Source organism: Gallinula chloropus (genome assembly GCF_964237585.1).
Source record: "Gallinula chloropus genome assembly, chromosome: 12".
NCBI classification, from domain to species: Eukaryota; Metazoa; Chordata; class Aves; order Gruiformes; family Rallidae; genus Gallinula; species Gallinula chloropus.
This window is the reverse complement of record NC_140097.1, coordinates 20,596,235-21,031,926: the sequence shown is the minus strand read 5'-3', so window position 1 is coordinate 21,031,926 and position 435,692 is coordinate 20,596,235. Positions and strand designations below refer to the sequence as shown.

The following is a 435,692-nucleotide window of genomic DNA, read 5'->3' as shown; positions in this document are numbered from 1 at the left end:
CTGTCTCCTGCTGGAGGGACTCCATGCTGGAACAAGGGAGGAGTGTGAGGAGTCACAACAACAGAGACAGGGTGTGATGGACTGACCCCAACCTCCATTTCCCATCCTCCTGTGCTGCTGGGGGAGGAGGTGAGAGAGAAATCAGGGGTGGAGTTGAACCTGGAAAGAAGGGAGAGATAAGGGGAGGTGTGTTAAGGTCTGGGTTTATTTCCCATTACTGTTTTGCTTGGTAATAAACTACATTAATTTCTCTAAGTTGGGTCAGTTTTGCCCATGATGGCAATTGCTGAATGATCTCTCCCTACCCTTATCTTGACCCCTGAGCCCTTCATTGTATTTTCTCTCCCCTGCCCAGCTGAGGAAGGTAGTGAGAGAGCAGATCTGAGGGGCACCTGGCCTCCTAAGTAAAGGCAAAGGATGCAGCTACAGACCCTTCCAGCCTCCCTGCCTGTGTCACACACTGCATTTTATAGTGCTGGGTGATCATCCCTCCTCTGTGAAGTGCACGCAGCCCTGGCCAGCTTGGCCAATTTCCTGTGATTGAAATCTTTTGTTTAAGCAATCACTGCAGAAATTACAGAACTAAGAAAAAGTATTTCCAATCCAGTCCACCATGCCACACAGCTTCTGTGGGAGCTGACCACTTACATCCACAGTGAGAAACAGGCTCTTGTTCCTCTCTTCTGGGAAAGACCATAAAGTCTTTTTGTTCTGGATCCTAAGTGTATTAGAGGGTGTGGGCCTAGCAAGGGGTTCAACAGAATGAGCCAGAGTGCTCATGCGTAGGATGAGGCCCTGCTGTACCATATTTGCTGAACACAAGCCTGAGGCTGTTGGTTGTAAGACTAGGTCACAATCCGAGTTCTTTGTTGGGTTTTGGGTTGTTTTTTTATTCTCTCTTGGCAAGTGGGAAGGAACAGGAATTGTAAAGTTTGCTGATAAAAGCAAAAAAATACTGAAAGGTCACATAACAAGTGGAAGACCATTTATCTCTCTCACACATGTGCAATGGTCCAAGTCCAAACAGACAGGTAGAGCTGCCTGAGCACAATGTTGTCACGTGGTTCAGAAAGAAACTACCACGGCTGCTCACATCCTGTTAGTGCAAAACCTCAAAGGGCAGCAATACAAATGTCAGTGCATAAATGCTGTAAGTCATGGCCTTTGTATTGTTATTGACTGCTGGTTCCTTTACACATATCCCTGCAGTAAGAGCCAGGAGCCAGCTACATATTCCTATTAGTTGGGTTTAGTTCTGTACCTCTCTGTCACAGTTTTGCTTTGCTGTGCTGCCGAGAGATTCTGCAAGCAGCAGCCAGAAGCTCTCTGCAGGCCCCAGTCAGTAAACATCAGCCAATTCAAGGCCAAGGTTGCTGCTGACCAAGGCCAAGCCAATCAGCAATGGTCACAGCACCTCTGGGAATCACATATAGGAGAAAAAACCCTGCAGGCAGCTGCATTTCGCCACCAGAGAAGGGAGTGAGAAGATGTAATAAGCTGCACAGAGACCAAGGCCAGGGAAGAAGGAGCAGGGGGGAAGAATAAGGCCCTTTGAGTGCCAGAAAGAGATTCCCCTGCAGCTCGCAGAGAAGTCCATGGTGGAGCGGGTGTCCCCTCGCAGCCCATGGATAAGGATGGGGAGCAGAGACATCTACAGCCTGTGAAGAGATTGATCCGCACCTCAGCAGGCTTGCCAAGGGCCTTGTGACTCTTGGGGGGACCAGACTGGGGGAGTCTGGGCCTGCACGTCAGCACCCATGGAAGGGAGCCCTGCTGAGAGGCCTGTGGTGAGGAGATGACTCCCCATTGAGAGGCCTCATGCTGCAGAAGTTTGTGGATACGGCTCTGGCGTGGGTGGGACCCCACGGTGCCAGCAGCACAGCTATGCAAGAGTGCCACACCCTCCCATCTATTAAATAGTGCCCCGGGATTGTACTGGAGAGCCAGGCACTAAATGCCCCACAGACACTCAAGATGCATTACAAGTCTGAGTAAAACTGTGGGAAAAAAAAGAGACTGAGAAATTGAAGCTCAGGCCCTGCTCGTGTAAGGATGACCAAAGAGGCAATGTGTTTTGCCACAGTGGTGCTGCTTATCCTTCAGGGACAGCAGGGATGGATAAGGGATAAAAAGGGCCCGTAACATACTTGACTAAAGCTATAGCAGGGAGTTTGTGAAGGATTGCACTGATGGACCTGCCTGAGAACAGCAGGACAGAGATGAGGGTTGGGATCCCACCACCTCAGCATTTTCAGCAAAGGGTAGAGGTGCTGGGACTTTTTGTCATCCCCTCTCAGAGACTTCCAGGCCTAAAGCATGGGGGGCTCAGTGCCCAGCTTACTGACTTGGGCTATTACATTTTAGGTATCTATTCAGTTGGGTTTTTTTTTCCAGGGTTGGCCACAGCCTTTCCTTAGCACCTCCTTGGTCTAGAAAGTTTAATATCCCCCCCCATTTTCCACATCAATTTGCAGTTTTTCCAACTTCCCTTAGTTACTGGGTAGACAGGAGGAAACAGAAGTTTGTAGTCTGTCTGCTCTGAAACACATCTTCGTGCTTTTCCTCCGGTTGCTGCTCCTCTGCCTAAGACTTGGTATGTCTGATGATTAATACTGCAGAAGTACACTTTTTGATCAGACACATTCAAACACAAAGCAGCAGTATTGTGTGTTACTTATTTTGTTTGTTTGTCTGTTTGTTTGTTTTTTTAAAGAGAAACTCCTTATCTAAGCTGACAAGAACAGGAAGACAGGTCAAAGGGCCAGATGTCAATCCATCACTCTTCAATACATCTACAGCCAGGCAGATCACGGAGTGCTGTAAAAGCAGCATAAGAAGGGGCACAGGACAGACAGGATGCAGGTCAAGCTGTCATCTCGTCTTGCAAAGAAAACAGTTTAGCTCAGGTCAGCATCTCACTTATTTTTCCTTCCTACTGAGATTAATTTACAATTTTTCAATTGTCTTACAAGAGAAGTTTTAAAAACATTGGCCAGGTCCTCAGCAGATGACACTAAATATGATTACATGGGTCTTCCTATCTGCAACCACTGCAAAGCCATACTGTGGAAGTCTAAGATGGTTTAGTAGATACTTTCCTGAAAAAGGTCTCCCCATCTTCCTACACATGTATCTGGTCATAACTTTAGCTATTCACATACTGTTTAAAAGTTGAACAAGGGTTGGAAGCAGTTAAAGGTGTTAAGCACTCCATGATTCTGTGATCCATGAGATTTCAGGTAACAGACTATTTCTCAAGTACAGGAAGATTTCATTTTCCTCAAGAGTACACAGGTCCTACCTGAATTGTTCAGCTCAGTCTAAGCTCAAGAGGAGCTAGGTTTCCTCTATTGAACTGTAAACAGTGCAGCACACAAGTAATACCCCTTACCTCTGGTGGCTTAGGGAACTCCAGAGCAATGTTATTTCACTTTGGCTGCCTGCGTCTGCCATCCTTGCACTGACTGCAACACTCCTGGACTCTGGAGCTGAGGGGTACGGCCATCAGCATGGAAAAATACCAGATTACCAGTGCCATTGTTTGCAGCTTGCCCTATTTTGAGCCTGACTATTAGACCTCCAGCAGTCTCCTCCAATTGCAATTTTTTCTGTTCAGGAAGCATAATTTTTAAGCGCCATCAGGTGGTGTGTGCATGTAAGAACTGTCCCTCAATCCCTGTGGACACACAACGGTTTTTTCCACATCTCAGTATTTGATTTCAGAATAATGAGTAGGGATTCTGCTGTCAGGAGGGGAGGCTAGAACTTGTTGGTCATGCTAATACTCAAGTTAAAGAGAACAGCTTGGAAAGGAAATCCCTAACATCTGATGGAGAAGCAGAAGCACTTCACATAAATCCTCCTTGAATTGTGCTTAGAAGCTGCAGATCCTTGGTTTCCACGAGTTATCTCTTTCTGGACCAGCACAAACTTGCTAGAGCAGAACAAGTTATTTTCTCCTTTCATGTCACTGTGTATTTCATACTCTACAGTATACTAAGAACGTATTATCTGCAGCTGAGCTGCCATACAGTATCCTGTGAACACAAGATCAGCTGGAATAAAGACCTGGCTAGAAAAAAACTGTCAAGTTACACTTTATTTATATTGACAAGATAGGAGAAAGAAAGACTTGTGTTCAGAGATCCAAATTCATTCTTTGCTGACAAAATGCTCCCATGCCCATGTTGAACTCAATTTACAAGGTGTTGCAAGACAACATTATCAGACTACTGATAAGGGCATATACGTAACTTTCTAAGAGAAAGTAACAAAATAAACTCTTCCATCTCCCTAACAAAATAGAGACAGGGATCCATCTAAGACCAGATTAAACAGGCAAAATACAACCTCCCCAGGTAGCCCACTAGCAGTTGCAGTGACCTTGGGGCTCAGAGTGTTCCTAGCCAAGTGGTGTAGTTTTGCATGGCTGGGTTCTGGTGGAGAAGTTGGGGGGGCGGGTGGGTGAGCAGGAGGGGCTGCAGGGGTGGCTGCTGGCAGGTTTTTTCTCTCCTAAATGTGATTCCCAGAGGTGCTGTGACCATTGCTGATGGTCCAGCCAATGGCTCCGGCCTTGAGTCGGCTGGTGTTTGCTGACTTGGGCCTGCAGAAAGCTTCTGGCTGCTTCTTGCATGTGCAGTTTCTGTGTTTTCTTCTTACATCCAGGATGGAACCAAAATATCGTCCATAAATCAGGACTTCTGGATAATTTCAGCGCACAGGGACCAATGCTTGAGCAGCAAACCATTAATAGATGGTAAGGCACGTTCCACATGGCAAGAAAGTCTAATGATGTCTTTGATGTGATTCCGCTTCATTTTCCAATGGAACAGAAAACTCAAACCATGGTGCATCCAAGGCGTTTAAAAGTATGGTAAAAAACCAGCCCTTTAAGTTGATTAGATATTAGAAAACATTTTTTTACTGAAAGAGTTGTCAGGGCCTGGAACAGGCTGCCCAGGGAGAGCCTGAGTCACTGACCCTGGATGTCTTTAAAAAAGGGTAGAAGAGGAGCTCAGGGATATGGTTTAGCTTAGGATGGGAATGGTTGGACTGGGTGATCTTAAAGGCCTTTTCCAACCTTGTGATTCTGTGATTCCTGTCATCTGCCATCGTTGAGGAAACATGGGAGGGGAAGGTAGCCCAGGCTGCAAGGCTCCCATGGGCTTGATGACAGCGTTGATTTGTCTGAGATCCTGCAGCAAATGCCTCTTCCTGCTCCTTTTCAGGATGACAACTTGATTATTCCATGAGCTGTTGGATGGAACAATCCAACCAGCATGTAGCTGTTCTGCTACGAAAATCCTGTTGTAGCTTCTCGAGTGCTGGGTCTAGTTCTGGGCTCCTCACCATCAGAAGGACATTGAGGTCCTGGAGCGAGTGCAGAGAAGGGCAGCCAGGCTGGGGAAGGGGCTGGAGGGCAAATCCTCTGAGGAGCAGCTGAGGGACCTGGGGGTGTTCAGCCTGGAGAAGAGGAGGCTGAGGGGAGACCTTCTCCCCACCTCCACTGCCCTGCCAGGAGGGTGCAGAGAGGTGGGCGATGGTCTCTTCAGCCAGGGGACAGGAGATGGGACAAGGGGCAGGGGAGCTGCAGAAGCCCTTCTACCGGCGTGTCTGCCTGACTGGCGCTGAACCCGGGCTCTCCCAGGAGTGCAGCCGTGCCCGCCCGCCCGCCTCAGCGCGGCGCCTTGCGGCTGCCCCGGGCTGTCAGGGGCCTGCACGGTGGCCGGCCCCCGCCACCCAGCGCTAAAGATCGTGTATTGCATCGGCGTTAACAACACGCGAGTGATTAGTTCCCAAAAGTCATGGGGGTGTAACGCAGTGCATGTCAGCAATGCCTTCTGACAGAGCTGTTGTAAAGGGGGCGGCCAGGCCATGGCTTGTCACGGGCTTCCGAAGCCGTAGTTCAAAGGCCTCCATCGGGGGCCATGCTGACAGCTGGGAATGCAGTCAGGATCTCAACGTTCCCCTCCCCGCCCTCCGAAAGACTTCACTCCAACGATCTAGGGGGGGTTCAGGCGGAAACAAGCCCGGCTTTTCCTCAGGTTTCCCGGCTCCTGGTTCAGGGGGATCTGTGGAAGATCATCTAGAGGCCCGTCAGGAAGTTTCCCGCCTGTCTCTCCCTCAGTGCTGTAGGTGGCAGCATCAGCATCTCCACGCGCTAGTGAGCAGACCCTTCAGAGCCAACACAACGCTTTTCAAGCTTCATAAAGAGTTTGTCATAAAGACTGGCTGCAGCCTTATCACTCCTGGTGGTCTTGTCCCATGGTAGGACTCCTATTTCATCCCACAGCTTTGGGTTATAGACAGTGTGGGTTTTCAGTCAGGGCTCATGCACCCGAGCCCATGTTAACATGCTTTTCAAACCAGCCTCATCCAGGGCCCATCTCTCTTTATCCAAAATATGTTTCAGTACTTCAATGATAATTTTTTGCTCTATTGTGATGGAATTCCCCATCACATTCTCAGCTGCTTACCTCCCATAGAGCAGTGCAGCAGTTATCAGTGCTCCTGGTTTTCCTTGCAGCCCCTCAGTCAGCCAAGCTACCCACCAGTACAGTGCTTAATCTTCTTGTCTTCTTGGGCCCCATGTTGGGCACCATTTGTGGCAAATTTGGGGTTGGCTCGATGATCTCTTGACGTCCCTTCCAACCCCTGTAATTCTGTGATTCTGTGATACATGGACTCAGAGCAGGATGGATATATATATATATTTATATATATATACACAGTATATATATACACACACACACACAAGTGTGTGCTTGTGTGTGTGTGTGACTGTATGTGTGTATATATATATATATATATGTATGTTACACACACACACAAGCACACACCCTAGTCCCCTTGGGGATTTCCACAACTCCTCTTTGTACTTTCTCGTGGGCTTTCATCAGCTGTCCTGTTTGCTACTCCTGCAGTCATTATTCCCACAGTTTGCTCATTAAGGTCTCACATCTTCCCCAAGGCCTAGGCAGCACCTTTAAGACTTCCCTCTTGAGATGTGTCCAGCCATCATGAACCCCTTTGTCCTTCAGGACTGCCCCTCAAGGGACCCTCCCTACCAGTGTCCAGAACAATTTGAAGTCTGCCCTCTGGAAGTCCAAGGTAGCAGTTTTACCAACCCATTCCTGACTTCACCAAGAGTATAGAACTCTACCATTTCATGGTCACTCTGCCCAAGACAGACCCTGACCACCACATCTCCTATCATTCCTTCTCTGTTTGCAAACAGAACGTCTAGCAGGGCACCTGCCCTTGTAGTCTCACTAACCAGCTGAGTCAGGAAGTTATCCCACACATTCCAAAAACCTCCTAGACTGCTTCCACTAGGCTATATTATATTTCCAACAAAGGTCTAGGAAGATGAAGCCCCCTATGAGAACAAGTCCTGGTGATTGGGCGACTTCCACCTGTAGAAATCTTCATCGGTCCCTTCATCCTGGTTTGAGGGACTGTAACAGTCAAGGGAACAGTCCTAAGAATGCCATACATAATTTTATATCTCTACCAGCGTCCACCTTCAAAAATGATAAACATCCAGCAGTAACTCCCAAGCCAAAGGTGCGAGGATTGAAAGATGTTCCTGCCCAGAAACCTCCCCAGGTAGCCCACTAGCAGTTGCAGTGACCTTGGGGCTCAGAGTGTTCCTAGGCTAGGGTTGTAGTTTTGCATGGCTGGGTTCTGGTGGAGAAGGTGGGGGGGGGGCGGGGGGGGGGGGAGGGGCAGGGGTGGCTTCTGCAAGAAGCAGCCAGAAGCTTTCTGCAGGCCCAAGTCAGCAAACACCAGCCAACTCAAGGCCGGAGGCATTGGCTGGGCCATCAGCAATGGTCACAGCACCTCTGGGAATCACATTTAGGAGAGAAAAAACCTGCCAGCAGCCACTTTTTGCCCCCAGAGAAGGGAGTGAGAAAGTGTGAGGAGCTGTGCAGGCACCAACACCAGTGAAGCGAGGGAAAGAGGTGCCCCAGGTGCCAGAGAGAAAGATGCCCCTGCAGCCCCTGGAGAAACCCATGGTGGAGCAGTGACCCTCCACAGCCCATGGGAAAGGGGAGACCCCACCTGCAGCCTGTGGAGAGGCCCCACGCTGGGGCAGGGGGAGACAGACAGGGGATGCTGTGACCCACGTTGGAGCAAGTGCTGCCAGCACTTGCAGCCCATGGAGAGAGACAGAAACACAGAGATGAGTGAAAGAGAGAGAGATCTCCACGCTGGAGCAGGTTTGTTGTGGGGGGAGGCTGGTGACCCCATGGAGGACCAGGCTGGAGCAGTCTGGGCCTGAGAGACTGAGAGACATTCTGTGATTGATGACTGCACCCATAGCAGTGACCCACGCTGGGGCAGCTGGGGAAGAGCTGAAGCGACAACAGGCTGAAGCAGCACTTGGCCTCCTTGACATAGCCCACCCCTCTGCACCAGTAGCCACCCACACCCTTCCAAAGCAGTAGAGAGCAGCAGTAAGTGAGATCCTCAGCCCTCTGACCCTCTTCCTCCTGCCAGCACCCAGCAGCCAAACCCCGGGTGGCCTCCAGCACCCTGCTTGTCCTTCCCCGCGGGTGGCAATGCCCCTCCTGGCAGCAGCCTCCTCTCTGCTGGGCCCTAGGCCTCACCATGGCCAAAGCCTCAGAGTCCCCCACCTACACCTGCTGCCCCAGCCCTGAAGACGGATGCTTCTTCCAGAGGGAGACACAGAGTTCAGTTCTGTTGTTAATAAACCACTGGTTCTATGTACCGCTCCTTGCATGTCTAGGGATTAGAGGGTGCGAGCCCTGCACACGGCTGGCCACAGACATGTATTCTCACCCTATCACCTCCACTCACCAGCCAGTCCCCATCACTCCCCCTTTCCTCATCCTCTTCCCCATTATCCCCTTTCCTATGTTTTTTCCCATTGTTTCCTCTTTTTCTCTGGCTTTCTCTGGCTTCTCTGACCCCCAACCTAATGCACAGCCCTCAGCAGCACTGCGAGGCACCGATGGTGCTCCAGAATGTGCCACAGGTGAACACAAGGAGACTCACATGTGTGCCTGACTGTTTTATTAGCAGCCCCACGGTCGGGTTCCCAAGCCCATGGCGTGGGGTACTGTCATCCTGCCCACCCCTGTGTCCCCAGCAGGGTGCAGAAGCTTACTCGGCGAAGCCCTGGGTGTCACAGTGGGGTCCCTCCCACTTGTCATAGCACTGGCAGACGAACTCTTCAGCCAGCCGGGAGACGTCATCAGCAGGCTCTAGGCTCTGGGCCACCAGCCAGGGCTTGCCAATGTGCAGGTCAATGGCAAAGCGGAAGGGGTCGAGGTGGAGGAAGCCCTGCTTGTTCTCCTGGCGCACGCAGCGGCCCTGGCCAGAGCACAGGCTCCGGCTGCACATATCAGCGCTGGCTGTCACGTTGACGATGTAGTGGCCCAGGGGCCCCTCCACATAGTCCTTCAGCCTCAGGCACATCTCCTGCAACAGCACAAGCGTGTCAGAGCCCATGTGGCCAGGAAAGGGGGGGTTCCTGGGGGTGAGTGGTGTGGTGCCACCCACTTGCACTCACCTTGGAGGTGCTGTAGTTGAGGCTGCCCCAGAGGACAATACCAGCAGCGCCCTGAGCTGCACTCTCCCCGATGGTGTTCATCAGGTCCTCCTGTACCCAAGGAGAGAGAAGAAGTCAAGGGTGTTCAAAGCTCCCTGTGCCACCCCCCAGCAGAGCTAAAGGCTCCCTGCACCAAGCCATCAGCCTGAGAGGTTCCCACATCCCCATCACCTGGGAGAGGAAGTCGACAGTGTTGGCCAAAGCAATCTGGGAGTAGGGCAGGACTGGGAGGCCGCTTATGTTGATGCCGCGCTGGACAGCAAAGGCTTCAGCAACACGGTGACGGACGTAGGCGAGAGCCTTGTTGGTGCCTTTGAGACAGGTGGGCAGGTAGATGCTTGGGTAGAGTGCCCGGCTGCTCTCCCAGAGCCACTTCAGCTCCTTATTCCTCTGCTGCTCCACCACCGGGCACATCCCAGTGTAGGGAAGGCTGTCAAAGTCATTGTTGTAGCAGTTGGGGAAGCCATAGAAACCCCAGTAGCCGTGAGGACGCAGGGTCTCACCCAGCTGCAGGGTCTTCTCCATGAAGTTGTGGGCACTCTGCTCAAACTGCTTCTTGGCCGTCTCCTCAACCTCCTTGGGGGGCCACTGTGGGTGCTGCTGCTGCACCAGCTCCTCCGACTTCTGCCGGTAGATGTCCATGGAGGCCCAGTTGCGGACCCACAGCGGGCGCCACTTCTCCCAGTCAATGACAGCCAGCCCACCATAGGCAGGGCTGGGCAGGGTGACCTTGATGTCCTGGATGGCTTGTTGGAGGTGGGCCTGCAGGCTGGCATTCTGGGGGAGCCCCCCGTTTACTGGCACCCCCGTGGGTGTGTAGTAGGGGAGGAGCCCCAGCTTCTCACTGTAGAAGAGGGTGACATCCTCCCCCATGAAGGACTGCTGATTGTTCACCAAAACATCGAAGACCTCCAGGTTGAGGGTGACATTGTACTTCTTGGCACAGCGCTCGGTGGGGATGTTCCAGATGGTGATGAAGGGGCGGTTGACAAGGACAGGGCCGGGCCCCGTGGCCCAGGCTGTGATGGGCAGGAGCAGCAGAAAGACCCAGCAAGACCACCCTGAGTCCATGGTGCCAGCAGATGCAGGACAGGTCCTACAGCTGTCTTGGAAGGTCCAAGACTGGCTGAGACCTGGACTTCGCCACTTTTATCCCCAGCCTGACCTTGGGCTGGGCTGCCCACACCCCGTCCCCGGGCAGTGCCAGTCACCCGGGGTCACCTCTCCACCTCCTCATCTGAAGTCCCCGAAGTTATCAGCAGTCGGAGCCCAGCACGGCAGCCCCAGCGTGGGGACAGCAGCCTGCCAGCCCCAAGTAGTGACTGGCGGCGGCGGGCCCGGCGGAGAGGAATGCAGAGAGTCAACACCCGGTGACGGGCCGGCAATGAGCTGGCCTGGAAAGACAAACAGACACAGACGGGGCGGGGGGGTGTCAAGGTCACGATGACGGCCGTGGGCTGCGCCGGGCAGGCACCGCTGAGGAGGCGCCGAGCATCAGCCATGAAATGGCGGGCGGGGGGAAGGACAGGGCTGCCGGGAGGCAGCTCGCAGGATGGGGCAGGACGCGGGGAACGGCGGCGGCACAGGAAGGCACCGCCTGGGGACAGGCGTGGCACAGGACAGGAGCCACGGGAAGGCACGCGTGGCACAGGACACTGAGGCCTGGGCAGAGCAGGCACAGGGGGCACCCGCGCGGGGCCGCGCACCGCGCCGGAGGGGCGCTGCAGGGAGGCCGGGCCGAGCCGTGCCCGGGCAGAGGCAGAGCCGGGCCGGGGAGCGGGGACAGGACCCAGGCGAGAGCTCAGCGCGGGGCCGCTCGCAGGACAGGGCGGCCAGGGCCACTCACGGCCGGGCTGTCCCGCTGCAGCCGCCCCCGGACGGTGCGGACAGGACGGCGGCCCCGGTACGGGGGAGCCGGCGGGAGGCGGCGCTCGAAGCCCGCGGCTGGGCGGGTGGGAGGGTGGCGCGCGTGCCTCCGCGGGGGCGCGGCCAGCCCGGGGGCGGGGCCAGCCCGGGGGCGGGGCGCGGGGAGCCGCGCCGGTCCCGCCGCGGCCTCCACGTGGGTGGCCGGGACGCGGCCGTATCCCCTCGGTCCCACGCGGCTCCCTGTGAGCGCTGCAGCGCCTTGGCCTACCTGCCCCGCTGCCCCGGGAAGCCATGCCGCTAGGCAGCGGGGATAGGCAACAGTAGGGTGACCTGTACGACCCCTACACCCCCCCTCCCCGAAAATCACCCCACACCCGATTTACACTCCGCCCAGCTTTATTCGAGGTAAAGCACTTCGGTGTGGGGCAGCACACAGGGGCTCAGCACCACACAGCACCCACTCCCTGCCCCCATGACCCCTTGCCCCCATCCCTCTCCTTACAACAGGAGAGGCACCCCCACACACCCCCACCCCACCCCACCCCCCACTTCATCCCCGGGGCAGGGACACCCACCCTGCAGCAGGGAGGGCACCCACACAGCTCTCCCCCACCCCAACCCACCCAGAGAGGGGCAGCCCCCACAAACCAGCTACCTTACAGGCAGGATAGGGATGTCAGAAGTAGGTCCCCTACACTGCCACAGAAACAGGGTCCTGGGGCAGGGGGGAGAAGCTCAGTCCATGGGGAGTTTTAGCACCAGCTTACAAGCAGCAACAGCAGCCCAAGTGCCAGCGATGCCAGGTGGGCAGGAGCATCACTGCTGGGGCCAGCAGGCACCTGGCAGCCGCTGCCCTGCCAGCCCTGGTAGCAGTGGCAGCGGAAGTGGGTCCGTAGGAAGAGGATGTCAGCTGAAGACAGCTGGCCCTCGGCCCAGAAGAGGGGGTGCTGGGGGTGCTCTGCATCACGGTGCCGCAGCTGGAAGTTGGTGGAGTTGAGGTGGAGGAAGACATCGGCGGTGCTGTCCTGGCGCAGGCAGCGGCCCCGGCCCTGGCACAGCGCCGTGCTGCAGAGCTGTGCTGCCGTCGTGACATTCACGATATAGCGGCCCAGGTCTCCCTCCAGGTAGTTCTTGATGATCTGGCATGAGTCCTGGGGGGGAAGGAAGACATCAGGACATGTTGGGGTAACCAAAGAGAAGCACCCCAGATGGAGAGATCACCCCAGACTCAAACTGCTGGTCTCCCTCTGGGGAGAAGTAACTCTTCCCCCATCTCCCTGGGAGCCCCAGGGGCACAGAATCACAGAATTGTTGGGGTTGGAAGTGACGTCCAGAGATCATCAAGTCCAACCCCTCTGCCAAAGCAGGGTCCCTAGGACAGGTTGCACAGGTCGGCGTCCAGATGGATCTGGAATATCTCCAGAGGAGACTCCACACCCTCCTTGGGCAGCCTGTCCCAGGGCTCTGTTACGCTCACTATGAAGAAGTTATTCTGCATATTGATGTGGAACTTCCTGTGCTCCAACTTGAAACCACTGCCCGTTGTCCCATCCCCACAGACCACTGAAAAGAGGGTGGCCATTTCCCCCTGTGTCTCACACATTTGAGATAGTGATAAACATTAATAAGGTCCTCCCTTAGTCTTCTCCAGGCTGAACAGCCCCAGCTCCCTCAGCCTTTCCTCACAGGGGAGATGCTCCAGGCCCTTCATCATCTCTGTAGCCTCCTCTGGACTCTCTCCAGGAGATCCCTGTCTTTTTTTTATCCCAGGGAGCCCAGAACTGGGCACAACACTCCAGGTGGGGCCTGACCAGGGCAGAGTAGAGGGGGAGGAACACCTCCTTTGACCTGCTGGCCACACTCCTTTTAATGCACCCCAGGATCCCACTGGCCTTCCTGGCACACTGATCCCAAACGTACCCGGTTTTTAGTGTCGTCTGCATCACCCCAGAAAATGGCCCCAGCTGCTCCCAGTGCTGCACTCTCTCCAATGGTAGAGATCAGGTCTGACTGCAGGGAGAGAGACTGGTTAGTGCCCACAGATTGCATGTAGCTCCCACACACCACCCCCATCTCAGTACAGCCTGCCCAAAAGTACCTGCTGTGGCACTGGGGAGGCAAGACCCTGCTCCAGGCTATGGGGAGAAGGGACTGTCCCAGTTCCTTGGGGGACAAGGCTTACCATCACCACTTCCTCAGGGGCTAAGCCAACACAGCACAGGGCTTGTGGGCTCATGTACCCCAAGGTACTGGCTGCAGCACCTCCCAAGCACTTCCCCTGCGATGGTGACTATTGGTACCACTCCTGCTGCTGCCCATCTTGTTCAGTCTGTGGTAGCCCATCATCCACCCACCGAGGACATGAACTGGGGAACCCAACACCATGACCCCCACCCTCCCCTGGGGGAGGCAGGGCCAGCCCCCTGCCAAAGGATGCCTCTCCCCACCCCATGCAGGGAGAGCCAAACCGCAGGGGTGCTGGTTACACCACAAGAGCAACCACCAGCCTCCAGAGCCATCCCACTCTGTGGACAGGGATCGGCACAGGGACCACCTCAACTGACTCCAGAGGCCAGGCGCCCAGGGCTTGGGACAAGCAGTGGAGCAGCCCTACCTGGCTGAGCACATACAGCTTGCGGATGTAGGTGGGACGGGTGTAGATGAAGACAGGCAGGGAGTAGCCATCGTGGTGCTGCTGCGAGATGCGCATGGCCTCCATCACCCGCGCACGCACGAACTTGCGGCTGTTGGGGGTGGAGGCCAGGAGCAGGTCAAGGTAGATGGAGGGGTAGAGGGCCATACTCTCCCTCCAGAGCCATGCCAGCTGGTCATTGCGCGTCTTCTCCACGTCTGGGCACTGCCCAGTGTAGCTCTCCTTGTTCTTGCTGTAGTCGTGGTTGTAGCAGTCGGGGAAGAGGTAGAACCCCCAGAGGTGCTTGGGTCGGAAGCTCTTGGCCACACGCAGGGTGCTGACGATGAACTGCCGGGCAGCCGACTCGAACTCAAACACCGCCTGCTTGTTCACCTGCTCGCGGGTCCAGGTGGGCTGCTGCTGGTACACCAGCTGCTGCGACACCTCCCGGTAGACATCCTTGGGCTTCCAGTTGCGAGCCCAGATTGGCCGCCATTCCTCCCAGTCGATGACAGCCAGCCCCTCCTTGGTGGGCGAGCGGATGTACTTGCTGATGCCCTCCCGGAGGCGGGCGAGGTGCTCGGACAGGCTGCTGTTTTGGGGGACGCCGCCATTGATGGCCACGCGCTGGCTGTTGTAGTAGGGGTAGAGCCCCAGGCGCTCCTTGTAGAAGATGGTGAGGTTCTGCCCCACAAAGCCCTCGTTGGGGGAGGCCTGCAGGTCGAAGAGGCTGAAGTCGAAGGACACCTGGAAGCGGGGCTTGCAGTCCTGGGTGGGCACATTCCAGGCCACCAGGAACGGCCGTCGGGTCAGCAGGGGGGCGGCGGCCGGTTTCTCGGGGGGCTGCCGGGCCAGCGCCAGCAGGGCCAGCCAGGGCACGGCTACGGCTACGGCCGCCGCCGCGCAGCCCCCGCGCATCCTGCCCAGCGGGGGGCCTGGGGGGGGGGTGGGGCAGCGCGGGTCAGAGGGGGAACGCGGGCGGGGAGCGGCGCTGCCCACTCACACCCCCCACCCCCCCGAGGCAGCCCCAAGCGCCCTCACCGCCACCCCCGCCCGGGGCAGAGCGGTGCCGGGACGGCTCTGCCCGCGCCCCCGGGAAGCTCGGGCTCCCAAGCGGCTCCCCAATCCCCCTTCGCCTCCCTTTCCCCGCCTCTCCCGCGGGTGCCGGCGCGGCGCCGCCTTTGTCCGAGACCGGCACACAAAGCGCCGGGGCGCGGCCCCGCTCCCCACCTCTCCGGCTTCGCTCCCCCGCCCCGGGTCTCGCCGCCGCTCTCACGCCATCCCCCCGCCGCGCACCACCAGCAACGCCGCCTCTGCCCCGCCGCCCGCTTTAAACCTCCCCGGCGCGCACCACCCGCGGGGCGCCACCCCCCCGCCCCGACCGGCCTCGCCCCGACCGCGGCGCGACGGGGTGGCGGCGCGGACCATCGCGGGGCCCCGGGGGGCGCGCACCGTCGGCGGACCCCCCCGCGACGTACACACCTCCGTGGGGCCGCGGCACCGGGGAAAGCGTGTCGCCCCCCCGAGTCGCGCCGCGCTTGGTACGGCCCGGGAGGCCCCGCCCCCCCCTCCGCGCGGCGGAAGGAGGCGGGCCGGGGCCTGGGGGGGCGCCGGCAGGGGGCGTCGCGGCGCGCAGGGGGCTGCGGCGCTGTGCGGGGCGGGGGGGCCGGAGCGGCGGTGGCCCCGGGTCGGTGTCCCCAGGGCAGCGGTGACCCCCCCCCCAGGGCAGGGGTGACCCCGAAACGGTGGTGACCCCAGGCCTGTGGTGACCTCGGGACGGCGGTGATGACCCAAGAGGGGTGGTGACGCCAGGGAAACAGCCCCGCCAGGGTGGGGGTGACCCCAGAGCAGCGATGTGCCAGGGAAGGGGTGTCCCAGGAGCAGCAGTGTCCCCCCTGTCCCCACACTGGCGGTGTCCCCAGGCCGATGGTGACCCCAGGGCGGTGCTGTTCCCGGCAGGATGTCCTGTGCTGGCCCAGGCAGTCGGTGCTGTTGACTCAGCAGCAGCTCCATGGGTTTCCTGCCCTGGGAGGAGGGGGGACACACACGGGGTCAGGGGGTGGTGACAAGAGGGGCTGCAGGCACAGCAGGACCTGGGGGGCTTCCTTCCTCGGGCTGATGCTCCAGTGCGTGCCCCAGGCAGGCAGCGGGACAGGCAGGGCTCAGGCACTGGCAGCTGTCGTGCTTGTCCCCTGCCTCCTCCAGCCAGGGCTGACCCTGTTGGGCTGGGGCCATTCGGGTGCCCCTGCAGAGGAAGCACCAGGGCCGGAGAGCGAGGGTGTGCCGGGGGAAGGAAGCAGGCTCAATCTGCGGAAGCGCTCCCCAGCCACCCGCCAGCTCCCCAGGGAGCGGGTGGGAGCGCCCAGCCCCGCATTGTTCACCGGGGGTGGGGGGGGGGCCTCAGTGGCGGCGGTGCCCAGCCCAGAGCCACAAGCACCCACAGATGAGCCCGGTTAGTGGGACCTGCTGGGGTGTCAATGTAAAGCTCCCGCTGCGAGGTGACAGGACCACCAGGGACAGGCACATTGTCCAGGCTGGATGCTTGAAGGGGAGGCTGCACCCCATGGGCAACGCAGGGCAGGGACCATCAGCCACGGGCTGGGGATTGGCTGCCAAAACCCTCGGGGAAGATTGCAGGGAGCCAAGAAATGTCAGTGCTGGTGGGCACTGCCCTTCCCCTGCAGGCAGTAAACACACTCCCTTTGCTGGCAGCAGAACTGCTTAAAATTTTCCACCCTCTGCATCGCCTGCCTCGGTTTCCCTCCTCCCTTCCCACAGGGAAGACCCTGGGGTTGCAGGGAGGGGGCGACCAGATACATCCATCCTCCCCTCTCCTGTCTTGCCCCTCAAGGTGATGTTAAGCCATTCCCAGATGGTGCACAGGAGCAGAGGGGCACAGGCAGCAGAGGTGGACAGTGCCCTCGGCAAGCAGAGCCAAGGGAGCTGCCTCACAGGATCCCTCCTGGACACATGGGATAACAGGGGGTTGGATCACATCCTCCCACACCAGGCAGGTCCGAGCAAGGTGAGAGAGAAGCTCAGCTTGGGAACGGAGCGGAGGGGCTGGGAGGGGAGGTGGGCACCCGCCTCTGCCCCAGGCTGGCACGGCCCTGCCTCGCAGGCAGCAGAGTGGGGGCACTGGGGTGGCCCCATGGCCGCTGCCACGTTTAGCCTTGCAAAGCTCTAACACCCGAAGAAGCCACCCAGTCCCCTTCGAGGCCACCGCCATCCGTCCCCCACGGGTCTTGTGGCCCTTATGTATCAGCAGGCACAAGGCCCGGAGCCTCATCCCCTGCAGGCAGAGCTCTGGCAGGACACCCCACCCCACACACTCCCTCACAGCTTTCGTCAGCGGCTCGTTTCCGAGCCGGCTTGCGTGGAGGAAATGATGAGAGGTGACGGGGCTGCAGGGAAACATCTTCAGGGCGGCTGGGGGCAGGACGTGGGGCACAAAGTGAGATCACGCTCCCCTCCCACCCCCCGGATAATCCGGCACTGCTCAGGGAACAGGCGGCATCCCAACACCACGGGGTCACGCTGGGTTCCGGAGAGACGGTGATTAACGAGACATTGATTCAGCAGGACGGGAGACAAAGGAGTGGACAGGCAGATCCCCCCACCTCCCTGCCCATGTGAGGGGGAGAGGGGCCTGGGCTCCAACCCTGTCGAGCTGCACAAGGAACTTATATTTACGTGTGTCTATAGGAATCCTATGGAGAGAGGCTGGGGGAGCTGGGCTGGTTCAGCCTGGAGAAGAGAAGGCTGTGGGGGGACCTCATTGCAGCCTTCCAGTCCCTGAAGGGAGCAGAGGAACAGGAGGGGAATCAGCTTGTTAAAAGGGTAGAGAATGGCAGGACAAGGGGGGTGGATTAAAGCTAAAGGAGGGAAGGTTTAAATCAGATATTAGGGGGAAGTTCTTTACAGTGAGAGTGGTGAGGGGCTGGAACAGGCTGCCCAGAGAGGGGGTGGGTACCCCATCCCTGGGGGTGTTCAAGGCCAGGTTGGATGGGGCCCTGGGCAACCTTGTGTAGCTCCAGGCCTGGAGGTTGGTGTCCCTGCCTGTGGCAGGGGGGTTGGAGCTCTGTGCTCCTTGGGGTCCCTCCCAACCCAGACCAGTCTGGGATTCTATGAAATCCATTTCAGTTATGTATTTAAAGGGTGTCACTGTGGCTGTGAGTGGAGTCTGACGCAGCCCTCAGCCCCGGCTACTCCAGCCGCCTGGGAACTGCAGAGACTCACAGCTCATTCACCAACCAGTTCAGACATGTGTGCACCCCCCCCCCCCCCAAAAAAAAAAATACCAGGGGGCTCAGAGCACTGGCAGCAACCAGACCCCCACCTCCTCCTGTCTCTCCCATCATCTTCCTCTGCCCATGGGATTGGGTGCTCGCCCACCTACACCCCCCCCCTCCAGTCAAACAGCTGTTGGACCTGTGGGATCTACAAATAATTTTATTGAAATTTAACAAAAGTGGACAGATGCACTGGCAGGAAGGACCATAAATAGTGTACATTTCCCAAACCCAGGGGTCCTGCCCTGACTCTAGAGGAGCAAGGAGCCTAGTGTCAGTGAGGACGATTCGGCTACACATCCACACAGGAAAGCACAACACCACACAGACAGGATTAAAAAACAGAACAGAAAGAAAAAGAAAAACTTTCCTTTTTTTTTTTGCTTGCTCCAACACCACAGTGGACACAGAAACTATTTACAGTGACCTTCACATTTTTATGATCCCTCCAGGTGCTCCCAAGGCGCCGGTGCCGCAGGAGGGCTGGAGAAGGAGGGGGCTCGGGATGGGGGAAGGCTGATCGCTTGGGGGACCGGCCTGGGAAGAAGCAGGGCAGGATGCAGCTTGTTGGCAGCCTATGGAGGTGACACGGGGGTTGGGAGGGGATTGTGTGGTGTGTGGTAGTGTGTGGAGGGGTGTTTTTTTAGGGGAAACATGCTTGATACCCTGGGGGGAAGGGTGGGCAGGCTGTCAGGGAGGACAAAAGCATCCTCACTAAGCCAGTCTCTGCCTCCCCCTCCCCTCCTTCCCCAGGCCGCCTCAGCAGGTTTTTGGCCAGCAGCCAGGCAAGGGGCTCCCAGTGTGGACAGGCAAACAGCACCAGCCCTCTCCCCACTCCTCCGCCTTCTTCCCGCACCCCAGGCGGGGTGTGCAGCATCCCACACCCTGGGACAGCACCGGGCAAGGCAGCACAGGCAGCCCAGCCACAGCTTTCTCTCCTCTTCCTAGGGACAGCAGCTCTTGCTCTCCTGCGGGACCCCAGGGCCGCCCTTCCCAGGGAGATCCAGCCAGCCAGCCCGGGAGAAACTCGAGAGCAGGTGGTGCAAATAAGAAACACTTCAGTGGGGGATTGTTTTAAGACAAGACTCTTTCAAGCAAGCAGAACAAAAGATGTCAAAAGAAGCGCCCAGCATCACAGTGTAGACAAGCTCCCTGACGGAGACCTGCCCAGCCCTGCCCCTGCTTCCCTGCCTGGCAGCAGGCAGCCCGTTCACTTCACCCTCCATGCTGGCTCCTGTCAGCGGGAACAGCAGGTAGAGAGGGACGTGGAGGGAAGAGGTGGTGACAGGAAGATGGCAACAACCTCGCTGCTGGTATCTCCCTGAAGCTGGGAATGTGGCCCCACGCCCAGGTGGCTCTGGGTGGGCGTGGGGATGGATACATCCAACCTAGACGCCGACAGGGCTGGCAGCCAAGTGCCAGCAGCTTAAATTAAAAATCGAGGTAGCAAACATCTGAAGTGCTTAGAAAGTAAATAAGTTCTATAACGAAAGAGGAGGAAAGCCGAGCTGGCTGCTGTGGGGAGCAGGCTCTGACCCAGTTTAAAGCTGTGCCAGGCTGCCCCACGGACAGTCCTCCTCCCCCCACCCTGTCCAGGGGCACCCGAGCAGGAAGGCAGCAGCTCCCAGTGCTGGAGAGGGGTCAGGCCTTTCCCCGGCCCCACAGCGGCTGGCTCAGTGCCCTGGGGCCAACACACAGGGGTGAGAGGTTTTCTGGTGCTGCCAAGGTGACCCTGACCTTCTAGAGCAGGGGGAAAGAGGAGGAAAAGAGCAGGACCTTCCAAAACGGACCAGAAAGCCTCCCTTTAAAGTGCATCACGTTCCTCCTCCTGCTGCCAGCTGGGATGCGGGAGGAGCCACAGTTCACATCGCCAGGGAGATTTCCAAGCCAGGGCAGGCACGCTGATCGACTGGTTCTGGTGGACAAGGAGGGAAGAGAGGATTTCCTTCCTGCTGGGATCTGTCAGGGCCCACCCCACTGGGGTTCAAGACACAGTGGGAGGTGAGGAGGGTAGGTGGAGATGCCTCTCCCAGCAGCCAGCGAGGGATGGTGACCAGCAGGAGCCAGCTGGCGGAGGGTGCGGCTGCTGCAGAGCCAGAGGCCTCGCTGCCACCAGCACGGACTGCAGAGATCTCCTCTGGGCAGAGAACTGCGAGCAGCAGCAAAGCCCACCTCCTCAGTGCTCGTGTAAGCGGGGAAACACAGGGGGGAAGAGGCCAAGGTCTGAAAGAGCAGCATCTGATCTCCATCCCTGTGCCAAGAACGCAGCAGACAGCCGGATACGCTTCGAGACGGGCCCCCCTCAGCCTGCCTGGTCTGTCCTGCACTGCCAGCCCCATCCAGGGGAGCACCACGGAACGCCCGTGCCCAGCAACACGCTGCAACACCAGCCGCCTCACCACGGGGCCAGAGGGACGCAGAGGGCTGCTGGTGCTGGGGGCAGTGCGTTACCTTGCCCTGGCTCTCCCTGGGCCGCATACCTGAGAAGCAGGGGGTTTTCTCTGGTGAGAAGTGCAGGCTCGATCTCCCTTTAACAGCTCAAACCCACCAGCTCGTCTGCAGTTCCAGTTACCCATCCAAAGGTATTCTAGCCTTCTGTCTCAAGCGAGGATGTTTGCAAGCAGTCGTTGCACCAGGTCACCCATCTCCTGCGAGGAGTTGCTAGCCAAGCCCAGCCCAGCCTGCTCTGCCCTGCCTCACCTCCAGGAGAGGGGAGAGCCACCGTCCTCGCCGCATGTCCAGAGTCCTCCTCGGGCAGGAAGAGATGCAGCCTGGACTGGTGAAGCTGGGGGCGGTGGGGCAGGGCCTCCCACCCACAGGCAGCAGCAGTCTGGGGCCTCACACCTCGCAGATGATCACCGGGAAGTCCACGTGAATGCGAGGGTGCTCTAGTTTCACTATGCCCTGTAAGGAGAGTCAGCAGTGAACAGAGGGGACCAGGGGACAACAGCCCCAAGAGCTGCAAGGACACCATGCCCTCAAGGAGTTCCTAAAGCTGCCGTGACACCAGGTACCCCTGGAACAGCAGCACACAAAGGGAAAGCACTTTGCCCTTCAAACTCCTCCCTGGAGAGCCAAGGGAGCTGCAGCCAGCTGCCACACATGGCGGGTCCAGAGCTCAGCAGGGTGAGAAAGGAGGGAGCTGCTCTGCCAGGCACTGCCTGTGGAGCAGCTGCTGCATGACTGGCAGATATTGGCTGTCAGGGCTTTTCATCCGGCACCTTTCATTCACAGGGATTTAAAGGAATGAAAAGAGCTGCCTGAGAGAAAGCAGCCAGGGCAGCTGGCGCACAAGAAAAGCAGCTTTCTGTCCAGAGGGGAGGCTGGTGAATGCACACCCCCTCCGAGCCAGCCACAGGCCCTTTCCCATGCTCAGTCCAAGCCTTCTCCTGTTACAGCACCGGGAGGAGCCACTGACAGGTGGGGGAGTAGTGGTGGGGGTGTGTGGGGGGGTAGGAAGTAGGGGCTCCAGACACGCTCCCTCTGGATCAGGCAAGCTTTCCAACTGGGTGTATTTCAACCCACATTGACGAGGAGTCAGTCCCACGGCCCAAGCCTGCCTCTGTGGGAACAGGAAGCAGGACTGAATCCTTCCCCGGCCCCATAACTGCCTGCGCAGCACTCAGAGGGCTCCCATCCCAACGGCGGGCTGCTTGCCCCTTGGAGCATGCCAGCAGCTTGCCTCAGGTGCTCACTAGAGTCACACCTTTTTGGTTACTCAGCAAAGGTTCCTGCAAGGTCTCTCTCCAGCCCTGGTTCAGTCTTTTCTCTATTTCTGCCCCTGGACACTCTTCCTCCTTCACCAAGACACTTGACCAGTGTCCCAACCTCTGTCTGGCTCCACCCCAATTGCTTATTTTAAGGGGAAACTAAATCCTGAGCACCAGTGAGGTGCAAAAGAGATTGCTGCCAACGCTACTGTCACTACCGGGCAGACAACTGGAACGTGAACATGTCAAAGAAAGAAGATTCCCTGAGGAAGAAGGCCCATTTGCTCCTGCAAAGCCAGGACGTCGGGTGGCACCCTGGCAGTCAGACTCCCCCACCCTCCTGCACCCGCTACCTGAGGTATCAGGTTCTTGTGGATCCTCTTCAGCTTGGCACGCTTCCTCCCGTTCTTGGTAACGATTGTCTCTTCGTAGAACTCGTGGGCGAGATCCCCGTCCTCATCGTAATACATGGAGCTGCCGGGAGGGGAGGGGCAGGTGAGTGCCCGCCGACCGCTGCTGCCGCCGGCCCGCGCCCCGAGCAGGGCAGGGAGCCGGCCCGGGCCGGCGGCACCAGCCCTGCGAGGGGCCGCAGCGACCATCCGGGGCCGGCTCAGGGATGCCCTCCCGTCCCCGGGCACCCCGCGGAAGGCCGGGCCGCGACCCCGGCGGTGCCGGTAGCCGGACAGGCCGGAACTGACCCCGCAGCGGAGCTGCTGCCATGGCAACCGCCCCCCCCACACACCCCCCCGCCCCCCGCCGCCCTCTCACCCGCGCCGCGTGAAGACGAAGGGGGTGGCGGCGCGCGCGGCCCGCGCCCGGGCCAGGGCCTGCTGCCCGCCGGGGCCCTCGGCGCCGCCGCCGCCGCCCGCCGCCGGCGAGTTGAAGGGCCACAGCCCCCGCGACTTGGAGCCGCTGGCGCCCATAGCGGCGGCGGCGGCGGGGGGGCGGGAAGCGGCCCGGAGCCGCCCGGCCACACCGACCGAGCGCCTCCTTGCGTACGCCGCCGCTGCTGCGCCACTTCCGGTGCCCCCCCCGCACTTGACCTGCGCAGGGAGGGGCCGCCTGCGTCACGTGAGAGCGGCGCGTGGCGGCCCCCCCCCCCCTCCCCTCCCCGCCCGGAGCCCGTTGGGATCCCCGAGGCCGCGGGTTCGAGCGCCGCCGCCGCCGCCACCCAGGTCCCGCCGCCCCTTCCCGCCGCATCCCGCTGCGGTGCCAGGCGCCTCCCCGCCAAGGACACGCCGCAGGCCAGGCCTCGTCACCAAGCTGCCTTTATTGGTGTTCGACGCCCCGCTTCCTCCCAGGGGTACCAGCTCTCTCCCAAGGGACACCCTCTCCCTGGGCCAGCCCCACGGGGGCTGCAACGGCCCGGTGTGTCCCGGGGTGCCCCATGCCGCCACCACCCCCCCCTTCCTGGGTGCCCCAACCCGCCGGCAGGCGAGGGTCCCAGTGCACTGGCTGGCCACTGGTGCAGGCAGTGCGTGGTCATCCCGGCGTGTGCGTGGCCAGTGCCTCCTGCATCTTCTGGCGGCAGCAGGCGTAGCGGTGCCGCAGCTGGCGCACGTGCTCCTCCTCCTCCCGCTGCAGGATGCGCAGGAAGTTGTGCAGCTCCGGCAGCGTGAAGGCATCCCACTGTGGGAACAGGGGATGCTATGGGAACGGGGATGAGGCATCCTCCCCCACAGCCACGGCCCCCGGGAGCTGTGGGTGCCAGTCCTCTCCCCGTCCCCATACTCACATTCACCTCCCCAGTCTCGTTCTCCTTCATGACGAAGCTGAGCACCTTCTCGCTGGGCCCGGCCAGCAGCCGCAGCCGCAGGGGCTGCTCCTCATCGGCCAGCTTCCGTAGGTACACTGCAACAGCAGCCAAGTGTCACATGGGGGACACTGCCACAGGGCCACCACCGCCACCGCAGGGGTATTGCCACGACAGGGGCACCCCTGCCACAGGGCAGCCTGCTACTACAAAGATACTGCCACCATGGAGATACTACTGCTTTGGGGACATCACTCACACCCCGCAGCCACTGGGGACACTGCCACCAAGGGGGTATCCCCCCCACTGTAACAGGGATGCTGCCACCTCGGGGGACACCACTGCCACAGGGAACACCACTGCTGTGGGGATGCAGCCATCACAGGGGACACTCCCACCATCCCAGGGACACTGCCACCGTGGGGCTACCCCCTACCCTGCCACCACAGGGACACGGCCACCACTGCAGAGACAGGGCCACCCCAGGCTCCTACCTTGCTCATCCTTCTCGGACCTCTCAAAGAGGGCAAACTTGCGGGGGTTGTCAATCACCGTGAACTTGCGGAGGAGGGCGTCGATGACCTCGCTGGCACGGGTGTAGGAGAATATGTGCAGGTGCTTGACGGTGCCCTTGGGTAGGTAGAAGGACGTGCGGCGCTTCACCCCCTGTGTGCGCGGCCCCGACCGCCCCGCCTGCAGGGAGGGGACTCTCTTGGTGGCTGGCACTGAGACGGGGCGCACCAGCTTCAGCTGCACCTTGATGAAACCCGTGTAGGAGCCATCCTTGTTCTGGAAAACACCCATGGAGGGGTAAGTAGAGCCAGGGCAGGACATCCCCCCCTTCCCAGCCCGACACTGGCTCCATACCAGGCTCATGAAGAGGTTGCTGTTGATCTGGTTGTTGTACTCCTTGATCCGCTGCTCCACCTGCGCCTGGTCCAGCTCTGCCTTCTCCCATTCACTGGGCTCATCCTGCGTGACAGTGGCTGGGCTGAGCAGCACCTCAGCTGGAGGGAGCCCTCCGTCCGCCTCGGCATCCTGCTGCTTCCCAGCCCTCCCCGAAATGCCGGCTGACACACACACCGACCGTTGCGCGGGGTTGCATCAGCCCAGCTGGGCTGTGCCGGGGAAGCACAGCTGAGCTCACGGCAGTCCCAGCCCCGCTCCGGGGATACCACCCCCACCGGCCACCCCTCCCTCAGCCCCAGCTCCATTCCCAGGGCCACAGGGATGAGTGAACCCGCTGTGTAGACACCCCAGGGCCGGGCGTTCCCTCCAAGCACCCCAGATCAGAGAGGTGTCCCCAAGGCAGAGTGCTGTCAGCCCAGTACTGGGGTGGCAGGACAGGCTGGGCACCCGGCGAGACACCCTGGGATTCAGAGCAGGAGGGCAGGGCCAGACTGGGGGAGCAGCCCGCCCATGCCGCCGGCACCCTGCTTCAAAGTGCCGGCCCTGCACAAGGGTGACCCGGGAAGTTCTGGCTCAGCGTCCCCACCACCGGCACCCCCTAATGAGTACTTAAGTGGGGCCGCGGAGCTGCCGTGCAGAGCTGCATGTATCCTCACAGCACCCGGGGCTCCAAGCCCCGATGGCCACACCACGGCTCACAGGCACTGCCAGACTCAGCCAGGGCCCCCATGGAGCGGGGACAGGGACGGGAAGACACAGCTCTGAGGCTGCCCCGGGTAGCTCAGCCCAGGAGCCCCCCAAGCACTGTCCTTCACCCCCTTTGGGACCAGCTCCAGCCCTGGGAGGCCATGGGGCTGCTGTGCTAGGCGGCAAAGCCCCACTCCCTCCATAGCAGCGTGTCCAACAGCACAGGACCACCCTGCCCCACGGCACGGCCACGCACGACCACCCCCTACCCCCCCATCCCCCGCAGCACGGCCCTGCTCAGTCTCACTCCTGCCCCACCGCAGGACCACGCTCACCCCACACCGGCCCCCCGGCAGGGCCGCCCCCACGCCCGGCTTTCCCCATGGCGGGGCCACAACCGTCCCCGTCCCCTCGCCTCCCGCTCCCCCCGGCACCCAGCCCCGGGGAGAGCACTCCCCCGGCTTACGTCACCGCGTCCCCCCCATGATGTCACGGCCGGCGGCCCGGGAACCGACCTGGCGGCGGCGCGGGCGGCGGCCGAAGGAGGTGCGGGCGGTGTAGAAGAGCTCGGGCTCGGAGTCGGAGTCCTCCTGGCTGCAGTAGCCGCTGCTGGCCGTGCTGCCCCCCGTGCCCCCCGCGCCGCCCCGCCGCAGAGCCAGCGCCGCCCCGCAGCCCCCGGCCACGGGCGCGGCGGCGGCGGCCACGGCCCGACCCGCCCGCCCCGCGGCCCCGCGGGCACACGGGCACACCCGGCCCCGCGCCAGCCCGGCCGGCCCCCGGGCTGGGGCCCGGCTCAGCCCGCTCCCGGCTCGGCTCAGCCCGCTCCCGGTCCCGGCGCGGCTTCGCCCGGTCTCGATTCCTCTCCCGGCGCGGCTCAGCCTGGCCCCAGCCGCGGTCCCGTTCCGGCTCAGCTCGGCTCGGCTCGGTTCGGCTCGGTTCGGTTCGGCTCGGTTCAGCTCAGCCCGCTGGCGCCTCGGCTCAGTTCGGTAGCGCGCTCCCGCCGCTACCCTACCGGCCCCCGGCCCCGCCTCCGCCCCAGCGCGTCTCGGCTGACGCGGGCCGGGGGCGGTGCGGCGGGGCCCCGCTTCCGGCGGTGATTTCACCCGGCACCGGACACACCCGCCCAGCGACGGCGGGACCCCGGCCTGGGCACGGCACGGCCGGGGCAGCACGGTGTGGGCACAGCCCGGCTCGGCACTGTCCGGCGTGGCACGGCATGCGTGGCACATATGGCATGTGGCATGGCACAGCTCGGGCCAGCCTGGTATGGCCAAACACAGCCCAGCCCAGCATGGCTTGGCACAGCCCAGTGCGGCATAGCTCATCACGGCACAGCCCAGCCCAGCCCAGCCCAGCCCTGCACAGCCCAGCCTAGCCCTGCACAGCACAGCCCAGCCTAGCCCTTCACAGCACAGCACAGCCTAGCCCTGCAAGGCTCAGCCCAGCCTAGCCCTTCACAGCACAGCCTAGCCCTGCACAGCACAGCACAGCCCAGCCCAGCATGGCTTGGCACAGCCCAGTGCGGCATAGCCCATCATGGCACGGCACAGCCCAACCTAACCCTGCACAGCACAGCCCAGCCTAGCCCTGCACAGCACAGCCCAACCTAACCCTGCACAGCACAGCCCAGCCTAGCCCTTCACAGCACAGCCCAGCCTAGCCCTTCACAGCACAGCACAGCCTAGCCCTGCAAGGCTCAGCCCAGCCTAGCCCTGCACAGCACAGCACAGCCCAGCCCAGCATGGTTTGGCACAGCCCAGTGCGGCATAGCTCATCACAGCACGGCACAGCCCAACTTAGCCCTGCAAGGCTCAGCCCAGCATGGCTTGGCACAGCCCAGTGTGGCATAGGTCATCATGGCACGGCACAGCCCAACCTAACCCTGCACAGCACAGCCCAGCCTAGCCCTGCACAGCACAGCCCAGCCCAGTGTGGCATAGGTCATCACGGCACGGCACAGCCCAGCCTAGCATGGCTTAGCACAGCCCAGTGCGGCATAGCTCATCACGGCACGGCATAGCCCAACCTAACCCTGCACAGCACAGCCCAACCTAGCCCTGCACAGCACAGCCCAACCTAGCCCTGCACAGCACAGCCCAGCCTAGCCCTGCAAGGCTCAGCCCAACCCAGCCCTGCAAGGCTCAGCCTAGCCCTGCGTGGCTCAGCCCAGCCCAGCCCAGCGTGGTACAGCGTAGCACTGCGTAGATTAGTGTGACATGACATGGCCTCACATGGCACAGCTGGGCAGCCCAGCACACCCACCCCCAGCTGGGCAGCCCCCGTGCTGGCTGCCCCTCACGCCCCTTCCCTGCGGACGCAGACCATGCCCTACCACATTGGTGTCCTTCTCCAGCGCCTGCTCTGCGTCATCATCCTCATCGCTGGCACCCAGGGGGCCGCTGCAGTCCAGTTGCACCAGGGCCCGGCACCGGTAGTGGCAGATGAAGCTGCAGTCTGGGGACAGGGACAGAACCAGTGTCACCACCATGGCCCTGAGTGTGGGGGTCAGTACCTGTGCTGGGGACAATACCTGTGCCTGGTGCTGCAAGGGCTGGTGTGTAGTACCAGTGCCCAGAGCTGGCTGCTTGCCCATGCTGTGCTGGTGCCAGAAAGGGAGGGAGGTGGGAGGGGTGGAGGCACCCACGTGGGACACGGTGCTGTGCCACGCTGTTGGCCAATACCGTGGTGCCTGTGCTCCCTGCCTGGGCTGGCCAGCGCTGGTACCTGGTGGCTGGGATGGGCAGTGCCCAGTACAGGGATGCCCAATGCCCAACAGCTGGTATCAGGATGCCCAGCACCTGCAGGAGGTACTTGCTACAGGGATACCCAGTGCCTGGCAGGGGTGCTCAGCATAGGGAAGTGCAGTGACTAGTATTTGGTAGGGGGCTGCCCAGTGCCTGGTGGAGGTGCCCAGTGCAGGGATGTCTGGTGCCCAGGGGCCTGGCACACATGCCCAGTGCAGGGATGCCCAGTCCTGACTCGGGATAACTGCCTGTGCCCAGTATCTGTGCCCAGCACCGGGATGCTCGGTGCCCGGCCTGTGTGCCCGGTGCCAGGCTGCCCGTGCCCAGTGCCGGGACACCGGCTGCCCAGTAGCAGTGCCTGCTACCAGGATGCCCGGGGCCCAGCGGTGGGGGTTGCCGGTGGCGGGATGCCCCGTGGGGATGCCCCGTGGGGATGCCGGGAAGCCCGGGGCGCGGCGCGGTACTCACAGCGGCACTGGAGGGTCTTCCTGCCGCCGCCCCAGACGAAGTTCCCGCACTGGTCGCACCAGGTGTGGACCCTGCGGCGCTGCGGCTCGAAGCGATGCCCGGCGCCCGGTGCCGCCGTCAGCCGCGGGTCGGGGTGCGCTCTGGGGCCGGGCCGGCGGGCCGGGCTGATGCGCACCGCGTTGGTCCGCTCCAGGCGGCCCCGGCCCGTCCGCGGTTCCGGCTGCAGCTCCCGCAGCTCGATGAGCTCCATGGCCCCGGGGGCGCTGCGCGGCGGCGGGACGGGGGCTGGCGCCGGGGATGGGCCCGGGGCGGGGAGCGGGAGGGGCAACGCGGGGGAAACTGAGGCAGAAGGGGGGCGGCGGGGGAAGGGGGGAGAACAGCGCAGCGTCCCGGGATCCCGACGGCTACCGCCGAGTCCGTGAAGCCCGGCGGGGCGGGCTGGAGGCGGGGATGAGGCGCCCAGAGCCGCTGCCGGGAAAGAGGGGGCCCCGCTCCGGCAGCAGCCTTCCCTCCGCCAGTGCTCCCAGCACCCGGGCAAGTCTCGCCCGCTGCCTCAGTTTCCCAGCGGGGAAGGGAGCTGGGGGAGCCTCTGGCAGCGGGTTAGAAGCAGCCAAAGCGTCCCCAGCAAAGCTCCACACTCAGTCCAGCCGCAGCCTGAGCTGCTCGGCCCGGGCTGTGGCCAGACTGAGATGGTTTCCTGCCCCTCAGCGTGGCTCCTGCAGCAGCAGCACAGGTGACTGCCTGGTTCGGGACACGCACACACACCCTCACAGCATGAGCTGCACGGCTGTGCAAGCACCATCAACCTTTAACAGCCCTGCTCAGGCCAAGGCTCCAGCCCTTCAGCAGCGGCCGCTGCCCAGGGAGAGGGGAGGATGCAGCACAAGGCCCAGCAGGCCACCAGTTAACCCTAGTGAGGGGATGGTGGGCAGGGGGCCAAGCTGCTGCTGCCCCCCCTGGGAGGAGGGGGTTGTCCCTGAAAGAGGGCAGGCAGTGAACACCTGAGAAACAAGGCTGCTTTCTCACCACAGCGATGCTTTCTAACCACTTCCTACACCGTGCTGCTCGGAGAGCAGCAGCCAAAGGTTAGAGGCAGCTCAGCAGCATCCTTGCCCCTCTCCCACCCCCAGCTCACACGTTGATCACAGAGGGCCCAGCCCTTCTGCTACCCACAAGTATCAGCTCTTTTTTTGGGGTTCACTAGGGAAAAACAGAGACATACCCCTCCTCTCCCTGCATGCAAGGTAGGGGAGGAAGTAGTTAGAGCATCTTCAGGTAGGAGAGGAAAAAAAGGAGAAGCCAAGCAGCACCAGGCTGCAATTACAAGGTTTATTGGAGAAGGCTACGGGGTGGGGAGAAGACACTGAACCCAAGCAGGGGTGCCTGGGGCTGGGAGGAAGCAGAAGGGGACTTTGCAAGCAGGGGGAAGGACTCTGCCTCCTTGAACCTAGGTGGTACTTCTCTTACAGGGCAGCAGCTCTCCCCATGGCCCCAGCCATCAGGTTGCAGGCAGCCTTGTGCTTCTGCCAGTGCTGGACCTGGCATGCCCTGCCAAAGGGAAGCTGTGGCTCAGGGACCCTTCTGGAAGCGGGGTGCCCCCAGCCCGAGCAGGAACACAGTGGGGGCCACGTTTATCCCCAGGAATGTGGACAAACCCCACTACTGCACTCCTCTGGGCACTGGGGGAGGGGGGTTAAGAGGGTTTAACGAAACAGCGATAACCAGACCTTGCCATATGGTTCAGATTTAGTTTGCTGCCCCCATCCCAGCTGCCAGATCTGAGCCTGTCACCTGCACCCCCAGAGCCACAGGCACTTTTCTTCCCCCTTCTGCCCCCAGAGTTGCAAGGAAGGGAAACAGCAGCACCATGGGAAACAAGAGAGGGTGCTGGGGGCTGGCAGACAGCAGGGCAGGCAGCTCAGCACCTCCCAGCAGCCACACAACACCCACCACCATCCCCACCAGCGTCCCAGGTCCTCAGCCCCACCGTAAGATTCGGAGAGACACATGGCAAGTGGAGATCCAGGGGTGCTGAGGGGCAGTGGGAGCCCTGGCTTCCCATGGCCCTTTCACAGCATCCCCTGGGGGAGCTGGGGGCATGGGGAGGGGGCTGCAGGGCACAGAGGGGGGCTGGGCTCCCTTACCTTGTGCAGTACCACTCGTTCCTGCAGCGAGAGCAGCGCTTGGCAGCCTCTGCCCCACACACCCTGCAGCGGGGCTGCTCAGGAGCCAGAGCCTCCAGCATCTCCAGGCTGTAGGTCTGTGCCCACCTGCGATGGGCAGAGGGGGTGGGGAGGGGGCAAAGCTGCTCAGGGGGAGCTGCTGGCAGCCCCCTGCCACCAAGGGGACATCTTTCCTCCCAGTGCTGAGCTCCAGCCCCTGGTAATGGGGGTACTGGTTCCACTGGGCAGGCTCTGCACACCTTACCTGTGTGCTTGGAGCTTCAGCTCCTCCTCTGTGGGGCTGAAGATGTGCTTCACCTGGTGCTTGGCAATGGCTTCCCACTTCCCCATGTTTTTCTTCAGGATGTGGTCCCAGATGACTGGAACCTGGTGGGAGAAGCAGAGCTGGAAGAAAGAATGCTGTGGCACAGGGGTGTTGGCTCACAGCCCAACCAAAGGTGCTGTGGCACAGGGGTGTTTGAGGGACAGGAGGATAGCTGGCCCCAGGCATGAGGAATGTGCCCTCCCCCATGCCCCAGGGAGGGGGAGTGGAGGCAGCACACCAGAGACTAACACACAGGGACTGAGGGTGTGCTTTTGGGTACGCAGAGGGGATGGGTGGAGTGAGAGTCCAGCCCCAGGGTCTGGGTTCCTGCACAGACAGTGGGATCTCAGCCCACTGTGTGCCAGCAGCGGCATGAGCCCCGTGCTCCCCTTTTCCACTCCTTCCTTCCCCAGAGATGGGCACTCCAGGGAAGGCTGGGGGGATGCAAAAGGGAAAGTGCAAAAGCCAAGGCCAGCACTGGAAGTTAAGGCTCTGGAGAGGACGATGCCTCCTCCAGCAGCATAAAAATAGCCAGGGCTGGAAGGGGAGGAGGCTGCTCTGGGAGCAGCCGGATGGAAAAAGGCCTTTTCAGAGCTTGGCTGGGCGACAGGGAGTGAGCTCACCGCTTTCTGGGCAGAGCAGGGAGCCCACGTGTGTGCTTCTAGCTGGCTCCCCCATCCCACCTCCTTTGGTGGAGGCAGCAGAACTCCAGAGAAGGCCAACAGCTGGGTAAAGGCTGGACAAGGTCCCTGCCCCAGAGACTCAAGGCACAGGGAGTGAATCCACAGCCACGTCTGCCCCAAGTGCCTGGTGTGCTGGTCTCAGCCTTCCCCAGCCCCAGCTGGGGTCCACCACCCCCTTCCCAGACGTGCAGGCAGCAGCACTGGGCACAGCCTGCTCCTCCTCTGCACAGCCCAAGTGACTGCTGTCTGACCCATCTGCTCTGGGTAGTGGTGTAGAGCCTCCCTGCAGCTCCAGAGCCTCTGCTCTGCCAGCTCTTCCCCTCTGCCTTCCCACAGATCCCCCCCTCACCCATCTGTCCAGCATTGTCCCCCTCCAGCTCAGGAGAAGGCAGGAGAAACACTTATTTCCAGCAGTGCATGGATTAAAAGCACCAAGGAGCCCAAGATGCTTGAAGACCCTCAGGATCCTACTCCTGAGCCCCAGACATCAGCTGGGACCAGTCTGACTCCAGCCTCTGCCATCAGACCTTGGCATCCCTCCCTACACAGTGTGCCACGCAGCCTCAGGCCAGGGCTGCAAACAGGACTTGGCACTGGGGAGTCCAGAATTCAGCAGGAAAACACTGATAATTGTTAAATGAAGAGTTCATTGTCAAAACAAGCCAGAGGTTGTCCCTGTCCTGTGCAGCCACCACCCTGAGGACTCCATGCAATCTGAAGAGCTGTTTGTAACCCAGCTTTTATACCTTCAGCTGTGACAGCTTGGCCACTGCTGCAGTGGGACAAAGCTCTCAACACCCACAGACACTGCTGCTGACAGTAAGGATGTAACAGCAAAATGGGTACCCAGCTGCTTCAGCAGGGACCTACCTCTCCAGAGCTGAGCTTGGTGGGGAGGAAAAGGGGGGAGGGAGCTTTTTGGGCTTAAAGCAGAGCAGGTGGAAGAAGAACCACTGGATACCTGCTCCAGGACGAGGTCCTTTTTGGGGGGAACTGGCTCTGTCACTGCAAGATGGCTCAGAAATCTCTGCATCTCTGCCAGGTTGGGCAGCTGGTCAATGAGGACGTCTGTAAGGAACCTGCGGAGCTGCGGCCACAGAGGGGAGAGAAGAGCGAAAGGACGGAGGTGAAGACAAGGGAGGCAGAGCTGGGGAAGCAGCATGGCAAGAGCAGGGACCTGTGGGGCCCCAGCAGCGCCTCCTGGGGGTCCCGCGAGGTGTGCTCACACACACAGGCTGGCACAGAGACAGACCCCAGCCCTGGCTCCTGGGAGCACACAGCAAGGGTGGGGAGATGTGTGGAGGTGCCCAGTGCTGGCCAGGCCCTACTCTGCTCTGCACATGGCCTTCGTAGCACAGGAGCTCCCTACCTTGGGGAGCTCCCTCCCCTCACCTTGAGGAGCCCCCTCCCCTTGAGGACCTCCCTCCCCTTGAGGACCTCCCTCCCCTCCCCTTGAGGAGCCCCCTCCCCTCACCTTGGGGAGCCCCCTCCCCTCACCTTGGGGAGCCCCCTCACCTTGAGGAGCTCCCTCCCCTCACCTTGAGGAGCCCCCTCCCCTCCCCTTGAGCAGCCCCTCCCCTCACCTTGGGGAGCCCCCTCCCCTCACCTTGGGGAGCCCCCTCCCCTCACCTTGAGGAGCCCCCTCCCCTTACCTTGAGGAGCCCCCTCCCCTCCCCTCCCCTTGAGGAGCCCCCTCACCTTGAGCAGCTGGCTCTTGTTGAAGCCATCAAAGCGGTACTTGCGCTGGCACTCGGGGCTGAGCAGGAGGTTGAGCAGGGCAAGCCACACCTGCCCATCCAGTTTGGTCATCTTCTCCTGGTCTTCAGGGGCCACCACGTGCCATCTACCGTTCTCAAACTTCCTCAGCTTGCCTGAGGGACAGGAAGATGTGCAGCTCTAGGGAGAGGCATCGCTCCCGAGGACAGACAGCTCGGAGGTGGGGATGCTGGTCTGGGGGTGCTTCTCACTCCACCACAGGCCAGCCCCTCTGCTTCTGCCTGCCTCAGTTTCCCCACCCCTTTGCTCAACATAGAAGCCTTCCTGGTACAGAGACAATATATTAGTGAGCACAAAAAGCATAAGGAACAGGCATGAAAGCAACAGGCCTGTGGCAGGAAGAGAAAGATCCCTGAGACACAGAATCATACAGTCCCAGACTGGTCTGGGGTGGAAGGGACCCCAAGGATCACAGAGCTCCAACCCCCCTGCCACAGGCAGGTACACCAACCTCCAGGCCTGGAGCTACACAAGGTTGCCCAGGGCCTCATCCAACCTGGCCTTGAACACCCCCAGGGATGGGGCATCTTTCTCTGTACTTTGCCAGGAGGGTAGGACACTGGTAGATGAAGGGGCAACCCATGCTGCAGTGAGAGAGGGTGATTTGGGATGCCAACTCCTGCTCTGCTGGAGGTTCTTCTGCCAGGGAAAAGCCAGAGGTAGCACAAAGGCAACAGAAGTGACAAAAGCAGCTCCAGGAGCTGTGCTGCTCTCAGGGGTGGAGGGGGGATGTAACCAGCATCTGCACAGTCTGGAAATGACTTTGCACTCTTGTTCCTTTCCAGTCCCTCCCTCAGGGCCCTAGATCAAAGCTCCCTGACAGCCCCAGCACACAGGCAGGGAGAAGGGATGCGTTTCCTGGCCTGAGGAAGGAGGAAAAGCTCCATATACAGCTGGGCTCCCCACGGCAGGGGCAGAGCCACGTGCTTCCCAGCATCTCTTCCTTCCCTGCCCGCACTGTGACCCCCCAGTGCCGGGCTGGGGCTGGGAATGCAGCTTCCCACACCCCACCACTGCTCAGAGGCAGGCAGCTGGGGGGCAGCATGTGGGGGTGCCCCTGGCTGCAAAGGTGCAGGAGGCAGGGCTGACAGCGCAGACAACGGCTGATGGGCACAAGCTGGTCAGAGGCCTTTGGCAAAAGAGGAGCTCAAGGACAAGCAGCCTCAGGGCAATGGGTTTGCTGCCCGGGAGAGGCTCAGTGCTGCCCCTGAACGGCGCACACAGGCAGCGGCTGAGGGGCTCTCAGGTGGAGCTGGCAGAGGTGCTATGCTCCCACCCTGGCCTCCACCAGCTCAGAAAAGTCACAGTCCTGTGTGAGGATCAGCGTTTGGAAGCACTGCCAGGTCCCCAGCCCGGCTGGGCTGCAGCTGCTTCCAAGCTGAGCAGTTTTGGGTAGGGGCTGCTGGCAAGGAGCCATGGGAGGAGGATGGGACAGTAGAGGGGGAGCAGCTTTCTGTAAGTGCTCCTGCAGCAGATCCACCAGCAGCTGCAGCACCCCAGGGCCAGGAGCCATACCTGCTTCCTGGCAGCTCCAGGGACAGTGCTCCACCAGCTCCACAAGGAGACAGGGCAGGTTGTGGGTCTCCAGCATCCGTGTCAGTGCGCTCAGGGACAGGCTGGGGATCACAGAATCACCAGGTTGGGAAAGACCTTTAAGACCATCAAGACCAACCATTCCCATCCTAAGCTAAACCACATCCCTGAGCACCTCATCGACCCTTTTTTAAACACACCCAGGGAAGGTGACTCAGCCCCTCCCTGGGCAGCCTGTGCCACAGCCCCACAAACTCTGCCAGGGAAGAACTTTTCCCTCCCATCTGCTCTGCCCCTGCCCTGGCACAGCTTGAGCCCATTGCCCCTTGTCCCATCTCCTGTCCCCTGGCTGAAGAGACCATCGCCCACCTCTGTGCACCCTCCTGGCAGGGCAGGGGAGGTGGGGAGAAGGTCTCCCCTCAGCCTCCTCTTCTCCAGGCTGAACACCCCCAGCTCCCTCAGAGGATTTGCCCTCCAGCCCCTTCCCCATACAACAGAAAGGCTCAAACTGCCAAAACAGACACCAGTGCTCCCTGAGACGAACAGGAGAGGCAAGAAATATCCCAGTGATCTGGGTTGCACTGAGCAGGGTGAGCGCTGCTGTGTGTGCCCCCTACCCCAGGCACAGTGCCACTGCCACCACAGCACTGCCAGCTGCTGAAAGGGGTGCAGGCAACCACCATCACCCCACAGCACACTCAAGTGGAGAGAGCTCAGTGCAGGTCCTCTGCTGCTCCTGGACACCCACCTCTCCACCTGGTCGGTGACGAAGCGCAGCACAGACAGGGCTTTCAGGGAAATCTCAAACTCCATGGTCTCTGCCTGCTTCTGTAGCTCCTGTGGAGGGACAAGCACAGGCTTGGGATGTTGGGCCCCATTTTCCAGGAGCTGCAGGGACACAGCACTGGCTGTGTGTCAGTAACCACAGGCTGGGGAGGAAACCAGAGCCCTACAAAACAAACTGCTTCTCATCTCCACTGTGCCAGCGCTGCCTGCTTGCCAGGGCAGCCACAGGAGTCCTGCTTGCAGCCCACTGCTGCTCATTCCTCACCCCTCTAACACATCGTGGGTGGCTACCAGGGACACCCCCTGAAAGAGGCCAGTCCCAGACCGCTCCTCTCTCCCCTTCTGAGATCATCCTGTGGCCCCTGAGAGGTGGGAGGCTGAGGGAGGGGGGAGCTGCAGGATCAGCAGAGGAACTGGAGGAGGGGAAGGGAAACGCTTGGCCCTGCAGTCCTACCCCCCCACCACTCCTGGCCCTGCCTCTCCTGCACAGCCAGCTGGGAAATCTGGCTGTGGTTATCCCAGCCCACAGCTGTGCCATGCTGCCCAGCCCCCCCCCTTCCCAGCCTGCATGCACAGCCTGCCCCACATGCTCAGCCTGACCACCCTCTGAGCCAGCCCCTTCTGAGCCCAGCAGGATGGCTGGGCTGAGAGGTGCTGAGTCCTTCTCCCCAGCCCAGGCAGGGCTGTTCCTCCCCAGCCCCAGGCACTCAGCAGCTCACACCTCCCTATTCAGAGCACTGGCCTCAGCAACTCCCCATTCCTCTGAGACACCACTGCAACAGTCCCCTTCCAAATTCCTGTGGTAAGAAGCCCTGCACTCCCTGTGCTGATGCCCCACATGCTGCTAAAAAAACCCTTATGGGCTCTTCTCTCCAGCCTCCCTCTCCAAACTCCCCAGTGAAGCCATTTCCTACAGCTCCTGCTGGTATCCAGACCTCATCTCTGCTGCCCTCAGGCTGGGACTATCTTCTGCTGCTGGGGGAAGCAGGACAGGTTCTGCTCCAGGGGTTACAAAGGACAACAGGCTCCACAACAGGGGAGCAGGCAGGAACAGCTTTCTCATGAGGGGCTGGAATGAATCAGAGGAAACCAGGCTTCTTGGGAGACAAGCACTTTTTACAGCCCTTTGGCCTAGAAAAGGTCAGGTTTTTTAACTTCAGCCATGCCAAAGCATTAACAGAGACACCCCCTTCCCTTCCCTTCCCCAGCTGGGAAAACATATCCTGGAAACACCCCTATTGTGCTCTGAAGCCCTCCACTTCCTTCCCTTTGCTGGGAGACAAGCATGTGCTTGGGCAACCAGCCAAAGGATGGAGGCAATGTGGGGAGGTACAGCCCAGCTTGCAGGCTTATCACCTTAACTCTGCTCCTCCAGATGCTCCTCCTGATGGGTGCAGCTGAAGGAGGAAGCCTGAGGTGCTGAGAAGCAGAGTCCCAGGAGCAGAGAGCGCTCCCTGCACTGGGAAAGGGCCCGTGGCAGCCCAGGAACAGCCTTGGGCTGGCTGCTGGCTCAGACCAGCCTGGAGAGGAGGTTTCTCAGAGAGCTGAGGGGAAACACAGCAGGGCAGCTCCTGGTCAGGTGACAGAGCAGCTCTGGGTTAACTGGGGCTGGCTCCAGCATTAGTCTGAGCTAAGGCAGTGCCAGAAGTGCTGGGGAAACAGACCCACACAGCTGTCAAGAGCAACAGCAAATGGCCAAACCCCTGCACAGAGTGTTTTGGGTGACTGTCAACTCCCCAGCACTGTGTCACTCAGAGTGCCAGCTCAGCCTGTGTCCTGCAGACAGTGTCACCAGAGAGGGCAGAAGTGTGGCTGCAGGGTGGAAGGGGGTGGGTGCTGCTGCCAGCCCAGCTGAGCTGCTGGTGTGGATGAGCACCAGCATCAGACACCCTCCAAGATGGTCAGGAGGTGCCTGGGTGGCAGCCAAGGGGTTCTCCGTGGGAATCCCAGAATCACAGGGGCTAGAAGGGACCCCCAGAGCCCATGGGGTCCAACCCCCTGCCAAAGCAGCTCCCCAGCTCATATTGCACAGGGCGGCGTCCAGACGGGGCTGGAATCTCTCCAGAGATGGAGACTCCACACCCCCTGGGCAGCCTGTCCCAGGGCTCCCTCACCCTCCCTGGGGAAAAGTTCTTCCCCATCTTGCTGTGGAACTTCCTCTGCTCCAACTTGCAGCCATTGCCCCTTGTCCTGTCCCCACAGACACTGAAAAGGGGCTGCCCATTTCCCCTGCATCCCATCCTTCAGATATTGATAAACATTCATAAGGTCCCCCCTTAGTCTTCTTCTCTCCAGGCTGAACAGCCCCAGCTCACTCAGCCTTTCCTCACAGGGGAGATGCTCCAGGCCCTTCAGCATCTCTGTAGCCTCCTCTGGACTCTCTTCAGGAGATCCCTGTCTTTTTTATCCCAGGGAGCCCAGAACTGGACACAACACTCCAGGTGGGGCCTGACCAGGGCAGAGCAGAGGGGGAGGATCCCCTCCTGTGACCTGCTGGCCACACTCCTCCTGATGCCCCCAGGATCCCATTGTGTCTCTCAGCCCCCAGGGCACACTGCTGGCTCATGGCACCCCTGCACCTCCTCAGGCTGCCCACCTCCTCTGTCATGTGTTCCCATGGAGCTATAGGAGTTTTTCCCCACCTGCATAGACGAGGGGTTAGCCAGCTCCTCAGGACGAAGCTCCAGTGGGATCACTGCTGGTCCCTTTGCTGCGAGAAGGGTCAGCTTTCGGTGGCAGTAATCAATTAAATCCAGGATGCTGTCCTCTGCTGACATGCAGATCTCCTTCACCATGACAAGAGGTTCAGAGGGCCATCCCCCCACAGCTGAGGATTTCCACCTTCAGGGGCTTTATGCTAAGGAGAGCTGAACCTGCCTCTTACCTTGTAAAAAAACACGGTCTCCAAGAGGTTGATGATGGAGGCTTCATGGTGCAGCTGTGGGAGGAAACAGGCAAGAGTGAAGTCACTCACATCAGAGAGGTCACCAGCACCAAGGACACAGCCAATGGGACTGGGAAAAGGGCTCTTCTGAATCACAGAATCCCAGACTGGTCTGGGTTGGAAGGGACCCCAAGGATCACAGAGCTCAAACCCCCTGCCACAGGCAGGGACACCAACCTCCAGGCCTGGAGCTACACAAGGTTGCCCAGGGCCCCAGCCAACCTGGCCCTGAACACCCCCAGGGATGGGGCACCCACCCCCTCTCTGGGCAGCCTGTTCCAGCCCCTCACCACTCTCTCTGTAAAAAACTTCCCCCAATATCCAATTTAAACCTTCCCTCCTTCAGCTTTAATCCATCCCCCTTGTCCTGCCATTCTCTACCCTTTTAACAAGCTGATTCCCCTCCTGTTCCTCTGCTCCCTTCAGGGACTGGAAGGCTGCAGTGAGGTCCCCCCACAGCCTTCTCTTCTCCAGGCTGAACCAGCCCAGCTCCCTCAGCCTCTCTCCATAGGGGAGCTGCTCCAGCCCTCTGAGCATCTGTGTGGCTGCTCTGACCCCTCTTGTGAGAAGCTGCTTACGTAGTTGTGGCCAAATCCGAGCCCAAGAGCCACAAACAAGGGATGTAGTTTTTAGAATAACTTCAGTTCACACAGGTCATAGTTATGTTAACAAGCCCACAAGGCTACACCACGCTGGTAAGAGCACTGTGCTGCCCAGGGGCAGGGCTCTTTGGAGCACAGGGACAGCACCAGTGATAGAAGCCTTTGGGCAACCAGCAGCCCCAGGCACACAGCCACTGCCAGAGATGGGCCAGCCCCCTGCACAGCTGTGCTGGTCACAACTCCCTGGGACTGGGAACCCCCAGTAAGTGCCCCGAGGCAATGCTGCTATGAGCCACCAGGGAAGACATCACCTTTCCCAGATGAGGGGCTCCTCTGGACTGAAAATGGGCTAAAACTTCCCAGCTTTGGCAGATTTCCCTTCGGTCATGGGCTGCATTCCTCTGCAGGGAAGCTGCTGGGATCACTCCCTTGCCAAGAACAGTCCCAGGGGCTGCTGCTCCCAGAAGCTCAGTAAGGAAAAGAGTTGTTTTTCTTACCCAAAGGGATGTAACCTGAGAGAGCCCTCTGGCTGGAGGTTCCAGAGAAAAAACAGTGCTCAAAGGGGGAGCAAATACCCTAGGGGTGCTGCTTGAGTCACTGAGCACTGCAAGCCAGGAGCACAGCTGCCTCCAGGAGTGGCTTTTGCTGCAGCCAGCAGCTCCTGCAAGCCCCTGAGTGGGATTAGACAGGGGTTCAACACCCCCAGGAGCAGGTCCCTGTCCCTCCTGGGGCTAAGGACACCAGCACGTCACTCAAGGCTTTGGGAAAGCAGCTGCTTCCCACTGTGTCACACCCCGCAGCTCCTTGAGCTGGTGAGGTGTAAAACCCCCCCTCAGAGACCTTTTGGGGGTGAGATGTGTTTGCACCCAATTCCCCAGCTCATTCCCACCCCCCCCTCGACTCACCACCACGTAGATGGGGAAGGTGCTTCTGGGCTTGAAGTCCTCCAGCCGGCACAGCACGGGGAAGACCTTGTGCTTCCAGATCTCTACAGTGATGAGCTCCCCAATGAGAACAGGAACCTAGACAGGGAAGGGATGGGGGAGCAAGGCCCTTCAGACCAGTGCCAGAGCAGTTTTATTGCTAATACTCAGCCATGGAGACTTTGGGGTGACCCCCTAGGGAGGAAGGTGGCCCTGGGGGACGCTGTCTTTACATTCACCCAGCTCAGCAATTAACAGCTTTTCACTGAGAGACCAGAGGGCAGAGAGAGATCCTGGGGTTGCACAGGGGAAAGGTGGCCCCAAGGAGCTGGGCAGGAGCAGGGCACCACACCAGTGCAGCCCAGCCTGTTCCAGGGCAGAGACTCAAGCACTGGCCTCTCCACTTGTGGAAGGGAACAAAACAACCTGAGAGAGGAAACAGAGGAGCAAATAGAAAGACCACAGCTTGAGCTTTAATTTTTTTTAAAAAAAGCAGCACTGGCAAGCCACCAGCCAAACATTTTAGCTGGAGATACAGCAGGATTTTCACCATTTTATTCCAAAATTGCCCACTGTCTGGGAGACAACCCCAGCTCAAGGCTGAAGGCCTGGCACAAGGCTCAGTACCGCGCTCAGGGAGGCTCACCTTGGCATAGGTGACCAGCAGCTCGGTGAGGAGCTGCTCCTGGCCCGTGGCAGCGTTCAGGATGGCGTACATATTGAGCTTCTCCACACACTCATGCTGCTGATGCCATCTGCAGGGCAGCCAGCCAGCAAGGACATCAGTGCCAGAGACCTCTCGCCCCTGGCTGTGCTCCTGGAGGGTCCCTCGTTCAGGGAAACACCCCAGGTTTGCCAGGAACACCCAAAGCCCATGCTGTCCCCTGAACCTGTGGTCCCTGGAGCAGCAGCTGCAGCTGTGGCAGCTCCAACCCTGCTGCCATCCTGCTGCCCCCAGCAACACCCACCAAAACCGAGGTCCTCCTCTCAGTTGCCCCTACCCACAGAGGCCCTCCGGGGACACCCCAGGTCTGGACCCTTCCCTGCCCCCTCGCAGACCCTCCTCTCTTTCCCAGCGCTCCCAGGGAGGCTCCAGATTTGGGGATCCTCCTGTCCCCCTACCCTACCCCCCTCTGACCTTCTGGGTTCACCTCAGAACCGGGGCCCCTCCTCTCTCCCCTAGACCTTCTGTGGATGTCCTCCCCCTCCTCACCCCCACCCAGAGCCTCTGGGGAGGCCCCAAAACCTGTTTCCCCTCCTCTCACCTCACGCAGCCTCAGCGGGATCAGCCCCATCTTCACACCGCCCCCCTCAGAGCCCCCGGGCCTCCCCAGAACCGGGGCCCCTCCCCTCCAGGCCCCGCCCCCAACCAAGCCAGCGCTCCCCCGCACCGCTGCCCGCCGACATCCCGCAGCTCGGTGCCCTGCAGCGCCCGCACCAGCGCCGCGGCCTCGGCGGGCGTTAGCGGAGCCGGCCCGGCGGCAGCCATAGCGGCGACGCGTCGCCACGGCAACGGGGCGGGGGGGAAAGGAGGCGGCGCGGGAGGCGGCGCAGACGGAGCCTCTGCCGCCCCCTGGCGGCGCGGAGACACGTGGGGGGTCCCAGGGAGGGGTCCCGGGGAGGGGGTCCCGGGGAGGGGGTCCCGGGGAGGGGGTCCCGGGGAGGGGGCCCGGAGCCCGGCTGCCCCGTTCGCCATCCCCGCCGTCACTTCCAGCACACGATGATGTTGGGGTCATTCTCCAGGCGCTCGTCCAGCTCCTTGTAACTCATGCCTGGCGGTGGGAAGGCAGTGGGGTGTTAGCGGGGTGCCAGGGGGCTGGCTGAGTCCCCCCAGTCGCCCCCCTCCTCCACCGCAGCCGGGGCTCGGCAGCCCAGAGCCCAGGACCGAGCCCCATCTCCCGGCAGCCTGGAGGCTGCCAGGGGGGCGAGGGAGACCCTGAGGCCAGCCCAGGCCTCCTGCAGCTGTCAGGGCTGCTGGGAGGAGCCCAGGCCCTCACCGGTCTTGCAGCAGATCTCATCGTAGCTGTGGCAGCCGGTGTAGAGCCGGGCTGGGTGGCTCCGCTCGTCCCGGGCTACCTTGACGGGGTATTTCTGGAGCCGACGGATCAGGCCCTTCATCAAACCAAACTGGATAAGCCTCCTGGGGATGAAGAAGGAGGAGATGGGACCCAAACCTCTCAGCGGCTCCCTTCTGGTTTCACCACACCACAGCCTCAGTTTCCCCACCCACAGATGTGGGGGGTGGGTACTTTCTCCTTGCCACACCCATGCTTGCCCTGCCACTCCCCCCACCCCAGCATCACCCCTTGGGGACTGAGCAGGGGGGTGCTGGCTCTGACCTCTCGTCCACCCTCTGGAGCTGCAGGGTGTAGCGGGAGATGAGGTCTCGCACCGTCGTGCCGGGGCTCAGCCCACAGTACAGCTGGAAGACGTCCCTGAGGCTGGCTCGCTTGTGCCCTGCGGGGACAAATCATCTGTCACCCGCCCTGTCCCTTTGGCTCCGCCAGCAGCTCAGCTCAGGGTCACTGTACCTGGTTTGGTGACGTAGGACAGACACTCCTCCTGGAGACACTTGTCATCCACCAGGTCCTGGACCTTCGGCGTGGTGCAGTAGACGTTGGAGTACTGGAGGGCATGAAAAGCAGCTCTGCTCAGCCAGGGCTCCGGGACAGACCCGTCCCACTTGGAACCCTGCTGTCCCCCTGCATGGCCACCCTGAGGGCACAGCTGCTGCCCGAATCCCGCTCACAGCCCCACACTCTGTGGCCTGACCCACCTGGAGTATGGAGACGAGCGTGACAACCCCGTAGTACCTGCAGATGGACAGGGAAACGTGAGACCCCTCTCCTCCAGCACCCCCAGCTGCCAGCTGGTCAGGCCCCCTGCCACATACTCACAGCAGGTTCTGCACAGCAATGCGCACCAAGTTCAGCTCCACGTCAGCTTCTGCAGAGATCTTCTGGACGTGCCGAAAGCCGTCGATGTAGGGCAGGATCTAGGAGGGGAGAAAGCAGAGAGGTCCAAGGCATCACCCCAAGAACAAACTGGCTCTTGTCTGGGAGCATGGTGGGATAGGCAGGCTCCATTCCCAGCAGCAGTTAACCCACGATTCGGGTCACTGGGTCACTTGCAGGTCTGAGAACAAAGACAAGGGGAGCACTGAACTGAGCTTGTGAAGTGGTGATCTCTGGGACAGCCTGACTCCCCTCTGCCCCCAGGGCAGGCTGAAAACAGATCCTGGTCAAAGCATTCTGCCCCCAGTCACACACACTGACCTGCTGTGTGGTGAGATCCCACTGGGAGTTGAAGAAGTCATCCTTGTCTTGGGTGAAGACAGGAACATCATACTCCTGCACAATGGGGGGGTCCGGGCGCTGCTCGATCACTTTCAGGTGGATAGTGTTTGACTCATCTGGCCAGGGAAGGGGCAGTGCTCAGGTTCCACAGAAACCCCTGTTCCCTCAGGAGCTCATGACTGTCAACCCCAGGACACCAACACACCGTGTGGAGGGAAGGCATTTGTGACCCACAACCCCATCCCCCCGGCCCTTCCAGCCACCCAGGGCAAAGCAGGCTCAGATGTCCCCAGCTCCAAGCACAGACAGGCAGGGAGCTGCCAGGAGGAGCACAGGCAGAGCCAACCCAGGGCAGGGGATGGCCCAGCTGCCTCCCTGCCTGGTTCCTGCCCTTGCTGCCAGGACAGGCACAGTGCAGCTCCCATACCTATGGGCAGGGTGCACTTCCCTTTGGCGTTCAGCTCCTCCAGCAGGATGGTCATGATGGGAACCAGCTTCTGTTTACTCTCCTCATTGGAGATGAAGCCGCTTTCCAGCTAAAGAGAGAAGAAAATTGAGCCAGCTGCTCCCCACAGGCTCACCAGCTAAAGAAACTGCAAGTCTCTGCCCCTGTCCTCCCTTAAACTTCAAGTGAAACCAGCACAATCCCCTCCTCACTGCAAACCTGGCCCCCCATCCCAGCAACGCCCAGTGACCCACAGCCCGCGGCAGGACAGCGCTGACTCCCTGGTGTGGATCCCCAGGCAGCCAGACGCTGCCCACACTGGCTCGGGCCTCACCTCGAGGGTGGTGAGGTACCCAGCCAGCTTCTTCACGATGGGCTCCAGGGCACAGGCCTTGGCTCTGGCATCGCACACGAAGCCCAGGTTGAAGAGCAGAGCATTTCGACTGTACTTCTTGTGCTCGATACAGACGGGGCAGCCGATCAGCTTCTTCTCCATGGCCGTACTGCGGGAAGAGAAGCAGAACCTGCACCCACGCCCTCAGGGAGGCCGGAGCCACGCGCAAGGTGCCAGGCAGCTCTGGAGCTGAGGGCTTCTCTGCCTTGCAGAATGAGCTGGGTACCACCCCCCCCCCCCCCCGCTCAGGGTGCAAAACACCGTCTGAAGGAGGCAGAGAGCCAACCACCAGAGAAGCAGCCAGTTTGCTTTTGAAAGCTGTCAGAGCTCAGTTGATTTTCCTGGCTGACAGAAGCACAGGCAGCACCAGTCACCCCCAGAATCGGGTACCCTCTCCCCCCACCCGGGTAACCAGAGGGACAGAGGCCCCTGTGAGCCCCGTGCTGCCAGCTGGCACTGCCACACGGCTGGTGGGGCCCTGCCCGCTGAGGGGGAGCACAGGTCATGGCGTGGGGGGGGGTGTCACCGACACTCACACAGTGATCAGCTTGTTCTGGAGCTCGGGCTTGGTGATGACGTACACCTGGATGGTGTCGAAGAGCTCCCGAGAGATGAAGTCCTCCGGCACCTGCAGCGGCACAGAAGGCCCCGCTCAGGCCTCCCCCGGCTGCCGAGCCCCGGGGCGCCCCGTGCCCCCCCCCCCCGTGCCCCCCACTCTCCTCCACAGCCGAGATGCCCGCCCCGCCCCGCCGGCGGGCGCTGCCAGGCCCCTCGCCCCGCTCCCCCGCCCCACCTGGTAGGTGATCTTGGGCCCCAGCGTGGGGTGGAACTCGCTGAAGAAGACGCACTCAATCCTGCCGCCCATGGCGGCCCGAGCAAGGCCCCGGCTGGGCCCCGGCCCCGGCAGGCTACCGGCCCCGGCAGGCTACCGGCCCCACACCGCGCATGCCCGACCCGCCGCCATAGCGCCGGTGCTAACGGACCGAGCGTCACCCGGCCGCGCCGGCGGAGGCGGCTCTTGCTCTGAGCGACAGCTCCGCCCACCCAATCAGCGGCGGCGCGGCGCTGACGGACAGCCCGCCCGGCCCAATCGAAGGCCGCGGTCTCGCCGGCGCGTCTCGGCGGCGGTTCCGCCCTCCCATCCTCCCCCCACCCCCCCCCAGCACGGTCCGGCCGCCATGGCCCTGACGGCCGAGACGGAGTCCCGGCTGTACCGCTCCCTGCGCGCCGCCGCCGGCGCCGCCGCACACCTCGTGGCTCTGGGCTTCCCCACCGCCGTGGCCGTGCTGGCGCGGCCCGGATCCAGTGAGTGCCGCGGCGGGGCGGGGCGGGGCGGGGCGGGGGGGGGGTGGCGGGCCCGGCCTCTCCCGGGCTCACCTCGGTACCTGCCCTTCCCCTCCCTTCCCTTGCAGGCCTCTTCTCCTGGCACCCGCTGCTCATGGCCCTCGCGGTAAGTCCCGCCGCCCCGCTTACCGGCCGCCGCATCCCTGCCGGCGGCGCCTCCCTCGGGGGCAGGAAGGGGAGCTGCCGGTGGAGAGCGGCCGGCCCCAGAGGACGAGGCCCCGCAGCTGTCCCGTGGGTGGTGGGAGGCTGAGTCCCGGGAGACGCGGACACGCGGCCGGTTCTGCCCCCCCCCCGGCCACGGTGGAGGGGCCGGGGCAGCCGGTGCCGACCCCCCCCCCCCCTCCCCGCCCTCTTGTCTCCCAGTTCTCGTTCCTGATGACGGAAGCCCTGCTGGTATTCTCCCCGGAGATCTCGCTGCTCCGCTCCTTCTCCCGCAAAGTCAAGGTGCGGGTGCACTGGGCCCTCCAGCTGCTCGCCCTCCTCTGCGCCCTCCTGGGGCTGGGCATCATCACCTACAACAAGCACCTGAATGGCAAAGCCCACTTTGTGACCTGGCACGGCCTGACGGGGCTGCTGGCCGTGCTGTACGCCGGCGGGCAGTGCGCGGGGGGGGTGCTCCTGCTCTACCCCAAGCTGATGAAGAACTGGACGCTGGCCAAGCTCAAGCTGTACCACGCCACCTCGGGGCTGGTGGGCTACCTCCTGGGCTGTGCCAGCCTGATGCTGGGCATGTGCTCCCTGTGGTTCACCACCTCGGTGACCAGCGTCTCCTGGTACCTCGCTATGCTCTGTCCGCTGCTCACCAGCCTGGTTATCATGAACCAGGTGAGCAACGCTTACCTGTACCGCAAGCGAAGCCAGCACTGAGGGCCTGGAGCAGATCTGAACCTCCCCTGCGTGAGCCAGCGAGACCAGAGGGGTCCTTTCCTCACCCCGGAACCTGATTTCTACCTACTCGTCTCTCATTTGTCATGGATTGTCTGTAGTGTCTTTGTCCCCAGGGAGCAGCTACAGCACGTGTGACACCGAGCAGGCAGGAGCTGCCCACCTCATCATGCCTCTCTCAGTGGTGAAACTTCCCAGCACAGTTAATGCTGCTGGTTCCTGTGGCAGCTTGGTGCTCAGTGCTGGAAACCAGAGGGCTCGCTCAGGATTCCCGCTCCTTTTCCCTTCCCACCCAGGACTACTTTGGAGCAGGCAGGACAGGAGCTGTTACATTCCCAGTGAGGACAGGGAGTCCCCACACACCCAGGAGGCACCACTCTGCCTCAGGAGCTGTTACATTCCCAGTGAGGACAGGGAGTCCCCACACACCCAGGGGGCACCACGCTGCCTCTCAGGCTGCAAATGCAGCTTGGCCAGTAAAAAGCACAGGGGACGGTTATGGCTTCAGCCACGGAAGGGCTGAAGGGGAGGTGGAGAGTGGGGAGCAGCTGTACCCAAGGTGTCCATCCCACAGCACAACACCCTGCAGGGACCCAGGGACTCTCCAGGACAGGAACAGTCAGCCCTGCCCAACAGCCACGGATCCGGACCCCCATCACGCACAAACCCAACCCTTCCCACAGGCTGGACCGGTGAAGCTTCAGTCTGGTGGAAGGAGAGGGACATTTCACAGAGCAAACGACTGAGGGGCAGACTGGCAGCCTGTGACAGTGTTTTGTCCCTCCAAGGGGCATGGGGAACAACACAAGCACAGGGGCAGCAGGGCTGGGGACGAGCCCTTGCCAGTGCAGCAGCCTTCCTCCCAGCCTGCCCACCATAGAGCAGCCCCACGGCTCCTCCTCGGCACACATCCTGCTCTTGGTGGGACTGGAGAGCCAGACCTGCTCCTGGGCTGGGAACTTCCTCTGTATCCAGAGCTTTTATTCAATAAAATTTTCAGGCAGCTACAGCGTGACAAGCCCTGTTTACTGGGAAGGTGTGGTGACAGCTTTTGGGGTGTAGGCAGCTTTCCCACCTCCTGATGGGAGTACTTCAGAAGACACCCCCCTCCTCAGGCTCCTGCTCTGTGCCCCTCCACCCCTCCGCCCCACCCAGCCCGGCCTGTGCTCTGTTGTGGGAGCAGACTCTTTCAAAGAATTCTTTATTGATACCCAAATGTCTGTGTTTTTTCTCAGTTGACAAAAAACCTTCACGTGTGGTCCTTTAAAAAAATAATCACGACACCATCGACCCACATCCCAGGCTGGGGACTGCCTGGGGGACTGCCTGGGGATGGGGAGCTGCGAGGAGGCTGTGGCAGGGAGCATCCTCTCCAGGAAAAACAGAACAACAGAAGCCCATCAACACAGAGAGAGTGAAAGAGAAGAGGGAACCCATAGTCTTAACTGTAGGAAAGAAAACTCACTGCCAGAGGAAGCAGCCAGAGCTCCACCAGAAAAATTAATTCCAGCTTCTAGTGTCATCTGACAAACGGATTAGCCAGGGAGCAGCAAGGGCACTGGTTCTGCACAGAACTGGCTTTGGGGGCGGGAGAGGGAGGAGGAGACACACACCCCACCCCCCAGCTGCACAAAGCCCAGAGCCGCGATGCAGGACCACCACCCTGAGGGGCTGGGCAGCCCTCTCCTGCCCCACAGCCGGTCGCCCAGCTGGCAAACCCCTCAGCACTGACCGCAAGCTCCTGCCAGGGTTGGTGGGGGAAGGCTCCCCGTGGGAAAAAGGGATTCGGAAAAGAAACCCACCAGCCTCCCCGTTCCCTTAGTTAGAAACAAAACTACCTTCAGAAAGGAGGAGATTAAGTGTTGAGCGCTCTGGCCAGCCCCCAGCGGAGAGGAGAAGCAAGGAAGCGCTGCTGAGTTTTGCTCCCACGTGGGCAAGCGCAGTGGCCTCAGGGCGAGGGATCAGCCCCGCGCTCCTCTCCTGGAAGGGCTCCCGCTGCCGGCGCTCGCATCCACGGCATGCTCTGTGCCACGGGAAGCGGCTCGACGAGCCCCCGTCCTTGCGGTGACGGCAGCAGCAGCGGCGGCATCCTGGGTGCCCGGTGCTGGCCGTGAGCGGCAACAAAGCGTTGGGATGAGGTAGCCCCTTTGCCTCTGCCGCGGGAGGAGTCCCTTCTCCCCGCCGAGCGTCTCGGCTGCGTGGGGGGAGACGTGAGGGGGGGGTTAGCAGCTCTCTGACGGAGACGGGGCAGGGAAGGGGGGCGGCACTTCAGCTGGTCACAGCTGAGACGGGGCATCCTGGAAGGTGATGAGGCTGGACTCCTGGCCAGCGCCCTTCCCAGCTGCGCCGGGGTCGGGCAGCAGCGGGCTGTCGGCCTTCGCCGCCGCCGCCTCCTCCTCGTCATCCTCCAGGCTAGGCCAGGCCGACTGGTCCTCCACACGCTTCAGCCGCTCGTTCAGGGCCTTCAGTGCCAGCTGCCTGCGGGGCAAGGGCAGACGGGCGGGTTAACCCCCGGGTCTGACAGGCAGGGCAGGGGTTAATGGCTCTGCCACTGGGGCAACCGTGCAGGGCAGGAGAGAGGAGGTTTGGAAGGGCTGGGGATGACCCGAGTGCCTGGGACTGCTATGCAGACACCCACTGGCACTCTGGCCTCCACCCGCGGAGTTTTCGTGCCACGTGGTATGCTCAGAGGTTGTCAGATGGCACAGGAGCCACTCCAGGAACCGGGGAGGAAAGGTGTGGAACAGGGCAGAGGTAAGCAGAGTGCCAACGCCTTGTCCCAACCTTCCTGCCAGGTCCTGGGAAGGCCAGAGCCAGGTGCGTGGGAGGGCTAATGTGCGGGGCTGACTCAGCCCTTCCCCGCGCCACGGTGACAGTGTGGGGCTGCCTCCAGCAGGGCACTGGCACCTCCCCAGGCAGCCGCTCTCCCCCTTCTATAGGGACCCCGACAGCAAACCCCGCCTGCCCCCTCCCGAGGATCTCCCTGCTCCTCCCCTGCACTTCCACTCCTGCTCTGCACTTGGAAGAGCATGGGAACATCCCACTCCCCTGCCAGCATGCACCCCCAGCACCACGGCTCCAGGACGGCAGCCCCTGCAGCCCTCCTGGAGAAGGCTCCCCACCCCACAGCACCCTCCCCACTCCTCCTCATTTACACTTTATGAGCCTCTCTGCCCGCAAACGCAACCCTTGTGGAAGCACAGTGAGCGGTACCTTCTCCTCTCAGCATCCTGGGGGTCCGTCCCGGGCAGGCTTATGGTGATGGACGACGGGGCACCCACGTCGTAGCGCTTGACTGTCTTGCGGCAGACCTTCACCTTCACCAGGATGCCATGCACCAGGTTAGCCACCAGACCCACCACAGGCTGCAGGAGCTCGGGGAAAAAAGTGGCAAAGGCGAAGTGGTCGGACATGTCTCCGCGGCCTCTACTGTGCCGCTGGTAGAAACGGAGATAGACCCAGCTGGAGAGGAGCCCGAAGCCGTACGAGGCCAGTACATTGCTCTCGACGAGGGTGGTGAGACGCAGCAGAGCCAGGAGAAGGAGCACAAGCATGGGGGCGGCCTTCATTCTGACCTGGGGCACCTTCAGGACGGTGCTGTCCCCCATCGTCTGCTTGAGGGCCACCAAGACTCCCCCCAGAAAGCCCAGCCCGCCGTGGATGCGGATGGTGAACAGGTAGTCGAGGTGGAAGGAGGCCACGTAGGTGAGGAAGTAGGCGAGGGCACCCAAGAGCCCCACCGAGACGTTCACCACCGCGAAGAAGACCAGCAGCTCCAGGGCGCCCCAGAGGGGCTCCAACAGCCGGCCGGCCGCCCCCAGCGTGGCCAGGCTGGCCGCCAGGCCCCAGGCCCGCTCCTCCACCAGCCCGTGTGTCAGCAGCGTCCAGACCCAGAAGCTGGGGGGCAGGAGGTAGCCGGGGGTCACCCCCAGGGCGTAGGCCGTGTCCAGGCCGAAGGAGAGCAGGTAGAGGAGGAGGACGGCGGCGCTCAGCGACTTCACCACCACGCTGGTACCGGCCAGCGCCGCCAAGAAGTGCTGCCGGGCCACGGGCAGGTACCGCCGCATCTTCGGCCCCCACCGGCGGGACGGGGCTGCCCCGCGGGGGCTACAGCGCCCGGCCTCCTCCTCCTCCACCCCCCCGCCCGCCGGGGCCGCCGGCCTCCCCCCGTCCCGCGCCGAGCCCCGACCAGGTCCGGGCCTCTCCGGCCGCCGCCGCAGGCCAGGCCGCGCTCGGCCCGCTGCTGGGCCAGGCCGGGCGCGGACAAACAGTGGCTCTGCGCATGCGCGGCGCGGGCTGAGGCGGGCGCGGCCGGCCCCTCGGGGGCGTGGTGGGGTCCCGCCGCGGGGCAGGCTGGGACATGTAGTGCGGCAGCCGGCGGGGCGGCCCCGGGGCTATGGGGGAGGGCGCGGGGAGCCGGGGTGCGGAACATACACGGGGACGCGGGCGTGAGGGCGCAGACCCGCTGCGGGTGGCACGGACGCCGGTGGGCACGGGCTGGCGGGGCCCCACAGGACGGGGGCGCACGGGTGTGGGGCCACGGGCGCGGCAGAGGGGCCACGGGGACGTGGGGACCTAGGGAAGGGGGGCAGGGCCACGAGTGGACGCAGGGAGGTGGGGGAGCCCGGGGAGCGCGTGGGGGGGGCTGAGCCCCTGCTGCCCGGGCGTGGGTGGCTGTGAACCTGTATCCCTGCCTGCACCCCTGCCTGTATCCCTCCCTACACCCTGCCTGTATCTGCCTGGATTCCTGCCTGCACCCTGCTTGCATCCCTGCTTGCACCCCTGCCTGTATCTGCCTGGATCCCTGCCTGCACCCTGCCTGCATCCCTGCTTGCACCCCTGCCTGTATCTGCCTGTATCCCTGTCTGCACCCCTGCCTACATCTGCCTGCATTCCTGCCTGCACCCTGCCTTTATCCCTGCCTGCATCCTGCCTGTATCCATGCCTGAACCCTTGCCCCTGCCTGTGTCCCCCTGCCTACGCTAGTGCCCATGTCCCTGCCCACATCCTGCCTGTACCCCACCACAGGGTGCAGGCAGGGGTGAAGGCAGCAGCCTGGCTGGCAGGAGCACCCCAATGTCAGGAGCACCCCAATGTCCTGCCTGCACCCCCAGCGCTGTGCCCTGCCCCCTCCTCCCACCCCACCCTGCCCACATACCCGGGCAATGACACAGCCGCCGCCTGTGAAGTGAAAATATGAACATTATTTAATAACTGAGTCTCTGTAATAAACCATTTGAAAATATTTTACAAGGAGTCACACGCACGATATCTTACAAATTGTCTTTTTGTTGGTTTGTGAAGTTTTCCAACTCTTCTGTACAAAAAAAACCAAAAAACCAAAAAAATTAATAAATCAGAACCCAAAGAAATTAAAAAATAAGTTAAAGGAAATCAATTAAAAACCCAATGCCTTTGAATGAGCAGAGAGAAGCTTTCAGGTTGGGGACAGGGCAGGAGGCGACCCCGGCAGGACAGGGGGGGCCCAGGGCCATGCCGCCCCTTTGTCTCATTGGTTTTTAACTTAAAATAGACTATATATGTATATATTTATAGGTATGTATAGTGGTGGTTTTCTGGCAGAGCACCTAACTAGACTACAGAAGTACACACACTCCCGGTAACACAGAGCCATCTGTTCAAACACGGTTCCCAGAGACAGTAACCAAACACACACTGAAAAAGCTACAAGCGGAATGACCATTAATTAACCCCAGCACTCATTAGTGCTTGGTGCCCTCCCCAGCCCCCCCCCCGGGGTGGCCGTGCCGAGGGGGCTCCCCTGGCCCTGGCTGATGGGGTGGCTCTGAGCAGGGTGTCCCCGGGGGGGTGAGGGTCCTCGGGGTCACCTGTCTGGGTAGGGGCCCCCGGCACTGCCGGGAGCAATGGGGGGTGCAGGAGGTGGGTACAGCACCCTCTGCGCCACAGCACCCCGGGGTGTCGTCGCTGGGACCCCCCAGCCCCACGGCACCGCTGCTGGCTGGGGTGGTAGGGCCCAGCAGGGTGCAGCTGCTCTGTCCACCTTATTGGCACCCAGCATTTTGGCTGGGGAGGGGGACACCCCCAACCGAGCGTGACGACATGAGCCCTGGCACTTCGAGGCACCCTGCTGCAGGGGCACCTCCTGCTCCCCCCCAACTCTGGGTGCCCCCATCCGGGATCTCGGCAGCACCTGGGCAGCAGCCTCCCCGCTGCAGCCAGCTGGAAGCCCCTAACCCTACACCAGTGCCCCGAGGGATGGGCATGGAGGGCTGGCACATCCCTCTGGGGAACACGTGGCACCTCCTGCTCGGGCATGTGCCACATGTCCCACCGCAGGGTGTGTGGCCTGACCCGCCTGGGGTGCGCAGCACACCCCATCTGGGGACACACAGCATGTCCCCCTGGGGACAGGTGGCATGTCCCGCTGGCTGGCACGGTTTCTTTGGCAGGGCTGCCGGTGTGAGGGTGGCCGGGAGGGCAGGCAGGGCTGGGGCGGGCAGGATTTCACAGTGATCTGCAGAACAGAAAAGAAACAAAACACACTTTTTCCCCCCCCCACCACCCCCTCCTTTCCACCCCCAGTATCTGTGCCCAAGAACACAGCAGAGCGACTGAGCACAGAGCAGGGACCAGGGCTCCATCACACCCTGTCCACGGCCGGTCCGAGCCCGCAGGGATGCTGGAGCCGCACGGGGGGGCTGGTACCTGCTGGAATAAATAACACTGACCCGCACAGTCAAGTCAAGTCCTTTTTTCCTTTAGTTTATCCTTTTTCCACCACCCCCCTTGGGTTTTTTCCCCCCCATGAGTCCTCGTTGCTGACAAACACACGCCGCCCTTTCTCCAGGCGAGAACGTCGGGGACTTCGATGTAGAAAGATTTGGTTTAAAATCTTCAGGCTAAAAAAATAGGTGAGGTGGATGGGTTGGGGAAGGGTCACAGGTGGAGGGTGCCAACGCCACTTTCCGAGTCCCAGCGGCTGTGGGAGGGGGTGATGCCGGGGCACCCGCCCGGTCCCCGCGCTGCTGGGGAGCCCCTGCCCACACCCCGCCTCTTCTTTGGCTGCGGCCGGTGGGGAGCGCAGGGCGGCACGGCGGCTCCCAAGGCGGTGGAGGGGACGTGGCTCCCGCTCCGCTGGGCCAGGGAGAGGGATGGAGATGGAGCTTGAAAGAAAAGAGAGCTGGCGGGGGCGGCCGAGGAGGGGGCTAAAGGCAGGTGGCCGGGGGCAGCGGGTGCCGGCTGGTGCTGGAGTAGAGGAGCAGCAGCTGCAGGGAGAGCAGGACCCCCAGGGAGGGGGCGAAGGAAGCCCCTCGGCCGCAGTCTGAGGTATCTTCCTGGAGGGGGCAAAGGGAGAGAGACCATGGGGCACCCCTGGTAATGCACCCACTGCTCTGACAGGGCCTCCTGCCCTGTCCCCCTGAAGCCCTGCCAAACCTCCTGCCCTAGGATGCCTGTGGTACTGCCCCCCCCCAGGGGACACCCCTCAATGCCACTCTCCCTGTGACCCCGTGGTGCTCCATGGCATCGCTCTCCCAGGGACACCCCCCAAAGCTCAGGAACCCCCAAAGCTCATGACCCCTCCCCTGGGTCCTTCAAGGGCTCCAAACCCCCATGAGGTGGTTCCCCCCATGGCACTGAAGCCCCGGGATCCCCAGTGACTCTGTTCCCCACAGTGGGACACCCCATGGCTCTGCTTCCCCACGGGGTGGGGCCACTCACCCCTCCATTCCCCCCAGGGTGGCTACCCTGTGGCTCCACTCCCCTCTCAGTGGAACCCACTCCCCTTGTTGCCCCAGGGTGACCCTGCACAGCTCTGCTCCCCTGGGAACCCCCCATGGGTCTGCCCCCCACCCCCCAGGATGCACCCACTGCCCCCATCACTCCCCAGGGCTCTCCCCCCAACTCCACCCCCCCTGCACCCCACGTACTGTTGCATTGTAGTCGAAGCAGATGTGGGGGCCTTTCCGGTAGCGGGGTCTGTCCACCAGCTCACACTGGTTGGGGTCCCTCGGGGGGGCTTCACAGGTCAAGGAAACCACCAGGGACAGGGCGGCAGGGGCCTGTGGGGCACCCCATGGCCACCCCCAGCCCCTCTGCCCGTTGGATGGCTCTCCCTCTACCCCTTCCAAACCCCGCAGCTCCTGGTGTGCTCCCTGCCCAGCCCTGCAGGCCCTGCCTGTCCCCCCAGCCCTCTGCCAGCCGTCCCAGCGGGACACAGCTGGGCCACCAAAGGATACCTCTGACCTCCGCCTGCAGCAGCTTGACAGACTCACACTGGCTGCAGAGGGGCTTGTCGGCCACCACAAAGAGCAGGTTGGTGTTGGCCAGCCTCTGCGCATGGAAGAGCCTGGGGGTGTGACGGCCACGGGGATCCCAGTTACCTTGTGCCACGATACCCTCCCAGCCCCCACTGCCAGCCCTGCTGGATGGCTCTGGGCAGGCTGAGCCACACCAGGTGTCACTGTCCCCAACCTCATTCTATTCTTGTCCCATCCTTTTCCCCATCCCCAACCTCATCCCTGTACCCCATCTCCCCCCCGTCCCCATGCCCAGGGAACTGGTACTGATGGGCTTTCAGGGTTTGGTCCTGCTTGGCAGAGCCCTTGGGGACATTACCATCATCACCCTACAGCCCACGGGGACGCTACCAGTGCTCTCTGTCCCCTCTGTCCAAGGACCACAGCCCCTCTCCCCAAGCACTGCATGGCATCTCCCATTGTCCCCATGCAGGGAGAGTCCCCAGGCGTCCCCAGGGGGTGGGAGGGCAGGGACAGACCCACCTGGAGCAGTTCCCGCAGTCGATGATGGCGTTGTAGGTGGCGTTGACAGTGCTGAAGTAGTACTGGGTCTGCTTCATGATGCAGCTCGTCTCCCTGGCCTCCATGCTGTCCCCCGCCACCTCCTCTGCGCCGGCACAGCGCTGTGGGCCAGGGGCCACGGACCCCCACCACACATCCCCTGCCCACCCCCAAGCCCGGGGTTCACCGGGATCTTACCTGTCTGGAACCAGCTGCTGTAGGTGAGGCCATACAGGAACTGCTGGAAGAGGGACCTGGGGAAGGAGCATGCGGCCGTGTTGCTGTCCCAGCCCCAGGGAGACACCGGTGCCACCCCGCTGGACGTGGCCCCCGGGGAGGGGAATCAGTGGGACTCACCAGGCTGCGGCCGAGGTCCACCAAGCGAGGTTCAGGAGGTCGGCCACGGTGGGCTGGGGGCGAGAAGGGGGGGGTGGTGAGCCAGCAGGTTCCTGTGCAGGGTGCCAGGGACAGCCCTGCATGTCCCTGTGCTCCCCGCAGCCACCGTCCCCGCGGGCGCTCACCACGAAGACGCCACGGGGCGCAGCACCCGTGTTGCTCTGGGCCTCTGGGGCGCAGACTGACTGGAAGTCGTAGGACTCCTTGCGAGCGTAGAAGGAGTTGTTGTAGAGGGCAGACATCAGGTTGGCGTCCACTTCACTGAAGAACTTGCCCACCTGGGAGGGGGACACCAAGTCTGCACCCAAAACGCCACCTCACCACGGAGGGGACTCGAGCGGGGCTGTGTCACACCAGCTCAGAGGTCTCAGCTCCCTGTCAGCGTCCTGTGCCCAGGAAGAGCTGCCATGTGGGCACCACTCACCTGGTACCAGTGCTCCTCCTGGTTGGAGAGTACCAGGAAGCCCCCGTCATCGATGAGGACACAGATGAGGTCCTGGGGAAGGAGAGCAGTGTCACCCACCTGCCCACAGCAGGGTTGGGGGGGGTGGTGATAGAAGTCAGGCAGAGGGACCAGCACGGTGTCCCCAAGCCTGGGGAGTGCTTGGGAGCAACTCCATGCCAGGAGCAGCCGTGCTGGGTGCAGGAAGCAGGAACCACCCCCATCCTCGGGTGTTTAACAGCCCCTTCAAGGAGTGGTCCAGCCTCCATGGGGTAACCCCCAGGGCTTCACCCCTGTGAGGGGTGTCAGGGGCTCCCTGAGCATCAGGAGTGGCTGGGGGGCAGGGTGGGTAGCTCAGGCACGACCAGGATGGGCAGGAGTAGGGGAGCTCTCCCAGCCATGCCCTGCCCACCCTCCTTGCTGCTCCCTGCTGCCCCCACCGCTGCCTACCACCCACCTTGTTGTTGGCCTCACAGTCCATCTCACAGCTGGTCGAGGGGTCACACTGTCAACCGAAACCAGGGTACAGGGACAAGTTAGCAGGACCATCTTCCCCCACAGTGCCGTCCTCCCAGGAGGGGACATGAGGGGCAGCATCCACAGGGGATGGGACGGCAGCCCTGAGCAGGGTGCTGGGCAGGGCTGTGCTGGAGGTACAAGCCCAGGGGGGCTGCAGGCACTGTGTCCTGGCATGTCCCCAGCGAGCAGAGCTCCCTCCCTGCCCCAGCCCTGCAGCTGCCCCTGCACCGTCCCAGGGGACGTACCCGGCGGGTGCCCAGCTGGTCGCGGTCTGTCCGGTTGCTTGCCAGCACTTTGAACTTCTCTGCCCAGGCCTCCAGGTCCAGCTTCACCCCCACCACTGCAGCAGTGGGGAGACAGGGTGAGCCTCAGCACCTGGCAGGGGGTGGGGTGTGACGGGGAACCCCCAGCCTAGTGGCAGGGCACTCAACCCCCTGCCTACCTGCCGGCTTCAGAGTCTTGCCCCCGATGCTGAGCTCCACGGCGGTGCTCACCAGGATCCCGATGGTGTTGTTCTCCAGGTCCAGCCCCCGGTAGGTGGCTGTAGAGGGCAGCGGTGGCATGAGGGGCACGTGGGGACAGCCACCCCCTGCCACTCCCACTGGTACCCACCGTCCCGGTAGGGTGGCTTGAAGATGTAGCCCTTGTTATCCAGGCTCCTCCGGTAGAAGCTGGCATTGAAGGGCTCTGGCTCTTCCTCCCAGTCGTCTGCAGCCCTGTGGGAGAGTAGTCATGGCCACAGCTGCTGTTCAGCTCCAGCCCCACTGGAGATGGCCCCATGGGAGCAGACATGTCTCTGCTTTGGGCCAAGGATGTGTACCCCCTCTCCAAACACTCACTTGTTAGGGAAGACACGAGTGATGCCGCCATCGGTGGCTGCGAAGACAGCCAGGAGGCTGTACCTGCAAGGAGAGGGGACAGGCACACATCAGTGAGCTTTTGCTCTGCTCCCATCCCGTCCCCATTGCCTGTTTCTGCCCCCTGATCCCCCTCTGTCCCCAGCCAGCCTTGCCTCACCTCAGCCCACCTCGCCCCCACCTACGTGTTGAGGTCCTGGTCCTTCCAGACCCGCTCCACAAGCTGCTGCGTGATGCCCGTGTCCAGGATCAGGTTGTGCAGGAGGAAGTTGTCACCTTGGGAGGAAGAGAAGCAGGAGGTGAGGGCTGGCCCTGTGGGGGCCACTTGCACCCCCCTGCCTGGCACTGGCACTGGCACCTGCTCTGTGGCCTCTCCCAGGACCTCAACCCCTGCCCAGTTCAACCCCTGCCCGGTTCACCCCCACTGTGCCCCCATATCCTCCACACCCCCACCGCCAGCCCCCGCCCCCAACCAGTCACCCCCAGCTACTCACACTGCTTGGAGTCTGGGGTCACCTTTTCCATGAGGGCAATAAAGTTTTCCAGGAACTCGGTGTTGTTATCCGACAAGTCGAGGTCTTTGCAATACTCTCTGGGGTTTGAGGGACAAGGTTTTTCATTCGTGAGGATGGAAAAGGCAAGGTCAGTTCTCCCCCGGGGACGGCGGGCCAGGCACCGGCCCTACTGCCCGCACGCGGGCGCGCCGGGGAACATGGCGGCGGTGACGTGCCGCCGGGCCTGTGAGCATGGCTCTGCCAGGACTGCAGGCTGCCCGGCCCCCAGCTCTCCACTGCTGGCAGTGCTGCTGGGCCCATCACTGCCATGGGCACCGAGGTGCCGTCACCTCTGCCAGGGCCCGGTTCCATGGGTCCCAGTTTGTCCAGAGTGGTGCAATGCTGAGCCTGGCTCTCCCCATACCGGCGAGGCTACTGGTGGGACTGGGCGCCTCTGCTGAGCCTGGCTCTCCCCATACCGGCAGGGCTACTGGTGCCTCTGCCGCCGTACTTACCTGTGGGGCCAGGTGGGCCCACCCTGCCCTGCCCCAGGGAGCGGGGGCTCCGCTGTAGGTGGGAGCCGGCATTGCCTGAGGAGCCTCGGTGGCTGCGCCGCTGGCACCGCGCGGGTGCTGGGCAGCCATGTCTGTACCCCGTGCGCGGATAGGTAGGTGCGGGGTGAGGTCCGGCTGGTGAGGCGGGCGCTTGCCCACGGGCATCGCTGGCCCCAAGCCCATCCTGGGACAGGCGCTGTCAGGGGGTGGCATGTCCCCACTCTGGGCTGGGACCATCCCGAGGGAAGAACCCCTTCCCTCCTGAGGCCAGGGACAGGTGCTGTCCCATTGGTCGGCGTGAGGCTCTGGCTGGACAGCGCAGGTCAGTGCCAGCCTATGATGCTGAGAGCCTCCTGGCATCGGCGGTGCGGCTGCAGGCAGTGCCAGGGGGGCTTGGGACTCCCCCTGCTCATGTCCCCTCTGCCAAAAAACCCTCTTCAAGAGGACAAACGCCAGAGCAGTGGGTGGCAGGGAGTGTGCCCATGGGGCAGACAAAAAAGCTGGGGCACCCTGGACAGCCTGTCCCGGCCCCCCCGCCCCCAGCTCGGGGGGAGCAGTGACCTAAATGTCTACCCCGCCACGCACAGGTACAGGTACTCACACACCCACGGGACGGGGAACATACGGTTTCTGAAAATTTCCAGTGGCCTGTGGGCACGGCCGCACCCACAGCAGATCATACAGTCGCCCTGGGTGCCAGGCCCCCTCCCTGGGCACGCAGCTCCTCCCCGGCACCCACTGCACCCAGGGTGCTCACAGAACCACTTTGGGAGGCACCAAAAGATTCACCTTGGGGTTCAAACCCCCCCTCTTCCCTCCGGCTGTGAGCCCCACGCGGGTCACTGATCCCGCCACGGCAGCCTGAGAGGGGTGGGTGGGGGGCAGACCCACTCCTTGGGCCTTGGACTCAGACATCATCACCCCCACATCTGTTCCCTTTGTGCTTCCACGGCCCAATTCCTCACTAACAGGGGTTCTCTGTTCCTCAGCAATACTTCACTTTGGCTCCCTCATTTCCCTGACCTCCCCCCTAGGTGCCTCCTGCCCTGCCTGGGGAGCGAGGCCCGCCCCCCTGCAAAGCCAGGGCTGCATCACAACTCCATTTTGGGCTGGTTTCTCTGGAATTAGTGTCATTAAGGTAGTCTGTCTACAGTATGTCTGCTGTAGGCAGGGGGTAGGGGATACCTGCTGGTGGCACAGCCAGCTGTGCTGCAGCCTTGGCCAAGAACTGCAGTGACAGACTGAACCTCCCAGTGTGGGGTTCACCTGTCTTGATGATAGGGAAGCACATCGGTCATTAGGCAGTCAGGTTAACTAGGGCTGGTCACGTTAATTAGGGCTGGTGAGAAGTTATGGTCCAGCTGCAGGATGGGCAGAGCTCTGGCAGAGCCACAGGGCAACTTGAAGAGCCCACCAAAGGCCCCCCTTGCTCGTTGCTGGGTGACAAGGCCGGGTGGCACGGCGCAAGGGAGGGGACACACCCACCTATCCAGGGGCTGCTACGCTGTCCTCACATCCCTGCCAGCAACCTGCATCCAGCAGCCTCCTCCAACCCCCTGGGTATCCCCAACGTGAGCCAAACCCCACCCTTCCTAATCCTGCCCCCCCCCCCGCAGCCAGCACGACTGTATGATGCCACCGCCAGCCCCTCGCTGAGCGCGGAGGGGATTTTCAGAAACTATAGCTATATATGCACACGAGAGCCCGGGCCGTCCCGGGTGCATATATACCGTGCTGGATGCAACCGGGTGGTGGAGCGGGGCCAGGGTCCCGGCGGCAGCCACCCCTGACCGAGCGGGCACACAACACACACAGCGACAGGGGATGGGGGGGGGGGGGGAGGACGGGGGGGGCGGGACAAGGCACGATGAGGCGAGGATGGGGCGGGGCGGGGAGGGGGGGGAGAGGGGTGGCGATGGGGAGGGAGGGAGGGAGGGGAGGTTTGGCAGCGGGGCCGGGGTGGATGCACACCTCGGCAAGCGCACACGCAAAGCTACCTGGGAGCAATGAACACATGTCCCTCCGACTCAAAGCTGTTGGGCAGCAGGTATTCAAAATCTGCAACAGAAAGGGAAGGTTATCCGGCGGGGAGGGGGGGACGAGGATGCCGGGGGGCCAGGAGGAGGGAGACGGACGGAGAGAGAGGGGAGGGAACAACAAAATAAAAGGTATTTGCTGCTCTTGGTAACAAGAGAGGAAGGAAAAGGCCGTTCTGCTGTCGCTGGCACCGCACGGGAAGGAAAGTTAGAGCCAAATCAGGAGAGGTTTGCCCATCTTGGCTTCAATTTGCTCGGTCGCGGGCTGAAGGCGGTTGCGTAGGCACGGCCGGTGGCGTGTACGCAGGGACACACAGAGACACACACATATATATGCGCACACATGGATATATATGCATGTTTGGGAGGCTGTGGGGGCATCTCTCTCTCGGGGGCGGGGGGGGTGGGTGGGATTGGGGGTGGTGGGCAAGGGCAGGGAACCACATGCTGCGCTCCTGGCCGGAGGAGGATCACCAGAACACCGGTTGTTGGGGGGGGGATAAAATAGGGAGTTTTCAGGCATCGACATGGCCAACCAGGGAACCTTGCTGAGGACAGTCCAACCAGAGGCTCCCTGCCCAGCAAAGTGCCGTGCAATGCGCTGCTGGGCTCTGCCGCCGGCCCCCTCCCTCCCCGGGGCAGTGGGACCCCCCTGGGGGTAGCGCCCACACTTGCCCGCCAGCCCGGCGCCTCGCTCTGCTTTAAGGGTGGGGGGTGTCACAGCCCAGCAGGGTTTGGGGTGCCTCTTGGGGACCCCCCCTGGCAGAGGGGCAGCTTGCAGGGGTGAGTCGGGTTAGGGGGTGCACGCGGGGGTTCTACGGGACCATGCCCAGGCCACCGGCCCCCGCAGCGGGCACCGCCAGCCCCTCGCCCTCCCGCCAGCCCCCGGTGCATTGCACGGCACAGCCAGAGGTTGGACTGTTGCTCTCCGAGGGCTGTAGGCAGAGGGCTGGGTACAAGCCGATGAGAGGAAAAGGAGGAGGAGGAGGAAGAGGAGAGGAGTACAAAACACTCGTACTTGGTCCATCAGCATTGCCATCGCAGGGGCACCGGGAGGAGGCAACTCAAAGCTGATAGAACAGGGCTGAGGGTGACACTTCCACCTCCCTGCTGTCCTGGCCCCGTCCCCCCCACCATTCCCCCCGCAGCCGTCCCCCTGCCCGTGCCAGGGAGTGGGTGCTGCCAGGCAGACTGCCAGCAGGTGCTGTGTGTAGGGTGCTGCGTGGGGCACGCGCAGGAGGGAGCACAGTGGCAGGTCCCCCAGGGTCTGTGCATGCTGGTGTGTCCCACTGCCCGCTGTGGGGCTGTGTGGGAGCTGTGTGCCCAGCACCACGGGGATCCTCCTGCTGTGGCCAGTGGCCAAGTTCTGCCCTGGGTGGCACGGGCGATGTCCTGCTCTGCTGTGGGGGGTGGGGGGGTGCTATTGTCCCCAGCGTTCCCCATCCCACCCGCCTCTGCAGGACTTTGGGTTCAAGCTCAGCAGCTCCCAGAGGGGTACAGATGCCACAGAGATGCTGGGGCTGCCTGGGGCTTCATGCCAGGCTGGGCCCTGGGGCAGCAGGGACAGCCACTGAGCAGCCATGGGGGCAGGCAGCACAGTGTGCCAAGGCTTGGCCCGCCCATGTCAGCCCGGGCCAGGGTCACTGTCCCCCATGCAGTGGGGTAGCATCGCCCCAGGGTGTTCCCATCCCCACCAGGGTTGTGTTTGGGGGGGTGGCTTCCCCAAAAAAACCTGTCACAGAGGGAGGCAGCAGACCAGGCCCTTCACCTGGCCTCTGACTCTGTCACCTTTTGGCACCCACCCCGCCGCCCCCCACTCCCTGCACAGCCCTATCCCTTTCAGGTTGAGTTGTCTTGGGGAGGGAGGAAGCAGAGGAGCTGGGGAGAGGGGGGAGAAGGAGCTGGAGGAGGGCGAGCAGGGGGAAGAGGAGCAAGAAGAGGGGTGGGGGGAGAAGAGCAGGATATCAAACTAGCTACGAAAAACCTCGTGGATCGAAACCAGCAGTTTCATACAAGATCGGCTCTTGAACAGTATCAAACCAGGTTTGGGAGCGATGCGTGGGAAGGGAGTGGGGGATCATCGTGACAAAGCTCTCATGGACAGAACAAGACATGTTGCTTTCAAATAAAGGGGGAACTGGAGGAGAGGAGGAGGAGGAGGAGGAGGAGGGAGGAAGGGCGAGTTGGTGGCGGTTTGCAGGTTCGGCGTGGCAAACGGGCAGGGAGATGGGCAAGCAGGGGGGCTTGGGGGGGGTGGGTACTGGACACGGGGCAGGGGACAGGGGGGTGGTGAAGGTGAGTGGTCTGAGACTGAAAATACTTGCCCTTCATTTTGATGTTTGGTACTGTGTGAATCCACCATAGAGAGAAAGCAAGAAAAACAACAAACAAAAAAACAACAAACAAAAAAAAAAAGGGGTTGGGTGGAAAGGGGGAAGGGGGGGGAGGGGGCACAAACAATATTTTATTCAATCGCCGTTTGAATAAAAATATTGTGTATCATAATCATACCAAAAGGAAACCTCTTGCAAAAAACCACATAAAGAACCAAGAGAAAGCAAGAAAAAAAACCCAGGAACAAAAGGAAATGAAAAGGCCACGGTGAAATAATAATGATAATAATAATAATGATGATAGTAATAATGATAATAATAATAATAATAGAAAAAGCAAAGAGATAACTAGAGAAATATATATATATATATTCAATACTCCAAAGGAAAATGAGCGTCAGTAGCAAACAGTTGCAACAGTCTTGATATCAAAATGTCCTGACTGGATTGGGGGGTCATGCATGGCACGGCGGGCAGAGCCCGGGAGGCCGGGGGGATCCCCCCTCCCAAAGACAGGGACAGCCCGGCAGGGGCCCCGCCGGGACGCGGGGTACCTGCCGATGGATGGAGGGGGCAGCAGGGGCCGGATCCGGAGCAGGGCAGGGGACGAGCCGCCTGGGCGGCTGAGGGAGAGAGATGGGAGTGTGGGGGTGGTGGGAACCAGAGGGGAGAGGGGAAGGGTCCGGTTCTCACACCGAGGAGAGGGTCCCCGGGAGCAGCGTGGACCTGCGGTGGGAAAAAGGCTTGGGGGTCAGGGGAGAGAGAAAGAGAGAGAAGGGGGGTGGGGGTGGGGGGGAAGGTGGCCAGGCTAACACACACGTACACAGGTCAATTCCAAACGAAAAGCCAAACCAACCAAAACCAAACTCATAAAAAAGAAGAAGAAATGGCTTAAACTGAAACCAAAGAATCTTAAGAAACCAAAGGAAACTAAGGAGATCCATGCAAACTTTCCCAGGCTTGCAAAGTAACTGGCTGCTGGTGTCACCCCTCGCTCGTCCCCGGGAGGTGAGCAGGCAGCAGCCTAAGGACCAGACCCTGGCACCCCAGGGCACCCCAGGCAGGCAGCTCCTTTCCCTCTGTGCGTTCACCTCTGCTCACATCTCTCTCGTTTCTCATGTTCTCCTTCTACTGGTTTGCCTCTCAGCAATCCCTGTCTCTTTCTGCAAGGTGCTTTGCTTCGTGTTTCTCCCCCCCCTGAACAGCTACGGGCTGGTGTGGGGGGCGAGCGGGAGCGTGAGAGGGCAGCGGGGAAAGCCAGGGGCTACTTACACTTCACTTGCAGGATCTGGTCGCTGAGGTTGGCCTGGATGTAGTAGGTGCTGTAGGGAGGCAGAACCAGCCCCAGGCTGTGGAGGGTGAGAAGACACAGGCAGTGTAAGGCTTTACACCTGCTCAGCACCCTTGGCTGGACCCCAGGCCCTGCCTGGGACATGCTAGCAGCACCTGATCCATCCTGGTGGCACCCAGGGTCATCCCTAAAGCACCCAGGGTTGTCCCCAGAGTACTTAGCGCCATCCTCATGGTACCCAGGGCTGTCCCCACAGCACCCAGGGTTGACCCCAAAGCACCCAGGATTGTCCTAGGGACATCCCCAAAGCACCTGGGGCCGTGTAGGGCCATCCTGGTGGCACCCAGGGCCATCCACAGGGCACCCTGAGCACAGGAGGTGGCAAGCCTGTCTGGCCAGGGCTGAGCTGGGCAGGATGTACCAGCCTGGGAACCAAGGGAGATGCACGTGGAAGAGTGATATGACATCCCTGCAAGCGAGGGAGGCAGGGAGATGCAGCCCTTGACAGAAGGGACAAAACCTTCCCAACGAGGAGACAAAAAGACAAGGCACCAGCTACTGGTGAGCCAGGAAGAAGAAGGATCCCTCAGCCAGGGCTCTGCCACACAGGATTTTCAGATGCCTTTTCTGGGGTGGCAGGAGGTGGTGCTGGGGTTGCTGAACCCATGGGCGCCACTTCTGCAGGTAGATGGGTTCCCAGGTACCTGCTGCAGCAGCTGGTGGCCTTTGGTGATGGTCTTTGTGCCAGGGAACCCCAAGGGAGATCCCTGCCACGGAGCCACAGGGATTCCAGCAGCGCCTTTCACCCTACACATCAAACTGCAGCCATGGCTGCGTCACCCTGTGTCAGTGTCCCCTCCTCAACAGTGCTGCTTGGCTCAGAGGAGGTGCAACCATGAGGGACAGGACCAGAGTTGTGTGGGGGACACCTCACAGCTCCAGGAGGTGGCTGTCACCCTTGCTGGCCCCTCCTGAGCTGGGTGGTGAGGAGGAGGAGGGTACAGCGAGGGGACCACACAGCTCCTCGCAGGATGAAGGCAGCACGAGTTGGACAGCACAGACATGACGATGCCAGGCTCTTTTTTTACACATCTACTGGTCCAAACTGGTGCGAACTGGGAAATAAGTGCAGTCCTTCCCTTCTGTGGCAGCTGCCTGCGCTGCAGGGCAGGCACCTGCCACCGTCACCCACCCCACAGCAGGCAGAGTCCTGCACCAGCCCTCAGCTGCACAAAGCAGCAGCAGCAGCAGAGTGTCCCCTGTCCAGCACCTTGCACAGCAGCCCCACAGGACCATGGCCACCAGCGCCAGCTACCAGCAGGCAGCACTTTTGGGAGGGTCTTCTAGAGCATCCCTGGCTGCATGCAGTGATCAGACAGCACGTCTCAAATCCCACACCTTCCTTGGTGGCCTCTGGGACCTTCTGAGCTGCAGGCACGAGACCACAGCCCTGCGCCGGGCTGGGGGGACTGGCTGGTGCTGGGAGAACTGGGTGTGCCCGAGCGCCGCTCACCTGTAGTTGGTGCTTTTGATGGGGGCCCACGTGTAGGTCCTGAACACCTCGTCGATGTATTGCTGTGGACCAGAGGGCACCAGTCAGGCCTCTGCAGTGCCAGGACCCTGCCAGCGCAGTGGCACGGGACCCCAGCTGCGAGCTTGGTGCCAGACATGGTCCCTCACTCCTCGCCGCCGGCGCTGGGTGGGTGCTCAGCACCCTTCCCCTGCAGCCTTACCTCATCCAGGGACTTGATGAGGGTCTTGATGAACCTCTGCCCATCGTTCCCATCAATCATGCTTCTCCGGATCTGGGGGACATGGAAGAGAGATCTGAGAGCCACACAGCCACCCACTCAGCAGGGTGGCACTGGGGACCCATGGGGTGCAGGGGTGGGGGGTTTTCAGTCTGGGGTGGGGGGCTCTGGGGCAGGGAGGGAGTGAGACTGGGAAGTGCAGGGCAGGCAGAGCTGAGCTGGCACCCAGGGGACAGTGACCCAGCTTCTGCCCCACTGTGGTCCCACGGGGGCTGTGCCAGGGCCCTGAGAACAAGGTGCTCCCCAGGGCAGTCTGGAGGAGCTGGGTGCCCTTTGCAACTGCAGACTGGGGAGGTGGGGGGGCGGCAGGGGGGAGGCCAAACCTGTACACCAAGAGCTGCCCCCCCAGGTCTGCCCACCTCCTCCTTGTTTTCATCCTCCAGTTCAGCATCCAGGAAGTCCAGTGTCACTGGCTCACGGAAATTAATGATCTGCAGGCAGAATGGGAGAGCTGGGGGTGGGCTCAGGGCTCTGGCAGCTGCCACTGAGTGCAGACAAACTCATCACAGTCCCTGCAATTAGCACCTAATGACCCTGGAAAGCCCCAGGACCTGGTTACCCCCCTGCTGGGCTGCTCCTCACCTGGGGCTGCAGGTTGGGGTGCAGCAAGACGTAGCCGTTCAGGTCGATGGCGAAGACGTAACCGTTGGCTCCCAGCTGCAGGAGGACAGGAGGAGGGGTGAGGCCAGGCAGGCTGTGTGTGACATGCTGTGCTGCTGCCATCACCTCACGCCATCCCCAGGGCACAGCCATTTCCATGCACCTCTTTGTATTCCCAGGCCAGCAGCAGCTCGCTCTGGCTCTGCCCTTTGCCTGCTGCCCCCTCCCCAGGCTGGTAGGGTTTGTCCCCTGCTGATCCTGCAAGGGTCTTGGCTCTGCTCTGCATCCCAGAGCATCGCCCAGCTCTGACCCCTGCCCTGATCCCTGCCTGCACCCATGGTTTCTGCACCCTGCAGCTGCAGAGGTGCTGTGGGGATGCTGGGAGGAGGCTGGGGCAGCAGAGGGCAGGGGTGGAGGGGAAGGGGCCCCACGCACGTTGTATCGCGGCGTCAGCCTCTTGATGTCGTTGAGAGCCACGTCGATCCCCATCACGCCCAGGATGAGCTGGTTCTGGAAGGAAGTGCAGGGAGGGAGGCAGGATGGAGCAGGGGTGTCACCTGCCACCACCAGCATGGGGACAGGGAAAGGGGGAGGGACATCTTCTCCCTCTGGGGAGGTGCTGGTTGGATCCAGACACCGCAGGGGTGCAGGGTGGGACGTGCCCAATCCCAGCAGCCCTCCATGGGACCCACACCCCACAGGGACTTGCAGCTGCCAGTTGTCCCTGCTACCCAAAGGCCATTTTGGCTGCATTTGTCCCTGCTAACCAAAGACCAGTCACCCCTGGTCTCACCCCAGGGACGGGGTGCAGCACAGGCAGTACCACAGGGGTGCCAGTGCTCACCCAACCCACCCCACAGGCAGGCACCAGTGCTGGGGCACACTCCCCATCCACAGCCCGGACTCCCAGTGCAGCCAGGGGGGTGCAGCCAGTCTCCTACCTTCCTGTCACTGCTGTCCTCTGTCAGGTTGAACACGGGCAGCGTGCCTGTCACCACCAGCCCCAGCCCCTGTACAAAGGCAGGAGGGTGTCCCACGGCCCCTTGCTGGCCCCAGGGGACCCAGCACTGGGCATGGGTAGCAGAAGGGGGTTGGTCCCCGGTAAGGTTGTGGTGGGGCACACTGTATGGAACCCTGGGGCTGTGTGGGACCCTGGGGCTGGTGTTCCCCCCACACCCTGGGGCCAGAAGTCCTTACCAGGGCATCCTGGTAGACATTGGTCCACTGAACCTGCTTGGCTCGGTTCCCAGCCAGGACCATGGGCCTGCCCAGCACATCCAGGTATTCCTGCAGGGACACAGGGCAGGGGGAAGCATCATGTGGGTGCCAGGTGTCCCCTTGCTCCAAGCTGGTGACATCCTTGTCCCCATGCAGGCTCCAGGGATTATTAATAGGGTGCTTGGTGCCAGCCCCCAGCTGCAGGCTGAGCTTGGGGAGGGGGCCTGGCAGCTACCAAACCTGAGGGTAGTAGCTCCAGCTGGGGACTGAACTGGGCTGCTGTGATACAAACAAGGCACTGCTCAAGTCTGCACTGCAGCCTGTGGGCAGGGCAGGGGCTCCCCAGGCAGCCCCAGCCAGAGCCCCATAGCTCCCAGCCATCCCTGAGGCTGAGCTTACTTACAGGACCATCTCTCTCCTGTGTTGCTGGCTGCTGCTGTGGGCCTTTTGGGGCCAGCTGCTCTTATCTTGGCTCACCTTGCCAAGGCAGACCTTGAGCAGGGGCATGGGGGGGGAACTCCTCTGCCGTGATGGCAACCCTGCCCTGAGGGGCTGACCCTCTCAGGGACCCTTGTCACCTGCCCACCATGGCACCTTGTGTGCATCCAGTAAAGAAAAGGGACAGAAAAGGGGCAGGGGGACAGGGTGTGGGGCAGGCACACGTGGCTCTGCTAAACCTGGCCCTGCCTGCACTTGGCTCTGCTCGGTGCTGATTAACGCCTGATGTTTCGTAATTAGTCACTCCGAAGGCAGCAGGTCCGTGGGGAGCTGCACAAGATGAATTACATGTCTCAACAGCACAAGGCCTGGCTGAGGGCTCGTCTCAGCTCCCAGCTTGCTGCCAGCCTTTGGGCTCGTTGTAGTGGGGCTGCCTGAGCACCCCTCACCCCTGAGAGGGGAGCGTTGCCTGCTTGCAGCACCCTCCCTGCCTGCGGCCCCCTCCTCACCTGCCTGCAGCCCCCTCCCTGCCTGCAGCACCCTCCCTGCCTGCTTCACCTTCCCTGCCTGCCTGCAGCCTCCTCCTCGCCTGCCTGCAGCCCCCTTCCTCTGTGCCTGCCTGCCTGCAGCCCCCTCTCTGCCTGCAGCCCCCTCCCTGCCTGCAGCCCCCCGCCATACCTGTGTGTTGATGCGGATGGCGCCAATGGAGGGGATTTCAAAGTAGTAACCTTGGAAAACAAAGAGAAAGGCAGCTGGAGAGCCAGCTGTCTGCCTGTCCAGCAGTCTGGCTGCCCCTCAGTCCACCCTGCTGTTCATCCCCCCAGTGCTGCAGCCAGCGGTGGCACACACCGGCACACTGGTGCCAGCCCCCACGTGAGGGGTGACCCCAGCCCCCTCCCCAGCCTCCCAAGCTGCCTGGGTGCCAGCCCCACTCACCTTTGTTGGCACAGGCCATCCACTGCAGCGGGGTCACATCGTAGTTGTGCTGCCCAACGGAGAAGGTGAAGACCCGCACCTGTGGCAGAGCGTGGTGGTGAGGGCTAGCTGATGGGCACCCTGCTCTTTGAGACCCAGCACCCCCTGCTAACCACCCTGGGGACAGTGTGGCATCGCCCTCTGCCACGCAGCCAAGCTCAGGCAGAGGAAGACTCCTGTGAACGCTGGCTGAGTGGGCAGCAAGGGAGACTCTCTGTCTGTGCCCAGCCCTGTCCCCCACCACTGCTGCATCGGCCCGAGCTGCCTGCCCTGCTGGGATTAGGGGTCCTTGCGCTGGGGCACTGCTGCACCCCAAAGGGCCTGTGCTCTTAGAGGGTCCTGCATGGCCTGGGTTCCCACTACCCCACGGGTCTCCAGGTCCCAGGGAGCTGGGTGGAAGCAGATGAGGAAGAAGTTGGCAATGGAGCTGGAGCAGCCACATTCCTCCCCGGAGAGCAACCCCAGCTCGACACAGAGCCCTAAAGCCCCTCACCGTCTTATTGGGCCAGTTGTACTTCTCAAAGACGTCCTGCACCCGGTCCTCCCCGCCGTCCGTGAACATCATGATCATCTTGTTGCAGTTGGCACGTGTGATGTTGGACTGTGGGGCAGAGAGACGGTGCCTGAGGCCAGACCTGGAGCAAGCGGCACCGGGCAGGACGCAGCCAGGAGCGCTGGCCCTGGCCCATCTCCTTCATCCCAGGGTGAGGGTGGCCCAGTTGACCGTGCAGGAGGAGGGATGCTGTCTGCTTGGAAATGATGCTGTGGCTACAATTGCTCAGCACCTAATAGCACCATTCATCTTAATTTTGCCAGCAGTGTGGCACCCGGCTGGATGCCCAGCCCTGTTTTTAGTCTTAATAACCCAGAGGGGCAGCGGCTCCACCAAAGCCTCAGCTACTCTGTGCTGGGGTGGGATGTCCCCCAAGCACTGCAAGGGACGACAAGGAGCTCTCTGAACACCAAAGCCCCAGGTGCTGGGCAGCACCTGGGCTGCTCAGAACTCTCCCAGCAGCCCCAGCACCCATGGGTGCCCATCGCTCACCCCCAGCCCAGCCCCCAGCTCACATTCTGCAGCTGGTCGAAGGCGTACTCAAAGCCAGCCTTGTAGTCAGTCGTGCCCTTGGCCACCATCCCCTGCACGTCCTCCTTGAAGACCTTCTTGTTCCGGATGTTGGCCTGCACGAGGTGCTTGAAGCACGACACTGGCTTCGCCTTCTCGTTGAACTGGGAGGTGAAAGAGAAGGGAGCGGGTCACAGGAAGGGGACGTGGATCCAAAGGCAGCCCCCTTGGTGGGCATCGCCTGCTGTGCTCGGCTCCCATGGGCATCCAAGGGATGAGCAAAGCAGAGGCTGGGGCTTTGCTTGGGCCAAATACAGCCCTGAGCTGCCTGGCATGCAAGTGCAGGGCTCGCCTGCACTTCTGCTTCTGCAGGAACCCCCAGGCTCATGGAAGCAGGCGTGCCGTGCCGCGCCGTGCCGGCAGCGGGAGCAGGTGCTGCCTCTCGCTTACGGCTTCATTTGCTGGCAACAGGGGCCATTCATTAGGAGAGCAGCGATCCAGCTAACAGAGCCTGGCCAGACACGTTAATTAGTGCCAGCGTGCTCGCGGCCAGACAGCGGAGGGCTGGCGTGGGCTGGGTGCCCAGTGATGCACAGATGCGGTGGCACAGCCACTCTGTGCTGCATGAGGTCACAGGCTGGTGACATCGCCACAGGGGGTATGATGTCACTGGCTGGTGACAGACAGGAGGTGGCTGGTTGGGATCGCCCCCGGAGCATCTCTGCCACTTGCCCTGGGATTGAGGGGGCTTTTGTTCACCACCGCACACAACCAAGCCCCCAGCAGCCACTCCTGGGCAGGTGGGTGGTGAAGAAATGAAGTAATAAATAAATTCTGACTGCAGAACCCCTGGCCAGGTGGGTCTGTGGGCAAAGGGTCCCCATGGTGGGGAGCTGGCAGGGGGCACAACCCTGCTACCTGCCCCAGGGCACTCACCGAGGCCACATTGACATAGTCATCATCCGAGAGCGTGTCCAGCATCTCATAGACCGAGGTCTTCATCAGCTTGAGGGTGAGGCCGCTCACGCTGCCACTCCTAGCAAGAAAGTGGGGTACTGGAGGCTCAGCAGAGAAGGGGCACAGGGCTCCCCACCAGTGCTGTCCCACGCAGCTGCCCCAGAGCCACCGGTGGGACAATAGCACCCGGGGAGCTGTGCAGCTGGCCTGGCTCACCCTGACCCGTGTACTCACACATCCACGATGATGACCATGTCCTTTGGGGAGGAGGCACCTTGAATGTACCTGTGGGGTGCAGAGGGTGGTCAGTGGGGTCAACTCAATGTATGGAGGGGGACACCCTGACCCTGCTAGGTACAGCCCAAGAACAAAGCTCTGCTGGGGCAGAGGTGGCCGCTGAGCTGTGTCGAGTGCCTGCGCACCCACGGGTGTGGTGAGCCCGCAGCGAGGGGTGACGCAGGATGTGAGCAGAGGTGGGGATGCAGCATGTCACGGCACGGCACACCACCAGTGACCCACTGCCTGGTACTGTATCAGCCTAATGAGCTCTAAATGCTAAACTCTTCCATCATTGCAGGCCCATTTCTGCATGCTGATTATGCTGACACACACATCCATATTAAGATGCTATTTACCCCCCTGGTAGCTTCAAAGGCCAGGCTGATTAGGTTATTTTTAGCTATGAGGAGGAAAAATAATACTACTATGTAAATCCTCCCCCCCTGAAAAGAATTAAGGAATCCTTCCTTCCCCTCAAAACACCTGGTCCTGCTCCTGTCCCCACTGTGCCTGGTGCTGAGCACCCATCCTGGCAGTGGCCAGGCACCCCCCAGCCTCCCCTTCCCACTGCGTGGGGCCTGATCTTGCCATGGCTGAAGTCCAAGTCAGCGCATTATTGGCTTGATCAGGATCAGGCCTGACACAAATTAATTAGTGTGTTATTAGTATCAATTACCATCGCTGAGGAGGACTGGGGAAGAGCAGGCTCCGATTGCTAATCCCTGGTTCTGATGTTCCCTAACCACAAGTGACTACCTGGGTGGGATGTGGGATGCTGGAGTGTGGGGGACCTCCCGGCACGGGTGCCACATCTCCCCAACACCCTCCTCATGCTGGGTCTCAGGATGGGCAGGCAGCTGCCCACAAGCTCCCTGCTGGCAGTCAGGTGCCGGGGGGGCTTGGTGCCCGTCCCACTCCCCAGGGCTGGGCTGCCTGTGTGGATCCCAGCTAAGATGCTGCCTGCAATGGGTTGTGGCAGTGCATCCATCTACAGCTGCCCCGCTCAGATTGATACCCCGGGCTCCACAGGAGACGGCTGTGGTTAATAGCACCATTCATCAAGGGAGGGGAAGGCAGGCAGGCAGCACTGGCGGCCCCACCGAGGCTGCTGGCAGGACCTTGGCCCCCACTGGGTCCAGCAACACAGCGGTGAGGGCTGTGTGCCACACCAGAACCAGCCATGAGGGCAAGACAGGACCCCGAAGGGGTGTCCCCAGGGGTGTGCTGTCCCCCCAGCACGATGGGTGCTGCTGCTCCTCCATGGCTGGGTGGGAAGTGCATGGGCAGCCTGGCTAGTGGGCAGGTAACCAGGCCAGCTGGGCTTGGTGCCCCCCATACACATCAGCAGCCCCCTAAAGTGGCTGCCAGCCCCTGCTCTGCCAATAACCTGCATGGATGCCCTGGCAGAGAACAGTTAATAATTAATGTGGAGCAATCAAAGACAATTAACCATAGTAGCAGGGCCATTAATTTTCTGACAAGGAAGGGGGGCAGCTCCCAGCACAGGCAGGGGGATGGGCAGGTGGTACTCCCCCAGGGATATGGGGCTCCCCAGCACGTGCCAGAGACCTGTGCCCTCTTTCCTCTCCATGCCTGTATTTTTAGGCAGCACCCACAGGCATGATGGGGATGCAGCTCCCCCAGCCCCACAGGCAGCAGGATAATTAGTGCTTCCAAGCAGACGCCTGTGCCTGGGCTAAGGGGAAGCAATTCCACCCCATCTCACTCTGTGTGTGCTACATGGCCGCTTGCAGGTATCACTTCTAGGCACTGCCTGCCCATTTCTCCCCCCATCCTCACAGCTCACCGTTCCCTAGAGCCAGTTGTTTACCCATTTGGATGGGGATGCTGGGCTGGGGCTGTTGGGGGAGCAGGGCAAGGGGCAGCTCCCCACATTTGACCTGTATCCAAGGATTTCTCTCTCCATCCCACACTCTGCCTTCCCAGGAGCTAAGCGCCGCAGCTCAGATGCCCCTGCCCGTGCTACTGCACCCATCTGCCAATGCCAACCCTGTGTGAAATGTGGAGGGGACAGAGCTGGCTGCTCCCAGCCAGGAAGGGCCAGCGAAGGCACCTCTCTCCCCACTCACCACCCCCTTACCAGGGCCGCCTGCGCACGTCGTAGAGGTCGATCTTATTGGGGGCTCTCCACGGGGTGGCTGTGGAGGGAAGGCAGGCGATGGGTGAGGCAGGGCTGTTCTGCAGCGAGGGACAAGGGGATGCAGGGGACAGGACAGAGGGGTGCCCAGGTCCCAGCGGGAGCTCACACCCCCCAGGCTTTGGCACAGTATGGTTACATGTGCCCCACGCCCTCAGGGCTGGTGCTGGGGGATACTCGCCCACACCTCGCGGGGGGAAGATGCTGCCCCACCTCCCCACGCACCGGGGTAGTAGCGGGTGACACCGGTGGCACTGCCGAACACCTGCCACAGCAGGGAGGGATCCTCCTTCCTGTTCTCGATGAAGACGTCCTCCAGCGCCTGCGTCCAGTTCAGCTCGTTGAGGATGACGGTGGCTGCAGGAGACAGAGCCCAGGGTGGGTGGTTTGGGGTGGGACAGCAGCAGAGTTGAGGGTGGGACAGGGGGTGGCAGGTCCCATGGTGTCCCCATGGTGGTGGCAGGGAAGGGAAGGTGGTGTGTCCCCTCAGTCCCCTCCCTCCAAGGAGCCCAAAGGGACTCGCTGCCCTTCCCCACGGCCCCCTCGGTGCCATGGGGCTCTGGCATCAGCCTGCTGCACTTTGTCCCCAGAGCCACCCTCCAGGCCCAAATACTCACTGTCCCCGTTCCCTGGCTCTGGGGCAGGAAGAGACACACTGGGGACAGCTGACTTACCACCTCACCCCCTTCCCAGTAAAACGCCCCACTCCTCCTGCCACTGTGCCAGTCCTGTTCCCTGGAGACAACCAGCAGCTGGGAAAGTGAGGGGCCGTGTCCCTGTGGGACTGCAGGGAGCCTCCCAGCCCCGCTCTGCATTCCTGCTGGCCTCCACACCTGACGCAAAAGCAATTAAGATGCTGGCAAACAGCAGTTTTAAATTATTCAGCTATTAAAGCAAAAGATAAGCTGCCGGCAGCCCCAGCTTGTGATTAATCAAGGGGGGCTGGTGGTGTGGGGGGGGGCTGGCAAGGCGAGGCGGGTACGGGGCTGGCCAGGCACTGGGGCAGCCACCTCAGAGACAGTGGGACTCCCTCATGGGGCCCTCTGGGGCACCCCGAACACTCTGAGTCCCCTAAAGCCCTGGGAAGTGTGAGGAGCCCCCCACCATCCCATGCTGGGCCACCCTGGGACCATGGCACGGAGGAGCCAGCCATGCTGCTGTGGGCAGGACTGGGCACCTGGCAGTGCCTGAAGGCCAGGTGCTGTTCCCTGCTGGGGCACCCTCAATGCACTTTTGGGGTGCAAAAGCTCTCAGGAGAGGCCCCTCTCCTTGACATTGGGCAGAACAACCAGTGAGGTGCTGCAGGAGAGCAGGCTTTTGAGGAGTATATTTAGCTCTCCTGAGGCTTCCTCCCACACTTGTCCCTCCTCCAAACACCCATATCCCCTGTTAACGTCTTCAGCACAGCCCCAAGGTACTGGTAGGACATGGGCAGGTTTCACCCAGAAACTTCTGCTGAAGAAGATTTCTCCTTCCTTCCCTCAAGTAGCTGTGCCTAACTGCAACTAACTCTGCCTGTATCTCCCCAGCCATTTCTCAGCGCCATGTCCACACAGAGACCTGTTATCTGGCCACTTAGGATGATTTCTTGTTTGGCTCTGCACAGGACGTGGTTTTTCCAGGGAGAAGGGACTGTGAACAGGCTGACAGGCTCCTGACTACCAGGAGCAGCCCCAGGCAGTGCCACCAGCCCCATCAGGCACAGTGCTGGGCACCAGGCACATCCCCAACAGCCTTGGCAGCCACACCAGGCTTGTGCCATACCCACCCCCTGCATGTACACACAGCCCCTGTTTCATCCCTGGGCATGCATGGAGCCCCTACATCCTCCCTGTGCATTAGTGTAGCTCCCAGATCATCTCTGTGAATGACCACAGCCCCTACATTCCCCCCTGTGCACAAACATAGCCCCTACAGCCCCCCAGCTGCATATGAAAGCTACACCTCTACCCTCCCTGTGAACATACATCCCCTACACCACCCCTGCACACTAACGTAGTCCCTACAACCACCCCTGCACATGGCTGCAGTTCCTACAGCATCCTTCCATGTGAGTGCAGCCCCTGCACAGCCCTGTGCACAGACACGGCCTGACACTCCCTCGGGATGGGAGGCTGTGCCCATGGCTGGGATGGCTCCTGTCCCTCTCGGATGTGGCCAGAGCCACCAGCCCCCCTCGGTGACATCCTTGCCTGTCCCTGTTTCGTCCCCGTCCCCACCAGTGTGAGCCCAGCTCCGCCCTGCCAGCGAGCAATTGCAGATTTAATTAAAAATGGCACAGTAAATAAAACACATATAGGATGTAATTTGTGTGTGTAGCGAGGGGTGACGGCGAAGGACGTCTCTGCAGGGGTTTAATTAGCGTGAAAGGCAGCGGTAGCGCCTCTCTGCCCGGTCCCACTGGGGAGATGCTCCCTGCCCACGGCTCCCCAGGGACCGGCCCTGCTCACTGGCATCCCCAGCAGGAGGGGGCACACATACCCGCACCCCAAACCTGCTCTGGGGTGCAGTGGCTGAGCACCCCACCCTACACCCTGGCTTTCTGGAGTGTGCCAGTGCAGCTGGGCACGGTGTGAGCCCTGTGCCCACACCCCACTGTGCCCATGGCTGTAGCCCCTTTCCCCACCTGGGACCGGCCACCATCCCACTCCGAGCATCTGTGTGTCCCTGGAGCATGTCATTCTCCAATCTGCTCTCGTCCCAGGGCCACGGAGGGTGATTGATGTGGCAGTGGCAGGACATCAGCCACGGTGCCTGGCGGTAAGGAGGGCTGAGGAGCAATGAATCTTTTACCCCACCCTGCCCGCCCCCCGCTCACACGATGTGCTTCATTAGCTGCCTGCCCTGTGCTAGCTGGGTAATAAAACTAATTGCAAATTTCTAATCTGCTGCTACCACCACGGTGAAATCATCGTGCTGATGCAGCTCTGAGCATGGCCCTGCCAGTAACATGCCCAGTGTACCAGGAAAGCACCACAGAGGGCAGGAGCGTGAGCTCAGCCCCTGTTACTGCCGTGACCACCTGGGAGCCCTTGGCGAGTGTCCCCAAGACAAAGGGGTGCGGGGACAGGGGTGGCGCGGGGAGACAAGTGGTGCCTCCGGCAGCAGGGGCTGGGCACCGGGTGCATCCCGGGGTGCTGGAAGATATCTCCAGCTCGGAGCGGTGCCCAGCTCGGTGCGGAGCAGCCACTAGAGGGAAATGGAGACCCACTGTCACCGTGTGCCACCGCGGCAGGGGAGGTATGAGACGGCTCTGACAGCTCAGGGGCTGTGTCACCTCCCGGCGGGGACTGAGAGCTGGTATGGCACGTCCTATCCCATCCGTCCGTGCGTCCATCCGTCTGTTCTTCCATCCCTTCCTGCCCGGCTCCCTTCCTGGCACAGCCGTGGGGCTGGTACCCCCCCCACTCTGCCCCAGAGCAGCATCGTGCTCAGGATCCTACCATTGCCATCACGCCTGGGATCCTACCATCAGCATCTCACTCGGGATCCTACCATCCTCACATCCTCCCATCGTCCCCGGCCTTGCTGCAGGATTCCCACCCCTCTATCCCCCCTTTTTGTAACCTCGGCCCCCAACAGCCTGAAGCCAGTGAGGAAGCGTTGCTCCTTCGCCCTCCCCCACCACTCAGCCCCATCCTGCTCCCTCTTATGAGCAGAGAGTTGCTCTGGCACAGAGCTGTTCGGTCCCCCTGATCGCCTGTGGTTCCTGCTTCAAACCCCCCTGAGCTTTGCAGAGCTCCTCTCCGGGCGGTGCAGCTGAGATTTACCCAGTGGTGCTGTAATTACCATTTCTCCTTTGCTCTCCATCCCTTCCCAATAACTCCTCAGCTGTGAATTTGCCTCTCTGGCCCACGCTAAGATCTTGAAGGTTCCTGGGCAGGGACACCTTGTCACCTCTGTCCTGAGACGGTGACTCTGCCTCTGCTCAGTACCCTGGGTGCCTGCCTGCCCCAGCACCAAGACCGGGCTGGGACACCTTGGGGTGACAGAACCCTGGGCCACAGCACCCTGAGCAGGAGGGGGCAGAGGCTGTGCAGAGGGGAGCAGATGAGGAGGGGCACTCACAGCCTTTGTAGATGTCCGTGGGGATCTGCACGGCAGCGTACGAATAGTTAACCTTGGTCTTGAAGTTGGCATCATCGGTGAACTCCAGCTTCAAGGAGTTGGACTTCTCCCTCTCGATCTCTTCCCCGTCGGGATCGTCCTGGGGAAGGAGCAGAGCACAGGGGGTCACCCAGGGATGCCAGCCCCAGGCCCACGCCGAGAATGCTGCTACCCAAAGACCATCACTGAACATCCCCCTGCAGCAATGCTGCCTCTTGCACTGGATTTGGCCCACCAGTGCCAGCAGCACACTGGGGGCAGGTGGTGGAAGTGGGCAGGCATGAAGGTGAGTGCTGGTTACCCTTGTCTCTCTGGCTTTGGTAGGATGGCAGGTATTAAATCAGACAAAAAAAACCCCAAACCCCAAACTAAAAAGAAAAAAAGCCTTGAAAATCAATTAGCAGCAAAAGGCAACTATCAAAGAACAAATTAAAATGGAGTGCAGCTTAGTGCTCTGTCAATAAGCAATGCAAACAATATTTAATTATGGTGGAGAGATGGTGAATTCCCCACTGCCGGCGCTGGAACACGCTCGCCTTCCCAGGGCCCTGCTGCCAGTACAGCACTGGGGTAAAGCCCCTTCGGCCAGGCAGGGCAGGCTGAGCCGGGGCAGGCAGAGTGGCTGCAGTCAGCTGGGACAGGGCTGGAGATGAGGCCCTGGGCCATGGGGGGAATGGGAGAAAGGGGGTGGCGTCGCTACAGAGCTGGGGAAAACACCCCTGCCACCCTGCCTGGAGCTAAGAAACATGGGAGAAAGTGCTGGCTCCCTACTGCCATGTCCCTGCCATGAGCCAGGAAAGCTGTCTGCAGGCAGCTGAGAGATGCTTGGGGCGGGCAGGAGGAGGATGCTGCAGCACCTGCCCTTGGTGCACTCAGAGCTACATCTCCGCTGCAGAGGGGCAGAAGCACAGAGCTGCCCTCCCCATCGGTGGGCAGAGGGACAGGCAGCGCAGGGCAGGGATATGCCAAGCTCAAGGATGGCTCCAGTCACCTTCTCCCAGCCCTGCTGCCGGAGCAAAAGGGGCGGGGTGAGTGCGGCACAGGAGCGGTCCCCAGTGTGGAGCTGCCCGGCGAGGGAGCCAGGAGGCTCAGCGCCTCTCCCCCGCGAAGCCCCCGTCTCGGCGCCCGTGTGAGGCCGTCTGATTGCGGCAGCAGAGATCAGCCCCGGAGAAACGGCAGCGGACGTGCCTGGAAGCGTGAGCAGCTTCGTGCGGTGCCATGCCGGGAACGGCTGCCTGCAGGGATGCCCCAGGCCGTCCCGGGACAAAGCACCCGGCACCAGTGGGACAAGGGGTAGGGGACGGTCCCATCCTGCTGTCCTCGATGGCCCTCCATGGTGAGCAGCTCTGCCACGGGCCAGGCTCCTCTTGACAAAACCCAGGGGACAAGAGATGTGCATTTCTCAGGGGAAAAGCCATATATTTAAAGGAGAATGACGTGTTTGGGAAATAAACTGTGAAGCTTGTTTCACACCCATCCTGGCCTCCTCTCCGTTTCACCTTCGCAGATGACAGCTCTGGCCGGCCACCCAGACAGTGACATTCCCTTGACATTGCAAGGGGTGGCCAAACCATTCGCCACAGCTCGGGAGAATAACAGGATTGATATGTGAGGTCTGGGCTTTAATTCCAGCCCACAGATTGGGAGTGTAAACACGCCACCAAGCTGATCCCGGCACCGGGGCTCCAGCCGGCCAGAAAGATGTTGAACTCAATTACAGCTCCACTAGCCACACAGGAGGTGGGCAGGGACTGTCCCCACCTCCCCCGAAACCATGGTGCCAAGATTGAAATCCAGATTACACTCTCAATTTCAACTTAAATCCAGAGAAACGGCACGAAAGTGACTGCTGGAGCCCTGCAAACCCTGGTTGTGTGCTGGGCCATGGGACTGTGCTAGGCCATGGGACTGTGCTAGGCCAGAGAGCGGATCCAGCCCCGAACCTGCCATCAACGTGGGGCTCAGGTCTCCAGGGTAACGCTGCTGCACACTTGATAGTTCATCCCTGCCAACCTCCAGCAGTAATTTAGAGGCTCCTGCTGAAAACAGCCATGGTCCCAGCAGCACCAAAAACTCTGCTTTGACACTAAACCCCATTTTTTCTGAGCCCAGTGAAGTCCTATCCCTCCCCACCTCAGATCAGCCAGGCACCCTGCCCAGGTCCAGCCCATCCGCTCCCACTGCTGGCAGCTGGGCAAACCCAACCCTCCCCATTTCCCCCATGCTGGCATGGTCATTCCCCACTTCACTGGAGCTGGAACTAAGGTATAGAATTACCACTCCTCTGTTTATCATTATGCCATTATACCACCCGCTTCTGAGGGGCTCATTTGTATTCTGCCAGGTTTGGTGCTGTCTGGCTGCTCTCACTCATGTAGCTGTAAAGAGGAGTACGTATAGATCTCGGAGACAAATACACAGCTATCTATACATAGGACACTCCATACATCACTGACACCTATACGACAAACAGACCTGTGGAAAGAGCTGATGTTATCCAAGCCACGTGTATCCTTTATCCATAAATCTCCCCACCTCAGCCGAGTTACTCCTGTTTAAGTCAGGCTGAATGTGGCCCCTGAAATGGGGTCATTACCACCCAGGTGAAGGCAGGCAAAGCTGTCACCAGCCCAGGCAGGGATGGGAACATCTCAGTGGAAGGCTGGGCCTACAAGAAGCCGCTTTAGTAAGGCCAGAGGAAGAAATTCTGCATTAAATTTCTATTAGAGCCAAGAAGCCGATTCAGGTTCTCCTGGATTTACACCAGTTTAACTGTGAGTGCCTGGGTAGGCCCATGAGAAGATTTTTGTAGCATTTCTCATCACTACCTTTCAAGAGGACTTTGAACCATCTATTTTATGCCATAGAATCATAGAATGGCATGGGTTGGAAGGGACCCCAAGGATCACAGAGCTCCAACTCCCTGCCACAGGCAGGGACACCAACTTCCAGGCCTGGAGCTACACAAAGTTGCCCAGGCCCCCATCCAACCTGGCCCTGAACACCCCCAGGGATGGGGCACCCACCCCCTCTCTGGGCAGCCTGTTCCAGCCCCTCACCACTCTCTCTGTAAAGAACTTCCCCCTAATATCTAATTTAAACCTTCCTTCCTTTAGCTTTAATCCATCCCCCTTGTCCTGCCATTGTCTGCCCTCTTAACAAGCTGATGTCTGATCTGTTCCAGTATGTACAACGTCACATCAACAGACGCCACGGTTGGAATACATTATTTGCCACACACCATTAGAAATGTACTCTGTGGCTATATATCAATATTACATGTATTTATTGCTTCAGCAAGAAGCCACCATGCACTGAGAGCTTTTGCCAGCACCCTCAGTGGTCAGGTTGCCAGCCATGATGCGTTTTCACTTCAGTCTCCCAAAAAGACAGAGAGGGGGTTGTCATGCTTTTGCCCCAGCTGAGAGCTGAGCACCACAGTTGTTTGTTCTTTAGAAGGGAGTGGGGGGGAAGTTTGGGGGGAAAGATAGATATAACAATGATAATAGGACTTCACAGCAAAAAATACATGAAACTGGTGCTACACAATGCAGTTTCTCACCGAACCACACAGCTCAGGCCATGCAGCCCAGAGCCATCCTAGAACCAGACCGTCCCCAAAACCACCCGTCCTGGAGCTGCCTGCTCCTCCTCCAACCACCCCCCTTTATGCTGAGCATGATGTAACTGGTATGGACTACCCCCCTTTGGCCAGTTTGGGTCTCCTGTCCTGGCTGTGTCCCCTCCCTTCTCGTTAGTAGGGGAATATGAACTGAAAAGTCCTTGATTGTTTGGCAACAACTAGAAAGATCAGGGTGCTATCAGCACTGCTCTCATCCCAACTCCCAAACATGGCATTCCATCCACTATTAGAAACGAAATTAACTCCATCCTAGCTGAAACCAGGACAGGGGCAAACCCCAGCGATGCCCAGTGAACCCCAGTGGCACCACCAACTTTACTGGAGGCTGCTGCGTTCTCGGTCCCCTGGTGCTGGCTGGAGAAAACCACCCTGCCCCGGGGCACAAGCACTGCCCTGGGGGTTGCAGGGAGTGGGGGGACTGTCCTCTACCAACAAGAGGGTTTGGAGCTGTGGGTCGGATCGAGCCGGGGCTGCGACCTGGCACAGCAGCGATGCCTTGGCCAGGCAGCTCCCGCGGATGCAGACACCCCCGTTCACTGCTCATCTCCATGGGAACGAGCCATCACGGCTAATGATGACTGCTTAAATGGCAGCCTGGATGACAAATGCAGGGCTGATCTGGCTGGTGGTGCAGGCAGCCACTCCGTGATGCCAGTAACCACAGCCTCCCCGCACTGTGCTCCTCCTGGTACCCCCAGCACCGGCAGAGCTCCTGTAAGCCACGGCACCCCCCAACAGCATCCCTGTATCCCACATCCTGCTTTTCACAGGCCTGATCAAGACTGTATCATACCAAAACCCCAACATATCCTTTTACATTTCCCAGGGGCACCAATCCATGTTAAATCTGGAAAAAGCCAACCAAATATTTACATCAACACACTGCCATTACTACTAACAATGAATATAAATACCACCCCCCTGCCCAGGGCTGAGAAACTCCAGGCCTGTGCAAAAGGGCCTTTCTCCTTCTTAAATATCTCGTCTTTTCCTGAAATGCAGCAATTTAATGCCAGGGAGGGAGATGGTGTGCTCTCCAGCCACGTTCCTGCTTTTCTAGCAGCCCAGGTTATAAATAACAATCAGGCTCTCCCGCCAGCCTGCTCCCCTATCCCCCTTCGCTTTTTTAATCTTTGCCAAAGGTACTGTTTAGAGATCTTTCTAGACCATTTATTTTTAAATTACCAGCCAGAGGAGAGAAGGAGGGAGAGGGGAAAAAAAATAAAAGGGAAAAAAAAAAAAAGGCAAAAGAAAGAAACTTCTGGGGCTGATAGCTTATCGGGAGGAGATCCAAATGTCACATTAGTTGAGAAAGTTGGAAGATTAAATTTTCCAACACCCTTCATCTGCTGCTGACATTTAGGGGCTTCCCCCCACTCCCCCACCCCCCCTTTCTTCTTGCTGCATCTCTCAAGCAGCAAGTGGGCAGCCTGCAACTGGCACTGCTGACACCCAGCCTCCCACCACCAGCCCCTTCCCCTCCCACCCCTCCCCAGGGACCTCAAGCAGGCAGGTGGGTGCTGTCTGCCAGGCACGTCCCAGGGGATTTTTGTGCCTTAAGTATCGTCCCCTGCCATCCACACAGTACTAGAGATGGAAAATCACTTTATTTCTGCGCTGTTCTCCCTGTGATACCCAACCAGGAGCATCTGCTATTCTTCCCAGATAAACCCCACAGCCCTTGCTAGCAGGGAATGTGAAAACTTTCCCCTTGGGGACCCCCCCCCCCAGGGAAATTTCCTGATGCTCCCATTTGTGGGAAACTACCAGGAAATCTAGAATGTGTTTAGGAAGCCAGTGGAGCTGAGGTGCAAGCTAAATGAATGGGGAGCTCATTTCCTTCTCGCCGCAGTTAAAGCCAACGTAAGGCTTGTGAATAAGCCCCAGCCCCACTGAAGAGGCATTGTCCATCAGAACTCTTTCAGGTAGATCAGCTAGAACATTTTACTAGATCCTGCTCAATTTTAATATAAAATTGAAGTTAAATAAAGAAAAGATGGAAAGAGTGCTCTTTAGTTCCATTCAAACCTCTGGGTACCATCTCCATCCTTTGTTATTTCAGTATCACCTTTTGTCTCCATTATTTTTGCTGGAATTGAATTTGCTGGGATTTCACTGGGAAGCAGCAACATCCCTGACAGGGAAGCATCTTCCCTGCCAACCCCATAAACCTTGGCAAGAGGATGACTCCAATTACCCTTGATCTAGAGAAGGAATGGTCAGTGTGGCAAATCTGCAGGATGTCACCTCCCTCAGAGAAGGGCCAGGGACCAGACAGCTCAGTCCCATGGTCCCCAGGAACACTGCATCATGCCTCTGTCCATGGTTTCTCCCCAGTGCCCTGTGTGCCAGGAGGGCTCAGTGGGCACGGCTCAGAGGTTGAGATGCCTACCTACAGAGTAATCCTGTCTGGGGATGCTCCCCTCCCTTGCAGACATGGCTAATCCCACCAGCAATGGCCAGTGCCCACTAACTGCCAGCTCACATCAGCTGGCACCAGCTGGGTGTGGGCAGCTGGAACCGGTCAGGGTAACACCGGGCAAAGGGACGCCCAGCTGCCCTGTCCCCTGTCCTATGGTGGTGACACCAAAAGCCCTGCCCAGCCTGATGGATGCAGCAGTGTTGCTCCTTGCCCCCTGGGTTGTCCCCTCCAGCCAGTTCTGCCTCTGTTTCTATCCAAAACTCGCTTTAATGGACTTTAAGCCCATTAGCACCACCCTCTCCAGAGTGGCCATGGAGAGCAGGATCCTTCCCTCCACCCTTCAGTGGCTTCCTCTAGTTTGGGGAGGGACAGGGGATGTCCCCTGTTGCAAATGAGCAGGGAGACCCACTGGGGAAAGCAAGCACCCTCCCCTTTGGTCGCAGCACCTGCCTGACTTCTCCATCTCCCCTCCTCGACTCTCCATGGCTCCAGCTTCCCCTGCTAAGAAGCCCTCCTGCTGTCACTGCCTGGCCATGATGGCACTGGCAGTCTGTAAGTAACTGCTGTGAAGGATCCATCCTCCACGCCAGCTTGCCCCCAACTCCACTCTGGGGCATCACTTCCAAGGCAGGATGGGAGGAGAGCTGAAGCTCGTGCAGGACATGTCACCTGAGCTGGTGGGACCCTATCAAGCCTGGATCATCCTGTCCCCTCTGCACAGGGACTTCTGAAGGCTCATGAGGTCACTCCACTCAAGCATTACTTTTGGATGAGGCCATGTGGTTTGCAAGCATATGGCTGCCAGTGCCACGTGCTGCCCTTCCTCCCGCCCTGCTGCAGTACCTGTCCCCTGATGGCACATCTGCTGCCAGCTCTGCTTCAGGTAAAGACCAGGACTGGGGCAGTGACACCGGCTGGGGCTGCCCTGAAGCCCCCACTCTGCTCTGCTCCAGGCTCCTGGCCAGGTCTGAGGACACCACAATGCACGCACTCCCCAATCTCACTGTGCATCACCAACCTAGTGAGCACTGCTTTGGAACATTGCCCCATCCCTGGGGGTGTTCAAGGCCAGGTTGGATGGGGCTCTGGGCAACCTTGTGTAGCTCCAGGCCTGGAGGTTGGTGGCCCTGCCTGTGGCAGGGGGGTTGGAGCTCTGTGATCCTTGGGGTCCCTTCCAACCCAGACCAGTCTGGGATTCTATGATTTTATGATTCCAGGGCACGGCACAAGACAGGAGCTGGGTGACCCATCACCTGCCAGCAGCCATTGCAGTGCCCAGCACCAACAGCACGGCACCTGAGCACCATCACCACCACCGTGCAGAGGAGCCAGCAAATGCCAGTTCCCACTGGGAGCTCCAGGAGAGCAGAGCTGCTGGGTCTGTATTTAAAGCACTGATTGCCAAAAATCACAGGATGGCTGTGCCGGGGGGCAAGGCAGGGAGAATTAGATTCAGTCTCTAATTAAAGGTTTGCTCTTCATTTGAATTTCAGATGCCAGCTTTAATTTTAGAAACTTTTGCAGGCAGTGGAGCAACCTGCCCACTTGCCTGCTGCTGCTGGGCCTGGTGCTGGCCACGGTGGCTTGGCTGGGAGGACTGGGGGGACGGCTGGGCATCGGGCACTTGCTGCCCACCACAGAGCCTTGGTGCAGCAGCTGTGACAGATGCTGTGCCAGGTCTCCCCCAGCACGTTGCTGTGACAGCGCTGGCGAGTGGCTCAGCACTGGGACAGTGTGATGACCGTGCCAGCAGTGCAGTGGGGACGCTACTCACGTATTCGGTGTCGGCCTTGGAGTCATAGTACTCGATGTCTTCCTCCTGCAGAGAGAAGGGAAACTTGAGTTAGTGCTGGGCAGGGACAGGGATGGTAGAGGGGTCCCCACCACTGCTCTCCCTCCTTTCTCTCCCCCTCTGCACCTCCACCACATTGCTGGGGACCAAACCCTGTCCACCTCATGCTGTCCCTGGGACATGGCCAGGATCCTGAATCCCACTCTGCATCCACTCCTCTGCCCTCCAAGGACTGGCCATCTCCTGCTGTGCTTCCTTATCTCCACTCACAGCTGCCATGCAATGGTGGCAGCCTCTCCTGTGGCCAACCAGCCCCACCATGGCGCCACCGGTGTGACCATGGTCTCTACACTGCCACGGGACACGAGGCTGCACTGTGTCCCCACGCCCAGGACGCTTTGGTCCTGCTGGGAGCTGCAGGAGAGCCGGGCACAGGCAGCACCCGCAGCCTGAGTGCTCCCCTCCCCACACGGCAGGGGGAGGGGGGGGGAGAAGAGGAGGGGGGGGAAAGAGCATCCTCGCTTCTGCAGGGAAAGGCACGCCGTTAATTTGGGGTATTTAAAGCCTACTTAGGCAGAAAGGTCTGCTCAGATTCCTCTTCCCCCCGTGTCGGGATGCGAGGCAGCTGATAAAATTCCTGAAGAGGCAATTGGGAGAGCAGCAATGCTGTCACAACAGCGCCTCGTGTGCCATCAGAAGGGGTAATTAAAGGGCACTCGGAGACTCGTCTCTGCGTGCAGGGACGTGAGCACGATGCAGGCGCCCCGGCAGCCGTCGCGGCGCGAACCTGTCTGCCACTCAATCAGCCGTCACCCTGCGGATCAGCCTTCCCCTCCCTGCACGCAGAGCCAGCGCCCTGGGATGCTTATTGCCGTTGTTTGTTCATGAAGGAAGCAATGCGGGCCCAGGACAGAACCCCAGCTAAAGCGCTGACGGTGCTGACAGCAGCCTTGCCCTCCTCGCTCTGCTCTGCTGCCACCCCTGTGACACCCAGCCCAGCCAGGGGGCTCGTACCAAGGGCAATGGCACTGTGACACCCAGCCCAGCCGGGGGGCTGGTACCAAGGGCAATGGCACTGTGACACCCAGCCCAGCCGGGGGGCTCGTACCAAGGGCAATGGCACTGTGACACCCAGCCCAGCCGGGGGGCTCGTACCAAGGGCAATGGCACTGTGACACCCAGCCCAGCCGGGGGGCTCGTACCAAGGGCAATGGCACTGTGACACCCAGCCCAGCCGGGGGGCTCATGCCAAGGGCAATGGCACTGTGACACCCAGCCCAGCCGGGGGGCTTGTACCAAGGGCAATGGCACTGTGACACCCAGCCCAGCTGGGGGGCTGGTACCAAGGGCAATGGCACTGTGACACCCAGCCCAGCTGGAGGGCTTGTGCCAAGGGCAATGGCACTGTGACACCCAGCCCAGCCTTGAGCTGGGAAAGGGGACTGGCAGGTCCAAGTGGCTCGCTGGGCAGCTGGCATCATCTGCTCCACTGTGCCGGCCGCGCCAGGAGCTGGCAGCCACTAACCCCAAGAAGGGGACAAGCCCCTGCTCTCTCAGGGGCACTGGAGGCAGGGAGTTCCTCTGCCAAGCTGCGTGGCCAGTGTCCTCCCAGGATAGGGCCTGAAAAGGGTGGTTTCAGGATCCTCCTGGGCAGAGGGGCTGTGCCATGGGCTCTGTGGCCGGGATCAGGGCGCTAAGGCAGCACCAAGAGGCAGAAGGGAAAAAAGATAAATCCACTCAGCATCTTCCAATTTCTGCTCTTAAAAAGCCTAGTCATTAAGGGAATGTACTTATTAATTACCTGTGATTTGTTGTGAAATGCTGAGGGGTTTACAATAACAAGGGAATCCCCCCCCATTGTCTCTGGACACCCACCCTGCGCTGCTCCTGGCCCCGTGCACACCCCTGCCCCTCGCTGGTGCTGCGGTCTCCCTGGGTCTGTGGCCATCTGCACTTCCTAATTAAAGGAACCCCCAGGAGACCCGTAACACAAACGAGCTAATTTCATGTTTAATGATCTTTAATCAGAAGTGAGTGTGACTAACAACAGCCATCCAGAAGGTGCTTTGTTATTCATTTTATCTTCCATTGGCTTCTCCCAAAAGCTTAAATCCCACCCCACACGTGGTGGTGGTGGCCCCACACCTGCAGTGGGGGTGAGGGTGCTGAAGGATCAGGGAGGCTGGTCGGTCCCCTGGCCCCATGGCACAGGGAGCAGACCTCCTGGAAGACCAGCTCTGCCACCTGTTTCCCTCAGGACCACAGAGCCCTTACCTTGCACTTTTTCAAGCCCTGACCACCCCAGGAGCAGCTGAGTGAGATCCCAGTCCTGCTCCATGCTGCAGCCAAGCTTTGCACACATGTGGGACAGCCAGTGCCACCCCAACCCTGGACCCAGGACATGCCCTGAGGCCAGGCTCCACTCTCCTTGCCACAATCCTGCTGATGCTATGAGAGCTAGCAGGGCATCCACATCCCTGGCAACCAGAAACTGGTGGAGCTAGTGACAACTTATTCCAGAAAGGAAGGACAGAGTCCTTGGAAACCCTCTAGTCTGGGAGTCTCCCAGCAGTCAGCACAGGACCCTACAATTTCCTCTCCCTAGCATTTGTGTTTCCAACCATGCCTGCTGCCTTCTCCTAATCCTCTCTTCCCCCTCCTCACAGCCCGTTAAACCCAGCACCAGCCCTGTGTAAATAGCACTGGTATTTCTAGAGCCTTTCAGAGTAAATACCAATAAAGAAAACAAGGAGGGGGGTGAAGATGTCGAGGGATTTCAGGGCAAAACATTACCCAGCATCTTGCAAAAGAGCCTGGAAAAAAAAAAAAAGCACTTGTGGAAGGGGAGGCTGTGATGTGTCAACTGCTGCCCATTTTCTCACGCTGTAATTGCCACACGGTGTCTGTGCAGCAGCACTGCGACTGCCTGTGCTGCTCACCGGTACCTGCAGGGTTGTTTCTGCCTCTTAAAACCCTCCCTGCAAGCCAGGGGCAAAAGCCAGCTTGGGGAGTTTGGTGCAAGGGCTGATTTCTTTGGCAAAGCCACCGTGCCTGCAGCAAACCCTTTGCAGGTTGGTTTGGTGTCAACCAGGGAGCCCCTGGCCAGGTCTACGTGGGACCTTGTGGGTGGGGGCTCTGGGGATGCTGTGTGCCTGAGTCTCCCCTCCCCAGGCGTGCTTGCTTGTTCCCCCAGAGCCCACCCCCCACAGCCCTGTGCTCCACTTCAAAAGAGTGGAACACTCTTTTGCCAATTCTACACCAAAATGCCAAGCAAAAAGCTAATCAGTGACACCAGGCTGTGACCTTCTGGAGTGCTGCAAGCTGGAGCCTTGCCAGCAGCACCAGTGAGGACCCTGCTTCTCCATGGGTGCTTCCTGGCCGTGCCCCAGCAGCCAGGTCTGAGCCAAAGCCAACAGCACAGGGAACCCTGGGTGCTCAGCAAGGGGCACCCCCCCTTCCCCAGCACAGCCTTTTCCAGGAGCATTCACAGAGCTCTTTTTTTCAACCAAAACAATTACAGCAACTAAAAATCACGTTAAAAAGGTCAGTGCTCTGCTATCTCCTGGCGATGCCAGGATGGAGGGGTGCTGTCCCAAACCTCCATGACATTGGTCTAATGAGGTAGCAGCAATCAAAGCACATCACACACGCAGCTGTTACTGCCCTGACACCCCTCTGGAGAAGCTGGGGGGGCACATCAGCTCCTTGCTCCAGCCTGCCCAGCCTGAGCACACAGCCAGCAAGGACACAGCTCACCCCCCCATTCCCTTTTCCATAGGTTTTCTGGAAGATCACCGGAGCTGGATAACCCCTCTCCTGTGCATCTGTTGTCCTTGGCAGCATTGCTCACTGTGTCTCCTAAGGGTCACCCCTCTGATCACATCCCTGGGGACACTGTGGCTCCTGGGGCAGTTTTAGCTGCACCACATGGATTTGGGTCCAGGTCAGCCTTCTGGCTGCGGGTTTCATTTCCCCAAGGGGCACGGGGGTGACCCCGGCGGTCAGGAAATCTCTTCCAAGATTTCATTTGGACGAGCCAAATCCTGCAGCAGTTTGCCTTCCAGGTGAGGAGGAGAAACTCAGAGGGTGGTGGGGAAGTAAAGCTGGTTCCCAGCTGCAGGACAGAGCCGGTGGCTGGGCTGGCACTCATGTGCATGCCTACCCAGCCTCAGTGCTCTGCTCACCAGCAGCTCTGTGCCCTGCAGCCAGCGCCTGCCACGCACAGCGAGTGTTTCAGGAGCTCTTCATGTCCCCAAACCACCAAGCACACAGAGACAGCAACAGATCCTGCTTACAGTCCCACCTTTGGCATGGTCAACTGCTGGCAGCGCACCAAGCAGCCCATGCAGCTCCCCCTCCCCTACAGCACCCGCAGCCCCTGGCCCCGCTAAGGCCGGGTGGCAGCGGGGGATGAGCAGGGGGACGTGGCACATCCCCACAGCAGCATCACCCCCAACAAGTCTGTCTGTGTCGGGAGGAGCAGGATGGGACTGGCTGCTGGCCATGTCCAAGGATGAGTCTGTGATGGCCAGGGAGGTCTAAGTCAGGGGAGGGCTCACCCCAAGGTCTCCCAGCCCTGCCAGAGGTGCAGCAGCCTTCGCTGGCTGCAGATGTGCACCGAGGCCAAGAAAGTGTTTCTGCAACAGCTGCCAGGGGGTGGTGAGAGGACCAAAGCAGGAACAGGCTCCCACAGGGACCCGGTGAGCTCCTGGGTGAAACTCCATGCTGCAGTCACAGCGTGGCTATGCTGATGCCTGGCTCAGGGCATCAGGATGAACACTGGTGGCAACTGTAGGGGCTGAAACCCTTTGTTTCTACTGGGATGTCCTTGTCCACACACATCATGGTGAATCATAAAATTAGGGGATCTGTAAGGTTGGAAAAGACCTCTAAGATCATCAAGTCCTGCCCAATTTGGTGTCACCTGCAAACTTACTGAGGCACACCCAGTGCCCTCACCCAGACCGCTGATAAAGTGAGTCCCCTGGCATCCTATCCCTGAGCAGAGGCCGTCCGCGTTTCCCAGGACAGGTGGAAACAGTCCCCATAATCTCCCTTGGCATCTTTTTTTTTTTAAAAAAAGCAATTTCCTCCCTCTACCTCTCTGACAGAGCTGGGGAAATATTCAAGTGACCCGTCAACAGTTTCTTCATCTCCACAAGAAGATGTTCTATCTGATCAGGCCTTGCCCGCTGTTCTTTACACGGCATCTCCCGTCTGCTCCCGGTCCTTCCAGGCTGCCTCCAATGAGACGGGGCTGCACCCAGGTACCACAGCACCACACATCCCTGCTAGGGATGGGATGGGATGGGATGGGAGGGGATGGGATGGGATGGGACGGGATGGGATGGGATGGGATGGGACGGGATGGGATGGGATGGGATGGGATGGGATGGGACGGGATGGGATGGGATGGGATGGGATGGGATGGGACGGGATGGGATGGGAGGGGATGGGATGGGAGGGGATGGGATGGGATGGGACGGGATGGGATGGGACGGGATGGGATGGGAGGGGATGGGACGGGATGGGATGGGACGGGACGGGATGGGATGGGACGGGATGGGATGGGAGGGGATGGGATGGGACAGGACGGGATGGGACAGGATGGGACAGGACAGGATGGGATGGTATAGGATGGTATGGGATGGGACGGGATGGTATGGGATGGGATGGAACATGACAGGATGGGATGGGATGGGATGGGATTGGATGGGATGGTATGGGATGGGATGGGACGGTATGGGATGGAACAGGACGGGATGGGATGGGACAGGATGGGACGGGACAAGATGGGATGGGGTGGGATGTGATGGGATGGGATGTGACAGGATGGGATGTGACGGGATGGGACAGCAGCATCCAGAGGAAAGTCAACAGCCCCCACACCAAACCACTGCACCCATGTAGCCGCCATGGGTGGTCCTCCAGAGCAGGGGGGGAGGGAAGCCCCTTCGAGCCCCATCCTTGGCTTTTAGGAGGGAACATCACTGACATGGGGTTTTTGTGAATGATTTTCTTGTTCTGCTTTTCGGCCAGAACAGCTCTACAGCAAGGTTGGTGCTTTAACACAGTAATTCTCGGAGCGTAATGAAAGCTGACATTATATCAAACACAATAAAGACTCTCAGTTGATGGAGATCATTCCTGAACACACAAACCCATTAAACTGAAAAAAAAAAATATCAATTCTACACACTCGCCAGCCAAAAGAAAATGTGATTTGTTATCTAAAAGGGGGTTATAAACACAGCTTCAATGCACTTTCTGGGCTGTAATGAAAACTGGGTTTGAAATGGCAAGACGACTGCAAATTAGAGTATTTGATTTTATTTTCTAACTTTTTAGGTAAACCTTCTGCAAGGGCAAGTGCAAGGTTACGGCGACGATCTTTCTGTGCCTGGCCGATAAGTGGGATCTGTAATTAAAGGAGGAGAAGAAAGAGAGGGGGATAAGGAGCTGGCGCTCGCCCTTCTAACGCTGCTTTGAACACAAAGCCCTGCCTGCACCGCCACAGCAAACCCACAGGAGCAGCCACCAGCACCCACGTGTAACACAGAGCACCCACCACTCCCACACGCACCCGCTGCGCCGCGGAGCGGGACCCCCTGCCCAGAGGGATGCTGCACCCGGGGCTCCAGCCAGACATCCTCCCACCCCGCTGTGCCACCACCTGTGTGTGTATCCCCCTCCCATGCCCTACCCCTCACCTTCCCTGGGTGGCTGGGAGCGAAATCTCTGTTATTCCTCCTGTCTCTTCCCATTTGGCAAACGACGAGCCCGTTTTCCCCGGAGTTTTGTTTCTAATGGAGCTTGAAATTATCTGGGCTTTGTCATTTGCCTGCACGTTTGCAGGCTGGGGTTATGGATGGGGGCAGCAGTGGGGGCCTGCCAGGGCTCCCTCTGCCACCCCTGCGCCTGCCACCGCACCCCAAAAGCACCTGTGCTGTGCACAGTGGTTAAACTCAGTCCCCAGCAGCCCTGACATCCACAGCTCAGTGCAGAGCTACTTCTTTTTAACTGAAATGTTGTTTTTTTTTTTCCAAGGAGAAAGAGCCTGATGGACTCTGACCTTTCAAACACCCCTTTTCCTGCCCAAAAGGTGGGGAGAGGAAGGGGGGCAGCAGGTGGAGGAAGAGGGGAGTTTCCCAGTGTAGCAATGGAAAATGCAGCAAGGAAGAACTGGGAGAAAAACAACAGTAATAAACATTTTATGAAGCAGAAAATGGCTTATAAAGAAGTCAACTTTTAAAGGCAATTTATATAATCCTGCCAAGCACACATAAAGGTGGGGCTGGCTCTCCACAGCGTCACAGGGTCCCTTAAAGGGACAAACAGCTCTGGCCACCCCAGCAGGCCAAAACTCAGCCATGATGATGCCCTGGGATGCATTCCATGGCTCAGGGTGCAGGTCTGCACCTTTGATGGCATCACCCCCAGGCCAGCACGGTCCCTGCTCCCTCACACCATGGGGCTGTGGGATGTCCCAGCTCCTGCTGCTGGTGCTGGGGTGAGGCTGAAGGTGTGGAAAGCAACCTGAGGCACTAGGAAATCCTGGAGGAACTCAGAGCACAGGGGTGGAGAGGAGCTGGGAGAAGATGGAGCCTGCCAGGATGCCTGATGAGCAGCGTGGCAGCTTGTCAGCGAGGACTGATGTGGAGTGTGGGACCAGAAAACTCAACAGGACCTTCTAGTGGTTTTATAGGTACATTCTGCAGGTCCCTCACCTGAGCAGGGTGGGAAAGGGAGGATGGAAAGCTGGGAAACAGTATGGCAGCCCTACCACCTCCATCTGCCGCCTGGGTATGGTCTGTGTGTGGGCTCAGCACCGCTGCCAGGGCTCGGGGACACAGCTGGGGACATCCAGAGTGGGAGGACAGCCGTGAGGTGCCTTGAGGGACAGGTGCCTGTGGCTCTGTGCAAGTGGAGCCAGCCTGTCCTGGTGGACCCCCTGCAGAGCCCTGTATGCGAGTCCAGGGGCTACTCACTGGGAAAACTGGTCAGCCAGGCAACTGCAAACTGGGAATTTTCAGTGGTCTCTTATGGTAGCAGTACCAGGCGGTCACAGTGCCCTGTGGTGGGAGCCCACCCTGTGGGGAGGGGACACAGGTCCCACCTTTCCGGGGCTCCACCAAGCCTTTGCTGGCAGATGAACGTGCACCCCTGGGAGACCCTAAGTGTGCAGGAGGGGAAAGGCACGGCCTCTCCCCTCTCCAACTCAGGGAGGGTCATACAACAGTCCTAAGCAGCAGCCTGCCCAGCTGTCCCCCTGTCTCTGCCCACTGTGCCACCTCCAGCTGCCACCCATCCCTGGAGTGAAATGAGATGAAGGGACAATGTGAGGGGTGCCCCAGAGCCATCCCACGTGCAACCTTGGGACTAAGACTGCTTTTGGATAAAGAAAGTGCTTGGCAGGGGAGCTTGGGGGACATGCAGGGACGTGGCCCCAGCCTGGCCTGGCTGGGAGACGCAGGGGGCCTGAGGGTGGGTGAGGATGAGGAGCAGGGATGAGACAGGACAGTGTGGGGTGAGCATGCTGAGAAGGGGGAAGCATTCTACACCCCCCCCCCCCCCCCCAAGGTGGCAGACTGATCTCAATCCCTTTGGGCAGGCCAGAGTAGCTGGGAAAGGCAAAACCAAAAGGGACCCCCCCCTCCCCTACAACATTCCCCACAGCGATGGGTTGTGAGCGACGGGTGGGCAGCAGCCTCCCAGGCTCTGCTCCTCTTTCCTTTTCCCTTGGACTTCCATAGCAACCCATCTGCAGGGAGGTTTAATGGGGTTGCCATTAGCACTAATGCAGCACACACACTCAGCATCTGCAGGGGCACCTTCCGATGGCAGCGACTCCGGTGGGAGGCTGGGATGCGTCGCATCCCAGCCTCCCACCGGGAGTCGCTGCCAGAAGGAACAAGCCTCTCACTGGGAAGGAAAGAGAGGCAGGAGCTGGGGATGCTGCTCTGCCTCCTTCCCTGCCAGCACCGCAGCAGAGCCATCGTCACCGGTACCGGCGTGCGGGGTCTGACCGTGCTCTACCCTGCTACAGAGGACTTTGAGTGTTGAGAGCCCTTTGTGCAGCCCCTCTGCCTGGGAAGCAGGGCTGAGGCAGGCAGAGAGCTGGGAAAAGCTGCCAGGGAGCAAACACCCAGCAACTGGGCCAGTCCATCAAGTGTCCCAGGCGGGTCTGGGCTGTCCTGATAAAGCTGCGGAGAGCTCTGCGGTGCCGCCTGGCTGCACATTGTTTCTGGGTGACTCGCTCCTAATTACCTTGATTAAGTGGTTGCAAACAGTGCGATTAAAAACATCTCTTTCTGGTTTGTTTTTTTTTTTTCCCTGGGAAAGTGGATTTCTGAAAGGTTTGTGCTGTGAATGGCAAAAGGAGCCAAGAGCTCCCTGGCCCTACAGCCTCTCTCAACGTGGTTTGTAATCCCCCTCAGGGCGCCAGGCAGCCAGGTCTGCATGGAGAGAGAGCTCCCTGGGGCTGTGGAGGGGGACCTGGCACACGGAAGCCCCCACAGTGTGGAGGCTGCTTGTCCCTGTGGTCCAGGGGACAAACAGAAGCACCAAGGAAACACCTGGACATTGCTCCAGCTTCCTTGCCCTGCCCATGCCCTGCCCACAGGGCATGCACCCTTGGGTGCCAACCCATTGTAGGGTGCATGGGGCCACCATGATGTCCCTGGGGTGTCCGTGGCCAAGTTGTGGGTGCTGCTTAAGGATCAGACACTCCAGGGCTCTGGACCCAAGAGGACACACAGAATGGGCCAGGGATGGAGGCGAGAGCCTGTGGGAGATGCCCATGGCTGCACCCACGCTGCAGTCTGCATACCCTGGGAGCCCCAAGCCACCAGCCAAGGGCGTCCCAGCAGCCTGGGGCTGCTGTGGGAGGGGGTGAGAGGAGGATTCAGCCACTGCTGTGTCCCCTGGGGCTGGGCACAGAGGCAGGGCTCACTCCAGGTGCTGGCGAGGCACCAGCCTCAGCACCAGCCTGTGCCCACAACCTTGTCACCCTCCTAACCTTACCAGAAAGGGATGACCCTCATTCAGCTGTGCACCCATGCAGGAAGGTCTCAGTGACTGCTGGTGACAATGACAACTGTCTGCTGGACAGGAGGGCCAGCAGGGACACTCGCCCCTTCTTGGTGAGGCCGTGTCCTCTCATGAAGGGAAGGTCCCCATGAGCTTGGCCTCCCTGGGTGCCTATGGGACACAGCTCCTGGGGGCACGAGAACTGGCCATGATCACACACCCCACACTGGCCGCGTGGCGACCGAAAGCCGAGCAGCCTGACACCTCTTCCGCTCCTCCTGCCTCTTCCCCTCCATGTCAAACCCACCACCAAGTGCAGGAGGGTCTGTACCGGCAGGATGTGGCCCCAGGTCCTCATCTCCCCTCTCCCTGAGCAGATCCTGGTTGCAGACAGAGAAATCCCCCTCCAGCAGGGCTGTCCCTGGACTTTCCCCTCAGCAACTGGGGATCTGGCCCAACCCAGGGGGGAAGGAGCTGGGTGGCTCAGGAGGACTTTTTCTCGTAGACTCCATTTACACTAGAAGGAAAACAATCTTCCCTTCCTTCTGTATTATTGTTATAATTTGAGAGCATTTCCAGGCAGAATCCTCCAGGTTCCTGCTGAGTGCTATCACCGCCAGAATTACAAAGTCAAATGCAATCATTAAACCTGCATCTTCCCTCTCCCAGCCCAGATTGTTCCTTCCCCCAGAAACAGCCCCCACTGCAACCGCTGTCAGATGAGCCGGCACGTGAGTCACCCCGTGTGAGACCCTGCTTGGCACCAAACCCAAGATGGGGGTGTGGGGGGGATAAGAATCTCCCTGGCCCCCAAACTCTCAGTGATGAGCTGCCAGCTTGACCTTCCCCCTCCTGCTTTCTCCTGGAGCTCCAAAATCACATCGTTTGCCCTCGTTAGTGCTGCCAGGCGGCAGCGCTGGGGCTGCGGCAGCGCTGGGGCTGCCCGCGTGTGGAGCAGCGGCACTGCCACAGGGTGGAGAGTGTGGGCATGGAGGGAAGGACCAGGAGGGGTGGGAGCAGGGATGGTTTGAGGAACACATTCCTGTGTCCCAAGTTATCCCATGGGCAGTGCTTCTGCACCGTGGGGCTCAGCACCCAGGAGGGAAGCAGGTGGGAGCAGTCGGGCACGTGGAGCCTTACCCGGATATTGTCCTGCCAGTGGTGAGCCTTCTGGAACTTCTCTGCTGCGTTGGCAAGTCTCTGCAAAACAAGTGGAGAGGAGAAGTCAGCCCAGGGAAAGTCAGAGGAGCTGGGCATCACCCATGCCAACCCAGGACTGTGGATGCTGCCCTAGCAGCCAGCATCCCCCTGTTTTGGGGACCCTAACTCCACAGGGGGTGGGGGTGTAGGAGGCAAGCATGCAGGCAGCGATGCCTGGAGAAGGATGGCCCAGGCACAGAAAGCTTGCTGTGCTTTCTGTGTTCCTCTGCTTGCTGGAGCAAGCTGCTGTCCCCTCTCTTTCCTGGAGCAAGTTGGTGTGTCCAGGGGAATTGCTGCCACTTGAACTCCAGCAGGGCTGAGCCATCACTGCTTGGTGGCTGCTGGCTCGCAGCCGGAGCCGGGCAGGCTCGCATTTGCGGCACAGGGCAGGTGCTGAAACAGGTGCCTGTGCCAAGGGCCCCCAGTTCTCTGCAGGGCAGAGCAGACCCTTCAAAAATGCTTTGAAAAACCCCATGAAACATCACAGCACTGGGGCCCAGAGGTGCACGGCTCTGTCAACCCAAATTAACCCCTTCCCATGCCCTCCTTCACTCCTGTGGCAGGCTCAGGGGCCATCAGCTCAGCGGCACCAGCCCTGTCTGCAAGACACCAGTTGCAGTGTGGACACAGCATCCCTGCCTGCAATCACTGCCTGCTGCAGGAGGCTCTGGGGGTTGAGCCTGGCCAGGTCTCACCCATGGCTGGGACACACACAACCTTCTTCCACCGAAGGGCATGAATCTCCGAAGGAGACACCTCCACCCCAATGGCTCTGGAGGCAGCTGGCAGCACCATCAGGCTGAGCACAAAACAAGCCACCCAGCCCTTCCCCTCCATCTCCTGACAGACCCCAGGGGTGAAGGCAGCTCCCAGGGCTGTACAACCTGACCCATGCCAAAGCCCAGCTGGAGGTAGCACAGCATGCTGAGCTGAGGGCTGCCAGGACCCTGGGTGATGGGCACCTCTCACAGGGACAGGAGGTTTATCTCTGCAGCCTGCACAGCCCACCTGCTCCCTGCCAGCTTTAGGAGGCTCTCAGGGAACACATGCTGCAGAGGTGTCAGCTCCAGGGTTGAGTGCTCAGCCTGCTCAGGGCTAACTACTGACAAAGGTCCCAAGGCTGCTGCAGCTCAGGAAGGCTCCCTGGTGAGGTGGTGGGAGATGCCTCAAGCAAAGATGTGGCAGGTGCTGGCTGCATCACCTGTTCCTTGTTTCACTCCATCCCCCAGTGGGATGTGATATTAGATTCACAGAACCATATCCCTAAGCACCACACCTACACAGCTTTTCAATACCTCCAGGGAGGGGGACTCAACCTCTTCCCTGGGCAGCCTGTTCCAGTGCCTGACAACCTTTGCAGCAAAGAAACTTTTCCTAATATCAGTCAAAACCTCCCTGCTGCTCTGCTCCATGCTCTGCAAGTGATGTGGGAAGCCCTGCCCACCTCCAGATTCTGAGTTGGCTAGGATGAAGGGCCAAAGGCTGAGGAGAGCATCCAGGAGCCCATCCCAGCACCTGGAGGTCCTGGGACTGCATGTGGTTGGCATCACTGTGCTGGTGCAGTCCCTATCAAACACCCAGCACTGCTGTGGCCAGCACACAAGGGGACTGGGCAGGACTGTGCTTGGCTAGCAGTGACAGGAAGGCACAGGGCGTTAACAGAGGGAACAAGAGCCATCCCAGGGCTGTCCACTCCTACAACACCCTAAATCACCTCCTGGGGAGCACAGACACTCAGTGCTACCTCAGGCTGTGAAGTAAAGCACACAGGGATGCAAAACCCCTCAGCAGTTCCAAGAGGATGCTCAGGGCAAAGGAAGCCCCGAGGCTTCACAGTGTCTCCTCTCCATGTCCCCATTACCTGTGTGAGAGCAGCAGCACCCAGCCCTGTCAGCGTGGTGGGAGCAGGGCTGCTGCCTTCTGGGAGCACAGCAAAGCACAGGTAACCAAACATAAGGTGATGAGCAGTGAGAGGCATCATAAATCTGTCCCTCCCTAGGATGCAGCTCGTTCTTATCAGATGCAGGGAAACACGTATCCATCACCACACAATCTCAGCACACACCGGTGGAAACTCTCCCTTTCACACAATCAGAGTGCCTGCCTTCAACAGCCAGCAGCCAAGGGGAAAGATCAGCTATCAGCTGAGCACTGAAGCAGAATTACCTATGGGTCTGGTCCCGGGGACAAGACAAAGGGAGAGCTTTGTGTGGCTGGGCAGGACAGCCGACTCAGGTTAATTTTGAGGGCAGTTTTTGGGGAACTCACCTCTCCAGAGGGGCTGAGAATAGCTGTGACCCATGTCCTGCACTTCACTGCCCTCCCCAAGCTTTTGTGCTCCCTTTATATATCGAAACCAAATGAGGTTCAATAAAAGCAAGTGTAGAGTCTGGCACCTGGGAAGAAATAACAGCTGGAATCAGTACAGGCTGGGGGTGACCTGCTGGAGAGGAGCTCTGTGGAGAAGGACCTGGGGGTCCTGGTGGGTGACAAGGTGGCCATGAGCCAGCAGTGTGCCCTGGGGGCTGAGAGACACAATGGGATCCTGGGGGCATCAAGAGGAGTGTGGCCAGCAGGTCACAGGAGGGGATCCTCCACCTCTGCTCTGCCCTGGTCAGGCCCCACCTGGAGTGTTGTGTCCAGTGCTGGGCTCCCTGGGATAAAAAAGACAGGGATCTCCTGGAGAGAGTCCAGAGGAGGCTATGAACATGATGAAGGGCCTGGAGCATCTCCCCTGTGAGTAAAGGCTGAGTGAGCTGGGGCTGTTCAGCCTGGAGAGAAGAAGACTAGAGGGGGTCCTTATGAATGTTTATCAATATCTTAAGTATGGGATGGAGGGGGAAATGGGCAGCCCCTTTTCAGTGTCTGTGGGGACAGGACAAGGGGCAATGGCTGCAAGTTGGAGCACAGAAAGTTCCACAGCAACATGGGGAAGAACTTTTCCCCAGTGAGGGTGAGGGAGCCCTGGGACAGGCTGCCCAGGGGGTGTGGAGTCTCCATCTCTGGAGAGATTCCAGCCCCGTCTGGACGCCGCCCTGTGCAATATGAGCTGGGGAGCTGCTTTGGCAGGGGGTTGGACCCCATGGGCTCTCCAGGTCCCTCCCAACCCCTGCGATTCTGGGATTCTGTGCCTGATTATTAAAGATGAGCATTTATTCCGAGTCATGTTTAAGGCAGCAGTGATGAAATATGCATTTTTCTATAGTTGATAAGAGCCTGTTTGTTTATTATGGGCCAGGGTGAGATTTATGGACATCTTTAGCTATTCATCGCCTCGTGAGAAGAGCCTGGAGGGCTGCAAATGGTGCAGTGAGGGATGGCTACACCCAGGAACAACACTTCGATGGGAGAGATTTTTCCTCTGGAAAATGTCAATTCATCAAAGTCAATCTGGACACGACTTGTGGGCTGTTCTCTTTTTACACTGATAATCCAGATGTTCCTTTCTGATAGATGGCACGTTGCAGGGATGGGGAGCCCGCAGGGGGACAGCGCAGCCACAGCCGGGTAGGGTTCCGACTCCCGGCTTCTGCTGCATGGCCACCCTGCAGCAACTGCCCCAGAGACTCCCAGCTGCTTCTTCTGCAGTGTCTTCCTTGCTGAAGACATCCTGGTGCTGTGGTTGGGATGAGGACTGGGAGGACAGAGGGGGATCCTCTACATGCCTCCATCCCTGCTGGGGGATTCCTGTGGGAGCAGCTCCGTCCTGTCCCTGGCTGGTGACAGAGGGGAGCCCTGGCCAGCCCCTGCCCTGAGATATGCTGCTGCCATGAACAGGGTGGGCGATCACTGGGTTTGGGACCCTCTGTAAGGATGAAGCTCCTGAGGGGGCTATTTGGGACAGCTTTGCTCATGAACAGCACCTCCAGCAACACTCCCTGTGTCCCCAGGGAAGGTGATGCTCTGCCCAGAGCCACATGCTGCTGCAGGACATCCCCATTAATGCCAAATGAGTCCATCATGAATAATGTTATTGTGATCGATACAGCTCCAGAATTATTTCTAATCCTTAATAATGATTAAAGCATTATTTTTCAAGTGTTACAGATCAATCAGTCCATCTCAAGGTGTGCTGCGTGCAGGGACTGCGAGATGTCCAGCCTGCAGGCAGAGCACCAGGGAGCTGGGCAGGGGACACACAGCAGGGGACTGCAGTACAGGGCAGCCACTACAACCTCCCTGGGGCTGCCCTGGGGTTGTCAATTGGGTGGTCCCAGTGGCAAGAAAAATCTTCCAAAAATAAAACATGGGTGAGAAATAACTGCAGAGTTCCAGCAGGCTCTGGTGCAGGGACCACCCTGGCCCTGGCTCTTTAAGGAGCACAGTTCTCTCCCCAGAAAGTCACCAGAGGCTGAGGACAGGAGATTTAGAGGCTGAAAAGCGCTGAATTGAAATGACTCTGCAGGTCATGAAAGGCCAGCGGGGGGATTTGCAGGGGATTGGTGTCTGGAGATCCTGGCGGCGGGGGCTCTGCGAGGGGGAAGGCACTGCATGGGCTGTGTCATGCCCTGGCCTCTTTGGTATTCTGCGTGGCACTGCTCCTCACCTCACTGCTCAGCCGGGCAGACCCGCAGAGAGCTGCCAGCTCCTCACACCAGCTCTCCAAGGGCAGCACAGACACGGGAAGGGCAGGCGGTGGCAAAGGCTGCGGGGCCGGGTGCGTGTCCTCCCGGGGAGGGGAGCAAGGTGGGTGACACTTGGCCTGCCTAGGGATGGCACAGCCCAATGCAAAGCTGCTCGTTTGACCCTGCTTTGCCCCAGGACCCTGCTTCTCAGTCCCCATCACCCATAAGCCCACCCCACGCCGAGCATGGCTTGACCACCTGTGTTCACCCACAGCAGCATCTCAGTGGGGAAGGGTGTGTGGGGGGACAGTCGGTCTGATGCCCTGAAGCTGCTGGGAGCAAGGCAGCAGGGAATGCTCTGAGCATTGGAGCTGGCACAGGCAGAGGCTGCAACCTTCTCTCTAGGTGGAGGGACCGTCCCTGCCATCAGCATCCCTGCTGCTTGAGGGGACAGTGCATGTGGGACTGTCCTCAAAGCAGCAGCACCTAAGGGCGCTGCTCACCCCTCCTCATCACCCCTTCTCCCCCATCGTGTCTGGCTCTCTGCTTCCATTTCTTGTGTAGTGGCTTCCAAGGGAAACTGGTCCAACGCTGTGCTACATCTCTCCTCCCAGCCCCCATGCTCAATAAGTATGCCCTGGCTGTCTCCACTCCCATCACATTGGGGGCTTTAACTTGGCAGGCAGCAGAGCAGAGACGGGAGCGGCACAGCGAGGTCAGAGGCCAAGGCTGGATTTATGAAGCAGGATTACAGCAACACCCTGCAAGAGGAGGCTGAGCAGCCCTGCGGAACAGCAGCGATGCCACTCTCAAGCCTCCCCAGGGACACAAAGTGCCCCATGCCTGTGCTGATTCTGGGGAATGCTCCCAAGGGAGCCTGGAATATTTTTCCCAGCTTCTCCCAGCAGCTGGGAAGAAAGAGCCCAGCAGTGGCCCAGCATGCAGCAGCGGTGTGCCCAGGGAGATGTGCTCTAAGGGACAGCTGCTCCTGCTAAACCTTCATTTACCTCCCACCCACGTGGCCATTACTGTCCCCATCGCCTCGGCACCTCCCAAGCGCCGTGTGGTGTGTCAACCTCGCACACCCCAGCACGCAGCTGGAAGGAGGGATGTTTGCTGGAGGTTTCAGCAGCCCTGCACTACCAGAGAGGTCCATGCAGCATCTCATCATCCCAGCCCACCTCCCAGAGTGAGAAAACATGGTTAACATAAGAAGGTGGAAAACAAATACCCACTCGACAAAGCCAAGCAACCCCAGCCCTGGGCAGGAACACTCCTTGGGAGCTGGTTTTGCAGCTCTTTCTCCTCCGCAACAGAAGAATGAGGATGGCTCAAGCCCTCTCCTCCAGCATCAACACCCTCGTCATGGATGGGGCTCCCTCAAACCGCACCTGTCACCATGGAGCATCCAGGGGGGTGAAAGCCTCTTCCATATGCTTCACACACTTCCGTGTGGGTCCGCCTGTGTGCATCAGAGCACAGGGCAGCTTCTCGCTGTGCCATGGTCCCACCTCTTGCCACCACCCCAGCTGTCCCTCTCCCCCCCAGCCTCCCCTATCCCCATGCACCCCTGAGCAAGCCAGACCAGCACAGCGTGCGCACACGGCCATCACACAACGATCAACCAGTGACAAAAGACAACAACCCCTTATATACACATAGGGAATATAAATCCTGAGTAAACACTGTAAAGCAGTGAAGCATCTCATCCTGTAATAATCTCCGAGACAGTTGATCCCAGGGCTCTTATTACCCTCGCAGCCGGCATCTGAAATCCAGTCGGCAGCAGGCTCAGCCACAGCTCAGTATCGACCAAGGAGGCAGCTTCAAACAGGCTGCAGCGTGTTCCTTTCAGAGCACTAACCTGTTTGTCAATAACTCCCTTCACTGCACAGAGGGAAAGGGGTGGCTGGAGCCCATCTCTCCTCCTCTGGCACCTGGACCCAGCCCGTCCCCGAGGAAGGATGGAGCCGGCTGGCTGCCAGCGCCCTCCTGCCCATGGGAGGGCAAATGAAGCCCCTGCTGAACAGTAAAGAGCAGGTGGTGAATCCCCCAAGGACTTCCAGAGCTTGGTGCTGGGTCAGTTGGTGCTCTGTGCTGGGATCTGGCAGGGCAGTGAGTGGGGGGACACCTCCAAAGAGCCAGCGAGGGTCCTGAGCCCAAACCTGGAGCAAAACCAGTGCCAGAGCTGCTGCAGAGCCCAGGTGGGGCAGTGGCACAGCCAGCACCCAGCCCTGAGAGCCTGGCAGAGCCACAACCTCCCCTGCTTTACTGACCCCCTCAGTAACTCACAGCTCTGCAGGCAGCAGCACGTGGCTCTTGCTCCCCTGCCAGCATCCTTCTCTACTCCTTCTCCTCCAGAGCCATGATTTTTTACGAGTAAGAAAGACCATTACCAGGTTTAACACTGACAGGGAGGGGGGAGTGAGACACCCCAGTCAGAGAGGTACCAGTGCTCCTGCAGCAGTGCAGGAGGGAGAGCACTGCTCAGCCCTTCCCAAGAGCTCAGCTTCTTGCAAAGAGAAGTGCAGCCAGGGCAGAAGGACAGCCCAGCTAACCAGGCATCCCGCAGCAGCCCAGCCCTGCCAAGTGTGCTCTCCAGCTCCTCTCCCCTGGGAGAGATGCTCCTCAACAGTACCTTTCTCCTGGCACTCATGCCTTCTCTGAGGGCTGACATTTGCTTTCCAAAACCACAAACCTCATCACCCTGACTGCTCCCGAGAAGGGAGGAGAGGGATGGGGGTGCTGTGCCCCCATGAGGGTGCTGGTTTTGTTCCCACCTCCACCAGGAGTGCGACAGAGACATGGGATGCAGGATGGACAAGATGGGGACAGGCACAGGCAGGCTTGGCCTGTCTCAGCGTCCCCTTCCTCTGCATGGAGCCAGCAGAGGGAATTTGGCCACACCAGCATCACCACTTCCCACATCCCCCTACCCTTCACCAGCAAACCCTGCTCTCATGTCAGACAACACAGAATCACAGAATCACAAGGTTGGAAGGGACCTTTGAAGATCATCAAGTCCAACCATTCCCATCCTAAGCTAAACCATATTCCTGAGTACCTCATCTACCCTTTTTTTTAACACAACCAGGGAAGGTGACTCAGCCCCTCCCTGGGCAGCCTGTGCCACAGCCCCACAACTCTGCCAGGGAAGAACTTTTCCCTCACATCTGCTCTGACCCTGCCCTGGCACAGCTTGAGCCCATTGCCCCTCGTCCCATCTCCTGTCCCCTGGCTGAAGAGACCATCACCCACCTCTCTGCACCCTCCTGGCAGGGCAGGGGAGGTGGGGAGAAGGTCTCCCCTCAGTCTCCTCTTCTCCAGGCTGAACACCCCCAGCTCCCTCAGCTGCTCCTCAGAGGATTTGCCCTCCAGCCCTGGGGGACTGAGCCCTGGGGGTGCCACTCGTGACCGGCCTCAGCTGGATTTGGCTCCATTCACCACCCCCCTTTGGGCCCGGCCATCCAGCCAGCTTTTAACCCAGCTGAGGGTCCCTCTGTCCAGACCAGTGGCAGCCAGTTTCTCAGTCAGAATGCTGTGAGAAACCGTGTCAAAGGCTTTCCTGAAGTCCAGGCAGACACATCCACAGCCTTCCCCTTGTCCATTCAGCGGGTCACCTTGTCACAGGAGGTGATCAGGTCAGTCTGACAGGATCTGCCTTTTGTAAACCCATGTTGGCTGGGCCTGATCCCCTGGGCATCACACATGTGCTGCATGACAGCTCCCAAGATGAGCCTCTCCATGATCTTCCCCGGGACTGAGGTCAGACTGACAGGCCTGGAGTTCCCTGGATCCCCCTTCCAGCTGTTCTTGTGTATGGGTGTCCCATCTGCCAGCCCCCAGTCGAGCCTCTGATCAGTACTGCTAAATGCCACCACGCTCCAGCCCAGCTGGAAAGAGCTTCTGCCTGGCTTCAGGATGCAGGTGGTCCCTTGGCATGCCAAACCAGGCCTACTTTCCCTTCTCTGCTCAGGACCTGAGTACTTTGCTCTCTCCCCTTTGCCCTGCTCCTTGCAGCCACAGTACCCTTCTCCATCTTCTACAGCCAATGGAAAAGCAAGCAGGGCCCTCTGCTCTGAGATCCCAGAGGAGGGGCTCAGCAGGAGCCTTCAGCTGCTCTGTGCTGTCCCTGTCCCAGGGCACCTGGGTTGCCCCTCAGCCAGCAGCACCACGAGCCTCTGAGATTGGAGAGACACTAAGGAGGAGGATGTGCTTGTGCAGGCCAGTGCTCTGGCAGCTGTCACTTGCTGTCCCTCAGCCACAAGAGCCACCTCCTCCACCTCAGCCTGATCTGAACCCATCCCTGGGGACAGCAGGAGATGGAGCTGCTGCAGCTAGCTGCCAGCAGGACCCTCATGTCCATTTCATCACCATCCTCAAGAGGAATAGAACTCAGGACTGCACATCAGTCCCTCTTGCCTAAAATTTAGGGAGCTTTTGATGGTGAGAAGAAAACTAAGGATGTAAAATGGCTTTTCAAAGGCTGTCCCAGGGGATAAATCCAAGCCCAGCAGTTTTAGATCATGCTCATTTCACACCTCTTGCTCTCTTCTGGAGCATCAGCTCACAAAATGAGTGGGGCAGAGAAAGCTCAGTCTATTCCTGATGGAAGGTCCACCACTTCCACAGCAGTCAGACCAGTAAAGGACTAACTGGTCTTAAATCACTTTAACAAAATCCTGGCTGGCAAGGAAGAAATTCTCTCTGGGGAAGAAGCTGGGATATTGGTATTTGGTTCCTGGGAGATGTTGAAGAGCTGGGGCATGTCAGCAGCACCCCAGAGGGGTGATGGACACCAAACACCCAACAAGTGTGGTCTGCCAGCTGTGGGTGGGACAGATGTGTCCTATCCCAGGCTGAGTCCCCCAGGAATTGCAGCACAGCAGCTAACTGGAGGGCTGCCAGCCACACACCCCAAAGTGAAAAGCTGGGTGAGCTCTTGTTGTCAGCTGCTTTGGGGACAGGTAACTCCAGGGCTCTGCTGTGTTCTCAGTGGCAGTGGCACAGTGGGGGTCACAGAATCATAGGGGTTGGAATGGGACACAACACTCCAGGTGGGGCCTGACCAGAGCAGAGCAGAGGGGGAGGATCACAGATCCTCCTGTGACCTGCTGGCCACACTCCTCCTGATGCCCCCAGGATCCCATTGTGTCTCTCAGCCCCCAGGGCACACTGCTGGCTCATGGCCAACCTGTCATCTACCAGGATCCCCAGGTCCTTCTCCACAGAGCTCCTCTCCAGCAGGTCACCCCCAGCCTATACTGATACAAGTGGTTATTCCTTCCCTTCAACATCTTGCATCCTGACCGTGGGCCTCTTCTCCCCAAAATAAGGCAGGATAAGGACGGGTTTATGTTTTGTGCTTTGGAGGCTCTGGCTGCAAAGACCTGAATGGACAAATTCCTCCCTCTGCCCAAGTGGCAAGCTGTATCCCTTCCTTTTTATTTACTAAAAACCCCCAAAAGTTCCCCCAAGCTCTAAGTAAAATTGATTTTTAAGTGAACCTCTCTCTTATAATTGGTGGTTATTGCAATGGGTTCTGAACTGTGACCAGTCCTGCTTGGCCATCCTGGCTGGAGCTCTGCAGATTGTTTGAGCATGGTTAAGGGAGCTGGTTGGATTGAGTGATTGGAGTTTATCTGGGGAGGAGATGGGGCTGCAGCAGTGGGAGGAGATGCCAACTAATGTGTTTGCTGATCCTCCTGACACCACAGAAGCTGAGACTGCCCTGGGACCTCAGCACATCTTGACCTGAATTACTTCTGGTCACCTGAAACCTTATTGTGCAGCAGGGAAACTGCTTATCACTGGCAAATGGGCAAGTACCCAAGCCCTTCCCTCTGGGGCAGACTTGCCATGCTGTGCCCAGCAGCTTGCCCACCCCATCCTTAAGTATCCCATATCTGAAGTATGGGATGCAGGGGGGAATGGGCAGCCCCTTTTCAGTGACAGGACAAGGGGCAATGGCTGCAAGTTGGAGCATAGGAAGTTCCACAGCAACATGGGGAAGAACTTTTCCCCAGTGAGGGTGAGGGAGCCCTGGGACAGGCTGCCCAGGGGGTGTGGAGTCTCCATCTCTGGAGAGATTCCAGCCCCGTCTGGACGCCGCCCTGTGCAATATGAGCTGGGGAGCTGCTTTGGCAGGGGGTTGGACCCCATGGGCTCTCGAGGACCCTTCCAACCCCTGTGATTCTGGGATTCTCTGAGTGGCTCCCCCTGCCCTGCCTGTGCTCTGCAGGGGTGCAAAACAACCAGGAAGTTCCCATGGAATGCAGGAGGGGCATCCCTGGGAACCCAAAGCACAGCTGCCCATCCCGCCTGCACCCCAGCAGGTCTGCAGCTCCCCAGTGCTGTGGGGGGTGAGGCTTTTAGCACCTTTGAAATGCTCCCCTTTTTCTCTTTGCCTTTCACTCGAGTGGAGGCTGAGAGAAAGTTTGAGCTGGAAACCACTTACAATCGATTTATTTTAAGGCACCACCTCTCGCTGCGCTCTGCTGTGTGAGCTTTAAAAAGCCCCTCGTCTGGTATCTGCTGCTGCCTGGGGATCTCCATGCAGAGCAGCACAGCAAGAGCTCCTCCCTTATTAAGTTTTTGTGATCAGGCATATTTTGAGTGTGTAGAAATCCCCCCCACACACACCCCAGCACACACCACAATGTCACCACCCTGTGCTTCCAGCAAGCCCTGAGGGGAGCACCCAAAATTTCCTGGATGGAAATCCTCTGGAGACAAGTGTGATGTCTTCCTCGTGCCCCCCCAACACCCCCAGCACCTCTCCCATGGCCCGAGAGGGGTCAGGCATGAGGATCAGTAACCTCATGTTCCACCTCTGCTCCATCACAACATAAATGGGATCAAAGCAGTTTAAGTTGCCAGTTTAAAACACCAAGGAAAAGCAACAGCAACGTAAGAAACCCTGGAAGGGACTTTTTAGAGGTGTTTTGCTCTAAAAAAAAAGTCCTGTAATTGCAGCCAGCTTTCCTCAGGCTCTCAGAAGTTCTGCCTTGCTCCCAGCTCCAGGCAGTGGGTTGGCTGGCACCCAGAAGAAGTTTCAGGAAGGTGGGAGCAAGCAGAAGCAAGGGCCAAAAAGAGCCCATCACATACACCCCCAGCTCTGGGACTTGCTCACACCCAGACCCTGGACCTTGTCTCTTCACCAACCACGAACCACTGTGTGCCCTGAGCTTGAAAACAGGATGGCCAAGCCAGCAACAGGTTGTTATCCTCAGCCACTGTCACACCATCCTTCCCCACCCGTGCCACTGGCCAGCTGTCACCCCAGCACACCCACATCTCCAGCACACCCAGCTGGTCACCAACTGTCCCTTCCCAATGTGACACCAACGCTCCTACATCTACCTCCAGCGTTTCCACTGCGCAAGGGGTACCCTCCTGGCTGCCAGGAGTGGGTGGATCATCAGGACTTATTTCCATCCTTTTGGGATCCATCCACCTCCACCCTTCCTGTGTTGTCACCATCCTCTTCTGCCATGGGGACATCACTGACAGTGCCCAGCAGAGCCCTCAGTAGGGTCCAGGGCTTCACCACCAACACACACAGCAAAGGGGGAATGGCAAGGAGAAGACAAGATTGAGCAAAGACAAGGTCCTCTCTGAGGGGTGGGGAAAGAGTGCCCTTGAAAATCTGAGAGGAAACTGCAATGAGTGGAGCCTCCCAAGGAGGACCCATGGCTTTGGATGCTGCACACAGGAGTGGACAGAGCAGCAGGACACACAGCAGTGCCTGGGAGGGGCTGGGAGGCCTCTCAGGGCTTGCCTATCACTGAAGTTTCACAAAAATGATGCATAAAGATGGCCTGACAGTCTCTCAAGCAAATGATATGCTTCACTTGGAAAGTCCATTATTAGGAATTTACACCACACAACAGCAGAAATGTGAGCAGAGGCTTCTGGGGTTTGACTTGGACCCTGAGCACCAGGAAAACTCACACCCAGCAAGGAGGGAAAACCAATACACTGTCCAGGGGCACAACACGTACATCTCAGCCTCTTCTCCTCTCCTGGCTTTGTTTTTCCAGAGCAGTTATTCCCCTTTCCTGAGTGAGGCAGGGGTCAGCTGAGAGGCCCTTTGGGCTGATGGGATTATTCAGGTGCTTTGCCCCAGTGTCCTGGATCAAGCAAGGATTGTGCACCCCTTTTTCAGACCAAGAAGCTCACTCACCCTCTCTTGGTCCCTCAGCTTCTTACTCTTTGGCAAAGCTCACAGCTCAGGCTCTTCAGGCTTCACTGCTCTTTGGCAAGACGTCCCAACCTGCTTTCCTCCTCCTCTGCCTCCTTGTTCAAAGCTCCAAACCCTCATGCAGTGTTTCCCTTCCCTGTGTTCATGCTTACAGACTCTATAACAAGTCCAGGTTGCTGGACAACTGCCATGCTGATAGAGTGGGGTGGTTGTTGCCTTGGCTTTCCCCTCTGTCCACCTAGTCTCTCTAGCTTGGAGCCTTCAATGTAAGCATTGTTTGACTTTGCAGTTTTACAGCACAGCAAGCCCACCTCATGACCCAGCTTCCTTTCTGTTCAGTACAACGAGGAACCAACAGCAGCAACCAGCCACCATGGACGCAAGAGGGTCTGATGCCCACCCAGCCCAACAGTGAGATGTATCTGCTCATCTTCACCCTCTGTCTCTCCTTTTTCCAACTCACACAGACTCCTGGCATTCCTGTAAGATAATTTTTTCAGTGAGCTTCAATAAAGATCCACCCTCACTGTATTCCTGTCTCCCTGGCTCTTTCTTCCCTTCATAGAATCCCAGACTGGTCTGGGTTGGAAGGGACCCCAAGGATCACAGAGCTCCAACCCCCCTGCCACAGGCAGGGACACCAACCTCCAGGCCTGGAGCTACACAAGGTTGCCCAGGGCCACATCCAACCTGGCCTTGAACACCCCCAGGGATGGGGCATCCACCCCCTCTCTGGGCAGCCTGTTCCAGCCCCTCACCACTCTCTCTGTAAAGAACTTCCCCCTAAGATCTAATTTAACCCTTCCCTCCTTTAGCTTTAATCCATCCCCCTTGTCCTGCCATTATCTGCCCTTTTAACAAGCTGATTCCCCTCCTGTTTCTCTGCTCCCTTCAGGGACTGGAAGGCTGCAATGAGGTCCCCCCACAGCCTTCTCTTCTCCAGGCTGACCCAGCCCAGCTCCCTCAGCCTCTCTCCACAGGGGAGCTGCTCCAGCCCTCTGAGCATCTCCGTGGCTCCTCTGACCCCTCTCCAACAGTCCCACATCCTTCTTGTCCCTTCTCTTGGTCCCTTTGCTAGGACAGCACTCTCACCTCCCACTGCAAACTGGGGCACGTAGCTCCTGTCCAGCTGCTGAGAGCTCACCTTCCCCTCTCTCCCTTCCACAGGCATGATTGCCTTCCACCCTCACCAGCAGAGCCAAGGAGAGGGACCCAAAACACATTCTCACCACTGTGCTCATGCCTTGGGCTTCTTTATTTGAAGGTGCCCTCCTTGCAGGCCAGCCCCCACCCTGAGAAGCCTCTCCCTTCCCTGGGGCACAGGATTTCTGGCTTCCTCATGGCTGGAGCCCCTACAGCCCCCTCACCAGGGACTGCATTTGGGGTGGGCCCCCCATCCTGCTTCAGCAGCACCATTAAACCCTGAGCTGAAGGCGACCTGACACTTTGTGTTTTAAAGACCAAGGTGGGGGAGGAGAAGGTGTGGAAGAGCTCCCCTAAGGGAAAAGCCATCAACTGGAACAAGATTTCAACAACTACACGTTTCCTGACCTTTTCCACAGTCGGATCTTTAATGTTGCCCGGACAGATTTGATAAAAAAGGAAAAAATTAATAAAAGAGATTTCATTTCTAAAAAAAGGTCAGGACATGTGTTACTGGGAAAAACTCATTTAGGTCCCTGCCCGCTGCCTCGTGGATGCTGAAGGAGCCCTCCACTACCTCCCACCCGGGGCACTCCAGCCCCGGTATCCATCTCCCTGCCTTGATTTTCATCGCATTTAGGGTTTGATCTCTGCTGGACTTTTCCTTTCCCTGCCAGAAATAGAACCATAAACGCTCTAGAGACGCTGACAAATGCTTGAGAGCCATGAATACCTGGTGGGATGTTGCACATCTAACTTGGAGAGGCAACCCGTGAGATGAAAGGTGGAGAAGGTGCTTGTCCAGGCTGCAGGACAGCTCTACCACCCTGTTGCTGCTCACACCTTGGGCCCAAACTCCTCCTCAAACACAGAGGTGGGTTTTGGGGCCGTTGAGATGCTCAGGTCACGCACAATGACCACCATCTCTTGCTCACCTTTCTTACAGGCTCTTGCACCCACCCCACGGACATCACCCTGACCCGTGGACACCAACATTAAGTCACAGAATCCCAGGATCCCAGGGGTGGGAAGGGACCCCCAGAGCCCATGGGGTCCAACCCCCTGCCAAAGCAGCTCCCCAGCTCATATTGCACAGGGTGGTGTCCAGACGGGGCTGGAATCTCTCCAGAGATGGAGACTCCACACCCCCTGGGCAGCCTGTCCCAGGGCTCCCTCACCCTCACTGGGGAAAAGTTCTTCCCCATGTTGCTGTGGAACTTCCTGTGCTCCAACTTGCAGCCATTGCCCCTTGTCCTGTCCCCACAGACACTGAAAAGGGGCTGCCCATTCCCCCTGCATCCCATCCTTCAGATATTGATAAACATTCATAAGGTCCCCCCTTAGTCTTCTCTCCAGGCTGACACAACACCCCAGGTGGGGCCTGACCAGGTCAGAGCAGAGGGGGAGGATCCCCTCCAAAAAAACCCCAAAAAGTCCCATCTGCCCTGTTTGATGTCAGACTTGTCAGGAGTGAGCAAAGCAAGAGCCTGAGCGCCAAGCCAACTCCTGCTGATCGAGATGTTTTAAAAAAGAGATGATATTTAATAGCAGCTCCTTCCCAGCTGGCCCAGGGGCCTGTTCCAGGAGGGTAAGAAACAAAAGCAGCCCGGATGCCAGCTATGGACATTCGTATTATGAAGCCTGCTCTGCAATTAGACAAGACTTCGGTCTAACTTCTGCCTCTTTTCACCAGTTCCTGATATCTATTTTATTTTTTAATTCACTAAGAACAAAATAATTCATCAAAGTTTGCAAAAAAGTATGGGAATTACTGCGATAACATCATACTAAGTTATTAAGTGGTGACAATGGGGGACAATTACAGTATATAGTCCATTATATAGCACTGCCATCGGGATGAATCAAAGTAAAACACACACTGAATGGCAAGGAGCTTATTAATGGGAACATTAGTGTGCCAGAGCATAATACCTGCCATTCAGCTGGGGAGTTATCACCGCGCCGGCGGGGACTGGGAAGGGGGGAGTTGTGGAAAGAGCTGGCAGCTGCACTGTGCAGTGTGAGGCACCAGCCCCATGCTGGGGACACCATGGGCTGATGCTCGGTGTTGGAATAGGAAATAAAGGCAAAAACTCGAACCTCAGCCCCCACCATGCAGCATCTCCCTCCAGTTCTGCTTCTGGAAGGCCAGCAGGTCGAAGGAGGTGATCCTCCCTTCCCCTCTGCTCTGCCCTGGCCAGGCCCCACCTGGAGTGTTGTGTCCAGTTCTGGGCTCCCTGGGATAACAAAGCCAGGGATCTCCTGGAGAGAGTCCAGAGGAGGCTACGGAGATGATGAAGGGCCTGGAGCATCTCCCCTGTGAGGAAAGGCTGAGTGAGCTGGGGCTGTTCAGCCTGGAGAAAAGAAGACTAAGGGGGGACCTTATGAATGTTTATCAATATCTGAAGTGTGGGATGCAGGGGGAAACGGGCAGCCCCTTTTCAGTGTCTGTGGGGACAGGACAAGGGGCGATGGCTGCAAGTTGGAGCACAGGAAGTTCCACAGCAAGATGGGGAAGAACTTTTCCCCAGTGAGGGTGAGGGAGCCCTGGGACAGGCTGCCCAGGGGGTGTGGAGTCTCCATCTCTGGAGAGATTCCAGCCCCGTCTGGATGCCGCCCTTTGCAATGTGAGCTGGGGAGCTGCTTTGGTAGGGTGTGATGATCTCTTGAGGTCCCTTCCAACCTCTGTGATTCTGTGATTCTAGGATAAAGGCGGTTGCAACGGCTCAGCCAAGCACAACAGGCCAAGGGTTTCCCCCAGCTCCCACTAGCACCCATGAGAGCATCCTCTCTGTGTTCACCAGCACCCCAGAGAGCATCTCACTCCCGCCTTTCAGGCGAGGGCTGCCCACACTCAAACCCACAGCTCCACCAGCATCAGCAAAGCTTTTCAGGTTTGGGTTTTTAAATTTTTATTTTGAAGTTTCCTCCTGCCCAAGAAGTGCCTGTCCCATGGCAGCAAAGCCTTTCCGCTCCCAGGCTGCAGGACAGCAGCTCACGCACAGGATGCCCTGCTGCAGCCATGGCAGCTCTGCAGCCCCTGCCCTGCCAGCTCTCCCACCCACTGAGGGGTAATGTTTGGGTTTCCTGCTTTTAAGTTTTGAAAAACGTGGCCAGGCCTAATGGCTTGGTGTGTCTGTGAAACCAGGAAACAGAAGAGCAGTAGGGATGGTGCTGAGCAACACTCAGCACATCCCTGGTCTTGGAAAGCAAGCTGTGGCAGGCAGTGATAGTGCAGGCAGCAGGGGCAGCTGATCCCATCCCAGTGCTCTGCCTGGCTCCCAGTGGGTGACAGCAGCCAACACCACCCTCCCAGCACAGGCTGCCTGGCTGAGACAGCACTGGGACCATCCTGCAGCGTGACTGGGCGAGCTGAGGCCTAAACCCTGGATGCAGCCAACGTCCCAAACGCAGGGGTCTTGGAAGGCTCTGAGGGGAAAGGAGCAGAAAGCCCAGCCCAGCTCCCACGCTGGCACCTCTGCCACTCCAGCCGAGCGTGCCACACCGGCTGAACATCCCCTCCCTCCATGGTCACAGAATCATAGGGGTTGGAAGGGGCCTCGAGCTGGCTTTCAGGCCGCTGCTCAGGGGTTCAGACAGCCCAGTCCTGCTCACCAGCTTTAGGCACCCCCCAGGCTCCCTTCTGCCATCAGCAGCAGGTGAGGTGTGGCCACGGTGCCTGGAGATGCATGAACTGGATTTTCTGGGAAGACTGGAATTGTGGGGAAGGGAAGCGACCTGCAGGAAATCCCCCGGCCTGGTTCTGGGCCAGGACCAACCCGTGGGGAAGGGCTGGTTTTATGCTCTCCCTCACAGGCTCTGCAGCCCTCCTGGTTCCAGTCTGGGTGAATCCTGTCCCTTCCCTCTCTCCTGGCCTGGATTTATTGCCAGTGGTGAAACCCTGCTCTCCTTCCCTGAAGCCAGCACTGGGTTCCCTGCTGCTCCAGCAGCTCTGGCTTGCTCCTTCTAAGACGTTATTTTTACACTTCCCTTAAAATACAACGCTAAGAGAGGCTTCTTGACTATATTAACATTAGGAATCTAATCAGCAATCAGACAGCTCATAATTTTCTGATTAGCTCTGATTATACCCAATCTTTAGGAATGCAAAAAAAAAAAAAAAAAAAAAGAAGAAGAAAAAGAAAAAAAGAGAAAGAAAAAGAAAAAGGAAAAATAGAAAAATATTCTTTGCTCAGTTTTCCCACCACCATTCCCTTGACAAGACACAGAACCACAGCAGCAGCAGCTCAGTTGTCCCCAGCTAAGGACAGTGCCACGCTAACCTGCTAAGCCAGCGCTGCTCAATAACCTGGTGTCATCGTGCTGCTGATCTTCATCCTTCCAGGCTGCTGGGAAGGACGTGTTCCCATACCCAGGGAATGGAGAAGATTTCAAGGGTGTCTGAGCTGCTGACAAACGTGCAAGGGTGGGCCTAACTTCTCAGATAATACGCTAAAACTCAGGGTGGAAGGATGCCATGGAGAAAGGAGACAACGTGTGAGCATCTGGCTGCTGTCAGCCTGGAAGGAGGAGCCTCTCTGTGTGAGGAGGAGGCTGAAGAACACTGTGAGATGAGGCCACCAGCTCAGCAGGGGACAAGTGCTTTATGGAAGCCCAGAGGGAAAGATCTTGAGGATTCAGGGTCTGAGGACTGCCAGAAGCTGGGAGGCAAACAGCCTGGAGACCCTAGGGCAAGAGCAGAGGATGTCCCTGGCAGGCAGACTGACCTGCAGACCAGGCAACGGAGTTGGGATGCCATCTCAGACCAGGTTGCTCCTCCAAGCACCTCCAGCCTCCAACAGCAGCAGAGGGGAGCACCAAGAGGGGTTTGAGTGTGGGGTCCCCAGCATCACCTGGCCAGGGTGCCTGTGACATGGCTTGGCAGACAGTCGATGGCAGCTTGGGGAAGGCTCATGTTTGGCCTTGCCTCCACCCAGGCCAAGGGACCTGGGAAGACAACTCTCTTCCTGGGCTTCTATGAAGGAGGAGCAGGGGCTGCCCTGGTGCTGCAGCTGGGAGGAAGGAAACTGAGGAAGAAGCCAGAGGAAGGCGATGTAAGGAGATGCCTCTACCAGAGGTAATCAGTTGTGCACACTCCACACAGGAGATTCACTCCTGCCTGCAGCAGGCGACCAGCTGACGCTGTGAAGCGTGAGATTTAATTATTTGTATCATAGCCATGGCCTGCATCACTACCAGGGATATTAATGGTGATAAAACTGTCCAGCTGGCTCTTCAAACCTGCCACTGCTCTGACTCGCTGCCTCCCAGGGCAGGGACTTGTCTCCTCACAGGGACTATTTGCACAATGGGTGGCAAACACTACCACCAGGCCCCACAGCAGACAGACACCATCTGCAAGGGCCTTCCCACCTCCACCCAGGGCTGCTGAGGTGGACTACAGGCTTCATGGCTTCAGCAGAGCCTGGGTAATGAGAGGTGCTCCATCACAGCCCTGGCTGGCCACACATTTCCATCGGCTTAGCTGAGCCAGGGTGGAGCTGCTTTTCTGAAGAAGAGATGGGGGCTCCAGCTCCCTCCACACTTTCTCAGAGCTGTTTGGCAAAAGCCCTGTTCCTCATCCCAGATGAACAGAACTGGGTTAACAAAGATCTACACTAAGAGGTTTGTATCAGCTGTAGACTTGCCAGAAACCAGAACAGAATAAATAGAGAATCTCTAAGGTTGGAAAAGACCCCTGAGATCATCAAGTCCAACCATTAACCCAACACCACCACGTCCCTAAGTGCCACATCTACACATTTCTTTAACATCTCCAGGGATGGTGACTCCACCACCTCTGCGGGCAGCCTGGTCCAGTGCCTGACCACTCTTTCAGTGAAGAAATGTTTCCTAACATGCAATCTAAACCTCCCCTGGAAAAACTTGAGACCATTTCTTCTTGTTACTTGGGAAAAGAGACCAACCTCCACCTCACTACAACCTCCTCTGAGATAGCTGTAGAGAAGGTGGGTGGAAGAGACCTACAGTGATCATCAGTCCAACTGCAACACCAAGTGGACAACAACCCAGTTTGAACCCGAAGACTTCAACTGTAAAAGTCAACGGTGCAGGTTAGAGCAGGGTAGCCACAACAACACTCCCCAGCATCCTGATGCCACTTCTTTGCAGACCTCCTTGTCTGAAGTCTGCCAATGCTTTTACACTAAATTCAAAGGAAACACCTTGAATCACAGAATCCCAGGGGTTGGAAGGGACCTGGAGAGCCCATGGGGTCCAACCCCCTGCCAAAGCAGCTCCCCAGCTCATATTGCACAGGGCGGCGTCCAGACGGGGCTGGAATCTCTCCAGAGATGGAGACTCCACACCCCCTGGGCAGCCTGGCCCAGGGCTCCCTCACCCTCACTGGGGAAAAGTTCTTCCCCATCTTGCTGTGGAACTTCCTCTGCTCCAACTTGCAGCCATTGCCCCTTGTCCTGTCTCCACAGACACTGAAAAGGGGCTGCCCATTCCCCCTGCATCCCATCCTTCAGATATTGATAAACATTCATAAGGTCCCCCCTTAGTCTTCCTCTCTCCAGGCTGAACAGCCCCAGCTCACTCAGTCTTTCCTCACAGGGGAGATGCTCCAGGCCCTTCATCATCTCTGTAGCCTCCTCTGGACTCTCTCCAGGAGATCCCTGTCTTTTTTATCCCAGGGAGCCCAGAACTGGACACAACACTCCAGGTGGGGCCTGAAATCCCTTCTTGAACCAAACTGTGGTGAAGGAAAAGGCACGAACACCCCAAAGCCTGGCTTTTACAGCTCTCTTTGATGTGGCACCCCAAGCAGGCAGTAGTGTCACCCCATCTCCTTCCAGCCCAGCAAAGCTGGTGAGACCCAGGAGAAGGTTGTGCCTGCGCTGGAGCTAACAAGAGGGGATGGAGCCCTCCCCTCTGCTGGGCCTGGAGTCCTGCTGCAGTTGCCTCCCAAGGCAGGAGCAGTGCTCAACCCCCACATGCACCCAGTGGGGCTCTCAGGAAGCTGTGTTGGCGCGTGCGTGCTCCAAAACCCTCCCGAGTTCACGTGGACGAGGCCTCCCTGCTCCCTCCCCGTGCCAGCGAAGCCCAACCCCGCCGCCGCCGCCGCCGCAGCAGAGCCCTCTTTGTACAGCGGTGCCGGAGCTGTAATTAGTTTGAGGTGACCTCTGGAATAAAAAAAAACCCCACTAAGTTCAAGTTTAAAAAGAAAATCTCTCTGGTTAATGCTATGCAAATTGCCAGCGAGGCAATCAGGCTGACTTTGAAACACTGGCCCCCGTCGGAAGGGCTCACACGACAGCCTTATTGTCTCGCTATCAATTTGCATCTCATTACCCACAATGCGCCGCTGGTTGGAGGTAACCTTTTGGGGAACATGCTGCTGCGTCAGGGGCCCGGGGACAACATGGCTACTCCTCTTTAGCAGCTTTCATGGAATCATAGAATCCCAGACTGGTCTGGGTTGGAAGGGACCCCAAGGATCACAGAGCTCCAACCCCCCTGCCACAGGCAGGGACACCAACCTCCAGGCCTGGAGCTACACAAGGTTGCCCAGGGCCCCATCCAACCTGGCCTCTCCCTGGGGCCTGGCATCAAAAATGCTGTGGTTGAGAGGCCAGGTGACTGCCAGCCCTGCCCACCGCTCAGCTGGCAGCGTGGTGAGCTTGGTGTCACTTGGACCCTGCATCTTCTCACCTCTCACCCCAGGGCCCTACCTGTCTCAGCTGTCCCATGGGCACTCGTGTGCCACAGGTGCTTCCCACTGGGCTCCTTCAGTGCTCAGCAGGAGGCTACCTCCACCCACCCAGCCGCTGGAGCTGCTCTCCAGAGTCTGTGCACTCTTCTTCACACCCCTGCCAGCCCCCACCTTGGGCAGACAGTACTAAAATAGCATTTTTCTACCAGAAGGAGATTGGCCACAGCCTTGTCCTCAGCTTGCTCCTGCCTCTTTGGCAACCCCAGCCCTGCAGCAGCCTCCCGCACCCGGCGTCTCTGCCCTCTCCTCTACCCCCAGCAACTCAGGGTGAGGACACCGAGTGCTCAGCTGTCACCTCACCTACAGGAACCACCGATTCCTTGACCGAGCTGCCCTTGACTTGGGGTGAAGCTGAGTCATGTGTGATGGAGCCTGGCAGCATCCCCACGGCCATGCACAACAAGGACCTTTTGTTCCTCAGGGCAGGAGTAAGCTAGGTGGCTTTGCACACCCTTTGTAACACGATTAATCCCGCTCCAACAGCGAGCACAGGGATCCCACCCTGTGCACCTGCTCCCTCCACCTTCTGCCTTGCTCTAACGCCTCTGTGCAGGGGTGGCTGCAGTCAGGCTGTGGGCCTGCATGGTGAAAGCAACGACGCAGCACGACCCCTCCTGCCTTGCCAGACCCGGCCACAGCCATGCCCACCTCCTCCAGCTTGATCCAAGGGCTGAGCCTGAGAAGACTTCCCCAGATGGCCATGCCCCCCCTGCAGCAGCAGCCCAGGTCTCATTCACCCTGTCTTCCTTTTCCCTCTGAACTCTGCGGCGTGGCACCTCCCCAGAGGAGCAGCAGAGCTTCTCTGCTCTGCTTTCTGAGACACCCACGACGCTCACCTCCCCAGCATCCTGCTCAGCTCCCCAGCATCCTGCTCACCTCCCCAGCATCCTGCCACCGCCCTGTGGCACCGCCGTGTTGCTAAGCGCTGGCAGGGCCCTCAGCCAAAGCACGGGTGCCACCTCCACCACCCAGGCTAGAGGGTCCAAGGCAACAAAAGGGACTTTTAATTGGCGAGAGAGCACCACTGCGAGGAAGAAAACCCAACCGTTTAAAACCCTCCTGAATGGTGCTGCCTCCCCGCTGCTCAAATCAGCCGCGGCACTTTGTTATTATGATAACTAAATACAGAAGATTTTAACAGCTGGAAATGCAGCAACAGTATTTAAAAGAGGGTTTTTTTTCCTAAATTGTATTTTATTCAATAATGGTAATGGGATTTTTTTATATTATTATTATTTTTTATTTTAAAGGCACAAGGTTCCCTATTCTGTTGGTTTTTGAATGGTTTGTCAGGCTCTCACCCGGTGATGGTGAGGAGTACCAGCAAGATCACAGAATCACAGAACCATAGGGGTTGGAAGGGACCTGGAGAGCCCATGGGGTCCAACCCCCTGCCATAGCAGCTCCCCAGCTCATATTGCACAGGGCGGCGTCCAGACGGGGCTGGAATCTCTCCAGAGATGGAGACTCCACACCCCCTGGGCAGCCTGTCCCAGGGCTCCCTCACCCTCACTGGGGAAAAGTTCTTCCCCATCTTGCTGTGGAACTTCCTGTGCTCCAACTTGCAGCCATTGCCCCTTGTCCTGTCTCCACAGACACTGAAAAGGGGCTGCCCATTCCCCCTGCATCCCATCCTTCAGATATTGATAAACATTCATAAGGTCCCCCCTTAGTCTTCTTCTCTCCAGGCTGAACAGCCCCAGCTCCCTCAGCCTTTCCTCACAGGGGAGATGCTCCAGGCCCTTCATCATCTCCGTAGCCTCATCTGGACTCTCTCCAGGAGATCCCTGTCTTTTTTATCCCAGGGAGCCCAGAACTGGACCCAACACTCCAGGTGGGGCCTTACCAGGGCAGAGCAGAGGGGAAGGGAGGATCACCTCCTTCGACCTGCTGGCCTTCCAGAAGCAGAATTGGAGGGAGATGCTGCATGGTGGGGGCCGAGGTTCGAGTTTTGGGGCGGGCAGCTGGCCAGCTCTGGGCACGTCCCTGGTGAGGGATGGATCCTCTCCCGGCGAGGAGGGGCTGCCTCTGGGGCAGCATCACTGGGGGGCAGACAGGACAACTGGGAAGCATGCAGAGGGGACTGAGGATGAAACTGGTAGGAGCTGAGTGGGGTGGGTGGGTTGAGCAAAAGGAGGGGCTGGAGGGAAGCAGGGAGGAGGGACTGGAGCTGCGGGGGAGGACAGCATGATTCTGACGCTTCACTCCGAAGCCCCAGTGCCCTTCACCCTGATGCCTATTTAATGTCATCCTATTCAGCAAGTGTCCCCATGATCTGGCAATTATCTTTTCCTTACAAAAGAGCATCTCTGTGTCACAAATGCTCCCCTCTCCGGCTCTGTCACAGATCAATATCTCCTCAAGGCCTTGGCTATTGTTTGGGGAATGGAATTGATTTCTCAGAGGAAAAATATATAAATAAGTGCTGGGAAGATGTGTCCCTGCTGCAGGCTGAGCTGGGCAGGTGCTGGAGCAAAAGGAAAGGGTACAGATCCTATCCGACCATCACACATACTGTGTCCTACTGCTGTCCCTGCTGAACTGGCTGCAGGGGCTGCTCAGTGGTTTATCATTCAGGGCACGAGCATCTGAAGTGCTGGAGCCAGAAGAAATCTCTAGCTCGAGATATCACCAGCTTCCCAAATTGATACAGCGGGGTGAGAGGTGTGGAGGTGCTGATTCAACACTCTCCATAAGGACACGTGTGTGTCCCACTTCAGGGCTGAAGCCTGCCATTGAGCGGTTGCTGCTGTCAGGCTGTTGGGCCTCAGAGGCTTCTCTGGCTTTAGATGGCAGCACCTTGGTGTGACCAGCACTGAAACCCAGAGCCTCACAAGAGGCAGCAAACCCTGCCGATGCCAGGCTGCCGCCAGCGCCACGGTACAGGCACCTGCTGATCCCACCCCTCGTGCTCCTCTCATCAGGCTGGAAGATGACCCTCAAAATCGTGAGATATGGGATAAATACAAGGCAACCTTGTGGGTGAATCTCTAAACCTTTAGGATCTCTGAGCAGAGATCCAAAGTGCATCACAGGCTCCTGCAGATGAGGGCTTCAGAGCAATGAGGAATGGCAAGGGCAGAGGTAACACCCCCAACCCCCTGGCTCGGGCTACGCAGCAGCAGAGGGAAGCAGCCACAAAGGGATGAAGGCAAGGGAAAACACCAAAGGGTTTAAGAGTTCTGCAGGGGTGGGGCAGGAGGAGGGGTTTGTTACTGCCTCCCTCCCCAGCATCAGCCACTTTCTGTGCGTTGGAAAGCTGTTACCATGTTTTACCTCCATCCTCTCCAGAGAAATACCAACCTCTCCTTGTAATACCTAGAAACAGGTCCTTGCTTCCCACCCCTGCTTTCTGTTCTTCTGTCTGTCTTTCATTTTGCACCCCTCTAAGCACACTGCCAGGCACCAGACCCCGAGCTAGCACTGGCCAGTGCTGGGGAGGGAGCCAGGCCACCCCATCTGTCACAAGGCACTATGAGATCAGCATCTGTCTTCCCTTAAAGCACCTTGGCAGCGTTGGGCCATGCCTTGCTGCAGTCTAGCAGAACCACTGCCATCCATTTCAACCCATCACATCCTATTTTTTTATTGTTGAAGTGGAAGGAAAGGGAAAAAACAACAAGTGCAGGGGAGGATGGAGATTTGACTTGAGAAAACCTGCAGCCAAGCCTTGCTACCAAGGACTTCTGAAAGTGCCTCACTGCTCAGCCTCTGGGGCCTCCTTGCCTCTGGGAAAGCAAGGAAATCTCAAAGCAACACATCTCAGTGACACCAGGGAAGGAGAGATGCAAGAGGGTGGGAAAGAGCACAGGATGAAGGAGAAGGATGTCTTCCAATGCCAAGGCATCACAAATCCTGGCTGTAGGAGGGAATAGTGGAGCATCCTAAGTGGGAATACGTACGGAGTGAGAAGATGATGACCCTCTGTGGAGGGGAAAACCATCAGATGAGGCTGGACACACAGGTGTTTTGGGCAGTTTTGGAAAGTGTCAACTCATTCAAGGAATCAAACAGCACATCAACAGATGAGAATCAGGGCAAGCACATCCAAGGCACCACTTCTGGGCAACAAGTAGGACCCATCACACGTGCTGATGCGGCTCCAAATGAACCCCAACTGCTCAAGGAAGAGATGGAGGCACCCCAGAGCACAAACATCTCAGTAGAAGTGATGGTCCAAAGACACTAGTTTGTGCTCAGAAGCGAGTGGTAAATAAAACTGTCATATTAGCAAGCAGGTCTATAAATCAGTGGGTCCCTCAGCTGTGACACTGTGTGTGGTTCTGCCGTGCCCAGCAGTGGGAAGAGGCAGGTGCGGGGCAGGGGTGAGCCACACAGCTGCTGTGAGCACGGGAGGAACCTGGGCAGCCACAGACTGAAAACATTCAGGGGATCTGATTCACTTAAAGGAATGAATTTCAAAGGACACAGAGATTTTCAGTGTCTGTGGAGACAGGACAAGGGGCAATGGCTGCAAGTTGGAGCACAGGAAGTTCCACAGCAACATGGGGAAGAACTTTTCCCCAGTGAGGGTGTGAGGGAGCCCTGGGACAGGCTGCCCAGGGGGTGTGGAGTCTCCATCTCTGGAGACCTGTCTGGATGCCTCTCTGTGTGGGGAGCTCCTTTTGCAGGGGGTTGGACCTGATGAGCTCTCGAGGTCCCTACCAACCCCTGGGATTCTATGATTCTATGATTCTATATAACCCCCTAAATAAGAGAGAAGGCACCTCTGAGCTCGATTATTGAAACATTCAGATTTGATGCTGAGGAGCACAGTTCCCTGTGGAACTCAATGCCTCAAGACGGTGGGGACAGGATCGTTTTCTTTACGGAACAAAAATCGGATTAATCAGAGCATCATCGGTCCTGTAGTCAAGATCAAAGCCAGGAGGAATAGAAGTGCTATCACTCCAGGGTTTATACCTCCCAAGTAACTGCTTAGGATTAGAAAGAAATTTCAATAATCTGCCAGCTAAGTATGCATTGCGAGAGCAATAATCCTTCTCCCCCAACATCTGCTAGCAGCTACTAATGGAGACAGTAATAAGCTAGGTGGATCATAAACCTGACCTGATCTGATTGCTACCTCATAAACTGGAACAGGAGGGTGTTAGCATTTCTCCTGGGGTAACCTGTTGTCAAGCAGGACGGCGCCGAGGCGGAAGCTGTAGGAGCAGAGTGCTGAGGTGCCTTCTCCTGGAGCTCACTGCCTCTGGGCAGGCAGACCCTTCAGCAGCAAGGCTATCAATTTTTAAGTAATTTGTTGTAAAGATCTCTAGCTGCTTCCTAAAACAGAGCATTTCCCCAGCAGACAATGTATGTATGACGCTATGGCGGGGGGGGGGGGGAGAGAGCTCAGGCAGGAGCAGGTTCTGTGCCAGGCCTGTGGTTTGAGCATCAAACCTTGGATAACCTGAGCTCACACCTTGGATAACCTGAACTTCACCACTGATCTCACTCGTTTGCCCCTCCTGTTCTGCTTTCTTTCCAAATCACAGAACCACAGAATCACAAGGTAGGAAAAGGCCTTGAAGATCCTCAAGTCCAACCATTCCCATCCTAAGCTAAACCACATCCCTGAGCACCTCATCTACCCTTTTTTAAACACACCCAGGGAAGGTGACTCAGCCCCTCCCTGGGCAGCCTGTTCCAGACCCTGACAACTCTTTCAGGGAAAAATTTTTCTCTAACATCTGAAAATGCAGCTCCAAGCATCGTGGTTGGGAACACTGCTGGAGAGAAGGTATGGGAACAACAGTGAGCAGAACCAGCACGTGCAAAAGGAGGAAGCCAGGGGAGGGAAGAATTATTGCTCCAAGGTACCCAACATACCCAATTCCCTCCAACAAACATGGAGTGAAAGGTCAGCTCTGAGGTTAGAGCTACAGGAAACGTATCAGTTTTTCAGAGAAAAGTCAGTAACATTTTTCTTCCCTGTTCTTTCCCCAGAAAGTCAACCAAGATGGAACAGGAGTGGGGAGCAGCACCCGCCTGGTTCCAGGCCCTGCTCGGCACATGCAGAATCAGCACAGAACACATTGGAAAGAAAAAAATCCCATCATGGTATTGTCTTTTCCAAATTCACTACAGCTTTGGGTATAATAACCCTAAATACCAGGCTTTCCTGCACCTCTCGCTGCCTCACCTACACCAGCAGCTGCTCTGGAGGCAACGCCTCAGCACCTCGGTCCTGTCTCCATCCTGGAGGCTGGACACACAGAGTCCCTGTCTCCCAGCTGCCTGCTGAGCTGGGACAGCTTCAGGGCACACATGGCCCCGTGGGATCATAGAATCCCAGGCTGGTCTGGGTTGGAAGGGACCCCAAGGATCACAGAGCTCCAACCCCCTGCCACAGGCAGGGACACCAACCTCCAGGCCTGGAGCTACACAAGGTTGCCCAGGGCCCAAACCAACCTGGCCTTGAACACCCCCAGGGATGGGGCACCCACCCCCTCTCTGGGCAGCCTGTTCCAGCCCCTCACCACTCTCTCTGGAAAGAACTTCCCCCTAATGCCCAATTTAAACCTTCCTTCCTTTAGCTTTAATCCATCCCCCTTGTCCTGCCATTCTCTACCCTTTAACAAGCTGATTCCCCTCCTGTTCCTCTGCTCCCTTCAGGCACTGGGAGGCTGCAATGAGGTCCCCCCACAGCCTTCTCTTCTCCAGGCTGACCCAGCCCAGCTCCCTCAGCCTCTCTCCGTAGGGGAGCTGCTCCAGCCCTCTGATCATCTTTGTGGCTCCTCTGACCCCTCTCCAACAGTCCCACATCTTTCTTGTACTGGGGCCCCAGCTCTGGACACAGGACTCCAGCTGGGGCCTCACAAGGGCAGAGCAGAGAGGGACAGTCCCCTCCCTGTCCCTGCTGGCTACCCCAGGTCACAGGTGCAGGTGCCAGAGCCAGGCCTGATGGGTGACGGCCTCTCTCAGCGTCACTTTTCAGCTTTAGGAGAGGGAAAGCAAGAAAGCTCCATCTCCAAACTCATCTGCAGAGGAGCAGGTCAGAGCTCCAAGTCCCACCAGGTGCTGGCGTGGTGACCCTGCTCTCCAGGCACAACATCCAGGCTTGGTGGAGCCATCTCCCTTGGCAGAAGAGGAGCAGGAGCCACCACAACGGCACTTGATGGAGGAGTGCTGGTGTCTGTGGGAACACCCATAGCAGATGGAAGGAATCACTCTAAAAGCCCTTGCAGACAAAAACGGGAAGGGGAGACCTGCCATCTCCCTGTGCCCCAGTGAGCAGCAGGAACCCCATGCTGGCACTGCTCCTGGCTCCCCACCACCCTCCTGAGACACCCTGGGTCCCTCTTGTTAGCTTCTGGTGGCCACTTGCAGCCAAGACCTCAAGGGTGACATGTATGGAGCATGTGCCAGGTTCCTGCCTGTGTCCTGTCTGAGGCTTCCCCCACCTCTGGAAGGGTGAACCCTGCCTTTGTGGTGCATGTTCCTCTTAATACAAATTAACCCCCTATTGATTCCCAGCTTAAGTAGAGCCAAGCTGCTTATCCCTGCCTGGTGCCACCTTGTGTGGGAAACACGGTGTAGGTGACAGGGGGCAGCACAGAGGGGTCATTGGTGGGGATGTGCAGCTGGGGAGCAGGGGGCTCGCTGCTGGCAGAGACAGACACCCCCCCAGCAACTCCACTCCTGAGCAGTTCACCCCAGCCTGATGTCAGGGACCTGACAGTTAAAAAAACACCCCCTGTAGTTAAAGAAACACCCCCTGTACTGGCCCAAAGGCACCAGGTCATCTTCTCCACTTCAAAACACTAACCAGAAGAAGGAGGAACACTGACCAGCACAGAGAAACTATGCAGCAAGAAATGCACCTGGGGGAGGTGCCCCCTCTGGAAGCTCTGCCCCCACCGAGGAGACACCTCTGCGGAGTCCCTTCTGCAGCTGAGCTTGCTGGGAAGGTGCTGGGAAGGTGCTGCCATCAGTCCCAACACCCAAGGGACTGTCACCACAGGCGTGGTCCTGCCTGCTGGAGCAGAGGTCTGGAGCAAGGAGCCCTAGGAGCTCCTGGCAGCTCAGCCCTGGGGACCGAGCGTGGCTTCTTCCCACCGACACCTACCCGTGTACTGGCTGCCAGGTTATTTGTCATCTCAAACAGAAATGCTCCCATGGATGTTCCCACCTCCAGAGCCCTCCTGGAGGCTGATCCTGCAAAGGATGTCGGAGAGCGGCCGGCGCTGCCATCCCTGCCCTGCCTGTCACAGCCCAGCAGCATCAAGGACAACGCCAGAGCCTCATCATGCGTTTCACTGGCCACGAGCAGTGGAGAGAGAAGTCATTGCTATGGGAACAGGATATCAGAGATGACAGGAGGTGGCCTTTGCAGGCTCCTGAGAAGACGGGGACGTGGTGCTGCTTCCCATTTCAGGAGGCCGTTGTTCAAGCTGTGCCAGGAAAATGTGCTGGGAAGGGAACTAAGCTCCAGCCCCGGGGATGACAGGCACCACTGGAGCAGGGACACGTGCCAGACACTAGCAGCACCCAGGACAAGGCACCCTGCCTGCTCAGACCCATCGTCCCCTCCACTCACTGACGCTGGGTCCCTGGCACAGGAGCCCCACGCTGGCTCTGCCTCCCGCTCAGAGTGTGACAGGGCTTCTCCTGGCCTTGGCAGAAAGGCCAGGGGAGGAGCAAAGGAAGAAGAGAAGCAGCTCAGTGAATGGGGACAGTGAGAGATGGAGCTGAGCTGAGCCCAAGCAATGGGCCAGGAAAGCAGGAACCAGCAGAAGTTAGCATAAGATGGTGCCCTGTCTCTGCCAGGATGGGAGCACTTCTGCTTCAGACAGCTCAGGCTGCCCTACAGTGAGGGGAAGTGATGGCCAAGGAGGTGACAACCCCACTGTCTTTCCACCAACAGGCCTGGCTTTAAATGAAAGCAGACTGGCAGAGCATACATAACCACTGGGAACCCTGAGGGCAACTGGTTATGGTGGTGTTCCACAGGTCAAACTACCCCACATGTCTCTAGGTCCACCTGCACAACCTGTGCTCATGCAAATCCCTTCCAGATCATGAAAAGCTCCTCAGCTCACCTCTGCAAGCCTGAGCTCAGCACTTAAGCACACAGCCCAGAATTAACCGTGAAGCCTCTCGAGCCCCAGGGAACACAGGCAACAGAAAGGCAGCTGAGGTTTGTCCTTTGGTACTCTGGGACTCACAGACATGAGCTCTGCTCGGGCTTTCTGTGACCTTCCTCAAGTCTCTACATCTCTACCTGTCCCCACTGGCTTCCAGCAGGAGGCAAGAGGTCCCCTCTTGCAGTGCACGCTGTAAGGCACAGCAGAACATGCTGAGAGGAGAAGAGCAGCCCCAGGAACGATGCCCTTTTCCTAGAAGTTCACCCCAAAAGTTTGAAAACCAACAAACAAGGTAAACCTACAGCGTTGTCAACCAGTACACTGCACTTCAGGTCTCCTTCTCCATAAAGCTTCAAAACCACACAGCAGCATTTCAGAAGTACCACATAGGACTAGCTTGGCTTTTTCTTGCCTTATTTTCCTCTCCCTCCTGTTAGTGGCGAAATCTGTGCTTGTTTGGAAAACAAAACCACCTGATAAAGCACACACACACACAAACACACACACACACCCCAGATGGGTACAAAAATACTACAGATAAAAGGGAAACACCCAGCAACAGGCTCCTGTGACGAAGGATTGATGTCAGAGGCCTCAAGGATGCTCTGCCCATCTCCCCCAGCGAGACCCTCATCACACCAGAAGGCTCCTGGCTTGGGCCAAGCCAAAGCAATTGCATTTTAATTTGCAAACTGTGCATATTTTCCTGATGATGTTTATGCTGAGCTGCAGAGTGGTGCTCTGCCATTGACCAGATAATTGCCAGAGAGTTAGCTCCTGTCTAGGGTACTTTAACCTTGCTGTTTATATTCAGCAGCCCGATGGTTTCAAGTCCAACTCCGAAGCACTTGAGGGTAATAAACTGGGAGAGGGGAGGGGGAGGGCTACGCTCTACTGTTATGATTCTGCAAAGGTTTCTGTTTTCTTTCTTGTTATCCTAATAACCCTTTTATAGAGCACATTGTTGGCAAAGCCCTCTGCTGAGGCAGCCGGTTCTGTGTAGGCACAAGACAATTTGCAAAAGCAATAAACTGACATTCAGCTGAAAAAGCCTGCTAGAAAGATGAGCCATCAGCAAATCCCCCTACACATGCCTGGCCTTAAAGCCATGCTGGGTTTATATGGCACTGAACCCCCCCCAACAAATTAAACCCAACCCAAAGCAGTGGTGGTCTGGCCACATTGGCATGTTGCAGCATCAGACACTGGCTCTGCTCGTGGTGGCTGGAGGTGTGGTGGCCTGGGAGGTGCCCCATGGTCACCAGCCACAGGCACCCACTTCACAGGAACCCTGTGGGAAGCACTAATGAAGCTGCATGAATACAGGCTGGCTGATGGCCTCTGCTTCCCTCAACTCCTGCCTCTCCCATCCCTGGAGGCTGTCACCCCATCTCAGGGTTGGCTGAAGAGGAAGGTGGGTGCTCCTAGGCTGCCAGGGCTCCCAGGCCAGTGTGCTGCTGATGGCACATTTATACTGTAAGCCACAGTCCACCAGAGCCCTTTGCAGTGGCATTTTGACTCCCTGTCTGGCTGTGCAGGGCTCCCCTGGAGCATCATGTCAGCAGTTCACCCTACAGCCAACAGTCACAGCTCAGACTTTCCCCCTGGTCCATCTTCAGCTCACTGAAGGAGTTCTTGTGCTCACCCATGTGCTGTGTCACCCTTCAGTGCTGCACCATCCTGCCACCCCAGCTGCTTCACTTCTGCCCAGTCTTCAAGGTTGTGGGGCTCCTTGGTGACAGCCTGACCCTCCTCTACCTCCACAGCACATGTGGAGATTTGCCTAGCACACCCCATTCTGTGGGCAGGCCATTATCAAAACGAAGATTAATCTTATCAAAACTAAGATTAATTTGGAGGCTGGAGAGCTGCACCAGTAACATCCTTCAGCTCTAATAGTTACACACATCCCAGTCCTTTCTGTAAGTACCTCATTGGTTTCAGTGTAGACAAGCACAAAATTTAGCTTTGAAGGGTCTCTGGCCAGCCAAGGACACAGGCTCCAAAGAATAAGTTATCAGCTGAGGTGTAAAGAAGAGCAAAATTTATTGTGCTCAGAGCCAGCCAGGCTGGAGAAATCAAGACTGAGAAAATAGAGACATATTACCAGGGCAAAGCCTACCACCGAGCCTTAAGCCTACACTTCTGCAGGCAGCTAATCCTGCTCCCATTAAAACAGAAGCTGAGGGCTTTTAATGGCAGAGCTATTTATGGAGACCTCATCTAACTCCTTCCTTGCCTCCCTAAGATACTGGTGGAGGAAAGAGCCTCATAACTCAGGGACCTGCTGGACACAAAAGGCAAACAGATGTCAATGAGAGTAGGGAGGAGACACGGGGAGGATCTGGTGGCACGGCCAACAGCCCCACTGATGGCCCCGTAGCAGGTCCAATAGCCCCACTGATGCCCTGTGGCATGTCTAGTAGCCCCACTGATGCCCTGTGGCAGGTCCAATAGCCCCACTGATGCCCTGCTCGTTCAGAGGGAACAGGCAGGGCTTTGCTTCTGGTGGTACCATTTACAACCTGTGCAGCTCAAACAGTTCCCCGTGCTGTCACCTTCCCTCTCCAGTGCTCTACCAAGCCTCATCCCACCACCAGCAGGGCACCCACCTCTGCAGTGGGACAGGCACCAGTGGCCAGGCTGTGCCCGTGGCTGTGGCAGACTGGTCCTTAACCAGGCAGAGAGCAGGGAGGGAGGAGCTGCAGAGCAGGTGAAGAGAGAGGGAGCAGCAGCTTGCTGCTGGCTGGAGTCCTGGCAGCCCTGCTTGGCGCTTTGTCAACACTCCCCTCTGCTTAATCTTCTTTTCTCAAGAGCATCTTGTTTAAATGGGATGATTCTTATCAGAACCATTAGCTCCTCCAGTGAGAGTGGGCCTGACTGCCTGTCACCCTTCTCTCTGCAGCCCCCTTCTGCCAGGTCCACACTGCCTTCATCCCATGCCACTCCATCCCTCTCACGTGCTCCATCACCTCTGACTTAAAGCTGCCCAAGTCCTCCCCTTACCTTGTTCCATCCCCTCCCTCCATAGGGACCTGCTATGACCTCCTATCATTAAAATCCCCTTTTGGGCTTCCTACTCCTTTCTCTTGCCCTCCTCCTGCCCATCACCTTCCCAGGGTGCCACCCTGCTGGGCCAGAGAGAGGTCCTACTCCACAGAGGATGAGCAAGCACAAGACGTGGGGACCAGTGGTGTAGTCAGGAGGATGTGGCTCAGACACCCCATTTCTCCCCTGCATACCTCAGCCTGTTGACCCCAAGTGCCCCAGCAGACCCCATCTCCCCAGCCTGCTGCCTTCCCACCTCCTGGCAAAGCTCTTGGCCATCAATCCTTAAAAGCACTCTGCTCCTGAAGAGAGTCCAGCTGAGCAAGAGGGTTGACTGCTCCAGCTGCTGTCCAGCTACCAGCTTAATCACAGAATCATAGAATCCCAGGCTGGTCTGGGTTGGAAGGGACCCCAAGGATCACAGAGCTCCAACCCCCCTGCCACAGGCAGGGACACCAACCTCCAGGCCTGGAGCTACACAAGGTTGCCCAGGGCCCCATCCGACCTGGCCTTGAACACCCCCAGGGATGGGGCACCCACCCCCTCTCTGGGCAGCCTGTTCCAGCCCCTCACCACTCTCATTGGAAAGAACTTCCCCCTAATACTCAATTTAAACCTTCCCTCCTTTAGCTTTATTCCATCCCCCTTGTCCTGCCATTATCTACCCTTTAACAAGCTGATTCCCCTCCTGTTCCTCTGCTCCCTTCAGGGACTGGGAGGCTGCAATGAGGTCCCCCCACAGCCTTCTCTTCTCCAGGCTGACCCAGCCCAGCTCCCTCAGCCTCTCCATCACCAGCAGCAAGAAAAGAGAGAAACAAATCCCTTCTCACAGTGGCACAGTGGTGCTCTTTCTTCCCACCCACTTCTCAAAATAAGGGCATCTTTCTGGAGCAAAAACTTGAGGGGACAGGGAGGGTTGAGTTGTTTTGGGCTTTTTTTTTGTTTTTTTTATTTTTTATTTTTTACATTTCACGTCCCTTTTATTTAAAACATGCTTTATGCAGCTGTCAGAAACCAAAATGGGAATTTTTTTTTTTTTTAAGCAGTCTTTGAAATAAGGATGCTATGTGGGATCAATTTTTTATGGCAGCAAAGTAAAGGGGGAAAATAGCAGCAATTTTCTCTTTTGAACATGGCCTATTTAATGGCATGGATGTCACAGTGCAGCTTTATCCAGAGAGAGGGAGAAAAAGCCACAAAATGGTACTGTGGTCAATCAAAGACTTCTACACTACAATCTGCTTCTCCATCTCTCCTACAGCCAGCTGAGATTTCCATCACTTCTCCTCTTAGCCTTTCTTCTCCTCTCTCCCCTCTCTGCAGCCCTAACAGAAGTTAAAATAAAGCACTAAGTGCCCAGACCCAACAGCCCCTCCCTGGACCACACTGGTGCCCCAGGCACAGCCTCTCCTGGGGAATCACAGAGCCATGCAGCACCTTGGGAACGTGCTGGCAACACCCAGGGACGTGGGGAAACGCTGCTGCTCCGGTGGGAGCTGCTGTGACAGGGCAGGAGGCAGGAAGATGCTGAAGCCCACAGCACATCCCAGCGCCCCACGGGGAGCTGCTGGGGACAGGAGCACATGGGGACCTGCAGCCCAACCTGGGCACTGGCTGCCTGCAGCAAGAACAGGCACCAGTGCCCCACAGAGCTGTGACAGCCCAGGGTCTGGGACAGGAGCAGGAGGGGATTGGCAGGGAGACAAATTTCTTTCAAGCTCTGTCAGCTTGTTTAGGTCCCATTTTTAGGACTTTTTTATTGGCAAAAACCCCTTCTATGGACTAAAATACACACAGGATTGCATTTCTTCTCAATTTTCCTGAAACCCACAGTGTTTCAGCCCTGTCCCACACAGCAGTCAAGGCGTTCACATGCCCAGTTCCAGTGAGCAGCACAGAGCAGTACCCAGCCAGGATGCAGCCCAGTGAAGGCTGGGCACAAACAGCCTTGGGAAGGAGTGGGAATGCCCATTGTTTTGATTATTTCAGCCTTAATTAGACACACACTGGAGGCTTGGAGCCAAGTTTCAGATCCTGGTTTCCCTGAGGTTTGGGAGTGCTGGGGTCTGAGGTTTGGTTTCAGAGTCAGAACCATTTAATTCTCATCATTAACAACATGGGGAAGGACTTTACTCCAGCCCAGCCTAATCCCTGCCATAATTAGCTGCGAACAGGGAGGACACACAGACCTCTGGCTTTGAGCACAACCGACCTTCAAATGTCAAACACCTCCACATCCCCTGTTCTGCTCTGGATGCTGGGGCTGGCAGCAGGGATGTCAGGGTGGTGGCTGTGGAGGAGCGGGCTTCTCCCAGGAGCCTCTTGTTCTTCCTGCACAGAGCCATGGGGGTGAGTCCCACTGGAGAGCTGAGCCCCTGGTGATGGCACTGCCACACACAGCAAGGGAGCTCTGTGCTTTTCCTGTCAGTCCCATCAGCTTTCGTTTGACACCAAGTAGAGGGGGAAGTTACCTGCCTGAACCCAGACAGCAGCGCGGAAGGCAGAGTAAGAGACCACAGCCCAACACCACTCAACACTCGAATCATAGAATCCCAGGCTGGTCTGGGTTGGAAGGGACCCCAAGGATCACAGAGCTCCAACCCCCCTGCCACAGGCAGGGACACCAACCTCCAGGCCTGGAGCTACACAAGGTTGCCCAGGGCCCCACCCAACCTGCCCTTGAACACCCCCAGGGATGTGGCATCCACCCCCTCTCTGGGCAGCCTGTTCCAGCCCCTCACCACTCTCTCTGTAAAAAACTTCCCCCTAATATCTAATCTAAACCTTCCTTTCTTTAGTTTTAATCCATTCCCCCTTGTCCTCCCACAGCCAGAGCAGGCACTGCATGGTTAAGGGTTAAAACCAATGAAAATACTAGAGAGGAAGACAAGGGGGCAGGAGGAGACGTCCCCATGGGAAGACAAAGTGAGGTCTGAAGGATGGATGCAGCCCAGCTACTCGCTGGCACTTCCACCAAAGCCCCAGGACAGGGAAGCAATACAGGATTCCCATCCTGCCTGGCTGTGCTGACAGACAAACTCCACCTGGGGCTGGAGCTGGCACTTGGTGCTTCCCACTCTCCCCAGGCTGGGCACAGGACATCCCAGAGCCCACCACCCTCTGGCTGCCTACGCAGCCTCTGCTGCTCCCCCTCTGCGCTCCTGCCTGCTGACCGTCACACCCAGGACCCCACCATCTCTGTGGGGACCTGAGTCCCCCCAGCAGTGCAGGGAACACCCCCACGGGGTGGCCCTGAGCTGGCTGTGGCTGCCTGGCTCTGCCCTCACTGTGCTCCACTCCACAAAAGGCTCCTCTGCTCCAAGGGCACGGGAAGGACACAGGGGCTGCCAGGCTCTCGCTGCAGCAGGGAGTGTGCGCGGGGTGTCACAGCACTCACAGAGAAAGGGGCTGCCCAGGGAGAGGCCCCAGGAGTGGGTGAACAAGCAAAAAACACATGTGCTTCCCAGGTGACACCCCCACTGCTGCCCACACTGACCCATCAGACCCCTGGGCCCAGGCCCCCAGCCGGAGTGGCCACGCAGCCTCAGACCCCAGCTTCCCTGTGCACACTGGGCACCGACCAAGAGTCCCAGTGGCACCTGGTACCCCCTGAACGAAGGGCAAAGAGACAGCTCTGACGCAGGGAGGAGCACGGCGCGGTGACGGCTGCCAGGGGAAGGTGCTCCAGCAAGCTGCACTGCTGTTAGCAGCGCTGCTCACACAATACCCCACCAAACCTTCACCTCAACCAGCCCCGAGCAGCCCTGGCAGCACCTGCAGCCCCAGCATGCAGAGCAAGCCCTGGTGAGAGCGGTGGGCCCTGGAGCAGCCTCGCCCCATGCCCACCCTGCTGATGTCTGCCAGGTGCTGTTTACAGAGGCAAGTGCTCACCTCTCTCTGCAGCTCCACTCCACTCTGGGAGGACAAGATAGCAAATAGCTGACACTCACTGGCTCAGGGCTGCTGTTAACTGCTTTTGTGCATCTTCCACCTTCCTCCTGGTGCCAGCCAGAGCACGTGGGGGGCTCAAGAGGAGCTGCTCCCCTTGAGCCCCCCACGTGCTCTGGCTGACTTACTGTCAGGACCTGGAGAATGATGGCTACACCAGAGGTGTGTGCTGGGCTGTCTGCTGTGAGATGAACAGGGCGAAGGCAGCTGCCTGTAAGAACATCCAGATGTGCAGCAGGGCCAGAGCACACCCAGCCCTGGAGACAGGCAGCCAGGATGCAGGTGGTGGGCACTTCTGCTGGCACCAAGGTCCCAGCAGGGAGGGCACCCTGCGCATCAGCGCCCAGAGATCCCCCAGGTATCTCCAGCATGGGGGCCATAAGCCCTTTTTGAGTGCCACAGAAGCCAGCACCTGCCCAGGAGGAAATGCTGCCAGGCACCTTTTCCACTAGGCTTTGCCCCAGACGCCGGGAGCACCCGACTGCCGCAGCACATACACCAGTGTGTTCCAGCCCTGCCTGCTCTGCCTACGGCTGGTGCCTGCTGGGGATGGGGAGAGCGGGGCAGAGATGGGCACTGGCACAGGTGGGATTGTCCCTCTCTGCTCTGCCCTCAGGAGGCCCCAGCTGGAGTCCTGTGTCCAGAGCTGGGGCTCCAATACAAGAAAGATGTGGGACTGTTGGAGAGGGGTCAGAGGAGCCACAGAGATGCTCAGAGGGCTGGAGCAGCTCCCCTACAGAGAGAGGCTGAGGGAGCTGAGCTGGTTCAGCCTGGAGAAGAGAAGGCTGTGGGGGGACCTCATTGCAGCCTTCCAGTCCCTGAAGGGAGCAGAGGAACAGGAGGGGAATCAGCTTGTTAAAAGGGTAGACAATGGCAGGACAAGGGGGATGGATTAAAGCTATAGGAAGGAAGGTTTAAATTAGATCTTAGGGGGAAGTTCTTTCCAGAGAGAGTGGTGAGGGGCTGGAACAGGCTGCCCAGAGAGGGGGTGGGTGCCCCATCCCTGGGGGTGTTCAAGGCCAGGTTGGATGAGGCCCTGGGCAACCTTGTGTAGCTCCAGGCCTGGAAGTTGGTGGCCCTGCCTGTGGCAGGGGGGTTGGAGCTCTGTGATCCTTGGGGTCCCTTCCAACCCATGCCATACTCTATGACTGCCCTTGCCAGGATGCAGCGCGGGGGCTGCGCTGGCGGCTGTGGTCAGAAGCCATTAGTGGGAAGGCAACGGTGCCCATCACCCTGGGTCCTGGGGGCACCCGCTACCTGCTGACAGCCGCATCCTGCTCCTCCCACAGCACCAAGCCTTCCCAGCAATTAGCAATTCTGAACTACAAAACATTGTCCCGGTGGGATAATAAACTCCAACATCTGTCAGAAGAGCTAGTGCCTACCAAATTGCCAAGAGAAATGTTTTTCTTCTCATTCGATTCCCAGCTAAATTGAAAACAACCCCAGAAACTATCCAGTGGCACCAGCTCCCCATCCATCTCTGCGAGCGTGCAAGCTGTTTGCCACTGCAGGAGAAGCATCCCAGCCATGCAGCGATCACTCACTCAAATTAACAAATCATTTTATTTAGATATGAAAAGAAGCTGTAATTGACTGATGGTATGCTCCCATATGGCACTATACACTGGAGAAGTAGTAAAATACTCAGTGCTATTACCCCCTTGGAGCATGCACTTGTTGCAGCTCCCAGAGAGGGACAAGCTGGGGGGAGTGGCTGCGGGTGGGCAGTGGATATCTGCCCCCCCCTCCCCCGGCTCCAAAACTGTTCCCAAAGTGCAGAGGAAGGTGATGGTCTCCTGCCCTCCCAGACCAAGCAGCATGGATTGCCTAGGATGAGCTGCAGTTCTCTAGGGGAGAATCATAGAATCACAGAATCACAGAATCACAGGGGTTGGAAGGGACCCCCAGAGCCCATGGGGTCCAACCCCCTGCCAAAGCAGCTCCCCAGCTCATATTGCACAGGGCGGCGTCCAGACGGGGCTGGAATCTCTCCAGAGATGGAGACTCCACACCCCCTGGGCAGCCTGTCCCAAGGCTCCCTCACCCTCACTGGGGAAACACCTTAATATAGCACAGCACCAGGGGAAAACAGGGAGGAGGAGCATTATTTTACAGATGGAAAAGCCAAAACTCATGCTCAGGCATCAAGAAAGCGGTTCAGCATCTCTGCAGGTGCTGCTCTGGCAGGGACTGGCACAGGAGCTGCAGGATGGTCCCTGCCCTGTCCTGTCACCCCATCCAGGGATGAAGCAGGCAGCTCGCCTGAGCATCGGTGGTCCCACAGGGTCCACACAGGGATGTGTGGGATGGGAAGGGCCAGCAGCCACCTAAATCCTGACTGTCCCTTCTCCAGCTGCTGCCAACAGCCAGCATCAGCCTGGCCTTTTGAGAAGAGCAAAACCAAACCTGGGTGCTTCATCAGCGACACTTGCTTGGAAAGGTTGTTCTATTTGAATGCTCCAGGGACAAAGCAAAGACCTGCTCGCTCTGCCACGCCTGGCAAGATCCAGGAAAGGTTCTTCTCACACTACTTCCCACCTACTCACATCACGCTCGTGGCACATCAGGGTGCGCAGCACCCAAAATCCCCACTGCTGCTGCAGCCCCCAGGGCGCTCTGCTCCCTCAGCCGTGGGCTGTATGTGCAGCACAGGACAGGAAGTGTTGCCAAAACCCAAAAAGCAAGTGGTGACACCAGCAACAATCTCTGGAGGACTCTACATGCCAAGGGGCCATCTCACCTTCCTGCGCCACAGCACACCGAGAGCCACAGCAAGGTGACCCAAACACCACGACAGCTCAAACACAGCACAACACCAGCTAACAGCATCCTCCAAACCCATCTGAGAGATGGTGTGCTGACAATATGTCCACATTAGAAACCAACAGCAAGGAGAGGCTGATTGAGAGCCCTCCACCTTTATTCATGTTGTCACTAAGAGTTTTGCCAACCATGCACAATGCCGGGCGAGATCTCTCTCCTGCCTCAAAACGTCAGAATCATTCTGACTGTGTGGTCAGAAGCATTTCATCAGCAGAACTGCCTCCAGTGCCTGCCAGCCCCGGGACAGCAGCGGCTAGCACAGCCTGGCCTGCTCCTGCAGCTGTGCAGCACGGGGTGGAGATGGGCAGAGCGGGTGGGAGGCGCCTGCTGCACCCCTCTGCATCCCTCTGCATCCCTCTGCACCCCTCTGCATCCCTCTGCATCCCTCTGCACCCCTCTGCATCCCGGCGCCCTCCCTGCCATCCGCAGGGATGCCTGGTTTCCAGACAGAGGAAGGACATGAGAAGGGGAATCCTTTTCCACTCTCTGGAGCAGAGGGAGGGCAAAACACGTAGGCTAGCAAGGCCAGGAAGGTCTGAAATGCTCTGCAATGTGTCCCTGCCCTCTGGCACAAGCCTGGGCCAGGTCTGGCACTCCTGCAGTGCCAAGCCACAGCAGGCTGCAGACAGGCTGGGAGCAGCATGCAGGATGTGATACTGCCCCATGGTGAGAAACACCCCAGAGCCTCAGCGTGGCTGGGTGTCTCTGGGAGCCAGGTAACATTTTGAGACCTTTGCAGTAAATAAAGGAGGCAGTGAGTTGACCTCCTGGAAATTATCCTGGATTGCTTCATCTCTCCCCCCTTCAGCTCTGCCACCACCCAAGTGGCTGTTCTGCAGAGCTGGGAGCCTCCAGCAGCACCAACCCAGATACTCTGACCCAGGGTGAGCTTCCAGGGAGTCTTCTGTGAGCAGGTCCAGCACAGCCAGACCTCCTCTGACCTGACCCAGCTCACAGCTGGGGCCAGAAAGGCCAAACAGAAAATAACCAAAAGCAAAAACCCTGCAAGGAACCACCACCTCCAAACCAGACACAATGCCGGTGGGTCCATCTATGTGGTGCTCTCCAGCTGGAAGAGAAGGTAGGGGCTTGAGGCAAGAATTATGGAGTGAAATTCCCTGGCCCACGTTAGGCAGGAGGTCAGAACTGATGGCTGCAGCTGTCCCTCCTGGCCTTCATGTCTAGCAACCTCTGAGGATGAGGAAAGAGACAGAAGCTGTTGGCTGAGTGCTGCTCCTCAAGGTTAAAGAGGGATGGAGGGGTGCTGAGCAGGGGACAGACACCACCTGGGCACACTGAGTGAGCTCTCAGAGAGCTCCTGCAGTAGGTTTATGGGCCAGCAGAGCCCAGTGCTACTGAGAGGAAAAGAAACCATGAAGAACAGACAAAGCCCTGGCCAGCCCCAGGGTCTCCAAGGTGTTGTGGCTCAACCCCACAGCAAGAAGAGAGCTGTTGGCTTGCTCCACCCCTCAACGGGATGGGGGAAGAGAACAACCAACACCTGAGTGTGTTATGGACATCATTCTCATCCTAAATCCAAACAGCTGCACCAGGAAGAAAATTAACTCTATCCCTGCCAAACCCAGGACACGAAGGTTCAGAGCAAAGCTGTGAGCACACCCCTGGGGTAACCCCCAGCCCCCATCCCAGGTTTGCTCTGGGATGCTCTGCACGCCTCTGACCATGCTGCAGCAGGAGGACTGCATCTCTCCTAATGCCTGCTCACTTAGAAACCCTGGAGATTAATGGCCAGAAGAAGGAGTCTATCTGGGAGATAAAAGCATTATGTTAAAAGCATGACAGCAATTACGTTAGTATTAGTCACAAAACAACGCACACTTGGGGAGATTTGGAGTTGTGCTGCTCATCTATTTGCTTTGCTTTCCCCCTTCCCACAGAGCTTTGGTGCTCCCCTGCTCCCTGGAATGGAGCAGCAGTGGCAGCCTGGCCCAACACGGAGCCGGGCATCATGGTCAAGGAGCACCAACAGCCACTAAGGGAAGGTGCTGACGCAGCGTTTACCGTTCCCCACCCCTCCCACTGAGCACCCAGCTCCTTCCCATGAAGGTAGCAGCCCAGCACACCATCATGAAGCCAGGAAGGCAGGAGCACCAGTGACCTTTTTGCCCTGAGATGCAGCCCGTGCCTTCCTGCCTTACAGGGATGCTGGGTGCTGCCCTAGTGACACACAGAGCTCCAATTTCCACCTCTGTGTCCTTGAGTGAGGACTCCTGCCCAGAGATACCTCTTGGGAGCTCGACTCCCTCCACACTCCCACTGTCCTGTGATTGTAACCCTCACACCCGCCCGGTACTGGGATTTTAGGGCCACCAGCCATCCCCACCCCAGCAGGACTCAGCCATGCCAGCAGGATGGCATGCTGCTGTCCCAGCCCTGTGCTGCCCACGCCCAGCTCTCTGGTGTTTGGCTCCTCTATGCTGCATGCAGGCTGCCAACCCGCTGCTCCATTTCTGCAGTGTACACAAAATTCCCTAACAGAGCAGCAGTGAACCAGTCCCAACCAGTCCAGTACCACTCCCCCAAGCGCTGCCACTGGGGATGTCCAGGGGAAGTCATACGGCTGTGGGAGCACCCACTGATGCTCCTGCATCCTCTGGACCTCCAGCATCCCGTGGTGCAGAGATTTAGCTCATCACTGGCAGTGCCAGCAACACTCTCAATGGTATTTTCCTCTTACAAATTTGTCTAATTACTTCTGGAAGCTTTCTGAACTCATCTGGCAGCCAGTTCCACCGTTCTTCCTCTTGCCATAGAGGATCCACCGTGCGTTTGCTCTGCTCCTGCCATTCATTAATTTAATTTGATGCCCCTTCAGCTCATTAGCAGAAACAAAGAAAAGTCATTTCCTACTGACCTCACAGTGCCCATCCCTGCCTGCGCTCTCCTGGCCACCCCTCTGCAGCTTTCCAGCATCACGTAGGTTGCCAAACTGGTAGGAAGGTTTGCTGTGGTGTTCTCAGCCTCTGTTCCCAGGCTAGATCCAAAGACTGAACAGCACTGATCCTTCAGGGAATTCAACAGCACCAAGAAAACTCAGTCCATACCCTTTAATCTCTCTTTTAGCCAATTATCCATCATCCCTCCTATTCCAAAGCAGGTTAATGGTTTCAAAGCCTATGCTGAGGGACCGTAGCGCAGTGCTCTCGACACCCCAAGCAGGACTATTTCACCCAGAGTATTTATCTCCCCCCAAAAACTACTGGCTACAAATGCTGTGGAAACCACTCCTTGCTTGATCCCGCCTGCACACGTGTCTGCTGACGTGCCTGTCACAGAGGGTGGTGACATTGCTTCCCTGGTGTCCCCAGCTCCAGTCCAAGGCAGAGACACTGTCACCACAGATGCACATTGCCAGGACCGCAGGAAATTCAGAGCAGAGAGGGAGGGAGGGAAATGCAGAGCTTCCAATAGTGAGGTTTTGGGGGTGCCACAAGCGTGAGCCCCCCCTAATCCTGCAAGAAACCTCAGCTGAGAGACAGGGGAAGGGTGAGACCGCGGCAAAGCGGGGGCCCCTCATCCCAGCCCACCCCATCCCCGCTCTGCACAGGCAGGCAGCGCCTGTGTGAGGATTTGCTGTCCACACATTTGCTGGCTGTCAGTGATCTCCAAGGTGACAGTGACTTTAAGTGAAAGCAGCCATCAGGTCTTGTGGCAGACCCCAATGTCAGGGCAGGAAGCAGGTACTCCGTGGGAGTCAGTCCCTAACGGCTGCGAACAAGCTGCTGGGCTCCTTTCTCTGCTCCCTCTTCTCTGCCAGCTAATTACTGGATTGTCAGGGACACTGATGCATGCTCCACTCGTGGCAATTCAATTGTCCCCTCTGCTCCGGACACCTCATCAATAGAGACGCAACTGTATTTTCCCTGAAACCTCATGGAGGTGTAAAGAGCTGCCTATGGGAGATGGATGTTGCTCCCAGCATGCTGCCCAGGCAAAGAATGCAGCCAACAAACCACCCTGGGTAGGAGCCATGGAGGAGAGCTGCTTGTATTTCTGAGGGCTGCTGCAGGCACATGAGACAAGATGGAGAAATGCACTTCAGGAAGAACAGAGGGAGCAGGCGGAAAGCCGAAGGCAAACAGCAGAAGGCCTTGGCAAGGGGGTATTTAGAAGCAAAGAAGTCAATTTGTAAAGACAGAAAGAGAAAAAATGCCACTGCAGCAGCCCAGCAGGAGAGTGGCTCTGCGGGTGATGGCTTGGAGACCTGGGAGAAGCTTGGGAAGAGCATGGGGGGGGGAAAACAGGCAAGTGAAACAGTTCATCAACCAGCCCGCCATGCAAGGGAAGCTGATGGTGAAAACCACCTACGACCAGAGGTTATCATGCTGTAAAGAGGAAAGGAGGAGGCAGAAACAACAGAAATACTGAGCAGAGCAAGAACAACCACAACCACCCTGGCTGCACGGGCACTGCATAAGGCACAGCAAGCTGCAGGAGATGCAGAGGGGCAGTCAGTTGGTGACAGACTCACCCTCATGTGCCTGGAGCAGTACCCATCACCCACATGCCCCAGGGAGAAGGTGGTGGCCCATGGCACTTGGGGATCCAGCGCTCAGCGTCCCCAGGGCTCAGCAGCATGGCAATGCAAAGTGTTTCACCTACAACTACCTGAAGGGAGGGTGTAGAGAGGTGGGCGATGGTCTCTTCAGCCAGGGGACAGGAGATGGGACAAGGGGAAACGGCCTCAAGTTGTGCCAGGGCAGAGTCAGAGCAGATGTGAGGAAAAAGCTTTTTACTCAAATTGTTGGTGGAGCCTGGAACAGGCTGCCCAGGGAGGGGGCTGAATCACCTTCCCTGGATGTGTTTAAAAAAGGGTAGATGAGGTGCTCAGGGATATGGTTTAACTTAGTGGACTCGATGATCTTAAAGGTCTTTTCCAACCTTGTGATTCTGTGATCTCAGCTGCTTCCCAGCCACTGCCTCAGCAAAGTCCCACAGGCTTATCACTGCAATGATGATCAAGATGTGCTGTGAAGACATCTCTCCCCAAACGCATGTGTGTGGCACACATCACTCCCAAGCCTTTACCCGACACCACATCATTAGAGAGAGCTCCAGCCGTGGCAAAACTGCCCTTAGCCAAAGTGCAGCACGAGGTCAGAGTCAAGACATGAACTTCATCCAAGCTCAGAGCTCAGCGTGAGAAAACAACACATCTGATGTGTTTTCAGGGCAACACTCGGGCTGCAGGAAAACTTCCCAACCTTCCCTAAAGAGCTGGGTAGATTTAAAGTGCAGGGCCCCCGAGTTGAGAGCTGCAGTTTGAGGCACGCTAAGTGTGTCCCCTAAGAACATAAAACCAGAGCTGCTCATTTTGCATAATTCTCCTTTCCCACAACTCAAATGCCCAGAAAATCTTCACATGAAATACATATGAAACAGGAGCAAGAAGTCACCTAAGAAACATTTTTAATTTATGAACTGTCAGACAAAAATGTCTCAGAATTAGAAGATAAGGGGGTTTAGGAGATAAAGGGCTCTGAATCTGACACCCTCTGCAGCTGGGAAGTATCCATGTGATTCCTTTCTGAAATATGGATTTTCCCTACTGCACCAGAACGCAGGAGCGATGGGTTGGGAGGCACAGACAGATGTGCTCCAAGCCAGAAGACAGATGTGTTCCCAGACAGAAGTATGGCAGGAGTTTACAACTGCAGTACTTATTTAAAAGGCAGCAATGCATTATCCCTTGAGGGGAAAAAGAATTTAAATAGTTTAAGAAAAGAAAACAGGATGATTAATTAAACTTGCTATTTCTAGAAAGGACCTGCCAGAGCAGATGCGTTCTGGTCGTTCCCTGGGGATGGTTTACAAACACGGAGCCCTGTGGCTCTTCCTTCCCCAAAGCTCTGTGTTATTACCCATTAAGACGATGGCTGCATGTTCACTTAATCCTCAGTTGTTGATTAGCATGTGGCTCCGTGTGGAAGGGCCCTGAGCCACCTTACAGAGATGACTGCCCAGACGGGCTCAGGGTCCAGGGCTGCTGGTGCCCATCTCCAGTGCTGGGTCAGCAGCCACAGGCTGGGGGATGACCTGCTGGAGCTCTGTGGAGAAGGACCTGAGGGTCCTGGTGGGTGACAGGTTGGCCATGAGCCAGCAGTGTGCCCTGGGGGCTGAGAGAGACAATGGGATCCTGGGGGGCATCAGGAGGAGTGTGGCCAGCAGGTCACAGGAGGGGATCCTACCCCTCTGCTCTGCCCTGGTCAGGCCCCACCTAGAGTGTTGTGTCCAGTTCTGGGCTCCCTGGGATAAAAAAGACAGGGATCTCCTGGAGAGAGTCCAGAGGAGGCTACAGAGATGATGAAGGGCCTGGAGCATCTCCCCTGTGATGAAAGGCTGAGTGAGCTGGGGCTGTTCAGACTGGAGACAAGAAGACTAAGGGGGGACCTTATGAATGTTTATCAGTATCTGAAGGATGGGATGCAGGGGGAATGGGCAGCCCCTTTTCAGTGTCTGTGGGGACAGGACAAGGGGCAATGGCTGCAAGTTGGAGCAGAGGAAGTTCCACAGCAAGATGGGGAAGAACTTTTCCCCAGTGAGGGTGAGGGAGCCCTGGGACAGGCTGCCCAGGGGGTGTGGAGTCTCCATCTCTGGAGAGATTCCAGCCCCGTCTGGATGCCGCCCTGCGCAATATGAGCTGGGGAGCTGCTCTGGCAGGGGGTTGGACCCCATGGGCTCTCCAGGTCCCTTCCAGCCCCTGGGATTCTGTGATTTCAGCTTAGAGCAGCACAGGAGCACGAGAGCAGAGCCAGCATGAGAGCCTCCTGCAGAGCAGGAGAGGTTTGAAAAGCGATTCAAGGAAAAAGAATCACCCAGTGGGGTCTAGTGGGCAAAGACAGAGCTGACTGGCACCGACCCCTGTGCTGGAAGGATGGTCAGCACAGAACAACTCTACTCTCCATCCTCAGGGCAGAGCCGCACAAGGAAACAGTAGCAGAGCTCAAACAGGCAGCAGCCACAGCAGGAACCAAAACAGCCAGCTGAAAATCTATTAGAAACCCCCAAAACAAGCAAAAAAAACCCAGCACGTGTGTTTCCTGCTTGCAGCCACCCTTCCTGGCCCCTCGCAGCGCCGGGAACGTGGTGCTTTCGAGGTGGCACGCACGGCAGCCGTCACAAACCCATAATGGACAAATTGTCACTTCAGTGGGATTACCGCTGCCTCCTCCAGCAGCTTCTTCACTCCCCCCCTCTCCCTCACCCTCCCTCTCCTCCAAAAGTCGGGGGGGGGGGGGCGGGGGGAATGACAGATGCAATATTTTACAAAATGAGATAATTATATAGCAGCCACATGGGGAGATTAGATTAGCAAGAGATTTCAATGCAAGGATATTTAATAAGAACGAGACACAGGTACATGGCAACGCAGACAGCAAAAGGTCATCATCATCATCACCACCACGTTGAGATTATGAAACAAAACACTTCTGACCTACACAGGCTTTGATGCTTGCTGCAGTGACTCTATTGTTGCAGCAACACAAATAGGATTATTCTGAGCAGGAGATGTATAACTGCACACAGCCAGAAGAATTAACAAATAACACTACAGTGACTACAGCAAAGTAATTCAGGTGCAGGGCAGGAACTTGATCCCATTTCCAGCCCACCCAGTAAGATCTGTGTGCTCCACTTCCATGCTAAGTCCCATGGGAACAGCCAGGGGCTTGGGACTGAGGTGCTGTTCACCAGTGGTTAAGCAGTGCAATACCTTGCAGCAGTGGGACAGAGCAGATAATGGCAGGACAAGGGGGAATGGACTAAAGCTAAAGGAGAGAAGGTTTAGATTAGATATTAGGGGGAAGTTCTTTACAGAAAGAGTGGTGAGGGGCTGGAACAGGCTGCCTAGAGAAGTAGTGGATGCCCCGTCCCTGGAGGTGTTCAAGGCCAGGTTGGATGGGGCCCTGGGCAGCCTTGTGTAGCTCCAGGCCTGGAGGTTGGTGTCCCTGCCTGTGGCAGGGGGTTGGAGCTCTGTGATCTTTGGGGTCCCTTACAACCCATGCCATTCTATGGTTCTATGATTCTATGACAAGAGGGCTGGTGCCCACAGGCAGCCCTGAGCAACCTCTGCCAGCACACCCTGCTTTCTGCCTTGGGCCAGAGCATCCCCTCGAGGACACAGGCTCTGCTGCCAGTGGAGGAGGCCCTGTGCAGGCAAGGCCTTCATTTGTCAACGTCTTGGCCTTTGTTAGACTAATGTAAATCCATCTTTACGGATTACCATCTCAGGTCTGTTGAAAAATTCCTTCCATGTTATCTGAAGTGCGAGGGGGGGAGCGGGGAGGGGTCCGGACGAGTCGGTCCCGGCAGCGCGGCAGAGCTGACATGACAGCCGAGCCGCTGCGAGGGATCTGATACAGCCACACAGATCTATCACACAGATGAAGTGATAATTTCACAGCGATTAAGCCACACTCTGTAGGAGCCTTCATTAAAGGCTGCTGGGGAGAAGCAGCGAGCCCTCTGTGGTTTTTTTTTCCATAAGAGAGCAGATATTAACTCTCCAAGCATGTTCCCAGATTCATTGTAAAGAGGGACCATCCCTGCAGGCACATCTCAGACCCTTTGCCAGCCTCTGGCTGTTCTCAAGCTCTGAGCCCCTGGCTTGCCACAGCTGCCCAGCTGTGATGGGGGTAAGGCCCTGCGGAGGAGCGGGGTTCAGCACCACAACCCCCCCACCTTGGAGCCACAGGGACCAGGACGAGAGTCTGGAACGAACTGCTAAACCTCAGACTGAATTGCAGGACTCAGGCCAGCTGATCCCATTCCCTGCTGTGGGGCCCCAGGCGTGAAACCTCATTATTTGCTTGCAGCTACCAAGGCTTATGCTGCCCACACTGTGCTGTCCTGGGTATGAAAGACAGATCGATGGTTGGTAGCTGCCTACAACCCAGCAGAAATAACCCTCCTGTGCACCACCACTGCTCACCAGTGCTGCCTCAGCAAGCTCCACCACAGGAAAACGTCAGGGTTGACACCACAGAAACACCCACTGCAACGTGCTTTATACAAAAACATCTGCACTGACTTGTGTGGCACAAGTGTGAGGGGTGGGTGTCCCCCCCCTACTTCTTTCAGCGAGCACAGGCGGCAGGGCTGGCCCTCAGCACTGCAGCACAGGCAGGACCCCTGGGGAAGACCCGCAGCTCCCAGCCCTGGCTCTGATGAGTGCAGCTCCCTGTCATGACCCCGGGAGGCTTGAGCTGGGCAGGTCCCAGAGCTGGGCACAGCATGACAGCTACTGCCTCGTTTGTCCGTGGGGAAAGGGGACGAACCCTCCTCTGGAGCAGCAGACACAAGTGACATGGCCCAGCTGTCCAGGAGGACATGGCTTAGCCAGAGCTGATGCCAGAAATTGGACAGCTCTGTGGTCCACATGACCTGACAGGTCAGTGTGTGGCTGCAGAAAGCAGATTTGGCCCATGATACCAAAGTCATTTCCTCTACTCCAGGGCAGGGACAGCCCCATTTCATGTGCAGGCACAGCCCCATTTCATGTGCAGGCACTACCTCGTCCACTGGCAGCAGACAGTCACTCTGGCAGGCAGGCAGCTCGAGCAGGCAGGATGAATACAAGATCTTACAACTGCATCCCAAGAAATCAGAGACCCAAAATGCAGCCACAGTTAAATGCAGGCACGTTCATCTTCTACAAGACAAATTGCTTTCAATAATCCAGAATTATTTCTCTTGGGCTTTTTAAAGACTTCTCAAACATATTAGGACAGCCAGGAGCACAGATGAACTATTTAGCTTCCTTGATAAGAAAATATTCTCTTCACACAGTCGGTACGACTTAGGAGAGACCCAGTGGGGAAATCTCTGCCATCTTCACAGGGAGATGCGTAGAAATGATTAATCTAAAGTTAACTACGATTTATTGTTCCATTCCAGGCAAAAGGCACCAAACCTAGATAACACCACTGTGCCCAAAGCCAGGCTGGGGAGAGAAACATCCTTCAAAATCCAACCACACCTTCACCAGCTCTGCCCATCACTGAGGGCCGAATCGTGGCAGGACAGTCTCCTAATTACTGTGATGGGACTGGGAAGTGCCAGAGTTAATTCATCTCTCTGCTCTTGTCCCCCTGGGTGATTTGGGTGACTCTCATAATCCCCCAGATTGTCGTTCCCTGTCAGCAATGAGGGGAAAGCAACCTGACCCTCCCCTCTCCCTGTGCCCTCTCTGCTCCCGGAGCTGCCCCTGCATGACTCATTTCTGATGGGGCTCTGTGTTTGATTCCTCATCACAACTTTACAGCTCTACTTCGAAATTTCACCTTTTTGTTCCTTTAAGCTGTGTGAAGGGGCTCAAATTTGGGACTTGGATGGTTTCACCCAAACATGTTAGCAAGCTGTCAAAAACCAAACCCAAAATCAAACCAAGGCAGAGCAGTGGTTTAACAAGTGGTTTTGGAGAGCTCCTCTCAGGCATTACTTTTTTCAGCCGTGGGAGAGGAGTGAATGAGACTGGAGGACAGACATCTTCCTCCAGCAGCAGGGCTGGACAGATGGACACAGCCCAGTGCAGGTGTGGCAGCGCTGGCTCCTGGTCCCCCTGCTCCAGCAAGCGTTCAAGCTCCAGTCGCAGGGATTTGTCATGCTCCACCAGTGCTACAACGAGGACCTGGGGCTGCAGGGTGATGAATGTGCAGCTGGCACGCCAACACTTGGGCGGGTCACTGTTCTGTTTAAGCTCAACACAATTATTTTAATTATTACCTGGATCTCAATTTCAGCTGGCTGCCTCAGGGAGGGTGTTTATCCGCACGCAGTGATGCAGGAGAATGTTTCTCGGGGCACAGGCAAGAGCTAACAGCTACTTTTCCCCATAGCAGGGATGTTCACTCGTCTTTGGCTGGAGGGGCAGCTGGGAGGGTTCCCTTGGGTCACCAGTACAGAATCACAGGATCACAGAATCACAGGGGTTGGAAGGGACCCCCGGAGCCCATGGGGTCCAACCCCCTGCCAAAGCAGCTCCCCAGCTCATATTGCACAGGGCGGCGTCCAGACGGGGCTGGAATCTCTCCAGAGATGGAGACTCCACACCCCCTGGGCAGCCTGTCCCAGGGCTCCCTCACCCTCACTGGGGAAAAGTTCTTCCCCATCTTGCTGTGGAACTTCCTGTGCTCCAACTTGCAGCCATTGCCCCTTGTCCTGTCTCCACAGGCACTGAAAAGGGGCTGCCCATTTCCCCTGCATCCCATACTTTCCTTCTCTCACCTCGCACCTCAGCCTGGAGCCACGAGGTCCAAGGTAAAGGTTTAACCCAAGTGCCTCTAATAAACAACCTGACATCCCCACATCCAGCAGGAAGAACTAATTACAGCCCGTTGGCTACAAGAGAGCAAAACCCCTGCAGCCTAAACCACAACAGGATTTCTCCTTGCAGCCTTCTGAAGGGGATGAGGTTGACGGGGGGGGGGGATGCCACTAATGGCTGTGGTAAAACACACTCCTGTTTGCAGGAATGCTTTAATACTCTTACCAGACGAATGCCAGCCAGCAAAATGATTAAAAATGCTAAGGCTGGCAAAACGTAGGAAGCTTTGAAGAGAGGAGCGTGTATCAGAACAGCTTCCGCCGCCCCGACACCGCCTCGGGCTCTGCAAATCCATTTCTCCCTCCGATTGTGTTGAAGTACCAGTTTATCTCGCTCGTTAAGTAACCTGTATCAAACCCATCAGAGGAATACAGTTTTTGAAGTTGCTGGTGACCCAGTTCAAAGGAACAATGGGAAATTTATTCGTCCGAGCCCGGCTCGTGATGCAGGGAGGCAACGCTTCTCATCTGCATAGGGGCCTATAAATATCCTCATGCAAACCCTGGCCAGGCTCTCGTTAATGCCAACACAACCTGGAAATAATGTTAAATACCAAAGGGAAAGGGAAATTCAATTACTCTCACTTGATGCAGAGCAGGAGAGTGCCCTTTAGCAGTGTAGTGGTTTATGAACCGTGAGCAGCGGAGAGGTGATGGGGACACTAGAGGGACTGCTCCACTAAAAGGGTAGACAATGGCAGGACAAGGGGGATGGATTAAAGCTAAAGGAAGGAAGGTTTAAATTGGATATTAGGGGGAAGTTTTTTACAGAGAGAGTGGTGAGGGGCTGGAACAGGCTGCCCAGAGAGTGGGTGGGTGCCCCGTCCCTGGAGGTGTTCAAGGCCAGGCTGGATGGGACCCTGAGCAACCTTGTGTAGCTCCAGGCCTGGAGGTTGGTGTCCCTGCCTGTGGCAGGGGGGTTGGAGCTCTGTGATCCTTGGGGTCCCTTCCAACCCAGACCATTCTATGATTCTATGACTGCATCTTGCTGAGCTGGGACTAGGTGCCCAGGGGATCAGTGTACTGTGGGGACCATCCAGTGAGGATGTGCTCAGGTTTAATATTCCATAGGTGTCCAATAGACATCTCCAGCTTTTGAAGACAATGAGCCTATGAGTGATTTTGCACCGCTGTCTGCAAATCATTTGGAGGCTTTGTGCTTCTCCTCAGGATGAGACCTGTGCTTGGAGCCCCACTGTCACCTGCAGTACCCACCCAGGTTAATGGGAGCTAGGAACGTGCAGCGAGGAAGGTTCATACTTGTGAATGATTCACCCTTGGCAATAGTGGGGGTGTGTTAAGCCTCCCCCAGCACCCCTCTGAGGGTTCACAGGGTGAAATTACAGTCATCACCAAACTGTCAGTGACGCTGAACACCCATCAGAGCTGAGGCAAGCACCGCACTACCTCACCTCTCGAGCTGCCCCTCCCTGAGCAGGCTGGAGCTGGGGCCACAGGTCCCACAGAGGCTACTGAGAAGACCCTAACAGCTGATCTAACTAAAGGGACAGTGAAAAGCACCAGGAGAAGCAAGCTAGACTTGCAAAGCCCATGGACCTGATGACGCTACTGAAGGCAGCACCCCAGTGTCAGACAGAGAATATATTTCCAATGATTTCTAGGACCTCAGCACTGCTGAGACTTTCCCTGCATCCCCAGTGCAGCTGGCAAAGACAGGCTGCACCACCCCAAGTCTGCAGGCACCCCCAAGAGCTGCCACGGAACACAAAGGAGGTCCATAACAGACTAGGGCTGTGGCTTTCCACCTCAGCAGCTGGAGCTCGCCATGAGCCAGTGTTCATGCTGCGCTGGGGGGTGGGTGCAGGTTGTGGGTGCCCACCCCTTCCCCTCTTGGGTCCACAGCCACCAACAAGGCTGTTGAGTAGCAGGTCCGACTCAGGGCATCCCAAAAGTGTAGTAACTGGGATCAAATCTCTGCATTCATAGAACCATAGAATGGTCTGGGTTGGAAGGGACCCCAAGGAGAGCTCCAACCCCCCTGCCACAGGCAGGGACACCAACCTCCAGGCCTGGAGCTACACAAGGTTGCCCAGGGTCCCATCCAACCTGGCCTTGAACACCCCCAGGGATGGGGCACCCACCCCCTCTCTGGGCAGCCTGTTCCAGCCCCTCACCACTCTCTCTGGAAAGAACTTCCCCCTAAGAACTCATTTAAAACCTTCCCTCCTTTAGCTTTAATCCATCCCTCTGGGTCCTGCCACTGTCTGCCCTTGTAAAAAGCTGATTCCCCTCCAGTTTCTGCTCCCTTCAGGGACTGGAAGGCTGCAATGAGGTCCCCCCACAGCCTTCTCTTCTCCAGGCTGAACCAGCCCAGCTCCCTCAGCCTTGTATCCATCAACCCCGACAAGCAGAGGAGGAACAAAGCCCCCCGCAACCTTTATTACAGACCGATACCCTCTCTACCAATACACCCCTGCAAGCAGCCCTAGGCAACCCAGGGGACAAAGTCCAAGGTGCCATCCCCTTGTCCTACCTTTAAAGACAGCTTTGTTTGCTTTCCAAGGCAGATATTATCCAGCAGCACAATACAATTAGGAAAAGCAGTGAAGGAACAGCACCAGAGCCATAACCGCTTGTGCTAAGAGACGAGCGTGCAGCACAACGAACATCTCCTCCCCATTAAACCTTTCTGAATGACTCTCATTTCCAATCTTGATGCACCCTATGGAAAAATATGATAGGTTGTTCCTCATCTCTCTAATGTACTTTAAATAGATGATGCTCCAGATGGTATTGACATTGCTAAACAAATTGTGAAACCCACATGCCAAAAATACTGTGGGTAAACATACTAAACCACCCTGTGCAACAAAAGAGGCTAAAAGAACTGCAATCATCATCAACTTTAAATGCTACTCACATCGCGGAACAAGGACTGGGCTTCAATTTTTGTTACTTTTAACAAAAATAAGATAGTACAATAGTAATCAGAGCCAAGGCTTGTAACACGCTGCAGCCAGGGTCCGGGGGAAGAGCCGCCAGCTGCAGAGTCTTCCGCTGGTACGTGGATGGGACGGGTGCAGCTCAGGTCAGCGACGACAACGGCAGCGACACTTGCCATGCTTCGTGTGCCTGGCTGAGAAGCTGGGGAGACTCAGAGCAGCTCGTAGCCAACCCCCTCTCCCTCCAAACCCCCTCATCAATGCAACTCATCTTTCTTGCCCCATTGAAGGGGCACGGCTACTCGGGGTGGCACGGACAGAAACAGGCTGTGGAAAGACTCAGCACAGAACAGCACAGTCCCCCCCCCCAACACCGTTTTCCCTCATGAAAGCAAATTTCCTTAAGAAACACGGTCAACTTTAGCATAAAAGAGGGAAATTGAGTTTCAAACCAGAACATCTGCTTGTAGTTAACTCAAGAAAGAGCCACAGTACACTCTTTGTGCTGTTAATGCTTGCAATAAAGCCCTACTCGGAGTACAAATGGCATTTGGAAAATTATTGGGAAGAACAGCACTTAGCAGAACCCTTGGGGAACTACCTCTGAAAAATGCTCTCCCATGGCATTCAGTGATGGGCAAACCAATGGCCCCCCTCTCTCAGTGTCTCCGGGCATAGGTAGCACAAATAAGGACTTGGGCAAACCCCAGTTGCCACTAAATGACTTCCCTGGCAGGGGAACAAGGCTTGTTCTCATGTGAAGAACCACTCCGACCTCGGGAACAGCTGCTGGAAAGCAGCTGAGCCTTCCTGAGATAAGCTCAGCTGCTGCGAGCGCGCAGCAAGCGGCGTGTGCAACCACGTGTGTGCACAACCACGTGTGTGCACAACCATGTGTGTGCACAACCACGTGTGTGCCCACATGGCTGCATGTGGGAGGTGAAGGCTGCACAGCCGCCCTCGGAGCGCCCTCCTGCAGCACGATCCTTGGCAGAGTCTCACTAGTATGGAAGGAAATAAAAAGGGAATGAAGACACGTTGCCACCCCTCAGCCCCTCTCCAAAAGAATCATAGAATCCCAGGCTGGTCTGGGTTGGAAGGGACCCCAAGGATCACAGAGCTCCAACTCCCCTGCCACAGGCAGGGTCACCAACCTCCAGGCCTGGAGCTACACAAGGTTGCCCAGGGCCCCAGCCAACCTGGCCTTGAACACCCCCAGGGCCGGGGCATCTGCCACCTCTCTGGGCAGCCTGTTCCAGCCCCTCACCACTCATGCACCAAGCCCCAATGCCGCCTAAGGGAGCAAGTACCGTGTGTGCCATGGCCACAGAAACACAGCACCTCATAGAAAAACACCCATTTAATAATAAAAGCTGGGGTGGGGACCAAGAAGTCTTTGTAGAAAAGTGCTGAGGAGCAAAAGGACAAAGCCTGCCCATGGGTGCAGCCCATTTGTGCTGCTGGGACACTATCAACAACATGCACTACCTGTGGTAAAAACCGCCCCAGCTCAGCTCTGACCCCCCTGGAGTAGGGAGGGGGAGACTCAGCCCTGTGATGGCAACACAAGTGGAGACAACAAGGATAAGAGGCTACAACTGCACCACTCCCACCCCCCTAATGCTGATTAGCATGTTGAGGGGCTGCTCACAGCCTTCACCCGGGCTGTTTCAGCCCTGGGATTTGTGCCATACGCTGTGGTGTGGCTGGGCTGGTGTTTGTTACTGCTGATACTATTCATTCACTTTGCCAGAGCTGCAGAGAGGAGTGTGAAGGAGCTTCTGGAGCAGCGGCCTCACCACGGGGTGCACAGTGCCCTCCTCCTGTGAGGCACCCAAGGACCATTCGGGGTGCTGTTTGGCTTCCCCTGTAATGGGTGAGCCAAACAGATGAGCCAAATCCTCCCTCCCAAAACACTGCTGCCGTTCCTCCTCCTCCTGAAAGCCGGCTGCTGGCTCAGATGGATGTCACCACATCATTTACACTTGAGTCATGGACACCAGAACAATGAATGACAGTTTCCATTTCACTTTTACAAACCATGGCCAGGGAGCTCTTCCCTTGAGGAGGATGCAAAAGGAAGAGGCCAGTGGGGTTTGGGGCTTTGCATGGGCTGGCACCCCCACCCCCCTGACCCCAGCAGGGTGCTGCAGGGCTGCTGCAGTGGGGTACAGCAATAACCACAGCCCCCTTCCCTCCACCCCCCAATTTCCTCCCCTTTGTCCTTCTGCGAAGGAAAAGCTTGCTCTTCTCTGTGCCCTCACCACACAGCATCTGGACAAAAGAGGGATGCTCTTTAGCAGGCATCCCTGAATCCCAGCATCCCACTGAAAGAGCCCTTGCTAAGCAGCATGACAGCACGCTCCTACCCCATCACTCCTAATTTAAACACTCTCGATTGTGGTCATTTCCATCTCTGAAATACCAACAGGCAAACGTGCTCTGATTGAGGGCAGACACATGGTGTGTGCTCCTGCTCCGGAGGCTTCACTCCAGGGAGAAGGGAAAGCACAAGAATGCAACCGTACATGGGGAAGGGGGAAGATGCCTGTGGGAAGGGACTCGTTAGCTGCCTGTCTGGGACAAAGTGGTGCCAAACGGGTGCCCACCATCACCTGGAGGGTCAATCAGCTTCTCACCAGGCAACAAGGCTGAGCACATTAAGGAAACCATCACTTGGAAGTATCCTGCCATCACAGCAAGTGCCTGGGCACTGTCATCACGGTGACTGTGCAGCAGCTGGACTTGGCTGAACACGAGAGCAAGATGGGGAACGGGAAATGCAATTTGTGGAAAGCAACAGCCTGATGACCTTGAGGAGCACAGAAAAGGTACAGAGAGAAGCAGCAGACACAGAGCTGGGCCAAGGACACATGCTCTGACCGTACCTTTTGTTTCCCCTGCCCAAATCTTTGCACCCATATCTTTGGGTGCATGGGGAGGCAGGGACAACGCGGGGATATCAGCGTGAGTTGCTCTCTCCTAAAACTGTCCCCCAAGGGAAGATTAGCAGCAGCAAGACCACTCCAGGAGGCTGCATCTAAAGCCAGGGAAGGTCTGGTCTGAGGTACCTCCTGCAGCCCTGAGCTCTAGATCTGCCCCAGGAGACCCAATCCTTGCTCCCACACCCATGACCCACAGCCTCCCATCCTCCCTGTTAACTTGACGATACTTTTGACCAGAGCCACAGCACCTCAGCGGCCAGCGCCGTGCCACACAGGTAAAAACCACCCCCAAAACCACATCCCAGCATCAACCTGAGATCTGCTTCCCTTCCTTTTGCTGCCCAGCCTATGGTCTTCATTCTCATTTAAAAAAAAGAGATTCTCATTTAAATAAATAAATAAATGCCCAGGCTGCCTGTTTGCTGTACATTTGTGTCCAAGCTGCTCAGCTCAGCAGCAGCAGGTCCCAGAACCAGCTCACCAATGACCCGTTCCCAGCACCCTCCTGCTGCCCTTTCCCATCCCAGCCCTGCTGGGGGGGAGGTGAAGGCCAGAGAAAGGATTAGCTTGTAAAAAATGGAGGTATCCAAGAAATGAATGACCAGAGGGAGAAGACAGTGAAAGTGGGGAGAGATGGAGACTCGGTTTGGGACAGAAGATGAGGATTTCTCTTCATCGACTGGTTGTGGGGTTCACAGCCAGCTGGGGGAGTATGAAAGCACTCAGGTGCAAAGCTGAGGTTTTTCTAGAGATTTCTGGGCAACTGAGCATTTCAGGACCTGAATTCCTGCACTCAGCAGACCTCTGCTTCAGTCTGAGCGCCAGGCACACTTGGAGCATCTCCAGTTGAATTACCAAACAGCCAAGGCATTAACATCACCACCAACTCCTAAAAGTTCCCTAAAAACACCTGCTCCCCTCACAGGCAGCAGTCAGGCAGCTGCTGGCTGTGAGGATGGGGAAGCACCCTCCAACACACAGCGCCCCGGTAACACACAGGTTTCCATGGGTAGGTGACCTCACTGCTCACTGTCCAGCTGGCTCCCACCTTCCCCCAGATCCAGGTCCCACCTTCCCCCAGAGCTGGGTCCCCCTCCCTCTGCCCACCCCACTGTGGGTTCCCATCACACCCAGTGCTGGGGACAGCAGGCACCTGAGAGCGAGCGGGCAGCGCTATAAAAAGCCCGAGATTCCCATTATTTCCTCTTCCGCGACAGCTCCTCCCGCGAGGCGCTGGCTGGGCTTCAGGAAGCTGTCACTGCAAACAGCGGGCTAGAGAGAACTTCCCTAATTGCCATATGTTAACAGATACACACACAACCAGGGCGGGAGGTTCTGGCTGTAAGGAGGCTTCCTCCTGGCCCATCCCAGCTGGTGGAATCACTTCTGTCTCCCCAGGACAGGGGCTGCGGGTTTTGCTCCGCAAAGCAACGACCCCTCGGCTGTGAGATGATGTGAGAATCTCAGCTTTCCATGGAAAGTATGGTGCTACCACTCACTTATATTGGGAGGAAGCTTTAAAAATACAATTCCCACAACTTCAGAGCCGAGTGAGGTGGGGCAGGGACCTATCCAGGAAGTTAAAGAGGTTTCACCTGCTGCTGGTTAAGAGACCGTGTCACAAAGAGACCTAGCTGAGCTGAGCACGGCAGGCCAGGCAATTACTTACAGCATCTTTCCAGCAGGAGAACTGGTGAAGCCAGCCCACTCACCTCATCTTGGCCAAATGACAGGTTTATGTTGACAGCCCACCTACCCACAGGTACTCACGGCAACCCGGGGACCTCCAACTCCCCCTCACAGACGATGGGGGGACCGAACCATTTGTGTGTAGTTCATCACAGCCAGGGTTGTGCAGATGTGCGTCCCAAGACTGGACAGCACCCAGGGGACCACCTCCTCCTGTCCTGTCCCCTGTGGCATGGGTGGATGGTGGCTCAGCCCCCACTGCTGAGCACCTCAGGGGCTGCTAACACAAACAGACCATTTTTCTAAAACAAATTGGTTTTCGATGGAACAGAGCATCATTCAAAATAAGCAAATAAAAGCAGCAGCAGCTGGTTTAATGAAATATATAGTGACTTATTTTCAGATTAGATATAGATGCCAAGCTCGGATACGAATGCTGAGCACCGTGCTCTGCAATTACCACAGCCAGCCCCAGAGAGAGGTCTCTGCCGGGCAGCAACGGCTCAGTGCGGTCCAGCAGTCCATCAGCCTACAGCAAATCCGGAGAGACAGCCAGGTTTTTGGTTTTATTTTTAAGATGCTAACGAATTTTACCCTTTCCAATCCCAATCGTGGTTTGAGGCTTCAGACCCTGCAGCAGAGAGGGAGCCCAGCACCCAGTACTCCCCTCCTTTAATAAATACATGAAGCCTGAGCGCCCTGGGGCTTTGCAACAGGTCCCACCTCCACCTGATACCCAGCACAAGACCCAGCCTGTATCCCATGCTTACACTGGGCACAGGACTTACTGTCAGGTGGTGGGACAAGGAAATGCCCCCATCAAAGGAGAAGAGCCCAAGTTATTGGCACTTGCCTGTCCCCAGCAGCTTGCTCAGGCTCATCACACACCCCCATTGACTCAGGAGGAGGATGAGAAATGAAACACAAACAATGAATAACTCAAGAACCTTACAGAGCCACGAAGGGCAGTCTCACATGAAGCAGACTCCACCAGCAAAGGGGAGGCTGCCACCTCCAGCAGCACCAAGGGCCACTGAGGATGTCCCCACCATCCTGGCAAGGCTGTGCAAGGCAGGGGCAGAGCGGGGCTGGGGAGGCAGAGCCGGGTTCAGGGCACGTTTCCCACCCTCCCTTCTCCTCCTCTGCGCTGTGACCTTCCTGTCACTCCTCATCAGTGTCGCGTTGCCGGACTCTGGGAGGAAAGGGCGGCAGATAAACTTTCCAGCATGTAAACAGCAGAGCACAAGGAGCTTGGGGCAAGAGAGGAAGGCAGCCCCGGATCTGCCAGGCTTCCCAGGGAGCCTGGGGAACTGAGGACATGCCACTGTGGGTTAGCAGAACGGATGCTCATAGACAGACACCCCCCCACATCCAACCCACACACGAGGAAGAGGTTGATGGGAGGCGATTCACATCCCAGCACCAGCCCTCCAAAGCACAGAGGGAAAGGGACCACCATTCAGCAGGGCAGCAAAGCCTCAAAAAAAAAAAAGGAAAAAGAAAGCAGAAAGCCACAAAAGAAAAATGAGGAATGCAGGGAAAGAGTCAGGAGCCGATACAAATAAGATGCTTTAGAAGCCAGCAAAACAAATAGCAGCCATTGTTTGTGCAGCAAGCTGGAATAACAACATTTGCTCGCCCAGCCTCGCTCATCGCCCCTCTCACTATTGTACCTCCGCAACGCTCCGGCGAGGCACGGAGGCTGCCTGCTATTGTAACGGGAGTGGGCTGAATGCTATTCACAAAATTCAGCAAATTGGGGCTATTTTGGGATTTACTAGGCATTTGCAAACAACTCCAGTTGGTATTTGAAAACATGTACTGAGTATCACAAGCCAACAGAAATGACGGCCCCACGGGCTGTTATCCAAGAACCATCCGATAGCGCCAAAGCCTCTGAGCTTCTGAACTGGCCGTGCAACCACAGCACCTAAGGGCCATCAAAAGACAGGAGTGAGGCTTTTGGGTCCAAGTCATCAGTTCAAAGCCTTTAAAAAAGCTCTGGTACGGCAGAATCACAGGATCACAGGGGTTGGAAGGGACCTGGAGAGCCCATGGGGTCCAACCCCCTGCCAAAGCAGCTCCCCAGCTCATATTGCACAGGGTGGCGTCCAGACGGGGCTGGAATCTCTCCAGAGATGGAGACTCCACACCCCCTGGGCAGCCTGTCCCAGGGCTCTGGAGGCTCTGGGAGCATCAACCCTCCCAACTGCAAAAATATGACCCATTCCATCAAACAGCTGGGCCACTGCACCTCTCCCTCTGTCCCTCCCCTGGGATGTCCCTCCCCAGGCCCTCTCCTGGCACTGAGCTCCCACAGAGCTGGATCCATATCCTGACTCTGACACCCTGTACCTCAGTTTCCCTTCTGTAAAGACACGGTTATATCCATTTGGCAAGTACCAAGCGCTCCACGAGGGAGTTAGAGCTGAACTGAAGGCCCAGAAGGCCCACAGGAAACCTTCACCTTGACTTTCATGGACTTTTGGGTTGGGTGCTAAAGTGCAGCAGCAGTGCCAAGATAGACAGGGCTCCCACAGATGGAGCTTGCTGGCAGGTGCTGGTACTCTAGGGAAATACTCATCTATTTCCCACCCCCTTTTATTTAAAGGGGGTTAGTTTTTATAGGCCAATTCCTGTATTTCTGGAAGGAAGAACATCTATAAAGGTCAGCTGCAATGAAATGGTGGAACAAAATGGGAGAGAAGTCAAAAAAGACGCTGTGAGAATCAACTCTGCACCAGTCTCCTGAGGAAGGGCTTGGCAAGGACCACATTCCTTCGGGACACTGTGGTGCCCAACACCTGTACTCCCAGTGCCTGGGCATCCCTCACAGCCCTGTCACCCCCCTGCATCCTGCGTTATTCCAGCTGGGGGGGCCTTCCTGAGCTAACTCAGGAATCTGAACTGATTTCTGCTGTGAATGGGATGCTGCTGCAAGGACTGCAAGGAGCACATCCAGCATCCAAATCCTGCACCCCAACAGAGGTGCCCTAGCAAGAAGTTTCCAGGGCAAGGAACAGTTTATGAAGCTGTTATCTGCTCTGCTGAAGTACCAGGGCTGCACCAGCTCCTTCAGCTGCCCTGGGACATGGTTGGTCCCTGGGAAAGCCACACACCCAGCTGCTGGTGGGACGGCTGCAACAGACTCACTTGTAGCAGGGAGAAATCTCCCCAAGGATAGTTGCGCCTGGGAGAGCCCTGCTGAGCACCCACCCAAAATGCACCCCCTAAGGGTGTCACGGTGGATGCTGCTGCCCTTAAAAGAGAACTTGTGTCAGCCATGGGACCTGGGAAGTAACTGCTGAGCAAACTCCCAGGCCAGCACCACAGGGTCAAGGGCTATTTCAGTCCCTCGCTGCGCTCCCACGCACCACCACAAAGATCCATCAGGACAAGGAGCAAACAGAGGTGGCAGGGCACTCTCCTGGGGAAGGGCACGATGTTTGGCTCGCTTGCTAACACGAAACATCACTGATCAGAAGAGCACAGTTGACAGGGAGCCGCGCAGAGCGTGCGTGCATGCAGCAAGGACACTGCAGTGAAGGAGAAAGAGATGAGGAACAGGCTGCCCAGAGAGGGGGTGGGTGCCCTGTCCCTGGGGGTGTTTGAGGCCAGGTTGGATGGGGCCCTGGGCAACCTTGTGTAGCTCCAGGCCTCAAGGTTGATGGTCCTGCCTGTGGCAGGGGGGTTGGAGCTCTGTGATCCTTGGGGTCCCTTCCAACCCAGACCAGTCTGGGATTCTATGAGCCCCTGTTCTGAGCGCAGGAGGCGCAGGGCAGACTCGCCCAGGACCAGCGTCACTGGCTGTTGCGTTCTCTTGGCTGTTTCTCTCTGCAAAGAGGACGGGCTGTGGAGTGACACAGGCTGCCTGATGTGGAGAGACCAAATTATTCATGAAAAACACAAGTGTTGAGCCGCGTGGCAGCGCGTGCGAAACGAGAGGCAGAGGAGCTCAGACCTGGCACCGCCAGCCAGGCTGCTCCGCCTGGCAAACTGATCAGCAAAAACGCATTAGCTGGAAGAGATGGAAGATTAAAAACGTCACCCAGAGTACAGCATCTCCTATAATACCCTTTCAGGTTACAATCCAAGGAGCTGCCTGACACATCAAGTCAAACCTGCAAAACCAAAGTGCCTCAGCAGGGTAAACCTGTCACTTGAGCACACTCTCCCTTCTGATCCAAATTTGTGTACAGATGCAAGAAGGCTTCTCCAGGGCGTGCTGGGACAGTCACCACCAGCCAGCCGTGCAGGATTACCAGAGGACTGCTGTGGGCAGCCTTGCAGGCCATGCAGACCATGCTTTGCACGGTCTTTCTGGGCACAACGCTGCGCTGCCCCCGGAGCATCAGTGGGGTGGAGTAACACCTCAGCACACACCATCCATCCTTCAGCTGGAAGAGCTCCCAGCCACCAAAACGGCTGCGCAATTAGCAGGCACGAGGCTGGAATTCCTGACTGATTCCAGGGCACCCAGAGGTCTGAGAGATGGAGCAGGGAAACGCTCTCTAAAACAAGAGGAACAGACCAGCCCTAGCAGAATAAATGCTGGGATGGGCAAAGGAAACTGTTTTCCTTGCTGTGCTCTTTGAAGGACGAACGGCACAGTGGCTCCAAACCCTTGGTATTGCGGTGCAGAGACCATGGAAAGCAGCTTAGGTTAAGCAATGCTCATAGCTTGGAAATTTATTGTCCTTTCCAGGTATTTCCAAGGCCCTTCGCAGCAGGGCTGGAAATTTTCACAGTCACTTATGAATTTATCCTCACAGTAGAGGACAGGGGAGAGCTTTATCCTCCAGGGCCCCTTCATATATTTAGAAACATGTTCAAGGCTGCCTGGGAGGCAGCAGCAGTGCCAGGACCCAAGCCGTGGCTCCCCAACAGAGCGCTGACCGAGGGCCAGGCAGTCCCTGTTTAATGGGGTTATCCCCACTCCCTGCTTAAAGGGTTTATCTCCTTTGCTGTCCCCACAGCCATGATTTTACCTCCATCAGCTCTGAGCAACGTGTCAATTCTCAAACTGCTGCCAGCACTGTGAAACTGCCACCGCTGGCACACGAGCAACTTCCCTTCTCAATGGTCAGCAACAGAGGAGGATCTGCAGCATCCTCTGGTTCAAAAGAGCTCCCAGACACTGTCACACAATCAATCAACCCAACAAACAACCCACTGAACCGTAGAAAGGGCATTATCCATGGGCCAGGACATCACAGGTATCATAAATCACAGAGTAACAACTGGGAAAGAGGGGCTGGACCCACATCACTCAATACTAAGCAGGTGAGAGCTGCTCTCAGGGAGGTTGTCCCTTTGCAGGCTGCCCTGGGGTTGGACTTGCCCCATGGGAGTGAGGTGTGCCATGCAGAACATGCACCAGGAACATTCACTGTCAGTCATTTTGCCTTCAGGTCACAGGGAGCTCACAGCACCCAACAGGATGCAGCTCCCACCCTCAGACCCCTTTGCCAGCGCTGCAGTGCCCTAGCCCCAGTGCCAGCAAGGAAGTCCAGGGTGGCAACTGGCAGCTTTTCAGCAGTCAGAGGTTGTGCAAGACAGGTATGAAAGTGAGAGTAAGGAAGTGCAAGGCAAAGGAAGCCCAATGGCACACCACACATTGCTCTCTGCACTCCACAGCCAGACATAACACTGGAGTAAGACTGAGGCAGCTGCATCACTCCTGATCACAGCCAATGAATAGCTGAGGTCTCTGGACACCACGCCTGGACCAGATGCACAATCACTAACTCAAAAGCCAGTGGGTTTCCAGCAGGCCATCACCAGTATCTAGCAGCATGGACCTTCCTGGTGCAGCTCCCCAGAAGACACTTGTATTTCCCTTGGCCCTGCAGCAGCAGCTGGACTGCAGCTGGGTGACTTGTAGATCCAGGCTGGAGGTTGGTGGCCCTGCCTGTGGCAGGGGGGTTGGAGCTCTGTGATCCTTGGGGTCCCTTCCAACCCATGCCATTCTATGATTCTATGATACTCTGAGGGCACACCCCTAGTGTGCCCACAGAGCTCTGGTTTAGTGATTTGCCACGACTTTGGGCGGGGAATGATTTGTTCTTACTCATTGGCCTAGAAATAGCATTTAGCTTGGAGAAATTTAGTTAGAACAGGAAGAAACCTGACAGAATTCCCCAAAGAGAAAGCCCCTTATGAGGGTTTATAAAAGGCACTAGCGAAGGAATGAAGGAAAACCGCGCCTCAGCTCCTGCACTGAAACCTGCCTCTGCCTCTACTGTGCTGCCTGGCACTTGCCTCCAGCTCTGAGTCCTTCAGGGGCCCTGCAGTCTCACTTTCTCTTCCCAAAAAGGGTTTTCCCTTCCTTCCCAACTCAGGACACAGTGTGGCCCTGCACAACCTCATTTGCTTGAAGATGCAAACCTGTTTGGTGGAGCAGATGCCATCTCCTTCAGCCACCACTGACTCATTTGTTTAATCAACACTGAAACTCTCTCCATCCCCCTCCCTGGCTGACCACAGACATGGGGATGCTTAAAAGCTGCTGAGGAGGGCTGATGCCATTCTCTTCCTCCTCCCCTGCTTGCCTCCTCCATGTGCTGCCTCCTCCAAGACATGACCCAGCATGTTTGGCTGGAAGAAAACCACCAGAGCAAAACAAACCAAGGGGCATTTCCATTCAGCTGGGGAGTCAAGGCAGGTCATGGAAGGGTTGCCAGTGCTGGGGAAGGGTCCCAGCCTCACAGCTAGTGTGGCTGTGCTCAGTGTATGAAAGCCCCAGTCACCTCCTCGCCAGCTGTGCAACCTGCCCCTGCCTGCTGCTGTGTCTGAGGCAGGCGGCAGGCTGAAGATCCACCCAAATGGCCATGGAAAGCCCCTGGCCTGGTGACCTCTGTGCTCAGGCAATCACACAGGGCAGTAATGTGGCCCCACAGCTCCCAGCTGAAGCCTTCTGGAGCTTGCCACAGCTCGACTGCCCAGCAGGGGTTCGCAGAGCCCCAGCTCAGGTCCTGCTGCGTGGGCAGAGGGGTGGACTCAGCGCAAGGAAAACCCCGTGTGAAGGGGGCAATGCTGAGGGATGCCTGCTGGGAGGGAAGCACCAAGCACCTGTGGGGCTGGGGAGAGGCAAAAGCCATCCCTTCTGCATCTCCAGCTGGGCTCTCCAGGGTGACGTGAATGACAAGGGCACAGTGGCTTTGTGCTCCTTGCCCAGGAAGAGCTTCCATGCTTGGAGGATGATTTGACACAGAAAGGTGCAGACAAACAGCTGGGACACAAGAGGAGGCTGTGGAGTGACAAAGCAGGACCGAACCGAAGATCTGTGGAGAGCCCTGAGATGAAGCTGCCTCTGGCTCTGCATCCCAACTCTGGCCTTCCTCCCAACAGCTATGACATCTCTTTCTCTTCCAGCATTCTCCTGCAGCTCCTCCTCAAACGCCTGCAGGTCAGAATGAAAAGCCCCACAGGCCTCATCTGGAGAAGCCAGCGATGCTCAGCTCTTCCAAACTCCTGTGAGGCTCAGCCATTCGCTCTACAAACCACAGCATTTCAGGGTTACAGACCTTCAGCCCCCCCCCAGTGCAGCAGGGAAGGCTGCCTGAGCAGCCTGGGCTCAGCTCTGCCTCCCCATCACCAGCCAAAAGCTACAGCGGCAGCCACCGTCCCTCTCCCTGCAGCGCCCGCCTCCGCTCTCCCTGCAAAGGCTTGCTCTGAAAAGAACAATACTTGAGAGTAATCTCCTGCCTCCAGACAGACCTGAGCGCTCTTCTGAGCGCCCTAGTTAGCGGGCAATGCCCCCTGCACACACTCCAGCAGTTACATTTGTTTTTACCATGCTGAACACAAATTTATTCAATGTAAATTTGACCTTTTAGCAAAAGTAAGAGACGAAAATCATGGATTGGCTCCCCATCAGCTGCCCAGCTGAGCAAATGTTTAACTGGCAAACATACCTGCCCGTGCTGCGTTTTGCCTGCCTGCTGCATGATGCTGGGGGGTGTTGGCAGGCCTGGCTTTAAGGGAAGGAGGGGGTCCTGAACCTTGCACTGGTGGTGCAGACTCTAGTGCTCCTGGCTGCAGGGCTGGTGTTTGCTCCAGCTGAACAACTCCATGTCTTCACTTTCTAACCCAGCATGGGAAGCAAGTTGATGGAGGGGGAACAAAGGGCTGATCCTGGGAATTCTGGAGGTCTGCAGCACCAGAGTGGTTAGACTAAGAAGAGAGATACTTATTAAGGATGCTTCCTTCCATAAGAGAATGCAATCCATACATGCAAGTGCACATATTTTTAAAGAGGGCATGGAAAACCCTTCCAGCACTGCTCAGCCCTCAGGCTCACAAGCCCTCAGCTTCCCAGCACTGCACCTGAATGAAGCAGAGCCTGGACAGGAGGGCAGAAGCACCCAGGCATGCTCAGGGACTTGCATTAGAAACAGGACAGCAGCACTGACAAATGCCAGGTGGAGCAGCGGGCTCCAGAGGGGCTGGTTTTGGCCGCAACACACGTCTGTCAGTCTGGTCCAGCCACCTGGGAGGCAGCTGCCTTGGAGGACACCAGGTCTTCACTCCAGGCATGGTGGTTCCAACATCAGGTCTGCCAGGAGCTGCCTATGGCAGCCTCTTATTCTGCATCCACACACTAATTAACTCCCCGGGTGACACTCCGGACTCAGACATTCAGGAAAACCCACCCCACGCAAGCAGCCAGGGGAGCTGTCAGAGCCTACGACCTGCTCACTCATGGCTCTCCAGCTGCACAGAGCAGAAGGGGATGGGGTGATGTGTGGGCAGCATGGCACCTCACTGCCACCCCCCTTGCATCAGCCACGACGCCGGGGTGCCACAGCTCAGCCACACATGGCACTCAAACCTCAGCACACTACCTTCTGCTTGTCCTTCACAGAACACCTGATGGAGCTGGGCAGCCAGACTCTCTTTTCTCTCTCCAGATTTAGTTCTTTTCACGGGTTGGTATCCATCTGAGCCCTTCCCAAATGGCAGAGCTGCCTCACCATTAACTGTCTGTCACGGAGCGAGTCCCCGCTCCCGGAGCCAGCTGTACGCCGCCGCTTAACTGCCGCGCTCAGCCATGCGCAGACGCCAGGCACTCCCATGTCAAGCTGCTGATGGACATCGGGCTTCGCTTGTTTATAGCTCAACTGCAGATTGAGGAGTACTGAGCGAGCTGTTAGCTGCTCAGCCTTTCCACACCCGTCTGTGTTTTGACATTACAAAGCATGTTTAACTCCATGAATGCTCCCACAATATTCCTGCTGACACTTCTCCCCTCCTGCCTTGCCCACGCTGGACGCTCACGATGCAGCAGCGTTTTCCCAGCTGTTTGTTTTTTGGGTGGCTCCTACCAGTTTTCCAGAGGTCTGTGTTCCAGGCAGGGAGTTTATGTGTGACATCACAAGTCTGGCTTTTCCCAGTTGATTTTTGCAGACCCACGCTGAAAGATTTCAGTCCGTCTTCCAGGGTGTTCTCACCGCAACCCGTGATGTTTGCCCAGGGAAACCCCAAATGCCACTGAAGCACTAAGGAAAATAAAATCCCAGTGTGGGGCAAGCAAACAGAATCACAAGGTTGGAAGGGACCTTTGAAGATCATCCAGTCCAACCATTCCCATCCTGTGCTAAACCATATCCCTAAGTACCTCATCAGCCCTTTTTTTTAACACAACCAGGGAAGGTGACTCAGCCCCTCCCTGGGCAGCCTGTGCCACAGCCCCACAACTCTGCCAGGGAAGAACTTTTCCCTCACATCTGCTCTGACCCTGCCCTGGCACAGCTTGAGCCCATTGCCCCTTGTCCCATCTCCTGTCCCCTGGCTGAAGAGACCATCGCCCACCTCTCTGCACCCTCCTGGCAGGGCAGTGGAGGTGGGGAGAAGGTCTCCCCTGAGCCTCCTCTTCTCCAGGCTGAACACCCCCAGCTCCCTCAGCTGCTCCTCAGAGGATTTGCCCTCCAGCCCCTTCCCCAGCCTGGTTGCCCTTCTCTGCACTCATTCAAGGACCTCAATGTCCTTCTTATGGTGAGGAGCCCAGAACTGGACCCAGCACTTGAGGTGCAGCCTCACCAGTGCCCAGTACAGGGGCACAATCCCCTCCCCAGACCTACTGGCCACACTATTCCTGACACAAGCCAGGATGCCATTGGCTTTCCTGGCTGCTTGGGCACACTGCTGGCTCATACTCAGCCTGCAGCCACCCAACACCCCCAGGTCCTTCTCTGCCTGACAGCTCTCCAGCCAGTCTCCCCCAGCCTGTAGCACTGCCTGGGGTTGTTCTGTCCCATGTGCAGCACTCTGCACTTGGCCTTGTTAAACCTCATCCCGTTGGTCTCAGCCCATGGGTCCAGCCCGTCCAGATCCCTCTGAAGAGCCTCCCTACCCTCAGGCAGATCAACACTTCCTCCCAGTTTAGTGTCATCTGCAAACTGACTGAGGGAGCATCCAATCCCTTCAGTGCTTCACACCACGGTGTGCCCCTCGCACCACGCTCGCAGGGTACGCAGCGCTGTACGTGCACGTGCAACACAGTGTCCACCCCGAGCCATCTCCTCTGCAGGACAGACACCTCTTGGTGGCAAATTCTGCTCTCATTTATCCCCTTACCCTGCAATGGCAGAATGTGGGCTTGCCAGAACAAGTGTAATCAAAATATTCCCACGCATAATCGCTGAAAGCATTATTGAGGGGTATTTTTCACATCTCAATTAGAAACAAGCCATTCTCTAGGCTGGGTTTTTGCTCCACTCTCCCGATTGGTGGGGATGCAGCATTTTAATTTCTAGAAAAGAAAGGACAAATCTCAATACAAAGAGAATGGAAAAGGGCAGACATGCTGAAAAACAAGAGGATAAAAGGAAGAAAATCCGGCACAACAGCCCCAAACAGAACTAGCAGAGAACAAGGAGGGAAAAAATAGCACCAGCCATTTTTCTTGGTAATTTACTTAAGAGATTGAGAGCACAGCCCTCAAACTGCAACAACTGTGCTTTCTTAGAGGACAAGGAAACCTCGGGGCACAGCTGCCTGGAGACAAGCAAAGAGCTTTCATTCTGCTCGCCCGCTGCACTGGCACTGCGGTGGTTTTGTGTTGTGGTGGTACCCAGGGCTCTCCAGACCAGGCAGCATCCCTGCACATCCACACTCACCTGAGAATTCCCCACCCAGAGCCCTTCCAACTTCATCAGACAAAAGGCAAGCCTGTGATTTCTGCCATTGGAGACGTTATTTGGCCTTAATTGGGAAGCAAAGCTGGAATTCTGCAAGGCACACATCCCACTTCAGGCAGAGGGTCTGTCTGCCCTCTCCCCTCCCACCCCCTTCAAACCTGTTTGTGAGTTAAATGGATGAATGAGTTAAGCCCATGATTTAAAGTGCCAGCAGCCATGCAGAGGCAGAGGGAAGATGGGGACTCAGAGTTAGGGCTCCTGCTCCATCCCTTCCTTCTCCTGCAGCACACACTCATTGGGGGACCCCAGGTCCAGGCAGGACTACACACGATCGCTTGGGCACTATGGAAAAGAAACAACAGACCCTCTCCCCACTTTCATGACTGTAAGTCAGTGATGTGAAGGCCATCCCCACACAGACATGTGAACACAGCTCCAATGAAGATGTTCCAGGCTGGCCACCTCTGTCCATGCACTGATCCAGCACTCAGCGATCCCATGGAGCACCCCTGTACCACAGCAGGGCTGTGGGAAGGAGAACAGGGTGCCCCCGTCTCCCTCCTGATGGGTGCCAGGCACTGCCAGCCAGCCAGCATTACAGCTAGAGGGTTATTTGATCTGACATCTAGTTTTGAGGCACCAGACTGCTGGGCTAGGAGCTAAGGTGATTGTTTTAGGGGTGCCTCACAGGTGAGGAGTACTACACCCAAAAAACCACGTGGAGGGATGCAGAGAAGTGTGCCAGCTGCCTCTGAGACAGCCCAAGGCAGCTGGAGTCTTTTCACCCCACCTGACCAGGATGAAAGTACACCACATACTGTTAGAGAGGAAGAGGATAAAGAAATCTGTCTGGCAAAAGCCAAGCACAGGGTGTCTAGGCCACACTGCTCAGCAGCAGCTCAGGAGCCAGGCTAGCAGACTGCTTCATTCCCTCTGGAGGCTGGCAAAAACCTGCCTCCACCTCCATTACACCCAGCAGGAGTGCCAGATTGGTCACAGCAGCAAAGATTGGTGGAATCAATTCAAGGCCAGGTTGGATGGGGCCCTGGGGAACCTTGTGTAGATCCAGGCTGGAGGCTGGTGTCCCTGCCTGTGGCAGGGGGGCTTGGAACTCTTGGATCTTTGGGGTCCCTTCCAAACCAGACCAGTCTGGTATTCTATGAGTCAGTGGAATCTGGTAGTGTGCAAGTAAATTGTGCAACATGAGCAACTTTTGGGGTTGATTTACTCAAAATGCAAAACATATTGAGCTCTGGTGCTTGCAAAGTAGAATCACAGAATCATAGAATGGTTTTGGTTGGAAAAGACCTTCAAGATTATTGAGGCCAACCACCAAACCAGCCCTACCACCTCCAACATTAGACCGCATCATCAAGTACAACATCTATTCTTCTTTTAAACCCCTCCAGGGATGGTGACTCAATCACCTCCCTGGGCAGCCTGTTCTGATACCTGACAACCCTTTCAGTATAGAAATTTTTCCCCATATCCAACCTAAACTTCCCCTGATGCAACTTCTGACCGTTTCCCCTTGTCCTGTCACTGGCTACCAGGGAGAAGAGACCAACCCCCACCTCACTACAGCCGTAGAGAATAATGAGGTGTCCCCTCAGTCTCCTACAGACTAAACAATCCCAGCTCCCTCAGCCACTCCTCCTAAGATTTGGCTTCTAAAAGAGTAGCACATGGTTCCTGGCTTTGAGAGGTTCCCAACAGGCTGGCCCTCAAGAGCTGCTTTGTACAACTCTCTGTGTTCTACCAAAATGTACAAGGTTGTTTCCCCTACTCTCTGTCTGCTGGCAGATTATTATACTTTGCAATGTTTGGGTGATTTGAACATAATCAGTCTTAAATGCAGGCAATCAAAGAGAATATGCATCCCACAGACACGCTGATCTCCACACACTGACTACCAAATTGGCACAACTTACTGCTTTTATCCCTAAAGACAGAAAGATCTTTGAAAGGTCAAGATCCTTTAGTAGACAGAATGGGTAAAATGCACTGAAAACTACTGCCTGTTTAAGGAACTGCTTCGTTAGTGTGGCAATAGGTCTAGGGAAGTGATTGTTTCCCTGTGCTGGGCACTGGTGAGGCTGCACTTCGAGTGCTGGGTCCAGTTCTGGGCTCCCCACCATAAGAAGGACATGGAGGTCCTGGAGCGAGCCCAGAGAAGGGCAACCAGGCTGGGGAAGGGGATGGAGGGCAAATCCTCTGAGGAGCAGCTGAGGGAGCTGGGGGTGTTCAGCCTGGAGAAGAGGAGGCTCAGGGGAGACCTTCTCCCCACCTCCACTGCCCTGCCAGGGGGTGCAGAGAGGTGGGCGATGGTCTCTTCAGCCAGGGACAGGAGATGGGACAAGGGGCAATGGGCTCAAGCTGTGCCAGGGCAGGGTCAGAGCAGATGGGAGGGAAAAGTTCTTCCCTGGCAGAGTTGTGGGGCTGTGGCACAGGCTGCCCAGGGAGGGGCTGGGTCACCTTCCCTGGGTGTGTTTAAAAAAGGGTAGATGAGGTGCTCAGGGATCTGGTTTAGCTTAGGATGGGAATGGTTGGACTCGATAATCTTAAAGGCCTTTTCCAACCTTGTGATTCTGTGATTCTGTTTTTAAAGGAAAAGGCTTAAAAGGCATTAATGAAGTGTAAGGAGAAAGGCAGTGCTGAAGATGTGCACACGTATCTCCTATGCCTAAAATTCCCATTAGAGCAGTGGGCTTGTTCTCATCTCTCCCGTTCATCTTCCCATTAGCAAGATACATACATTATATCCAAACTGTTGATATACAGAATATATAGCAGTTGAAAAGGCAGAATAGCTATTGGGCTCAGCTCCTAAGGCAGGTGTTATAAAAGATCCTCCTCCTCCCTACCAATCATACTTTGTAGATATAAAGCACTCCAGAGCTCAGGGAAGTCAGAGATAACCTGCTTGGGAGGTTCTCCAGAGTCACTGCCAGGAGGTCTCAGCCCATGGCATGCCTGTAAAGCATGGAGGGGAAAGTTGTAACGCCTCTTTCAGGAGGAGCAGAGAGATGGCTGTACTGGAAGTGGCCTGGAGTCCTGCCAACTTCCACATCCTGCAGATGACCTAGAGAAAGACCCAACCCTGTTCTCACCCTAAAAGACTGTGACTACCGATCTCACACAATCCATCTGCAAAAAGGGGAAATCATTTTCCTGGCCTCACTAATTATTGCCTTAGATCTTCCCAAAGCAAGAACCAGAACAGCCACAAGTCATCTATCTTCTCCTCAGCTCAATTTACAGATATTCCTATCGATCCTGAGAGCCTCCATCATTCAAGCAAACCCAACGGCAGCCGCACGCGCGCCGGGATTATCACCACCACCCCGGAGCCCGAGCTGCTCTTCTTGCTCATAACGAGCTTCCCTTCTCACACCCTGCTCCATTTCTTGCTCTGACAGCATCTTCGAGCCAACAAACTCTACCAGTTAGCTACAAGCCATATTAAAAAGCATTTCCTTTAACTTGTAGTAGACTTGTTTCCTTTTAATTACACCAGGTGCCCCCAGCTTTTGATTGTGGAGCAGGGGCTAACGGGACCAGGCAAATGGTCTCTTTCAGCACATTAATGGTTTTACCTTATTGTCTCTTTGATTTCCAGAACTCAATAACCTTAATCTGTTTCATCTAAATTTTAAACCTGGAAGAAGAGCGATCTGGGGAATTAGTCTAATTTCAAGCCTTACTAAAACAGTGGAACAAACATTAAGAGAAAAGTCTAAAAGGATAATGGGATCGAACAATGAGCACCAATATAATGAGACAAACTTGATTGCTTTCTTTTGTAAAATTACAAAATCAGTGATCAGAGGAAAGAGGTAGACGCCACATTCCTTTTTTTTCATGGAGCTTTGATACAGCATCTCAAACCCCTTGTTCTCAAGAATAAATTACTGTTGTTTTTCAGGAGGAGTGCTGTTATTTTAACTGAAGGACCAGAAACAAAGAACACTGGGTCACTGCTTAGAGCAGAATCCTATTAATTAACCCTTTACAAATAATTAGCAGAGGTTATGAGCAGGCCACAGAAACGAGCGGTGTGTGTTACCAATGGTCTGCAATACCTCAGCAGACGAAGTTCCAGATGATAATAAGATATGGCTGTGGGCGACCCGCTGACCCCTTCACCGCCAGACAGCGATGAATCATTCATCCTCCTGTTACAGCAACAAAACCACAAAACAGAATGCACCCAGGCTAAGGACCGAATTGGGTCCTTCAATGATCTCAATGAAGGGACTGGATGCTCCCTCAGTCAGTTTGCAGATGACACTAAACTGGGAGGAAGTGTTGATCTGCCTGAGGGTAGGGAGGCTCTTCAGAGGGATCTGGACAGGCTGGACCCATGGGCTGAAGTTTAACAAGGCCAAGTGCAGAGTGCTGCACATGGGACAGAACAACCCCCTGCAGCACTACAGGCTGGGGGAGACTGGCTAGAGAGCTGTCAGGCAGAGAAGGACCTGGGGGTGTCCGTTGACTGCAGGCTGAATATGAGCCAGCAGTGTGCCCAGTGGCCAGGAAAGCCAATGGCATCCTGGCTTGTGTCAGACACAGTGTGGCCAGTAGGTCTGGGGAGGGGATTGTGCCCCTGTACTGGGCACTGGTGAGGCTGCACCTCAAGTGCTGGGTCCAGTTCTGGGCTCCTCACCATAAGAAGGACATTGAGGTCCTGGAGCGAGTGCAGAGAAGGGCAACCAGGCTGGGGAAGGGGCTGGAGGGCAAATCCTCTGAGGAGCAGCTGAGGGAGCCGGGGGTGTTCAGCCTGGAGAAGAGGAGGCTGAGGGGAGACCTTCTCCCCACCTACAATTACCTGAAGGGAGGGTGCAGAGAGGTGGGCGATGGTCTCTTCAGCCAGGGGACAGGAGATGGGACAAGGGGCAATGGGCTCAAGCTGTGCCAGGGCAGGGTCAGAGCAGATGGGAGGGAAAAGTTCTTCCCTGGCAGAGTTGTGGGGCTGTGGCACAGGCTGCCCAGGGAGGGGCTGAGTCACCTTCCCTGGATGTGTTTAAAAAAGGATAGATGAGGTGCTCAGGAATATGGTTTAGCTTAGGATGGGAATGGTTGGACTTGATGATCTTAAAGGTCTTTTCCAACCTTGTGACTCTGTGATTCTGGGGCAGGATGCAAGGCTTGACCAGGAAGAGGGAGGTGGGGAAGCCACCCGCCCACGAGACCAGCGTTCCCCACGCAGCTGTTACCTGGCACACTGGAAAGGGTGAAGTTGTAGGAAAAAAAAAAAAAAAAAAGATAAAATCTTAATTTGATACTTGCTGAAGTAGGTAATGCGGATGGAAAAGGCTACCTAATGGGACTTGCAGCACTTTACAGTGATTGTAGCAAACCAATTAGGAGATTACAATAAGGAAAGACAGCAAAAAGCCCACTTCAGCTGCAGACTCTGACCGTCCACAGGAACCCCACCAAGGAACAGAAAATTTCCTCTTCGCCATGGAGCAGGTATGGCAGCTCCTGGGACATTCCAGATTCTGCACAGTTCAAATTCATCACCTTTTTTTTTAAAGTCCCCCTCTTCACCACAGCAACAGCTCTGGATTTAGCCAAGCAGTGAAAGAAATCTTAAATAAACCTCCATGCGTGAAGAGCAGGCTCACTGCCACAGCCCACTGGGGACAACACTCTGAGGAGCCACCAAATGTCTTACCTGAAAGGCCAGGTGAACCCCACACTGGTGGGACTCTGATGTCCTGGAGGCACGTGTCTAATTTACCAGAAACCCCCCCCCCCCAAGGAACAGCCAGATTGATTGTTTCACCACTCTGACACGTTGCCCTATGCACAAGTCTGTCACCGGTTTGGCAGTCCCCGTGCTCCTGGTTCACTTCCCTGCGCTCCTGGATTTGGGGGCTGTGCTGAGTGTGGTCCAGCACGGTGCAGATTTACCCCTCAGACTCCCTTGTTTCCACCAGCCTTCTCACAAAAGCATCCTGCCAGCAGTGAGCACAGCCCACCCTGCCAGCGCTGATCAGTGCTCTCTGCTGCTCCAGCTGAATGGCTGGGTTATTTCCTACAACCGTGAAAAAAGCCAGTTTAACAAATCATGTATTATTTTAGCTCTGGCACATGAAATCCGCACAAGACCGATAAAGTAAGTTGGAGACGTGCTGTTCTCCTGATGACTTCAACAAAGTCATCTGTAAGACTCCTTCCTCCAGCTCGACTTGGCTGGAAGTCAGAACCAGGTGTCCTACATACTGCACACAGCCTGTCTTCTATCACTCCTGCAGCACAGTCGACCTCAGTTCAGAGTGTGAAAGCCCACTTGAGTTCTCCTGCACAAAAAGACCATCACATGTCCAAGACCTGGTCCCCATTCAGATGGGGCCATCAAGTAGACCACCATATGTCCAAGACCTGGTCCCCATTCAGATGGGACCATCAAGTACCGGCACTGGACTGCATCCAGTTGAGTTCTGAGTCCCCACAAGGATGGACTATCCACTACTTATGTGGACAACTGTTCCAGTGTTCAACCACCTGATACCCAACACCAGGCAATGGGAGTGCTCTGGCAGTGACACCATTCCTCAGGTGACAAGTGAACACCAGAGCAGGCAGGAGGGTCTCTCCATAGTGTCAATACCAAGAAAAAATATCCTCAGCTTGGTGATATCCAGCTCCTGGCGCAATCCAGGGCCAAAAGGTTGGTCTTGAAGCTATTCCATATTTTTTTCCTGAGTGAAAGGAGGCTGAGTAGTCATCTCCCTGCAGCAGGAACACTGAAGTAAGATCCAGCACCCCCTAAAACACAGGCTCTGTATGGAGGGCATGCCACGTGTGGAATTACATGGGTGGAGGGTTATACTGGCTGTTGATTCAAAAGCATGTGTTCAGTGTGGTAAAGGAGCCAAAGGAACTAAGAGGCACCAAGCAAAAAAAGTCACCTGAGGGGATGTCTCTAGACAGAAGAACAGATAGGCTTTTGTACTCACAGGGGATCTACCCACTGCTGTGGTTAGGCAATAGGGCAGTTCAAAATGTCTCTAGAGCATGCTGAAACCAGACCCTTTCTGGAGGTGCCAAGGGGTAGGATGAGAAGCAGCAAACACAACATGTCAAATTCTAAGACATAAAATAAAATCCCATGAGGTTTATGAACACTGGAACCGGAGTGTAGGAGCTTCACCCTGGGAGACCCTCAAACCCCAACAGACAAGGCCCTGACACACACATCTAACCACCCCTGTTTCCTGCAGGATTAGACTAGAATCCTGCTCTGCTGGCCAGGATTTTAAGAACAGCTTTCCAAACACTTTTTTATAGCAAAAACTTCATGCAACTACGAGCAAAGATGTCATATCAGCAAAACTGGCCTTGGTGGGCCTCTCAGAAGTGAGGAATGGATCACTAGCTCCACCATTAGTTCCTCCTCCTAATGAGGCGACTCGTGAACATCGTGAAGTGTTAGCTGAGCAGCTAAACCAGTGCAGCAGCAGCACAAAGGAGGTTCAGGTCCAGGCTACTGCAAGGCTCTGCCCAAGGAGCTGCTATGAGACACCACGTTGCTCTCGCCCCACCAAAGCAAGCAGAAGGCATGAGGAAAGGACTGCAGGGACAATCTCCCAGCTCACAAGCTGTTTCCAGCAGTGCAGTGAAATTTGGTTTGTTCTGGTTTTCACCTTGTTTCTCTTCTCCATGAGCTGCAGGAGAAGCTGTTAGCCTGATACTGATCAACTGAACAACCTCACGTAAAGCACAGGCTCACACACCAGGCCTCCAACGCCCGCAAGAAGCACAGTGAGGTGGTTTGCAAGAGGGAGGCAGATTCAGGCTGTAAAAGCCCTCCAAGTCTGCAGTGGAGACAACACACTGGGGACTTGGGACACTTTCCAAAATGCCTATGCCCTAAATGTGAGAGGTTCCTCTAGGTGTGGTTCCTACCAGAGAAATTAATTTTCCTAGGAGCCTGCAGGATCTTTTTCGTGCTAGGACGTCACCAATGCCCTGGAGGTTAATTCCTACTCTATCTGCCCTCACCAGGAAGAGAGGAAGGAAATAAACTGAAAATCAAACAGAATAGGTGCTGGAACAGGCTGCCCAGAGAGGGGGTGGATGCCCTGTCCCTGGAGGCGTTCAAGGCCAGGTTGGATGGGGCCCTGGGCAACCTTGTGTAGCTCCAGGCCTGGAGGTTGGTGGCCCTGCCTATGGCAGGGGGGTTGGAACTGTGTGATCCTTGGGGTCCCTTCCAACCCAGACCAGTCTGGGATTCTATGATTCTGTGAATGTGAGATTGACATTTTTCTACACGTCAAGTAGGAGTGGAGACCAGCGATCCACACAGCGCAAGAGCTCGTGTCTCTCTGCAGGCGTGCTCCCCCCTTTCCCTCCCAATGTAAATTGCAGCTGCAGCGTGATGAGAGCTGGCACTTTTGCATATCAACTCAGCGCTACAGATTAGGTAAATTAGCCAGCAGCTTTCTACAGTACAGCAGCCAATCAGTCCCAGCTCCCTGCCTTGTCAGCACAGCCATCAGGAGAGAGTCTCATCCAGGAGAAGGCCCAGAGGTTTCAGATAGATGGAAAGAGTTCAAAAGCAAGCACCTTGCAGTCATTACCTCTTCCCAAGGAAAGGGTATGGCTGAAATCCTGTCACAGGAGTCATCAGGCAATTAAGACACTCTCTGGCTGGCTGGGACAGAGCTGTGCCAGTGGGATGTTTGTTCCACACCTGGGCGGGAGAACGTGGCTCGGCCAGACTCCAACAGGCCGCCCAGCTGTTTGACTAGTATTTCCAGGAACCCCCATGGCGGGAGCTGTAAAACTGCTCGATGGGCAAGCTAGGATGGCCCAGAAGGCCACACACACTCACTGGGGACTGCAACTGCCCCCAAAGGTTCAACTTCAGCTGACCAGTAGAGGAAGACCACTTCCCTTGTCACAGAGGATGTGGGTAGAAAGGTGACTTCCTCCAGTGACCATAGCACCAAGGAACTAGAGAGCTCGCTGCCTCTTATCCACCTTATTCCTTGTTTTCCCACTCATCCCTGTACAGAAACATCCAAAAGTAAAGGAGCTGTTCAGAGAAGGTGACAAACCCCTTTGATTGATTTATGGAGTCATCTGAGTGATTCCTGAAAAAATTTCCTTAACAGAAAGACAGTGCCATTGCAACCAGGAGCTGAGGACACAATGGGTAAGCACACATGCACGTGCCTTTAGGGCCCAAGGACTTTTTCACCTTCCCACCATCACACCAGGCACATCATCCCAACCACCTGCACTCACCACAGCTGAGCCAGTACCCAGGCCCTCCCTGAGAACAACTGGGCAGTCTGCTTTGAGCAGGGGTTCAACTAGACAACCTCCAGAAGTCCCTGCCAACCTCAGTGACTTGGTGACTGACTTGAATTTCTGCTCTGGCTTATGGTACCCCAACCAAGTATCACTTGAGAGCTGCTGGTGCGACGTCATGTGCCCACCTGTAGTGACTGTTGTCAACTAAACCCAGAGGACACGGCTGACCCCTCTAGCCCTGTCAGTACAGGTCCACCAGTGGCACTCTGATCCAAGCTGCAGTGCACTTACCTGCTAAATCCTGCATGCACTGCCATAATTTGCAGCCCAAGATTGAAGCAGGAGACTCGATCTAATTTGCCTTCATCGAGGATGAATTTTAGATAAAATTCAAACTGATTAATGAAGAGGAGGTTAAGCACTTCCAATCAGGGTGGTGAGAAAGGTGCTAGAAGAGTGAAATTGAATCCCAAGCTGCATATCTACATGTTTTAAAGGTGGATAAGCCAGGAAGACTGTGCTGAACTGCTTCTTCACATCCTGGTTAGTGTGGATGGATGACACCAGCCGATGGTCCACAGCATACTGGGGCTCCACCACAAAGGAGGTGCCAAAGCATGCTTCCCTATGGGACAGCAAATGCTAAAACACACGTATCATCAAAAATGCAGAGCAAGAGTTGCCTTGGCATTACTTCCAGCCAAGTGCCAGGACTGTAAACTGCACCATGTTGCACAAGGAGGAACCAGAGAGCCACGGCTGGCTTTTGGCTTGGTCGCTGCCCCACAACACTTTGCAGCAGCTGTATTTGGCAAACCTTGGTGAACCTTGTATTTTGCAAACCTTGCTTTCCTGGAAGAGAGCTATCTGGCAAGCAGAGCAGGGCTCGCTTAATTCTCCTCACCAAACATTCAAGTAAGGACAGTTATCCCTACAAGAAGCTCTGCTGCTCTAGACACTTGAGGGCGTGTTACAAACACCTGTGATGTCATGCCATCACATGCACCACTGGCATAATCTTCTCCACAATGACACACAGGAAGCCCAAGGCTGAGCTGAAGACCAAGCACATACCAGTAGCAAGATGTCTGTCTCCATGCTATGCTACTGTTGTGCACCAGGTCCCTCCCTGAGACACACACAGCCCACCTCTCAGGAGATGTGACAGCACAATGCTCTGCTCTTTCCAGAGCTCAAGGAGGATGGGAATCAACAGTGGTGCCTAGAAGGCCTAACCTCCTGCCCACCCATGCTGGGGAGCAAGGAAAGCATCCTTCTTCCTGGCAGCTATCCTGAACTTCCAGCAGACAGACACAATAGCATTTGACCCATCTGGGGTGAGTCCAGCTCTCTGTGGAGATCAGAGAGACTCCACGCTAACTCTAGAGAAGATCCACTTCCCTGTTTGTCCTCTGGGACATTCAACATCCACACCTGCACAGGAGAGCAGCCACAGCCTTTCTGCTCATTGCTCCGACACCACTTGCTCACCCGACGGTAACAGAGACAGACCAAGTGCCTGGAATTGACCCAAAATGTTCCCATCACCGTTGGCTGCCCCTGCATCTGAGCTCTGCCAGAATTTATAACCTGGAACTCCAATAGTTCTCCCTTGCCAAATCTTCTGCAACCAGCCAGAGCTCCAGACACTCCCAAGATTTATAGTCCAATAGTTTAATGCAGCAATCAGGGGGAGCAGGGGAAAGAGGAAAGAGGGAGAAAGTATTTATGGAAGGAGCAAAGAGGAAAAACTTGCAGTAAAGATGGACACCATCTATCTAATGACAAAGATGACAAGTCCCACTGATAAGCACAGGATGGAGAAATACCAGTATCAATGATGTGTGCAAACTACACTGTCCTGCAGCAGAAAGCTGGTGAGCTTCTGTCTGTGCCCCGTTCCTTCAACTCCTATTAAAACTGTAACAGCAACAAACTGAAGTCCTTCTCAAAACTCTGTCCCTGCCTCTCTGCACCAGACAAGGGCTTAGAGATATGAAAAGCCCAATGCAGATTTCACAGAATCACACACAGAGTGTTAGGGGTTGGAGGGGACCTCACAAGATCATCCTCCCTGCCAGAGCAGGATCACCACTGGCATTTCCCTTACAATGCCAAGGGCTACGGAGATGATGAAGGGCCTGGAGCATCTCCCCTGTGAGGAAAGGCTGAGTGAGCTGGGGCTGTTCAGCCTGGAGAGAAGAAGACTAAGGGGGGACATTATGAATGTTTATCAATATCTGAAGTATGGGATGCAGGGGGGAATGGGCAGCCCCTTTTCAGTGTCTGTGGGGACAGGACAAGGGGCAATAGCTGCAAGTTGGAGATTCCATGATTAGACCATCGTGACAGAAGTTTCCCACTCTCCAGCTCTCTCATTTCGATCCATTACACAGCATTTCTAAACCTCATGTCCTTGGTGAGCATGCACATGTAAGGGATGTGATGGCCTTTATTCTGGAGTACCCAGAGGAATATCAAAGCCTAAGGTTTTCCCTGGATAGATGTCCAAGAAGCAATCACACAACCGTCCTCTCTGTGAGGAGACTCTCAGACTAAGACATTTTCATAGTCTCTCTAATCTACACAAGTAGTCCCAATTCCCCATCTGTGGGAGAAGCCATGGAACCAACCATCTGCACCCACAGAAACAAAGTAGCAGAAGACTTCTACAGGACATTTTAGCAGAACCTCAATCCATTTGGCTTCATGAAGCATATTCTCAAATATATAAACCAAACAAATGGACAGTCCATAGGGATACAGCAAAGCCAGCAAGCCACAGCATGACTGGTCTGAAGACAATCTTGGCAGTGAACAGCACGCATGGTAACAACAGAGACCAGAAGGTTCCTTGTGACTGATGAGTGAGGGACAGCAAATGATGGGCCAGGAACATCTTTGTGCACCTGAACTTCAGGGGGGGTATTGTCCCTCTCTGCTCTGCCCTCGGGAGGCCCCAGCTGGAGTCCTGTGTCCAGAGCTGGGGCCCCAGCACAAGAAAGATGTGGGACTGTTGGAGAGGGGTCAGAGGAGCCACGGAGATGATCAGAGGGCTGGAGCAGCTCCCCTATGGAGAGAGGCTGAGGGAGCTGGGCTGGTTCAGCCTGGAGAAGAGAAGGCTGTGGGGGTACCTCATTGCAGCCTCCCAGTCCCTGAAGGGAGCAGAGGAACAGGAGGGGAATCAGCTTGTTAAAAGGGTAGAAAATGGCAGGATAAGGGGGATGGATTAAAGCTAAAGGAGGGAAGGTTTAAATTAGATATTAGGGGGAAGCTCTTTGCAGAGAGAGTGGTGAGGAGCTGGAACAGGCTGCCCAGAGAGGGGGTGGATGCCCCATCCCTAGGGGTGTTCAAGGCCAGGTTGGATGGCCCTGCCTGTGGCAGGGGGTTGGAGCTCTGTGATCCTTGGGGTCCCTTCCAACTCAGACCAGCCTGGGATTCTATGATTCTCCACAAAGCACCACATTTGTCAGCAAGCAAGGGGTCACAGGAGGTGCTGAGGCTCATCTTCATCAGCACATGGCATGCAGCCCATTTCACTAGAGCAAACTCAAGTTCACCTTTCAACATTTCCAAATCATAGCCATGACTCTCTCACCTAGACAATGGCCATTTTTTGAGTGCCTCTCAATTTGGTCCAGTCAGGGAAGGTTTTTTTCAGGATCCAGGTCCATGCTTGGCAAAGCAGCAGATCTGAAGCAGAAATGATGCTCCTTAACTCAAGACCAGGCAGAGCTGACATGGATCTTGCCCAACATCCCCCAACTGCTCTGGTGTTGGAAGAAGCCTGTGTCCTCTTTGTTAAGAGATATAATAAAGCAAAATTGCTGTCCTAAATATTACTAAAGCACTGGCTGGCATGTTTAATAAACCTTTCCATTTGGGTAAATTAGCACTCATCTGGACAAGTGCTGAAGTGCTGTTACTTGGAGAAAAAAAATTCAATGCTCAGAGTCTAATTTAAATAATTATCAGCATATTTCTGCTCTGACTGTTTTGCTGAAATTACCAGGAGACTGGATGCAGTCTGAGTGTAAGTGCCTTTTGTCTGCATGTAATTTATTGACCCCATTTCAGTCAAGATTTTGGCCCGCTCGTTGCTGTGCTGGAGCACTTCACACCAGAACCAGAAAGGATTTTATGGCCAGACACAGTAAAAATCAGTAACAACTGATCTACTTTTATAGATCTTGAAAGGGATGGTGATAAGTTACCTCCTCACGTTCCCCACACAAGCTGAATCTCAGATCTGTGATGATCTCCTGCTGTTCCCTTACGTGGCTGCCAGGGGAAGAGCAACACCCTGGCTGGGGGTGATGGTCACCCCATCCCTGCCAGTCAAACTAAGCTTCAGGCACAGAGCAAAACTCCCTCACAACAAGCCTGAAATATTTTAATATATCCTCTGAGAACTAGAGTGTGGATCTGAGATCTTCAGCACCAAGTGCTTCACCCTGCAGCCCTCCTGCCACCTCACCACTGTGCTCTGGAAGGTCCAAAGCCTGCAGCACCAAGCAGAGCTGGAAGAGTGCTGGGGATACAGCACTGACCTCCACTCTCAGCAGAAGGCCTTGGTACCCAGCCTGCCAGACCTGGTGTTTTATTTCTAGCAAGGAAAACACAGAGAAAACTCTTTTCTTCTTTTTCTCCATATTTTGTTGTTAACCAGCACGAGTGTTTGCTATTGCTGCTGCTCTACTACAGAAAGCAAGGTGAGGGGATGTAGGGCCACAGAGATGCTCAGAGGGCTGGAGCAGCTCCCCTATGGAGAGAGGCTGAGGGAGCTGGGCTGGTTCAGCCTGGAGAAGAGAAGGCTGTGGGGGGACCTCATTGCAGCCTCCCAGTGCCTGAAGGGAGCAGAGGAACAGGAGGGGAATCAGCTTGTTAAAAAGGTAGAGACTGGCAGGACAAGGGGGATGGATTAAAGCTAAAGGAGGGAAGGTTTAAATTAGATATTAGTGGGAAGTTCTTTCCAGAGAGAGTGGTGAGGGGCTGGAACAGGCTGCCCAGAGAGGGGGTGGGTGCCCCATCCCTGGGGGTGTTCAAGGCCAAGTTGGATGGGGCCTTGGGCAACCCTGTGTAGATCCAGGCTGGAGGTTGGTGGCCCTGTCTGTGGCAGGGGGGTTGGAGCTCTGTGATCCTTGGAGTCCCTTCCAACCCAGACCAGCCTGGGATTCTATGACTCACAGACCTGAAACAACCCCTTTCTGGGAGCAGCTCCGATCAAGCCCCCAGCACCGCTGGTCAGGAGCAGAGAGCCATCCTGCACAGAGCCCTGCACAGCCCTTGGCACCAGATGCTGCTGTGAGGGAGAGGGGCAAGCTCTGCCCTGAAGAGATAAAAGGTGACACTCTCGCCTCCCTCCCCGCTTCCCAGGCTGCATATGCATTCAGCTAGCAATCCTGCCATCTGCACCTTATGGCTGCTGCTTCCCTCCAGGGCACGTTCTGCGATCCTCACATCCACCAGCTCATCAATCCTTGGCTCTCATCAAAAGACAAACTTATAAACAGGCCCAGACGCCTCTCTCAGGTTTAATGGAGGCAGCTAAGGAGCTGCGATCGTTCGATGTTTTCCAATGATGGTGGTGATGCCCGAGGCCAGCAGTAATATTACCATGAAATAAATCTGCAGCGATATAATTAGCAGGGATGCTATTACAGCTCAGGTTTTAGGGATGCTCAGCACAGAGGGAGCAAAGCAGCTCCTCAGACATGGGACCTCGCAGAGGTTCTGGGTTTGAGTAGGGGCTGGGGATGGAAGAGACAGAAAATCACAGAATCATAGAAAGGATTACATCCTGCATGCCTTACATAGAATCACAGGGGTTGGAAGGGACCTGGAGAGCCCATGGGGTCCAACCCCCTGCCAAAGCAGCTCCCCAGCTCATATTGCACAGGGCGGCGTCCAGACGGGGCTGGAATCTCTCCAGAGATGGAGACTCCACACCCCCTGGGCAGCCTGTCCCAGGGCTCCCCCACCCTCACTGGGGAAAAGTTCTTCCCCATGTTGCTGTGGAACTTCCTGTGCTCCAACTTGCAACCATTGCCCCTTGTCCTGTCCCCACAGACATTGAAAAGGGGCTGCCCATTCCCCCTGCATCCCATCCTTCAGATATTGATAAACATTCATAAGGTCCCCCCTTAGTTTTCTTCTCTCCAGGCTGAACAGCCCCAGCTCACTCAGCCTTTCCTCACAGGGGAGATGCTCCAGGCCCTTCATCATCTCTGTAGCCTCCTCTTGACTCTCTCCAGGAGATCCCTGTCTTTTTTATCCCAGGGAGCCCAGAACTGGACACAACACTCCAGGTGGGTTCTGACCAGGGCCCATACCATACCACATCTATCAAGGCAGCCAGGACTACCTGCACTAGTCTGCGTGCAAAATCAGCCTGGTTCTTTAGAGGCCAGAGGTTACAGGCAGTAACAGGACTGTGCAAGTCTCAGGGTTAAATCCAGCTGACTTTCTTCTTGCTACTTCAGGTACAGGCTGACTTTCAAATAGTTGTGCAACATTCAAAAGCAGCCAAGGTCTGACCAAACCCAGGAGCTGGTTTAGAAGCAGGAGGCTTGCTGCATCCAAACACCCCTGCCCAGCCCTGGATCACTTGTTTGCATCTCTGTTCCACACCATCTCTGTGCTGTGCAGCATTCAGATGGCACTTGCAGAGTGACTGCTCCTTCCAGCATCTGGTCCATGCCATGCTTTGTGGTTATCTAAACTGGGATGGTAGATGGAGCAGGTAGATGTGTAACTACACATCTCCCAAGTCCAACTCTGGTGGGAGGAGGAACCTGCTGTTTTCTCTGCTGCATCAAACGAACGGCTGAGGCAATGGAGAACAACTTTTGCACTGATACATATCAAAGGTAGACAAAGATCACCAAAAAGGTAAAGCTAGGAGGAAAGGATGGAAGGGACAGGGTTAGCAAAAAGGATGCTACTGGTATCTGAAAGGAAGAGCCAAGGAAAGAGCTGGCACCTACCCAGTGTTTTCTTTTGCCTGCAGACTTCACACTACAAGTAGGAGAGCAGACAAAGGACATATCTAGAGCAAAAGGATTAAGCAGCAATGCTCACAGGGGATAGGAAGGGAAAGAAGACAGTCAACATGTGCCAGGATTGGTCCTCAGTTTTGACACGACATCCTGAGAGCAGTCATGTCTCCCCAGGTCTCCCCAGACTCCCAGCTGGGATGGATGCCCTGGAAGAGTTTCTGCCCCGTATGCAGGACACAGACTCGTGAGCTGGAGGCTCTGGGCCAATGTCCACATGGCATGTCATTGCTTGGTTAGAAAAGGTGACGTGCTAGGGGAGAGTCTGCACCAAAATCAGAGAATCATCCTGTAGCTCAGCTGGGCAGCAGATGCCCTGGAGGAAAACCCTGAGGCAGGCAGTCATAATTTTTAACTGTGTTTCCAAATCTGCAGTCAAATCCTACACCTTCCCTCCTTTTTGCTACAATAAACTTTATCTTAGAATGTAATCTAGTAATAAAAATGGTTTTAAAGTGATCTGACAAGCACTAGAAACCCCATTTCTTTTAGAGTGACAACTCTATTTACAGCAGCACATCCGTACACTCTGTTTTATATTCCACACTCACTCTGGGCCCTTAAGATTTGGGATATATCCTTTCCATCCCCTTGCAAGAATCAATTTTAGTCATGAAAAGAAGATCCTCAGCAGCCAAAAGGAAGGAAGAAAGACTGCTTCTAATGCTGGGGTCCCTGCACATCTCCCAGGAGAGGGACATGGAGGGGTGAGCAGCCCATGACCACATTCTGCACTTGAGCAGCCAGCCCAACTCCAGTGGCCACTGTCTAGCAAGGCCCCCATGCCCAGCCTGAACGGGCTGGAGCACTGGTTTGGCTTCTGGGAGGTGCAAATCATCAGGGCAGAATCACTCAGGGAAGATTTGAGGATGTGCTCGACTCTGACTCTTTCAGAAGGGTTCATTTCTCATTTTCTGCTAAAAAAAAAAAAATCAAATACTTCACTTTCAAAGCCTGGATTAGCCAAGAAACACCAGTGCCAAACCAGAGCGGAGGAGAAGGAGCTTGGAGCTCTGGGAGATGGTACTGCAGTAACCACCCATGAAGGACACCTTGTAGCTGAAGTCCCAGCCCTTAATTAGGATGCACAGCTCTTGTTCCCAAGCGTAACAAAGTACAATCTCTCCAGGCCTCAGTTTCCCCAGCCATAAAGCTGAAGCAGCCAAATGTATCTGTCCTATGGGAATCCATCCCTTGCCTGACCACGCTTGGGAAGCCAAACCACCACCACCTTGAGGTTTCCTCATCTGCTCCCATGCAGACCCAAGAGCAGGGCTGCTCACCTCCTCTTCCCCATCACGCTTTCCCAGTGCCCCCCCTCCCCCCCCCCCCAGCGTTACAAAGCTCAGCATCTTCTCCCATCATCTTACCTGACCCCCCCCCCCCAGTTCCAGGGGGATCAGCAAGGACCAGCGCTTCCTCCCTATGCAATTAGCCGATATAAAAGCTGTGCCACCTACTGGCGTGCAACACGAACCACGGCTCCCAGCACAACCCCTGCCAAGAGGTTGCAACAGCTCCTTGTGCAGACCTGAGGTGGGCTTTCGACTCGTGCCTCTCACCAGGCACAGCACACAGCAGGAGAACGTTACAGATGAAGATGCCAGCTGACTGTGCAGGGCTGAAGCCGGACAATCAGCCACAGACACGCAGCCCTGCACGGGCATCCCAGTGTGGAATGGGGAGGGTGTTTGGTCCCAGCCCTTATAATCCCCCCACTTGCTCAGAAGTCACCAGCTTTACTTAAAAACTTCCTTTTTAATTTTCATTCCTGCAGAAAATGAAACCCAACCAAATCACCCAGCCAGCCAAGATTTGTAAAATCAGCTTTACTTCCCATTGTTCTAAGTTTTGGGAAGGTGTTTTGCCAGCAGCCCTGTGCTGTGCTGAGAAAACCAGAGCTGCCACCTCCATCAAACCCGCAAAGGTGCTCCCAACCTTCACCCCCACGCTCCGTGGCTGCTTTCAGGGACACGCTGCATCTCAGACAGCAGGAGTGGGGCACAAAGCCAAGACGAAAAGCAGAAACACCAGCCCAGAAGGACTCAGACTAAGCCCAGACCGGGTTACGATGAGCTCGATGCCCTCGAAGGCATTGCTACAGCCCAGCTCCGCGCCCAGCTCCCGCTCCACTCCCACCCAGCTAACCCAGTTCCAGCCCAGCACGTCCCAGTTCAGGCTGCTGCTCCAGGAGCACCACCAGACAGGCAGGCAGACGCAGGGTTATTACACATTCCCACTCGCATCTGTTCCATGGTGCTCTCACTCCAGAGCGCGCCCGGGAACGCTGATGGGTTTCTCATCACACAGCTGTATTAAAGCTGCTTTTTAATTGCATTTTGAGGGACCCAAAGGCCAGCAGACATAGGGGCAGCTTCATTTTTTCCAGGGAGAGTTATTTTAATTACAGCAGGAGGAAAGGTTTTCATTAATACCCTGCAAGCAGGCAGCTTCCAAGTATTGCGCTGGCTGTGGGGACGTCCCATCCCAAGGACCGGGATGATGTGAGCCCTGCCTGCTTGGAGTACCAGGCTCCCACAACTCTTCTTTAAAGAGCAGATCACAGGCTTTGGCACTAAACTTGCATTAAATTGATACAATCTCTTTAATGTTATCTCTGGCTCTTTATCACAATTGGATGTGCAATTTACATTCTTGTCGCTCCTTTTTTTTTTTTATTAAGATTTGCCAGATCCTTATCACAGATATTTTACACATTGTTATAGTGTCACTCAAACATTTAATGGACATCAGCTGCTCTGGGAATATATAATAGCTCCTGGCTAGGGGGTAGGGATGGATGCTGACAGGTTTCAGGCTGATGCCATTAAAGCTGAGGCTGATGCGAAGCAAAGCTACACAGAGCATGGCCCCTGCCAGACACCAAACCACAAGACAGAGCACACTGGCTTGTGTGTAACAGCAGAGCACCGCTCACCCAGAGCCACATTCAACACTTAACATGCAAGCCACCTTCTCAGGAGCCTCCTGCTCTTCACCACCAGCCATCCCTGCAATTTAAGTCAGAGGACTCTCGTGCAGAGACCCACCGAGATGAGCTGTGCCAAAGCTGATCTGTGGCTTGTGGGCTGCAGAAGAGAGCCTTGCCCAACCCACTTTCTTTAGGAAAAGAAGGTGGGATTTGGAAAGTGCTTTTGAGACCTAAAAGCTTCATAGAAGTCCATTAACCTGCAGGACGGAGCCTCCACCCACTCAATCATTAGTCTTTAACTTCGCTACTTGTCCATAAACAGAGCCACACAAATAATTGATTTTCAGTTCAATTAGGGGATGAAACCCTTAAAAAAAGAAGCCAACAACCTCATTCTACCTGAACTGAATTAAAAATGATTCATCTTTTATTCCCAGGTCAATTATTCCCATTCAACATAAGAGCCTTCCATCCCAGATGATGCATTTCAAACATTCATAGGGAAAAACACGAAACGAGAATAAACTGGTGGGAGCCTCTTCTACCCAAGATATTGGACTTCAGAGAGCTCTTTGAGGATGTACAGCAGCACAGAGGGCAGGGACCAGACTCCTGGGGACTGAGAGCAGATCTGTAAGCAAAGAGGTACACGCTCCCTGCCAAACTTCAGACAAGCCCAGGGAAATAAAGACCCTCCCCTCGGCCTCTCCCACCATGCAGAGATTACAAAAAGCCAGCAGACAGGGTGCAGAAGCAGTTCTAGCCACCAAACTGCCATGGAAATGCATTTTCTCACGCCAAAACTAACCAAGGAAATTCAAATAAATCCCTTTTTCAGTGACATGGTTTCTTTTATTTTGCTATCATTGCAAACACGTCTTCCCAACCCTGTTTAAAGGTGGTTTTATCAAGAATTAAATGGTAATTCTCTTCCCTAGTACCGATTCCCTTGGAGACCCCCTCCCTCTACTGCATCACTCATCATTTTCATATCTGCATCTATCCATATAGACAGACCAGCAAGCCTTACCCATCTTCTTTTTACCCAGAGTAAGGGAGCCCTGCCAGGCTGCAGGAGCTTGACAGGGTAAGGACCAAACAAACAGCTCCAAGCTTGAGACAGCCAAGAACTACAACTGCTGCAAACCCTCTGCCTCCACTAATGGCTTTCGTTACCTCCACCTCTGCTAAGAGTACTGCTCTGATGGTGGAGAAACCAGGAAAAGCTGAAAACCAACATGCAAACTGCTGGCAAACACACAACACGGCTTGAGGAGGTGAAATAAACCACCATTTCATCCTTCTCTTTTGGTCTCAGAGGTCCCTGGGTTTCTCCTGCCGTGGGGTGCAGAGTGCAGAAAGACAAGGCAGGCAGAGCAGATAAATCCTCCTCAAGTAAAGGTTAGTTCCCCTTCCAGGCAATTCATAGTCTTCCTCCCTGTGTGTGCAAACCAGCCAGGGAGTGCTCAGAGAGTGGGCACATGGGCTGTCCTCAAGTGTAGCTAAACCTCCCAGCACTGCTGCGTGACCAGAGACCACCAACCTCAGGCTTCAGCTCCCTTCAGCATGGCTGGCTGGGGGATGAGAGCAGAGCAACACCTGCCAAAGGGAAGATGCCTTGGGGCAGGGAAGGATCCACAAACCTAGAATAAATCTCTGGGCAAAGGCCTTGGTTGCAGAGCTGAGTGGTACAGGGCTGGAGGGTGGGAACCAGTGTAAGCTCACCTCCTGGCTGCCAGGGTAAGGCAGCAGAGGAGTATTTCAGTTTTGGGGAAAGGGAAAGTGAAAGTCAGGAAACTATTCATTCACACAGAAAAAGTGAGGGAACTCCCATCTAGGCTGGAGAGCAACATTGAGAGACATCAGCTCATTTGCAGACCTGGTTTTGCCTCCTCTTTTGCTCCAGGCCCTGGGGAGGCATCTCAAACAAACCCCAAAGAGGTCTCTTCTCTGAAGAGAAGGATGAATCTAATGGAGATTTACTGTCTAGAATTTTGTCAATATGAGCAACGTATTCTGCAGCGCTGGCACCATGGAAGGTGTTTATCAGCACGTCGTAAGCTTCCAAGCGGGACTATCTTTGGGAACAAGGAAACCCAAGGCTGCAAGGGGCCCCAAGACCAGTCATGCGGCTCTGGCAAACAAGAAGAGGAAGATAAGGGCTATAGTTCACAGCAAAAACACAGAGATGAAAAGGAGTGGATGAACAGCTGGTTGAACATGAGCCAGCAGGATGCCCAGGTGGCCAAGGAGGCCAATGGCATCCTGGCCTGTGTCAGGAACAGCGTGGCCAGCAGGAGTAGGGCAGTGATCCTTCCCCTGTACTCAGCACTGGTGAGGCTGCACCTGGAGCACTGTGTTCAGTTTTGGGCCCCTCACTACAAGAAGGACACTGAGATGCTGGAGCCTGTCCAGAGAAGGGCTACAAAGCTGGTGAAGGATTTAGAAGACAAATCTTATGAGGAGCAACTGAGGGAGCTGGGATTGTTTAGTCTGGAGAAGAGGAGACTGAGGGGAGAGCTGCCTAAAAGGTGGTTGTAGCGAGGTGGGGGTCGGTCTCTTCTCCCTGGTAGCCAGTGACAGGACAAGGGGAAACGGTCAGAAGTTGCATCAGGGTAAGTTTAGGTTGAATATTAGGAAAAATTTCTATACTGAAAGGGTAGTCAGGTATCAGAACAGACTGCCCAGGGAGGTGGTTAAAAGAAGAGTACCCTGTACTTGGTGAAGAAGAGTATGTTGTACTTGGTGACACGGTCTAGTGTTGGACCTGGATAGATGTCGGTCTGGATAGATGTTTGGCCTCAATGACCTTGAAGGTCTTTTCCAACCAAAACCATTCTATGATTCTATAACTCCATGAAGTAAATGACCAGGATCCTTGAATACTACCTAAAGACTGCAGTACACATGTGGGAAAGGGTGGAAACCTATGATAATGAGTTCCCAGAAAAGTAATGAATATGGTAATAGTTTCTCATAAAGGTCATGAATATGTATGTGTAACTAGCCTGTGCAACTACCTTGTTCAGAGGTGCACATCAGGAGGAGTGGCCTCTTGTGCTGCCCAGCACAATAAATACCTTCTTTGTAGTGGCCAAGGCTCCAGAGTTTTGATTTTGGCTTTTCAGAGCATCATTTCTAACCACACAAAGTTCTTACAGTGCACACCAGAAACAACAGCCTTCAAATGAGGTTTAACAAAAGCAAGTGGAGAGTCTGGCACCTGGGAAGGAATAACTGCTGGAATCAGTACAGGCTGGGGGTGACCTGCTGGAGAGGAGCTCTGTGGAGAAGGACCTGGGGGTCCTGGTAGATGACAGGGTGGCCATGAGCCAGCAGTGTGCCCTGGGGGCTGAGAGAGACAATGGGATCCTGGGGGCATCAAGAGGAGTGTGGCCAGCAGGTCACAGGAGGGGATCCTCCCCCTCTGCCCTGCCCTGGTCGGGCTCCACCTGGAGTGTTGTGTCCAGTTCTGGGCTCCCTGGGATAACAAAGACAGGGATCTCCTGGAGAGAGTCCAGAGGAGGCTACGGAGATGATGAAGGGCCTGGAGCATCTCCCCTGTGAGGAAAGGCTGAGTGAGCTGGGGCTGTTCAGCCTGGAGAGAAGAAGACTAAGGGGGGACCTTATGAATGTTTATCAATATCTGAAGTCTGGGATGCAGGGGGAATTGGCCAGCCCCTTTTCAGTGTCTGTGGGGACAGGACAAGGGGCAATGGCTGCAAGTTGGAGCACAGGAAGTTCCACAGCAACATGGGGAAGAACTTTTCCCCAGGGGGGGTGAGGGAGCCCTGGGACAGGCTGCCCAGGGGGTGTGGAGTCTCCATCTCTGGAGAGATTCCAGCCCCGTCTGGACGCTGCCCTGTGCAGTATGAGCTGGGGAGCTGCTTTGGCAGGGGGTTGGACCCCATGGGCTCTGGGGGTCCCTCCCAACCCCTGTGATTCTGTGATCAGCCAAGGGCAAGAGAGGACAAAGGCTTCTTCACTTGTTCTTTGCCAACAGCCAGGCAAGCCCAGGGTGCCTGAAGGCTGACAGCACGTGCACAGGGCTGGGCCTGCTATGGGCACTTCCTCAGTACTTTAACAGGTCAGAGCAGTTGCATTTCACTCCAGATGTATTTGCCATACTGAGCCTGTACCCCACAAAGGGGTGCCCCCAAACAGGCTTGTCCAAGGAGCAACACCCTCCAGCACATGGTAGAGCTGGGGGAGGGAGCAGTGGGACCCCTTGTGCCCTCACAAACCTCGGCTGAGTGTACCAAGCAGCTTAGGAAGTTGTGAAGCCTGTTGGGCTGGGCTGCTGCCAAGCGTTCCTGGGAGAAGAAAGGGAAACGCTCAACATAATCTGCATGGAAGTGCAGGAAGCCCTAAATCTCGTTAGGCCTATTAAGAAAGCTGGTTACATCGCTCCGTGAATGGGCCCAATACAGTTTTGATAGACTTGTTACAAACATCTGATTGTCCCTGATTAGATTAGACAATAAAGCCCCATCCTGGTGTGTGGGCATTGTTCAGCTCCCCTCTGCAATCTGTAAATTAGAATTCCAGACCTGGGAGATTGGATTCAAATTGGATTACTGGAGCTGGTCCAGCTCAAGAACAATCATGAGGCAGGAGAAGACACACAGGCACAAATGAATAAAATAAATAAATAAATAGACGGGGACAGTCAGCCAGGATTTGATTAGGAGTGAATTAAAAATAGAATTAAAAACAAAAGGCACCAACCAGCAATTAGCAAAGAAGCGGGAAGAGGGATGGATTTGTCACTGTGAATTAAGAGAGCACAGTGATCATACCTTTACATGTTTCATACCTCAGCAAGAGCAAAGTTGGGGTTGACTGTGGTCCTTTCCCTGCAAGTGGAAGAGCTCCTGTCCATGGCTGGGTAAGCGCCTGTCACCGATGTGGGCAACGAGACCCCACATCCCACCAAACAGGCTGAGCTGTGTTTATTCCCTCCTTCTCCCCTGTTTTGCTGCCTTGGCATGACAGGCAACGTGTCCCTTAGCTGGGTCCCACTGGTCTGGGACCCAGGAGGCCAGGGTGTGGTCACTGGTGGCCTTCTGGCATGCCCAAAGTCCCCCACCAGGTACAATCCAGAGCCCCATTGCACCACAGCAGGAAAACCCACCAGGGCCACATATGCAGCTGCCCCCCCTGCCCCCAATCCCAATGCACTGCAGCTCAGAGGGGTCTCTCACCTGTCCTGGGACCCCTCTAGTGAAACACACCAACAACTTGGCCAACAAGTGCCTGGAAGAACTTGGCAGAGAAGAGAGACAGCGATGGGACCTTGTGCTGGCGGCAGCAGAGGAGAAATCCAGCACAACCCCAGGGCTGCTCCTACTGAATGCTGATGCCCTTCGCTGCCTTGCCCTGAAGACCACATGCCACCAAGACCAGAGGACAAAGACACCCCCAAGAGCAAAAAAGGGAAGAGAAAGCCACTGGAGTGTCTACACTGCTGATTCCCTCCCAGCCCACGCCGTGCCAGAGGTCAGCGCCTCCGCCACGGAGAGCGGAGGGAGTGGGGGGGATGCTCTGAACTGGGCTGAGAGATGCCTTGTTGCATGCCAATTTTTGCAGCTCTTTAGACAAGTGAAACCTTTTATTGTCCCTATCAGGGAGCAGAAGAGCTGATAAAGACTCTGTTCACCACATACCTGCAAGGGAAATCTCAGGGCTATCAGAATTGTTAAAGGGATAAACCTGTCCAATTAAATCCCCTCTGCACTCTTGATATATGCTTGTGCCAGACGTAAATGGAGCTTGGAACTGGTCCCAGATGAACAGTAATGCACTGAGCATTCAACCAGGACTAAAAGCACAACCAGCCCAAGCTCCCACCTCCCACGATGCCCCCGCTGACCAGCTCTCTCCTCTGAGAAGCTGGCTTGGTAAATACTCTGTGGTAATGCTCCAATCTCCCACCTCACCTTCCATCAGAGGATCCTAAAGCACCATCACATCAGAAGGAATATGCAAGGGAAAAAAAACCCTGCTACTAACTGGGAAAACCCAAAATGTAGAGCAGGGCATAGGAATCAGAGACAAAACCTGAGACATTTGCTTAAGGCACTACAAAAGCCCAAGCCTTATGCATCTCCACATCAACCATCTTCTCTGTGCACCAAAGCCCAGCTCTTCCAGCCACCTTCCCTTGGGATCTGAGGCAAAGGAAGATGGAAATGCCACAAACTCCTGGAGTGCTGTTCACTCAGGCTTTGTAGCCCCAGGAATCCCAGCCAGACGTCCCTGCTGTATTCTTTCAAATCCTCAGTCTTGTCTGTTGTAGTCATTTTTTCCACCAAAGGAAAATGTCTAATGCCAAGTGCAGGTTTTCCTACTCTTGTTACAGGGAAACACTGATGTCTCCAGTGAAAAACAGTCAGCTCCTACGCCACAGCTGAAGGAACTGGAGCTATGAAGCCTCTTGAACCCCCTTCCCTTTCCCCAAATGCTCGTCCCATACTGGAGCTAAATACAAAGCAGTAAAAACCCACAGAAAAATCCCACAAGAACAAAATAAACCAACCCCACACACATTTCCATTCATAACAGGCATGTGATGTAAGTTCTTTCATCACCAGAGTCATCACCCAAGGCGTACCGAACCTACTGCCTTTACACGCATCTAAACCACAGGAGCATGTACCTAATACTCATCCTAAATCCTCTGGGACATGAAATATCACTTTGCTGCACTTCTACTCAAGGCACCGTGCTTGATACTGCACACAGCAGAGGTCCACTCAAAATATAAGCCACCAGTGATGCACAATATGCAAAATTAAAACATCTCATTGGGAAGAAAAATACCTGTCCAACCTGGCCACCAGCATCCCATGGGGGCAATGCCAGAGCCTGCAGACATTTGTGCCATGTTTTATGGATGGAGAGGTCTCTCTTTGGAGATGGGGAAGGCCACCAGCACAGACAGCAGCCTTTAGGCCAGTCACAGTGTATAAATAGATCACTTCAGGGCATAACCCACTCAGCAGACTGTGGGATGTGCCGCTCACAGGAGGCAAAGCAAATTCTCTGTGGTTAAATATGTGAAGGATGAAGCAGGCAGCATCCAAAAGCAGCCTTCATGAGAACCACCCAAAAAGCTGAAACAAGCCTAAAGCAGATGTGGGGATGTAAAATGTCTCTCTCAGCCTCCTCCTCCAGGAAATCACAGCTCTTTTCCCCCCCAGTCTGCAGAGGAAAGGACGGACTCAGAGGCACCATCCTGCACTTCACCCAGCGTTATAAAAGGAGCAGAGTGGGGTGTCCATAGACCTGAAGGACAGGACCTGGAAACTGCACCAGGAGGAGGCAAGAATGGGGAAGACATAAAAAACCCCTGGGAATCCAGAGCCAGCAGCCAGCCATGCCCAACCCAGGTCATGGCTTTGCCCCAGCTCACTCAGTGCTCCACCAGCAGCAAGCTCCTACAGGTAGGCTCCTGAACAAGCTCAAAGGCACCCTAGCCCATACTCATCTCTCTGGGCACACACAAAGACAAGGAGGGGTCCAAACACACCAAGAGACCTAAGAAGAGAGAGGAAATTTCAGAAAGAAAGACAAAAGTGGCAAAAGCATCTATCTGGTAAATAACCAACCTGTTGAATTCGAGATGATGTCGATCCAGGAGCCAGACAGCTGCACTTCCCAGCACAAGGAAAAGACAGTGGGAAACTGCAGTCACTCTGCCACCTCATTCCTTTCCACATGTGAAAGAAGATGTCTGTCTTGGCCCTAACAAGGACAAGGTCATGAGCATGGACAAGAGCAGCTCCTTAAGCTTCCACCCAGCCAGGAACTACTGTCTCCCTACACCTCACCTGTAGCAAGATCCCTGGCACATCCCCACAATGCAATACACTGCATTTAATGCCATCTCCTCCAGGAGTTACTCCACCTTAAGAAGTATCTTCTACATCCGTTTCAAAGGTGATTCACTGTACTCTTGACATTGAAGACCATCTCTTCTACCTCCCTTCCTGCTAAAGCTTGGGAATAAAAGGCAGCAGGAACTACAAAGCCTGAAGTAGAACGTGAGGACAGGCTTAAAGCAATGAAACCATCATGGAGAAAGGACACTGGAGGATGCTGGGGAACAGGGCAGTTAGTGGGGATAAAATTCAGTGTAAATAGAGGCCACTGTGTGGGATACAAGGTAAAAGTTCCCCCAGGAGCCAGCTGTAGATGCTCTTCTCTAGTGCCAGTTGGAACAGGTGGGGATTGCAAAAGATCATCCTAGGAATTTTTCTGTCCCATGATGAGGCTGTCATCAGATATGATGGTCTGGAACAAAAAAGGGAGGGACAGCATCCAAACAACCAGCCCCTTGTAGATGACTGTTATTTTAGGAAGCAATTACCCTCTTTGCTACACACCCCTGGCTCTGGCACTCCTCCGAAAAGCATGTGTGAAATCACAGCAGGGGCTTTGCTGGCTGGACTGAATCACCACCTAACCAGAACAGCACTCTTGAAGCACACTTCCATCATGCATGCCCAATGGCTAGCAAGCCCTTTCCTACAAAGCCTCACCAGAGCACAGGCAGTATCCCCTCTCTCTCCAGCAGCAAAGGAGATGGGTGGGTATCTTTCAGCAGAGTGAGCACAGGAGTGACGTGGCAACTCATCCTTCAAGGAGAGGATCCATTTCACCCTCCTCACCTGCCTTCACTCACACATGAAGTCCCACCTGACTCAGATACTGAAAAATATATTTCAAAAAGTCATTGTCAGTCTTGTGAGTCATGAGAGAAGGGGAGGAAATGACTCCAGGAGAGATGATTCAACTAAGGGGAGAGTTGAGACAGAAGAAAACACAGGCTGGAGAGTGGAAGAAGCTGTGGGAGCCCCACTGCTTCGAAGTAGCATAGCACAACATGGGAGATACTCAGAAGATCCAATTTCTCCTCCTCCCATCAACTTCCTCATTTCCAGACTTTGTTGTCAGTAGCACCAACCCAAGATGCCAAGAATTTACAGGCAAGCTGGATGTAACACACTGCTCCATCCACCGACTGCGTTCTGGAGGAGTCCTCTTGAAAGGGACCAGTTCAGGCCAGCAGATCACTGTTCCCACTACAATAAAACAGCACAAGTGCTCAGTATCTACCTGGTGTGGCCAGACACTCCTCTGCATCAGATCCAGCACCAGGTGATACCCCAACAGTGCACCAACCTCTCCTGCCCAAAAGCCCAACCAAAAGGAAGTCCAACTGGAAGATGAACTAGATTATTTGTCCCACAGGCAGCAGTCCGTCCTTCCCCAGCCTCATGTGAGAAGGTGCACAGTCTCTCTGTGAGTCAGTGGGAGTCAGAGCAAAGGGCAGGAAAAAACACAGCAACAGGGGAATCACCCAGCACAGTCCTGCCCTGTACCCCAGCACTGTTACTCTGCCTGTCACACAGGAGCCACATGTTGCCCAGGTTCACATCAAGTTTGTGACTGACTGCTGTCACCCACGTCTTCCTCCTGCCTCTGTGGGTGGTGCACACCCTTGGAACGTTTCACAGATCACAGGTGCTCACACAGACTGTACACACACAGGGATGGAAGCTCACAGCTCTGCCTGTTCTTCACTTCTGCAGCAGTGGCAACGTCCACCCGTTCAGTCCCACTTCAGCTCCTCCCATTCAAGCTGAAACACTTGGTGTGAGTCCCAAGGAGGCTCGACCTTTACCTCCCAAACTCAAGAACAGAATACACAACAATCTTCTTCACCCAAATCCCCACAGTCACTAGGGACCACCCCATGCCATCCCATCAGTCAAGCTGGCTTTCAGCCATACTTGGATCTTATGAGGTGTTGAGACTTCCTTGGCCTACATGGGTGTCTTGCAATTCCTTCTGCATAACTTCTGAGATACTTCTTGCCCAACTATGGAGATAAGTCACTTCCAAACTCTTAAGTTACACCTCACTTATTACAACACCTTTTCTCTCACCTTGAGAGCTTTTTCTGTGCTCCCATTCCTGTCGATCAGGTTGAAGGATGACCAAGTCTCTTTGGCTATAGTCCTTAGGCAAACACAAGAGCTACGCTGCCCGCTCTAAGCCTTCCCCTTGTCTACTGCCCCACAAAAGCACTTCTGCAAGGCATGCCCAGTTGGCTGTACTGCCAGATGCCCATTGCACAACTTCACCCTGCTTACTACAGTCAGGTATCACAGGATCACAGAATCACAGGGGTTGGATGGGACCCCCAGAGCCCATGGGGTCCAACCCCCTGCCAAAGCAGCTCCCCAGCTCATATTGCACAGGGCGGCGTCCAGACAGGGCTGGAATCTCTCCAGAGATGGAGACTCCACACCCCCTGGGCAGCCTGTCCCAGGGCTCCCTCACCCTCACTGGGGAAAAGTATCTGAGAGGATACTACAGCTCTGGGGAGGGAAACTCTTACAGGGCTCCCACACCCCTTCTGCAGCGGAGAGGGCACCTCCATCTCTTCAGGAAGCCAATGACTTCCCTCCACCCTGGCAGCACAGAAGGCTGTAGCAGAGCACAGCCCCACTGCTGCCCCGTTACAGCCACTGCCAGGTTTTACTGAGCCAGCACCACAAGCTGGCTACCTCACCCCACTACAGATAAAATCAATTACATTTTAAAAGGAGAGCTTCTAACTAGAAATGCAGCTTGGAAACGTGCGGTGACACCCACAAGGGCAACTCACACACGCAGGATTCAAGGGCCAGGCACCAGCATGAACACCCTGGTGCATCCTCTCCCGAACAGGAAAAGCCCTGCTTGTCTGAAACACTTCCATGAGTTCCTGCAGGGATGCTGCTGCTGCTCCCGCTCGCCACACCCCCACTTAAATGACTGCATCCAATTTTGCTGTCACTTGTGTTCTTGTGGCAGCACCTTCAGGGGTTGACATGACAGGAGGAGGAGATACAAACAAGAAGATGCCTGTAGTAGATCCTCACACGACACGTTCTCGCCTCACACCGTGGACACACTCCACATGAACCTGTGCAACGTCAGCCACAGAAAGCCCTTTGAAGCTGAGATCAGAATGCTACACCAGCATCAACCCTCTTCTTTAACCCAAACAGAGCAGACAAAGGAGCAGCACAAAGGCCCATCACCTTACCTTTAAAGCACGGACTTTCTTAGCCAAGAGGCTCTCGATGTCCCCCGCGACCTTCTCCACCAACTTCCTGGGCACGTTCTCCTTGACTTCAAACAGGTTTCTATTCTCATTGTAGATCTGAGAAGGGAACCAGGAGAAAGACAGGCAGTCAATATTAGGGAGAAATACAGCCGCCTTCCCGAGGAAAGGCTGACCCCCTAACACAGAAGCATTTGAGCAGCGTGGCTCAGGTAACACTGTCAGCTCTGGAAAGGAGAGGAAGGAGGGAAGAAAGGCTTTGCAGCCACACACAAATAAATGCACTCGACCTGCTGCCCCCACCATTGACTCCACACCTGCCTCCCTTCCTGCGGGCAGGCTGTGAGCATCCTCCCTCTTGCTCAGAAGCTGAGCCGCCCACCACGCTGCCCGCATCCCCCCCACATCTGCAGAGCCAAACCAGCTGCACAGGCAGAGCTACTACACTTCCTCCTTGCCCTCCCTCACCCAAATGCACCCCTGAAGCCCACAAAGACCACCTCCCCTCCCCAGAGACACTCGCCACACTTTGCAAGTGCCAGACCAAGTGCCTGCCTGTCCCTAGCATGCTGCCTGCAGGGTTCACAGGGGCAGAGCCTGGCAGCACAGGGGCAGGCAGGGCAGTCCCAGGCATGGGCAGCAGTGGGTACCAGGGATGTGAGCAAGGGGATCACATGAACTAGAATAAAACCTTGTCTCCAAGCAAGCCACAGCAAAGTGGCACTCTTGGGAAATCAGGACCTCTACAGCCAGTCCCAAACTTGGCCAGGCTGTGGTGCAGAGAGGCACTGATCTACATGGGGGTGATCCCAAAGGACAGATACTATTACCTGGCTTTGAACATCAGCACCCAGAGTGTGCAGCTGTGACCCACAGGCCTGCCCTTCCAAACCACCTCACACAACCACAGAGGACAATGCCTGACCCAAGGGAAGTGCTGTTAGCATCAGCACCACACCAACAAGAAAGGCTCAATCCCACCACAATACTTTGCAACCACCAACCCCTCAGTCACCTCCCCAGACCCTTTCCTGACTTGCTAACTCGGCCTGGCTGCAGATTCAGGTGCACGATCCTCATGTCTGACCTTTTCTTAAGTAAGATACAGGAGGAAAAGTGCCCAGAAACAGGGGTCTGCTGCTCTCTGAATCTTCAGGCTACACGCAAACACCTGCAATTCCAGACATGAAGACATCTGGCAGCAGAAATCCCTCCCAGCAAAGCTGGACATCCCCAAGGAGGAAGCGGATTCCACTCTTAACGGCGATTTCCATGCTGAACGTGTCTGGCACCTACCCGAGCTCTCCTGATCCTCAGGAGCTGAACCAGTGCTTCCCAGGGGAAAACCCCCCTTTTTTGCTGGAGCTCCATCAGAGGTGAAACACTCTGCCTGCAACTGCCAGTTTGTTTGCAGACCTGATTGCTACAGCAAAGGAAGAGACCAGGTTGTGCAGAAAGCATTTCTCACAGAGCATCTGCCTGCCCCTGCCCCGGGTTCCAGAGCAGCACCCAAGCATGAAGAGCAAACCTCCTGCTCCCATGAGAGAAACACCTACCACAGAACCCCTCACACCTTGCCCCATACCAGCAGCACAAGGACAGGACTAAGGAGAGGCTTTGCCAGAGAGACACAGCAGGCTGACACCACCACATCCGCTTCTCTTGGTGGTGCCAGCAGAACTAGAGGTACAGGCAAGGCAGGATCCAGACAGCAGCACATCACACAACTCAAGAACAGGATGAGACCCTCCTGATACAAGTTGGGGAACTACTTACTCCACCCTTTTTCATTTCCAGATGTTAATGAGCTGGAGCAGGAAGCAACACCATTTGCTGAAAGGCAGCTGGGGAGGAATTCAAGAGCCTGAGCTGAGGCACACACACACTCACACACACAGACACACACACACACACACAGCCTCTTCTCCTTTTGTGGTTACACCAAGTGGTTTCTGAGGTTGAACCCACAGGAGTACAATCAGAGAGTAAGCAAAAGTCAGCTCTTCTGGCTTCACACGGTCCCTCCAGACCCACGGGGTTAATCTTCAGGCTTTGACTCTGCTTTCTGCAGCTCTTGCTGGGGTCCCAACTCTGCCTGAGCCCCTCCTTTCTTTCATGCCAACTGGGAAATTCCTGGCAGCCCACCTGCCTCTCCTGACAGCCACATGTCCACACACACCATTACTCCATCGTAGCTCTAGCCCAGGCAACTGGGCCCCAAGGGATGCAGTAACCTGCCCCAGCTGGCAGCATGGTGACCCACCCTGCCTCTGGCAGTGGGTGGCACACAAAAGGCTCAGACCTCCTCATTTCTGAAGTTTCTGGAGAAAAAACAACCTTTCTAAGGATTTACCTGGTTAGTGACCTGCAAGAGCACAGCCTGTGAGCCAAGAGCAGAGCTGCAGCAAGACAAACTGGATCTGTGATCCTTGCCTGACTCCTCCATGCTACAGGAACACATGGAGCACAGCTCCAGCTCTGCTTTCATAGGCTCCAGACCTGACACTCTTCAAGGAAGGGTAACTCCAAGCATTAAGTTTTCAACCAACCTGATTCCAAGGGTTTCACTCAAATCATTCTGGTCCCCAAACCACCCATTCTTCACATCAACCCAGCAACTCCTGGCTTTATAGGTGATTGTTATGTGAGCACAGGGACTCCAAATAGGATGCTTTAGCAAGAGACCACATTTTAGAGGCAGAAAGGATTTCCAGGTGTTCTTCACACACAGCTCTGTCACACCGCAAGCTTTGGACACAAAAGCACATATTGCTGACACAAAAAGATCCAGGAAGGCCAATGGCATCCTGGCTTGTATCAACAATAGTGTGGCCAGTAGGTCTGGGGAGGGGATTGTGCCCCTGTACTGGGCATTGGTGAGGCTGCACCTCGAGTGCTGGGTCCAGTTCTGGGCTCCTCACCATAAGAAGGACATGGAGGTCCTGGAGCAAGTCCAGAGAAGGGCAACCAGGCTGGGGAAGGGGCTGGAGGGCAAATCCTCTGAGGAGCAGCTGAGGGAGCTGGGGGTGTTCAGCCTGGAGAAGAGAAGGCTGAGGGGAGACCTTCTCCCCACCTCCCCTGCCCTGCCAGGAGGGTGCAGAGAGGTGGGCGATGGTCTCTTCAGCCAGGGGACAGGAGATGGGACAAGGGGCAATGGGCTCAAGCTGCCCCAGGGCAGGGTCAGAGGAGATGGGAGGGAAAAGTTCTTCCCTGGCAGAGTTGTGGGGCTGTGGCACAGGCTGCCGAGGGAGGGGCTGAGTCACCTTCCCTGGGTGTGTAGATGAGGTGCTCAGGGATATGGTTTATCTTAGGATGGGAATGGTTGGACTGGATGATCTTTAAAGGTCTTTTCCAACCTTGTGATCCTGTGCTAGGAAAAAAAACTCCACCCCACATCAGCACAGCAAGGGTCAAAGCAAGGCAAGCTCGACACAAAGCAATATTCTCTCATGCTCTTTTCGTTTTTTCCCCTTTGGTAAGTAACAGCATAACAAAATAATGTGTTTGGAAGGCGCTCACTACCTCCAGCTGAGCAGCAGCAATTAGGAAAGCAAAGAGGAGCAATCTTCAAGGAGAAAGCTTTGGGTAAGGAGGGCGTCCTGACATTAGTATTTTCCTATTATGAAACAGAAAATTGGCTCCTATTGGTTAAGGGCAGAAACAGTGCCCGTCCACAGGGGAGGAAAAAACCCAAAAAGAAGGCAGGAGATGTTCCTCCAGCCTCTCTGCAGCTGCAGAGCTCTGCAGTCTTCTTGGCTGAACAGTTCATCGGCGTTAATTAGAACAATCCAGCATCAATTAACAGTCACCATACGAGCACAAGAGCGTACCAGACAGGCAGGGGAACGAACCGTAGTGCTCCAGGCAATTCAGAGCCTCCTGAGCTCCCTCACAGCGTTTTGCTTTGGGTTGTTCAGGACATGGCCAGGTTTCACTTCTCTAAGGTGACATTTCCCGTATTGGGTTCTTCCTTGAGCCAAATCGAAGGGAGGATTCCTGGCCACAGGCTCACCAAACATTCCTCAGCAATAGCAAGAGCCCTCAGTTTTGTCCAGGTCAGAAAGCCATTCTCACTGAAATCCTCCCATGATCAGGTTCTCTAGGACCTGGGTTTGGAATCTGTAACATTGGTGTCCTCAAAGTCAAGAAACTGCTGCTACTGATGCCCCGCAGGACACTCACACCCACTGTGCCAGCACCCCTGGGGAGAAGGGGGGTTGCAGGTTGCACCCCCTTGGTAGATGGGGGTTCATTCTGAAAGCCATTCACAAACATGACCCATCCCATCACCATCTGCATGTCCTCCCCAACAGGCAGGGCGAGTGGGGGGCAACAGAATCACACAGAATGACAGGGGCTGGAAGGGACCTGGAGAGCCCATGGGGTCCAACCCCCTGCCAAAGCAGCTCCCCAGCTCATATTGCACAGGGCGGCGTCCAGACGGGGCTGGAATCTCTCCAGAGATGGAGACTCCACACCCCCTGGGCAGCCTGTCCCAGGGCTCCCTCACCCTCACTGGGGAAAAGTTCTTCCCCATCTTGCTGTGGAACTTCCTCTGCTCCAACTTGCAGCCATTGCCCCTTGTCCTGTCCCCACAGACACTGAAAAGGGGCTGCCCATTCCCCCTGCATCCCACACTTCAGATACTGACAAACATTCCTAAGGTCCCCCCTTAGTCTTCTTCTCTCCAGGCTGAACAGCCCCAGCTCACTCAGCCTTTCCTCACAGGGGAGATGCTCCAGGCCCTTCATCATCTCTGTAGCCTCCTCTGGACTCTCTCCAGGAGATCCCTGGGTTTTTTTATCCCAGGGAGCCCAGAACTGGACACAACACTCCAGGTGGGGCCTGACCAGGGCAGAGCAGAGGGGGAGGATCCCCTCCTGTGACCTGCTGGCCACACTCCTCCTGATGCCCTCAGGATCCCATTGTGTCTCTCAGCCCCCAGGGCACACTGCTGGCTCATGGCCACCCTGTCACCCACCAGGACCTCCAGGTCCTTCTCCACAGAGCTCCAGCAGCTCATCCCCCAGCCTGTGGCTGCTGACCCAGCACTGGAGATGGGCACCAGCAGCCTTGGACCCTGAGCCTGCCTGGGCAGTCATCTCTGCGAGGTGGCTCCGGGCCCTTCTACTCCACGCGCAGAGCCGGTAACGCAGCCGCTGCAGCACACGTGTGCAGCACGTCTGACCCAAGAGGGAGGCCTGACACCCCTTCAGAACACCCATTCTCTGGGTTCCCTTGTTCACTGTGCTCCTAACAGACAGCAAACAATTCCCAGCGCTGCAGCTATTTCCCTCTGGGCCTCGAGATCCAGGGAGCTGTCAGGGTTCAGAGGAAGCATTTGCCATTCCCCATGAGCGCATCCCATGGAACAGGCAGCCCGTGGAGGAACAGGAAAGGCAGCAGCAAACCTCCCATGAGTGCAGAAAGCACTGCACCTTCCCATGGGTCAAGGTAGCTGATGATAAAACATGAAGGGAAGTAACTCTCTCCTGCTGCTCTGTTCTGGTGAGGCCACAGCTGGAGGGCCATGGCCCATGCTGGGCTCCCCAGTTCAAGACAGATGGGGAACTACTGGAGAGAGTCCAGCTAAGAGCTACAAGATAACGAGGGGCCTGGAGAACCTCTCGTGTGAGGAAAGGCTGAGAGGGCTGTGGCTGTTTGGCCTGGAGAAGAGAGGACTGAGAGGGGATCTGATCAGTTCTTACAAGTATCTAAAGGGTGGGTGTCAGGAGGACAGGGTCAAAGTCCTCAGTGGTGCCCAGTGACAGGACAAGGGGCAACGGGCACAAACCAGTACATGGGAAGGTCCATCTCAGTATGAGGAAAAACCCTTCACTCTGAGGGTATCTGAGCACTGGGACAGGCTGCTCAGAGAGCCTGGGGAGTCTCCTTCTCTGGAGACATTCAAACCCCACCTGGATGTGATGCTGTGCAACCTGCTCAGGGGGATCCTGCTCTAGTAGGGGTAGGACTGGATGGTCTCCAGCGGTCCCTCTCAAGCCCTACCTTCTGGGACTCTGTAACAACAGACTCCAGGGGAGCTCCCTGTATAACACCAGGAGCACATGTGGCTTTGGGCACCACTAGAAAGTAAAAGTTGTCTCCTCAGCCCCAGCCTTGCTTTTTCCCCACAGTCACTGCCCTCCCCTGTGCAGCAGCTGGGCCAGTTTCCAGCTTCCTTGACCAGGACAAGAGCAAGGACATTGATGGGGGAGTTGGGATGGTGAGGTACAGGTGTGAGCCAAAACAGGGCCCCTCTCCTTCCCTCTGCCTCAGTTCCATTTCACACCAGCCAAGAAGCAGCCCCCCCAAAACCAAGCTGTCAGAAGAGCAGCAGCAGCACTGCCATGCCAAGACCCACCCTTCCACCCCACTTAACAACAGCAACAACCAAGAAGCTGAACCCTGACATGAATCAGCTCCGTGCAGTGACCCAGGTATGGTCTCTGCAAAGGAAACTGGAACAAGTCCTGTGGCAGGACACCTGCCCTTCAAGGTTGTTCAGGCAACCTGGAATTTTGGGGCCTGTTGGTCTCCATCACACAAGCAGCCATCTGGCCCATTTTGAGTCTCGTCTCAGCTACCATCCCCCCAGGGCTCAGGGTATCCCTGAGCTGGGGGAAGCAGCGCCTCAGACCCCTCTGACCAAGAGGGAGCCTAGAGAATCATAGTATCACAGAATTCTTTGGGCTGGAAGGGAACTCAAAGCCCATCTAGTTCCAATCCCTCTGCCATGGGCAGGGATGCCCTTCACTAGATCAGGTTTCCCAAAGCTTGCCCAACCTGGCCTAAAACACTGCCAGGGATGGGGATTCCACAGCCTCTCTGGGCACCCTGTGCCAGGGCCTCCCCACCCTCAGAGAGAAGAATTCATTCCTAAGGTCTAAGCTAACCCTGCCCGCTTCCAGCTTGAGGCCATTACCCCTTGTCCTGTCCCTGCCCTCCTTGGTGACCTGTCCCTCTCCAACTTTCCTGAAGAATCACCCAGTCACATACCAGACTGGCAGGAGCATGAGACAGTCACACTGGGCAAGGAGCACCGTGGCTGGGTAGCAGGGAGGAAAAGGAGTGTGAAACCCCAGAGGCTCCACTGGAAGATGGAGACTGCCCAGGGCCACGGGCAGAGAGTGGAAGCAGCATGATTTTCATCTCACCCCTTGTCCTGGCTGCACCTACTGTTGTTAAATTTCATCGTCTGGTGCTTATAGCTCTTGCAATGATGGAATCTTGGTGGTGTCTGTGTTACATTAGGAGGATGTCAGGCTCGGCGCGGCGTCAGGGATAATCAAGCAGGCAGCGAGGAGAGTGATAGCGGCCCCGCTGACAGCCCGCCAGGGCAGCCGGTGCTGCCTGTACCACGCTGCACGGAGTGGATCCCGCTCCCACAGGGACAAGGGGGGTGTGGATGGCCTTAGGTGAAGTGGCCATCAGCAAGGGAGGTCCTACACCTCGGTTCTCCCTGTTGAGGAGCCAGGGAGAGGGGAAGGCAAAGGGAAGCGGTGGCACGTGAGCCCTGGTGCTGCAGCCCAGCGAGAGCTCTGCAAATCTACCCCATGTCAGCTCCCACAGCTGGTACCTTGGATGCCACCAGCTCTGAGGACAGGGCACTGTGAGCACAGCGCCCAGCCCGGGCACCTGCCATGCTGCCCCAAGGTGTGTTCCCACAGAGCCTGACTCGCCCCTTGCCGCAGCCCCTGCCGTGTCCTCCGCAAGAGCCACGGCTCCCACAGCCCGCGGACGTGCTCGAGCGCGCGCAGGAGGCAAACAGCTTGACATTTGCTAACCCCATCTCCCCTCTCCTCGTGCTGTGCCGTCTCCCTGCTGCGCTGCTTCCTTCCACCCACCTAATAAAAAGCAAGCACTCTCCCAGCAGCTCTTCACAGCTCTCCCGCAGCAGCAGGACAGGGAAACGCGCGGTTTAGCTGCCCCTCGGGGTTGGTCAGCTCTAATTGAGGCAAACAAACCATAGAACTGAGGTCTCCTTCCTTCGCTGAAGAGCCTGCTAAAAAGCAGCCCTACTGCAGAGGAGGTGGGGAGGGAGAAGGAAGGCAGCCTGCTCTTCTGGGGATGGAGAGGTGCCAGCAGGTCTGGCGAAGCCCATCTCGCCCTGTGCGGCATCGGTACCCACATCTTCTATCCCCTGCAGCACCAGCTGGACTTTGGCTCGTTCAACCCAGGATCACGAGCCTCTACGGCTGAGACATCAGGCCTGCCAGCCCCGAAGCAGACCTGAGACTGCCATGCATAATTTAGCAACTAGACAGGGATAAAGGGCTATGCACAGTTAGCCTGGATTATAGAAAACCTCTCCTGGCCTGGAAAGCTGCTTTTAGTCTTTAGCAACCCAAACCCTCGGGTTCTCACAGCAACAGACCTGCCTGGGCACCTGCAGAGAATGAATCTTCTGCAAGGTAATGCAGTGCCACACAACTTCTGACTTGGTCCCTTCTGTTCAGGTTAGTTTCTACAAGAATAAACCACTGCTGAGGTGGAAACAGAAGGTCTCAGCTAGGGTGGGAGGTCTTCCCAGGAACTCCTCTGCACACCCACATATCGGACAAACACCCAAATGCATTCAGAGGTCACATCTCCTCAGAAAAGATTCACTTGTGCAGTAAAACAGGCAGAAGAAAAAAACCCAGTCTGATCCTTGACTGCTCTCTTGGTTATATGGGATGTAACAAAACCTTCAGGAAGGAGAACATGGTAGTTTTTACAAGTACCTCAACTGCTTCCCTTCACGATACATGCAGAAGAGTTTAGCCAGTTTAAGTCACACCCACAGACAACAGCTGTATGTCAGATCAGCACCATTAAAATGGTACCCAGAATACCTGAGGAGGGACGTTGACCAGATAATGATGGACAAGTCCAATACTCTAAGAGTCAGTGCCTTGGCACTGTGGATCATACCAGGTTTACCCTACTGTCCCTAAGAGGATGGAATTAGGTTGTATGGAAGCAAGGGACAGGTCAGATCAAAAGCTGCCTTGCTACAGTGGTGCAAACCCTTCCACGTGAAGCTCTTCCAGACATACATGCCTGATTTATATCAGTTCAGCAGAACTCAATTTCCCACTGGTTTACCTACAAGCAAGGATTAAAATGGATTTTGGAACAGATTGTCTGTTTAACTGAAAGAGGTTACAGTGCTCTTTGGGAGTGGCCCAAACTCTGCAGAGACACCATGCTGGACCCACCAGGACAGGCCCGGGGCTCAGGAGGGGACATCAAAGGAGGGGTAGGAAGAGAACACGAAGAGAATGGGAAGCCCAGGGGGGCTCATGCTGGGACTGATGGCTTCAGACAGCACGTGAATGAGATGAATGGGAGAAGAAGACAAAGATGGTTATGGAAAGATCCAGCAAGAAATTTCTCTGCTTCTTAGATGACCCCAGAGTCCACGTGGCTGCAGTTCTGCCTTTCTCGCAGCTGCCAGATGATTTGACACTTTACTGCCCTTTATCGTGCTGCTTCTTTTCCCAGGCTACACATTTAGGACACCGAAAATCACAGAGGGTGATACAGACCCAAAACAGGGTCTCCCTGGGCTCAGTGTCCCTGGCACTGAGGAAGGAGGACGAGGACGAGCCCGTGACTGCGGACGGGCAGCACTTCACCCGGCCTCGCCCGCCAAAGCTCCGCGGCCGCCGGGCGAAGGCTGCTCCCCGTCCCCTGCCTGGTACCCCGTGGTGCACGGCCCCCTCGCTCTGGTTTGAGCCACGTGACACCCTTAGAGCCCTGACATTAAATAACCAGCCCTCTTTTCCAAACCAGCTTTATCTCCTGGGCTATAAAAGCTGCTGCTGCTGCTTGTAGGGAGGGTTGCAGACAAAGGCTGTGCAGCCTCTACTGCCAGAGATCCCAGACTCATTTTTCAGGCTTTCCTTCTAACTCCACAAGAAGAGGAGTATCAATCCCCTGGTGCTCCCTTTTATTCCCATGGCTGGCTACCGCTGGCCAAATTCAGCTCTTGGCTGCAGCGATGCAAATTTGAGATAACTCCAGTGACATGGAATTAAACTAAATCTCTTATTAGAGCTAGAGAGATTGAAATCTAGGCCAGCAGAAGTCAGCACTGTCAACAGTTACCCCTACTGCTTTATGCAGAGTAAGGATCTCTTTTAAAGAAACCCAACTTTTAGAAAGAGCAACGTGACCATTCTCTTCCCTTAGCTAGTGATGGGGGTTATGGGGCTTTCCCTGACCTTCAGGGATTCCTGTTTGTGAGCTTCTCTCCCTCCTCTCAGACCCTGCCACCATTTCTGTACATGCCCAACCTCAGTGGAAGCAAGGCTGGAGGAGACCCCATCCCTCTGGCTCATGCAGAAGCCACCTGATGAGGAGAACAGATTTGTAGACAGCTCTCTTCCATGCACTTCCAGGTTCATCCTTTCTCTTGCTCACGCCCCTTGAGCCAGCAGGGTCCAGAAACTGAGACTTCAACTGATACACCACATACCTGGCATCAAGTTATGCTGGGGCAGGTTTAGACTGGGTATCAGGAAAAGCTGCTTCACAGAGAGGGTTGTTAGGCACTGGAACCAAGTGGTGGAGTCTCCGTCCATGGAGGTATTTAAAAGATGGCTAGATGTGCTGCTGCAGGACATGCTTTAGTAGTGGACACCAGGTTAAGGCAGTGGTTGGACTTGATGATCTAAAGGTTCCCTTCCAACCAAGACAATTTTATGATTCTGTGATTTTAATAAAGAAGTCACCCTCTGCACAGTCCTATCAGCTGAGGCTTTCAACTCAGTCCCACCTCTAGAGCCTCACCCCAAGGCTTGAGCAGCAGCAGCAACAAACCCTCCACCGAGAAACCCAGCCCGGGTTTGTTTTCAGCACAGGGACAGGGCTCACCCACGGATCCCACCCGGGATGTCTCTTCTAAAGGCAGTCTGCTGCCTTCTGAGATCCAACACCCGAATGCTGAGACTCCACTAGAAGGTTCAGAAACCTCTGCAGCATCATGGAGAAAAGGGCTGGAAGGGATCTCATCAGCTCACACAGTTGCAGCCTGCTCAGATACCCCCAGCGGGAGAGGTAGTACCGTGGATGTGTCATGTCTAGCTATCACAGCTATCTCATCCCTACTGCGTCCCTCTGACCTGTTCTTAAAGACATCCAGTGATGGAGATTCCTGTGCTTTGCAAGACAAAATGCTCTGGTACTTGAGAGCCCTGCTTGAAAACTTTTTACAATGCCTAAACTGAAACCCCCCTTGCTGCAGCCTGAAACCACCTTCTTGGTGGAAAGACCCAGAATTAATGAAGAACAGGCACTTGTGCCTCGTGCTGCTGTGCCTATTATATATCACAAGATTTGTCCTACATTAGTTTCTACTCTTATGGGCTAAAAAAACCTCATATTCATTTATTCTTTCCCCCCAGGTCAATGCTTTTCATATCCAAGTATCTTGGGTTCAAACTACAATTAAGGTGACAATGATGAAGTGCTGTTAGTAGAGCCTTCACCAGAACACTATTCAAAATAGTCCCCAAAATATCCAGGCATCCCTCAAAGCTGGGCACTTATGATCAGATGCTCAAATCCAAAACTTTGGGGGAAACAGAAATACAACCAGGAGCAAGGGGAGAAGAAAAACCCACCAAAAACTCAGAACAAAAAGGGAGCCCAAGCCGTGAGAGCGTACCAAGGCACGCATTTTTGATGGGAGGGCAGGGAAGCAGAACAAGAGTGCTCAGACCAGGTGGCAACATCAGATTTGAGAAATTCTGTGATCCCTGGTCCTGATTTGATTGCTGATGAGAGAGGGGCTGCCAGGGGCTTCTGCCTGCTGGGGAACGACAGAGCAGGAGGCAGAGATCAAAACTGCAGCAATGGGGGGCTTCAACGGCATCCATCTGTGCTGTGTCCCACCCTTTCCTGTTCCTCCACCTTCCTCAGCTTCACAACCTCCAAAATACATGATTCTGTCAATGACAAACCGCTGTCATCAGTCAAATGCACCAGCTACACCCAGCTTGGTGCTGCAGCCCCCCACTCCAGGCTATTTCCGTGCAGGATCTGCTAGCAGGCAGCCTCCCGGTGCCGTGCAGGTGCAGCCGTCACATCCCAGCCCTGACAGCCCGCTGAGGAGCCCTTCAAATGCCAGGGAAAATACAGCAGGGACCTCTTAGCAGAGCAGCAAATTGCCCTCCCCCCTGCCCCAGCCACCTTCTCAATCAGCCGCTGGTTTAGCCCTGGCTGACACGTGAGCAAGGCACGGGGCTGTCCAGTGTCCCTGTGGGAAGGGCCAGACAGGGACCTGTCTTTGGTTGGGAGTGGAAGGTCAGCATCCCACAGCTCCCCCTTCCACAGACCCCCCAGGTTCCAGCACACTTGCTGGGCTGCAGGCAGAAGTTGCCCTGACCACCCTCCCTCCCAGCCCAGCCACTCTCTGCTCGATCAGCATTTTAGGGGGTTGATGACACCAAATTCTCTTCCATCAGCCCTAAGTGGTGAGGAGGGGACTCAGCAGCTCTCCTGCCCTCTCCCTGGTGTCAGCCAGGACAAGTCAGGCTCTGCCCTTGGAAGGGAGGTCCCTCAATGTGGAGGGTCCAAGGCAGAGAACGCTCACCCTTTGCTAGATGCAGCTGAGCCACACAACAACCATGACTCTCTAGGAGATGTGTTACAGGTCTGGGGCAGGGAACAGAGAGTAAGGCACTTGCTCCCCAGATGGGGGACACACACCAGCTTCTGCAGTGCCAGTCCATGTGGGCTGTGGCTCCCTGCTGTCCACTGGCCAAAGGGGAGACAGGAGGATGCTCTGCGATCCCAGCATCACTCCTTGAGGCCAAGCAGCTCTGCCTCGCTGCTGAGATTGCAGGCAGGTGGGGAGGAGCTCAGCCTGCAGGTCCCTGCTGCACCCTGGGAATAACAGGGTGCAGGGAAGCACCTGCAGCACCCACAGAAGCCCCTGCTCGGACCTACCCAACGGCCACCACACAACTCCACATGTACTCTTGCATCCCCACTTGCCCCATTCTCTCCTTCCATTCCTTCCCAACATCTGAGGGCCACAGTCCCTGCTCCCCCAGCCCCTTCCCAAGCATGCATGGCTCAGCTCCAGCCCCAGCTGTTCTCACAGGGACAGCCCCCCCCACACACATGGCTTTGCTGCTGACACACAGCAGTACTTCAGCTCCACACGTGGACACCGTGCCAGCATGGTGACACTTCAGGCACAGGTACAGGGAGCAGCTGCCTGGCACGCAGGGCCCAGGCAGGGGGATGTGGCCTGTATTGGCCCTTTGGCCACCCATGCAGCACTGACCTCACAGCCAAATCATCCTCCTGTGCCTGAGTGGTCTGGTGGACCTCCTGCTTGGAATGAATTTAGAGCTAATTGTTGCCAAGCGTTGCAGAAGCCATAGAGGAAAGGCAGCACAGGAATGGGAAGGTTTAATATCCCACCAGGATCCTCTAGGGACTGACCAGGGCATTAAAGCTACTACAACCAGAAACAAAACTCTTGTATGGCTCAAGCTGGACACCCAAAGCACTGGCAAATCTGTACTGATACTTTCCATCAGCATCAGGAAACATGTACATGGCCCATCATTACATACCCAGAGCAATGGTCCTGCTGCTGGGGTCAGAGAGAATGTAACTGGGGAGACTGGGGATGGATTCAGATCTGCTTGGTGCAAGAACACATTGCATCAGGCTCCGGGTACGGTAAAGCATTAGTCTCCTGCTGTTCCAGCAGAAAGTTAATCAGGGACAGAAATTAATCCCTCCTGACAGCATGTTGCCAATTTCTGATTTCATACCCATTTGCTTGTAGCTTATCACAGGGGAATGGGAAACTTGTAGCACGGATGAGCCTGTCACATGCCTTCTCCTTTGGAAGGGCTTGCACGCACCAGCCACGGGTTCGTGGACACTCCAAGCAACACGTCCCTGCTCTGCACACAAGCAGAACCCTCACAGTGGGTACAGTCACTGCTCTTACACAGGTAGATGCAGGGAAAAGTCACACATGGGCTCAAGGCAAAACATGCCCAGCCATCAGCTTTACTCCAAGCCAGTGGGAGGCAGGGGAGGAAAACAAGAACCAGAAGGAAGAAATTCTCTCCCTGGAGGGACGGTGCCAGAAGAGCAAAGTGGCATTTACAAATCATAAGCATTCCCTTCCCCAGTCTCTGCTCCTTTGCCCAGAATGTTAATTAGCAGTACTCAGCAAAAGCTGAAACCCAATCGGCTCCAATTGCTTTACAGGAAACCTGGGTGGGAATTCTTTCAGATGAGACATTTAAACACAAATGGGGAGACATCTGATGGTGATGCAGCAGGTGCTTTTTAATGCCACCTTAAAAACTTCCCCCCTAAAACCAAGGAACAACTTCTAAAAAGAAAACTACATGTTTTAATGAGGATTCTGCCTCATGTTCCAATTAGCAGGTGTTTTATTCTGTACCAGCTCCTTCTCCCCAGCCTGGTGCATCTCAGATTGAGCCCCACAGCACCACAGCAGCACCCTGCTCACTCCTGCAGTCCTGACCCACGTCACCACGCTCCTGGCTGGGCAACCCTGAAAGCTGCTTTGCAGTGGAGCTTAGCTGATCACATAACAGCAAAGCAGGTTTGCAATTAAATTCATAAATAATAGTACTGACTTGATTTTGTGTCATAAATAAGGCTTAGATAATGATATAGACCATAAATATATACATGTATCTGCATTTGGGTGATTAATGTACATCTTGAAGTATCACCAAATTTTAGCCACAAAAATTGTAGCAGGAAACATCCTTCACAATTTACTTCTCCTTTTAGTGCTGCTCCCTTTCCTACCATTTGTAAGTCTCCTCATCCAACTTATCAAAACTACTGCAGTCAACACAAAAAAGCTGTGCCCCCAGTGACTGATGCTGTGCTTCCAGCACACCCAGCATCACCGTGGCTTATGCAGACAGAAGGAACCTGGACCCGATCCCTGGAATAACACAGGCACTGGGGCTGCTGGAATTAATACCTTTGGAAATGAGAAATGCCAACACATCCCATGGACTGAAACCATCAGTCTTACACGCACAGACAGGAGTTCTCAGCACCAAACCCACCCCAGATCCACGCTCGAGCTTGGCACCCAGGCTTTGAAGTGATGGGCTCATCCTGAGCACCCACACCAACACTGTCATCCCAAAGGGGTCCCAAATCGTATCATCACAGAACCACAGACTAGATTAGGTTGGCAGGGACCTTCAAAGGCCATCTAGTCCAACCCCTTGCAGTGAGCAGGGACACCTTCACTAGATGAGGTTGCTCTGAGCTCCATCAAGCCTGAGCTTGGATATCTCCAGGGATGTGGCCTTCACCACCGCTCTGGGCAACCTGTGCCAGTGATCTACTGCCCTCAGAGTGAAGAAGTTCTTCCTAAGTTAAAACCAAGTTTAAAACCATCATCCCTCATCCCACTGCTCCATGCCCTTACAAACAGTCCTTCCCAGCTTTCCTGTAGGTCCCTTCAGGGATTGGAAGGGGCTCTGAGGTCTCCCTGGAGCTGCCTCTTCTCCAGGCTGAACCAGCCCAACTCTCTCAGCCTGGCTTCATAGGAGACAAAAAACAAATACCAGAACAACCAAAAACCAGTGCTGTCTCCCCTTCAAGAGTGGAGAGTGAAGTGTGTAGGAGCATCCCCCACCATGCCTCACAGGAGCATTCAGTCCTGTTACCTTAGAAATGGAAGAGCTGGTGTCAAACAAGCACAAGAGGAGCTGGCAGGGGAGCAGACTCTTGGCCATAAAACCATTAGGAGAGCCAAAGCACGCTCCCTGCCACTCACTGAGGTCACGGGAGAAGCATTCAGGCTGCAGACCACAGAGCTCCACATCACCAGCCCCTGCAACCCACCGTCTCCTACAGCAGGAGATGGGCATGACAGGAATTTCTCAGGTCTCAGGTCTCTGCTAGCACAGGGCTCTGCCCTTCTTCTGCCTTATCCTTCCAGGTCCTCTATCAGGCTGAGGAATTTCACAAGGAAAGTGGTTTTGCATGGGGCTTACTCAATAGGACATAATTGACTCTTGTTGCAAAGAATTAAGTGCTCTCAGTAGAGATGTCCATTTTTAATGCCTTTTTTATTCTTACTAATGAATTAAGCCAAGATAACACCAAGTAGTTCCCAGATGAGACTGATTGTGAAGCAGATGAGGATTTTATTGATAGGCTTTCTCTCCCTTTTTTTTTTAAATGCTCAACTCAGAAAAATCATAATAAAAAAAAAAAGATACAAGCATCCAGAAATGCCTTTTCCTCATTGAAAAAGCATAGAGGAATCTCTCCAGGAGCCTCCTTCCCCAGCTATATTAGTTATTACTGCCTCTGCATGGTTTCTAGTTATGTGTGCATTTGAAGAAAAAGTGGGAAAAAAAATGCCTGAGTTCACAAAACTCCTTTATCTCAACCTCAGGATGCTTCAGTGGCCATTTAGAATGAAATGACCCATAAAGTGATTAACAGTTTAATAACTTGAAGGGCAAATCACACCACCACCATGGAAAAGCCACACGCTATTTCTAGACACTCTGGGGAGTTTGCTTATGGCCACTAATATTCTCACTGCTGGGTTGGGTTTGTTCCTCTCCCCTCTTTTAAATAAAGGCACACTTCCCTTTTACCCTGCTCCTCTCACTTCCCCACAAGCCACTCACCCTTCCAATTCATGGACCAGGACCCAAACCTGCCACAGACATTGCTTCCTAAAGATCACTGCTCTGACCTGCAGACAACACGTGCTCTCCATCTCAACTTGCTCCAGAAAGCCCTCACACAGAGCCAGGAAATGCCAAGTGCTGTGGTTCCTATCACCTGTTTGCTCCATCTCAAATGCTTTTTCAGATCTTCCTGTGTCCTGCTACTCCCTTTGTGTCTCTTCACCTTGCTCATACTGCAGAAAAAGGTTCCTCATCCCTTTTCCAAGCAGCTCAGGGCTTCCCAGAAGACAACCACCACAGTTCCCATTGGGAAGACAACCCAGGTTATGCAGGACCCCCAAGCTGCATCCCCAGTTGCTGTTCCCCACATGAGACAGGGACCTGATTTAAGCCTATACAACTGTCTGGACAAGGTGCCTCTTGCTTTTTGGAGAAGGGAAGAAGGACAAAACAAGGATTACCCCTGAAAGCATTTAATATGCAGGAGTTCTGCTACATGTAGGTAGGGAAAGGACAGGACAAGGTAGGGCAGAAGGAACCACGGCTGGGAAGCAGGGCTGATCTGCTCAGGAATTCAGCGCAGCCGGCACGGCTGGCTGGACAGATGCTGAGGTTGAGCTGCAGAGTTTCACATGGCAGATGGTCAAGGAGCTGTGATTTGCAGGTAATCTAATAATCAAGTAGTCACATCAGTGAGGATATGAGCCACGGGGTCGTAAGGGTTGGCACACTTCCCCTTGTTTCTGCAGAAGTCATCGGACAGTATAAAGCAAGGACATCAACTGTCCAGCTCTCAGAGCCAGCCACAACTTCCCTCAGCAAAGAAAGAAGCCACTGCAGGGCCCAACCAGGAGCTGAAGCTACAGTGACATTCCCCATTATCCCAGTCTCCACCACTGGACCAAGACAACACACAACTGGTACAGCCACAGGGGCTGTCACCTCCTCCCCTTCCCCCAGCGCCAACACAAATCACTGATCCAAATAAACCAGCCTCTCCAGCCAGGAACAACCCACACCAAACCCTGACCACATCATGCCAGCATGACCCCTGGGAACAATGGGGTTGACTCTCTGGCACCCTGTGCCAGGCATGGGAGACGTAATCACAGAATGACAGGGGTTGGAAGGGACCTGGAGAGCCCATGGGGTCCAACCCCCTGCCAAAGCAGCTCCCCAGCTCATATTGCACAGGGCGGCGTCCAGACGGGGCTGGAATCTCTCCAGAGATGGAGACTCCACAGCCCCTGGGCAGCCTGTCCCAGGGCTCCCTCACCCTCACTGGGGAAAAGTTCTTCCTCATGTTGGTGTGGAACTTCCTCTGCTCCAACTTGCAGCCATTGCCCCTTGTCCTGTCCCCACAGACACTGAAAAGGGGCTGCCCATTCCCCCTGCATCCCATCCTTCAGATATTGATAAACATTCATAAGGTCCCCCCTTAGTCTTCTTTTCTCCAGCACCCCAGGATAAAGCTCTCCAGTGCAAATAAAGAGTGTTTCTCAGAGTGCTGAACTCTCCAGTCCTGACTCTCTGCAGCCCCCACCAACAGAAGTCCCTGTTCAGATATGGGTTTTTTATTAACTGTCACAAAATGATGTAATGCATATAGTGTAATTACGCTTAAGTGCTTTCCATGTTAAATGTCATTTCAGTTATCACTTTTTAAATGCAATTTTTATTGAGTGCACAATAATAATTTAGCAAGTAAACAGGCAAGTTACACAAGAAAAGAGTGGAAGTGCAGGGGGAGGTGGGAAAGCCTCGAGTGTGACAATGAAATGCACTGGGGTACATGGAGCTGTTACTTCTGAAAGCTTGGAAAGAATTATAAAAAAGCCATAAATTACAAGGTTGCAAAATGCAATAAATTACAGCCTCTACAAAAGGCAGATAATGGAAATGAGAAAGGATAGAGAGGGAAGGGGAAGGAATCTGCATAGCTTGTCACCGCTGACCCCAGACTCTGCACAGCCGGCAAAGAGCATGGGAAATATTTGGGTGTTTCTGCCCCAAACGAGCCCTCAGAGGCCAGCACGGGAGTCAGCTCTAGGGATGCTTCCCCTCCACCAGCACCAACACTGCAGCCTTGGATATGAGGGGGAAGTTCTTTGCAGAGAGAGTGGTGAGGGGCTGGAACAGGCTGCCCAGAGAGGGGGTGGGTGCCCCATCCCTGGAGGTGTTCAGGGCCAGGTTGGATGGGGCCCTGGGCAACCTTGTGTAGCTCCAGGCCTGGAGGTTGGTGTCCCTGCCTGTGGCAGGGGGGTTGGAGCTCTGTGATCCTTGGGGTCCCTTCCAACCCAGGCCAGTCTGGGATTCTAAGACACAAACATTCCCCAAAATACAGAGTCTTGCCTGCATCAACCATACCTTGGGGAAACAAGGGGAACGTAGGGCAGAAGACCAACAGCCCCCTGCTTTGTAGGGGCTAAAGGCCACCAGTCCATCAAGCCAATGGATGCGAGCAAGTGCTGGCAGGCTCAGCAGGAAGAGGTACAAACACACACCAACCAGCTGTTGAACACGTGCTTCCAGAGATACCACCAATCATGTCCTGGGGTGCATCAAGCATGGCATGGCCAGCTGGGCCAGGGAGGGACTGTCCTGCTCTACACAGAGCTGGTGCAGCCTCCCCTCGAGCACTGGGAGCAGGTTTAGGTGCTGCAGCACAAGACAGACACAAAACCATTGGAGAGCGTCCAGAGGAGAACAAGGAGGATGGGGAAGGGCCTGGAGGGGAAGTCTTATAAGAAGTCCCTAGATTTGTTCAGCCTGGAGAAGAGGAGGCTGATGGGAGACCTCATGGCAGTCTGTGGCTTCCTGTCAAGGGGGAGTGAAGGGGCAGGTGCCCATCTCCTCTCTTTGGGGACCAGAGACAGAACCTCAGGGAATGGTGTGAAGCTGGGCTAGGGAAGGTTTAGGTTGCATGTCAGGAAGAGGTTCTGTACTGAGAGGGGGTCAGGCACTGGCACAGGCTCCCCAGGGAAGGGGTCACAACACCCAGATTGACTGAGGTCAAGAAGCGTCTGGACGATGTGCTCAGTCTCAGGCTCTGACTTGGCTGGGCCTGTGCAGAGCCAGGAGCTGCACTCAATGGTCCTTACAGGTCCCTTCCAGCTCAGGAGATTCTAGGAGTCTGTGACCCTTATTCCTGCCTTTGCAGAAAAGAACCTGGAGCCTTAATGGACATTAAGCTGACCATGAGGCAGCAGTGTGCTCTTGCAGCAAAGAAAGGCACTGTGTACCAGGCCTTCCCCTCCACCCAGTGCTGGTGAGGCCACCACTGGGTCCAGTTCTGGGACCCCAGTACATGACTGGGATGGAACTACTGGTGAAAGTACAGAAAAGGGCCATGAAAAGGATTAAGGGACTGGAGCACATCACATACAAGGAAAGGCTGGGAGAGCTGTGACTGCTCAGCCTGGAGGAAAGAAAAGCTGGCTCAGGGGACCTCAGCAATGTCTATAAATCCCTGAAAGGAAGGTGGAGATAAGATGGAGCCAGGCCCTTTTCAGTGGTGCTCAGTGACAGGACAAGAATCAGTGGACATAAACTGAAACACAAGAGGGTCCATCAAACCACCCTCTCCTTACTGTGAGGATGACCGACACTGGCACAGGTTGCCTGGATAGGTTATGGAGTCTCCATCCTTGGAGATGCTCAGATATCACGTGGACACAGTCCAGAGGAACCTGTTCTGGGCCATACAGCTTGGTGGGTTCCACCTCCTCAGGTCCCTGCCAGCTTACAATCTTCCCAAATCCATATGACTGACCCCAGCTTTAGCTGAACCAAAGTCAGGCTGCTCTCTGCTCAGCAAGCAGGACATCACCATGAGTAAGTGTTCTTCAGCAGTAGCACCAAAGCCATTTGGAGGAAGACAACAAGCCCCTTGTCAGGAGCAGAGAGCAGGCACAGGGGAGATGGTGCCAGGTGCTGGGAGGCACAGCTCCCTATCGATTTCACAGCTGGCTGCAGCCCTGGGAATCGATGCTGTCGGGGGCTTGGGACTGTCAAATCAAAGCCACTCACAGAGAGGAGAAACCCACTAGAGTAAAACCTACAAACAAAACAAAGGCAGCCAAGTTCTGAGAGTGGAGATGAGCAGGATCTTAATCTCTGGAAAATTAAATCAGAAGAAAACGGAACAGGCACAGATTCTGGCTGACAAAGAGCATCCTCCTTTCAGGAGTGTGCGTGCCAGGTTTATTTGATTAAAACTCTTCAGGATAGAGAGATATGGATGGGAAGGGAGTTTTCATTACTGGAGGCATGCAGTTGCTACAGAACCACTTTCAGTACTGATGGTGGCAAATGGTCCCAGTGGATGGGAGTAAAATGATTTTATAGGTTATTTCACTCCCTGGGGAAGGAACTTTTTCCACAGGAACTTGCAGGCTTCCTGCTGCCCATCCCAGCTCAGGGCTGATGCTGCACACTCTGCAATAGTCTGGCAACTGCTTTTACAGCCTGCAGACCTTAGGGAAGAGAGATCCAGCCTCAGAGTTTGAGGAGTCGACTGGGAGCCTAAGATGAGGTTTTACCTGCAGCAGCAAGCCAATGCCAAAGGGCTCCAGCAGGCTGGACACTGCCAACAGCACCTTGAGGGCTGTTGTGAAATGAGTCTGGCAAGGCTCAGCCCAACTCCCAATCTGTCCACTCTTTTCTCTCTGTCTAATCCAAGCCCCACCTTCTGAACACCACCAGAAGAAATACATGTGGCAGCATCACAAGAGAGAAGGAACCAGCTTCTCAGCCCACGTGGGCAGACAGACAAAGGGAAGAGGGAACTTGCCTCACTGGAGCTCCTGCCTCCGTGACAGGAATCATAGAATCACAGAATCCCAGGGGTTGGAAGGGACCCCCAGAGCCCATGGGGTCCAACCCCCTGCCAAAGCAGCTCCCCAGCTCATATTGCACAGGGCGGCGTCCAGACGGGGCTGGAATCTCTCCAGAGATGGAGACTCCACACCCCCTGGGCAGCCTGTCCCAGGGCTCCCTCACCCTCACTGGGGAAAAGTTCTTCCCCATGGTGCTGTGGAACTTCCTGTGCTCCAACTTGCAGCCATTGCCCCTTGTCCTGTCCCCACAGACACTGAAAAGGGGCTGCCCATTCCCCCTGCATCCCACACTTCAGATATTGATAAACATTCATAAGGTCCCCCCTTAGTCTTCTTCTCTCCAGGCTGAACAGCCCCAGCTCACTCAGCCTTTCCTCACAGGGGAGATGCTCCAGGCCCTTCATCATCTCCATAGCCTCCTCTGGACTCTCTCCAGGAGATGCCTGGCTTTTTTATCCCAGGGAGCCCAGAACTGGACACAACACTCCGGGTGGGGCCTGACCAGGGCAGAGTAGAGGGGGAGGATCCCCTCCTGTGACCTGCTGGCCACACTCCTCTTGATGCCCCCAGCATCCCATTGTCTCTCTCAGCCCCCGAGCACACTGCTGGCTCATGGCCAACCTGTCATCTACCAGGACCCCCAGGTCCTTCTCCACAGAGCTCCTCTCCAGCAGGCCAAACCCAGCAGCAGAGCAGGGTGGGGAGGAAGGCAGGGCACACTGTGGCACGCCAGCAGGGCACAGGCAGGGGCACACACATCCAATGCTCTGCTTGCACCTGTAAAGCAGGCAGCAAGTCTCCTCCAAACAAGGGCTGAGAGCTCCCCAGTGCCCTGCCTCTCCCCCTCGCTCCCCGAGGGCCCTGCTTCCTGCGCTGATGTGCTCCAGCACAAGTCGCTAATCAGGGCACAGCACGAGCAGGGACCGGCAGGCACTGGGCTCCAGCACTTTCTTCCCAGCAGGAGCTGAGTGCTAACATTTCCCTTGAATTAAAATAAAAAACCAACCCCAAACCCAAAAACCCAACCTCTAAAAAAACCCCACAACCCACACAACAACAAAAAAAAAATCCCACATCTCTTTTTCAGAGGAACTGGGGGAAAAAGGCTTCAAATTTAAATAATAATTAAAAAAAAGGTAAAAGGGAATGCAGTGAATGCAGTTTCCAGGGGAAGAAGAGTTAACCCCAGGGTCTGAGCAATTCTGACAGCCTCTCCTCCATGCCCTGCTCCCTGTCCTCAAATTAACACCTACCTGCCCACCCCAGCTCCCCTGCCCGAGGTGCCCAGCTCAGCCCCATCCCAGGAACTCTCTGCCACCCACATCCCTCCTCCTGCCGTGCCATGGGAACTCTATTCCTCCTTCCCAGCTCTCCCTCGGCCCCACTTCCAGAGAGCAGCTAACAAGGACAGTGCTTTCAGAGCCCCCTGAGCTTGCAGAGTTCATCAGCTCTGTGATGCCAAGTGGAACAGAGTCACTGAGCTTTACTGGAGATGCCCAGAGGTGCTGCCAGCCCCGGCAGCTCACGCCAGCCTCTCCTGCAGACAGCCCCTCCTGCAGACAGCCCCTCTGTTGATGCTGGCAGCCACTAGGTCTCCCCTACTCACAAGTTACCTGCGTGCAGGGAACAAGGAGGAGTAACCCACCCACCCGTGACTGCCCTAAGGCAAGTGGGAACCAAAAGGCAAGCCAGGATTCTTCCAGCAAGATGAGAGTCCAAACCCTCTCCAGTCCCTTCCAGCCCCCCCATGCTGTCCTTGCCTACACCCTCCTGTGCTAAGCAACACGAGATATTCTGCAGTTCTCCTCACAGCAATGCTGCTGAAGATGCACATCTGCTGATGCAGGATAAAGCAAAGCCTGTCCTTACATTCCTCCTCCTCCTGCCCTGCTCTCTGCCTCCAGGGCACCAAGACTCCTCTCTGCTCGGAGCCAGCAGACTGCAACCCCTTGGAAAAGTGCTCTGTAACCCCTCAGCCAACAGTCTATATGGACAAGAGCTACAAGAGCAATTTAGCATCTCATTTCAGGATTCTGCCAGCAGCTGCAACTTAAAAGTGAGGAAGGCTGGTCTCTGTTGCAGCCATAATATATAATATATATACAATGATTCACCCACTGCCAGCACCACACTGCCCTTACCCAAAACACTCTGGTACCCACAAGGACTGGTTTCCAAGGGCTTCATACCTGGCATAGGATTTGTGCGTGGTTTTCAGATGGATGATGGACACTAAGGGCTTGGGCACAGGAAGATGGGAAGACCTGCTCAATACCCCTAAACATGGTCTATAGCACTTCAAGCCCCTGACCACACCTCATTCCCACAGTGCTATGCCAGCTAGAAACGGTGGCCTTTTGGCCTTCTCAGTCACCCCTTGGAGCTGCTTGATTCCTCTCCCATCTCCTTCCTTTCCTGGCCTTGTCCAGCTCTCCACAGAACATCAGGGAGACAGAATCATCCTATCAGCTCTTGATTTTGGGGCACAGTGAGTGATGGCCCAAAACCAATCCAAGTGAGGGCACAGAGGAGGAAAGTGGGTGAACTGGAGTCTGGCTGTTTAAGGGGCACCCACTTCCCAACAGCCCCTCCTGGGACAGGCTGTCCCCAGCAGTGGCTGCTGCCTTTTCACATTTCAGAAGTGGAGGGGGTATAGATTAGGGCTTCTGAATATCCCGGTGGAAGTGAGCAGAAATCAATGATGTGCCATCCGAGCCCTTGAGATAATCCTATCTAATCAAACAGACCCAGAGAAAACAGCATCTTACGGGCCATAAACCACCAGAGGCTTATTCCCCTCATAAATACTGAGCTGACACCACCACTGCAACAGCCCCTTTGGCTCTTCCTTCCTCCTCTCCCATCCTTCCACCTGAATGCTCGGCTGCTGACAGCTCCTAATGACTTGGACTCCGATGCGGTCCCCTGACTGCCTAATCAGGGTTATGTTAAACAAGCCGTTATCCAGCCTGACCCCAAAATATCCTCAGCAGAGCAGCACCCATGCCCAGCACCCCACGAATACAGGTACTTTGGGCAGCAGCCCTTGGGCAGAAGGGTCCAACTCTAGAACCTGAAACAGGCCCTCAGCAGCCTGGGGGCAGCCCTGGCTCTGCTGGAGCCCCCAGCAGAAACCCTCTCACAGCAGGGAGACTGATGTTTCATTCTCATGTGAGCCTCCAGGGTCCTAACAGTGGCCTGTATCTCCTCCCCATCCCTACTGGCACCAAACCTTCCTTCCCAAGAGCTGGGAGGAGTTGCACAGGACCCTAACAAGGCAGTCTTCTCACACCTTCTAGGTTAGGGTGAGGACAAAGCACATGTGAGCCTTGTGCACACAATGAACATCAGATGGAGCTTTAGCCAGACCCTTCACAGTAGAGTATCTGGCACTTTTCCTCTGATATCAGGTCTTTGATGGCTGTCCCAATTATCACTTTAAATCCATGTGCTAAGATACCCCCAGCAAGCCCCAAATGCTGGGCAATGTGTACCCAAAGGCAACGGGTGACATGGAAGTGTCCCAGCCACATGATGCTGTGACAGGGGAGATGGCCTGACACTTCCTTCCCACTACCATACAACACAGACAAGGTCACCTGCCAGCACCTCCCCACAGCATGGGTGTCAGGAAGGTGCTGAGCTCCAGGGCACCTCTGCAAACAGGCTTACCAAGGAGGGTGACACATCCTAAAGCCGAAAGGAACTGGAATAAGAGGGGTTTAATCTTGTTCCCTGGCTTCCAAACACACAGGAGCCCTGCAGCGTGCCCAGCACCACCGGCTTCCTGGGCACCCCTGGTGCCTCAGGGCTGCAGCAGGGCCACCTCCTTTCCCTCCCCTCAAACAGGGCAAGGAGGGTGGGAAAAGCAAAGCCAAGGGGAAAAACAAAACAACAGAGCACCCTATAATCTGCATGCTTCACCATTTGGTGGAGGGGATTTTTTAATCATTTAATAGTTTTAATCCTTTATCAGATGCTCATCTAAGGGGATTTTGCTGCACATACAAGATTTGGTACAAATTCATTTGCAGTAAATATACTCATTTAGCAAGTTTATTTCCTGCCTGGGCACCGAGCGGGACGAGTTGGCTGCTGCTTGAGAGAGGTGGTGAGGCCTCACTGAGCAACTCTGTGCTGGATTTCTGCAAGCCAGCATCTCAGCTACTGCAGAGAAAGGACATCAGTCACCCTCACAGCTTAAGGGCCTGCAGACAGCAGGCAGACCCTCCTCCATCAGCACCTGGCCCTGAGGCTCTAAAGAGTTAAACCGCAACTCGGGCTGGGTGTAACTCAGCCCAACCTCCTCTGCCACCAAGAACTCTGTCCAAGCCAACTCAGCAGAGCTCCACTCAGAGGGCCAGAGGACCACAGCACATGTCACAAAGGGCTGTGGCTAATACTTCATCACATCAGGGCTGGTTCAGCCTGGAGAAGAGAAGGCTGTGGGGGGACCTCATTGCAGCCTTCCAGTCCCTGAAGGGAGCAGAGGAACAGGAGGGGAATCAGCTTGTTAAAAGGGTAGAGAGTGGCAGGACAAGGGGGATGGAGTGAAGCTAAAGGAGGGAAGGGTTAAATTGGATATTAGGGGGAAGTTCTTTCCAGAGAGAGTGGTGAGGGGCTGGAACAGGCTGCCCAGAGAGGGGGTGGGTGCCCCATCCCTGGGGGTGTCCAAGGCCAGGTTGGATGGGGCCCTGGGTAACCTTGTGTAGCTCCAGGCCTGGAGGTTGGTGGCCCTGCCTGTAGCAGAGGGTTGGAGCTCTGTGATCCTTGGGGTCCCTTCCAACCCAGACCAGTCTGGGATTCTATGATCTGCAAGGGCCACCCGCAAACTCAGGCTGCCCCACCAGCATCCCTCTAGCTGGCACCTGGTGGGATCAAAGCCAACCCCTCTCCCATGACATGGCTACTGCACACTGAAGTGAGGATGCACATGCACACAGAAAACACATCCCTTAGTCCATGGACTCTTCAGGCTCTGTCTGTACGACTGAGGTTGCATCAGATGTGTGCTCCAGCAGCTGTAGTTTGCAGAAAGGCACCAAACCCACGGTCTCCAAGGACACAAGATACCACAGATGAAACCATCTGTGGCTCCCAAAGGACATGCACCCACCTGCCACATCTCCTCAGCAGGAAAAGCAAAGGTGACAGAACAGTTTCACCTTTGCTCAAAGCCACCCCCAACACACACCATACTGCTGGACATAAATCTGATGGGAGCGATTCCAGAGGTCACCTGAGACACGGGACTCGAGCCACAGGTACCACCTAATACCTCCACACACCAAAGACTGTCTATCTGCTTTCCCTAAAGAAAAACACAAGTGTAACTAAAACATCCTTTCTTGGCCACAGAACGTGCTGTGACAGCAGCTGCCCCGTGACACTCGTGTCCACTGCGACCCTACGCCAGGGAGCAAACCATGCAGCCAAAACCTCTGGTTCCCAAGCTGTTTTGGGGGAGAGAAATGGGAACACACACACTAGAGTGAACTTACACCATCCTGACATTCTTTTACTGTACAGGCAGCCAGAAGGTATCACCCATGTTCTAAAAGCAACGTGCTCTGCATGCCTGAAGGGGACTGCTGGTGCCCAGCAAAGGTTTTCCAACTTCGATACGACTCATAGGATGTAGCAGTGCTCCTCTAGATGGCTTAAAGCTACACCAAGGGCCTGCTGCAGGGCTGATCGTTCCTCACAGCATCTGTGTGCTTCAGTCCCTTTATGTGTTTGCCTCAGGCCAAATACTTAGAAACACCCCAGAACTGAAGCCTGATCCCCCAAATGCCAACACCGTGATGGGTCGTTTCCCCACCGACCTCTCTCATCTCACAGCCTCTGATCTTCATCCCTTCCCACAGCTGTTGGGGAATGCACAAATCCCTCTTCCCTATATTTAAGGCCAGTACAAAGGGCCCCTCTAAAAGGAAGGTATTTCCCCAACACATTTTGCCTCTTTGGCACCATGCTCCTGCATTCACAGAGCAGGGAGGGGGACAAGCAGCACTGACAGCAGCACAATGCTGTCTTTTGCTGGGCTGTAACATCTTCTCACCCAAATATCTCAGACAGACAAGGGGTAAGAGCCCAGGGGTGGGGGGGCAAGGGGGTTGTCCTCAGCCTCTGCCGAGCTCCCAGCCAAACAAGTCATGCTGATCCTTGGTGGGAAGGGACCCCTGGATGCAAGTTCTGATTGAGGCACAGGAGTGATTTTGGCTGGATTTACACCAGGAGCTTCCACCCAGCAACCTGCCTTCCTGTCTCTGGGACACTGCTCATCACAGGGGTTGGAAGGGACCTCGAGAGATCATCAATGTGATCCCAGATGCACTGTCAGCTTTCCAGCCAAGGGCTGAAGCAGGTTTTTGGCTCCCCAGCACCCAATCCCCACTGCAGGCGCTGTGGGGCAGAGCACGCAGCTCCTCGCACGCAAGCTGAGCGCGCCGTGTGAGCTGCAGCCAGGCAGAAACGCTGCCCCAGCAGAAGGGAGTCAGAAAGACACTGTGCCCAGTTCAAGCCATGGTTAATTCAAACAACCCCACCAGTTTTTTGACAGCTCAGTTTGAGCGTTCCAGTGCTTGAAATGCAAAATCCAGCATAGTCCATTACCCTGCATCTGCAGAGAATTATATCTTGTTTTTTAGTTTATTCAACAAATCCAATAGACTGATCCTATCCTATTCCCTTCTGCCTTTAAGACAATCCAAGAATCTATTTACTTTCCTCTTTCCACATGGATGGCAGCGGTGATAGGTGCTTTGGGAGAGAGAGTGCCCACTAACATTTATTTATGGTCCAGCAGTGGCTGCAGCGTGCCAAGCGCTGCCTGCGTGCACAGCAACACACACTCCCTGCCCTGCATCCTCATGGGTCATAACACTTCCTTTACCTTTATCCTTGGGATTACAGAAGAAAAAGATTAAATTGCCTCCTGCACCTCCCCAGAGCGCCTTGTGCTGGCCCCAGGCAGCAACCTGGACTGGGTCAGTCCAATTTTGGCAATTGCTACGCCCCAGTTTTGTGGGTGGCAAATAGAAGGCATGGAAAGGCAAAGGGCTCTCCATGCCTGCCAAGCAGGATGAGCCCTAAGCCTTCAAAGCATGCTTTATGCTAGAAGCATGTGGCCAGGGATGTGTTGCATCTTCCCAGGAGGAAGCTGCCCCAGGACCTCGCTGAGGGGCACAGCCAAGGCATCCTTCCACCCAGCCAAGGAGGGGACGAGGCTGAACCCCCCCCAAAAAGGGCCCAGCAACCCTGTACAACGGGCCTGTCATTCATCCACATCCAGATCCAGAGCAGAAGTCGGTGAAGAGCTGCTGCTGGGTGTGGTGGACAGACCAAGCCCCAGCCAGGGATGGCTGCAGCCCTCCTCCTGTTTCTGCAGGGCCAGAAAAACAATTCCCAAACCCTGCAGTTTTGGGCTTTTCCCTCTCTGCACAGATGTATCTGATGCATTCAGGTACCAATGTGTATGTGCCACCTCCAGGGAATTTATTTTCCCTCCATTTGCCAAGATAAACAGCACACCAAGCATGAAGGGGGGAGGAGACAAGGCTGATTTAAGTGATTTCACTTTGCAATTTTCTGTGTTCTTTTTAAGTCGCTTATCCATTTCAGTGCTCAATATTCAGCTCTTTCCCTAATTAGAAAATCGCTAATCTGCTCTGAAAAATGTAAAAGTGAGTCCTGCTTACGTGCACTGCTTGGAATATGCAAGTGTGGTGGGGTTTGTGCTGCTTTCAAGCTCTTCTTAAATAAAAAAATAAAGTTCCTGGTGTCTCCAGCTGGCATCAATTGCTCCTGTTGATCCCTCCCCCAGTCCACGTTCAAGCCCTGCATGCAGAGCAGCACTGCTCACACCTAGTGCCTCCAAGAAAGGATCCCTGCTCCATTCCCAGTACATGTATTAAATCTTTGGTACCCCTTTTAAGTAACATCCTCACCCCTCTCTTCCCCTGGGAGACACCTCCCAAGCAGAACAGCACAGCCTTTCCACTCCACATCCCAAACACCAGCAGCCCAGAAACCCTGGGCAAGAGCAATAGAGAGCTCAGAAAATGCAAATGGTCAAAGTTGATTACCAAGAGCTCATTAGCAGCACTGCCCTAGCCCCATGTTACACCTCCAAGGCCAGGCCTAGTGCCAGGAAGCGTGGCTGTGCTACACCAAGGACAAGGCAGGAACCATGGGTGACCACAGGGCAGCCCTCACTGACCCAGCACAGCTCCACAAGGACTGAGCAGAGCTGGGTGGTGACAGGTCCCATGGGCAGCCCTGGGTGAGGTGACAAGTCAGAGCCAAGGGCCACCCTCTGAGCTCAGCCAAAAGGAGAGAGAGACAGAACTGCAGACACTACCTGCAGCGGAAGCCCAAAGTCCATCCAGGAGACAGGGTCAGAGGCCAAGCTATCCACAACATCACTCCAAGAGCCATCCAGGAGGCCCAGTAAGAAGCAGTGCTGCCCCAAGGACCTGTGATGTGGATCTGGGATCCATCCAGGGAGCCAGCACCTCAGGCACCAGAGCTAGCAACAGCACACCTCCAACACAGCTCAGGCCAGCACGGAGACCTGAGCTCAAATGAGCTACTGGGGGCAATGGGTGTGGGTCCCAGCTGAGGCCAGTTAAGGCAGCTGAGGCCCCATTAGCTCACAGGTGGTCATCATCCACCAGCTCCACACCCTGTGCACTGCTGCTCCAGAGCCCTGCCGGTGTCAGCAGCAGCTCCAGCTAGATCACTTCATCTGGAGCAGGATGGACAGCAGCAGAGCAGCTCCCAGCTCAGCACAGCCCTGGGCATCAGGAATTCACTGCCTGCTCCAAGGTATAAATCCAAGCCTCCTGAAGGTCAGCAGCTGGTCGCCTCAGACAGCAGTGTCTAGCCTGGGTGATTCATCACTATCCTTTTGTGGGAGAAATGCCATTAAGCAGGTGCAGTGTGAGCCCTGAGGGCAAGGGGGTGGTCGTTATCAGCTCACCCCAAGCAGGCAGCGCAGAGCTCAGGCTCCTCTGCAGCCAGTGAGCACCCACAGAAGGCGACTGCTCCCCAGGAACAACCTGGCAGAACCAGCAGCACCCCCCACTACAGGACATAACCCTTGAGTCCACAGCACAGCTCAGCCAGCAGCTGATGTTGTGCTCAGAAAAAGCAACCCACCTCCACACTGCATAACTGGCCATCAAGGGAGGGGGGAAGAAATCAGGAGCAGGTGCCCTGCAGTGCTCCAAGGGTCTCCTCTGCCAAAGCACCCCCCACCTCAGAGGAACACCCCAGAAACCTCTTGGCTAGTAGTGTATGGTGAGCATCACCTGCTTTAAGGACCATCTCCTTCCTCCCATCTCTTTTATTTTGGGGACTTAATTTTTAATCCCTAGCTTGCCAAGACAAGAGAAATCTCTTGCCTACACAGTACAGGAGTGGAATTAGAGACAGCCAGGTGCTGTCCGGGCCAGGATACCTGCAAGCTGCTCAGCCAAGACAGGCTACTGCAGCACCTCCCCAAACACTGTCACTTGGTCTGACTTGGTTACCTGCACATTAGTACGAGCAACTGCTCAGCCCGTTCCAGCATCCTGCTGTCAGCAGCAGCTCTCGTGCTGCACATCCTCAGCTTGTTTTGGTGCTCTTCTACCCAAACCTCACTGCAAACACTGTGCCTGTGCTCTTGCTTGCACTTCTTGCCCTGGTCAGGCCCCACCTGGAGTGTTGTGTCCAGTTCTGGGCTCCCTGGGATATAAAAGCCAGGGATCTCCTGGAGAGAGTCCAGAGGAGGCTACGGAGATGATGAAGGGCCTGGAGCATCTCCCCTGTGAGGAAAGGCTGAGTGAGCTGGGGCTGTTCAGCCTGGAGAAAAGAAGACTAAGGGGGGACCTTATGAATGTTTATCAATATCTGAAGGGTGGGATGCAGGGGGAATGGGCAGCCCCTTTTCAGTGTCTGTGGGGACAGGACAAGGGGCAATGGCTGCAAGTTGGAGCACAGGAAGTTCCACAGCAAGATGGGGAAGAACTTTTCCCCAGTGAGGGTGAGGGAGCCCTGGGACAGGCTGCCCAGGGGGTGTGGAGTCTCCATCTCTGGAGAGATTCCAGCCCCGTCTGGACGCCGCCCTGTGCAATATGAGCTGGGGAGCTGCTTTGGCAGGGGGTTGGACCCCATGGGCTCTCCAGGTCCCTTCCAACCCCTGTGATCCTGTGATGCTTCTCCTGACCGAGGGCAGCACTGCAATGTCTTGCTGTGTTGGAAAGAGCTCTGGATATGGCTGAGATGCCAGTCTCTGTAGCCACTTGCTAAAGCTGTGCCATCTGCCATGTACCCACCACTACAACTAGTCCTGTTGCAGATGCACGTGGGTTACATCCAGTCCCACAGGAACAGAACCAAAGCAAGAGAAAGAAACTGTGTAGATACAACCAGCAATACCACAGCTAAACAGCCCAGAGCCCTCCAACAACACCATTTTCCAGGGGTGCTGTTTACTCACAAGTTTTTCACAACCAACCGAGCACAACTCAGACAGCAGTGGAACAGTCACCCATCCTGCCTCTGCTCTCAAAGCAGCTCCAGCAACATCTTGTGGAAAAGCCTGTGAAAGTTACTCCAAGGCCAACATCCATCTTGCAGCTACAGGGGACAGTTCCCCACGAATCCTCTCCTGCCCAGATCGCTGGCAGAGGAGGCTGGGAACACAGCTGCTATCCTAAGCCCTTCCAGCCAAACCACCTTGCTTCATTACAGTTTGTCACCTGCTCAGGGAAATCACTTGTCACAAAAGATTTTCTTTCCCACTTAATGACTTCAAACTCAATTTGAGGATCAGCTCAGCAGGCTACACAGCTCATGATCCACTACAGCTCATGATCCACTACAGCTCATGATCCACCCAGATCCTTGTGATCCACCTTCCCTGCTCATGAGCCAAGGGCTGGGTGGATCATGAGGGCATCCTTCATTTGGGATGCACAACTGGCACGAGTGTGTGGCATAATGAAAGGCCTGACTCAGCAAAACATGGCAAAAACCCCCTGCACACCCACCTCTAAGGGTAAAATTAGTTGAACTGGGGCTGGGCAGGAACAGGAGGTGATGATGAAGGATCTGGAGAGCAACAGGCACTCTGCTCAGCCAGACTTCACACAACAGCACGCAGTCCAGTGGTGGTGGGGCCAGGACCAGCCCCAAGCTCCTGTTGAACTCACCCTAAAATGCAGAATTTCCCTAGCAGCAAGCAAAAGGAGCTTATTGTCCCAGGCTGACACTCAGACCTGCACTGCCACCACATACTCACATTGGTACCAGATTGAGTCAGTGGGCAAGACAGGCTGATGCACCAGTGATGAGAATACCACTCTCAAGAAAAAACATGAATTAACACATGGTGGAACAAGGGGAGCCAGGGAAACAGAGGCTCAGGGAAGTTAAAAGTGTCTTTCCTACAGTCACCAAGTGCTTTTCAGAGCCCCCTTCTCACAGCCCCATGCTGCCTCTCCAAAATTTTATGCTAGAAAGTCCCCTTACCACGAATCTGCTCTGAAATTATTCCTACTTACTGGAGTTACAAAAACCCAACCAAACAAAAACAAAACAAAACAACCCCCCTAAAAAAAAATAAAAAGAGAAATAAAAGGATTAGCAACACCTACTGTGGTTGGTCTAGAAAGATCTGTTGAAATTAGTGCTGTTGAGGGCATGGAGTGATAGGACACAGACTAATGTGTTTAAACTGAAAGAAGGGAGAGTTTGATTAGATATTAGAAAGGATTTTTTTATGATGAGGGTGGGGAGGCCCTGGCACAAGGTGCCCAGAGAAGCTGGCAGGATTCAAGGCCAGGCTAGATGGGGCTTCGGGCACCCTGGGCTGGTGGGGGATGTCCCTGCCCCTGGCAGGGGGTGGGACTGGGTGGGCTCTAAGCTCTCTCCCCACCCAAACCAGTCTGGGATGCTGGGAATGTCAGTGTAAGTCCCACGTTCCCAGTGAAACGAAGAGGCCCCGTGTTGTGATGGAGCAGAAGCGGAATCATTGCCAGGACTGACACAAAGCCATGATTTATCTGTCCCTCTCGTTTGCACTGTTCCTAAGTAGCTGCACTCAGTATATTAGGTAAAGTCAAACATACATCTTGCTGCTTTCACAGTCCAACAGCACCAATCACACCTCTCCGGAAAGCAGGATGTACTGAACAGGCAAGGAACAGGCCAGCTTGAGAATCCTCCCACCCAGCATCTCCTTCTCTACAGCCATGACACCACCCTGGCCAGCACCACCCAATCCCACAGGTCCTTGGCAGAATGGATGGAGCACGGGGCTGGTCCCCAAATCCACATGCTGCCCTTCTTGGGGCTGAAGCCCTGGCTGGCCGCTCCCAGGTAGCAAGGCTGAGGTTGCCCCCCTGCTCTATTTGACTCAGGACCCAGCAGACTGAGTGTGCTGTCAGGAGAGAGCAGCTCAAATTAGCACATTAGCAGAAGTGCCAAGGACTGAAAGCCCAATGCAACCAGCTCAGTGCTTGAGATTTGCTCCAGTGGCTGCTGGAGAAACCCTGCAGAAGCCACAGATGACACAGCGTGCTGGCTCAGCACTGATCCTGCCCCACACCACCACTGATCCTGCCCCACACCACCACCGACCCAAACACAAGCCCAGAGCTATGCAAAACATCAGCCCAGGCCCCTGCCAGCAGCCCCACGCTGCAGACAAGCAGGACAAGGCGCTGTGTGAATAGAGTGAGGACCAAACCCTGCTCCAGGTATAGCAGCACCTTGGCAGCATCATCCCTTCACCCTTCCCCATGCACAGCACAGAGCTCTCCCCACTCTGACAGGCAGCGAAGCACCCCAGAGTGCTGCTTCACCTCTTGCACCCAGCTTCAGAGGTGGTCTCCAGCAGCTAGACCATCACATATCCTCCACCTCTTCTCCACCCACCCACCCAGTGAAGATCTAAGAGAAACAGGGATTTTAAAAGCACTTCATCATCAAGAGTTAACACTCCCACACTCAGCCACCCGTGAGGCAAGCAGAGGGGACCTTGTTTACTGCAAGGTAGGGCTGCAAACTCAAAGTCCCCTTTCAGAGGAAGATCTGCTGCCCTGATGGCTTCAACATGCTCTTCCAAGCCCTGTAATAGAGACTTATTTCAGCTCCTCTCTCCACGATGGGTCTGTATCTTAGTAGTAACCCCACTGCATTAGTTACACAAGCGACCAGTTCCCTTCTAATTGGTTTAGAAGACAGCAGGTCTTCCTTTTTAATGGCTGATTAATTGCCTCACTGCCCAATGCAAGGCTGTGATTCACTTGTCTCTGTAGAGATGCAGCAGGGAAGCCCCAGGCTTCTGTGTAAAGGGAAAAAAAAAAGTTGACTTGTGATCCAGCAAAAACTCAACTACCCAGCTGCCTCTCTCAGTAACCTTCCCCCACCCCCACCCCCCCTGCAAAAGTGAGGGGAAATAAAGATGCTCCCACTTTTAAGGCAAAATTCAATGTTCATCAGGGAGATGGGGCTCATTTAGCTTTTAATTTTTCATTTACCTCCGGGTTAAATCCAGGCAGGGAGCCTGATGTTGAAATGAATTGAAACAACTGTTTTAACACAATCCAGCTTCCTTTGCAAAGCTCTCCCATCTCCCCCTCTGCTGCCAAGAGAGGCACCAAACCGGACGGGGGCAGGGAGATGAAAGGGAAACGCAAGCCGGAGTCAGCGGAGGCTGGGCTAACGTGGGCCATGGCTTTGTGGTGCTGCCATAGGGCTGTCTGCTGCCTGCAATCGTTCTGAGGTGGCTGCAGCTTGCAGCCAGTGTAATCCTGATTTTGTAAGGGTTCAGTGTTCCTCCTCCCACCCCCCCCCTTCCTTTTTTCACATTGCCAGCAATTGATTTCATTTAACATTTTCATTCCTCTGCCCGCTGTAAATAACCACTTGGCAGCTGAATTTCTCAAGTAGAACAGGCAGCGGCTGCTTACTCTCTTCCTGGCAGCTGGGGGGGAATCTGGCAAGCACTAAAGCAAGAAGCTGTTTCAAGTAGCTTTGAAATGTGCAGGAGATTACACGGGCAGCACTTGGAGTGGAAGAAGTCACGATATGGAAAGGCCGAGAACTTATCTCTGAGACTCTTAGTGAACCTGGTGGCTGAGAGCCCCAATTCACTGGTCAGAGGAGGGTATTTCGCCCCCAGTTCATGGCCCTACGTAGCTGTGGATGCCAGCAGAGCAGGGGACCAGGCTGCCACAGCTGGATCCTGGCAGGAGCCAGCGGTGCAGCGCTGCACTTCAACCAGCACACAAGGTGCAGCCCGAGGAGAAGACAACCCTCCACGTGCTCTGCCAGCCAGACCTGCTCACTGCTGTGCTCTGCCACTCCAGTGCTGGGCACACCCATCCTGCTCTCCTCCTGGGACTGCTGGTGCTGGATTCCCACAGGCTGCAGAGAGGCAAGTTAACTGTGCCCTGCAACAACCTCCTGTGGTACCAGTACCCCATCCCCATGCGCTGGCTGGGCAAAGTATCTCCACCCTGCTGGGGGATCTTGAGACTGGAGGTGCAAAGAACTCTGTGCTACCTTCCAGTTTAGTAGGAATAAAGTTCTGGCCAAGTTTTTTCCCCAAGAAATCCCTGACCTCACTAGATTGAGACAGGCTCAGGGCCTGAGTGGACCTCTCCTTGCCAGCCTCTGCGGTGGAATAAGAGAGGAGTCACAGAACCGATGGCAACAGGTGTGAGATGAACTCTCCAGGTCCATCTTAGTCATGCCAGCATTATCACAGAACCAGTAAAGTTAGAAAAGGCCTCCAAGATCATCTAGTCCAACTGCCCCCCTACCACCTATATTACTCACTAAACCATGTCCCTAAGTACCTCATCCACCCTGTCCTTGAGCACCCTGAGGGATGGTGACTCCACCACCTCCCTGGGCAGCCCGTTCCAATGCCCAACTGCTCTTTTGGAGAAGAAATTTCTCCTCATTTCCAACCTGAACCTCCCCTGGAAGAACTCCCAGCCATTCCCTCTCGTCCTATTACTACTTAACTGCGAGAAGAGGCTGAGCCCCAGCTCATCACAACCTCCCTCCAGGTAGTTGTACCACCCACGTACCTGCTTTAGGCTGCAAACACTGTGCTGGTGTTTCACAGGAGCTCATGGGAGAGGAGAGGTGAATGACCAGGGAGAGGGATGGGTAAACTGCTGTCCCACAATGGCCAGGCTGCCCATGAAAACACAGGAGCTCCCACTACAAGGCTCTGCTGCCATCCAAGAGAGGCTGAGCTGAGCAGCACATGGCCACAGTGATCACGCAACGGAATCGGCATTTATCACCCTGACCAGCCGCCTGCAAAGCTAAACGAGCCCCAAGGATTAATAATGATTAATTGGTAAGGGTTGCTTTGGAGCTTTTGTTCAGAAACAGTCAGCACATTCCGAGCAGAGCCATTAACAACGCCAACAAGCAGCGCTCGTGCCACGGGCTACGTGGCCTAATTCCACCCTGGCTTTTGTGATGCTGCAAAAAAAGCTGCAGCAAAAGATACCGGCAGCGACAGGATCCTGGCATGCACCGGCCCCCACCGCACATCCCAGCCCTGAGACGCTCCTCAGCCAGGGCTGCTCGTTCCTCCTCAGCTCCCTGCCCCTCCAATCCCCGGTGAATGCCTTTGCAAATGCCCCCGCCGAACTGGCAGAGGCAGAGCGGAGCAGGGATGACAAGAATGGGAGCTGGCAGCTCTGCAGAGCAAAGCCCGGCAGCAGCAGGTTCCCCTTCCCCTCTCCAACCCAGCCCGAGTGGGAGGGCTCGGCAAGGAGGACGGCGCAGCCAGCCGGGGAGCGATGGAGGGGAAGGCAGGGGACAGCGGCAGGCAGCAGCTGCGTTGCTAACGCGGGGACCTGGCTCTGGAAAAGCACTCACGAAGGGCAGGGGTGCAAGCAGAGCCTGCTGGTGGGCAGGTTCAGTCGAATCCATAACCACACAGCAAGATAAATCACTTGCTCCCCTCCTCCCAAAGGCACAGGGGACACCAAGGAGCTTGACCGCGGTCCTGAGCTGGCACTGGACATCTGGCATCACCCCCTTGCTGCCAGCACCCACGTTTCCATGCAGAAGGGGAGACAGGAAAACAGCACCCTCAGTCCCACTCCAGCTCAGAGCCCACTGTGCTGAGTGGGAGAACAGGCTGGGCTAATCCCCATCTCACAGCCTGCCACACTAAGTACATTAGAGGCTGTTTTCCTATTCTTACATTTTTTTTAATTGTATTTACTTTAGCAACTTCTCTTCACCCCATTTTTCCCCCAGCAGACAAACAGTGGAGTAGAGCAAGCATGGATAATTCTCATCCCATTTTATTTTATTTCTCTGTGGCGTTTCTCTGTTTGCTTTGGAGAGGAGGGGGTTGTTGGAGCATGTGTATTGCTTTGCAATTACAAATTAGCTTTTTAAATGAAGTGTGCTGCAAGAGGCCTGATATGCCATGTGCAAAGGCGCTGCTCGGCCTCTGATGGGAAACAGAAGTGGGAGAAAAAAAGCCTCACCCTACTAAAAACTGTCTCACTGCTGCTCACAGAGCCTGGTCTGGGCAAGAACCTGTGTGGAGCACAGAGTGGTCACAGTCATGGCCTCCGCCAGGGAGTTTGGTCCCTAGAGACAGTGAGAAAAGCTTTTTTGCAGAGTAAATGGAAGCAGTTGACAGCAGGAGCCAGGTCAAAGCACAGCTCTGCTCTGCTCAGGCTCCAGGGAGACTGACCAGAGGGGAGGAGACAGGGGAAGAGCATCCTCCTCTCCTTCCACGTGGGGACAGATTTCCCCCGGCCTCCAAATCATGAGCTCACCCTTTGCAAGGGTAGAGCTGAATTTTACATGCCCCAGAGTACAAGGGTTGGATATCAAAAAGACCTGCAGTTTCCCACCTCTCTTCCATGCCATTCCTCAATGGCCACTGAGGTCCCACACACATCTCCCAAGGGTTTCAGCACCGTGTGTCACCACCACGCTGAGAACCTGTAGGTCTGCTCTGGATCTGACACCTCCGAGGCGACTGCTGATGGGAAACACACCTCCCAGAGCAGCTCTGCAAAGGAGATCGATGTGCTTTCAGCCTGCCCAGAGACTGGGGGAACCAGTAATTGTGCCTGAAGACTGGAACCACCTCTTCCCCGACGCCTGTTATTAGCAAGCCGAGCGAGTACCTTATTGTTGACAAATATTCAATTGCAGATGTGTGGTAGCCACGTCCCAGCCTCTTCTTTCACCACCTGCAATTGTTGCAGCAGCTAGTCAAAGGAGCGTAAACGGTAGGAGTTTTCAGCCCAGGCTCTCAGATATTCAGCACAAAAGGGAAAAAGTTGACAAATGATCAAATGGGGTCACATCTACAGCCTGCTGCTCACAGGCGACTGACAGACACAACACAAATGGCAACGTTCCCTCTCTGAATTCAAAGGCAGCCCGGGAGCGGCCATTCAGCTCAACAGCTGTAATAAAAAGAAAGAAATACTTAAAAAGCCAACAAAACTAAAAAAAAAACCCATCCCATGGTTACTGGCAGAGCTCAGTAAACTTCAGTTCAGAAGCCAGCCCCTGTGCTGGGTGAACACAGCCAGCTTGCTCCAACCCCACTGTGAACCTTCTGGGGTTTCCCTTGTTAAACATGTGAGCTTTTCTACTGTATTTCGGTTCAGGACAAGGGCAAGAGCCTATCTGAAGCATCTTACAATGAGTTCCTGAGTCCTCCCTTCTCTGGTCTGTACCACTGTGACCTGTCCTTTCCCGTTTCACTGGTCACTGCCCAACTCATCCAGCCATTAAGGAACACACTCTGTAGCACCAACCTGCCTTCCACAGCCTCTCACTGCTGATACCTCTCCTCCATCCCTCACCTGTGAAGGACTTTGCTCAGACCAGCAAGGACTGGTATTTCCCACTGCACCCTCATCTTCTGCCCAGCAGAGCCAGGTCCATTTTGAAGGCCCTTTTTACTGCAGCCAAACTTTGAACTGCTAAACCACGAACCCCTAAACATCCAAGACATTGTGATTTGTGTTGAAAGAAAATAAAACTCATGTTTTAGAAAACACTGGCAGAGTTTTCCCCCTCTGTCCTTCACCAAGCCCTTTTGTTTCACATGACATGTCCCCCATGACGAGTGGAGCAGCAGCAGCATGCAAGCTCAGTGTAGGAGAAATAAAAAGCTACCTCGAGACTTGCAGCGTATTAAAATTAACAGCCACTGCAGTCAGACTCTGTATCTCTCTCCAATTTCACTCTGAACAGCTCATAACCTACAACTGGATCCACTTCCCAGCATTTCATAGAAAGATCCACGAGGAAATAGAAGAAAGACAAATATATGCCAGAGTCTGCTTGAGCAAAGAACAAGGGGATGGAGAGGAGCCAGGTGGCCCAAGAGATGCTTTTGGGACTGCAGCTCACTTGCTGCCCCGACCCCCAAGAACACTGCTGGGTCACAAGGGCAACACATAGAAAGCTCTGGGTATGAATGAGGTAGAGAAAAATACAGGCAAAATAAATGGAAACACTCTAAGAAACCTGGAGCAAACCAAGCAGGCCACGGGCTCTTGTCTTCCCCAAACATCCAAGCGACCGGTGTCCTAGTTCATCCGGGTTATCTGTGGTTAATTGAGCTCCTGAGGGCTTCTTGACCTCATTTCCCAGGACACAACCCACAGCTCTGCCCTTCCTGGGCACCAACAGACCCCCAGCAATCCCTCTGCACGTGAAACCGTGCCTGACAACCCCGTCCCCCAGCACTGCACAGCCAGCTACACTGATTGCACAGCCAAAATCACACCCTAGATCCCTGTAAGAGGCAGACGTGGGGAGGAAGCCTGGAGAAGAGCCACAGAAACAGGGGGTACCCCCTGCCCTGCACCCATAAGCAGTTCCCCACCGTGCTCTCCTTCCCACCCAAGCGCCATCTGTCCCCCCAGCCAGTCACCCCCTTTTCTTTGGTAGCAACTCCTTTGAGAAAGGCAGGGTGGTTTCTGCCTCAGAGCACACCCAGCCGGCTCATCCCATCCATCCAGGCCAATTGAGTTCGCCAGACATTCAGCAGCCCAATGTTTCTCGGAGAAAAAGTGATGCTGTCAAGAATTGCAACAAGGGAAATTGCTCTGGTAGAAAAACCTGGCAGCAAACGTAGCCTGGGAGCCCACAAAGCCGAGCTGAGAGCGAAAGGGAGCTTAATCGAGAAACTGGGGAGCTCTGGGAAAAGGCTTTCACCCCCATTTTGCCACTGGGAATCCCAGCAGGAAACTGGTTAGCCAGAGCTCCTGGGGACTTGGCTCACTGGAGGATGGGAACTGGGAGAACAGACGTGGGGGAAGCATGGGGTACATGGCTCAGCCCGTCCCTAAAAAAACTTTTGCAAGGCCAGTTCCAGCCATGCCACGAGAGCAGAGACCTTATCCACACAAAACTGGACTGAGAACACCAGTTCCTTGCACAGCCCTTTCACCCTTCGTTTTGAGGGTGAGGGAGCCCTGGGACAGGCTGCCCAGGGGGTGTGGAGTCTCCATCTCTGGAGAGATTCCAGCCCTGTCTGGACGCCGCCCGGTGCAATATGAGCTGGGGAGCTGCTTTGGCAGGGGGTTGGACCCCATGGGCTCTCCAGGTCCCTTCCAACCTCTATGATTCTGTGATCCCACTGGACCTCTGCAGGCAGATGCACCCAGGGCATCACCATCATTCCCCAAAAAACAACCCCCCCATGCCCTTTACTCCTTGGCAGCCACCTCTCTTCCCTGCAGCCACTTTCCTTGAGATAAATGTGGAGCCAAAAGCCTCTGGTGCAGCCTCCAGCATCATCAAGTGCTCCAGGCACGGAGAGGGCCCGGGCCGAAGAGGCGTTCATCAGGCTGGTAGGCACAGCATCACTCCGCTGGGTAGCTGGATGTGGTTGACTTGGATTCGCTCTCTCCCAGGAAATGATTGTGATTGTCAGAGGAGATTGGTATATGATTATTAATAACAACACCACAAGGAAAAATAGAAGGCAATCAGCTGAGCGGGGCCGGGAGAGGAAGCGGGGAGGGTTTGCAGCGTTAGCGCTGGATCCTGCTCAAGGCTGTGAGTACCTTGCGACATGTGTGAGGCTGGAACACAACCTGGGTTTGCTTTTCCAATGAAGAAATTCCCCAGCTGCCACGCAGAGCACGTTAATGACCAGCAGCAGCAGCAGTGAGGAAGAAAGAAGCGCAGGCAGTGGGGATGGGGGGCGAACGGGTGACTCGCAGAGAGCAAGCAGCAGAGCAGAAACTGGTGAAGTTGCCTAAGAGAAGTGTTCTTACACCCCAAATTGGGTGTAAGAGAGCACACGAAATGGTCATTAACACGCTCACCTCAGCATCCTCCCTCAGCTCCAAACCCATCCCTATCCTCATATGGAGGGTAGGGATGCTTGCCCAAGAACAGACAGGGGACTTACAGCACCAGGTGGCAATCCACAGCGTGCGCCAAGGCTCAGCCCCACACCTTCACCCCAAAACCAGCCCCCCAGATGCCCTCTTTTCCCAGGTAATCACCCCGTGACTTTGACACTGGCACTGTAATTTTGATGTCATGCTGTATGGGAGAGGGAGCACATTCCAGCAACAGCAGACGAGCCCCAGGTTAATTAAACCCTTGTCCGAATGGATGAAAGCATCTCCCCTCCACCCCTCTCACAGCAGAGGGATGGCTGCAAGGGGGGGAGGAGGAGGAGGAGAGCAGCTCATCTGCGCTGCCTTACAGGCCCCCGGGGAGGGGAGGGAGGCAGGCTGCCAGGCAGGGGGGTGTGCAAGTCTTCAGCCTGTAACTGTGCAAACACTAATGCTGCAAAAGCTAATTTTACAGAGTTCCACTCTGCGGACTCCTCTTTGTCCCAGGATTCCTCAGCCTGGGAGATTAGCAGTTTAGAGATGGAGAAAAAGAAGTTATTTCAAAATTCAGCATAAACTCGCTTGGACTCAATGAGCAAGTCAGCTTGGGAGGGTGGGGATGGGCACTGGAGGGAGGGCTCAAATAAATGAGAAATAATTGAAAGGCTAGGAAGAAGAAAGAGCATATCTGCCACCCTAGAAAGCTCAATATTCGCTTTCATTTTTATTCTCCTCTTCATGCCTCTCTGCAGTTACTTTCTATGCTTTCCAAGCTTTCCCTGTTCTCCAAACAACATTCCTGTCCCTGGCTCTGTTTAACCCCCTAGCCACCAACCTCCATCCCACTGGATGTTCTCCACCACACCACAGGCTCCCAGAGAGGTTTCTCAAGCCCGTCACTGGGATGAAGCCATCCAGCCTCCACATCTTCTGCAGGTTGCTCCCACCCCCACCAGGCCCTACTTGGACCTCACAGACACCACATCCTCACCTTCCTTCCCAGAAGGAAGCCACGTGTGATGCCCCATGCCCAAGCTCTCCAGATGCAGCAGCAAAACCTCGGGGCTATGGAGTGTTTGGAGCTTGACTCCTTGCACATGAGTAACACAAGCACCAAGCACAGCTCACACCCATCCAGCACGAGCAGGGCTGTACCCACACACACACACACACACACACACACACACGTGCTTCCAGCAAGGGAAAGACAACAGAGAAATGGCTTCAGCAGGAGTTCATTACACTTGTTTATCTTCATTTTCCCTGAAACAGATGAACAGCATAATGGCTTTTGGCTTTCCTGGATGCCACAAACCCAGAAACATCCTAATGAAAAATAAATGTATTTACAGGGAAACGTCAAAACAGCCCAAGACAAGTCAAAGTAACGTGCCTGCACTGGAGAAGGAGTGTGTTTATTTCCTCACCCCTCCACGGCCTTCGAGCCGATCACGCAGCGGAGAGAGATAAATATTTTAAATAGGGACACTCCAGCGATGCAGGGTTGTGCAAGACAGGGAATAATTAGAAAATAAATTACTTTTTTTTTTAGCAAGGTAATTCCAAATGTTGAAGGAATTAGATTACTTGACAAACTCCAGACCCGTCCTATCCAAGGAGATACAGGGAAGTCAGCCTTCAAAAAGAAGCCAAATCACAAATAAATGCAGCTTAGAGAAAGTGTTTAAGATCTGCCTGGCAACCTCCATAAATCTAAGAGATGGAAGGTTTCTTCTGGCCTCACACCAACAGTTTGGTCTAAAAATAGGTTAATCTTCCCGAGAGGAAAGGAACAACTATCAGCACAACACACTGACTGCACACACGTACCTCCAGCCCCCCCCCCCCAACACCACACCACTGCCCTGGGTGGGCACACTCGCCCAGGTGGGTACACAGAGGCTGATGAACTTAATTAGTAGCCAAATCCCCTTCCCTAATCCACTCCATGGAAGTTCACAGTCAGCCGACCCGCTGCACGGCGCAAGGAGAGCTGTGGTGATGACTTGGAACGGTGTCTCCTTGCTTTGGTTTTTTTCTGGAAGGCCATTTGCGTAGATGCAAATGCACTTTCCCCCAATCCTGATTAATTATACAAATGTATGGCTATACAGGTTGTGATGAATATGCACACACACACTTTATTGTTGTGCTGACAGAGCATATTGCTTATTTGGGGAAAACAGTGGGATTTTTGACTTGTTCCAGCAGAAGATTATACAATCTCTCCTCCTTTGTCCCCTCTCTCTTTGTCTCATCTTTGATTTAACTGCTTGGATGGGTTAATACCTGATTTAGAGACATATAGAGACAAGCATTTGCAAACTTCTGGAAACCATGGCTTGGATGCTTCCAGAAAGAAGCCATTCAAATTCAGGAAACCAGTGCATTAGTGAGTGCAGGGTTGCATCTTCTCTATGTCACTGTGCAGGCTGAAGAATTACCAAGCTACCCACCCTACAGACACACAACTCAGGCATTGCTGGTTAATGCAAGTTAATGGTGTAAGGACCTGAGAGAGAAGTTATAAAGCCTGGGGCGACTTTGCCTGGTGGAAGCTTTCCAGTTACAGAAAATCCACCATAGAATCATCAAAGTTGGAAAAGGACTTCAAGATTATCAAGTCCAACCATCAGCCCTACACCACCATAACCTCTAAACCATCTCCCAAGACAGAGCTAACTGGGAAGTGTACTTAATCTAAAGATGAGAATACTCATACAAATCCTAAGGAGCTGCCATTAGTCCTCCCAAAAATCAGTATAAAGCAGAGCAGGCACATCAGTAATTTTGGATGAAACGGTTAAAAACAACTGTGCAAGAACATGCATGATGAAAGCAAGAAGTTCTCTGTTTTAACAGCAGAGTGGAAAGAAAAGCCAGCAATATCTGTGACCTGAAATGCACAGGGAAACCACAGAATAACAGAATCACAGGGGTTGGGAGGGACCCCCAGAGCCCAACCCCCTGCCAAAGCAGCTCCCCAGCTCATATTGCACAGGGCGGCATCCAGACGGGGCTGGAATCTCTCCAGAGATGGAGACTCCACACCCCCTGGGCAGCCTGTCCCAGGGCTCCCTCACCCTCACTGGGGAAAAGTTCTTCCCCATGGTGCTGTGGAACCTCCTGTGCTCCAACCTGCAGCCATTGCCCCTTGTCCTGTCCCCACAGACACTGAAAAGGGGCTGCCCATTCCCCCTGCATCCCACACTTCAGATATTGATAAACATTCATAAGGTCCCCCCTTAGTCTTCTTCTCTCCAGGCTGAACAGCCCCAGCTCACTCAGCCTTTCCTCACAGGGGAGATGCTCCAGGCCCTTCTTCATCTCTGTAGCCTCCTCTGGACTCTCTCCAGGAGATCCCTGTCTTTTTTATCCCAGAGAGCCCAGAACTCGCACAACACTCCAGGTGGGGCCTGACCAGGGCAGAGCAGAGGGGAAGGATCCCCTCCTGTGACCTACTGGCCACACTCCTCTTGATGCCCCCTAGGATCCCACCTAAAATGGTGTGGCAGTTATACAAGGCTTTTTCTTTTTCTTCTTTTTTTTTTTAATCTATTATGTTTTGAAGTACATTACTTAATTTGGGTTCTTAAACCTTAATCACAACTCTTGATGGTTTTGCTTAATGCTATTACAAGAAGTAAGAGGAGGAACTTCCAGCATGAAAGTAACAATGAAATCACCACAGTTAATTAAAACAAAAATCAATTAAAAATTCGGACTCTCACATGATTCCATGAATTCTAACAAGAGTACACAAACAGTGCTGGTTTGAGAGAGGGCAGGAATGGGATTCCTCCTGCTTCTACCCAGGCCTAACAGAATTACCCATTGCAATGGGCATTCTTCACCATGCAGGTCCCGGGTTCAGCTCTGACCGCTGACACCTCACTGCTCTTCAGACTCAACTGATGGGTGCTCTCAAAACATCACTCACAGTATTTTTCTGAAGAACACCCTTTGTTTTCAAAATTATTTAAAAAAAAAGTTTTTTAGAAAAAGAAAGACATCAAGTAGCCTAAGGAGGAATTTGGAATGCAGTATTTGTTAGCACTTTGAAGTTGGGCATCAATCTCAAGCCACTTAAAAAGCTGCTTTTAAAGGCAAAGCTGCTACCTCATAAAAGCTGGGGGGAAGTAGCAGCAGCATAAAAGCTGAATTTGCAGCTGGCTTGTACCACTGGTGCAGCTGAAGTGAACTCCTGAATCTGGCCTTTAATTTGTAATTGATTTTATGACTTTGGGAACACAAGGCTTTCTGTAGACTCAGAGAGCTCAGTCCTGGAGACTCACCACCTTTGTGTTGCCACAGCTCCCCACTCAGCCCTTGAGCCCTTCACCACCACCACAGCTCACCGCAGGGCACGGCAGCTCCTTACTTACACGGCAGCAGAGCGCATGTCCATGGTCTCTGGCCACGGCACACAGCTCAGGAAGAGCAATGGCATCCTGGCTTGTGTCAGACACAGTGTGGCCAGTAGGTCTGGGGAGGTGATAGTGCCCCTGTGCTGGGCTGCACCTCGAGTGCTGGGTCCAGTTCTGGGCTCCTCACCATAAGAAGGACATGGAGGTCCTGGAGCGAGTCCAGAGAAGGGCAACCAGGCTGGGGAAGGGGCTGGAGGGCAAATCCTCTGAGGAGCAGCTGAGGGAGCTGGGGGTGTTCAGCCTGGAGAAGAGGAGGCTGAGGAGAGACCTTCTCCCCACCTCCCCTGCCCTGCCAGGAGGGTGCAGAGAGGTGGGCGATGGTCTCTTCAGCCAGGGGACAGGAGATGGGACAAGGGGCAATGGGCTCAAGCTGCCCCAGGGCAGGGTCAGAGCAGATGGGAGGGAAAAGTTCTTCCCTGGCAGAGTTGTGGGGCTGTGGCACAGGCTGCCCAGGGAGGGGCTGAGTCACCTTCCCTGGGTGTGTTTAAAAAAGGGTAGATGAGGTGCTCAGGGATGTGGTTTAGCTTAGGATGGGAATGGTTGGACTTGATGATCTTAAAGGTCTTTTCCAACCTTGTGATTCTGTGATTCTCCTGTGAGGCTGCAGAACAAACGCACGGCGCCCAAGGTCCCTGCAGAAGAGGTCTGATGTAACTGTAGACCCCAGTTTGTAGGTGCTGTGCCTTCACTTCATCGTATCCAAGTAATTAGATACAACAACCTTTAATAATTTAACCAGACTACAACCCGGTTGCCTTGAATACAGCCTGTACCAAGCTTTCCATTCTGTCTGTGGAAAATTTGTCTTCATTATTCTCAGTGCTGTTATCAACTGGAACACAGGAAACCCCAAGATAAATCCCTGAAAGGACCCAATAATTAATAATCAATCTTGCTCAGGTTTGCTCACAGAATTTCAGAAAATTCCTTCACTGGCATGTGGGTGCTTCGCTGTATTTCCCCATTAAAAAGACTATTAGATTATTGGTTGGGTTTAAATGATCTGCTTCTCATTCCCCAGATTTTTGGTCCCAGGGATCGCCACTTGCAGCTGTTGGTCAAAGAGTTGTACAGGGGGTGAGGTCAGCAGGGTGCAGCTGGGAACCAGAGCACCAAGGGCTCTTCTATTTATTTGTTATGGGCTATTTTTGTAAGTCCCTGCCAGCCTTCAGTCCCTGGGTGCTAGAGTGTACCGGTGAGACAAAGCAAGAGAGATGGTCCTACTGGCATCTATCAACCACCACAGGTTTGTCTGAGCTGGCAGTGTGCTTTGCTCAGGACACAGGGAAAAAAAGCTGGTTTTGCTTTAAACTAGTGAGGTATAAATACAGAAGCCTTGGACAGGTGCCTCCAGTGTAAGGCACTGCAACTGCCATAACAATTGGATTATGGGCCTTATTTATCCTCACTGAGGAAGTAATTGAATTTGGTCAGATGGATCTCTTCCCTTCCTAGGGGACAAGAGATAGGGGATGCAGCCCCAGGTCTCCCAGGAAAGCAGCAGATGCCTGGGGCTCTCCCTGGGGCAGTTTGGACAATCCTGCTCATCCACCACTTGCAGAGACCCTTGGGCTGCAGAAATTACAGCCATGAGCTGCTCTTCAGAATAGGCAGCAGAGGAGATGGGAGAATGACTGCCCTGCACACCGTGGATGTGGCACAGACCCATCTTCAGTGCTACACCCATCTGTTGAGCTGGAGAAAACAAAAGGTCAGAGAGAAAGATAGGTTCCTCTGTCCTGCTCCCAGTTAACTCAGTGGCATGGAATTCCTCTGACCAGTCTAAAAGCTATCTAGATTGTCTAGACAAATGGCCAACAGGCAGGAGAGCTCTAGGTGGGAAATAAATTACCTGCCACCAGAAACATCAGAGTTGCACGTCTGGGTGGGTGGCATAGGGATGAAGATGGGGGTTTGGGTGGTGGAGATATGGGAGGAGTTGAACAAGAGTTCTAGCATTATTTGTAGAGAAGACTTGTTCTGCCATGGTTTACGGTGCCTCATATTTCATACAAAATATCTTCAGGTAAATCCTACATAACCAGGAGCAAGCAATGACAGATGTGACCAAGGGGTCACAATCAAACCAAAATCCAACAGTCTCCTCCATGAGGTGTTATTCTATTACGGTATCATCCATTCAGCAAGAGATACAAAGGAAAAAAAGCAGAAGGAACAAGATTCCTAAGACACCTCCAGACATCTCAAAGCACCAAGATGCCACTTGATAGCAGCTAGTGCTCGGGGCAGGAGGAATGAACAGCAAATGGGGAGGGTTTGATGGGAAGGTACGTCAGAGCAAATGCAACAAGCTTGAGACTGTAGCTACAGCAGTTGAATTCCTAAGTATCTGTGAGTCAACTGGCACATCTCTACAGAGGCCACAAGCAAGAATCCAAAGCTGCTGAGGAACCACCATTGTGCTGCTCCTCTCCCTTCTGCTCCCAGCACTGCAAATCCCATGCGCAGGAACCGCAGCTGCAATCTGAAGTACCCTCAGCTCACAGGCACTGAGAGAAGGGCAGCAGAGGAAGAAGACAAGCAAAAAACCTGCTGGAAGGAGTAAGGGAGGAAGACTACACAGATCTGCAATAGATACGTATCGTAAGACCATGGCAAAGTAGGCAAAAAGCAAGAAATACAATAAATACTCTCCAGCACATACCAGCAGCCCTAGAGGTGTACCAGAACAAATACAGAGGAAGAAATTACTACATGTAGCTAACAGAGATCCACGTTAGGAATGGTATTACAAGAAAGATTACCTCCATCAAAGCCAACCCCTGGAGACCTTCTTAGGCTAATGTTTGTCTTCAACAGCTGCTCTTAAGGTCCTTATGAAATAGGGACGCCTTTTATTACAGCACTGATTTCACTTCTGCTCAGTCTTTCGTGAGAAAAACAGCTAAAACGGAGGCAGACCACAACAACTAGAAGCAGCTTGAGCCTTAAACCCCCACTTAGAAGCTTTGGAGGTGGACAAAAAAATAATAAAAATTGAGTTTGGGTGTGATTTTTCCAAGGTTTGCTGGACCTCGATGAAGCTGGTTGTAACAGCACACAAAGAAGCTGAAACCAGAAGGCTGCCAAAACATACTTTTCCACGAATTCTAGCAAAGTAGCACAAAGGCCCATTGTGCCCAAAGTTTTTCTTTACTTTCAGTTCAGGCTAATTTCTACCTATTGAGTGTCGCCTTCAAAACACGAATTACAAAACACTCAAAGTGTTGCTTATTTTTTCTTTCTGTTTCCTCTTAAAAATAACCAACAGCTTGCAATTTGTCTCCAGGTCTTTCTGTGACAGCGTCCAAAACACTCCAGGTGCAAGTGGCTTACTTGGTGGTGCAGTTTTGTGTAGCTGTGCTGCTGAGATGGCTTTTGCAAGCAGCAGCTCGGGCTCTCTGCAAGCCCCAGACTGTAAACATCAGCCAATTCAAGGCCAAAGTTGCTGCTGACCAGGGCCAAGCCAATCAGCAATGGTCACAGCACCTCTGGGAATCACATATAAGAGAAAAAAACCTGCAGGCAGCTGCATTTTGCCACCAGAGAAGGGAGTGAGAAAATGTAATAAGCTGTGTGAACACCAAGGCCAGGTCTGACGGAGATGGGGGGAAGAATGAGGCACCAGAAAGAGAGAAGACCATGGTGGAGCAGGTGTCCCCTCGCAGCCCATGGATAAGGATGGGGAGCACAGGCATCTACAGCCTATGAAGAGATTGATCCGCACCTCAGCAGGCTTGCCAGGGGCCTTGTCACCTTGCAGGAGACCAGGCCGGGGCAGTCTGGGCCTGCATGTCAGCACCCATGGAAGGGAGCCCTGCTGAGAGGCCTGTGGTGAGGAGATGACTCCCCATTGAGAGGCCTCACGCTGCAGAAGTTTGTGGATACGGCTCTGGCGTGGGTGGGACCCCACGGTGCCACAGGGGAAGAGTGTGTGTGTGTGGAATGCACCCCCAGCTCAGGCGGAAGACAACTGGGGAGGAAGGGACTGAAAACCCCCACTCCCCATTCCCTGCCCCTCCCTGCGCCATGACGGGGCCCGGCCCTTATCCAATTAGTGTCCTTATCTCCAGTCCTAAGCCTCCCCATAGATATTTTCTCCCCTTTTTGACTAAAAAAGGGGAGTGAGTGAGGCGTTTGGATGGGCATTTGGCCTCTAGCCAGGGCTAAACCAGCACACTTGGCTAATGAGTGGCCCAGAAAGCTCTACCACGTGCTCCCTCCACAGAAATGCTCAGACCAGAAACCTTTCTCAGCAGTAACAGGAAAGTCACTACACAACCCTTCTGTTCAGCCTGCTGCAAGGCTGAAAGCTAGACACAAGGTTTTAGATTGGGATGGTCAAATTACAAGTCTTCTGTTCACTTCAGATTTGAGTGTAAACACAAGCATTGTGCACCACAACAGCAGAACTTTATTTGTTTCTCTGTATGATAATGTATTTTTTTTTCCATTTGCTTGCTGAAGAGATACAGAGACACGTCCACTGTAGTGTCACCAGCTCTCAAAATTTGCAAGTTAACAGGGACCTACGTTTCTTTGAAGGTTTTGGATTTGGTTTTCCCTTTGCCTGTTTTCAAAGGGTCCATGCACAAGCTCTGGAAATGCTAAGAGCACATTTAAAAGGAGGATGGACAGTTATGACCACCACTGATGTCAGTGCAGCCACTAATTTTGGTAAGTCAAACCTCCAGCCACAAAACACTGCTTTTTAATCACAGGGAACAAAGTATTTTTATCCTGCTCAACAGAGAGGTGTGAATGACTTACCTGGGGTTTTTCTTCCCTCTGTAGCACAGTGTGCAAAATAAACCAGTGGGAAGGAGAGTTGATGGGTTATCAGACCCCACTGCCTGAATTCTTACTTGAGCTATTCCTCCTGCTTTGTTTTGGACTTGGGTAAGTCCAGAACGCAGGGTTAACACCATGCTGCCAGAGCAAACAAGCTACTGAAGGGAGGAACTGCCCTTACTCCATGTTTGAAAGTTACTTGCAGATGGATTTTTGTACAGGTTTATTATTCCAAATCATACAGTAAGCTGCTTGTGCTGATACTTCAGCTTATCCACATTGCAGGGTACATCTTTGGATACTCCTGCAATAACAAGGCTTTGGAGATGCCTTCTGCAGTGTCACATAACACCATCTCTACTGCTTGGCTGAAGAAACCCAACAACCAGAAGCCAACACACTGGTCTTGAAAATAAACAACCCCCAAACCAACATATCTCTCCCCCAAAAAACCAAAACACCCTACAAATAAAAACATCTCCTCAAAAAACCCAACCACACCAAACCAAACCCCCAAACCCCTACTCCCACCCACAGCAATCAACTAAAAAAACCCAAGTGACACAACCCCTCACACACACTTCCCATGAAGCCACCCCAGCCAGGACCTGGTAAGACAACCTGTAGCTTTGTTCAGAAAGGTGCAGCTTGTTTGGGTAAGTGCACACACAAACACAAACACATTCAGTGGTAACTATGAAAATGCTGGGGCACGGCCATTTCAGGCATCCTCCACCTCCAGCACAGCAGTGGCATTTGGGAGAAAGCTGAGAGTCAAACAGAAATACAGTATCTGCAGTAAAATACATACAAAATTACCAGGAAAGTAATTGCTTTTGGTATAAATGGTCTTCTTCAAAGTTTTCTCTAGCATAGAGAAAAGAAAAGGAGAATAAACTTACGGCGTGTGAATTTATTCATAGCTGGTAGATTCAGTCTAATGAAATCCTCCTAAGTAAATATCTGATAAAGAAGCAAACACTTAGCACTTGACCCCAGAAGCTGGGTTTTCTTGACAGTAATGCAAAGCAGCAGGAACCTCAGGACTGCTGGCAAGGAGGAGCGGAGCAAGGGAAACTTCAGACAGAGGGATGGACCCTGGGAGCCCCAGTGGCAGATGATGGCACGGTGCTGCACAGGGACATGGGCAGCCCCCACCTCAGTTCCCAAGCTGACAAAAGGTGCCACTGCTAGCAGAAGGTATTCTCTGTGGGGACTCAGAGCCCCCTAACCCACAGTCCGTGCTGTACCCTTCCTTTGCCAAGGGCTGCAAGAGCCCCTGTGTGCACCTAGAATTCTGCTAATTTCTCCCTCAGGTTTCTCTGTGCTGTTGCCCTAGAGATGCACAGCAGCACACTCTGGCTTTCCCTACAGTCAGATGCTCCTTGCCAGAAGAACTTTGTTAGTCTGCAAAATAAGTGAAGGAAAGAAGGTGCCATTCAGTTGCATCAAGGGATCTTCACTCCCGGGACACTTCAGCCTTGTCCAAAGCATTGTCCCTCTGTTACCAGATGTCTCACTGGCTCAGGAGCTGAAGTGTCCTTGTGCTCTCCCACTTAGCTCCCTTGCCCTTGAGAATTCCCTCTGCCCCAGAATCTCTCACATCCCAGCTTCACGGTGGGATGCTCGCACAACTGTTCCCACCACAAACACCACAGGAGTTCTGTTGCTTGTGGGCAATAGCTGGGGTGGCAAACCCTGCTCCTGGAGAACTAACAGACACTGAGGGCCAAGCCCATGGTGACCGCTTCCATTCTACACACATCATGTCACAGAAGATGGAACGTGAAAGCTATCTGAATTCACGTTATCTCTGCGTACAGCATGTCACTTAATTGCCCAGAAAAGCCTCTTGGAGAAGCACATAGGAAGTTTTCCCATGAAAAATGACACTGCTCAAAGTCTTTTCTAGCTAGAAATCACTCAAGAGTATCTATCGCTACTGACATCTGGGAAGGAACTGCTTCAAAGCAGTTCATTTACAATTTTAGCTAGAGCTGGTTTCCTATGGATGCTGCTATCCAAGGTGGATAATTGCTATGCCAGAAAGCAGAATCATTAGAAGAGGAAAAGGTAAAGAAGAAACCCATGCAGTAACCCCAGGGAGCATTGCTGCTGCTCTGAGCATTGACTCTGCCAGCACTCGGGTCACAGTCACTCCTCATGCAAACCTTTGACCACCCCTGTCCGTAGAAACGGCTGCACTCCGACCCCCCTCCCAAGAGCTGGTGCCTGTTTGTCTCCTGCCACACAGCCTCACATCAGACAGGTGGGATGACACAGTCCTATGGCGTGGAAGCACCACTCTGCCATGCACCACATACAGCAGTGTTTCTCCTACAGGACCCAGACCTGCCAAAGCCACACCGAGGATCATCGATGACCCCCCCTTTGCCCTCCCACAACACCCAGCTCTTAAGGCAACGCTTCTGCAAGCCATCCTACAAGTTCCTGGGACGCTTCTACAAGCTATACACAAACAGCCACCACCACAAGCCCAGCTTGGTCCCAAGGCAGAAGAACGAAGCCTGTGCACACATCTGTTGGTACCACAGATCCCCCCGAGCACTGAGCCCGGCCTCTCAGCCGTGCTAATTAGTTGCTGAAGGAGTTCTCCCGTCTCACCGCGACGCGGGGCGAGCAGCCTCTCACGCTCCCCCGCTCGCTGCCGCAGTCACGTCACCCGCTCTGTCTCAAGGACCTGCTAAGGCTGCTCTCCCCATCCTGTCCCTGTACAGGCACCATGCGCCCCTGCTCCATCTCTGCCAGTGGGAACTGTAAAGAGCCCTTTCGCAGCAAGACTCCAGATGCTTCCTCCATCCTCATCACTTCCCCATCCCTGCCTCCCCAGCAGCTGGCAGGAGCTTCCCTCTGCTGCAGGTTTCTAACCACACCAACCATCCTGGGGCAAGGCTGGTTTCAGAGCCTAGTGTCCCACCTCTGTCCAGCACTTGCAGCTACCACAAAAACATGCAACGGCTTTAGGACCTTTTGTTTAACACACAGTTTCCCCCGGATGCTCATTTACTAAATTCAGTGTGCTCACCCCTAGCATACCTGCTAAGCTTTGTGGTAACAGACAACAGAAAACACCTGCTATGCTCCCCAAAATCTGTTGCAGTAAGGCCTCCAGAGGGGCTGAATAGCTCCATTACTTTTATGATGGCATGACAGAAATGGTGGACAAGGGAAGGATGATGGACATCATCTTCCTGGTCCTGTGCAAGGCCTTCGAACCTGTTCAGCACAACGTCCCGGTTTCTAAATTGGAGAGACCTGGATTTGACGATGGAGCACTCAGTGGGTAAGGAACTGCCTGGATGGTCACACCCAAAGAGTTGTGGTCAACGGCTCAGTGTCCAGATGGAGGTCTGTGATGAGTGGTGTTCCTCAGGAGTCAGTACTGGGACCAGCACTGTTCAGGATCTTTGTCAGTGACATGGACAGTGGGATCCAGTGCACCCTCAAGAAGTTTGCCAATGACACCAAGCTGTGCGGTGAGGTTGACATGCTGGAGGGAAGGGATGCCATGCAGAGGGACCTCAACAGACTGAGGAGATGGACCCATATGAAATGCATGAAATTCAACAAAGCCAAGTGCAAGGTCGTGCATGTGGGTTGGCATAATCCCAAGCACAAGGACAGGCTGGGTGGAGAATGGATGGAGAGCAGCACTGAGGGAAGGACTTAGGGATGCTGATTGATGACAAGCTCAACATGAGCCGGCAGCGTGTGCTAACAGCTCAGAAGACCAACTGTGTCCTGGGCTGCATCAAGACCAGCGTGGGCAGCAGGTTGAGGGAGGGAATTCTGTCCTTCTGCTCTCATAAGACCCCACCTGGAGTACTGTGTCCAGTTCTGGGGTCCCCTGTATAGGAAAGGAGAGAGTCTAGAGAAGGGCCACAAAGATGGTCAAGGGGTTGGAGATCCCCTCGTATGAAGTCAGGCTGTGAGAGTTGAGCTTGTTCAGCCTGGAGAAAATAAGGCTCTGGGGGGATCTAATTGCAGCCTGCCAGTATATAAAGGGGTCCTACAAGAAAGGGGGAGATGGATTGTTCACCAGGGAGTGCAGGGATAGGACAAGGGGTAATGGCTTCAAGCTGAAAGAGGGCAGGTTCAGGATAGACATTAGGAAGGAATTCTTTACTCTGACCGGGGGGACACCCTGGCACAGGGTGCCCAGAGAGGGTGTGGAAGTCCCATCCCTGGAGGTGTTCAAGGCCAAGCTGGATGAGGCTTTGGGCAACCTGGTTTAGTGGGCCAGGAGGAGGGCTGGAACTAGATGATCTTTAAGGTCCTTTCTGACCCAAAGCATTCTGTGATTCCATGATCATCCATCTGTGAACCCTTGCCCCAGTTCTCTCCAGTGGCTTCAGTACTCTCTCCAGTCCATGCAGCTAGGACTCATGATACCCGCAATCCAACAGGCCAGGAGCATCTGGCTTCCCCCTACTAACACCTCTCCTGGGGACACCTGCAGACAGCAAAGGGCCTGCAAAAAGGTTCCCCAGCCCTACCATGCAGGGCATGGTGCAGAGATGCCATGCCACTGTACAGGCTGAGGCAGACACTCCATGTAGAACTAAACCCAACCCCACTTTGTGAGCGCTCCCAGGCAATAACTAGCTCCTGTTTAAAAAAACACTGCCCTTGTTGCCCAGACTTGCCTTCAGAGTCACATGAAGAACACTGCTGGTTATCTTCTACAGCAGAACCAACTTGATGGTAACTTAATGACACCCGTTGTCAAATCCACACAGAGCAGACCTGCGACCTCAAGTCAGCACCTCACTGAAGGGTATCCCCACCACGGTGGGCATGGTCACCCCTGGGGCTGTGCACCACAGCACCCCTTTCCCACACGGAGGTATCTTCTGCCAGCAAGAACGGCTGCAACTTGCAGTGGGTATCAGCATATGTTTTAGAAGTGAATCATATTGTAACCAATATGTTAGGAAGACAGGCCAGACTCCTGGAAGAGCAGGGCTAGGAGCTGGTTTCTGCTAGCAGAGTGCTTTCAGTTTGAGGTTTGCACTGAAGTTGTTATATCTACAGCTGTGATGAGAAATCCTTGCTTAATACTGTTTTGCAATAGCAGGAGAAGCCTGATTCCTCACTGAGTTGTGCAAGCAGAGAGGCCCAGTCTAGAAGTGCTGAAAAATCCCCTTCCCTCCTTTGGGATGCTGCAGGTCAAGGTGGAAGCACAATGGCAAGTAAGTCTGCCCTGATGCTGCGCTCGCTTTGCGGGTAAAAAGAGACCAGCTACTCCCTGGGCTGTCATCCTGGCATCTCACACAACCCCTAAAACTAAACTCTCTTTTCAAAGAAGAAAAGAAGGAGGCTTTGTTAGAAAGTTACTGGACGATCCAAATGTCAGAGTGAAAAATCCAGAGGAAGGTTAAGGATTTAATTATTCTATTTTCCTGATCCAGCTGCACTGGAGGTGAATGAACACCAGAGCGGTTTGATTTCCTGCCTGGTTTCAATAAGTGTTGCACTCCCAGGCACCCAAGGGACTGCTGTGGTTTGTCAAAACCAATTAATTTTCTTCCATGGAATGCTTCAGGCACCTCAAAATGTCGTTTGAGAGCTAGAACACATCTAAGGAGGAGGGAAAGCTAGCAATCAACTGCTGCTCGGGCTCTGTGTCAGGAGCACAGCCCTCCGAACTCGCACTCGGCCACAGCAGAGGCCAGGCAGGAGTGAAGGTGAATCACCTGGTCACCGGAGGGAGCTGAGGGCAGAGCCAGAGAAAAGATGCCACGTGTTATAAACACTGTAAAGATAAACAAGAAGCTGCTGCTTGTGAAACACGTGGCCAGAAATAAGCTTCCTAGGGGAGAATTGGACACGGAGAGTTCCTGCGTCTCCCTTGTGTTTCTGAGGACCCACACTGCTCAGCGCTAACAGATGCAGTCATGGGCCAGAAGTGCCAAAGCAAATGCTTGTTATTAAGGAAGACATTTGGAAGATAAGCCTCTCAGGCTCCCTCCCCTGCCCTCCATCACATCCCTGTGCAGCGTAAGGGCTTCCCTTGCCCGAGCCTCAGTTCACCCACTTGCAGCAGACAGACTGTAATATCTTCCTTCTCTTCTGTACTGAGATGAGAGAGCAAACTTGTTTCCAAGTAATTTTAATAATCAGCCATGAAATGCACTAGATGTAAGCATGGTCCTATCATGCAATGATTTCTTTTTCAATAAACACCGAGACACTGAGAGTTTAACAGTACATTGGAGCTCTCATTTATACTCAGAATCCGATGTACACTGCGTAGACACTATGAATACTCTCTTTATATAGACATCTCACATCAAATAATTACCCCCAGATGTAAAGCAGCCATCCTTTACCTTCTATCAAAGGTAGAGATGGAGAAGGATGTTTGTCTTGCATGCCAGCATCCTGCCAAAGGGCCAGAAAAGACAGTTTGGTTCTTAAGTATTTGTTCTTGAGCACCGTAGGGTCACAGGCAAACCCCTGCTACATCAGGAAAGGGCAACACCGGCTGATGCTGCCAGGAGGCACTATGGTAAAGGCACAGCCTACTCACAGTGCCCTGGGGAATGGGGAACCGATGCTCCTCTGAAGAGCCCAGCTCCCTCATCTCAGGTCCAGTGTCATCCTTGCTGGATCACTGACAAAACCAGAAACAAAGACCTTCCAAAATTAAAAATGAAAGCATGCTGAGCAGCAAAGTGAGCTTTACAGCATATCAATCTTTAGAAGAACAAGGAATAAATCCACCTTTCTTCTTCCACTCACCAGCCATGGTATCTTCAATGACCTACTTGTTTTTAAAAGTAATCCAACGTTTACCATTAACCATTACAATCTTCTTCGCTCCTCAAGTCACACAAACCCCCTGCTGCCTCCTCCTTCTCTATTTACCTGGCCTTACAGTCACAGCAGGGAACTGAAAATCTGCTTCCTGCCTCCTAGCTACAAGCAAAAGGCTTCACTTGGGCATCCAACAGACAATAACTAATGCTGCGGCTTAAACAATCCCTGGAGCGGCTTCTCTGACACATACAAACATCTAGACCCTGCTACGGAGTCCAAGGCACATCTACTCATGGATGTTTAGGGAGCTGCCCCGATGGAAACCGCTGTGCACCTCACAGCATCGCTTCCTACAGGCAGAGCTCATGTTTCATTCAGACAGGGCTTCTCTCAGTGCTTCTCTTACTTACTATTTAATATTTATACTACGGTCAGTGTCCACAAAGCATGACGCTATTGGTTATGGTAGGTGCTGAACAAACATATACTGAACCTGCCTGGGACTCTGAGAGGTGTGAAAAGTCAGTTAGAAAAGGGAGAAAGTCAGCAAAATGTGAACTCTGGTGAATAAATAAATAAATCCCCTAAAAATGAAACTGGAATCCTCCAAAATATATCAAAACAAAAGAGATGCTCCACTTGCATCAGTGGGCACTGAACAGCCTGAGGGCAGCAGACAGGAGAGGAGAATCCATAACCATTAGCATCACCTTCCTGCTACATTTCCTCCTTCGCCTGGTCATCCTCCTTTCTCCCCTCATTTGGGTATGACCTCTCAAGCTAGAAGCTTCTCTTGAAGACACATGAGTGGGTTTTTTTTTTTCCAAGCTCGTTGTACACAGCATTGTCAAATCAGCTGCAAAGGATACAAGTGCTGGAAAGCTAGAGAACCTCAAAGGTTACTGAAATCCAGGGTCCCTCAAGAGGTGGTTGTTCCTGAAAGCAGAGCTGTCTCTCCGTAAAGCAACCAAAACCCACAGTTTTAATCACAGCATAGGTCTCCAAGCAAAGCTCTCTGATACAAGCACATCACCTGGACTTCAGTGAGGAAGACAAGGCTATTCTAATAGCAGATGCCACTCTCTCTCTCTCCCTCTCCTACCATAATATTTTAACCCTGAATAATTCAGAGGAAATAAGTACCTATAAAACCAGAGAGGGTTCAGAGGAGCCACAAGGATGATCACAGGGCTAGAGCAGCTCCCCTACCGAGAGAGGCTGAGGGAGCTGGGCTGGTTCAGCCTGGAGAAGACAAGGCTGTGGGGGGACCTCATTACAGCCTTCCAGTCCCTGAAGGGAGCAGAGAAACAGGAGGGGAATCAGCTTGTTAAAAGGGTAGAGAATGGCAGGACAGGGATTAAAGCTAAAGGAAGGAATGATTAAATTGGGTATTAGTGGGAAGTTTTTTTACAGAGAGAGTGGTGAGGGGCTGGAACAGGCTGCCCAGAGAGGGGGTGGGTGCCCCATCCCTGGGAGTGTTCAAGGCCAGGTTGGATGGGGCCCTGGGCAACCTTGTGTAGCTCCAGACCTGGAGGTTGGTGTCCCTGCCTGTGGCAGGGGGGTTGGAGCTCTGTGATCCTTGGGGTCCCTTCCAACCCATACAGCCACCCAGCCAACTCATCTGAAGCTCTGGTACAGCTGCAGATTTCAGCAATGGCAGTTGCAGGCTCCTCCACAGCCTGGTATTTGGAAGGGATTAACTGGCCACATGAAAACCAGGATTCCCAACTGTCCACTCCCAAGCATGCGCTTGACAAACCTACTAGGAAGAGAAACGCAAGCTCCACAGCCTGCAGCATTTCATGCTGAGGGGGCTCTTACAGCCTATAAATAATATTTCAAGTCTGGGACTATGATGAAATAGGTATACAGATTTGTTATTGTTTTGTAGCTTGGTCAGCAACAGAGCTGCATTTTTGGTTACAAGCCCTGCTCACAGGAGACTGAATCCCAGGCTAGATCAATTCCCCTGTGAATGTAAAGGGAAAGAACCACCTGGAGAGATTAATAAAACAATTAACTTTCTATTAAAGAATAATCTATGTATGTTTTTAAAGGGGCAAACTTTAATGATCTCCAGCTAATTATTCATCCTGCATTCTGGCAGGGCTGGTTTGGATTTCATCTCACTTGGGTTTCAAATGTGATGCGAAGGCAACACTTAGCCTGGAGCAGACATGGGGAGCACACAGCCAGGGGCAGGACAGCCCAGCTCAGGGAGGTTTCCAGAAACATCCACCAAGGCCTCATCACTCCCACAGGTTCGCTTAATGCCAACACCTATCACTGGAAGAGTTCTGCTGAACATTCATGAGGATGTTCCAAACATGGTGGCTGGCTGGCTTGGCACACAAGCTGCGCTTTCGGACGCGGCGTGCAGAGCTGCGCAGGCAGACGTGCAGAGATGCAGGCACCTCCTGATGCTGGGCTCACTGAACTGGTCGCTAACAGCAATCTAGATCAGCAACGACTCCATATCATAGAATCCCAGGGGTTGGAAGGGACCCCCAGAGCCCATGGGGTCCAACCCCCTGCCAGAGCAGCTCCCCAGCTCATATTGCACAGGGCGGCGTCCAGACGGGGCTGGAATCTCTCCAGAGATGGAGACTCCACACCCCCTGGGCAGCCTGTCCCAGGGCTCCCTCACCCTCACTGGGGAAAAGTTCTTCCCCATCTTGCTGTGGAACTTCCCATGCTCCAACTTGCAGCCACTGCATGGCGATCCCCTCCAATTTTGCTAACTTGCCAACAAGCTGCAAGCATCTTTCCTTCACACAGTAGAGAAAAGTCAGGTGAAAAGGGTCCAAGTGAGGGCTGCGAGGTCTATGGCTGTGCTGGGTACGCCTCTGGACATGTACCTCCAAGGACCTGCTGGCTGTAAGCCATGGAGACCGGTCCGGGTGGTGCCACCCCTTCACCATGCAGGCTGGCTCAGCCTAGGCATCTGCCTCAGTTTCCCAGAGGGTAACACTAATGAGCTGATGAGTGTGCGTGCCTGATCTTCACTCCAGTTTGCCTACTGCTTTCCAGCCAAAGACCTCAAACCAAGGAAAGGACCAAATACAGTTAAAGTTAAAATTAACTGGAGCATAAGTACCAGAATTCAAGCACTCTGATCACTCCTTTCAAAACCATACCTGGGACTCTGGCCTTTCCAGCATGAGAACTCACACACTAAAGAGCTGGTAAATAGTGAGACAGTGCCCAGGCAATCCTTTGCTACTATTTATTGAACAACTGATTGAGATCAGACTCTGTGACACAGTATGGGCAAGTTTATCCCCCCAAAAGCTGCTAAGTTTTATGATCTGAAAAAGCCATTTAAAAAAACCACCCATAAACCAGGCACACAAACTGGTCCTACCTCAGCCCTGCTGCAAAACCCCCCTGCCTCAGCTTTCAAATGTTGCAGAACATTTTCATTCACAGCTGCTGCATAGACGGAGCAAGTTTTGAGCCTGAGTCTGAGGCATTTCAGCCTCTGAGGCTTCTAGCCTGCTCTTCCCTACAACTGTAACTGCCCATCTTTCTCCACTATATATATACACACAAATATATACACACACACATGTATATATATCTATGCACACCCTGATCTCTCCAAGCTGGGCTCCTGCACCTGCCAACAGGCTGCAGCCGCAGCGGCACAATGGCTCTGGTGCAGGATCTACACCACCCACTGGAAAGGATTTAGCGAGGGGTGCTAACGTCACACACTGAGCAGCCACATCCAGCTATAAATTATTCATACACATTACTCTAATTATGCAAATGTACTAAAAGCTGGAGCATATGTTTCCCTGACATCTCCCAGTACGGATACAATATGGTTCTAGTAGAGGGGAAAAGAGTGAGAAGTGAGACGATGGGTGTAAGGGGGCTGGCAACGGCGGACGCTGGCTGGAGCAGAGGGTGGCACAGGACCTCCCTTCTCCAACCAAGGTGGTGCAAGGCTGAGAGCATTTAAATGCTCCTCCTTGGTAATATATTGTTGGCTTTGTGCTCAGTGCTGAGCAGAGTGCTGAGACTGCTGAACGGCCCAGGCAGATTAAAATAAACCCAAGCAGTTTGGAACAGGAATGTGTTTATCTGGCATCGCACGCTTCCTCTTATCAAACATGAGGAGCAGGGGAGGGCACAGCAGTGGCGTGCGGAAGCAGGCTGTGTGTGCTGGGGGGAGGGGGAAGGGGGAGGACTGCAAGGATCAGACAGATAAGGCTGGAGCTAGGCATCATCTCACTGGGGTACAGATTCCATGCTCTTGGTCAGCTCCCGGACGGGCACTGGGTGCTGGGGAACTCAGTAGGTCCTTTCCCCTTGCAGCGTTTGGAAGGAAAGCATTTGGTGCTGCAGCAGCAGAAGCAGCTGGCTACGTGTGTTGGAGCTTTAGGCTCAAACTCCTTCTCTCAACTCCACTCAGCATCTCTTGTCTCCCACTCCAGAGCCTGGAGCTGATTCAGAAGGAAAAGGTCGGATACACTCTGCCACACAGTTCTGAAATCCAATCTGTGGATTATGATGCTGGATTGAGTATCAAAAGGATCTTTTTCCCCAACTCTGCCATGTCTAAGGACCACATCACTGTCCTCCTATGAACACCCAGTGCATCTGACTGAACACTTTAGAAGCAGACGTGCTTCTCAGACCCTGCATGCAGGGGAACTCCAGTCCTCTAGCATCATTCACTTAAAATCCCATCAACAGTTCCCAATCCTCCCGTCCTACTGAATGACCAGGTGACTGTTTCTACACCCAGAGAACCAAAAGAGCAAATTAAACATCCTACACTACCACAGCTACTTGGAAGATTTAGGCTATGTTACTATTATGCCAGTAGTTAACCAAGATCAGAAGAGTTGAGAGGAAAACCTTGTCCTTTGATAAGAACATGCCTTACTGGGACTGAAGAGACTCTTCCACTCTGTACCAGCTGTCTTGGAAGGGACCATGTGAAACACTTGGCACTGCATAGACCCCACCCCAAGAGGGGTGCTAGTGTCTGCAGTGATATACAAGGTGAATGATATACAAGGTTTTTTTAGTTCTGAGCCAAAACTCTGCCAGTGTACTGGGTTTTCAAGGTAAGGTCTGTTTTGTGCACCACTCAACCCCAGGTCCTCTCCTGCAGCTGCCCCCACCCAAGGATGGCCATGCTTTAGAAGAACAAGAGGTGATATATCAAAGAATCAGCACTGAGCAGAAGGGACAGGCAGGTTGCAGGTGATGCTGTGAGGCAGGCAAAGGTGGGGACATCCACACAGATGCTGGTCACTCTGGCTCAAGACCTGGCCAGCAGGATTTGTCCTTCCTCTCTAAGGCCAGATGAACGAAGAGCAGCACTTCTGCCAGGCAGAGATGCCAAACTGGCAAAACAAAGCTGAGAAAACAGCACAAGATAACAAGCAGTAATGAAAGAGAGAGCAATGAAACATCCCCTGAAGTCAAAGATGTTGGTGATTACAAGGACCAAGTCCAGCCACTTCTGCCCTGCCACATTCAGTAAAGCCCCAGTGAGGAGTGGGCTGCATCCCAGGGGGCACAGTGGAGTCTTCATGTCCCCTGGGCTCGTCTGCCTTCCCATGTCACACACATGCTAAGGACCAAGCACAGCTCCTGCAGAGGCTCACTGCCTGCCCAGCTCTGCCTCCAAGCTGCTCACCACACTTCAGCCCGGGCTCAGGTTTGGGGCCACCCTGCCCTGTCTAGACCTGCGTGGATGCTCAGCAGCATCCCTGTCCCCCATCACAAGCTGGTGAGGCAGGCCCAGACACTATCTCTTGGCTTCCCAGGGGAAAGGGAAGGATGGCACAAAACCAGCTTGCCAGACTAACTCCTGTTCATCCACACCACGGAGAAGAGAACAGGCTCAGGAAGGGACCAGATCCACTAACACCTGTCTGCAAGACAGGGAGAGGCTGCATCACTGCTGCACAATGCCTCCAGGTCAGTGCTGGTCCCTGCCACTGAAGCAGTCCTCAGGAAGGACAGCCAGAGACAAGAGTAGAAAGGAAGATGGAGCAGAAAAGGGGGCTCAGCACTCACACCACTTAGTTTTTCTCCATCTCATTCCAAGGGCTTAGGCTTCCTCAGTGATTTTCAGCAAAGAAACAAGCCCCTCACCAGGCAGCCACAGGTAAAAGGTACTAGAGGGGGAAGGGATGGTCTGGCCAGGTAGCTGCTCACCTCAGGAGACACAGGATCAGGCACAATTTAGGTACCAAGCCAGAGAAGGCTTGCAACATCAGCCTGGCCATCTGACAAGGAAGGTTTAACATAGCCTCCAGGAGAGCTGCTCAGTGAGGCAGAGCACCCAACAGCACACATGGGTCTGCTGCTGTGGGCCCACCAGCACAGGAGGACACTGGCAGGTTGGGATGGGGCTGCACCACCATGGGAAGTCTATCTCAACCAGAAAGTCTACCCTGGAGCAGGGTTTGCAACGTGAAGCAACCATCTACAGCTGGCAACACCACAAATCTGCCCACTTTTGACTGAAGTTAACAACTTTTACTTGTGCCAAAACACTGGAAGAAACAGGAATTTACTGCAGTGTAGCCAGAAATGTCAAACCCAAACATTTTCTTGTCCTGCAAAGTGATGAAGAGTCCACCAGAGCCATGAAGAAAGCCACGAGCAGCAAAGAATAGAAGTCAGGGAGTTGGGTTTTTAGTGTAGTGTTCCTCATCCTAAAATGAAATCATTTAAGGAATGTCAGCCTATTCAGCTAGCATTTTGGGTTCCACATATCACTGTGCCAGCCAGAGTTATATTAGGAACGATTTGTGCTCTCAATTATTTCTGGTGAGCCACAAGGGAGGTGAGGATGGAGAGACAAAGCAACACGCTGTAACCTCTGAGCGCTGGGTTTGTTTTGAGGCATGTCTGGAGCAATCAGCCAGCCAAATTTTCCTGCACCACAGGCACCCAGGGCTGAACTTCACCGGGCAGAGAACCAACTCAGTGAGGTGACAGTCCTCTCCATAGCTCTGAGCCCACACTGGTCAGACAGACACACAGCCCCAACGCAGCCCATCTGACTGCTTGGACCTCAGAGAAATGAGGTGGTACCTCAGGGCTGAAAGGTGAGCCCCTGGCACAACACGCCCTTGCCTATCAGAGCTTCTTACCCACTGTCACTGTTGCAGAGAAAGATGTTCCACATGAGCAAAGCAGTATCTGAGTGGCATGAGCTTGGGTAATCTCCCTGGGGAAGCACATGGGATGACTGCCTGTCCACCCTGCAGGACAGGGGCATCTCACATGTAGTGTCCCAACCCTAGGAAATGGCTGAGAAGTTAAAATAAAAGTAATTCTTGGGTAGGCAGCACTCCAGCAAGATAAAATATTCAGCACTTATGTTCCTGGATGCCATATTTCTGACAATAAATTTCATGCCTCATATGCTACAACAGTTATACGATTTCAGTCAATAACCAAAGAACAGGTCCACATCCTTTCACAACAACCCAAGGAAAAGAAAATGTACCTCTAAGTAAACCTGACAAACCTCAGAGGAAGGTGTTTTTATTATTATTTACTGGTCTGCCACTATCAGTCAGGCCTGAACTGGAAAGGGAAGATGTGTTTCTCACACAGCACCTCCCCCAGCGCTGACAGGCTTCACCGACCCATGGGAGCTGGAGTGGGTGGGATTCCCTTCCAGCTAGACGGGCATTTCAGCTCCCAGAGGTCCTCAGTGGCTTCCCCTGGGTGCCCAAGCCTGCTCACTCACTGTTGGGACACACCACAGCTCTGCAGGGTGGCAGCAGCCTCCAACCCCTGCACCCCGGCTGCAAGTCAGCACAACAATGCAGCAAGCTGAGCTACCAAGTGAGTGTCCCTTACCAGAAGGGAAGCATGGACCGAGTTCCAACCTTAGGAATTAGCTGCCACCCTCTACATTTCTAGTGTGCTTGCAGCAAATATGGATTTCCACATTATTTTTTCCCATGTCTGAGTAAGTTACACACTTTATGGCATTAGAGCCCCACACTGCAAGCCATATGAACCTGTGTGCAACCAGTGAGTAAGAGGACTCCCTGCAAGTACTGCTCAGGATGAAGCTCTCTGTACTATCTGACATCAGTGAAGCTACTCTAGTTTACACTAGCAAGTGATGTGGTCTTTAAGTGTCGCTCCCTTGATACTGCACTTAGGAAACAAAGCTGAACTCCCCATCCCAGGTTTCCCCCTGGAGATCCACAGACAGCTCCTTCTGGTCCTTTCTAGGGTTTTAACAGCAGCAAGTGGGAATTTTCACCACCTTGTTTCTTGGCTTCAGGTGGTTTATGCATTCACCAGATACAAGAATCATGCACAGCTCCTCCCCTTCACGAGAAGGTTCCAAAACAGATTTCAAAAAACAGCCCCTTCAGTCCCCCTGTAGTCAGTTTGTCTGGTTTTAATCCATTAAAGTGATGCACTATGTTCTAGGAGAAGAATTAAACAGAAGAAGTGGGAAGCTCTCTTACCTGTAATTGACTGACTGGCCAATAGGAGTCAAGTGCTGGCAAATTGGAGGTGTAATTTCTATTTAATTATGGCATTAAAAAAATTACATGACATACCTATTTAACATGCAAAGGAGCAAAATCAAAGCTAATAAGAATAAATTGTAAGAGAGGACATGTACAAAATGTAGTAGCAGTCTCTTTCTTTTCTGAAGTGTGCTCTGCTCAAGAGCACGCTGGCCTTTGCGCCGAGGTATTGCCTGGAAAACTTGGGTCCCCAGCTCTAAGCCCCTGCTGACATGCAAAGCTGAGGTGCACAAATACATGGATCCAACAAAACACATCTGTGGTGTCTACACTTCTCATGCCACACACAAAGGCTGTCTCAGCTGAAGTTCAGTGGAAATGATCGGGAGCAAAGCGCAGACACCCCGTTCCAGAGCTCCAACACGAGCGCAAAGGAAGGGATCAACCACTGGGAGTTTGCAAGCCTTCTGATAACCTCATTTGAAAAAGCATTGAAAGGAAAATAGCCAGAGTTCTGTGCCTGGAAAATGGGTTACAACCAAGAGTGAAACACATGAACAACTCTGTGGAAGACTGGCCAGCACTGGTGCAAGACCCGCTGGGATCGGAGAACATGCCACTGCCATAAGAAAACAAATACACCCCCATGCTTTTCCCTGGGACAACAAATGCACCATGCCAGAGAAGCTCATTTTTCTTTAGGACTAAAGCCTAATCTCAAATGATAACCATAACCCTAATCTCAAATGATAACCATAACCCTAATCTCAAATTATTTCAAAATGTCCAGGCAGCAAAGCAGTGTTGGGAATGGGAAACAGGGAAGGTCTTAAAGACCCTTTGACCCACAAGCCTAACAAACCACAACAAAGCTGTTCTGTAACTGCCTTAACCCAACTCAGAGCTCTGCTGCCAGGAAAGGAAGGGGTCTGGCTTCTGCAGCCTGCCATGCCCGGGCCCCGGAGCTCCATCATGGAGCAGGAGGCAGAAGCTGGCATCAGGAACAGGGTTTTGTGGCACTCAGCAACAGAAGCCAAACAAGAATTAGTTTTACCTGCAATGTGTATTTAAAACCACAGAGCTTCCCCTGGCTAGTCAAGCTCTCTCCTGAATGCTTCCTGCTTTGTCAACAGATGTTTAAAATTGAAACACAAATTAAACTACCTTCAGTCCCTGGAGGACAGGTTAGGTGGTTTTAAGATGCATTTAGCATGTCATAGAAGAAGAAAAACCCCACCACAACCCACAGGTACATGCTCTGATCGTAGTGACATGCAGCCCGAGAGACAGACAGATACAAGACACACTCACTCCCACACACCTGACAACCCCATTCAATTGACCATCAACCACAAGCACAGGCAGCCACAACCCCTGCATGGAGTGAGCAGGGAGGTGACTTAGTGCAAGTATGCACACCAGTCACCTCCACAGACCAGAACATTCATTGCCACGAGGAAGGCAGCACAGGTACAAGACAGACAGCTTACCCCTCTGAGCTGCTGGACTCCACCAAATATCCTCATCACTCCATCAATCTCCTGCTCCAGCCTCCTGGCCCAGTACTGCATACTGCAAAAGACAGAGAGAAAGAGAGAAAGAAAGGGAGAGAAAGAAAGAGAGAAAGAGTCAGAGCCCTGACACTTAGTAGATCAGCAAGGGGATTGAAGGGACAGGGAGGAATCGGTGCCCTCAGCAGAGTTAACCAGCAGCACTGGGTGCAGCACGGTGCCAAGAACACGGGGCTGAGAGAGCTACAGCTGGGGCAGGTTGTAAACTTCAAGACTTCAAAATTTACACACAAGGTGCACAGAGAGAAAAGTGGGGAAGGTACAAAACTGCCAGGCATGCTTGCTGTCATTTCCCCCCCCACCCCCCACCCACCTTTTTCCCCTCTAGACAGTTGCAGTAGATTATTATTTAAGCCCAGAGTGATTAACGAGGTTGAAGAGCTGTGGCATACAGAAACCAGCTTGCTGCTTCAGCAGGGCTCAGTGGCAGAAAGCACACACAGGGGCACAGCAGGACCCACAGTGGCAGCCCCACTGCAGCTACAGAGCGTTGCTGCAGCACAGCACAAGCGACCGGGGCAGAGCCTGGAGCCAGGTACAGGGCATGCAGTGGCCAAAGGCTCAGCTGCTTCACACCCTTGGCTTATCCCAGCTGGAGCTCAGCACCCATTCTGTCCACCTCAGGCAGAGCTGCCTTCTGGGGGAGAAGGAAGGACCAAAAGCTGCCACATGCTGTCTCCTTCGTCCTGGTCCCTGTACAGCAAGGCTGCCAGCCCTTCCAACACACACAGCACCCTCAGATACATTCAGCCACACAGATTTCCCCTTAGAGCAATAACACAAAGTTAAAACAACAACAACAAAAACAACAACAAAAAATCCTCTTCTAAATCCCCAGAACTTGATAACTCTCCTTTTAATGAGATTTCCTGACTCCAGCCGCTGGCCACACAAATGTCCAATCTCCCATCTGACCTGGAAAAGCTCGGGTGCCTCTGTGCCACTTGGCACTGCCATCAGTGCTTTTCCCACAGCAACACTCATCCCTCCAAGCTACAGCAGGTGGGATGGAGCACAAGGAGTAGATGGTAAGGCCAGCATCATGGCACAACGATAGTGGGAGGGGACAGGCCACCCTTGGAGGTTCTGCACTTGGTTGAGGCTCCTGGAGTGATTTAAATCCTGACACTCTCCAGAGAGCCCATGCACACTCCCCCACCACCCACAAAGCCCTGGAAGAGGCTCTCCCAGTGTTCATGGAGCAAAGAAACCCAGCTAAGAGGCAATGTCATGGAGGGCTCAGAATTCTATGGCATGGCCCAAAACCAGGAAGAGCTGGGCAGGATGATGCCCAAGGTGACAGGCAGAGCAGAGCTGAAGCATCACTTGGGAGGGATGGGGAGATGAAAGGAGACAGAGGGAGGGACTGGCAGACAGACGCACGTTACTCACAGAGGCAAAATTCATGCCAGTTAATGACATACAAGGCTGTGGATGAAAACAAGATTTAACTGCACATGCCAAGTCTTTTCCAGAGTAACTCAGGCTGTCTCCCATATTCCTGCAGAGATAACGCTTCCCCTTCTCCTGCAGATGCCTGGCTGGGAAGGTGATGGGCAGAGACATCTGCAAACCTCCCTTTCTGCAAAGGAGGGAAGGCAAAGCCTTCACCTGGGCTGCATTGTGAGGGGGACACTCTGGGAAGTGCCCCTCTCAAAAGGAAAAGACCAAGCACCAAAACCCAGCCTGCTCCCCCAGGCCTGGGGGGGAGGGGGGTAAAGGTTAGGGGGAGCATATAAATTCATCCTCAGCCATGGGTCCCAGAAACCCTGCTGAGGTCTTACAGAGCTGACATCTTTCCTCAGCTTCCACCCCTGTGTAACATCCTGGGTTTCAGTGACACCTGCCTGTGTCGGCTCCCTCCAGGAACACTGAAACCTCCAGGCAAGGGAGTGCTGCCATCCATCCCCAGCCAAATCCATCAACATTAACTGCTGGTATCTGCACAAGTGTCACGTATGGCCAAGCCTTCCGAGAGGATCAGTGATACAGGGAGAAAGAGGCATCAGTATCACTCTGTTGGTATATGCAAAAGAGACACTGAGCCCTCAGTTGGGCTGGGATTTTAAATTAATTTAAATTCAGTCAGTAGATTTGTTTTAAAAAAATAAAAGAGAAAAAAATTGGTTTAAACTTATTCCACCCCCTGTCTCCACCCCACAACGCACTCCAGTTTGAGGGAAAAGCCATTGGAGTTTTCATTCATGAGCAAGACTGCAGTTCCCTTACGATACCCAGCGCTCAACCTCACAAAGCAGTGGTTTCCCAAAGAGCCCAGCTACACCTTGTAGTACAAGCTGAATTTACCACTGTGAAACAAAAACTAGCCCAATACCCTACCAAAAGCGTGGGGGAAGGGTTTCAGCATCACTCACAACAGGTTTCTAAATAAAAAAAGAAAGTAATAGCAGAAGCTGCTTCTTTTTCTGGTGTATGAGGGCTAATTTTACCTCTGGTAGTAAGAGCTCTTTTTTCCACCCCTTACACACAAGGGGTTGGGTAGTCCTTTGGGTATCTGACTCTCTACCATGTCCCTCTGGCCCTGCTAATGTCTATGACCAGATGTCTTCAGAGTGGACCACATCCTAGAACTGGGAGGTTTCCTCTCACTTGCTGGGTTGAAAGCTGCCATTTAAAAAAATAAAATGCATAAACCCCATTATTATTCTGTCTCCATTGACCTTCTGTCTCTTGCTTCTCTCCCACAGCCGCTGCACTTCAGAGTTTATGTAAGACAGCCATAGCAAGGATGAAGAGGGCAAAGAAACTGATAGCCCATTATGAACATGGAGATTTCTCTTTGAAGCGTGTCTCCTGTGAAAGCTGTAAACAGTAAGACATGACAGTCATTGCATTCCTGGGCCATTACTGCACGCCTCAGGTGCCATTCCAGGGCTTGAGGAGCGATAACTCCTGGAAACACACAGCCTGGAGTGCCCTGAAATGGCACTTCCAGATAAAGCACCAAGGAAAGAGCTGATGTACAGACTGCAGAGCCACTGGCATGGATGCAGCACTGCTCACAGAAAGCCACCGGGTCCCCCTAATGAGCCACACGCACCGCTCCCCCCCTTAAACCAAGTACCACTTCCACGTCCTCTGCAGTGAGCTGATGTGGGCAAGGAGGAAACAAGGAGGAAACCCCACTGCTCAAGTACTTGGAGTTGCCCTTGGTGACTCTGTGCCCACAGGAGCCACACGTGAGGCACCCTGCATGCCCCATCCCCTCCCAAGCACTGGGCATCCCACTGACCTACCACCATCTCAGCTGCTTCTGCCTTCACCAGGCAGCCTCCACAAGGCTCTTCCAACCCAACTGCTCTGTGTGACTGTATACAGAAGCACAATCACACGTGTTCAGGGTCTATCTTCAGAAAAATACATGCCTTGCACTGAAAAACCCCATGATTTTGTTTCCTTCCCCTGTATATTTCTCAGCCTCCTGCGCAGCGTTTAACCAGGGACACAAAGGAGTTGTGAGAACACACCACCATTTATCACCGCCTCTCCAAAGAAAACTACAAAAATGTTAATTGATTTCATCATTTGCATATTTGATTTTCCTTAAAGATGAGATAAAGTAGGCTTAGGGAAAAAAAAAAATAAAGCAGCAGAGCTTCAAGAATATTTACTGTGACAAGCAGCACATGAGACAGATCCCTGCTGCTGCAGTCAGGGTCAGGAAGCAGAGTGTCCCACCGTGTCCCACGCGTGCTCAGCAAACACATGTGCCTCACCATGGCCACAGTGACCTTTACTTAGGGTTAAGGCTACTTCTGTGCACAAGCACATGGGGTTGTAAGGACACACCATTGCTCCTGCCACACAGCTTCAGAAGGAAAGAACTGTCTGGAAGGTTCAGGAGACAGGTTGTCCTTGGCCCGTGCCCTCCCATGCTTGTGCTGCCTGGAAGCTGCAGGCATTTGCAGAGAAGCCAGCAGTGCAAGCCACACAGCCCAGGGTCACTGCATCCCTTGGCAGCTCAGGGCATGCAGACCCTTCACCAGCTGCAATCTCACCTCTTTACATCTGACCTAGGGGTGGGCAAGGTACTGACACTGATTATTGATGAGCACAAGCTCCTGGCAAGTGTCCTCTCAAAAAAGGCAAAGGAGAAGGGGGAAGAAAGTTCAGTTTTCTGCTTGAGGAGCCTTTTTTTTGTATAAAACAGCCCTAAGAGAGTGCTTGTTTGGCTGCCAGCACAAGAGGATGCTACCCCGCCAAAAATAAGAGACACTGTCCTTTCCTGGCCCAAATAATTAAGAGAAAGTTTCACACCAACATGAAAGGACACGAGGAAGAACTACTTGCTCAGCAGACATACTGCCCCAAAGCTTCCTGGGTTCCACACAGACCGCCTTCCCTACAAGTGTCAACACTTCAAGTGGTGTGTTCAGCCAAGAATGCTTCACTCTGATTCATACGCTCTGGTTCAGTGCCCAAATATTGCTATTTAATAAGGTTATTAATTACTGTGTTGTCTAATTTTTGCTGTGCAGGAGCTTCTTATAATTGGCTTATTCCTTCAAGATGCTTAATCCCTTAACTGTAACAGCCAGTGTCAGTGCACGAGGACGTGTGCACGCCCTGGCCCCCCCTGACTTCTCAATTTCTGACACACCTGGGCTGTAAATCCCAGTGTTCCCCCAGCAAAAGAAAAATAAGCTGCCTTTTGCTTCTCCCCCTGCAAACACAACTTCCAGAGAGCACCCTTTTCCTTCAAAATAACCATCTTGCTTCCTGGCTGTGCTTCCAGGCATCACCACGTCTCCCACCCTGCCACTTCAGGAGTCCTTTCCAGCAATGTAAGGTGTGTGTACAGGTGTTTATATATAAAGGGGGTGGGAAAAATTTGCCTGCTGGACTAGTCTTTTCCTAATATTTGTCCAGACATTATTCACCTCTACCATCTGCTCTCTCCTATAATAAGAAAGGATCTTTGATGTTATTATAGAAGGGAAGAGAGGGACAAATGAAGATTAAAACTGTATCCCAAGGAAGATCTTTAAGAAATACGAATGGGAATGATAGTGGGATAGCAGCTTCTCCATTCCCCTCTATCACCAGATGACTTTGTTCTCCTCACTTCCAACATTAACTTGCTGTTTCTCTGTGCTGCCTTTTGTCTGCTTCATCTTTACAACTTATTATTTTGTGGCAGGGTATGTTTTAAAGAATAAAAAAAGAAAAAAAAGCAAGTGCCAAACCCCCTCAGATCCATCCCCATCCCAGTCTGATACCCCAAGAAGTATTACTATACAATAAAGAGGCTAATTGGGGAGTTCTGAACCTACAGGATGGATAAAGCTGGGCAAAAAGTGAGGGGAAAGGAGCTAGATAATTATACAGAAAATTGGTGTTTTGTTAACAGTCCTTGGACACCAGTATTCTTGTGGGAAAACCAATGGTAGCCACCAACTTGCCACCACTGACATCAAAGGTAATAGAACTGTCCCTTAAACACAATTTCTATGTTGGAGAGCAGAAGCATTACCTGTTTAAGGTGTAATTCCACCCAGAAATAGAAGAGGCTGTTGGCATTCACTCAGACACACAGCATGGCCAGGGCTTTGGGAATTCCTCTTCTACCATTAGTCACATGAACACCCGAACCCTCGGCACGAAGTACTGCCTCACCCAACTCCTCCACAGAGGGTGAACCCAGGATCCCCACAGTACCTGTTCACACTTCCATTTTACACCACGTGATGAAAAGTTCCCTCCTCACCCACCCTAAACCTCACTTCCCTCTGATCCCACCCACAGCAGACACAGAAAGATAATTGCTCCTCAGAGCTGGAGGATCATGACCCTATTACATCTCTTGCCCTTCAATTCCTTATTTTTTCTACTCCAAATTCAGTTCTTCCCAGCTTTCCCCTTTTGCACAGTTTTCTAAACATTTCCTCCTTCTTGTTGCCTGGCTCTGGATTCTTTGTGACCTAGGGTCAAGCCCTCTTCTGCCACACTGCTACCCAGACAGATCCCAGAATCAGAGGGGTTGAAGGGACCCCCAGAGCCCATGGGGTCCAACCCCCTGCCAGAGCAGCTCCCCAGCTCATATTGCACAGGGCGGCGTCCAGACGGGGCTGGAATCTCTCCAGAGATGGAGACTCCACACCCCCTGGGCAGCCTGTCCCAGGGCTCCCTCACCCTCACTGGGGAAAAGTTCTTCCCCATGTTGCTGTGGAACTTCCTGTGCTCCAACTTGCAGCCGTTGCCCCTTGTCCTGTCCCCACAGACACTGAAAAGGGGCTGCCCATTTCCCCCTGCATCCCATCCTTCAGATATTGATAAACATTCATAAGGTCCCCCCTTAGTCTTCTTTTCTCCAGGCTGAACAGCCCCAGCTCACTCAGCCTTTCCTCACAGGGGAGATGCTCCAGGCCCTTCAGCATCTCTGTAGCCTCCTCTGGACTCTCTCCAGGAGATCCCTGGCTTTTTTATCCCAGGGAGCCCAGAACTGGACCCAACACTCCAGGTGGGGCCTGGCCAGGGCAGAGCAGACACTCCTTATTCTGCAGCTGTACATCCCATTTCCCCTCTTAAGCCCAGCGCTTCGCCTTTGTTTTCACTGAATCTCACTCTGCTGATACCTGGTGCTTCCTTCAGTTTTTCCAGGTGGCTCTGAGTTCTGATAATGCCTTCCCCAGAGTACACCCAACCCCTCCTTGCTCAGTGTCACCTGCAAATTTTATAAGCCCATTTCCCCTTCCATTGCCTAAGTTATTAATGAAACTATCGAATAAAAGTAGGTCCAGGGCAGATCCCTGCAGGACCCCACTTGAAATGCCCTCCCAGTACAACAAAGAGCCATGATAACTATTCTTTGAGAGCAACGTGTCCAATCAAAATATCTTGAATTTCAAACTTTACAAAAAGCTGATTTGGGGTATTTGATATGCAAAGGAGCTGGAGGCCAAGGGATAATTCAGTGAATAATTTAAAGCCTAAGAGGAGGTTTGAGGAAAATCACAATCTGTTGGTGGATGATTTGCCAACAGAAAGAGGAAGGAGAAGGCACTGAATGTGTTAGCTGGTACATTTGCCCAGCAGTGCTGCAGGAGGCCACCACCCAGGCACTGCATTCTCCTCCTCAAACACGTGCATGCACCTCTCATTGATACAGAGAAGAACAAATGGCAAAGCAACCACAGGAAATACCTTCTGCAGACCCTATGGCAGAGGGGAGCATTCTCCCAAAAGGCACTTCCATCCATGAGCCCCATCACTGAATTCCTCCCATCCTTATCAGCCTAGAGATCATCGTCAGGCCACCACTCAACAACACAGCTATCCTGCCATAGATGTTAAGAGCATTATTTGCCAGGACCTCCATATGAAGATTCCCAAATGTACTGAAAATCACAGAATCACAAGGTTGGAAAAGACCTTTAAAGATCATCAAGTCCAACCATTCCTGTCCTAAGCTGAACCATATCCCTGAGCTCTTCATCTACCCGTCTGTTAAACACACCCAGGGAAGCTGACTCACCCACTCCCTGGGCAGCCTGTGCCACAGCCCCACATCAACAAAGAACTCTTCCCTAATATCTGCTCTGACCCTGCCCTGGCACAGCTTGAGCCCATTGCCCCTTGTCCCATCTCCTGTCCCCTGGCTGAAGAGACCATTGCCCACCACTATACAAACTCCCTTCATGTAGTTGTAGGTGGTGATATGGTCTCTCCTCTCAGCCTCCTCTTCTCCAGGCTGAACACCCCCAGCTCCCTCAGCTGCTCCTCAGAGGATTTGCCCTCCAGCCCCTTCCCCAGCCTGGTTGTCCTTCTCTGGACTCACTCCAGGCACTCAATATCCTTCCTATGGCGAGGAGCCCAGAACTGGACCCAGCACTCGAGGTGTGGTATGTGCAAGAATTGATCCTCACAGCCTTAAGGGGTAAATCTGATCTCTGCACAACTGCCACGAACTTCTGCAGAAGCAGGACAGGCACCCTGAGATGGTATTCTAGTTTTTCAAGTGGGAGATGGAACGAGTTCAAGCAAGAAGTCCTCTGCCATGCAGGGACTCATCAAGTCATCAGCTGCATAAAGAAAACTGAGTTTGGTTTCCTTACAACAGGAATAAATTCGTTAGTTGATGTACATCTAGAGATCACAGAATCTCAGAATGACAGGGGTTGGAAGGGAACCCCAGAGCCCATAGGCTCCAACCCCCTGCCAAAGCAGCTCCCCAGCTCATATTGCACAGGGCGGCGTCCAGACGGGGCTGGAATCTCTCCAGAGATGGAGACTCCACACCCCCTGGGCAGCCTATTCCAGTCCAGATTGACCATTCCTGCTGCCACAGTCCTGAGCATGGGCATGTCAACAAGTAGCTCATGAGCTTTGACCTCTCATGGGATGGTGGCAGCACCAGCAAACGACTCCCAGACTGCACCACAGGCAAAAAAGCCTTTGACTGGTGCTGATGTACTGGAGTGACAGTGGCTGCCATTACTGGAGCTGTACTGGTGACACCAGCAACGTGCTACCCAAAATGAGTAACTGCTTCGTTAGGAGCCACAGCTAACCTAAAGCTGTAGCCTCCCTGCTGTTTTGAAAGCTATGCTCTTACTTTCCCCCTTGGAGCTCCATTTCCACAGCACGCTGGCTGATGTGCACCAGGAGCCAGGGAGGCCCGTGGCTTCCACCATGTTTGCACTCCTGCCACGCAGGATTAGAACTGGGCTCCTGATCCCCAAGCCTGTCACAAATCCAGACTGGAAGCATAATGAATTAATAAAGCAGTGAATAGGTGTCAGCTTTATGAAGCACACGACCTGCATAAATTTTACCGCGTGCAGCCACTTGTCATTTCTCCCCCCCACCCCCCTGAGACCCCAATGGCTGGTAACTCTTGCTCATCACTTTGCCACCCATTATACAGATGAAGTGTGAGGATAAAGCCTTCCTCCTCACTGACTCCTCCTGCTTTAACAGATGCAGTCTGAGTGGAGGCTGAAGAGATCCCATCCCCCCCAGCAAAGATAAGGTTATGGAGCGTAGGTCTTAGTAAGGATTTTTCAAGATGCATGAATTATTTAAGCCCTTTATGATATAATGACAGACATATCAGGTTATTTGTTTATTCTGTCTATAATTCATGACTCTCTTGGGAGGTAGACAGAAGTAGGATAGTTTGTTGCATCTTCTTGTTCATTCCAGTAAATCCTCATCATCAGATGGAAAGCTGAACCACCCCAACAGATAAACAGCCACACCATGTAGGATCTGCACTTTAGGCTGGAGAAGGAAGAGGGACTTTTTTCACAGCCTGGAGAAACAGTGTAGCTGTCACTCCAGTACATCAGGCTAGATGGCTAGAGGACAGACTGGGTGGCGTTTCTGTGTCATTCCACCAGTACCCTGTCATCTAAGAGACATGCAAACAGCTTTGCTATTAGATGCTGAGCTGCCCCATGCTCCTGTGATCACTGCTGGGCAACAGCAGGGCTGTCCAAGCTGACACAGGCTCCTGCAAGACTTCTGGATAGTTCACAACCACCACCTCCTGGCTGTGCAAATAATAAGACACTGGGCAGACTAAAACAGTTCCCCTTGCTGGGGTCATTTGTGTGAAGAGTGTGGGCAAGATGCAAGAGAGGACTGTCATGTCCTGATGGCTGGAATGGGGGGTTGAATACATACACTGCAGCCACCTCTCTTCTCCCTAGCATGCTGTTTAAAGGGTGAGGGAGACACATCCTATCACAGTGGCAACCAGGAAATAAAGGATCAACTAGAGACCCTGACAAGACAGAGCTTCCCACCACGCTCCTGGTCACACAAGGTTCTCTGTTCAAGGCTACTCCCATCACCAAGGAGAATCATGCTGCTCTGGAGAGCTGCAGCAACACACACACCCCCAAGCCAAGAGCAGCATGCTGGGCGAGTCCCAGCAGCCACAGGACACCAGAGGACTGCTTTCAGCACCCACCCTCCCCACTGACCCCAACCAGCAGATTAACCTGACCCTTAAAATACAAGCCCTGTTAAGGGGGCATGATAGAGAACTACTGACTAGTCAGACCTCTGCTGAATTCCTCTCTACACCCTCTGTTCTCAACAAGAAAAGATATCATTAACCTCTGCCACAAAGACCTCCTGCTACACGAGCTATTTAGGGGCATCCATTGCCATTATTCTTCAGGCTCTTAACCACGTTAAGCCAACCCTCCTAGGGTTTCTGGAGTAGTCTCTCACAGCATCACATGCAACACTCCTCAGGGGCTTTCTGGGTGTCACTGTCATGAGATGCCTACCTAGTTAAATTCCCCATCTTAACCAACCCTGTGCCCACCATCCCCCTACCTGAGAAATTCCAGGCTCCTCAGAGAGCGTTGTAATCATTGTTATTATGAAGCACTTAGCGATGCTCACTCATTGCATCTCTCACCAGCCAAACACCCAGAACCCTGTTATTTCATATGCAGTCGCCTTCCTTTGCAGCTCTTCATTGTATTAGCTCCTTTCAGCAAGGAAAGGGAAAAAGAGGGGTGGGGGTGGAGAGCATTAAAAAAAAAATAAAGAATAGTTTACTGCATTTTATGCCATTATCTCACTACTTTGTGACACACACCTAAAAGCTCAGCAAGACCTCTCCTGTTGCAAGGTGGTATCCAGGCACGCTCTGAGGCAGGGGTAGGGGAAGCACGAAGCCCAGTTTGGTTTTGTCCCAGTGCCACTGTGACACTATGAGCACTACAGCAGGAGGGGTGAAACTGCCAGCTTTCCCAGGTCACCTCCTCTCTCCTCCTCTCTACCCAGCTGGGACACACGCTGCTCCCTTTCCTTTCAAAAGGATGCCAGCGTATTGAAAAGGAGGTGACCAAACCACACTACAGGGTTTGCTGTACATGCTGAGGACATCAGTCAGTCAGGCTCAGTTTCCCAGACTCCAGCTTTCAGCACCAGAGAGGATGTGCCTCCTGCCCTGGAGCACCCCATAGATGGAGGATCACAGAATCCCAGGGGTTGGAAGGGACCCCCAGAGCCCATGGGGTCCAACCCCCTGCCAAAGCAGCTCCCCAGCTCATATTGCACAGGGCGGCGTCCAGACGGGGCTGGAATCTCTCCAGAGATGGAGACTCCACACCCCCTGGGCAGCCTGTCCCAGGGCTCCCTCACCCTCACTGGGGAAAAGTTCTTCCCCATCTTGCTGTGGAACTCCCTGTGCTCCAACTTGCAGCCATTGCCCCTTGTCCTGTCCCCACAGACACTGAAAAGGGGCTGCCCATTCCCCCTGCATCCCATCCTTCAGATATTGATAAACATTCATAAGGTCCCCCCTTAGTCTTCTTCTCTCCAGGCTGAACAGCCCCAGCTCACTCAGCCTTTCCTCACAGGGGAGATGCTCCAGGCCCTTCATCATCTCCATAGCCTCCTCTGGACTCTCTCCAGGAGATCCCTGGCTTTTTTATCCCAGGGAGCCCAGAACTGGACACAACACTCCAGGTGGGGCCTGACCAGGGCAGAGCAGAGGGGGAGGATCCCCTCCTGTGACCTGCTGGCCACACTCCTCTTGATGCCCCCAGGATCCCACTGTGTCTCTCAGCCCCCAGAGCACACTGCTGGCTCATGGCCAACCTGTCATCTACCAGGATTCTGTGCTGGAGCATCTTTAGGAAGGAGGATAAACACCTGCAACCTCGCCTCACAACTCCCATGGTCACCCCCCATGCTCCCTCACCACTGCAGCACCCAACTAAAGCACTGATCATGCAGCAGCCCATCAGACTCCATTCCCAAGGGACTGATCAACATTAAACTGTCAAATACTCCTAAATACATCTGACAACATTTTCCCCCCATCTTTTCAGGAGGGGAGAACTGAGCTGCAAAGGGGAAGTGATCGTCTCCAAGCCAGACAGACTTTCAGGATGGAGTCAGAACTGCAGCTCAACCTCCTGTCACTAAATCTGACGTTTGCCCTTGGAAGGCTGCGCTCAAAGAGGAAAGGGGGGAAACTCACACCCCCCTGGATACCCTGGGGCAGGGCTCCCCCCAGCCCTCACCCATGGACACCCCCAGGACAGGGCTCCCTCCAGCCCTCACCTGCAGATACCCCCAGGACAGCGCTCCCCCCAGCCCTCACCCATGGATACCCCAGGACAGGGCTCCCCCCAGCCCTCACCCATGGACACCCCCAGGGCAGGGCTCCCCCCAGCCCTCACCCATGGATACCCCAGGACAGGGGTCCTCCCAGCCCTCACCCTGTGGATACCCCAGGACAGGGCTCCCCCCAGCCCTCACCCTGTGGATACCCCAGGGCAGTGCTCCCCCCAGCCCTCACCCATGGATACCCCAGGACAGGGGTCCTCCCAGCCCTCACCCTGTGGATACCCCAGGACAGGGCTCCCCCCAGCCCTCACCCTGTGGATACCCCAGGGCAGTGCTCCCCCCAGCCCTCACCCATGGATACCCCAGGACAGGGCTCCCCCCAGCCCTCACCCCCGATACGCTCACACAGAACTGCAATCTAAGATGCTGAGAGAATTCTCTCTTCTGCTAGTCCAAATGAGTATCCACATTAAACCAGAAAACAGCTGACACCCAAAAAGCCCACGAACATAATGCCTTGGACTCTGTAAGAGAGAAAATCCCAGTCTCTAATGTGGTCCTCTCAATAGGGCCCATGACATCACCAGCCCCTTTCTATTTAGAATAATGACTTCTTCCACACGCCAAGAGATTTGAAATTACCTGTGAAATATATTTCCCTAGGCACAGGCTCAAGAAGCATGTAAATTACCCAGCTTAATGGCCTCTAGAATTTCTCTCCAAGACACACACAGGGAGTGGGAAATGTTCAGATGGTATCTCAGGTACCGTCCGAGAGGATAAACATCCAAGAGGTGGTCAGGAGCTAGTGCCCAACAGCTCACCCAGGAACTGGTCCCACTGGGGAGTGATTGCCACCAGGACACAACGAGCAGAAGACATCCAATTCTAAATGAGTGCATTATCAGCACAAAAATTGCAATTTTAAAGAGAGCATTTGTTGGGAAAGGTGCCTGACCATAATTTACACAGCACAAGCAGCCAATGCAGCTTCTGCAGCAGAGGGCACCCATTTAATTTGTGGAAGCCCAGTACTGAGCATGCTAAGGACTCGGCACCAAGTCCTCTCCCCCTCTGCCTAACTGTACAGTAAACAGCTCTGCCCAAGCTTTGATGCCCAGGCATTTGCCAGAGACTAGTGTCCTTCAGAGAAGCTTTTAATCCACAAGGACAGATCCCAGTCTCCTGACACGAAAGAGAGGGATGGATACTGGAGTCCGAATCCTCCTGGCCACATTTCCATTCCTGCAGTTGAATCTGATGTCTTCTTTGTACAGAGCAAAGGAAACAGCTACCCCAACATGAAGAGCTTGGAGTCATCAGCAGGAACGTTTACACGACCTGGGCTGCATCTCTGGGTCCATTGCTGACAGAGGGGACTATCCAAAGCCTTGGCTGCATCAGCAAAATGAGCACTAGGGAAGTGCAAGCACTACTGCAAAGCCATGTGGAAAACCCTGGGAAGTGGTGGAAGATGGTGACCAGGACAAGATGCTCAGAGGGCAATGGGAAGGGAAGACACATGCCCAAGGGCACCGTGAAAGAATTACTTGTCTCCCCAGGGAACAAGCCTGAGGCACACAAGCTTTGCTCCTGCTGCCAGCCAAGACTGACAGGTTGGTCACCTTTCAACGTGTAGTGGACAGAAAGTAGGCCAGGAGATCAGTCAGGGATAAAAGAACACCTGGAAGGTGGGGCTGGCCATGGAAAAATGGGCCAAGTTCCTCAGCATACATCACCTCAGAGCAAAGGAGTAAGATGAGGTCTCTGCTGAAGGCTCTTCCAAAGCGAGAATCTGCCCTCATTCTCTGCCACAAGCATCTTGCTAACCCACATACAGCCAGAAGCCAGGGTATCACAGCAAGATTAACACAGGAGGCATTTCAACAAACAAGTTTCCAAGCTGATTTCCTCGCTCACAAGGAGGCGACCAAGGGATGAAGTGTGTCTGGACTCCTCACAGCTATCTGTGCTCAGGATTAACGCTACATCACTGCCAGTAATGCAAGCACTCTGCTAGTCAGAAACTATTAGAAGATAAATACTAAACCTGAACATCACAGCAGTAGGGAAAAAATAAAGAGAGGAGAAGGAATGACATGGCAATAAATCCTGCAGCCACGTCAAATGAGGAAGCAAGGTTAATTTCATGGGGGAAGTGAGGAAAAAAATACTACATGTACCTGGAATAGCTCCTGCTTTGCCTGGGGGATCTGGGCTCCTGTGGTGTGAGCTTCACAAAGTTCCAAATGCCTCAGCAAGGTGCAGTGCAGCCAGTGCTGCAGGTTGGCTGCTGTGGTGCAGGGTGAAACAGAGCTCTCACCACCAATTCCACCCAGCCCCAGAAGCACCAGGCTTGGCACATGAATCCTTCAGCCAACAAGGGATGTGTGTTGTTAAATAGAGAGACTGCAGGTATGAGCATCATTTGTTGCCCCAAGATGGGCCTCAGGTAATGCAACTGCTAGAATGTCTCACCCACAGCAGGGCCTGTTTCCACTCACCACCCTGCAATCACTCTGCTACCTATCCATAAGAACAGGCACCATGAACTAGACCTTTCATTCCTGCAGCTGCCTGGCTTTTCTCTGGAAGAAACATCACACAAAAGAGCCCTCATGCTCTCCCCTGGGATCTCACAACATCCAGAATGGCACAAACACAGTGAGAAGCGGATTTAACGAAGAATGAAAGTCAAGTGTGATGCAAGCTACCATAAAAACACCATATCTTTCTTTTCTGGCAAGTGGCAAACCCACCCTTCCACCAGCCAGCTGTGACTCCAGAGCACAGGACGGCTCTGGCAGCCACTTCCTGACGAGAACAGGGCCACACAATCAGTTGTCCAAGAGTCACCAAATAAGTGACATTTATTAAGTGGCCCTTATAATATAAAAAAGGCAGCTTTCAGCACACATAATCACATTCATAACTGGCCAAACCCAGCAATGCTTCCAGCACAAGGCTCTACTTGGAGTGGTTTCAAGAGGAAAAAAAAAATAACCAAAGAAAAAAAGGCAGGAAAAGACAATTCCCACGCATCAGCCTTGCCACAGGCAACGCTTCCCACAGAGCCTCAGGACACAGCCTCACCTCCAGCCACGGAACCTTGTGCCTGCCTGAGCCAGCCCCACGCTGCCCAGGCTGTCAGGACAGGGCAGCTAAAAGGAGTAAGTTAAAAATGGTAGGAACCAGCTCAGCTTCACCCTCAAGGATGCAGCGAGACCTCGTGCCAAGACCTTTCGTACCTGGCTGCTCCATCCTTTCATCTGGGCAGGGAGAACATGAGGCAGAGGGAAGATGAGGGGATGAGCTTGATCTGTGGAAAGATCCACTTCTCACTGGGGGGAGGGAAGAGAAGCCCCAGCCCCTGGCAGGCAGTAGGACAGACAGAGCTGGTTAGATTTTTCTCTAAAGACTAGATCAAAACAAATAAACATCGTGAGGAGCAAGTGACACAGAAAGCTTCAATTTAGCCTTAAGATGATGGGTAAAAAAGAGGTATTGATGTCAGAAATGCCAACACAACATTTCTGTTGGCGGGTCAAACAGGCAGGCAGGTGCTAAATGGGGTTATTTAGAAACTGGGACCAAAGCATGAGCAGATAGTAGATGTGTTAGATGCGTTTCTTTTCTCAGTCTCACAATAAAAATCACATCAGAAACAACCACAGCCACTGCACTATTTACAAGGGAAAAGACCAAGGGCCTGAAAGTTGTCCTCATAATCCCACAGCATTGTTACATCAGGCATTAATTTGGCCCAACATCAAAAATTTCTGTGATGTTCCTCAGCTGTTAAACCTCCCAGCCACAGCACAGTACAGCAGGCAAGACTGACACCAGCAAATTCTTAGAATCCTGGGATCTCCTGAGGTGGAAGGGACCCGTGAGGACCATTGAGTCCAACCCCTGGCTCAACATAGGATGAGCCAAATCAGAGTATGGGACTGAGTGCATTGTCCAGATGCTTCTTGACCTCAGTCAAGCTCAGGGCTGAGACCACTTCCCTGGGGAGCATGTGCCAGTGCTCGACCCCTCTCCCAGTGAAGAACCTTCTGCATCATGACAAGCCCAACACCAGGAAGAATGGCTCAGACAGGAGCAGCCCCACAGCACCCAGCTAAGGTTGGGGAGGGGGGCTGGGAAACATCCCTGCCCATGCACAGAGGGGCCCTCTTCGGCTGATGCTCTTTTGGTCGGTGCTGTCATTCTGTGGGAGGCAAAATAATGTCATCAGTTTAGTCACTGATGGGCAATTAAGATTTCCCAGCAAACAAAACCAGAATAAATAAAAACCAAGAGCTGCACGAAGAGAAAAATATTGATTTTCATAATTTTTTTCCACACTCATGTAACCTCCCCTCCTTCCCAGAGCAGGCAGGGGAGGAGGGGAAAGCAGAGTACCCACCAAGTTGCCATGCATGCCTAGCTCCCTGTCCTGAAACTCTTTTTAGCTTGCAGGTCTTGAATAATTCAAGGGTGATTCTTCCACCCATTCTTCCCCTGGTCTGCACAGCACACTGCTGCAGAAGGTTTACTTTTACCTGGGCAATGGGCATCCCTCCCTCTGCAGAGATCCAGAAAGCACATGAGCCCACACAATACGGAGCAGTAAAATGTTCAAGCACACTCAGCCCAGAGTCTGACTAAGTCTCCAGCACCTGATTGTGCTGAATATTAGGTGCTTTGCTTGGCTTAAGCCTGTCTCTATTCTGGCATCCCTGCTACAGGGGCCAAAAACCCAACTGTGAAACCCACCATGCATTAGGAAGACACTGCATTCATGATCCTCACTGTGTCACACTGTGTTTGCTGGCCACAATCAAGAGATATTATTACAGAAAACTCAATAGAGATGAGAATTCAAACACAAGAACCTCTCTGATTCAACAGAAATTAAATCAGTGAGAGTTTGATACATTTTTGAAGCATAAGCAGCTTATATGAGGTCAACTCTGAACAATATTTAGAAAATACACCTCTTTTTGTTTTCTTATTTGGTGGGGAAACAAAGACTCAGACTTTGGCTACTGGTTTCTTCTGGACTGAGGAATACTGAGTGCCCACTGGAGAAGAGACAGACTGACAGCAAACAACTTGCAAGAAGAGAAGTCTCAGGACCCAGCTCTGCTAGCTGAAAGGCACTGGTATTTGTAAGGAGAATCATACCCTCATTTCTCACTCCAACCAAGATGGATACAACACTCTCCCAATTCTTCCCACCAATTTAACGGAGGCTCAGAAGCCTGGAAGCATGGGGAAGGGCCTGTTTACACCACAAACCTGCACTGTGCCTGCTGTGCTGGTGGACTTTAGCTCTGAAGGGGTGTCTCAGCAGGGACAGGGGCAAGCCAGCACACTGCCACCAGGACCCCTGTGCTGGGTAACACTGACTTAACCTGGGATACGCAGGGTCAGTGGGAGTGTTCTCACTGAGCACACCCCCCGGTCCACCTAGCTTGATGCTGCATTTGGTGGAGCTCAGGTTAGGAGACCTCAACGAAAGGAGGGTATTCTTTAAAGAAACTACCCCTGCAAGGAGCATCCCTACAGATAGAAAGCCACCAGCATTTCGGTCATGACATTTCACCCTTCTCTGTCCTTGCATGCATACACCCCATCCTTTCTCTCCCCACCCTCCACTGAAGCACAAGTTGCTTTCTAACACTACACAGGTATTTGCTCCAGTGCACAGCATGATCTAACTAATTCACACTTCATTGCTCTGCACACCTCATCATTTGCACGTGAGAACAGCAGCCACTCTCTACCCCTCTGCTCTGCGCCTGTTTCTTCCTCCTCCTCCTCTTCCATTCCCCTCCTCCTGTACCTTCTCAGCAAAACTACTACTGAAGCTGCAGTGAAGAGGCTCACATTACAGGGACTTCATTGCTTTCACAAAATTTACTAGCACGCTGTAAAGCCTCATAAATAATTCAATATAGACAACCTTTGTCAGGTAAATGAACGTGCCTTCTGTAATCCATCACCCCGGGTTTCAGCCATACACGTAGGACGCAGGCACAACCTGTACTGACTCCTCCATTCCCCACGTGTCAGTGTGGAACAGGGTGGCAGACCGGTTTTGTCACCAGCAGAACCCAAGGAGACCCAAAGTCTGTCCAGGGCTTCAGTAGATTCATAACAGATCCTCACTGGTGCAAAAGTAGCTCCAGCCTAGTCCCCAGAAAGACCAGATTCATTCCCACCCTTCACGGGCCTGTGGTGTGTGGGGGGACAGGCCCATGAAGGTTGGGAATGAATCCATGACACTCATTCATATTAAAGATTTCCTTTTCATTGCAAGGATTTCAGGGATTTTTGATGTGCAGCAGAGCTAACCATCAGGTCTCATCCCCATCCCCATCCCCTACTCTTCAGGCTTAACTCTCTGCACTCCAGTGGTGTTACCACACAAAGGCACCCGGCTCAGCAGAGAGACACAAACTCCACTTCTGCTTTGGCAACTGCGCCCAAGGCTTTATCATCATCAGAGCTATTGCACTAAATGGTTTCTATCCCTATTTAGCACCCAATCTGATTACTATCAGCAATTACCTCCTCTGGAGTTCTCTACTTCAACCAGAGCTTAGGGGAGGAGGCCTCATCCTGGCTCTCCGGAAAGGCAACCTGACGAGGCCTTGGGAGAAGGGGTGCTGCACAACAGCTCCCACGCTGTCCCCACCAAACTGAGCAGCAGCTTCTGAGGAGTCAGCACAGGAGCCTCATCACAGGCAAGAACAACGACCTTGTGCAGAGTTAACGAGTAGACAGGGAAACCACAGAGCGTGCAGCCTTTGTCTGGCCTGAGCGCCTTTCAGATCCCGCGTCTCTAGGCCTGCAGCCCCTTCACCCGTCACAAGCTGCTCTGGCTAAATATCCTGATCTCTCACACGTTGGTCGATGCAAGGAAGGCTGCTATGCTCTGCAGTAGGAGAACGGATCCTTTGCCCTGGGTAAACACCTTTTATTTCTTATGATACTTCTGACCAAAAGACAACAGGCCCAGACAGAATTGGAAGGGTCGTAGGATGACTGTCAGTTACAAAGAAAACCCACCTGCTTCTCTCAAAGATCAAATGATTCAGCCTGAAAAAAAGCCCCCACCATCCATGTCAATAGCTTGCTGACACAAACCAGCTCTCTAGTAACAACAGTTTGTACAACCCCACTCCCCACGCAAGCCAGCAATAATAAATTTGAGGACGAAGGCTGTACTACAGGAACAGCTCTAAAACAAAGTACTACCACCATCCCAGAGAGGAAAACATCATTTCGCTAACAAAACACATTCTGCTTTCAAGAGGCTCCTGGAAAAGTAAGTAACGAAACATTCAGATACCGTTTTTTCTTGCTGAGTATTTCACTCAAGTATTTTGCTTGGTAATGACTTTTCCTTTTATTTCACCCCACTTGAGTGTTTCATAGGCTGGAAAAAGCATTGTCTGGTATGGTACGGTCTGTGCACACGTACAATGTTCAGTGTGCAGATGCCCCAGCACTTAAGCCCTCAAGAGCCTTTCTGATGGCTTTTGAAGCCAAACACCAGGAAGCTCGTTCAAGGATAAGTTTTCAGGTTTCCACTCAGACCCTCTGTAACCACCTTTGAAGGGGCTGCTGCACACAGGCGTACAACACACATAAAGCTCCTTTACAACACGGCTGCTGAAGTACGCCTGCCAATCACCCTGTACAAGCCCAGCTCTCCCCTCAGGTCTACGTGCAAGAGCCATACTGATTTTGATTTAAATTAACTCTTTTACAATGTATACAGCTGAAAAAGTCAAACTCCCGAAGCCACAGGCTTGAAGGGGATCGCTGCGGGCAGGGTGCGGTGCTGGGGTGTCACAAGGACAGTCAAGAAAGTGGTAATACCCCTTTTCTGTGTAGTACCTGAGCAGGAAGCATTCAGGGGCAGGAATGGAGGAAAAAAATAAACTAAATGCCGAAGAAATATTGCAAATGCCTTTTAAAAAAAATATATATATTTAGTCCTCTCCCTGGGGCTGTTCCTTTACCTCTGGGCAGCTCAGGGTGCCTCTGCACACCCCAAAGTGGATTCTGCCACTGATGCACAGGGAGGCTGGGTGCTTGTGGCTCTGCTGGGTACCAGTTCTCAAGAGGCTGCTCAGCTCTCACAGCGATGGAGCAACGTTATCTGTCAGTCACTCACTGGGACAGACTGCCCTCCCGGGGAGCTGTCTCTCTGCTCAGTCGGGTGTAGCAGGAGACAAGCAGGGCCATCTCCCCACTTCTCCTCCGTGCCTTTCCAGACAAGTTCCCTTCCCAAGCATCAAAACTGTAATTGGAAGAGATTTCCTGACTGCACAGCAGGTGGGCAGTAGAACAAGAGAAGGAGCTTCCTCTACATGGCATCCCGCAAACCCTAAAACATCCAGTCCTAATAGAGTTATTTATTTCAAGCCCTGCTCACCCAGATGTGCCACCACTATCAGCATCATTAACCTCATCTGGAGTGAAATGACATAAGTACAAACCAAAGCCTGCTAAAAGGAAGCAATTAATTTGGCAGAGGCAGCCTCAAGCCCCCCTTCCAGCAGCGACTGGCACCTATTACGCCTTATTGCTCTCAGCAGGAGCCTTCGCTGTCCCACAGGAACACCGTGGAACACCTCCAGCTTGCTGCCCGAAACTACCATCTGCACCTGACAAGAGCTAAACCTCCCGCCGGAGAGGCAGGGCAGGACCCTGGTCCCCAGGCCAGCGCTCTGCCCTGCAGACACCCCTTTCTCCTCTGGCTGGCTGGTCAGAGATGCCCCGCAGAGCGGCGATGAAGCCAAAGCCTCCCCAGCGGACGCGCAGCAATGCTGCGCACACCTGCTTCCTCACAAGAAGCAAATGGCTCACCACCCTCTAGCAGATGGCAATTTTCTTTCAAGTCCAAGTGACAAAAAGCCTTTCTGGCTGTTTTGGGTTGGGTTTTATTTTTTTTTTTCCCTTTTGGAAGGGGTTGTTCTGCTCCCAGGCACTCTCCAGCACTCACCTGCACAAAATCCCCACCGACGGAATGAGAGGGCAATACAGGCAACAGGACTGACCAGGCTTTCAACCGCCTCCTACCAAATCCCCCCCCCCAGAAATTCAAGCAGAGGTTGTTACCGTGCTGCCAAAGGAATCCTTCTGCATACTACTGAAAAGAAAAATTAACTGCAGCCAACAGCCTTTCTCTCCACAGCCATTAATCCCGTTGACCACACAGATGCATGTTCTAGTACGTGACCATTCCTAAAGGGAGGCTTGTCAGTCAGCAGACATCACCTAACACGCCCGCCCCAATGGGTTTCTTCCAATCTGGGATTTTGCTTTTTTAAATCTCAATGAGAAATTCCCCTTTGGACAAGCGGCTGAGCCGAGCCTTCCTTAGCTCAGCGTAAGATGATTAAAACCATGCTACCCGGGAGGAGAGAGAGAGAGAATGTGGAACACCAGCAATTTGTCAGGGACGGAACCAAGAATCACCACTCAGAATCACTGATGATAATTAATACAAAATTTTAACCAAAAAAATTTAAAAAATAAAATTTAAAAATTGTTATTTATTCTCCCCCCTCCCCATTAGGGAAAATATCCTAATCATTCACCCTGCTGCCTGGCAGGACGAACCAATTCTGGGGCTGCTTAAAAAAAAAAAACCCAGCAGCCTCATTTTTGAAAGTCCTGTAGTGAAAGATGACTTAAGTGATTTACAGAGAAAACCTCCAAAGACAAACAAGGCTTCTAATCAATACTCCCAATCATTCGCTGTTGTTACGAGGGTGCATTGTCCAAAGTAGGAGAAAATCGGCTCGGCACAGGGAAGAATTTAGCAGCCCATCTCATCAGGTCAACTCAGCTTCTGACTATCAAACCTTACAAAAAGATGCACCTTCTTTCCAGAGTCTTTAAAAAGAAGCAGCGTACAGATGGGGGACTACTGAGAGGGGAACAGTCAGTTCAAGAGTGTTGTTGGAGCCTTGGTGCTGGCTACCATTGCGCTCCTTACTCCCATTAAATATTTCCCCCTCCCAAGAAGGAATCGCTGCAGCCCTAGGGCAGGGCTCACAAGGCGTTTCAGCCCACCTGTCACAGCATTAACCTACTGCCCAGCAATTGTGCATCATCATCAAATATCCAGTCTTGACTCTTCTTTTCTCTGCGTTCACAAAACAGGTCACAGAGGGAAGAAAACGAACAAGAAGATACCAGGTCAGGCTGAGGTCTTGTGTCCCTTCTATGTCTCTTCTCCGGATGCAGCCAGACAGCATTCCCTCCTACCAGAGGCCCACACAGAATTAGGGGTCTTTTCAGGACCATTCCTTCATATTTGCAAGAAATTATTAATATTTGCCACCGGGTTCAGTTTTTACACATCTTGCCCCTCCCAGTACAGGATCAGGCCCACTCTGGTAAGACCACTGATAAGGGAGCACAGAGCTAATGAAATCTACTCGGGTGACCCCCACCACATCACCCCGAGTAAAACTGCCTTGGCTAAAAAGCTGGCACAGGTTATTAGAACAATATAGATAATAATTAGGCCAGGTGAGGAGAAGCCAATGCAGCACTTACAAATTCCATACCTCCCTGAAGTACGTCTCTCCAGGTACATGAGCCTTCCTATAAAACTTTCTGCACTTCGAAAGAAAACAGCATTCTGACTTGTAAACTGGCCCCTAGAAAAGCTCTATTTGCTAACAGGATTCTGCCTTCTGAATTTAAGAGGAGAAATCAACAACTCACAACCCCTGAAAAGCTGCTGAAATCCAAAAAACATCCCACAAACTTTATCTGTGCTTCAGCACGCACATAATCCCCTTTGCTTCTATAGGGATCTCATGGAAGTAGAGATTATTCATACGATGGCAATGCTGGATCAGGCATCGAAGGAGGGAGAACGGGCATGTTCCCTTCCCCTTCCTCCCCGTGTAGACAGACATTCTGCGAGGTCCTACCCTGAAGAATTTCTGTATTTACTTGACAGCAAGCAAAGGGAACCCGCTGGATCCCAAAGGTCAAATCTATTTAGAAATACAGGTACGAGACCCAAAGGCAGGCAGGAGGGATCTGTTTGAAGGGGAGGTATTTCTAAATAAACAAGGAGTGCAAACAGCCCTGCCTTGGGTGAAGGCAGCTATGAACGCGGCAGGCTACAGCTCTCCCAAACAAACAACGCCGTTCCTTCTGCCGAGAAACCTTCTTTTCAGGAGGCCTGGCTACATCCCTCCAAAGATGTTCTTTGAGATCAAAGACGTTTATCTAAAAGGCTTGCAAAAAGACTTCCTATGACATATATATATATATATATATATATATATAACCGTATTTCTGTCCTACAGCAAATCAAAAATGACAAGAAAATTGTGACATAAAGCAGTGCACATCCACTGGGGCAGCACAAAGTTAAGGGCAACACTGCTATTATTAACTCTGTGTCATTGAAATCTTTCCCCACCTTCAGAAAGGCAGGCTGTAAGGACACAGACGGCGTCAGCCTTTACTTTGAATCGTCTGGATTTTTTATTTCTTCCTTTCCCCCCCCCCCACCCCCCCTTCCCAGTTTTAGTGTCAACAAACCTCAGCATTTCATAACGGAGATGACAGCCTCTTAAAATACATCTCGGCAAGATTTCGCATGGATGCGTGGAAGGGGACAGGGCTCCGGGGTTATCAGGGGATGCAAGAGAGCTGAATGTGTTAGCAAATATTCCCAGCCATTAACTTCCAAAACGCATGCTTTCTTCCAGGAAAAAAAAATAAAATGAAAAGTGAAATAAAAATCTATTTATATCCTTCCTGCAGCGACTCTTCAGTCCCCCACCCCCTCACCCAAACGAGCTGGTTTCCGACTTTAATAGATTCCAGCCAATTTCTGTCGGTCCAGAGGGAGGGAGAGGAAGACCCGCCAGCTCGGATAGCCTGTGGAACTATCCATCTATTATTAGTTGATGCTCAAACTCCGATGGGTACGGCCAGTTGTGGGTACCATATTGTGTGCTTGAAACCGGGGAGGGGAGGGAGGGTGGGGGGGGGTAAGTCCTCTTTCTTCTGTCCCCCCTCTGGCCACGTTAACGCTCCAACAGCCGCCCTGCACACCGGCACCCGCCGGGAAGTTTGTGCTTTCCAGCAACTTTGGGTCCATTCCTCGCCCCGCCGCGCCGGCGGGCAGCGAGCGGAGACCCCCGCGCCCGCCCGCATCCAGCGCGGCGCGGCACGGCGCGGCGCCGGCCGCCGGCACCGGCAGCACCCGCCGCTGCCGCTCCCCCGCGCGGCGCCGGCAGGCCCCGGGGCGGCCCCGCGATGCGCCACCGCGCCGGGCCGAGCCGCGGTGGCGGGGGGTCCCGGCCGGGGCGGCGGCACTTACGTGTGCTGCTGGGGGAAGCTGTAGCCGTGGGCGGCGGGGGCGGCGAGGAGCAGCAGCAGGGCCAGGTGGCCGCAGAGGGCCGGGGCGACGGGCGCCGCGCTGCCGGTCGGAGCCGCCATCGCCATGTTTCCATTAACGGCGCGGCGGGGAAGGGGCAGAGGCGGCGGCGGCCCCGCGGGGCGGCTCCCCCCGCCGCCACTCGTGCGACGAGCGCGGCAGTCCTCGGCAGGGGGGCAGCGCCGCGCCGGCTGCAGGCACCGACCGGCGGCCGCTCGCCCGCCCGCTGCCTCTCCGCGGCGGCCGGCACTGAGCGCCCGCGAACCGCTACTTTCCCTCAAATAGGCGGGCAGGCAGGCGCCCCGGCCCGGCCCAGCCTCCTCTCCGCCCGCCCGCCTCCCTCCCCCCGGCCCCCCGCGCCGCTCCGGTCCCCGCCGCCCCGCCGCCGCCGCGCATGCGCCGCCCGCGCCCCCCCCTCCCGCCTCCGCCGGTCCCGCCGCCCTCGGCCCCGCACCGGGCGGGCGCTCCCCGGCCGCGGCCTCCCCGCCAACACCCCCCCTGCCCCGAGTGTGTCCCCGGTGCCCCGACGGAGGGTGCGGGGGGGGCGGCAAACGCGGGCGCCTCCCCGGGCACTGCCGCGGCGGCGGGTCTGTGTGTGTCGTGGGCTCCTTCCCACCTCCCAGGCGGGTGCGACCCCCGCGGGGCCGCCACTGCCGTTCCTGCCGGGACCGTGACTGTCTTCGGGGCCACCTCCCGCAGACGGGTCAGCGATGGGGAATCCCCCCGGTTTCGTTAAACGATAATAAGAGCAGCTGTGATTTGGATTTGCTTGCCTTGAAACGCACCCTGGCTCTGGGGAGCATCCCTGGGCTGGGGGCAGGCTGAAAATCCCAACGCAGCCCAAACCTACCAGGGTTTCCCAGCCAGGCTTTGGAAGGCCTGGATTTTGCAATGCCGTCTTGATGGCAGCTGCAGTGTCATTTCATCTTCTCTAAAGCCAGACCCTTCCTTGAAGCTGACTGCTGGCAACTCACAAGGACAGCTGGCAATGCCAGAGCCAGGGTGGCTGTCCACGTGCTCTCCGATTCCCTCCCCAGACAGCCAAAACTTGGAGGGTCACAGGCTGGGCCATTCATGGCTCACACTGCTTTGCCCTCTTTAACTTCAGAAAACATGCAAAGCTGCCAGTATCTGAACAGACCTCCAGCAAGAGCCTCGATACATCCATCAGCACTTCAGAGATGGAAATGCTCCTTGGTCCTGCCCACTGGAAGAGCAAGGCTGCAAGGACAGGAGCCCCTGGCAGTTTGGATCCCAGCTCAGAGGTTTCAAAGAGTTCCAGCTTGGGAGAAGATAGGATTTTGTTGGGGAGAGGTTGTTTCTCTGAAGGACTCCATGCCCTGGTTTGCAGGAGGGGTTTTCTTCCTCTGATGATGGCATCACCTCTATCCTTTGTTTCTGATGTGAAAAAGAAGCATTTTGGAGTCACATAGCCCCAGACTCAGATTCCTGGTATGCCAGGAGCATCGAGTGCTGCCTAAATTCACATGGTCACATCCAGACACACCACGAATTCCGTGTAGTGAGGAGCACTGGTTTATAAATGGAAACAACAAGGATTTGATGCGCTGACTCCAGCTTGAGCTGGTTCACAGAGACAATCCCTTTTTTAATGAGGCAGAGAAACACTGTCATTTGCCCAACTCAGGTTGGAAGTCAGCAGTAAAACCTACGCTCCAATCCAGAACATCGGCCTTGCAGAACCATCAGGCACTGACCTGATGTGCTCGACACAAAGATGGATACTTCAACAAAATGTTGACACTCCAATATTGCCTCCCCAGCTCCTGTACCACGCGTAGACTGTGACTATTCTTTGCACAGCCTGCTGGATACGGTCTGGGTTTGTGTCCTGTGTTTCAACTGCATCTACTACACATAGGTTAAGCCAGGTTTGGATGGGCTGTTGCAGTTGAAAGCCCAGTTACTGACCTGTTGTATAGAAGTTTCCAATTTATAACCTCTGAGCATGTTTCAGCAGCGGTGAGCGGGTAATCTCTAGTGTATACATGGGAAACAGAGCAACAATATGATAAACAGCTTGTCCAATGCTGGCAGAGTCAGCAGCAGATAGTAAACACTCTTCATTGTGTAGAATTTGGCTTTCCAAACTCTTGAAAGACAAATTCAGTTGTCTGTTAGAACCATACTTTTTTTTTTTCCCCAGAGGACCTGGGTCAGCAGGTAAAATTTAACTCAGGATACAGGCCAACAGGGTCCAGATTTCAGGTTCCTGTTCGAACTGGATGCCCAGGGTCTGTGAGGCAACAGACCTCTGCCTCGATATCCTTTAGAATTGGGGGGGTTTCTGCATTACGCAGCCTGCTCCCCTGCCCTGTAAGAAAAGCTCAGGGACGCCACATTGTGCATTGCCACAGCCATCAACTGCCTCCCCAAAGGCCTGGCGCCCAGCAGCTGGCTGCTCCACGACTGCAAATGCCTGGTGTGTATGCGGCAGCCCCGGCTGCTCCAGCCTGTGGTGCTTGAACCGTGCGTGTGTGCAGAGCGAGGCTCCGTCGCAGGCGCAGCAACCCGGCACATTCCGCATGGAGGGGGGTGATTTATTTCTCTAAGACGTGGCTCTCCCAAATCCTTACAGTTGCTTTGTTTGAATCCAGGTATCAACATCCTTCAGAGCACAATGTGACCTTGTAGTCTCGCAGTACGGGCGGCCCTCTAGATGTCAAGTAATTACGTTCCCATGTGGCTGTTTGGGTTTGTTAACGGTCGAGCCGTGCCTGACACGTCCCTGTTTTTAGAGCACAGTCCTGCACTGCTGAGATGGACATTTTGTTTTAGTTTTGTCACGGTGGTTTTCCTTTGTTGTTTCCAATGCTTTTGACCATGTTGTACTTATTGCTGTGATCTCTGCAGTCCATATGGTTAGTAGTGAGCCGCTTGGAAACAGTCTTATAAAGGGGTGAAATCGTGGAATTAGCCAAGAAACATGGCAGGGAAAAAGTGTTAATTCACACCTGCAGGCTGCTAGGTTAACCCTGTCACCTCACTACCAAAGCCTATTTCTCAGGGCACAAATGTATATCCTTTTACTACCGGACTTTAAAATACAATGTTTCTTCTCCAAGCCGTGCATAGAAGAGAGAAACATTCAGGACCTGCATAAAACTATGTCTTAAAAAGACTGTATGCTAACAGTTCTGCAAATCAGTGCTGCCCTAAAAGAGTGAGAAGCAAATCAGTGGAGTCATCTTCTACCTGGTATTCTGTTGAGAACGACAGGAAAGACAGCCTTGCTCCATAGAGCCTTCACGTTCCCTGCAGCAGGCACTGCGCTGTGGCCTCTCTGAAACCCTGTGGCACCAAGCGCCACCAAGGCACACAGATGGGGGCTTCAGCATGGAGTTGAAGCCATAGCCTCCAGAGCAGCTTGTAATGTGTCAGTGTGGGTTCTGGGAGCAAGTGTGAATGAGCCTGAGGTTGCAGTGAAAGCACCGTAATCTACACAGGACTCTGTGAAATTCAGCACCATACCTGAAATGCTGACAGGGTTGCAGCAGAACAGGCAGCACCGCTGCCATTCTCCCACGTCTTTTGGTGGAGAAGCCATGTAGGAGGAGGCTGTCTAAGTTGTTCTTATGGCTGATTTATTTGCAAATGCAGGTGAATGCTAGAGAAGGTGTGAGTTTAACTCTTCCCCTGACTGATCACTTCACAGGGAAAATGAGAGCCTTTACAGTCAGTAACTGCTGCAGGGATGTGTTTCTTTCCTTACTCCTTCAGGTAAACCAAGTTGAACCTTGCCCTGAAGTGAGAAGGGAAGAGTCATCTGTGCTGTCCTTGGAAAACACATCCCCTTTAGAATAGAATAGAATAGAATAGAATAGAATAGAATAGAATAGAATAGAATAGAATAGAATAGAATAGAATAGAATAGAATAGAATAGAATAGAATAGAATCACATCAAATCATAGGTGTTGGAATGGATCTCAAGAGCCCATGGGGTCCAAACCCCTGCCAAAGCAGCTCCCCAGCTCATATTGCACAGGGCGGCGTCCAGACGGGGCTGGAATCTCTCCAGAGATGGAGACTCCACACCCCCTGGGCAGCCTGTCCCAGGGCTCCCTCACCCTCACTGGGGAAAAGTTCTTCCCCATGTTGCTGTGCAACTTCCTATGCTCCAACTTGCAGCCATTGCCCCTTGTCCTGTCCCCACAGACACTGAAAAGGGGCTGCCCATTTCCCCTGCATCCCACACTTCAGATATTGATAAACATTCATAAGGTCCCCCCTTAGTCTTCTTCTCTCCAGGCTGAACAGCCCCAGCTCACTCAACCTTTCCTCACAGGGGAGATGCTCCAGGCCCTTCAGCATCTCTGTAGCCTCCTCTGCCCTTCATGCAGAACGGTGGACTGAGGACTTAGCAAGGTTACTCCTTTCCCTCTCTTAGCAGTTTACAGTGAAACGCTGCTGCTTATGTATTTCTGATGGTTTCTGATGGCTGATTTTCCAGCATGTTTAATTCCTGCTCAGGATCCCCCCCATGAAGGCAAATCTGATGCAGAACAACTCTGGATGGACTGGCACAACCACCTGTACATGAGAGGTAGCTCAGCAGAACAAAGACATTGGTTCAAACCAGAATCACTTCCATGGAACTAGTCCAGGTGCACACTTGCATAATGGCCAGAGCAGTTTTGCCCCCATGGCTAAACTCGTGCCTGTAACTGGAGCAAAAGTGTACCTACACTCTTGACAAATCAGTTGCTGAGCAAGAGGTTAGAAAATGTTGTTGACATACCATTAAAGAGAGACAAATAAGGAAAAGAGGTAATTAAGAGTGAGCAAATGATAATAGCTAATACACATCCTAACTTCAGAGGTTTATTCTTACTCAAGGTTCTTAAACCCGAGCTCCTCAGCTGGTGATGTATAGGGTTGCTTGGTGCCAGATGTTAAGTTTTTCAGGAGGAGGAGTAAAGAATACACTTAACATTGGTAAAAACAAAATAAGTAACTGTTGCACTTACCAGGAGTCATGGAAAGCTGCATTATTTAAGAGCTCAAAGAGAAAGGAAACAGCATCCTGGGTGTTTGCAGATTTTCTGGGCCAGCACAGATCAGAACCTGCAAGGAAGAGCACAGAGGTGTCCTGAGGATACCACCACGGTCAGGAAACAGAAAAAGCACGGGGGCAGGATAAAAGCTACTGCAAAGTTCTTTGCCATCTGTCTCTGAGGGGCACTTACCTGCATGCTTTGAGGCATATGCTGACCTGACATTACAGAGCCAGAGCCCATAGCATGTACATTTAGAGGAACAGACAGGTTCTTTCCCCAAACTAACGTTATGGCAAGGCAAAGGGCTGGTCTGAGTCCACAACTAGAATTGATTCCTCTGATGCTACAATTCGTACTAGGTATGTTGTCACTAGGCAGTCTATGCTGTACACACTCCATCTCAAAGTGGTGAGTCTCAAGATCTTTCTGGGTGAAGCTCACTTTTACCAAGGCCTTGGCCATGGTTGGGAGCTTTCTCTGGAAGTGTAATTGGGGTTTGCCTGTTGATTTAATAGTTGTTTGGGGGGTTTTTAGCTTTCAGTACAGGCACATAAAGCCCTGTCTATCATTCTCCAGCTTTTACCTGTACCCATCCTCAAAGTACAGATCTGGAATGGGGAAGAAAATAAAAAGGAAACGGACAGTCAGTTTAGCTCAAGTCCCAGTCATCTGCCATCAAATCATTTATCTTTGGGATCCAAACGATATTTCTGCACGATGTGAGAGTGGAACAGCTGAGGTCAGCATCATATCAAGTCACAGAGCATTGCACTCAGTTACCTAATGTAGTCATGCCTCACTATTGCTTTAATTTAAAAGACAGTTACTTCACAACAGTAATCAGCCCTTGTTTCAGAGTTCAGTACAGGAGATACTCAACCTTGACCCATATCTGACATGGAGACGGTGGCTTTTTCATTTAGTTGGACAATGATTTAAGATTGTCGCCTTGTTAAGTGCTGCTGCTGTGCTCAACACAGCGACTAATATTGTTCTCCAGGCACTTTACAGTCGTTAATGTATATACACTGAGAAGGAATATATATACTCGTGGTATATAGACTTGTGGTGTTCCCATCCCATAGGTGAGCAGCCAAGAGCCAGAGGAGCCGAGTGACACACCAGGATCTGTGACAGAGAAGTCAACACCAGTTTCCTAAAAACCCAAGCCCTAAAAACCAGCAGCTCCTCAGGGCCTTGCTCTGTGATTTGGGCTTGTGGGTGCTTCCAGAAAATAAATAGATTTCTTCTTATTATTAAATGCAGAAGAAGGCCTAAAGGTGATTTGATTAGATCATATAAGTACCTTTATCATAAGAACACAGGCGTTTTTAAAGGGCTTCTTAATCTAGTGGAAAAAGACATATTACAAGAACCAATGGCTAGAATTTAAAGCCAGAAAATTCAAATTAGAAACAAGGTGCAGAATTGAGGGTTTTCTAGCTGTAAGGATGATTAAATACTGGAAGAACTATCCAGGAATTATTTGCCTTTTGAATTCCTCACATCAAGAGTAGATGTCTCTCCGGAAGATCCAATTTCATCAAACACATGATGGGGGTATCAATATAGGGGGTAACTGGATGAAGTGTCTGGTCTTTGCTAAGCAGGAGGTCGGATTAGATCAATCTAATCATCTTTTACAGTCTTAAATTCTATGAATCCATGAATAGCAATGACCATCGTTGTACGTTCCAGTTTGTAAACCAGGGAAGAGCTGCAACATAGCTGGGGGACAGAATAAAGCAGCACATTATTAAAAAAAGAAAGCACTTTCCTCTGGAAACTAAACCTGTGAGTGGTAATTATTTAAACTTCATCCATGTGTTTCAAAATCCCCCCCCCCCCAACAATATTTTAATTAGGTTTCAATTATAGGGCAAAAAAAAATCATAATCCATTAATCAAATAGGTGCTACCACATCCATAAGAGCATTACCAACACTCCTGCATCATGTTTAAATGCACAATTGATCCAGAAACAGCTGCTGATGTGAAGGAATGGTATATAGGAAACCTGTAAAGGAGGGCTCTCCTATAAAAGGTTTTATAGGCTTGAGCCCGGGATTCCTCTATTACATTTGAGTAGCTATAAAAAATTTTGTGCTAGATCATAACATTCTGTGGTTGTGAATGCAACAGATTTTACAGAAAATCTGTTTTAGAAATGTCTCAGGGAGTTTTTCAAATAAAGACATCAGCACTGCTTGGTGCTTCTTAGCCTATAAAGCAAAATTCTGCTACTGTCATGCTACAGCCTTGATCCTCGACTTCCACATCAGCCTGGAGACCCACCCAGAAACCAGGACTTGCATGTCCTCCCTTGGGGTTGCAAATGTGGTACTTGCTTGTCAGATACAGGGGTCTGAATAAAATTCATGGGAAGGGATATGTTAGGCCTTCTGTTTGCATAGTTGCCTAACGTTTCATCTCCACATCATAACGTTTGAGCATCTCACAGTCTTTAGCACATTTGTCTTCCCACCACTTCCGAGACAACAAGAAGTGTCAATTCCCACATTACAGTTGGGAAACTGAGATATGGGGCACATGAAGCGATTTTCCTAACATCAAACAAGACATTTGCAGTACAGGAGGGGGCTGAACAAAGGTCTTGTGATCCTGAATAGGTGTGCCTCATATTCCAGATCCAGGTAGCTCCAGGCCTGGAGGTTGGTGTCCCTGCCTGTGGCAGGGGGGTTGGAGCTCTGTGATCCTTGGGGTCCCTTCCAACCCAGACCAGTCTATGATTCCATGATTCTTCACCTTTGGCATTTGGCTGGAATGCAAAATGACAGACAGAAAAGTGCTACCAAAAAATCAAGTTACACAAGCAAATTTTCCCTCCCAAATGCTGCCTTTCTGGTGGGGGGGTGGGAGGGAGGTCAGAGGGACATTCTCTTTCACAAGCTTCTGAAAATTTCTACCACTGCCCTTAAGAATTGCAGTCATCCATTTTGGGGGTGAATTTTGGAAGGAAACACACACACACACACAGAGGCACACATGCACACAGAAAGTCCTTCTCTTGGAACAAGAGCTAAAACTATAAAAGCAAGAAAATGTGGAAAGCAGGCCTGCAGCAGTGTGGGTTGATATTCTGTCTTTAAATCATTCTGGCACTTGTTTTTTTCCCCTCGAGGTGGAAGTGGTAAGCATCAAGGCAGAACTGCAGTAGCCCTAAATCAGAACATGCCTCTCTTTCTGGGTTTACAAAGCAGACTCTCTGCATTCCCAAATAGCGGTCTTGGTGGTTCTCTCCAGTGGTACAAAGACAGTTCCTGCACAGCTGTTCCCTGTACAGGAGCCAGCTTGCTCTCCTCCTCACCATGCATATTTTAGTGCCACTGACATATTCTGGGATGACCACTGCTTTGTTTTCTGGCCACGTACCAGGTGGCCCCTAAACACTGAGTGCTTGAAGGATCCAAACCTACCATGCTCCATATCCCAGAGAAGTGAAAACTTTATAATCCTCCTGAGTTTGTGATATAAACTAAACTTTGTGAATTCCTTGCAATTTTAAGAGACTTTTCTTCCTCTTCTTTTTTTCTCTGCATCTGTGTCCTACCCCTCTGCATCCTCCCATTATCCTTCCTTCCCTTTTCTTACCCTATTGAGTTCTTTAGTCAGAAGATGAGGTGAAAGTGCTGTCTTCCCTCAAATCCCCCACCTTTCCCTCAGTTTTCCTCACTCTACCAAGCCAAATTTTCTCTTCTTTTTTTTTTCCTCTCTCCTCCCCAGCGTTACATCTCTCCAGTTCTCTGTTCCCACATCTGAAATACTCCTTTAAAGCGAGAGTCTCTGTCTTCTTGTGTCATTTTGATCTTCTCAGTGCTACCGATCAGGCTATTGCAAAACGACAGAAAAACATCTCTGGCCTGTTCATCCCAGTTAGTGTTACAGCAAAAAGCAGGCAGCTGCAGCAAACACTGAACAAATCAAAAAGAGAAGGGTATGTTCAAGGAGCACCCCACTTCCAAGCTAAAGGATGGTGAATCACAGTGTGTGCAGCTAGCTCGCTGGGCAGCAACAAGATACTGTCATGATGCTGCATGTTAATATTCCTTGGTGAACACCAAAAACTGGCCACACCACCTCTAAAGAACCCCTTATAATGTGGATTAAACAAGGAGCCCACAGAGAGGTGTTTCCCAGAAGGTGGGTCCTCCCAAGGAGACACTGGATGTTATTACAGCTGGACACATGTCTCTAGTGCAATTGCATGCATGTCCCAAGGTTAATTCTTCTATGAGCCGTGGGTGGCTGTGGCATTTTTCCAGAAGACAGACATCTGCCACTGTTCCCTGAATTATGGCCAAGGTAGCTCATGATTCATGCATGCCCACAGGCTTAATGCAGCAAGTGCTTGGCAGGGCTAAGTGTCAAGTGTGGCAAAAAGACCAGGAAGAACAGCATCAGGTCGTGCCCTTCCATGTCAGTGGGGCATAAAATGGGCAGGTTATCTCCACACACCAGTGAATGCAGTCTGTGTTTAGCCATTGCAGCCACTTCTCTCACCCCCTAAACACATCCTGCCTTTCACTGGGTATCATCCTGCTGCTGCAAGCAAAGGACTCCAGAAGTGATAGGCGCTGAGGAAGGCACACAGCCCAGTCACACCTTCCCTCCACAGTGCTCACAGCACCCACAGCCATGCCATGACAAGGTCTATGCATCAAATCACTGCGTGTGCCTGCATGCTGGACACCAGCAAATGAAGTCATGGTGCTGGCAATGTAAAGGTCACAGACGTGAAAAAAATGGGAATAACCAATAAACATTCAAGTGAGAATATAGTAACTGCTTTCCTGTAGACTGCTAATTATCATCTTCCTTGCTCTCTCCCACTTTGCCTAAATGGCTCCTGCCACGTCCTAGCAGAGGCAACCTTTTGTTCTGGATGGTTCCTGAAGTTTGCCAGGTTCATAGTTTAGCAAAGGCTGTAGGGTTTTCTTTTCTAGTGGCAATGTTTTCTGCAGAATCCAGACCTTCTTTTTGTACCATGTGCCAAATCGTTCCTGCAACGGGGCAGCACTGTCCTTTCTTACCTGGGGTTCAGGAAAGTGGAGTGGAATTTTCAGTGTGATTGACATGGTTTGGCCTTCAAACTGGCCTGAGCTCCCTTTGGCTTGTAGTGCAAAGGAGGGGAGAAAAGCAGGATTTGAAAAAGAGTAAGGATCGCAGTTTCTTTCTGTCCTCAATCCTGAAGAGAAAGAACTGAAAGAGACACTTCTGATAGGTGCAGAATGGGATTAGGGTCTGGCAGTGTTGTTTTAGGAACAAAGGCTCCACCAGCTCTGCCCGTGATACTTTCGCTACACTAGGCTATGAGAAATAATAGGTCTAATGGTTAAGCTAGGAGTATCAGGAGACCTTCCTTCTAGCTCTAATTATATCAGAAATAATCTGTGCATCCTTAGGCAAATCCCTAGGTTACAGACTGCCACAGATTTCCAGTCAGGAAGATGTTTAGATGCCTCTAAAGCTCTGAGCAGCACGGATGAAAACCACCGTTGTCATCACGTGGCAGGGTTCACTCACAAGATTCATGCATGCAAACTTCTGACCAAAGCTGATGGCCAAAGTCTGCAATGCTTTATTACATCCTGAATTGCCACTTTATTAGTTCAACAACAATATCTGTGAACACTCTATTTCATAAGCTCCATGATACTTTCTGCTGGTATTGGCTTACAGTTTCTCAAGTCTATCTAAGTTTCTAAGTATGTTTATCCCAAAATGAAAATCAATAAGGTGGACTTTTTTTTAAAAATGGCAGTATTGTATACTTAGATAGAAGGGCAAGGAATCCTGTGCATCTGCACTGCTTTTCAAACTACCTGACAATAAGTTCTCATCTTTGGCATAGAAATTGAGCTGTTCCGTAGGCACATTGTTTGGGCTACATACAGTGTGAAGCCGTTTCCCCAATCAACCCTCACTCCAGGGCTGTTTGCTGACTCTGGCTACCACCACAGTGTTGCAAAGAAAAGAGGTATCCAGATATCCACATGATTCAGGGGCCCGGGAGACGGCGAGGGAGAAAAAGGGTATTTTCCGAATCAGTTCCCCATGAAATCACTGGAACTAGCGTTGTCCTGGGGGATAATAGAATGGATCATTAGGTGCCTTAAAAAGTTCACATTGGATTTTGAAGCCACCCTGCAAGATGAAAAATCAGTAGTTTAGGCAAATAAATAAAAGTCAGTGAATCCTCTTTAAGCTGTGAACATGGGGGCAAAAGGGTTGTCAGAAGAAAGAGGCTCCATTCTTCACAACTGATACGTTTTTAAACTTCCCTCCCCCTCCCCTTCCATCTCAAATCCTTCTTTCTGGTGATTTAATCACGTAAGATACTGTAAATCAAATTGCTTCCTTTTCTCTTCTAGTATGAGTTAGCTCTTAATTAGGCTATTGGGCAAAAATGAAATGCATCCTATTAATAGCTTGGGATATCCTTTGTGTTAATGTAAAGGTTACAAACTATCTTTTCAGCATTTCAGGAGTGCAACTCTGCTCTCACAGACAGACGCTTTACCTACTGCTGAATTCACTGGAATTCATTCTGATTTACGTGCACATAAAAGAAAGACTAATCAGGCCCACAGTATTTAATTTTTCTATTTCCAGCTTCTGTTCAGATAAGAGGAGTGGATACATGGGGCTAAATGTCAAGGTGAGTGACCTGAGCATTCAGGCTCAGCTATTTTCATTCTGTGCTTCCCCTGTGTACATGGCAAGGTACAATCTGACATGTTAGGGGAATCAACTTTTTAAAAGGGTAGGGGAGGGGAATCAGCTTGTTCAAAGGTAGAGAATGGCAGGACAAGGGGGATGGATTAAAGCTAAAGGAAGGAAGGTTTAGATTAGATATTAGGGGGAAGTTCTTTCCAGAGAGAGTGGTGAGGGGCTGGAACAGGCTGCCCAGAGAGGGGGTGGGTGCCCCATCCCTGGGGGTGTTCAAGGCCAGGTTGGACGGGGCCCTGGGCAACCTTGTGTAGCTCCAGGCCTGGAGGTTGGTGTCCCTGCCTGTGGCAGGGGGTTGGAGCTCTGTGATCCTTGGGGTCCCTTCCAGCCCAGACCATTCTATAATTCCATGTTCAGGTGACTCTCTGACCTGATGAGAAGATGCAGTGTATGTATGGAGGTGACTGGACACTCTCCTGAGATACTGTCTCAGCATGACAAACAGGCACTGCTCCACAGTAACCTGTATTAACGTCATCACCCTTAACAGCACCAAGAGATGTGATGACATGACATTGTGCTGTGATGGCATCTCCTTATGGGGAAAAGCTCCCCTCCTCGTGTGGTCGGGTAACCAGGCAGAGGAACGGAGCCTCCCACAGCTTCATGGTGACACCACGGCAGTGCTGGCTGGCTTAGCCACGCAGGGACCGGGCTCAACCCCCCGGCACACATCGCAGGCAGATGTGGAAGCGCTGGGACTCGACTCGGTCTGACAAAGCCAGCATACAAGTGGAACGTCTCCCAGGTTGGCCTGGGATAATGATAATATATGTCTTCATTTTACAGCTGATTAAATAAATGCACAGGGTTATTGTCAGCATCCAGAAATACAAACTAAGAATTCTGGTGCCTCTAGACAATGCTGACTAATATTTACTGCTAAGCTTATTCTTTACTAGGAGATATTTACCAAGACTCACATAAGCCTCAGTTATGAAAAATTCTTCCTAGTGAGGATTTTTCATAGGATGATTGAAGATGTCCAAGGGAAAGGTGCAAACTTTGCAGACTCCTTTCACAACACAGAGTTGGGTTGCTTAGTCTCTTGAATCCTGTTTCAAATCAATCACTGCAGTTTAGGATAGCTCTTTGGAATGAAAAGTAAAGCCCTGTCCAAGACACTGTACTACTACAAACTCCCAACAGAGCAAAGCAGACCTAACGTTTATGCTCAGAAGTAGGTCCTTTTCCACTGCTAGCTGTTTTTCATGTGAGCAGTATAAAGCAAAATGGAAATGATTCCTGCACTAGCTAGTGTGACTCTGCTTATAACATCAAACGGGAACCCAGAGAACAAAACATTAGTTTCATGCTAGCTAGCTACAGTAAACAACATTAGACTGGCTGAGGGCTGTAGTCGGGGCCCAAGCAAAACAAGGTTTTGCTAAACAACATCAACACAGTAACTAGAATGTGAATAACTAAATCATACACTGTGCAAACTGAACTACCAAATGAAAGTAAAGCGCTGAATTATTTGAATGCTCTTCAAACCCAATTTAAATTTCACCCACTACTGAGACCTCCATTTACTGGCATCATAACTAATAATGGGAATGCTGCTGAAACGTCAGTTTTAGCGAGAAGCCCATTAAGAGAATGAGAAAAAAAGAGACATCATACAAGAAAACCAGCCGTTTACAACATGGCATATAAGCTCCTTGCATAGAAATACAAAATAGCAGGAAATAAAAGCCAGGCAGTAAACTGTCCTTTTTCCAACATATTCAGTAATCACATCCATCCAGAGCTTCACACAGGAAGCCCTGAATATAAATATTCTACAGCAGATGCTGCACTGGCATTAAAGTTCCCTGTTGGGGGACTGGATGATTCAAAGGGTAGTAGAAAATCTGTACGGCTTTAAGATATTGGTCTGAAACCAGCCCAGGTTAATTTTGGTATGAAAGTCATTTCCATCTGAGAGGATATTTTAGCCTGCTGGAAATGAAATGGAGGTCTACTATGTCCCAGTCTCAGCTGGCAGCTCTACAGAGATGCTGATATATCAGGGAGACTGATCTGTTCCTAAAGGTTTGTGGCTTGGGTAAGTGTGGAGGCAGGCGTTCCTGTGCAATGCTATATGCATGCACACTATTACTCCAAATTAAAGGTTATGGAGACTGAACAAATCCCTGCATGTCAGCTGAGCTGTGTGCACATCTCTATCCTCGGCCCTCAGCTGCAAGGTAAAATACACCAGCATAAACCACCAGCGAGAGGAAAGCTGGTGCCAGGGGCTGGAGCGGCACAGGGGTGTTTGCCCATGGCCTCTTACCAAGGGTGAATCGCCCCTTTTGGTGCCTGTGCCAGGTTTGCCTGGAGACTCAACCAAATGGAGCACGAAAGGTTGCACAAAGGGCTGAGATCAGGCGCCACAACATCATGGCTGAACATTTATAGAAATATGTTTTCTTCTTTCCTTGCTCTGCTCCAGTTCCTGCCAGCAAGGATCCCAAAACCCCAGAGAGTGCTAGAACACTCCATGTCTTCTCTAAACACTGCCAGCTGTGCAATCTTGGGATTTTCAAGTGCTTCATTTCACATTTTCCCACGTTACCTCCCATCAACCACTTTCTCGCCCGTTCCCCTGACATATTTTGTGCTTTTCGAAGGAATTGCCTAGCAGATTCTTTGAAGTTAACAGCATTTCTGATGTAAGTGTCATAAAACCCACTGTTACTCTGCATGCAGCCTTGCTCTTAGTCACTGGGGAGCTGAGAAACTACGCCGAGGGTCTTTGCAAGTGACCTGCCCCTGTAAGAATCTGGTGACCCCATGAATTACCTGCTCACCGCTCATCTGTTTCAATGCATGGGACCTTCTTATGCACCTCGAGCAGCTGAAGAGTCAAACCCTTTGATAGGAGATTTTTATCAATGGCTTTCCAAGGTCTAAACAGATAGAAATGTCATACACATTGATTTTATCAGGTCCCTAACTGACCTCACCACAGAGAGTAATTAGGTTAGTCTGGTATGGGCTGTTTTATGTACAGTTCTCTTGATCTTCCTTTATTTATAAATCTTGCTATTTCAGCCTATTCCATCAAACTGTCTTTTATAATAGGCTCCACAGGGCTCAGCTCTCCTCTCACAGGAGGGTAAGTCAGGACTGTTTGTATTCAGTGAATGCTGCCCACCCCAGTTTGAAACCATAGTCCTAATGATTAGACTCAGGCCTCGTAATCTTGTCAAATATTGAAGCTAAACTAAATGAGTGATGCTTATATGCCTGATAACTTTATTTATTATTTTTTTAAGCTGGGTTAACATGAGCTATCTTCTAACACGAACAAATTGCTGGCAACACGAAACATTACACTCACATTGGCTGGTCTACTGCCCCTCGTCTACTATGTCCCTAAAATATCCCAAGGCAGATATGCCACATTGCACACAATATGCTTATTAGCACAGTTAGGAGCCATTAGGGAGAACTAGCAGAAGTGCTGTTAAAAGGCCCGATGATGATAAAAAAAAAAGTCTGTTGCCACTCAAGAAATGCAAATATGATATTGTAGATGGCATAAACAGACTGGGCTTATGCCCATTATGGATACTACAGCAAGGAAGAATTTGGTGTCAGCTTCCAGCAAGTTGGGAGCTCCCTTACCCCATTGGCATGCAAATTATTTGAACCTGGTAATTTATTAGGTCCACATTTTTTAAACATAGTCAGCATGAACCTGATTTCTCAGCTTGTAAACTCATCAGGGCAAGGACAGCCTGCAGAGCTGAGTTCAGGGGATCCTGATCCCAACTGGTGTTACAGAACAGCAATAATGAAAAGCCAGTGACACTGGACAATGCTTCATCCATTGTGCATGCTTGTAGCCTGTTTATTTAGTCATCATCACCATCCTTCTTAAGACAAATGTACTCAGTTCCTGTCTCTCACAAATTGGTATTTCTTGCACCAGTAAACTTCATAAAGATTCCCTCCAACAGGGTTATGACATCTTCCTGCATATTCTCAGTTATGGTGTTTTTATCAGTTAAGCAGAGTTACACAATTCTACACGTCTGAATGGCTGACAAGAGGAGGCTACACACTGATCCACTCCAGCTGTCTAATGAGCAAAGCTGGAGATGGAAGAGAGTTGCTGAAAGCTGGGTAGGGTTGCTCATTCTGAAATGTGCCCAACTCCTCCCAGTATGCATCATCTTGTCGGGGAAGGCAGCAGGCCTGCCAGCAGCCTTTCACCAAAGACACAGCCCCTGACAATACCCTCGAGTTCCCATGAGGCAGGAAAGTTCCTCATGCTGATAATCACCACCTCAAAACACAGTGGCCTTGATGACAGGGGTACAGACTGCCCTACACCAAGAAGTAGTTATGGGAAGGTATTTGGGAGTAATGGAACATGTTAAGAACCAGCCAGAATAGATGGTCAAAACAGCCGGTGTGTGGATGCCTTTAGACATCACAGGTAAACTATCAATGTTTGGCTATATGAGATGCTTATCAGAACCCATTATATTCACTAACCAATCAGTTTGGTGTGAACAGTGTGTGTAACCAATTAGCAGTTTTTTACCTTGCCACATCTGCAGTAACAAATGTCTATAATCTGTGTGATTCCACCCAAGAAATGGCTTCACCTACAATTCATCTTGAATTGCGTGTTGCCCATTGCCCATCTCTGCACTGTCTATCTGGATGGGAGTTGGCAAGCTGAAGTTAAGGTACAAAGTTCACATTGGTGTTGTCTTCAAGGCACAAAGACACCTCACTCCAGAGCTCTGTGAGCTGTACGTAGCCCATCGACAACAGTTGGTCTGTGTCTGCAAATTAGCTCAGTTTCCTTCTCTCCTACTTCCCTGACCAAATTCCATTCAAACAGTAATTAACAGGTCTTCCCATCACTGCTTGCTCTCTCCTGAGCTGTTGGAAAATGACCTGCTCTTTGGCAAGTGTTGTGTTTGTTTGTCAAGGGCTTCCTTACAAGAACGCGGCCTGCACGGAGGCAGCCCCCTGGGAGCTGGCTCTGGGACAAGGCCTGGCAGGAAGCAGTGGTGCTGCAGGAGGGTGGGGTACGGGCTGCAGCCAGGGGCTTGGAAGTCTGGAGAAAACACATGTGCATGGAAGAACGACTTGAGAACGATCTCAGCTGGAGTGCTGCTTTCTCATCTTCCACTTTTGGACCACCTCTCTGGGCAGGGATAAAAACTGCAGTAGTGAGGAGTGCACTTCAGCCTTGGGGTTCACTCTGCTCAGACCATCACAGCACTATGTTCAGACCATTTGATTAGCTGCAAAGGAAAGCCTGATGTGCCAGAACTCTCACACTCCCTTGGTAGTTCTTGGATACAGGAACTTATACCTCTTATACTACCCCTCCTAAAGAGACCTCAAGAGATTTGTTTTATGCTCAAACAGTGGCAGCAATTTTTATGGTACTTTGTGTAGTAGCTGGAGCTTCTGTTAGGAAAAAAAGGGCATTTCCTTGTTTTCAGGGTTCTCATGCAGCCACATCAAGTTCACGGTGTTGGAACCCAGGATGCAAACCTGAAGAATAAGCAATTTTTCATTTTTAACCCAAGTGGGTGAAATTCAGAGCTCTAACAGTTTTTGAATAGCAAGGCTTTATGATATTACATTAGACATCACGGAGTCTTGGCAAGTAAGACTGGAAGAGACCTTGGAAGAGCATCTAGCACACCCCCTGGCCCCAAAGAAGAGTACTTCTATCTAAGCCCTAACTTCTACAGTCAGTAGCTCTAACTGGCACCTATTTAGTGATGACAAACATATTAGCTTTGGACAGCAGTTTTCTTACATAAAATAAGCTAATATTTACAATTAGCTGGCAGTTTTGATGTGTATCTGCTATAAAATGATCAGTGGTTAAGAGGATCCACATTGCCCAGCAACTAATGACCTAACCCTAGACTATAATTCTACCCCTTTGGTATTTATCAGAGTTTCTCTTCTTAGCCAATGTGGTCTTTGTTTATTCTCCTCAGTGATGTAGGAGCATTAGTTTGCGACTTCTGTGTCAATTCCCGGCACTGGGGAGAAGACTACTCCTTTTCCCCATGAGAACCAGCCTCAGTGTACCTCAATGCCTGTCCCTCTACTCTGTCCATGGACTGTCTGCTGCAATTAAATCTCTGGTAGTAACTTGAAGCAAAAGCAAATAGGCAAATGTTGGCCAGGTGGTGTGTGAGAAACTGCAATACTAACAGTCAGTGTACCTATCACTAACTACATAAAGGGGTTTAAAAGTGGGTTACCCCATCTGAGAGATGAAGAAAAACACCCCAATGTTTCTGACCACTCTCACCAAACCCACCTACAAACAGTTTAATGTTTGGATGGTTTTGTATGGAAGTTTTATGTGCCCTCTATATCGTAGTTTGGTCTGCAGTAATCAGAATTCACATCCAAAATTCTCTTTGATCTGGTATCCTTACTGGCATTTCTTGCAGGAAATTAGGGAATGCACACAGACCAAACTGGCCCTTGTGCTCTTTAAGTTGGTCTCACCAATTTTATAGAAGCAACACTTACACAATTTATGCTATTTAACCAATTCAAGGGACTATCCAAAGTGTAAAACCCACATCTTTAATCAGTATAAAATTAGTTAGGACTTCAGGGAGAAAAAACCAAACCAAAACAAAGAAAGTATCACTGTCTTGGTGGCTTATGTTCTCCCACTGACAGCCAGATTTTAATTCAACCCCTGTTCCTGCATTCTGAAGAAAAAGAGGCTTCAGCAAGCTTGGGAATCATAGAACCATAGAATGGTCTGGGTTAGAAGGGACCCCAAGGATCACAGAGCTCCAACCACCCTGCCACAGGGAATCTGGCCCTGTAGTTCCAACAGTAGCTTGAGACATATGAAAGGTAGAATCCATGCTCTGCTTTGCTATCCTCTTCTGTGACGCTCCCTTTCCCTGGAAGCATTTCAGCTGTGTCCTATTTTTTGTCTGGTCACCAAGGCTCTAATGTAGTAGTCCTAATAAAAGCAACACAGTAGGTACAGGAACTGCAGGCTCATCTTTGCTCAGCAGTGCAATAGCTTCTTGGAAGCAAGCAGAGGTGCAAAATATAACTAACTACCTTTCCTATCAAAACCAGCAGGAGAAGCCAAAGCTATAGTGTCACCCTACTGAACGCGAATGAGTCCTGGTGCAATACAGTTCTGCAGTAGCTTGATCAGTACTGCTATCTCTGTCTCAGAAAACTGAAGAAGCTGAAGGCATCAGACACCCAGAGGGACCTCACCAGGCTGGAGAGGTGAGCCTGTGCAAACCAGATGAAGTTCAACAAGGCCAAGTGCAAGGTCCTGCACATGAGTTGCAGAAATCCCCAGTACAACTACAGGCTGAGTGGAGAACGGATGGAGAGCAGCCCTAAGGAGAAGGTCTTGGGGGTGTTGGTGGAGGAGAAGCTCAACATGAGCCAGCAATGTGTGGTTGCAGCCCAGAAAGCCAACTGTGTCTTGGACTGATTCACAAAAAGCATGACCAGCAGGTCAAGAGAGGGGATTGTGCCCCTCTGCTCTGGTGAGACACCCCCTTCCCGGCAGTACTGCATCCTGCTTGGGGCTCTCCAGTACAAGACAGACATGGACCTGTTGGAGGGAGTCCAGAGGAGGCCATGAAGATGATCAGAGGAGCACCTCTGCTCTAGAGACAGGCTGAAAGAGATGGGGATTATTCAGCCTGGAGAAGAGAAGGATCTGGGGAGATCTTATAGCAGCCTTCCAGTACCTGAAGGGGCTACAGGAAACCTGGAGAGAGGTTGGTTACAAGTTACAAGGGCAGGGAATGACAGGACAAGGGGGAAGGGCTTTAAACTGAAGGAGAGCAGATTTAGATTAGATATTAGAAAGAATCATATTCCTTGTGAGGGTGATGGGGCACTGGCACAAGTTGCCCAGAGAAGCTGTGGCTGCTCCTGGATCCCTGGAAGGGTTCAAGGTCAGGTTGGACAGGAATTTGGACAACCTGGGCTAGTTGAGGGATGGCAGGGGATGGGACTGGGTGGGCTTTGAGATCCCTTCCAACACAAACCAGCCTGTGATGTCCTGTAATCCTTAGATCCAGTTCTTCTGAAAGAATATAGTGTGCCTAAATAAAATACAAACATGTATTACTGGTAGCAATGCCTACAGTTAGGGTTGCTCAACTCTTTCTCACATAGCACACCAGGGATGGGAATGTGTCTTTTGCTATCTCCAGGAAAAAAATGTAGTCCAGTAATAGGAGGGACCAGAGCTAAAGTGGGGAGCTAAAGGGTGGGAGAAAGAACACCAGGACTGTCTGGAAGTGCAGAGGGAAGAAGTCAGATTATGGGATAAGTAGATGGCAGAAGATGAGGTGTGTGAGGTCAAAAGAAGGCTCAGAGAAAAAGAAAGCCCAGGCTGACTACAAACTAAAAGGGAGATGGAAATTTGGAAGGTGAGTTGGAACTGATGGGATTTTTCTTGTTGATGGAATGAGTGAAAAAGGAGATCAGGAGAAAAGCTGGGATATAGTGGAGAGTTCAAGAGAGAGAGAACTGACTGAGAGTGAACTATAACACAGACCTAAAGCTGAACTCATCCCTCCTGCATCATCCATTGTCAGCCAGGATTGTGAAATTTCCTGGCAGTGTGCATCTGATTATCTCTTTATTCTGCATCCTTTAATGTCAGGAACATATGACATATAGCAGTATAACAAGGTACCCTGTTAGCTCAAGTGATAGAAGTCTGTGCTACATATCTGGAAAAAAGCAATGTTAAACTCTTGATGCAAGAACTGCTCCAAGCCTTGCTCCACCGTGGATCTGAACACCAAAATCTTGCTGACTGGAGAAAACCATCTCTTTGTTCTAATGAAGAGCACTACACCAGAAAGGATTTTAAAGACTGGTAATTTTGCAACTCCACTGATCATGAAGGTGCATGCCAATCAGGCCCCAAAAATGAAACAAAAAGGGAGAAAGTTTGTTCAAGGGACTTTGCAGCTGGGACTTGAATGTGTGCACGTGCCCATAAAACCAGAGCCAGAAGGCATGGGTGCTTTTTTCAGGGCTGCCAAAGGAACGGTGTGACCTTGGGCAAACTATTAACCTCTCCACACCTCAACTTCCCCATCTATATAAAAGAATGAGGATGACATATTTCGTACTTGACAGGTTTGTAGATCACTAATACCTGTGAGATACACCCGAGGGGAGCTCGTATTAACTAGCTAGTTCTGCATCTCTAGGCAGGAGAGCTGCGGTCTCCATTTTATGCGCCACCCAATGCAGTCAGAATTATGGTCAGAAGTCAGCTCCTGTGGCCCATTAATACACACCCTGGCATCTCTCAATGCTGCATTGAAGAACTAATCTGCCTCCAGTCCTGGCTAATTGGAAAAGGGTTTTTTTTTTTCCTCTATGTTATGTGGATTTCCAAAGTTAAATCTTGAGTGATAGACAGTGCTGTCACAGCAGCATTAAGTGTTTAGAGAGTGATTATTCTTGAAAGACTTTCATTTTTCAAACTTCTGCTTTCAGAAAAAGCTGTGGAAATAAATGAGAACACCAAGGGCTAAACAACACTTTGAGCTTTACAACAATGATCTCCAGAAAGGGGATGCAATAGCCCAAAGGCTTGCCTATTGCATTTACAATTACAAGAATCTGCAGGTTTCCTCATCTCACTGTTGGCATTTAGGGGTTTGCATCATGTAAACTCCTATTCAGAACAGTCAAGGTGCTCTGGAGAGGAATCGCTCTCAAAACATCAATAAACTTTTTTGTAACCTTTCTATTTAATAAAAAAAGAGACAGCTTCAATTACTGAGGAATACTCCATATAAATGAGATTATTTTAAAAGTTCCAGCAATATTAAGAGATATTTTTAGTAAATGAGCAGCTGTCACTTTGGCAACACTTGTAGCCTATTTTTTCCCCAATTTTGATACCTGGTCACTTACTCTGTACGAGTCAGACCCACACTCATCATGTCTCGCTACAGCTAACAGAAGCTGTGCCTGCTGAGAAGATAAATAAGGAATATTCAGTATTTATGATCCCACTGCCACCAGCAGCTAAACAGCCCGTTATGTGGAAGCTGGAACTTGCCCCATACAGTCTGGATGTTATTGATCTCTGGATGAGTGGGAGTGGGAGCGGCTCTGTGGAAGGGCAGGACAGCAATCCCCCTCATCAGCAGGCTGTGCCCTGGTGACACATGAACTGCCCGGGCTGTAAGCACTGAATGGTCAGCCCTGCCAGTGTGCCTACCAAGGTGAGCTGTTTGGAGGTTAAACCCCAAACCTTGCTCTCAGCAGAGGCAGAATAGAAGGTGCTTCCCTAGCAGCAGCACAGCTTTGACATATCTTACTCTCCTCTTCCATTCTCCTGGCCTCCCATCAGTACCACAGCTTGAACACTTCCTTTCCTCTTATTCCCAAAAGGAATATTTAACTTGCACTTTACCAAAAAGGTTTTATTATTAATATTATTATTATATACAGATTTATCAGTGAAACTCTTCAGGGGGAAAGCTTTTGTCATCCGTGAAAGTGCAGCACAAAGAAACCTGCCCTTATCTTACTAATTACTCCAGTGCCTCCCCAAATCCTATCAAGCTGCTTGTTATTAATCAGTTAGAACAGTGTTGCCTGTATGGCAGTATAACATATGCCAGGATGAGATCTGTTTACAGAACTCCAGCTTTGGCAATGAGCAGGGAGATGCTGATGCCAAGAGGAGCAGTCTTGCTGCAGTCTATCAGGCGGATCAGGGGCCAGCAGACACGTGAGATTTCAGGTGTTGCATCCAGAGGGCTGTGGGTGCCATGCCCATCTACTTTTCCCACACTGTCCCTAAAGTAACAGCAGATTTTGAGTTAGCCTTGAGCCCAGAAGAAAAGTTATTGGGATATAACTCTCTGGAGTATCTCAAACACTGTGATGCACATCTGATGTCCCATGAGAAAAAAGTTCTTCTACCTGCCCGCTGATTTTATAGCTGCATCCCAGCAGCACAGAGGAACTGAGAAAATCTTATCACAAAGCTGTTTTACTGTCATCACCCTGGTGTTTCTCTGTCACAATATATGGATTATATACATGGAGCAAAAGTTACTCTGTCAATCCTATCCAACCAGCATCTTCTCTGGTGGAGGATGAGAAATTTGCTAAGAAACAAATGGATCCAAGCCCAGAGGTACCAGGACCTAATGCAGTGACCAGTGGCATGCTCCCTCTTCTCAGAGGTGTGCAAGCTCCTCTTGAAAGGGTTAGCACCAGAGTCTGGACTTAGGTCTTCAGGTAAATTCCTGCTTGTGAGAATTTTACCCCAAAAGAGGCTGCTACAATGAAGACAGAGAGCAAAGCAAATCTGCAGCACTTCTTTAAAAGACAGATGTCCACTGAGGTAAAAGCTGTATAGGTTGATGAAAAAAATTGGACAATAAAGTTTTGCTAGAAAGTGATTGTGATTTTTGCCAAATGTAGAATGAAAAGTCTAGAACAGAACGTCTTCCTTGGGTTGGGGGTAAGGAAATATATCTAATAAACAAGAGAAGTATTAGGTGATCTTTCTTTTGAGACATCCTACTTTCTGGCAATCGACAACTCAGAGTGAAGAGGCAGCTGAACCCATCTCACCTCCCACTTGAGAATGTCAAAGCATTTTGTTAACAGTGGCAGGTCAAGTTTCACAGCCAGGCTGAAAAACAGCAGATTATTATTATTGCTCTTTACTGGTCATGAAACAGAGACAGAGAGATGAAAGGACTTTCCTACAGCCCATTAGTAGCAACACAGAGAAGAGAATCCATGAAATCTCCCAGCTGGTCATCTGGTTTGTGCATCATCCTATTTTCTTTCCCCAAAAGGCAAGGCACTGTTAGTGGTATACTACATTCAGTAAATACTCCTCAAGCAATAGTACATGGTAATCTCACCACAGTGTCTTTCCTTATTTTCATCAATGATCAACACGTAACATTGCCTCTTGTACACATTGCTCCTTTCCCATCAGAGGTTTTGGTCTGGAAAGATACTTTTTTGCAAGAGAACATGGAAGCAATTCTGCTGACTTCACCTATAAGCTGGTCTGAGTCTTTTGCAATGAAGAAAGAATGCTGGCTACACACATAGAGTTATCCTTTATTCAAGATGTGCTGTGGGATCTCAAATATCTCACTGGAGAGGACACAGGGAGAACAGAGTTACTTCAGTTTAGCATTTATCCCATTAGCAGCATTCAGTTAGGCAGCATGTCAGAGCCTGAGCCCCAACCCTAGCTCACTAAAACCTAAGTTGACCTTCTATCCAAGGAGTAAGAGCACTGTTGAGTCAGCTGTACAACAATGCAGAGGAAGATGGCAATGGCTCATAAATCTGTTTTGTATTTTAGCATGCCATTAATCTACTCATAATTAGGACAAAGCACAGGATGAAACCCTAGGCAGCACTGACACTGACCTTATTACCTGTGGATTGATTCTCCTCTCACTCAGGCTGGCGTTACATCAGCGATGTGCCAGTGTTTCTCCGGTTTACTTTGCTGCAGTGAGGATATGAATCTGGCCCAGAGCTCTAATATCTGTTCTAATTTAATTCGTGTTGCTGTCTCCACATGGGAATTCTCATCTAGAGGCAGCCCCCTTTGGGCCCTGTGCTATTTCCAAATATAGGACCTTTTCCCATTTGTGCTGGCTTTGGTGGGAAGCCCACCTTACTCTACTTCATTCACATGACCATGTTTTAAGATTAGATTTAAGATGTTTCTCCCCTCTGCCTACAGCCCAGTTTGAGTACATTGCATGTTTTATTATTTTGTGTAGTTTTCTTGCACATAAATCAATATATAATGAAGCTATGCACTTTTACACTTGCCAAGGCACTGTGCAGACATTAACTCTCCTAGACCCCTGGGAGGTGAGTAAAATAAAGAGCGTTAATAGCCTCTCTATCTAGGTCTTTCCAGTGCCTTCTGCAGCAGAGTAGGGCCGTGTCAGACTTTCCAAACAGACAAAATGAGGCTGGGAAATGAAGAGGTGAACTCTGCTAGGACAAGGAAGAATATGGCCCAGCGAAATCAGCATGTGCCTAATTGCAGCTGAAATGTGCAGAGAACCCACGCCTGCTTGTAGCTGTAGTGATTTGCACAGGGTAATGCAACAGAACGGGCCAAAGAATTGGAATCCCAGAGAACCTGGCTCTCAGCTTCCAGTGCAATTCAGCACAGCATTGCTGTCTCAGTGGTATTCTCTTCTACACTGATGACAGGTTCACATTTAATACATGTACGTCCTTAAACTCTTAAAAAGGACAAACCTGTGAAATGAGCCATTTCCCTATTCCAGCAAATCCAAATGTCACAGGTGACACCCCAGGGCAAGACCCTTCTGTACGTAAATACCTGGGAATGTCTAAGAAACAAACCCCTGGGGAGGAGGAACCAAAATGTCACGGTGTAACCTAAGGGTGAGCATTTGTTCCAAGACCCCTCTGTGCCCAACCACAGAGAATATGGGCTTGCTAGAGCCTGAAGCTCACACAACAGCAGCTCACAGTTGTTAATTCTAGAGAACCAAGCTCAAGCCCTGCTGTGTTGGCCAGGATGGAGGCCAATCACAACACGAGGCAAATCCTTTTAATATATTGCATATCATCGCAGTAATCCAAGACAAATCTCAGCAAAGAATATGACTTTTGAGGAAGTATTTCAGCCGCTGTGAAAATCATTCCAGTGAAGAAATAGGCAAAAGGGATCTTAGCAGCATTCAAGCTGCCTGTCAGCCTTCGAACCAGCACCCCCCGGGCAGCAGGCTGAGGCAGCCGCAGCACCCAGCAGCATGCCAAGGAAGGCTCCAGCTCCTGCTGACTGCTCAGCACCAAGCCAAATACGGCTGCACAGGGCAAGGCAGAGGACACAGCTATGCAGCACAGCACCGACACAGAGTTTACTTTTCTGTTCCAGGGGACCAGCTCCCATTTGCCACAGAATTGCTGCCTGTGTGCATATACCACAGCTGCTTTATAATCCTTTCTGACTTCCCAAGGCTCGTGGCACACGCCAACCACGGCTGCAAGCTGGCATCAGCTTTAGCAATACACTCTCTTAAAAAGCAAAAGCTGAGGTTCAGGAGACTCCCAATTACATCACTTTAAGGAAAACATTAAGGACTCCCAGACATAATAAAATTATGAGAGGTGTCAATATCAATGACAATTTGTTAAATAGCTTACCCCAAATCCTGCCTTAGTTTCCAAGGAAGTGCTATAAATCTAATCAGGAATTTCCATTTATGTAGCTAAGGCTCTGGTAATCAGCCTCTGGTAATCCACACTGTTGTCAGGGTATCTCTATTGCCAGAAAAGAAGACTAAGGGGGGACCTTATGAATGTTTATCAATATCTGAAGGATGGGATGCAGGGGGAATGGGAAGCCCCTTTTCAGTGTCTGTGGAGACAGGACAAGGGGCAATGGCTGCAAGTTGGAGCATAAGAAGTTCCACAGCAAGATGGGGAAGAACTTTTCCCCAGTGAGGGTGAGGGAGCCCTGGGACAGGCTGCCCAGGGGGTGTGGAGTCTCCATCTCTGGAGAGATTCCAGCCCCGTCTGGATGCCGCCCTGTGCAATATGAGCTGGGGAGCTGCTTTGGCAGGGGGTTGGACCCCATGGGCTCTCCAGGTCCCTTCCAACCCCTGGGATTCTGGGATTCTGTGATTAAAACTGTTCAGCTGGAATAGGTGAATTGTAGTGCCTTTAAAGACATTTTCAGTATATAAGAGTTCAAAAGCTAAAAAATAAATATAAAAGTTTTAAGAAAATACTAAATAAGATGCTGATTGTAAAAATTTCTGAATTAAAAGAATGTCTTACACGACAGAAAGATGCAAAATAAATCTATAATGAACAAAAAAGTAATTTAAGATTTTTCCCCTAGGAAAATAACCCAAAGCCTATCTCCTTAAAGCAGTAAATAAATTAATGGAAACAAAGACTAATATCCTATTTTTTTTTGTTGGAAAACATCACTCCCATTCCCACAAAACAATTTGCTTTGTAAGCCATTTCAAAAAATAAAAAAGTGCTTGACACACGATCTGAGGAAGTCAGTACAGCTTTAATTTCTAATGTCTCAACTCTTACTTATTTAAAATTAAAATCCTGTACATCTTTTATAGTATCTGACACTTCTGCAACACTTTTTACCATTAAGCCTTGGAATGCCTTTCAAAGGTTAGAGATAGCATTTTCTTTTTACAAAAAGGGAAAGAAGCACACAGAGTCGACTTGTCCAGACCTACCAAGCAGACTGGGAGCAGCTACAGTTATGACCCATCCTCCTGTGTGTTCTAGTCCTGAGGAAATTAGCAGTTCCCTGTAATTGCATTTTTATTTCCTTTTAGAGAGCACATAGGAATATCTGGAAATTTAGTAGCAATTTTTAAAAGTGCTTTTGGGGAAAAGGAAGATTTTAGACACTCATTATGCAACTAAATTAATGCACATAGAAAACCACTCTTATGAATATAAAACATGGCATGCACTCCACTTTCTAGGCTATTTAATATTTGCTCTGAAACTCTGAATCAAATCAAATCCCTCAACTCAGTATTGTTTACAATTTATTTCAACTTCAATTGATGAGACAAGGGAGAGGTTTTTGGTTCTCTTCAGTTTACAAGTGGCTGCGCTCTGCTGATGTCACTTTCAACAACACTTGATCAGGCCTTTTGTAGTCCTCTGCCACATCACACTCCTGATACTGTCTGAACACTGGTACCCAGCAGCCTCAACACTGAAGGGAAGCCTCAATCAGTCTCTCTGCATGTTTCAAGACCTATATTTATCACAACAATAATTCCAGAGATTTTCTTTACCACCTTAATTCTGTCACATCCTTAATTCAATATCTTAACAACAGCCATTGATTCTTTGGTTACAGAGTTGCTTTCCATACATTCATATATTATTCAATATATATTATATAGAGAGAATCACAGAATCCCAGAGCATCCTGAGTTGGAAGGATGAGCTACAAATCAATTTCACATTTCTAGGCTTAGAACATAAACTTCCCTGCAAATTAGAAACAACTTTGGGTACCTTGATAAGACAGCACTGAAGCAGGAGAATACTCATCACATGAATTAAAATTGCTGGCATCTCAGTGACCCTTCCATGTCCCTTTGGGTCACAGAAAGGGGAAACACACAATCCCTGGAACCTTCCAAGCTCACATTCTAGACATGGGGAACAGCTAACCCATGTATTAGTCTCTGGGGTAACAGTAGATATTTAATACCACGTACCAGAAGAAAACAGAAAAACATTTTACCAGGTAAAGCTGGCAGGAGAGCTGGAGTAGGTAGATGAGGTATAATTATACTCACTGGAATATGGCCAGAACACCAGATCAAGTACACCTAACAGCCATGTTAAAACTGTAAACAGTTGGGGATCCTTTAGTTTTCTGTCTTGCCTAAAAGACAGCACTATGTCTGCATGTGTAATAACATCCTGGTTGGATCACAGCGGCTTGCAGGAGTATATATAAGTATGTATTATATGTATTAGCACATAGCTACCAATAGTTGAAACCAGAGCATCAGTAGAATCCACTTAACACAAATTTGCATAAATATACATCCATTTGCATAACATTACATAAACACACGGTCATTTTCTCCCTGACACCCACTCCACACTTCAGTGCTTACGCTGCACACCCCGTACCTCCAGAGGGACTTCTCCCTCCTCGGCTGTCTGTCCGCCCACCCACCCATCCATCCCTAACGCTGCTCCTGCTTCACCTGTGCCAGGGCACGTCACGGTTACTCAGCTGTGCAAATGTACTCACAGACCCTGTTCCTGAGCTGCGGGGTCGCTCCAGGCCCTTGGCCCAGCTCTGTGAGGGCCTAGTGGCCAAGCGGGCCCCTCCTCCCGCCTCAGTTGAGGGACGGCTTAGGTGAGAGCCCTCACACCGTGAGGGAACGGCTCTTCAGAGAGGGGGAGACAGCCCCGGAACCATGAGGGGAACGGCTCTCCAGAGAGGGGGAGACAGCCCCGGAACCATGAGGGGAACAGCTCTTCAGAGAGGGGGAGACAGCCCCGGACCCATGAGGGGAACGGCTCTCCAGAGAGGGGGAGACAGCCCCAGAACCATGAGGGGAACGGCTCTCCAGAGAGGGGGAGACAGCCCCAGAACCATGAGGGGAACGGCTCTCCAGAGAGGGGGAGACAGCCCCGGAACCATGAGGGGAAGAGAGGCCCAGCACCCGGAGGGGAACAGATTCTCAAACATGACAAGAAAGTCCCAGGACTCTGAAGGGAATGGCTGCTCAGAGTCAGAGAGCCCTGAGAGGAACAGTCCCTTAAAAGGGGTCAGCCATGAAAGGAAAGGCCCTGGAAAGAGGGAGAGGCCCGAGGCTGTATGTGCAGCACTTTCAGGAGAGCAGCTACACCCGAGAAGAGGACAGAGGAGCATGGAGGTACCTGTCATAGAAGAGGAGCTGGTCAGGCCTGCGTGAGTTTTGAGGCAGTGCTGGGAGGCAGCCCGGCCCGGGCAGAGGGAGTGGGGAAGCGCGGGAAGCACAGCCAGAGGTGGGCTTGAGCGGGAGAGTCCTGGTTCTTCTATGGGCGGGGCATGTGGAGAGGGAGTAGGGCCCTGGCTGGGAGGTCGGCGTCAGGGCCCTTGAAGGGACAAAGGGCAGTAGTTTCCCTGAGGGAAGAAACTATCCCAGCCCACCCCTCAGGAGGGTTAGCAGCACCTCCTCTGGAAATGGGAGAATAATCACATTGCACTGGCCATTGGAGAGGTCAATTGCCCTGTGAACACCCTGCCCGAGGGTGTTCCTGTAGCTTAATGGCCAAGGCCCTGCTCAGTTTTGTACTGCTGGAGGATTTGACTCCAACCCTGTCTTTGTACAGCAGGTGGGAGGTCAAGGGAGGCCTTGTCATAAACAGGAGCTGAGGGCCGATACCTGTTTATGATCAGTGCTTGTGTTTGCAATGCAGGGCAGTGAAAAGTCCCAGCGCTCTGCTCCTGAGAAAGCTGTCTGGAGGCCAGCAGATGGGAAATGCTATGACCAGGAGGAAAGTGAATGAGGTAGGCTGTGGTCAGCAGGACGCTGATCATTATGAGCACAATGATCTTTAGGGTTACAGTAGCATCTCTTGGGGATGCTGCACTGAGACAGTGAAGTAGTTCTGGGCTTGTTCAAGTGTGATTAGGGTCAAAGTCTTGTGAAAATGTTGGTTTTGTGGTTAAGGCACTGGACAGTGGTTCAGCAGCTGAGGCTGCAATCCCTTCTCCCTGATTGGTACTCCAGACAAACTGGAGCAAGCCTGATAATTTCTCTGTGTCTTACTTGCCTATCTGCCAAAGTTTTACCATGCCAGTTAAATCAGGGATGTCTCTTCGTGTGTGAATGGACAGCATCTAGTGTGCTGATGGTCTGCCATTCTGAGTGGGTTTCCAAGAGGGATAAAAATTTTTGAGGAGAATAAGTAACTCGATCAAACAAGGCTTTATAAATAATGATGTTATTTAACTGTAAATGTCTATTATGTAAGGGCAGAAAAATGGAAAAAATATTCATATGGAGAAATTCTTTAAATTGAAAGATTCCCAAAACCTTGTTCTAGGGAGCAGTAGATATTTAAAGGGCACTGTTGAGTAATATTAAAAATAGTTTCAGTGCTCTTCCCTTGTAGAAGTCTCTCACGACCCTGCAAATGATTTCTCTCTGTACTGATTTTGTCCTTTTCCCATTCACTGAGCAATGATTATTTCCCATGCTTTTAAATGAAGCTGAAATTAGCTTGGTTATTTTTGTTTAACAACAACAACCTCAATGCATGTTGTGCTTTTTATCCTGCAAAAAGAGCTTTGTTTGTTCCCTGGCATTGGAGATGATGTCAGCAAAGCTCCCGGAAGAGCAACTGCTGTTAGCTAATTGCTGGCTGCTTCACAACCGGCAAAGGCAGGAATGAAACGAAGGTGCATTTGTAGGCCCTGCAGATTGCAATGTGTGCTTACATTCAGGGGTGTAACTTCCTTCATCACACGAGGCAGGCGTGAAGTAGTTGATAACCCTCATTTGTTAGCCTTCAGAATGTAAGTTATTCTTCTGTGCTGTGGCAATAGAAGTTACATGTAGAATTCCTGCTTTTTGTGCTCAGGGGTGCAGCTTTTGAATAAAATACATGAGATTGATGTATCTGAAAGGATAAGCCCATTGACACAATCTGGCAGGAGTTTGCACATGAGGCTCATTTTTGTCACTTCACATAGGAGCAAGGAAGTGTATTTTTGTTTGCTTTGTTGCAAGCATCATTCATCCATCTAGGACATTATCAATCTAACACATGCATCCTGTTCCCACTAAAATCGGTGAGACAGACCCTGAAATGAGGGCAGGAGATGAACACTGTGAAGATAGAAGAAAATGTCTTCCTTAATTCCTGCTGGCAGCAGTTCATTGTGTCATGCAGAGTGCTAAGGTCTAATTGCATAGAGATGGCCAGCCCTCACACAGGAGTTTATCTCTTTTGGCAGACTAGTAACTAGGAGAATGGTGACTCCTCAACCCTGCTGTCTCATGAGCCAAAGGGTTAATTTTTATGCCTGCTGTGGTTTCTCAGACTTTCTCCTTTGATGGAATCCGCATTCAGATTCTCCAGCAGTGAAGAAGAGGGCAGGTTTTTCCCTTCCAGGCTTTCATTATGTTGCAGTTTTCATGATTTTCCAGGGCTGCTGGGTTCATGAAAATTAATGCAATTCTGCCAGACTGTTTCCTTCGCTTCTGATGTGCCCTGATGCATTATGAAACCATTCAAGGGACTGAAATTTCCCTTCCACTGAGTTCAAACCAACAGGGTTTGATTCGTGCTGTTTCTGGAGACTTCTTTATGACTCCAATATTGTTCTAAGTAGCCCAGTGGAATAAACTGGAGCAGTCCTCTATGCTTGGGACCTTTCCATCCAAAGCTTCTTCCCATTTGATGGCACAGTCTCACTTTGCTGGGAAGTGTTACATCTACATAACAGGCAGATTTTGCAGATATGTCTGTTCTGTAGAACTTCAAACACATCTGTTGCCACTTCTTTTCCTTTAAATCCTAGGCAAGGAGGGGGGAAACCAACAATGGATTGGGAATATTTAGCAGATTGGAATTTTCAAAGGCAACCAGAGACTGATGCAGTTGGTATAATGATAACTGAATACTTTCTTCTCTGATGCATACTTCTAAGTTCTCCATTGATGGCATCTGAGCTGATGGTAAGCTCAATTTTAGCTGGAGGAATTTCCACTGCAGGCTTGGGTTTACTCTAGTGCTTTATTGATTGCTACAAAGTAGTTCTGTATTTCAGAGAAAATCTTCTGTCAGGTGCTCATGGTTTGGATTTCTTGATTATGTCATGCCTGTGTCTCATGGTAGGAAAAGTAAACCTTGAAAAAGAGAAAAGTTGCTTTTGAATGTGAAGGGACATGAAAAATCAGGACTGATCTTGATCATGAGTACTGCAGGGGAATAAAGGCTTCGTTAAGAGCTGTCAAATAAACTCATGTGAGGAGATATTAATGCAGAATCTAAGAGTGATTGGGAACTATAAGCTATATTCAAATTGACCCATATATGTATATATTGGCATGCCATGGTGGTCCATCCTGGAAGGTTAAATGAACATGATGATGATGTTTTATTTTTATATTTTGTGAAGAAATAAATAGGCTCCATCCAGAATCTTTTCCCAGCTTTTTGACAGTGGTATACAGGTGTAACCAAGCCATCTTCAACCAGATGGCAGTCAGAATGGGGGCACAATGGAAGCTTTTCACAGGAGGCTCCCATCTTTAATAAAGAGATGGATAGGATAAAGCCACACTGTGCTTCTGTGCCTGCACTGCTTTTGCTATGTATGCTGTCTACATATGTCTATAGCTGAAGGATGTCGCTTTGTGCTGCAATCACATTCCTGATTGCACTGTAGACATACCTGCAGAGAGGAACTAGCTCAGGAGAGTCCCAACCCCATCATTCACATGGCAACATCAGGTGGAGAAAGGGCTCTTCCAAGGAGCTCTCCCCTGCCTCACTTTTCTACATTACTGGATCTCTATCTAGTGGATCAGTAACCTGCAAAAAGATGGCCAAGGGGCAACTTACCTCCCTTCTCTTTTCCTATTGTCTCCTAACAATTTGCTGAAAGGACAGATAGAAATTCCAGTGAGGATCTCCTTATAAACACATAGATAAAGATTAAAGTGGATAAGGAACCTCTTCTGGCTCCCTGTTCATTTCTTAGTGGTTTCCTCAAGCCCCAGAACGTTCTTGTAATTTTTCAAGATGTAAATGAGCCAATTCCTGTCTCTTCAAGTATTTCCAAGTGGGATTCAGGCAAGTACCACCTATTCCAATGATTATATGCTTATTTTGTACTGTGATCCCCTTCTCTTTCCACTGGGACACCTCATACTGTTTAGCAGTGTGTGAATAGCAGGGTGCTTGTGACATGCTGACATCTACTTACACCTTGCAGCTGAAAATCCTGGTTCTGCAGAGGAAATTGTTGTAATTTCAGGTACAAATGCATGAAAATTCCTGGCATCGGTACTGTACTGACTTTAAAATGGTGCCACATACTTTTTCTGGAGAAGTGGGTAAAACTGTGTTAAGTAGGAAGTTGGAGGGGTTATCTGGTGGTTGAGTAAGTGCACACCACAAGATTAAGCATCTAGAACATTAGCTGCATGCACAAATAAAAGTATCTCAGTCTAGCTGGCAGAAAATGGTTAGATAAAACTGCAGATGTAATGGATAGCCTCAGCATCTTCTCTGGCCTGGGACATGGAGACAGGGTGACAATGGGCTGGCTGCTGTAATGATGAGCTATGCCTCCATCAGCTGCTCTGATGAATCCACTGGAGGACACTGCCCACAGCAGGGCATCAGCCTGCTGTTAGACTGATGCCTGAGCACCAGTAAGTTGCATTTGCCCGTTGTCCTGACCCAGCAATGTGACATTGGCATGTTAACACATCTTGACAGCAAAGTCTTGAATAAAAAAGCCCTTCAGCAACCTGGCCTGCCTCCCTTCCTTCCCTTCCTTCCCTTCCTTCCCTTCCTTCCCTTCCTTCCCTTCCTTCCCTTCCTTCCCTTCCTTCCCTTCCTTCCCTTCCTTCCCTTCCTTCCCTTCCTTCCCTTCCTTCCCTTCCTTCCCTTCCTTCCCTTCCTTCCCTTCCTTCCCTTCCTTCCCTTCCTTCCCTTCCTTCCCTTCCTTCCCTTCCTTCCCTTCCTTCCCTTCCTTCCCTTCCTTCCCTTCCTTCCCTTCCTTCCCTTCCTTCCCTTCCTTCCCTTCCTTCCCTTCCTATTCCTGCATTTTCATTTCTTCACAAGTCTAACTGCTGCATATATTTTACTTTCTTTGTGGCTTGGAAGGATCAATAGGAAATCATCAAAGAAGTGGTGTAAGGACTCACTCATTTACAAAGTCTTTTCTTTTTTGATATTGTTAATTGGATTGCTCACAGCCAGTGGGCTTTTGATCTACTTAGCTGCCCCCATAGCAGGGGAATAGAGAGGAAAGGAGAGAGTATTTTAAATGCTATAAATCACACAGAGATGCAGAATGGTTTATAATGATCAATAAACCAAACAATTATCCTGTCATTACCCAATACACTGCCATGATGGCTTCAAGCACTGGCAAGGAAAATATAAATAATAATATGCATAAAAAGGAAAAAAATCAGAAGCATCACTGGTGATGGTAAAATTCCCAGCCCTGTAAAATGGGGCTCCCATCTTAGAGCACATCTGAGGTGCCAGACAGGACCCACTGCAATTATTTAATACTAGTTTTACTTAGGTTCTAGCAACATCTTTAGATATGTAGCTGAGACCAGGGCTCCAGGTACCCTCATTACTGTACAGAGTGAGAGTCAATCCCTGCTATGGAATTTTTCAACTTAAGCAGAAGCAACAACAGCCAATATTCTTCACTATGGGAGGCCCTGGTGATTGAGGACTACAGTTAGCTTCTGCTTCCAACGATGCACAAGCTCAGGCTGAGATTTTCCTCTCTTTGGGCTCAGGAAAGAGACTCCATTTATGCTTATTGGACTTGAAGTGTCTTTCCCAACTTTAAATTGGTGGCAAAACTTTTACTGGTTTCAAATAGAGCACATGTAATTCATCATTTTATAGACACTGCTTGAACAAACACACCCAAAACAGAAATGAAAGAGCTTTTTTAATAGAAACATCACTGAAAACAAGGGCATGGCCAAGTCATGATGCTGTCCCAAGGCATGCTTTCCCCAGTCCCAGAAGTGTAATGGGCCACGAGGTGGAGTTATAACCAATATTCACAGCACCAGTCCCTTTGCCTGCAACCAGAAAGCAGTTACACCAGTGACTATATCATCCCATCTCCCAGCACCGAGATGGATTCCAAATCTACAAATCCACTGCCAATGGCCCTGGACCATCCAGATAACGTGCACCTGCCATGTTGGCAAACAAGCAAGGTGCATCCTTCTACTAAAACATTCACCCCCCACTGGACATCTCCCATGGTAAAATAGATACTTTTTCTACCAACAAAGAGCCTGCATGCATCCTGAACGTTCCTCTGTGGAAATCTGCCAGCCCAGCAGTGGGTCTGGGAGACCAGCAGGGAAAAAGTTAATGCAATTGAATGCAGAGAAGAAAAAGCATTGAACTTTTCAGTGGTATTTTTCTGTTTCATTTTTTTTAAATGCAAGCGCTTAAAACGATATATTTATAACAGCTGGAGGAGTTTTATAGCGCTGTAAAATGCAGAGTTTTACAGACTTATAACCTGTTGTGTAAGGGGTGTGGGGGGATGTTGCTATGGAACAAAAATAATGATGTCACATTATTAGTACTTTTGCCTTCAATGTACCTGGCTGCTGGAAAATTACAGTGTTTGCAATAGACATTACAAAGATAAACACCCAAAATTTGGAACAAGAGCCACATGGTAACTTGTTAAAAAATTAAACCCACTCACAGGAACCTTTTCTTTGTTCTTGCATCTCCTGTGGTAGAGGAATAGAAATGGCTTGATGCTCATGATCAGCGTTTGCACAGGATGTGTTCCAAGCTTTGCCTTTCTCCTTATGCAGCTCATCTTTAGGAAGTAGGTGGGCCTAATCTCCTTGAATCCTCTGTGCAGACGTGGCTCCTTGGTTCTGTATAGTCTTCAACAAATACATCTTACTTGAGCTCTGCCACCTCTTCCTGTCAGAGGAGAGGAGTCTGGAGGAGAGTCTCTGGGAAACAGAAAAGGAGTGAGAATAGAATATTTGGGTGATGCCTGGCTCCGTACTGTTATCGGACTTGGATTAACCACATAGAGGGACTTTCTCTGTAGTCACTGATAGCTTGACTTGAACACTTCCTGAACATCCTGGTTGGGCTCAGGGCTCATGCTCTGCACAGATGTAATCACATCTCCCCTCAGCAGCAGCAAGTGAGGGCCAGAATGCACAAGACATTTGAAATTCCTAGATAATGCCCTTCCTTCCCTATATGAGCTGACTTTCACAGAGCTGGCTGCAGCATTGCTGCACTGCCCTCTCAAGTACATCTTCATCAAGGGGATCTCCTTTAGCAGGGCACAGCTCTACACAAATATACAGGGACAATCTGCTGCTGAAGTGATCCTGCTTCTGTAATACAATGCTATGCTTCAACTACTGCACCTGTGACAGGTTCCAGGAGAGCATATTGGCTGTGCTCAGTGCATGTGGCTATTCTGGACCCAGGCTAGACAGTTTACAAACAGTAGAGATATTCTGCATCTATAATACAGTTTCTCTGCAATTCAAAGAAACATTTCATGGCTCACGTAGATTTGTCAACAATAAGTGGAAACCTGAGTGCCCAACAGCTTACACTTTAAATAGAAAGCAAGGGCAAAGGAATGATTATTCATCCTCAATTTGCAGATGAGTAGCTGGTGCATGCTGAAACTGAATGTCTTGTCTAAGATTATGCAGGAAATCTGTGAATGAGCTGAAAACCCAACTCAGACCTCCATTGTCCCAGTTTAGTATTGTCTATTTGCTGCTTGCAGTTTGTCACTTTGCTTTCTTGATATAGTTACCTAGTTCTAGCTTCAAAGCTGTCAGTGATTGAGATCCTTCCCACATTTTAAGATGTAATTTAGAAAGGGCAAAGTGCAAGGTGGAAGTTTAACAGGACACATTTCTTGGCCATACAAGTGGTGAAGACGCCACCCATTCTCTCACAGAGGGTTAACCACCACCTGCTGAAATCCATGGACATCTGGTGATTTCATCAGGTGCTTGGTAGAGCCTTTATTGGGCTGCCTGAGGTGCTTAAGCTAGAGCACATCAGTGTAGATTAGGATATGTAAGCACTTGCATTGTTTAACATACTTGTTCTCATGATCCTTTGTTTGGCAGAACAGCTTTGCTGTTTCATTGAACAGGAGGAGAGAGACTAGATAACTTGTACCAAAGTGCACACGAAGTCAGTGCCAGAGCAGAGGGTTGGATCTGGTACTCTGAAGTCCCAGGCTTGTATCTTCAGCAGCTGTTGAGCCTCTAGCCTACTTCTCTTCCTTGCCTAGCAGTTCCTCTTCACTGGGGAAATTGCTCAGAGCTGGTGGTTACCCAGAGATGGAGGAACTCACAACATACAGATGTGGATGTTTGGATCTGTTTTCTGGGGTGCTTATAACCTGGCACAACTTAAAGTTAGAGAGTCCACCTATATATATGAGTATATAGATTTTGTGGAGGAAGGTGGGCATTAGGTTTGTGCCCTGAGAGTGGGCTAGCCACTGCTGTAGCCAGTTGGTTCCTCAGCCTGCATGCCCTGTGATTTATCCTTTCCTTTGGCTGCCAAAGAGATGACAGTTTTTATGAACTGTATATGTTGGGTGACACAGGAATATGATCCATTTGACACATCACTGCATAATTTTGCCTTTTGTGCACTGTAGGTGTGACTTGTCACATATGTTATGTGGTAATTTTCCTGTGACACTGAGTGTGACAGCCTAGGAATACCTACCAAGATTTGGGAGCTGCTTAAAGGGTAAGCAAGTCCAAGTCTGGGCCAGAAGTATCCCCCACTGGGAGGGAGAAAGAAGAACTGAGCAAGGAGACCTTCAAAGTGAAGGAGACATTCTGAAAAGGCTGTCCCAACCACTGTATTCCATACTGGACATCTGTAACATCATAACATGGGTTAGAAGTAAATCTCTACTTCCTTTGGCACTTCAGAGCCATGAAGCCACTCCTTACCAGGAGTGGTAGAGGGGAAACCAGATGAAACTGGCCACTTGTTGCAGAAGGTACTGCACCTTTGACACACAGTTTATCTGTCTGGGTTTTATCCAGTAGAGGGGAGTGTTGTATACTGACCTGGAGATGGTATTTATCTCTCAGTGGTGTGATCATTGCACGGTTCCCATTCTCCATTCTCCTTGCTTTTTGTGGCTTTTAAAAGCACTTGATAGCTTTTCGACAGAGGTCTCATCATCAGGTTACTCTGCTCATGATTTCCAAAGGAAACATGTCGATGTTTTAACTGGTGCTGTTTCTGGTGCTGTATCCAAGATGGCCTTGCAAATGGCTGTGGCATACCAAGAGGGCAGTATGTTATGGTTGAACTGGGGGGAATAATGCAGGATTAGGCATAGACCTGTGTGATCCCACATGGAATAGAAACCAAACCAGATCTGTAGAGGGCAATCTATTATTGGAGAGATGTCTTATAGCTAAGAAATAAGGTTTCTGTATTCATTCTTATAGCTGTGAATACCTGAGAATGCTGTGAATATTTCTGTTTGTGTACTTAGGTTTTGGTCAGGTGGCTCATTTCTTCTTTCTGGTCCTAAACTTGTATATTGTTGCTGACTCCTAAATGGATGTCACACTTCACAACAGAGCAAGTTTCTATCCGTTCTAGGTAAAGTCCTTCTGGCATGCATTTGTTTCTAAAAAATTTCTTTCTTAAAATCTGTGGAAGTATTGCAGTCTGAAAGCAAAGGTGTAAATGTTGTTATTCCTGAGGATCACTACTAACTCTCTATAGTAGCTTGAAAACTCATGAAAAGTAAAGGCTCTCAGATACCCTACTATAAAGAGGAAGAACTGAAGACCATTTACCATTACCAAGCAAAAGATAAATGTACCATGACTTGTGCTCCAGAGAAGTCAGCAAGAATTACATAGACCCTTGGATCTTCCATATGAATTGAGTCAAATTGACTAAGGAAAGTTGTATGTTTGAATCTAACAGCACAGCTTCCTCCATGTGACTGAATTTCAGGTCACTAGCTCTGTGCAAATGCCCCCAAACATGACCTAATCAAATATACTTTTCTTTGTCCAATTTCTTGTCTTTCCCACCATCTTCCTGGGCTCAGAAGAAGACAGGATCAAAATTATATTGCACCTTGTGTAAATATTGACTAAATTCACAGGAACAGAATCTGTTTTGGTTTGGCAAGGTAAATCAGAACAAACTCATCTGCAGTAAAAGGAGACAGACTAAATCATGCCTTTGGTGTCAAGTGCCAATGGAACCATCACAGAGATGATGTTCTAGCAGCAGCCAGTGAAAGCAGGATAATAATGACCAGTAACAAGCCTGTTCTGGACACCTGGAGAAGAGTCATGATATCAACCTCCTTGCTTTCATTCACATTCCTTTCCTAGAAGAAAGCAGAAGAAAGGTAAGACAAACTTAGCACAAGTGAAACAGAGCTGGAGAATCCCTCTTTCCACTGAAAGTCATGAGTTATTCCTTGCAATTCAATTAAGAAGGCTTTCAATTAAGTCTGTTGGAGGTGAACTTGATTCCTATCCAGGCTAAGGCAGCTATCTACCTTCATGTGATCTTGGCCATGCCAGTGTATCTGCCTGTTCTGTGGCTTGTCCAAAAACAAAATGTGGATGACACTGCCCAAATGAGAAGGGCATGGAACAGCCCTTCAGTGTGTCTAAGGCACCAAAAGAGTTGCAAGAAAAGGGTGGAGTAAAACTCTCCATAGGCACATAGGTCTAGTGAAGTGAATGGCCATGGAGGATGCAGAATCGGGGCTTTAGGGGGCAACATTTTTTGGCAGGTTGTAATCCTGAGAGAGGCTGGGTTTTGCCTGATAATTACTTGGACCTATCCCTGAGGCTTTGTCACAAGATGAAATGTTCCTTTATAATGCACAGCTGGAAATACTTTATCCCCTTATAGATTTCTTCTGTTGCCTGATATTTCCTACAGCATCATGCACTATACTGTATAGTAAATCTCTCCTCCATCAGACGGACAGATACAAAACAGAAAGTGATTTATTATTCTGTCCCATTATGCCTGTTTTCATAGAAACTAATTATTCTGCATTGTTGTATTAGATACTTTAAGAAAGATTACATTTTCTTACTTTTGGCTGATAAAAAAAATTAAATCCATCAGTTTTCCTAAACACATTAGAGTAAAGACAGAATTTCTGGTTCTAATTATTAATCAGTCGGATTTGAGGACACAGAATATTTGACTTAAGCTCAATATATGCACGAACAATGTCCCAATATCACATTTTGTATTGAAACAATTTTTCACTTTATTAAAAGTCTTTAGGAGAGGAACCCAAGCTGCAGTTCTCGCTCAAGGTCGTGGGAGCTTAACGCAGCCTCGTGGTGTAACAAAGCTTAAACGTTATCTTCAACTCTACAGGCACTACAGGCATCTTCTTCCCTCCCCTCCAAGCCCCTCATTTACCTTAGTGTTGTAGGGATGAGATAAGGGAGAGAAAAGCTATCCACCATGCCTGAAGCCTGGGTGGGAATTCTTCTGTAGAAGGAAGAGAGACCAGGGGCTTGGGGCAGGGTTTAGGTGGGTCTTGGAAATTTGGATAGAACATTTCCTGATGATTTTTATAGACTTTTTTCTGGACTTCAGCCATGATTTGGCAAGCAGCAAATGTTTGTCCTTATACCTGAGCATCTAAATCATCATACTGCATGCACAGGAACAGGCAAAGGGAACAGCTTGAACCTGTGACTGGTTGAAGATCCGACTGGTTGGAGCTGCAACTGGTTGCATGTCAGGCAGTGATTTTGTACTGGGGGGAGGGGATCAGGCACTGGCACAGGCTCCCCAGGGCAGTGGTCTCAGCACCCAGCTTGACTGAGGTCAAGAAGCGTCTGGACAATGAACTCAGCCCCACGCTCTGATTTGGCTGGCTCAGTGTGGAACCATGAGTTGGACTTGATGATGCCTATGGGTCCCTTCCAACTAAGGAGATTCTAGGATACTGAGAGAGGATCTGGCATGGCTTGTCTTTGAGGCTTAGCTTTAAACCAGTGGGTGGGCACTGTCACAAGGGGTAGAAACAGCTTGTGTCATTGCTGTAGCATTCCTGTATGACTCCAGGATGTTTGATAGGAGTTAACAGGGTTGGAAGCAGCCTGTTCAATGCGCACCTTTTCCTGAAGGTGAACTTCTCCATTCAGCCACTCCACTGCAGTTAGGAAGAATCTCATCTCATAGGTTTCATTTTCTAATCACCCATGCTCCATTTGTGAACCTCACTTGTGTAAACAGTTACAGTGTAGTCAGTAACAGTGTTTAGGTGGTTTGCAGACACCTGCATCAAATATTTGAATAAACACATGACAATGTCACATGAAATTTCCATTTCAGTACCAAAAATTTACTGCACAGTCATACACATTTGTCAGAAAACGGGCTCTCTGTTCAACAACTGTCAGTGCAAAGATTGTGTCCTCTTTCTGAGATACCAGGAGGCCTGAAATTCACTGTCTGCTCTTGCTCAGAACCACGTTTGCTTCTGTAACAACTGCAAAAAAATGCACCCACAACCCTGTGTCTTTTCAGGCTCCCCCTGCAAAAGCCCACTGTCAACAGAAAGCGGAGGCCATCAAGATTAATGGCAGAGTAATGCACATAGATGTCATTTCCATTTTAATTCTAATCAGCATTTAGCATGGCAAGTGTCACTGTGATACAGCATATGGAGCCTGACACTTTGTCACCGCTGTCATGTGCGGGGGATTGTGGGTAATAGTCCCAACGCGAGGGCCTTGCTCTGTTATTTTCTCCTGCTTAAATATCACATTGCAGCAAATTAACTTTATTTTGTTGTCACATGCTCTTCTGTGGCTGCTTTCTTACCATTGCTGACTCTAAGCTTGAGAGAGTGCGTGCTAGTGGTTGGGAGGGGGTGCTGGCAGGCTCCTGGAGCGGGCCGATGGCACTGGAACATGTGTCAGGGGCATGCCACAGAGGGAAACAGGGATAAAACTCAGACATGTTTATTACTTCTCCATCTCCAAATTTGTGCAAAATATGCTGCTGTTTCTTTCTTTAGCATTTCAGTGACTCAGAAATATGCTGTGCAGCAAGCCTCTGGCCTTTTCTATCAGAAGCACTCAACAGGGAGTCTCTCAGCCTGAACCAGGCTCCTCAAGGAGCCTTGTCTGGGGCTCTGTTGGCTAAGCACATCTGCCTTTTGCTTCTCTAGAACACTGCGCTGCACAAATGCCAGGTCACACATGCTGCATGTGTCACTCCTTTGGCCTCCTTATGTGCTGCTGCCATCGAATCTGCATCTCTTGCATTCGCAGCACACCACCTTTGTGTGTCTCCTGTTCTGTGGCAGGTTTGTGACTTGCCAAACAGTTGAAATTCTTCAGTGAGGTCTCAGAGAAGAGAGGACAAGGTGTTGCATTGCTTTTGGGGTGTGCAGTCTAACAGGGCACCCCTGTTCCAGGAATTTTGCTGAACCCCCCCCATCTCAGCTGAGGGTCAGGTGAAAACTTTTCCCCAGCTCTTTTTTTCCTGGATCCTCCTATCCTTTAACATTCAAGACTGTTTATTCTTGTAAATACAAGCAACTGCAGAAGAGATAGCTGATTGTATCTGTAATTTTTCTTCCCTTCTGCAGGCTCCCAGTTTTGACTAACCTTTTAAAAAGAATAAATAGCCCTTGGGAACATGTGAACTGGAAACCAAGATCTCATGGCAGCAAAATGTGCCTGTGTAGCTCATATATACTTGCTTGATAATCCTTTTCCTGACTGCTGTTCTCCAGGGCAAATAATGATTTTATCTGTAGATGTCACCCCTAGAATATCCACAGGTTGTATTCTTGAATGAATTTTCAAAATAATCCCATTGCCTCATTTGGCTCTGAAAAGTACTTGACCTTGATGTGTCATTTCATGCCTTAGGACCGTCCTTCTTCCCCTTTCTTAAAGTGGAAAGGGAAAGGGTAGCCACTGGTCTCTATGCAGGATTGTAAGGATGGGGGGAAGCTCCATAAGGACCTTCCTTACATCGTCACATAATCATATTTACACTGAACATGCTACAGCAAAGTCACCACTGCTCAAGATCACTCCATTCTCCGTCAGGAGCCTGACCCAGTGGGACTAAGTCACTGCTCACAGTTGTGATGAGTCCCCATCATGACATACACTGTTCACTGTTGGCAGCACTTCTGTGTTTGCCTGTCACCATGGTGCCCACACAAGTTCTGTGGTTCTCACAAACCCAGGAGGGGGGCAGGGAGGTCAAATACTGTGTGTAGTTTGTGGGCAGAACTGACAAATAATAGTTTGTCCTCTTTTTCTGCTTTATTATTCCAGGGGAGGCAGCCTAATCTTTCTACTTTAAAAAAAAAAATTACAACAGAATCCTCTCCTGGCCACAAGCAGCATATCCAAGAGATTATAGCTTCCACTTTGTCATCTCTGTTGTAAAAAGCTTATCAATTGGATGTTTGCACTACACTTAGATTACAGGCAATGTGTTCTAATGGATGGGACTGGGACTTAGGAAGCTTGAATTTTAACTCCATCTCTGCTACTGGTTTGCTACATACCCTTGCAAAAATCACTGCATGGCTGTTTCCCTTCTGTTATTCAGCTGTTCAGTTTATCAGCCTTTCTAGAGAAAAGCCCTCCTTTCTCCAAGATACAAAATCCAATCCAGTGGGCTGCCTCACTCACCACAGCAACTGTTCAGCAATCGCCCAACATCTGTTCTGCTGAGATATCCCGACTTCCTTCTGGCCTCTGGGACATGGTCTCAGACTCCAAGAGGGTGAACACAGGTTTTCTTGAAGGATGTGACAGAGTTGTTCTAGATTAAGATCAGACTTGAAGTGGTTACCTCACCTGTCTTTCTTCCCTTCTCTGACAGACCCCACTGCCCGCAAGGCACAGGCGTCTCCTCTGCTTGTGAATCAGCTCCTGAGCCATCAGTTTTCAGTCTGGTTCATTAAGGAATTGCAGTTCAGTGGGGATGATAACTATTTCAGTAATCTCATTTTAATTTGCCCCCAAAAGCAGTCAATTGATGGAGGGAATTGTTCCCAGAATGAAGGTGCACTATATAGCACAAAATTTTTATTTTTAACATTGGAAACTGCTTCTAGTAGTGCCATCCTTCAAAGCCTGGATAACCATGTTCAATAGGATCGCATCATTGTTGCTGTACTGGCACAAAGCAAGTATTAGCAAGCTTACACATCACAAAAATCTCTAAAGAAGAACAGAAGCTCAGAAACATGAGCTGAGCAGCCCTGTGCCCTGTCACTTCTCAGCCCAGAACTGCCTTGCTATTCAGATCAGGTTGGAGGAATCACATCTCCAGCTCCTTTTACTGCGAACGAGGCTTTGCTGGAGCAACCTTTGATTTCTGTGGCTTGCTTAGAGGGCTGATGCACCAATGTCAGGTGGTATAAAAATACACAATGCCACTGAGTTCGTATGTAGACACCTAACAGGAAGACACAGAGATGAATTTTAAGCTGAGGAGGGAGTCTTTTATATATGAGCTTTCAGACATACTCCTGTTTTTCCTGACAAGGATAGAAGAGCACCGTCAAAAGCTTCTAAGAAACATTTCTACAGCACACAACTATCTGTCTATCTTCCCTTTTTCTTTTACTCCCTTTCCCCCTATACATGCCTGTCTACTATATATAGATTCATTGCTCTCATGATTTATATTGCTACTTGACATCTTCAGTAGAAGTGCTGGCTTGTAGCATGTGTGGTTTGGGATGTGTTTTAGAAAGGCCAAGTTTAAAAGCAAAGCTTGAGCAGAGCCTTCCACTCTTGCAGCAGTCTCTGACCTCCCTGTCTCTCTTCTGCGTGGATACTGGGCTGATCAGAGTTTTGGACAGAACAAATAGTACAGGGGTATGTTTCTGTCACCCAGTGCAGCTTTTCAGCTGAGCTTCCATCATGCATGAGGGAGATAGAAGGAAGCTGAGCCTTCATGGTTGAGGTGTTCATTAGCATCTTTGCCAGGGATGACAGCAGGGAAGCTGTGCTGGTTTGGCTGGGACTGGTACTTCACTGGAAGACTGATGCCTTGGCCAGTGTCTCAGACCTGCATGTTGGAGTCCTTTCCTCAGTTCCCAGCTTGTCTGGTTCTCTCCCCAGAGACTCACATATTAATCTCTCTAAATAGGCACGGTTCTGTCTATATGTTTGGAGTCAAGAACAACTAAAACTGCAGCCTGATAGAAGGACAGCTGGAAAAGAGAGGTGCAGCCTGCAAGGAAGAGTGGAGCTTGTTTCCAGACAGAAGCACAGGCGCCTGTTCAGGGATGGAGCTGGAGAAAAGGAGAGCTGTGAGGAGTTAGATAAGGAAGGGCTGAAACCAAGGAGCATAGCAATGGGTGAAGCAGATTGCTGGTGATGAGAGGACTCCCACAGTGGGAGGGACTGTGCTTGCTTACATCATGGAGATCAGAAGGTAATGCACTGATGGCAATTTCCCCTTAGCTGCAGTGCTGAACTAGCAATCTGACATTGCTTCCCCACAACAGGAGAGGAACTGAGGCAGCAGCCTCATCAGTATAACACATAAGACAACTGATGTAAAGCATTCCCAGTCAGTACCATTCTAAAGAATCTTTAAAAGATATTTTGCTTCTGTTTTGTAGCAATCTCTTCAGCTCTTCCCAATCCCCAGGGAAAAAAAAAAAAAAACCCAGACCATAAACAAAGCCAAAACCCCCCACAACCTAACTCTGAAAACAAAAACAAAAAATAACCCCCCTGCAGACATCACAGGACTGGGATCAAGAGATAACAGCAGAGAATTCCTCTCCTGCATGCAGGTTAATTAAATGACACAGATAACCTTGTGCATGCCCAGGAAAAGCGTGTTTTCTTTCTGAAATCATATCAATCATTTAATTATCCCACTCCTCATGCTGCCATTATCTAGAGCTAAAGGCTGCACAATTATTTCTTGATTTAATTTTTTTAACTCTCCTTTTTTTTTTTTCCTTTCAAAGTCTGAGTTATCACTTAGTTAAAGATACATGTAAGCACTCTAGCCCAGATCTGACCTCCCTGCTTATTTTTTCAAAGTAGTTGCATTTCATTTCTCATGGCAGGATATGCTAACAGTTTCTTAGTGGCAAATGCAGCAAGTTAATTGGTATTTGTCACGCATGGTAAAGTAAGATGCTCAAAGTCATAGAGTAGGTCAGTGTCAGAGAAGGGGTTCATTCCCGAGCTAATGAACTCTTTCTACAGCCTACTTCTGTCTCACGTTGTTGGCTTTAGGAAATAAAGATGGTCTTAGACTTTGAATGCCCTCAATCTCTATAAAAATAGGTTTAATTAGTATCTCAAATCAAAGGGTAAAAAATTGCTCATCTTCTCTGGTGATAAATATGCTGTGAATGCATTAGTACAGGTGCACTGCAAACAACACACCACGTAGTTTGGCCATAGTTGACTGACTTTCATCAAAATAAAATGACTTCCAGAATACTTGAGGGTGTTACAGGGAAGAACTGGATTTACATCATCTAAGTGGTGCAGAACTGAAAAACAGGAGAAGCTTGAGGGCAGAGCTGAGTGAAACCAGCTGAGCTGCGTGGGATCGCAGGGCAGCAATGGCAGGTGGAGCTCTGAGTGTGCAAACTGTTTGCAGAGCTGGATGGCAGCCTGATGCTGCCGTGGCAGTGGAGGTCTGCAGGACAGGACCATGTACATTTTTCTGATCTACAGCTGTTTTCCTAGGATTCAAGTTTCCAAGTCCCAAGCCTGCAGTGCGCCAGAGCCCACCCTTCTCACCCCATGGCTGTATTCCAGGTCAAGGTGCATATGGGCAGCGTGTCTCCCAAGAGTTTTCAATGCCAAAGGGATCAGGTTTTCCACAAATGAAATCAGAGTGGTGGGAGGCCAGGGAGGAGTGTGAGGGGAAGCTGGAGTGATGGAGAGAACTTCCTGTGCATTAGGAGGAAATTCTTATTGGCTTTGACTGCAATTTGTGCCTTGACAGCCTGGGTCCCTCGCCAGCTGTTTTTCCTGCGCTGAGTGCTCTGCTTGCTCTTGTTCACATTGCATTCTCCAGGACTGTATTATTTTTTTTTCTTAACCAAAGAGCTGCCAGCTGGTGTTGTTGATCACACCCCCAGCAGCAGGCACAAAGGCCAGCACACACTTTACACAACACTCCTTCTCTTTCCCATTCTATTTTAGCACTAATAAAAACATTGTCATTTTAAACAAGCAGCTGGGAGTGTCACTAATTTCAGTCTTTTCATTAAGGTGGTTTGGCAGAGCTTTTTTCCTACAGCTTTTCTTGCCCCAGAGCTGTGGCTGGGCAGGGGTTAGCCTGAGCACAACCCTGCTCCATGTGCCAAAGCCCCAGTCAGCAGCAGTTTGTAACCCTAACCTATCCACGCTGCAGAATCATCCCTCGTCAGCTGTGTGCTCCCTTGCTTCCAGCCTCTTCACATTATCCTCTACTGAGAACTGGCCCCAACCATTCCGCTGAGCTTCAAGCTTCTGAGTCCTTCCTCCCCCCACTGGCAGTCATTGTTGTCTCTCCACTAAGGGTACATACCCCTTTCCTAACCCACTCCTGCTCATACAGAGTTAGACAACAGCAGTGACCCCATCCCAGCAGCCTAACCTGCCTGACAACCTAGAGTTTGAAAAGGAAGGAATTTGATGGAATGTGCTTACATTTCTTTTTAGATTTTTATGGAGAATTACTTCTAAGTTTAAAGAATATGAAGGAGCTTGCTGGTAAATGAAATGAGAATGAAAGTGGGCTTTGGCACTGTGGGCTAACCAGAGGGGAGAATCTACCACTCAGAAGTGATGAAGGTGAAATCAGGGAGTTCACCCTACCTAACTTTAGGCACTTACCTGAGATTCTTCAACTAGAAACACAGTTTCCTAGGTTCTTTATGTGGTCCATGGAAAGCAAGAGGCTATTAAAGATCTGCCTTACACTCTGGAGGTGTTTCTTTCTCCCCTTGCTGCAGAGGGAGCCGAGCACGATAAGGCTTCCATCTCAGCTGCTGAACTGACATAGCTGAGGTTGGATGCAATGAATCTGGGCTTTGGAAATGTTCTGCTTCATACAGTGACAGACTTACAAGTCTCCTACATCTGTCTTACGGAAGGTGCCATTGCCTGTGTAGTTACCTGTCTAGTACAAAGAAGTTGAGCATGTAACTTGTGCTAGGAGTGACCTCATGAAGTGCTGAGGTCTAGATGTCCAAAGTAAACACACCTATCACTGACTTTTTCAAGATACAAGATTAGCCCAAGTCACTGGCTTTTCATCTGATGGATATCCTTCCCATACCCTTGCCATTTCCATGATATCTATATCAGCATGCATAAGCCAGAGGAAGTGTAAATAGAGTCAGGGCACATGATAAAGAGCAGGGTACTACAGTTTTTATTCCTAACAGTTAGGGATGACAGCATCACATATTTACTCTCAGTGAGTTGTGGATGTTTGCTTCTAACAAATGTAAATCAGGAGTGTGGTACTACACCATCCATCACTCAGTATTTTTAGACCATTGCAGAGTTGCTGAGGTTGTACCTGAAGTTGCTGATGTTATTAATAGGGGTGGCAGTGATAACAAGATGCTTTGATACCTTTATTTCCCAGTGGGGTTCAGTCCTGCACAGTCTCTGTGTGTGTTCTGAATCTGTATTTTTCCAGCCTTGACTTGTGTTCTTGCCCCTCTGGTGTTTGAGTGACAGTCTTCATAGCAAGCATCTGAAGAGAAGCGATGATTATTTCCATCACTTCCACTTGCAGTTACTCACTTTGTCTTTCAGCCTTCCTAAGGATCCAGATAGTGACCCATCACATCCCTTTGAGCGTCTCCAAACAAGCAGAAGGAGCAGCACACCTGGCTCACCTTCAGTAACACAGGGGGGGGAAGCCAGCACCTGAAGGGCTCCTTTTGTCACACAGCGTGCGTGGCACTGCTGTGTACTAGCAGGAGGTGGGAGGGGAATAAGGAACAAGAAAGCAGACGATTGATTTAGAGAGATGGCTGTCTGCTGTCAGAAGCCTGTCACTGCAGAGCAGGTACAGGGTGATGGAAGCAGCCTGTAAGGCCATTCAGTCACCTTCACTCTCTCTTTCTCTTCATTCCTCCCACTTGCAGGGCAGGGGCAATAGGGTGCATGGCCGTGCAGTCAGCCTCTCTCAGCATTCACAGCAAGTTGCACTTCAGCACCAAAAAAAGAAGGTGGAATGTCTCTTTATTTGCTCATATTTTAAAACAACACTAGAAAAACCCCACCCTAAACAATTACCGGTCTCTCCACCTACTCTCCCACTCTCCATTGTTCCTGCACAGAACTTGTCAGCCTTCCATCCGTAAGAGAGACGAACCGCAGGCAGGGAGGAGGGGTGAGGGAAGGCTGGGGGCTGGAGCCATTTAAGCTGTCACCAACTCTATCAGTGCATTTAAATCACTGACACAGAATTACAATGCCACATATTGCAGTTCAAAAACAACCAGCACCAAAATTCCCATCAGCGTAGCATCCTTCCTCCAGGATAATGCATTTCCTAACTTTATAGTGTATCGGTATAAAAAGAGCAGAGCAGACTCATGGTCTGGATAGTGTAGCAAGGATCTATACATGGAACTTTTTTCTGCTGCTGGGTAAATCAAATTCAAACAGCACAGCCATTTATGCTCTCCTCTTTCTTTCTATTTAAATGGGTTACTGCTGGTAAGCGCCATAATAGTTAAGGATCTGTCAGCAATTCCAATACAAAGAAGAGCAATCACACCTTTAAGCAGACTCCCAGTGATGGGCTGTAGACTATCAAAGTTAAATAGATTCTTAAAATCCTAGCCGTTAGGGCTGGGAAATCTTTCAGCACTAATAGTGCATGACTGTTCCCTGCAATGAAACCATCATGATGGGTGGTTTAGTCCCGGCTTCTGAAGAACGGTTCACTGTGCCCTTGTGGCCATCTCCCTTCAGGTCAGGCATCCCATCAGCTAATCTGCACCAGTTTTAGAACTTGTCCCCTCAAGGCACCTTCAGTCAGAGGAGATGCCCCTACTTTTTTAGGAACCTGTGTCTTGGGGGTTACTGGTGATGTTGGCCTGTCTCAGCATACCAGTTTTTACCCCACCAAATCTCTGGTTTGGAGTGTGGCCACAATGACTGACCCTCCGAGAAGGTAAGGGACTGTGATTAGCACGGGCTAGTAGAGGTCTCCTTTAACTGTGATTTATAGAGTAATTGCCTGTCTGCAGCACATGGATACACTGTTGGCCATGTCTTTGTTCCCCTTCAGTTCCTCTTGAATGCACTCTGTACTAAGCATTATCCTCTCTCCCTGGGTTGCCCTTCTCAGAGATACACTCTTCCATTCCCTGAAACTTATATCAAAGCCAGAGGCTCTGAATTTTTGCATCAACTCTGCTGCACCTTTTCTTGATGCTCTGCAATTTATTTACACCTCCCTTGTGTTACCTTTGTGGGTTTGATACTGGTTCTTCTCTGACAGTATGTAGCAAATTGCCAGAGAATAATACAGGAAACAGGGCATGTACTGAGTGATCTTTCTCTTGGCATATTCTCCCAATTCTCACCAATTTGCGATGTAAACACTTCTTTAGACAGACTTTGGGACAGGAACATTAAAACTAGGGGAAATAGCTAGTGCATTTTCACTGCTTGACAGCCTCTTCCAAGGTGGGGCAGAGATTGTTTTTCCTGACAGTCATTTGATAAGATGCTGTGGGAGAACAGTCTGTTCTGATGTGCAGAACTCTGTTTTCTCTAGAAATTCCTATGAGAAAATAAAAAGTAAAATCCAAGGAACCACTTGATTTTAGGTCATATTATATTCAGTTAAAATTGGGAGACAAACAAATAGACTTCCTCTTCTTCATGGGGCATATTCTGCTTTGGGGGAATTGCAAATGAAGATGCAAAACCTTTGGTTTAATTGAAAAAAGTCTGGTAGCAGCAAAAGAGTTTAGGAAGGGTGAACAGAAACTCCCCACGTGCTAAGCCCTCATTTTGACACACGTTGCCTTAGTAAGCAAGTGGAGCAAATTAAGATATTAAAGTTGTTCCAGCTTGTTTTTGTGATTCCTTTTCCAAGGATCACTGCCTCTGCAGCTACCAGCTACCAGCAAAACAGTCCAGCAGTTTTGCCCAACATGTACAAAGCCAGTGCCTTTTCTCTGGGGCAGGCTAAGCAGCTCTCACCACCTCTGCTACAAACCTTGTCTCCTTTGGCAGAGAGGGGATGACCAGCAGCTTGAGAGTAGAAGCCTCTCACACTACTCCAGCCATTTGCCAGGTGGATGTATGTAAACCTTCACATGTTGAGCACACCACCCTGATGCTCTGCCCTGATGTTGTTCCTTTTGGTCACATCCTGCAAAGCGAGAGGTCACCAGTCCTCTTCACAACTAGTGGAATAGCTGTTGCAGCAGCTAAATGTCTTTGTCCTCACAGAAATTGAAGAACTGGGCTGCTCCCTACAGTACACTCCTTTGTTTCTGGCTGCTTTGTATACTGCTTTTTCACTTGACCCCTTCATACATTCTGGTTGTTTTCATTTAGTGAAGGTAATTGTCCTCCAACAAAGCCATAATGGGTAGGGAAAGTCAGTGTTTAAGAGGGAATAATGCAGAACAAAATGCATCAGTGCCATCATGTAGCCAGATTCATCAAAACTGAAAGCTCAACCCTCTCATCCTCTCCAGCAGTAGAGACACTAACCCCTCGCACACACACCTGTGTTTTAGGGATGAGTTTGAAGTTGTGTGTTCTGTTTATCTAGTTCTTAGGCCACATTTCTCTGGGTACTGGTCACTTCCACCAAAGGTCACTGAGCTTACCCTTTATTTGAGTCCTGCAGAGTCACCTCAAACCAAAGTAGCTCTTCCCTTATTTCCCTGCTTTTGTTTTCTTTACGTCAGAAATATTACATGGGGCTCATCTGCTGAGTGTGGAAGTACACAAGGTATTACTACTCTCCTGGGTACAGTGATTACTCAACAGACTGAGATGTGGATTTAACCATCTTCCATCAGTTTCTAGCAAGGCAGGGCTGGGCTAAAGGCAGTACATGGCTGGTCTTTATCACAAAGTAGTGATGAACATGCCCTTGCACACCTAAAGGTTTTCTGAACACAAATGACACATGGAAGTGCAGTATGGGCTGTGCCCAGCTGAAAAATCTTCTTTTCTTGTGGTCCCTTTCCCAAGGGGTGGTTAGACTGTAAGTAGTCCTTCAAAGCAAGACAGGCACAGATTTTCTTCATTCAATGCAACTTTAAAATAGTAAGCTGCATGTGTTTTTGGGAACAGGTATCCGCTGTTCCTTGAGCAAGATTGTAATTCTTCTGTAGAGCATGAGAGCCATGATTAGGAAGCCAGGATTGCTCTGCTCACAGGAATCCTGCCATTGTCTTTGATTGCATGGTATTAACTGTAAATTATACCCTTTTGGAGACCGCATGTAAAAATAAAATAAAAAAAATTGTCAAAAGACAGAGAAAATATTGATTCCAGAGGGAGAGGAAACTATGGCTTGGTTAAATTAGAACCTTAAAAAATAATAACAAATGAGCATTTGTGAGGCTGAAAGAGGGACTGGGAGAAGAGGGCCGTGATTCTTCCCTTGGGTGTATGCAAATTTCAAGTAGCCCCATTGCAGGCAATGAAATGTCTGTAGTTTAAGTAAGAACCTGGCTAAAGGTGTTCAGGAGGAGGGACAGGGCACAGATAGCAGGGTTGTTGTTGACATGCTGGTGAACTGGAAGCCTATTTAATTAAAAGCACAATGCATAAATAAAAATGGGAGAAGCTCCAGCCTGAGACTGCTGTTAAGACCTCTCAGATTTCTGGTGCCATTTCTGGCTATTAATGACACAAGTTCCCATGTCAACTGGGTCCGAGGAGCCAGCTCTGCCTTTTGATCTGCACTGATGACAGATCCCATTGCAATCAGTCAGCCTACAATTTAACTGGAAAACTGGAATTGCAACTGGACTTTGTCTCTCCCCAGTCCCTGGGGGCCTCCTTGCAAAAACTTTGGAGGTGCAAAATGGTGGTAGAATTATAATCACTAAAAGTCTTCAAGTCTCAGGCTGCTGAAAGCCGAATATAGACAGCCTGGAGGGATAATGGGCTTGCAGAAAAAGCAAAGCATAGAAAAGATGGCTTTTTTTCATAGATTCATAGATTTCAGAGCCAGAAGTGTCTATTAGATCATTGAGTATGGCTTGTTGCATGGCATAGGCCAGAGAATTTCACCCAGAAATTCCTGTTTCAAGCCCATAACTTCTGACTGAGCTAAAGTGTATGTCTTTAGAGCACACATGCTGTGGGTGCAATTCAGACCTAACAATTCTATGAATCTATTTATCTTTACCAGTTAGGAGATGCATGCCTGGCTCTCCCAGTCTTGTCTGTTAAAAAGGCTAAATGAAGGTCACTGGGCAAAGACAGAAAAGAAGAAAAACAGCTTAGGGAAACTTTGAATGAATACCCAGCACAATTAGTGCAATTTAATATCTGTTGGGGAACTGTTTCAGCTCCTGCAACGTGCACTGTGTGAGCACAGTATTCATTATGCAGGTTTCTGCTCCTTCATCCTTCATGGAGTCTGCTTTTATTTGAAGCTCAGCAAACAAGCACAACCAAACCTCTCATCTTACTATTTTTACACCATGCTTTGCTATTCTCAGAGTTCACCTCTAAGGTCCCCCCACCATCCCACATCTCTGACCGAAACAACCATCTTTTCAGTCTTACAAAGTTGGTTGGAAGCCTTTTTCCATCCCTACCAACTTGCTTGGACTCTGCAGTAATTACTCAGGATTTTTATGTGGGGTTCTAGCAGGAGACCACTCCTTTCTTCTGGGCAACATCTGCCACCACTTCAGTCCAAGATGAATTGGCACTTGCATCCTCTTGTGTCAAGAACCCATCAGTAAATCTCTATGTCCCACTACTTTTTGTGCCCCAAGCACATATTAGTTCCACAAAGTTTATTTTCATTTTGCCTTTCTGAGTTCTATTGTACCAGTACAATGCCCAGAGTGGCCATTCTATTGTCCTGAATTTTTCTCATTAAAATCTTCTCAGCCACCTGATTGTTGTTGATATTTCAGGAAACAGATGCTACAGAGGCCATTCAAGGGGGAAAATGCAGTGGTTTCTGGGGTGGTAGTCAAAAGATTTTAAGATTTAAATGACATACTAGTTGTAATTCAAGGGAATGATTTTCATGCCCTAGGACATCCATTTGTTGTACCTTTTTTTTTTTTTTTGGTCATTGTTTTGGTTTTGGGTTTGGTGGGGAAAAGTAAGCCAGGGACCCTTACAGACTTCCTCTCTTCTCCTCAGTGATGTTCTCTCCTTTTCCAGAGCCAGCCTCACTGGAAATCATTTACACATCCATCCATAGAAGGCCGTCTGAGACTTCTTTTTGCACTTAATCCCAATACTCCTTGAAAACCAAGAGGGTCTCTGTAGAGGAGGGTGAGCAACATTGTGAGATTAGCTTGTGCCTCTCTGATCCAGGGAACAAACCAGGCTGTTACTCCACTCCTTGTCACAGGAATAGAAAACATTTTCACCTCACTATCAGCAGTTACCTACTCTAGCTTCTGTTAATAGATATTTTCATAGAAAGGTTATGATAAAAGAGTTGGGAAGGACGGGAAGGAATTACAGTGGGTGGAGCGAATGAAAAAGGCACAAGTAACCTCAGCATGACACATTCTTATGAAGCTTGTCTTTTATCTCCTATGCTTAGAGAAAACAGTTCTCAGTTTATGGCTTTTGTTCAATCAGAGAGAAAATGAGCTATAAAAGCAAAGATAGGAAGGAGTTAACCAATTTCCAATTCAGTGTGTTACAATTTGCTTCAGTAATAATAATAAAAAAAGAACAATACTGGGAAACATAATTTTTAAAATGAAGACTACTAAATCAATAGGCACTACATGACTAATCATTTTCTATTTTCTTGGTGGAGGAAGGTAGAGCTGTGATCAGAAATCAAAATCAGAAGTTCCCAGCTTCTCTGCCATTCTGACAAATTCTGCTTTACTGTAATCCACAAGAAAGGATATTTCCATGTGAGCATAACCTAATGCTGGTAAACAGCATTAGAATCACTGCCCACTGCTATCAGCTCATTTTCTAGAAAGATAATGAAATCCATTTGATGCCAGATGAGTTAATTCCCAAATACCCACATTTGTTGGCAAGCGAGTGTTTCAGCCTGAGACACAGAGGTCAGGGGTGACTTCATCACTTACACAAGCTTCAGTTGTGGTGGGACTTCACGTAACAGCTACTTAAGCCCATGTTTGACTTGAAGCATGTGAGCATTCCTGTCAGCTTCAGGGAATCTACAGGCTCTGCAGCAAAGGCAGGTGTTTCAGTGCTTCTTGAACCTGCCACTCCAGTAGTAATTTGTAAAATCCTATTTGTCCAAATAGTTCTCAAAGTAGCAGACAAAGGTGAGCAAATATTCTCTCTTTAGACATTGTATATCCCAGAAGCACACAGCATCAGCAGCAGGCTGGGACATGATGCTCAAGAATGAGATCTCAGTGTGTATTACAGTTCCTCAAATTACTTATAAATTTTGAACCGGATTTCATAACATCTACCCTGAGCCCTCGTAGACCTCTGGCACTTAACTGCCCCTTTGCTCTTCTTGGGATGATAGTAGATGTCTTTGATACTGTAGCTTTTTAGAAGTAAATGAAAGTGTGCTGGCTAATGGTTGTAGCATTTTCCTGTGCAGTACTGTGCACCCTAAAGGTCTCAGCGCAGCTGCCATACCTGATACAAAGTAGAGTGCAATAGTTGTTTAACAGGATGTAGCAACCAACTTAAAAGCAACTACTCACACAGACCACTTCATGTACTGACAACGTCCTGCACAGGCAGCAGGGACAGCGTGCAGGGTTAGCTCTTTGGGTCATTGCTTCTGGGCACCAGGGAATGCAAGGACATACCTGGCAGGAAAGCTGTCACCTGTGGTGACAGGTGTCCATAGTGGGGAGCGTTTTCTACTCAGGTTCTACTCAGTGTTGGTAAATGCCATTCATGCCTAGGATTACTGCATGCTGCACTGAGCAGTAAGCAATCCTCTCTGCTTTGCCAGTGTGTTCAGAGGTCTGTAGTGTAAACTGTTTCACTGAAAAGATTCAGGTTAGTCACGTCCTTGTGGAACAACATGGTTCCACAAATGAGGACACAGTGAAGTGTGGTGCATGAGACAGGCACGAGTGACTCACAGCACGTGGCATTCCAGTACAAGAACTACCTAAGCCATGCTCTGCCAAGGCCTGTGGGACAGGGAAGCTGCACTCAGCCTCTCATGGGTGGGTGACAGTAGCCTGAGCAGTACTAACCATTTGAGTGATGTCATCTAAGCAGATCAAAACCCACCATCACTTCTCAACTGGAACATTTGACATAAAAGAAATTTTGATCTGGCAGAAAAACCTGGAGTGCATTTTCTAACAGATTGTTTATCCCAATACCAACTGGAAGTACTGGGCAACAGGCAAGAAAAAACAAACTTTGGTTTAGCAAAGTTCCCTTTGCAATGGAGCTGTGTTTTGAAGGTACCTGCTTTAGTATACAAGTATTTGTGGGAGATTAGTACTTATTAACTAATAACCTTTGATTATGTTTACTCCCACAGCTGATTTGTTCAGGTGTTTGTCACGTAGAAGTAGAAATAAGCTTCAGTGACACAGCTTGTTCATGGATCAGTCTGCAGAGTTCTGTAATTTCTTGGCAACTAAGTGATGGATTACTATTTTCTGTATAAATCTCTTTCCTGAAAGGCCTTTCATGCAAGGACTCTGGAGTAATTAGAAAAATAATAACCTTGCAATACCCTCTTGATCTGTTTTTAATGAAATGAAGTGTGGGGAGGGTTGGTGCTTTGTCCGTAGTCAAATAGTGAGTAAGTGGCAGAACTGAAAATAGAACCCAAGAGTCCTAGTTTCTTTCTACTCTTTGCCTCTAAGAAGTACTTCCACTACCCACTGGGTTATCAGGTGTTTCAAGACTATCTCTTTTTTGTACAGGACTGGAAAAGGTCTGTGTAGTGTACAGGACAATCTTGCATCAGCAGAGCTGCACCAGGTTAATTAGCAGACTTATGCTGGGTCTTCAGTCAGTTTTCTGCAACTCAGTCATGGTTTATTGAGCACATCAGTCATTTGTGAATGGTACCTTGAAAATGTTACCTTTAAAACAGCCTGGTGGAGTATCACCTTCATTTCAAAAACAGGGAAATAAAAGCATGGAGTAGATGAAGTTACTCGCCCAAATTGACAGAGGGGATGTTGGAGAGCCCTGTGAATTTTGCTGGCAGATTGCTTTCTTCCTCAGAAAAGTCTTTTGTCTGTTAGACTGCAACATTTCCAGAGGTCAGAATATGCATCCCTGGCAGGGCATTACAGACCAGAGTTTCTGGACAGGTAAAGGAGTAGCTTCCAGCATCTCAGCCTTGAATTAAAAAACCATAAATAATCAAGTTTCTAAAACAGTAGCACGAATTTACAAATGAGAGAAGCTGCCAATCTGACACTATTCTTTTGAGAAGGTGACTTTACGTCTTCACAACTCAGTGGCAGCTCTATGCACTGCAGCCCTTGGAAAGTCAGTGCTGTCCATGTACCTGTACATCAGAATGTAGCAGGAAGGAGAGGCAATAGGGTAATGGAAAAGTTGCACCAACACACCAATGTTTCAAGAGAAGCTCAAGAGATTAGAGAGGTGCTTCTGGAAAACGTAATATTGGCTCTTGTAGAAGGGCAAAAAGTTCTGTGGAACAGGATGTGCAACCATTCAATTGCCTTTGGCTTAGCTGCAGGGGTTTGCCTTTAAAAAGGGAGTGGGGGGAAATCTGTGGCTCTTGAAAGACAGCATTAGATCTTCCTTCTTACCCTTCATTTCTAAATCCTGTGAACCTCTGATTTTTTATTTCCTGGGCTATAACTATAAGCCGTCGAATTGCTGGTTTTCAATCCAGTCCTGTCACAAAATCTGATAGACAAAATACCCTTTTCTTAGTACAGTTGGCACCAGGTTGAAAACACCGGAGCCTGAAGTCCTTCCCTGTATGCTTTGAGCTGTTGTTCCTTGGGTAATGTCACTGCAAGCTTTCCAAACTTTACTGCATCACATTGCCTCAGTGTCCTGAGGATTCATGTATGTTGTCCATCTGTAGTGACATTCCCTGACCAGGTCATCATCTGAGGAGAATGAACCCAGAACCTCTGATTTAAACCCAAAAGATTTCAGTTGATCCAAAGACCGGATCATTTACTAACGGACTCATTTACCTGTACAGAACCTGACTTCACTGTCTTTCACAGAACTTCTAATGTAAGTTCAATGGAAAGATTTGTCTGTCAGTAACTGGAATGATGCTCTCAGTTCTTTCCTTACATGCCTTGGAATCATAAGCCAGGTATTAATATCTGCAGAGTCATGCTGGTCTGTGTGGATTTTCTACCAAACAGTACAAGAATCTTCACCCCATTCCTATCTCATCCATCTCTAACTGGGTCAATATGGGAAATACTGCTTCTTTTCTGGAGGGGACAGCTCAGGTGCTGTCTGTTGAAGGGAAATGGGAATGTCCATCTCTACACTGGTGAGCAAAGTCATATTCAGGACAGTGGATAGACGTGTTATGTTACTGGGCAGTGAAGTGAGGAGACTGCCTTTTACCTCCATGTATTGAGATCCTTGTGGCTGGAGCTGGGAGGAATAAAACTGCTCTAGGCAGAGCAAATATGCTTTCACATGTCACCATCGTGACACACAGCAGCTCCCAGGCATATCATTGTGTCTGCCTGGTACAGACATGTGCGCAGTCATACAGCCGTACACAAACATCATGACACAGCAAACACTGGCTGCAAAGAGAGCTAAAAAAAGGCTGATAGAGTGATAACAGTATCCAAACTTCCTGCTGGGATGTGCCGTGGGTGGTAGAAAAAAAATCTACTTCTTCTTCCCCTCTGGGAGCAGCTGCCTGCTGGAGAGAAGTAGGGAGTGTGTTAGCGTTGCCTTGCAGTTCATTAGCAGAGGGACTCTGGACAAGGATGTTTCTCAATAAACTGCTCAGAGCAGTAAAAGAGCTCTTCCTGTGCTGGAAGCAGAGGACTTGCTGAACAGCTGCCTTGTTCATGGAGATTTGGTAGAGGAGCAGCTAAGAAATGAGAAGAAAAAGGGCAGGGAGTTGTGCACTGGGTGGTTGTGAGGAACATTGATTGCTCACAGGTATAGGGAATGTTTTCTGGAAAACAATCCTTCATTATTTAATTTGACTTTGTTGTAGCTGCTGGGAAGATGGGAAGGACCATTCAGCTGCTCACTTACCAAGGTGTCTCCAAGCCTGTGCTTGTTACACAGAAATTGATAGCACCCTAAGGTATACTTAGGCTATAGCTGGCAGTTACCTGGACTGTGTGCCCAGTTGAACCTCATCTGCCCAGTGTTCACCACAGCCCAACCCCTGCTGTTACCACTTCAGAGAGCTTCCTTCTGGCTTGGCTGTAATAAGGACATCCTCACTCAAGCTAAGTCCAGGACCACGTTGACTGAGCAGCAGGTCTTGCTAGCGGGTCTTGCCATGCTGTCTGTAATCCAGCTGTACCTGTACATGATGGTCTACTACATGACAATATCAACTTTGGAATAATAATAATAAAAAATAAAAAGCTCTGCTCATAAAATTCCAGACTTGCATAGCGAAAGTCTAGTGGCATTGGAGAGGTTGGAGGACTGAGTGTCTCTTACTCAGCATCTCTTACTCTCCTCTGCTTCAGCCCTACAAATGCTGCATTGTAGGGCTGAAGCAGAGAAGAGTGGGAGAGACTCAGCATCAACCCGTGAATGCTGGCTGTGGATAAGGCTGAGCCAAGCTCTGACAATGGCTCTCACCATGAGTTGATGTCAGCAGAGTGGGTCAAGAGCACCTTGTGCAAACATTTCCCAGGCAAAATGATCCAAAACAAAGGAGTTTGTTTACATGTGTCCATCAAGGGTTATGGAGCTTCCTTTCTATGTCAATCCAGTTAACTTTTTAAAAAAATTAAATATTTATGAAAATAACATCAAGATGTTTATCAAGCATTCCATGCACTATGAATATTTTTTAGCAAATGAAACATTAGATAATTTTATGTAGCAGTTTTTATTTACTGAATAGATAGTATTCAGCAAATAAAAGCTCAGATGTGTTTTCAGACAAAAAAAAAGGTAGAAAATATTGACAAAATTGTCATGGGTGCTCTCCAGAAAAAGAAGAAACGAGTCTATTTCAACCCTATGAAAGAAGAAAAGAGTGTTGACATGTCATTCCAGGTGGGCTTCTGTGCCCAAAAGCTTTCATTTTAATTTTTTCTCCAGCTGTACTGATTGGCCTTTTAAAAGATACGGCTTTATTGACATGCTTAGAAATTCACAGCACAACAACTTCCCTGCCACAATCTTTCCTCTCCATTTGCAGCAGCCTGTTCTGAGTGGGTTTGGCTGGAGTGTCTGCATCAGTGCCATGTCCTGGGGGTGCCTGCTGGAGATCTGGAGCCCGGCCCTGCTTGTGCCGGAGCGGTCCAGGGGCAGCTCTCCCTGAGCACTGCGGACTCACAGCTCTCTCGGTCCCTGAGAGCTGCCTCACACAGGCCCTTCCCTTCACACTTAGGCTGTAGGGAAAGGGCCAGATGTCCTCTGTGAGAAAGTAAGAAAAGGACAGGCTGACTTCTCTGGGAATAGACTTTCCTCCTCCTGCTCCCCCTCCTCTTTGTGTGCAGTGGCTGAGGATGCTCAGCCCTGAGACAGACGTTTGGATAGATGCTGTGTCTGGTGCAAGGCAAGGTGCTGTCTTTCTGCTCTCAGAATGCCCTGTATGGGAGGACTTGATGTCTTCCTTATGGTGTGGTGGGCCTTTAACAACGTTAACATTTCTTGTGACCCTTAGAGTAAAACTTGGTTGATAACCAGATTTCATACAAAGAGATGCTAATTCCCATTTAATTTTCTCCATTTTATTACTAATCATATCACTGCAAAACGTAGTTTACAGCAATATAAATAGGATCCATTGCTTCAGGGAATTGTGCAGCTTCTGTCAATTTTTCAGCACCCAAATGTGAAACAGAAGCAATTAAACTCTGAGGGGAAAAAAGTAACAGTGTGGAACACATCAGAAATCGGGTCATGAATTCACACAGATGGGAAAGCCAGGAAGCAGTGGGAAAGCAGGATTTTGATTGACTCACCGTCAACAGTAAATGAGCCATTGGCAGTTTACTGTCAATTTTTTGCCTTTTAATCTGCAAGTTCCAGAGGTGATGGCACTCTCCTCGACCCGCTGCCTGGGGATGGGAGGGGAGAGGAAAATGGGACAGAGAAAGCAGTGGCAGGAGTTAAGGGCAGGACAGGGGATGGGTCAACATCACAGAGGGGGGAAGGAAATGGTAAGCATTCTCTAAATCTGATGTGGGAAGCTAAAATTAAATAATATCCAGGTAATAATCATGGGTGTTAAAAAAGTGCCACCCAAAAGGGATCATAAGGTCTCTGCAGATTAAGTAATAACAGTGTTGCAGTAGCAATTAGAGACTATGACCAGATCTAAACCCTGTTGTGGGAATTGCTCTACAAATACAGGTAAGGATAGTTCTTGCTCAAAAAAACCCTATAAAGCAGAGGGGAGAGAGGAAGGAGCAGAAGCCTCCCAGCTGAAGGCAGAGGCAGTGGGACCCTAACAGCATTATTTCAGAACATGCATGGTGCAGACAGGGATTGCTCTTTTGTTTGCTTTCATTTGCTTCTGTTTGCTGACTAGGTTGAGGGGAAAAAAGAGATGAGATGTTCCAATCACCCCACTCCTTTGCTAGTCCAGTTTTCTCCAGTGGAAATCCAAGACCCAGCCACGAGACCGTGGGGCACACCAGGATACCTCAAAGGGTACTAGGAGACCTGTTTGTCCTTGCTGGCTAGGATGTGCCCATGGTCTGAAGTAAAGTCACTGGGATTTGTGGGATTTTCATACCACCCAGGAAAACATGAGACCTTGGAAACTGTAGGGTATTTTAGCATGCAGAAGCTCAGTATATATTTTCTTTTCAAGCAGCAGCACAGCACTTCTGAGAATGAAACAATCAGTTATAAAAGTAACCTTGCAGCAAAGCTTCAAGGGGGAGTTATATATGCTGGCAAATTTTCACTGTTTATTCATTCTAGACATACTTATAGACTAATTCTCCTCTTACTCTGATTTTATATCAATTATTCGCCATTGATTGAGTGGAGTTAATTTAAATTTACAGCAGTATAAGTGAGGAAAAGCAGCTCGTAATCAGTAGCAAGTTGATTCTGCCACCTTTACTCACCATGAATAGTACCTTACTCATTGAATAATCCTATAAATTCCTCTTGGGGTTTCTCACAGAATAGTATAGTATGTGATCTGAGTAAGGATTTCAAATACTTTTCATACTTTTCACATCAATTACTCCACTGGACTGGACTAGGTGATACAGCACCAGATTCTACATGCACACCCAAGGCTTCTAGAGAAAAACGACCTGGTATTGTGTGGACTGTAAAAATAGTAGTATGGCCATACCACGATTTATACCCTTGAGCCAGAGTTGACACACAAAATTTGAACTTCATCTGAAAATTTCAGGTGTTCAGCTGTGGGTTCTTAATAATTTTCTAATGTGTGTCTGATAGAGACGCTTCCTACCTACTCAGTTGTTTGGAGCTTGAACCTTGGCTTCCTCAGAGGTGGCTCAGCTCTGTGTTCTCATTTTAGCATAGCTGTTAAATGAAAACTCAGAATTTTGAAAGAAAGTATTTTTATATGGGGTGTTTTACATGTTTTTTTTCTTATCAAACCAGTAGAATCTTGTTATCACTCAGAAGACATAGACAAAGTTATAAAACAATTAACTATGTATTTTTTTAATCTTTTGACACTTGGAGACAAGCACTCAGTAAGCAAAAAAGAAAAAATTAAATTGTTAAGCAAACAAAATAGAGGCTTGAAATGAAAAACCTGCTGCAGGGTTACCTGTTGGGGTCTATACCAGGAGACAAGATCCAGACCTCTGCAGAGGGATATATCCTCTCTGTTGATCTGACTGCTTTGCCAGTGGAGAGGCAAAACATTACACACTGGGGTTTGTTTTTTTTTTCAATTAAAAGGGACAGGAGAGGAAACAAAGAGTAGAAAGGATATATATAACAAAGAGCAGAGGATATATGAAGGAGAAGGTGAAGAGATGCACGTTTCCGTGATGCTCACAGCCAAGACAGACCCCAAACAGGGGGTATGTTCAGTCTCTGATACCATGTGCCTATGTGTCCACCCTTAGTTACAGTTTTGCAGTCCTGAAGGAGCAAGCCCACACTCAGACCTGCTTTGCCAGGCTTGATGGAATGATTTGTGTGAGTGATAAAGAGATAGAGAGGGGAATCTTCTGTCGTGCAGATGCAAGGAGTGGTGGATGCATGTCAGGCAGAAAGCACCCCTGGCCCAGTCCTTGAGGGCAGAAAGCAGCTGTGAATTCTTGACAGGGTTTTACAGCCGCCGCCTGGATCTGGATATTGTGTGACAATCCCAAATTGCTTGTCTCTCTACCTGACTGCATGCATTTCCACTTGATGGGTTTTATATTTACATGTCTCCAGTGGAAGAATGCAAAAGTATGGAAGTGCTGAAATTTTCAGGACATCTAAGTAACCCAGCTTTTCTTTTTTTTTTCCAAAAAAACCCATGTAAAAAGTTTGTGATTCACTTTATGACAGTAAAATTACATTCTTTTCATAGGAGGAACGTCTCCCCATGAAGGATGTTTCAGTAGCTGAGATGGCTGCTTATCAGTGAAACCACTGGAGCCTCATTAGCCTCAGTGGTGATACTGATAACCACAAGTACTGGCAATGAGATGCAGAGCCAGCCCTAACTCTGTATCAAACCCAGGGAGTCCTTGAAAATTGTAGGGCAACTGGTGTGTGTTGAAGCCAAAGCATAGGTTTTGTCTGTGTGGACAGGACTGTGGGTGTGATGGACACGTGTATCCATACATGTTGGTGTGGGTTGTGGTGGGTAAGTTGAGACACTTTTGTTTGCCTTTGGGAGTAGTGGAACTGCAGTGGGTGCTGGGGACCTGCTAGGAGCTTAGGGATTCCTGGCACAGCTATTGGCCTGCCACATGGTCTACTTGACCTTAGGCTTCCCAGCAGAGTCAGTCATTGCCTTACCTACTTAGACTGTAAACCTTTCAGAAAAAGGGTTACTCCTAGCCCAGAGGATCTGTGGTATTGTTTGAATCTCTAGATGCTTCTGTGGTAACAACAGTCAAGAGACAGAAAGCCCACTTTAGATGGATGGTGCCATATGCTTGTAAGAGAAACGCTATGGAAACACCAGAAGAAACAGGGTAACCTCATTATGAATACTTTAAAGATTTTAAGAGTTAGGGAACAGCTAACAGGGGCAAACAATCTAACTACATTTAAGGTATTATTTATTTACAGAAATTTGTGACAGGGAGTTTTGTTTTGGTTGTGGGCAATAAGGGGAACTGTCCTCTGTGGCCAGTGAATTGCTGGCCTGTGGTCTCACAGCCAATGTACACAGGGAAAGGACATAAAGTCAGCAACCTGCATGATAAGAGCATCCAGAATTCTTTTTTTTACTGTCTTACTGCATTCTGCCTCAGTCAAGAACCAAGTAGATTGACTGAAGCCACAAATAAAAGCATGATTATACATTTTGTAGGGGAGAGCAGTTTGACAGAGACAAAGCAACTTCATCATGCAAAGAAAAGCTGTGCTTCACTAATCAACCACATGTTTGTTTTCCTGTCTGCAAAAATGAAGCAAGTGAAAACCAAGTAATGTAATTTAACTCCTATATTCAAAAAAATAAGGCATAGAAAATGGAGAGGTCAACATAAAATGTGTTGCTATTTTTTGCCTTAAAAAGGTTTCTAGAAGCAGGAGGCTGTGGGGCTGTGTGATGTAAACAGTGTTATTCTGTGTTTCTTAGCGAGCTGCAGCCCAGGTAATCAACAGCAACTCTGAATTTGTAGCAAGCAATGCAGAGTTGAGAAGACCACAGGTAATAAAGATGAATGTTAAAGTTGTGTGGCCAAACAAATAAATAAGCAACCCAACAGCAGCTGAAGAATCATAGAATCATAGACTGATCTGGGTTGGAAGGGACCCCAAGGATCACAGAGCTCCAACCCCCCTGCCACAGGCAGGGACACCAACCTCCAGGCCTGGAGCTACACAAGGTTGCCCAGGGCCCCATCCAACCTGACCTTGAACACCCCCAGGGATGGGGCACCCACCCCCTCTCTGGGCAGCCTGTTCCAGCCCCTCATCACTCTCTCTGTAAAAAAACTTCCCCCTAATATCCAATTTAACCCTTCCCTCCTTTAGCTTTAATCCATCCCCCTTGTCCTGCCATTCTCTACCCTTTTTAAAAGTTGATTCCCCTCCTGTTCCTCTGCTCCCTTCAGGGACTGGAAGGCTGCAGTGAGGTCCCCCCACAGCCTTCTCTTCTCCAGGCTGAAGAGACGTTCCAGGGCAGGGAATGATTAAGGCTACTACTGCATATTACTGTTGAACCTGTATTATTACAAATTCAAGTTCCACTGAGTAGGAACTATGTTTTATATAACCAATAGGTTACATACAAACCAGGTAAAACCTGTAGGCTTCAAAACATGAAGTATACCTACTGGTTCAGGATCAAGAGGATCAAGAGGAACTAGCAGATTTACTTCATACATGTTTTGTCATAAAGGCCTATTGCATTTTCTCAGAGCCAAGACACAATTTTGGTAGCCCTACCAGTGCGTTTGTCTCCCAGTTATATAACCCATTTGGGTTTCCAGGTCAGAAGAAAAGTACCTTCTATACAGCTACAAAACCAACACTTAGTTTCTTTATTCAGTTATTTGGTTGTGTGATTCTGCTCCATCCAGAACTTCCATTTTAGGACAATTTACTTATTCTTCCCAATCAGCACTTCAGCCCAGCTCAGAGGCCTCCCAGATCTTTTTTGTTCAGAACACTTCAGTTCCTCAGAGTTTAAAGTCAACATTTTATGTCTTCCTTTTCTTGACAGAAAACATAGTCACTTCAGAGCTGATTAACATTTTTTCACAGCAATGTTTTCCCATCAGACAATGTGGTTTCACCTAAACTGAAATTTGCAATGAGAAAATGTCAGTTCTGACAGAAAAAAATGGTTTTCCAGCTGGGAGAAACATAACGAAATATTTTGTTTGGGGTTGACATTTCAGCACAAAATGAATTTTTTGTTGTTGTTGTTTCAAAATGTTGATTCAAAATTAAAAATGCCGTAACAGAATGGCATGTTGGATCATTCTGTTTTGATATAAAATGTCTAGATCTTAACATTTATACTTTCCCCCAGATTTTTTACTTTCTGTTCAAGTTTGAAATGAAGAATTATTTTGAAATTCCCTGTGGGAGGAAAATTCCATTTCCTCCTCTGCCCTGACATTAGGAGATGAGACTGTTCTGAAACTGAAGGAGCAGGTAGGAGAGCTGGGCACCCTCAGACTTACATCTTGGTGTGTATGGCACAGCTTGGCTGCATATGTTTGGTATAACTGCTTATACCAACTTCTTATTTAACTTCTTAAGACCCCTGATGAGTTGGGTGGATTGTGGAGATGCAGAATGCTCCTGTACAGCCCCAGCAATGCTTCAGAAAATCCTCAAATCCAGTTTGTAAATTAGGAATAACACTACTTGCCTGTCTTACATGAGAGGGTTGTGAGTCTTAATTAATTGGTGCTTACAAAATTCTCTCAGATTCTTGAAAGATGCTGTAGAAATCTAAAATTGTATTTACTGCAATGAGTTATTCAGGTGACTTAGATACAAGAGCTGAGCAAATCCAGCTGTTATTTTAACAAGTATGAATTATTTGTTTTGAACAGTACCTCTAATCCTCACTACCAGGTTCTGAACTCTCTTCCTTGGATTCTTTTCCTCACTTGGCATTTTTATGTTTTATTATGGGTAAATGTAAAGTAGCACATTCCAGTAAACGAAACAGAAGTGCTAATTACAAGGACAGCTTCTTCAGCTGGAGCAATGCAGGGATCCACAAGAAGTTTCCATACTGTATTTCACTTCCAGCCTTATAATGATGCCTCTGTCCCTTTCCTTTGTTTTTACTACTGTTGACATCATCTCTAACTCCTGCACATAGAGGCAGAATGGTTAAAGTTGGGGGATCAGGAGAATAGAAAATGCTGCAAACCAAAGTGGAGCTTTCATCCAGGGCTCCTTTAGGCAAGGCTCTGTCCTGCTCTGCTTGACATTCAGACATGTGAAATTCTTTTCCACAAAGAATTAAAATGCAGACTGTAGCAGTTCAAGAGGAAGAAGATGGGCCAGGATTCTTCATTCCATTGTACTGTAGGTTCTTGTTCTCTCCAATTCAAGGCTCTTCATACTAGTAGTTTGCACTGAGACCAGCCTTAAGACTCCAGCATCAAGAACACTGATACCCCCACCTATGTTTGCACTCAGATGAAAGAAAGAACACCACTCCTAAGAAATGCAGCGAGATTTGGATGAAGCCTTTTGTTTTTCAATAATCCCCCCTTTTTTCCCCCCTTTCTGCCTCCCTCAGCATCTCTCCCCCTTTCTGAGTTTTCATCTGGATTCCATCATTCATGGGACAAGCACTCCCTGTTCTGCAGCACCTGCCATTTAGCCGTACCACCAAATATCACCCCCTCTTCACACATCCCTGCCTCTCCCAGCTGAGCATGAACCTCATGTCTTTCCTACCTCCAGCTCTTTCAGGCTGCTTTTTGTCTGGTAAGCTTCTGGCTGCCTGCTGTTTAATGTGTCTATTGCTCTGTCTGATCCTCACCAGCTGCATCTTTATTCTCCATATTCTCCTGAGACCTCAAGCTTCTTCACAGCCAGGTTCAGAAGGGCAGCAGCATGTTTTTTCTTGCACCTTGAGCTGTAGCAACTGTTGGAAAACATCATGCAAGAGCAATTGTGCCAGCATACCCATGATTATGTTGACATGGGTAAAAGAGTGCTTTTCCCAAGAGGCCTTTTAACTCTTTACCAAATGAAATTAATATGAAAGAAGGCACATGTCTTTGTTTATCTTTTTGTTTCACTGTATTTCCTTTCTTGCTAGTGTAATGACTTCTATAAACAGGCTTAGGCTAATAGACAAAAATCACACTACTTCCTAACAGGTATTATTTACTGTTTTTTGCCTAGATGCCAGCAATGTCTGATTTAAGTGGGTATCTGGCAGCTGCCTCTCTAGCAGGGTGATATGTTGATGACAGGGTGGCCATGAGCCAGCAGTGTGCCCTGGGGGCTGAGAGAGCCAGTGGGATCCTGGGGGCATCAGGAGGAGTGTGGCCAGCAGGTCACAGGAGGGGATCCTCCCCCTCTGCTCTGCCCTGGTCAGGCCCCACCTGGAGTGTTGTGTCCAGTTCTGGGCTCCCTGGGATAAAAAAGACAGGGATCTCCTGGAGAGAGTCCAGAGGAGGCTACAGAGATGATGAAGGGCCTGGAGCATCTCCCCTGTGAAGAAAGGCTGAGTGAGCTGGGGCTGTTCAGCCTGGAGAGAAGAAGACTAAGGGGGGACCTTATGAATGTTTATCAATATCTGAAGGATGGGATGCAGGGGGAATGGGCAGCCCCTTTTCAGTGTCTGTGGGGACAGGACAAGGGGCAATGGCTGCAAGTTGGAGCACAGGAAGTTCCACAGCAAGATGGGGAAGAACTTTTCCCCAGTGAGGGTGAGGGAGCCCTGGGACAGGCTGCCCAGGGGGTGTGGAGTCTCCATCTCTGGAGAGATTCCAGCCCCGTCTGGACGCCGCCCTGTGCAATATGAGCTGGGGAGCTGCTTTGGCAGGGGGTTGGACCCCATGGGCTCTGGGGGTCCCTTCCAACCCCTGGGATTCTGGGATTCTATGGTATCACGAGTTAAGAGAGAGTATACCTGCAGTTTGTGTTTGTACTCTTATTGTCCCCACCTAACTAGGGCCTTTGCTGTTATTGGTAGCTGCTAGTTGCTTTCCTGATGATTTGGTTGACACTGTAACCAGCTTTGATGGTAGTGGCACTTTAGTCATGGCTGTTGTTGCAAAAAGTATGATGAGACAGGCTGACATGCACAATGTTTTTAGCAGGGTCTGTAGCTGATGGCACACATCAGTTCTAACAGATCTACTTCAGGAGTGAATAAAAAAATAGAGAGAGGGAAGGGGGAAACTCACTCCAGGGGCCAGCCAGGATGGGCGGTGATGGGGTTCCAGATTCTCATAGCAGGTGCAAGACCATGAGAGCAACAGTGCAACAGTAACAACATGAGAACAACAAAGGGAGGTGAATAGCAGATGGGAACAATATAGGGAAAATATTGCCACTGCCACTCTGGAAAAGCATTGCCTCCACAGTGTGAGTGAAGGGCTATGGCACTGAAAATAGCAGGTCCTTGGCATTACTAAGGCTAATGCACTAACGTATCTGAGGACTCCTGTGAAAGTCCTGCTTTGTTTCACCATCTTCTTGCCACTTAGTAATACATCTTTTCTGATTTCCTGGTTGGTGAATCCCCAGGTAAGAAGGGAAAGGTGCAACATTCCTGTAAACCTGATGTTTGGACACCTTCAGCCTTCTGGTAAGGGCTGCAATGTAGCCACACACAAAAAAAGAAGAAAAAAAGAAGTTATCTCTGCTATGCAATGGTGTGTCTTAGATTTATCCAAGTCCCATAACCAGTAGCTGTGTGTATTTCTAAAGCACCAGTGAGTATGACATTCATATTCACTGCCAGGACAACAGAACCTGGTTAGTTATTCATTTCTTCATGACATTTCAGTGGGTTAGTCCTCCCCTGTGGCATTTACAGGGAAGTGTCCCAGTCATAAGTTACAGGGGGAAGTAAAGATTTGTAGCCAGGATTTTCAAAGGGAACTGAGTGGATTAGGTACTCATATACCCTAGAATTTCAGTGGCTTAGGCACTTTTGACAACTCAAGAGAAAGCTATTGAGTAACAACGGGTAGATTCATGATATAATCATATTAAATATGATTCTTTCTCATTCATGTTCTTGTCTTGGAATGTCCTGGGAATTGGAGTCTCTCTCCTAGTTCTCTGTGTCCTTCCATATACCTGTCCATGCCTTCCTAGTGTCTGATCACATTTGTCTCTTCATGCTTGGTGTTGTGTCTCCAGTGAATAATTTTCTCTGGCTCTCCTCCTGCACCCTCACCTTTACTTAGAAAGGCCAGAAATGTTTATCTGCATGTGGCATCCAGGGTTCTTGTACTGAGCACCTCCTCTGCACTGTAACATCTTTGTTTCCCCATGAAGAAGCACAATGTCCTCCTTTCGTTCAGGAAGAAAAGCAAAACCAGTAAACAGGCACAGTAATTAGATCTGATGCCTAGGCCCTGGAGAGGAAATTGGGAGATAAATTAAAAGTTGGTCCCAATGGAAGGTTCCCCAATGGATATTGATCAGGCTTAGATGAACTAGAAAGAGTCCAAGGAGAATTTATTCATTAGAAGCTGACAACCAATTGTTTCTTCCTTTCTGGTTTTTTGAGGTTGTAGTTTTTGTTTGCCTACTTCTCTGATAGAGGCAGCAGGTAAATTCCTTCAACTGTACTCTTTTGTCTGTGTCCAAGGGGCAGCAGAGTGGAAGCACAAAGGCTGGCAAAGCCCATTAAAGTCAGTAGCACAGAAATGGAGAGCAGGTCTTGCCATTGCTCTCCCTAGAGATGCTCAGGGTTTCTCTGTATTCCCTTCTGAGACTCTGACCCCTTGTCCTTCACATTACACAGTTGGTTAGCTGAAACCTTTGCTCTTGGATTTCTAATTCTCTGGCAGAGGCAGCATTCCCATGGAAAACACATGTATCTCTGCTGGGGAGAGGAAGGAGGCGAAGAGGCATGATAACCTCAGAGGCATTTATCTGCCTTGTCAGCAGATCTAGCTACAAATTCAGAGGGAGAAAGGGTATTTTTCCCTGACTACAGATGCCACCTGTGATTTTAAAGTGAGTAATCAGTCTGCCTCTCACCAGTGTTTTAATAGTTTACTATTTTCAATACAGCTGAAATCTAAAGGAATTAGAGACCCAGTTCTGAATATAATTCTGCTTAGGGTAACACAGAAACACTCCTGCACACAGGTACCTACTCTTCCATGAACATCTTAAAAACTCAAAGGAACCTTCTTCAAAGCTCAGACAATGTCAAATGTTAGCTTGATTCTTCTCTTGTGTGGACAAGAAAATCTTTAAAAGCATCTCCCCATACAATTTTTTTACCCAGCAGCTCTGTCTCAGGATAGTGCACAGAATGGATGGAGCTTTATGAATAAACAGCTAGTCAATATTTTATTTCCTTCTCATTGTTTGGCATATGGCCCCAGACTTTATTTGCTGGACACAATTCAAACCCTACTCCGGAGAGAAAATTATTAACGTTCTCACAGACTTTTCTGTGGCACACAGCACTACAATGGCTAGCTGCTGTATGAGCATTAACTGACGTGGGTACCACCTCTCTGGCTGATGAGTGCAAGCTATTGTATGGGGTCCCTGTGTGGGAAACTGAGGCAGTGACATTGCACTAGGGAGTTTTGAAGCACTTCACACGTTTAAACAACAACTTCCATCTTTTTGTTTGTCGTAAATTGGTATGTTCAGGATGTCTGTAAATCACAGCCCAGGACACAAGTCAGGAATCAAGCAAACAGGGTATACTCAGTTAGTGAGTGACCTTTCATGGTACTTGGTTTACGTGTCTTGCTTAAACCAAGGCATTTGTACAAATGACATTTGTATTAGCAGGCAGGAGAAAATCCATCTCTCTGGGCATTCAGCTACATTAATCTTGAGACCCACCTCTTCTTTCCTCGTGGTTCCTTGCCTCATTTACTGTACACCTTCCCATCTTGGCAATAAATGAGTAGAGATCCTAAAGACAACTTCCTCTTTCAGTATAACCTCCTGTTCTGCCAAAGAATACGTCTGCCTTTTGCAATATGTAAGTCAGTCTCCTGTCAGCAAATAGTATGTGATAGGATAAGAAAGGACCAGATCACCAGGAATATGTTCAAAGGAACTGGATTTACTAGGTCTTCATGTTAAATTTGCAACTGCTATTTCCTATCTTCTAAATACATGACTTATCAGTATCAGCAATTTTTTCAGTGCCTTGCTGCTCTTCTGTGTGTCTGTGCATGTGTTTAAAAAAAAAGCAAATGGAAACTTGAGAGATTCTGTCATGTGAATTCAGATTCATTCCCAGGTGATTCATCGGGAACGTGGGAACGTTGATACACGCTGTATAGACCTCTACTACCTGGGTTGTGGGAGTAACTGATAGCAGAAGTACATAGTTATCTTCCTTGTAGGTCAGCATACAGAGGGGAATGAGGCGAACATTTTGCATCTGGGTTTTACAGATGCCTGCTAACAACAAGAGATAGTGAGACTCTTGAATCCTGGATTATATTCTGGCTCTGAAAGGGAATTTATGCTACTGGTCACAGGCCTTTCTGCCTTTTCTCCCCAAAGTGGTCCTAGGTGCCCTCTTCTCTACAGTTTATCTGCATACTATATCTCCTCTAACTTTGCTGAACTCATACCTTTAGGAGGTGTGAATGCACCTGGACAATGCAAAGTTGCTACTGAAACATCACAATTCTGTGGCAGCTTTACAGCTTTGGCATAAGGGATGTGATTATTTTTGGTGGTTTGTTGATGTAGTGAAATGAGCATTCTGTAGATAGTATAACACTGACTGATATTTGCTGCTGAATTTGAAGAAAAAACAGTAAATAAACTACATTGCTCTATTTCTTCTCTCTTAAAATAAAATCTGCAAAACTCCAGGAAGATTTTTCCTAAATTTATCTCCAATGGGTAAGTAGCCGCTGGGCTAAGATGTTTCCCCATGTGATTTATATGTCTTTTCACTGGTCCTGGGAGTTAATGTTTCCCCCCAGGTCTTGGCCATTTGTAGCACAGCTTGAAAGAATGAAATACTGTTTTAAACTCTCCTTTCCATCTCAAAGTTGGGCTTTCAACTTTAAAAATTGATTAACTTTGGGTGAAAGGTCCTGGCTTGAAGGGTTCTGGGGAATGAGGTTCTTTATTTAGTGACAGAACTTGTGCATCATGGACAGGGACAGGAGATACTTCCTGATCACCATCGCTCCTTCCAACGTGACTCGCTCCTGAACTACAAGTATCTGCTGGAGGGGTGAATTGATAGGCTTATTTTAAAGGTCCATCCAGTCTCTCTACTCCCTGGTTTTGATGGTGGCTTTCTCTGATATAGATCCTTTCCTAGGAAGAGGCAGATGGGGATTGCTGGCATATTGCACAGAGACCGTTCTGACACCATTGTAATGGATAAAGTTGAGCAGAGATCACGTTGACACATAGATCCTGGATGAAATGGGATTATACCCCATCTCCAGCCTTTTGGCAGATTGATTCCCTTAGGAATTTGTTTTGCAGCTTGACAAAATATAAAGCTTGATGAAATGCAATTTTGAAATATATGTATTTGGTAAATTAATGAGCTAGCACTGACTAAATGAAATTATCAAGAGCAATCAAAACTCAGAAGAGAAATTTTTTCAGGTGATTATAATGAGCTTCTCTCTTCCCATGGACAGAAAGTTCTATGTGAAATCACTGTTTCATAGCAGAAGGTTTCACTTTTAGCATCTGCAATAAGAAAACAGTGTACAAAAGAAGGTACATAAGAAAATCCAGGGTGTTCAGATCTATTTCACCATTTTCAAGTTTGTTGAATTCGGATTAATATGAGAAGAACAGGATCAGAAAGGGTTTTATTGGTGTCCCCATGCTCCTTTTGTAGTTTGACAGGACTGCTCCTGTGGGCTCAACTTATCTCCAGCAATTTATTATTCAGTGAAAATCTCTTCATCCTGTGCCTTGACAGCAAGTAACAGTGAAGAACAGAAACCAGGTGGGAGACGTGAAAGTCTGGTGTGACTGGAACTAATACCAAAGCTTCCACTGGCTTCAGTAGAGACAAGATTTCTCTCTGGGAGTTTATCTTAAGACAATGTGTATTAGCAAATTAGTGGAGTAAAAGAGTTCATCCCACTGGTGACAGGGCCTGGGTAAGTCTTCACAATGGGCTCAGTTTCAGGAAGCCAGGCTCTGACTTGTGGCAACTCGGCCTCTGCCTGTGGAAAACAGTAATCTGATTGTGTCTTTCTCATGCAGACTGTTTCATCCCTGTGTCTTCTCAAATTTCTTGTGGAAACATAGATGCCTTGCCTCAGATTGAGGAAGATGTGTCCTCATCCTCCCCTGCAGACAATTCCTAATGTTCTCAATTCTCTTGAGAAGAGGACATGGCAAGGCCACATCAGACAGACAGGCTGATCCAAAAGACATAGTCATGAAATGATGACAGAGTTTTAACTTCACTCCTATCCTGATCAGGCCTCACACTTTCAGCCTGTTCAGTGGAAACATGCTAGAGAATATGTCTGAATTTCTGCTGTAAAGCTCAGTAAAAACAGAGCACCAAATTAATCCCTGATGTAAACTCTGTGTGACTTCAAGAAGCTTACTCTAGGGAGACATTTGGTCCCATGTACTTGATGTGTACTAAGTGGAAAGGTGGGTTTTTCTGTTAATGCTCTCTGCTGTGGTTAGGCTAGAAAAGATGCTGTAGCACTGGTTTGCCAATGAAACAAGAATACAAATCTACGTATCTGTATCTCTACAGCTGTCCCTAGATCTGTTGATTTCTAAAATTAAAATATTAGATAATGAGAGTGATCTTAGGACCTCAGATAAGTAGTATGCAGGCTTGCATTCATATTATGAGGGAGAAGCATGGGCAAAGCTGGGTGGACATTTGCAGGACTGGAAGAGCAGGAGCAGTTCTGGGTTAGGATGTTGTGTGCAGGACCTTGGCAGAGCTGCTGGGAGATCAAGGCAGGCCAGGACTGAACAGTTCCAGGAAAAGTCATCAGATCCTTCTTTTCAGAAGCAGTGAAGTTAACCTAGGGGAGCAATTTCACTGCTGAAGTGAAACTATTAATGTGTTTTAAAAGAACTGATGGGGAACTGAAATGAAAGCTGACACACAGCTTTTTTTTCTTTATTTGTGACTTAGGAAGACGTAAAGAGTAGAGGGGGACAGTACTGGGGCCAGCTGCCTCCTGTCAGTGCTACCTAGAGCAGAGTTTACCCCATGGGGTATGAGTTGCGTAGGTGTCCCATCACCAGCACCAGTGTGCATCCTCTCAGAGCAGCTGTAAGCCTGCACAAGCCATCCTCTCCTCAGGGGAGACAAGAACAAAGATGGATGTGGTTCTGTCTCATTGGAGGTAGCGTGTTCCTACCTCTGTGGAAGCACAGTAGACAAACAAGGGATTCAGTCACTCGCACCAGGGCTCCTGAGGAGTGAGAGCCTTATGGTCCTCACGGGGCTGCTTCTTTGCAAAGCCAACCACGAAGAAAAAAGAAGAAAGGAAAGAACGTGGACAAGTTTCCGCTCCTCTGTCTAGCATCCTGCAAGTGTGTATGATGACAGTTACTAATGCTGCCCACATCTTGCTGTCTCAAAGGAGTCTGGAATAGAGGTTAGACTTTGTAGGTCACCATTAAAAAACTGAAGCCCTGCTTCAAAGCTCTCTGCTGACTGACTGTGACACTGGGAAAAAAACCCTTCACCCTTCTGTGTCTCACTCTGCCCCAGTGATGTCAGCTCTTCTCCAGGAAGCCTTGGATGGCTGAGAGCCATAGCATTCCTGCAGGAGAAAGGCAGCTCAGAGCGTATCCAGACTATCCCAGAGTAAAGTAGGCTGAGTTCTTACTCAGAAACCCTCTGTACCCCTCACTGAAGATCCTCCTTGTGCTTCTGTGCTTCCTGGTAAAAACACAAGGTGGCACTGAGTCAGCAGGACCTTGGCTGGCAGAGGCCTCTGTGTTTCTTTCTATTTATACACAATTACGGCAATTTACAAGATCCCCCGTGGGTAGGCTACAATCTCCCAGTTGTCCCATCGTCTTGTGAGGCCAGTGCCAGTGCCCATCCTGACTCATTTACTGCAGGAGTTATTGTTAGTCACTTCATGTAATGTACTGGCAATTTTGTTGGGGAAGGTAATGCCAGAGTAACCTAGCAAATTGACAGTCTCAAGGACTAAATTCTTACATGCCAGTCTCTGTAAGAAAAAAATAATGGTGTGGGGAAATTAAAGGAAACAGGAAGCTGTCTCAAGGGTCACCTGAGCAGTGATGTACCAGCAGGCCCAGACTCCTCATCACTGACATCTTTCTGCCAGAGAGAGGCCTACATTGCAAGAGCAATTATCAAATGAGAACTAGCAGTGGCATGATTACAGGCTGTGTGAAAAGACAGGCTCACTCAATCCCTACTGATGCCTTAAAACAACAGCATCAAAGCACCAGCTACACAGTGCCCCTTTCCTCTGTACTGCCCAGCCCAAGTTCCACGACTGACAGCCCAGGTAAAATTGGGCTTTGCCTTCCTCTGAGATCTGGGGCTGTTAAGCAGAGATAAGTACACCGTTTATGATGGAAAAATATCTGACAGTCAGAGGGGAGATATGGGCATTAAGGTCCTTTCCAAGACTTTTTCTAGCAGACCATGGACAATATGGTTATTTCCTCAGGAATTTCTTATGTGTGATGATAAGTTCTCCTTCCTGTGGACAGTAGTGTGATGACACAGTACTGGATAATAAAAAGTGCTAGTAAATGTGGCATGCAGATAGGTAAAACATGTAATGCTATTGCATTTGGGCTGCTTGATTAAAAGGGCTTGTTTGCCTGCCTGCAGGGTGAATGTCATTTCATGTGACAAAGCTTGTGCAGTATGTTACAGAGAAGACATCCTCTCATACAGAAATTGCACTCTTACTCCTTTTTTGGCACCTCCCTTAATTTACAAGCAGATTGCTGAGATGATAGGACTAGAGCACAGCAAGTTTTTTGACTGGAAGATGTTATGAAAGTATAAACAAATCTTTACCTTTCCTTTATTATAGTGCTGCCCAGCCAAAAACTGTATTCTGTTTTCCCTTAAACAAAGCACAACAGCAGTGACAAAAATAGCATGTTATTTGTGGATCTGGTCTCCAAGCCTTCTTTTTCAGTGTCCTGGGGAAGCCTCTCTGGGTTCAGGGAAATACTTGCATCCTGCCCATTCCCCACTGCCTGTGTTTTCCCACCTTGCTCCTCGGCTCTGTGGAGACCCATCCCCACTACTGTGCCCACAGAACAGTTTGTTTAACCTTGAGGTTCTCTCTTATCAACTGCATCACCCTTCTGTAGCTGCAAGACCTAAATTGTTTCCCATTGTCCCTGAGCTGAATGGAGCCAGGCCTTCAGAGAGCACAGGATTGGGAGCACTTTAAATGAGGCAGTCTGAGATGGAAATGCTGCAGGTAAGGAGGAAAAGTAAACAAGCCCCATCCTTCTCCTGAGGCCCTCTGCTCCTTAAATGCTCTGTGGCTCTGAGGGAGGCCCAGCCTGCCTCTCAGGAGGGTTGTGGATGATACACGTCTCTTAATTAAATACATATTTCCGTGCAGTACGCAGTGAGAGGAGGCTGTGACCAGTGCAGACCAGCAGGCTGCTTTTCTGCAATGGCCCAGTTCTCTCCTCACCACCTGCAATATCCTTTGCTCTTAAACTCCTGGGCCCCACGTGTGGGATCACACGTGTAATGGGGGCAGAGTCCCACTGCACCCCAAGTACTGGGGGTTTTCCCTGGTTGGAGCTTGTGTGTGATCAGTCCTTTCAAAAACCAGATGGGACCAAGCGCGCTGCCTGCTCCACTCCAGGGGATGCAGGGGACGGGCCGAATGACAAAGGCACCAGTCGCCTGACACAGAGGGAAGGGAGAACTGCAGCGTCCCGTGTGTGGGCTGCATCGAGTGGTGCTGACAGTGAACCCACAGCTACCTTTGTCTCCCTGGGGGCAGTCCTGCTTCTGCATGTTCATCAGATGGTGCAATTGGTGTTGTACGGTTAAGGCCTCACTTGTAGCAGGGATCTGCAACATCCCCAGTAAGATACAATTGCAGCATATGCAAACATATGCAAGCTCACTGGTACACCAGCAGGGCAGGGTATAAAGCAGGGCAGCTGCCAAAGTTTCTATTTAGGACATGTACAATGGGTGTGTGCAGTCCATGCCATCACTTCTTCACCTGGCTTACTCTTAACCAGGGCACAAAGTTGTGCTTTACTTAAAACCAATTTGCCTTGACATTGGGAAAAAAAAACACAAAAAGGAAGGGATTGCAGCTTTCCTGAAAACTTCCCTTAACTTTCTGGCCTGTCCTCAGTCACAGGAGCACTTACCTGTTCCTTTAAGTGGATCTGGGTGCCTTTATTCAGCTTTCACTGCAGGTTTTTTCTGTAATTAAATAACTGGGCTTCCCCTGGGACTGCAGGTTGAATGCAAAGAGAGCTTATTTCTTTTATGTCTTTCATTATCTTTTGGGTTTTTTTGCCTTTGGATTTCAAGTTTCCATTTATTTTGCAAGTGGTTGTTGTGCACAGGAATGCTTTTGGTGTTGGTTCTCACAAAGTTTGCCATAAGAAACCAGGGTTAATTACATGAGAAGAGTTTACCTGGCACACAAATGTTTTTGGACATCAGAAGGAGCTGCTCTCCATCTTCTCACGTGTTTATTCAACAGGTGAGCTGCAGGTGAAGAATAATGAATTGTTTAATATTGGGAAATATTAATTTCCCACCAGCCCATGGAAGGACTGGTGGCAGAATGGTGCTCACAGGAGCTCCCATGCAGAACATCAAGGTGTGGTCACTAGGTTACAGGACATGTAACGATGTGGAGCTGAGAGCACTGGTCTCGCCAATGAAGGGCATGTGGCTTAAAATGTCAGGAGCTGAGTTGGGAAAATGATTAATTTATTGGTTCTGTGGCTCAACAAAAAAAAAAACCCTAAAACTGAAATTCTGGATTTGTGGGAGCCAACCTACATTTTTCTTTAGTTTTCAGATTATTTGTCTATTTTTCCTGATTTGGTTTTTTCCCTTTCTTTTTTTATTTCAAATCAGTTTCTTAAGCAAAAAATATTTTATAGCAATAAGGAAACATTTTGTGCAAAAAGATATAAAAATGAACTGTTTTGACATTTTCAAAACTCTCCACTGATTTTCTGCAAATACTACTCAGCAAATTCAGTGCAGTCTCATCAATAGCATAATTCTCTTCATCTTCTGCTAAAATACTATTTTGTGCAAATTTACTGACAGGAAAAACAGTGACATGTTTCTTCTGGGCAGGCAGAAATTAGAACTATTAGCAAGGACTTTGGACACCATGGCCCCTTCTCCCATCTGCTGGTGGCATTTTGTGTGGTCCTAGAAGGTCACTGCACTTCTCTGCTTGTTTCCTCTTTCTCTGGATGGCAAATTCTTACTCAACTAATGCTACTCAGCATGTATCCATCCTGTGCAGATTAGAGAAGGGAACTGATGCTGATTCTGGGTGTTATTCTGATAATACTTTCTATCACAACTTCATGCAGTGAACAGGCTGTGGCATGTGGTTCCAGGTCAAAGAAATGGATTTCATTTTACAAAACAGAACTTCATCTGCATGAAATCCTAATTGCATCCTTTGGCTTTACTTTAAGCAAGCGAAGCAAATTGCAACCAAAGCAAATGCTATATACATATTTAGAAATTGCAAATACCTTTCCATTTGAAACCAGACACTGGGAAGTGCTTGTTTATCTTTTATTACCGTGTCTCATACTACACAGAGGATTCCATGTTGGATCTCCCACTTTCCCATCCATCCCCATCCAGCCTGCCTCATCCTACCCCTTCAGACTCCGTGGGGGCAGTTTGGACTCCTGGTTTTGCACTAGCATAGCAATCTTTGCTGAGGATCTGGCAGTACTGGATAGCAAGGGGCAATACTGCCAACCTGATTTCACACTTAGTGTCTTGACCCTAGAGGTGTGTTTGCGGAAGATCATGCTGTGAATCAGCCTCAGAACTAGACTCCTGGACCCGGTCTGCTGTTGAACAGCTGCCCTTCACTGACAGCAACATGAGTCAGAAAAAGCCTGTGCGTACAGTTCCTAAAATAACTAGTAATCAGCAAAATTCACAGCCCTTTTACTCAGTCACTTCTCTTGAAGGAGTCTTGTTAGGCCAAATTCCTTTTTCCTTCTCCATTATACAAGTGCTGCTCCATTGAAGCGAATGGATTTGTTTGGGTCTAAGGGAATAAGATAACCATTGTGGTGTTCAGGAGGCATTTTATCAGCATAAGGATTTGCCCAATTACTATTATTTCGTTACAGGCATGTTGGTGTTTTGCTAACCATAAAGGAAAGCAAATCTTTTTCACTAGATCAAATCAACCCCACAAGCCAGTTTAAACTAGTGGTGAGAAGAGAACCCATTTCAAGCTGGAACCTTTGGATATTTCTTTCTCCAGCTCTCCCATGCCAAGCCATGAACCCTGAGCTAGTTCTGTATGAGCCATCTAACAGAGCAGAGCAGTGCAGCTGGGACAGCTCCACCGAGACTCGCAGCCCTGCCCAGACGCTGTGTTTGGCCCAGGCAGACTGTCACTTTCTCAAGTTGTCAGAGATTTCTGCCCGTTGTTACATCCCAGCAACCACAAATACTTACAATTCTGGGATTTTCATCTTATTGCCCTCCTCCTGCTGTTTGCTAATAGTAAAATTATTAAGAGTTTTTCTGATATCAGAAAAGAACGATCAAATGACTAAACTAACCCACTATGTATGTATTAAAGAAGCAGTAAATCTGGATAATTTAAAAACAGTTTTTTAAATGTTTATGAGAACTTTATTTATGGAAGGAAACCAAATCAAGCTTTTAAGTTGTACCAGAGCCTGCATAGAGCATGAACTGCTTGGCAACAGCCAAGACTACGTTGGGCCATTGCTTTACTGTGTATGAGCTATTGATTTGTGAAGTTGCGGCTTTGGTCTTTGTCATCTTGCCCCTGGCTTGACCTCTTGATTTAATCTGGGAATTGTTTAGGAGCTTTCTATCTAGCATTCTCAAAACATGGCAGGGGAAGCCTGCCTTCTATCCAGCATTTGTGCAGCTCTGAGTAAATTGCTCCTGCTCCAGCACTTCACCTGTGCTACCACTTTGCTCTGAGTATCACACATATCATCCATTAGCTTGACTTGTACCATGACTCCGCTGCTGTGGTTAAACTAGAGATCTGCAGTGCAGCGCTGACATGGAGGGTATCAGACACCCAAGGGGCAACCCTTGCACAAATTGTCACATCCTAGTGAGTTCTGACCTCAGGAAGGTCAACTTATTGACAGGTCCTTGATGTCTGTTTCTGGAAAGATCATTATATGGCTTTTGATTTGTTAATAAAGCACTAATTGGCAGTCTATAGCTACTTAACTTTTAGGAAGTTTTCAGAATTTTAGAAAATGCTGAAGAAAAGATCATCTGTGATTTTACTGTTGAGACTCTTTCTTACTTTGATTTCTTTCTTTAAACAGCTGTTCTGGGGCAGGGAGAACAGACAAGCTTTTAATCTGTTTTTTTCCAGCTGGTGGCCAGGCAGAATGCAGTGCCACCTGGTGCCTATGGCTAACCCCCCCAGCCTTCAGGTGATGGGGTTTGTCCTGACCAGAACTAAACTCCAGTAGTGTCTCACCTCCCCTCTTCCTGTAATGGGCAGAAATCGATGGGGAGATTTGCCCCAGAGTCCTGCACAAGGACGAGGACTCAGCACCACTGGAAGTCTCATTTGCCCTCACAGGCCTCCAGCAGAGTCCAGTAGGGACTCCTGAGTGCAACGTGGCTGAGAGAGGCAGCCTGCAATGGTGGATTCTGCCCTGAGCATCCAGCTGTATCCCCATGAGACTGGACTCCCATCATCTCCTAACCAAACTTTCAGACTATGTCTCTGTGTTTCCTGCACTGCTGCAGGTCACATGTGAGAGGTTCTTCCTGTAAGCATCCAGCCAGTCGTGTCATTAGTCTCCATTGTTCCCTGCCTTACAACTCTCCCTTATTGCCTGCAGGGACATGCAGTGCTGACACCTTTGCCTGCCCTACTGACAAATGTTTTATCCCATCACCCTATGTCACTGCTCAGCTTTTGTCTTTCAGCTTTAGTCTAGAAGTTATTTGGGGCAGGGAGTGGTGTCTCACTTGCTGGAGGACAGCGGGGTCTATAGTTAACGTTCCTGTATACTGTGTATGATATAGAATCATAGAATCATAGACTGATCTGGGTTGGAAGGGACCCCAAGGATCACAGAGCTCCAACCCCCTGCCACAGGCAGGGCCACCAACCTCCAGGCCTGGAGCTACACAAGGTTGCCCAGGGCCCCATCCAACCTGGCCTTGAACACCCCCAGGGATGGGGCACCAACCCCCTCTCTGGGCAGCCTGTTCCAGCCCCTCACCACTCTCTCTGTAAAAAAACTTCCCCCTAATATCCAACTTAAACCTTCCCTCCTTTAGCTTTAATCCATCCCCCTTGTCCTGCCATTCTCTACCCTTTTTAAAAGTTGATTCCCCTCCTGTTCCTCTGCTCCCTTGAGGAACTGGAAGGCTGCAAAGAGGTCCCCCCACTAAATGTATAGCACAGCACAGCCTACCTACTGGCCTGGTCCACCGGAGTGATAAGAGCTGTGAGTTGCTTTACAAAACAGGCAGAAGACCTGATATTTGAGGAAGACAAACCACATGCACATCAGCCCAGGGAGCATGGGCATTGTGAGCAGGGAAGGGGTTAATCCAGGCTTTTTTTTTTTCTTCTCTTTTTTTTCTTCCCCCTGCAGTCCCTGCCGGGTGGATGAAAATGAATCACATTTCATTCTGCTCTCAGTCAGCCGAGATTGCTCTATAATTTTGTTTTTAGTCATTCGTGACTGAGACCTTCTCTGGCAAATTTAGTCACTGAATGTTTTTGCTGTTTAGCCCCAGTCGTTTGAAATCTCGGGGGAAAGTGGGTTTCATATTGCGACAGCTGAGAGATGAGCAAGGGGAAAGCTGATGGATGTTGATAGTTCAGGCTGATGATATTCAGTATCGTTTCCATATCCCACATGGCCAGGCAGCGATACTCAATTCATTTATTCATGATCATATACAAAGGATTTTAGTCTTCAACATCATAATAGCTTGTGACCTTAAAGGGACACAGTCAAGTACTTTTTGGGCCAGAATTTAACCTACTGTAGAAATTGCTATCTGCTGAGAGTGATATATAATAATACCTGCAACCGTTGCCATTCATCCTCCTGTCTCTATATACTACACACACATTACTAGTAAAATGAATTTCATGACCATTTGAAGAGATGGAAGTATCATTTTTGCTTTTAATAAAAGGAGAAACTGAGGCACAAAAGGTTAAACCAGTCACCCCATACAGAGTCAAGGACAAAATTACATGTAGGATTGAGGTCTTCTGTTCCCATTATGAATAGGCAAGCAATGTCTTACACATGCTAAACAGTTCATTAGTATCATTAATCCTGCCTTAGCTCTTGAAGGAAAGTTTCTGAAAGACTTTGAGAAGGAATAATAAAAGAATTTCCTAAAATGCAAAAGCTGCCTGTGTTGGCTGTGCTTTAGCAGCACTTAGCAAAGAACAATTTCCAGTATTTCCAGTGTTTTCCCAATGGCATTGACAATGCTTCTGAGGCACAAACAGGAAAGCAAAAAATATCAAGACATGAAAAGTATTCCTGCTCCATTCAGAGAAAAATGGGTAGAGACTCAACTGGGATGATCCAGGAAGGCAGAGGGGGAAAGCAGAGGCATGTGCATCTACCCATGAGCTTATGTGTGCAGGACACAATGACAATCAGTCTGATGAGAGACATTTTGTTCCCCGTTTCCAGGAGGAAGTTACAAGTACTGCAGAGTCACACAGCCTCTCTAAATGGGGTCCTGGTTCACTTGTCAGGACCAGGGAATAAGTCCGGAGCTGGATTGCAAAGGGCTGTGGCACAGCTGAGACATCCAGTCGTGTTAGTGTGGTGAGACCCTATGGTTTCTGTGGAATGGTGCTGACTGTTGACAATAGGGGCTGATGGAGAAGGCATTTCCATGAAGCTAATGGCTGGCTGGTGAAGGTTAGGGCCTGAGGCCATTATTACCATTGTAACTTCTAGAAATATAAAAATGCAGAGAGAAAAAATAAAGAAAATTGCCTTTTTATATATCAGAGAGTTTAAAGTTGAGCTGCCTGTTGCCATGACTACAATATTCAGCTTGCAGTCTTTAGTTATTTAAGACCAAGGGCTCGATCTTGCTGAATCAGTGAACTCATTGGAAACATGTCACCCAGCCTCAGCAGGGGAAGAATGAAACCACAGTAGTGTGGTAGGGAAGGAGAACCCATTCCCATCCTGTTAGAGACCACATCCCCTGTGCTCAAGGAGGCTTTCTGAGGTGCAGAAGGAGGTGGGAATGGATGCAGGCAGGTCCAAGTTCACAGGCCAGGATGCTGCACACAGGTTCTCAGTTCCTCTTAGTAAAGCGTGGGCATCTTTGGAGTGGGAATGATTGGGAGTAAGGCTGATAATCCCTGTTTGTAATCTACCAGCAACTAGTATATTAATAATTTTTAATATTAAGATGTCTTAAAATGAGTCATAATTTTTCACTGGCAGTTAGGCATGTCTCAAATGTTCACCTTATTCACAGAATATGTTTTCCATGGTTCCTCTCACAATGGCATTGCTTGTGTTCATGATGGAGAACTGAAGTTTTTCCAGTGTGGATCATTTACAGATCCCTGTCTACTTGGCTTCATCCGTGAACTCAAATGAGACCATGGTGGAGTACCAAGAAAATTCAATCAGCAGGACTTTTCCCCCCATGTTTGGTTCTCTCCCAGTGGATCCCCAGGGGAACATGCTACCAAACAACATATTGTGTTCTGCAACACTCTCTTACAAAAAAGTGGGTCCAGCCTGGTTGTACCTTGATGCCAGTCTTCTGTTTCCCCATTTGCCAAAGAAGGTCAGGAAGGATTTCACAAAATTGAAAGAAGGAAAGAAAATAAAGTACAAAATCAAACTCTCTGGGTCAGAGACAGCACAGCATGTAGGCCCTCTGCAGCAGCTGCCTTTCCCTATGGACAAGAGATTTATAGGTTTAGATGCAATAGGGAGAAACACAAATGCCTTCTAGTTGCAGAACTGTCTACTGCATCAGACTCGGAGGTGAAAATGTATGGATATGATTCTCTGGGTTGTGTCTGTCTCCTAAAGTATATCTGTCTGTCTGTGTAAACACATAATCTCTGAAATGAACACAGTCCCTTCGTATTTGCTGTACTGCTCCCATGTCCCAAAGCTGCATTGCAATGCCTGGGATTTGGCTGTGGATCCCTGTCCCCAAAATTCATCTTGCAGGCTGATCCTAGGGATATTCAAACATTTCCCTACATCTGTAGGCTGGCTGTTTCCCTGCCTTTCTGATATATAATGCGCTTTCCCCATTGCTTCAGGAATGGTCATGTGTTCCCTTTGAGACATCTGGTTCCTATGTGCTCTGGTTGCTGGCTTTTCCTCCTCATGAGAGGGGAGGTAGAAGACTCCCCCAGATCAGCCTCAGAGCTTCTGCTGCCCCCAAGTGAGACCAGATAAGAGTGCCCCATATTGAGACAGAGACAGGAGAGTTTTATCAGGGAGGAACATGAACCAAATGAAAGCTTTGGGATTTCACTTCAAAAGAAAGATGCCATTAGCAGCCCCCTTTGTGTTTGCCTGCATGGGTGGGCAGGCATTTTACTAATGTCCTGAGCAAGCAACGGGGAATAGCTGCCTGCATGTGGTGAGTAAACAGCACAGGGAGACCACATTAGTATGAAATTAAAGGATTCAGGAGGGGAAAGGGAGGTTTCCAGGAAAGTTAAACGCCCCCAGATGACGAAGGAGAGGCCTTGTCTCCTTACGGAGAGCTGCACTGTGTCATCAACAACTCTGGAAGAAGAGCAGGGAGCGGGCTCTCCAAGAGCTAGTCACAGCAGATTCACCACCAGTATCACTCCATGCTTCCTCACAGCTCCTCTCCCAGGTATGAAGCCCTTACTTGCCTCGTGCCTCTGTGCCGAGTCTCTCCCTTTGGTGGCAATATAAAATGTGATCCATGTTTCCCATTTGGAGCTGATGGGAGACTCAGATTGCAAGCAGAGCACCCCACACCCCGTGGAAGAACAGGGGCTGCTCATGCTTCCTTCCTTCCTCCGGTGAGGATGCTTTCCAGGGGGTGTTAGCAGCAGTTCCCAGCATTTCTGTTAACATTTCTCTGTCTGCTTTCCAACGATGCCAGATCCATTTGAAGAAATAAGTGTGCTAGGAAGTAGGGGAGGGATGGTTCCCCATTCATTAAATCAAAACCACTTGTAGTGGGAAATACCGAATTTTTACTTAAAATGGATGATGCAATTGAACTTCCTTTTATAAATGAGTTATTTTTTGTTAACTGCTGCTGCCTTTGTGTGTGAATCTTCAGACTTACAAACCACTAGATAACATTGGTTAGACCTACCTATGGTAGTGAGAAAGGTCACTGGCACTCCCTGGGAGAGGTCTCTTCCCTGCGTCAGCTCTGCCCCTCTCCTATCAAGGAAGGTAAGTTCCAGTACAGATCGCTCTGCTGTGTGCACTGATGTTTGCTGGAGGCCTCTCAACTGTTTTGTGGGTCACAAGCAGGGGTGAAGTCATCCCTTCATCACCATTGTTTGCACTGTGTAAATCTGGATTTGATGCAGCAAGGTCACCCCCAAACTCACCACTGAGCAGGATGAAGCCTGGGATACTGGCTCACATAATTCCCCATCCCTATTGCATGACTTAATACACTGGCTTGCTATATCTTGTCACATCTGCACAGGAATTTTATACAGTTTACACGTTGATAGGTACTTTCTTTTCTCCCTGGGTCCCAATCCTGAATTTCCTTTTCCTCTTTCCCACCCTTCCCTCCTTCCTTCTCTTTCCCCAAGCTGTCAGTATTAACGAACAGAGAAATATCTTTATCTAACCCCTCACGACATCTTCTGCATCTGAACTGCCTGCTAATGGCTTATGGGAACCTTCCATTGATTGGGTTAATAGAGAATAAAATTGCCTGGTAACTGTATTTCACTTTGATTGTAAAATTATGTCCCCTATCCCCCTCTCTGGAGAGGAGTTGTTAACCCTTTCATTGTACCATTCCTGATGTGGTTACCATTGCCTTCACTAGTTGCTGCCCAGTTTGGGGCTGGAGAGGTTGGGTAGAAATTAAAATCCCTTAAGTAAATACGTGGAATTTTTGTGAAGACAGTAGAAATTATCTGAATAGAAATATCATGAAGGAAACTATACATACATTGTGAATGTTACTGAGAGAGAGTGTACTGGGATTACTGGGTTGCTGTATTCAACCCTTCATCTTAAGAACCCTTTTCCATCAGACCCATATTCTTCACCTGTGTTAAAGGGCATGGAGATCTTCATCATTGTTTGGGTCCTCTATTATTTAGGCTTTGTCAAAATGTTAGGGAAATGTAAAATGTTGCCTGGCTCTGCTGCTACCCGTTGATGCTTTTCTGAGTTCATGGTTTATGCAGCACTGGTATGGATATGTATCTAGGTCCAAACAGTGAGGATTTCCTTCCTTCTCTATCGTGCCTGTGGGCATTGCAACAGTGGATGAATATAGACTTATTCTGGTCACCACAACCAACTACCAAAGAGCAATACAGATGGCAAAATAGTCCACAGCACATATGAGAGTTTTAGGTATCTTTGAGATCCTTTTCCTCTATCTAACTTCATTACTGCCCTCATTTCTGGTCTTTAACAATGTCTCACAATGGTAGACGATAACCATGATGTGATTACATAATTTCTTGTAGTCAATGTACATCCTTTATCCTAAAGGGTCCAAGGGTGCTTTGCCAATATGTGTGGCAAGCCCCTGGCTTGTGGGAAAGCTATTTGAAAGCACTGGGAAAAGTATGTGGAGGTACGAAGAGAGAAGCAGCACGCCGTTCCTTCGAAAGAGCTGTGAGATAGATGAGATGAAGGAAGGGTATTTCATAGTGGTGGGAAGTAATTCTCATATAAATATGATCAGGGCAAACAGGATAAATATCCCATCGTGGCACAAAGGTCTTTAGTGACAACAGTAATTAAGGATATCAGCATTTTAAATTTCTTTTTAAGCGTTGCTAGGAGCACGGCTCACTTTAATTCTGTTGAGGGACTGGTTCAGCACCAACTCTGGGAACAGAGCTCTCCCTCAGAATAATAAATACTATTTTCTGAGGCTCTCTGCCTCTTCTGCAGGTGTCTCTTCCATGGACCAGCAAGGCCTGTTAGTAATTAGGTAATGAGATTTGACAAGATCACAACACAAACGGATATGGCTGCGGGTTTCTGCCTCAGTTTTCAATTATTATTTATCTGAGCAAAACAGCTCCTCTCCTACATTGTAGTGGTTGGGAGGATAATTTTTCAAATGAGCATTTTAGCTAATATCCCATAATGGCCCAGATATGCAGACTGAACCTCCTAAAAGATTTAGATGTTTATGGCATTTACCTATAACAGCTCCAGCACTTGGACTTAGTCCACAGCAATGCCTCTTTCCAGACTGGTTGAGGGCAGACTATGACAACCATCACAACACTCATTCTTTCTGTCTCAGAAATGACTTCCCACAGTTGATACAGATGCTCTTGCCTGCTTGCCATTAATTTCATGCCTATGGAGAGCCTTCTTAGACAGCAGAGAACCTAGTGGCAGTATTCACATCCCCAGCAGCACAATGTCCTTGCAAAAACACTTTGTGGACATAATTTGTCCTTACTGATGGTACCCAGATTCACCCAAAAACATGGCTTGAAAAAGGTCTCGAGCCCTTTCTCCGCAGGTGAGTTTCTTGCAGCTTGGGACATTCCCACCTACTGCTGTGAGAGAGAACAGACCCTGAGATCAGATAACTGCTTTTCTCTGAAAGCTTGGTATAGACGTCAATACAAGCACTAAAGAATATACCATTACAGTCCTGATTTGGGCTATACTGCTCATGATTTTCTCCTGCATGTCATTTACACTCTTCTTATCCATTGCTGGTGGTGATGGGGGTATGAATCACATTACTGCAGCTGGTAATTTTAGAAACACTGCCTGGGAATGCTGCTAAATATAGAGAGGGGTGAGTAAAAGGCCTTCCTCTTATCAGGCATCAGTGTACGCTCTTGGTGGCTCACAGATAGAGGTTGTATCATTCCTGAGTGAAGGCTGTGGAGAACCTTTGATGAAGCTATGCCTGTCCGTCATAGAGCAGAAAGCTGCCTGGAACCAGGAGTCCATTAAAGAAAGCGAGAGGCCTCCAAGGGCCAGGCCACACACTGGCTGTTTGTCAGGCAGGACTCTGCTGACGAGCACTGCCACTGAAGGCTTCAGTTGAGATCTGCTGTGATACTCACAGGGGATCTTCAGGCCACGTGAGGAAGAACAAAGAAGCACTTGGGTTTGTGCACACAAGATGAGGGGTAAAATGCACACACGTGCACAGCGGGCAGAGGAGAAGAAATGGAGACAGTGTAGGCCTCAAGACAGGACACAGGAGTAGAAGCCTCCCCAGAAGGAAGGAGGGTCGTTAAAGGCCATATGAATAAAACTATTGTTTAATTCATACCTGAGAGCTTGGCTATGAGGCCTTTAATTGCCATAGAAGAGATGCTGATGGAAAAATCCTTTCAGCAATTGTAACTCGTGATCATAGTGACACCCCCCCTCTCAAATGGGGGAGAACAAGAAGGCCTTCTGCCTGCGCTACTTCTATGAAGACAACCAGGACTCTCTAATTTACTAAGACAGTCTCTTTCTGAAAGTGAAGGGTTTCCTGCCTAATTAGCACACTCAGAGGGCTTACTGGGCAGCCAGCAGGCACCAGTGCCAGCAGCAGGAGGTGAAGGCAAGATCCTGCAGTCAGTAGGACTGAACTGAGTGATGGGAGGGAGAGTAGGAATAAACCTCCCAAGTGTCCCTGCCAAAGTAATGCAGCTTTACTGGTGTGAAGCCACAGCCCACTCTTGGTGCCAATGGGAAAGAGATTACAAAGTTTCCATGTTTACAATCTCTCTTTGGTTTCCTCCACCAGCAAGAAGTCACCTGGGAGTGAGTTCCCACAAATGTTTCTTCATCTGCCTACAAGTGCAGGTGGTTGGGGAATTACTCTTTCCCCACGATTTCTATTTTTGCCTAGACTTTTTGTTTTATTTTTTCAGATTTTTCCCTGTAAGACCCAAACTACATTCCTTTGCCAAGTACAACTAAGCAAGTGTCAGCATTTTCCTAAAAAACAGCCATTCCCAAAATGGTTTTCTGCCCCCAAAAATGTCAGTTGAATTATTTTAACCAGTTCCATTTATACTGGCAGAAAAAAACCCCACAAGATGCCAATATACATCTCCATGCAAATGACATCTTGCGGCCCTGTGATAAACAAGACTTGGAACATTCTTGTACATGGAAAGGGAAAAGAAATGGTGTTTGTGTTTGCATTAGGTGGGTGAGGGAAAGGAGAGCCCATACAGAAAAGACCTTGCAAGCCAGAGCTGAAGAGACCTTTCATCTTGTTCCAAATAGAAAGAAGTTTGCATATCAACTGTAGAACAGAGGTTCAATTTCCATGCCAATACCAAAGGAAGCCTGCGTGCCAGCACAGAAGGAAATTTACAGGTCAATACAAGAGAGCTTTTCTGTGAATCACACTACAAAAAAAAAGGTGCTCATACTGACCTAAAAGCAAGTGCTTTTTTGGCCACATTAGCCCAGAAGAGAGCTTGCCTACCAGTGGAAAAGAACGTGCCTAAAAAATCCCATGTAGCTGCCCTAGGAGAAAAAGAATGACAGAACCAGTCTTTTCAAACCTAGACCAATTAGCAAGGTAAAAGGAAAAGTCCTATGATAATTAAAAATTAAAACCGACAACAGTGTAAAAAATGAAAGAAACTAATAAAAACAATTAGCAGAGATGAAAAAACAGGGATGGGAATGATATAAATTGAAGCTATTATAAGGCACTAATGACATTCGAAAACCTAATTTTTCTATTGTCAAACCATTTTGATTAAGTGTTAAATGCTGCTCTTATGAACTTGGCATATATTGTGCAAGAGCAGTAATTTCTGCCTGTATTTTTGTGCTTTCTCTGAAAAGGTGCTTGTGTGCTGAAAGCAGCAGCGAGTCCTCAGGAGTTATCAGTACGCTTCTGCCCTTCCTTCATATATGCCAGGAAGCCTCAGCCCTGCCTGATAATGGCTATCTTCATAGAATCATAGAATAGTCTGGGTTGGAAGGGACCCCAAGGATCACAGAGCTCCAACCCCCTGCCACAGGCAGGGACACCAACCTCCAGGCCTGGAACTACACAAGGTTGCCCAGGGCCCCATCCAACCTGGCCTTGAACACCCCCAGGGATGGGGCACCCACCCCCTCTCTGGGCAGCCTGTTCCAGCCCCTCACCACTCTCTCTGGAAAGAACTTCCCCCTAATGCCCAATTTAAACCTTCCTTCCTTTAGCTTTAATCCATCCCCCTTGTCCTGCCAGTCTCTACCCTTTTAACAAGCTGATTCCCCTCCTGTTACTCTGCTCCCTTCAGGGACTGGAAGGCTGCAATGAGGTCCCCCCACAGCCTTCTCTTCTCCAGGCTGAACCAGCCCAGCTCCCCCAGCCTCTCTTTGTAGGGGAGCCCTCTAATCATCTTTGTGGGCCTTCTTCTTCATGTTGGAGGGCAGTGGGACCAGAGTAGGTCTGGGGGGCAATGAGGAGGGAGAGGTGAAAAATTATGAAGACACTGGGGTGCTGTTGAGAAAACCAGACATCTTTAGAACTAGGAAAGTTTTCTCCTTTTTTTTTTTCCCCAAAAAGGGAATAAGCAAAATAATTGCAAGAAAGAAAATTTGACTTTTTATTGCTTTTTAAGTGCTTAACATGAAGTTTCATCTAGTAAAATTATTGTTATTTTTATCTTTAGCTGTGCCGTTCATGCTTCTCCTTAAAGAAGATATTTCTCCAGTTCAGGATGCCAGCTGCAAGGAGCCGCGCAGAGAATGACAATGGCCTATGCAAATACAATGCATCAGCTGGAAAGCCTGTTCCAGAGCGCCCGCCCCTGCTGAAGCACAGAATGCGACAGGCAGCCAAGGCCTGGCCCCGAGATGTGCCATTTGCTGCAGCTGGGAGGTGAGAATGCTCCACACCTTGTAGGAAACCCTTGGTAGCAGTACCACACAGCCCGGACTGACCGGTGAGGGAAAGGAGTGCTGGATCCGCTTACACATCAGGAAGGCTCAGGGAGGACAAATATGTTACTCATTTGGAATTTTTTACTCCAGATCACCATGATTCTGGTTTTCTAGAGAGTTACTGCATTACTGCAGACCCCATTGCACTAGCCCCCAGGAGGTGGAATGTCTGTATAGCTGTCAGTTGCCTTATTCATAGAATCTCAGAATCACAGGGGTTGGAGGGGACCTGGAGAGCTCATGGGGTCCAACCCCCTGCCAAAGCAGCTCCCCAGCTCATATTGCACAGGGCGGTGTCCAGACGGGGCTGGAATCTCTCCAGAGATGGAGACTCCACACCACCTGGGCAGCCTAGTCCAGTGAGCCTATTTCAGAGCCCAGGGCTGTCTTTTGTGTCCAGGTCTCCTCTGCAAAATCTGACTGATCAAGATTCAGTGAGGTAGCATCCCAGGCCTAGGCAGACTTGTAAAAGGGCTTGCTACTCCAGAATTGGTTAGAAATAGGAGGAAAATTTCTGTTGGGAGATCAGGAGTTTTCAGCAAGAAAAATAATTCTAAAAAAAAGAATTATTTTGCTAGAAAACTGCAAAAGGGTCAGGGAAAGCTCATTGCAGGTAGGAATGAGTATGTGGCAATTGGGGCTGTTCCTGGACCCTGTGCACTGCTCAGCTCTGTCCACACAGACTGACAGACCTGTAAATGACACACCTGGGCCAGGTGGCAGACCAGAAGAACCCTGATCCAGCAGGATGGTCCTCATGCTGAAGTAGGTAACAGCATGCTTCTCCCCAGCCCCTGCAGATGAGCAAGCCACAGTAACTAGGACAGGGACATGTAGGTATCGTGACCAAGGGCAACAATCATGGGAAAGGCGATAACACAGAAACTAAATTGGGCTCAGGACGGTGGCACGCCTGGAAATTATGGTGCAGAGAGAATCTTTTTGCTTTGGCAGGGCACAAAGTCGTCTTACAGAGACATTGCATCCCTCAGGATAAAAGATTTGATCACATCTCAGTTGGTGCCAGCCTGACATAGAAGAAAAATTATACATTACAAAATGCTAAAAGACAGCTAAAGGGAAGGAGTCAGGAGAGGGGATACAGAAACAAAAATAAATCAGAATCACCACAGAGAAAAGGGATTGAAGGTAGAGTGAAGATAGAGAAAAACTTTTGGAAGGTGAAGATTTTAGGAAGAAACAAATATTGAAGAAAAAAAGGCGGGGGTTGGGGGGGATAAAAAGGCAGGACATAAAGCCAGGCAGCGTGGTCAGTGTCCTTTATATCAATTTTTAGTGCTCCTTTTCATCTGCCCTAGGAATAGTTCATAAACCACAGCATTTATTATAGGGGTGGTGTCACAGACTGCAAACCTATTTTGTGAATGTTACCACTGGGGGATCACATGTTGAACTGGCCTCCACTGCAGTTGACAGGCTCAATAAATTCAAAAAGATCAAGAAGAACACAGGTGACAGAATGTATTTGGAATGTGCGTGTTCTTCTCTCTTTTTGTTCCACAAAGAAAGGAATGTGAATCCCCCATGCTACCAGCCACCACATTTTTATTGTAAGCCTTGTAAAATCTGATGTTAAAGCCTAAACTCTGGGGTCGTGCAATTATGGGAGTCTCTGCTTTCATTTTTTAAAACGTCAGTTTCTAACCTGTCTACCTGTGGAGAAAGACTTGGAAACACAAACATCTACAGACTGAAAGCCAAGTAATTGTTGATTCTTTTTTTTTTTTTTTTTTAATGTCTGTTTGATGCTGGGATTCTTGATTTTGAATTTCCAGAATACAGACAATAGGCACAATGGCTTTCTTCCAGCCAGCACCAAGGCAGATGTGAAGTTCTTACCACGTTCCTCTGGTTTAGAGATCTGGTGTCCCAGTGAATTGTATTCTAAAAAACCTGTAGGTAACAATGTGAGTTGTACAGTCTTGACCAACATTTAATTTGTAGCACGTTCTTCATAGAAGTGAGCTAATACAGTTTAAGTCCTCAAAGCTTAGCCACCTTTTATTACATTAAGATACATTCCTTATATTTAATATTTATCACAGTTATTAGCTCTTTTATTTAATGTGGCAGATTTCTGGGGGCAGGCATCCATTAAATCCTGTCAAAACTGGATGCAGCTCTGTAGTGCTAGGAAGAACCAAAGATTCTGGACTGACAGAGCCAGATTGGGGTTCCATTCAAGAATTCGTGTAATGTTGTAAATCAAAGAAGGAGCAGCAATTCAGTAGGTCAGAAAGAGGGAATGCAGGCGCCTGGGTTGTACATGAAAAAGAGTGGTAAGACAGTTTAAAGCCCTTTCTGGTATGTTCCCAGTGCTGCAGCCACCCCTGATGACAGTGTAGACATAGTAAAATATATGATTTTTTTAAAAAAATGAGAACCTGTATAAGAAAGAGCTGATTGCTTTGAACAAGGCCATAGCATAACTGGGATTCCTCCATTAGCTATCCTCTCCATAGGTACTGGGCAGCCCTGTTGTCTCATGACAAAGAACAGTGGCAGTGAGGATTCACTGAGAGTTAGAGGGACTTAATCATCCCTTTCTAGTTACCTCCAGCTCCTGTATTTCTGCCTTGCTGCAGGAACTTGCTGCTTGATTCTCCAGTGCTTGTCCTGCTGTGCACAAGGAATACAAATCACACCCGTGCCACAGCAGGGCAGAAGAGATGGGAGTATTTGGCATGCTAGGGCTCCTCCAGGCACTCCTGCACACTCTCCACTCCAGCCCTGCAACCTGCAGCCACACCTGCTGAATCCACAGTACTGCTCCCTTCAGGGCTGTGCTAGGGACAGGGCTGTGTGGCAGCGAAACCACTGTGCAAACTGGTCTGTATAGAGCGTTCAGCATCTAGTCCATGTATGGCTTCTGTCTGTGGAGAAAGGCAGCTGAGGTTGCAGCTTCTTCTGCCAATGTGCCCTTTCCCATTTATAGTGTAACTACTGTGGAAAATGTAGAAGGACAGACAAGTGAGGTGAAATTGTTGAGTCAAACCTTGGGAAGAAGCTGCTTTCAGTCATCCACATAAGGACTCAATTTGTTTGCAGCATCTGGTAGCCAAAGAACATACTAAGGAGGGATGTAGAGTTAGCCATACAAGCTGACAGAAGTCCAGATGACCAGATTTAGCAGACAGGAGGAGTGTGTGTGCATGTCCACATCTGCCTCTGTGTGTGCTTGCAGAACAAGCCAGCTGAGCAGGTATTCCATCTTCTACCACCCTCCTGTTTAAATTTTTCTGCTTTGTTCCTTTTCCACCCTCCTAGGTAATTCCATTCAGAGCTTTGGCAGTGGAGACCACTGGCTGAAGGTTAGAGAGTGAAGTGACTGCTGGATGGTAATCTCAACCTCAGTCCCTCTGTGGCAGCTACCCATGGACCCTGACAGTGCCAGTCATTGGTGCTCAGCTTCAAGGTGCAGAGTGTGGACTTCATGGTCCAAGGAGCAACATCTTTCAGGAATGTGTTGGACTAAAATAATTTGTTACCAGGGATGGGACAGTGCAAGTTGTGGAGGGGGGCTGTAAGAAGGAAAAAGGCTGAGGAAAAAGAAAACTAACTGAACAGCATGGTCACATTCCACCTTGTAGGACAAACTGGCACTAGGCACTCTCAGACTCAGAAACTTTGTTCTTTTTCTGACAAGACAGAACTCAAGGGTGGTAGAAAAAAAGCCTTTCTAATGTGCTGGCCTTGATGTGTGAAGCAGTCAGGCCTAGGATTTCTCAACTGATTACCTAGTGCCCTGCTGTTGGATTTAATGTTCTTGGCTCCTCTGCTCAAGCAGAAAGTGGAACATTAACTCTTCATAGATTTATTCTTCAAAATCTTTCACAGGACAGTTGAAGAGAGCAGAAGAAAGGCAGTATTGTCTACCTAATAATAAGAAAAAGGCAGCAAGGAGTCTGGGTTTATTAGCATTCCTGCCACTGACTCATTGCATGGTTTGGTATGGTTTTTCTTTTGCTTCTTCACAGCACTCTTGTAAATATGGTGGGTGTATGTAAATAGCCTTGATATGCTTGGATGGAAGCCATGCAAGAAAGGAATTTGTAAGAGCATAGCATGATACTAAAGAGCTGTAGCCAAAAAAACTGGGAAGACATGGCTTCCCTAGAGTCACTGTGAGATATTTTCATTTGTCCTTTGGCACAGCAGCTTCAAGCCCTGACATTTGGATGTCCCTCCCATGGCTGGCTCCTACAGTGCTGTGAAAGGGATGTAAGAAGCGCACCCCAAGGATGGGGCAGAGTCCTGCAGAGCAAGCAGAAGGAGGTTTGGAAGCAGAGAGAGAGACTTGCACTGTTGCCGACTGAGGGGGCACTGCAGAGACACACTGCTAGAGGCCACTGCTATTGAAGGGAAAACTGACAGGATGAAGGTCAGACAATGAAAGGTCCCTTTGTGACTCTCAAACTTTCTCTGGGTCCCCAAATTATAGTGTTCTCCCTCTCCCAAAGCCAGGTTACAATTGTGAAGTTCATCTTTCTTTTAAAAAAGAACATTTCTAGTACCTCTGTTGCAGACAAAATTTTGAAAGAAGTATTTAAGAGGAAGGGGAAAATACAAATCAAGTCACTTTTTAAAAGCAAAGGCTCTCTGATATTTGGTACCTTACTCATTAGCCTTGAAGGCCTGAGACCAGCATTGCTAAATGGGTTAGTACCACCAGTATCTCAGATTGTTAAAGATAAAAATTGAAACCTAATTAGGAGTTCATGTTGGTTTTTTCTCTAATGTTCCACTCAGCTGGTCAGAGTGATACCAGCCTGCTTAATTTCCTTTCCTCCTGCTTGTCAGTTCCACTGGCTGTTTTTCAATTGGTAGCAGAAACCTCCTAGGTTCATGACATATTTCAGGGAGGGAAGTCCTCTGCCAATATCCAGTGATTCTCCATCTTAGTTTAAATAAAGTGATTTTTTTGCTGATGGTTCCAGCTCTATAAAGCTTCCATTTTTCCAGGTATATAAACATACACAGGAGAGCCATTGTGCTTAATATCCAGGTAGCCAGTTGGGGGCGTTCTCTACAGTGACTATATTCATTATCCCACTCTTTCCAGTCCCTTCTCTATCTTGCTCTTGCCTTCCCTTAGACACACTCTCTCTTTCTTATCTCTTCCCTGCAACATTGTCTTTCCCATGTTGCTTATACTACCCATGCCCTTTCCCCCCAAACGCCTCCTCCCCTGCAGCCGTGGCTTCACACTGCATTGTGCATTTCTGCCTGCTGTGCTTCCATCTTTGCTTTTCTGCTCTACTCCTTCTCTCCTGCACCTCTCAATTTTTCTCTCTGCCTTTGTCTCCTGCTGGCTCATTCTTCTGTCTCCCAAGGGCTGCTTTCCCAAGAGAAGCTAAGTCGAATTGATCTGCCATTTAATTACCTGATGTGTTCATTGCCTGTGCTTGCTGTTTGCAAATAGGCCTGCCTGAAAGTCCCAGGGGGAGGCAAGGTTGTGTGGCGATGGGGGAGGTGGATAGATGGGCTGGCAGCAGCTCAGCCAGAAGGCAGCTTCCTCGGAAACAAAACACCTGCCAGTAACACCTGTGCTCGTAAATGTTTGCTGCCATCCTTGGTCGGGCCCCAACATTCAGAGAATGAACGTGTCTATTCCATGGCATCAAACCAAGGCAGCTTTCTGGCACGTGTGAAAGCTTCTAACTACCACTTACACTACATTCAAGTGGAGAAATGCAAGCCAAGAGGCACACACCTCTGTAATTAAGGATAGGGGCATGCTGTGAGCCCTCCTTTCAGCCCAGCAGCTCCTGCTCCAACGGCTGTGCATTGCGTTTCCCCAGGAAGTGGGTAGCATGGAGGTTTGGGCAAGGGACCACCATGACTTTAACTTATTCTAAAACCTTTCACTTCAGAATGTCAAAGGGCTTGATCTGGATACCTGGCTCCCACTCTTGTGGTCTCCTGTGCAGGCCAGAGAGGCTCCCTCCTCCCTATCTAACAGGCACCAGAAAGTCACTGACTCACCCAAGGTCATTGCAATGGTTTCTAGTTAAGATGAAATCCGTGTCTTCACCTAGACTGCAAGCTCAGTCTTCTTTTCCCAAAGGGATTTAAAGAAGGACTATGGTATGAATAGTAGCAGCCCAATTTAAGGGATGTCTGTGCAGAAATCCTGCCTATGAATTGAGCTGGTTTGGATTTAACACCACAGAGTTGATTAACAAATACGAAAAGATTAAACATCAAGACAATTGGTCTTGCCAGCGAGGCATAACTGAGGATTTTTTTGCACTGAGCATGGAGATGACCTTCCCTTTCTGCACATTTGTGCACATTTACCTAACTTGTTTGTGAGCTCCATCCCTCTACAAACACCCTGAAGGTTTCACTTCACCTCCGTGTAACAGCTGGATGAAAGCTCTAGGCTCCGAAGGCTTTGCCAATTAATAGACATTTTCTCCTCTCTTTAAACACCCCGTGTGACTCTTTAAGCTTTAGGCAGCAAAGCATTCATGGGAAGAGGAGGCCACTGCACCAGTCACCCCGATTTCTGCCGCCTTCCTAACCACTGCCCATGCTGACCCTTCCTGCTAGCTCAGTTGTTGGTAGGGCAATAGAAACAGATTACAGTGTGTGTGTGTGTAAGAGAATGTTATGTCTGCCTCGCAGATCAGACACAAGAAATAAAGGAATATGTTAAAATTGGGTAATAATATGTAAGAAACACAGAGCCAATCCGAATTAGCCCCAGGAAGAGCTGGCCAGTTGTCTTCATTGCTTTTGCGAAGCGTTGTCATTATTTTCTCTGCAGCATCTAGCTAATGGCCTCGCAGATGCACTCAATTAATCTGGGTATGGGCCCTTCTGGTGGGCAGGGCTGCACACACAAATTCATATCCCTGTATTGTTTCTGCTGGGGTTTTGGTGTGTGCATTCAAACAGAAGAAATGCTATCTGCCTGGTTTTCACTATCTCACTTTCTCAGCCTCCCTTTCTTTCTGTGAAGGCCTTGAGCTTTCTCTGGTTTATTCCTCTGTTCTCTTTCTCTCAGCATTCATTCAGTCAGCAAGCTCTTTCAGAAAGAAGCTAGTTTTTCATGCTGCATGGGAAGGGTGTTCCTGGTCCTGTTTGAATCCCAGAACCAATCATCTGGAACTGTGTATGTGCAGGGAGCACAAGATGGCTGTGCAGTGATGCTTTGTGAGCTGTGCCCGTGCAGGCAACACGTCAGGAAGCATGCTTGGTGCTGGGCAAAGCCTGAGGATCCCTTTTCATCTTTCTTCTTACACTGAGCATTACAGGCTAGCTTAGGTGATGCATCTTAGGGAAGATTCTTGGGCTGCAGGTGAAACATGGAGTTATGAGTCCCTCTTCCTAGAGGCTGGGATAGCAGGATGACTGTGTATGTCCATCAATGTAGAGCTGGTCAGCCCTGTCCTCCCAGCCCTTCTTGCTTCTGTCTTTGAGCTTTATGCACAGAATATTGTTCACCTTAGTACAGCACCTTGATTCAAAAAAGCATTTACGCTTCTACCTCAGCCTCACTGAAATCAATGGGATTTAAATACATGCTTAACCTTAACCATGTTCTGGAGTATTCTGCTGAACCTGGCCTTTTATGAGGGTTTAAGTCCCTGGGAACCTGTACGAGCTTTGCTTTCTTGCATGCTGCTCCTTATATACTATTGATGGAACAATCTGTTCCTCATTAATGCTGCGGATTAAGCCATTTTCCCTGAATCTGTTTTTTCAGTAGACGTTTTAACTGCTTGTCTTATATGATATTTTTATTTGATTTCCAGTGCCTAGTTACAATATGACAGCAAATCCAGAGCAGGTTTAATAACTATTTGTTCTGTCTCCACAGGCATACATTGACTGCTGGAGGTGGCATGAACTCAGTGCTGGCGTTGAGCTAAGCAGTGATGGCCATCCTACAAAATGAGACACCCAGGCAGAGAATGAGAAATCTCCAGATGCAAATTGTTGTCACGTAGATGTGAAAGGTATGAGTCACTCCTACTGGAGTTTCAAGGAAGATTCCACAGAAACCTGTCAGGAAGGTTCAGGACCCCTTCAGTTGGTGAGCAGACTATTCTCTGTGTTTTCTGGAGAGGAGCGGTACAGTCTCATGATTAAGGGAATTGGTTTATCACTGAGAACTGCTGAATGGGAGCCCCAGCTGCAGAGCAGACATCCTGCAGGGAGCCCAAATTGTGCCAATGTGTACACCACTACCCCAGAGTTACGGGCCGGCCTGCCTGCCTGCCTGGGACATGGTTATGTGGGAAAGATATTGGACACTCTGGAGGTGATGGCTTTGGTGGAGGCTGTTGTCCTTCCTCTGCCTTGTGGGAACTAGGATTTCTTTAAGCATTACTAACAGATTGCTCCCTGTTGTGAGCCAGTTCACACTTGTCACTCCACACTTGTCACTCCTTGTTTGTCACTCTGTCTGTCATGGTGTCATTCCTTTCCACCCCCTGGCAGTAAGTTAGGATGGTTTCCTTTGGCAGCTGCACTTCATGCTGGCTCCCTGGAGAGCAGGAATCCTTCTGTGCATCTGCATGCAGCTCACCTCTCACCACACAGAGTCTATCCTCTCAGAGGTTGGACTTCTGTGTGCTGAGGACACCAGTTTGGCACGGGGATGCATGTTGAGCTACTAGAAAGTGTGTTATTCACGTTGGACCAAAGTCTGCAAAATAAGGATTACTGGCTACCAGGGAACCCTTTGCTCTACTGAGAATGAGGTCTGTGGAGTAGGCCCAGAGAAGTTCTGCTGTTGCACAAAGAGTAGCAGGACACAGAAAAGCCTTCAGAGTGAGAGGTCACAAGAAAAACTGAACAACATAAACAAATTCGCTATGGGAGTACATTCCAATATTACAGCTTTTCTTGGAGTCTGGTTTAGTAAATCCCTGTGCAAGTACAATATTCCTTGGTCCTTCCTACTGCTCTAGTGCATTCAGAACCTGGTGTACATGAGCTGGGGAGCTCTGCCAGTCTCATTGCAATGCCTGCCCTTTCCAGAAAATCTCTCCTGTGAGGTACTTAAAAGGTATTTAATCCAACTGTAAATCCCTTGCTCCACTGCATGCCAAGCAAGCCTCTTCTGCTGCAGGTGTCTCCCTGGTTGTAATCAGCAGAGAGGATACAGGCATGGTGGAGAGCAGCAAAGGATGCAACCTTTCTGTCTGACCCCAGATGGGAAGATCTGCCTTTTCCTGCTGTGGCTCAGGCAAAACCCATCCCTCTGGGTGCCCAGGAGCCGTTATGGGAACAGCTGCAATGGGCACTGTGCAGGAGGAGGGGCCAGAGCCACCTGGAGTGTTTTATTGTGCTCTCCTGTGCCTGGCTCCTCATGGAGGCAGAGCACTGACTGTGTTGTCTTGCAGAAAGAAGGTTCGCAACAGGAAGGTGGCTGTTTGCAAGGGCTCATGAATCATAGAATCCCAAGGGTTGGAAGGGACCCCCAGAGCCCATGGGGTCCAAGCCCCTGCCAAAGCAGCTCCCCAGCTCATATTGCACAGGGCGGCGTCCAGACGGGGCTGGAATCTCTCCAGAGATGGAGACTCCACACCCCCTGGGCAGCCTGTCCCAGGGCTCCCTCACCCTCACTGGGGAAAAGTTCTTCCCCATCTTGCTGTGGAACTTCCTCTGCTCCAACTTGCAGCCACTGCCCCTTGTCCTGTCCCCACAGACACTGAAAAGGGGCTGCCCATTCCCCCTGCATCCCATCCTTCAGATATTGATAAACATTCATAAAGTCCCCCCTTAGTCTTCTTTTCTCCAGGCTGAACAGCCCCAGCTCACTCAGCCTTTCCTCATAGGGGAGATGCTCCAGGAATCAATTAGTGGTCTGCTTAGCACTGTTTCACCACTAAAAGAACTGAAGTTTAGGGCAAGAGCTGCCTTTTGAAAGGACCAGTAGCTGTTTCAGTAAGCAGTGGTGCTATGTATTCCCAATGTTCTTTCTCTGCTGAGCATTGGTAAGGTACAGGAAGGAATGAAGGATTCAAACACCATCAGTGATTTCTTCACTGTGCTGTGCAAAATAGAGATCTAAACCTGGCCCAAGGCAAGCTCATCATCACTTTGGATTAGTCATGGTGTTCTGAGGCTGACCAGGAGACTCAGCACCAAATGCTGCTGTCCTGGTGTTTATGGGGTGGAAGCTTTAGGAGACAGGTACCATCAAACTTCACATTCTCCTTCATTTGGATTTGTGATGGCCACAAAAGTATCCAGTGGGTTCTGATACTGAATAAAGATGAGAAGAGTTTATCTGCCACTTTTTTCTGTATCTTAAGATATCCAAAATCCCAGTGTTGTGAGCTCTGATTTGGATTTCTGACAGCACAACACATGAATTAGATAACTTGTTCTTCTTCCTAATACAATTAGATAATTTTGTGCTGTTTCACCAACCTCTTCTTGTGTGACTTAGGTGATGAGTCTGTGTGTCTGGGACAGGTTTAATGCCTACCCGCCCACAGGTTCCTCTTAAGCTGTCATTTTACACTGTCATTTTATCAGAGTTCCCACCTGAGACTCTGACTGCAGTGGTGTGCACTTAGTCTGACGTTCAGGGTGAACTGCTTCCAGCACTGCTGCGTTCCCTGATTTTTTCTGGTAGCTTACAGGTGATCTCACAAATTTTAGGGTAAACTAAAAGGGGGCTGTAAGAGCAGCTGGCCCTGACTGATCATGTGTAACCTTCAGGGAATCTGTCTGTTATAAACTTGCTTTTACAGTGAGGGAGGGATGTTTTACCAAGGATGAGAGCTGTTCCCATGCTGTCAGCTCCCAAACAACTGAAGATCTATGTGTAACACTGCACAGAGGGGGGGAGGGGGGCAATATTTCCTTTGGTTGTGTTTCCAATTCAACAGACCCAAAGTCATGCCTGTGGGTGACCCACCAAACCCTCAACATGTAAAATTTAGATGCAATAATTTACTGTGCTCTGTTTTCATGAAGGTCATGTGGTTCTCAAAGCAGAAGTATCACTGGGAGATACAGTTAGTAATTGTACATGAAGGTGGCCTGATTAATTAAATGTAAGAGTTTTCCAAACTAAAAAGCAGTAGCAGTCCTTCTTAGATGGACTCTACAATTTTGCATGCCCCATAATGATTCTGCTGGGTAATTTACACTTCCTCTGAGGATTAGCCTAGCTGATTTGGAGGACTTGTGTGCCACTGCCCTTAGCTGTTCTTCTATAAAGCATCAGATTTGGCAGAGCATTTGCAAGGATGCTTTCTCTCACATTTTGGCTCAGTGCTGAACAGCCCTCCTCTTTTAACAGGAATGTCACAGTGGCTGAGAATGTGGGTTGTGTTGCTCTTCATTTTGTGTCTAAGGCCAAAGTCCTTAGAGGGACTAAGGGAAGATTTTTCAAAGAGGCCTAAAGTGATGTAGCCGCCTCAGCTCTGCTGCTGTACCACGTTGCTTTGTGAGCTGCTGTCTCTTTTCTCCCCACAGAAGCTCCAGGGTGCAAGTGGGTTGAAGCTTGGAGACAAGGTAGCTAATGCTGCTTTCTTTGAGAAGTAGCTAGAAGATGCAGCATTGTTTCCATCACTGAGTTGCTTATTAACAAGGGGAAAAAAATGTTTCTTTTTGATCTTTTCCTGCACAGATAGCTTGAAATGCTCTTTCCCAAGTACTTTCCAAGGAAGTCACCCCTTTTCTTTCTGAAGAAGCTCTTACTCTGATTATCTGTTGTAATGGAGGCTCTATATGGGACTGCCTTTAAAAGACCACTCAACAGTTTCAGAAACCACAGTTCTCTGTAGCTAGTATTAGCTGCTGGTTTCCTTTAGAGTGCATTTCAAAGCAACAGATTTGGTGCAGACAGCAGCACCTGACCTGAGCCCAGGTTTTGCTGGAAGCTCTCTTTCATGCAGCGTGATTCCCTGCGGCTTGGCTGCTACCCAAGCATCTCACTGGAGCCCTTATGATTCTGCTTCTCACTTTTACCACCATCTCATGAGTTTTAACCAATGCAACATTCACTCAACTCTAGGCTTTGTCTTAGAGAAGAATCTGAATGAGAGAAGGTACAGTGGGATTGGCTAATGGAGGTTTGGGCTAGAAAGAAGCTGCATGCAGTCATAGATACTGTTTACAGCCTCCACAGCCATCCATACATTTTCACTGTCACCAGAAAATTTATGATCTGGCAAAAGAACCTCATTTCTGACTCAGTTTCCTGATTTAAGAGATTCTGGACAAGTAACCAGGTTATTTATGCAAGTAGTTCACATGAGGCAGCAACTGGTTGTTTTGCACCAAACCAGAAAGGATTTAACTCCCTTTGCCTTGGTCTTGAACTAGGTGGATCTTTATGGAGAGGGGCGAGACACCTCAGCCCTCATGGTCAAGTTAAAGTGCTGGCCTGAATGCCCACAAATTTGGAAATATGAGCTGACTGCCTGTTTCTTTAGTGCTGTAGGTGGCTATCCAGTAGAAAGAGGCCTGACACCAAGAGCCAGTTTCAGGTAATAAACACCCATCAGACCTTTAGTCCAACACTGATCTCTGTCAACTTAAAACCAGGGGGCAAACATGCAAAGACTCTGTATCACAGTCCTCTGACACTTGTCTCATAGCCAGCCTTGAGGCTTTACAGAGCTCCCTAATCATCTTTGCTGTCCTGGAAATCTGTATTTCTACTAATTAGCCAACTATTGGAAAACATGGCTGGACACTGCTATTGGCAGAATTAGGCTGGTGTTCACCAATTTGTCATTGTCCTGCATGGCTCTAGAGATGGCAATTTGCTGTTGCCTGCTTATATGGTAGCAAGACGCTGGGGGACTTACAGCTTATCTTTTATATACTTAGAAAGGGCTGTCAAGATGATGCAGTGTTGTCTCTCACTCCTTTTTCTTATTTTATGTAGAATTAGAGCCTGTGAACGTGAGGAAAACCAGTCATAGCTGCATTCAAGGCATTGTGCAATTTTTTCTCCCACGGCTGTGCTGGTGCAACACAGGCTAGTTTGGGTTTTTTTTCCAAATGTGGGGTCCCACACTTTGCACTAAAGCCCCCTTTCCAAACCAGTTTTCAAACATCTCCTTCTAGGTTCCGACATGTAAGAGTACCTGAGAGGTGCTCTCACAGGCACTCTCAGCTAATACTCCAGCAGTCCAGGTTAGTATCCATCTCTGGGAATACACCTCTGCTACTCCTCCTTCCTAGAGCTGGATCCTTGCTAAAAGATCGTAACCCTAGCAGAGTGTGTAACAGCAACTCCCAGTTTGGAGAGTCAGATTGAACTAATCAGCTGGTTTATACTTGTGTTGAAGGCAGGAGAGACAAGTAGCTTAGGAGGGAACAGGCAGTCTTTGCTCTCAGACTGTCTTACTAAGGACTGACCTGCTGTTGTCCTTTGGTCCTTTCTGCCCACTTGGGAAGTCATCCCATGGACACTTCACCTACAGAAGGAGACCACAGAGAGGCAATCTGACTAAAGTAGTCTTGTGTGCTTCTGGAGGTGAGTCTAAAAGCAGCAATAGCAAGTATTTCAAAGGTCCTTATTGGAGTGACCTTGCTGCACATTAAGATGTACCAAAAGAGATGGACTAAAACAATACCTCATTGTTCTTTGTCTAGGCAAATTCTTCTATGTTAACTACCTATAACCAGTTAAAATACAAGGATCTCTGTGAAAAGCAGTTACTGTAGCAGACAAGATGACTTATAGGAGGACAGTTTCAGCAGTGTTATCAAAGACAAACCTTTTTGCATTGTTCTGAAGGGAAAACATGAAAGCTACAACATAATTCTTTTGGTTTGACAAAACTGCAGGCGTGGTGACAGCTGCATGTAGTAATGATCACTTAACAGCTTGTTAGTCCTCAGAGACCCGAGCAGAGCGAACGCTGTGTTTCACCAGGCGATACGCACACAGGCAGTGGCAGGAACAACTTACAAGATAATAGTTGTACCCTTAGTAGTGGCTTTAAATGGTGAGGGAATTGTGCATCTCTAGTTAGGTATGTATTGAGTATCTATCACTGTGGCATTTCTGGAATTGCAGTCTGTGTTAATCAGGCCGTTATTAAACAGCTACAAATCACAGGCACCAGGAAGCAACCTTTCACTCAGCCTTCCTCCCGTGGTAGCTGCCTGCACTTACCAAGGCCATCTGAAATGGCACAGACACACAGTTATCTAGAACAGAATCACAAGCAGAAACTAAACACATCATTTCAATATCTAAGGACTGCCGCTTCCTAAGCAGCAAGCTGAGAGATTGAGAGAGCAAAAGGGAGAGAGAGAGATGAAAGGATGGGAGAGGGGAAAAACTAAGGAGGGGTACCAGTTAAAAGAGAATAGATAATCACATAGAGGAAGAAGCAAAACAGAAGCATGAATGTTTAAGTGAGCCAGGGAGAGAAGGATGGATGAAGAAGGATTAGAAGGTGAAAGTGGGAATGAAGAATTTCCAGAGGTAAAACTTAAATAGAAAAGCACACAACAAAAGGAGAGTTTCATTAAAAAGAAAGAAGGGAATTATTATAAGGCAGTCACAGAAATGAGCATCTGCTGTAAAGAAAGGCCATGACTGGAAAACTGCAAAGAGAACAATGAGGTGACCCATGGCCAACAATTTGCACCGTTTCTCCTTAATGCTGAAATGCTAATGGCTGCCTTCCCCAAACCTCTTTCCTGGGGTACCCTTTCTTTTTGAAATGTTCTGCTTCAATACAAAACTGAGGCAGTTTCACCAGTGGGGTGACTTCCCTACTGTGTTGAGCTTTTGGGTTGAGTTGGCTGTTCCAGTCAAGACTGAGTTTTTATCAGACGACACCAGGCTCTTCCTTTAATGTATGTTACCTGCTTTCCTATTATTGTTGCTGCTGTTATTATTACTACTACCACTTTGTTCTACATTTTCATTCAGACCGTGCTCATGGTCAAATTCAACTGTGATAATCATTGTAAAATTTTTTTCAAATAGTAATAAGCAAAGGAAATAATGTTATTCATCAGTCCAACCAAAATGTCATGTGAGAAATGTACTTTTCATCAGGAACCTTCCATTTACTGAAGCTGTTCCTAGAAATTTTTGACTCAGTCAAGGAGACAAGATGGTCACATAGCAATACACTAAAGCTGAGCTTTATCTGGAAGACTGTTGTTGACATTACTGCAGTGTCAGACACCACGCAGTCTGATGGCTACAGGCAAAAAAAAAAAGAAAAGCTAAAATTGGGCTTGTATCCCTTGAGAAAGATCATCTCTGATAGCACACAGCTTCCTAATACGTTTTTGAGGCATTAAAGGAAGAGTTCCTCCTAAGGACTTCCCACCTCCACGGCTTAGGGGCTTTTTGAGCAACCATGCCTGGAGCACTGCCTTGCAAAGGCTGATCTGCCCCAGATCTACACCTTCTAAGGCTGCAGTCACTGTCATATGGCTGCAGCCCCTGAGCAGAGGGAGCAGCTGTTGATGATGCTGGCAGATGGAGAGCCCTGAACCTACCTCTTTTGGAAGGAATGTGCTCTCTTGGAGTGTGTGCTGCCTTGTCTCTCATGAACTTCCTTGTGCTGCTGTATTTTCTACTTGTCTTCCTGGTTGTTAGGCCTGTGCTCTTTTCAGTTCTTATTGTCCCTCCCCACCCCCCACACAGCCAAACAAGGCCTGGGGTTCAGTTTTCCAAATCAGCCCACACAAACTTGACTCGCCAGATCTCCACAGGGGACAAAGTCACCCAGATTTCTATGACAAAGCCCATTGATTTGACAGGGACCGAGATAATTCTGCCTCAGAAAGGGAAAGCCATAGAAATCCGGATCCGCAACGGAAGATTTCAGTGACAAAACCAGGGAGCTGACAGGGACTCAGACAAATCCATCCATGCTGAGTGACTCTGCATCCCTTCCACACACAACTGCCTGCTTAAAGAGATAGTGATGAGAGATCCCCACACAGCATCTCACACGGCATCGGCATTTGTTAGGAGATTAGTGTCGGGAGGGAGAAATACCCAATTAAAGAGGTATTACACTGCCATTGGGGGATTGGGAGCAAGAGGCAATAATCATGCCAGCCACTGCCACAATAACAGTGCTGTGAAGGGAAAAAAAGATTGAATGCAAAAGAATTTGAAGAAAAGAGAGAAAGCAAAGCGTATTCACGGGGTTGGAACTACAGCAAAGAGCACAAAAGGAGATAACCAGCTCAGGCTCCAATTTAAAAATGTATGGGCTCAGGACAAAGAGCAGTTTACCCAGCAAAATGGCAACTGCACCATTCAAGGTCCACATGTTCCTATCCAACTAGGAGAGGGGCAGCAGAAGCAGTGACAGAAGTCCAGGCTGTTGGTGCATTTATACTGCCACTTACTACAGACTGCTTAAGACATAAGAACATCAGAGCATGAGAAATGCCTTCCAGGAGCAGACCTGAGGTCCACCTGGTCCACTCTTGTCTCCCACACAGCGAAAGGACACACTCTTCAAGGAGAGCCTGTGAACCTTGGCACTTTATGCTGCTTTCCTGCAGCATCCAGAAACGTTGTTTCAGGGTTGCTAGAGGATGCATCCCTCCCCAGTCTTCAGTATCCACATGTGGATCTGTTCTTGAATTTGTCTAGTAACTTTTGAACCTGGTGCTACCACATCCCCCCATTGCAGGCTGGCTAGTGACCTTCATTTAAAAAAAAAAAGAAAGAAGGAAGGAAGGTTTAAGAAGGGGACCTGTGGCTAGAGTGGTAGCCTCATGCTTGGAAAACTCTGACTGCATTTCCTGCTATGCTGTAGACAAGGTGCTGAGAATGAGGCTTTTAGATACTTAAAGATGCTGATTTTCACAAAGAAACAGTGTCTAATTCGCATTGAAATCTATCAAAAGAAATAGACTCCTCGGGGCTTTTCAGTGCAGCAATCTGAATTGCAGTTATGCATTTCATGGTTGAAAAGTGTATCAGTCAATTCTGCTTCCCTAGGTTTCTTAAGGACCTTTAAAAACCTTTAGTGTCTGTGTCCCAACTTCCAGGTTCTAAAGAGAGGAATAGAACTTCCCATCTCAGGGAGGTGAGATAAGGAGCAACATGTTAGGGACTGTGAAGGGTTCATCTGCTAAGGCAAAGGAAGAACATGCAAGGGTCTGAAATACCTAAAGAAGACAGAGGAGGACTCTTAGAGGTTCACATTGGCCAGAGGTACTCGACTGAAGATAAGCCAGTGAAATGGGCAGCTGACCTTTCCAAACACTCACAGAGGAGCCCTGCACGCACAGCAGTGTAACCATGGTATAGTTGGAGGGGAAGGGAGGTATGGAGGCAAACAGCAAAGGGTAACCCCAGGGATGCTGCAGCAACACTTTCATTCTCTTTGGGTCTGAAATGTGCCAGCTGTGCTGAATCCATCAAATGGCCTCTGCCTGAAGTGGGGTCAGCTCTTGCACCTCACCATGCTCTCCCATGCATGAGTGCTGTGTGGTCTTTACAAACTTCTGCAAGACCCACATGAGCTTCTGTGTTAGTGCTGGCTCTACTGAGACTTCTGGGGTTGGCTGGAGGCCATCAGCAGAAAGCTGCCATGCTATCATTGAGGTAGTAACTCCACATCCTCCAACGATAAAGCACTGGCAACAGTTGTCACACAACTTTTCATGAACTAGAAGATCCCTGATTGCACATGCTTGCTGGGAATCATGTTGCAGAGAAGCTGCCTGTGTGGTGGCAAGAGAAAGCTGCTGTTGGATGTCCCTCTGACTGTCCCTACCAAATGCACAGGCATTTATCTTGCCTCCTTGCTTTCTCACTGTCTGTTCTGTCTGCTAACCATCCAACTGCCCATCTGGTTTCAGGTTGCTCATCAGGTTGCTTGCCTAGGAAGGTGAAAGAACAAAAGCACTTCATGCATGGAAGTTTCTTGTCTGGAAGGAATAACACACTGCTGCATCCAGGTGCTTCATTTACAGCTTAGAGCACAAACTCCACGTCCTGTGGTTACTGTAAGCACCCATCTTCTCAGATGTGATGCACACAATGGCTTTGATGTAGCGATTTGCCTTTCAGAGAGCAAAGGTTTAGGCAGCATAACCCACAGGCCAGAACACTCCTATGGAAAGAGCATCACCCTTTGGGCTTGCCAGGTGCTGGCTGAGTCTGGGCCAAGCTGCTGAACAAGCGATAGGGTTTCACTTTTGCCTTCCTGGCAGGTTTCATTGCTGACTGTTTTAAAGCAACTTGGTGACCCTGGACTCAGATCTAACCACTGCCTAGAGATGCAATCAATGCATATGTGAGAGGTTGTTACACCAGGTGTCAGAAAAGTGCCTCTAGCTAACTAACTACAGGTGATTCCCCCTTTGGCTTAGAAGGCCTGGGACTCTGGTTTAGTATCCAAAGGAGGTGTATGTGATTTAATTATTAATAGTATATATACATCTCTAGTACATGTCCTTATGGTGTCAGTTAATGCTTAGAAAAAGCAATCTCATCCCAGAGTCATTGTGCTGCTGCAGCCCATCAAATTCAACGACTGTGGATTCAGAGAATTAATGCCATGGGTGAACATCACTTTGGGAAGCTCATGTGCCAAGACCAAGCTGTAAGACTTAGCATGTGCTGCATCTGAGTGATGCTCTGCTTGGACACACCAAACAAAAGAAATGTCTCCTAAGAGGCTGCCTTCAGACACAAAGCAGTCCCGAGGGAGGATACCCTGCACTGCCCTCATGCCCTTCTGTGCTGGCCCTTTAAAAGTGGCAGGGCAAAGCAGCCGAGGCCTTAAGTAGCCATTTGGCACCCAGCTCTTGTTTGCATTGTGGCTCTCTTCTGCTGGTAAGCAATTTCAGCTGCTTTGAAACTCTACTTGTTCTGGAAGAGATGGTGCTTTTAATTCTCTGGTGGGTTTTTTGGTTTGGTTTGGTTTTATCTTGTGTCAGAAACAATGTACAACAGAAAACAATGCAGGGAGGGAAGTTCCAAGCTCCTCAGCCTATAGGTTCCTGCCTTGTGGTGATGTATAGTCTCCCGAGAAGTGTGTATGTGTGTGTCTGCTTCAACTAGCATCTGTCTTGGAACTACTGAGGTCTAATTACTATTAAAAGTGTTATTCTGGTAATGTACCTCCCCCTTACCCAGGCTAAAATGAAAAAACTTTCTGTGCTTGCCACATGTGATGTTCTTTATTAGTTAAGAATGTTCTTTGTAGATGTTTCTCTCCTATCACTGAGTTTTTTTCTTTGTGATAGCTGGCACCTCTGAAATGAGAGTAAAATAACCACATTTTGGGGTCAAGCACCCCCATAGCCAAAAGCTCTGCAGTTGTAGTCTTACCTCTTTCACAAATGCATTTGATCTTTTCTACTCACTGTCTGCATTGTGGAGATGCCAGTGCTGCTTCAGCTCCAAGATAGAGGAGCTGAGGATCTTCAAAGGGCCATGAGGTTCTAGAGCTGTGTGTAGCATCATTATTACAAACAGGAGGGGAATCAACTTTTTAAAAGAGTAGACAATAGCAGGACAAGGGGGAATGGAATAAAGCTGAAGGAAGGAAGGTTTAAATTGGATATTAGGGGGAAGTTCTTTCCAGAGAGAGTAGTGAGGGGCTGGAACAGGCTGCCCAGAGAGGGGGTGGGTGCCCCATCCCTGGGGGTGTTCAAGGCCAGGTTGGATGGGGCCCTGGGCAACCTTGTGTAGCTCCAGGCCTGGAGGTTGGTGTCCCTGCCTGTGGCAGGGGGGTTGGAGCTCTGTGATCCTTGGGGTCCCTCCCAACCCAGACCAGTCTGGGATTCTATGATTCTAGGATGGCTGTCTTTATAGACAGGAAAAAGCATGTTGGTGGCAAACAACAGAAAAGTATTTCCCAGCTTGGAATGTGATGTATAGAAAGAGCTGTATTGCACAGCTATCACAGCCCCTTGTAATGGTGAAATATAGGGTATTCCTCCTGTTGTACCACCACTGCAAAATGTGGCTCCTGAAATATGAGGCCTGCCAGCCAGTGTGGATGTAAATAATAAGCATGTGCATAGTTAGCACTGTCAGTACCCAGCAAAGCTGTTTGTTCAAGCCCCATCTCCAGCCTTCACTTCCTCAGAGTAACCCTTTGGCTGTCACTCTGGAAACACTCACTATTTAATTTACCTGTGAACAGACTTCCTTTGCTCTGCTTTGGAGTATTTTCTCAAGAGAGGTTAAGCTGTACTTCAGGTAGCAATGTGCCCTGAGAACAGGAAGAGATTTATTGAGTGTTTGATAGCAGTATTAACCTGGAGCAGGTGTCTGCATAATCTAGGTCTCCTGAAATCTCTGATAGTTATATACATTCACATTTAAGGAAACCACAAAAGCTTTTTTAGCATAACAGACATACGCACTCTGGGTGTCTTCTGTACTTTACTTTTCTATGACCTGTTCTAGAAATTTTATTTTAAAATTAACTTATTTTTTACTTGATCCAGAAACCAGAGGTTTAGTGAAAAGCTCAGATTTGGTCAGGTCCTTGATAAAATAGATGAGATTTGCAGTGCCATTTTAGGGAATTCACCTGGATGGTTTTTTTTTCCTTGGGCTCCTTTCCTCTCTTGTGAACCTACTGTAGTTAAGAACTAGTGCAAATGGGTGCACAGTCTGTTCTGGCTTAGCTGTACCCTAAAAATAAGCACCTGCAGAAACATACTATTCAGGGTGGCTGGCTGTTTGACCTGATGAAGGGAGAAGACTTTTGGGGACAAGAGATGAGCTGTGTTATTTTAATGGGGTTGCTTTTTGCTAAGGCTCTGCAGGAAGAGTCTAGAGGCCACTGTCATAAAGCAGTATCCTCTCTCCTGCACTCCAGAGGGATGGGTTCCTGTTCAGGAAGCAGTGCCTTTTTCAACAATCAGAGGAAACTCCCCTTGCCTTGTTACCGATGAGTCTGGATGCTAAGGGCCTACAACAAGAATAGGCACGAGCACCCAAGTGAGAAAACAGGTTTTTCATCCCACATGTGAGATGTACAGCACTTGGGAACATGAGTTAATTGCACAGCGGTCAAGAAATAGAGCAAATACAGAAATGTATAGTACTGCCCAATCTGTAGGCTTCTCACTTCTTCCTCCCCCTTCCCTTGAGTCTGAGCACTGATCACAGCAAAGTACTTTTTTTTTTTTTTTTTCCCCTTCCTCCTTTGCTTACGCTGTCAAACCTTCCCTCTCCCAACCCCTGTGTGTGTGCAGAAAGCAGCACCCTGCTGGAGTCAGTGAAAAGCATCAGAGCACACAGTCACAGGAGACACTCAGCAACATCTCCATCCCAAGCTCTGTTACACTGGATGAAGAGACAAAAATAAAAACTCAAGGGAGGAGAAGCGTTGGGTTTATTTTAGGATCACGATGCCGGTGTGGCTGTCAGTGTGTCTTGGAATTTGTACACATTAGAAAATGTGATCTGTATAAGTTTTCATTGATCTTGTCTCAGTGACAGTGATTAATAGCATTTTCATCCCAAAATGTCAGCTCTGCTTACGAACCTGAATTTCTCCCCTTCCATGCCACCATGCCTCCAGTCCCTGGAGAGGACTGAGAGAGGGGGAATGGTCTCAAGGACCACACCACCATCACTGTATGAGACTCCATTAACCCAATCAAGTTCCTTGGTTACCTCTTAGTGCAGTAGCATTCCCCACCAAAGTGGGGACACCTGGGTTAGGTTCTTGTATGGATGACAGAAAAGGGGTTCCTAATTTCAATGAATTCAGTGCTAGCAAGCTGTGCACAGGGATAGTATCACACCATATGCAAAGTCTATGAGGACTACACTGCTTGGAGACTGAAGGATTTTAGAGGAGTATATATGTAAATGCTGCCTTTATTTTGGAAGGACTCTGCTGGGTTTCAATTCTTGGGCATGGATGCAAATAATTTCTAATGGCTAGTCAATCAAAAGGTGATGGAACAGCAACACATCAGCTGCACACCTGGTGCTTGCCCTTACTAATGCGTGCATTGAAACGTAGTCTCAGCTGGTCTACTCCTCAGTGTTAAAGCTGGGGAAAGCTGTGGTTCAGCAGCAGGTTTTAGCTCAGAGCAGCTTATTCATCAGGACTGCATTAATTGTTTGTCTGTCACTTGCCAAAACTGGAAAAAAACCCCATACTTGTTTTTAAGTTCAGTCTCAGAGCTGTGATGGTATTAGCTGCTGACTCCCATCCCTTTGGAGCTTGGGTAAACTGAGGGACCTAAATATCTTTGTGTGCTGTCTTAAACAACTTCTGGAAAGGAAAAATAAACACAGTGTGTGTTGCTGCTTTGCCTGGGAGTCTTTGAGCAGTCAGAGGTCTTGCAGCTAAATTGCTGAATACTGCAAAGGGTTGGACTGGTTCTGAGTGAGTGATTCTCCGAGCACCAGGTGGGATACCAAGAGCGGGAAACTGGCTGGTATCAAGTGAAATTCTTGCCCTCCAATGTCCCCCTTGGGTAGGAAAAATCTTCCAGGAATAAGGGTATTTGGACTGTTTTGCCTCTGAAGCAGAGGCGATCGATAAGCAAAAGGATTGAAGATGAAATGGAGTGCTTTTTGTCTGGCCATTTGGAAATGGAAACGGGCAGTGGCTCGGGTTTGCTTGCTGCGGACATGGTTATTGCTGTCTACCAGTGAGTCAGTAGGGTTGGATAGTAGGGATACAAGTCCAGAGCAATATACATCCCTTCTGCTCCTGGTCATGCTCAGCTGCATGCCTCTGAGGTGCTGCCAGCTTCTTTGTCAAGGGATTTTGCCTGTGGGTCTTAGTGAGCAGTCTTAAGGTGCTGGGATGGAGTTAAGAGCCTGCAACCAAGCTCTGTCCTCAGCAGAGGTGTTCTCATTCCCTGGTGATGAAGCTGTACACACACGCTAGTGTGGATTCTCCGTAAGCAATCCTATTGTGCGTGCGTCCCCAAGGGCTGTGTGTGTATTGTTTACTGGTAGGTGTGTAAAACTGTGCTGCCAATTTCACACCAAAATATTTACTTCAGGTACACCTTGTGAGACAGAAGAGGCAACACTGAAAATATTTGTGCAGTAATTACTTATGGAAGGCCAGTATCTGAACACGGCAGAAATTAATTTGCTGGAATGTGTATGTGATTAGTCTGGATGCTGGTGCTATCTTGATGAGTGCTTTCCTTTGCTTTTACTGATTATTTTTCATGCAGAATATACAACAACAACTGTAATGTTGAGTTAATGAAGGTTGGGTTTTTTTTGGTGGAGGACATATATATAATTGCAGGGAAATAAAACATCTGTGCAATGTATATTGCATATCTGTATCTGTCCTTAATTGTTACAGTTTTCCCCTTTGATTTTTCAGAACTAGAGACTGTGGAGTGTTATTGAATCCTTATTGCTTATAAGATCCTGGATTGATGTTTAGAAATAGTGGGCTATATAACATCACTGATCTAATTTTGCTTTCTGCAGCTTTAAATTTCTAAAAAGTCAAGGCAGCATCTTAAAACCAGGAGTGCAGACTGCACTTCCTGGAGCTGAGCTTTTGTTCTTTCTTGGGTTTCGTCTAAAATAAGTAATTCTGAATAAAGGTCTATTTTTGTTCCTAGTGGGTGGAAAAAACTTACCTCCCTCAGTTCTCATATTGTGCACGTCGCCGTGATATATGTACACCCAGTGTTAGTATCTGGGAGATGCCAGATAAAGCCTTCAGTTTCTTTGATCTACCAGCCATGTGTTGGAAGAAAAGTTCCTCTTTAAAATACAGAGATGTTGAGGTATTTGCAGCATTTGTGCTTTCTGTCCCTCAGCATTCTGTAAATGCAGGGAGCTGATGTGAAGGGATCACTCGGAATGCTGAGGGAAGGCGGCTGCCTTTGCTGTGTAACGCATGGACACACAACGTGTGGGCTCAGAAGGTGTGCTGTGGTCAGCTGAGAGGGCAAACAGAATTTCAAGTCCACACAGGTGATATTTAAATTCCAGAAATAGAAAAATACAGCTTATGAGGTCATTTCTTCCTTTCCCTCTGCTCCCCAAGGCAGGATTTTTAATACCTAAACCACTTTTGACAGATGACTGTTTAGCCTGCTCAGAAAAAATCAAATGATGGAGACTCCACAACTTCCCAAGGCAATCTATTCCAGTGCTCAACTGTCCTAACCATTACTCACATTTAATTTGTGGAGGACACAAAGGCTGACATAGCTTCCATACTAAAGGGAAGGGACTTTCAGAACATACAGGACCTTGAATTTTAGTGGCCTGGTTCTCCTGTGATGTGAGAGATGGTTCCTTCCCAGCACACAGTGCTTTGTGACGTAGGTTGGACATCTGGAAGAAAGCAGCTGCTAAATCACAATTTCCAGAGCTGATTCTGAGCCTAAGCACTCAGGAACTGAGCCCTTCCTGTGGTGTGGGACCAGAGCATGGGGGCCAACGCACTCCCTGTTCTCCTAGAAATTTTCCATGGCTAAAACTTAAGAATTTTGTCCACTTTTCTGGGATTTCTGGACATGTGCAGTAACTAAACACAAAATGCCTACGGGAGAGCGGGGCAGCAGCATGTGAAGAACAGCTGCAGGGTTATTTAGCACCCACCAGTGTTGTATTCAGGGAAGGAAGGGAGAAAGAGAGGAAGGATTACAGTAGTGTGCTAGATGGTTAGAAAGGCAGAGATGCACAGGAAGAGATCCAGAGCAGTGGTAGCTGTGTGCCGTTGTCAGAGTGGGAATGCAGAAGCTGGGTGCAGTGTGTGTTTCTGGCAGTTCCCCTCTGCAGAAGCACTGCTGTGTGAGCTGGAGGTGCTGATGAGGTAAGCTGTCACGCGGGGCATGTGTCACCCTGAATTATACTTCATGTTACACTTGGGTAGGACCCTCGAGAAGTGGTCCAACATGCGGCTTCTGGACCAGCAGCTGATGGCTTGTTCTGCGGGGCAGGAACTGTCTCTTACTGTGTGCCATGCCTCATTCACACTCTGTGCTGCCACCAAACAAGCTCTAAGAGGAATGACAAGTTTGGTTTGGTTTTTTTTCCTGGTAAAATGGACTCCAAGAGGAAAATCTGCAGTCCTAGGAAGGTGTGCTGTTAAGGGCTGCACTGTCACCATTGCTGCTGAGTGATGCTCAGCCTTCCCGGCATAGCTTGGATGAAAGAAGTGCCAGCCACGCTGCCTTGCTCTTCTGATAGCCAGATGTCTCAAAGATCAGTGAAGTGTCTTTGGCCAGTGGCCACCTGGATTTATTCAGAGCCTGGGCTAGAGCAAATACCTGGGCTTGTGTTATTTATCAAGCTGTTACTGGAGGTTTGGAATCCCAAGCAGACAGAGCCACCTGAGACTCCGTCTGTCTGCAGTGGCTGTGAGTTTTATTTTTTCTAGATCCACAGGGTACCTGAGGTGCTCTGCTGTATCTAGTGTATATCCCAAAACATCCTTTTTTAGGCAGATCCTTTCCTTAGAAAATCCATCCTTAGATAGGCCTTTCTTGGTGTATGTGAGCATCCAAACCTTCTGCCCTTCCTGTAGCTCAACAAGGTAGGTATAGAGTCTGAGCAGCTTGGTGTGATGGCATCCTCTCTGACAGGTAGCTGGCTTTGCCAGTGTGCTTCCTGGCATTTTGGACTAGCAAGCCATTCTCAGCCCTCAAAACTCTAGTGTCAAAACTTTAACCTGATGACTGTTAAATTTTACTGTTGCATTTGGTTTGGTTCTGCTGCAAATGAAATGTGAGTTCCTCAACTGGTCTTTCCAATGCCATCTACTGGAAGGGATCCCAGGGTACTGCCTTAGCCAGTCTCAGGACCAGGCAGCTTTCCCAAGCTCTCTCCACAGCTGAAGCAGATAAGATCTTCCCTCAGCTCTCCTCCTGCCAGGTATTTCAGTACATCAGTAATATTTTAATTAGAATGGCAAAGGGGAGTAAATCTAATAGCTCTCCCCAGGTTATATGAATACCTTAGACCTGAGCACATTTTAGGTACAGAAGGGTTAACAGTGCACGGTTTCATACCCGTGTGGAAAAAGAATGACACCTTTTTCTTTATCAGCCGTTTTGGTGCTGTCTTTTTTAATCATCTCAGGCTTTGAACTCCTGCTCTGAAAGAGAGTCTCTGTCTCTTCATCTCCAGCAGCTGCCAGGTCTGGAGGCCTAATCAATGCAGGTTATTGATAGCAAATCAATTAATGCAGACAAAGGATCAAAATTAAGGAGCTTTCACTAAATTAATAAGTGATTCCAAGTCTTTTAACAGAGTGCCTCAGATAAGGGCAGCTCAGTCTTCTGGGACAGCAGCTTCAGTCCTGTGTTCCCAAAGACAATCAGTTAGAGCGAGCGAGCTCTGCTTTTACATTTTTTTGCCCATTTAAATAACCTGTTTTGTTCAATAAGAAGTGCTTAAAAGCTGAGTCTGGAAAGGCTGCCAGGAAGCAGGTCCTAACTGAAAAGAGCAGATTTATCTGCATAAGGATGTCATGGTCTTGCTCAGCTGATTCAGGGAGGACTGGTTATTTCAAAAGCCAGATTTATATAAGATACCAGCCAACACCAGAGTTAAGGTTTGCTTCAATAGCAGATATATCTGAAATTGGACTGGAGATGTCCTTGGAAACAACTAGATGCATGAGAGCCTAGAATAATTTGGAGCTCCTGACAGACCCAGCCCTTCTGCCCTATGTTGTGCCCCTCTGGGGAAAAGGTGGGTCAGGATCAATCCAGACTAATTCCAGTTGGGTTCCCTGCCAGGAAGGGTCAGATGAGATGCCTGATGCTCCTAGCACAGCCAGCATCCCTGCCTCAGGCCCTCAGCCTGTCCTAGGGAGCTGGCAGGAGACCTGAAGGCTGGCAGCTTCCTGCCAGTTACTGCAGCATTTCCACCTTCTCCCTTGCTTTGACCAAGGAAAACCCACCAGCAGTGCCGTGCAGGAAGAGAGCATCTCTGGCAGTTTCTGTGCCTGTGGTGAGGCCTGCTATCCCCTCCTGTTCTTGAGGAAAGGGCCATTCTTTGAAATGCCAGAAACTGTCCTGCTGTGACAGTAATTAACAGGGATGGAGATGGAGCTGGGAAGCAGATTACTGGAGTAAAAACACAGCGTGTAGCTCACTGAAGGTGGAGAATGGTTCATGTCCCTCTGTGAGTCCCCCTCGCAGCGCAGTGGAGATGCTGTCTCCCTGCTTGTGCCTAACTGGGTCGTGTCAGAGCCAGGTGCCACTGGTGCTTGGTGCAGGCTGCACGGGGCTGGGCGCTGTCCCTGGGCACTGTGCAGGCTGAGCAGTCTGCTGGCACCTGCCAAGGAACTATGAGAGGGACCCAGAGGCCTGGCCTTGCTTATGCACTTGATCCCATGATTCCTGGGCAAATTCTGAATTAACTTCCTGTGGGGTTTGGGTGTAAGCCTAATTGCAGGCTATTTGGTGGTAAAGAATACTGTATTTTTATATGGTGTGTGTAGGATTCCTCATGACTAAAGTGGCTGCAGCTTTCAATACTTCTGCCTAGAAGCTTATACTGGCAGTGCTAATGTTTAGATGAATGTATGGAGATTTACAAATGCAGCCTTTGTCATTGCTGATAGCTCAATTTTACCTGAATTCCAAGCTTACCGGGTCAAATTCAGTGTAATTGAAGGATCATCTCTTCTTCCTGCTCCACTGTCTCCTGATGTCTGTTGCCACCCATTGCCTATTCTGTTGCTGAAATCCAGTCTGTTACCTTCATCTGCTGCCTGGGGCTGAAACAGCAACACAGCTGGGGGTTGTTGATCCACTGGCTGTGGCCTGCTGCTGCCAAAGAGTTAGGAAGCTGGACACATTGCATGGAGGCCAGTGGACATTAGAGTTGGCATTGCAGCCCAGAGCTGGGCTCTGAGAGGAGGACTGGGTTAACTTCTCACCCCGGATCAGACGGGTGAGGAGTGGTTCTGTCGGGGTAGGGTGCTGCTGTTCTTTGTCTCTGTGCCTGCTGGGAGTGCCTGGCATTGCTATACCGCATCTTGCTTACCTGGGGCAGGGTGTGCAGCCCTCAGATGTGCTTTGCTTTGCCTTCTTCCACAGCTTTCGGTTTCCTCCTACCAACGCCTGCGCTGACTGCAGTTCTCTGCAGCCGCACGGCTCAGTAGCTGCTTAACCTAGAAATCCATTGCTAAAACGATCTGACATCATAACACCCTGGAAAAGACTCCTCTCCCTGCTTCCCCCTCCCTGGTCCTTCTCTTTTCTTTTCCCAGGATATATGAAAAGCTGTAACTACCAAATCAAAATCTATTTGATTTTTGTACTCCCTTGATAACCGGGCAGCTGATCTCTATCACCCAGCTACGGCTTATCTCCTGCCTCCAGCCTCCCTGCTGTAGCAATTGGTTCCTGCGGGGACAGCGCTGGGTTGTAAAGTGAGACTGATATCATGGTCAGGGCCTTTTGCTTTCTCACCGTGACCATTGTTGGTGAGATGTTCCTGAGCAAGTGGCTTGGTTTTCTGGGAGGACTAGAAGGAAGAACTGGGCCTCTGGGATTTAGAGGTTCAAAGATAGATATATATATATTTTTAATCCCCTCCCCCTTTTTTTTTTCCTCTTTAAATTGTGAAGTGGTGTCAGGGAATATACAGGGTCAACAGCATAGGCTAGAGCCAAGGTAATGGGTTGCTGGTTTTGCTTTAGCTCTGAAAGTTCTCAGGGGAGATTTTGCCCTTGTTAGGCAGGCACTGACCCACATGTCTGTTGTTGGTTTCAGCCTGTGCTGAAAGCAGTTCTAGTAGAAGAAAAATTGACAGCTGGTGTACTTGCTCATTTTTAACTGCAATTGTAATTTTTCTGGAACTTTTGAATGAGTTGACCAGGGTGCTGAAGAGGCTGTAGCTCTGTATCTGCACAGCTGGGTGTAGGTAGCTCGCTCCCAGCTACATAACACCAGTAGGATGTGGAAATAAGAGTGTTCCCATCCCTTCTGGCTCAGTCATGTCCTAACTGTAGTGATTCAGCTATCTGGAGCCACTGGTAAAGGCCGCATTCATGGAACAGAATTAAACCAAATTGCCTTTCTTCCTTGGGACTGAGCAGTCTGGACAGCACATCCAGCCGTTTTGGCAGTTGGTTCAGGATTATTTGGCAGTACAGACAACACTGCATTTGGCTGTCCCAAGGAGAAGGGTAATGCAGGGTAGTTCTTGCAATGGGTGGTGGGAGAAAAAAAAACAAAAAAAGCTGAGCTAGGTGAAGTGAGGCAGCTCATCAGATTCAGCCAAGTGACAGATCAGCTGCAAGAAGTATGAAAGTCAAAAAATGAGCTTCTGGGAAAAGCCTTCCCTCCATGTGCTCCTCCTCAGCAGAAGTCATTGGCGTGTGCATCCTGTCCTTGCTTCAGCGGCAGCCGCTCTGGGTGTGCAGGACTCCAGGAGAATGCAGAGCATCCACAGCCATTCTGCCTTCCTGCCCATCAGTACAGCTGCTGCTTTGCTGAAGTGTAAAGCCACCCCCTACTCTTTCTCATTCTGCAGTGCTGTTTTTAAAACTAGCACAGCCAGGCTGTCAGTGTGTTTTAAGTGTGGCTTTGCTTATGGAGGAAGTTGAGGTGGAGACTTAACTCCTCCTGTCTCAGCTTCTCCTCCTTTAGATCTGTTATTGTGGTGATACTCCCACCCATTGCTAACAAAACCTCCTGGCACAGCGATAACCAGCTTTAGTGGTATGTGTATTGTCTGATCCTCTCCTGGCTAGGTTGGCCTGCCAGGTATGGACAAGCAGATCAGTTCACAAGTTAGTGTGATTCAAACCTCTTACATGTGTCTAATAATTGACACAAATGACATAGCATCTGAGTGAGCCTGTGGAATGCTCCCAGGCTGGCTGGTTGTTGTGTCAGGGTGCTCTCCCTGACATGAATGTACACAGCTGAGTTACCCTTCAGCCAGGCTGGTGGTTTAATTTGGCATTGCCCCCAGGCACTCATGTTCACCACTGAGTTAAATGTGGGTTTTTTTCCTTTCAATTGGGCAAAACTGTTCCAGTTGGTGATCTTTGTCTCTGCAAAAGCCTAGAGCGAGCCAAAGTCCTGGTGCACTGTAGGACTGTATAGCTGACTGTATAGCTGGGCTCTGGTGCTGACACTCAGACATCCAAGCTTATCAGCTGGATGAGCCTGTCACTTTGCCTGCCACTGTTACAGGGCCCCTTCTCTGCACCTACCTCTTGGACAAGGAAGCACTGGAATAATGCTTTGATAGACCCCAGCAGTTTTATGGTTTGAAACAGATTCAGGAGTAGCTGTTTGCAACAGAGCTGTACTGAGGCAGAAAACCAAAACCCACCATCTTCATACATAGGTAGTATTTCTCTCTAGCCTTAGAGAGATTATTTTATACTCTAAGGCTGGGTAATTGCAAGTGGTCAAGATACCAAAGCTCAGCTCAGGCAGCCAACGCCCACTTGCACTGTTATCCTCACTGCACGGTGAAGTGCCTCTGTTTAAACCACCAGAATGAAGAGCTACTACCTTCCCAGTGATTTAAACCAAAATGTTCTGTTCTGCATTAAAGCTGAATTAAAAGGGAATTAAAAGGGGGTGTGTAATGTGTTGCCACAGCCCAGCAGAGACGCGGTGATTTGCTAAGCCACAGAAACTTCAGTTTACAATCACATGGCCATGCCATGTGTCTCTTCTAGTCGAATTAAAGTGACTTGATCACAGCTGCAGAAACACTTGAGCTTAAAAAGGCTTTTAAAATGTGTGTGCTGTATTTGTCTGCACATCTCAGACCTCGACACCCAAATGCAGGAAGTGCATGTGCAGACACACGGGCTGCGCATCCACAGAACAGCCTGTGCCCATTCCAATGCCATGTCTGTACCAGGAGGGTGCCTTGGGTGTGTGCTCTTCATTGATAGGTTTCTGCAGCAGGAGTATGATCCTAGGCCAGGAATTCCTGGCATTTGTTCCTGTCTGATACTGCTAATTGTCACCATCATAACACTGCCAACAAGAATCCCTTTTCCTTTAAGAAATGTTATGTACCTACCTGTTCCATCCTGTCATCCAATGCCTTCTAGGTCCAGTGTTGAGACCACTCAAAATCCAGAGAGCACCATGTGGTATTACAGTTTTGCAGGGTTTGTAAGATCCAGAGCCTTCTGTGTTACAACTGTAATCAAGTGTTCTCTGTGCTGTACTCTTCCCGTTACAATTGGCACGGCTGTCCTTGTGGTCATCATCCAAAAGCTTGTGGAGAGCTGAGACAACCTTGTAGCCCTGACTGCAATGAAAGGTCTGAAGTTCCATCCATGTTTGGAAGTGAATGTGAATAGTTGAGCTACCAGCAGCCACTCCTTGGCAGTTAATTGTTTTCCTATTAGAAATGGCAACAACAAACTCTCCTGACTTGGTTCTGCTGGTGTTCCCTGGTCGGCAAAGGGGCATCTGGTGGTTGAAGTGCCAGACATCTTATGGGATGGCCGGTATCTGCAAAATGCAGTTAGACTCCAAATCAGGGGAAATCATTGTATTATTCTGCTCCTAGAATGAGAAAACCAGGTCTAACAAGTGTGTTAGAGCATCAGATGCATCTCACTATCATTTCCTTTCTGCTGTGGGTACCCCAAATGGCGTTGCCTTCCCATTAAGGCAATGAACTGCAGTCTGCCAAGGGCAGTATAATGACTTCAGGATTGCTGGGGTTTCTGTAGCATGGCAGCGAGGCGTTGTGCAGCAATCGACCATTTGTCCTTGCAGTGTGGTGCAGCATACACTGTCTCACACCAAAATGCAAACTCTCAGCAGGTAGACGTGTTGGGTGAAAGCTGGGAGGGGAAAGGATGGCACAGAGGCAGTGGCACAGCTAGGAGGGGAAACAGCCTGGTAGAGCCTGCCTGCTGCAAGGTGCAGCTTTGGCAGTGCCTGTTTGGTGTGTGTCTGGGCACTGTTTTATGTCTAGTGCCATCTGAAAGCAGTCTGGATCTAAAATGCTCTTGAGCAGTGATACTGAGCAACTGACATTGCTGCCACCTTTGACAGAAACACAGATCTGAGCTGGCCTTGAGAACAGAAAACTAGGCTTTAAAAACCCCATTTGACACCAGAAAACAGAGTTTGCCATCATCCAACTCCTGGGTCAGGTTAGAACTCCTCAGCAAACCTGCTGGGCGCCATGGTCAGCAACTGCCACAGTCCAGCTGCTGGGCTGTAGCAGAAGCAGTTCTGATTCCTCCTCCTTTAGCAGTTCTCAGTTTTGCTTGCAGGAAAAACAAATAAACACCCCCTGCAGCAAGTGATCCCACATACAGCTGTCAAAACCACGGTGCAGTAAGGGATTGGGCTGGGCTCGTGCAGGGGTTTGGGAAGTGTTGATGGAATTCTCCATGCTGAAAGCTCTTTGACCTCATTTGCTAGGAGAGAGCGTGGCAGGGGACAGTCTTCTCTGTGGCTGTCAGCAATGGGAATGGAGGGAGCTGTGTGCAGGTGGGTAGGAGATGGTAACTGTGCAATTAAAACAAAAACCACCACCACCAAAAAATGCAGGGACAGAATCACTCCCCTCCATCTGAGTGTTTCATAGTGCCCAAGATGAGCAAGAACCCAGGCATTCTCAGGGCTCTGAGACATGAGGCACTCCCTACTATGGGTCCTGCCTTTCTGTGCACTACTTTTTTTAAAAATACCACTTTTTTCCTCTTCCCACTCCTTGCAGAGACAACATCCCCTTATTCCTTGTAGAATACACACACTGGTGGGTTTGGTTTGGGTTTTGGTTTGGGTTTTTTGGGACAGTGCACCATCTGTCCTTCCCCTCACTAACTTGAAATTCAAAATTTCAGCCTGACTTCCCAGAAGAGGTGATGATGCTCATTGTAAGGCAGTTTAACTGATGGCTTATTACCATCATGCACTTCACTTTTCTCCTTTGTCTCAAAGTGGTTGTGAAAGGAACCAGTGCACCCTCACCATCCCTAGTTAGCAAGAAAACTTGAGTCTCCTTGTTTAGCAGCACAGGCTTTGCTGTGACTGTCTTTGTAGGGCTGTGTTCAGAAGAACTGGGCATGTCACCATTCTTTTGTACTGACCAGAAGGATATTTATGTTCAATATGGCCTGAATAGAGGCAAAAAGTGTGCAGTATGTGTGCTCAGAACAGCTCTGCGGGGACAGCCAGGTGAAGCAGCAAAGACAAGGGTGGAAATGAAAGACCCTTAATGTAGATTGGTCCAGTTGTGGGTATGAACTCCACTCCTGACAGCGAGAGAGAAGGGAACTAAAGACTGGGAGAGGTGAAACTCTCTCATCTGGATGAAAACATCCAGAACACTGCTGGTTTCTTTTCATGCTGTACATCTGCTCTTTTCTGCCTCCGCCAGTAGGATGAAATACTCAGGTGGTTTCCTAGACAGGAGCTTTATCTCTGTGTGTATGTGTATAAATGCAATCTCTCTCTTCCAGTGTTTCAGGAAAAATAGAAGTTGTTTCTCTCTGGTAGCAGTGATGGATCCCAGAGCGTGTGAATGAAGCTTAGTAGAGGCTGGTGGAGTGTAACCTTCCTCTCTGCAGGGGCGGGGGAGGACAGAGCAACAACGGTGAGGTGGCTTGACTGAGACAATGTGAGACAGCATTAGGAAGAGGAATCAGGAATTTTGTGTGTAAGTCTTTGGCTTTCTGACAAGATCACCCGTCTGTCATCAGCAGACTGGAAACATATGAGTCATGGCTTTGTCTTTAGGAAGAAGAGATGAAATCCAAGTGGGCTATTTCAGTTTGGTCTGAAAGGCTCGGTGGCAGGTGGGAACTTTCTGCTTCCTGTCATCCAGCTCTTAATCGCCCTTTGGTGTAACATTCTGCATTGCAACAGTGTTATGCTACAGCAAGAGCATGTAAACATTGCTCTGAGGCTGCCTGGTACCAAGTTCTCTTCTGTATGGGTCCATCGTGGTGTCACCTGCGGAGCATGGCAAGTGTCAGGGCTCGACTTGGGAGCTCAGTGTAGCCAGAGGTGTGTGCATGACCTGATGTTGTGAGCAGAATGGGTGGCTTTAGGCAGGTGTGGCTGTTGCTCTGGCCTCCTGACACCCCTGCAATGCTGTGAGGTTTTTTTAAGGACACAGGAGATCAGATCCCCTTTCCCTCTCTCCCCCCAGGTGGAGAGAAGGATTGCAATGTGGGTTAAAGTTTGCAGTACAGCTCAGCTTGCTGACTCTGTTCCTCGCTGATGGAAGGGCAGGGAGGACTAGGAAGCAGATATATTTCATTGAGAATATGGGGAGCTTCAGGAGGTGAGGTAGTGGGGAAGGAAAAAACCTGCTCTTAGAGTGCTGTGCTGCGAGGTCTGTGCAGTTACACCAGTGCCTAATGGGAGCAGTCACTCTGGAGATGTTTGCTGCTTTATGCTTGCCAAGAAAACAGGAGTGATGCAAAGAACAGCAGTCACTATGCCTAGGAAATGCTTCAGTTGCAAATGCTGCAGGATCCAAAAGTGGGTTTTTTTTCTGTTCCTCACTAGCTCTACACTTCACATTGTGCAGTGGGACAGCTTTTCTGATGGGCAGAAAGCAGGACACAGGCTCCTTGCTAATACAAGATGTCTTGGAGCACAGGACTCCTAAATCTGGGTGCCCTACTGCTGTCTGTCCTTGCTGGCTGCTCAGGATCTCTCCGTGTTTCTAATCTGGAGCACCATAGCAAGGTTGGGCTGATCTCCACGTCAAACGAGCTTTAGAGGTGGGACAGCTTGTTTTAAGGGAAAAGGAGGCACCATAATCAGCAGCAGGAATCCTGATTCCCTGCCCTAGTCCAGTGGTGAAATTTGCTGTGACTTCAGGAGAACTTTGTACTGGCTGGCCCCAAGGGTCTGTGAGGATGTTGCTGTAGCCACAGGCATGTGGCTACAAAGGAACAGGGAATAAAGCTGTGATAGAGTGAGAGGCAAGGGGGCAAGAGTAGGGATTGCATCCAGCTCCATATTCTGCAGGGGAAAATTAACATTTCTTTTAAGCCAGTGCTGTGGCAGCGCCTGGCTGTGCAGAGATAAGTGTGTGCAGCCGCTGCCCAGTGGGACTGTGCAGGTTGACAGCGTTCAGCATGCTGTGTTTAACAGTTTCATGGCCAGCTTCTCTGTGACGTGACACGAGGTGAGAAAGCTGAAACAGGAAGGGGAGGTGTATGTGCTCAATCCTGCAAGAGAAGGGTTCTCCACTCTGTGGCCTAATAAATGCTGGGGTAGGAGGAGGTGAAGCAAGCATGCATGAAGGACAGGCGGCCTCCATCACCTCTGCCCGGTGAAGTGACAAGGAGTTTGATGAGGATACCCTGACAGCAGACTACCTGTGCTGTCTCTGCAGGCAGATCAGTGCTCTCAGGAGTCAGCTGCTCAGAGTTTGTATGTCTTAATAGGTCCCATCTCTGAGGAGCTCAACACACCCCCTTGTGTTGCATATTTCAGCCTTTGTGGCTGCTTGTTGCCACACAGTACTGGGACAGTGGAATGGTCTTAAAGTGAGCTTGTTCTTCATGGGGGGGGGGTAAATGGAAGAGTTGTTCTCAGTGGTCTCTAACATCCAGAAATAAGGTTTTTGTCTTGGTACACCTGAGGTGGTTCTGAACTTCTGCACAGAGATGGAAATGAGAAGCCAGAGGGTGACTGATGTATGGCTCTGCATCCCCACCCCCCTCCCCCAAATACAGACTCTTTAGGGGCAAGGAAGAGTGTTTCTGGGTTTAAGAAATCCTTATCTGTCTTGGAAGGTCTACACAGCCATACATAACTGGGCATACTTGAGCTCAGTGTATCACTTGGTGTGGGCCACCTGCATTCAGAGTACCTTACCTCAAGTTGGTTTCCTCTTGCTGCGTCCACACAAGCTGCAGTGAACCAGCTTTCCTGTGTACCTTGGTTCCTACTGCAAGAGGCCCTTGTAGCACTCAGAATGCTTAACACAAGTTAAGAACTAGCTTAACTTGATTGTGCCAACTTTATTTTCTCAGTGGGATCCTGGGATGGATCAAAGATGTGGGCAAGACAACCAAATCTGCTGGAGTTGCTTTGAAGGACCAGTGTGAGCTGGCTGGAGCCAGGCCAGTGTTGGTCATGACAGACAGGATTGAGGTTCACGTTTGAGCCCTGTTCAAACACTTACTCATCTCACATTCTGAATTTGTCTTGGGAAGTGAGGGCAGCTGAAATGATCAGGGAAGAGAGACCTTATCTGGTAAGAGAGCATTAACATTTGTCTCAGTGTAACTAGCAGTAAAACGCTGATGGGTTGGTGGAAGCTGTCTACTAACATATCCTAGGAAAAGGTACTGGGGAAGGAGGTGTGTGTTTTAAGCTGCAGGGAAACGCCAGCCAGAGACTCTATAATCGTCCTCAGCAATTTGAGGCAGCAAATGAGAACAAGCTTTGAACCATCAGAGTGAAGTTGTGAAAGATCCTTCCCATAGGAACAATGGAGAAAAACCCCACTTGTCTAAGGTGTTGCTGATGAATTACTGGGCATCAGTACCACTAATAGCTGGGGCTGGGCTCCGAAACACAGAGGATCCCTTAGGAGCCACATCCTGCTCTTTCATTTTCCACACTAAGCTCCCAGCCTCGTGGTAAGTGGTGAGAAATGATCTTTGCTTCTACACTCAGGTTCTCACCAAGGAGAGGGGAGAGAGCACTTTGATCATGTCTTTGGGAATGACCAAGAATTTAGCACGGAAATTTTGAAGAGGGAGGAGGTGTTTAATGTTAAGCTGTGGCTTAAATCTGTTTTATCACCACTAGCTTGCTTCATAAGGAAATTACAGGATGAGGAACTATCTCCTCTAAGTACAAATAAGTATATTTTCCATCTTTGTTCGGTTTGGGGGGTTTTTTATGGTACTTCAGGATGGTGTTGACAATCTGAAGCTAGTCTGGGCAGAGGAAATGAACCATCAAGTCTCAGCGGAGAGGATGAAGGCTGTAATGCTGGCTGCTGAGAGCAGAACAAGATCCCTCTTGAGTATCAGTGGAAAATTATGATATTTTCACAGGGTGGATATGCAAAACAAAATAGTTCCATGGTTCACAGTGAAACCCTGGCAGGAGTGCCTTGGTATGTGGAAATTGTGTCTTCTGGGATTCTCTGGAATTAAATGCCCCATGTTTTAGAAAATTGACAGGAGTTATTTCAGGGATGTATCCCCCCAAGTTCTTATTACCATGCTGTTAGGAGAGTGTCCTGATTTTGTGCAATTAAACAAAGATAGGTAAGTGTTTAACATTCTGTGGCTGAAGCCAGAGGCTGTATTCAATTACTGTGTGTGCAGAGGCAGATACCATCCACAGGAATGGAGTTGGTCGAAACAGGGCAATGGAGAGGAATGGAGTGACTTACTGCCTCTGCTAGATTAGCAGCCGAGCTGTTTGAGAAAGGAGAAGACCAAATAGCAGGTTTTGCTTCTTCAGCAATGCTTTTTCTCAGAATCTGTTCCATCTCAACTCTTCCTTTCAATTAACCATGGACAACCTTTACATGTAGAAAGACCTCATGTGGTCAACAGCTTTGCTGCTCTTTATCAACAGGTACTGTGTAAAGGGAACTTGTCACACTGATGCTTTTGGGTGCAGCTGCTGATGCTGAAAACAGGTTAATAGGTTGTCTGGATGTTCCCTTGAGTCAAAGGCCCCTCCTGTGTTCTTGCTTGTTGCCTCTGCATAGCTAAAACCAGATCTGAGAAACATTTAGCAGTGTTGTTCTGTCGTTGGGCCTGCCTGCCTACATGATCACCAATAATCAGCTGCACAGTAGCAGCTTGTTTTCTGCTATCTGGCTTGTTGGAGATGATATATGAAGTATGAAGAATAGTGAGATGTTTTTCTTAAGCTACGTTAAGCCCAGTGTGCTGACAGCAGCAAAACGGAGCTTGTTTTGACAAGGAGTTGAGCTAACATGACACAAAAGCTAAATGCAGGAAAGATGAGGATCTCTATCAGACCCTGGTGATTTTTTTCTTTTGTGGGTCATTTTTAAAAGCCTTTCCCTGGCACTCTCCTAGGTTCCCAGGGTTTATTTTCTGAGCTGTCACCTTCTCCACAGTGTGAAAGAGATTCCTTGGGTTGTTTTTTTTTATGTTGGTCTTTGTTGCTTTGAGGCTCAGGATTTATTTTGAGACTTAAGGATCATTACAATATTGGTAGTGTTGCATCTTTATGTGGTTGTTGTGTGTCACTGTAAGTTGTTGCTTCCAAGGAGACTGATGCAGTTTGACAGTAGGAAGACAGCGTCACATCTCAGACATGTTTCTTCTGCACCATGGGGCATATATGAGGAGTTAGGACCCCAACACAGATGGCTTAAGACTGTAATCACTCTACATCTTCTCTCAGGCAAGCATGGGGAATCCAAATCATCTCCAGGGCATGGATTGGACAGGACTTTCTTTTACTGTAACCATCAAAGGGCAACTGCTACCCCAACAGGTCATTGAACCAGCTCGTTCTGCCACAGTCTGTAAGATGGATTGCTTTAGGTCTGGCACTTATTTGTGCTGAGATGGGTATGAAGAAAGCCCGTGTGTGAGCTGTTTGCATAGCAGAGGTTGGAAAGGTCCTATTCTCCACCCTCTGCAGTGTTCCATGAAGGCTTTGTGTTACTCTGAAGACTGAAATATTTGAGGATAACAAGGCTCAGGGTGCTGAAGGCTAATGGTCCCTAAGAGTTAGTGATAAGTAGCATTAATGCTTTTCCACCTGTACTGGGGGATCCTACTGGTGGGGTTTATTAGAAGAACTTAGAAAACTCTTGACCTTCATATTTCCCAGCCTCTTTCTGCACTCCCTGAAGACTGCTGCAAAGCTCCTGCTGACCTCCTGTGTGCAGGACAGAGCCAAGAAACGCAACACTTGTCTCACTGCCTTGCCTGTGGGGATGTCAACAGCTGTCACCAGCTGTGAACCTGGTCCTGGCAGGTAAATAAAGGAAAGAGAAGTCTCTTAATATGCAAGAGAAATTATTAATAAGTTTTATAACATGGTGCTAGACCAACCAGCTGTTTGGGTTTTGCCTGTGCCTGTCCATGTGCTTGTATTGAGCAAGAGACAGAAATGAGTAGCAGAGTGTGTGCAGCAGCCAAGGGGTCAGTGCAAACCGTGCTGAGGGAAACTGGCACCATTGTAGGCAGGAGCTGGGAAGAAGCTGAAGCCTTGGGGAGCCAGGAGTAGGGTGGGTGCAGCATGGCAGTTCTGTTGGGATGTGGCTTACATGGTAGAAAGAAATATAGCCAGAGGCTCAGCTTGTGCAGATGGACCAAGCTCTTAGGTCAGTACAGTCCAGGTGATTTACAGCACGTGAGATACAGTGTGGTGCAGCAAGAGCATAGTCTGAACACTATCTGGTGCTCTTGGGAACCTTAGAAGACATCACAGTCTCAACTGAAGGACTAAAGTGGGGAAGAGAGCCCTCAGGAGTGAGACTTAGTGTGGGTGTGACAGCCAGGACTATTACTTATTTCGTTCCCCTGACTTTGCAGCTGTATTTTTCTGTACAAATTCACCAGAAGCCTATGTTAGTGTGCAGGAAGTGCAGGTGGTCTTTCATCTCCTCCTCTCCTTCTCCAGCTGAGATAGCACAGACACATGTTTCTCTCATGCAGAAGCTTTGAGGTCAGTGTTGCTGTTGTACACAGGAACGGGCCTGAGGGCTGGGGGAGTATGGCTCTAGGCTTTGCATGAATGAAAGACATCTTGTGAAGCAGAGATCACGCTATCAACCGCTTCTGGGTGCGAGAGGAGCAGCTAGTACTGTCATGACTGCTCAAGTCACAGTCACATCTCTTCTCAAGGTGAAGATGTAATGGGAGATGTGTTGGGCAGCAGAGGCAATGGACCAAAATCACTGGGGATGGCTGATTTGTTGAGTGGACCTCTGTGTGTTTGGTGAGGAATTGGATCTGCTTCATGTCTTTTTTAAGCACTGGTGTCCCCAGCTGGCATTGCCCTGTGTGGCATGTAGTTTATATGAATATCAAAGTCTTAAAATTAAGCCATGCTTTCCATCATGGTAGGGCAGTATATGAGATGCAGAGCACCTCCCTGTCAGATACTTGTGTGTGGTTCAGTGAAGGTCCTCAAACCCAGGCTAGAGATGGATTTTTTCCTCCTTTGTGATTATAGCAAACCTCCTATCAGTGGCCAGGATAGTCTTACGTTTGATAGTTGCCACAGTATCACACGCAGGCTCAGTGCCCCATCCCGCCAAAAGCCAGGTGATAAGGTAAGATGCTCTTGGCCTTGCTTTCAGAGAGCCTTGTGCCCCTGTCAGAATCACTCCAATCTCCCTAGACATTTTCAACTAGCACCTGTGTGCAAGAACGCAGGTGCTGAGTTGCATCTCCCATCTTGCTGAGAGCTACTAGCTGCACACTGGAGTTTGACACCGTAATAATAGATTTCTTTTGTCAGATGAAATTAATCTTGGATTATCTGCTTCACCAATCCAAATACAGGCTCCTACATTAGCATCCACTTTCCTTAGGCTTGAATCTTTCAAGAAATAGATGCAAATTGGAAAACCTACGTGAGTTAACCGAGGTTGTAAATCCCAGCCCGCATCACACGTGAGCCCGGGAGGGAGAGAAGAGCTTTCAAACCACTTCCCACAAATTGAGAGTGAGTGCTGCACTCTCATACATCATATCAAAGCTGTGGTGAGAAACAGGGTCCCTGGGTTTGAAGCAACCACTCCTGTGTGCTACCTCTGGCCAGTAGAATCCAGATTAGCTTCTGCCCTCTGAATTAACACGCCACTACTTTGTAATGAGTCACTCGGGGCTGCGCTTGACAGATCTGAAACGAGCCTGCTGTGTCAAGAACTCTGTGGTGAATCAGAGGAGCACTTTGCTCTGTCTCTTCTCCCTGCCTGCATTGCCTGTGACATTTGGGTTTTAATTTTGGCTGGTAGGTGATTCTGAGGGGAAAAAAGTGTGAGAAGGTGTATAGTGAGGAGTGTCAACGCTGCACATTGTGGTGCAGAAGTGCCTGAGCCAGCGAAGAACCATTTAGAGCTGGAAGCAGGGTTGCCAAGATGAAATATTTTTGTGGCAGGACCACTCAGATGTAGGATGCTCTGGCATAGTTTTCTGGATCAGACCAAGATACTCTGGGTTCTGCTGTGCTGTGTAGATGTTAACCCCTTTGTCTTTGCAGTGTATCAACGCTGAGTGTCAGACGTACCATAACTCTTGGAGATTTAATTTCAGGAAGCATCTGTATTTTCCTGGTTGTTCTCCCTGCCTTATTTCCAGTTCAGACTACATCCCTCCAACTTCAGAATTGTAGTCCAAGCATGATTTAAAAACATGCTACGAGTGGAAATGCAATTAAGGTACCTTAACTGCTTTTATTTTGCCCTGCAGCAATGCAAAGGAAAACAATTTGTTTTTAAAGGTTATTGTAATCTAGAGCTTTAAACTCTAACATGCCTTAATCATTACTGAATGGTTATTGTAGAAGTTTACCTTCCTCAGCCATAAACAACTGCTAAGTAAAATGCATTTTTACATTTTTAGTAGACAAAAAGCACAATAATAATGGTCATTGTGGCCATTTTGTGAAAGGCTGAGCCAAGTATCAGTTAGCAAATGAAACCATGTCAAGTCTGAGATGACACTGTTAGGTAGTGACAGTCACACCGAGCGCAGGTGGATGCTCCTTACCTTTTTTGGCTTTGTCTGAGGAAGGAACATCAGTGTCTCATAAGCTGCATTTCCATAGGAACTGTACGTTCCAGTCTAGCTCTGCAACCCCCCCACTGGTGTGCTTAGCTTGACACTCCTGGGGACAACTCACAGGTTAATGTGAAGACTGACATACATGTGTCTCTAGTGCGAGGGCTGGATCTGGCTTCTCAGAGTCGCTTTCTTTACGTTGGGAAGCACAGGGATGGAGGGCTAAGGAAAGGTGGTTGTGAGGTGTGCCATGGGAGTGATGTGCTTGGCCTGCACAGGCCTGCACTCAGGGTAACTGCTGCCAGCCTCCCCTCACCTGATCTTCCACTCAGTAGGTTCTACAGGACCCCACAAGAGAAGGATCTGCCCCTTAAGGTGATTTGTTGTGACCAGAGGGAGAGCTTGGAGTACGTGATTTTCAATTTTTTAAAGATCTTTCAAGACAAAGAAGAACCTGCTGTCTTCCTCAAAGGACAAGGCTTTTAATTTTTGGTTGAGCAAAGCAAAACTCTTCATGCTGCGTGGAGCCTTTTATCTCTGTGCCTCCACTGCTGTGTATCTCCCAGTGAGCTGCAGGATGAGGGTTTCAAAAGGTGTCACCATTGGTCTTGGCTGTTGGCTGTGGTGCGAGGGAAGTCGAACCAGTCCCCTACTTGGAAATTTTCCACCTTTGTGGGAAGGGAAAGACAGAATTCCCCAGGGATAAGTGCTGCTGCAACCCCTTCTGCTGGCTGTGCTCCACGTCCAGCTGTGCCCCTGCAGCTGGGCTGTGCTGGGCAGTGGGGGCATTGCCCACTGCCGCTCAGGTGCACGGGTTTGGTAGTGCCTGAGCTGTGGTAACCTGGCACTGCACCTGGAAAGCTTCTGAGCTGTGGTAACCTGGCACTGCACCTGGAAAGCTCTCCCTGTCCTCTCCTGACAGCATTCTGTGATCCATATATTTTTATGGCTGGTATAATCTGAAAATCAAGTGTTTCTGGCAGTTGTTTTGTAGCTCCATACAGTACACTATATTCATCTGAGCAGCTGCCATTGGCCTTTTAATCTGTCCAGATCCAATTATTTTAAGTATCCACAGGTGAAGCATTACAGTCCATGTGTCCTTTCCTTTTATAAAAGGGAACTCTGATTTTTGCCATGGCTGGAGGTGGCAGCTCAGTTCCTGGCCGTCCACTGGCATGTGATGTGCTGTGACAAACGCTTCTCTGTGCCTCGGTTCTCTCATACGTGCAGTAATACTGTGCCACTCCTCCATCTGCAGCATGGATGGAAGTCTACGATGTGCTTAATGTCACCAGGAGAGACTTGTACATCTGGCCTAGTTAATTTTTTCTATTCAGCTTCATTGGAGAACAAAAGTTTGTTCAGTGTTATCTTCTTTAGAAGGTAAAAGCAGCGATCCTGGAGTCTTCTGTGGCTGGGATGGGATGGGCTGGGTCAGTTAATGGAAGTGAGGAAAACAGGAAAAACGCTTGTGTGTGTTAGCTCAGTGTGCCTCGAATGTTTCATGTTGGCAGCACAATTCAAACTGATAATAATAAAGTCTAAACTCTCCCCTCTTACACTTGCTGTGCAAGTGCACAGAGGTACTAGTGGTAACGGTGTTATGCCAGTGTAATTGCTTTATGTCTGTGTTTTAAGAGGCTGGCAAAGAGCTCTTGGCTATAAAGGGTTAGGGTGTGCAAGGAATGCAAGAGCAAGATTTCCTTTGCCTGGGATCATAGCTGTATGTTCAGCATCTCTCTAATCCTCTTTTCTTCCCTGGACTGTTTCTTGACCTCCTTGGGGGGTTTTGATCCACTAGTAGGAAAAAAAACCCCAGTCTATTACTCAGCCGTAATTGCCTGTGGAAATACACTGAATGAAAACCTGATTGCCGATATGTCTGAAATCTTAAGTCAGTCTGAGTGAAAGATCTCCATCTCTGGTGGGTTAATACATTGCCTCAGTTTCCCCATTGCTCCTCTGACCTGGCTGCAGCCTCTCAGTGTGCAGAGCTCGACTGTTTGCAGGAACAGGACATGGTGCCTGTTTCTCAGGCTCTGTCCCAGCAGCTGAGCCACTCTGGTGTAAGGCCATGGGCTGCTCCAGAAGAAATCTGACAGGAGTGTGTGTGCATGCTGCAGGGAAGACCCCTGAAAGACTCAGCTCTCTGGCATTGTGCTCTGTGTGTGGATGTGCTTGATGGAACTGGCAGGGTTACGAGCACTCAAAATGTACAAGTGTGGTGAGATGCTGAGCTTCAGCAGTCTTGTCTCCTGAGCTCTGCTGCTGTGCTGGGTTGGTGATACCAGGTAGAAAATACTGGCACTTCTTTCTGGAAACAGAGCAATGTCTGAAGAGAGACCCAGGAACTGGACTTTGTGACATGAGCGTCCCCACCAAGAGCTGCAGGTACAAGACTTCTCCTGTCAGTATTTCTGAGCTCACAGAAGTGAGTACTGCCTCTCCAGGGGCTATTTGGTGATATTTAGCAAAAAGGTTTATGGTCTCAGCTGTAAACCAGAGGCCCGTTTCCCTGCTCACAGTAGTAGCTACCACAGTTGGTAGTAATTGTCCCTCAGTCACTGCTAGTTGCCTCTCAGCCAGAGAGCTGAATTGAGGCCATGGAGGCAGATCAGATTGCTCAGAGACCTTTCTGCCAGCTCAACCTAGGAGCTCACTGGCAGCATGATAGAAGCAATGCTTGGGCTGTGTGTCTTCTGGTGCCAGCACAGCTCTTAGCCAAACACCCTTCACCTGCCTTAGGTACATCTTTACAGAGGAAGAGCCTATGGCTTTGCCTGCCTGAGGGAAGGAATTGGAGGACCCAGGATACACCATCACCTCTGCTGCCTGCCTGCAAGGAGACCCAGTAAGTCCCAGATGTGCTCGGCCAGCCCAGCACACGTGGGCACTGGGCTGGCAGAGGGAGGCACCCACCCACCCGGAACAGACAAGGCCCATTAAGAGTTAATGCCTGCAATTAGAAATGAGCTGCAAGAGTTGAAGGTTTCAGAAAGACGACAGTGGGTGTGAAACACTGTAACATTCCCATTAATTCGAAATGTCTCCTCTCTGGCCAGAAAGAAGTGCCCAGATTTTTTAGTCAATATTAATTTTACACTTGGCGCCACAGGAGAGTGTGAACTGCTGAGTTCACAAAGGGTCCATCTAATAAACAGACAATAGAAAATCAGAAAAGCCAAGATTGAGTTCACTTGCCCAGGCGATGAGAGTATAATAACCATGAGGGCTGCAGAGGGCAATGGAAAATTCTGAGCTGTAATGAGGAGTCGCAGCGAGTGCCTGTGCTGCGGCGCTCTGATGGGCACAGGTAGGAGCACTGAGAGACGGTGGGATGGTGTGGCATTGTGCAGGAGGGAGGATGCCTTGGATCTAGAGGAGAGACAGATGAGGAGGAGGGTATCGCGTCACAGGTGTGCTATAGGAACAGAGTGCCAGATAAGAAAAGCCAATTGTTCCCCTGCAAATGAATCCCAAGCCTGATCTCCATCTCATTTCCTTTAGAAGAGAGTTTGAAATTTTAGATAGGCTCCCACATGCACGCCTGCTGCCTGTCAGGTCTGCTCTGCCCCTTCCTGCTTCCATCACCTCTCTGGCTGGAGTACTTGAAGCCAGCCATTCCTGTCTCCTGGAGGCCTGCAGAATACGAGGCATCAGGCTTCCCAGGCTGCAGTGATGAGCCAAGTGAACACTACAGGAGTGAGGGATGAACTCGATTCCAAAGAGCCAGATGCTACCAGCTTTCTAATAAACCCAGAGGAAACTCTGAACAGAAGATAATTATAAGAAAAACAGATTGCTTTGAGGGACATGTTTGCCTGCTTTGCTCAACTCTGAAGCAGTCTGCAAAACAGGCCGCGAAGTCTGCAAGACAAGTTTCTTTTATTCAGTCTTGTTGCCAGCACAGGACTTTCCAAAAGCAGAACTTCTTCATTTCAGTGCTGTGTGGCAACCGATCCATCGGCACTTCCAGCTCACATGTGTCCTTGTGCTTCACACCTTGGCCTTTCCTTTTCTCCAGAGATGGCAGGATCCAAAGCTGGGTAACAGACTGGAGGCTCCACTTGCTGCTTTGGCTAGGATGTTTCAAAATAGGGATATGTTTCAAAATAGGTTGATTTTTCTGCAGACTTGTTCTTTTGGTTCCCTTCCCTTTTCTTCTTAATGAACATATTTTGTATCTGTGGGATCTGACTTCTGTCTTGATTGAAATGTCACCACTGCTTTTGAGTTCAAAGCCCGTATCTCAAACCCCAGTCATTGAGATCCCTGACAAACCTGGCACTTGGTTAATGAGTACATCTAGGGGAACCCAGATGCTTTGTTTTTGTTTCTGTAACACTGTTAGGGGTTTTGATCTGGCCATTACAGCACCAAGGTGAAAGAGTAGGAAGGTACCTGTCTCTGCATTATCTGTCTGTGACGAGCTATGGGTGGATGATGCACCTGATCAGCTGAAACACTCAGGATCAGCGGATGGAAAGCCGCTGATTTTGTTTAAGATTAGAAGAGGGAAAAGAGGTCTGGTGTTCTCAGCATAGGAAGCAATTGTGATCCTGGCAGTGAGATAGAAAAATAAGTGAAATGCAGGGCACCTGAAGTTCTTGGCAAGGCAGAAAATGAAAGCCTTGGTAATGAAACATGGGGAGAACACGGTGTGGTTAGACAAAGGAGTAAGGGGCTACGTGTGTCTGAGAAGAGAAATGGGGCAAATAGACTCTTTTGGAAGAATAAAGAATTCCCAGTGCCCCTGGTGTGAAAAAAGGGAAAGGTTGTCAGAGAATCCCTAAAATATACCAGGAATGGGGATAGGAACGGGAGTTGGAGGAAACTCACAGGTGTGTAGAAGAAGAGAAGCTGGATGCAGAGACCTCCTGCAGCAGGAAAGATCCTCTTCCCTCAGGGGAGAGGCACCACACCAAACACTGGAGACCAATGACCGGGCAAAGCCAGGAGCCTATGTGAATACCACAGGCAGATGGTAGAGTAAACCCTTGGGCACAAGGCTCTGGACTATCTTACCCATCTTTTCGAGCCTCCAGGTGTGTTGCTGGAGTTCTCTAGCTTAGAATCAGAGATGGAGAAAAACCATCTTGTGCAATCTAGAGATGTAATTGGGTTTTCAGTCAAACTGTAAATACTCTAACTGTAGCCATCTTTTGGCACCCAAACTGCAACACTCGTGAGTACAACCAAAAAGCAACATCTGTTTTGAGGTGTGAGTTAATGCCATTGTACATCCCTGCAAAGGGATGTACAGCAGTTGGTGCATGCCTTTCCCATGCTTCTTCCCCACAACCCAGAAGACTCCCTGGAGCTCTTGGGGTGTGAAACATGAACGTGGACCTCTACCAGCTGTATGCCTCTGGGGGATCAGTAGAGCTAGAAGTGCCTTTTTTTTAATTGTTGGTGTACCAGCAGGAAATCCCACTTGCAGACGTGGAGTGCAGTACAGAGAGACTACTTCTGTTTTAATCACATCACGTTTATGAAATGCCTGCTTAAATGCAGCAGTTTATCTTGTACCATTTGCCTTGGTGCTGGCTGTGCTGATAGTGGCTCTATCTGGGGGTGATAGAGGGATAAGGAAGGCAAGTAAAGCTCTGTCATCACAACTTCTGCCCCAACCATCCTGGTATGCAAGTATAAGTCTTCCCATCCAACATTTCTGCAGTGAAGCTTCCTCTTCCAGCCCTGTGTAACATGAAGGTTTCATGAACACAACCTCTGTCACCTTCCTTTTTCAGATGTTCTCCTTTTGTGCATTTGTTTCTCCAGGGTGGCTGGGGTTTGGTAAAGGCCACACCAGGGCTCCGCTGTCTAACATGATTTTAATCAGGCTGGAAGGGTTAACCCAATGCATCTGTGCCAAGATAACCACCCACTTTGTGAAATGCTTCATTTGGCCAAATGGTTGGACAATTAAACTGCTTGAAAAGATACCCCTTCTGTGCTGCTGCTGCTCTGAGAGGGTGTGAGCAGAAGGCCTTCGTGTGGCTTGGGACTGTCATTTAGTTTCACTGTTACTTCTTGAGTATAGATTTGTGATGAGGCTCATCCTCCTGGGTAAGGTATGCCAGAGGGGGTGTCTAGGAGGACATGCATGGGCTTTACACCCAGCTCTCTTGACCTCCTCTCATTCTGAGCCCTTTCCCCTGGCTGTTCAGGGAGGGTTTTAATAGCACTTATTGCTCCCCTGCTCTGTCACAGGACAAAAAATGTTGGCAAAACAGATTTGTGATTTTGGTCCAGAATCCAACATTTGAGCAGCCTTGAATGCTAACAAATTGCCAGGACTGGAGGGTTTCACCTGAGGTCTGAGGAACTCAAGGATGAAATAGCTGCGTTGCCAAAGGCAGCGCGTAACATTTCTCTTAACATTTTTTTGGCACCTGAAGCATGGAGGGTTGGTAAGTATAACATCAATCTGTAAAAAACATGTTTTGGGAGGATCCAGGAAACTACAGGCTGGTAAGCCTGGCATCTGGAGTATGTAAACTAGTAAAAACTATCATAGAATCAAATATATATTTGTCAATAAGATAAATACAATCAGTTTTGGGAAATTCAATTCAATTTCTATAAAAGCAAGAGGTTGGTCTTGCAAACCTCTTGGACCTCTTTGAAAAGTATGTAGATGACAGTGAACCAGCTGATACAAAATCTCTCTAAGACTTTTGGCAATGTTATTCTAGAGAATACCTTTGGGAACCTGATCAGGCATTGTCTGGGAGAGAAGGTCTGGAGATCTGTAACGCTGAAACTAGTTACTGATGACCACTGAGAATAGGGAAAACTGTAAGACTTGAGAGCTTGATGGCAGTTGAAGTTGGCAGTTGAAGTTGGCAGTTGAAACTGAGACTGAAAGTTCAGGTGAATCGATGAAGTGAGGCATGCAGTGAAAACACAGGCTTGAGTTGAGCATACCCCACTCTGAAGCAAGTCTTGGGGTTCTGTTAGATAGCTCCCATGAAAACACCAGCTCAAGCTAAAGCAGAAAGACAAATCAAAATAATCATGAAGGACTAGAGACCAAGACAGGAAACGCTATTGCGCTGCTCTGGGTGGTGTGTGGTTGGTTGTGTATCTAGTAAGTGATGTTTGGGGGGGGTTTAATTAAAAAGTCTGGTGTGCTTTCACCTTGAACATGTGGTTCTGTTTTCATCATGCTCAAGGAGTGCACTAGACATGGGAAAGTGCCAAGAATGATTTCTCTCTAGAATTGAATGAGAAGTTGGCTTCAACTTGGAAGCCAACACCAACGTGACTGAGAAGTGCAGTAAAACTGGAAGGGCATGGATAGGGACTGTTTGTTTGTTGTCTTCCCTTGTGCAAGAACCAAAGTTTTATTAAAACACAAAAGTCTCAGCCTGAATGTTCTCACTTCTTATGTTCTACTCTGGTTTTTTTCCATGCACAGTGGAATCATGTGTCCTAGGGAAGACTGCTCTCCTGAATCTCTTTCCTGAAGAGGGAAGGCAAAGTCCCCCTAGGTAAAATCTCGTGTGATAGTAGATAGATTCACTGTTCTGGCCCAGCCTCCAACTAGAGGTTTGGCTGTGGAAGGAGTTTCCTCACCCAGATGAATCACTATCACTGGTATTTATGCCATACATGCGTAATAATCGTTTTGATCTCTGTAGGCATCTGGGATTCTTCTGCTTGGGTAACTGGCAGCTAGCCTAGCTCATCTGAACTGGCAGCTGCAAAGGTGGAGACTGATCAGAAATAGCTGGAAATTGATAGGACCCTTTCTGGAGACCCCTCTTCCCTTTGTATTTTGAAGGTACTGCATGCTTTATTGCCATGTTTTCAGCACTACTTGTAGACTCACCTTTGTCCTTCTGTTACCACAGCACAAGCATTTCTCAGAGCTGGGTGAGTGGGAAGGTGAGAAGGTGAAAGGAGAGGCAGGGCTGGAGGTGTACTTCAGAGTGCCTGTGTATTCAGCCATAGGCTGTCTTACTGCAGCCCAAGGATGCCCGAGTTGCTATCTGCAAATCCCAGACAGTCAGCCTCTGGTTTAAAGAACCTGGAGTGGATGGGTATTTTATCACCAGCACATGGCCCCATCCAGAGGTCAGTTAGGAGGGCTGAGCAAGACTCTTCAAATCATGTAGGTTTCCTCTCTTTTATGTGCATCATTACAGACATCAGCTCTGATACCTTGTCTCTGTGTAAGGTGTGTGTAATGTTTAGGTCATAAAGATAACGGTTTGGGTTTGTCCCTGGACATTTAGCACTTAGAGAGACACTTGTCAGGAAAGCTTGTGTGAATGGCTCTTTTCCAACTGATTCCTACTTCTCCTTTGCTTCCCCTTACTGAGTCCTATTTGTTTGCAATGGTCCTATTAACACACCATTGTTCTCATCCTCATAAATCCACCTGTGAAGTGTGTCCAGACAGAAGGGTGTTGTGGTGGGCATGTATTTTCTTGGGAGTTCTGGGGGCTTCTTCTCTGCAGAAGCTATGGCAAATCAATTATTTTCCAGGGTTCAGAGTGGGGCTCCCACTCCCAGAGCTCTGGAAAACAGAAGTGGCATGAAGTACCTGAGATCTCAAAGTGGTGAAGTCAGAATGTGAAGTGCAAGGGAGTGAAGTGCAAGTGAAGTATGCTGAGAAGAGGGTGGGAGGAGACAAAAGAACAAATCCTAAAAATAGATTTACCAGCAATTTTTAAATCAAGTTTTCCTACTGTTTGGTTTCTAACGACTTGTAATCAGCTAGTACTTGTGCTGGCAATACAGGTGTCTGGCCCTTGACCATCTCTGCTGGTTCCACGTTGCATGCGCTTCAGGTACTAGTGGTTTCTGAAAACCCTGTCTGCTCGGTGGCATTTGTGCCCATCGGTATCTTGGTAATGATTGGGGGGGATGATGGAACCCCGCAGCTTTACCTCTGGGAAATGTGTGGGGAGAGTGCCACTGTGTGGTGACACAGAAAATGCCAGCTTCTTCACGGAAGCTTGGACAGCATCCCTTTGAAGTTACTGGGCATCTCCACAGGATCTGGGTTCTGCCTGGTAAAGCAGCAGGGGCAACGTTTCAGGTGCTTATATTTGGTTATGTATTCTGTTCCCTTCCCTTCTGTCTCCCAATGGCCTTTTGACAAAAGTAAGGCAGGATGTGTGTTAAGGTCACATCTTTCCTCGAGGGACAGTGACACAAAAGGCTAAGGACAGGACACCTCCAGATAATATGTTACACATACATACTTTGATCTGGTGCCATTTGTCTCAGGCCTGGACAGCACATTTTCCTCTGTTCAGGGAGTTAAGGCTGTGCTTGCCTGTACCTGTGCCAGAGACACCAGGGCTGTACTGTCATCACTGCTCTTAGCAAGAGCATTCTGCACCCACAGTGCTAATACTGAGACTGAAGTCCTCTTAGTCCCCTGTGCTAGCATCTGAGTAATCAGGCTGTTTGGCTTTACTAAGCAGGTGTCACATGTCATGCTTTGCAATGCCTTCTAGCTCCAGGTCCTTACATACTGGATCTGAGGCCAATCTGCTTTGGTGCTGCTCTGGGGAAGGGAACACTTCCTTCAAAGCTCAGTTCTTTGTTCTAAGATTGACTGGGAAAGAGAACAGTGAGCAGCAGCCACCTGGCCGGGGCATAGCCTGCAGGCAGTACCTGTGCTGTGAGCTTGGCAGGGCTCTGCCACTAAGCCATCAGCATGCTTACTGGTTCTTGGCTGGCATCTTTCAGAAAGAGCCTGACTTCATGAGCTCTTCAGACCCATCCTAGGAAATCTGGTAGCATTTAGAAGTAGATGTGAGATTCTGTGATTCTGTGATTCCCCCTTTCACTCTTAAAGACCAAGAAGTAGTCAAGAAGTGGTATCACAGAATCACAGGGGTTGGAAGGGACCCCCAGAGCCCATGGGGTCCAAGCCCCGGCCAAAGCAGCTCCCCAGCTCATATTGCACAGGGCGGCGTCCAGATGGGGCTGGAATCTCTCCAGAGATGGAGACTCCACACCCCCTGGGCAGCCTGTCCCAGGGCTCCCTCACCCTCACTGGGGAAAAGTTGAGAGCTGTGGAACTTTCTATGCTCTAACTTGTCCTGTCCCCACAGAGCACTGAGAAGAGGCTGGCTATTTCCCCCTGCATCCCACACTTCAGATATTAATAACCATTCATCAGATCCCCTCTCAGTCTCCTTTTCTCCAGGCTGAACAGCCCCAGCTCACTCAGCCTTTCCTCACAGGGGAGATGCTCCAGGCCCTTCATCACCTCTGTAGCCTCCTCTGGACTCTCTCCAGGAGATCCCTGTCTTTGTTATCCCAGGGAGCCCAGAACTGGACACAACACTCCAGGTGGGGCCTGACCAGGGCAGAGCAGAGGGGGAGGATCCCCTCCTGTGACCTGCTGGCCACACTCCTCTTGATGTCCCCCAGGATCCCACTGGCTCTCTCAGCCCCCAGGGCACACTGCTGGCTCATGGCCAACCTGTCATCAGCCAGGACCCCCAGGTCCTTCTCCGCAGAGCTCCTCTCCAGCAGGTCACCCCCAGTCTGTACTGATTCCAGTGGTTATTCCTTCCCAGGGGCCAGACTCTCCACTTGCTTTTGTTGAACCCCATCTGGTCTCTCCCTGCCCAGCTCTCCAGCCTGTCCAGGTCTCTCTGGATGGCAGCACAGTGTCCTGCATGTCAGCCACTCCTCCCAGCTTTGTATCATTGGGTACTTGCTGAGAGTAGACACTACTCTGTCATCAAGGTCGTTGATGAAGATGTTAAACAAGACCAGACCCAACACCAATCCCTGGGGAACAATCTTATCTTGAAGCTGTGAGATACACATTGGAAAATAAGGCAAGGGAGCATGGTATGCACTGCCATTGTTGGTCCTTTAGCATGACTCTCCTTGATGTAGTGTCTGGGACGTACCTCTGATTCTCTTGCTGGACCACACCAGCTTTTGGTGCACCTGATAACTTTCTACAGGAACACAATTGTTAGAGGAGCCCCCCTGAGATGTGTGTTGTAATCTTCAGAATGGCCATATTCAGACATGGAGGAGAGACAGATTTGTCGGTCTTACAGCGTATCTATCTCTCTTGCAGAAATTCAGGCCTTCCAGATGGGATGCTACTAAACTTCTCTTGCC

The 435,692-nt window shown here is 51.7% G+C and overlaps 8 protein-coding genes across 10 annotated transcripts; 1 reads left to right on the top strand and 7 right to left on the bottom strand.

The window, feature by feature from the left end:
* Positions 1–9,031: 9,031 nt before the first annotated feature.
* Positions 9,032–15,090, bottom strand: LOC311196282 (uncharacterized protein). Its single transcript, XM_084269816.1, has 8 exons — positions 14,058–15,090; positions 13,364–13,453; positions 12,203–12,594; positions 11,424–11,784; positions 10,799–10,971; positions 9,749–10,679; positions 9,539–9,628; positions 9,032–9,447 (listed from the first exon to the last, which is right to left on the bottom strand). Exons 1-8 carry the CDS (start codon positions 14,991–14,993, stop codon positions 9,130–9,132), a joined length of 3,291 nt encoding a protein of 1,096 aa, XP_084125942.1. The 5' UTR covers positions 14,994–15,090; the 3' UTR covers positions 9,032–9,129.
* Positions 15,091–18,511: 3,421 nt separating this feature from the next.
* On the bottom strand, positions 18,512–23,000 carry TUSC2 (tumor suppressor 2, mitochondrial calcium regulator; the record flags this gene model as incomplete). The annotated part of the gene is made up of 3 exons (XM_084269683.1): positions 18,512–21,271; positions 22,431–22,551; positions 22,846–23,000. 3 exons carry the CDS (start codon positions 22,998–23,000, stop codon positions 21,206–21,208), a joined length of 342 nt encoding a protein of 113 aa, XP_084125809.1. The 3' UTR covers positions 18,512–21,205.
* A 335-nt stretch (positions 23,001–23,335) lies between these two features.
* RASSF1 (Ras association domain family member 1) lies at positions 23,336–28,888 on the bottom strand (the record flags this gene model as incomplete). The annotated part of the gene is made up of 6 exons (XM_084269682.1): positions 23,336–23,706; positions 23,813–23,928; positions 24,325–24,619; positions 24,698–24,802; positions 27,759–27,880; positions 28,639–28,888. 6 exons carry the CDS (start codon positions 28,886–28,888, stop codon positions 23,560–23,562), a joined length of 1,035 nt encoding a protein of 344 aa, XP_084125808.1. The 3' UTR covers positions 23,336–23,559.
* Positions 28,889–29,953: 1,065 nt separating this feature from the next.
* On the bottom strand, positions 29,954–42,068 carry ZMYND10 (zinc finger MYND-type containing 10; the record flags this gene model as incomplete). Of its 2 annotated transcripts, none has more annotated exons than XM_084269429.1 (12): positions 29,954–30,186; positions 30,783–30,908; positions 31,066–31,187; positions 32,770–32,895; positions 33,507–33,679; positions 35,100–35,200; positions 35,866–35,954; positions 38,546–38,689; positions 38,788–38,841; positions 40,355–40,471; positions 41,019–41,127; positions 41,764–42,068. In XM_084269429.1, the coding sequence occupies 12 exons, from the start codon at positions 42,066–42,068 to the stop codon at positions 30,102–30,104; spliced, it is 1,551 nt and encodes a 516-aa protein (XP_084125555.1). In that variant the 3' UTR covers positions 29,954–30,101. The 2 variants fall into 2 exon arrangements, with proteins under 2 accessions (XP_084125555.1, XP_084125554.1); XM_084269428.1 differs by lacking the exon at positions 41,764–42,068 and adding an exon at positions 30,366–30,467 and having other exon boundaries at positions 41,019–41,229.
* NPRL2 (NPR2 like, GATOR1 complex subunit) lies at positions 42,017–45,452 on the bottom strand. Its single transcript, XM_084269430.1, has 11 exons — positions 45,301–45,452; positions 45,044–45,135; positions 44,448–44,616; positions 44,096–44,204; positions 43,648–43,784; positions 43,270–43,367; positions 43,149–43,185; positions 42,904–42,997; positions 42,712–42,829; positions 42,370–42,512; positions 42,017–42,144 (listed from the first exon to the last, which is right to left on the bottom strand). The coding sequence occupies exons 1-11, from the start codon at positions 45,370–45,372 to the stop codon at positions 42,077–42,079; spliced, it is 1,137 nt and encodes a 378-aa protein (XP_084125556.1). The 5' UTR covers positions 45,373–45,452; the 3' UTR covers positions 42,017–42,076.
* A 233-nt stretch (positions 45,453–45,685) lies between these two features.
* Positions 45,686–46,718, top strand: CYB561D2 (cytochrome b561 family member D2; the record flags this gene model as incomplete). 2 transcript variants are annotated; one of them, XM_084269707.1, is made up of 3 exons in its annotated part: positions 45,686–45,812; positions 45,920–45,957; positions 46,215–46,718. In XM_084269707.1, the coding sequence occupies 3 exons, from the start codon at positions 45,686–45,688 to the stop codon at positions 46,716–46,718; spliced, it is 669 nt and encodes a 222-aa protein (XP_084125833.1). The 2 variants fall into 2 exon arrangements, with proteins under 2 accessions (XP_084125833.1, XP_084125834.1); XM_084269708.1 differs by lacking the exon at positions 45,920–45,957 and having other exon boundaries at positions 45,755–45,812.
* Positions 46,719–47,289: 571 nt separating this feature from the next.
* On the bottom strand, positions 47,290–50,929 carry TMEM115 (transmembrane protein 115). Its single transcript, XM_084269706.1, has 2 exons — positions 49,950–50,929; positions 47,290–49,214 (listed from the first exon to the last, which is right to left on the bottom strand). Exons 1-2 carry the CDS (start codon positions 50,801–50,803, stop codon positions 49,013–49,015), a joined length of 1,056 nt encoding a protein of 351 aa, XP_084125832.1. The 5' UTR covers positions 50,804–50,929; the 3' UTR covers positions 47,290–49,012.
* A 2,994-nt stretch (positions 50,930–53,923) lies between these two features.
* On the bottom strand, positions 53,924–266,011 carry CACNA2D2 (calcium voltage-gated channel auxiliary subunit alpha2delta 2; the record flags this gene model as incomplete). The annotated part of the gene is made up of 37 exons (XM_084269755.1): positions 265,930–266,011; positions 198,073–198,189; positions 97,071–97,130; positions 85,884–85,928; positions 78,006–78,144; positions 74,163–74,294; positions 73,881–73,938; positions 71,735–71,785; positions 71,480–71,579; positions 70,549–70,707; positions 69,974–70,081; positions 69,442–69,520; positions 69,184–69,233; positions 68,047–68,136; positions 67,791–67,859; positions 67,285–67,359; positions 66,832–66,906; positions 66,609–66,680; positions 66,172–66,243; positions 65,952–66,013; positions 64,420–64,496; positions 60,776–60,836; positions 58,225–58,322; positions 57,916–58,006; positions 57,713–57,775; positions 57,486–57,589; positions 57,316–57,414; positions 57,119–57,213; positions 56,812–56,859; positions 56,337–56,408; positions 56,038–56,190; positions 55,874–55,926; positions 55,715–55,770; positions 55,499–55,622; positions 54,956–55,065; positions 54,647–54,735; positions 53,924–54,052 (listed from the first exon to the last, which is right to left on the bottom strand). The coding sequence occupies exons 1-37, from the start codon at positions 266,008–266,010 to the stop codon at positions 53,924–53,926; spliced, it is 3,216 nt and encodes a 1,071-aa protein (XP_084125881.1). The 5' UTR covers position 266,011.
* Between the last annotated feature and the right edge of the window lie 169,681 nt (positions 266,012–435,692).

Coding starts and splice junctions, on each gene's coding strand:
- NPRL2 (XM_084269430.1), bottom strand. CDS start 45,372: ATGGGCGGCAGGATTGAGTGCGTCTTCTTCAGCGAGTTCCACCCCACG. Junction 43,785..44,095: donor GAAGTGCACCCTGCCCATAG/GTATGGGAGCTG, acceptor TTCCCTGGCCAG/ATGAGTCAAACACTATCCAC. Junction 42,145..42,369: donor TGAGATCTGCTGCAAGACCG/GTGAGGGCCTGG, acceptor TCCCACCGCCAG/GCATGAGTTACAAGGAGCTG.
- TMEM115 (XM_084269706.1), bottom strand. CDS start 50,803: ATGCGGCGGTACCTGCCCGTGGCCCGGCAGCACTTCTTGGCGGCGCTG. Junction 49,215..49,949: donor CAGGATGCTGAGAGGAGAAG/GTACCGCTCACT, acceptor CTTGCCCCGCAG/GCAGCTGGCACTGAAGGCCC.
- LOC311196282 (XM_084269816.1), bottom strand. CDS start 14,993: ATGCGCGGGGGCTGCGCGGCGGCGGCCGTAGCCGTAGCCGTGCCCTGG. Junction 13,454..14,057: donor AGCTGTATGTGCTCAGCCAG/GTAGGGCTGCTC, acceptor CTCTCCCTGCAG/TCAGACCTGATCTCTACCAT. Junction 11,785..12,202: donor CTGTTGCTGCTTGTAAGCTG/GTGCTAAAACTC, acceptor GGGGGGGTGTAG/GGGTCGTACAGGTCACCCTA.